The sequence below is a fragment of the Lissotriton vulgaris genome, chromosome 7, assembly GCF_964263255.1.
Source record: "Lissotriton vulgaris chromosome 7, aLisVul1.2, whole genome shotgun sequence".
NCBI lineage: Eukaryota > Metazoa > Chordata > Amphibia > Caudata > Salamandridae > Lissotriton > Lissotriton vulgaris.
This window is the reverse complement of record NC_141695.1, coordinates 93,594,698-94,171,413: the sequence shown is the minus strand read 5'-3', so window position 1 is coordinate 94,171,413 and position 576,716 is coordinate 93,594,698. Positions and strand designations below refer to the sequence as shown.

Sequence of the window (576,716 nt, the reverse complement as noted above, 5' to 3'; positions counted from 1 at the left end):
ATATGGACCATCAGTCGAAAGGTGGGGAGGGAGGCAATAATCTTTCCTACCGGGTCATTCTGATGTTCCACCGGAACTGAACAAATCTGTATCCTTGCGGGATTTTAGTCATTTCCAAACTGAGGCTGGCGCCGGCAGGAGTGCACCGATGTCGCTGTTCCCGGTGAGGGGGACGGGGGCGCCCATGTGGAGGGGTCGGGGCCCCCCGGCTCTCATAGAATCTTCAAAGTTGAGGAGAGAAGGTACAGGACGTGCGCCCGTCCCGGGCAAAGGACCGCTTTTTCATATGGACCCTCTTTAAGCAGGAGCGTTGGGGTGTCGCTGGAGGCCTCCACCTGGAGGGAGGTGGGGGAGGCTCGTTCGCGCCGCCTCCCCCGTCCAGCGACCCCGCGCCACTCCTCGGCTCCACCGCTCCGGTATTGGCCGTGCCGGCTATTGAAGATGGGGGGGGGTCGGTGGCTGAGGCAAGACATTCCCCCCCCTTCTGACATGTGGCGGGACTACTTGCAATTGTCCAGGCGCTGACATGTGGCGGGACTACCTACAATTGTCCAGGCGTTGTCGTGTGGCTGGACTACCTGTCACTCTCAGGTGTTGACATGTGGCGGGACTACCTGTAATCTTCGGGCGTGGTCATGTGGCGGGACTATCTGCAACTCTCAGGGTTGTCCGACCTCGCCTTGGCTCCGGTCCTCGTCGATGGCCAGATCAGGCAAGAGAGGGGTGGGGGGTGGTCGGTGGCTGAGGCAAGACAGCCCCCCCCCCCGTGGCCTGCAGGGCAGCAGAAGAGGGGAGAAGGAGAGGTCATCACTATTCTTTGGGCCGTCCGCCCAACAGCCTCCCTTTCCAACTGCGGCCAGGCGGGCCCTGCATGCATCGAGGCCTCGCCTTCCGGGTGGGCGTAACCGCGGACCTGTTGCACTTCGGGAGCTTCCGGAATGGGGGTAGGTACCTATTGATTTGTATCTATTTCATGTGACCGTTATTTGGGCGTGGTGGGCAATGAGGCAGACATGTTTGGAGCAGGAGTAGGCAGCGTAACCTAGCTACCTCGTGGCTGTCTTGCTGTCAAATTTTCGCCATTTTATATTTCTTATTACGAACTGTTTCTTATGTTTCTTATTTTTAGTGAAGTCAAAAGCTCATCAGGGGGTTACTGACTTAGCCTGATTTCTTTTTATTTTTCCTTCTCTTCCTTAGCGTGTTTCGAGCTAAAGTTTTCTGTTAGTAGGGAAGGTTGATCACTTCATATTTTTATGTGTCCTTTTCACTGGGGGTACTTCTGGACGGACCAGACGAGTTCCCTCCAATAAATGGTCCGGGGTGGAATGAGATTATCGATCAAAAGGGGAACATATATTCCTTCATTAGGGTATCATCCTGGACGGACCAAGCGATGTACTTCCACTTACTAGGGTAGCCTCCTGGACGGACCAGATGGTCTACTTCCACTAAATGGCCCATGAGCGGGGAGCATATGTCCTCCATAAGGGTAGTCTCCTGGGCGGACCATGCGAGCTACCCCCCAAATAACCAGTGGGGAGTGGGTAGGACTGACGAATTCACAAAGGGGCATAACCTACCCTTTACTACTTGCAAAGACTAGATAGAATATTTCTATTCCACGTTGTTTGCAAATAGAAAATACCTCAAACGAAACAATTCCTGGAACAACAATGTCCAGGCAACCAATCAATCAGTGGGGAGAAAAACAGGCATGACGGATTACAACGGGGACAAACGTCTGCATTACCTGCCCTTCGCTATCCATAAAGGAAGACAGAATATTTCTATTCGTCTCTGTTTGTAGACAGGGAAGATCTCAAAGAGCAACAATCGATTATTAATCGATTCCAAACAATCAGTGGGGAGAAAAGTAGGCATGACGGATTACAACGGGGACAAAAGTCTGCATTACCTACCCTTCTCTATCTGCAAAGAGGGACGAACGTTCCTATTCACCGCCGTTTGCAAACAGAGAGTGTCTCGTTCTCAAGAAGAGAACCAATATTTCAAGTAGCATTCAAAGCTAAATGAACCAATAACTAAACAATATCAGTATACAAATACCGATTCCAATACAATCAATCAATCAATCAGGTGGATAGAACCACCCTACCAATCAGGCGTAAAAACACCCTACTTAATCTTACCCGGACCGGACCATGCGGATAGTTCTTTGTGTTCCTCCTCCAGCGCCCGATCGTTCTCTTACTCCGTGTAGCATTCCTGTGGGATTCCAGTCAGGACAATAGGTCACTCGAGAGAGGTCCGTTCAGAATCGGTGAAGTTCTTTCGATCGGCAGCCGGACGAGGGCCCTCTCAAGGCAGGTATACTCCGATCATTTAGAAGTTCACTTCTTCGTCTGGATCTCTCTTACTGAACCTTATGTCACTGATGGGCCCCGCGTTGGGACGCCAATTGTGGAACAGGAGCCCATATTGCTATCGATGCCCAGGCTGCTGGCGCAAGCCGCCTCTTAGTTCCCATTCTGAATAGTTGCCAAATAAAGAGACGGGCGCTGGGAGCAGGAATCACAAGAACAGAGTTTTATTTCTCATGAGGAGAGCCTGTCATTTCGGACACGAAACACAGTGTCTTTCGGGAGGTGCTCTAACAAGTGAGCTGAGACTCCGTCTTTTATACTTTACAAAACACTTGGCATTACAATTACGACATTGTGATACAAGGAAAAGACATCCCCATAATCCTTGTGTCAATCCTACCCCACATGTGTTCACAATAGGGGCCCTTGACCTGCTGATAAGAGGGGAGGGCAATCAAGCAGCTGAGAGTTCCGTCAGCTGTTTAGGATGTGTGCGCCTGATCATAGCCCAGGGGGTGGGGTGGCCAGGATCAATAGTGGGTCCTTTGAAGAGGAGTGACTTCATACAATAAAGGGCAGTGAAGGGTATCTCCTGGCTTAGGCGATGGCCTCGGACATGTGTGGTCAGTCGGACTCGGGGGAAGGGGTCATCAAAGGAGTGGTAGTCATGCCACGTGGACAATCGAGTGCGGAGGGAAGGCTTGTCAACAAGGGGGCATTCATGGAAGGAAAGGAGGTGTTGGTCAGGCGCGGCTGTGACTCCCAAGGACAGGGTCTTGCAGAGGAAGGTTTATGACTTGCCCGTGTGAGGGAGAAGGGGAAGGGGGAGCCAGGGTGTGCACAGGGACAGAGTCGCACAGAGTAAGAGAGATCTTATGACTCATGCATGAGAGAGCGGGGGCAGTCAGGTGCAGCTGGGGAGGGCTATGTCAGCTGAGGCGAAGGATGCTTCTTCAAGAGGAAATGGGGGTTTGCGTGGGTCAAGCAGGAGGGCTGCCTTTCAGGGCAGGGTCGCGCAGAGGGAGAGGGTTTCATGGTTTATGCATGTGAGAGAGAGGGGGGGGGGTTCGAATACGCGCAGAAGGGAAGCTGGTGATTCTAATCTTAGGCGGGCAAAAGGCCAGGGTGCCTAAAATGGCTGTCATGTACACATGGGTACAGGCCCTTTGCTGGCAGAGTGATGCAGTCAATGCTTTACGGTATTCATGGTGCGTGCAGGGAGAGGAGTGGGAAAAGGGAAATGAACGTTGCTTATGTACATCAATATTTCTAATTTTCTACAGTCGCCCCTTTTTACATAGCAAAGTTCATTTTTGTAATCGATGAAGGTACATATAAACAGGTGGGGTCAAAGAATTAGCATTTGTCAATACTAACATATGGCATATAATCATGGACAGTTGATGCGTTTGACAGAATGCAGCATATAGGAGATTGCATTTGTCGAGTTCCTATCATTTCAAAGCACTACATAGCATAAATGTTTCTGACTTAAAAATGTGACCAATGAACATTTTGACCAAGTAGTTGAGGGCGGAATTCGGTTCAATACACAAGATCTCTTCGTCACAGTGTCTTTTAGCAGTGAGCCATCACTGGTAGGCTTTAGTCCGTGTCCTTTCGTTGGCGCTGTTGAGCACCGGCGGTGGATCTATAGGTCCAGCTCGGGTCTATCCTTACGCGTTGCAGGGTGCAGTCAGTCCTCTGCTGTTAGACCACAGTCCCGTTCCCTAAACAATCCGTTTAACGGCGCCTTATGCTCGGCACCTATATTTCCGTGGCAACACCCTATTCCTACTTGAATGCAGTTCTTCCTTTTGGCAATAAGTCACGTGGAAAAGAGGGTGTGTGGTTCAAATAGTCGATAGGAGAGAGAGCGGAGTTGGGTCAGAGTTCCTGGGACACACAAAAGGGACCAAGGGAGCAAAGGATAACAAGCAGGCAGGCCCATCAATCGGGCCCAAAGAAGGGGGACGGAGACTCCAGGCACACGTGGGTTAGCAGACGGAGGGCTTCAGGGCGGCCCGTCATTTCTCATTTCCCACGTTGAAATTGCTGTCTCATCCCGTATCTTGTTGCTCTGCAGCTCCACCTTTGGTCGAGGTCACACGTGTCTCAAGATCTGCAGCCAGGCTGTACGTCACGTCCGACCCTTCTCCTTCTGGTGATCGTGAATCTTTGAATAGGTATAAAACAAGTTTTTAGAGAACTGGCAGAAGAAGACATCTATGCATGTGAATTCCTCCCTCAATCCTACATACTTGGGAGATACGCTCATCGGTCACAGTCAGAGGTCCATTACCAAGCAGTGCATATGTCGGCATTCCTACTGAGTTCATGCCAAGTTTATTCATCGTCCCATTTATAACTCAAATGGAGATAAAAATAAGATTCCCATCAACTGTGCATTTCATCAAATTCAATATTTCGGAACATTTCCCTTCAAGGCTGGCTAACCTTTTCAAAACAGGGTAGGGGCGCTATCATCAAGAGTCAGGTAAGACAGGTTTTTCTCGAGGGATGACAGTTACTCATGGTCATCATGTTTATATCCGGGACAGCAGCTGGGGTCTATCAAATGGGGCGGGGATGCTTCGGACGCTCGCGCTTGGGTGCAAAAAAAGGGGGGGGGGTGAGGCAATCTGGGCATTGGGGGTCAATCTAGACGTTGGTGTTCACCATGAACAGAAAAATAAGGTGCCATTGACATACAGTTCCCCTATAAATGGCCAGATTGGGGGGCCTTAGTCGTCTTACCTGTCCTTTCCTTCTCAGCCAATTCGAGCTCATTCATTTTACAGAAAGGAGAGGTAGTAATATGGCGAGATACAATCATTTTGGTTTCGGTCAATTTCGCTGAACACCTTCGCGTTCAATAAGTATCCAATCAGATTAGTGCCAGCGAGGCACGACTTTACCATAAAAAGGAAGATGGAAATAGGGAGACTCTCAGAGAGTGGGAGTCGTCCGCAATCTAAACGAGCCATTTGGTACATGTATGACATGTAGAGAGAGAGAGAGAGAGAGATAGAGAGAGTTAGAGAGATAGAGAGAGAGAGAGAGAGAGAGAGAGAGAGAGAGAGAGAGAGAGAGGTATAGAGAGGAAAATGGTGGGATAGAGATAGAGAAAGACAGAGAGATGTGTACAAAAATAGGTCATTTAGTGCGTTCACAACACAGAACAGCAGGGGGTCAGGTAACGGAGAGACGCAAACAAAGGGCGAACATAAACCCCTACAGCACACACACACACGAACTCAGACAGAGGAAGACAGTACACGTATTACATATATATAAGACATTCATGACAAAACAGAAAACAATAGTTGGCCAACAAAATCCATATTATATCCTATGTATCTTTACTATCCTATTTATCTACGTGCTTAGCTCTTTCTACCCTTCCCTCCTTTTCCTTCTCGCTTGTTATCTCTGCGAGCGTTCTCAATTGCCAATACTTACACCTCGGTTAGTCGATCAGAAATTAACCTGGTCGCGCTATTTACCCATGGTTGGATCTTAAACCATTTTCAGTTTCTTCCTTCGGTGGGAAGTTCTTCAGGCTGAGGCAACGGCAAGCATTGATCGGGAGAACAGTCGGACAGCTTGGTTTTATCTATAAGAGTGTGAGAAAGGGGGGCAGTGCATTTTGAACATCAGCAACATTTCTAACTTCCCAGACGGGTGGTGCCTGGGTACCCTTACCTCAGGACTTTCCCTAGTCCTTTCCCTATCTAATTAAACGTCATAATCGCGTTATCTAGCGTGCTAATGTCGAGTCAATTTCCGTCATTACAGTACCCGTCAAGTTTCTATGTCAGTCCATCCTCCCAGTCGTTACGTTCTAAGGAGGAACAGTCATGTTTAAGTCTACGTCTTTAGAAAAACTTATCGTCCTAAGGACTATGCACATATTCCCTCCTTCCTTTTTCGTCGGTGATTCGATCATCGTTCTCCCATACTTTAGCCGACGTTCTGACGTGACCTGCAGAAGGGAGGAGAAAGAAGGGGGGGGGGGGTGCAGCATTCAAAACACATCAGCGCGCATAAATCCGAAAATGTTTTTACCTACCACATACTCGACCTATCTCCACGTACTGCATTTCTTTACCATCTCGGCGTTTAAGCCCAGAGGTACCAGTAATGTCAGATATATAACCATTTATGATCTGCGTATCTACATGAGTTACTTGGTCGATACCCCTTTTGTTGGGTGCAAGGGTAGCGGTCAGGTGGCATTTCTGTGGTGTCGATTTAAGTGCGTCTAAAACATTTTTCCAGCTGCCTGTGACACATAATGCAGTTGCTAAATATCTGGTCCTTTTTAACCTTCAGCTTTCATCATACTTATTCTTCGCTCATCGTAGCAAAACATCCAAAACTCATTAATGCAACTGCTACAACTATGCTTTCTTTTTCAAAATACTTTTAATAAAAAGTGTTGATGTATAAATACAGGCCTACAACCCAGTGGACCGGCCACGGAGCAGATTGGAACTGTACATAAGAAGAACGAAGTTGGTGGCAGTTCATTGCATAAAGTGCAGCAGTGCAATAAAATCGTATCAAACTTCCCTACAGAGCAAGCATGATGCATGTCAATAATTCAGTTTTAATTAATTCATAAATTCATTATCCAATGCTCATTCACTATCTAAATTACACCAATTCATTTTCCAAATCATAATCAGTACCCACCCTAAGTCAGTTCATTGTCCAAACACATGATCAATATCCATCTTATATCGCTTTCTTTTCCGAGCACATACTCAATATCCTTCATATCTACTTTCATTATCCAAAAACTGCATACATATCTCGGGGCAAAAAGCTGCGCAATCAGGGTGCAACAATGTTTATTAAAAAAGTCTCATTTTGTGTCGGCGCCATTTTGGGCGAGGTCAGGCAAGTCCCAGTAGAGTCGGAATGCTTCCACTGACTCGTGGTTGGACCAGAACCTCTTTGGCAGTTCAAAAAGTTTTTCGCAATGGGGTAACAGACTAGCAATATGGACCATCAGTCGAAAGGTGGGGAGGGAGGCAATAATCTTTCCTACCGGGTCATTCTGATGTTCCACCGGAACTGAACAAATCTGTATCCTTGCGGGATTTTAGTCATTTCCAAACTGAGGCTGGCGCCGGCAGGAGTGCACCGATGTCGCTGTTCCCGGTGAGGGGGACGGGGGCGCCCATGTGGAGGGGTCGGGGCCCCCCGGCTCTCATAGAATCTTCAAAGTTGAGGAGAGAAGGTACAGGACGTGCGCCCGTCCCGGGCAAAGGACCGCTTTTTCATATGGACCCTCTTTAAGCAGGAGCGTTGGGGTGTCGCTGGAGGCCTCCACCTGGAGGGAGGTGGGGGAGGCTCGTTCGCGCCGCCTCCCCCGTCCAGCGACCCCGCGCCACTCCTCGGCTCCACCGCTCCGGTATTGGCCGTGCCGGCTATTGAAGATGGGGGGGGGTCGGTGGCTGAGGCAAGACATTCCCCCCCCTTCTGACATGTGGCGGGACTACTTGCAATTGTCCAGGCGCTGACATGTGGCGGGACTACCTACAATTGTCCAGGCGTTGTCGTGTGGCTGGACTACCTGTCACTCTCAGGTGTTGACATGTGGCGGGACTACCTGTAATCTTCGGGCGTGGTCATGTGGCGGGACTATCTGCAACTCTCAGGGTTGTCCGACCTCGCCTTGGCTCCGGTCCTCGTCGATGGCCAGATCAGGCAAGAGAGGGGTGGGGGGTGGTCGGTGGCTGAGGCAAGACAGCCCCCCCCCGTGGCCTGCAGGGCAGCAGAAGAGGGGAGAAGGAGAGGTCATCACTATTCTTTGGGCCGTCCGCCCAACAGCCTCCCTTTCCAACTGCGGCCAGGCGGGCCCTGCATGCATCGAGGCCTCGCCTTCCGGGTGGGCGTAACCGCGGACCTGTTGCACTTCGGGAGCTTCCGGAATGGGGGTAGGTACCTATTGATTTGTATCTATTTCATGTGACCGTTATTTGGGCGTGGTGGGCAATGAGGCAGACATGTTTGGAGCAGGAGTAGGCAGCGTAACCTAGCTACCTCGTGGCTGTCTTGCTGTCAAATTTTCGCCATTTTATATTTCTTATTACGAACTGTTTCTTATGTTTCTTATTTTTAGTGAAGTCAAAAGCTCATCAGGGGGTTACTGACTTAGCCTGATTTCTTTTTATTTTTCCTTCTCTTCCTTAGCGTGTTTCGAGCTAAAGTTTTCTGTTAGTAGGGAAGGTTGATCACTTCATATTTTTATGTGTCCTTTTCACTGGGGGTACTTCTGGACGGACCAGACGAGTTCCCTCCAATAAATGGTCCGGGGTGGAATGAGATTATCGATCAAAAGGGGAACATATATTCCTTCATTAGGGTATCATCCTGGACGGACCAAGCGATGTACTTCCACTTACTAGGGTAGCCTCCTGGACGGACCAGATGGTCTACTTCCACTAAATGGCCCATGAGCGGGGAGCATATGTCCTCCATAAGGGTAGTCTCCTGGGCGGACCATGCGAGCTACCCCCCAAATAACCAGTGGGGAGTGGGTAGGACTGACGAATTCACAAAGGGGCATAACCTACCCTTTACTACTTGCAAAGACTAGATAGAATATTTCTATTCCACGTTGTTTGCAAATAGAAAATACCTCAAACGAAACAATTCCTGGAACAACAATGTCCAGGCAACCAATCAATCAGTGGGGAGAAAAACAGGCATGACGGATTACAACGGGGACAAACGTCTGCATTACCTGCCCTTCGCTATCCATAAAGGAAGACAGAATATTTCTATTCGTCTCTGTTTGTAGACAGGGAAGATCTCAAAGAGCAACAATCGATTATTAATCGATTCCAAACAATCAGTGGGGAGAAAAGTAGGCATGACGGATTACAACGGGGACAAAAGTCTGCATTACCTACCCTTCTCTATCTGCAAAGAGGGACGAACGTTCCTATTCACCGCCGTTTGCAAACAGAGAGTGTCTCGTTCTCAAGAAGAGAACCAATATTTCAAGTAGCATTCAAAGCTAAATGAACCAATAACTAAACAATATCAGTATACAAATACCGATTCCAATACAATCAATCAATCAATCAGGTGGATAGAACCACCCTACCAATCAGGCGTAAAAACACCCTACTTAATCTTACCCGGACCGGACCATGCGGATAGTTCTTTGTGTTCCTCCTCCAGCGCCCGATCGTTCTCTTACTCCGTGTAGCATTCCTGTGGGATTCCAGTCAGGACAATAGGTCACTCGAGAGAGGTCCGTTCAGAATCGGTGAAGTTCTTTCGATCGGCAGCCGGACGAGGGCCCTCTCAAGGCAGGTATACTCCGATCATTTAGAAGTTCACTTCTTCGTCTGGATCTCTCTTACTGAACCTTATGTCACTGATGGGCCCCGCGTTGGGACGCCAATTGTGGAACAGGAGCCCATATTGCTATCGATGCCCAGGCTGCTGGCGCAAGCCGCCTCTTAGTTCCCATTCTGAATAGTTGCCAAATAAAGAGACGGGCGCTGGGAGCAGGAATCACAAGAACAGAGTTTTATTTCTCATGAGGAGAGCCTGTCATTTCGGACACGAAACACAGTGTCTTTCGGGAGGTGCTCTAACAAGTGAGCTGAGACTCCGTCTTTTATACTTTACAAAACACTTGGCATTACAATTACGACATTGTGATACAAGGAAAAGACATCCCCATAATCCTTGTGTCAATCCTACCCCACATGTGTTCACAATAGGGGCCCTTGACCTGCTGATAAGAGGGGAGGGCAATCAAGCAGCTGAGAGTTCCGTCAGCTGTTTAGGATGTGTGCGCCTGATCATAGCCCAGGGGGTGGGGTGGCCAGGATCAATAGTGGGTCCTTTGAAGAGGAGTGACTTCATACAATAAAGGGCAGTGAAGGGTATCTCCTGGCTTAGGCGATGGCCTCGGACATGTGTGGTCAGTCGGACTCGGGGGAAGGGGTCATCAAAGGAGTGGTAGCCATGCCACGTGGACAATCGAGTGCGGAGGGAAGGCTTGTCAACAGGGGGGCATTCATGGAAGGAAAGGAGGTGTTGGTCAGGCGCGGCCGTGACTCCCAAGGACAGGGTCTTGCAGAGGAAGGTTTATGACTTGCCCGTGTGAGGGAGAAGGGGAAGGGGGAGCCAGGGTGTGCACAGGGACAGAGTCGCACAGAGTAAGAGAGATCTTATGACTCATGGTGCAGCTGGGGAGGGCTATGTCAGCTGAGGTGAAGGATGCTTCTTCAAGAGGAAATGGGGGTTTGCGTGGGTCAAGCAGGAGGGCTGCCTTTCAGGGCAGGGTCGCGCAGAGGGAGAGGGTTTCATGGTTAATGCATGTGAGAGAGAGGGGGGGGTTTCGAATACGCGCAGAAGGGAAGCTGGTGATTCTAATCTTAGGCGGGCAAAAGGCCAGGGTGCCTAAAATGGCTGTCATGTACACATGGGTACAGGCCCTTTGCTGGCAGAGTGATGCAGTCAATGCTTTACGGTATTCATGGTGCGTGCAGGGAGAGGAGTGGGAAAAGGGAAATGAACGTTGCTTATGTACATCAATATTTCTAATTTTCTACACCTCTACATAGGGAGAATGATGAATAAATGAGTCAGTTTGCTAAAATAGAAGATTTAGGAGAAGAATATAGCAAAGATACACAATTAATAAACTTAAAACATTTAGAACCACAGTCAAAACAAGAAAGTGTGGAAAAAATGAAAGACCAACTAACTCGATAAAAAGCTTTTTCAGCATCTAAAGAAACCGCAGCCAAAGAATATTTATAAGATTTGGATTTACTTAGGACATTAAAAAATAATCTTGTGTTACCTGGTATATGTCTACCTTTTACTAAACCATAATGTTCCTTCCCAATTATTTGGGGTAATAAAGAATCCAAGCGTAGAGCAAGTTTTTTCGCAACTATCTTATAGTCTTGTTTGATTAAGGAAAAAGGCCTGTAGTTTTTGCACAATGTGTGGTCCTTGTTCTCTTTAGGAGGGATGTCACAGTGTTGTGTGTGAGGAGCTGTTGTTTAAGGTGGTACCAATACTAGATCGCAGTAACATCTGAGAGGCCAAGAATTCAATGGTAAGTAGCTTAACTTCCTCCCGAACTTTCACATATGGTATACCAAACAAACATTTGCAGTGTGTAAAGATTGTACAAATATGTAGGACATAGAGTCATGCTGTTCTTAAGCTAGCAAGGTCCATGACCTTTCCTATTCCAGATACATAGGTACTGGTCAATACCTAAAATTACCAGCCATTCAGAAGCAATGAGCAATCACAAAATCTCCATTTTCCAATATAGCACGGTGCTTTGAGTGGCCTATTGGACAGGGGCAGAGTCACATAAGTCATGTACAATTTACATTTGACTAACATTGCTCCAGCCAACAGCCTTACTAGAGGCACTGGTCTGTTGTGAAATGCAGCCTAGTGCGATAATATATCTGCTCTAGAAATCTTTACTTTGGTTGCAGGAGCTAGATGGTTTGTTATATTAATGTGTCTGCTGCAGAGGACTGCTGACACCCTAAATAGCAGTGGTGTCAATTTCAAATGACAGAATAGAGCCATACATGTTACAAAAGGCTGCTATATCAGTCTATCTATCTTTGAAAAAGGATTTACTATCTGGGTAATCCTGCCAGGGTCAACACACTGAGAATTGATCTCATTGAACCAAATATTGCAAAAACCATTATTGAGGCTGAAAGCATGTGTACTATAATTGACCTGTCTAAATATCTCCATACAACATTGACTGACATTTTCTGATGTGTGTTTTATGAATCTGCTTTTTTAAATGTATTGACTCCTTTGAAATTCCCTTTTATCTTTAACTAATGTATGATCTTTTCAAATAATTGCTGTTAAGTGGGCTTATGTAATTATGTATGCATAAAACTTGGTGAGCAGTTGGGGTACCTTTTTATTGAGAGAAATGTGGAAACGCATGGTGATATAAATTTTAGCATTTCTCTGAGTTACAGTAAAATCTGTGAAATTGGCAAAGTTTGCTGTTTTCAAGGCATTCTGGGTAAGACATGGTACTGGCATCCATGCAGGCCACACCATCCTGGACCACCCATAGGGCCCGATGTAGGTAAACGGGATTTTCCGATTTCAAAATACCGAGGCGGGCCGAATCGGTATTCTGAAATCGGAAAACGAGATGTAGGAAATAAATACCGACTGAAGACCGATTCGGTCGGCATCGGTAATGAGAATCGGTACGTTCCGATTCAGCTCGGTCCGAATCGGAAAGTACCGAATCGGCCAACAACGAATCGGAAAATACCGAATCGGCTACCACCGAATCGGATATTTCCGATTCGGCGAATACCGATTCGGTAAATGCCGAATCGGTAAAAACCGATTCGGCAATCATAGACCCATGGCGAAAAAGCCCATAGGAATGCATTGCATGACCCGATTCGGCTTTTACCGATTCGGATAATACCGAATCGGATTTTACCGATTCGGATTTTACCGAATCGGTAAAACCAGACTCGGCAATAGGCGATTCAGCCAATGAGGTGGCTCCCCCTCCCCCACCCAAACAGGGAGTGGCAACCCTGGCAGGTGCAGCCAATTAAGAAGTTTCTAGAAGTTTCTGGAAAGCCTGCCTGAGCCCAACACACAGTTAGCAGCAGTGGGAGAAGGAGGTTGCAGACTGAGCAGGAGCAGGAGCAAGAGATTATGGCAGATCAGGCAGGAAGCCAGAAGTCCTCCCAAAAGAGGAAGCCCAAATTCACCACCACAGAACTACAGGTGCTGGTTGAGGAGGTGGTGAGGGTGCACCGCCAGCTCTTTGGCAAGCTGTCCCTCAACGTGCCAGACAGCACCAAGAGGCGATTGTGGGCAGAGATCGCCCAGAAGGTAAATGCTGCTGGAGTCACCCCCAGGTCCATTGAGGAACTCAAGAAAAGGTTCTATGACCTCCGCAGCCTCACCAAGAGGAAGCTGGCCGACCTCCAAAGGCAGGCAGGACTCACCGGAGGAGGCAAGAACCCGGCGCCACCCCTCACCGAGCTGGAGGAAATTGTCTCCAGCACCATCGAGAGGGAGAGCATTGTAGGGATCGGGACCCTGGACAGCACAGCGATGGCCACAGCTACAGGTAAGAAGCATGCGCATCATGACACACCCTACCAGACACCTCCCCATTATACACAATGCATAGGCAAACACCAGCACTGTACTGTCACCAACATACAAGAGACAAGCATCATGGTACATGTAGTCAGCAGGAGTTAGCCAAATATGTCAGTGCAGAATCACAAGACAGGAAACAGTGTGACACGGTGTAAGGAGATGCAAGGACATGTGGAATGCCATAATTGTACTGACTGTAATACATCGGCACTCAGTTTACAAATGCTTCTTTGTACCTAGGGGCACCATCAGGCGGCACCACTGTGGCAGCAGAGGGAGCTACGACTTCACATACTGCAGTGGCAGGGCCGAGCACCAGCCAGCCTGGCCAGGAGGAGGAGGAAGAGGATGAGGAAGGAGACACCCCAGGGCTTGGAATGGAGGGAGTCCTGGTGATTGATTTCCAGGCAGTGCACTCCCCAGTACTGCCCAGCTCACCCCCCTTGGAATTTTCCCCATCCAACTCCCCAACACGGCAGACCATTCCGCCGACAACATCTCCTGCCACAACCGTGGCCTTGCCACCCGTCCTACCTGTCCTGGGAGCAGGGGCTCCGGGACCGGCCAGCACCACACCACCACCAGTGGCACCCCAGCCCACTCAGCAGGCCGGAGGCAGCAGTGCCAGACGCCGTGCCACCACCACCACCACCACCACCACCACTGCTGCACCAGCACGGGAGGGCAGTGTGTTCCTGGGCCTGGAGGGCCAGATGGTGAAAATCCAGCGCCAACAGGCCAGATCCACCATGGCCTGCCAACGCCAGCTCCTGCAGCACAACCTGCAGATGGGGGAGTTGGTGAAGGGGTCCCAGGCTGTTGTGGACAGCAACAAGGAGGTGGCAGCAGGGTTGGGCAGGCTGACCACTGCCATCACCCACTCCTCTGCCAGGCAGGAGGAGCATGAGGTTGCGCGCAGGAGGGATGCCCGGGTGCTCAACCGGGCCATGGCCCGCCTTGCAGCGGCGACTGCACAGCTGTGCCAGCGTAGCGCAAATCAGGAGTCGGTGCAGAGTCAGCATACTGCAGAGCTGACCAGGGGGATGGCCAAGATCACCACGGCCATGGAGGCCATGTTAATATCGAACGCCGCCTCCAATCCTGCCCTGGACCTGGGTGATGCTGGTGACAGCAGCAGCCGCAGCAGCCCGGCCAGCGCTGCATCAGAGCCAAGAAGGAGCACCAGGCGCTCCGCTGATGCTGCTGGCCATTCGGAGGGGGCCGAGGGACACCCCAGTGGGTCTGGAAAGCGGGCCAAAAAATAGGCTGGCAAGGGGGGGTGATCATACCAGAAGCCTGGACTTTATTTGTTTTGACAGACTCCATTTTTTTATGCACTTCAGTGATGTAACTGTGGTGCATCACTATTAAAAAGTTTATTTTCCAACCAACATTTAGCTGTCTTTGCATCTGTACTCAGTCAGAAATAGTTCTCAGTGATCTCCTCACGTCTGTATCTGCCATCACATGGCGTACACGCCCCAGCTGGCTGTGTCAGTGGCACAGCTTCGTCGTCGTCATAGTCCTCGTAGTCAGACAACTCCACCTCAGTGCCCTTCTTGACCGCAAGGTTGTGTAACATTGCACATACAGCTATGATCTTGCAGCAGGTGATGGGGGTATACTGCCTTGCACCTCCACTCTTGTGCAGGCATCTGAATCTACTTTTCCAGATGCCAAAGGTCCGTTCAACAACATTCCTGGTGCGTATGTGGGCACGGTTATACCTCCTTTGGCTGGGTGTGGAGGGGTTGAGGTAGGGGGTGAGTATGAATGAGCGGAGGGCATATGCACTGTCGCCTGGAAGAGAAAGGGGTCACATTAGACACATGCATACATGTATTACACCTACCTACTATGTGTTATGGGGGTCTGATGATGTGGCTCACCTAGGAGGTATCCTTCTCCAAAATCGCCAGCCATCAGCCGTGCATATATGCCGCTCTGTTGGAATATATAGGAGTCATGGGTACTCCCTGGAAATTTTGCTACCAGGTCTGTGATGGTGCACTTGGCATTGCAGATCACCTGCACGTTGATGGTGTGTGTCGATTTCCGATTGCGGTATATGTATTCGGTGTCCGCTGGTGGGCAAATCGGAATATGCGTGCCATCTATGCAACCGATGACTTGGGGAAAGTGTGCCATCTGGTAGAAGTCCGCTTTGGTTTGTAGCAGTTCTGCGTGGGTTGCAGGGAATGAGATGTATTGGTCCATCCTGTCTATCATGGCGTCAAGGAATATGTGGAAGAACCTTGACAGGCTGCTCTGGCTCACCCCTCCTGCTGCTGCTGCTCCACTTTGATAGCTGCCAGACGCTACCAGGTGTAGGCTGCATAGCACCTGGACGTGCGCAGGGATGGCGTGTGCCCTTGGGGTGTGGTGGTCCAAGTATGGCTTAAGGTCCCTGATGAGCTCAAGTATGGTGTCAGAGTCCAGCCTGTATCTCTGTAGGATCTCAGCCTCAGTGAGCATGAACAGGGTTATCCTCTGTCTGTAGACCTGTTCATTTCTTAGCCATTCCCTCAGTCCTTCCTGCTGTAGCCGTAGCCGCCTCGCAATGACATAGAAAGCTGCCATCCTGCAAGTTGCAATGCATTTTGGGACTGTTTATATGGGTTGGAGTTGGTTACCACCTGATTGCAATCCATGGTAAATACCGAGTGAATTCTACCGATTTTGAGCCGATTTCGGTGTTTCTGTGCCTCCCTACATCTCCCCAACTGTCGGAATCGGGGAATTTCCCGATCGGAGATTTATACGAATCGGCATGTTTTCCGAATCGGATCATGTCCGAATCGGTATTTTTTCCGATTCGGTAGTGGGACCGAATCGGTGATTTTCCGAATCGGTGTCGCTAACGAATCGGTAGTGGGACCGATTCGGTGATTTTCCGATTCGGTGTCGCTAACGAATCGGTAGTGGGACCGATTCGGTGATTTTCCGATTCGGTGTCGCTAACGAATCGGTAGTGGGACCGAATCGGTGATTTTCCGATTCGGTGTCACTAACGATTCGGTACATGGACCGATTCGGTCTTTGTAACCGAATCGGTGTTTTTCCGATTCGTTACATATCCGATTTTCGGTATGTACGTATCGGATTCTTTCACATTCGGTACACATTCCGAATCGGTTTTCTATCCGATTCGTTCTGTTTTTGGTCCCCTACATCTCGATGGCTGTTTACCGATCGGTAAGGGCCAAAAATCGGTATTTTCGGCCGATACCGATCGGTAAAGCCCTACCTACATCGGGCCCATAGGGCCCGATGTAGGTAAACGGGATTTTCCGATTTCAAAATACCGAGGCGGGCCGAATCGGTATTCTGAAATCGGAAAACGAGATGTAGGAAATAAATACCGACTGAAGACCGATTCGGTCGGCATCGGTAATGAGAATCGGTACGTTCCGATTCAGCTCGGTCCGAATCGGAAAGTACCGAATCGGCCAACAACGAATCGGAAAATACCGAATCGGCTACCACCGAATCGGATATTTCCGATTCGGCGAATACCGATTCGGTAAATGCCGAATCGGTAAAAACCGATTCGGCAATCATAGACCCATGGCGAAAAAGCCCATAGGAATGCATTGCATGACCCGATTCGGCTTTTACCGATTCGGATAATACCGAATCGGATTTTACCGATTCGGATTTTACCGAATCGGTAAAACCAGACTCGGCAATAGGCGATTCAGCCAATGAGGTGGCTCCCCCTCCCCCACCCAAACAGGGAGTGGCAACCCTGGCAGGTGCAGCCAATTAAGAAGTTTCTAGAAGTTTCTGGAAAGCCTGCCTGAGCCCAACACACAGTTAGCAGCAGTGGGAGAAGGAGGTTGCAGACTGAGCAGGAGCAGGAGCAAGAGATTATGGCAGATCAGGCAGGAAGCCAGAAGTCCTCCCAAAAGAGGAAGCCCAAATTCACCACCACAGAACTACAGGTGCTGGTTGAGGAGGTGGTGAGGGTGCACCGCCAGCTCTTTGGCAAGCTGTCCCTCAACGTGCCAGACAGCACCAAGAGGCGATTGTGGGCAGAGATCGCCCAGAAGGTAAATGCTGCTGGAGTCACCCCCAGGTCCATTGAGGAACTCAAGAAAAGGTTCTATGACCTCCGCAGCCTCACCAAGAGGAAGCTGGCCGACCTCCAAAGGCAGGCAGGACTCACCGGAGGAGGCAAGAACCCGGCGCCACCCCTCACCGAGCTGGAGGAAATTGTCTCCAGCACCATCGAGAGGGAGAGCATTGTAGGGATCGGGACCCTGGACAGCACAGCGATGGCCACAGCTACAGGTAAGAAGCATGCGCATCATGACACACCCTACCAGACACCTCCCCATTATACACAATGCATAGGCAAACACCAGCACTGTACTGTCACCAACATACAAGAGACAAGCATCATGGTACATGTAGTCAGCAGGAGTTAGCCAAATATGTCAGTGCAGAATCACAAGACAGGAAACAGTGTGACACGGTGTAAGGAGATGCAAGGACATGTGGAATGCCATAATTGTACTGACTGTAATACATCGGCACTCAGTTTACAAATGCTTCTTTGTACCTAGGGGCACCATCAGGCGGCACCACTGTGGCAGCAGAGGGAGCTACGACTTCACATACTGCAGTGGCAGGGCCGAGCACCAGCCAGCCTGGCCAGGAGGAGGAGGAAGAGGATGAGGAAGGAGACACCCCAGGGCTTGGAATGGAGGGAGTCCTGGTGATTGATTTCCAGGCAGTGCACTCCCCAGTACTGCCCAGCTCACCCCCCTTGGAATTTTCCCCATCCAACTCCCCAACACGGCAGACCATTCCGCCGACAACATCTCCTGCCACAACCGTGGCCTTGCCACCCGTCCTACCTGTCCTGGGAGCAGGGGCTCCGGGACCGGCCAGCACCACACCACCACCAGTGGCACCCCAGCCCACTCAGCAGGCCGGAGGCAGCAGTGCCAGACGCCGTGCCACCACCACCACCACCACCACCACCACTGCTGCACCAGCACGGGAGGGCAGTGTGTTCCTGGGCCTGGAGGGCCAGATGGTGAAAATCCAGCGCCAACAGGCCAGATCCACCATGGCCTGCCAACGCCAGCTCCTGCAGCACAACCTGCAGATGGGGGAGTTGGTGAAGGGGTCCCAGGCTGTTGTGGACAGCAACAAGGAGGTGGCAGCAGGGTTGGGCAGGCTGACCACTGCCATCACCCACTCCTCTGCCAGGCAGGAGGAGCATGAGGTTGCGCGCAGGAGGGATGCCCGGGTGCTCAACCGGGCCATGGCCCGCCTTGCAGCGGCGACTGCACAGCTGTGCCAGCGTAGCGCAAATCAGGAGTCGGTGCAGAGTCAGCATACTGCAGAGCTGACCAGGGGGATGGCCAAGATCACCACGGCCATGGAGGCCATGTTAATATCGAACGCCGCCTCCAATCCTGCCCTGGACCTGGGTGATGCTGGTGACAGCAGCAGCCGCAGCAGCCCGGCCAGCGCTGCATCAGAGCCAAGAAGGAGCACCAGGCGCTCCGCTGATGCTGCTGGCCATTCGGAGGGGGCCGAGGGACACCCCAGTGGGTCTGGAAAGCGGGCCAAAAAATAGGCTGGCAAGGGGGGGTGATCATACCAGAAGCCTGGACTTTATTTGTTTTGACAGACTCCATTTTTTTATGCACTTCAGTGATGTAACTGTGGTGCATCACTATTAAAAAGTTTATTTTCCAACCAACATTTAGCTGTCTTTGCATCTGTACTCAGTCAGAAATAGTTCTCAGTGATCTCCTCACGTCTGTATCTGCCATCACATGGCGTACACGCCCCAGCTGGCTGTGTCAGTGGCACAGCTTCGTCGTCGTCATAGTCCTCGTAGTCAGACAACTCCACCTCAGTGCCCTTCTTGACCGCAAGGTTGTGTAACATTGCACATACAGCTATGATCTTGCAGCAGGTGATGGGGGTATACTGCCTTGCACCTCCACTCTTGTGCAGGCATCTGAATCTACTTTTCCAGATGCCAAAGGTCCGTTCAACAACATTCCTGGTGCGTATGTGGGCACGGTTATACCTCCTTTGGCTGGGTGTGGAGGGGTTGAGGTAGGGGGTGAGTATGAATGAGCGGAGGGCATATGCACTGTCGCCTGGAAGAGAAAGGGGTCACATTAGACACATGCATACATGTATTACACCTACCTACTATGTGTTATGGGGGTCTGATGATGTGGCTCACCTAGGAGGTATCCTTCTCCAAAATCGCCAGCCATCAGCCGTGCATATATGCCGCTCTGTTGGAATATATAGGAGTCATGGGTACTCCCTGGAAATTTTGCTACCAGGTCTGTGATGGTGCACTTGGCATTGCAGATCACCTGCACGTTGATGGTGTGTGTCGATTTCCGATTGCGGTATATGTATTCGGTGTCCGCTGGTGGGCAAATCGGAATATGCGTGCCATCTATGCAACCGATGACTTGGGGAAAGTGTGCCATCTGGTAGAAGTCCGCTTTGGTTTGTAGCAGTTCTGCGTGGGTTGCAGGGAATGAGATGTATTGGTCCATCCTGTCTATCATGGCGTCAAGGAATATGTGGAAGAACCTTGACAGGCTGCTCTGGCTCACCCCTCCTGCTGCTGCTGCTCCACTTTGATAGCTGCCAGACGCTACCAGGTGTAGGCTGCATAGCACCTGGACGTGCGCAGGGATGGCGTGTGCCCTTGGGGTGTGGTGGTCCAAGTATGGCTTAAGGTCCCTGATGAGCTCAAGTATGGTGTCAGAGTCCAGCCTGTATCTCTGTAGGATCTCAGCCTCAGTGAGCATGAACAGGGTTATCCTCTGTCTGTAGACCTGTTCATTTCTTAGCCATTCCCTCAGTCCTTCCTGCTGTAGCCGTAGCCGCCTCGCAATGACATAGAAAGCTGCCATCCTGCAAGTTGCAATGCATTTTGGGACTGTTTATATGGGTTGGAGTTGGTTACCACCTGATTGCAATCCATGGTAAATACCGAGTGAATTCTACCGATTTTGAGCCGATTTCGGTGTTTCTGTGCCTCCCTACATCTCCCCAACTGTCGGAATCGGGGAATTTCCCGATCGGAGATTTATACGAATCGGCATGTTTTCCGAATCGGATCATGTCCGAATCGGTATTTTTTCCGATTCGGTAGTGGGACCGAATCGGTGATTTTCCGAATCGGTGTCGCTAACGAATCGGTAGTGGGACCGATTCGGTGATTTTCCGATTCGGTGTCGCTAACGAATCGGTAGTGGGACCGATTCGGTGATTTTCCGATTCGGTGTCGCTAACGAATCGGTAGTGGGACCGAATCGGTGATTTTCCGATTCGGTGTCACTAACGATTCGGTACATGGACCGATTCGGTCTTTGTAACCGAATCGGTGTTTTTCCGATTCGTTACATATCCGATTTTCGGTATGTACGTATCGGATTCTTTCACATTCGGTACACATTCCGAATCGGTTTTCTATCCGATTCGTTCTGTTTTTGGTCCCCTACATCTCGATGGCTGTTTACCGATCGGTAAGGGCCAAAAATCGGTATTTTCGGCCGATACCGATCGGTAAAGCCCTACCTACATCGGGCCCTTAGTGCCTTGTTTTCAAAAATGTCAGAGCCTGTCTGGTTTACCCGGGTGTCAACCGAGCCCTGCCCTAAATATCATAGCTACCCCGTTGCCATACAGGATCAATTTGCAAGACAAAATGTAGATGATTTCCTGTTGCATTTGGGGCCTTTCCTTTCATATTCATTGCCCAGCCACACAAGTGGGTTACTATTGTTATTAGAAGTGTAGAACTCTGTGTGGTAGGACATTTGTGGATCCCCGCAGATTCCATGAGAGCTGTCTGCTTTCACTATTGTTTTGCTTAAACATCAACATGCACAGCGTGCTACGCAATACAGCAAAACAAAAACAAAAATAAAACTCAAGGAAACCATTTTGCTCACATCCAGACTTTGAGTTTGGCAAAGAAAATGTTCTTACATTTATTTACCAGGAACCTTTTTTTTCAGTGTTATGGATGACCCAATAAAGTCCACCACACTCTTAAGGAAGTGCGATGAGCATCAGCTGATTGTCCTCTGCCCTAAAGCAGATAAAACCCACCAAATTCATGCAGCCTGATGTTGCATTCAACAAGCAGCGGATATGATGGTCATATTGCACTAACGCTTTTGTCCGTGGTCATAGGGGACTTTTCCCAGACGGTCCCAACGATGGTAGGCTTCAAGGACTGGGGAACAGCGAAAAGCACAATGATCAGAGAAAGGTGGCAGCTGATGATCATGGCCATGCACACCCAAGAGAAAGTTTCAGTTGCCATATATGGCCAGGACTGACGTTTGCGCTGGTGGCTCAAATGCAACAATCTTTGCTAACGTCCCCAATCCAAAACATCCTTTTCCACGATTTCCCTCAGTACCACACTCCAACAGTGCCCCTCATCTCTCCATAGCCCCTCTCTAACATGCATTGCATTTGTTCTATAGCACTACTCATATCAGCATTGGGTATCAGAGCACTTTACCCCACACACACATTATACAGAGCCAATTAATCATGCATGTTTAAATCAGTCTATAGGAAATGTTACGTAAATCAATGAGGATTACAAGGTGTAGGCAAAACATGGCACCAATCCTAGTAGGCTGCATACTAGTATGGTCTGAAAAAGCAAAAACTCAGGATTTAAAATGTACAACAGTGGTTGACTTCACCAATAATAATAATATAGTTTTAATCAAATTAACCATTTTTGTCAACATTAGGGTAATGCAAGACTGGGGCAAAAAACATAAGGATCTAACTTACACCATTCAGTTTGCGTGCAGCTCTTTGATGACAGTTCATAGGTTACTGTGCTATATTAAGGTTGCACCTTACACCCTTGATTCACTGTAAAAGCTGTGCAACCAATTGTATTAGATGTAGTCCACTTCACATGTTATTGTCACCCTTTTCGTTGAATGCTCTTGTACCCTGTTTATTGATTGGCTTACGCTCCTTGTTGTTATTGAATGGTTTCAATTGATTTGAGATGCTATATATTATCATGCACTATCAATCTGTTTGTACCTTGCTGATCTCATTAAAGAAATAAAAAATTTTACTTTACGAACTTTAAGTAACAAACAGATCTGTGACAAAAGCAGTGACCCACTGAGCTATCCACATAAAATATAGTTCTGTGATCTGCATTGTACATTTTTTGCAGCAGGCATTTTAACCCCTGGCGCTTCTTTATTATGAGTGGAAACTTTAACTAAATAAAACTAAAATTTCTAGCGGGAAGAATAACCACCAAAGTTATCTTAACATTTTTATTGTTGCCTGTAAGGAAATAGGACTGTTTGTGGATGTCCCCCAACTTTTTGCCCCCATTTAGACTATTAGATGCTGGTTTACGACTCTGACAGTGCACCAAGGCCTGCCACCCAGGCTACATCACCAGTGCTCTCTCCCTAAAAGTGACATTTGTAATTGGCATTCCCAATTGACAAGGACTTTCCCCCTTATAAATCTCGGGTATGTTCCTGTGGTACCCAGGACATGGTTGGTAAAGGGGTATATTCGGAGCTTGCAAGATGATTTGTGCCACCCTGAGTGACCCAAGTAAATAGACAACACCAGGCCTGCCATTGTGGACTGCAGGAACAGTGTTCACTGTTCCATTTCAACGTTGTCCTCACCATGTGTGGCAATGTCACAGCACTGCGCTTGCTATATGTCAGCCACCCCTAGAAAAGGTCTCTTTAACCCAAGAGGCAGGGTGCAGTATATATATGTGTATTTAGAGACTAGATATGTAAGTGCAAGCTTATCTCTCTATAGCGACTTTACCACTAAAGTACACAATAAATGATAGGCAGTCCATGGGATAACATGGGACTTGCGCCTAGGCAGACTTACTCTCTTTTGGTACCACCTAAATATGTTGGGTTTGGTGTACAACAACATGCCTTCTCTCCCCTGACACTAATCCGGGGTCAAGGAAAGGCTGGCATTCACCCAGGTAGCTACCTTGTGGTTGTCCACCTAGTTACGGAGCTGCCATGTGCTTAGGTTAGCAGGTCTGGGTTTTTCCGCCTTAGCTGCTGATGAGTAAGGCAGTGTGAGCACTCCCAGGAGTCAGGACAAAGGCTTAGACAGAAAGGAGGTCGCCTTCCCCTTCCCAACCAGGGCTAATGAAGTGACACATCTGAGTAGTGAGCTTCAAATGCTTTATTCGCTGTGATATGCATCTGGGCTGTCCCTCCAAGGAGGGACCAGCCTCCCCTTATGCCAGACTTGCTTTGACCCAGGCAAGGCAAGAAATTAGGTATGCAGGAGTTGCACACCTCCTAGAAGGCTGGCCATAACTTCAGGGTGATCAGCCTGATCTGTACAGATAAAGTTGATTACTGCCATCTTTAGGAGGACAGAAATAGTGGGCTCTGGGTAGTAAGGGTTACCTACTCCACCGTATGTGGTCACCTCAGGGGTAAGGAACTAGCTACTCTTTGGCTACTAGCTCCCAAATCCCAAATTCCCCAAAACCCAAGATTTAAGGGATCCCCATGGCACCAGACCCTCAGTTCTAATTTACCAACTTCAGGAAAGGACATTAAGAAGACCGTTTTCAGTGGCAACAAGACTTGGCTCCCTGCATCAAAGCAAAAGAGGGATACTTGATCCCTGCGGAAACCCAGCTTGGAACTCTGTGATCGACTTTCGTCCGTGGCTAAAAACTCGGGACTCCCCGGCAGTGGGATCCCTCTGGAAGCCAGAAGCACCTTTAGACTCTCCTGGACTGGTGGGGCCAGTCTTCTGCAAACTGCATGTAAAATAATGAGCAAAATCCAAGGAAGCACTGGCCATAGGACCATCCAAGAGTTCAGCCAGACTAAAGTGGCTCAGTTCATTTTGGAGGTTGTTGTCCAGCTGTCTTTTGAAGTTTCAAACTGCTACTGCACTCCCCTGGACCTCCAGCCGTTGAAGTTCCTCTTTGTTACATTTACCGCAACCAAGACTTTCTGCTCACTAACCCAGTAACAAACCCCTTTGTCGACTCTGCATTAAGAGGGCACTTCACAACACCGGTACCCGACCTTGGAAGTGACCCCGCTCTTATGCTGTTGCATCCGGTATACAACGTTTACCACGCATTTTTTACCACGCACTACACTTACAACGCAGGCATTACCACGCATACCATTACAAGGCATTGCGCAGGGGGGCGCTCTAGGATAGGGAATACGTTTAATTTTATATCCAACACCTTCCCTAGTATCCACGGGGACTGGAGTTGGAATATAAAATTATACTTACCACTATCCAGCACCTCAAAGCGCTATGCGTTGTAACGGTATGCGTTGTAAATACCGCGTTGTAATGGTATGCGTGGTAATAGTATGCGTGGTAACGTCATACATCCGTTGAATCCCTTTCTGGTGGCATTGTATCTAAGGTAAAAGCATCTTTACCACAACCAGTTTAAAGCACTTGGAGCTATCTCTGCACCCGGACTCCCCGAGCGAGGTAACATTGAACTGACTGCTGGACCCTGATCCTGGAATACCAAGTACCTCTACCCTGCAAGGATGAAAAGTAACTCGACTCTGAATTGACCGAATGTCACTAGGCAGTTTTTCCCATTGACTGAATTGTTAAAAGCCCCTTTTAAAGCCCACTGACAGCTTGGATGCCACCTCTTTAGCCGAACTAAACGAGCAAGATAAAAGTAATCTGACTATTGAAACTTGGTCCTGCCCCCCAAAGAGTTCTATCCTGCGAGTGTAGAAAGTACCTCAACCCAGAAGTGACTGATTGCCACTAAGCAGCTTTTCCCATTAACTGCAATTTTAAAAACCGCTTTTGAGGCCGACTGACAACTTGGAATTTGCCTCTCCAACCGGACTCCTCGAGCAAGATAAAAGCAATCTGACTGTTGAAATGTGGTCCTGCCCCCCCAAAGACCTCTATCCACCGAGGGTAGAAAGTAACTCAACTCCGAAGTGACCGAGTGTCACTAGCAGAATTCCCCACTGAATGCAATGTTAAAAATCTGCAATATTTTATTGATTTTGTTTTCTAATGCTTATATCATTCAACACTCCTGTTATATGTATGATAAAACATGTCATTTGGTGTCTAAATTTACATACAAGTAAGCTACATGTTAATAAATTGGTGTGAGATTGCCATCAAGTCGTGTCAATAATGTATGCACCATAATGGCTCTATAAAATGCTTAACACATGTTTCTCCTGTAATGTCTGACTGCTCTGTGCCATAATACCAGGACTGAGCTAAGGATTATTATTGTTGAATCCACAGATCATCTTTGAGGTATTGTGATAATATTGCATGGTAAGGTCTCACAACCATACCACATAATATTCCACTTTCCCACATTTCCTGAAAATTGCTGGACACCCAAGGAACTCTGCAGCAGGTGGTTTTTAAATGCAAGTTATTTCTAGTCAGGGTGCCCCCTGAAGTCAGTACCAATTGCGACTTCATTGATTGCACTGCCCTGGATTCGGCCTTTCTGCAGGATGCTATGTTTCTGTCAGTAAGTAACTAACTCTGTTTGTATCTACAGATCTCATTCTCTCAGGTTCGGTGCTACCTTCTTCCCCGGTTTGCTGGGCTTTTGGGCCCCATGAGACTTCAAGTATTGTTTAAGCTGTAAAGAGTCTGAACAGATTATCTGACTGACATATTGTGTAAGAACGGAAGTATGAGACAAAGTATGAATGTACACTTTCAAACATGTAAAAGCCATGATTTATCATATTATGCTGATAGTAATTGTATATATGCTAAATAGTATTTTGAAGTGTGCCTTAAGTAAAAAAAATTGTTCTACTACACATATTGTATGTAAGATGTATAACTTTAATATTTAGCTTGGCCTAAGGGCATGCAGTTACTTTTGTAATATGTATTGCATGTATTATGATGAATTGCATTAGTGACCATTTTATAAACTTGAAAGAATATGGTAACATAGTCAGTATGTTTGTTAATGTATTGAGTGAGTGGTTGTAAAGTATGTAAGTTTGGCGGTTAAGTACATTTACCAAACTTAAAAAAACAAAATATCACCCAGACCGTAATACATTTTCCGTAACTCCTGTACTCCGTGCTGTTGCGGACAGCTATAGCATCCCTGCTGGGGTGAGGGTGATGGTTCAGTATTCAGGTAACCTCCTGTACCCAGCAGCCTCTGGACTTCTTGGAAAAAGTTTATTTTCAGAGCATGATCATAGGTCGGACCACCACTTTTAGATCTCTTCCACACTCCTATTACTAACACCACCCCTATTGATCACCTAGTTTGGACCATAGCAGTGTTTTTGTGACCTCAGACTCGGCTAACGCAGCCTTGCCAAGTAATTTGTCCTTTACGACTATTTGCTAAATCAGGTAAAATTTCCACAACTACATTTCCAACCATCCATTTTTGGGCCCAATTCAGGAAGGGCCTCTGCACTGGTGACGGAGGCCCCACAGTCATAACGGGGTGCCCACAATTGTGGCAGGACTTTTGCAATGAGAAAAAGCAATGCGGAGGTCCCGCCACGAGTGCAGGCGTCCTGCTAAGACTTCAGGGCCACCGCCATAAGTGCAGAGGCCCTTTGTGAATCCGGCCCTTGGTGTTCTGGCTACTCATGCGGCAGGATAGGGTGGGCTTCAAGTAGTTTCTACTAGGAAACTTTCTCAGTGCTTTTCACTTTTGGCCTGCAGACCTCCTAAAGGTTCATTTCCGAATTTTACCGAATCGGTATTTATGAATCGGTAAAATAGAAAGGGGGGGATGTAGAAAGAATCGGTAATTGAATTACCGATTCTGTAAGAATCGGTATTTACCAAATCGGTAAATACCGATTCGGTAATGCCTATTAATTCCTATGGGCATTGAAGCCCAAAGGAATCAAAGGGCATTACCGAATCGGTATTTACCGAATTTTGCAAGGGTGCAGGGGGTGTCACTTTGACACCCTCTAGCACCCCGATTTAAGGCATGTGTGACATGTGGCACACAGACATGCCCTAAGGGCATGTCCGTCTGTCACATGCCATAGTGTGCATGCACACATGTGCATGCACACCTGGAATCGGTATTTTACCACCCAATTGGATTGGGTGGTAAAATACCGATTTGGTAAGGCCTGTGGGACTCAGAAGAGTCCCACCTACATTTCAAAATTACCGAATCGGTAAAAATACTGATTCGGTATTTTACTGATTCGGTAATTTTACCGAATCGGTAAAATAGGGCACCTACATCAGGAATGACCATTTACCGGTCGGTAACGGCCAAAATCGGCCGTTACCGGTCGGTAAATGGCCACCTACATCTGGCCCCCGGTATTTTAAGGAATCGGTAAATTACCCCAAATTTGCAGTGTAGGGAGCACTCAAATGAGTTCTTTTCCCATTTTAGGATTCGTTATTTACCAATAACTATAAGTTGGTGGTGGTTCTGATTAGCTAATCGCTACTTTTTACCGCTACGGAATCACAAAATCATGTTTTTGTACATAAGGACGATAGCTGACTTACTAGGATGAGGGAAAGTAGGACAAAATATCAAAAGAAGGGTGTGGTAGGTGGCCTAAAACTCAAAAGGGCCCTGAAATCCATATTTCTGAGACTTCAAAAACAAGTATTCTATGTAAATCACTAGACATGGAAAATGCAATAAGAATCAGAGTTGGCTAGTGCTGCACTTATGAAATGGGTGATTTAATATTGTACTCTGCCCTTTACAGCTTGTCTTTCAACTCTTGTTTCCTTGTTTATTTGATACCACCAGGCAATGGAAGGTGATAACAGCACCTCAACAACCGACTTTGTCATCCTCGGACTTTCTGACCGTCCAGAGCTTCAGATCCCAATCTTTGCTGCTCTTTTTCTAATCTACTTGATCACTGTGGTGGGGAATTTAGTGGTCCTTGGCATCATCTGTCTCAGCCCTCAGCTGCACACACCCATGTACTACTTCCTAGGTCAAATGTCCTTCTTAGACCTGTGCTCAATCTCTGTCACTCTCCCCAAAGCAATGTCTGTCCATCTGACTGACTTGAAGACCCTTCCTTTTGATGCCTGCATTGCACAGCTCTACTTCTTTCTGTTCTTTGTGAGCACAGAGTCTGTTCTACTTACCACCATGGCATATGACCGATATGTTGCCATTTGCAACCCCCTGCGCTACACCACCATCATGAGCAAGAGAACTTGCGTGAAGCTGAGTGCCATCTCATGGCTGATTGGCATGGTTGACGCTGTGCCTCACCCCTTCTTCACGTCCCGTTTATCTTTCTGCGACTCGCGCCAACTGAGGCACTTCTTCTGTGACCTGACTGCACTGATGAAGCTGACATGCGGTGACAGCTACATCATTGTCATCATGACATTTGCATTGGGGGCCCCTTTGGGGATTGGCTCCACTCTGTTGACCATGACCTCCTACACTCTAATCATTTCCACCATCTTGAACATCCGTTCTGCTGCCGGGCGGAGACGAGCCTTCTCCACCTGCTCTGCCCACCTCTCTGCGGTTCTCCTTTTCTACATGACCATCCTCTGTGCCTACCTCAGGCCAATGTCAATGTACGCACAGGGTGAGGATCAGCTGTACTCATTCTTCTATGCTGTTATCATTCCAATGTTAAACCCCCTCATTTATACTCTCAGGAACAAGGATGTTAAAAATGCTTTGAGAAAAGCCTGGGGAAAAGGAAAAGATATCCAAGAGAAATGAAGAAATTTTTGAGTTTTAGTGGAACCCATCTTTATCCGCCCTGCTGAAAGTACATCAAGCAGCCACTTTCAGGCAAAAGTCCATATAGATGGTCCTGACCCATGCATGTTTAGAGCTTCCCTTTTTTCTATGTGAAGATCAATTCCATCAAGTATGAGTTTACAAAAAAGTATTTTTATTGGCATTTCAATAGCATGCAGTTCTATAGGAGATACAACATCAATGCACAGCCCAGGGTTGCTGGTAACCTCTCACATTCCAACAGTAGTAGCAATCTGTAGGAGACAATCAGCTCTTCTGCAGTTCCATACACTAGAAGCACATGCCAAAGAAGTCAATGAAGTACAACAAGATAAAAAGGAAATGGACAAAGTGATAAGACAATGATACCCCTCGCCCCTGCGCTCTGGTCTAATGCCAGCAGTCGTAGCACAGCGGCCCTATGCGACTGTATCAACAGTTCCAGGAGCCTCTTCCTTTGGGGTCCCCCCAGTAGCAGAGGAGGCATAGGTGTTCTCAGTAGTCATGTTGCGAATCATGGCTCTCCAATCCAAGTAAGTCATCTGCCAGTCTATCGTTGCGTCTCATCTTTTTCATATGTTGTTTTTTCGCCTTGACCCATACTGCTATATCTCTCAGCCTCTGAGCCAACAAAAGAGGCCTAGGGCTTAGCCATCTAATGGCTATGCGCCACTAGGCTAGTGTCAACTCACCTATTACAAAGCGTCTGCCAAGTTTCCATTTTTTTCTTCATGGGGACTAGACCCATAAACTATTTCTTTAGCTCTCTATGGATTGTCTCACCAGTGACCCTGTGTAAATGTTGTAATATCTCATCCCATTAAGGTGGGATTCAAGGACAATCCCAGACGACTTTGAAAAAATCTGCCAGTGTCTGCCTGCATCGCACACACACGTTGTCCCTGTCCAGGTATATGGCATGTAGTAGTATGGGGGAGAGGTAAGCAACATGGACTATGTTGCATTGGATAAGTTTGAATCTAGAATTTACTGAGACCTCCCGTATCTTAGTCCATTCCACAGATGTGATGGGAAATTTGCATATTTGATGCCACATATCTTCAATCTTTAAGGGGAGTCACGACCTGCCTCTTTGGAGGGCACGGTATATGTGTGTGATGAGTCTTTGGCCTCCCGACATTATCAACAGAGTAACAAGTGTCTGAGTGGGTTTCGGTACCTCAGGGAACCCTGGCCATATTTCACGTGCTGTGGCCGCAATCTTGGCATACTGAAAGAACTGTCCTCTTCCTAGATTAAACTTTTCGATTGCGTCTTGTAATGAAATGAAGCAGCCCGCCAGGTATAAATCATCCAAAGTAACACAGCCCGCCAGCAGTCTATGGCCATCGACTGCATTATTTATGGGAATGGCCTGATGTGCCAAACCTCCTTATATTATGGCAACTGCTGCTCCAGCAATCCTTCTGTCCTCACTCTGTTATATAACGTCTCCCTGAGCCTGGAAACATGTCCTCTTCAGTGGAAATCAGCTAGGGGTAAACCCATATAAAAAAGAAACAAGGCAGACCCTAAAATATTAGTAAATTTCAGACCCATCTCCCTACTTCTTTTTCTTGAGAAAGTTATGGAAATGCTTGTGAATTCGCAATTCACAGATATTTTGGAAAGTTATTTAGTGCTTGATCCCTCACAATCAGGATTTCGAGCCTCCTTTGGTGCTGTAACTGCATTGTTGGAAGTCTGTGACAACATAAGACTCTCCTTAGATGACAGGCACTGAGTGATGCTGGTGCTTTTAGAGCTTTCTGCAGTTTTCAACACCATCTCCCACTCAGTCTTAATTCAAAGACTGGAGGAAATAGGTGTCGGGGGAAGGCCCTGAGATGGCTGAAGAACTTTCTGAGTGAGTGTACCCAGCTTTTGTTCTCAAACTATAGCCTTGGACAGGTGAGTGCCACAGGGGGTCATCTTTGAGCCCCACGCTTTTTAACATCTATGTGTCCCTTCTGGCCCAAGTAATAACTGGTGGAGAAGCATGGCTCAATGGTTAAAGGGGCAGACCCTGATGCAGAGGTCCGGCCCGGTACTAGGGTTCAATTCCCGCCTCGGCGGCTCTTGGACTCAATCTCCCCGGACCTGATCATTCTCGCCTCGGTGCCTAGTCTAATCATGGATCCCACTCTGTGACTCCGGGCAATAGCTTGCTTAATCTCCACAACGCTAGCAGCGCTTGGATGCCTAGCTTCACCTTGGGGGTGCCCAGGAGTGGACATCTCACAGGAAAGCCAGGAAGGGTTTCACAGCAGTATGAATACAGCGCTACGAGACCTCTGGGTAGAAGGCACTATATAAATACAAACACATTTACAATGGGACTTAATCCGGACTCTACTAAAGAGAAATCCCAGAACTGTATGGATAAGATATCCTCCTGCATGCAGTCCAACTGCCACTAGAAAAACACAAGCAAAACTGAGATTATGCTCTTCAGAGAAGCTCATTTTCTGTGGTCGGAGGACTGGAGGCCACAAGGCATGGGCCCAGCGCCCACCACAATAGCAACAGCACGAAACCTGGGAATCATGGTTGATGAAAATCTCTCTATGAGGGAACATGTGAATGCCATTGCAGGATGCTGTTTTGGAGTCATGCACCTTCTCAGGAAGGTCTTCTAGTGGCTGGTGTTGCAGACAAGGAAATCCCTAGTCCAGGCCCTTATAATTAGCACCCTGGACTATGGGAGTGACCAATGGTATCCATGAAGGAAGTAGTGTCTTCCAAACATTAGGTGGTAGTTAGTCATCTTCCACTCCGTGCGCCCTCAGAACCTATCCTTAGATTCCTCCACTTGTTGCCCATAAAAACAGGCCATATTTAAACTTCTTTGTCTGGTCCACAAAGCCTTGTATGGAAGTGGCCCACCCTATCTGCAGAGGTAAACTATGGTGGTATGCCCCTACACGGTGTCTTAGATCCAGCTGCAATTTCCTATTACTTCCTCTGCGTATTCATACCACCAAATATGGTGGGTGCTCCTTCTCAAATTTAGCCACCCAGCACTGGAATCTGCATGCATGTACTGACTTTAAAGAGTTTAAAAAATCCCCCAAGATCTGGCTATTTTAGCTGTCTGACACGTTCCACTCTGGTTTTGGACCAATAGTTAGAACTGCTGTAGCGCCTAGAGATCCCAGTGGGGGTGACACGTGCACTTTATAAGCAAACCTAATAACAAAGCCTCCATATCAGCATTGCTATATGTGACCGACAGTAGAGACATTTCCCAATTTGGTTGCTCATCAAACCAGTGAACCGTGTGTTGCAGGTGTGAATCCAAATGGTACATCTCGAGGTCTGGTGCCTCTATGCCACCTCTGTCGAATTCCAATTGTAGCATGGCCAAGCCTACCCTACGTCTTTTCCCCACCCACAGTAATTCGAGCAGGAGGCAGTATAGTTCCCAGAAAACACTGTAAGAATCTCATTCACAGTGCCCTGCAGTACATACTCACAACAAGGGAGTAGCACCATTTTAATTAAAGCTATTTGCCCCATCAGGGAAAATTCCAGAGTGTTCTAAAAATGAATGGATGGGGAAGGCTGGTGAGCAAGCGACCCATAAAGAGTGCATGGCACTGTTGCACCTCAGACACCCAGAAAATACGCGTCATCCATCTTCCATAGGAGTCCCGCTGCAGGAAGCTGCACAAGCTCCACTCCCTTAGCTGCCCCACTGGGATCAATAGAGATTTAAGGCGATTCACATAAAACCGAGAGAGAGCTCTCTGAATTCCCTCATCACATTTACATAATTGGGGCTGCGGTGTTTGGTTGGCACAAGTAAGCCATGGCGTCAACTATTTATAGTGATACTACATGTGTTGTCAGACCCAGTTGTACTTCCCAAGCCCTGTAGCACTTGCTGCAATCTGTACGTCACTGGCTCCATCACTAGGGTGGACAGTAGGAGGGAGAAGGGGCTGTTGGATACTCCGCTTTAACTGAATACCCTCTGAGACAAGGAGCCCCGTTGGGATTCTCACCTGCAGTTCGGTGTACAATGGCTTGATCCAAGCTATGAATTTGGGGCACAACCACACTCTAGCAAGCACACGCTACAAATATTTGCACCTAACAGAAACACAGGGCTTTTCCATGTCTAAAAAGGCCAGTGTATACTGATGCTTATCTAGAAAGGGTACGTGAAGTACTTGTGATAAGTGTTGCAGGTTGCAGAGGGTATTTCTGTGCGGGGTGAATCTCAATTGGTCATAGGGCCCTACAAGTCCTCCCATTTAACCACCCGCCGCAGAGCAAAGGAAAAGAGTAATCTACCCTCCACATATTGTCTAACAGTTAGTGAGAATGCTAGTCGTCATGTATACACCAGCAACCCATGGAAACCAGCAAATAGGGCACATTTATATAAACATTCAAGCATATATATAGTGATGGAACATTGCAGGTAGGTCACTGTGTACTGTAATGGTTAGCGGTCCTGTTGTCACAGGATTGCCACACGTCATTCGCAGGCCAGGCGTGGCCTGCAGGGGTTAATTAAAAGGAAGCCCCCGCTCGGGGGTTGGACTTCCGGCCAGCTATAGATTGTGTGTGTAATCCTTGCCTGCAGCACCGGCACCCGCATGCTAGGAAGCACGCGTAAAGTGACCTGCATTCCAGCACAGTACACTGGCGACGAGAAGGGCCATGACCCTGGCTTGCAACTTCTGACACATTCCCGCTTGCTGCAGCCGGGAGCGCTGATCCTCCAGTCACGGTGGGAGAGCCGCGGACCGGAAAGCATTGCGCATATGTGTGCGAATCGTTACCGGGTGAGTGCACTCTGCCACGTGATTCACCGTGGTTGGGCCACGCTCGTTTGAGACCACTCCTGCCTCCAAAGACCTACAAGTGGGCTCCCAACACGTGCTCAGCACCACTACGTGTTCAGAAGACACTGTACCTACAGAGTTCACCATGGAAGCTGCCAGTTTTTCCCTAGGCCCCAACAATTTGGCCCTCAGCACTGCAACTCTGTGAAGCTCACCAAGGAGGGTGCCAGTTTTCCCTAGACCTGAACAGTTTGGCCCTCAGCGCTGCTACTCTGAGCTTCAGTTTCTGCTACCTGCCCCACCAGTGGAGAGCACGTGGTCTATGTTTTTCTTCGCCGGCCTAGCATCTCCAGCTCTAGCCCGCCATGGTGGACAATGCTCAAGATGCAGCACCCGCCCACCCCCCATTCCAACATGCAGCATCTGGGGTGTTACTGCCATTCAGTGAACTGGAAGACCTGGCGACAGCTTCCCCCAGGTGGAAGATATGGATTGAGCGCCTAAACATACTTTGTCGCGACCCGTGAGACTGACGAAGCGGTAAAGAGGTCATTGCTACTACACTATGCTGGGGATGAGATCTTCAAGCTCTTTAAACACCTGCCTAACACAGGAGCAGCCAAGACTACAACGCAGTAGTGACTGCGCTAGACACCCATTTTGACCCCCAACTAATCTCTGATTTTGAACGGTTCAAGCTGCGTCAAGCCCGTCAGAGGAAAGGGGAGTCCATGGACACATTCTACGCCCGGTTATGCGAACTCGCCAGCACGTGCACCGAAGATGACCAGCCAAAGGAGATCACGGCACAGCTCACCCAGGGCTGCAGAGACAAGACGCTAAGAGGCCTCATCCTACGCCAACCGAAGATCGCGCTCGAGGATATGTTGATACTAGCGAGATCACACAACCTGTCTGCAGCCAGGGCGAATGAGATGGACCAGGCGCTCATCAAACCCCAAGGACGGTCCGACGCCATCAAAACGGAGTGAGCAGATGCCCTCAGAACCAAGCCAAAAGGAGACTCCTTTAGGAAACCAAAATCAGAAATATCCGAACCGAGGTGTGGATACTGCGGCCACGAGACACACGCAGCCAAACACTGTCCCGCACAGGGGAAGACTTATAACAATAGCGGAATACCCAACCATTTTGCCACTGTGTGCATGGATCGGGACTACCGGAGCCAAAAACCCCCAACCCGGGCGGTACGCCAACTATCGGTGATGCAACCAACACCATCCGATGACGCCCAAAGAAGAAGCAGAAGGTACCAGGAGCCAGTCGAAGACTCTTCAGAAGAAGATGATGAAGAGGTCTACCTAATTTCATTTGCACAGGAGCGCAAGCAACGCCACAGGCCTCAGCCGACGTGCATGGTCCTTGACGCCGGAACCGAGATCAAAGCAGTCATCGACACTGGAGCGACTGTGAATGTAATGGGCCTCCAACAATACCGACGTCTACGGCCATGTCCACCATTGATGCCATCCAAGACCAGGATATGCGCATACGGGGCGGTCAAGCCGCTTCCGCTGAAAGGGAAGATTTCAGTCTCCATCAAAGCAGATGACCTGGGAGTCACGGCAACGATCCATGTAATCGACAGGGAGGCAGACACCCTACTGAGCAGCCACACGGCCAAAGACCTGCGCCTCATTTCATTCGCCAGGAGGATCCAAATCCACCAAGTAGAGGAGCTACTCAGCCAATTCCCAGAGCTGTTCCAAGGACTCGGCTACATCAAGTGTGAACTACACATTGTCAAGTCGGTTGCTCCAGTCGATCTATGACACAGAAGAGTGCCCTTCCATCTATGGCCGCTGGTGGAGACGGAGCTGTAAACCCTAGAAGAGCAAGGCATCATTGAAAAGGTGTCAGGTCCAACGCCCTGACACCTGGTCATCGCAGAAAAACAGAAGCAGCCAGGAGCCATACGCCTCGGCATAGATATGAGGCTACCGAACAAAGCCATCCGAAGGGAATGCCACATTACACCAACGATGGACAACATCATTGCAGACGTCAACAGGTATAAGTGATTTTCAAAGATCGACCTATATGTGGGGTACCACCAACTTCAGCTGTCAGAAGAAAGCCGCTACATCACCACCTTCAGCACCCACCTAAGGCTACGAAGATACAAAAGGCTCAATTTCGGGATATCCTCAGCAGCGTAAGTGTTCCAAAACACAATACGGGAGATGCTGTCAGGTTTGCCAGGGGTGCTAAACATCAGCGACGATATCTTTATCCATTCAGCCATTGCCACTGATCACCATAAACTTTTTTTGATTTTTTTTATTGGGAATGTGGTACATACAAGGACATAATTAATCAATTATTACATACACGATAAGAACACAAGTCATACAATTGATATATTTACACACAATTTGCAATGAGGCCTGACAAAAAGGGGAAATAAGTTAAGAGAAGAAGACAATTTAGGGGACTTAAAAGAGCGAGCCTGTCAGACCATAAAAAAGAAAATTACATCGAAACCCATCATACTCTAACAGCTCTCCAGTTTGTTACAGGAGCCCAAAGACGCACACCCTTCTTGTGCTCCCTATTACCTTTAAAATCATAGAGGCATGATTCTATATTATGGATTCCCAACAATCTGGACAGCCACATCTGGAAGGATGGAGGAATCGCGTCCTTTCATGTAGCGGAAATTAAAATCTGAAGTACTGCAACAGATAAAAACACTAAGGGGCAGATGTAGGAGGCCATTTACCGACCGGTAACGGCCAATTTTGGCTGTTACTGACCGGTAAATGGGTATTCGTGATGTAGGTTGGCAATTTTACTGATTCTGTAAATTTACCGAATCAGTAAATTTACCGAATCGGTAAAATACAGAATCGGTATTTTTACCGATTCGGTAACTGCCAGATGTAGGTGGGACTCTTCTGAGTCCCAAAGGCCTTACAGATTCGGTATTTTACCACCGAATCCAATTGGGTGGTAAAATACCGAATCCAGGTGTGCATGCACATGTGTGCATTCACACCTATGCCATGTGACAGACAGACATGCCCTTAGGGCATGTCTGTGTGCCACATGGCACACATGCCTGTATTTGGGGTGGTAGAGGGTGTCAAAGTGACACCCCCTGCACCCTTGCAGGATTCGGTATTTACCGAATCGGTAAATACCGATTCGGTAATGCCCATTGATTCCTATTGGCTTCAAGGCCCATAGGAATCAATGGGCATTACTGAATCGGTATTTACCGATTCGGTAAATACCGATTTTTACAGATTCGGTAATTCAATTACCGAATTTACCTAAATCTTCCTCCTTCAATTTTACCGATTCATAAATACCGAATCGGTAAAATTCGGTATTTATGAGTCGGTAAAATATACTTACCTACATCTGGCCCTCAGTCTCTTTCATCTTCCCCCAGGCCCAGCTTGGAGTCTATACCAAGCAGCATTAAAGTAGGCGATAGATCGATGGAATGACCTAGAAGCCCCTCCCAAAATGTCATTATCTCGTTTTTAACAATGTCCACCCGATTACAAGATAAGAACATATGTGTGATGTCAGCATGGCTTTCATTACATCTTGGGCAGCTATCCTTTTCACTTATACCCCAGGCATGTAGCTTCGCAGGTGTATGATATAAATTATAAATGGTCTTATAATGTTCCGCGCGAAGATTAGATGCCCGGAATACCTTTTTGTTCAATGAAAGAGCAAGATTCACATCAACATCAGGATCCCCCAGTTTTAAAGCTCAATTAGACTCCACCTTCTCAATATCATCCAGAATTCGCTCCAATTGGCAGTTATAGATAGTCTTGATCTTCCTACAACCTCTGTGAAGTATCTCAATCATAGGAAAGTCTGCTATTGATGAAATCCTGGGCCTAACTGACCTAATCGTGCGGGTAACTTGGCCGTATACCAGCCAGTGACTAGCTGGGATACCATATCTTTCCTGCAAAATCTCGAATCCCAAGATTTCACCTCCTTCAAATATATCTCCCAAAGATCTAATCCCCATTCTCTTCCACACCAGCAGATTTCCATCAGTTTTCAGATGGGGAAACAGAGACGAGTTATACAATTGTACATAGGGATTTACTTTCGGGATATTAAAACATTTCATAATAGCTTTCCACACCTGCCATGCCCCATACAGTGTCTTCAGTCTCGTTTTTTTAATAAAATCATCGTTCTAGTTCACACTGCAGTAGATCTGCAGCCTTGCCCCCCAATAGCATCCTGTAAATCTGGAGAGGCTGCTGCCCATCTACAGTCCAAGGTCCTGTATCAATTGGAGGTTCAGACTGAAATAAGGTGGTCATTTGAACCAAAAGACAGGCCCAGTGATACAATCTTAAATTCGGGAGTGCCATCCCACCCCGTTCTCTAGGTAGCGACATTAAGTTTGTAGAGCGCCTTACCCTTCCAGATTGCCAAACAAATCTAATAATCACGGATTAAAGATGTTTCATAATCGTATCCTCTATTAATAAAGGAATAGCGCGAAACAGGTACAGCACTCTGGGAAACATAGACATTTTGACTGCATTCACCCTGCCTACTAGTGAAAGATGTAATACGTCTATTCTTTTTAATTCTGTTTCGATATTCTTAATAAGCGGCAAGTAATTCTCAGCGACAATCTTTTCCACATTGGCTTTAATTTTAACGCCTAAATACGTGGCAGAATCGACAAATCTATAATCAGTTTTAATAATATTCTTGGAGCAAATGACCTGCGTTTTTGTTTCATTTAATAGGTACCCTGACTCACTACCAAACAATTTAGCCATCTCAACCAAGATGGGGAGGGTCTGCTGTGGGTTAATTGTTATATCAGCAACGTCATCAGCATACGCCAAAATTTTGTTTGAATAGCCATTGAAAATTACTGGAGTTATTCCGGGTCAAGCAAGAATACCCTGAATGAGGGGGTCAATGTACAGAGCAAAGAGAATAGGGGAGCAGGGGCACCCCTGACGCGTTCCCCTCTTGATGTTATTCACCCCTGATTTCTCACCCATGGCAGTCACCCTAGCTACCGGCTCTACGTACATGGCCTTGAGGGCACCTATAATATTAGGGCCAAATCCCCTTGCCGCTAAGACGCTCCAGAGAAAGCTCCAATCAACACGATCAAAAGCTTTCTCTGCGTCGAGCAGGATCATGGCCATCTTCCCCCCCCCCGTGGCAGCATGGGCATCAAATAATGATATTGCCCTACATGTGTGGTCAGTTGTATCCCAGCCGGGGACAAACTAATGCCGCCACGTGGATACAAGACTACCAATGACCCTGCCCAACCTCTTTGCACAGATTTTCGAATAGAGTTTTGTGTCAGAATTTATCAATGAAATGGGGAGATACGATCCTGCCATTTTCACTGGTTTCCCCTTTTAATGAAAGATTACAATATTTGTCTCTTTCTAAGAGTCGGGTACCGAACTTGAACACAGATCTAATAAGAGTGGGGCAATTTCTGCTTCAATAACTTTATATACTTCAAGGGGAATCCCATCAGGACCTGAAGCCTTCCCAGAAGCTAATTCCCGCAATGCTGACATAACCTCTACTAATGTAATGTCCTCATCAAGTTCTTTTTTGGTTGATTCCTCTAATAGGGGGCCAAAATCTCGGAGTCCTTCCCCTGGTTTTTTACTAGGTTCTTCATGCTCATAAAGTCGCTGATAAAAATTCTCAAATACCCTTAGGATATCCTTAACTTCCGTGAACCCAACCCCATCCTCTTCAATACGGACAATGGTATTCCTAGCCTTTTCCTGCCTTAACCAGAGGGCAAGCGCTCTCCCTGCTTGCTCCCTGGCCTCATACCTTTTTACCCTATTCGACTGGTATTCCCCTACGGCCTTCATAGCTACCTCTTTCTGGAGTGCGGCTTTAATTACCAAAAGCGCTTCCTGTCTTACAGTTGTATTCGCCCCTGTGGCTATATACTTCACATGTTGTTCTTCTGCTTTCACTAATTCTGTCATTAAAGCCTAGACCTTACTCCTATCTTCCCTTCTCAGCCTGGCTGAACAACTGATGGTCTCGCCCCTCAGCGCCACCTTGAAAGTTTCCCAGACCATATTCCTAGAGGTGCTATACCTGTTTGCCGCAAAAAACTGTGTCGCCCATTTTTTCAGATGGTCTGTAAATCTAATATCACTAAGTAGCTTTTTCTCAAAAGACCAAGAATTTATTTTCCTTTTACTATGACCTAAATTATATGATAAAATTAAGGGATTATGGTCTGAGACCACTCTAGGGAGTTTAAAAATATCCACTTTAGGTAATTCAGACGAAGAGATGAGAAAATAATCTAGCTTTGTATACCTTTGCGCTGGATTAGAAAAATACGTAAATCCATAGTCCAAAGGAAATTTAGCCCCCCAGACATCCTGCATCCCATGGAAACCCAAAACGGATTGTATAGATTGGAAAACCTTGGGTTTACGGCCCATATATTGTGTAGAGCCAGCCCAGTCAGCCGAGATATTGAGATCCCCTGCTATTATCAGCGGGGTAGACCATCCCACAAGTTCAGTTTCAAGAAAATCAAATACCTCGGGCTCGTCCTGGTTTGAGCCATACGTTACACATAACGTAAAGCCCAGATCTAATTCGCCAACTGCCCATCTCCCATTACTATCTGCTTTCACTTTTTTTACTTTACCTAGGGATCCTCGGATTAATATAGCAACCCCACGAATTGTGGACGTCTGTGTAGAACATACAGCTAATTCAAAGCCACTCAGACAAAGTTGTTTACGTTCAGCCCATGGAAGATGGGTCTCCTATATACAGACAATATCTATTCTTTCATGTCTTACCAAGTATGCCAACCTCTGCCTCTTCCTCCAGTCGTTCAAGCCTCCCGCATTGATAGTACATATTCTAATGTTTGCCATTTAATTGTGCTTGTATCTCGACAATTAAATCCTTTACCATGTTGTTATCCATCACATCATATCTTTGCCCTGGGCTGTACCACTTCCCTTTTTCCCCCTTTTTCCACCCAATCACCCCCCCAAACCCCTCCCTCATCCCACCCCCCTCCCCTTCCACCCTCTACCCCCTTCCACCCACCCCTCCACCCCCCCTACTCTCCCCTCTTCGTGAGGCACACAGACCTAGTCTGTGCAAGTGATGGAGCGCAGTGACTACAGTGAGGACACTTGTGAGCTAATAAAATTATCTACCAGAATTGTGGAGCCCAAAACAGACATACACTCAAATCATTAACAATTAACAGTTCGAAGATCTGAAAAAGAATATATATATATCAAACATTACTCGGGCCCGCGCCACTGCCGCTTAAATCAGCTGCCACATATTTTAGGCATCAACATCCAATAATCACAGTGAATCCAGATATTCTTGCACCTTAATCTCAGAACAGAAAATAGAGTCTTACCCTTATTGATAATCTTTAACTGCGCAGGGTTTAGCAGAAAGGCCTGCAAATTCTTGTCCTGAGAGGGTTTGATCATTCCTCTCAGCCGCCACCGCCTCTCTACCGTGGTGTGGCAGAAATCTGGCCTAACAAAAAAAGATATCCCTTCAGCGTTTCTTTTCGCGTTTGGTCTTGTCAGATCTGATATAGCTTGCCGTAAGATAAAATTTCCAATGTATATCAGTACCGCTATTGGGTAAGCCCCCTCCTTAGTATTCCTTTTCAAAGTAAAAGGGGTACCTAGAACTCTTTGCACTTCAGTGGACCAGTTCCATCCATTAAGCTCGGGAAAAGCCTGAGTAATAACTTGAATATATATGATCTGATGTCAGACCCTTCAATTCCCTCAGGAATACCCAACACTCGCAAATTGTTCTTGGGCAGTCTGTTTTCCATTTCCTCGAGCTTCCAATGGACATCAGTCATTTGAGCACCATATGAGCCAACTTTAGAAACTGCTTAATCCACTTCAGTTTCTGTAGATACAATCCTGTCTTCTAAGTTTGCCACTCTATCACCAGTAGTAGCACAGACTTTTGATAATTTTCTAACTACCCCATGCATTTTTTTCATAGCGGTATGGGCTTTCTGGTTGTCCTTGCGAGGTTCCTCTCTATGGGCAATAATCTCCTGGTGTATTCTCTCTAAAAGTGACATCTGGGCGGACTCCAGTGTAGTTCCTAGTTTCCCACTAGGCCCTGCGCATTGGAATAACATAAACAGTAGTATCGACGTGGAACTGCTTATATTCCAGGCCTCCACTGACTATGCTAAACTTAATTGGGTTGTGTTACCAACTAGCTCAGAGGTCACTGGAAACTTTCTTCTCTGCATAGGAAGTGATCAGCTTCCTTGGCACAGACAAGAAGGGATTCAGTTTTCCAACAACCGTGCAACATGACAACTTTGCTCCTCAGATCAAGAGTCAATCTCTAGGGTCGTGTGAAACAATAGACATGTATTTCACTCAGTCAGTCTAGTGCAGTTTACTTTCACAAGATGTAGAGAATAGAGAGACGGGCGTTAGTCAATAAAGGGTTAACATTTATTGAACAGTCTTTCTTCTCGTACAAGAGAAATGTATTGCCACAATTGCAATAATTGTTATTATAAAAAGTACGTACAGTAAGATAAGTATTGCGAAATAGAACTGTAAAAGCATTGATATGGTTTCTTAGCCATACAATGGTTTAAAAGTAATAAAACATATATACAGTCATATATACATTAGGCTAACATACTCAACTGGTGCTTCTAACTAAGCCTACCCCAGTGTGCCTGACCTAAGCCTAACACGTGAGAAGGGGAGTAAGTAAGTAGCTTTAAGTTAAGTTGGTTTTGCCAAGGTTTGTTTCAAGAATTCTCGTCTAAGGGTTTAGTCAACACCATACCTCTGAATAGAATGATGGAGGATTGGTATCTCCTTCAGGGGTCTCTCTCGATATCCCAGTCACCTGCGAGGGTAGACCGGAAGCGCCGGGACTGGATTTCTCTGCACGAGAAAGGCAGCGGCTTCTCTTCAGCGCGTCGAGGAAGGAGGGGTGACAGCGTCCGCGGGCAGCTGGAATCTGCTGGATGTCTTCGCAGAGGACGGCTGTTCAGCTCCTTAAGCGTACTGCACCATAGTTCGCGCTGTAGCGGCGATAATGGTAATCAGCAGCTTCACCACCACAGGATAGCAGGCTGCAGCGACAGAGTGCTAGTTTTTACCAACACAGGGTCATGCAGGCAGCTGGCATCAGCAACAGGCAACGAACTCACATTGCTTAAGGCAACGTTGGTAATATTTATACCTGACAGGTGCCGGGTTTGACGCAAGTTTGCTGGACATAAGACGTCAATTAAAGATGTCACTAGGAAGTGACAGTTATCAGTTGCTCATTAGAGTTCCATTACTAATCAAAACATAGCAAGCGGGGATTTCCAGGTTTGCTAAGTTTTTATCTTGTTGAAGAACTCGGAGTGTTATCTAGGAATATCAGATAGTGACTGCTGCTCTGTCATTGCACTAATTGGTCGCAAAGGAAGTAGCAGAGAGTCATGCTGGAATGTGGCTCTGTTCGTGTGAGGCCAGAGATGACTTTTCAGAAAATCGCACTTGAACGGTTATGCCAATATAGGGAATAACTGGATTTATAGCCGAATAGGGGCATAAGGTCACAGTATCGATCAGGAACCTAGATAAGCACGCAACACCCACTCCACGTTTTCATGTCCATCAAAATTACTAAAACTAAGCAATAAGATGCATGTGTAACATTGCCCACCCCAAAATACATAAATGCATTCGAAATAGGCGTACTTGTAATACATGGAATTTAGGTACTGTACGTTTTTTAAAGCATATTAATCATTCAAAAAATTATTGCATATGAAGTCAATGAACGATTATGCAAAAGGAATTACACATGAAGTATCTCTGACAGAAGAAAGGCGAGATAAATCATCACATAAAAATGCATTGTAATAACATGAGTGCTAGAGGCTGGTGTTATGTTGTTATGTCTCTAGATGTGTTTAGAAATAGAAGTGTGAAGCTTCTGTTCTCTAAGAATAGTTTTTACGTTAAGCAAAGAATTGTTCGTGCCAAAAAGGGTCAATATTAGAAAAATTGTCCAATTCAAAGAAAATAGATTTCCAAAGCTCCTGGCAGTTTTTGTTGATCAAAACTGAAGGCCGAATTCAGAGTTCATGGGAACGCTGTGTGTCGGAAAGCTTCTCAAAAGTTATTGTTTCTCTGTGGGTGAGAACATCGTATCAGACAGGCTCTCAAAGAATTGGTCTACAAATTCAGGTGATAGTTCAACCAAATTAGATAGCGCTGTAACTTGGCAGGTGTGAGAATGATTGCTGTCATCGAAGGCAGGACCAGCAATGCTCACAGAACGTTGTACCTGGATGATGTTGCTTTTGTCACTCGCTCCACTGATACCACTTGGCTGTAGTACAGGAGTCTCCACAAATGCCGTCATCAGGATTGGTAGCCGCTGGGGACAACACAATGCGTGAGCCGTTATTGGACTGAGCAAAGTATCGACGTCCATTGGTACTGCTGATGGAAGTGAAAGACAGATGTCCAACACGCATTCATCGCCGCAAAGCATACACCGTAGCACAGGTAAAATGCAATTTTGCCATATCGGTCTGAATGAAAGGAACCAGGTCATGTTTAGATCTCTCAGCCTGGCCAATCCAAGGACGTTAGTTATCCTGTCCCGGTAGCGCATTGCTAGGATTGTCTCTTCCATTCCCATGGGAGCTATGTCTGAGCCGAGGCTTGCCATAACGTAGCAGGAGGGTCAAAAATAGAATCCCTGCAACGAGTCCCAAAAATAGTGGTATGCCGCCAAAAATGGAGTGCACAAAATTAGGAAAGATTCCCAAAATTGCCTGGAAGGGTGTTAGCAGTCCCGTAAAGACTGTCTTAAATATGCCTGGGATGCTTGTTGCACTAGACATGTTAAGGAGTTGGCTGAACATTTCTACGAAATGCACGGGGCAATTTGTTGATAAAAGGTCATGAACTTCAGTAGCCGTCCTTGCGACTAGAAGATCATACGTCTCTTTAGATGACGTTATAGGCACTGTTGTCTGTAAAAGTACAGATTTCATTTTGCTTAATGTATCAATTCGTATAGAATAGAGATTCAGACGAGGCCAGAGGGGAGTCACTATGTCTGGAGGCCCGCTCGGAAACAATGCTTGCATACAACATTTGACCATGGACGTTACTTGTATTAGATAACTTTTCCCTGGCGTCAGGCCACAACATCTGTGATCCGTTCTAAGAATGTAACTCCCGTTTGCGAGTTGCATAAAGAAGGGCTCTATCTGAGTTGCAGGTGTGACTAGCTGGTGGCATGAAAGGTTGTTTGAATTTCCATCACATGCTCCGTGTAAATTAATACCCTGACACAAAAGTATACCGCTTAGTGAGTGTTTACAGTTGTCACCACTAAGAAATACATTTTTGTCACTGTCACTATAGCAAGAATGAGTGTATGGTAATTTCCATTCGGATTTTACATATCCCTTACCCAATTGTTCATATTGGCCAGCAGGTATGTACTCAAGGCACTTTTTAAATCGGAAAGTTGTTATCGGAATTGTGATAATTCCGTGTATTATCCATTCAATGACAGGACTCTCTGACATTGTCAATGATAATCTCTCGAGTTTTTCGATGCTCAGGATTGTATAGTCTGCTCCTTTCTGTGCCAAACTGATCTGTTTATCAGTAAGGTTAAAACTGGAAAATAATGACGTTGTGTTGATTAAACGCCAAGGCACATAGCCTGAACGAAGATTTTGCAGCGTCCAGCCTAATTCTATAATAGAGCGTAATTGAGATTGGCCATGTTGTAACATTAGCAAATCTCTGTCTATCACATCAAAGGCAGAGGATACAATATTGTCCAAAGAATATATTCTGGAAGACAGAGTCATTAACCCATTGTCTACCACAGAAAGTGATTTCTCCAAATTAATACGATCAATTTCTCGTATTTTTTCAGCAGTTTCAATTTGCTTTACTTTCCAAGCCTCGTTGTAAGCAGCATAGATACTGGTCGCTATGAAACGCTTTTGACGCTGTTTGCGTGGTCCAAGAATGAAATCGCGCAAATCAGCACCATCTTTTAGTAAAGACAAGTGTTGCTTAATTTCAGCCAGTGTGGATGAAGTTAGCCATTCAAGGCAGAGTTTCCCTACACTGTATGTTGTTATAATCCCTGGATGTTGTCTCTGGGAGTATCTAGGGTCTAATCTGGTCATTTTTAACCCCTGTGTTTTATTCAGGAATCTATCTTGGCAGCTATTTGTGTCTGTAGGCCAGATTAACCACTTTTTCCAATCAGGATTTGTTCTGTTGAAATGTAAAATTTGTGACACGTCTAACTCAATATCAGCTGTTGTATTCTCAGGTATTGGCTTTGGAATAGACGGTGTTTTAAGGTCTTTGATCTTAGCTAGGCCAAGACAGGATGTTTGGTGTACAGTGTCATTTAAAAATAACATTTGTTCTGGTATCATGCAGGTTCTAAATAGTGCTTCTATGCCTTGCACCTGCCAATCTTTTGTACCCCAAATTGTTTTCGTTTCAATATTATTTTTCCAATAATCAAAACCAAATGTCATCATTTTGTCATAAAATGCTTCTGAATATATCAATTTAGAATTTGTCAGCATTGTTTTCATTCCTGTTTTATCTAACAGTTTATAATAAAACGTTTCTGCATCACTGGTGTTAAACCCTGAGAAGTATTTGAATTTCTCAAAAAATGCTTTAGAACTGCTTTTAGGTGGTGTAGCACAATGTTCCCATTGATTATACATAAAAACATTTCTAGGCTGTGCAGATTTATGCAAGTAATGATCCCCATAGTGGGTGTAACAGAATAACTGTTCATAACTAGATGAACCTTGTAAATAATCATGATCTGTGAATCTAGCTGACATTACTAAATCAGACATCATGTCATTAATACTGTTAAAGTCCCAATCATCAGAGAATGTACTAGGTGTCACAAAGTCACTTAAGGAAACCTTTAGTTGATGAGGATACTTCAGGATTTCGACCGGACCATATATCTCATAGTCTATTTTCTCCCATACTACCCCACCAGGTATTGGAATTGCTGTGACATTTACTGTTGACAGTTCTCTTTTCTTCACGTGGGATGATCTGTGTGGTTTCAAGACTAGGTTGATGTTCTGACTTGCTGTGTCCATTGTAATATATTTACCTTCAATGAATTTTCCCAAACACAGTACCATGATGAGCCAAAGCAGGAGGAAAAATACACCTAGACCAAACCAGAACTCTAGCCAAGGGGAAATTAAGTAGATTTCCTTCAGTTGATGAAAGAGTTCTGTTGCTTTTTCTTTAAAATACTTTTTTGTTTCCGGCATCACTTCGGGGTCGTTAAAATCTTCAGAGAAGTTGTCGAAGTTGATGAAATAACCAGAGGCAGTTCTGTCAATTGATGGGATTGTTTTTTCAATCTGTCTCTCGGTAGCACTTTCTGATGCCACATTAGTGTAGACTGGTGTTGTTTCTTGACGAACTGTTTCAATCTGTGTTTCAAGAGGCACGAGTTCCATGGCATTATTGCATAGTCCTTCATTGTGCACTGCAGGCTGATCGAATGTGATGAGTCTTTCAGTTTGAACCTCTTGGATTGTTGCAAGTTTGGGTATTCTGTTGTTTCTTGGGAGTCCACTGGGCCTACTGTTGATTATAGGCCACATGCTTGTGGTTTTACCAGATCGATAGACACAACTCTGTTCTCCTTTTTACCAGCAAGGGGCGGTAGCACAACTGATCTTGTTCCGGTGACTGCTAAGACAGGTACTGCTTTTCTGTAAGAAGGCCCAAATTCCTTCTTAACCGCGATCTTTTCTCTGACTAGATCCCCAATCTTTGGAATCCAGACAGGCCTTGCTGGGGCTGTTGCGGGTGGTGCCTCGTCAGTGGTACTTGGCTGTTGCTTTAACTTTATGTTGCTTAATGATTTTCTTGTTTCATTCAGTTCCTGTAAAACAGCCAAACGGTCTTTTACATCAAACTGCGTTTTTTCTTCTTGTACCACTGACATCTGACTATCGAGGTCCTGAATGTTCATTCTAATTCCGAACAATAGTTCGTATGGGCTGAAACCTTTTAGAGAATTTCTTGGCATGTTGTTAAGACTAGTCTGGACAGTTATTAAATGTTTGACCCACCCAGCGCCTGAACCTAATACCTTCGCTGTTATAGATTGCTTTATGTCACGGTTTTTTCTTTCTACCACACTATTCCATTCGGGGTGCGACGGACAAGAATACCGCAACCCAATTCCCATGCTGGCCATGGCCTCCTTATAGGCTCGAGAGCTGAAAGCAGGACCCTGGTCAGAATGGAACGTGGTAATTGCGTATGTGCCGATAAAGACTCGCAAATCTTTTATAACCGTTCTAGCGTCAGCCGAGCGCTGGGGACCTCATTTTTTAAGTGCTTTTCGCCTTAACTGTGTACACTGGGACGCGCTTCTCTTCTTTGATTGCGCAGATAGACCGCCTTATGCTGTCTAGAAGGGATCCTGAAACTACACTGGCCTGTTCATTTCTGCGATCTCGGTTGCAGTTTTCACATTTTTGAGCAAAACATTGAATATCTATACTCATTCCTGGCCACCAGTACTCTGATTGTAATTCTTTCAGAGAGGCTTTGATTGTTTGGTGTCTCAGACCCAACCCCATGTGTGCTTCCAGTAAGAGGAAGCCCCTCCTGCTCCTGTTTGGAATTACTCTGTCCCCCACTCCAGGGATTCGAGCAAAAGGAACGGAGTTTGCATCGATTATGTATGCATAATTGAGTGGATAGTTTACGGGTAGTGCTGCACAGTCGCCTTTTATGGTCGTTTTTACTGCCAGCATGGTTTCCCCGTCTATGTATTTATCTGTACGCTTTTTTGTGGCTACGGAAGCCGGGTTAGTTGCTTCCGCTTTGGCTGTATTAGCCAATGAATTCCCTGCAACGTGAACGCCATCACGTTGAAGACTCTGTGCGTGAATCACGTGAGTCTTTTGTAGTTCTTTGAGTAAAAGAGCTACCTGTTTCCAGAGCATTTTATGCTTTATTGTGGCACCTGTGTCATCTTTGTAGTCGTTTTCGATCCAACTCTGCAGTTTGTTATTGTAAGAGTTGACGCAAAAATGAGAATCGCACACTATAAGTGTGGGGAATTCGCGTTCTGCATTTTCGAGCGCCATCTTTAAAGATCTGATTTCAGTTCTTTGAGCCGAACAGTACTTTACTGATTCGGTTTTTGTTACTTTCGGTCTGAATTTACCGCATAGCCAACGACCTTTAATGATCGCACATGCTGCATCGTAGGATTTTCTCTCTACGTTGAAATGCTGTACAAAGCTATCTGTATAGATTATACAGGCATATTGTGGGAGAGGCAGAATTTCGATTGGCAGAGGATATTCTTCTTCATATTCTAAATCATTCAGTTCTTCAAATTGCGGGGCGAAATAGTATTTCACATCTTCCGCTCCTAGAGAATCTATGCACTGTATCCATTTCGGATCCAGTGACACTGTAGGCAGGTTTACTGGGCTGAATAGCGCCTCGAAGGCGGATTCCGCTGTAAGGATATTAATCCGTTTGCCGTGTGCTAATTCTCGTTCATTTGCTAATGCGATTTGCACTGCGTTCACAGTTCTTTCTGTGCGACTGAATGTTTTTTCTGCTTGTGTGTACAAGTGAGATTTAATTGAAATTGGTACCTTTTCTCCCTCATTAGAGGTTAGGTATGTGAATCCGCATCTTCCTGGGATGACTCGGATTACAAGATCACGTGTGTTGTCACGTGTATCTAATTTTGTTTTTGCTAACATGTCTGTTCGCAGTGATCTCAAAATTTCTGTGTGTTTTTGAGTCCAATTGATTTGTTTTAAATCAGGTTTTATTAGTTCGTAGAGAGGTTTAACCCTCTCTGCGTAATTTAGTATGTAAGTCCTTCCGAAATTCAGAAAACCTAGTATTGATTGTAAATTCTTCAGCGTTTTTGGAGCTTGGAGTACAGCGCACTTCTCTAAGAAGTTGTCCGCTAGGCTTTTCCCTTCACTTGATAATTCGTACCCTAAGAACAGTACTGTCAGATGGGCAATTCGGGACTTTTTAAAGTTGAATTTGTAACCCTCTGCTGCGAACCCAAGTATAATGGTGTTCACTCTTTTCAAGTGAGTATCCAAGTCGTCGTCTGTGAGATAAATATCATCTACGTAAGATAATGCTTCATCATCATAGATTTGTAGTAACTCTGTTACCCTAGCTGAGAATAGTCCTGGGCTGTTCTTGAACCCCTGTGGGAGTCGACAGAATTTTTTCTGTGACCCAAATGCGGAGAAAGCGGTCAAATATCTGCTTTCTGGTGCAATGTTTTGACAAAAGAAACCATTAGAAATGTCTAATGTCGTTTTATATTTTTTCCTAACTATGTTATTCATTAGGGCTGCACTATGCGAGTTTTGTACTGCAAAAGTTTTGCAACACGTATTAAGATGTCTGTAGTCCAAAACTAGACGATATGAATTGTCTGGCTTGGAGACAGGAAACAAAGGATTGTTCATTTGAGAGGTGCATGTTTCAATCACCCCCTAGTACTCAAGTTGATCTAAGATCTCCCTGACTTGTTTTTTAGCTTCTTGCTTTATGGGATACTGCCGTTGGGCAGTTGGTTCATTTTTTAGTTGGATTTTGTGAGGAGGAGAATCCTCATCCCATCCTACATGATTTTTATATAATGCAGGTGCCTGGGCTACTGCCCATTTCCTTGCATATGTATATTTTTTATGAATCGGTATGTGATTCGAGAAGGCAGGCATAATCACTTCTTCGCCACGAGGGCACTCCCTGACAAACTCTGGGGGCCAATCTTTTTCAGCTAACAGAATATCATAGCCTTTTGAGAGCTTATCCCAAAATAGACCCTTAATTTTCCTAGTCTTATCACCCTCTATACGCAATGTTATTTTGTATATTCTATGGGGCTCGCTAAGTCTGGCGTCGGCAGTTTCAACCTGAATGAATTCATTCGTGTCCACTGTCTCCAGATGACTCATCAAGATCTTGCGCGCTATACTGATCTCTGCTGCACTGTCCAACATTGTCAATGCCCACTCCCCGTTTTTCAACTGTGTCCTCAGTATTCTCGGCATGGTTGATTACTCTAATACTGGCTACCTTCTTTTTCTGAAATTGAGATTTCTTATTTTCAGCAGGTTCCTTGTCTTTGGACTTGGTGTGCTCTCCTGGGTCTGACCGTCCTCTTCTTTCCGAATTCTGTGGAGAAGATCGAGAGGGACGTGTATCAATACTTTGATATCTATCAGGTTTTTTTATATTATCCCTATTTCTAAGGTTATATCTTTTCTCAGAGGGCTCCCGTTGGGGAGACTGGCGTTCTCGAGTCGGAGTTCTCTCCCTCCGTCGAGGAGACCTTCCTCTGGACTGGAAAACTTTTTCCTTGGGAGTGGATTGTTTATTTCCATCCCAGCTCTTTTTAGGAGTGTTTAAATTATTTTTAATAAATAATTTTTCAGGATTTTCGAGCAGTTGGGGCTTAACTGGTTTCCCACCCAAGCTGTCTCTACCTAATTCTTCATAGCACTTTTCTATGATTTTTGCAAGCTCAACAGGATCTTTTATATCTGTTTCCCTCAACTTCTGGCGGATCGCCACAGATGCTGCTTCTCCCTTTATGTTGGCTAATAACATAGCCGTGACCTGCTTGAAGTCTTTCAGTAATTTCATACCTAGATTTAAAGCGGGCTCTGGACCGAATTCATTTTGAATCTGTTTTAGCACTTCTGGTATTACCGCCATAGACGGAACACCGTGTGTTTTTGTGTAAATGGAAGCAAAGACTGTACCCCAAGTGTCGCAGTCCTCCACGTGTGGTGCGATTCCCATAGGAAGGCAGATGGTCAAGATTCTGTGTTTCTCAATAGGGGTAGTATCAGGAAATACTGCCTCTATTTGAGTGATTTTCTGGGCTAACCAGAAAGGAATTTGTTCCCGTTTTGCGGGTGTTTTACCAAGACATGACTGTATGTTCTGTGGTGTAATTTTATTTGTGTTCCCCTGGTGAGGGGTCAGCTGGTGTGAATTAACAGCTGGCTGGACTGTTGCAGTCCGCATTACATATTGGACTAATTGCCTATGTATTTTTATTAATGTGTTTAGCTGTGCTAACAGCTCTTCCTTAGACATTTTTGCAATGTCAGGATGTGGTGTGTAGCTGGCTAAAACCGGCCATGTGGCTCCTGGTCTACCTAGTGGACCGAGCCTGGTTATGTGATCATTGTGTTTTAGGGCGCCATTAAACCAGAGCAGGTGCTCTTGAAATTTAAGTGGAATTTCAATCTCCTCGAAAGGAGCGTACTCTTCCGGAGGTTTCTCTATTTTGTAATAGTGAAACTCTTTTGTTCTAGCGTTTACCGCTGGAAAGTTTATCCATGAATAGAATACCTCTGTCTGCCGATACTTGTGAGCCTCTATCACGAAAATTACTGTACCACCTTGTGGTGTCAGTCCGTTCTCTATAAGTTTTAAAGTTATAGATCTTCTTAAGTGAACCGGGATGTCGATAGCATCCGGGTCAATCTGTAGGAGACTCGAGTCTTCCTCTATTAGTTGGGCTGCCAGTCTAACTGCTTCCCTTTCTTCTTCACTGTCTGTCATTTTTTAGAAATGCAGGCTTTGCAGAGTAGGTCTCCAAGGAGACAAAGATTAGGTGCACAATATTTTGGAACACTGTATCCTTCAACGTTGAATAAACCAGAGCTTTACATAGGAATCTCTTCCTACTAAGGTCGGGCGGATTTTAACCTTTCACCCACTCCAGACGTCTATTGGAGTATTTACGGGAGAAAGGGGTCTGTGAAATATGCACGACTGAGTTACTCTATAAGTCTTGCGTTAGTTTATCGCCTTACCAAACGTTGGGCGCCATGTAGTGTAGTTCCTAGTTTCCCACTAGGCCCTGCGCATTGGAATAACATAAACAGTAGTATCGACGTGGAACTGCTTATATTCCAGGCCTCCACTGACTATGCTAAACTTAATTGGGTTGTGTTACCAACTAGCTCAGAGGTCACTGGAAACTTTCTTCTCTGCATAGGAAGTGATCAGCTTCCTTGGCACAGACAAGAAGGGATTCAGTTTTCCAACAACCGTGCAACATGACAACTTTGCTCCTCAGATCAAGAGTCAATCTCTAGGGTCGTGTGAAACAATAGACATGTATTTCACTCAGTCAGTCTAGTGCAGTTTACTTTCACAAGATGTAGAGAATAGAGAGACGGGCGTTAGTCAATAAAGGGTTAACATTTATTGAACAGTCTTTCTTCTCGAACAAGAGAAATGTATTGCCACAATTGCAATAATTGTTATTATAAAAAGTACGTACAGTAAGATAAGTATTGCGAAATAGAACTGTAAAAGCATTGATATGGTTTCTTAGCCATACAATGGTTTAAAAGTAATAAAACATATATACAGTCATATATACATTAGGCTAACATACTCAACTGGTGCTTCTAACTAAGCCTACCCCAGTGTGCCTGACCTAAGCCTACACGTGAGAAGGGGAGTAAGTAAGTAGCTTTAAGTTAAGTTGGTTTTGCCAAGGTTTGTTTCAAGAATTCTCGTCTAAGGGTTTAGTCAACACCATACCTCTGAATGGTATCTCCTTCAGGGGTCTCTCTCGATATCCCAGTCACCTGCGAGGGTAGACCGGAAGCGCCGGGACTGGATTTCTCTGCACGAGAAAGGCAGCGGCTTCTCTTCAGCGCGTCGAGGAAGGAGGGGTGACAGCGTCCGCGGGCAGCTGGAATCTGCTGGATGTCTTCGCAGAGGACGGCTGTTCAGCTCCTTAAGCGTACTGCACCATAGTTCGCGCTGTAGCGGCGATAATGGTAATCAGCAGCTTCACCACCACAGGATAGCAGGCTGCAGCGACAGAGTGCTAGTTTTTACCAACACAGGGTCATGCAGGCAGCTGGCATCAGCAACAGGCAACTAACTCACATTGCTTAAGGCAACGTTGGTAATATTTATACCTGACAGGTGCCGGGTTTGACGCAAGTTTGCTGGACATAAGACGTCAATTAAAGATGTCACTAGGAAGTGACAGTTATCAGTTGCTCATTAGAGTTCCATTACTAATCAAAACATAGCAAGCGGGGATTTCCAGGTTTGCTAAGTTTTTATCTTGTTGAAGAACTCGGAGTGTTATCTAGGAATATCAGATAGTGACTGCTGCTCTGTCATTGCACTAATTGGTCGCAAAGGAAGTAGCAGAGAGTCATGCTGGAATGTGGCTCTGTTCGTGTGAGGCCAGAGATGACTTTTCAGAAAATCGCACTTGAACGGTTATGCCAATATAGGGAATAAATGGATTTATAGCCGAATAGGGGCATAACGTCACAGTATCGATCAGGAACCTAGATAAGCACGCAACACTATCCTGTAGAGAATTATCCATGGGCTGATCCCAGCTTGACTCGTGTTGAACAGAGGATGTCACCCCCTTATTAGTAACACCTGAAATCTTTAAGGCTGTTGCTGGTTGCTCTAATTCTGGGTCGCTTTCAGAGTCTAAATCATAGGAGCCAACTTCTTCATCCTCAGACCATTCTTGGCCATCAGACTCAGAGTAAAAAGCCTCACTTGGGGCACTCTCCTTCACGCCCCCATTCTGGGCTCCACCAATCGAAACATCTGCAGCAGAAGTTGACTGGTTTACTGACTCATTTGTGGCACCCAAACATATTTCCAATTCTGAGGGGACTGAACTTAACGTATTACTCTGGAATAGCTCAATATCCGCCTGATGTGCCTCATTTATACTTGAGCCCATGTTGTTAGCCATATTCATATTTATGCAGTCAACCACTATTTGTATTTCTCCCTCCTTTGACTTATTTTCAATTTCTAGAGGGTCCTTGGTGGGGGTATTACCCTTGTTTGGCGCTAGACAATGCTGGGGGTACACTATCACAGCCCCATTAACAACATTTGTTTCAGGTGCTATGAGCTATTCATTCTTTCCAAGCCTCTTTAACCCCCTTCACATCCTCTTGAGCTACCTTCTCCTTACCGGCTTTAGCGAAAAGTTCTGCGATTGACGTTGTCGCTAACCGTGTCCGTACTCCCGCCGGCTGCTGTGTCTGTGGCTGCTTCTAATCACAAAGAAGGGGCGAGGGTTAAAGACAATTTATACTCTGCCACCCCGAACTCCCAGAGATCAATAGTGTACACACAAAAGGGGTGGGAAGAGTAAATAATAATACCATATGTACTAATGTGGTAAAAGATAGAGCCAGCCCCAATAGAGCAAATCACTCTATTTGGAAAAACTGCCCTCACTCACATACCAAGGTATGTGACATGCTTCATCATTGGGCCTGCTTACAATACGCCCTGGTGTACCCCACACAGGACGGAGCATCAGGGAGGGGGAAAAAATAATAAATTCCACTTAACACAACATATAGTCAAACAAACTAAACAGACAAAACACTTAACTCATCCACTGTGGTGAAAATAGTGCAAACATCATGTGTTTCCAAACCTAAAAGTGCGACGAAGAAATAGTGCAGTATGAGGAGTGATTTAAAACTGATTAAAGGTGTCAACTAGAAAATCAACTTTATTAAACGTTACTTGGCACCTCTACCAGGATTAAAAAGATGAAAGAACAGAGGATGGGAAAATGCCTTCGGGAGATAATAAGGAACCTCAAGGCTTCCCTCCTACCACTGCCAGAGTCAACATGTTTCGACCGCTCTTGATGCGCCTGTATGGTCACTCCGGTCTTCGTCAGGACCGTCGCATTCGGTTTCTCTCGGGGTACCCCCGAAATCTGGGGGAAAGTTATTACCCCTACAGGGAGGTAGGTCCAAGCAATCCTTACCAATCCTGTGTAATCTATGGAGAGTGTCCCCTTAAGTGCGGGAAAACAATCACTGTGGCAAAGAAAGAAGAACAGAGGGGGCGGATAAGGACCCTTATGTATATCCACCCATTCCAACTTTCAATATTCTACTTAATTTAATTTTGGGCCACTAAGTGGTGTGTCTGATAAGTTTTAGAAAGCCCCAGATGCATTGTCGTGCATAGGCTACTTTATTAACAACCTTAAGAGTCCCTATGTAGTCTAAAAATATAAGACATGCATACCTTGTATTAGACCATTTATCTGTCTTGGTGCAGACAACAGTCCCAAGTACTTAGTAACACTATACACAGTCCAAAAACCAATTCAAACCAACAGTATCCAAAACTGTTGTAATTCCCCCACTGTAGGTGTGACACACAGTCGTTTCACTTACCGGGTTTATGTATTACAAACACTCGCACTGGTGTCCGGTGTACAGGACGCCAGAGAACACAATCTGCAAGTAAATATATAGAGGGAACAATGAGGTGAAAAGTATATATCCCTCGTATATATCCAAACACTCTTGTGTTCTAATCCACTCTAGTTGTCCTCGTTTAACGAGTGGAGAAATCGCCTATGCCAGGAGCGATCCCCCCTCGCAATCTAGCGCTCAAATTGCCCTTGTCAAACCGTGAAAACCCCTTATGCAGGAAGCGTTCACCTCTTCTTAATCGTGCGCTCAAGATTGCCCTCATCAGCGAATGAACAGCGGCTTATGCCAGAAGTGATTACCCCCTTCGTAATAGTGAGGCCCCCACGATACCGTTCTGAAGGCTTGTCCTCGCCGAGTCTAGTACAACCCGTGGCACCGCGTAGATGGAATACGCGGTGGTGCACCCGCCTTCTTGTTGTTCTGAGATGCACTCGCGTCCCACGTGACCACGTCTAAGGACGTCATCGCGTCTCCCGCGTGTGACCCAAGGATCCTGGGAAGTGTGGTTTAAACGCGCCCATAGTACACTGGTCCCAGGGTTCAAGGCTGCTGTGAGACCAAAAAGACCTTATTACTAAAATAGCGTAATATTATGAAAGAATTCCCTGGTGTTACCCTTGATGATATGGCGTGATTATTCTAAAATTATATGATGTTGTTCACTGATATTACCCAAATAATGGAGGAAGAAATGTTAGAGAAAATACAAAATACTTGTATAAAAATCAGATGGAGTCAGAAAATTGACCGAATGAGTACCCCAAGGAAGAGGTTATAGTTGTTGTGTGCACAAATAGTTAGGAACACTTAATATACCATATTCCTCCATAAGTAAGAAAGAAAGAGAGTAACATAGGGAAATGATCAAAAGGGATCCAAAATTACCCCTTGGTGGTGTCCCATGCCTCCGCTCTCATAAGCCTGGGTAAACCTATATAGAGGTTCTAACAAGGGAAAATACACACGGTAATAAAACCCTTTGGTCAGATCAGACACCCTCTTCATCTTTCATGGCTCAACATTGGTCTCAGGGTAGAAGCTAAAGTCAGTTATAATGAGTGCTTCAACATATTCAGGGAGACCTATGTGGGTTTTTCTAGGGTATCTAGGCCCCTCTAGTTCTAAAGCCAACCCTGTTGCTGGAACTGGCTGATTCGTATGTTGGGGCATCCGTAGCTTTATCACTGTATTCGGAGCTATTGTCTACTCAGCGCTTGCCAGGGGATATCATCATTCATTCCTACCAAGTGACTTTTTAATCGATATACCCATCTTTGCTCCCTCCGGAGCAGTAGATTCTGATCGTCTGCTTGGTATCTCCCCAATTGAATTTTTTCTATAACAGTCCACTCCAGGTCATCTATACCATGTCCTTTTTCCTGGAAGTGGGCTGTAAGACGGGTATTGGTCTTCCCGCACCTGATGGTACTGCGATGTTCAGTGATTCTCACACGTACCTTCCTACTTGTCATCCCTACATACATTAAATGACAAGGGCATGTGATCAAGTATATTACCGCCTGGGAATTACAGTAGGTATGAGTTTGTTGTTCCCAGGGGGTGCGGAGGCCTAGATCTATGGTTTTGGAATTACGTGTGAGATGGCAAACACTACATGACCCACACCTCGTGTGGCCAGTCAGTTTTGGTAGACCTGGTAGTGTGTTGGTCTCCTTTACTCCCCCCAGATCCCTGGGTCTGGTGTGTACCAGTAAATCTTTTAGATTTTGGCTCCGTCTAAATGAAAAAAGAGGTGGTGGAAGGTGGCTGCTTCCTCTTGCATCGCTGGTCAGCATGGGGTGTATGCGCCTTTCCAGACTCGACCAATTCTTCCTCCCTTAGTGCTTTCAGTTTCTTCCTGACACCCGGGGTTTTTTCGGCGGGATTTACTTTGGGGGCCATAGCTATGTGAGAGGTGAAGTTTCTCTCCGATATCTGCCAAACGCCGGCTCTCTCAGCCGGCTTCTGATTAGAATAGCTCTTGGCGTCTGCAGCGGCAATGGCGTTCCTCAGCTGAGAGCGCTTACAGCTCTTACCCTTACTCTGCCTCCCAGCTGTATCGAGCCGCTTCCACCTCAGCAGCACAATGGAGAGGATGTTTGACAGGTCCCGCAGAATATGTCTAGCAGACCCACGGCAGGCAAGCATAGACTGCATCAATTTCGCTCTCTCAGCAGGCGTCTTCTTTAGCGTACGCTCTAAGCAGTGACCTAGGCTGTGGGTCACGGACCGTTCATTGAACCATCATCATCGTTAACCCCAACCCGGTAAGGCTCTGGCAGGTTCTGAAAAAAATTAGCTTCGCAGCTCCGCAGCTGGCAGGCTCGTTAAAAATTCAGACAAGCGGCAGCTAATGCGACGGGTCCCGCACCATGACTGACCCTTCAGAGCTTCAGTTTACAGGGTCCTCACTGCAGCGCTGCTACAGCCCCTAGTGAGCAGCCGCCATCTTGCCTGCCACTGATCACCATAAACATCTCCGCAATACGCTAAAGCACCTCAGCGAACATGGAGCAATACTGCACATAGACAAGTGTCAGTTCTAACCATCACTCGAGTTCTTCGGATATGTGTTCAATCAGGAAGGCATCCAAATAGACCCGAGGAAATCACACGCCATCAAGAACGCACCTGCCCCGACGACGCCAAGGGAAGTGCGAAGCTTCCTGAAAAATGGCCACATACTGTGGGAGATTCATCCCAGGACTAGCCACCCTGGCAAAACCGCTCAGAGCCCTTACCAGGGCAGATACCAAGTGGCAATGGGGCAGAAAGAATAGGAAGCGTTTCAAAGCATAAAAGATGCACTCCTGGAAAAAGCCACGCTAGCCTTCTTCGATCCAGCGAAAAGAATGGAGGTGCTCATCGACGCAAGCCCAGTAAGACTAGGAGCTGTGCTGGCCCAAGAACACGAACCCGGCCAATGGGCAGCCCTGGCATTCACCAGCAGGTCACTCACGCCCACCAAAACAAAATACGCTCAAATTGAATGAGAAGCGTTAGCCATAAAATGGGCCTGTAGCCACTTCCATATATACCTGACGGAGCAGCAATTCACCATGGTCATCGATTACCAGCCTCTCGTTCATCTCTTCAAAGGAACTGCTCCTCACCCACCTTCCTGAATTGATGGATGGGCAGTTCAGCTATAGCCATATGACATGGAGGTGATATACCGTCCGGGCGCCAAAAACCCAGCTGATTTCTTGTCAAGGCACCCCATCCCACATAAGAGAAAGAAAGACACAGAAGCTGCAGAACAATACATACACCTAGTGTCAACTGCTGCCTGCCTCCAAACAATGACCCTGGATGACACTAAGGAAGCTGCCTCCACTGACGCAGTGTATGCCAGGACGCTACAAGCTGTTCAAGAAGGGTCATGGACGAATTACGTCCACCAAGCCAACTCCTGGAGCTCGGAAGAGCGAGAACACCTGGCAAAGATATGGCGGATACGAAACTAAGTCAGCGCCACAGAAGACAGAATCCTGCTGAGAGGATCGAGGCTAGTAATACCTCAAGCACTAAGATATCACGCAACCCAGTTAGCTCATGGTGGACATCAGGGAGTAACGAAGATGAAGGTACGGATGAGAGAAAAGGTCTGGTTCCCCGAACTGGAGGAAATGGTTGAGGATTTTGTCCAGCATTGTCCACTGTGCCAACTAACCAGCACCCGGAAAGACCAATTCCATTGATTACGGAAGAAGCATGCACCGCCAAGTGGTCCAAGGGGAACATAGATTTCGGGACCTTCCTGGGAGGAGAACACACGTTAGTGTTTATAGACGCTTTCTCTAAATACCCCATAGTGGAGCCTGTCATGTCCACCGCTTTCAACCACGTAAGCCCTGTCCTGGAGAAGGTATTTTCCATGTTCGGGTTTCCACAGGAGATCCGCAGCGACAATGGGCCACCGTTCCACGGAACAAAGTGTGCCACATTCCTAAGGCAGAGGGGAATACATAACCAGCGAGTCATGCTTCAATGGCCACAAGCCAATGGTGACGTTGAATGTTTTATGCACACATTAAACAAGATGTTCCGCATTGTGCTGGCCGAACAGGCCGACACAGAGAAGAGGCTCCATGAGTTCCTAAGAGAATACCCCAATGCACCACGCAAAGGAGCCCCATGTCATTTATGCTCTACGGTCCAAGGAGGGACTTACTCCCCACAAGTCCAGGATGGATGTCTCCGACTCTGGAGGTTGAGGAAACGCAAGACCGAAGAACTCGCCGAAATCTGCAAGTGAGCCTCCACCGCCATGCTGCACCAAGGACCCTCCGAGCAGGGACCACGGACCTCCTCGAAGACCGCTGACGGGGGGAAAATTCAGAACAAACAACGAACCAGGGGCCTGGACAGTCACTGCAAACAATGGCACCATGATAACGGCACAGAGAGGGAATGAAGAAGGGTTGCGCAACATCTCATGGTTCAAGGAAATCCCAGCTGAGCATCCGACGGGTTCCCTGGTGAGTCAATCAAGTGGCCTGGCCAGCTTAGCACAAGAAGACTCTAACGAAGGACCAAGGAGCAAGGGAGGCAGGGGAACACATGGAGACTACCACCTCGTCATCCCCGGCCTGCCTCCACTCGGGTCAAACCACAACAGCACAAAGCTGTTCCCAGGGGTATAACCTGTGACCCAATCCTCGTCCAAGCCAGCGCCTGCAAGACTTTGTTTGCTGATGCCACAAGGACAACACCACCGCCTGGTGCACTGGTACCCTTTACTCAAGTGCCCACCATACAGATTGTTTGAACTGTTTGTTTTCAAAAGACTGAGTTTGAAAGGGATATAATGGTTAGCGGTCCTGTTGTCACAGGACCGTCACACGTCATCCGCAGGCCAGGCGTGGCCTGTGGGGGTTAAATAAAAGGAAGCGCCCGCTCGGGGCTGGACTTCCGACCAGCAAAAGAGAGTGTGGGGAATCGTTGTCTCCAGCGCCAGCGCCCGCATGCCAGGAAGCACGCGTAAGTGACCTGCATTCCAACACAGTACATGTGCAGGCCATAGCTCCTGCCACGTTACCTCAGACCACCACAGTTCAGTGGGTGCAGGCGTCATTGCTCCACTGCACTAGGGCAGATAAACGTCTGGTCACAGTCGCAGTGAGTCTAAAGCAAACAATACATACTTGTGTCTGTCAGGGCACGTGTGGGATCACCCAGGCCCCAGCCGGCACTAGCCAGAGTCTCTGCTGTTGCTGAAAGTATCAGGCACCAGTCGTTTCTGGGAAAAGGCGGCTCCATCCACAAAGTGAGGAACCTTTGATCAAAGGGTGCCATCCGGGCAAACAAGGATTCAATCTGCAGCAGGGACTCTCAGGCAATTGAGGCACCCCTGGGGCATCTTCTAGTTGTGGCCAGAGCAGTGCACCTGGCCCATAGGGGTCCACTGACCCCCAGAAACACTTGCAAATCCCCCAGCACAGAATGTCCAGCCAATCCAAGAGTCCCCACTTGTAGAAATGCGCCTTTCCATTGCACTGTGTGCGCAGTTTGGGAAGAAACAACAGGCTGGACTTTGCGAGTGTAATCATGATTAATAAAAAATTGTTTGTCCTCATATCTTGGGGGGGGGGGCAGCTGCGAGTGCGCACATGTTGTAGGATAGCATCGGGGTCTCTATGGTTGAACAAACAAGCTAACTTGGCTTGAGGTGGTGCCCTCAGGCGTGGGACCCACACCAGCTCCCTGTGCCCCACTGCACAATGGTGAAGAAGTTAGACAATCTAAGGGGCCTGAGGGTTTTTGTAATTCATTCTTCTTGGAAGAGCTCTGTAGAAGGGCCAACAGCCTGCTTCGGTAAGCCCACGAGTCAAATATAATTGCATCTAGAGTGCCCTTCCGCGATATCCATTTCATTTCTTCGACTGTAGCTCATAGCAATTTTACCTCGGGTTTGAAGCATCCACATCCTCCTCCACTGCTGCGGTGCAATCTGCAACCTTGCAAAGGTCCAGGCCCATATGGTTGATCTCGATAGCCACTGTATCCATCTTCCCTTTTAGGGTGACTCAATGCCCTGTATTGCCGCTAGGAGGTCTTCCGTGATGGGTCCCTGGTCTGGCGAGTCAGCAGGTTGTTCCTGGTTACATTCAGAGTGTAGTGCCTCAGGCCTCAACAACGTGTACTAATGAAATGTATTGGTCTGAGCCTGCTTCACCCCCTTGTCTTTTTTGCCATTATTGTCAATGATTGGTAAAGACTTTTCCTTGTAAGTGATGCTGGGGTGTGTCAGGGCAGGCAAGGCTACACTTGCTATCTCAGCTTAGGTCAAGGCCTAAACAGCATTGGATGAGCAACCAGCTGTGTGGGGGGCACAAATCACACCAAGAAGGTTGGTCTCCCAGCAACTGCCACACTGGGACATCCACAGAACTCTACCAAACGCCAACCAGGGTCTCACAGCCCCTACTCAAGGCTCAATCAGCCTGGGGGCCCGGCATTCCACCCCCACACACAGTGCCAGAGGACCCCTTGTCTCACCACTAGGGTCCCCACACAAGCCTCTGCAGTTTCTCAAAGGAGTGTGGCCACATGCTGTGCCTATCCCTAACACTACTCCTATACCAAACAAGGGGCGCAGGCGAGTGCCACTGAATATAAGGCCACACTAAGATTCACCGCAGATCTCTGCTATAGAAACTAGGGCCCAGTCTTGGGGCACCGGGGTCAAACCCTCCTCTGTCCCAGAGAGGTGCTCGATGCAGGCGGGTTGTCAATAGTAATGTTATTCCCCAGGGATTGGTACGTTAGATGATCAGATTGGTGTTGTGTGCCAGCAATTTCAGCAAACATGTGCAAAGTCAATATATCATGTAAAGGAGGGCCCACTGCATCCAATGGGCAGGAGGTATCAGAGGGTGCCCAAACGATCAATGAAGGAATCTGGGCAACTCCTCAGAGTTAGGGTTTTGTGTACATTGGGCGGCGCCCTGCCCAAGTCAGCTAAGGTTTGTGGTCTCCGTAGATCAGCGCTCATAGAGAAGTGTGGTCGCCGGCCTTGGGAGACACACCATCAACCGACGCTGCTGGGAGAATGAGACGGCACCCATAGTACCCGTGATAGGCGTGTGGCAGTATCCGACCTCAGAGGAAAGCCGATCACTTACCACAGCATAGTGGGAGGAGGGCCGTTTCCAACTCAACACCTAGTCCGTTCTCCGGTAGATCCTATGTTTGATGCTTTCCAGTTGCATCCCTAAAGGGCTTGCCTACTCGGCTTTGAGTTGATGTGCATTGGGGTGCCTCCACGCAGTCACAGTGGGGCCAGCGCGAATGTCCTCCGCTGCCTATGTCCCCAGGCCACTGCACTGGTGTTCTACAGAAGTGGATGGGCAGGGATTGTGCAGGATTGTTGGCTTTGTGGCGGGAGCTTACAGGAGTTACAATCAGGAGGCCATCTTGCCAGGCACTTTCCCACCTCCATCTAACATAATAACAATTTATAAAGTAAAATAGAAGTCACACCGCAGATGCCCAGTTTGAGCGCAAATGACGGGTTCAACTAAGTTTACATCGGTTTGACACTTGTAATAAAAATGATCGTGATTGAGCTAAAATAAATTTCCCCAGAAATGAAAGTGAGATTGGCGTCTCTTGGTGGATTGCAAAGTTTTGAGTTGTTTTATATTGTGTAACAATATTTCAACAAATTAGAGAAAGGTCAATTTCTGTACTTCAAACAAGTATCATTGCCATCTTCATGGGTGAATAGGTCTTCTACCTCTTGGTGGAACCTGTGCCCAATTAATGTCAGGAAAGCTTTGCTTTGGAAAGATCTGGATTCATGTCAAAACGTATGTGACATTGACCTGGAAAGACAGTATTCCTAAACTCTTAAAAGTAGCACTCAATTAGACTACCATCAGCTGATATAAAGAGACCGATAGTCCCTTTAAATTTAAACCAAGCAAAAACAAAGTCCGATTTCATGGTGCTCTGAACCCAGCATGTTCCATCGCCTCCAGTATTCAGATCCAGTGTTCCTTGTCCATTGACAGACACCAGGGACAGACTGCAAACAATGCAAGAAAGACATGGTCAGAAAGCTGCAAGAAGTAACAGAGATGAGCAGAGAGTTATTCTAGTAGGTTAACAATGAAAAGTCCTCACGCTGAACATAAATAAAGTGGGAGAATTTACTTTGGAGAGAAAATGGATGGTCTTCAGTGAGTTTGTTTGGTGTTTAATAAATTAGCCATGATTCCAACAACTTTAGGTTTTCTGCCGACTGTAACCGCCCCCTCTTAGGGGTGCTGAACTCATATGCACACTCCAGCTTTGTCAAGTCTGCTTCCTCTTTCTTCAGACTTAAGCCACTATTACACAATGGCTTGGAACACACGAGAGACCGAGTTAGACTATCAGAAGAAACATATAACAAACCCACTGTGTTAAAAGGTTTTATATGTCATTATTTTTATATGTATGTGCGGCATTCCTCTTCCCTAACCAATACTCTATCCATAATGTCAAGAAGCATTAATGTTCTTCTACAAGACACCACATTCTCAGCCCCACTATAGCATCCCAACTCTGGTTGTCCCAGAAAATCCCCATGTTAAATGAATACTAGAACACTTTTGAGAGCGCCTCAAATTTTAGAGAATGTGAGTATGACCGTTCTAAAACACCTTTTTGTTTGATTTAATGAAACTTAAAGAACAAACCGTGGGGATTAATACAGTCATTAAATCATTCCATAAAGGAAATAATGAATTTACAGAGTGAAATACTTAAGGACAACTTTTATGGCAATGCATAGTGGTGCTGTATGAGTTTCCAGAGCACAGTGCCTACAAATCCAACTAAAGAAATACAAGTACTGATAACAAAAGTAACCACTGAGGGTCTGAATGCAGGATACCTCACCAAAAAGGAATTCCAATTCCTCAATATAAATCACCAAGAACCCCTGTGATTTAAACCTTACCCGAGGTCCATAAAAACATCGAAAACCCACCCAGTAGACCCATTGTCTCCCGGTGTGTATCTGTTCTTGAGCCCCTTGGACACTAAGTTGACCATTTCCTATAGGAGTTTGTACCCCACACTGAATGCTATATACAGGATAGCATGGCTATGATCAATATGTTAGAGGAATACCCTTTTGACTCCACATCCGAGATCCTTTGCACCTTGGATGTGGAGTCTCTTTACACCAATATCCCCCAGGGATGGTCTCAGAAAAAATTCTGGACACACGTCCCCGCCCTCATGCAGTTCCCATATTGTTCATCCTGCAATTGCTAGAGATTTGTCTCACTAAAAATTTCTTTTTGTTCAATGATCAGTATTATGGTCAAGTGAGGGGCACTTCTATGGGAGCTATTTTCGCCCCAAACCTGGCTATTCTTTATATGGACCACCTCGAGTGTCAACGCATCCTGTCCTCTATAAATCCTTTCCACAGTGGCATTGCCCTGTGGAAGAGATATATAGATGACATTTTTCTCATCTGGCGTGACTCCCAAGATCACCTTTTACAATTTCAACACTGGTTGAACAATAACTGTAATGGTCTTCAATTCACCTTGTCCACTAATCAACAGCAAATTTCCTTTCTTGATCTTAACATCCTTGACAATGATGGAAAATTGGTTACTAGTCTTTATCGCAAGCCGACGGAACGCAACACTTTGCTTAGTTACCAAAGCCATCACCCCAGGGCACTGAGAGACTCTCTTCCCTACTCACAGTTTCTCCATATCCGAAGTAACTCTTTTCATAAAAAAGATTATTTCAAAGAAGCAGGTACTCTTAACAATAAGCTCCTAGCAAGAGGATACCCTAGGAAACTCATCCGTCATTCAATGAAACGGGCCTGGTACTGTCCCAGAGAGACCTTACTGGAACCTCAAGAGAAAAAAGCACAGAATCGATTAGTTTGTGTCACCACTTTCACCCCAGTCTCAAATGCCATCAAAAAAAGCATCACTACCCATTGGCCTACACTCAACGCAGGTTGTCTGAACCTAGAACGTCCACTTTTTGCATTCAAAAAGGCTAAAAACATAAAAGAACACCTAGTGAGAGCCGCTATTCCATCTGAAAACACCAAGGGTACTATCAATGAGCTGTGGGGGCTCCCACCTCTAACTGGACATGTCAAATGCGGCTCTTGCAGTGTCTGTGAGTGTACAATTGAAGGAAAAGATTTTATGTATGGCTCAATTCTTTTTCACAGACAGCACTTCACCAACTGTAACAGTGTCAATTCAATCTATGCAATCTTCTGTCCTTGTGAACTGATATATATAGGACAAACTGTTCAAAAGGCACGCCTGCGAATTGGCCAACACAAAAGTCGAATTCGATGCAAGACACCCAACGGGCCATTAGTTGAACACTTTGTGGAGAAGAAACACACTGAAATGGATTTGAAATGGACAATTGTTGATGTGGTGAAAAGTCCACCAAGAGGAGGTGATTTGAGTGTACTTCCGAATAAAGAGGAGCTGAAATGGATACTTCGAACTAAAAGTATCCACACTGGACTTAACAGACTGAAGGACTGGACTTCGCTCCTATAATCCTTGACCTTGTATTGTATTGTATTGAAATATACTTTACTTTGAAATGAACTTCTGGTTTGGAGCATGTAAAGTATCCAATTGAAAAGGCTTCCTTGGCCTTGCTATTGGGTTAAATGTACATATAAATTACTGCTATGTTATGCTTTATTTTCCTTCCTTGCGCATAATTTGTGCACAATTTATTCACCACTTGTCTATTCACGTCATGCACCTTCTATTGAATCACTCCTTCACTGTATATAATTGCACATTCTAAGATGGCCGCCGCAGTTTCCCCAACCATTGCTTCCATCAGACCCCCGGGTCACGTGGTAATGATCACACTCCTTCACTGTATATATAATTGCACATTCTAAGATGGCCGCCGCAGTTTCCCCAACCAGAGCTTCCATCAGACCCCCGGGTCACGTGGTAATGATCACATGACCGTCTTATCTTTTTTACGTAGTAATCTCCTACGCTCCACTGTCCACTTGAGCATTGGCTATTTGGCAGCAGAACCCCATCGCGGCAATTCCCCGGTAAAAAACACCCTCTACCCCTCAGTTTCGAAACCTTCTTTTAATTCAAGCGGCTCGATCCCAAACAACTCTCCCCTTCTGCTTTACAGGGGCTACAATTGAATCCCCGTTCCCAACAGACCTGCAATTGCGGTAAGCTTTTCCTACCCGTTCGTGTCTTGCTTGTTATTTCTTGCAGAAGCAGCATGGTTCTCTTATGTTGTAATTTCTGGGTCTTTTAGGTCTCTGTTACAAATTAACGAAAAGCGGACTCCTTAATAGATGAGAACCACATACCATTGTGGTAAGCCTTATACCCGGCTTTTCACCGCACAAATCCGGGTTCATGCCATAATCACTCGGCGGGCCCATTTCGCCAAACTCATTTTAATTATGCTCTCTGTTAAATGCACGGGTCCACCATTTCTTCGCTCCTTAACTCTACCCTCACGTCAGAATCTCTACCATTAGTCGTTTTAATTCACTTTGGAATCCTCACTCTTCGTGCCCCTTACTTAACGCTCACTTGGCTGATACGGCTCACGGCAATCCACGATAATAAGCGTGTTCTAATGGTAATGCTCATATACAAGGATTATTGAACTTGGCAGACTTGTCATGTATGTCTTTTAATTTTTATTTTAATTTTCATGTGAATGTATTTCTCATGATTTTTGTACTTTTCCTCCCTATTACCCACCCCGTTTTTTCCCTCCCAACTTTATTATTGTTACTATTGTATTGTGTTATTGTTTGTATGGTTCACATATATGTTCGGGCTTGACTGTGGTTTCAGTAATTTAAAGGCATGAATGGTTAATGTCCTGATGATGATCCCGCTATACTTTAAGGGGATCGAAACGCCGTCGACACCTTACACTGGATGATTTGATTTTATTATTTGCTAAATCACAACGGTGTATTCTCTGTAAATATCTGTCTGCTGAACTTGGAATATATGCAGACTGCCTATGCTTGTCTCACCTGTCTATGTATGTCACAAATGTCTCTGTACAGTAGTAGGACACAGGCTGTGTCCCACTTTGATATTGTACTGAATTGATTGATTACTCCTACATTCGTGTTATTAAACCCTGTCCGGCTGGACAGACTATATGGATTTCAATTTTGATCTATATGAATTTTTTATTATTCTGCGCCTGTTAGGGACCATTGTTCCTTGAAATAATATATGCACCCAAGGTCCCTCACTTATTTGTCCTTTGGGTATCCCTTGTACTATATAACAGTATGAGTTTCCAGAGCACAGAATTGTGGTTTTCAAAGTTCTGGCTGTGGTGGACATGAAGCCTGAATCTTCTCAGTGCTAATCAAGCATTTATCCACCCATCCATCTCCATATATCAATTCATCCGTCCATCCGTCCATCCATCCACCTATCCATCTCCATTTTCATTCTTCAATCCGTCCGTTCCTCCATCCATCTATCCATTGATCCATCATCCATCCACCCACTGATCTATTCACCCATCCATCCATCCAGCCATCCACCCCTTCCTCCTGCACATCCATTCACACACACAACCCACCCATCCATCCAACTGAACATTGACCCATACTCTCATCCACCCCTTTATTTTATTTTATTTTATTTTATTTATTTATAAGATACTTTATTTATTTATTTATTATATCTGGAATAATCTGAGAGAATCCTTCCATCTGGTCCACCGCAGTGTGACACTGGACCCTAAAGCAGAGACAGTGCAAACTTACTGTGTGCTTCGTTGTTTGGAAACGCAGCCAGCAACCGGTGATGCAAATGCCTCATTTAATGGACATTGAGTTCCCTTTGTGTGACTAGTGTCCTTTAACCTCGTCAGCGCAGCGCACATTTTCGCGCTGTGCTGAAGGTTCTATTGAGCGGGCGGGGCCATGACGGAGTGGTTCCGTCATTAGCACAGCTCAACCGGCGCTCATGACGGAACCACTCCGTCATGAGCACCAAAGGGGTTAAGGGAACAGCTGGAGGTCACACACATCTCAGCAGCAGCCTAGTGCTTTGGGTGTCAGGAAAACCTAACATACACTCACCATGTCCCTTCACAAATTGTCACATAATTATGGACAAGCATTTGTAATGCAATAGATCCCGCATTTACACGTGTTTAAGCGATTGGCAATGTAAATGATGGAGTGGTAATTTCTTCTGGTAGTTTCTCAATGCAAAACCTTCATGCTACCTCTAATTTACCACTCAAAAGGTGTTGGGCCCTTCACACCATGTATTACCTTCAGGAGACTTTATATAATCATGAACAGTCATAAATGCAATTATTATTTTAAGCCAATAAAGAGAGTTGTTGAGTATGTAAAGTTTTTTATTTTCTAGTCAAAAGTTAAGTTTTTCTCTGACCCTTTATTCATTAGTAAAATATCAATCATGGTTACAGAATTTGGAAAACAGGAAAAATAGCATTAATACAGAACATATTACAGTCTGCATATAAGCATTACATGTAGGAAAGAAAATGTGGCGCAAAATATCAGTCAAAATTCGTTAAGAGTTTCTAGGAAAACAGTCTTGTAAAGCTAATCAATATTTAAATACTTTGCAAAAATCTCCCATTAAGAGAAATAAATGCATAAGTCAAATAAATCTTTTCAGACCTAATTAATTAGTCAAAGCATAAACTTAAAGTTTAGCATCTAAATCTAAAAAGCCTTTCTATCTGTTGCTGTTCTTCTGCCTCTGTCTGTGTCTAAAGAGCAAGCAGGGAGTGAGACAGCCCCTCCTTCACCAGACCTCAAAGGAATGTGGCCTGCAGTGCCAAAATATGACGTGAAAGCAAGAAACCTCCCCCTGACTCTCCTCGGACGCAAACCCTGCCCTTCAGCAATCTCCCGGGACATATCTCGTACCTAACCCATAGAATGTCTGGTCTAATCTGTTCCTTCTCTCAAGAGCTCACACACCCCCCTAATGAGCCTAGAAACCAAAGCCCCTCCAGAGAGGCTTTTATACTCTAATTTTTGGCAGACTACGCAAAAATGTTGCATCTTCAGGAAAACCTATACGTGATTGGTCAGCCACAATAGCATGAGTTCTCACCACCCTGACTCATTCTAAAAACCTGACTATATCAGTTTTAACAAAAGAAGCATACATAATAAATACATTTTATAAGTTTGCAACAATTGCTAGGGAAAATGTTGCTATAGTTTTCCTTCCTTCCTGTCACAGCGCAGCAGGACGGATACTTTATCAAACGGGTACATTGGCACAATCACAAGCATGTACAGTTCAAGATGTCCTTGACTTCTTCGTGGTTTGAGTCAAGCTGGTGTCTGCGCATGCTCTCTTCTCTTTCAAAGCAAGCCATAGCCTTGCTGGATTCACAGGCAGCCATTTATTGGTAGGCCCAAAAATAAAACAAACACAAGAGAATATTAATTTCATGTAAATCAGCCCATTATGTTTCCCAACTCCATACTAAGGCCCACATGCATCATTGTGTCATTTTGCATTTCTTAATTTGCAAAAAATAAGGAATCGCAAATTAAGAAGTGCAAAATGCTATGCATCATTTTTTTCGGTATTTCTTTGTGATTCGGTAAAAATCGCAATTTTTACCGAATCCCAAAGAAATACCGAATTCTTAAGTTAATTTTCGCAATTCCCATTGATTCCTATGGGCCAAAAGGCCCATAGGAGTCAATGCAAATTGCGAGTGGCACTTAGAAAATTTCATGGGTGCAGGGGGGGTCCAAAGGACCCCCCCATGCACCCCTGAAATGTATTTTTCGCATCATGTTGCACACACACATGTCCTAAGGACATGTGTGTCCGTAACATGAATGCTTTTAAAATGCGTTAAAAGTGTTAATTACACTTTTTGCAAATTTACCGAGTAGTTCAACTACTCGGTAAATTTGTCCCTCTAATTGCGAATTCGCAATTTCAAAATTAATCATGCATTGCTTTTAGGAAATCGCAAATTTGCGATTTCCTAAAAGCAATCGCATTTTTGGAAATCGCAAAAATGTTGCGATTTCAAAAAATGCTTCATGCATTCCAAAAAGCATTTTTGGAATCGCAAACGGCCGATTTTAAGGAATCGCACCGTTTGCGACTCCAAAAATGAATGATGCATGTGGGCCTATTACCCTTTATAAATGTTTACCTAGCCAAGCTATTAGTGTAAAGCAGCTTTTCTATTATTTATGACAACATGCAAAGATGTGCAATGTGCAACATGGCATTTTCATGCTTTAGTGTACATTTTAAAAGCACACACACAAAATACAGCACACACAGCAACATCCTTTAGTGTTTTAGATCGCTTTTCATGCAAAAAAGCATTTAGTCCCATGTGTAGTGGTGCATTTGTTAATTCACACACATTATAAAAATAGGTGTTTTTAACTGAAAATGTTTATCAAAATATGCAACAAGTCAAAGTCTTTTAAGACAGAAATAGTGAATTTAGATTGAAAGGGATGAGCTGGGAAGAGAGAAACACATTCTATTAATCTTCATAGCTAAAAAGGCCACTTTTCTCTACACTGAAAAAAAACACATGTTAATTCAGCAAAAGCATTTCAGACTGAATAGGCCTCACTTTCATATTTTTCATGTGCCATGTTTTTAACTTGCACCAAAATGTTCGTGGCAATTTAAATGCAGTCTGTCTGAAGCACAAAAATAAACAATGCCTGACTGCAGATTAAATCTGCTCCATCAAAAATTTCAAAGCCTTTTATTTATGTTTTGTAAACCAAACCATGAATAAAAGGCATTGTCCTTGTCAATGCCAACAGCTCAAACTCGCTTACATGCGGGACCTATTGCATTGCACATGCTTTTTTTTAGTAATGTGCATATTATTTATATATTTATTTTGTACATAGTAGTAGTTCTTCTTTAAGAATAAGTTACTGGAGAGCTTGTTATTTCTTGAAGTAGCTCCATGGTGATGGAATACTGTGATGTGGAGAATGGTCAGTTGCATCTGACTGATTGAACCTGATGGAAGGGATCGTATTTCCTCTACAATAAATCTACTTCATATCTACCTAATCTGTGCCAGCATCCTGAATTTGATACCTTTTACACTGGCGACGAGAGTGGGAGGTCCCTTTACAGATGGAAGGAGTCCTTACTTTATTTTCTGGGGAATTTTCAAGATTAAGGCAAGATCTCAACATCTGGTACATCATATCTTACTGGTCTTTGTTGTAAGTGCTTTCATATTTTTACCTAGAGTCACTACTTCCTTATTTATTAAAATAAAGTTAAAAACTAAAGCTTTCGCCACATTTCTCGCCCTTGGACCTAATTCAATTTATTATAGGGTTGGGAGAAAATCGATGTGGGCTTCATGTGATCCTGGAAACTTTGCTGGGAGCCTATTTGCCTTACTATAAAATTTGGTAAATATTAATTTTGTGCACACAAAGTAAGGATTTATGAGGTTTAACTCTAATGTGACTTCTAGTGAGCCACATAACTTACAGGAAAACTTGGTACAGTTTTATCATCATACATGAGTGGTTAATAATTCTAATGCTTAAAAAAAAAAAAAAAACCTTTGGACTTTTGGATTCAAGATTATGTAGGAAATGTCACAGTTGGGTTTTCCCCAAGAAAACATTCAAACTTAACTTAAAGCCATTAATTTATTCTGACTGTTTGTGTTTCTTGCTATATTCTAAGTTTTTTGCATTTTTTGACTGCCTATTTAAGCTCCAGAAACTGTTCTAGACAGCCTGTCAGCCAAAGACTTTAATTGTTTTTTAAAACGTCACCCACAATGTACGTTAAGGTTTGCAAGACCATTTGTTATTATTCAAAGGCTGGTCATCTTTCAAAAACTCACCGTGTATACAGCCGAATAACGCAGATGTCTGGTATCTCTCAATTGTGTCCCTCGGACTCTGTGTGACGCAGAGAATGTTCGTCCTGATCTAACTGGAATTTTCCCTGGAATTTTGCGCTTTCTTTGTAACTACTGTTAGCAATTTGGAAAGAGAAGGGTTCCCGTAGTTTTTATGACGTATCTACGTCCCAACGTCATACGTGACAGCCATTTTGGATTCTTCACAATTTATCGGACTCTCTGAATTTTTGTGTTTCATTGGACTCCAGCCTGACGATGCAGCGATTATCCATAATTATGTCCAAAATTATTTGATATTGTATGGTTTTTGCAAATCACATCTTTTTATTTTAAAACAAAACAAAGGTACTGTAAGCTTTTACTCATAGAACGGAATTTTATACAGCAACGCCATCTAGTGGATTTTATTTATACATATACAATCTTTATTGGGATTCAGACATATTTTGAAGGTCTTCATTATTAACATATTTCTTCCATTAAGGTGACATTGGATGAACATTTCACAACGTGGATTTTACTTTCAAGAACTACAGGGTGATTAAGCCATATGTTAAAGTTTTTTTTTTTTTATTAATGACACTGTTCTTCCTTTAGTGAGGCATTGTATGTGAAAACAACAACACCTGTACATTGGCATACAACATACTTTTTTATCATCTTTACATTGACATATTCTTTGTACAGAGGTAATTTATAACACAATTCTGTCGTTTAGAGTACTTTTTGGGGGAGAGATTGTTAAATTCTGCAAATGAAATTTTTGTTTGTTTTAACTTCTTTGTTCCTTTTAGGAATTTAAGGAGAAGCTATTAAAAACGTTCAACAAACTTTCACAATTTATCATTTTTTTTACATTCCACTTACTTGACTTTTAATTAGTTTCATTTAAAATTTTACTTATTCCTCACTTATTTAATATGCAGAACACTGCTACTCCTGCATATCTCTGGGAAGGTCCAAGATGGCGGATTGACACCGCCAAGCGGAGGAACGCTGCTCGGGTCCGGGCTAATGACTCTGTTGTTTAAGCCGTGCTTATGCTAGGTTGTGCGACAGGCTTTACTGTAAACCTTACCGCAAGTTCGTGTGACTGCAAGGATACAAGGACTACACACGGGTGCCGAGAGTGCTGCATGCTGCCTACCTGAAACGCTGAAGGCGAAGCCACGGCTGACGGTGAGCTGTTTTCCGCGTCTGACCTCCAGAGCTTTATCTTACATCGGAGCGGGCGCAAGTGATGGCGGCCGTGACATAAAAGCACTTCTGGAAATTGTGCTGGGGCTGAGACATAAGAGCATTTTGGAGATCGTGGAAACGGCGGAACACTGCTGAATGTTAAGATTACGGCTGATTAAGAGCCGAGTACGGAGCTTGCTGCGCTCCGCTCGATTACCGCGTCTGACCCCTGAGACCACGAGGGGCTGGTCGGCGATTAGCTGGCTTGGTCTGCGGATCTATCGGCAGTTCTCCTCTACGCCGACAGAGATAGAGTGTTTAGTGATGGCACCGAAACCCCCAGCAAGGAACACTCGGATTACAGCAGGAACGGGTAAGCAAATGCCAGCGTCACTCCAAACGACTTCCAATTCCAGCAATCCAGCCTCTCTGGGGGGCCCTGCTAATAATCTACTGACTACTACGCTGGAGGTGAGCAAACAAGTTTCTGGTAGGCAAGAGAAGCCGGGGGTACTTGTGGGAGGCGTAAAAGCTGATACAATGTTATCAAAGGAGGGTGTTCAGCCAGTGCTGCTTGAGTCCATGTGCAACGATGTTGATGTAAACAATCAGGACATTCAGGACATCGCTACAATTTCCAGGATTGCTACAGTTTTCACTGCTGAGGCTAATATTGGCTCTCCTGCTTTGATTAGTCAAGATAATTGTTTAATAATTGATACCAGCACAGCCCCTACACAGCCTGACTCTTTCAGTATGGAAAATGCACCAACTATTCAAGTGTTACCTAACAACCTGCCTACTGACTTAACTGCTAACACAGCTGAAATAGGAGTGCTAGGGGCTGAAGGTGGCGACAATGCCGAAAGCATTGAAACGGATGAGGAGTATCTTGATCTTTATGAACATGGGAATAACACGCCCTCAGGATTGATTAAAGATAAAACTACTAATTTCAAAAAACTTAGAGGAAAAACTAAGAATAAAACCAAAAAGGCTATTAGCAAATCCAAACCAAACACTATGAAAGCTATTGCAGAAAACAGTCCTATCAGACAATGGGTACAAGCTAAAGGCGGTGTTAAATCAATGGCATTGAGATTATCAGGTAACAGTCCCACTGATGGAAGTATGATAAACAATGATGCTAGTTCCTCTATGGCAGTGATCAATGTGCCCGGACCAATGGGTTCTAGCCAACGACCAAATGTAATATCCACTAACGGTCAGATTGCAGAAGCGGAGGCTCTCATAACGGAAAGGCAGGAACTATTTTCCTCTGGCTCTGACCACAAAGCACTAGAGGAATTTTCCTCTTCTCCACTAACAACTCTGCACGATACTATGTCACTCTCATCTAACAATAACACCTCAGCAGAGGATACAACAAGCACAGGAAGAGCATCAAAAGGGGGCAATGCATCGGCTCCAGCGATAGAATCAACTAAAGAGAACAATTCAGAAGGACCGGCTCAACTGCCTATTTTATCACCCGATTGGACCCTTCAAGGGGAGGTGTCCGCTTCATTTCAGACAATATTACAGTTACTTAATGAACAGAAACAAGAAGCCAAGATTCATTATCAACAGATGAGGGAAGACAGCAATAAAACTCAGGCTTCTTTGCAAGAATTGTCATGTAAACTGGGAGCTGTATCCCAAGAGGTGGAGGAATTACAGCAGAGAGTGGTTCTAACAGAGGAAAAATCACACCGGTCAGAGATCGCTGTAAATAAACATTCTTCTCAACTTCTTCAGATGCAAGCTAAACTTGAAGATTTAGAAAATAGACAACGGAGACAAAACCTACGCGTTTTTGGTATTGCGGAGGGAGTCGAGGGAGCTGACCCTAGGGCATTTATTGTCCGATTGTTTCAGAAGGCTTTTCCTGATTTAGCAGATTGGGATTGAGACTCTCAGATCCAACGCGCCCACCGGCTTCCCTTATTTCAAAGGAATAAGAGTGATACATCTCCTCGTCCAATTCTGATCTGTCTAGGTAACTATCTGCTTCGACAAGCCATATCAATAAAACCTCGACCAAATAATCCAGTTACTAGTGACTCAGTTAAATTTTTTGTTCGATCTGACTTAAGTAAACTCTCTTTGGAACGTCGCTGGAAATTGAAACAATTTATCGATCCAATTAAGGAGATGGGTTACCAAGTTTTTTTGCAAGAACCAGCAAAACTGAAAGTATTTAGAAATGGTCGCTCTTATTTCTTTCTGGAAGAGAACGAGGTTGAAACTGCTATTGCTAAGTGGAGACTGGAAAAATGAAGTCGATTTTGACTAATGCTATGCTTTTCCTATTGTATATTAGTCACTGATGTCTTTAAACACGGTCTTTCTTTTGATTATTGTGAATGCCCGGACCCTACAGGCGGCTAAATCCGCTAGCTGGTTGCCATTATATCGGCAGCCGAATTTAGGGGGGGACCTGCAGGTAATTGTGGGGTGGGGGGAGGGTGGAGTAGAGTGTGGGGTGGGCAAGGGGAAGAAATGGTTTGGGGTAAAAAAGCATCAAAGGACACAACAATGATAAAAAAACTAAGAGGAATTACAAGGCTGTTATGATTTATTATAGAGGTCATATAGATAGCGATATACATAATTTGTCAGGTTTAAATAATAAAATAAAGCGGCGTCTTGTATATGAGGAGCTTAGGATGTATAACCCTCAAATAGTGGTTCTTACTGAAACTCATATTGCTTATAAAGATAAACACTTGCTTAAACAACTAGGATATGATACTTTAGTTTGCACTGACTTCAACGCCTCAATTCGGGGGGTAGCGATCTTAAAACATAAAGGATTAAAATGTGAGATAATCAAGACATTAACTGATAATGCTGGCAGATGGGCGATAGCACAGATAAAGCTAGAAAACCGTAAATATACAATTTGCGGAGTTTATGCATCAAATCAAGATGAGCCTATAATTTTTGATCAGATTAATATGGAATTACTTGGTTGGGAGGGGGAATATATTGTGTTGGGTGATTTTAATTGTATAATGAACTACAACTTGGACATTACTAGGAAAAACTCTTTTCAGAGAATGAGGAAAACTAGAGCTGCAATTTTGGATTTAGCAGCTATACATCTCTTAAAAGATGTATGGAGATGTTTAAATCCTGAAATAGCTGGCTACACATTTTACTCTGCCGCGCATAAGGTATGCTCACGCATAGATATGATATGGGCTTCAGACTTGATTCTTGGTAATTGTTCAATGGCTATACACCCAAGGGTAACCTCGGACCATAACCCGATTTCTTTAACATTTGTACTAGCAACTGAAGAGTTTGCCCCTCGTTTCTTCTCATTTCCTCGATATTTGTTTTCTGACATGGTGTTTGTAACTCAACTTAAAGAGCATATAAAAGAGTTTATTGATATAAACATACAATCCAGCTCACCCTGGATAGTATGGGATTCTTGCAAAGCAAGTATACGTGGATTCACTCAACAATACATTTGGCGACAAAATAAAGAACTTCGAAATTTAAATGAGGGAAGGCTTACTGAAATCCGTGATATTGAACTTCAAATATCTGACGCTATCTGTAATGGCGCTTTAAACTTAGATGAACTAAATTTCAAACTAATTGAGCTTAAAGCTGCATTAAAAGATCTTCTTAGGGGTAAAAGTATTAACAAATTAAAAAAATACCAACTAGATCAGTATGAAAATGGTGATAAAAGTGGTAAACTACTGGCTTACAAAGTTGCTGAAGATCGATCTCAAAATATGGTTAAAGAAATTAAAGGGGATAATAATCAAATATTTTGTGACTCAAAATCGATATTACAACAATTTGCTTCCTTCTATCAAGTTTTATATACACCAGAAGCTGCTATCTCAGATGATAGCATTAATAATTATATAAACCTAAACAAAGTCAAAAATTTAAAGCCGGAACAATCTGCTCAGTTAGCGGCCGACATTACAGTAATAGAAATTAGGGATGTCATCAAATCTTTAGCGATGGGCAAAGCTGTGGGGGAAGATCTTATTCCTTTGAAACTTTATAAACACTGTATTGAGGAACTGTTACCATTATTTACTGACGTGATTTGTGCTATAGGTAAAGGGCAACAAGCACCCAGATCTTGGAATTTAACACAAATTATTTTCTTTTTAAAAAAAGGTAAGGTACCCCAAGAGAGAGGATCATACAGGCCAATTTCACTTATCAATAGTGATGCAAAAATCTTTGCCAAAATATTGGCTACTAGGTTAGCGCCACTCATGTCCCAGCTTGTTTCTCCCCAATAACACGGTTTTATTCCAAAGCGAGACACTACAGCGCATATCAACATGGCCATATCTGCCTTTGATGCTGCACGGACTAAACCCGCCCCACTCGGTATGATCTTATTAGATGCAGAAAAAGCATTTGACCGGGTGGGGTGGGGTTTCTTGTGGGCAACTTTACAGGCATTTGGCATCAATGGTCAACTTTTACGATGGATCAAATCGATATACGATAACCCTATGGGTAAGATCTCGTATATGGGGAAATGCTCTACTATGTTTCCAATTAAAAGGGGGACAAGACAGGGGTGCCCTTTATCACCCCTGCTTTTTGCTTTAGGGATAGAACCTTTTTTAATTGCACTTCAACGCCAAGCTTTAATTTGTCCTTTTATTAATGGCTCAAATAAATTAGATATTACTGTATACGCTGACGACATTGCAGTTTTTTCCCCAGACGTCTTTAAAACCATGAAAGGCATTATAATAGAAGCAGGTATATACGGTTCTGTTTCTGGCTACAGACTTAATACTACAAAAACTCAAGTTGTTATGAATTATCAGTCAGCTGCCCCTATCTCTGGAACGTGCTGCGCTGCAACCTATCTGGGCGTTAAAATCTCTTCTGATATTGACACTATTATAGCATTAAACTATGAACCTTTATTAAAAGAGACCGCTATGCAACTTAAGAAATTGCATAAATTGCCAATTAGCATGATTGGCCGAATAAATTTAATTAAAATGAAAATTTTGCCTACGTTTTTATACTTGTTTCGAGCGATTCCCTTACGGGTTAACAATTCTTTTTTTCTTAGATTAGAAGGTATCATTAGCAGCTTTGTATGGGGATATAAAAAAGCCCGACGCGCCGTATCATCACTTAAACTCCCCTTTAGTCAAGGGGGACTGGCGCTCCCGGACTTCAAATTCTATTATTGGTCAGCGTTTCTGATTCGGCTACGTAGTTTGACAGTCATTGATAAATGTTTGTATTTTCATAGGTTCCTACTAGGACCGGATGCTAATATGTTTCTTTATAGGCTGAATGACCCTAATTACTTTAAAAGGGTTAAATTCAAGACTATACGTGATACCGTGAGTATTTGGCGATCTATTATGGCTAAATGCAATACTTCTTCTTTACATTGTAAAACACCTCTATGGGGCAATCCTGGTTTTCCTTTAATTTTTCATGCTCCAACCTGTCTATTATTTTTAGATTCTGGTATTAGATTTTTGGGAGATTTATATGATCATCAGGGTTTTATGGCATTTGATAAAATGAAACACTGTTATAATTTATCCGAACTGGCAAGGTTTAAATGTTATCAGGTTAAAGACTTTTTGGTGAAGAAACTAGAACTCACTATGGTATTAGACTCCGAGTTATGGGATTGTATTTATAGAGATGTAGACAAATCCATGATTAGCTTAGGATACAAGCTTTTTTCTGACCTCAGGATTAGCGATGTCATAAATTTAACAGAGAAATGGAATAGAAAATTGGCTTTGACTGTACCAACTGATCTAATTACTACATCTCTTAAAAGTTTAAATTTATCTGTTCAATCTTCTAGTCTAAAACTGCAAATGTTTAAAACTGTTTGTCAATTATACCATACTCCTGAGAGGATCCTTAAATGGGCAACGAATAATAATTATTCTGATCGCACGAAATGCCCTAAATGTGACCTGAGTGGCGCGGATATTACCCACATGTTTTTTTCTTGCCCACGTCTTAGTGAATATTGGGAAGGAATAATTAAGGTGATTGCTGATAGACTTGAGCAACCTATTTCATTTTCATATACTGATGTGTTGGTGGGCATCAATAGGGGTAATAGTGCGTTCAGAGATCTGTTGAATATTCTAATTACATGTGCAAGACTAACTATTGCTAGAGCCTGGATTAAAAAAAAACACCAATAGTTTTGGAATGGTGGAGCCTAGTTAAGGAAACATATAATATGGAGACTGCTATTGCTGATTCAAGGGGTCTACAGGCCAAATGAAAAATTGATAGAATTTGGGGTTTACTTATGTCTTAATAATTTTCTTCTTAAAAACTTATGTTTGTATGACCTTTTTATTTGCTATGGCCTATGCAATGTCTTATAATTGCTTACTGTAGTTATTGAAAATTGCTTTTTATCTTTTGTAAATCGAAATGTTTTATGTTCGATTTGTCTTGTGTGCCCATTTGATGCAAATAAAAAATTTAAAAAAAAAAAAAAAAGAACACTGCTACTCCACCTTTCTTTCTATCGAATCCTGGTGATCCACCTTTAAGGTGGCAAAAATGGAAGAAAGTGTTCGAGAGGTATGCTAAAGTGTGCGAAGCTAACTTAAGCACTGAAAGAAGACCTGCCTTACTTCTCCACTGCCTAGGTTCAGAGGGCCAAGAAGTCTTTGACCACTTACCTGAGATAGATGACTCCACCTTGAAGGAATACAAAATTTGTATACTTAAATTAGGTTAGCACTATTCTTGAGCGCTACCATTTTGGTAGACGTACTCAAAACGAAGGAGAATCAGTGGAGAATTACGTCACTGCCCTCCGAAAATTAGGGTTGTCTTGCAAATTTGGAGGTCTATTAGAGGAAAGAATAAGAGACCAATTTATGCTAGGGTGCAACGTGCAAAAAGTCAGAGATGACATATGGCAGAAAGATGTTCCTACTCTTGAAGAAGTCTTAGTTATTGCGAAACAAATTGAACATTCAGTTAAATGTGTAGAAGTGATAACTAAGAATGAGAGTAAGACTGAAATGTTTATGTCGTAAAAGTGCACGGAAAAGAAAATGTGGGTGTCAAAGATAAGAATGAAAAGAAATCTAAAAGTTTCAGTTCCGAGAGAAAGTTTTCATTTGCATCTAAAGATCAGGATTTCCATTTTAAATGCAATAGGTGTGGGAGCTCCAGTCATTTAGCCAATGATAGGAAATGTCCTGCACTTAAAGCAAAGTGTAATAAGTGCAAATAAATCGGGCACTATTCTTCCTCTTGTAGATTTAAACAAGTTAATTCCAAAGATAACATGGTGTGCAAGAATGATGAAAGTGATAGTGCGTCTAACTCTGACATAGACTGTGGACAGATTGTCTCTCAAGTGTCTAATGATAAAAGGAAAGGTCTCATAGATGAGGTGATGGTTGAACATTGTGGAACTGGTGTTCTTTTTGATTCCGGCGCTAAGATTACTATTGAAGCAAAAGAATTCTATAAACAACATTTAAAGGACAAGATTAAATTGTTTAAGGCAGACATAAACCCTTATTCTTATGGTGGGGAGCCAATAAAACTAATGGGTTATTTTAATGGTCTAATTGAGTATAAAGGTAGGTACGGTAAGGTTTATGTTTCCTATAAAGGATATAGCTTAATGAGCTGGTGGCATCAAAAAGATTTAGGGATGATGTTGGATCCCAATTGTGACCCACCTATTTTATTGAAAGAAAATTTCAACATATATAAAGTTGATTTACAATCCTCTGGTGATGACTACACCTTGAGGTTGAAGAATTCTTTTCCAAGGGTTTTTAGAGAAAAATTAGGCTGCCTGAATGATTACACTCATAAGATCAAATTAAAATCTGGAGCTGTTCCAGTTGCCAGCAAAGTTCGTGGGGTCCCTTTGTCATTAAGGGAAGAGATGAAACTCAAATTAGGAGGAATAATAGAGGAAGTAGAAGGAACTAAGCATGGGCGAATTTTGCGAATCTCGCGTTCGCGAATTTTGCGGATTTGCGAACTCGCAATCCGCAAAATCCGCAAATTCTCACGAATTTGCAGATTTTTTTTTTTTGTGTTTGCGCGGGTTTCTGCCAGGTCGCGAGGGTTTTTGTACAATTTCGCAAACGCGATCTTACCTGTCGGGTCGCAAGTTTTGCAAACTTGTTGTTTCTACGTGTCCAGCCTGTTTGGGACACTCTTCTTCATCTCTGCCACCCTCTGTCACCACTGCCACTCTCTGGTTCACCCATGCCACCCTCTGGCTCACCCATGCCACCCTCTGTTTCATCACAGCACCCTCTGGTTGTCCAGTGTACATTATTGTGGCAAAGCAAAGCACACCTTCCCTGCCTCAAGTGACCTGAATTAATTTGGGGCTGATTAATGTGTCACAGAATATTTTTTTAGCTGGCACCTGCTTCCTTAGTGCTTCCTGATTAGTGATCTTTTGCACTTGCTAAGTGCTTTCATTGTTGCAAAATTAGTTACAACACCTGCCCTGCCCCAACTGACAAGAATGAATTAGGGGCTGATTAATGTGTCACTGGATTTGAACTTCCAGCCTGGCTCCTGCTTGTCTCCCTTAGCTGTAATTCAGGACCTTTGTGGCATATGTGTAACTATTCTGAGGGTCAGAGCAGGGTCACATAATAGTTGCAAGTAGGCAACTGAACTCTGGAGGGGCCCCTCAGGAAGCACTACAGGAAATGGCTACTAATGATGAGCTTGAACTTTTGAACCTGGTAAGTAGTTTCAGTTTTGCTAAGATCGTATTTCTGCAATTTAGCGCTTATTCGCGGGGCGCGAAGTTGAACTGGGAAGCCGCGAACTCACGCGAACAGTGCGAGCAAGCCATAAAATCCGCTGCTCGCAGATTTGCGGATTTTGCGGGAAATTCGTGAATCTCGCGGATTGCGAATTTACCGAAAATCCGCAAAATCCGCGAGCGGAACGGATTTTCCGCCCATACTTAAAAGGAACACAATAGTTGGCTCCGGTTGTAGCTGCCCGCAAATCGGACGGGAGTATCCGTCTATGCATTGATCTCAGAGAACTTAATAAACAAGGTGTAGTTGACAAATATCCTCTCCCAAAAATTTCAGACAAGCTCATGCTACTTAAAGGAGCCGAAGTGTTTTCCAAGGTCGATCTTGAATCGGCTTACCATCAGATCAAGTTGGAAGAGGGATCTAAGGATTACACTTCTTTCATTACTCCTTTTGGTACGCTTCGATTTAAGCGTTTACCATTTGGGCTTCTTTCTGCAGATTCGGTTTTTCAGAGGGCACTTGAGAGGGTTTTAAAAGGTCAGAAAGGAGTAAAAATTTACCAAGACGATGTCTTGATTTATGGAAAAGATGAGGTTAAGCATGATTTAAGACTCAAGGAGGTTTTGGAGAGGTTTAGCTTACACAATCTTGCTGTAAGGATTGATAAATGCAAGTTTAGGAAATATTCTATTGATTACCTGGGACACACAATATCTGGTAAGGGAATTGAACCTAAGAGTGATTTGGTTAGATCTATAGAAAATGTAATTTAGCATTTAAATTTCAAATTTAGCATCACCTAAGAATAAAGAGGACCTCATGAAAATGGTGGGGATGGCTGAATATTACAAAAAGTTTGTTAAATTCTTTGCTGAAAAGTGTGTTCACATGCATACCCTTCTTTGCAAAGGGGTAGAGTTTATATGGAGCAAGGAATGTGAGGCAGAATTTGTCAAGATTAAAGAATATTTGAAAGAGACACCTAGGCTAAGGAGCTTTTATCCTGCAGCCAAATCAGTTTTAGTTACTGATGGAAGTTTGAAAGGTTTGGGTGCTGTACTACAACAAGAGAGTGAAGGTAAAACTGATGTCATTCTTTTCCTGTCATGGAGTCTTAGAGGAGCTGAATCTCGTTACTCAGTGATAGAAAAGGAGGAGTGAGCCATGCATTGGGCCATAAAGAAGTTAAAGAATTTCTTGTGGGGTATCAAATTCGTAGTTCGTACTGATCACAAACCCTTGGTTGATGTTTTCATTAGGAAAGGAACGGATGCCATTTTGAGCAGGATTTCAAGATGGGTTGCAAACCTACAAGGGTACAATTTCAATGTGGAATATTTACCCGGAGTACGTAATTATACAGCTGATGCTTTGTCCAGATTGGTCACTCAAGATGATGCTTGCATTGACCAAGAAGAAGAAGAGGACTTTGAATGGGTGTGTTCCATTGAGTGTGTTGGCATCAAAGAAGATACATGGAGGGAAGTGTGTAGAACTGATGAGGAACTGTTAGAGTTATCTCCTCTGTTGTTTCAGAGAAGTATTGGAATGTGAAGGGTGAGTTATCAATGTCTGGTGGATTGATGTTTCGTGGTACCAGATTAATTCCTCCTAGGTGTTTCCGTGAAGAGTTCATTATGTTAGCCCATCAAGGTCATCAAGGTATTTCTAAAACCAAAGAAAGCGTTAGGCTTAACTATTGGTGGGCTGGGATGGATTTAGACATTGAAAGGCTAGTGCGAGAGTGTATTCCTTGTACATTAAGTGAAAAATGTTTTAAACCAAGAGCCCAACCTATGGTCATAAGGGATAGACTGAATGCACCTTGGGAGGAATTAGCTCTTGATATATAGGGCCCTGTGAAATGTAAAGATTGTGAAATTTATATTTTTGTTCTTATTGATTTGTATTCAAGGTGGCCTGAAATTAAGATCACAAAATGTATTGACACAAAACATGTCATCTCGTTCCTTACATATGTTTTCACTAGAGAAGGTCTACCTGGTTATCTCCTTACAGATAATGGAGTGCAGTTTGTTTCTATTTGTTTATTCTGACTCCTTACTGCTGTGCTTTCTGCCGATTCCTGCCGAATTCCAACAGCCTGAGGATTGCCATTGTCTGGGGCTCTGCCCACCCGCCTCCCGCCGCCTGACTCCTTCTTCCTCCTTGTGGTCTGGCCGCCGAGTGGAGCGTGGGTGAGGCCTAAAAGACCACAAGCCCAGCATCCTCAGCGGCACACTCCGCGACATTTGCGCGCCAGGAGGCGCTCAAATACAGCATCACCCCGGTTAGGGGGGGAACTTTGTTTATTCTGACTCCTTACTGCTGTGCTTTCTGCCGATTCCTGCCGAATTCCAACAGCCTGAGTATTGCCATTGTCTGGGGCTCTGCCCACCCACCTCCCGCCGCCTGACTCCTTCTCCCACCTTGGGGTCTGGCCGCCGAGTGGAGCGTGGGTGAGGCCCAAAAGACCACATGCCCCAGCATCCTCAGCGGCACACTCCGCGACATTTGCGCGCCAGGAGGCGCTCAAATACAGCATCACCCCCGTCTCGCGGGACGTCGGGCGAAGCCCGGGCTAAGGGCAGGCCCGTTTAAGCCCGTTCAAGACCGGGTAACACTGGACTGGGCCTCCTTATTGACATTTGTAGTCTCATCACCCACTTTTGTTACATATTAACCATCGTTGTTTTGTTGTGTTTTGGAGTTACTATTACTTACTCCATTCTGAACAGCTCAACTTCTAGCATGTCGCCTAGAAATACTAGAAGTAGTAAGCCATCACATGCTGCTCAGACCATCGGTCCAATTGACCGATTCATCTCCAGGGCCAATGACGTAATTAACCAAGGTATCCTTTTGTTGGAACGGAGGGTTTCTCAAGAACTAGCCATAGCCAAACGTTCATCATTAGGACTATTGGCTGCAGTTAGAACTCCTCAGCGCCATTTAGAATCTGGCGCACCAACGGACTCCCACACTGTCCCTGGTACTGTGGATTTGTCAGTATCTATTGATCTATCAGCTACCCAGTTATCCCAATCCCCCCTATCGCTGGAGAGAACTCCGACTCTCTTCACAACTCCGAGCAGGGAGGACTCCAACACTACCAACAACAGGGGTCTGAGGGAGGGAGCAATACCGAAGAAAAAAGAGAAAAAAAGGGAAAAAGGAGATGCCTCAAGAAACCAACTCTCGAGTTCAGCCACAAACCCCGACTCAACCTATTTTACAAACATCATTTGCTATACAAAGTATTAGCCAATCCGCTTTACCCCAGCAAGAGGCAAATCCCATAGCATCAGATATAATAAATCTCTCTTCCACCATGCCTAACCTCAGACTTAGTAGTAATGTGGGAAGAGGGCGCGATTCTCGTAGCTTAGATATCCAGCCACTGGATAGATTAGAGGCATTAATTAAGTTGTATGTGCAACCCATCGAGCTTTCCCTGGCCAAAGTTGAAAAGATGTTGGAAATGATAACTTTAGAACTTAAATCCACGAAGAGTTCAGCTTCTACTCTCTCTTAGGCCCAAAAATCCAATCTTAAACCTACCAAAGCAGGGGCAATAGCGACGAAACAAGTACCCAAACTGGCTACTACATCTGCAGTTGTTCACCAAAAATCATCAATTGCAGCAGTGCAACAAAAAACACCATCCACAGCTGCGAAGAAAGGCCCTGCTATTCCATCAGTTCCAGCCTCAGCCCCCACTTACACTCAGGCTCCCACTCTAGCAAAAACCCCAGGGTTTCAAAATGCCACCTATAAGACGAGACGGAAAGGTGGTCGCTCCTTCCACCTTCCCCCAGAAGCTACCCCGTTCGTTGTTATCATGACCGGGGTCCCAGAGTTGAATTCAAACTCAGAGGAACCAGGTTGGTCCCTAAAAAATAAAGTGTTACACTGGCTATCCGCCAATAGGCCCCTCCCTCCTTACTCTAACAATAGAGTCACAATGGTCCGTAGGGTCCCCTGGGTAGGTAAAGAGCCAAAAACAATTCACGGTGATTGTGTTATCATTAACTTCGAAGATCCCCATACAGTTGAGCAGATTTGCTCCTGGGGTTCCCACCTCACACCCGATGGAATAGGCACCTAAAGATAGTCATACTTCTATCCTCCTCTAAACCACTACGCCTCAGGTCCAGAATGGAACTGGACCCAGGTAGGAAACTGGAACAGAAGACCTGATTGGTTAGATTGGGCGGGTCAAGGGGGCAGAGATTCCGCGCCAACCTTTGGCTGGAGGGGCGTCCCTTTGTCTAACAGATATGACTGCCTGGAGATGGTGGATTGACCACCATCTGTCAACATCCAGGATATCATAAACCCCCTTTCCCCAGGGTCAAAATGATCTAAATCACCAAAACCACCGTTATCATCAAATTTACCTCCCAGTTCCTTGCCGCCACCTTATATGGAAGGCATCCCTGCACTAGTGGTAGTGCCCCCTCTTCCATCCTCTGAAGCACAATCTGCCATTGTCATTGAGGAGACCTGGGCAATAGACCCAATACATTTACAGGGCTATAAAACATACCATACTCCAGCCAGCGTTACCACCCATGGCAGATCCAAGGGAGGCCTAGCCGTGTACATCTCAAACAATTTGTCAGTAAAGAAAATCATTGTTCTTCATACCACTTTGAATTTTCAAATTATAATGGTTATTTTTAACAAATGTACGTCATACTGTTTTATTAATTTTTATAATAATCTATCCCCTGTAGACTGTGTGAAAACTGTATCTGATATGTCCCATCTCACAAACGAGCAATGAACTAGGCAATCATCACCTGCCTGTAACGTGATCTGGGGGGGGGGATTTCAATATTCCCATGTGCATTAATTATAAGAAAGGCATTTGTGGGCTTCTAGATGAAGAGGATTGTCCATTGACCCATTTTTCGCACTCCCATCTGGGTGATACCCTCAATGACAGTCTCTTCTCATTAGAACTGATGTACCCAAATGATCTCGTGGACCCCCCCGTTGAATTCAGACCCACATTCCACGGTAGGGGTTTGTCAAGTACTATAGACTTTATTTTATGTTCTCATATTTTAAAGGGCAAACTTCAAAAGTTTACCACAGGTATAGACATTTCAAGCGACCACTTCCCAAACAGTATTACTCTCTCGATCACCATGGATGATTTTCATCCAAATAGGATGAGTTTACTGACCCAGCAATCTTTGGGCATGAATAGAACCAATGGCTTTTCTGTGAAATGGTCAAAGATTGATCCCACAATAATTACCAGTAAGGTTATATCCAAGGCTCTTCCTTGGATTAATATCTGTTTGGCAGATGAGTCCCCACCTGAGTTGATTTTATCTAGCTTCCAGGAGATTTAAAAAGTTATGAGGGCCGAACTACTCCGTCATCACAAACCTGGTAATCAGATTTCTCCAAGATGGTTTAATTCGGCCTGCTGCAAAGCACTATCCGCCTTAAAAAAGGCCTTACATAATCCAGTCAGAGACAAAACTGAAATAGCCAAACTCAGAATAGAGTACAAAAAAGCTCAAATTAACTGTAAAAAGGATCTAAAGAAAAATCTATGGGCCCAACTACACGCGAGTTGCCGAAGTAAAGACGGCTCTCAGTTTTGGCGAGTAGTCAAATCACCCTTTCTGGCTGATGCAAATACACCCCAGCACCTAGACGTGGCTGTGACGGCAGATGAGCGGGTGACCCATTTTTCAAAGATCTTTGGTGGTACCCCTGAGGGCATCACAACACAGGCCACGCTGACAGCCGACCTCTCTAAGATGCAGGTATACCCTATAGACCTCCACTTCAGCCTAAGTGAGGTCATACACACTTTATCATCCTCAAAAACCAGAAGGGCCCCTGGCCCTGACGGAGTCCCTCTTGACATCTTCGTCACCAACATAGAACTGTGGTCTCCCATCGTCACCCAGGTGATGGCGGCGGTATCCAAAGTTGGTCTATTAGACTCTTGGTCCTCTTCTATTCTGCTCCCGATTTTTAAAAAGGGCGAACGAAACAACCCAGCCTGTTACAGGCCCATCTCCCTCCTGGACTCCTTGGGGAAGGTCGCGGGACGTCTGATCCTGGAACGTCTCCAGGATTGGGCGTCGGAGAACAACCTCTTGACCGACCTTCAGTACGGTTTCCAGGAGGGACTTGGTACTGTTGAGCAGGCTTTAAATTTGAGTTGCTTAAAATTTACCATGCCAAATGCCACAGCATAGCAACCTATGGCGCAGGTGTCTGGGGCTATGTACCTACAGACAAGCTACAAAAAGTCCAAAATGGCTTTTTAAAATACTTACTGGCACTTCCACAAAGTGCTCCAATTTACGGTTGCCATATCGAGCTTGGCATCGATTATTTAACTGATAACATTAAATGTCAGCCAATTCTCCTATGGCACCGTATTTGGAACAAACCACAATGTCACTTAACTCGCTCTTTGATCTCTGATTGTTTATCTATGGGGTGTTGGAAAAAAATTCCATGGTTAATGTACGTTTCCAACTTCTTAAAGGACCTGAACCGCACATCATACTTCACTGAGCCTTCCTCATTGGCTGACATCAGCAGAGGTGCTTTGAAAAATCTCTGTCTAAACCACCTAAGGGAATTGCGTCTCTCTTGTGAAGCACCCAAGCAAACCAATGTGCAAGTATTGATGGTCTAAGTTTCCCCTGGTATCCAGCCTTACCTTACCTTTTACCTCTCCAACCATGAAAAATACTTACTAACTAGTGTTTTAATTTATTTTTCCGTCTTGTTACTTTCCCCACTGAGTCAAACTAGTCCCATGACATGATCAAATGCCCGTGCGACGGAGTCTCTCCCCAATCGACCATCCATCTTACTTTGTTCTGTCGATACTATGAGCAAGCGCGTAAGCGTTGGATTATCCCTCTTCTACGTCAAATGGGGTTGAGGACCTGCCAGCCAGCATTCCTGGCACTTCAGCTGTTAGATTCACAATTTGTAGCAAAAAATGTAGCTCTTTTTCTAAAATCATGTTTGATGACTCGTAGTAAAATGGTGATACCGTCTCTCTGATCTCACGCTTAACTGAATCAACTTGTAAACAGATTTTATGTAAAGTCTTTTAAATGACACCTTGTAATGTAATAATGTGTTTTTTTATGTAAATTGTATCTAAATTGTATTATGTACTTTTTATGATTTTCCAAGCGTTAATCGAATAAAAGTTTTGAACTGAACTTCTAAAGAAATGAGGGAGTTTTTAGAAAAATGTTCTATTAAGCATAAGCGTTGTTCTTTATACCATCTGGAAAGCAATGGAATGGTGGAAAGGTTTATCAGAGTTCTTAAAGAATCCATTTCACCAAATTGGAAGGAGGGTGTTAACAAATTTGTAGAAATGTATAGGGTTACGCCCCATGCAACCACTGGTTGTACACCATTTCTTCTTCTCAAAAACAGACATCCCAATACTTTTATTACGCCTTTCTGGGTGAATGAGAAGTTGGTCAAGAGGAAAAGAGATGAGTCTTTTCTTGGGTCTTGGAGAAAAAGAGAGGCCGACAAAGTTATTGATCGCAAGTTTAGGTTTGACAAAAGGAAGTCTGTAAAGAAAACACTAGTTAATGTTGGAGATTTAGTAATGATTAGGGCACCACCTGGACGAAAGTCTTCTGAGCTATTCAAAAAAGTTCCTAAAGTTAAAAAGGTTTTTACTGATGCAATCAAAACAGAAGATTCTAGAATTTGGAATCTTAATAGGGTTGTTATTCTAAATAAATCGTTGGTAAACAGTGAATATTGCATATTATGTATATATGTATCTTGTACATAGTAGTAGTTCTTCTTTAAGAATTAGTTACTGGAGAGCTTGTTATTTCTTGAAGTAGCTCCATAGTGATAGAATACTGTGGTGTGGAGAATGGTCAGTTGCATCTCACTGATTGAACCTGATGGAAGGGATCTTATTTCCTCTACAATAAATCTACTTCATATCTACCTAATCTGTGCCAGCATCCTGAATTTGATAGCTTTTACACTTTTTTTCCCCACTTCGACCACTGGGTGAAACAGATTGAATGCCAAAAATACAAACTCCATTGTCAAGATGTAATGAATGACCTGGTCAATGTGAAGGTAGAGGGTCACTACGTTCGATGAGGTCAATCGCAAGACAACTGTATATTTTAAAAGTTTAAATTTGAAACCCTTAAAAATGCCTTCACAACACGTCTAGAGAGATACATGCAATATCCTACCAAGTGATAAGTCGCGCCCACGGGACATGGCGACTAGCCTCCAACCTTTAGATGGCTCTGAGATGCCCAAGATGGCCCCCTTTTCTATAGCCACACGCTGCTAATATTCTTTATGTTTATCCCTGGCGGCTCCTAACAAAACTATTGTTACTGGAACAACTAGCCTCAAAGGCCACTGTTCAACACTCAGCATAAAACCTGAGGATGGCTCTTACTCCAGAAGATACATGTGTTTATGCAGCACCCGCAGAACTACAGGGGTTGACATAGACGAAGGACTACAGTAGTTCACTGAAAGTTTACACCGAGCCTGTTTCTGGGGTGGCTAGTGTAATAAATGCAGAAAAGTGCGAGCCAAAATGGCCACTGATTTAGCACCCCTTGTGCATCTCCCTCTCCATTGAACGCATTCCCCTTCCATCTTACATGCCCCTTTTCACCAATGAGTGAGTAGCTGGTGCATTTGCAATGCAAATTGGTCTCGCATTGGTGGAGTTTGAGCTATTGGCATTGTAAATTACAATGTCTTTTACTGAGTTTGTGGGATGCTGTCTTGGGTCGGATTTTGTGGGAGGCACATGTAGTGGCATTACGGTTGTGGAAGACATCATCTGACAACCTGGAAAGAACTTGTATAGGAAGCAGTAGAAATAAATAGTCTGTGAAAGAAATACTACATTATATGCCGATGGCCAGGTGTGTTTTTGGGTAGAGAGGGGTTTAAATGAAAGACAAGGATGTGTTGCATAATGGGCCAGTGTATATTAGCTTACGAGTTCTGGAATGGGGGAGCAGGTGAGTTGATTGTAAGAATCAGTGGTCAGGGTGGACCAGTGGGTCAGGAGGTTATTTGAAAAGGGAGGGTAAAGATGTGTGGTCAGTGGATATAGGTGAGAAGGGACTAGTAGGTAGTACAAGGAAGGTTTATTAGTTATGGAATGTGAAAGGATCATAGGATTTTAGGATCTGGAGGAATCGTGTGAAGATTGAGAGTCAAGGAGTTAGGCCTCTCTCCAGGATACTGAAGCCCCTGCTGTTGTTGATACCTGCCATGCTCTTCTGCTGGGCCAGGAGAACGGCAGCAGGAGTCTCCTTGGGTACCCTATTACCCACTTTACTGAGCAGGAACATTTGAAACTCCTCCATGGTGAGGAGGGCTGGCTCTGGTGCCATGGTGGGTAGAGGAGCCAGATAGATATGTTACCCCTGATGGAGAGCAGCAGAAACACCCGCCTGCTCATCTGGCTTAAGCCATTAACATAGAAAATGGACTTGTGTAAAAGTGGGCCCAATGTGAGCTCAATGTACTTCTTTCATTAGGGGGAGAGCACCTGGAATTCTTGACTGTTGTTCTTGTATGAAATTATGTTCCCAGATGGGAGAGCGTGACTGTGTTAGTGTAGCAGTGGGTAAACAGTTGTCAAGCTCTGCATGACTTTTTTGTTCTTCTGCTCCTACCTTCCCTCACATTGTCTTTGAGCCTTATTGCTTACTTTCACATCACTCTGCTACTCGCCTCCACACTCCATGTTGCCTAAAAAGCAGAGAGCACATCGTGCAGATGTTTCAGGCTGCGCAGGGTAATTAAAGTGTATTGTTAGGACATGCAGAAGCAGTCAGCAAGCTAATTAAGAGGAACATATGTAAAGAGCTGTTCAATATTACAAACTACTGCTATTTAAACAAAGACACACCTTTAACCTCCAATTTTGAGTTATTATATTGGAGTGTTTACCTTACCCTCGTCCCAGGGAAGTTTACAGATCCTTCCTCCTTCCTCCTCCCCCTCGTCCATGGCCGGCTGCGCACCTGAAAGTGACGAAGGTGGATGTTGAGTAGGAGCACTATCTGCAGCCGGTGATTACATAGCACCGTGTGTTCTGCAGAGGCAGAGATTGAGAGGGCTGCCCCAATTTAGAAAATAATATTTAAAAAAACACAACCATTATAAAGTGGACACTGCACCCGGTGGTAAGAAACAAGGCACACAAAGGGCATTAATGGAGGAGGGATGGTGGAGGGAGGTGGGACAATGGCACCTGCAGATGTGAAAGTAAAAGTGCGCACACCATTCGGAAGTAAGCATATGAACATAGGAAACATAGGAAAAACACAGTAAAGAGTACATGTACTGTGCAACAACCAAGTCAACGGGCCGGTAGCCATGGGTGGTTACAAATGATGACATGGCCGTGCTAACGAGGGAATAACAAGCCTATTAAGGAATCAGAGGCCAGCATTTACAAAGGACACAGATACAAAACCAATAAATAATATGGGTGGAGGAGTGGGCAGGGCCTCTCTCCCATACTGAACTACAACAGATCATCGCCAGAGTGTTTTGCAGAGGGAACGCCCCTTCCTAATAGTGAGTCGTAAAACATGTATCCTTGTCAATGCTTTTCAGTCGCCTTTACTGCCACAACTGGGTAATTAGTTTAACACTCATAGTTGTCAAGGGGTATTCAGAGTCATATCCTGTATACCCTTGAACTAGAGGTATGTGGTCTAGTTGCAGTTTTATTGCATTATAAGCTCTAATTTGCCAGACTACGAACTGCCAGTAGGACTGAACGATCGTGGTATGGTAACATTGTGGCTTTCCATCCCACATCGTGAGCATTCCAGTGGGGAACCAGACATGGAGCTGAGATGAGTGGGAGTCAAGTACCAGGTCCTGGGGGGCTGCTGCGCATTGCCCAGAGCCTGAAATAGACAAAAAACAAACAAGACGCACGCGGATGCTGCACTGAGAATATTATTAAGCACAACGACCAGTGGTCGGAAAGCTGCTCATTTGCACTCAACGCAGAGTGAGTTACCAGAAATTAAAACAGAATATCGCTCGCCTCTCCAAGTTAATTAAGTTACAAATTTATAATTAAAATACAACCAGCCACGCCGTGAACCTTAGAAAGACATGTAGGCACAGGTCACGCTTAGTAATAAAATGTAACATGTGGGCGCTCGCCCAGCTAAGCAAAGACAAACCTTCCCCCTACAATTTTGAGTTAATATATTGAGTGCTTATCTTACCCGCATCCCAGGAAAGTTAACAGATCCTTCCTCCTCTGCCTTGTCCATGTTCGGCTGACTGCCAGAAAGTTACAAAGGCGAATGTTGAGTAGGAGCACTGGCTGCAGCCTGTGATTACGTATAGCTGTGTGTGCTGCAGGAGGCAGAGATTGTGAGGGCTGTCCCAATATAGGGAATAATATTTAAATAAAACTGTGAACACTATGAAGTGGATACTGTGTCCTGTGGGAAAAAAACAAGGCACACATAGGGCATTATTGGAGAAGGGATGGTGGAGGGAGGGGGAACAATGGCGCCCGCAGATGTGAAAGGGAAAGTACGCACAGTGTGCTGAATGTAACGCGGATATGTCTAAGCAGGAACCTGTGGGCAGAAAGAGAAACTCAATAAATAAAAAGTACACGCACCATTTAATAACCAAGTAAAGGGGCCAGTAGCCATGGGAGGTGACAAATGATGTCATGGCCGTACTAAGGAGAGACTAACCAGCCTATTAATGATTCAGAAGACAGCATTTAAGACGGACAATGACACAAGCCAATGAAAAATATTGGCGGGGGAGTGGGCCTTGCTTCTCTCACATAGTGAACTACAGCAGATCTTGACCAGAGCAGTGCTTGTGCGCTGACTCTAGGCTCAACCTAAAAAACTGAGATAAGATGTTTGAACTACTCTTTATCTCAGTATGCTCTATTGGAATGGCAGGTGTATCAAAATATATGTGTAGCTGTCCGTGTCATAATGAAGATTTATATAGCTCACTGTGCAAAATAAATTAATTTGGGGCACTTTATAAGCATTTAATATTACAGAGCAATGCATATATATTTACTTTAGAATAATGAAAGATTGAGTATAACTGGAATGGTTGCACACAATTGTATAAAGTGGCTGCATTGCTCATTCAAAATGTTACTAACATTGTAACTTGTGACCTTAAGGTAACAAAGGATCTCTGCAACAAACAAATCAACACAACCAAACACAGATATTCACAAAGACCCTTTGCTTATATTGGCACATTAAAGACATATCCATCAGTTTTGCCAATGCTGAGTGCCCAAAGACTGTTACTAGGTGTCCAGATAGTGAGCAGCACAAACCTGCAGCACTGCAGGCTCTTGTTAGGTGTCCCAAGAGTGAGCACCAGGTGCAGACATTGTCTTGTATTCGAAGAGTGAGCAACACTGGCATCCAGTACCCAATGTTGTTCCTGGGTGCCCGAGAGTAAGCAACAGGAGTAGACGTTTTCTAGGTGTTCAGGAAGTGAACATCTTAAGCCTGCAGTAGAGCAGGCGGTTACCAAGTGTTCGGGAAGTGAGGAGCTCATACCAGCGGTAGAGCAGGAGGTTACTAGGTGTTGCGTAAGTGAGCAGCACAAGCCCTCAGTAGAGCAGGCAGTTATTAGGATTTCCAGAAGTGATCAGCACAAGCCCGCAGTAGAGCAGGTTGTTCCCAGGTGCTCCAGAACTGAGCAGCACAAGCCTGCAGTAGAGCAGGTGGTTGTTAGGTGTTCCGGAAGTGAGCAGCACAAGCTTACAGTAGAGAAGGCAGTTACCAAGTGTTCGGGAAGTGAGCAGCACAAGCCTGCAGTAGAGCAGGCGGTTACCAGGTGCTCAGGAAGTGAGCAGCACAAGCCAGCAGTAGAGCAGGTGGTAGATGGGGGGTCCCTAAAGTGAGTAGCACAAGCCTGCAGTAGAGAAGGCAGTTACCAGGTGTTCTGGAAGTGAGCAGCTCAAGCCCGCAGTGGAGCAGGTGGTTGTTAGTTGTTCTGGAAGTGAGCAGCACAAGCATGCAGTAGAGCAGGCAGTTACCAGGTATTCCGGAAGTGAGCAGCACAAGCCCTCAGTAGAGCGGGCGGTTGGTAGGTAACCCGGAAGTGAGCATCACAAGCCAGCAGTAGAGTAGGCGGTTACCTGGTGAACCGGAAATGAGCAACTGAAGCATACAGTAGAGCAGGCGTTTACTAGGTCTTCTGGAAGTAAGCAGCTCAAGCCTGCATTTCAGCTACCTGTAAGTAGTTCTCCTGTACACAACGCAGCCCACAAAATTTCAAATTTATGTAGCGGAAATTTCAATTAAGTTTTAGGGGTGCATTATAATTACATGTAGAACACACCCGCATATAATCCAGTGTTAGAAAACATGAAGGTGTACACTTGTGGAATGTATTAACATAGTAATGTGGTGTATTCTAGACCACTGCCAAGTAACATGAATAAGCAAAGTAGGGAAATAAATGTAACTAGCAGAAACGTTAAAGTTTAGGGCCTCTGTTGTGTAACTGGCACCATTTATATGCTAAATGTGTTTAAAGTAAGGTTATTCCTATACACCAGACACTTGGAAGGGTTCCATCATTGCCCCCATATATAAAACAGGGGATAGAGGCCTTCCTCAAAATTACCGGCTAGTTGCCCTAATCGATAATGATGCGAAGTATTTTGCAGGTCTAATACTGGAAGAACTAAAGGAATGGGCCATGAGGAAGTCTCTTATACCTGTTAATCAAACAGGCTTCGTTAAAGCAGTGGGGACAACAACAAACATACTGACTATGGGTATGCTTATAGATAAGGCAGAGAAGAAAAAAATGCCCCTGCACCTCTGCTATATCGACTATAAGGCGGCATTCGACAACATCAACCACAATCTACTATGGACAAAACTCAATGATTGGGGTATCCCAAAAGGGTTGTTGGAGCTGTTAATTAATTTGCACACGAACACTTGGATTCAGATTAAGGTGGGGGACGGCTCAATGCTGTCAAGGCGGATACAAACAAACAACGGCCTTAAACAGGGCTGCGTGTTGGCCCCCACACTGTTCAACCTGTTCCTGGCGGACTTGGTGCCCCTATTAAACAACTGCAACTCACACTCGCCAAAATTAGGAGGCCTAAATCTACCATGCCTTTTATATGCAGACGACCTGGTGCTAATAAGCCATACAAGAGTAGGGCTCCAAAATCTCTTAAATACGACCCAGAGATATTCCGAGTTAAATGATTTAACAGTGAACCTCGAGAAAACGCAAACAATGACAATCAGCAAGAACAAAAACAAGAAAGTCTTCTCGTGGTTCTGGAATAACACCCACATTAAAGACACGTCGTCGTACAAATATCTAGGTGTGAAAATTGACAGTGGTGGCCAATTCAGCGAACAAAGGGCCAGCATAAGAGGCAAAGGCCTCGCTCTGGCAATCACCTTAAAAACACTAAATAACAACCTCTCCGGCCCTTCTCTGACCCCTTTACTACATGTGATACGTGCCCAACTGCTACCAACACTAACTTATGGGAGTGAGGCCCACCGAGGCAGAGATGCCGTAACACTTGACAAAACAATCGTGTCGGCATATAGAATCATCTTCAGCCTACCAAAGCGAACCTCCCCAGCACAGATCAGATTGGAGTTTGGTATTCGGTCACAGTTTTTGGCACGACAGGGGGCATATATCTGCTCATGGGACAAAGTAAGGAAAACGACTGAAGGAACGTTGAACGAATATTTATGGAAAGAGCTAGAGCAGACCCAAAACTCACCAGCAGCAAAATATCTGGAAAAGAGCATAGTGAACACCGGGCTGGCAGATCTCTGGGCGTCTCCTGCAGATCACAAATCACTAAATAAATTGGTGAAGAAATCGATCAAGCTTCAGTAATGGGTCCAGGATAAAGCCACCTTATCAAAAAGATCTCACGCATGGATGGTATTAAACACATACCTGACACAAGCCCCCCAGCCTTATCTCGGTCTAGGCTATACAAAAAAAAACAAATTGTCCTTTTTAAGATACAGACTGGGCCTGCTACCATGCATCCTATACATCCCTCACTGGCTGAGATCGAAAGCAGGAATACTATGCAGGCTATGTGGCATTGGGGCTGAAGACATGATGCATCTGCTATGCTCGTGTGAAGAACTGCAAGAAGAAAGGAAGCTCCTGCTGAAACGCCATTTTATCCTACAGGGTGTACGCACACGAAGGAGTGCAGTGCTAACCTGCTTCTCAGCACAGGACCCTCAGCTGAGCTGTAGCTTTGTGAAATTTTTAAAAGCAGTAGAAAAAAAACTACCAAAAACTGACCCATGAATAATCTACAAACAGGACATATGATTTAATTTACATTGATGAACCATCTATGTTGTAAATTTTAATGAATTTTACGGGAAATACGAATAGACTAACAGGCCTACAAAGTGGATGAGAAGTACAGAACGGCCTATTGTGGGCGGCAGGCAAACAAAATCATTTTTTATGCTGAAATAGCTTATGCTTATCGCACTATAGTATAGAATTGATCTTAAATGCGTGTTTTTTTATGAGCTTTTTAACTTTCTTATTGTGTACTGTATCGCATTGGTTTTAATTAACTGTGCAATAAACTATAAACTATAAACTAAACTATACATGGTAGATGTATTCATTTATATTGCAATTGATTTATTTCGGTTTTCATGTAGTACGATCTTACATTGGAAAAAGAAATCGTAGGCCTGAAATTCAAGTCCCTGACAAATCTTGCTTTGGATTAAATGTTGAATTTCATGTGTATTGTGAATCTGTTCTTTCTCACGTTTTGGGTTGCAGAATAAGAAGTGCTCTCTAAGATAGATTAATGTTTAAAGTAGTCAGACATGGAGAGAAAAAGTTACAATCATGTGCCCGGGGTCGATGAAGGAAGGTCATTGCGTTTTACATGGGAGAAGGCCTGGGAATCAATGACAAATTGTAGCGATGAAAGTACACTGTCGACATCATGGAAAAATACCTTCAGGACCTTACCCAGGGTGGATGGTGTAATTTGAGGTGCATCTTGGGATTGATACCTGCTAATAATTGGATATTGGAGCTAGGGAAAGTAGCCCTTTACCGTTTTACCTTCAGAGAGAGAGCTACTCAGAACAAGCTCTGTCTTTGTGATAGAGGTAAACACAAGGAGATGATGGACGGAGTGCAGAAACTTTTCAGACACTCACCTCAGTCACAGACCTGGGTTTAATCCATCATCGTTCTTTAGCTTACTTCGCCACCCCAGTTTAGACCCAGACATTTGCAATTCAGTCTTGACGCCATTCTTCATGGCAATAGTACAGCCCAAACTGCCAAGCCAGTTCTTCACTGGACAGGAACCAAGCATCCTTGGACTGGTGGACTGCACTGTTCCCATGAGGCACAGGGTCAAGGCTGATTTACATAAAGCTGGGTCAGAACTGGGCTAAAGAACAATGATGATTCAATCAAGATCTGCAACTGGAGGTGAGTGTCTAAAAAGTTTCAGCACTCCATCCATCATCTTCTTGTGTTTTGCTTTGTGTTAGAGGCTTCATGCTGCTGGACTCATTTTATTGTGGGAGACTTCTTAGGAATATTCCACCTAACACCTAACTCTTTTACTGAAATGTTAGGTAGGGATTCCACTTTAGTGATAGAGTAGGGATATATTGTTTGCTTTTTACTCTTCAACCCGCAATGCTCATGGTTCTTGGTCTCATGGTTCTTGTTTCTCTGTATTCTACTTCTTGAATTAATAGTTTTGTTTATGTTGCATTGTTTTAATTGGATACAGCGATTTGGCTTCATGCTAATTCATTTGAATTTTTATACACTCATTTTGAGGTGTCTCTAGGTCCAGCTGTTTTTGCCTTTGTAATGAACTAACTACCCCTATCTAGTTGTTCGTGAGTTATTATATTAAGTTAACCAATTAGTAATCGGCTGTAAATGAATGAATTGTCACCCCTTTACACTTTCATGCTGTGAAAAAGAACCATTGGATTGTGACTATAGAACAGACCTGGAACTTTTGGCCAGGATATATGATTCACTGGCTATAAGTGGCTCAAACATCTTTATTTTGCTCTATGTTGATAATGTTTTGTTGGCTTTAAAGAAGTCCAGAGCTTCCATCATCCCCTAGAAAAATTCAGGGAATTCTGTGGTATAAGGATTTTAGCTATCAACATTTCAAAAACTAAGATGTTGTCTGTAGTGTCTTGCAATGTTTTATGATGGAACCCTTTTTGCTCCTAACGGATTACGTAGAGCTATGATGTAGGTGTCAGAGAGCAATGCCATGAAATCTTGTTTTAGAATCTTGAATTTGCAGTTACGCGCAGAAGAATAAAGACGTGTAATATTAAGGTTCGTGTATGGCGTGGTCATCGGCGGGTACCCTGGCTGGGAAGACGCTGCAATGCCTTTCAAAGAATAATGTCCTAGTGAATGTTTCACTGCTTGAGAAAGTTGATGATTGTAACTGTCTGAGGCTTAAGATGTCACCAGTATAGTCTGCTCCTCTTTGTGCCAAAGAGATTTGTTTATCTGTAAGGTTAAATACAGCAAACAATGACGTTGTGTTGATTAGACGCCATGGCACGTAGCCTGAACGAAGATTTTGCAACGTCCAGCCTAACTGCATTATAGAACGTACTTGAGACTGGCCATGCAGTAACATTAGCAAGTCCTAGTCCATTATGTCAATTGCAGAGGATACAATGCTGTCCAATGAATATATCCTGGAGGACAGAGTTGTTAACCCATTGTCCACTACAGAGAGAGCTTTCTCTAAATGAATACAATCAATTTCTCGTATTCTTTCTGCAGTTTCCATTTGCGTTATTTTCCAAGCTTCGTTGTATGCAGCGTATATACCGGCGTATATGAAACATTTTTGCTGTGGTTTGCGAGGCCCCATTAAGAAATCTCGCAAATCATTTCTTTCTTTAAATAAAGGTAAGTGTTGTTTGATTTCCGGAAGTGTGGATGTCTTTAGCCACTCAAGTCATAGTTTTCCTACACTGTATGTTGTTACTATCCCTGGATGTTGTCTCTGGGAGTATCTTGGATCTGGCCTATTCAGTTTTAACCCCTGTGTTTTGTTCAGGAATCTATCATGACAGTTATTGGTGTCTGTGGGCCTGATGAACCATTTTTCCAATCAGGATTAGTTCTATTTTGTGTTAAAATATATGGTACGTCTACCTCCTTTTCTGTAGTATTATCACTGTCAGATGTGGGTTTAGGTATAGACGGTTTATTTAAATCTTTTATCTTAGCTATGCCAAGACAAGAAGTTTGTTGAACAGTGTCATTTAAAAAGATTATTTGTTCTGGTATAATGCAGGCTCTGAACAGGCCTTCTAAACCTTGCACCTGCTAATCTTTCCTGCCTCAGACATGTTTTTGTCTCGATGTTGTCTTTCCAAAATTCAAAACCTAATGTAGACAGCTGAGCATAAAAGTTTGCAGAATAAATTTGTTTAGTATTGGTCAACATTGTTTTCATTACTGTCTTATTTACATTTTTTAAATAAAATGTTTCTGGATTTGTAACATTAAACCCTGAGAAGTACGGAAACTTTTCATAAAATGTTTTTGAGCTGCCTTTTGGAGGCGTTGGACAATGTTCCCATTGATTATATGTAAAAACATTCCTAGGGCTTGCAGATTTATGCAAAAAATGGTGACCATAATGATTAAAACAATGCATTTGTTCATAATCTGATGACCCTTCAAAATAGTCATGTTCAGTACCTTTTGCAGACATTTCTAAATCTGACATCATATTATTAATAGTCTCAAAGTCCCAATCATCAGAAAATGTGCTGGGTGATACAAAGTCACTTAAAGAAACCTTGAACTGATATGGAATCTTGAGCATTTCCACCCGGCCATAGATGTTGTAATCAGTTCTATCCCATGCTATACCACCAGGTATAGGAACGGCTGTGATGTTTACTGATGGCAGGTCTCTTTTTTCACGATGAGATGATTTGTGAGGTTTAAGGACCAAGTTGATTTTCTGACTTGCTGTGTCCATTGTACTGTATTTTCCATCTATCATTTTTCCCAAGCTTAAAACCAAAATGAGAAAGAGCAGGAGGAAAAGTACACCTAACCCAGTCCAAAATTCAATCCATGGTGAAACCAGATATGTTTTTTCAAGTTGATGAAAGAGTTATGTTAGTTTTTCTTTGAAAGTTTTATTTACTGGCTTATCTTCAGGTTCACTGGGATCCTCAGAGAAGGTATCAACGTTGATAAAATAGCTAGAGGCAGTTCTGTCAATTGTTGGAATTGCATCAGGATTGTTGTTAATCTTTGGAGCTGCTTCTTCCTTTGTCATATTTGTATAGTCAGAGGCTACATCATTGTAGACAGGTGTTTCTTGACGAACTGTTATTTGGGTCTCAAGAGGCATGAGTTCCATGGCTTTGTTGCATAGTCCTTCCTTTCTTACTGCATGTTTATCAAACCTGATAAGTCTTTCAGTCTGAACCTCTTGGATAGTAGCAAGATGTGGTCTTCTGCTACATCTTGGGCCTACTACTTATTATTGACCACATGATTGTGGTTTGACCAGGTCGATCAATACAACTCTGTTCTCCCTTTTACCAGCAAGGGGCGGTAGTACTACTGATCTTGTTCCTTGGATTGCCAAGACAGGTTCTGCTTTTCTGTAAGAAGGCCCAAATTCCTTCTTCACTGCTATCTTTTACCCTGGCCAGATCCCCAATCTTTGGAATCCAGACAGGTCTTGCTGGGACAGGTGGTTTTTCTTCAGTGGTCGTTGGCTTTTGTGTTGTGTTCCTCAGACTTCTTCTGTTTTCATTTAAGTCCTGTAAAACAGCCAAACGATCTTTGATATCAAAGGGTTTTTGTTCCACCACTGAAGTTTGACAATCGAGGTCTTCGATTATCATTCTAGTACCAAACAGTAGTTCATATGGAGTGATTCCCCCCAGAGAATTTCTTGGCAGATTGTTAGGACTACGTTGGACACTTATTAGATGTTTGACCCACCCATCACCCGAACCTAATACCTTAGCTATTATAAATTGCTTTCTGTCACGTTTTTTCTTTCCACTACCGCATTACCCTCAGGATGGAAGGGACTAGAATACCGCAATGCAACGCCCAAACTAACCATAGCCTCTTTGTAAGCTCGAGAGCTAAACGTAGGACCCTGGTCACAATGTAGCGTGCCGATTGCGTATTTGCCGATAAAGACTTGCAAATCCTTTAGTTCTGGCGTCAGCCGAGCCCTGGGGCCAGATCCAAATAAATCTTCTCCTAATAGTTGTGGGACCGCGTCTGTCCATGATGACGTCTGCGTGTAGATAGTCTAATGCTGTCTAACAAAGGCATCTCAACTGGGTTGGCTACACTGTAGTCAGGTATCTGGTATTTCTCAGAGCTATGATATCTGTAACAGGTATCACAGTTGATTCCAAATTCGTAAACTTGAATGCTCATTCCTGGCCACAAGTACATCTCTTCTAATTCTATTAGAGCTTTTAAAATACCTTGATGTGTCAGACCCTCTCCCATATGTGCTTCTTGAACCAAGTAAGCTCTTCGCTTCCTGTTTGGAATTACTCTGTCCCCCACTCCAGGGATTCGAGCAAAAGGAACGGAGTTTGCATCAATTATGTATGTATACGTGAGTGGATAGTTTAGAGGTAACGCTGCATGATTGCCTTCCATAGAGGCTTTTACTGCTAGTAACGTTTCACCATCTATTACTCTTTTTGCGCAAGCGATTGTAGCTACAGAAGCCGTTTGCACAGCTGCCTTCGCAGCTTCATCAGCCAATGAATTCCCTGCAACTTGAACGCCATCATGTTGATGACTCAGTGTATGAATAACGGGAGTCTTTTGTAGCTCTTTCTGTAAGAGAACTACTTGTTCCCAAAGCAATTTATGCTTGATTGTGCCACCTTTGAATTTTTGAACCCCTTTTTAACCCAGTTCTGCAAATTTTCGTTGTAAGATTCAACGCAGAAATACGAATCGCACACTATGAGTGTGGGGAATTCGCGATCGGTATTTTCAAGCGCCATCTTGAAAGCCTGTAGTTCTGCTCGCTGAGCTGTACAGTCTCCGAGTGATTGGGTTTTAGTGACCATAGGTCTAAATTTGCCTTCGCCAGCGACCTTTAACAATCGCGCGTGCAGCACTATAGGCTTGTTTACCCCCAATTGCGGGTTGTGCTGAGCGGTCTGTATATATTATACTGCCGTAATGTCCTAGAGGCAGAATCTCAGTCGGCAGGGGACATTCGTACTCGTATTGTAAGAATTCTTCTCTTTTTTAAGTAGGGGTCAAATACGTATTCAACGTCTGTTGCAGCAAGAGAATTAACCCATTGTATCCATCTCGGATGTAAAGCTTCTGCATTGGAATGCTTGCTTTTGTCACTGCCTCTAAGGCAGGTACAGGTGTACAGTTTGTACCGCTGTCAGAATTTTCTCTGTAGAAGTAAATTTTACTTCCGCTTGTGTGTACAAGTGTGATTTATATGCTATTGGTACCTTTTCACCCTCATTAAAGGTTAGGTATGTGAATCCGCATCTCCCTGGGATGATTCGGATCACAAGGTTGCGCACATTGTTGGGTGTCTCTAACTGTGTTTTTGCTAACATGTCTGTTTGCACTGAACGCAACATTTCTGTGTGTGTTTGAGTCCAATTTGTTGGTTTGAAATCAGGTTTGATTAGTTCCTAGAGAGGTTTAACCTTTTCTGCGTAATTCAGAACATAAGTTCTTCCAAAATTCAGGAAACCTAGAACTGACTGTAAGTTTTTCAGAGTTTTTGGAGGTTGGAGCAGCACACATTTCTTTTTTTATTTTATTTTTATTTATTTTTAACCTTGTCAGGTACATTACACACAATCAGAGAGAGTCGCGTCTTTTCCAGGGCAGCACTATTCGCTAGATATACTGGTCAAACACAGCCGTTCAGCCCACATCCTGGAGCGCACATTTCTCTAAGAAGTTTGCTGCCAGGCTTTTGGCTTCACTTGATAATTCGTATCCTAAGAATAGGACGTTGAGGTGGGCAATTCGTGATTTCTTAAAATTGAATTTGTACCATTCAGAAGCAAACGCAAGTATTATGGTGTTCACTCTTTTCAAGTGCCTTTCCAAGTTGCCATCTGTAAGATAGATGTCATCGACATATGATAATGTCATCATCGTACGTTTGTAGTAACTCTGTTACCCTAGATGAAAATAACCCTGGACTATTCTTGAATCCTTAGGGGGGACGGCAAAATTGTCGCTGTGTCCCCATAATTGAGAAAGCGGTCAGATGCCTGCCTTCAGGTGCAATGTTTTGACAGAAAAACCCATTTGAAATATCTAATGTTGTTTTATATTTTTTCCACACAATGTTATTCATCAGTGCTGCACTATGTGCATTTTGTACTGCTAATGTCTGTAAACCAATACTAGACGATATGAATTGTCTGGTTTGGAGACAGAAAACAAAGGATTGTTCATTGAAGAGGTGCATTTTTCAATCACCCCTTGGTATTCAAGTGGATTTAAAATCTCCCTGACTTGTTTCTTAGCTTCTTGCTTGACTGGATACTGCCTTTGTGCAGTAGGTTGATTTTTTAACTGGATTTTATGGTGAGGAGAGTCCTCATCCCATCCCACATGATTTTTATATAATGCTGGAGCCTGGGCCGCAGCCCATTTTCTGGCATAGGTGTATTTTTTATGAATAGGAATATGATTTGAGAAGGCTGGCATAATTATCTCTTCGCATGTGGGCACTCCCTAACAAATTCAGGTGGCCAGTCTTGTTCATCTAGAAGAATGTCATAGCCCTTAGAGAGCTTCTCCCAAAAGAGTGCTCTTATTTTTCTAGTTATGTCCCCCTCCATCCAGAGTGTTACTTATGGGGTACACTAACCCCGGTGTCGGCAGTTTCAACCTGAATGCATTCATTCAAGTCTACTGTCTCCAGATGATCCATCAGGATCCTGCAAACTATGGTGACTTCTGCTGCGCTGTCTAGCATTGTTTGGGCCCACTCCCCGTTCTTGAGTTGTGTCCTCAAGATCCTCGGCATTTCTGATCTTTACGCTTGCTACCTTCTTTTTGGAAAATGTAGCTTTTTTACTTTGGTGAAGGGGTTCTTTGTCTTTGGACTTGACGCATCCTTCCTTGTGTTCTAACCGCCCTCTTCTTTCCGATTTCTGCGAGGAAGTCTGAAAAGATCGAGAGGGACGTGTATCATTATCTTGATATCTGTCAGGTTTTTTCAAATTGTCTCTATTCCTAAGGTTATACCTTTTTTCAGAGGGCTCCCATTGGGGAGACCCACCTCTCCTTTGGGGAGATTTTCCTCTGGACTGTGGACTTTTCTCTCTAGGAAGTGTCTGTTCAGTATTTTCCCACTTCTTTTTAGGAGTAGTGAGATTATTTTTAACAAACACCTTTTCAGGATTTTCTGTTAATTTGTGTTTTACTGGTTTCCCACCCAAACCTTCTCTTCCTAATTCTTCCTAAGATTTTTCAGTAATTCTAGCAAGCTCATATGGTTGATCTGTTAAATCTGTTTCTTTTGGCGGATTGCAACGTATGCTGCTTCACCTCTGATGTTAGCTAATAATATAGCTGAGACCTGTTTGAAATCTTTCAGTAATGGATGTATGACATTACAACGCATGCTTTTACCATGCATGCCTTTACAACGTGGTTTTTACAACGAAAACCTTTACAACGCTGGATAGTGAAAGTTTTAATTTACTATTCCAACACCAGTCCCCGTGGACACTATGGAAGGTGTTGGATAGTAAATTAAACTTATTCCCTATCCTAGAGCGCCCCCCCAGCGCAATGAGTTGTGATGGTTTGCGTTGTAAATACCGTGTTGTAAAGGCACTGCGTGGTAAAAGTTGCGTTGTAAAGGATGTTCCTCTTCAGTAATTGCATACCTAGATTTAAGGCCGCTTCTGGACCGTATTCATTTTGAATCTGACTCAGAACATCTGGTATTACCGCCAGGGACGGTACACCATGTGTTTTTGTGTAGATCGAAGCAAAGACTGTACCCCAAGTGTCACAGTCCTCCACATGTGGTGCTATCCCCATTGGTAAACAGATTGTCAGAATTCTGTGTTTCTCATGAGGTGTACTATCAGGGAATATTGCCTCTATCTGAGGAATTTTTTGAGCTAACCAGAACGGAATTTGTTCCCTCTTTCCCTCTTTGCGGGTAATTTACCAATGACTGATTGTATAGTCTGTGGTGTAATTTTGTTTGTGTTCCCCTGGTGAGGGGTGTGCTGTGGAATCCTTACAGCTGTTTGGACTGTTAAAGACCTCATGACATATTGAACAAATTGTCTATGTATTTTAATTAACTGTTTCAGCTGAGCTAACAGTTTTTGACCTGTCATTCCGTTAATGTCAGGATGTGGTGTGTAGCTAGCCAGTACCGGCCACGTTGCTCCTGGTCTACCTAGTGGACCGAGCCTGGTAATGTGAATTTGATGTTGTAGGGCGCCTTTAAACCAGAGCTGATGCTCCTGGTAAGTTAATGGAATTTCAACGTCCTCGAAAGGAACGTATTCCGCTGGAGGTTACTCTATTTTGTAGTAGTGGAACTCGTGTGTTACTGCATTTGCTACAGGAAATAGAATCCACAAATAGAATACCTCTGTCTGCCGATATTTACGTGCCTCTATAACAAAGATTACTTTACCACCTCTCGATGATACCCCATTTTCTATACCTTTTATAGTTATGGTTTTTCTTACATTTACCGGGATGATTATTGCATCCGCGTCATTTTGTTGGAGATTTGTGTCATCTAAGACTGCTTGAGCTGCTACTCTAGCTCTCTCCCTTTCGTCGTCACTCTCTGACATTTTGTCGACAGAAAGTTTTTGCGGAGAAAGGTTTCAAGGAAACAAAGATTAGGTGCACAATATTTTGGAACACTGTATCCTTCAACGTTGAATAAACCAAAAACTAATACATAGGATTTTCTTCCTGCTCAGTTCTGGTGGATATTATCCTTTTACCCACTCCAGACGTCTATTGGAGTATTTTACGGGAAAAAGGGGTCTGTGTGAAAAGCACAACTGAGTTACTCTAGTATCTAGCATTAAATTATCGCCTTACCAAACGTTGGGCGCCATGTAGTGTAGTTCCTATATTCCCAATAGGCTCTGTACATTGGAAAATGATATCCTATAGATTAGACGTAGGACTGAGGTCAACTAGGTCTCTATTGAACATATTAAACTTAATTGTGAGTGCCAGCTAGCTCAGAGGTCACTAGAAAGTTTCTCGAATTCACAAGAAGGGATTAGTTTCTGACAACCGCATAAACATGACAACTTTGTTTCCCAAGAATATGAAATGTATCTCTAGAGTCACGGAAACAATAGATAAGTCAGTCAATCGTGCATGCTTTGTTTCTACAGAGGTTGTAGAGAAATAGAGAGACGGGCGTTCTCAATAAAAGATTTATTGAACAGTCTTCTTTCTCATACAAGAGAAGTGAATTGCTACAATCGTTAGACAGACTGTAAAGTACAATGCATACAGCAGGAATAGTATTATAAAATAATACTGTAAAAGCATGGTATGGTTTCTAGGCCATAAAATACATACATAAATAACAAAGACTAAAAGTACTCAATTGGTGCTTCTAAAATACATCTACCCCAATGTACCTAACCTGTGTCTAGTACGAGGGAAGAAGTAAGTGTTTGTAAAGCATAGGTTTAGTTTTCTTTGCCAAGAATCTATCCAAGATTTCTCTCAGGGTCTAATCAGCTCCAGGATTTTGTCTTAAGTCTGTCTTAAGTTTGTCTTAAGACAAACTTAAGACAAAATCCTAACTTCTATGAATACCAAAAGCAGAAAGTTTAGGATTTTGTCTTAAATTGTTTTGTGAATCAGGCCCTATATTCCCAATAGCCTCTGCGCATTGGAATAACACACACTATAGATTAGACGTAGGACTAAGGTTGTCTAGGTCTCTATCGTATATATTAGACTTAATAGTGAGTGCCAGCTAGCTCAGAGGTCACTTGAAACTTTCTCGAATAAACAAGAAGGGATTTGTTTCAGACAACCGCATAAACATGACAACTTTGTTTCCGCAGGATAAGAAACGTATCTCTAGTGTTGTGGAAACAATAGATAACTATTTTACTCAGTCAATCGTGCATGCTTCGTTTCACTAGAGGTGCTGAGAAAATAGAGAGACGGGCGTTTTCAATAAAAGGTATTTATTGAACAGTCTTCTTTCTCAAGCATAAGAAATGTACTGCTACAATCCTAATACTTGTCATAAAGTACTATGTATATAATACGGACAGTATTATAAAGTGGTACTGTAAAAGCATGATATGGTTTCTAAGCCATAAAAGTGCATAAAAGGTATAAAATAAATACAGTAATAAATAATGACTAAAAGTACTCAACTGGTGCTTCTAAAATACGCCTACCCCGGTGTACCTAACCTAAGTCTAGTACGAGGGAAGAAGTAAGTGAGGAATAGCTTAAGTTTAGTAGTTCTCTGCCAGGAATCTATACCAAGAATTCTCTTAGAGGTCTAATGAGCTCCGTACCTTGGTTTTAGAATGAAGGAGGTCTTGTATCTCTCTCTCAGGACTCGATTTCCCAGATACCAGCGAGGGTAAGCCGGAAACACTGGAGCTGGATTTCTCGGCAAGAGAAAAGACAGAGTCTCTCAGTGCGTCAGCTGGAGGGGCGGATTCCTTCAGCACTTGCTGCTGCAGGGCGTCGGGCAAGTAGGTAGTCGATCTGCTCCAAACCACCCTTGTGTTTGTCTGGGCAAACCTAAGTATATTTATACCTTGAAGGTGCCAAGTTTGATGTATGATTGGACTTAATAACGTCACTCAAAGACTCAATTCTTTGAAAACTCCAGAATTTCTTGGATAAAGCAATATTCAAGCAGGGGGAAGTCCCTAGCTGCTGAAGGCGGGTTTTTCCAAGAAATCGTTGTTGATTCTCGGAACTTAGTGGAAGTAGCCATGCCGTATTTGGGCTGCAAGGCTCAGACCAAATATGGTACTGATTTCTATGCCTATATATGGATTGGATAATGTATACCAATATAAGGGCATGAATCGGGAAAATTTCCGCCAGGGTCCTAGATTCATTTACAACACTGTAAAGCAGTAATGTGATTTCAACATTACTATCATTGAATAAATGACAAGGATCAAAAATAATTAATTAATAAATGAAAATTTGAATTAATTGATTTAACTGTTTACATTCATTGAATTTTGAGAGGGGGCAGATTGGGGACGTTTTTCATGGTTTCGGTAAAACTCCACGGATTTTGAATTATTGAACGTCTCATACCCAGGAGACGGTACCCATCAGCACCAAACCACAGGTGACTTTCTTTAAAGCATTGAATTTACAAGGGGGTGCGAATGTCTTAATTTATTCCTTGTTTACTTAAGATATCAACTGAGCAAAAAGAGATTGCACCTAATAATAATCATGTTGTATGAAGAAATTTGTAAATTAAAAGAACATCGAGCAGATACATTTGGTTTCATATTGGATGAAAATCAACCCATCTAATCTTTAGTCGAAGAGACTGATATTACCTCTACTAGCACAGCATCCATTCAATCAAACATTAAACAATTACTTTAAAGAAGGAGATCAACCATCGCTTGCATGCCAGTACAATAATTAAATACCACAAAGTACAACGTATACCCTGTGCAAAAATAACATAAGATTTACAGAATGCTGGTATGCCATACTCAACAAGTGTTCATTAGACCTCATATTGTTGAAAATAGAGAAACTATCTAAATTACTTGAGGACCTTAATAAAGAAGCAAATCAGCTAAAGCAATAATTGACAGAGAAAATGACGAAAGATGAGTGGGATAAAACGTTAGTGGATATCAACACCCAACTGGAACAACATACAAAAGAAATCAATGAAAGAAAAATCCGAAAATTTAAGAGAGACACAACTGATTACAAGCTAGGGGAGGTATATAGCTGGGCTGAAGTACATGCACGTTGAAGACAACAAAAGCCATAATCCTTGAGGTCTACAGATGGGAAACTTCCTCTTTAGATGAATCGCAAAACAAAGCACAATCTCAAGCTCAAAAAGAGCACCAACCAGTTACCGAAGAGGGTCCATTAACTTCAAACAGTTCTTCTACAGGAATACCTGTTTCAGAGAGAGGCCAAGGAACATCCATTGATCCCGGAGAGGGGGTTTAAAACAAAAAGATCAACCCATAGCAAAATCAACAAGGAGTCAGAAAAAATAGTTATTACCATTTCTAAATGCAAATTAACTACTTTTCAAATGAAAACACGACAAAAAGGAATGTCTTTCGTACTGACATACCACTCTAATGAATTGGAGATACAAGTCAGTTTTCATAAATTAATGAGAAACCTTTGTTTAAGAAATTTTTTTGATAACATGGTTAAACCAAGACAGCACCAAAGAGCAAATAAGGAACAAAAGCACTTACACAGCCCCCTTCAGCCACAAAGTAGTTTATTCTTTTGAAGGTATGATGCAATAGGACTTACACAAAATCTTTAAGAAGAAAAACCCTAAAACATTCAACTTCACCCAGAAAGAGTGAGGAGCAATTGCACAAATAGCCTCTAACCAAGCTATTACTTGCTGTAAAGCAGATATGGGGCACCCTAGTGATTGTCATTACACAATTTTACCATGAAAGTCTTAACCCTTTAATTGCTGCCGTCGGCCAACGGTCGTCACAAGCGCTACCTCCCCAGTGCTGCGCACAACCGTTGGCCGACGGGCAAGCATTCGTTCTCCGAACGTTCAGCACTGGGCGCTGGGAATGGGTTAAAACACATGTCCAGGATGTCAATACGTACATCAAATCAATTGCGATCGCACCAGAGAATTCAGCAGAATACTAATTGCGAATATTAACAACACACTAATATCTGGATCTATTACAGAAAAGGATATAAAATACCTATCAAAAGAACACCCAAGCATTCTACACATATATATTACCTACTGGCGGTCGCCAGTAGGTAGTTATAGTTAGGACCAAGTTTCCAATGGAAGAACATTTTTTGTTTTACAACCAGCGCTTGCATGCCAGTACATTAATTAAATACCACAAAGTATAACGAATACCTAGGGGATTGCGTATTTCACTTATATCAACCCTGTGCAAAAATAACATAGGAGTATGCCGTACTCAACAAAAAATTAGGAAAGAGGAGGGTAGGAGCACTGTAACATCTGTGGGGTGTTTAGGGTATGCTACACAGGGAGTGTGAAGTGAAGTATTTACCCCTACCGGTGTGAAAGTGCTGTTTTGCCCACTGTGAGATGGTGCTGAGGTGAGGGGCCGGTACACTCAGGGATGAAAGCTGAGTGCTGTAAACTGATGTGCTCTGGGTGCTGTAGCATACTGGGTGCTGTAGCATAGCTGTGCAGGTGGTGTTAGTATGCGTTTAGAGTATAACGGGAGTGGGAAGCAAACTACTCACTGATACCGGTCTGAAGTCTCGGGGAGGAAACCGTGAGCTTAAACCGTGAGCTGATTGCTGTAAAGTGATGCGCTGTGGGCGCTGTAGGATACTGGCTGCTGTAGCATACCTGTGTAAGTAGTGTTAGTATGGTTTTATACTATCGAGGGAGTGGGAAGCGAACTACTCACCCCTACCGGTCTGAAGACTCGAATACACTGTTTTAGCAAGCAGGAATAAAGAAATAATTGTGAAGAATATTATGCAGAATGTTGCAATGCCACAGAAGACAAATGGTGAAATCAGCTCCAACCGCTTTTGCTGGATTCAAACGTAAGGTCCTGTATCTGTGAATTACACATTACATGTTACAGTTCCATGTGACACAAACAATACCTATTAGACTTGAATGACTCTAAATTCTATAAGGAAAATAAAGGTAGGATACGATTACCACATGTATCCTTCAAGAAAACAAACAAAAATAACAGAAATTGCAAACTGTAATCTTCAAACTTTTTAGGTACCCTGGCACTCCTATTTGTAACACAAAATTATCAACAGTAGAGCAGTCAGCAATCTGTTGTACAGTAGATTCAATCTGGTGCGTGTCAGAATTGGTAATAGTTCTACCCACATTGGAACTTTAAGGAGGAACACAAACATTGTGCTTCTGAGAAGCACATTCGGTACCCTTCTGGTCAAACCATACATTATTGTCTTCAGCTGTTTCAAAAAAATATTTTTTGCAGAAAGCTAAGGCATCGAGCTGACGCAAACTCCATCCGCTTCTGCTGTATTCTAACTGAAGCTCCTGCATCAGTGAATCCCACATTACATGTCACAGTTCCATGTGACATGAACAATAGCTATTAGACATGAATGACTAAATTGTATAATGAAAATAAAGGTAGGATACGATTACAACACTGTGCCAACCAGTTCCTAAACAATGTTGTGTTTTTTGATCTTGATGGCCAGCTTGTGAGCACAGGCTGAGAGTGAGTACATTTGTGTGAAAGGGCTTTGTGAATAACAGGCAGGCAGAGAGACGTGTGCACTAAGAATAGACATGGTTTCAAAATGGATGTCAGGCTTAGGCTAATAAATAGAAAGTAAATAGCGTATTTGCATAGGCCATACATCACTGATCCCTGGTTAGAGTGGAGATGTAAGGGGCAATAATGAAAACAGAGTTCAAATGCCTCAGCATACTTAGAAAGTTATTATATGAAAGAGTACAATTGAAGTGTTTTAAAAAAAATGAAAGGAAAAAGTAAAAAAAGATGGAAAAACTAAATCCAAGAATAACGTGAGTTTCTTACAAGTCTTGGAGATAGCGGTCCGGAAGTTCTTCTGCGGCTTGAGATGCATAATGTTCCAAGAGGTCATTGTTGCCATTGTGTGAGAAAAGCTAAGCGATCCAATTCATATCCTTGAAGGGACAGTAATGTTCCTTGAATGTTGGAGCAGCAATTTGAATTGGCAGGCAATCTGTGATGTTGTGAAAGGTTGCATGTTGAGGGAGATCGTTCGCAACTGCGCAGAAATCCCATTCCGCCACAATACCTTTTTGCGTTGCATCCGCCATTACTCAACTGCCTGAACAATCAAGTTCAGGGCTTTCAAGATACTGCTTTACCTGCTGGATATCGGGAGCGATTGTTCAGATGTTGGCAAAGCATACATCCATTCGTCAGTCGAATGGGCAAGTTGTGCAATATAAAGATGGTTGCACGCAGATTGCATATGTGTAAAGAAATGTCATGTTGTAGCTGGCTCTAATAATAGATAGAGGCAGGCAGCCGAAAAGTTGTTCCATTTTTTCACGTTATTAATATAGCTTTGCGTAGAGGCGTATTCTGTTGGACATGGTTGTTACCACAGGGAGCACAGCCATTTTTTACAAGCAAAAATACTAGTAGTATGGCCCAAACAGAGCGAGAATTATGGGCACTGTTCCTGTTATTCCAGAGATGATCGAATGAATGAAGTCTGGTATTATACCAAAAACAGTTTGATAGGCTGTGAGAAGGCCGGAGGAGACCATGTTAAAAAAGTGTGCAATCAATCAATCAATCAATCAATCAATCAAGGCATTTGTATAGTGCACTACTCACCCGGAAGGGTCTCAAGGTGCTTGGGGGAAGGGGTCTGCTATTGCTCGAACAGCCACGTCTTGAGTTGTCTCCTGAAGGCGAGATGGTCCAGGGTCAGCCGAAGGTGGGTGGGGAGGGAGTTCCATGTCTTGGCCGCCAGGTAGGAGATGGATCTTCCTCCGGCGGTGGCTCTTCGGATGCGTGGTATGGCGGCGAGGGCGAGGCTTGTCGAACGTAGCTGGCCGGTGGGCATGTAGAAGGTCAGGCGGTCGTTGAGGTACTCGGGGCCCAGGTCGTGGAGAGACTTGTGTGCGTGGGTGAGGAGTCTGAACGTGATTCTCTTGCTGATGGGGAGCCAGTGCAGGTCCCTCAGGTGGTCGGAGATGTGGCTGCGTCGGGGGATGTCCAGGATGAGTCCGGCGGAGGCGTTCTGGATGCGTTGGAGTCTTTTCTGTAGCCTGGCTGTAGTTCCGGCGTAGAGGGTGTTTCCGTAGTGGGCTTGTGACAAGTGCCTGGGTGACCGTCTTCCTGGTTTCGGTCGGGATCCATCTGAAGATCTTGCGGAGCATGCGTAGGGTGTTGAAGCATGATGAGGAGACTGCGTTGACTTGTCTGGTCATCGAGAGGGAGGAGTCCAGGATGAAGCCCAGGTTGCGTGCGTGGTCTGTTGGCTTGGGAGTGATGCCCAGGGTGGGGGGCCACCAGGAGTCGTCCCAGGCGGAGGGCGATGATCCCAGGATGAGGGCTTCCGTCTTGTCTGAGTTCAGTTTCAGGCGGCTGTTCTTCATCCACTCGGCGACGTCTTTCATCCCTTTGTGTAGGCTAGTTCTGGAGATGTCGGGGTCTCTGGTGAGGGAGAGGATCAGTTGGGTGTCGTTGGCGTAGGAGATGATGTTGAGGTTGTGTTGGCGTGCGATGGCTGCAAGGGGTCTCATGTAGACGTTGAAGAGGGTGGGGCTGAGTGATGATCCTTGCGGTACGCCGCAGATGACTTCGGTGGCCTCGGATCGAAACGGGGGGAGGCGGACTCTCTGTGTTCTTCCGGCGAGGAACGAGATGATCCATTCCAGTGCCTTCTCTTGGACACCTTTGTTGCTGAGGCGTTGAACTAGGGTGTGGTGGCAGACAGTGTTGAACGCTGCGGAGAGATCCAGGAGGATGAGGGCCGCTGTTTCCCCGTTGTCGAGCAGGGTTCTGATGTCGTCGGTGGCTGCGATGAGGGCGGTCTCGGTGCTGTGCCAGACCTTGAGTGTGAGATGTATTGAAAATTATGTAACAATTCACAAACTGTAATGGCAGGTTCGTATTTAAAAGGGACTGCAGTCGATACATTTATTTTGCAGACGTGAGGGACACTTCTGTTCTGAAAAAAAGAGCTTTCAGTTTGGTTAGTATAATGAAATCTGTTTTCAAAGTAGGGATTGAAGGCCAAGTTGAAGTTTGGGAGTTACTTTGTGTGGGTGGGAATAGACATTGCCACAGGAAGTTACTTGGTTTGAAACAGTAAGGACATACGGTATGCCAGCTCACATTCCGTAGGAATGAATGTTATTGAGAAGCAGATAATTGCAGTTAGAAAGCTGGGTGAATGTTGGTCTGATTGTGGGAGTTGGCGTGTTTTAAAGAAAGCACACAAGATTGGGGGCTATAAGCTTTGAAGCGTTGTGCAGTTGGACATTCTTGGATAGTAATGAATGACTGCCATTGTGATCGCAGTTTTTACCTGTGAGAAAACGTCTATATGCTCTTTAAGACAGCGATGTGTAAATGGGAGAAACCACTGCTCGTGAATAAGCGTGCAACTTTGTATATTCACATACACCATGACAAACAACATGTACACCTAGCAGACACAACAACACTACGTACTGTGGGAACCGTGGCTAACCATGTACAAAAACAAACATGCCATGGCACCTCTGTTACACAATGCAGAATACAGAGAGAGATGGGAGCAAAGTATGTGCGAAGGTGGCAAATGATTCTTGATTATAAAAGTATACAATGCAAATTGTTGAGGGGATGTGCCGGACAGACTTGAGGATGCAGAGCACAGACATGTACATGTCTACATACATTATGGCCTATTGAGTGAAGTGGATAGGGGACGCAACCACGATAGTACAGTCAGTAGGGAAGATTATGGAAACCTAGCGCGTACATGCCTCCCCCCCCCCCCCCAAATCTTTAGCGTAGTGGGCTAGAGCGGCGTACGCAAGGCTACCATAGGGGTATGAATAAAAGGCACGTTTCTCTGGGTGTGGTTTGGTTCTGGAATGGCGAACGTGTCTGCCAGGTCTGCGCAGCTTACACCGCAACAAGGTTGCCCTCGTGAGTGAAGGTGGCTGCGTGAATGATGCTCTCAGCTTGCTGGTACTCAGAAACCATGATGGACGCTGCATCGCATATATGCCGCACAGTTCACCTTTTGACACCACCGTATGTGAAAGAGGGCCCACAAACGTGCAGGCGGAAGCCCCTGGGACGAGGTCTGCGAGCTCGAAAGGCTCCTGAGATCAATGCTGGCTACCACGACACAGGTACACAGCGCCCAGCCTGAGGCCCAGCAGCGGGGAGTACTCTATATACTACTGACACAGGAGTCGAATAGGTACCAACATTGGAGCGGTGACTTGATCCCAGAATGGACGATGTTAGAACTGCATCTGAGAGTGGAGATGAAGCTACTCACTTTGACCAGGTGCAACCTACTCTAGCTCCCAACAGTGGAGTGTCTTGATCGCACAATGGACAATGTCCGATATTACCTGCTGCTTGCTTTTCAAAGAAGTCCCTCCGTTGAGGTGCATCACACTCTGTGCTTCCATAGCTAACTGCTGTACAGGATTATTGGGCTTGGTTAACTGTAGTCGCTGGACTACACCGCGGTATAGCAGGTCCTAACAGTGAAACAGGGTCTTGATTCTATGATTGATGATGTCGGAGTTAAAGTCTGTGATTATTTCTATGTACCACCTCCGACCAGGTGCAACCAACTCTAGGTCCCAAAAGTGGTTCGGTGTCTTGATTCCACAATGGAAGATGTCCGATATTACCTGCTGCTTGGTTTTCATAGAAGTCCCTCCATTGAGGTACATCAGACTCTGTGCCTGCGTAACTAACTGTTGCACATGATTATTGTGCTTGGTTGACACCAGTCGGTGGAGTACACCGTGGTACAGCAGGTCCGGACAGTGAAAAGGGGTCTTGATTCTGTGATTGAGGATGTCAGAAGTTAATGTCAGTGATTATTTCTGTGTACCCCCTCCGATCTGATGCAACCAACTCGTGCTTTCGAATTCAACGGTACTTGGCTGTGAGGCGTTAATGAATACTGCCTCCGGCCTACACTGCGGTCAGCAGGGCTCACAATTCAGATCGAGTGGTGATTGTTTAATTACAGAATCCAGTAGTCAAGTAACTACAACGTCTATTAAAATATACACAATATCCTTTTAGTATACTTGCTTGAAGATTTTTTTTAGATGACTTAAAGGTTTACTACAATGACCAAATTCATCTTGCAAGTCCAAAGAAACACTGAATAGTCTACACTGTGGACAGCAGAAATCGCAATTCGAATTGTTTTGATTTATTTATTGTAGTTTTCTGTAATTTATGTTGTTGTATTCTGTGAAGAGGAAGTGAGAAAAAGTAATAATGGATGCCTGTGTGAGTACTGCCTTCAATTACCACTTCAGACAGCAGTGTTCACAATACAGATCGAGTCGCTATTGTAGATGACGCAGTCCTGTAGGAAAAGACATTGCTCCACTGCGCTTTGTCTGCACCATGCATACGCATCATTGCAGGCTACGCACACGCTTTTTTTGCTTTGATTATGACAAACTGGGCAGCTCAAGTCCACGTCACGTAGCTGTGGGCCCTTGCTGACGGCTCGCACTGGCCTACACTGCAGACAGCAGTGTTCACAATTCAGATTGAGTGGTGATTGTTTAATTACAGAATCCAGTAATCAAGTAACTACAATGTCTATTAAAATATACACAATATCCTTTTAGTATACTTGCTCGAAGAATTTTTTTTAGATGACTTAAAGGTTTACTACAATGACCAAATTCATCTTGCAAGTCCAAAGAAACACTGAATAGTCTACACTGTGGACAGCAGAAATCGCAATTCGAATTGTTTTGAATTATTTATTGTAGTTTTCTGTAATTTATGTTGTTGTATTCTGTGAAGAGGAAGTGAGAAAAAGTATTAATGGATGCCTGTGTGAGTACTGCCTTCAATTACCACTTCAGACAGCAGTGTTCACATTTCAGATCGAGTCGCTATTGTAGATGACGCAGTCCTGTAGAAAAAGACATTGCTCCACTGCGCTTTGTCTGCACCATGCATACGCATCATTGCAGGCTACGCACACGCTTTTTTTGCTTCGATTATGACAAACTGGGCAGCTCAAGTCCACGTCACGTAGCTGTGGGCCCTTGCTGACGGCTCGCACTGGCCTACACTGCAGACAGCAGTGTTCACAATTCAGATTGAGTGGTGATTGTTTAATTACAGAATCCAGTAGTCAAGTAACTACAACGTCTATTAAAATATACACAATATCCTTTTAGTATACTTGCTTGAAGAATTTTTTTTAGATGACTTAAAGGTTTACTACAATGACCAAATTCATCTTGCAAGTACAAAGGAACACCGAATAGTCTACACTGTGGACAGCAGAAATCGCAATTCGAATTGTTTTGATTTATTTATTGTAGTTTTCTGTAATTTATGTTGTTGTATTTTGTGAAGAGGAAGTGTGAAAAAGTTTTCATTGATGTCTGTGTGAGTACTGCCTTCAATTAACACTGCAGACAGCCGTGTTCACAATTCAGATCGAGTCGCTATTGTAGATGGCGTAGTCCTGTAGGAAAAGACATTGCTCTAATGCGCTCTGTCTGCACCACGCATACGCATCATCGCAGACTCTACACGCGCTTTTTGTTGCTTCGCTAATGACAAACTCGGCAGCTGAAGTCCACATTACATAGCTGTGGGCCCTTGCTGACCGCTCTTTCTGGCCTACACTGCAGACAGCAGTGTTCACAATTCAGATCGAGTCGCTACTGTAGATGATGCAGTGTTGATGGCAACAGATATTGCTCCTAGTACGGCCTGCCCACAGCACGCATCATCGCTGGCTGTGCACAAGCTGAATGCTTTCGATGTGGCTATCTGAGTGCACTAGAACTGATGGACCCTTCATGATCTAATCTTTTTGTGTATTATTTCAGATCTATTGATTGAGTCTCAGTATACCACAAGTTGTGGTTCTATTACGATAGAATATTTTTCTGGATAATTTCACATCTACTGTCCCTATTTTACTGCAGCACAAACTATTCATTCTTTTATTATTGAATGTCTGTGTGTGAACCAATGATTACTGTTGTAGTTGATGCTAGCAGCAACCATTCCCTGACGGCTGGTTTACACTCACTCCACACGCATTACCACAGACGTCACTGGATATGTGACCCTGGTAATAAAAAGGTGTGGAGCGCACGTGCCCTAAGCCACTTCCACTATCTATCTATGTCCGTGTGTTCATCATTATCTATGCATGAAAATGCCTCTGGGCCGTACTAAATTACATTGTGCTGTGGACAGCGTAAGCAACCATGTTACCTCTGGTAGTGGGGAAAACTTTGGTTATTTAACTTTTAGGTGTATGGCTATCACAGGTGGAACGCTACTTTACAGACTATGAATATTGATGAAGATGGTAGTTGCATGTTGTGTGTAGTGTAAGATATGTGTACATACCAAAAAGTTTCAAAAACACTCTCTAAGCAGAAGAGGTATGCCTCATTAAATGCTGTAGAGAGAATGACTAAAATGGGTGGTGTTTTCCAACTGCTACAATGGAAAAATGTTATGAACTAATTAAATGTTTTTTTTAAGGTCACATGGCAGTCGCGCACCCAGCTCACAAGGAGACCACACCCAACGCGATTTTGAGACAATATATTTACTATAATATAAGTTTATTACAGTTAGAAATATATAAATGTTTAAAATATTTTAGAGTATGGCTTGCTCTTATATACACTTTAAAGTTAATTACATATACTTTTGAGACATTAAAAAAAATGAGGGAATGGCGTACCCGGAATGACACCATACGTCTATGACGTAACACAGGGCCTGGCAGCGTGCACTCGTCACATACGCAACGCGCAGCGGGCGCGACCTTATATGTACATGACATTATGCGCGGCTTGGTACTGCGTACCTATCGCATACCAAAGTAGCAGCTGCCGCGACCTCATACATATATGTTGTTACGTGGGACGCGGTGCTACGAGCCAGTCATTTCAATATGGGGCATAGGATTCGCGTGCTGATGGAGCTTGGTAGACTACTGGTACAGGACTCCAGTTTTCTCCCCCCCCAAAAAAAGAAATATTCATATTTTTGGGGGATGATATAAAATATTACATAATTTTTAGAGTTAAAAAAAGGATAATAGAGTTGCAAAATATTGTAAAAAAAATTCGAAAAAATATAGATTTTATAAATATTAAAATATAAAATGAACATCTAAAAAACCTTTGAAATTCACTGAAAAAAACATAGGTTTTACAGACGTTATAGTTAGGAATTAGTATTTAAAAAACCTTAGAAATTCACTGAAAAAAACATAGGTTTCAGGGACATTATAGTTAGTTGGACATTTCTCTCATACAAAACGATTGAAATTCCCCTGTTATAGTTAGTTCTGCTAACTATAACTCGCGCCCCCGCAATGCACTGCTGATAACGTCACATATTACATTATTCATGGCATGGTCAGTGACATCACTGATGACATCACCGATGACATCTCAAATGACATCACTGATGACATCACTTATGGCATCACTGATGACATCACTGATGACATCATCCACTTGACAATTTGATGCACCTCAGCAACCTCTAATATAACATTCGATACACCCACTGTAAAATACAGACTATAATTTTCAAAACCATGAACACACCAATACCAGTTAGTACATATCCACTGACTAATTCCTATGTCTACACACACATCAATTTATTCACCCTCACAGGCACTCCTACATACAGTCAGCTATCAATACAGCTTTATCTTATTCACTCACATATCTGTACAGACACTTAGACACCGCCTCTCATTCATAGAGTTATTCACACACCTAGTCAGTAATGGAAATAATGAATCACACTTTTATTTACTCACTGGTACAGTTATACACATGACACCTCACTTATTTAAACATATACTAACACATACTTTCACTCTAATGCAATAACTAATACAAGCACACACTGATCCATACAGGCACTCTCACAATCACTCACTCTCACATATAGTCATTTATACAGTCCAACACTCACATATACTGCCTTTGCAGTTACTCACACATGTACCACTGAAGCATCCATTCACTCACCAAGACATCCATACACAAACTCACCCAGCCATACAGCTGTTCACAGATATAGACTTGTACACATTTACGCAGTGAATTATCCACTCACACATTTATGCACAGAGTCACACCCCCCCACCCACGCATACAGACACTCAGGCACGAATACAGATACTGAGACAAGCAATCAATAGCCCATATATATCATCACTTAGCTGCTAACCAAACCATTCAACCGCTTACACACCATCTGACAACCTAAACTGTGTGAATGCCTGTATCAATCACTAACACATGCATTAAGTAAGTCACAATTAATCACTCACTAATACGGTCAGTCACACACCTGCTTAATCATGCATCCTGACTCTTATACACCCATTCATTCTTCAATACACCTTGGCACATAATATATACTGACTTTGATAATATATATAAAACATATTTACATTTTAAAGAAACACGTAGTCACTGGATGATGTCGTCAATAATGTCATTTGAGATGTCATCAGTGATGCACTGGCCATGTCATGAATGATGTAATATGTGACGTCATCAGCAGTGCATTGCTGGGGCGCGAGTTATAGTTAGCTGAACTAACTATAATAGGGAAATTTCTATCATTTTGTATGAGTGAAATGTCCAACTAACTATAACGTCCCTGAAACCTATGTTTTTTTAGTGAATATATATATATATATATATGGTACTGATATTTCATAAAAATTTTGAAACACCTCAGTTCCAACCTATTTTTTCAACTGTCAACTCTATCCACGAACCAATAGGAAAATATTTAGATAGACATTTCCAACCTCTGGTACAAAATATGTCAATGTATCTAAAGGATACAACTGATTTGTTGAGTACCATAAAAATATCAAAACGGACGAATCTACTCAATCAATCTTGTGTACCATTCATGTGAAATCTTTATGTACGTCTATTCCTCATAACCTGGGTTTACAATCCATGGAATCTTTTCTAATTTATGATGAAAAAGAAGAGAGTTTAAAAATGTTCCTCATGGAACTTCCACACTCTTCATTATCCCATGCTTCTTTCAAATGGAATAAAGTGTTTTACATTCAACTATCTGTCACTTCCATGGATAATTGCGCAGCACTATCGTATTCAAATCTTTTCATGTGTAGGTTTGAATTAGACAATATTCTCTTTAAACAAAATTGGATTGAGAACCTGATTATGTACCGCAGGTACATTGATGATATATTCCTGATTTGGAAAGGGACTGACACAAGAATATCCAGAGCTATATAAACACTTAACACTATAGATGAAAGGATAGAGTTCACTTCTACCATGTACACAGAAAATATCATGTTACTAGACAGAGAAGTAACAATACAAAACAACTGATTAATCACCAGTGTTTACACTAAACCTACTAATCAGAATAACATTTTACACTCTACTAGTTTCCACCAAACGTCGCTGAAGAGTCATTTACCCTATACTCAACTATTGAGATTAAAAAGCATATCACCTAATGCACAACTTAACAAAAGTAGCCAAATTACGATGGTTAACAAATTTAAGCCAATTACATCTTGAATTCAGCTATTGAAAAAGTGAACGCTAAAGAAAGAGTAAGTTTACTAGAAAGTAAATCTAAAGTCAAACAAGAAAACAGATCAGTATTTGTGTCAAAATGTTCAACCCGAAGCCAAGCTGTTAGGAAAACCATTTTAAAATATTGGCCCATATTGCAAACAGAAAAAGATTTCAAAGGCTTCTTTAAACATCAACCACAGTTTGCTTACCAACTTATACGCAGATGATGCGGTGTTGTTAGCAAGAACAGAAAAAGGCCTCCAAAAGTTACTTAATGCATTCAAAAAGTTTATGGAAGATAGAGATTTGTTAGTGAACAACTCAAAATCTTTCGTAATGCAGGTGGGGAAACAGCCAAAAAGACAATACACCTTCAAACTAGACAATGTAGCTATACCATTTTCCAGCACATTCTCTTATCTAGGCGTACTTTTTGACTCGAAATTATCTTGGGCCCCGCAACTTGTTAAAAAGAAGTGTGATGTGTCTAAGGTTAATGCCTCCATTTTTAATTTCGCGTCTAAGCTTGGCAAAAAACCCACGGCTGCTATGATCAAATTATATGACGCAAAATCTGTAGCAACCGCAGCATACGGGAGTGAGCTCTGGGGCTATATGGCCGGGGATCAACTTCAGATCACAGAAAATAAGTTTTATAAACGACTTCTGTGTGTTTCGGCCTCTACTTCTAACTTTATGGTACACGAGGAACTAGGAGTGGGGTATTTGAGCGATATCCTGTCCCTACGACCTCTATCATGTTGGCTGAAAATGTGGTTATGTGAAGAAATCCCCCTTACACATTTAAATGTGAATTCACTTCCTGGCCCTTGAGAACGCATTAGGCTCCCCCTGGCTGAAGTATTTAAAAACATGTTTTTCTGAGTTGGGTCACCCAGATTTATTTGAAAATCCATCAGGAATTGTGAAGGCGGACATTGACCTAGTGAAGCAGGTGTTTACACAGCGCAAGATGGCTGAGAGGGAGGGTGCTGAGATACAAAAAGTCAGCGTGAGGAAACTTATCATGGTCAAAACATGCTTGACAACTGAGCCTTACTTACTTGGCACTTTTAGCACCCATGACAAGTTCTTGCTTACAAGATTTAGATTCAACCAGTTTCAACATCTGATTATAAGACCCAAAAAGGAGAGCTTCTGGAAAAAACCTTCGTCCTGTGGCTGCGACGGAAAGTCTCCACAGGACATGATGCACTTTATGTTTTTATGTAAATATTATGAATTCCCCCGCAAACGCTTTTTAATTGCCCTTTTAAAAAAAATTAATTTTAAACAGATACGACCAGCCTTTTTATATTTACAATTACTACATAGTGAAAGTGTCCTTCAAGTTCTTGAATTTTTTAAACTGGCTCTTAAACTGCGTCTTTGTCTGGATCAATGAATGAACTAATGTATGTAACTTTTTCCTTATCTGGACTTATAATGAAACTTGATGTATGTACTGTTTGTTTTTAATGTACTTTTATGGTTGAAATACACCAAATAAAGTTTCTTTGATTTGATTTGCTTACCAACGTACAAAAACCTTAAGCAGCTTCTACAGATAGTCAATGAAGATGAAGTTCTGACATACAGAGGAACTCTACCCTTCCTAAACTGCAGAATTTGCAATAACATCATCAAAAGTAGTACTACCATTCTACGTAATTTAAAAACTACTGCAACATGGGACACCAGCAACATAATTTACCTGCTAAAATGGCCATGTGGGCTAGGATACATGGGCAAAATGGAAAGGAAAAAAAATACGTTTAACTGAACATAAAAGTAATATATGCAATAGGAATCCCAAATCTACAGTCGCTATACATTTCAATTCTAACAATCATAATATTTGTCAATTAAGAGTTTTGATTCTCAAACCGGTACCAGTAAAGGCTGGCAGAGATATCACTAAACACCTACTCACATGATAGATTTACTGGATACTTCGCTTAGATTCGGTTAACCCGAAAGGACTAAATGAACGTATGGATTTCAATTGTTTTTTATGAAAAGACTACAGTAAATTTCCGACATTATTTGTTCCTAGGTATACCGAAATTAACCTTTGTGTGAGTCACACAGAGTGGTATTGCACTTATGCATATGTAACATTTATTTCCAAGCTGCGATTTTAATTTTTTATCAGTGACAAGCATCATCAATTTTAATAAGTCATGCGTATGATTTGTGAGGCATTTTGATAATGGTTTGTTGTCAGTACATCTTTGTGTTGTACTACGGGATTCTTTTACCACTCTGTTTGTAATACTTAGAAAGTATTTCTTCACTTTTTGTTCTATCACAATGTTCTAACCTTTTTTCACTTTCATCACGGACGTACACATGGACTGGGGGGCTCAAATTAAAAAATCCTGACTTTGATTAGCGCATTCTCCTGGGGGATTGATGAAGGTTTTAAAAAAAATCAAGATACAAACCAGTGAGCCCTGCAATATAAATCTATAAGGTCCAAGCCAGGGGAGGGGCTCTGTACAGTGCAGAATTATGGGGAAATTGTAACTCCGAGAGTCCAACACAAACAGAAAATACTTTTCTCAGGCAATTGTTTGGCCTGCCAAGGAGTACCCCTCTAACGCCACTAAGACTGGATTTGGGATAAGGTCCATTATGGATGAATCCAGTCTTAAACCCCTTCTATTCCGGCATCGTCTTTGGGCTACACCGGAACTTGTGGACTTCGAGGAGGAAATAAGAGAGGTGATGTGTTAGAACCGGCTGTCTCTAGTTGGCAGAGGTATGCACTTCTGACAAATAGGGACACACCTTTTCTAGTCAGGGCAAGGGGATCACACCCTTTGATAACCCCTGCTCACCCCCTGGGTAGCTTGGCAGAGAAGACAGGCTTATTTCAGAGGCTGTGTGTTAAGCATTTATGACCACATACAGTAATAAAGTGAATACACTACAAATGGACATGACACAGTAGTTTTATAAAAATAAGTATTTTTATATAAGGCTTAACACAAGACCAAATAACGACAAAAATATACCACAATCTTAATAAATACTCTTGGAAGGAAAAATAATAGTTCAAGTGTAGTTTCTTCTTAGCACAAAAGCAACTCTTCTTCTTCGAAACACAGTTCTTGGCAACAGTGTAACCCACACGGGAGTCACACGACGTCGAGGCAAAGTTAATCCAAAGGGTTCGGCGTCGACCGCGAGGAGCGCTACGTCGAGCCCGGAGTCGCACAGACCCCCACAACACAGTACCTTGGAAAAGCGAAGCACACGATGATCAGCGGCGTCAAGATGTCCGGCGTCGCGTCTTCGGCGTCGATCCGGCCTCGGAGTCGGGGAGACCTGCAGCGGCGTCGACAGATGTCAGGCGGGAGCAGCGCTCAAGAGGCGAAGCAGGATTCGGCGTCATCGTCGATGTCGATGATGAAGTTGCAAAGAGTGAGCAGCGCTCACGGCGTTGAGAGGGCACGAAGTTGATGCGATCAGCAGCGGTGCAGACATGAGGTCCCTTGGAGCTGGAGCCGAACTCACTACTCACTGGCGTTGCTGCTGGCGTCGGTCGGGCCCGGCGTCCGGCGTCGAGGAAGCGGGACACTGGAGCCGTTACTCACGATGTCGAGCTGGATTCGGCGACGTCCATCGGCGTCGAGATTGCTGGTTTCTTTCAGAGTTGCTGGATTCTCAGGTTCCAGCAACTAGCACTTTCAGCTGATGAAGTCCTTTAGCCCTGTGACTTCAACAGGAGGCTGGCACTCTTCCAGCCCTTGGAGATTTTCTTTAGCAAAGCTTGAGAGTACACACTCAGTTCCTCTCTCCTGGTTCCTTGGCAAAAATAAAGAAGCACTGCAGGATTCCCCCCAGCAAACAGCACACTGGCAGAAAGGGTAGGCAAGTCCTTGGATCAGCAGGCTTCTTGTCCTTGGTTTCAGGGTTCCTTGTCAGAAGTGATCTAAATGCTTGGTTCAGGGGTCCTTCTCTTATACCCCTTTTTGGCTTTGATCCCTTTGTCCATGCAGGGGAATTTCCCAACATCCTGGGTCTGTTGTGGGTGTAGCCAGGCAGAGGCACCTGGCCTATTCACTGAGCAGGGCTGGGTCCTCAGACGCCCATCAGGAGGTGGAGCCAGCATTGTCACTGGCAGAGCAGAGCTATCGGCCTCCTGGTAGGAGGTGGGGCCAGGATCGTCCATGGCAGGCACAGAGCCATCAGTCGCCTGGCAGGAGGTGGAGCCAGCATTGTACCAGGCAGGGCAGGCTATCAGCAACTACTCTCCCCCTACTCTCAATGCAAATGTCCCACTCATCCCACACTGACTCAGCAGATCTCTGGAGCCACCCAGCTCCTGTCACACACACACCAAACCAGCAGAAACCAGAAATAGTTAGACAAGAAAATAGCCACTTTCTAAAAGTGCTATTTTCAAACCCAGAGTCCAAAAACCATCCACACCAAAGGATGCGTAATTAAACCCCGAGTTCAGGGATACCAAACTTGACATTGCACCATGCTCCCCGAGCCAGCTAGGATCATAGCATTAATAATCCTGGCAGCACATTCTAACTAATGGAGAGCTGGTTACCTCGCAATAGTGAAAAACGAATATGGCTGTAATTCACTATTAGGACATGCCAAATTGGTCAGATTTGTCCTACCTTATACTTACAATGCACCCTGCCCGTGGGCCTACCATAGGGGTGACTAACATGAAGTTAAGGGAAGGTTTAGGGACTGGCAAGTAGGTGTACTTGCGCAGTCAGCGTGACAGTACTAGACTGCACGTGGGTCTGGCAATGGCAGACCCTCAGACATACTTTTACGAGGCCGCTCTTGTGGGTGGCACAACACGTGCTGCAAGCCCACGAGCAGCATTTGTATTTACAAGCCCCGGCACTCCTGGTGCTCTAGACTAGGGACTGACAGTAAACCAAATAAGCCAAACATGGAATTCAATCAATACAGTAATTTAACATAGGGAGCACTTGCACTGTGGCACTGATCAGCAGTGGCACAGTGCCCAAAGCATTATACCAGCAAAACATCGTAAACAGTGGAGGCAAACAGAAAAAAATGGAGGAGAGACTCAAGCCAATGATGTCAGGTCTAACATGATGTCTCTACCATCGGCAGGCAAAATACCTTGGCTCGCTTTTGCTTTTCAAACGCTAGTGATCCTGGGCCGAGCTAACCTCTGGGATGACTCTGAGGCTGCGTGTTCCTTGATCTCTAGGAAAGCCCTGAGGGATTGCTATGGGGAATGTAAACTGGCTCAACTTCCAGCAACCCTTCTGCGGGTAAATTGACTACACTATTCCTAAAGGTAAAGGACCGGTACAGCTTGGAGCCAACCTTGAACGAGATGAAACCAGCACTTGCAAGAAAGTTGTTTTTGCAGTTCAGACATGGGGTCCTGCCACTCCGCCATTTCACAAATAACTGGGGTGGCTCTAAAAACTTAGTTTGCCCGGCATGTGACTGCCCAACGGAATCAAAACTCCATGTTTTTTTCAGCTGCCCAGGCTATAATAAAACAAGAAAACGGTGGCTGGTCCAGATTTGCAGAAATTTAGGGACCAGACGCTGCTGTGAGGCTTTTAGGATATTTAAACTTGACACTAGCCTCCCGATTGTGTATTCAGTTGCTGGTTTCCTATTCTCTATGTGGAGCAGTCGTACTATTTTCTTAAAAGATAAACAAAGTCATAGCAACAAATAAGGGTCAGAGCCAAGTATGAATGAAAGGAGGCCTGTCTATTGTACTACATCTGTTTTCATGCACAAGCACTTTGTTGTTAGAAATTGTTTTTAGTCAAAAATTAATTCATTTACCCATGAATTGATGAATAGATTATCTATACTACTATTATAAAGAGAAAACTGTGTCCTTTGAGCCAGGTAAACTCGAAAAGTACACCACCAATCCAAACACCCAATACATCTTTGAAAACGACAGGGCAAGCAGTAGGACATAGGCTATATAAAAACAAAATATATATGTTAGAAGGGAAACGTAATTTTTAAGGGAAAGTAGTCCCTTAGAAGTAGCGCCAGCTAACGACGTGCGTGCTGATGCGTGCTGACATCACGGGGGAGCGCAGAAGCAACACCCTGCAAGGAGCGGGCAGGAGAAAGGAAGCGACACCCTCCAAGGTCCGGTGCGTGTAGAGGAGCGTCGACATGCCCAGGGGAGCGCAGAGTAAGAGCGGACAGGAGAGTCGGCAGAAGCGGCCAGGACCAAGAAAACGAGCGCGTAGAAACAGCAGAAGCGACACCCTCCAAGGTCCGGAGCGAGTAGGGGAGCGTCGACACGCCCAGGGGAGCACAGAGTAAGAGCGGACAGGAGAGTCGGCAGAAGCGGACAGGACCAAGAAAACAAGTGCAGAGAACCAGCGGACACTAGCGTGGGCAGAAGCGGCCAGGACCAACAAAACGGGAGCAAGGAAACACTGTAAGTACGCTCTGCTGCTCCCGGCCGCTATGCTGCGCCTCTCCTGCTGCGATGCTGCCCCCAGCCCCCTTCTGCCCTGGGCAACGCCGGGGCGGGCTGCTAGTATCATATAAATGTGATAGGTCATGTTCTGTACCTTCAAACCAAGTGTTTTTATTCTATGTATCTGGACTTGTTCTGTTTTTTATATCCCACAAACTGTAAATGTATTTGTCCACTTTTAACTGTACTTTAAGGTCAGATTGACTGCAATAAATGTTCTTGAACTGAGCTGTAATACTTAGAAAGTATTTCTTCACTTTTTGTTCTATCACAATGTTCTTTTTTCACTTTCATCACGGACGTACACATGAACGCACATAATGTTTCAGAACCCATCTTTTATCTCACCCAAGTACTAATGTTGGTTCAATTCCTGCGTCCAACGTAACAACCTGGCTGCTTTATGTAAATGTAAATCCAGTACTTGTATGGCGCACAAATCACCCCTGAAAGGGTCTCTCAGCTCTGGGGGCCGTTGGGAAGATTCAGCGAGCTATTTCCCAAAGTCGCATGGTGCTGGGCAGACCCCTGCCGCCGGCGCTGGGGATAGATCCATGATCCCCAGCGTCCAGTGTCAGTCGCCATGGCCGTGGTGCCACACCTCTCTCCCTATAATGCAGTATGCAAACATAGCGGGTGCACATTTTTGTTTTCGTCAACGCATGCGTGCAAATTTAAAGAATAGATAGGTGGATAATTACTTTGTAGACACTTATTGGCATGTTTGAGCAATGGAGACCAGTCGTTAACTACAGCACTTTGGGTTTTAGCTCCCTTTCGGCTGCAACAAACGAGTACTCGCTCATTCGCTAAAGAATACGCTCTTTTATAATGTGAATGTTCGTGCAACACACTACTACTTTAAGGCTGGATAATACCTATTCTACCACCATCTTGCACTACATTTGCATCTACACCGGCAAATAAGGATACTTTTTTGCATGCTTTCTTAATTCAGCACTGATGACACCTTAAAATCACATGTGACTTTGATGACAAGCAGTTTATTTTTGTACAGACAACTTCTCGTTGTCATGTCATTGTGATATTTTAGCTAATACGCTGTCATTAGTATATTTAGATCACACCTTGATTTTCATCCCACATTTCTCTACGCATTTTAGACTCACCTAACACTACTCATTCTTTAATTTCCTTGTGCACTTGTGACTCATTTTACCTAACACTACTCAATTCAATTCAATTCAATTCATTATGTCTATATTTCGAATAAAATTCATAAAAGACGACATACAATACATAATATATAAAAAAAACTACTGCAGACATGTCCCCAATTGACTAAAAAGAGTGTGGCAAGCAAACAACATGCGATCATAGCAATCAATTTAAAAAAGTGTTCAGTTTCTTAGTACGGATCAGCCACGCCCAACCCAGAAATTTAGCTACACAGATCACAGACATTTCAGTTCTAATATCACGTAATTTCTGCATGGCTTCACGATGTCCCCCACAATCCAAAGTTACGCATATGGGTTTCAGCCATTTAATTCGAGGGGATTGATATGCTGGACATGCAAAAAACAAATGGCCAATACTTTCTACCTGGTTGGGACACCATAAGCATTTATTGCTTGCATTCTTCGCCCATTTTGTAGTAAAGGAGTTGATGGGTAATGTACCTACACGAAACTGGTGATACAGTTTACGGTCTAGGGTTTTGCAAATCAAATCCCAATAGGGCTCGAGGGACGGAGTTACCTTATGTGTTAAAAAGAGTCCCGTTAAGTTATTGTCCGAGGAATGGGTGACCAGTATAGATTTTTTCGAGGCCCAGAAAAGATCCTTAAAATCTTGTTTTGAAGGAAAACTGGAGCACCCAGGGTTTATCCACAGATCAGGGAGGCCCATTGTATACAGTATTTGTTTGACTTCCCTGAGCCATGGGATTCTATGAGCACCCCACAGGGATTTAACCTCATCCAGTTCATGGGCAAAGAGGCTGAGCTCTGGAGTCGTCCAAAGCCGACGCTACTGTGCCATCTCGTCTAAAGGTCTGCAACCGAGGTCTAATAGCAGTGGTTTAATGGGTGAGGATTGTGGAAGTCCTACCAGGTTCCGTAGGAACCTATTCTGTGCTGTGGCCAAAACTGACAAGTCCTTGTAACCCCATATGTCAGCTCCGTACAGGGTTGCTGCATTGACTTTGGCCTCATAGATTTTTAGTGCTGGAGTAATGCGTTTAGTCAAGGATTTTTTTTGTTCCTGCAGTAAGCAGCCCGTGAGGCGGACACATTTGAGTTTTAATGCCTCCAACTGGGGGTTCCAACTAAGTTGATGATCAAGGGTCACACCCAGATACATCATGACCTTGACCTGTTCAATTGGGACACCGTTCAAAGTAACCAAACTTTTAATTGGGGTTTTCTTGCTAAAAACCATAAATTTAGTTTTGTTAACGTTGATATGCAAGTCATTATTCTTGCAGAACTCTGCAAACCTATTCAGGGCTGCCTGTAACCCGCTCAGGGTTTTAGAAAGGAGCAGGGTGTCGTCGGCGAAGATTAACATAGGATATTTTGATCCGCCCAGGGTAGGTGCATCACTCTGTGTATTGTTAAAAAATTGGACTACCTGGTTGATGAAGAGCAAAAACAGGGTAGGAGCCAACACGCAGCCCTGGCGCACCCCTCGTTGGACTGGAAAGCTGTTGGTCACCTGGCCCTGCCTCCCCCACCTTACCTGAGCGAAATTATCCTCATGTAAACGCCTGACTAATTCCAGGAGTTCTACAGGAAGGCCCATGATGCTAAGAGCTTCCCATAGTTTCACCCTTGGAACTAAGTCGAAAGCCGACTTAAGATCAACAAATGCGGCATAGATAACCCCTCCACCCAAGGAAACCACCTTCCAATAGAGCATGGTGAGTCGAAACACCTGGTCTATAGTGCTGGTGCCTAATCTAAACCCTGCCTGCATAGGGGAAAGTATATTGTTCTGCTCAATCCACCCCTGAATTCTTGCTAGGGCCATTCTTGATACTATTTTTTGGATCAAATCGATCGGGCTTATGGGGCGATAGTTATTTGGCAATAATCGATCCCCTTTTTTATATACTGGCAATATCTCAGCCCCTTTCCAGTATTGCGGAATCCTTGCCCCTGCTGCGATATTGTTTGCCAATAGGGTAATGTATGGGACCCATAAATCAAGGTTTAGTTTAAAAAGGTCCGCTGGTATAGCATCTAAACCTGGAGCTTTACCAGACTGGACAAAACCTAAGGCATGTACTGTATCTGAAGTGGAAAATGTGAGCCTATCCCCGGGGTTTATGTGTATTGCCCCCACCGCAGGCTCGGTTGCCAGTTCTTGCTCTGCACTCGTGTCTTTAAATTGGGCAGAAAAAAATTCCACCCAGTCCAGAGCAGAAACATGGTTTACCGATATTTGGGAGTCAGGGTCCCTACCCCATCTAACTGTCTCCCAAAATTTCACTTGATTAGATGACTCACAAGCTTTAAGGAGAACTAACCAGTAGGAATCATCCCAGTCCCTCTTAGCTGCCCAAAGGACTTGTTATAAAACTGCCTAGCTTTCCTAATATCATAAGGGATCCTAGATTTAACAGCTGCTATTAATTTACTGTGAGCTTCTCTGCAGCTCTTGTTATACCATCTTTTGTGTGATTTAGCAATCTTATTATTTGATGGCTTGGTGAGGAGATTTTTGAGATCCCTAAAACACTTCTCATGAAGATTAATGATTAAGGAATCGGCTCCACCAGTGGGGGATAAAGCAGTCATCCTGCCCCTTGTGTCTAAGACCAACTCCTCTATTTTACGGATAAGCTCTGGATCGGCTATGACCCTAGACCATTTAACTCGTCTTCTGTTGTCACACAAGACTAAGTCGGACGTTAGGCAGGTTGTTTCCATTTGGAGATCACCCAGTCCGGGAACCCTAAGCCCCAAAGAGAGGGGGTTGTGGTCACTCTCTGGCCTAGTCTCTACCACCATATCTATAACATGTGACCAGGATTCTATATTGACCAATATGTAGTCAATACGACTTGCACTGGACCCATTATCAAAAGTTGGCTTCCCTAAGTTGTCAGACAGAGTGCGGCCATTCACTGCCCGAAGCCCCCACTCCAGGCAGAGTCCCAGCCAGTGGAGGGCCGCTTCCGTGCCATTGACACCCTTGCTTATAGTTAACGGGGGAATATTCCAGGCTGTATCTTCGTCAATTCCCACATCTTCTGCCAGACTAAGGATGGGTTCAAATGAGCAGTTCAGGTCACCTGTTACTATGACAAAATGATCGCCTTTGTGCTTCTTCAGAAGATATTCTAGATCATTCAGGACTGGTTGCTTCCTCCCACCCTGACAACCTCTGGCGTAGATATTAATTAGGAGAATGTCCTTGCTGTTATCCTTACTCAGGCTAATACATAGGAGGTCGGCATTCTCTACCAGGATTTCCTTAGTACGGAATCCCAGGGTATTTCTAATCCACACCGTGAGTCCTCCTGAAGCCCTTCCCCTAAGGCCCTGTATGGCCGGTTTGTGATTGTTCAGGTAGTCTACTCTAAATAGAGGGACGGTTGTCTAAGTTTCCTGGAAAACTACGATGTCATGTGTGTCGATAAAATCGACCCAGTCATCGTTATCCAGGCGACCCCTTAGGCCTGCAATATTCCATGAGGCCACCCTGATTGTATCTACTGGGCTACTAAGTGAGATAGTCTGCGGTAAACCCAAGTCCCCTGTCCTGATCTTGGTAGGAGTAGTAACATGATCCAGGTTTGGGCTGGAACCTTTGGGAGAGGTTGAACAATCCATACAGATTACTGGGGGAAAGGGGGCGCGGTCACCTGAGGGGGAATGAGTTTCGTAGAGTGCATTGAGGCGTCAATCCTCCCAAGTCAATCAACCTCATCCAAACAACCGAACATATTAGAAGTGTGCGCCCCTTGCCACCAGTTGTTTTGGCTTTGCCAGCCATCCCTTCGACCTTTCCGTCTAGTATTTTGGACTGTTGACCAGGACCCCTCCATCTCAAACTGCTGCCGTTGTGGGTAGAAAAAAGTAAGAGGTCTGACGACAATGGAAGGGTCGTCATCTTGTGAGGCCCATGAACAGAGATGCTGAGCTGTATGGGGATCTGCAAAGGATACTACTATACAATCACCAGGAATGGACTTTCATGTGGGGCCTACCCAAGGTACTCTACGTACCATTAGTACCCGACTTCTTTGGTGATTAGGGAGCTGTCTATTTACATTGAGCCAGTAAATGACCTTATTTTTTAGGGAAGGGACAAATGGTTCTCTTGGGTTTGCGGACCCAGGGCAGACACACCAGCTAATACAATGACATAGGGCCCAGCTTCTGGTGGCAAATCAATAAAACCCCCACGAAAATTCGGACGGTTGGGTTGGTGAGGTAGTGTATTCGTGGTTGCTGGCTGGTTAGGCTGGTGTGGAGTAGCTTGTGGCCTTGGTTTGGAAGGTGCTATACTTTGGGGGGGGACGGGTACTTGGGACTGTAGATCTTGGAATAGTAGCAGTGGGGTTACAAACTTTTGTACGGGATTTGGGTATGGGTTTGGGTTTTGGGGGGGGCAAGGCCGGAGGTACTGGCACCTGAGCCTGAGGGGAACAATCCTCACCCTGGGAAAACTTAGCTTCCATTTGTTTTAGACTAAGGCTAGCCAAAGTGACTATAGTCTTATCCATTTCTAGTAAGTTGTTTTCTATACGGGAAAGTCTAAGTTCCAGGGGAGTGAGTAGCTGTTTTAATGTGTCCCAAATGATTTTAATAAATTCTTCATCACCCCCCTATCCTTCCCTGTCTCACTCAGCCTACCCTCAGTTGGCCTCTCTTCGATCTTAACTGGAGAGGCCCCCATTATGGGGTCTAACACAACACTGCGTGAGCCAGGGTAATTTTCCTCTCCCGGGGTGCAAGTGTTAGTTTTAGAGGCTTCTTCATTGACCCCATGTGTGACTAGCGGTCGTCTACTATTAAAGAACTGGGACCTTGCCATTTTAGCCTTTTTGCGTGCATAGGTGGATCTAGCAAGACATTTCTTTTTGTGGGCGGCAACTTTCTTAGCACTTACTGCTGGCTTAGGAAAATCAGGTTTAGTGGGGAAGCCTATACCTGCCTCAGGGACATATGGCGCAGACACCTCGGTGGACTTTAGAGGTGGTGGTGATGGAATAAGAAGGGGCTCAGGTAGAGATGTGGTTGGAACATGATGGATGTCTGCCGACGTTAACAATGGGCGAGGGCCTGATGTACGCTCTGGAGTTAGAACTGAGGCAATATTCCCTAAGGATGATTTTTTGGAGGAAGCTAGGTTCAGGGAAAGCCTTCGTGCAGCTTCTAATTCCAACGATACCCTATGTTGCATTTTACTGATTTCCACATCAATGGCCAAATTGGTCTTGATGAGGAAATCATCTAGTGTTCCATTGGGCTTATTCACTCCCTTAGCAGTTTTGCTGCGACTACCCCGTGTGCACATTGTGGGGATAAGGGTGAACAAAGTGGAAGGAATGGAATATATCAACAACAAGCCAAGGGGGGTGGCCCAGCCCAGACCTCTCTGTCCTCGAGCGGCCTCAAACGGCCCGTTCTTTGCCCGGTCTTCACCCCGTGCTGCGTCCCGCGCTGCGGGAGTCTGATACTAGGATATAGGGGAAGTGGAGGGCGGGGGGCGGGCCAGCAGGGAGAGCGGACCGGAAGCTGGCTATCGGTCACGCATGGACTCCTGGTTGTTGGAGTCCCCGCTACGCTCGCAGCCCTGCTGGAAGCCTCTTACCCGGAACCGCCTTTCCTCTTCTCTCCGTAGGTAAGCTGCCCCTGGCACAACAAGGCAATGCGGCACCCGCGGAGCGGGTGCGGCGAGGTGTGGGTTTGGTGGGAGAAACGCCGCTAAAGTTCTCTCCTGGCCGGTAATACCTCCGTGAAAGTCTTAAAACAAACTGCAATCCCACAGAAGGAAGGTGGGGGACGTTTTTATGATCCTCAGGTGGGCGGGGGGCGGGCCAGCAGGGAGAGCGGACCGGAAGCTGGCTATCGGTCAAGCAGGGACTTCTGGTTGTTGGAGTCCCCGCTACGCTCGCAGCCCCGCTGGAAGCCTCTTACCCGGAACCACCTATCCTCTTCTCTCCGTAGGTAAGCTGCCCCTGGCACAACAAGGCGATGCGGCACCCGCGGAGCGGGTGAGGCGAGGTGTGGGTTTGGTGGGAGAAACGCCGCTAAAGTTCTCTCCTGGCCGGTAATACCTCCGTGAAAGTCTTAAAACAAACTGCAATCCCACAGAAGGAAGGTGGGGGACGTTTTTATGATCCTCAGGTGGGCGGGGGGCGGGCCAGCAGGGAGAGCGGACCGGAAGCTGGCTATCGGTCACGCAGGGACTCCTGGTTGTTGGAGTCCCCGCTACGCTCGCAGCCCCGCTGGAAGCCTCTTACCCAGAACCGCCTTTCCTCTTCTCTCCGTAGGTAAGCTGCCCCTGGCACAACAAGGCGATGCGGCACCCGCAGAGCGGGTGCGGCGAGGTGTGGGTTTGGTGGGAGAAACGCCGCTAAAGTTCTCTCCTGGCCGGTAATACCTCCGTGAAAGTCTTAAAACAAACTGCAATCCCTACTCATTCTTTCATTTGCTTTGTGCACTTGTGACTCAGTTTGAGAAGAAGTTTAAAACTCACCTGGCACAATTTGTTCATTTTCTTATGTGTATCTGCCACTTAACTTGAGAAGAATAGAAACCGGGCACCTTCTGTGCATGACATTTATCTGGACACCACTCACATGGCATTTTTGTGAGCATGTTTTCTTCCATTTAATATACCAGTAACTATATGGTCTTATCTGCAATCTATATTATGCTTTATGTTTCAAGGTAGCCTTCAGCTTCTAAGATTATTATTTGCCATTACATTTGGGACCTCTGACCTACTGCTCAGGAGTTCAAACCTCTTGTGGTTTCCAAGCAGCTTTGAGTGCAGTGCGTTGAATCTCTTGTATACCTACACCTGGTTCTCAAGGATAGGGCAGTAGATCACAAGTGCTACTTTTCTTCAAACTCGCAACAAAGGGGGACATTTCAGGCATGCTCCCCTCTCTAAAACTTCTCATTGCTCAGCTTTTTCTTCCGTGTTTATTCAGTTCTATCCCTCCCCCATGGGAGGGGGGAGGGAAAAAGATGGTTGTATGGAAGAAGTTCAAACTGCCTCTCTCAAAAATATTTCTTCTTCTGAGCTAGTGATCTGCAAACACTATGCATGCCCCTGCTGGTTTTAGACTGATCACAGGATCCTTGGTGTCTTCCTTCACTTGGATCTCATGGTTTATATCAGTAAAACTGGGACATATGTTCTTTCTTTCCCAAAGCACAGGATCAGCTGATCTTCACAGTGGGAACAGACCAGCTGCTGAATGAATGAATGAATGAATTCAGATTTCTAAAGTGCGGGTAGCTGCCCTGAGGCGTCCAAGCGCTAAGCATATCACTGAGGTTCGAGTTAGGAAGAAGGCAGATTCAGCTCCATAGTTATGTGGTAAACAGGAGCGTTTTCAGCTGTTTGCGGAAGGAGAGAATGTCGGGGTTTGATCTGAGATGCTGAGGCAAGGCGTTCCACTTTTTAGCCACATTGTAGGAGAAGGAACGGCCTCCGGACCTTGATTTCTTTATTTGCGGCACAATGGCTAGATTTGCAGAGGTGGAACGCAGCTGTCTAGTGGGTAGGTAGGGTGTGATGAGAGGGAGATTGATAGCCGGGCCTAGAGACCAAAAAGTCTGGTGTGCAATGCAGAGTGATTTGAAGTCTACTCTTTCCTTTACGGGGCGCCAGTGCAGTTTCCTTAGTCCGGGTTTTACTGAGGATCTGCGGGGGATTTGCAAAAGTGACTTCACCTTACGCAAACTACAATTAATACAGAACTGCGCAGCCAGCTGCTCCACACAATCAATATCAAAATGAGATGTGGAAATTCCATCCGGCCTCACCTGTAGGTGAGCGGGAGGATTTCTATAACATGGTCAGATACTTGAGCACCTTGTACACTTCCTCTGCTTGCAGGTCAACTAATTTAGCAAGATATAATGTCCATAATGGGCTACTAAAGATACCCTCCAGGGTTAAAGCAGCTGAGATGCAAATCAGTCTTGAACTGCTTCAAATGGGAAGAGTCCAGTCTGAACTGGCAGGCCATGTCCATCCTAGACAGGAAGAAGCATTCTAGGACCGGTTTTGGGGTATCACCCTGTATCAGCCAGGCTAGCTTGAATCCTGTGGTACAGTGAGCATGAAATTCACATCTGGGCATACCCTTCCTTCTTAGGGCAACAAATGATGGATGGAATGATGAACAAATCTGTGACTGGGGGCTAATGTCTGAATTGTTCAGCATTCTGTCCATCATTTGTTCTTTTTTTATTTGTCACCCTAAGTGGGAAGGGTATGCCCAGGTGTGGGTCCTGTGCTCACTGTACCATAGGATTCAAGCCAGCCTGGTTGATGAAGGGAAAACTCCGAAACTAGTCCCAGATGCTTATTGCCAGTCCAGGGAGGACCTGATTTGGCCTGGCAGTTCTGACTGGACTCATTCCATGGGGGCAGGGTCAAGGCTGATTTGCATTTGGCTATGGCCAAACTGGGGATGATCACAATGCCCATGCTGAGAGTCAGTCAGTGACAGTTAGGTGTGGGGCACCGCAGTAATAATTAAATTTGTATGCACACCGCAGGCTCTGAGGCAGCAGCAGCTCGACTCTGTCTCCCTCAAGTCCCCAGCCACTTCTAACGACCTCCTGTGTTCTGGAGGCAGCCGGACGTGAGGTCCTAACATCCGATAATCCCCTCCCCCCCCCACGGCGACAGGCAGCTCACCTCTGCTCTGTTGAGCTAAGGGCAGGCAGTCTTCAGTGATTGACAGCCGTGCTGCGGGGCGTGCCGGGACTGGGAATTAAATGAAATCCAGCCAGGGCAGGTCGTCGCAGCGGCAGATTGCATCATTGTAGCACCTCACTGACTCTCAGCGGAGAGACAGATTTAACTGTTTAACTATCTGACTGAGACAGATGTTGTAGTGAGTCTGCAGCGCCGGGGAGCAGCAGAGCCAGCACGAGCTTCAGAGAGTAGCATTATGCGTGACAATGCATTTCAGTGCGGAGATGCGGAACACCGCACTGAAATGCCTTAGTTTCACACCTGATGCGTGATACTTGGCAGGACTGATGAATGTGTCAATCTGTAACAACTGGTACTCATGTAAAGCACTCTGATAATTCAGTTCGGTTTGAATTTGCACTATTTGCAACCCCCCCCCAAAAAAAAAAATACTGAGGCTTTGCAGACTGCAGGGTGGGGCTCAGGGCTGAAAGCGAGGCTTGGAGCATGATGCATTCCAAGCCTTGTATAATAATAAATGAAAGGAAAAAAAAAACAGCCGGCATGCACATTTAAAATGGTGCAGCCAGGGTGGGAATAAATACGTAAATGCGCTGAGAACAAATGAAATAGAAGTGGAAGAAAGGAAAAGCATCAGGGCCGGACTGACCTTAGCGGGCACCGGGCATTTCCATGGTGTGCTGCCAGTGTTGGTGGCCAGTTTTGGGCCCCTAGGGGCCGATTTTGTTACAGGGCTGTCTTTGCAGCATAGCTGCAATATCGGCCGCTGTAACAAAATCGTCCGAAACCGGCTGTGGGAAACAGCTCGGCCACACCCCCATCCCCCTGGGGGGCCTGACGAGCACTTTGCCTTGGGCCGGTTTTGGTTCCCAGTCCGGCCATGAAAAGCATTGTGATAGAGGAAGGGGAATGATGGATCAATGGCAAAGAAAATAGTTCCAGAAATGCAGATAGAAACTTCGACGATGAGAAACTGATAAGAAAAAAATAGGAGGAACAAGCATTGGTAAGTGCAGGAAACAACACGGTACAGCCAATAGAAATAGAGGAAAAGTGGCAAGCAGAGGAGCCAATGACAAGCATGGAAAGCAAGGTGGTGGGATATAAGTGCCTTTTAAGACATCATATTAAACGCAATAGATTTCACAAACACAGCACAAGAACTGTATAGGCAAAGCCTAAAAATTACTTCAGAAGTTTTTCACTACCAGGACATGTAAAACTTAAACTCATATGTCTTACTTTTTAAATACCATTAATCCTGTACTTTGGGCTTTTAAGGCTTAGGGGTGACTTATAAGTATTAACAAAGGAGATGTAGTCCTGGCAATTTTTCAAGGTCGAAATGATAGATTAAAACTGCACGACAGGCTGAGGTGGCAGGTGAGAGAAATGCTTTAAAAGGCTATTTTAGTGGATGGCACAAAAAGGGCTGCTGCCCGCTTGTAGCACTTATTTTACAGGCCCTGGGTACATGTAGTACCAATAAATAGGGGCCAACAGGTAAATGTGGCAATTAGGTGCAGGCCAATTTTACTATGTTTGAAGGAGAGAGCACAGGCCCCTTCAAAGTGGTTAGCAGTGGTAAAGTGCACAGAGTGCCAAAACCCAACATAAACGCTTGAGCAAAGGAAGGGAGTGAAGGCAAAATGTTTGGGTGACCCCGCAGAGAGGGTCAGGTCATACATTGTTCTTCTGTATTTTATTTCATGCAACACATTACTCTTGTATAGTGCATTATGTGAACTGAGTTGTTCCCAAGTGTATGAGTGAGTTCAAGTTGTGCATAGATGTTTATGACAGAAATGTTTTTAAATCTGTGGAGCTGTGGCTGAAGGCATTGTCACTTTCTTATAGTGCCTGTCTGTATAGGTCCTAAAGTAGTTCTGAATTGACACATATTCAAACTGTGGCCTCTGCAAATCGCACAGAGTGATGGTCTCATGGGTGCCAATTGTAATTGTGATTTTATAGAAAGTGTGTGAATGAGCCTCAAAGTTGTGGAAATATTGACAGTGCCGTAGTAAAAGCCTATGTGGTGCTTTCAGGGGTCTGTGAAGGGAAATGGTGAAGTAGAGAAGATGAAAAGAAGTATTTGTAGGAGAGAGTGAAAGTGCAGTGTTGAAGAGGAAAGAGAATACATGTTAGACATACATATGGTGAATTTCAGAAAGATGTTGGAAAAAAGTTGCAAGTGACTAAGAAAGGGGGACACTGTGGAGGAATGTGCTGTGAAAGGAACAATATAAGTAATTAAGCCAATTTAAATACCACAACCGACTGCTATCACAGATTTTAATAATGGATAATTCACAGCCTCTTTTTTCAGGAAGGAACATTTTAAATTTGAATTATTCACAAAAATACCCATTTCTTGAATTACTAACAAGCATTGACATAGCCAATACATCTAGTTTGTTTTAGGTGCAGATCTGTTGTATGCCTGGATGAAGTAAAAAAAAGTCGAAAATAGGCACCCAAGTACTAGTCAGATGGCATGAGGCACTGCATTTTTGATTACACATTTGAGACCTTAACTTTCATTATGTAGGCCACACAGCTTGGAAAGGATTCTTAAGTTATGCTTATTTTTTGGCCCCAGCTTTTTTAGAGAACCCCCACCTTTTCAAATACTGACAGCACTGCATTCCTCTAACATTAATGATTGAACTACACTTCTGCATGTGATGCCGAGGTGTTCTGAAGTCACCACTAATGGTATTTTTCAATTGAGGGTTGGTGAGGCTGAAAAGACTCAGTTGTTATGATGATCTTGGCTGAGTACTTGGCCTTATTGAAATAGGTTCTTCTCATTCAGTCAAGAGGTGCTTACATACACAGTTCAATCGTGCCTCCACCTGAAAATTGGCCAAGAGAGCCATGGGCATTGTGAAGCACCAGCTATACAAGTTGGCACTGGGGTATCACTGGAGTTGTGATGAAAGGGCCAGGCCCATTATTTCTAGGTCAGTTCTAGAGACACGATTCAATGTTTCTTTTTTGCAGCATGCAAGTGTCGAGAAGAGGAAAAATCATTAGTTCACCATCAATTAGCCATTAGCTCTCCTGGATACATAACAACTTATGGGCAGCTAAATAAATTAGTTAATTTATTACAAAGCCAGGAATAACTAAACATAAAGACACCTCAACACAAAGGTGTAAAAATACAAAAGAATTAGCACGAAGCCAAGGTGTTGCATTTATTTAATGTAACGTGTAATTGTTATCATTGTTGTAACATTGTTGATCCTTATGTAAAGCGCTCTGATACCTACGGGTCTAGCCAGCGCTATATAAAACTCTTTAAATACATATAGAAAGAAAGAAATCTGCATATCCTGTTCAGACGATGTAGCATAAACAAAACAATAGGTTCAAGAAGTAGGATACAGAGAATCAGGAAGCATGAGTCCAAGTTCCCCCGCATTGAGGGTCGGTGAGAATAAAGCATTACAACAAGTCATACTCTATCGCTCAGGTGACATCCCTAATTTTTAGTTTGTGTGTTTAATAATGGAAGTCATGGCCATATAAGATAAAATACAAAAACAGATAGGCTAAAATGACTTGTACCAAGACAAGGCATAGGATATATTTGCCAGTATTGAAACACTTTCAGATAATGAACTGTAGCAACAGATACATGGAGTGATCCCGTAAATGTGACACAGAAATATATGTCAATATACATTTCATGATTAATAATTGTTTTTCTGTAAAATTATGTTAGAAAAATAGCAAAAGAATTGAAAAAATATAGAAAGTGGAAATATAAAATTGTAAAATGATTTTTAAATCAATACAATGTATTGATTGTTATAAATGTATATAGATCCTTGTAGGCCCTGATAAAGTCCCTATAGGGGATGAAAAGCGTTGGATGGGTCTGCCAGAAAAAAATTATGTTTGTTTAAATAAAGGATCTTAAAAGAAATACTCAACGCCTGATGACTTACTTAAAGTACAGAAAAAGAGACTTGGTGTATATGATTGGAAAAGAGTGATTGCAGCAACAGAAACATATGGTCAATAGAAAGGAAATGGTCTTATATCGTTGCCCTCATGCTAATGAAAGAAGTGTCTATAAAGGATTGAGTTTCAGGAGCAGTGAGAACTCTAGGAGTTGGCACAGTATCCATAGTTAGAGTGGAACTTTGACCAGTGTACACCATGGATCACCACTGCAACCCTTGTGGGAAATCCCTACATAGAATTTGCAATAAAGATGATAAAAAGGAGTCAGTGCATGGAATATTCCTAAGAGGTCTCTCCACCATCAAAAGGGTCAAGCAGCATAAAGCCACTATCACAGACGAAAGAGTTTGTTCTAAGATGCTCTCCCTCTGGAGGCAAGGAAGAAGTGGGCTAGTTTCCCTAGTTCCAAAACTCAATTATCCACAGGTATCTTTCTCATAATACACAGCGTGAGATCGGTTCACAATAGGCACAGTCATAGGGAACCTTCTACGATACTCTTCACGTGAATTCTTACAACATTTGTCCTTGGTTCTCAGGCCTTCTCTCATGTGAAACCATCTCCGGCGTTATCACATTCGAGCCATGGAACTGTATCTTCTCCTCTCTTTTCCCAGCTCCTAAAACAAAGACATTACTTTTCCCTAACGAAATAGCTTTCCACCTGCAAAGCAAACGTGAGAAAAAACAGTTTCCATAGTGCACATGAAATTCAGAACGTTCATTTTAAAGCTAGAGTTTTCAGGGGCTTGCATTTCTGGCTTACGATTTTAGCTAATATAAGAACACATTACTTCGGCATCACAGATTAACATTACTCTATTGCATTTAAATGAACACATCTACCACTTATAGGGATAGATTTATTAAACACATTTAGTATAAAGATGATGTCAATTGTGCAACACGAGTTCTTCACATTAACGTTTTCTACTAGTTACATTCATTTGCAACATTAATTTCTCCATACTTCTCAGTAACCTAAAATACATCACAATAATACTTTAATACAGTTCACTAGTCTAACACCTCACTTTTCCCAGCACAAGATTATATATGGATGCGATCTACACATGATTATAATGCACCCCTAAAATTTGAATGAGACTTCCACTCCATTAGTTACCTTTGTTAAACTTTTATGGCTCTTCACTTTTAAGGGTGACCTGCAGTCTGCAATGCAGATGCTAGTAACACTTCGGGACAGAATTTACCATGTCATAGTTTTGTGTTGGGAGCCAAGTGGTAGCAAGGGAATCAGACATGGATACAGAAAGAAAAGGGTGAATCAGTAAAGAAAATATAAGTGAGTGGCCAATGGAGTGAGAGAGCTGAAAAAAGAATGCAAAGAAGGAAAGGGAAAATAAAACAGTAAACAAAGAAGGGTGGAACGAATGAAAGAAAGCATAGAAAGATGGAGGAAAGATAAAAGCAAGAAAGGTAGCTTTCCATGAGGTAACATTACCAGTGGGCCATGCTTGAAATAAAGTGGTAGCATATTACCCGTTTTATTTCTAGGGTGCCCTCTAGAAGAGAACTGATAATAAAGGCTCTTCCATGAAAAAATCCTCAAAATCCGAAAATGTATCCATCCTGGGCTCACGTTAAAAGCATGCTTTATCACTGTGCGGACACGCGCCACAGTAAAGAGCGCACGCATGCGCAAGAAAGAAACATAGGCAGGCGTACTTGAACGTGAGGGAGGTGACCACGTGCGCAATTTAAAAAGTTACCGTTGTGCTCGCGGCAGCTCGCGCGCCTGAAAGACAGTACCTCAAACCCAAGGACACATCCGGTCAGTGAGGTCCGCGTCCGCCCGTCGCCGCCTCCGGTGTCCCCGCCACAAGCAGAGGTAGGGCAGGAATCGGGTGAGGCTTGAGGGTATGCGAGTTGGGTCCATGGTTTCGCTAAGAACAATGCCGGTGCTCGTTCCACACTTCACTGCTGTTTTTAACGAACTGGACAGCAAGGGTCGAAGTGCATTAAAAAAGTGTTTAGGAAATATGAATTGTGATGCTGTGCGCAATGTGGGAGGGTTGAGAGCGTGGTCAAAGATGGGGCTAAAAAAAATATACATATTTTGTAACCTTTTTCGGTGTTTTTCCTTCAGGTTACTAAATATCGGATAACCACGGCTTAAACTCATAATGAGTGCAAGTTAATTAAAACAAATGGGAAATCCAGTATCGTACTGTATGACACCTCTATTGCTTTAGGCTCTGCATAATTCTGTTTGTTTATATTCTGTAAGCCAAGTCAATACTTTATTCTTAAATTAAATTCAAATTCAATGCATGTTAAGTTATTCGATGGGAATCCATGACCGTACTGTATGACACCTCTATTGCTTTATTCTCTGCATAAGTGTGCTTCTATTCTGTAACCAAAGTCATTATTTGAATATAATGTTACACTTAGTAGAAGATAGGCTGCTACAAAATGCACAAAAAGCTTTCAGATAAAAAAAAACATGCCTACAAAATATAGATTTTAGTAATACCCAGACTGTGTACATAGCAAAAAAATGTTTAAACTCCCCTTTAAAAGCTCACACTTTAAAGCTCAGCTGTTAACTCCATTAGCAATAAGATGCGAAAAGAATAAATCTGCACCATCAGAAAGCTTCAAGTGATTTACATTTCCAGTTTTGCTTTTGCGGAATGGGGGAGTTTGTGCTAGTGAGGGTGACGCAGAGCATTAGTGTCAGGTGGATTGGTGAAAGTGCATGTGTTTGGTAAGCTGTTCTGGTCATGTGTTATGTAGGGATGGCTTTGTATGTGTGAGTGAGAAGTTTATTGGCTGCGCTTGTGAATACGGAGTCAGTGCAGCTTCCTGAGATGCGGTGTGATGTGGCTAAAGCGAAGGAGATTTATTTATTTTATTTATTTAATATTCTTATATAGCACAGGATTCGACCCCCGAAGGGGTATCTCCGCGCTAGCCCTTTGCTACAGATGTTAGACTGGGTCATAAATTTAAGAGGCTGCCATTAGTTAGGAAGTCGAATATAAGTAGGTTTTAAGAAACTTTCTAAAGGTTTGGAAATTAGACTTTTGTTTTAGGGTGAGTGGCAGTGAATTCCAGAAAATGGGGCCTTTATAGGAGAGGGCTCGGCCTCCCTGCCTAACCCTCCTAATCCTAGGGACCTGAAGCAGCTGCTGGTTACTTGAATGCAGGGAGCATCCAGGGCTGTAGGGAATTAACTTGTCAATTAAATATTTAGGACCGGACCCAAAAAGACATTTGTGTATGGTACAGCAGATTTTATATTTGACACGCTGCCGGACAGGCAACCAGTGGAGTTTGTCCAGAAGGGGGCGTGAGGAAGTCCTGGGCAAGGCATTAAGAACCAGTCTCGCCGCGGTATTTTGGACAACTTGCAATCTGTTAAGTTGTTCCTCGTTGGCCGAGATGAGCAGGCCATTACAGTTTTAATACTGATTGGATCTCTGGTCCAATCAGCGTACTCAGGGAAGCAATCATTTTGGCAGGCAGAAAATCATCTGGAGACCCTTATTTTATATGACTGACAAGAGTAGAAAAATCAGAATCATTGATTGGTGGAAAGGTAGTGAATGGATGGTCTCCGAATGTGGACAATTTGGAGGGAGCAGGAATGCTGTTCCTTTGACTGGAGGCTTTCATGATCTTATCATAGATCGTATTTATTTTATTCTCAAAAAATCAAAGAGATGTCATCACAAAGGGTCTGAGAAAACTCACCCGGACTTTCGCAGGCCGCCGGCTTTACAAAGGCCTGTAATATTTTATAGAGTTCCTTAGTGGAATTACCTGCCTCTTCAAGTTGCTGGTTGAGACTGTTCTTCCTTGCCAGCCTAATATTTTTGTAATAATTAGATTGGGCATCTTGATGTGCTTTCTTATTCTCCTCATTTCGGGCTTTCCTCCATATCTTTTCAATCTTTCTACATCCCTGTTTCTCTGCTCTAAGTGCTTCGGTGTACCATTTTTCTTGCTTAGAGGTGGGATGTTGTTTGTGTAGCTTCAGCGGGGCCAATATGTCGGCTGCCTCTATGAGGGATTTGTTGAATTTAGAAAGAACCGAATCTACACTATCTATCTCAGTGAAGATAGGTCTCTTCCACACCCTCTGCAGCTCTTCCACTGTTATTTTATGCCACTGTCGCCGCCAGATTGGCGGGGGAGGAGGTTTTTGGGGAGGTTTATTTATGCCCAATAAGAAGAACTCTACTACAAAATGATCGGACCAATTTATTTGAGTTGTGGAGTGGCATCGTACTCTAGGGCAGTTGGAAAAAAGTATGTCCAGAGTGTGGCCTCCTATATGCGTGGGGCCATTATTCTGCACTTCTAAACCCAGTGTGGATAGATCAGCTAGTAGTGTTAGGGTTTCTGGGTGCGTGGGAATATCTACGTGAATATTAAAATCACCCAGGAGTGTAAAATTTTCCTTCGCTTTAAAATGCGGTGCCAGCAGTTCTAGAAGAGATAGAATGAAGTCCAAGATGGGTCCCGGAGGACGATAAACTAGGGCTCCTTTCCAGAACGTTTTAGCGGTGGAGCTTATTTTGAAGACCATGATTTCCATTGATGAACAATGTGTTTGTTCTAATATAGTGACCTTCAAATCCTCCTTATATAAAATGGCTAAGCCACCCCCGATTTTATCAGGGCGGTCAAAATTCAGGAACTTGTAACCTGAGGGATCCCCTAGCATTATAACAGGAACTGTATGGGGTTTCATCCAGGACTCTGTTAAAAAACATATATCAGGCTGCAGTGTATATACAAGGTCCCATACTTTCGAATGATTTTTAGGCAAAGAGCGAACATTCAGCAGAAATCTCTTCAAGCCGCACCCTGACAGACGTTTCTCTTGCTCTCCCCTAGCATTTGGTTTAACATGGAACACTTGGAACTGACAGCTTATACATGAGAATGGACCCTCTGGACATGGCCAGGAATCTCTATTACAGCCTTTCAAAGGAGCTGTCTGTTATTTTCTTAAGGTGTCACTTGAATACCTGAGTGTGTGCGCCCTTACAGAAGAGGATTCCAGAAGAGCAGAGCCCTTGGCCCCTAGCCCTGTCCTGTCGCGGACGGGCGCAGACGGGCTACTCTTTGGCTCCTCTTAGGCGATCCCTTCGGCGTTCCCCTGCTCGCGACCGCTGCACGCTCAGTGCGATAGGAGGGTGTTGTAGCCCTCGCAGGTGGGGAAGCTAGAGCGCTAACCGCTCGTGAGGCGAAAGTGTCTGGCTCTGCCTGTCCGCCCTCCCCTCTACAGTGATAATCACCGAGTCGGACCGATACGTGCAGGCTAGTAATTGAGCTCAGACTCCCTATGAAGATCAGTACGAGTAAGTAAATTAAATGAAATGAATCAAGGTAGCATGTAAGTTTAAAAATATGTCTGTTTTAAAATTGCAATAAATTTCAAATCCTGCTACAGCAGTCAATCAATTCCACACAGTCTTCCTCAGAACAGCGCTTGCTGGCATCTAAAGCGGGTCAGAGGAGACTCTGCCTCCGTCTACAACTTACCGTTGAGTATGAGTCTTGCTTTGAAACATTCGCTTTTCCTAGTACTTGTTAAGCCACATTCTGATTTAATTATCGGTGATACACAGAGATAGAAGCGGTTAGATATTTCAGGTTTGAACATTGTGCCGAAGGCGCGCCAAAGGAAAATCCCCGTCTGCGCCCGTTCCCGCCTGTACCGTGCCCACGTCAGAACCCCTGGACCCCGATGCCACCACTACACCAGACTTCACTACGATTCCAGCACCCTCCATGCACTCAACCCCAGACAAGCTCACTCCTGCTACTGGGCCACCCCGAAGTGCACCCAAGGGCCCTTCACCTGCCGGGACTGCAGCTTCACCATCCGGCCCGCCAAACCATCAACCAGAGAACACAACCATCTCTGATGTATCCTCCTCCACACCCGCTCCGCCCGTAAGCATGCCCTGAATCTCTGGGACCTCCTAGACTCAACCACCCCTGACGTCGCCTTCCTGACGGAGACCTGGCTGAACACCACCTCGGCTCCAGACATCACTATAGCCATCCCTGAATTCTACAAGATCTCCCGCAGAGACTGCACCAACGGAGTGGGAGGGGGAATCGCCATCATCCACAAGGACACTCTCAGAGTCTCAACCAACAACGACGACACCCTCACCACTGCCGAGCATATGCACTTCCAGATCCACACTGACCCCAACACCACCCTCAGAGGAACACCCGTCTACCGACCACCAAGACCCCAACCACAGTTTAGCGACGCCAACGCCGACCTCATCAGCACCCAAACCCTCGCCTCCACGGACTATATCCTCCTCGGGGACATGAACTTCCACCTCAAGAACAACAACGCCAACTCCACCGCCCTGATCGACAATCTCGCCAACCTAGGACTCAAGCACCTCGTGACGACACCCACCCACGCTGCTGGACACACACTGGACCCCATCTTCTCCGCAAGTCCTCACGTCTCCTTCAACCACACCACCGAACCCCACTGGACAGACCACCGATGCGTCCACTTCACCTTCAGGAAACCCACCACACACCACCGCACCTAACAGATGCTATGCCGCTGCTGGTGCAAAGTCACCGAGGACCAGCTGACCACCATCCTCGCCCTAGGACCACCCCAGACCACACCAACCCAGACACTGCCGCCATCAACCTCAAACAGTGGATCAACAACTGCGCCGACACCCTAACCCCACTCAAGACCGCTACCACCAAACACACCGCATGGCACACCTGTCGGAGCAGGAGAAGAGCTGGCTGCGCGACCGAACACCAGACAGCTACACAGCCCACAAGAATGCCACCCGCAGACACCACCAACTCATCAGGACCACCCGAGGACTGCCTTCAAGAACCGCCTAGACAGCAATGCACACAACAGCAAAGAGCTCTTCTACATCGTGAAAGAACTCTCTAACCCTAGCTCCAACACCAACGACACTCCACCATCACAAGACCTGTGCAACTCACTGGCCTTTGTCAAAAAAGAGATTCCCTTTGGGCACATTCAATCAGAACCAAATAACATGACATAAAACAACAATACTTGCAGACTAACAGCAATGCAATGGTAAACCAAATTCTGAAACAACAAATAAATAACAAATGCACAGTTTTATTAAAATTGAACAATAAGGTTAAAAAACAAGTTTAAAAAGATATCAATCAAGGGAAAACAGACAATATATGGAAACAAATCATACTCAAAAATTCATCACATAAGTTTCCTAAAGCTAAACCAAGGGAGATATACAAAAAAGGTCTATTCAGCGTCAATCAGAATACTTCTTTAGTTATGAAATTGATTCTCTCCCTCAATCCTCAACGCGTTTCGACGGACCAAATATCTTAAAGCCGTCTTCCTCAGGAGATATATTAGCTGTCTTCCCCAGATAACTTAAAAGAAGCGTGATTAAAGAATAGGGGATGGATTTCTCCCTTCTTTGTAGTAAGACGTATTTCCTGTTGCTAGCGGTCTTTATGGGTCGTGTTGCCAAGTATTATTTCTATAACACGATCCTATTGATGTAAGATATGCGTAGTCCATTCAATGGGTAGAATTCTCTATCTCTTCATAATGTATCTGACAAAATCAGAATCGCCTGCTTGCACGCGGTAAATAGGTTCTGATTTGTTCCAATTCGAAACTAAGGCACCGTTTAAAACTTTATGCACAGGCCAGCTCGAACACCACGGATACTGCACGCGGAACTCGTATCGATCTTCTCTAAAAGAAGCAGCATTTATTAATGTGAGAGAAGACTGAGGCATCCCCATTTAAATACGAGCTGGCCTGTGCATAAAGTTTTAAACGGTGCCTTAGTTTCGAATTGGAACAAATCGGAACCTATTTACCGCGTGCAAGCAGGCGATTCTGACTTTATCAGATACATTATGAAGAGATAGAGAATTCTACCCATTGAATGGACTACGCATATCTTACATCAATAGGATCGTGTTATAGAAATAATACTTGGCAACACGACCCATAAAGACCGCTAGCAACAGGAAATACGTCTTACTACAAAGAAGGGAGAAATCCATCCCCTATTCTTTAATCACGCTTCTTTTAAGTTATCTGGTGAAGACAGCTAATATATCTCCTCAGGAAGACGGCTATAAGATATTTGGTCCGTCGAAACGCGTTGAGGATTGAGGGAGAGAATCAATTTCATAACTAAAGGAGTATTCTGATTGACGCTGAATAGACCTTTTTTGTATATCTCCCTTGGTTTAGCTTTAGGAAACTTATGTGATGAATTTTTGAGTATGATTTGTTTCCATATATTGTCTGTTTTCCCTTGATTGATATCTTTTTAAATTTGTTTTTTAACCTTATTGTTCAATTTTAATAAAACTGTGCATTTGTTATTTATTTGTTGTTTCAGAATTTGGTTTACCATTGCATTGCTGTTAGTCTGCAAGTATTGTTGTTTTATGTCATGTTATTTGGTTCTGATTGAATGTGCCCAAAGAGAATCTCTTTTTTGACAAAGTCAATAGTTGGTACCCCATCCCTTTGGTAGAGGGTCCCTCTCTCTTTTATTAGAGACAACTCACTGGCCACCTTCTTTCACCGCAAGATCACCGACATCCACAACAGCTTTAACACCGCCACCCCCACACCCACCACCGAGACCACCACCTCTGCGACCACCGCCCGCACCAGCTGCCTGACCACCTGGTCCAACGTCAGCAACGAAGACACCATCAAGACCATGAACTCCATCCTCTCGGGTTCCCCATCTGACCCATGCCTTCACCACGTTTTCAACAAAGCCAGCACAACAATCGCACCCCGTCTCCGGAAAACAATCAACATCTCCTTCGAGACAGCAACCTTCCCAGAAAGCTGTAAGCATGCCGAGATCAACGCCCTGCTGAAGAAACCCAAGGCGGACCCCAACGACCTCAAGAACCTCCGGCCCATCTCCCTGCTCCCCTTCCTGGCGAAAGTCACGGAGAAGATGGTCAACAGACAGCTGACCCGCTACCTCGAAGACAAAAACATCCTGGACCCATCCCAGTCCGGCTTTCTCAGTAACCACAGCACCGAGACCGCACTCATTGCCGCCACCAACGACATAAGGATCCTTATGGACTAAGGAGAAACAGCCGCCCTCATCCTTCTGGACCTATCAGCAGCCTTCGACACGGTTTGCCACCGCACCCTAACAGGACGCCTATATGACGCTGAAATCCAAGAGAAGGCCCTTGCCTGGACAGCATCCTTCCTCTCCAGCAGAACCCAGAGTGTCCGCCTCCCACCCTTCCGCTCCCGAGATCATCTGCGGCGTTCCACAGGGATCATCCCTCAGCCCGACACTGTTCAATATCTACATGGCACCACTCGCCCACGTCGCACGGCAACACAGCCTCAACATCATCTCCTACGCCCACAACACCCAGCTGATCATAGTTCTCACTGAAGATCCCCACACCGCCAAAGCCAACCTCCCCAGAGGAATGAAGGCCGTCGCCGAGTGAATGAAGGACAACAGGCTGAAGCTAAATTCTGACAAGACGGAGGTCATGAACCTCGGCCCCACCCCCTCAGCCTGGGACGACTTCTGGTGGCCAACATCACTGGGATCAGCCCCAGAACCCACCGACCACGCATGCAACCTGGGGGTCATCCTCAACTCAGCCCTCTCCATGACCAAGCAGGTCAACGCCGTTTCCGCTTCCTGCTTCAACACCCTCCGAATGCTCCGTAGGATTTTCAAATGGATCCCCTCCAACACGAGAAACTTTCACCCAGGCCCTCATCACCAGCAGACTGGACTACGGGAGCGACCTCTACGCAGGAACAACAACCAAGCTCCTGAGATGGCTGCAACACATCCAGAACGCCTCGGCACGACTGATCCTCGATGTCCCCTGACGCAGCCTCATCACACCCCACCTGAGAGGCCTACACTGGCTCCCGGTCAACAACAGGATCACCTTCAAACTCCTCATCCACGCACACAAAGCCCTACACAACGCCGGACCAGCATACCTCAACGACCGACTCAGCTTCTACATCCCCACCCGCAGCCTCCGCTCTGCCAACCTCGCCCTCGCCACAGTTCCACGCATCCAGAAAACCACCGCCGGCAGCAGATCCTTCTCCTACCTCGCCGCCAAGACCTGGAACACTCTCCCTACCAGCCTACGACAGACCCAGGTCCTGCTGGCCTTCAGAAGACTTCTCTAGACCTGGCTCTTCGACCAGTAGCAGTCCCCTCCTCCCCCCCAGCGCCTTGAAACCCTCACGGGTATGTAGCGCGCTTTACAAATGTAATGATTGATTGATTGAATGATTGATTGATGTTGTATTGATTAAAGTGGCTTCTAATTTTCCTTTTCCAAACCTTTCTGTAAGGTATGAGGGTAAGAAATACATGAAGCACAAAAACAGCTGGCGTAGTTTGTAAAACTTAACACCTGGAAGTCAGAGTGAGGCCAATATTCACTTTTTTCTCAAATGTTTCAGAAATGTGAAAGGCTCTTATTGAGGGAAATTTATAAACTGATTAACAAGCAATGTTTTCCATACCCTACATTTATGATTTCAGCTGTTAATCCCGAACAAGCATAGCATTCTCCCTTGAAGCCTCAAATCATAAGAAAATGTGTTGGAACTTTTTCAGAACTCCCAGAGCTTACTGAGATCAAACTGTATAAATTAGAGCATTTTAATTCACTTGTGCCTGGGGGTATACCTTATAGTTCGACCCAAAGCTCAAACACCAAGTGCACCCTTTTAGTGCTCGACCCTCAAGATAGCTAAGTTTAAAAGTTCAAGGTTTACTCAGGTAGGTGGTGTGGGAATGGAGTCTTGGAACACAGTAAAACATTTACAAATAGTTATTATATCATTGTCAATCCACTGCTTTTATGTAAGAAAAAAAAGTGCTTTGTTACAACACACAGGAAGGTACTCACAATGTTGCAGGGCAATGTAGTATTATACCATAGGTAGGGTGTCTTTTCTGTGGTTTTGTTTTTGTTTAAATCAAAAGTAGGAGCAGTTGATACTGCTAAAACTGTTACTGTGGTGCAAATCCCATCACGTGCCCTCACTTGGTAAACGTTTGATAGTGTCTGTGTGGATTCCCTGTCCAACCATATAGAAAGTATAGCAGTTGACTGTGCGTAACATGTCCCCAAAACTGTTCTTACCACAGAGTCCCTTCTGTGTACTGTACATTACTTGATGTCTTTCACTCTCTGTGCAAGCTGAGCCTTCTGCTGCCGGCAAAGGGTTTGTGTGTGTGATCTCCACTTGAGATGGTGGTGTCCTTTGCAAGAGACACTAAGCAGGACAATGGTGCCTCTGCCCTAGCCTGGCACCAACAGTGGAGACCGGTAGTTACAGGCCAGCTTGCTTCTTCCCTGCTTTACCAAGTGGAATGACCTGACTTTTAAGACTATGATGAAGATATCTATGATGCAGAACTACCATTACATGTCTGCATCTCTTCTGTAAGGTTTAGTCTTTCCCTTTATATCTCCTTTACCGGTGTATGATTCAGGGAATGATAATCTAAATTTACCACAAGGCATGATGTAGTTACAAGAATGTCATTTTTGCTTTTGATGAAAGCATGTTTCGGAAATACAGTTCATTCGTTTCCTAAGCAGTCAGTATCAAATTGGTGACATTATAGGAAACCGTGTTTATGAATGTAATTTTTCTCATTTTAATCCTTCAGGACAAATATCACAGAAACGTAGTCTTTGTAAATTTCCCTTAAAATCAAGAACAAAGGGGCACTTTGTAATCAATGGATCAATCTACATCAAATCCCAAAGAATCAACGAATCCTGAGGTTTCAAAACACAAAGAAAAGAAGGATGCCCTATCTTCACCAACAAGGGACCAAGCAGAGGACACAGACAAATTTGGAACTTGTTGTCTGTGTAGATCTAAGTGTTTCAAAGGTAACTCATATTTAGATACTTAAACTGACAACAAATCAGAAAAATGTGGGCAAATGCAACAAAACAAAAAGCCTTTAATTGGTATTAAGATTGGTAAGATTTTCCTATAAAACTGTCACTTAAACTGAATGTTTTTGTAGCGTTTTGCACAATCATCCACCCTCATACATATGTTGTAGTCCTAACTATTAATGCATTTTTAACAAAAACACATTCTAGTGCATTGTACATCATACATTGTTCCAGTGCGTTATTGTGGGACTCCCTCAAATTTTTGAGAGAGCAGAGTGTTCCATTGTCATATAAATATCCCCCAGTGTCAGTTTAGGCAGTGATTCGAGGTTGCTTACCTCCATGTTGAACCACCTCTCGAAATTGTGCATGGCAGTCATTCAAGATCTCTTGTGAGTATATTATTGTTTATTGGAGGCCTTTGGTACAATTTCTTAAGCATACTTTGGCAACTTTGACTAGTTTGGTACTGGTCATCAGCAGCGTTGCACCTCTGAGTATGGCTTCCTCCTGTGACGCCTGGAAGTTACTCTTTTAAGTTGTTGTTATCATCGGGGGCACACAGGTCCCCTTTAGGAAATTGAAGTTTGCCCAGTTCCACTCATTTCCTCCTGCTGCATCAAGTCAAATTTGAAAGCATATTATTGATTTCTTTGAGGAATGTCTGTGAAGAACCACCAGCAAAGATGAAACCATATAGGAGTTTAGGCAGAACTACCAATTTGGATACAATAAATCTGCCCATAAGTAATAACAAGAGTGTACAGCAAAATGGAACTAACTTTGGTGTTCACAAGTACTGCTCGATTAGAAGCGCATCTTCTTGGTATATTTGCATACCAAGGTACTGGAAAGATGTCCGTTCCCAACGGAGGTTAGTTGCCAATAGGCGTCTTTGGTATAGCTCAAACAGCGGTTTAATGAAGAAGATGCGTGATGTTATCCATTTTTTCTCAGGTTGGAGATATCCCTATATTCTGTCAGAGGTCCTATAACTACTGGCAGATCTCTTCTCATGTTTCCTTTATACTACAGTGCATCATCTGTAGATAGTGAGATCATATGTCTGTGAGCAAGCAGTATTCCCCAGTCAGCACCATTCTTTCTGAGAAGGCAGGCCTGTGGCCGTTGGTAGAGTGCTCCTAAACTCCATGTTCTTCATGCCATATATCCACCTCTAACAGCCGAAGAGAAGCATTTCCCTTTCGATAAATCCTCCTCACTATGGTGTGATTGGATCTATCCGTTCCTTCAACAAGTTTAAGATCAAATCTATCAATAAAAATCACATATGGAGCAGTTCCCTGAGCATGTATGAAACATTGAAGGGAACTACAGCGAGGTTGCAGCTATCATCTCCCTATCTCACAACTCCATTATTTTAACATCGCAACATAAAAAATGAGTGCACCACAAATGGGTAGGGGACATGGGAGGGAATTTATTCAGTAACAATAGTTTTGCTGGCTAGGTTCTTTGAGCATAGCGCTCCAACCGCAAAACTTGAACAGAGTAACCTCTGTGGTGGTCGATCATATAAAGGCACAGATACCTAGACCTGCCTGGTGAAGTCTTATGAATAGGGCAGCCTGTAGTCTGCTAAGGCAGCTGAATCCATGTTCACTGTCCTGGCAAATGAAATACAACCTGCCAAGGGGTAAGTAAGAACATTTCTGCATCATAGGATATTCATTGATATGCTCCCTGATCCATGTGTGGACCCCAGAACACTTTTGTATAGTTTTGTTGAACAGAAAAGCATCATAGAATGCATTTTTCCAGTTTAAATTCAGATCTGTTGCCTGGAAGTATAACGGAGGCCTAATTTTTCTCTGAATGTTCGCGATAATTCTCCAGATTTACATCAAAGAACATCATTGAAGCATTCAACTAAAGAGAAAACCCCTTAATGGTCACCGTATGGTAGTCAACACTGACAATAAGTTAAAATTTAATCTGATATCAGTGTTCATCCATGAGCAGGGAGGGGTTAGTGGCCTGAAGAAGGTAGCTTTAATTCCAGTGGATTGTCTGATTACAGATTATCTCAAAACCTTTGCTTGAGTAGAGGCAGAAAGCAAAGTTCATGTGGGTCAGCCTGAGTGGGTGTGTATGGTCACTAGGGCCCAGGCAGCTTGTCAGGAAAGTAATGGGATCCTGGATTTTAGAACAATGAACTAAATTCTCATAACAAAGATGAAGGACAAGAGGTATGGGAATCCAACCTCAAAACCTCCCACAGCGGGAAAGTATCTGAACCCCATGGAGAGAATCTGTAGTGTAAAGGGGAAGAAGAGTCTGTCTTGGGAGAAGAACTGCCAGAACTCACAGAGCTGCCTTGGGAAGGAGGTACCTCCAAGGAGGAATTCTGCCAAGCGCAGATAGAGTGCCCGACCATGGAAGTCCTTCTCAGCCTTTCTGAAGTACAGGAATAGGAGGTTACCAGTGGAAGACACAGGATCTACAGGGAAGAGGGTGTCCTGTAAAGCGAGGCTAGGGGGCCAAAACCTGAAGCTCCAGGAAAGTGATGAACCACCAGCCTTACAAGGCATTCCTCTTAAATGAGCCCTTTAGTTTCCAGTGGCTGGGCATATGGGGCAGACCTAAAGCTTGGTCAACTAGACTCAGATGTCAGCGAAATTAAAGAAGTTCTGTCTCTCTCAAATTTTTTAGCACCACCTCTGCATGCTGGTGGACGGCATCATACAGCTCCGCCAAGACGTCCTCTCCTGATGTGATGTCAGTGGAGCCATATGAGTCCCCTCCTGCGCACTCGACGTCAGTTTCTTCTTTTCCACACTGCAACGGGGATCAGGAGAAACGGTTCCTGAGGCCATTTGTATTTTTTGGCCTACTTCAACGCCTTTTTGCGACAGGGAACAGTGCGCCTATGCCTTTGGGTTTTAAAGGGTGCAAGACCTGTGCTCGACAGATGTCGGCTACGGATCCGCTTTCCATCTGCATGTGGTGCCTAGGCAAGCACCAAAACTCAGAGGAGTGCGATCCCTGTAAACGGGTGAAGCTTAAGGCCTTGCGGTAAAAGAGAATGAAGCTGTTGATGGTGCGACTCTCACGGTCTGAGTCTAGGCAACTTTGGTCTCCTTCCTACTCTGAGGTTCCTGCCTGGAGCCATTCAAGGAGCTGTTCCTGTGAGCGTTGCTCCCCTTAGTTGCGAAAATCCCTTTAAAAGGGATCGAAGTAGCAGCTGATTATGGCCTCACAGCATTGTGATGTGGTCTCTGCTAGCTCCTCACGTTCCATTACTGTGGACGCTGTTCAAGAGTTGACCCTGTGCCTCCCTCCTTATCCTGGAGCCAGGGTGACTATGACCCAGATGCAGGCCTATTCTCATGATCTGCAAGCCTTTTTGGGTCCATGTCTCCCCTGGAGCACTTTCAGGACCCAAGGAGGTAGAGGGAACTCCAACTGGAAACATACAGGCGGGTTCACCCTCTACGACAGTTGTAGGCCTCAACTGTGTTCCTGGGGTCATCACGGCATCAGTGCGCAGCCCAGTACGGCTCCAGCTGTGACGCAGGAGGTGGCGGAGGAAATCATATGTGAAGTCAATACAATGCTGCCCCGATGTAAGCCGGAGGTGCTGCTCAAGGTGCATGAAGTTGATACGACAACGCCCAATGTCGGTTGGCATCGGAGGCGCTGCTCACAGCTACTGTGGTTCCCACATCTTCTCCTTTGAACGCCGGGGTCTGAACATGCTCTGTTGCTGCTTCTCCAGCTTTGCAAAGTGGTTCAAGTGATGACGGGGAAGTCTATTGCTTTGAGTTTGTTCAGCCTCTTGTGGAAGGTTCTTGGGCTGCATTGGATGAGTTTAATAGTCTAAAAAAAACACCCCTGTTTCTGATACGCTTTCTCTGCCACGAATGGCGACTGAGGCTAGTTCAGCTTATGCTGAAGTTGTAAAGATAGCTGCTGAGTTCTTAAAAGCAGTAGCTTCCGTCTGTAACTCTGTCATCTGATCCTTTGGTGGATCTGCTTTGTCAGTTTGAGACAGGTGTTGAATCTTTGCTGCCCTATGGAGAGTCTCTATATGATATTCCGCTGAGAACTTGCGGGAGGCCAGTGACCAGGGTCTCTGTTGATTGTGCCATTTCCCATCGCCATTGTCATGCTATGGATGACCCGGTCTGTCTTTCTCGACACCCTACCGTGAAGGGGCTCGTTGTTAAAGCTGTATGGGCTTCGTCATATCTAGATGTTTCTCTCTTGCTTCGACCAGGTACAGATTCTAGGTGGTTGGATTTGTGTGGTCGGAATATCTTTGCTTTGGCTAGTTCAGCCTTGTGGTTGTTAAACACGCCTTGTGTTCTAGGCAGGGTTTCATATGTTTTATGGGGCTCTGTCACTCATCTACCACCTTCCCTTCCTGAAGGGATCAGGGCTGAACTCTTGCATCTTGGGCAAGATGGCTGTGAGATGGCGAAGTTTAATATCAAGTAATCAATGGATATCACTGAATCTATTGGTAGAGCCAAGGCTTGGTCGGTTGCTCTTCACAGACACGTTTGGTTATGCAAGTCTGAATTCCACAAGACTGTTCGGGAGAGTTTGAAAGAAATGGCCTTTCATGGTATTTGTTTATTTGACAGCCATGCAGATTCAGCGATACAATACCTTATGACTGGTTGCTTGTAATAAGGTATTTTGCCTCTCTTTTGTAAAGCCAGGGTCATGGATCTTCAGGTTAGCTTGAGGATTTAAATCCTGCCTCTGCTGTTGGTGTAATTTGTGTTGTTGAAGTGTTAAGCACTGCTTTTTTCTTACTGTGAGAGTGTTTACTCCTGATTTGGCTATTTTGCTCTCTGGACTACCCTTGCGGCCACATAGCTGTTTTGTTATTTCATTTTACTCGGATGAGGAGCTTAGTCTCAGAAGTTCATAACCTTTTTGGTATACATCCTAATTTATGTGGAGTATTGGTTTGCTATTGTGTAGCTGTTTATGTGTACACTTACGCAGTCTATCAGTTGGTTCTCTGAGTATGCTGCCTCATGTGGGCATCACTCAACTATTTAGTTTAGTCCTTCTTGGACGCCGTTGTATGCTCTTTAAGGGCTATTGTTGCAGGCTCATAGATGTTCTTTTTCTCTTGTGTAACCCTTTTTGTGGTCCTGTTACCCTTCACTTCCCTCTGGTTTTACTTAGCCAGGGTAATCAGTGCAGTTTGTTTTCTTTTCATGAGCAGACTGCATATTCATTATGAGTGCTTCAATTACTGAAGGGTTGTGCTGGCAAATTCAGAGTCTATGGTTATATTCTTTTGAATGTACAAGTTTGTGGTTTCCTCCTTTGTTGGAGGCTATAGGTAATTTCATTGTTAAATTTTGGAGCAAGGCGGTGTGTACTCAGTTTCTCAAGATGTCTGAGAGACAGTGTCTGAAACTGTTAAGGCTGTTTCGGTGGTGCATTACATGGTAGGATGTTTTTAGGCTTTATAGAAAACTCTTCTTATTATTCCCCTACAATGTTCTGTGCATATGTTATTTTGGCTGAAGGTCAATTTTATCTGTCATCTTGAGGTATGGATCTTATTTTCTCTGTACATACCAGTCTTCAAGAAATCATGGCTATTGCTTCTTGAAGAAGTGTAAATGGTATATATTGAGTCATTTATATCTATAGGTCCTACTTGGACTTATGATAAATTTTTGTTTTGAATCACAAGTGTGGTAGTGTGTTCTTGCTGTTGGCGAGTGTTGTGGAACTGATTTCTCAGTTCGGGTTGGCTTTATGTATATAGTGTATACATGGCTGTGTGCATGTTTTTGTCTTCTATTAAACAAGAAAAGAAAACGGAATGAGGTTTTTAATGTGAGATGCAATTGCTTCTCTTTTCTCGTTTGCCTTTGGTACCTCGAGCGTGTCCACAACTAGAAGTTATGTTCAGGCTGTCTGACCATGGCTCTGTAGGCCATGCTGGGGCAAGCTTTTTAGATCCCTGCGGCCCAGCAGTCTATATGTTGCCATTGAAAATTCGTGAGTTGTTTGGCCACTCGGAATTTGTGGTGGGTGATACTTGACACATATATGTATATGTCCAGATATACAACTTTGTGGTGAGGTTTTATACATCTGGTATAATTGATGAATATCTATACAAGATTAAAATCTGTTTGTCATTTTAACGTCCTTACAATGCATTCTGTAAACTTCGGTGGTCATTTTGCTCAAGCAATGTTCTTTATACCAGGGAGGTATTATTGTTAATCTTTCTTGGAGTGTGTATTATGTCTCCAGTAATTGCATTGATGTTCATTCATCTTTGTTATAATGAAATGAGTTCTGGGAGTCCTTCGTTATGGATTCTATCAGAGCAATTCTTTCACTAATATTTCTTTATTGAGATGAAGAATGTGGATTACATGTTTTTTGTCTTGTACTTGGCCCTTTAGGTCCACAAGTTCTCTTTTGTTTGTGCAGTTGGATGATAATATTTGAAGACTGTCAGATGATTGTTGGGGGCTATCTCTTGTACCGCAAGGTTTTATGGGCCCAATTAACAAATGTAATCCGAGACAAAATCCTAACTTTACGACTTTCGGTTTTCACAAAGGGCATTTAGGAATAGTAAAGTTAGGAATCCTAATTTTACTACTCCTAAAGTTAGGATCCCTAACTTTACTACTCCTAAAGTTAGGATTCCTAACTTTACTACTCCTAAAGTTAGGTATCCTGACTCTACTACTCCTAAATACCCTTTGTGAATACCAAAAGTCTTCTTAAGTTAAACTTAAGACCAGTCTAAACGACCTTCATTGATGGTGGTTGTAAAGTCAACCTTATAGACAAGCTATCGTAGTGGTAGCATGGACCAGCAGTCTTGGGCTAAACTCCAAAGAGCATGTGAAGCTGTTTATTTTACCAAATATAATCCCTTGAATACGAAATGAAAGGACACCATACAAAGTATATATCTAATATATATGCATTTATTTCTAACACAAACCCTCTGACTTCTTTATGAGGTCAGAGATCGAAGTACATCACAAGTTACTCAATTAGCATACGATAAGTTGCACAAATACAGTTTTGCCCTAGGGGCCTCACAAACTAACCATATACAAAGTAAGTGGTATAAGAACAACTTCAGGAATGGGAATAGGCCTAGGGCATAGGGAATCGCTGGGGCTACACTAGACAACCAAAGGTTAGGAAGTAGGAGACCCACGGGAGACGCGTGCAGTGTCTAAACACAGTCGCGATTTACCATTGACTTAGAATGGATAATGTAAAAGTTACAAAGGTAAAGATTTAGGGCACTTCTAACACAAAAACCACTTTAGACTAGGATACTTGGATAGTAAATACCCACGGTAGCACCGGAGTACTCGGGCTACCTCACCCAGGGCAGCCGGGTGCATAGGTGTCTTTAGGTGTCGGGTTTTGTCAATGTTTCCTATAGAGATCTGAAAAGAAGTGGTGAAGGCGACCAGGGGAAAAGTGTCCGGGTGGATCCAAGGGTGGATCGAGGAGCTGAAGAACCTGAAAGCAGAGGGGACAGAGTCGGGGTCACTAGCCAGTGACCAGGAAGGAACTAGGAAGGAACCAGGCGACGTCGAGGAGATTTCAGGTGAGGAGGTGAAGCTGGTCTCTGCAGCCACGAGGACCAGGAAGCGTCAACGATGACCAGGAGCTGGATTTGAGCTGTCATGAAGGATCTAGTTGACTGCTGCGTCGGTATCCGGATTGGACCCAACAAGCCTTGGCAACCGTAACCAACGCAGGAAGTAAAGATTGGCTTCAAGTCAGACCAGCAAGGTCTGGGGAGCTTCTACTTTGCAGGGAAGCTGGAGCAAGCATGGAGCAACCAGGCCATCAGTGTAAATTCAAAAGGAAGTCTTCAGAGGGCTAACTAGCCAGCGGGCTAGCAACCGGGGAGACGCGTCAAGCTGAAATTCAGGAGCAGGCCCCACGCGGCGCTCATGGAGTGTGTAGGGCTAAGCTTTGGTGCAAATGGCGCTCAGGCCTGGGGCTTTCATACCCCAATGCACAACTGTGAGGGTACCTCGGGAGTCGAGCAGTTAGCAAAATGCAGGAAGTCCAGGGTGTCCAGTCCTACGTCTCTCATGTCCGCCACAGGTCTCAGCTTTGATGTGGATCGGAGTCGGAGAACTCTGGAAGTCCAGTCCCTGAGTCGCTGAGTCGTTGGGTTCCGGCAGGAGCATCGACAAAGAAAACCGTCAAGTTAGTGGTGGTGCCTGTTTGCACAGGGTGGTCATTCATTGACCACAAAGGACAGTCTTCTAGTCGATATAAAACATCGAAGGTACAAGAGTTTCGTTTCAGAGTTTAAGTCCAGGATAATCTAAAGTCTCTAGACACAGCTCCTATCTTTATACTGATTTTAGGGGCTGGGTTACCATGTAGGTCCTTCCTATGGGTGGACCTGGGGGGGGGTTACACCCCTTTCCCTTTGTCCAGTTTCACGCCAGAGCGGAGTGCCCCAGCAACTGGTTTGAACCGGGCTATGCATGGAGCACCTTGTGTGCCCCAGGCAGTGTCTGGAAAAGCATTTTTCCATTCAACCCACCCTGCCCCAATACACTACAGGCTGTCTAGCGACAGGAAACCTATTGTCCAGGTCTCCCTTGCTGGAGTTTCGTCCAGCAGCAGGAGGTCAGACTTGTGTCTGTGGCAGCAGCATCCATTTTGTGATGCTGAGGCTCTGTTTACCTTTAACCGGGTAAAGCAGTAACTACATGTCATCTCCCTCTAGAAGGGTGGAATGCTACCCCCGCCGCCAGAACTGGTTGGGGGTGGGTAGTATTCCAAAGTGTTTGACACCTTAGACGACATGTTTTGATAAAGCCAAACCAAAGTTAGCATTAACAGCAAGGATTATAATGCACTTAAGAGTATATGTTATGGCTATATCATAGAACAGCTATAAGGAGATGGTTCCGAAAGCTGCAGAGGGGCTCAGCTCATGCTAGGGCACCCTCTCACATAAAACCAAGCACTCTACCTCCAGGATTGTTAAGGCCTGGCATAGGAGTGACTTATAGGTTACTATGTGTCTATATATAAGTTAGATATAGATATACTATGTCTAAGTAAGGGGTGATTACACCACCTTACCCAAGCTGAGTGATCAGCCTGTGGTGTCAGTTTAGATGGGCACCCACAGGTGGCATAATACATGCTGCAGCCCCTGGTAGGCCTTGGATGCACCTATGCCCTGGGTACCTGTGGTACACTATACAGGGGCTTACAAAGGTGACCCAATATCCAATCTGGTATGTACCTAAAGTACATGGTATCAATTTAGAGAGAGAACAGCTGGGCTGTTGGTCTGATTGCAGGCCCACAGCCACGTTAAAGTAAAAAAAACAGAGAATCACAGCAAAAAGTGGGGGTGACCATAGGAAGCAGACCCTATGACCCACCTAAGTGGCACACTTTGGTACAGGCAGGAGTGACTATTCAGACCAGTATATGCCAGATGGGGCAGAGGTATGTGATGTTCCTGGGCCACTAAGTGGAGGTAGGGGATAAGTGGAGCCTCTCCAGCACAAGATTCAGACTATCATGGCTTGGGAACTTCCTAAAACCCAGACTCTGGTCAAAGCTTTCCTGAGTCTAAAAGGCTATAATTTAGGAGATTTGCTAAGGGATATGCCACCACTGTAGCCCCCCCCAACGGAGGTAACCTTCAAGAAGCATCCAAAGAAGGAATTATGGTGTAAGGAGTGTCAGAAGGCTTTGATGTACTGAAATAGACACTGAGAACCTGTACTCAAAGCACCTGGATTCAGCAAGATGTGTTTGGTCCAAACAGATTCTTTTTATGTGTAATCACAGCCAAATGATGAGGCTCATGATCAATCAGCTACCTTTAGCAGCAGGCGACTACTTTGCAGTGTTGCAGTGCCATAGAAAAGGAACCCTATGCTGTGGTTTGATCAGTGATGAAGATGTTTTGGGACTCTCTTCCAGATGCATACTGACCAATTCTCTAAAATGGCTCATGCAGGTAAGACGGGAAACCCCAAACTGTGCACATGGTCTACCTCGCTACAGGGTATGGACTTTACAATGGAAAACAGACCTTGGACTGACCATACCAATGCAGATAGCCTTTTTCTTGTCCTTTCAATTAGATGATGAGAACTGCCAAGGGAATGGCTGATTTGCTCCTCACTTTTCATCTGGAGTGGGGCATGTAGGAAAATACCTCTTTTTGTATGATCATCCTCATTGTTTAGACTGATGCTGTTTTTTTTTTTACTTTGCATTGAGATTCCGCTAACTAGGCCCCAGCCAATGTACTCTGACCTCTAAAACATGTTGAAATTGGGTATGCACCTAATTGGCACATTTCATTTTTATAGGTTCCTAGTATATGGTATAAAGTATACCCAGGGCCTGTAAGTCAAATGTCATCAGTAAACTGCAGGTGCCATTGTGCCACCCACTACAGTAACAGTTGCAGACATGACTGCAGGCCTAACAATGTAACCTGTCTGCGTAGTTCTAATACTGCATATTTGGCATGTCAAAATAAACCCTTTTGGCTGGCCTAAACCTTCCTTTTAAATATTAATATGTCAACCCTAAGCAGCCCTTAATGCCCATAAGGTATTGTCTATGATATTTAAAAGTAAGATATGCAAATGTTAAACCCATCTTGCCCCAAAATCTATTTACTCTGTAGCAGGGTTAGCTGTTCCATAGGAACACATTTGGATGTAATCATTAGTTTTAATAATGTTATATCTGGCCAAGTAACAGCTTGATGAAGCGTGAACTTGCTCCCAGATGTGAAACTAAAGGCTTGGGGTGGTGTTCTGCTCCTCTGGCAGGATGACACATAGCTCTGTGGCCCAGGAACTTTATGAACTTGAAAGAGACCTACCCTGTCAAAGGCAAATGTAAGCAGACACCTGGCAGTACCCTCTTTTGTCCACCTAGTCAGGATGGTGCCAATTCCAGTGGGAGAAAAGCTGCCCCCACTGGTCTGAAGTGACTAAAGGGTATGTGTAGCTCATTTCCTCTGCACAGGGGAACAAAGGTTCTGTCATTTTTTTATGTATTTCTATTTGCATTTTATATAAATTAACATTTTAGATACACTCAGGAGAAGCAAAAAAACAAAAACCAGTTACATCCTCCATTACTGTCTACATTCATGGGTGCCTGCTCCACTGATGCAGGTATATCATAGTAATTATATGGAGAGTCATCCAATATTGGTCCATCTTATGCACACGTATTTAAAATTTAAATCACATTATGCCATTGACAATGTACAAAGCCAAGAAAAAGGGAAAAGGAAGAAAAAAGGAAAAAGAAAAAAAAGAATGTGTTACTGTGTAGAGGAGTGGTGTGACTATGTGTGAGCAGTGACATCTAATGGGGTTGAAAGCATTACCAACCCATACGCGGGTCCGGTATAGGGCCTCCCCACAACTAACATCTTACCTGGGTGTAGCCAGACATTCCTGGGGGCATCTCAAACCTGCTGCGCTTACCCCCCCATAAGTCAGACTCCTGGTGTCCCTGATGGCCCTGGCTGGATGACTTGAACCTCGTCATCTATTTTTGATTCATTATCTGACTCTCACCCCTCACTGCCAGATCCCGCCATGTCCTCCCATTCAGCTATTGCTTCGTTCCATTGTTCAGCAATCGGGCGCATTCTCGCTCCCCTGGCCTCCTCCCATGCCAATGCGCTGCCCTCGATCCCTGACCATGGAATGATGTCCCTGTTCCAGGCTACAAGTTGTGGTACCATCCCGGATTTTCACTCCATCGCAAGCCCAGTGCAAGATCTATCTAACTTTGCGCTTAGGTGGCCTGGGTAAATGACCCAGCAGGCACAGGCAGCAGTCTGAATTATTAAGGCCAACTCCATTCCAAGCACAATTTTGATCTTGACCAACACTGCCTTCCAAGTCATGTGGCCAAAGTCAGCATCCGGGTGGACGCACCTAGGGCATTGTCGCACCTCCCCTCCATATGTCACATGAAGCCGGTGCAGTGTCATATAATTCATATGCGGTAGTTAAATTGAATATATTTCAGTCGGGTGTTCCTGGAAACTTTCCCTGAATATCGCACAACTTCACACCATTCTGAGTCAGTAAAGGCTCTGCCCCCAATCTTGTCTCAATGCGCAGTACCAAGAGTAAATAAAGCATGGAGGACAAGGTGCATATCCCTTTCCTCCCACCCATGTCCCCATAAGTGCGCAAACGTGCGCGTCAACGCATCATAGTGCAGGAACTGACCCGGGGGGACCCCACTATCCTCCACCAGTTCCACAAAAACGGATCAGTGCCTTGTCTAAGTAGCAGTCCCCAACATTCTCAAGTCAGGTATCCGACCATCTAGCCAGCTGGGTACCCATGAATAGAGATTTGGGTCCCCGTGTGGCAGCCTCACCAGAGGTATCATGGGGTTGTCTCATTCCTCTGTAACATCGTGTCCACGATTGGAAAGCCATGCACTGTAGAACAGTGGGGGATGGATGTAGCCAGTAGCAAGTGCTCCGCCGTTACCAGCCCACGACTCGATACCAGGTCCTCCAGGTATGTTTCCTCCTCGTTCACTTCTTCCACCCACTGTGCCAACCATTGTTGTTTGGCCGCCAACATAAAATTCAAAATTCGGCACTCCAAGTCCTCTCTCCGACATAGGGTGCTGTAGGATTTGCAAGGACACTCGCAGGAGTAAGTGACCCCAAACCAGGTGCCACAGGAGTGTGTGTAGAGGTCAAAACCAGCTTCTCTGCATCAAAACCGGGAGATTAGTATAGTAGCCGTGGTAGCATAACAATTTTAGACAGTGTAATGCGGGCCATGATGGCCAGTTGCAACGTGCACCAGAACTGAACATAAGAGTGAGGGAAACACAATGTCTTCCCCTGATTTTCATCCCTCAGACTATCTGGTCTTGAAAAATAAGCAAAGTCACCCAGGATTCATAGAGCCTCAGCGCCCCCTCAGCTGCCTCCGTGAGGTACAACAAGTTGTCTGCATATAAAGAGAAGTGGTGGCGTTGCCAGCCTAAGGTCAGCCTGAGGTCAGTCCCAGCCCACTTCCACCCAGTCGAAGCCGCTCCACCAACGTTGCCACGGCCAGGGCAAACAGGAGGAAAGTGGGCACCCTGCCAGGACCATCGCAAAATCTTATAAAGTTTGGATATGGTTTGTCCCGTCTTGACTCTCACAGTGGGCGAGGCATAGAGAATCAGTACCCACCACACCCAATCATTCCCCAAACCCATGAAGTACATCACCTCAAAGAGGTACTCCCAGCTCACCGTGTAAAACGCCTTTTCCAAATCGACAGATAAAACCGCTGCCTGCTGTAGAGCTGTTGCATCTGCATGGTAGAGTACGAAGTAGAGCCTCTTGAGGTTATAAGAGGTACTATGTGAATGGATAAACCCGTTTTGGTCCGGGTGAATCAGGAACTTCATGTGCGGAAATAGCCTATATGCCAACACTTTGCTCTGGATCTTAAAAAGTCTAGGTTAAGCATGGAAAGTGGTCGATAATCCCTCACTCCAGCGTCTGATTGCTTGGACTTGGGGAGCGGAATCATGAGTGCCGACTGGGTGGAGTCAGGTAAACCCCCCTCCTCCCTCATATGCCTCTGCATACAAAGATGTGGTGTCAGTGTATCGGTGAACTGCTGTTAGAACTCGGCCGGAAGGCCATCAGGCCTGGGCGTCTTTACCGAGTGCCAGCGCCGCTATGGCGTCCCTGACTTCCTGCACAGGGATCAGGCTCCCCAGGTCATCTTATGCATCTACCTCCAACGTGCGGAGCTGCACAGGAGCCAGGAAGTGTTGTGTATCCGACAAGGGGGTCGCAGTCGGGGCCTCCTACAAGCACTCTGAAGCAGGGTCCCGTTTTACAATATGAAAATATTCAGGCCTATCTATCTTTGATAAGGCCCCACCAGTCAGCATGCAGAGTTGACCATGCTGTCTCAGTTGTTCTTTTAATGTAGTAGGCCCAGAATGCCTCTCTGCTGAAATACAAGTTATTTCTTCTGCGACACACATGAAGCTCAGGCTCTGTCTTTTTGTAAACAAGTCACCCAATCCCCCACTCTGCACTCGAGTTGCCCATTTCTTAGCACACCTACCAGGGGGTGGCTAAAACTGCAAACCGCAAGAACAGGGAACTAGGAGGAACAGCACGCGATACCTGATGGTGGGGGCTGCTGCTCTCTTTTAATTTAATATCTTTTTGCTTGCATTAAAGTAATAATGATGTGCACATGGCGTGAGACGATCACCTGTAACCTTCTACTGCTCCGTTAATTTTTAGAAGTGACGTATATCGGTTTTGAGTTGTGCTCAAGAAGTTCTTCATTTACCAATAAAAAAGAGCTGCCCAACTGGCTATTCCTCGGACCACCATTGCATTGTGTTTGTGAACCACGGCTGTTTGTGTGTTGACCATGAAATGCATTTTTGTCCTGCATTATTGTAATGCATATCTCTCATAGCATCTATCAAGAAAAGTATGTTGGTACTTGTGACAATTGTCTCTCTGCGTATATTATCATGAAAAGTATTTCTCTATGATTTTAAGTCTCATTGCAATTATTTATCTTCTGCTCTCTAAGACAATTTTGACACTGTTGCATATGTTTAATATATTCACAAATGTGTATCCTCTTTTTCCTGTATTCCTAATGTTCTAAAAGCATACCATTATATGCCTTTGTTATATTTTTAACATGTATCCTCTGCCATTTTGAATTATAAAGTGTTTTCTTTACACTTCATGTTGAAGTGGTTTGAGTGTAATAAAGCACAACATTCCATGATTCAATTCCTGTCTCTCACACTTGTGTTTTCTCATATTATGTAGAAGCACCCCCTCAAATTAAGCCATAACATTTCACCCTCCAACAACTCATAATACTTTAAGAGTCATTAATGGTATCAGGGTTGTGCACTACTTCACCTGAGTCTTGGCCAAGCCGCATGACAGGCGCTCCCTGCACCTCAGGTTTAATTAGTCATGCTAACAGTTGACCCGTCCTCCCTTCCTCCATTTGCACTTTATCTAGATAATCCTTATAACTGCAACACCACAGTCTGACCAGCCCTTCGTTATACCGTGCCCTCACTTCATGTAGGGACATCTAAGCCGTGTCGTCTATACCCTGCAAATTATCCAGTCTGCGGATAGTCCCCTCCAAGTCCAGGAGTTCCTGGTTAATCTCCCTGTGTGCCCACACACCTGAACCATGCAATGACCCTATACCACCATTTTAAATGCCTCCCACTCCACCTGTTAAAAGGAGGCAGTGTTGGTATTGATAGAGAAGTATGCTTTGACCAGTGCCCAATGAGGCCCGGAAAGGGACATCGTCAAGCAATAACGGGTTCAACTTCCATGTAGGGATCGGGCCCCGACCCAGTGGTTGGTGTAGCATGTGTAATGGGCTGTGGTACGCCCCAGAGATTCTGTGTGGGACACAGAACCATTGAAGGCCAGGAAGTTTGGACCAGGTGGACCCTGTATGCTGCAGTCGCCAGGTGTCTACTAAGCTTAAGTGGAACATCCGGTTCTGGAACCCCGATGCAGTACGATGTGGCTGGTTCACCTGTAGGGGTGGGTGTGAATGATCAATGGCAATATCCGCCTCACAGTTAAAGTCGCCTCCCAATATAAGAGAACCCGTTAAACATTGGGCCAGCGAAGTGGAGAAAGACTCCAGGAAGCTGACTTTGTCCTTGTTGGGAGCATAAACATTGCCTAGAGTCATCTCCAGCCCTGCCAATCATCCCGTAAGCAGGGTCATCTCCACCCCTCTGTATCACACCATGCACTGTCCAGAGCGAAGGGGACCCCAGACTTCACCCAGATCAAGACTCCCCTGGTGAAAGCCAAGAACATGGTCATGAAAATCTGACACTGTCACCTCTTCAGCAACCTCCCGGCCGTCTCTTAGAGGAATGCTAAATGCACATCCCTATGCAGCAGGTATGAGTATATGTTATGACGTTTGGCTATTGTTCCCATACCACAGATGTTTCACGTGAGGAACCTCACAGTGATAGATGTACCTGCCATTTCCACATGAACCCTCCCCACACAACATAAGGGGCACACCTCCCCTCCCCGCCTCCCATGCGTGCACCACCACTACTCTCTGCAAACAACCAAACAAAAAATATCAACCAAAGAACCCCCATCTTGAACACCTTCCCAAGCACAGGACAGCCTGACAACGGTCAGTCACCCTAACCGTGTGTGAAAGATAACCTTTAGTGAGGGCTTACTCCAGTAGGGTACTCAAGGGGGGTGGACAGTGCGAGCAGAAGGAAACATGGGGTTGATGCACAAGCCACCTGGAGCTCGCTGGCCTCACAAGATCATGTCAGCTCGAGACCGGAGTAGGCTGCCACCAGTTCAGCAACACTCCAAGGGTTTAAACGTGCCCGAAGCCCAAGCATCCTCAGATATTTTCATCTCCTGTGTTTGGAGTCATCACCGGCATCTTCACACTGTCACTGCGGGATGTGTCAGAATCAATGTACCCAGTAGCCTTTGATGACTGAGCCTCCGCCTCAGGGGTGAGGCTCCTGCCCCGCATTAGCGCCGCCACCACCTGCGGAGCTTCAGCCCTCTCCTTTTCAGTTTGCGATGAGGTTAGTCTCTGAGGAGCTTCCATCCGGAAGCGTCGTCAGGAATGCTTCCCAAGCTCCTCCGTTTTCCTAAACTCAGCTTTAGGGCTCGCAGGTTGTGAGGCTCCGGCCTTATAGGTCTCAATCCAGTCCCAGGCCTCACCCGGGATTCCACAAAAGTGGGTGCTGCCTTCCAACAAAATCCGCAACCGGAGTGGGAACATCAGAGAATACCGGAGGCCCTCCTCCCTTAGCGCCTTCTTGACCTCCAGAAATGAGGCCCGCCGCCGTTGCACATCCCAGGTATAGTCCGGGAAGAGGGAAACCTTACTGTTGTTAACTGGGTAGGGGCTCTACACATTTGCGCCCTCTGCAAGCAAGCTGAAGCAAGCGGGCCACTACTGTCTGTGTGGGACGCCCTGGCACCGGGGGCCTGGCCATGACCCTCTGGGCTCCTTCAAGGGTGTAGAAGGGCGACAGACCCTCAGGTGCCACCACGTCCCTCAGCTACTTATCAAGTAGGACACCATTTTGTTGCCCTCAATTCCTCTCCGGCAGGCCCAGTATCCGAACCTTGGTCCGTCCATTGCGTGCCTCCGAATCTTCAACTCTCCGTTCCAGAACACCCATCCTGTCTGTGAGGGCTCCCATCTGCTGCTCCAGGACCTTTTGGGTGGGGGTGATCTTGGAAATGCTGGACTCGGGTTCCTTCACCCTCTCAGAGAGCTTCTTGTGTTCTTCTCGCAGGAGGCCAAGCCCTACCACCACCGTGCTGATGTCCTGATGGCGGGTAGCCTTTGTGTCCGCAATAGCCTCCAGTTGCTGTTGTATTGGATCTACCGGAGCAGTCTACGATTGCTCCTGGGTACTATCTTCCGGGTCTTGTGTGGCTCCGGCTTGCCAGCCTCGAGGTTTGCCCATGGCCCCAAACAGCCCCCGCCTGCTGGACCGCACTTGGGAGGAAGTTCAATCCAACAACCGGCATCGCGACTCCGCCACTCTCACCAGGGCTCAGGTCCACCACACTCAGAAGGGCCTCAACACTACCGCTGCAACAGTCGCTCCGCTGTAGGGCCCACCAGTTTGTGTGCTCCTGTGTCAACTCGGCAGGCGAGTCTCTGAACGGGCCTATTTCCGCACCAATATGCGGGATCAATCCCAAACACCTCCAGGTGGCAAATTTCCCACTGCTGCTTACAGCACAGTCTGGGGCGCCACTACTCTCGCCAGGGAGGTCCACCTCTCTCCGGGGAAATGCCCATTGTGATGCACAGGCAGGAGGCCCACCACACCATTAGGCGCAAATAGACGATCTGGGTGGGCCTGGTCAGTCCTCGATGGTCACCAGCAAGACCTGTCAATGGGGCCCCGCAGGTCACTGGCCTACTTCCAGGGGGAACACCTCACCCCCCAGGCCGCATACACTCACAGTAGGCTGTTCTCTCCCCCCAGTTCTTAGGCACCGGTGGGATCCCCAGCTCACCTCCACGATGTCATCTCACCCCTGCGTGGCCAGCAGGGACAACGGGTGCTCCTCTGCTAAAGGGGTACCAATGGCAGGATCCACGCACTATACCACGAGCCCCGATGGCGGCCGTACACTTGCACCGACTCCAAGCGTCCATGCAGGTCAGACTGGGCGCTCGACCCGAGTGTCCATGGCCTCTCCCTCGTCACACCAGCCTCAGCCACCACTGGTCAGACCTTGTTGGGTTGATTCCAGGTAGAAGTAAAGCCCAGGCCGCTCTCTGGTCCATAGGGAGCCACATCCCCCACAGCCTCCCACTCGCTGATGTCCCAGGGCCCTGACAGTGGCTTCTCAGCTCCACAACCACATTGAGGGGCCTCCTGTCCTGCAGTCACGGTGTGTGCTCCCTCCTTCGTTAGGGCCTATGGTGTCGCACACAGACCAGAACCACGAGCCCCGACCGGGCTCTTCACTCCCAGTGACCGCAGCGCGCTCGCCTCTCCACGGCAGTGCAATTGCCCCTGCTGCAAAACGCCGGTCCTCCACTGTCTCTGCCTGCGGGACTCAGGCCGCCATTTGCAGGCCTATGCACAGGTCTCAAACTTCATAGAGGCTTGGGCTCCACTCTGCCCCCGACCAGCTCCAGACTGCCATCTTGTCCCTGTCCTGCGACAGCGGCCGCTGGGAACCCCGACTCACCACAGCCCCCCAGAAAGCCACCCAAGCACTGAGACCAGCCCTGGCATCCCAGCACCACCAGAATTGATTTAAGGCACTCCCCAGTCTCCAGCGTCAAGGAAATATGCTGATAAGTATTGGGCTGGCGCGGAGCTACAAGCTCAGGCGTCCGCCATTCTCGGCTCCTTGGCAACGCCCCCCTAAGGTTCTATCAACTTGGTTTTAGGTAGAGAGGGGCACTATGTGACTGTTTGGACTACGGCACAAAGGAATGGGTGCATAAGTACATATGGATGCCCCTGGGAATTATTTCCTATTTGTTAAGTAAGGGCCACGAGTCACCCTCAACCACAGACTAGTGTGAGGCACAAGTCTGGAGCCCATGGACGCCGTCTCTCACTACTGCACCTGTAGAAGACAGGAGAAGGTTGGCACCTGTTGAGAACTTTGAGAGCTGAAAGCCTGAACCTACTCCGAATGTATCCAAGGCAATGAACTAAACTCCAAGGATCCGTTAGCTTTCTTCCTGTTAAGCTACAAGGACTCAGCAAGCTGCTAGAAGCCATTTTCTTGAAGAGTCCAACTGACCAGTTCCAGCTGGACCTGCCCTAGATCCTGCTGATCGCTCCTGCTGGGTTGAGGCTTAAATCCCAAGTGCTGATCTTTAGACCCTTTGCTGTGTCAAAGTGTACTGCTGATACCATCCTGAGACGCCTGGGACTTTTTGCTTCAAAGACTTGAGGACTAGGAGAAACCTGCTAAGTCAATCTGACAAAGGCGGAGTGCCACCAGTGAACATATTCAGGTTACTCTCCCTCAGAGCTACCCTGTAGTAGCAGCAAATCTGTTTCAGCAGGACATCACTGAAAAGGTATCAAGTCTGGTGAAGCCTTGTTCGGCAACATCTTAGACGATTGCCCTGCTAGAAAAATCTGAGCTCCCAAAAAGTAACTAAGTCTTAATATAGAAATCTTCACCGGGCAGAGACGCCAAATGTATCCCTCGGGCAGGGGACATTCAATGGGTGCCAAATTGTAATTTTTCTTGCTCAGAGCTTCTGCCAAAGTCAACGACTACACCATGACCTCATCCCACGGCTATCCAGCCTCATGGAGAACCCTTACCTTCTGGCTCCATGGTCTGCCCTCAATCGTGCCTAGGTGCTAGTCAAGCTCAATCAGATGAACGCAATTGGCGCTTAATGCTTTTTGGAACTATTTTCATATAAAACTTTAAATTCAATTTTCCAATTTCCTTTATTTGATTTTTGTTTTGGTGTCATTTTGTTCAGTAAATTATTCTCAGTTGCTTTTAATTGGAGTTGGATTTTATTGTGTTTTCAAGATTTATTTGTACTGCTTTGGTACTTCTAAATTTTTTACATATTTTCTTGACTTATGACTACCTGCTCTGTACCAAAGCTTCTAGTGGACGACCTCAGGTTTAAATCAGCTGTATATCAAATCCAGAAGCTTAGCAATGGATGCCATCCTGCAAGACCGAGGATTCCACGGGTAATGGGATAGGTCAGGGGCAGAAGGAGGCCCGTTGCTAATAATATCAATTTGAAGGTCACCATTCTTATTTCCAGTTCCTTTGGCATTTTCTAGGGATTTTGTAATCTCTATATTGCAGTGTCCCAATATTCTTACTGATCTCCAAAGGTAGACGCCCCTGATGATTTGGAAAATCTTATGGCTTGTAATGTCATGCAGGATTTCCGGGGTTAGTGACAAGTCACAGACCTATTACGAACAAGACCTATAGGTTATCATGCAGGGGGTGATTTTAGTTGGGTGTTTAATGAGGGATTTTCTTGGAAGGAACTCCCCCCCCAAATTACCAATGGTGCTTTATTCTCGTTCATGCACACAGGTGTGTGTTTTTGATAGAATGATAGTATGTTTACTTGTAGCATTAAGAGTAGAATCAAATACAAAGTTCCTTTTCATGGTTTTCCTTCATACCTGAGATTTTGTTTGATGAAATTCCTTAGAGTATACTGGATAGGGTGGTTTGACTATGCGTGGTACTGGTCTTCTTATTTCTATTTTTAAATCATTTTCTCTTGAGTTTTCTCCTGTCTCAGAACATGTGTGAGAACATTACATTTGAATTATTAAGCATGAAGCAAGGCTCAATATCAATAGATTTGAAGCTCACTCTGCTGAAGTTGCAATTTTATCAAATGCATTTACACTTAGTGATTGGCTTGTATATCCCCAGGTTGGCAAATTGTTAAATACATATACATTTAAAAAAAATCTACTGTAAGCTTGTGGTGAATGAGGTTTCCTTAGTGGTAAGTACGTAAGATTAAAGGCTTTTATAAGCTTTGGCCCCACCCTACATTCCTGGTAGTGCATCGATATCAGTCAATGCGCACCGTATTACAGTGCCTACAATGCTCAGGGCAAGACAAGGAGATGGTTTGTTCGCTCATCTGACTCCCAGACTATGGCACTCCTTGCCGACCAGACTGAGTCAAATAGACTTAGAACTCTCTTTCAGAAAGGCTCTGAAAACCTGTTTGTGAACTAGCCTTCTGGGAAGCCTCTTGGTAGCCATGCACTCAATAAATCCAACAGAATAGAATTGAATAGAAAGGTGAAGAAGCCTCTCCCTTTGTCCTGGTATTAGGTAGAAGAATTTCAAGCTTTCATAAATGACATTTTCAGATCCATTACGGACACAGAGGTGTGCATTAACCCACCCAGGTTTGTTAACGTTAGCAGAAGATTAAGCCAGACTAATAATACGTGCCCTGTATTTGATTTTTCTTATATAATATCATTTGAATAGGTGTTGAGATGATATAACAAGTTGAAATTCAGAGCTGAGTGTAGAGAACTGATGATCTCCTATGTGTTGTAGGTGCAGATCAGTAGCAGTAGACCATGGAATTGTGGAAAGAAATGATTGGATTTACTGGGACTTTTGCTGCAAAGAAACAGACCAATATGGAGGCTAAGAGGATTGTAATGGAACTGTTGTAAATTGATTAGTTAAATGTGTTTTGTTTTAATTGTCAGAATTCTGGGCATTGTAGTGTTTTAAATGATATTAAAGGTTAATGATAATATGTCAGTAAAGAATGTGAAGTATAATCTTTGCCTCTGTGTCCTTAATAGAACTGACACTTTCTTTTACATTAGCTAGGATATTTTTTCTATTTTGGAGTTCATAATACCAACGAGCAGTGCCTAAGGCTACCATTGCCAGAAAGAGTTCATCCTGTATCCCCTTGCTACACTGTTTATGGGAGCAAATGCCAGCCAGTTGTCCAAGCACAATCCATCAGATCTAAGGGTTATTCAGTGGCATTTTCGAGTCAAACATGACAAGCAGCTCCTTGAATTAACATACACACATTCTACCAATAATATGTTCTTGAGACTTGTTCCCAATGTAATGATAAGTTTGCCCAGCAAACTTTAACCCTTTTGTCTAGAACAAAGTTTCCCAATTTTTCCCTTGTCTGCCCTTTTCATTCATATTTTGTATCCAACTCATACAGGAGAGAACAGGAAAGAGCCAGAACATAAGTTAAACAATAGGATAAAGTTACCTTATGGTGATTCAGTTGCTCCATGTTCGAATGTAAATGTAAATGTATAGGCATTTATATAGCGCACTACTTACCCGTAGGGTCCCAAGGCGCTTCGACCGCTGCGAAACCCTTCCTGGCTTCCCTGAGAGATGGTCCCTTAATGGGTATCTCCTGGGTGAGACCAGGCATCCCCGGCGGTCTGGTGGGGCCGTTAGTGAAGATGAGGCAAGCTAATGCCCAGAGTTGCCGAGTGTGATCGCTGATCAGAGTGGGCACCGAGGCAAGAGAATTATCGAGTCCGCTGACCCTGGTCCAGAAACCTACCGCGCCGGGAATCGAACCCTGGTCCCGGGCCATCCTCTGCTCTCGGGTCTGCCGCCTCTAACCAGTGAGCCACACTACTTCACTTCGAAGGATATTGCATAATAACTCCCACTTAACAGAGCACATAGCTTTCAGCAAAAACACACTCCTGACCTTCCACTCATAACAAGCACATGCATGCAAATTTCTGCTGTATTGGCTTTTAAAGGAGTTTCAGATCTTGCAATTAGATAAGAGGTGCCCTCAATGAAGATAATGGGAAAGAGTCTGCGGTCTCCGCTTCGTTTTCGTCGTTGAGAGTGGACAGTGGTTGGAGTGTCTGCTTTGATTCTGTCTCCTTTCAGACGGTTTGGGGGCACGGCGAAAGAGGCATCGGACAGCAGACTGTATGGCATGGTGTTCACAGAGTCACAGAATAAGTGTTGACGTTCTCCACAGGAAGTTCCCGCCCAGAGCGATTGACTGTGGGGAATCAAGGATAAAGAGAGAGGACTCGTGAGGTTTCCACAGTGTGTAGTTCCATCCATTGAAAGTTCACCAAAAAGCCATTCCACTTTGTTTGTTTCGTTTTCTGAGGGGGGCGGACTAAATTTCTAAACTTTCACTCTTTGCTGAAGGGAACATTTTTAAGGAGAATTAAGTAGTATCGCACTCCTATTATTCTTAAGCTTCCTGGATTTAGCCTCCATAGCAGCTTAGCAGCATAGTGGGTTTTCTGGTTGATGGCCATGGCAGGGGCAGGAATGAGCCAGCCCCCACCCTTTATAAATGAGCTGGGTGAGCCGGATATTGCCTGGAAAAGATGGGAAGGTATATTCAAGTCCTACCTCATAGCAATTGGGGGAGGAAATTACAACAGCGTGAGGAAGCAACATATTTTATTGCATAATTTGGGCATACATGGATGGAAAGTGTTTGAAGACATAACGGGTAGGCAGGTGGATGATGAACAAGAAGAGGTAGAAGGGATCAATGTTTATGAGTATACTTTAATGAAATTGGAAGAACATTTTAAAATGAAACTTAATGTAGTGCTGGAATATCACAAATTTTACAAAAGGGCACAGAAGAAAGAGGAAAAGGTCACAAATTACGTTGCGGTCCTGAGAGGCCTATCTGCAACTTGTGAATTCGGGGCCTTGACTGACTCTATGATAAGAGACCAGATTGTTAGGTGCACAAATGACCCAAGAATACAAGAGGAACTCCTTACTAGGAATCCTGATTTGGAAGAGGCGCTGAGTATTGATAAAGGGTTAGAGCACACTGCGTTGTGCATGAAAGAGATGAAAATACATGAGGAAGCAACAAGGGAAAAAAATGAGAGCAAAGGGGCACATGAGGGGGAGACTGTTTGTAAAGTGGGAGAGAAGGTCAGTCAGCGCAGCAATCCCCAGGGATTTTTATGTTACAAATGTGGTAGCCCCAATCATCTAGCAAACAATTGGAAGTGTCCTGCAAGAGATGTATTGTGTAGGAAATGCAACAAAGGGGGGTATTTTTCAAAGGTGTGTAAGAATTTCAATCCTAAAGTACATATGGTGGAAAATGTTGAAATTGAGGCTGGGGGAGAGAAAACTTTTATATTCCAGGTGAGAGATGATGAAGAAAACGAATGTAATGAATATCCCAAATGTGAAATTACTTTGGATGGAGAGAGAATTGATGTTTATGCAAATTTGTGCTCTCCTTACAAAAAGGTCTATACAAAAAGGTGTTTGAAGAGAAGTTTGCCAGGCGAAGGGTGGAGCTAGAGAAAGCAGACATAAATCCTGTAGGGTATTTCAAAAAACGAATACCACTAGAGGGTATGACAAACATGAGAGTAACCTTTAGAGATAGGCACATGGTCTGAAAAGTGTATGTCACCACGAGAGGTTCCAATCTCCTGGGGTGGAAGCATCAGAAGGAACTAGGGATTAGGCTAGATCCTAACAACAGTGAGCAAGTGCTTTTAGTAGAGCCCCCTAGTATTGCTGAAGATCTTACTCAGGAATTTAACGAGGTATTTAGTGAAAAACTGGGGGTATTAAAGAACTATATGCACAGAATAACGCTCAAGGAAGGGGCTGAACCAGTCATACATAAAACGCGCTCCATTCCTCTACGTATGAAGGAGCCATTAAAAAACGAGTTAGACAAATTGGTCAGCCAAGGAGTAATCAAGGAAATAGAGACTTCAGCTTGGTTGGCTCCGGTTGTTATCACGACCAAGGATGGAGGAAAGAACATAAGGCTGTGTGTAGACCTGAGAGACTTGAACGCCAACATTCAGATAGACCGGTACCCCCTTCCGAGAATTGGAGAGATGTTGAGCACTATACAAGGGTCCAGATTCTCTAGCGTGTTGGATTTGTCCTCGGCCTACTATCAGATAGAGCTTCATCCGGAGTCACAGTCTGACGGCGTTCACAACTCCTTTTGGCAACTTCAAATTTCTACGGAAGACCTTTGGGTTGGCTTCTGCGGCAGCGGGCTTCCAGCGAGTGATGCAGCACATCCTCAGAGAATGCAGAAAAACAATGTGCTTCCAGGATGACATCCTGATCTATGGCTCAAATGAAGAGGAACGTAGTGAGAACTTAAAAGGAGTGCTAAGGAGGTTGATGGAGGTAGGGTTCCCCACCAGGTTGAGCAAATGCAAATTTGGGGTGAGCTCGGTGGATTACTTGGGCCACACAATTTCTGAAGAGGGGATCAAACCTAAATGTGACTTGGTCAACGCCGTCAGAGATGCCCCAACACCAACAAGCAAAGAGGAAGTGGTATAATTTCTTGGTCTGGCGGAGTACATGGCGAAATTCATTAAAGACTTTACTGTCAGAACTTATTCGTTGAGAGAATTGGTGAAGAAAGACAGCATTTCCAACTGGGGAGAGAAACAAGAGATGGCGTTCAGAGACATAAAAAATGCGATCATACAGGCACCCTTTATCGGAAAATTTGATCAAGAAAGAGAAATAATAATTACCACAGATGCAAGTAACCGGGGAATAGGTGCAACTTTATCGCAAAGAGTAGAGAAGCAAGTAAAGGTGGTGGCTTTTGCATCAAGAACTCTCACCTCTCCGGAAGCCAACTATTCTACGGTGAAAAAGGAGGCTCTGGCTGTTTATTGGGCCATCAAACACTTCAAGTTCTACGTTTGGGGAGTACCATTCGAAGTGCATACGGACCACAAGCCGTTGGTGCCTCTGTTCACCAAGAAGAACATGGAGGAAATGACCCCGCGTATCGCTAAGTGGGTCTTGGGCCTGCAGGGATATAATTTTAGAGCTGTATACATACCGGGCCAACAGAACAGAGTGGCGGATTTTCTTTCAAGGTCTCCTGTTCGCAGCGATTTGGAAGAAGAAAAGGTGGAGGACACCATTTTGGAAATAAGTGTAGCCGCTGTGGCAAAAGAAGAATGGGAAAAGCATATGGAAAAGGATGAGACATTGAGGAAGGTGAAGAGGTACATTGTGTGTGGGTGGCCCCAGAAGTGCAAAGAGCTGGGTAGTGAAATTCAACCGTTTTGGAATGTAAAAGATGATCTTTTAGTGGAAGCGAATTTCATCATGAAGTCGGAGAAACTTGTTCCACCTGAGGGAATGAGGCAGCAAGTTATCACCTTGGCCCATGAAGGTCATTTGGGCAGAAGCCTATGCAAGTCAAGATTAAGAGCAGACTATTGGTTTCCGGAGATGCATCGAGAAATGGAGGAGAAGGTACAGGATTGTAACGCATGCAGGATCAGCGACAAATCCAAGGTATCTAAGCATTCTCCTTTGATTCCAGTGGAAGTACCTATGGCACCATGGAAAAAACTGGGCTTTGACATAACTGGACCCATTCATGGAAGAGGCTCACAAGATTGGTACCTATTGGTATTGATAGACTATTATTCCAACTGGATTAATCACAAAATTGTAGTGAATATCAACACAAAGTCATTGATACGTTTTCTTAGAGAAGTGTTCTCGAGAGAAGGAATTCCCTCAACGTTGATAACGGACAATGGGGTCCAACTGATCTCGGAGGAGATGAAAGAATTTTTAAAAGACTGTTCGATATCCCATATCTGTACTCCGTTGTATGTCCCAAGGCAAATGGCAAAGTGGAAAGGGCGAACTGCTTGCTGAAGGAGAGTATCAATCTTGCCAGCAAGTCGGGGAAAAATATGGAAGACGCCGTAATGGAAACTCTGTGGGCCTACCATACCACCCCCAACTCCACCACTGGACACACACCGTTCAAGCTGATGAGAGGAAGAAAGCTGGATCAAAGCTGTCCCCGCAGTGGATGGGGAAAGAAGGTAATCTAGAGATAGATCAGGAGGATATGAGACAGAGAATTGAAGACAAGCAAAACAAATACAAAGAGGGGTACGACAGGAAGTGGGGTGCAAAAGAAAAGAACCTCAAAAGAGGACAGATGGTGTACATCAGGAAGCCGGACAGAATGGGGAAAAAAGAGGACAGATTCTACGCCCCAGAGAAAATAAGGGAGGTCAAGAGCAATGTTGTAGTCATGCAGGATGGAAAAATGTGGAGTCAAGACCGTGCTGTCCCTGTTACCACAAAGAGAGATCTGTTAGGTGTGGGGATTGCAGAGTCAGGAGACAGAGGGCAGGAAAAGGGACAGAGAAGGGAAAGTCACAGGAAAAGAACCACCCCGTCCTGGCACAGGCAATATAGCATGAGGTAAAGCTCAGGTGATCACACCCCGAGGGTTTATAGGTGAACTATGTATCTGTTACCTAGGTTCTGTTCTAGGACAGAGTTTGTGGTGCAGAACTCTAGGGCAATGTTCTGCACTGTTCTCCCTGTTCTGTTTATTCCTTGCTTTCCTCCTCCCTTTACTTCCCCCCTTCTTCCCCGCCTCCATTGTCTCCCTAGGGAGGATGATGTGTTGTAACTTAATCAATGGTTTCTCCCACCCTACCATTCCCCCCCTCCTTTCTCCCCACCATGGTTTAACCCGAGCTGTCACCCGAAGGCAGCGTTGGAATGTTGGTGACAGAATTGCCGTCCAGCTGGGAGCACTTGTTGTTATGAACTGAATAAACGTCTTTATTTCATCTACGTGTAGTGCTTCATTACTACAAGTTTCAGATCTTGCAATTAGATAAGAGGTGCCCTCAATGAAGATAATGGGAAAGAGTCTGCGGTCTGGGTATAAGTGTCATAGTAAGTATAACAATATCCTTTTTCATTGCCTTTCACAGGTATGAATACCAACTATTTTGTGCTTTGTAAAGAATCTGAAATGTCACCTAAGAGGTTTGGATTTTTGTGGCTGGCACTCAAATGCCATAACAAGTGTTTTGGAGTGTGTAGGCTGCTTAATGGTATTGCTACTATATATGTATGGGTCTGATGTAGAGTGCAAACTCCAAATTTAGAGATGTCCGCATCCCTAGAGGCCTTCCCTTTAACGTTGGCAGCAACCACAGTCATCACAGTTCCTGTGAATGCATTTAAAGTGTGCTGTATTGCAAAGCCTTCATGACAAAGAAATAGGTACACTTCCAATTTCTGTCTTGATTAAAAAAATACATTTAAAAAAATGATGTTTTTAAAAATAAAGCAATGACCTCCCTTGGCAGAAATGCCTCGAAAGTCAATAGGTAATAACAGTTATTCTATACTTCTGTGTTACCCTAAGTCTTCTGATAAAAATGGTACCTCACTTGTGTGGGTAGGCCTAGTGTCCGCAATAGGAAACGGCCCAGAACGCAATGTGGACACACCACATTTTCACAGTGAAACCTGACCCTTTTTTTGCAAAGTGCCTAGCTGTAGATTTTGAACCCTAGCTCTGCCGGCACCTAGAGAAACCTAGCAAACCTATACATTTTTCAAAACTAGACACCCAGGTAATCCAGGATAGGGTGACTTGTCTGGCTCTCACTGGGTTCTGCTACCCAGCATCCCTTGCAAACCTCAACATTTGTTAAAAAAACAAATTTTCCTCACATTTCTGTTGTGCAAAGTTATGGAATCTGTGTGGATCCACAAAATTCCACCCATCCCGCATTCCCCAAAAGTCTTCGAGAACAATAATACCTCACTTGTTTGGGTGGGTCAAGGACCTGCGACAGGCAAGGACCCAAAACCTATTGAAGCTCCCCCGGGTGATAGTTTTCAGAAATGTGTGGGTTGAGTAGGTTTCCCTAAGTGGCCTCTCAGGCCTGGGTCAAAATCATGTTGATTTGTGATAAGTAATTTTGATGTCTCCTCAATACGTTTTCTGCCCTTCCCTGTCACAGGTACTTGACCCACCCACGCGAGTCCTGGGGGAACGCTGGGTGGTAGGAAATGTGTGGATCCACATATATTTCAAAACAGAAATTTAAGAAAAAAGTGATTTGTTTCAGCTAAATTTGAGGTTTGCAGGGCATTCTGGGTAGGAAAACGTTGGAGGATCCACGCAAGCCATACCTCGCTGGACTCCCCCGGGTGTCTAGTTTTCAGAAATGTGTGGGTTTGGTTGGTTTCCCAAGATGGCCGCCGAGCCCGGGGCCGCCCCACCCCAGGGGAATGACTGTAGTTGTGTGAGGGTTATTGGCAGCCCCACCCCAAATTTGCATTTAAAAACAAAATCCCTGTTTTTTAGTGGGCTTTCTGCCCCCCCCCCCCAAGGGAGCAGATTGGGGGCTACTGCCCTGGGGGGCCCAAAAACTGTACTTTTGCGGCTTTGGTTGGGGGCATTAGCATGCCCATATTGGGCAGGCTCTACTCCTAACTATAATCAACAAAAGAAAACCCCTGGTATCTAGTGGCCTTTTTGCCTTTGGGGGGGCAGAAAGACTGGTATTTTGCTGTGGGGGGTTTGGGGTATTGACATGCCCATATTCAGCAATCCCCCCCCCTATTAAACAGTAAAAAAAAAATCCCTGCTATCTAGTGGTCTCTTTGCCCCTTGAATTGGGCCCCCCAAAAAATGGGGGAGCAAAGGACCTTGCTCCAGGGGCCGCTCCCCCCTCCCTGGTGCCTAGTGGGTGGATCCCTGCTTGGTGAAATACTCCTGGGGCGATCTCTAAGCAGGAATACACTAGGGACGGGTACCATTGGAAAGGAGATATTCTCCCCTTTCCAAAGATACCTCTCCTGACTTTTTTACGTGCTCAGGGGGCTGAGGTAGCCCCCTGAACACGTAGAAAGCATATCTGGAACGAGCCTCTTGGCTCATTTCAGTTTCGGTTTCACTGACATGATGTCCGCGTGACGTGCTCGGTGATTGTCATTTCAGGGAAACCATGCAGATAGCCTCTGGAGCTGGGGAAACTCTTCCCCAGCTCCGGCGGCTGTTGGGGTTAAATGGAATCCCTCTGGTGCCCTCACCAGAGGGATTCCCTGTTCCATGTGCGAGGACAGCCGGGGGCCGTCCTACGCACACGAGCACTGGTGCGTCGGACGGCCCCTGGTTGTTCGACACACAGAAGGGGTTAAAATGTGAAACAGTACTGGAGTGGACATCCTGATTTGCATCAATGGTACCTGGTAAACAAAACTTCAGTTGAGGAAGGTCACAGCAACATGAAGGATCCAGGTATAAGCAGCCACTGAGGAATTTAGCGCTGACAGCTCATGCATGTGCAGTGCAGTCCGAGTGCTATTCTGCTGTAGGCGTGCACTGTGTACTCCCTGCATTTAAAAGCAGCATAACTAACAACCCTATCTGAAATAAATCTGCTCCTTTAATACTGCATTCATAATTTTTCTGCTTGCCATTCCATGATTCCCTGTTAGCAGCAGCTACTCTGAGTCACTGCTGGGGAGGCAGTGTGCTGCTCCACACTTCATGATTCCCTGTAAGCAGCTGCTGGTCTGTGGCACATGACGTGCTACTAAGTGTCCTCCATTGCAAGCACCCCACTAGTTTGGGCAGCCACAGTGAAAGCGCGCATGGCGGGCTACTAACACTGAAGTGGTCGCGATTGCTGGTGTCCCGCAAGTTTGGGGGTAGGGTGTGCAGCCACAGTGATGACAAGCAAAGTGCGCTACTTACACATAGAAGGGGCCGCCATTGGTGGCACCGCTAGTCCTGTGTACATAAATGAAATAGTTCTCTAAAAAGCGAATGAAAGATCCTGAGTTAGGACACAGTAAGAGGTCCAGTCCTCATGGGAGGTAACAAAAGAAGACAGGGAGGTACTAAGGATGGACTAACAAGCCTAATAAACAATCAGAAGCCAGCATTTACAAAGGACAATGACACAAGCCAATTACAAATGTGGGCGGGACTTCAAGTACATACTCCAGTACAGCATGGCTCTCAGTGCATGCCCTGCCCATGCTCAGCCTAAAAATAGATTATATTTTTATTAACAACTAGACACCGAAATGACATATCCAATGTAGGAAACCAGAGATATGAATTTCTAAGAATAAACACTTTCTAGTGCTTAAAAACATAGCTCCACTTTTGGATATCTGGTCGCGCTTGACTGGGACAAAGTCACAGTTTGAGGATGACAGCGATGGAGCCCTGATCAGACACTCTAAGTGGAAGTCCTTGGTCAAAAATTTACCTTCACACTTAGTTGTTTTTGTAGAGCTTTTTACCCTCGAGGTCGAGCAAGGCACTTTGTCAGGCCGGATTCATTGTGGGTTCGTCAGTTTGAATTTCCTGAGAATCCTGGAAGTCTGGAGCTCTGGAGCTTTTAGCAGGATGACCCTGAAATCCAGTTGAAGGTAGCTGGCTTGTCTCTCAACGTTGTGTCGGTTGCCTTATGGAGCTTTTTCCAAAAGTTGCCTCAAACTTCTCCAAACATCTGTAATTTCTTCCTGAGGACCCTTTTGAGTGTACAAAGTTTCAAAGTCCAAGGGTATGGATCAACTAGATGGTCCTTGAGAGGTCTAGACCACAATTCCCACAATGCACCTGGCCAAACTCTTATAAGTCCACTGGACGCACTCCAGGATGGGTACTGTTGATGGATATGATGAGGATGGGCTCTGTTAACCTGTAGCTTGTTTGGAGGCCAGTCCTTAGACTTCAAGATTCAGGCAAAGTCCTTCTGGTGCTGAGTCTCACAATGTGCAGCCGCTGTAGTCCTGGTGAGTGCTGTCCTTTTAGTGCAGACCAGGGAGTCAGCAGGGCAGTCCTCTTGTCTCTTCAGGCAAAAGATCTAAGGAGCTATGCAGGTTTCCCATATTTAACCATGGGTTCTGGGCGTCACGCAGGGGCACCCTTGATCAATGGGATGCAGGATGTCACCCTGCATGATCACTTCCTATAAAGTGTGGCATATTCCTATCCCAGAAAGCAGCATTCTTTCAAAATGCAACTTGAAGGAATTCTCTCCAGAAGAGCTGGATCAAGCTAACACAATCTGCTGGTATGGCTAATTTGCCTAATCGCTCCCTTGCCAAACCTCTTTCAAATATAATTTCAGGGTCGCCTTTGTGGCTAACAAATCAGGATGTGGGGGTGTGCCTGTGCTGTCCCACAGTGACATTTTCCCCTTGAAGACCAGTTGGATATCCTCTCACCCACTTCCTGCTATCTGCTGTGCAGCCTGTACTTCTCTGCCCACCGGGAACTTATTGTGTCCTCTGACAGGACACTGCACAGCTTGTCAGGCAGCACTTGCACAACTTGGGAGCAGGCTGGCCAGTCAGGAGGGAGCAGCTGGAAAGCTGGACTTTGGCTCACAGAAAAGAAACTATAATAACTTTTACCCTGTAATAGTTATTGCAAACACAACCATGGCAGGTTGTTTGGTTTATCCCAACTAGATTAATTTGATACCTTGGAAGTATATTTTTACATCGCTTCAACCAATATTTATAGTTAAATAAAATATTACAATGTTAGCCTTTAGAGCCATTCCCTACCATGGAGAAAACAAAATCTGCAGTTTTATTTCCCTCACAGGGCTTATAAAACATCTTATAATGTCCCTGCTTTTAGTTTCAAGGCACCCTACCCCTAGGGCATCTAGGAGGGGTGACCTATATGAAAAAAATAAGGTAGTTTGAAAATTTGGAAGTACCACTCTCTGCTGAAAGGAGTTTCCTTGCTGCAACGATTCTTGATGCTATTTTCGCCGATCGCGACTATTACATTGCGATCTTGGTTCTCTTGCCTTATTGGGCGTTGTTTGAGAAGGTGCATATTGATTAACTGTACCAGTCATTTGCACAGTTTGTCGATTGGAATTGAACCCCGTGCAACACATAGACGGTATCGCCTTTGGACCTCATATCAGTGGGTCGAGTGTTATACTCTCTGTGATTAGCCGTGACTTATATCTGGACAGTCTCCATTTAGTTGTTATTTGAATCCGACTTTGCGTAGCACGTAGACGGAATCGTGTCTTGACCTCATATCTGTGGGTCGAGTGTTATACTCTGTGATTAGCCGTGACTTATACCTGGACGGCCTCCATATCGTTGATTTATTCTGCCGGACAAATGTATTCCTTCTTTACACAGCACTTTTCCCATATCCTTCTCTACTTATAGAGGTACTTTGAATCTCTCATATAGCGCCCTGAAGAAGTCCTGCACTGGGACAAAACCTGTCGGCTGTACTGTGTCTTTTCTACGTAATGGAATAAAGAGATTAAACTGAGGAGCCTTTCCCTCGTTGCTTACTGGATTTGGACTTTATATTCGCTCCTACTGAACTGTAGGTTGTGGTGTGGTGCACCCGTGCTTTTGGGTTTTGAATTTGCATATAATTTAATTTCAAAGACCGTCTCCAATGCAAGGCTGCCTTTACAGCAGGCAAACAAGCAGTGTACATGCTAATGCGGAAAAACTACTAGGCCTCTAAACCAACGCTGCCCTATTATATACTTAAAGGTAGTTTGAATCCTAGCCCTATTATCTACTATGACTTATCGGGTCAGTCAGTGCCAATTGTTATTAGACCATATACCTGCACAGCACAGCACAGCACTGGCCCTGGGTCTGGTAAGCAGAGCCCAGGACAGTTTGGGTCATCGTCATCATCATCATCATCATCACTTTATTAGATTAATTAAAATCATAAAAGTACACAAATAAATCACATTCAATATATACAATATAAAACAGTAAAATAGTCATAGAGAATCCATAAGGTGGTTGCTAGTGTATTTCATATATGTACAGATGCAAAGGGCTACAATAAAATTCATGGTTCACTTATACTCCGGCCTCTTAGTTTCGTACATCTAATGGCTGCAACAAGATAACTAGCAATAATAAAAATGTTCCAAGTATTGTTTATCAATTGCAAATACATTAAGGCAGGTTTAACCCGATGGAACCCCATACCTCTTAGAAGTGGGATAATAAACCTTTTCCTGATGGTAGAATAATGTTTGCAAAAGAACATAAAATGTGTGGAATCTTGGATTGAACAATTATCACTGTCACAAAATGCTGCCTTTTCAGGTACAGACCATCCCTGATATGTTCCCAATAAAAGGTGTATCTGGTTGAACCGAAATTTAGTTAGCAGCCAGCGATGGTAAGGCTTGTGTCCACTTTTAAATACGTTTCAATAGAAGGAGGTGTGACGAATACGAAGTGGGATCTCACCGTGGGCTTTAGCAGTTCCTCCGACTCCCGCTCCTGGAGCCTTAGGGACAAGAAATGCTTTTTGACCCACAATATGTCACCTTTAACAATGTTTTCAGGGAAGTCATAGATTTCTGGGCACCCTAGTTTCAGAAACATTCCTTTGACATATGAGAGCCACTGTATTTCATCTCCCCGATCTAAACTAATACAGTCTTTTAAAATGCGATGATTTAACTTTAGCTCTGGGTTAAGCCAAGTTTTCATCCAATAAATAAGGAGGGGCCATACCAATCAAATCACCAACGAAACCCATCCCCAACTCCTGATGCACAGCAAATGTTGGGGTAGACTGGAGGACAGATAAAAGACACCGAAACAATTTGTTTTTGGCCCTTTGCACATCGTCCATCGGGATATATCCCCATATCGCGGCACAAGAAAGTGTCAATGCAAGACATATAGCTTTATAAATCGCCAGTATTGCCTCAAATGGCCTTCCCCCAAGGCGCTGTATCAAATTTAACAAGGCTGATCCTGCTCGCACCAGAGCATTCTTTTTTGCTAACCTCTGGGGCATCCATGTACAACAATTGTCAAACAGGACCCTCAGATATGTGAAAGCTCTCACTCCTTGGACCTCAACCCCTCTACAGTAGAATGTTTTTGCTTTACTCCTTCGGGGGCCCATGGCCATAACATGAGACTTAGCAGAATTAACCACCAAGTCCAGCGAGGCCATGAATTCCCCGAAGGAGTTCAGCAGTCTCTGTAGTCCTATCGGGGTGCGTGCTATTAGAACGGCATCATCCGCATATAGGAGAACTGGGATGGAACTTCCTCCTATACGCGGAACGTCCAGGGTAGCAATTTCCAGGGTTTTATCTAGTGCATTAATATATAATGTAAAAAGAAGAGGGGCCAGGATGCACCCTTGCCTAACCCCTCTCCCTGATTTAAACTGCCTAGTGCAAATACCATCTTGGGTCATCCTAACAGTTGTGTATGAATCCCGATGAAGATCTGCCATAAAATAAATCAAACTGGGGTCAATCCCCAAGTCCAATAAAATTGTCCACAGCTTCGACCTAATGACTAGATCGAAAGCTGTGGACAGGTCCATAAAACCCAGATAGACAGCCCCCCTACTGGCCACTGTGTATTTATTAATTAATAAGTACAGGTTGAGACACTGATCCACAGTGCTTCTGCCCAGCCTAAAACCATATTGGGATTCTATTAGGATACTTTTTTGTGTCACCCACTCAGACACTTTAGACAAAATAACTTTTCCTAGAATTTTAACAGAGGAATCTATAAGAGAAATGGGCCTGTAACATCTCGGGTCACCTCTCTGTCCTTTTTTAAAAATAGGAATAATGGTGGAAAAGGCCCATGAGGCAGGGAAACCATGAGTAACAGTTGAGTTAAAAACATTTGTTACAATTGCAGCCCAAAGTTTAACATTTCCCTTATATAAATCTGCAGGGACACCGTCTGGGCAAGGGGCCTTCTTTGCAGCGGTGTTAATTATTGCTTTTTCCACATCCGCCTTTATGAACAAGAGGTTAGATATGGGTTGGATAACAGCAGGTGGAATGAAGGAATCAAATACTTCATTACTTGCATAAATTAGTTCAAAATGTCTCACCCACTTTTACTCCGAGATATTTGTTTCAAGCTTTTCATTATCCTCACCTGTTAACAGCGGACTGTTAACGGTGGCCCAGAACTTAGAGCTATTCTTTAAGACTGCATCAGACATGAGACTGTCCCAGGCCTCTGATTTAATTTCATTTATGCGTGTTCGTATACATGATTTGTATTCCTTTCTACAGTTAGCTATAAGGGTTCTATCTCTCGGTAAAGCCTTCACTGATTCCATTAAAATACGATGAGCCCTGGAACATTTGGTGTCGAACCATCTTTTCGGTTTTTTCCTTATAGGTCTAGCAGGGGCAGTTAGATCAATAGCAATTTGCTTACAAATTGCTTCAAAAGCTACGATGCTTTACCCTGCCGGGGTGGCACCATCCATACATTTCCCAAACTCAACGCTCTTCTTTTCACAGAGGGTGTCTAAGGACTGGTCTGGTACTATTTTCGCCCATTTCAACCTTTGCCCTTGGTCACTAGTAGTCACACTTATTTGGGGTTTGGTGGTATTTAGTTTAACAGAACTGGAGAATCCTGCGTTCAGCACCAGATTGACCGGGTTATGGTCACTAAATGAAGAGCTAACTGTGTTGTAAAAAATTACATGACCCATCAGGGCAGGAGTTAAAAATATGTAGTCAATAATCGACTCGCTTTCCCTGTATTTGAAGGTTGCTACCCTCTCGCGTCTATCAAAGAAAGAAGGCTCGTATGAGATCGACGCATGATAAAAGATCGCCAAGAGCCACTCCCCTCGGAGTATGTTTAAAATGTGGGGATGACGCAAAGGAAGGGCTATATCCTTCATTAAGTTGACAATTAAAATTACAAAGGTGAATATTAAAATCTCCCAAAAGGATGAGATCAATTAAATTGGTTTGTTGAGCTTTATAGCTTACAAAAAATTGTTCTAAAAAACACAAGTGTTCGGTACGATAGCCACTCTCTCCTGAGTTATAGAAATTTATTAACAGGGTTTTCCCCTCAGTCTCAGAGGAGATCTCAACTATTAAACAGTTGGGGGAAACAGAGTCTAAAGTCTTGACTACCCCTTTCAAATTAACTGATAGGAGTAACAACAGTCCTCCCCTAGCTCTCCCTGAAGCAGATGGACGTGCTGGTATAAATAGGATGTAAAGCCATCTAACCAAAAATTATTTTGCAGGTCCCATGTCTCTTGGAATGCTATCACATCATTGGCTTTTATGAAACTAAGCCAGGATAGGTCCTCCCTTTTTGCCCTTAACCCAGCGATATTCCAACTTAGTAACCTAAAATTAGAATCAACCGTTGTAATAGGGAAGGTTCATGTAGTTGTTGTAGTGTGGTTATGACAGGTGACCCTAGTCAATCAATCTCATTCAGGCGTGATAGTGGAGAGAACCTGTTTACTAAAGTAAGACTATCCTCGGTCCTTATGTCCTGGGTGTTATAAGGGTTGAATAAAGGGGTAACTTCTGACTTTTCCCCCGTTATTAAAGAGGCCCTATTAAAAGCACTAGAAGGGTGCCATCCTTGTCCTGGTTTAGAAAACTGTGGGCAAGGTGTTATTTTTTTGGATCGAAATCCTGGGATAGGGTAGAAGAATCCCAGAGGGACTGCCCCGATGTTACCATCTTCATTCATCATGTCCGACCCATCCCATAACATCCGTGGTACAATGAGAGGACTGTTAAAATTGACAATAATACAGTCCCCTTTTATTCTTTTTGTCGTTCTCCCGAGCCACCCCGCACGCCTTACCATCATAATATTCTGTGAGATATTACTGCAACCTGAGCAATTAAAGTCACACAAATTGTTTGTAATGGCCATAAGGGCCTCGGGGGTTTCCTTCTCTCCAGTTTGGGTCAGTTACCACCAGTACCAGGCAAAAAATGGGGGTGTTCAGGGCAAAAGGATGACTTTCTCACAGTTTGCATCAAGCTTGTAACCTTCTGCAATTAGTTTTTCAAATTGTGAACTGGCTCCTCTGAGTTTAAGTTGAGTCTAACAATCAACTGTGTATCATCCGTGTAGGTGTAACACCAGCTCTTAAATTAATTTATCAACTGGGTCAGCAAAGTAACATATATATTAAACAGACTTGCACTCACAAACTAGCCTTGTGGGTCCCCCCAAAAATTCATTTTGGGAGTAGATCTAAGCTTAAATTGTTTCATGATCTTCGACTTGTCTTGCAGAAATTGGGAGCCATTTAAGCACTATACCATCTGCGCCAATTTCTTTCAGACATTTTATCTGAGTGAAATGTGAGTTGATGTTAAATGCAGCTTAAAGGTCTAAGAGGCTCTGAGGCAGACACCATTTGCATCTACAGTCTGTCTGATGTCATCTGTCACCCTGACCAAAACAGCTTCTTTACTGGAACCTTTTCAGAACCCAAATTGTACGGGGTGAAATAAACCACTGTATTCTGTAAAGTTAATCAGCTGTCTATTAACTAAGGTTTCAGTCAATTTGTCATAGGTAAGTAACAATAATATTAGCTGATAGTTAGATAAAACCTTGGGATCTAGAGATGTTTTTTAAGCAGAGGGGTGAGCATGGTGTCCTTCCTCTGATTCGGAATGCATCCTGAAATAATAGAGAGGAATTTAAAAGCATAGTTTTATTTGTTAAATTAGGGCTAAGAGAGAGGAGGAAGAGGTTGAACTCTGTCACTTTACTACTTTTATATCAGTGTATTAAAAAAAGTAACTCATGGTATAACTTACATCATTTATTTTTTTATTTCTTGAACTCCAAAATTAGTAGCAGGGCACACATTTTTCTCCTTTGCGGGCTACAGATTTCAATCAAGGGCATATAAATGTATTATTAATTCCAATAAATAGACAGTGGGAATGGCGACCAGCAGACAAGGCACATTCGCAAGAAGGAGACAGTCCTTAAACACATTAATGTTAAGGGACTGATACTTTCATACAGTTTTGATAAAGCCAATGTGCCATAAATATCTTACACATACCAGTACCACAAACTTGTGGAAATACATAACTAAAAGAATGGATAATGTAACACCTACTATTTCCAGGATAGATACATTTTTCAGTAATGGTGAAAAATGAAAAAAATTCTAAAACAAAAAGAATATTGAAAAGCTTATATATAACATAATGCTTCTTTATATAATTACTATCAGCCCGTCCCGACGTTGTCCGGGTATGAATTGCTGCCGGCCATTAGTATATTGTTTTGTTGGATATATAAATACATGTACATTTACATTTACATTTACATTTCGTTTTGATAGCATTTCTTATCTGTGACAGGCCTGTGAAACGCTCCGATTCACAGTGTACTGCTGATGCACTTAAGAGTGCGCGTTCAATAGTGTGTGAACTCAAGTTTCCCTACTTTATTTTTCCTTGCAATGTTATATAGCGCGAACTCGACAACATGGCATGAGCACAATTTACATTACAGAATAACACATTAATTTGTGGTAGGCACGGGGAGACAAAGCGATTTGCCTGGAATCACAGGATGTTGAGCTGATGCCGAAATTCAAACGTAGCTCCCCAGCTCTAAAGTTCGCAATTCTAGAGCTTGGGGCAGGAGGTGTGTCTAAAAGTCTATGTCAGTGCTGGCCATCAATGAGAGAGACCTGTGCATTTTTCAAATCGGTGGTGAAAAAATATGAGTAGGTTGCTGGAGATGTGGGCCGCCGTGCCACCAATGTACTTACAGGGGGAGAGTAAACACCCATTATTCCGCAACTTTCTTTCCGCATCCGCATACCATCAATCCGCATACTTTCATTACGAAAGTACCATGACCCCGCAATGCCATTATAACGCATGGCATTACATTTTATATGCTTTTACCACGTTTGGATAAGGTAAGTATGGGTATAGGAGTATATGTTTTGGGGTACTGAGGTAGGTATTGGGGGTGTTTGGGTATTTTAAGGTTCAGGGCTAGGTTTGGGTGTTGGGGTACAGGGGTATTTTTAGGGTTCAGGGGTAGGTTTGGGTTTTGGGGTAGAGGGGTATTTTAAGGGTTCAAGGCTAGGTTTGGGTTTTGGGGTGAATGGGTATTTTAGGGTTCGGGGTAGGTTTGGGTTTTGTGGTACAGGGGTATTTTTAGGGTTCAGGGCTAGGTTTGGGGTTTGAGGAATATAGGGGTATTTTTAGGGTTCAGGGGTAGGTTTGGGTTTTTGATGTACAGGGGTATTTATAGGGTTCAGGTCTAGGTTTGGGTTTTGGGGTATAGGGGTATTTTTAGGGTTTAGGGATAGGTTTGGGTTTAGGAGTACAGGGTATATTTATAGGGTTAAGATGGGTTAGTGTTTAAGGGTGTTGGGGTATTTTGAGGAGTAAGGGTGGGTTATGATTATGGGGTGCAGGGGTATTTAAAGGGAGCGGGTGGACACCCGGAGCTGGGAAGAAAAAACAATGAAATTTTGGGCACAACGCTCGCTTTTTTTTTCTCATAATCCCGCGCCCTGCACAAGCCCACGCTTCCAGCACACGCCCACAGCACACAATATGAGACATGGCATGAAGGGCGGAACGTACCACACGCCCCCAGCATTTGTCACCCCCCCAGCACACGCCCACAGCACAACGCAAACACGCCCACAAGGGACTACTTTGCTGGCACTGTTCTTTTACCTTTTAAATGTATATGGTGGGCGTCTGCATGGCCTATGTCCTTCTGCTGCAACTATCCTTTCCAACGCTGTATTGGGTGTTGTGATTGGTGCTGTGGTTCCTGCGTTTACCCGCCTCAAAGGTTTGGGCTCTCTCTTTATTATACTAGTATGGATACGTAATTCCTTCTCCCACTCTTGCTTCCCTTGCACTCCTTACCTCTTTTCCTGCCTCCTATATTCCCCTGCTGCCTATTCCAGCTTCCAGCCCAGCCCACTGCTCTCTGCTCTGATCTCCTTTCCAGGACCTCCTTAATAGTGGCCACAGTACAGCCGAGAGCAGCTGGCATGGCTTTTGGTTTGCCGATGGCAAGGTTGTCTGCGCCTGCCCAGTCATGGGAACCCTGGTTCTCTACACTCCCAGCTACCTCTTTGCCACCCACTGTGCTGTCCACCCCGGCTGTTGCTCACTGCACTGCTGCTGTGCAGTACAACACAACACCAAAGGGGCATTCTCTTGTGGCACCTGCTGATTCTCATGCAATTTCCCACATACACGTTCATGACTCCAGTGCCATTCAGACCCAACACCTGACTCTCTCACACCTACTGTCAGTCCTACCAGCCACAGGACGCACGTCACCCTGCAGTTTCATGCATGCTCCTCAACACCCGCTCTCTCCCCTAACACGCCACAGAGGTTTGGGGCCTGCTGCAAGACTATACACCAGATCTGCTGTTTCTAACTGCGCATAGCCTTCCAACATGGCTAGACAGACAACCCAAGCCTGGTAGCAAAATCACCACTGTCTTCAAATACATCATAAGCTGCACCACTTCCTTGGTAACAATTCCCAGTAAAATGGATTACTTGTCCTTCAAACTCCACATCACAGCCTGCTTCACCCTGAGCGGCACCCTCATCTACAAACCACCAGGATCAAGCACCAACTTCACCAACACCATTGCGGACTTCGTTCCACCTTTCATCCTATACTCTAGCGCCTTCATCCTCCTTGGATATCTGAACTTCCAACTTTAAGATCACACCATCCCAAACATGGCCTCTCTACCCAGTAACCTTAGCCTCACTCATCATGTGACAAGACCAACACACTCCATCAGTCACCTCCTTGACCCTATTTCCACCTGCAACGACTTCTCAGTGGCCCATGCAAATCACCTGGACTGACCACACCCTCATCAGGCTCACCATTCCCATCCAGCACTGACACAGAATAACTTCAGCCGGGCCACGCTTCTGAAATTGGAACATCCCAGAGAAGACTGAATGAACATATTCACTTAACACCATCTAAAAAACAGCAACAGGCTACCTATTTCCATCATAAACTTCAATCAATCATCAATCATAGCATTTATAAAGCACACTACATACCTGTGAGGGTCTCAAGGTGCTGGGGGGTGGGGGGAGCGCTGCTACTGTTCGAAGAGCCAGGTCTTGAGATGTCTCCTGAAGGTTAGGAGGACTTCGGTCTGCTGCAGGTGGACGGGGAGGGTGTTCCATGTCTTGGCAGCGAGGTGGGAGAATGATCTGCCTCTGGTGGTCACTCTTCGGATGTGGGGACGGTGGTGGTGTAGAGCCTAAGACGGTTGTTGAGGTACGCTGGACCGGTGTTGTTGAGTGCCTTGTGTGCATGGGTGAGGAGTTTGAAGGTTATCCTCTTGTTGATGGGGAGACAGTGCAGGTCTCTTAAGTGGGGTGTGATATGGCTGCGGCGGGGGATGTCGAGGATCAGGCGTGCAGAGGCGTTCTGGATGTGTTGGGAGCCGTTTGAGGAGTCTAGCTGGGGCTCCGGTGTAGAGGGTGTTTCCGTAGTCCAGTCTACTGCTGACGAGGGCCTGGGTGACCGTCCTACTTTTTTCAGTGGGGATCCACTTGAAGATCCTGCAAGGCAGGCGGAGGGTGTTGAAGCAGGAGAAGGAGACGGCGTTGACCTGCTTCATCATGGAGAGGGTGTAGTCGAGGATGACCCCAAGGTTGCGAGCATGGTCAGTGGGTGTAGGGGGTGCTCCTAGTGCAGTAGGCCACCAAGAGTCCTCCTAGGCCGAGCGGGTGGGTCAGAGGATGAGGACTTCCATCTTGTCCGAGTTCAGCTTCAGTTGGCTGTTTCTCATCCAGTCGGCGACGGCCTTCATTCCTTTGTGGAGGTTGGTTTTGATGGTGAGGGGGTCTTTGGTGAGGGAGAGGATCAGCTGGGTGTCGTCGACGTAGGAGATGATGTTAAGGTCATGTCGTCGTGCGACGCGGGCAAGCAGTGCCATGTAGACGTTTAATAACGTTGGGCTGAGGGATGAGCCTTGAGGTATGCCGCAGATGATCTCGGTGGCTTTGGAGCGGAATGGGGGAGGCGAACGCTTTGTGTTCTGCCAGAGAGGAAGGAGGTGGTCAAGTCCAGGGCCTTCCCTCAGATTCCGGCGTCGTAGAGGCACGTTCGTAGTGTGCAGTGGCATACCGTATCGAAGGCGGCTGACAGGTCCAGGAGGATGTGGGCCACGGTTTCTCCGTTGTCAAGCAGGGTCATGATGTCGTTGGTGGCGGCGATGAGGGCCGTTTCAGTGCTGTGGTTGCTGTGGAACCCGGACTGGGATTGGTCCACGATGCTGTTCTCCTTAAGGAAGCTGGCTAGATGTTTGTTGATGGCCTTTTGTATGACCTTCGCCGGGACCGGGAGCAAGGAGATGGGTCAGAAGTTCTTGAGGTCCTTGGGGTCTGCCTTGGGTTTCTTGAGTTAGACGTTGATCTCTGCGTGCTTCCAGCTCTCCGGGTAGATCGCTGTCTCAAAGGAGATGTTGATGGTTTTCCGGGGATGGGGTGCGATGGTGCTGCTGGATTTGTTGAAGATGTGGAGTGGGCGGGGGTCTTCCGGGGATCTGGAGTGGATGGTGTTCATGATCTTGATGGTGTCGTCATCATTGATGTTGTTCCAGTCAAGCAGGGGGTTGGTGTGGGTGGTGGTCAAGGCAGCAGGGGTCTCGGCGTTGCCACGGTGGTGATGGCGTCGAAGCTGTCGTGGATGTCTGCTATCTTGTGATGGAAGAAGGTGGCCAGCGAGTTCCACAGGTCTTATGATGGTGAGATGTCATTGGTGTTGGAGCTGGGGTTGGAGAGTTTCTTTACGATGTTGTATAGCTCTTTGCTGTTCTGTGCGTTGTTGTCTAGGCGTCCTTTGAAGTAGGTCCTTTTGGCCGATCTGATGAGGTGGTGGTGTCTGCGGGTGACGTTCTTGGGGGCTGTGTAGCTTTCCGGTGTTTGTTCACGGATCCATTTTTTTTCGAGTTTTCGGCAGGTACGCTTGGAGGCCTGGAGGTCTTCAGTGAACTAACTGCTTCTCTTGCTGCTGTGGGTGCTGGTGGGCTTCTTGAACAGGCAGCTTCTTGAGCGGGGCGAGCATGTTGGTGCAGTCATCGATCTATTGTCTGAGGCTGCGGCGTCGGTGTTGGTCGGGTCTGCGGGTGGGTTCTTGCCGAGGGGGGTGGTTAGCTGGTCCTCAGTGACTTTGCTCCAGCAATGGCGAGGCATCTGCTTTGTGCGGTGGTGTATGGGGGGTTTCGGGAAGGTGAAGCTGTGGTCGGTCCAGTGTGGTTCGGTCGTGTGGTTGAAGAAGACATGGGAGCTTGCTGAGAAGATGGGGTCTAGTGTGTTGCCGGCGGAGCGAGTGGGTCTTGTGAAGAGTTGTCTGAGTCAGAGGTTGGCGAGGTTGTCGATCAGGTTGGAAGAGTTGATATCGTTGTTGTTCTCAAGGTGGAAGTTCAGGTCCCCGAGGAGGATGTAGTCCATGGAGGCGAGGGCGTGTGTGCTGATGAAGTCGGCGAAGGTGTCGTTGAACTGCGGTCGGGGTCCGGGGGGTCTGTAGATGAGGGTACCTCTGAGGGTGGTGTTGGGGTCGGTGTGAATCTGGAAGTGCAGGTGTTTGGCGGTGCTGAGGGTGTCGTCGGTGTTTGTTGAGACTTTGAGAGTGTTCCTGTGGACAATGGCAATTCCTCCTCCTACTCCGTTGGTACGGTCCTTGCGGGTGATATTGTAGCCTTCCGGGATGGCTATGGCGATGTCGGGTGCCGAGTAGGGGTTCAGCCAGGTCTCTGTCAGGTGAAGTCTGGGGAGGTAGAATTGAGTAGGTCCCAGAGTTCGATGGCATGTTTGCGGGCGGACCGGGTGTTGAGAAGGATGCATCGGAGGAAGTTGGGTTCTTCGGTAGGTGGGTTGGTGGGCCGGATGCTGGTGAAGCTGCAGTCCCGGCAGGAGAAGGGTCCTTGGGTGCGCTTTGGGGCGGCCAGGCAGCAGGTGCGTGATCGTCCGGTGTTGAGTGCATGGAGGGTGCGGGAGTCGTAGCAGAGGTGGGTGTGGTGGCGTTCACAAGGACCAGGGGTCCTGTTGCTGGGCGCGGTCAAGGCACGGACGGGCTTACCTTAGGCGCGCCATCGGTGCACCTGCGGCGCGCCCTCTGTGCAGTGGCCATCCTATAAGGGGATGTGGGAGGGAGGAGCAGCTGGGAGGCGGGAGCAGGGCTGCAAATGGGAGAGCGGGGGCAGGCCGCAGGGAGGCAGCAGCGGGAAGGGATGGGGATTAACCAGAGGAAACGGGGGTAGAGGCACCACCAAAGTTATGCAAAAAGAATAGGCAAGAATGACACAATACAGTACAGACGATCTAAGCAGAACAGTGGCAGCAAAATAAAAAAATTCAGCACAATGCGGTTACCAGGTCAACACGGGGGGAGCAGCGCTAGCAGAGGAATGTGAGCAGGGGAGTTGGGGGTGCGGTAAACTCACAGGGGCAACAGCTGATACAGAGGCAGGCACACACAGGCGGAGCTGTGCGGGAGGGGAGCGGCCTAACCGGCAAGCAGGGTCGAGGCTAAACTTCAACTGGTTCACTGCCTACACTGATACTGTGGCTCCCCTCGAATCCAGGTCCCAGTTCAGCTGATATACAGAGCAACTCAGGATGCTGCATTGGCTCCAGCACCAACAGCAGCAAAGAGATCTTTGTCATTATGAAATATTTCTCCACCCCATCGGCCTCCTCCAACAACAACAACGGTCTCTGGAACGTTTCCCCCCAGCCAGACCTGACAGACTTCCCTACACAACTATCTGTCTTTAGCCAAGGAAACTAAATTGACCACATGACCCACCGTCTCTGCAGTTGAAATCGGCTTCACCATGAAGTCCATCCATTTCAGGGCCCATTTGGATCTCTGCAACCACGCATTTACCAAAAGGATCACATCAGTGCAGCACTGACTCTGATCCTGAACACCTCATTTGCATCTGCCATCTTCACAAACCCTTGGAAACATGCTGCAGTATTCCCCCTGCTCAAGAAACCTTCTGCAAACCCAACAATGCTCACCCACTTCCAGACCTGCCTCTGTGCTTTCGCACTAGACCAAAATCCTGGAAAAACGTAACACATGCTTCAATAGCCATCTCAATGACCATCAATTCCTCATCTATCTTTAGACACAACAGCATGAATTCAGCACTTACCAACACTACAGATGACATCCGGATGATCCTGGACAGAGGAGACACAGCTGCTTTCATCCTCCTGGAATTCTCTGTTGCATTAAATATGCCATTCCACCCCATCGTCATCTGATGAATGTATGAGACTGTAATCGAAGGACCAGCTCTTAGCTTCTTCCTGACTATAAAGATACAGTCTGTCGGCTAGGCTTCCTCCTCTTTTGACACATGCACCCTCATCTGCGGTGCCCAACCCTCTTCTATGCGTACATGATTCCACTCACAAGCATCTTCTACACCACATCACTTGGACCTCGCTAGCGCTAGCTGCGCTTTTTGCCTGCTCTTTGGATTTTAAAAATCCCGTTTTTTCATTTTATTTGATTTACTTTATTTGTACCTTGCTTTTAGCTGCACCGACCCCCTGGCCTCATCCTTGCACCATAAAACCCCCCTGGGGACCATCCACACTGCCTTTGGCGGGTCCGGGATCACGGGGTACCGGGGACGAGTTCGAGCGCCATCTTGCTTTGGGCTGGGGCACTCTCGCGCAATCTCGCGAGATCTCGCCCTTGTGAGCCTACTTGAGCCCCCTTCGGGTCGCGCAGCGGTGACGCGCAGCGGTGCGCCTTTCATCGCGCCTGAGTCCAGCCAGAGTCCTGCCCGTCTGCGCTCGTCTGCGCTAGGCAGGGCCTGGCAGGGCTCATTACTACTTCAGGATGCTATCTTCGGTAGATATTCGCGCTTTGCGCCTAGGGGTAAGTGGATGCCGCCATGGCACTTTGGATCCTCTTAGCGGTCCTTATCAGTGCCCTATTTGTTCCTTTTGTCTCCCGGCACCACAACCCATCCTGCGTTTTCAACCCAAACCCCCTAGAGCTCACATCACCGGACCCACACGGGGCCCTGATGTCATTTCGCCTCTTAAAATATTTCTTTTGAATGTAAGGCCACTGGCCTGCCACTCGCAAGAAATTTTTTCACTGATTGATGATGAAAATCCAGACATTTTCTTCTTCACCGAAACGTGGCTCCATGACAACTCTATGGCTGTGATTAACTTAGCCCTCCCAGTTGGCTATACCTTGCACTCATCCCATCGTAATGGTAGAGGTGGTGGCATTGCTGTCGCATTAAAAACTTGCTATTCGTGTGCCTGGTCTCCCACTACTATAGCTGGTTGTGAGAGTGCGCACTTTAACATCACTGTAAGTCCCCACTTCACCTTTGCGGGACTATTAATCTATAGGCCCCCAGGTCCGGATGGATCCTTTCGTGTCAGCCTTCCGGATGTGGTCTCTTCTTTAGTTTTGAAAACCAACAATTTTACGGTTGTTGGTGATCTGAACCTCCATATGGAAGCACCACTTTCCAACCCTGTCCAAAGCTTGCTTTCTGATCTTGAGGCATTTCATCCAGTCCAACTGGTTGAATCCCCGACTCACATTGGTGGACACCTGTTGGATCCTTTTCTGACAAACATCTCCTCTAATATTGAAGTGCTCCAGCCCAAGCCTATGGCCTGGACTGATCACCATCTGATCGAAACGCATATTGCCATTGACATCCCCTTAGCCAATAACAACTTGCCTAAGACTCTTAAGCGTCCTTGGAGAAACCTGAACTTAGAGCACTTTCACCATCTGTTGCTGCAGCACCATCCTCAACCTCCTGAGGAAGTTTCCCGGGGCTATGACGACTTTTGCAAGTGGCTAGAGCAATCTTTGGATACCCTCATACCAGCTAGGTGGAGCAAAGTTAAATCTGGCTCCCCCAGTCCCTGGTATGATGAATCCCTCAGGGCACTGAAGGCATCTTGTAAAAAAGCAGAACGCGCCTGGCGCAGAAACTATGATACTGATCTTAAAGCAACCTATAGATCTTGCATCAGGATGTATCATAAGGCCATATGTTCAGCCAGGGCTGCTTTTTACTCACAAGAAATAAAAAGCAGCACGAATCCTACTAAAACCATTTTTAGGGTGTGTAAGGACCTCACCAACAAAAGAACTGCCTCCACGTTCACTGCCTCTATGACGCATTGCGAAGATCTGGCCTCATTTTTCGTCGAAAAAGTGGAGGCCATATACAGGTCGTTTGCCACGCCTTTTGTCAGTGACATTATCAGTGCCCCTCCGGTCTCTAAATCCTTATTAGTCATTCCAGGTCCCACCCAAGAGGAGTTCCTAAATCTGACGGTTAAAGTTAAATCAGGTTCTCCGGAGGACCCGATGAGACCCATGCAATTTCGTGATTTCGCAGATTGCTGTTATCCGGCGATGCAGAACTTAATAAACCTTTCCTTTAGAACTGGTAGTGTTCCCACTGCTTGGAAGCAGGCCACTATTATACCAATCCTAAAAAAAATGTCTCTTGACCCTTCCAAATCAGAGCATTACCGACCTATTTCCCTCCTTCCTTGGATGGCTAAAATAGCTGAAGCTCACGCTAATAGGATCTTATCCCTCCACCTGCAAGAAGCAAACATACTGGACAACTCCCAGAATGGGTTTCGAGCCGGTCCTAGTACCGAGACTGCTCTTTTGGCGGTGGTGGAACACATCAGGAATATACTTGACCAAGGTCAGACGGCGGCACTGATCCTATTGGATCTAAGTGCCGCGTTTGACACGGTCTCCCACCACATCCTTTTACATCGCCTCGCTGAGGCAGGAGTCGGAGAACAGGCGCTTGAATGGTTTCGATCATTTCTTACGGGTCGAACCTTTAAAGTTTCTACTCCTCCCTACATCTCTGCCCCTCGCCCCATTCTGCAGGGAGTGCCACAGGGCTCGGCCCTCAGCCCCACCCTTTTTAATTTGTATGTTGCACCGCTGGCGCAGGTAGCTGCTAGTTTTGGGCTTACAATAGTGTCATACGCCGATGACACACAATTGGCGGTGTCACTCAATGGCGATTCTAATATGAACGCCCCCACCTTTCAGGCAGCCCTCAAAGCGGTCGCCGGCTGGATGGCGAACAATCGCTTACAACTCAATGCCACCAAGACGGAGGTCATTCTCTTCGGTAGAGACAGCGAGCTCTGGGGAGACCAATGGTGGCCTTCTGAATTGGGTCCTGTTCCTACTCCTGTAACCGAAGTCAGAAATTTGGGCGTCTGGCTTGACAATCAATTGTCTTTTATTCCCCACATTAAACGTGTTGCAGGAACCTGCTTCGGCGCTCTACAAAGCCTACGGCCTATTTTTAAATTTTTTGACGCGGACACCAGGCAGATCATAGTCCAAGCTCTGGTGTTGACCAGATTGGACTACGCCAGTTCTCTGTTTCTGGGTGTTAATCAAGCTGAGCTTGCCCGTCTTCAGCGGGTACAAAATTCGGCGGCTAGGATGCTGGTCGGCCTCCCCAAATTTGTTTCAGCTCGCAGTACTATCCGTGACCTTCACTGGCTCCCAGTAGGCCAAAGAATTAAGTTCAAGGCTTTGTGCCTCACTTTTAAAATTCTCAATTTGGCCCCCCCCCCCATTCTCACCCAGACCATCCTCCACTATGTCCCCGCAAGAGCTCTTCGGTCTGCAGGGTCTAATTTGGCCATTGTTCCTCGTTTTAAAAAGTCCAGAATGGGTGGACGCTCTTTCTCGGTGATGGCGGCTACTCTATGGAACTCTTTGCCTGCTTCACTTCGTTCCATCCACGATTTGTTTCAGTTCAGGAAACAATTAAAAACCCATTTATTCTCTGCTGTATAGCTCTGTGTTTTGGTCATTACTGTTGTGTTATGTCTTCTATCTCCAAAAGCGCTGGGACGCCTCTTGGCTGCGGCATCTGTGCGCTATACAAAATTTAATAACATAACATAACATAACATAACATCAATATCCTACCCTATGCCAATGACACTCAGCCCCTTGGACTAGATACCCAAAACAACTGAACTAAATTTGCCATCTGTATGACCAAAGTTGCTTATTGGATGTAGACCAACAGTCTCAAACTTAAACACCAACAGGACTGAAGTTTTGATCTTCAAGAAACACCCATCACCATGTGACTCCACCTGATTTCAGGCAAACCCATGCCCAAGTCTCTGAAATGATCATTGACAGCCAACTCAACATCTCTGCCCAAGTCAACGTCTTCTGAGTTTCATGCTTCCACACCCTGAAGATGCTGAAAAAAATCTTCAAATGGCTCGCAACCAGCACCCATGTTACCGACACACATGCCTTTGTCACAAGCAAGCTGGACTACAGGAACACTCTCTAAACCAGATCGAGCAAACCACTCACCAGATGACTTCAAACAATTCAGATCGCACCGTCCACACAGCAGGCATATGACACCACACCTCGGAGAGTTCCACTGAATTCCTAAATACAGATGAAGCTAGTTCAAACTCCTCACCATCACCTTTCATTTCACAAACCCAACAAAACACCTATGCCTGGCCAGACTCTTTACACACATAACACCAGCATTGGCATTCAGTTATTTCCTCTTACATCTTTCCTAAAAGCTGGAATGAACTGCTGTTACACATCAGATATGTCTCTTCAGTTTTTGTTTTGCATTCTGCTAGAAGCTGAACACTTATCTTCAATAACTCACCTAGCCTCAGGCAAGGCACTTGCAGCACCAGGATGCCCTGCTGTGTGATAGTGCACTCTACAACTACACCTAACAAATCACAATGATTTGAATGTAGTGTAACAACCACAAATCAGTTTATTCTGTTCTTTTTTAACCCTACCATATAATTCTGAATCTGTGTTAATGATGGATGGAAATTATTTATGTAATCTGGCTGTGTTAAAATATTTCATGTTTTCCATTTTTCAGTTTGGTGTGGAAGTATTGAATACCTGCGATGGACAGTTCTGGGTCTCAGCATGCTAGTGATCTGTCTTATTTGGGCTATTGTTCTTGTAGGTAAGAAGTATTAATGATCTATTAGACTGTAAATAAAGATTTGTAATGTGAACTATACTAGGCAATGAAACACCTCTCCGCACACTATCAGGCCACTCCCCAGTGATCCTGACCATGCAAATCCCAAGAGCGGGAGGGGTTGAGCAGCAGTGGCAATTTCCTGCAGTGGCGCTGCATGACGCAGTTTTTAAAGATGGGGGTAGTAGAGTTATTTGAGTTAAATGAAGGGTCCGTATCATCACAGGCCATCCTGTTGGAGGCTTTAAAGCATACATGAGAGGATATGCATCGCCAAAAGTTCAGGGATATTGTGAGACCTTCGACGGACACTGTCCAGGGTGGAGGGTGAGCTGCTAACAATAGGCTGAGATAAAGCCACCAGAAGGGCCCCAGACTATCTTATAAAGTGAGCTACTCTGATGGCTGAACATCAGGAGGCGGCGGAATGAGAGGCTCACTTCTTGGGTAAGTATGCAAAGGCCCAGAAATACAGAGAAGGGGAGAGACCAGGACATACTTTAGCTCGGCTTCTACAACCACCACAGGGTCAAGCTTACATATCTGGGTTGCAGGGGCCTGACGAAACATTTGGTGGACACGATACTACACTGACATATACTCAACAAAGCAAACGAGAGACAATATTACTAGCTATATGGAAGAGGTATTAATGGTTTGACTCATGTCTGCGCAACAACAACTCTTAAGTGAGCCTTTCACTGCTGAAAAGCTCCTGCAGGCTATAGATGAAATGGATGGCTCCAAGGCCACGGCCTGGATGGGTTGACTGGAGGCTTTTATAAGACATATAAGAACCTACTAACACCACATCTCCTTGAGGTATATGCAGAAGAACTGGAAGGGAGACTTCTCCGTCCTACACCCTGGGAAGCAGTCATAGTATTGCTCCTGAAACCTGGAAAGGACCCAATGCCCTGTGGTTGATATAAGCCGCTATCATTGTTAAACTTTGATACTAAGCTACTTGCAAAGATGGTGTCAACCTTTCTCGCAATACTAATGGGGCAGATGATATTGCCTGAGTAGTCTGAGTTTGATTATTAGATACGTGAGACCAGAGAACCTCTGGTATCATCCCCAGTTGGCACACTCGATGATTGCAGTTCTTTGGTAAAAGAAAATAGCTTCCATTCAATGTTCGTTTTATATCCTTTATTTCATGGATTTGATGGTGGTTTATACCAGTGCGTTTCAAATTACTTCATGATTTGTTGTCAATATACATGATCAGGCAATATCATTACGTGTCCAATGCATTTCGGGCATTTAGAAACATGCCCTTCATCAGGGAATGACACTAAAAATAATAATATAAATAAACATCAATAGAAATAAATCATGTGCATGTAATCATTGTCTAGTTCAAAAAACGGTATCAAAAAACATTTGTTCATCATTTTGCATAACATTCAATGTGCTTCATGTAGCTGAACAAATAAGTTATGGTGTGAGTGAATTCATGCTGTGGGTTAAAGGAGTACGTTTCGAAAGTTCACTTACATGCCTGTGATCTGAACGGTGGATCGGAATCTAAAGGTAAATAAATGTGAAAAGGTTCGTCAGACCTAATGCGCGAAGAAGGGGTTTGTCTGTGCGTTACGTGCAAGGCTTTGTCTTTTCTGAAACTGACCTGAATAGTTAACGAGTGGCGCGTTGTGCCCGCAGCTCGTCTCCTTGAAACGCCGGTGAAAGCAAAAGCTTCCCGCGTTAGTAATATTCAAAAGTGTCAGGCGTCACATGTTAGGTCACGTGTTTACGAGATAGAAAGAAGACTGTAGTTCACGGTGTAGATTAGGGAGTCCGGTCAACAAATTGTATCAAGTTGAACATAACTTGTTTAATGAGTATAATAAATGGATAGTAATATATTACGGGAGGTGTGGATTAAAGGCCTAAGTTGAAAAAGATGGAAAAAATATATGCATTTTAAAAAGTGAACGGGGGATCGAACTGGCTCGGGGTTGAACTGTCAAAAACAAGGTGTTGTTCGTGTGGCTACGGTGCAGGCATGATGTCATCGAGTGAAAATGGGTATATGCGGTGTCAAAGGTGTTAGGTGTTTGGGAGCATGCACAATTACAGCAATATCAATCTACAGAGCAATAAGATTATAGATAACACGCAAGTTCTATTCTGTCATTTAAGCCCATGGGTTTTTGGCTTGACAATTGGTAAATCCAGTGGTTCTCACGTTGTAGGAGAAATTTGTTATTGTCTCTCCCTTCCTGTTTGGAAACAGTCTCTAGAATGATATATTTTATTTGGGAAACATTATGTTGTTGTTCAACAAAATGCGCAGACAAGGCTGATTTCAGGTTCTTAAGTCTGATGTTGGATCTGTGCTCAGTGAGGCGCACTTTGATGCGACGCTCAGTTTTTCCAACGTAGATCTTTCCACACGGACATTTAATTCCATATATTAGATTGCTGGAGTCACAGGTGGCGTTAACTCGTAATTTTATTGGATAACCTTGGGTTGGATGGTTTATGGTGTGTCCCTTAATAATGCTATTGCAGTTGCCACAGTTTAAACAAGGTTTGGTTCCAGTGTATATGTTGGTATCATTGGGTTTGCTTTGTAGAATTTCTCCCTGATTTTTAGCTCTGGTGTACGCAAATATCGGCGGTTGACTGAATGCGTTGTTGAAGTCTGGTTCAAGATTGAGGATTGTCCAATGTTTCGTTATTATTTGTTTGAATTTCTTACTGTTGGTGGCATATTTTGAAACCACTACTGTCTGTGTTTGTTCTGGTTTAGAGGTTGGTGTGAGAAGTTTGGTTCTTTCCAAGTTGTGTATCCTATTCATGGTTTCATCCACAAGATTTTTCGGGTAACCCCTTTGTACGAATTTGTTGGACATTTCGCTCAGTCTGGTTTTGAGAGTGGTTGGGTCTGAGGTGATTCTTTTAACCCTTGTCATTTGAGAGTATGGTAGATTTCTAATCAGATTTGGTTCGTGAAAACTCGAGTACAATAGCATGTTATTCCTGTCAGTGGGTTTCACATAGAGGTCTGTGATGAATCCATTCAGGGTTGTAGTGACTTTGACATCTAGGAAATTTACTGATGTGTCTGAGATATCCCAAGTTAGTTGGATCCTTTGGTCGATGGAGTTAAACGTGTTCAGTTGGGTTTTGAGTTTCTCTTCTGTACCCGTCCATATTATGAAAAAGTCATCAATGTATCTTAATATCATCTTGAGGTTGTTTGTCCAGTTGCTGTCCTTTAGTATATGTTGGGTTTCATACCAGTGCATGAAAATGTTCGCATATACAGGCGCGGCTGAATTGCCCATAGCCATCCCTGTCAGTTGTTGATACCATTTGTCCTGCACTCTGAAGTAGCTATGGTATAAAGTGAACTGTATAAGTTCCATCAGGAACAGTTGAAAGTCATGGTCTACGTTGATGTTTAAAATAGCTGATTCCATTGCTTCAATGTCTATGTTGTGAGGTATGTTTGTGTATAGACTACAAACGTCAGCAGTGCATAGCAATATTTTTTCTTGTGGGTTTACTTGAAGTTGTTGCAATTTAAGTAAGAATTGAGTGGTATCCTTTATGTACGTTTGGGTTGTTTGTACCGATGGTTGAAGGTATTTGTCGATGAGTTGACCTATTGGTTGATGTATGCTCCCTCTGGTGGAGTCAATGGGTCTCATGGGGGGGTTTTTGAGATTCTTGTGAATTTTTGGCACCATCCTTAGTGTTGGACTTTTAGGGTTGATGGTTACGAGAAAGTTCTTCGTCCTTTCTGTGATGATCCCCTGTTTGCATGCCTGGTCTATGATGTTTCTTAAATTTTGGCATATTCCATAGTGGGATTGGAATCCAATTTGTTATAGATTGTATTATCCATGACATGCTCCGTTACTTTGTCATTGTACATTGAGGTATTCATAATGACAATCGCTCCCCCTTTGTCTGCTTTGGTGAAAATTACTTGGTCATTGTTTGTTATTCTTCTCAATGTGTCCAAATCTTTCTGTGTGATATTTCTGTTTTTGGGTTTGGTATGTTTGAGTTTGTTAAGGTCCTGTTTTACTAGATTTTCAAAAAGATCTAGGGTCTTATGACTCGTGGGCGCTTGGAATGAGCTCTGTGGCCGTAGTCCTAGTAGTTGGTCATTCTCTTGTGGCGGACGTTGTGGTAGAGTATTGTCAAAAAAATGTCTAAGCTTGAGTTTGCGCATTAGTTTGAAAAAGCTGACTTCATGTTCCAGTTGGTTTGAATAAGTGGTAGGTACAAATGAGGTTCCTTTCTCAAGTAGTTTAAGTTCATGAGTGTTGAAATATTGGTCACTGATGTTAATGACAAGACACTCTGAGGTTAATTCTTCTTGGGTTTTTTCTCCTTCTCCTTGGTTGTGGCTGCAGTGCTCCGAGTATTCGGTGGGTCCCTTTCTTTCTCTTTTTCTTTTTCCTTTCCCTCTCCTGGGTCTCCTTTTTGAGCTTGGCCCTGATCTAAAAAAGGGCTGCTCTCATGTGTTTGGCTGGTGGTGGCTTCCACAGTTGGAGTTTGTTCTTGTGGTGTTCTCATGGTTTGGCTGCGACGTGGTCTTTGTGTTGATTCGCTGTCTGTTGAAGAGGTGTCGGTGTTGGAGTTGTAAGGTCGGTTTCTACGTTTTTGGGCATATACATCGGCCCATGTATATACCTCCCCCAGTCTATAGTCTAAGGTATCCCGCTTGAACTTGCGAATTTTACGATCATTGATCTCCCTCGAGTGACGATCAATTTGGGTCTGAATGTCTTCCAAGGTGGTTTTCAGTTCTTCCTCCGTCATCATTTTAGATAGTTCAGTTGATGTTTCTTGGATTTCGATCGTAAGTTCCTCCAAGATAGTTGATAATTCTTGAATGATCAAAAGAATTAGATCCAGAGAGCACTTGTTAAGAATCTCGTACCATCGTTCCTGGAATTTTTTGGAGTGCTTGCATAGGGAGGGTTTGAGTGCAATCCTTAGCCCACGTGGTATGCGTTGATTCCTATGGTACTTAATAAGAGTACTGGCGTGTAACTGTTGGTTTGTCTTTCTCTTGGTTAGATATAGTAATTGTTTGATGTTTTGCTCTTTAGATCGACTTGTTGTTTCTTGCGCTAGCTCCTCCCTGATCAGAGAGTAGATTTGGTCCACGTCTTTGGCCTCAAATGCAAAGGTGGAGGCTCTAGCCTCCGTGCTTTTGGATATTTCCTCATAGTTTGACATTGTTGCGTTTGGTTTCCAATGTTTGTTGATTGCGTGCTATTCTCCAGTGGGCTCTAGAGGGAACTAATACAGTGGTAGATTGGGAATGCACAGCTAATGATTGAATCAATCAAGTTTATCTCAGTTAGATGATGTTTGTTAAATTTGGAGGTGCTCAATAAGGAGGCGTCGAGGGCCCTACGACGTCTGATTGGTTATTAGATACGTGAGACCAGAGAACCTCTGGTATCATCCCCAGTCCGATCCACCGTTCAGATCACAGGCATGTAAGTGAACTTTCGAAACTTACTCCTTTAACCCACAGCATGAATTCACTCACACCATAACTTATTTGTTCAGCTACATGAAGCACATTGAATGTTATGCAAAATGATGAACAAATGTTTTTTGATACCGTTTTTTGAACTAGACAATGATTACATGCACATGATTTATTTCTATTGATGTTTATTTATATTATTATTTTTAGTGTCATTCCCTGATGAAGGGCATGTTTCTAAATGCCCGAAATGCATTGGACACGTAATGATATTGCCTGATCATGTATATTGACAACAAATCATGAAGTAATTTGAAACGCACTGGTATAAACCACCATCAAATCCATGAAATAAAGGATATAAAACGAACATTGAATGGAAGCTATTTTCTTTTACCAAAGAAATGCAATCATCGAGTGTGCCAACTGGGGATGATACCAGAGGTTCTCTGGTCTCACGTATCTAATAACCAATCAGACGTCGTAGGGCCCTCGACGCCTCCTTATTGAGCACCTCCAAATTTAACAAACATCATCTAACTGAGATAAACTTGATTGATTCAATCATTAGCTGTGCATTCCCAATCTACCACTGTATTAGTCTGAGTTTGACCCACATAGATTCATTGCACTGAATCTCCGGACGAGGTTTACAGTCCTCGGTAGGATAGCACCAGCAGTCCCGGCCTTGGCGGCGTTATTCGATGCTGAAAAGGCCTTTGACTCCTTGAAATAGCCCTTTTTACAAGCTGTGTTGCAAAAATTGGGTTTCCCAATGGGCTTCATATCCCTCATAACATTACAATATACACAGCTAACTACAGGCATCAGAGTCAACGGGACGATAACATAACTGTTTCTATTTCTCGCGGCACTCAGCAGGGCTGCCAACTGTTACCATGCCTTTTCATTATAGCGATGGATTCCCTGGTGAGGCAATTGCACAAAAAATACCTCCAGCGAGTTACAATTTAAAACTGGCCCATTATTAATAACATAATGTCGTAATTTGACAGCGATTAGATTAAGCATTAGCAGAAGACATCTTAGTTCTAACCGTTATCTTGACATTTAGCGGACTCCATTTTGTATTTACGGCAGCCGTCTTGTCTGCTACATGCTGCCTCGTGTCGACCATGCGCTTTGTCCTGTCTTCCTGTCCACGGCGCTTGAAATCTGCCTGGCAACAGGTTATATTTAGCATCCCTCACTTTTGCGCATGTCAAGTAGGGTCCACATATGTTAGTGATTAAATCCAGATAGGAATGTGTTTGTCGACCCCCAAAACTGTTAGCTCCTCCCACTGATCGATTGTGCCTCTCGATATTGCCTTATATGTACATAAACTGTGCTCTTGTGTTTGTACCGCCTTCTTTTGAGCTCCTGTGCGGGTATAAATAAACCATGCTTTCTTGGCTCGTGGTGCTACTTCTTGCAATACCGAAGGGTACTGTTTGAACCGTAGCACCACCTCATGAGGTGTAACAAATTTTACTTTTTCTTTTCCTGTGCCAACTTCTTCCTATTGGTCTGAGGACTTTGTGCAGAGAAGGGCGAACCCCTTGCACTAGCGGGTCTGGCATAGGCCTGCTACCACAATTATACACAGGTGACATTATACTGTCTGTCAGTTATCCCGCCAACAATTTAGCGCAGTTGTTGTGCTAGATCATACATTTTGGGACTATGTCTGGGCGAAATATTGCTGGCAAAAATCTGAGGTGTTCCCACTTATGGAGGTCAGAGACCGCACTTGTGGAGAATTTCCACTGACATGGTGTGAGTAGAACACATGATATCTGGGGATCACCTTGCACAGGAACGAAGAGCAGATACTCTGGCTCAACTATGGGCAAGTAATGGAGAAAACTTAGTACAAAAATAGACAGGTGGATTAAACTCCCACTTTCTATGGCTGGCTGGATAGCCATTATTAAAATGCTAGTCCTACCACAGTTGCTCTATTTATTTAATAAGATCTCTATTCCTCTAATAAATACATTTTTTGCCCTGGTGCATTCACAATTGACGCATCTCTTCTGGGATGGAGGGCAGCCACTTATTGACTGGAGTACACTGGTTCTCCCATATGAAAGGGGAGGATTTGGTGTTCCGAATATACAGCTTTACTATTTAGTCGCGCAATGTAGCTAAGAACGGCACTGGTATTATCCAGACGCACGTATACCTTATTCCAAGCCTGAGATATACCTGGTGAGCCCGGTGCCATTGCAAGCCCTGTTGCCAGCAGGTTTGCCGCAAGATAAAACTGATATCCAAACTGTGTCCACCAGCTGCTGGGCCTGGAAGAGATTGATCCAGATGACATGGGGCACAGTACTGTATTCACCTATGTTGCCCTTAATATATAATCAATGGCTTCCAATTACAAAGGAGCCATTGGTGAGCCTTATGTAATACCCAACACACAAGTCTGGGGGCGCCGTCCCCAGAGGCCACATCATCTCCCTTACCGAAGATGCCCGTTTCACAGCAGCCACATACCTTTACCACTTTGAATTGGCTCGACTTCAGCCTGCACTTAGAAGTACAATATCGACATACCCCCTACAGAGCTGAATATTTTGACGCCACTCATATTACTTATCACGGATGGGAAGGGAGATACACTGGCTTCCAAATGATATCATATGAGTGGGGAACTACTGCCCACATAAGATACCACATGAGAACTGCTTGGGAGATGGACTTGGGGCACCAAATCACAGATGAAGTTTTGCAGGTCTGCAGCCGACAAACATGACTGGTGTTCTGTAACCACCGTCACAAGCTGATCCTCTACAAATCTCTATGTAGAATATACATCACACCGGTTGCTGTGGCTGTCATGGATCCGTCAATTCCAAACATTGCCCTAAATCCTGTGATGCCGACTTCTCACATATGATCTGGACCTGTTGCAATGTAGCAGAGTACTGAAGGCAAATATTGACAGAATTATAGCAAATGACGCATTTGCAGATAAAACCATCCCCCCTTCTGGCACTGTTAGGCTACATCACTGCTATTTCCAAGGCGGCGTGTAGATTTGTTGCAATACACTCCAGCGGTGAGACAATCTATTACCAGTCGTATGTATTGTAGTACTAATAGTGAACTCTATGCTACGATATCACCCCCTGCAGCTAGACCTTAAGATATTTGGCAACCCCTGAGGTACTGTCCACAAGCAACAAACCCTGATGAGGGATCCCATTGATGTTACATAAATGATGGTCCTATTTGCATTAGTGGAGACCCTGCAGTTGTGGGCTATAGGTAACAGGAACCAGCTAGATTCAGTATGGAAGTATGTGACTATAGACTATGTATCATCAATAGTACTATATAATAAAAAATAAATGTAAAGAAACCTAAAAACTATACTTGGCATATTTAATAAAGACTGCCCATCATCTCCTCTTCTGACTAGAGGAGTTTCAGATGCACCGTCAAACCCCATGTCACTAGTAATCAATAGAGAGGCTTGCAAAAATTAACCCTGCTTTTTGACTTGGAATATTTAAATAATGTGATTTGGCTTCTGATCTGCTATTGCTTGAGATTTAGTTTTGCTTTTATTTGGGATAGAAACTGCACTCTTCTTGTAAACCTATTTTTTCCTTAAGAAGAATCTCCTTTAAAATCATATTCAAACCTATCTCCTCTCCGACAAAAGGGCAAACTGTGATTAGTGTTCTCTATAATTACATACTTTACTTGCATAAAGGGCTTGAAACCTTGAAAACCAATTGTCACTTTTCGTTCTAGCATAGCAGCACCCTAAATAGCTAGTCCGTAGCACTGATAGCTCAAGGATACAGCATTACCAAATGTACCAATACTTGGATGACTGGCTCGTCCATCAAGGGAAGCATCACAAGCTTCTATGACTACCTGCATCACTCTTTTGTACCTGGGGGCGAACAAAGCTACTGTCCGCAGGTTGCAATCAGTGCAAAATGCAGCAGCCAGACTACTCTGTAAAATTCCCATCTCTACTCCAACCACTAAATACATCAGGAAGTTACACTGGCTAAAAATTGAAAACCGAGTTAAATTCAAATCTCTATGTTTTATGCACAGGATTTCCACCAACACCGCTCCTAAATATCTGCAAAACCTGGTGCGCCCCTACCGTCCTTCCAGATCTCTTCGGTCTTCCACGGCAAATCATTTTGAAATTCCAAGGACCAGGCTGTCACGCATGGGTGGCAAGTCCTTCTCATTCCTAGGACCTTCTCTCTGGAATTCAATGCCACATACATTGCGGTCTGAGTCGAAATACATCAAATTCAGAAAAGCCTTAAAAACATGGCTCTTTAACATCTAGTTTTCTGTAACCGCATTGCTATTGGGATCTGCCGCGCCGGGAAACCCTTTGTTGGGTAGCTGTGCGCATTACAAATATAAACAAATAAATAAATAAACTCTGTTCCACAGACTACAACTAACATTAAAGACAAAAAAGTCCTTCACAAAACATTGGGCAAAGCTTCAGTACTTGAGAGCAATATTAGACACACATCTGAGAAGAGCGTTCCTCCCAGCAGAAATGCTGCTTTAGTCGTTGGCAATGACTTTCTCCGGGAAACAGGTGGTCACAGTCAGACAGTACAAATCTCTGCTGGACCTGATGTCACCATGCATAGTCTCATACCCTAATGCAGGCTTTGAATGAGACTTGTCCAGCCAGAACTGGACAGCCAATGGAAGCAATTTCAAGGCACGTGGGTCAATACGGTTTGAATTACAAAACCAAGCACTCATATGGTGTCAGTGTCCTATGAATCTCAATGCAGGGCTTCCTTTTTACCCTTCATTGGATAGACTGGTGCTGATGACAGATACCTCCATGGAGAACTCATATGCAGGAAATTTCAACCAAAGACTATTGTCAGGTACTGAAAAGCAGCTCCATATCCATTTCCTGGTGCTCTAGGCCATAAGACTGGTCCTATAGACTTCCTTCAATGGCTGGCAGGTCTGTTGTGTCTCCTCAGCAGAGACCACATCATATCAATATTTTATATCGCCTAGCAGGGGAGAACGAGGTCCATACCACTGCCGTAAGAGGTGCAGATGAAGTGCAGCATGCCATTTCCCACCACATACCCATCACTGTGGAGCACATACCTAGATGTCAAAACAATATCAGACTGTCACAAATGGGAGATCCACCAAGAATAAATGGACTACCTCTTTCACAAATTGGCTCATCCCTCACTAGACACATTTTAAGCCAGCAGGCAATCAGGGTCCATTGGCAATGCCTTTTTCAAGCAGATAGTCCAAAGAGTTTGGTTATGCCTTTTCTCCATTTCCCTGATCCACAAGATCCTAGAAGAGACATGGTACCTTGATTCTCATTTCCGCTGCTCGGTCTCACCAAGTAATGGTACCCTGAACCAATCTGAACGCCCATCTATACCATTACCAATAAACTCTAATTTCATCCCCAGACACAACTCAGAGATTCTGCGCCACAAACTTCAGTCGTTGAGCCTGATACCTGACAATCAAGAGTTTTGCCAACTAGATCTCACAGCGTAATGTCGAAACATCCTAATGGAAGCCGTGCGTCAGCTACTACAAGAACTTAAAATACCAAATGGAGGCATCGCCATCGTTCATAAGAACTCCATCCGCATCTCTACCAGCTCAGACGTCAACCTTAACAGCGCCGAACACCTTCACTTCCAGATCCACATCGACCCCAAGACCACACTCAGAGGCACCCTCCTCTACCGACCTCCAGGATCCCGCGCACAATTCAGTGACGACATCACCAACTTTATCACCCCTCACGCTCTCCCCTCCGAGGATTACATTCTACTTGGAGACCTCAACTTCCACCTGGAAAAGAGCTTCGACTGCAACACCACCACCCTCCTGGTCAATCTCGCCAACCTCGGACTCAAACAAATTGTTAATACCCCCACCCACATCGCAGGTCACACACTCGACTCCATCTTCACCTCCAGCAAACATATCTCCTTCAGTCACACCACAACTCTACATTGGACGGACCACAGCTGCGTTCACTTTACCTACAATAAGACCACATCTCACAACCTCCCTCAACCCACTCTACGAAGAAACTGGAACAAAATCACCATCGACCATCGCTTCTCCAAAACCCCCCTGCCCACTCCTCAAACCCCGACCAAGCAGCCACTAACCTCTCCCAATGGCTATCCAACAGCGCCGACATCCTAGCACCGTTGAAAAAACGTCAAACCAAACTAGGCAGCAAAAACTCCTCCTGGTTCAACGATGATCTTAAGAAATCGAAGAAACTCTGTCGCTCCCTCGAGAAAGCCTGGAAAAAAGACCCAAACACCAGCACCAGGGACGCCTTCAAAAACGCCACCCGCATACACCACCAACTGATCCGGACTGCCAAGAAAGCCGCATTCAAAGACCGACTTGATAACAACGCCCACAACAGCAAGGAATTATTCAACATCGTCAAAGAATTTACCAACCCCTCCGCCTACTCCAACAACATCACTCCCTCGCAAACCCTTTGCGATTCCCTAGCTTCGTTCTTCCACGATAAAATCGCAGACATCCACAACAGCTTCGACAACCAACCCGGAGATCAATCCACCCAACCTTCTGCCGCACCCTCACCCCCCTTGAACATCCTCAATGACTGGAACCCCATCTCCACTGAGGACACCATCCGTCTGATGAACTCCATTCACTCTGGATCCCCAACAGACCCATGCCCTCACCACATCTTCAACAAAGCAGACTCCATCATAGCACCACACCTCCGAGACGTCATCAACTGCTCCCTCAACTCCGGCACCTTCCCAGAAATCTGGAAACACGCCGAACTCAGCGCCCTTCTGAAAAAACCCACAGCTGACCCCACCGAACTCAAAAACTACCGCCCCATCTCGCTTCTGCCATTCCCGGCCAAAGTCATCGAGAAAGCTGTCAACAACCAGCTCGCCGCCTTCCTCGAAACCAACAAATCCCTCGACCCTTCACAGTCCGGCTTCCGAGCCAAACACAGCACGGAGACCGTCCTCATCGCCGCAACAGACGACATTCGAACTCTACTGGACAATGGAGACACAGTCGCCCACATCCTCCTCGACCTCTCCGCAGCCTTCGACACAGTCTGCCATAGCATCCTCCTACAGCGCCTCAGAAACATCGGAATCCAAGGAAAAGCACTGGAATGGATCACTTCGTTCCTCACCGGAAGAACCCAGAGAGTCCGCCTCCCACCATTCAAGTCAGAGGCCACTGAAGTCATCTGCGGCGTGCCACAAGGATCTTCACTCAGCCCCACCCTCTTCAACGTATACATGAGCCCCCTCGCAGCCATCGCACGCCAAAACAACCTCAACATCATCTCCTACGCAGATGACACCCAACTGATCCTCTCACTCACCAAAGACCCTAATACCGCCAAAACCAACCTTCATGAAGGAATAAAAGAAGTAGCCGAATGGATGAAGCATAGCCGTCTAAAACTTAACTCAGATAAAACAGAAGTCCTTATCTTAGGAACCTCCCCCTCCGCCTGGGATGACTCCTGGTGGCCAGAGGCTCTTGGAAAAGCACCCATCCCGACGGATCACGCACGGAACCTGGGCATCATTTTAGACTCCTCACTCTCGATGTCCAGACAGGTCAACGCCGTCTCATCATCTTGCTTCAACATTCTTCGCATGCTCAAAAAAACATTTCGCTGGATCCCCACCGAAACCAGAAAAACGGTCACCCATGCGCTGGTTACAAGCCGCCTGGACTACGGAAACACCCTATACGCCGGCACCACCACAAAACTCTAGAAAAAACTCCAACGCATCCAGAACGCATCAGCCAGACTAATACTCGACATCCCACGTAAAGACCACATCTCCAGTCAACTGGAAAAACTCCGCTGGCTCCCTGTCAATAAGAGGATTACTTTCCGCCTCCTAACCCACGCACACAAATCACTTTACGAACTCGGACCCGATTGCCTCAACACTCGACTTTCCTTCTACACCCCCCCCCCGCCAGCTACGTTCCTCCAGCCAAGCCTTTGCTACCGTGCCTTGCATCAATAAAACCACCATGGGAGGTAGATCCTTCTCCTACCTGGCCGCTAAGACCTGGAACTCACTCCCCACTCACCTTCGTCTCACTCAGAACCATCTAGCATTCAGAAAGCAACTTAAAACTTGGATATTCGACAAGTAATCCCCCACCCTCCCTCAAGCGCCTTGAGACCCTCTGGGTATGTAGTGCGCTATATAAATTCTTTTGACTTGACTTGACTTGACTTGAAGGATTCTTTTGAGTGACCATAACACCTCGCAAAATACGTCCATATTTGCGGAGCCAAGCCAAGCAGGAGCTTGAATACTCCTCTCAGTATTAGTCCATCTGAAAATCGCAGTATTTCTAATACCACAAGATATTTCAATCACTATTTTCCCACAGATAATAATAAAATACATTATGAGGGGACTTTACAGATCATTTCCACCTTCATTTCGCAGAACAGTAGCCTGGCATCCTAATACCGTCCTGATACAACTTATGCTGCCGCCATACGAACTAATATAGTACACATCTAAAGTTCATATCATGGAATACATTGCTTCTTTTCCAGGGGATACTCATCAATAGTCATAAGCACTGAATAATCCCCGCCCACGTGCGGGATCCCGGAGCATGTATAAAAATACATATATATGTGTATGTTTAGACCTTCAAGTACAGAGTACTTCCAAAACATACATATATACATGTATACATGCATAAATATGCAGCCTAATGCAGTTCCAATAGGCTAATGTGTCAAAATTTACATGGATTTTTTTTAAAAAGGAAATAATCTCTAATGTAAACACTGCAACAGAGTACATATACTGTAATAGTGTTCGAACACAGCCCTTTATTTTCAGAAAAAGGCAAGTAATAGCAGGCAATTAGCCTATAGGCTGCATAACAGAGAAAACGTCACATTAATCAAAAAAAATTGACACCCTGCCTTTAAGGATTCCGAGAACCTGGACACTATGCCTTTAAGACCTCCAGGAGCCCCCTACTTCCATGATGCACCACGGGTGACAGTTCGGTCAGTTCTTTTTTCGTGCTCCTTCTGTGAGGATCCTGGAGCCTAAGCTTGTCTCTTTTTGACTTTTTCTTGTCAGAAATTTATTTTTTCTTCTTACTTTCGACATTTTTGACTGCTGGTATCTGTTTGCTGTGTGTTTTTCTGACTAATTAACATTTTTTTCTGTCAGAAATGCCAACTTTATTCAATAAATGTCCTTCCTGTGGGAAGAAGATGGCAAAATCGGACCCACACTCAGTGTGCATTGTGTGTTTACCAGCTTCACACAACCCTGAGAAATTCTATTATTGCCAACATTTCTCCAAGAGGACTCTCCATGACAGGGAGAAGATTGAACGTCATGCCTTATTGGAGAGAGGAAAGAGTCATTCCAAAAGTGGCCTTGGGAGCACTCCTGCTCACAAAGAGCCCTCCTCTCATGAAGAACGCAGAAAACGGCGCCGATCTGCTTCTGCAGCGTAAAAAAAGCACATCCCTGAATGTTCGCCGTCTGCGTCGAGATCAACTTTGCGAAAAGAAGGCAAGGCATTTGTCACTGTCGGGGGACAGATCGCCGTTGAGACAGCAAGAGCCTCCGTTGCCAAGAAGTAAGTCGACATTGAGGCAAGCTACATCGGGCTCGAAGTATGCTGGCCATGAACGACCTCCGTCAACGGCAAAGCACCCATAGTCTACATATCTGCCTCCCTCGCAAATGTCGGCGTCAAGGGGTTCGGCAGCGAAGACTCTACTGCGAGCCTATAGACTGACAGCATCTAAATCACCATCTCCATTGAGGCGCTCGCCGGCGAAAAAGTCGACGTTTAAGAAAGACCATAGACAGTCGACGTCTAAGACTCATTCCCAGTCCCGAGGTCGGTCGACATTGAAGACACATTCCCGGTCCAGAGGGCGGTTGACATAGAAAAGACGGACGTCTAGGACTACATCGTGAAGGCGAGAGTCCTAAAGCATCTCACCGCACGGGCAGTCAATGTCGAATACGGCACAATCGATGTCGTCCGCGAGACATTGTTCGACTTCGAGAGACAAAGAACCTGCCGTGGCTTCAGAAGAAGTCCCAGAAGGACCACGATCGACGCAAGGATGCATTCGACGTCGAGGGACACTTCATCATCCCCTGGCAGTCATCTCATCCAGGTTACACTGGAGAGATCTCCGGTTGAAGGTGAAAAGGCCCCTCCTGTCAATCTGAATCCAAGATGGGTGCAAAGCGTACAACACTGGAAGGGTCCCAGTGCTGAAACCGGTCGCAGAAGTCCGGGCTCGGATATCTCCAGAACATACTATCCCTCCAGAGTCTCTGGTGGACCTTCTCCTACTGCATCCACAACAAGCAGGACTTCGAGAAGGGCTAGGTCTCCATCAGTCCGTCGCGCACGTTCTCATCACTCTCCTACCCCAAAAAGGAAGAGACGAAGGTCACCATCTTGGTCCACTTCTACAAGGTCGTCTATAAAACAACATAAGGACCTTTAACGAAGTCCTATGCAGTCTCTACATCTGTAATCTTTGAAACATTGCATCATAGATCATCTGCAAGACCTTTGCTACCCTTTGTCTCAGGTCTTTTAGAACCGACAATGCAGATTTGTCTCACTCCTGCAGCAGTGGGTTCAGTGCCTTCTCGTATCTCCAAGAAATTCAAAGCACCAGATCAAGATCCACTTTTTCTACGATCAGATCTTCCTCTGGACTCTCTCATTGTGGCAACGGCCAGGAAGGCACATTCTGTTATGTCCTATTCTTCAGTTCCTACAGAGAAGGACAGTAAAAACATGGATTCTCTGGGCAAGAGGATGTGTAACACTACGGCTTCATTGATGAAGGTGGCCAGCGCTTCCGCTCTCTTGGGAAGGTACGACAGATCTCTCTGGGATTCCTGTCAAGTTTCACTGAGAAACTACCTAAGGAAGATCAACAGGCCTTCCAGGAAATTAGAAGGTAGGTTGGTAGTGAATCAGGTGATTAGTGCAATGGCAGACTCATCCGATCTAGCTGCACACGGATATTCCCACAGCATCTGTTCAACATGCTCAGCCTGGTTGCATCTCACTGGCCTTGAAGCGGACGCTCAATGGAGGATTGTTAGTCTTTCATTCAATGGCTTCTCACTGTTCAGGTCTTATGCGGACGAGGAAATGTCCAAAATGAAGATGGAGCTGGACACAGTTAAGAAAATTGCATTAGAAAAGCGGAAGGAATTCCCAAGAAGATTCAGTCCTTATGACCGGTGTTCCTTTCATCAGAGGGTTCAAACCCATCAGTGGTGTACCCAGCAGCAACATCAGTCCAGGTCACACTACCATCAGAGGAGAACTGGTAGAGGAAGGGGATCTACAAGACAGCCTGCGTCCTCATCAAATCCTCGAGCAAAACAATGAGCAATGGCTTCCTCCATGCCCGTTAGCCACTCCAGTGGGAGGAAGTTTCTCGTTTCACCTGGCAGAATGGAAGACAATCACAAGTGACAAGTGGGTTCTGAATATTGTGTAGAATGGCTATGTGCTCAGGTTCAAATCCCCACCTCCTCCAGTTTCTCCACAAGGCAAATGCTTTCAAAATCACCTCTTGCTGCAGGAGGAGGTGAACAGTCTTCTACTAAAAAATGCCATAGAAACCGTTCCTGTTCAACATCAAAGGCAAGGTATATACTCCCGTTATTTTCTGCGGCAGAAAAGAGGTCCCACCAGAGATAATGGACTAATACTCGACTTGAGATTATTGAACAGATTAATCTACAAGGAGTGATTTTGAATGCTAGCTCTGCACCAAATCTTCCCTCACCTACATCAAGGAGATTGGATGTTTGCTATAGACTTGCAGGACGCCTACTTCCATGTTCCGTTGTCCAAGAAACATCGAAAGTTTCTGCATTTGCAAGTGGCTCACCAACATTTCCAATTCAGGGTTCTCCCATTTGGGCTCATATCAGCCCCCCTGGACTTTTTCGAAATGCATGGCAGTGGTGGCAGCATTTCTTCGCAAACTAAGGATATTCATTTACCCTTATCTGGATGACCGGCTCCTGAAGAGCTTGTCACCCACTCTACTTTAGAGTCATCAATCATTCTTTCTCCATCTACCGGACACATTGGGCCTACAGGTCAATTTCAGAAAGTCGATCTTCAATCCGACCCAGAGAATCCACTACCTGGGTGTGTCACTGGATACCATAAAGGCAAGCGTGTGTCCTTCGGAGGAGAGGTTGTCCTCAATCAAAGAGAAACTTCGAAATCTCCTCAGCTCTCAATAACCCACAGCCAGACAAGTTTTCATTTATTCTGGGGGCAATGGCATCATGCATCTTCATCGTACCGAAAGCCAGATTGAACATGCGTCCTCTGCATTAATCTCTGGATGCAGACATCGAGTCTCTGAGAAAACTGTGTGTCTCTCTCCCAATTGGCCAAGAATTCCATCAGATGGTGGATGAAGCATTCTTGCCTTCTGAAAGGAGTTCCATTTCACCCGAACCACCCTTCTCAGACAATCATTATGGATGCTTCCTGTTGTAAAGTGATTTCTCCTCTTCTTTCTTTGCACCATTACTCTCCCTTCTGTTCAGCCTGAATGACTGTAGAATGTCGGATGAAGTCACAGAATGTTGGTGTGTGGTCTTGGTTAGATTGTCAGTTGAAGATGAGAGGCTGAGCAGCAGGTAGGCTGCTCCTGATGGGGCTACTACTGATTACCATTTTATCTACTACTTATCTTATTCCTAGTTACCTGGAACTGGATTTAATAAATTATATCTTGGAACCTACCACTCTGCTTACGATTTGGATTTCTTTACCTAGTACATTTTGGCAAGGATTTGACTCAGAACCTACAAATTTGGATTATCTTCTACAAGGAACTTTGAAACTGGAATTAAGGAATCCATCAAAGAAAGTGAAACTTAGTGAATTCAAGCTTAAAGCATCTACTTGTACATTTATGTCTACTTAATGGAACTGGCACCCCCAGCCCCACCAGTGACTACAAGACCGGTCAGCCTCAACTCGGGCATACCAGATTCTTCTTCACTAAAGCCTGGTGAGTTGTTTCCTGATTGTAAATGACAGCTGTTTTTTATGCTACACAGTCTACCTAAGGTGTCTGCCCTTCAACTTCCTGTGTCCTGTACATCGAACAGCCCAACAATAGTGTGATGTACTGTGTGGTTGTCTCAAGATCTGAGCCATCAAGGAAGCTTGCTTCATGGAAATGACTTTCTACATGTGTACACACTGCTTGTATGCAACACATGTCAAGATCTATATTGCAATCTGTTCTGTGCATTGTCTGTCTAGTTCCAGATGTGGGTGCTACCTTGGAGGTGCCTACATAATGATTTCATGTGCTACATGCAACTACATTGGAGCAGAGATCCCTATTTATGGTCTACAACGAACCCTTAAAAGATTTCTGTCATCTGTGGACGTTTTCAATGCTGACACTTCAATCGAGGCTCAGCTGTGGACATTGCACAGACACTCCCATCTAGCTACAAGTTCTGCTCTCACTGGCTTTGGCTGACAGTGTGGTACCGGGTGGCGGAATGTGTTTGGTGGCACGCAGATGAGGTTTCTTCTGAGCCCATGGTGATAGTCAGGTGAGAGTAATTTTTTGTTTTTTGGGGCTTTGATGTTTGGTCTAACCTGAGACCTGATCTCTGCTGTGATTCCCAACAGCCACTATCAAATGTACAATACAGCTCATGCATCATACCGTCATCATGGTGTCGCGCGGAGCTGTGGAATCTTCTGTGACGTCCTCCTGGGTCTTTGCAGCTCCTTGCTGCCTTTGGATTCTTCACATCAAGAGCGTGCCATGAGCCACTCGGTGTGCGTCTCCTGAGCGTGCTGCCATCTTGGGGTTGGACCCGCCTCATGTGTTTTGCAAGTGCTCAATCTTCAAAACGCCAACCACGTCTTCTTAGATGGTGCTGTGTTGGTTGCCACGAGTGAGGGTCTGTATTGCCAGGTCTTCTCATCGTTCCTGGGAACTGTTTGCCTCTGTTCTCCTGCAGCGCTTATTTCAGACGCAATAGTATCCAAGGAGTTTTTGACTGCCAATGGACTCTCTGCTATATTTACGTGCCGTAAGCCACTCTGCACAGGGTCAATTCACACTTCAGAAAGCAATACTTTCTTCTACAAACTTGTGGTTCCTGGAGCAGCCTGAGACACAGTTTTTTTTCGGTGGGGTGAGGTGTTTTACAGCCGGTGTCACCGATCAACTTGAGTGAATTTTCGGTCACTGGTGATTTACTAGACATTATTCACTAGTTTATTTTCTTGTTGTTTTTGGGTGTGTGCATCCCAGTACAGTTTTCACTTCTTTTATTGTGTGAGAGTGTGTACCCAATTATTGGTGCTTTTGCTTGCTGTTTTTTGTTTTGTGGGTGAGTGCATCCCAGTTAATTTTTTGTTGTTATGGTGGGTGAGTGTATCTCGTTACATCTTTCTGCTGTTTTGCTGGGTGAGTGTAACCCAGTATATTCTTCTGGTTTTTTTTGGGGGGGTGAGTGCATCCCAATACTTTGCTCTTTTGGTGGGTGATTGTATCCCAGTACATTTTAATTCTGTTTTATGGGTAAGTGTATCCCAGTACAATTTATTCTGTTTCATGGGTGAGTGTGTCCCAGTACATTTTATTCTGTTTCATGGGTGAATGCATCCCAGTCCATCTTCTGCTGTTTTCATGGGTGAGTATCATTTGCCACGTATGTTCTTTCTATGTTCCGTGTTTGGTCCTGTCAGATTTTTTTTCAGCGTTGGCTCGCTGTTTACTTCACGGCTCATCCTTGTCTATATCCAATTTTGTGTTGCCCGTGATGGGATCTTCGACTTCACGCAGGGTCAGAGAGATCCAGGCCTTTGGTTTTAAAGAACCTTATACTGTTTTTCATGAAAACCGAATGTTGTTAAGAACCCATTCAAGTTTTCTGCTTAAGATGGCGTTGGATTTCAACATTACCAAGATCATTACTCTACCCACCTTTTTCCCAATCCCTCAACTCCTCCTTAGAGGCCCCTTCATTCTCTTGACCTTAAGAGTGATCTGAAGTTCTATCTGGACAAAACTAAGGGCTTGAGAAAATCAATGGTTGTTTGTAAACTATGGTTCCATAAATGCTGGTTCTGCAGCTTATAAAAGATCTATTTCTAGGTGGATTGTCTCTTGTATATCCTTCTGCTACCAACTAACTAACAAAACTCTTCCCGGCAAACCTAAGACCCATTCTACCAGAGGAAAAGCCTCTACCATGGCTCTTCTCAGGAATGTACCTGTTGCAGAAATTTGTAAAGCAGCCACGTGGCGATCTGTACACACTTTCACTCCCCATTACTGTTTAGACTCTGACACTCAGGCGGATGCTCAGTTTGGGCAAGCCGCTTTGTGAAATCTGTTTAGGTGATCTCATCCGTAAAATGTTGAAGTTTGATATACTTATACTGCTACTCATCCGCAGGGAAGTGGGTATGGGCTTGCTATTCTATTCAGTGCTTATGACTATTGTTGAGTATCCCCTGGAAGAGAAGGATAAGTTACTTACCTGTAATCCTAGTTCTCTATTCCTGGGGTATACTCATCAAAGTCATAAGCAACCCTCCTGCCTCCCCGGATGAGTATTGGCAGTATGTTATTGTTTTCAATTTTCCTGCCATGATTCCTCTTTTTTTGTAAACCGTAAAAAATAACTGACCTAACTGTCACTTGTGGTGCATCATTGGAGCAAAGGGCTCCTGGAGGTCTTAAAGGCACGGTGTCCAGGTTCTTGGAATCCTTAAAGGCAGGATGCCAATGTTTTTATTACTGTGACGTTTTCTCTGTTATGCAGCCTATAGGCTAATTGCCTGCTATTTCTTGCCTCTTTTCTGAAAATAAAGGGCTGTGTTGGAACACTATTACAGTATATATACTCTGTTGTAGTGTTTACAGTACAGATTATTTTCATTTTCAAAATAATCCATGTAATTATGGCACATTAGCCTATTGGAAGTGCATTAGGCCGCATATTTATGTATGTATATATGTATGTTTTGGAAGTACTCTGTACTGTTGGCCTAAACATACACATATATATTTGTTTTTATAAATGCTCTGGGATCCAGCATGTGGGCAGGGATTATTCAGTAAAAGAACTAGGATTACAGGTAAGTAATGTATCCTTCTTTGGCATGCAGAGTAGGGGAAACTTTAATGTTTACAGTTAAAGAAGACATTCTCTGCTTAACTAAGTGCAAAGTCATTTTACTGACGCATGAAAAGTTTATACCTAGGGTCCCTACTGGTTTCCACTCGAATGAGCCTGTCATTCTGCGGTCATATTTCCTACATCCCGCAACCTCTGCAGACAACGCTTTGCACTTGCTTAGTGTGTGCAGGTGCATCACATTTTACATGTACCTAATGAAAAACATTCAATCTTCTGACCAACTGTTTGTGTCCTTTGGTCACCCAAGGATAAGCTGACTCCTGTCCAAACAGGGAATAGCACTTAGTGTATCAGCCTGCCTCACCTTCTGCCACAAAGTGAAGTGTCCAGTCTATGAAATAGAGGGTGCATTCTAGCAGGAGCATGGCTATGACTGCACAGCTGGCGAGCCTCTGCAAGACTTTGCCATGCAGCTGCCGGGATGAGCAGGTACACTTTCACAAAGCACTACTTCCATGATGTGAATGCATAATCAGACTTGGAAGTGGGGCAGGCTGTACTCCGTAACCTGTTTCATTGAAGGTGAGACTGCCTTAGAGAGCGAAGCTATTGATGCTTTATTTGGGTCCCCATGTCTTTTTCCACAGTTTCTGTGGGTAAGTAGCGCACTTTACAAGTACTCTGATTGATTGATTGATTGATTTCCATTGAGAATTGCACCCAAGTAGTTATGCATGTAAAAGTTGTTACCGATTTTTGTTACACATTATCTTTAAAATGTTTGCTTTGACTTACCTTTTTGAAAAAGGAGTTTGAAGTATGAAACCCACTTTTAGAACTGAAAGAACATTTGGAAAATAAAAATGAATATGCAGTCTGAGATTCATCTTAGCAGCAGACAATTATGAAGCTCATGACTCGGGGAGGTTGCCCTAGATGGAAATCTATTGCCATAGGTAACTTCACTTTTCTAAAAGCTGGAGCCTCTCTTACTTTTATCAGTTGCTCCACAGTGTTACTTTTAGGCACAGCAAGGTCATTTCTGACTGCTGCCACTGGTGCTGAAGTGCCACCAAAGGCCTCCATTCCTGACCCATTGTTTCAGGTTTTTTTTGTACAAGATTAGCTGCATTTTTAGTCACTGCAAAGTGAAAATAAAGTAATAACAAGCATTGGCATAGCCAAAAGGTCTTGCCTTTGCGAACTTATAAGTGTTTAGCCAGAGATATTGACTTTGCCTATGTCTTAAAGCTGTGCTATACGGAAGTCTTCAGCATGCTGAAAAGTTATAATAATGACCTGTCAGAAGCATTTTTGTTAACTTAGATATGACCAAAAAAGCATTATGTACAACTGAACGACCATATTAAAAAAGTATTAAAAATAATGTCTTCAGTTTTTTTGTCCATTAAATGCTGGCAACTTGTATCTGCCTGCCCCAATGGTTGCTTGTTGAGCTTTTTTTTGTTATGGAGGGCATAAATAACAGGAGGGTAAAGGTCATTCAATCAGTCAGTTAGTGAGAGTGAGTGAAAGAGTCAGTCAGTGAGAGAATGAGTCAGTCAGTTAGAGAGTGAGAGAGTCAGTCAGTGAGAGAGTGAGAGTTAGTGAGAGAGTCAGTCAGTCAGTGAGAGTGAGAGAGTCAGTCAGTCAGTGGGAGTGATAGAGTCAGTCAGTCAGTGAGAGAGTGAGAGTTAGTGAGAGAGTCCGTCAGACAGTGAGAGTGAGAGAGTCAGTCAGTCAGTGAGAGTGAGAGAGTCATTCAGTGAGAGAGAGTTAGTGAGAGTCTGTTAGGGGTCAGTGAGAGTCTGTCAGTCAGTCTTTCAGTGAGAGTAAGTCAGTCTGTCAGAGAGCGAGAGTGGGAGAGTGTCAATGAGAGAGTCTGTCAGTGAGCGAGTCTGTCAGTGAGTGAGTCTGTCAGTGAGTGTCTGTCATTGAGAGACTGTCAGTGAAAGTCTGTCAGTGAGAGGGACGGTCAGTGAAGGTCTGTCCATGAGGGGCTGTCTGTCAGTGAGAGCCTGAGTGAGAGTGAGTGAGTCAGTCAGTGGGAGAATGAGTCAGTCAGTTTGTCAGTGAGAGTGAGTGAGTCAGTCAGTCAGTGAGAGAGTGAAAGTTAGTGAGAGAGTCAGTCAGTCAGTGAGAGAGTCAGTCAGTCAGTCAGTGGGAGTGATAGTCAGTCAGTCAGTGAGAGTGAGAGAGTCAGTCAGTGAGATTGAGTCAGTGAGAGTCTGTTAGTGAGAGTCTGTCAGTCAGTTTTTCAGTGAGAGTCAGTCAGTCAGTCTGTCAGAGAGCGAGAGTGGGGGAGTGTCAGTGAGAAAGTCTGTCAGTGAGCGAGTCTGTCAGTGAGTGAGTCTGTCAGTGAGTAAGTCTGTCAGTGAGTGTGTGTCATTGAGAGACTGTCAGTGAAAGTCTATCAGTGAGAGACGGTCAGTGAGAGTCTGTCCGTGAGAGTCTGTCTGTCAGTGAGAGCCCGAGTGAGTGAGTCAGTCAGTGAGAGAGAGTGAAACAGTAAGTCAGTGAGAATGAGTGGGAGATTGTCAGTGAGAGTCTGCCAGTCAGTGGGAGTCAGTCTGTCAGTGAGAGAGTCTGTCAGTGAGAGAGTGAGAGTGAGTCTGTCAGTGAGAGTGAGTCTGTCAGTCAGTTAAAGTGAGTCTGTCCGTCAGTGAGAGTGAGTGTCAGTCAGTGAGAGTGAGTGTCAGTCAGTGAGAGAGAGCGAGTCAGTCAGTGAGAGAGAGCGAGTCAGTCAGTGAGAGAGAGTGAGTCAGTCAGTGTGAGAGAGTGAGTCAGTCAGTGAAAGAGTGAGTTAGTGAGAGTGAGTGAGTGAGTCAGTGAGAGTGAGTCAGTCAGTCCGTGAGAGTGAGTGAGTCAGTCAGTCAGTCAGTCAGTGAGAGAGAGTTAGTGAGTCAGTGAGAGAGTGGGAGAGTCTGTCAGTGAGAGTGAGTCTTTCAGTTAGTGAGAGAGAATGGGAGAATCTGTCAGTGAGAGTGAGTCTTTCAGTCAGTGAAAGTGAGTCAGTCAGTCAGTGAGAGAGAGTCTGTCAGTCTGTGAGAGAGAGTTAGTGGGAGAGTCAGTCAATGAGTGAGAGCGAGTGGGAGAGTCTGTCAGTGAGAGTCTGTCAGTGAGAGTGAGTGAGTCAGTCAGTCAGTGAGAGAGAGAGAGTGGGAGACTCAGTCAGTGAGAAAGGGGGAGAGTCAGTGAGAGTCTGTCAGTGAGAGTGAGTCAGTGAGAGTGAGTCGGTCAGTGAGTGAGAGTGAGTCAGTCAGTGAGTGAGAGAGAGTGGGAGAGTGAGTCAGTGAGAGAGAGAGTGGGAGAGTCTGACCTACATGCTGTGTCTCCTGTTATCCATATGCATCCACAGAAGTCGTGCTGAGAAATATTCTGTTAAGGGTGGGCCATGACAACGAGGGATGCTGAAAATGTTTCGGTGACTCCCAATTTCAACCCCACCCTTTCCAATGCTGGCCCGGTTATACTATGGTATTTTTGACATATGGTTCACCCATGTAATATGGATGGCATAAATTGCATAATTCTGACACTGTCATACTTTATATCATATTTGATGAAGGGGCACCCATGGAATATAGGGTCTCCCATGACAAATTGCTGTGCCAGTCATAATGGAGGAATTTGTTGAAATATAGGGGCATCCATAACACATTTTAAACAAAGAAAATGGGGTCATGTTTAATTGGCTTGGCATACCATGAATGGATTTGAATATTTAATCAAGGCACTTTCAGCACATGTGGCATTTAAAAAAAGTATATGCCTGATTTCTCACATTCTCTTTAAAAAAATTCTAAAAAAGAGAACCCCCCCCCCCCCCCTTGAAGATGTCTGGCTTACTCGCTTTGCTTCTCACTATATTTTAGGGCAAGTGTTATTCCCCAGAACTTTCAAAGATCAAGTCTGCACTATAACGTAGGTGGTATCTAAAATAGACATTTTTCTGTGTTATTTTGTTATGCAAATCATGCATTTAATATGGTACTTCAGTGAAGCCGTGTTGTGTGATGTTAGTCATGTGACATGCTATCGTGGGATAAATCTGTGGCAGGGGTCATATGAAATCACTTCTTGTGATGTAATTAAGGCCAAATGGTATGTGATGTCACTTCTGCTATCCCTGGCATTTTGATAAATCAACAACTATGAACAACAAGAATTACAAAAGGAATAGGCTTTACAAAACACCCAATAACTCACGACAAAAGAAGCAAGAGAATAAAGTGAACAAGACAAGGACGAAGTCCAAGAACATTGGACGCAGCACAACTTAAAAGCAGATGATTTAAATACTGTCCTATACTGATCTGTCCTCACACAACCTGGAATCCTTTCCGTTCCATCTTGTATTAGAATTCTACATAGAAAAGAACAGTGCTTCCTATTATTGCTACATGTACATATGTTCTCCAACCATTAGCGGTCCTCATAATGCAGCTTCATCAATCTTCTTCTTATGAATGAGTCTCTAAACCTTGAAAAACCTTTCTGTGTCCTCTAGTGAATGCATGCTGTGAAGAACCTTTTCAAGAACGTATGCAGTTGCGGTCGGAGTTTGCTGTGTGCTCTCTGGGAGATGCCGTTGTAAAGAGTTCTGCAGTCGTTTGTTTCTTGCATATGCAGGAGCTCTAATGCTAATGTGGCTGAGTATGCAGCTACAAGTCTGTGAGACAAGAATGACCCAAAATGCAAATGTTTTATGCTTCATCTTGTACATTTGTGGATGCAAAAACGCATAGTTGGAGGCTACCAATGTGCTATCTTGAAAATGCTCAATAGATATTTTCTTCCGATTTGTCACGTGGTTATCATGAACATATGTTTGTGAATGCCCATGACTCTTCTGAATTCTGGCGTCCATTTCACAAAGATGAACAAAAGGAAGGTACAATGAAAACCCAGAGATGATTGAGAACATTAATCACTAAGATAGTCTCTTATTATTTCAGACATATACCATGGACTATTCAGATACTTCAGTCACCTCAAGTGGAATTTCGAAAGGAATGAGGAAGGTTAGTGTGATAAAGAACTTTTTTGAAATGTCTGGAAAAGAACTGACTGAGTTCATGTTTTGAATATAATGGCCCATGTTTGTATCTAGTTCTCATAAATAACACTGGAATGTCAAACCTCTTCATGGGATATTTATTATTAGTCATAATCACATATTTCCTATTTATGGTGATAGAGATTTAGACATTGAATAGGTTGGTTATGGCAAGATGCCATTGATGACTATTTGATTACCTGGGTTTGCCCTTCCATACTTGTATGTTTAAGCACAGGGAACGGTTATATGCTAAATAAGCTGGCATGTTAATAATTTACCTTTATCCTAGTCACTTAACAGTCTGTTAGGGAAAGGTCATGTATCATACTCTGATAGAGGTAATTAGTCAGTCCTTATGAAAGCTGTGGACCCTTAGTGAACTTAAGCAGGATGGCTGTTATATGTCAACACCAAGGATACTTGGATGAATACATCCAAAGGCATTCATTGTACCTTATTATTCAACCATACTAGTGGCACTCAAAATAAAAGTGTACTGGGGCATTCACCAGGGATTTTTCATCTCAGGACCCCCCTAAGGCGTCGTCTGTGATTCCAAGTCCAAATATTCCATAGGTTTCATATTAACACGGGGCATATTAGCAAGTGGAAGTATCGCCGCTTTTTCAGCGAATTGTGCCGAGAAAGCGGCGATACTTCTAGACCCCTATTCACAAGGGCATTTTAACGCCTGACTCAGGCCCACTTTGAATGTCGGCGACAAACATTGCTAATGACATGCAAAGTGGGCGTTCCCACGTTCAACCACATGTAAAATGTGGTTGGAGGTGGGAACACCCTATTACCAAGGCAGGCGTTTGGAGAGGCAGACCTGCGATAAACTCGTTTATCGCAGGTCTCCCAACGTCTGCTCTGACCAGGTGTTAGGGCATTGATAACATAGGGGAGTGGATCATAACGCTGATTCCACTCCCCCATGTTATAAATGCACAAATTAGTGCATGAAAACAACGTTTGTTTTCATTCGCTAATGTGCCTTATCGCCGACTATCGCCAGATTTCATTTCGCCTACGTGATGCGCATTGATAATTGGGCGCTATTGCGGCAAAAAAATCCGGCGATAGCCGGTGATATGGGAATGTGCGTTGTGCGTTTTCTAACGCACTTCTAGGTAATATGCTCCACAATCTCTCTGTGTTTTGCCACTGTGCAGACCATGCAGTTCTTCCCATGTGTCAAATGTAGCCAAAAAGCGACTCTGAAATAGGTTGTGTATGTTAGAGATCCCCACTTTCTCCCAATGCTCGGTTTCATTTGAAATGAGACAATGTATGTAATAAGCTGGCTCTGTAAATACTATACCAAGGTAAGGTATAGTGTGCACAGATTTCAGTATATCCCCAAAGGTAGGCAGAGGTAAGAGTAGGTAACCTGTAATTCTCTGTTTCTGGTAGTGTAGGCGAGCAGTAAGGCTTTCTCAGAGGTTTCTCATTTGTTGTACACACTCAGGCAAGAAATTATGTCACACACTCAAAGACTTGAACTCAGACCGATTTGTTGTAAAAAAATATTGTTTTTACATGAACACACAAGGAGGCGGATTTGCTATATGTGATCTGCACATCACATTTAGTCTCTTTTCATGTATCAAAGCAGTATATCATATCATCCCACTATTGAGTGCAAACTAGGGGGGTCATTAGGATCGCGGACGGACTTGAGTCCGTCCGCGACCCCAGAGTAGTTGGGAACATCTGCATGGGCTGCGGCGTTCCCTCTGTGCAGATTAGGATGTGACCGCCAGGGTGGCGGTCACATCCTCTATCTTTAACATTGCGGCGGGTGCAGCTTCAAGCTGCACCCGCCGTAATGTTAAAAATGCATGCACGGCATTTGCGTGCACAAAGCAGCAGGCACCGAGCGGTGCCTGCTGCTTTGTTCACGCAAATGCAGGGGGGTACCATAGGTACCCCCCATGTGCACCCCCCACCACCCCTTCACCCAGGGGGCCCGCAACGGGCCCCCGAAGTGATGGTACGTATGCTTTTCCATGGCGGAAAAGCCGCCGTGGAAAAGCATAGAAGTGCAGACATCCTAATATGCCTTGCGGTGTCTGATAGACACCGCCAGACATGTTAGAGCTTTTCCGCCACGGTCGGAAGGCGACCGCGGCGGAAAAGCTGCGGACGGAATACCAGACCCACCAGCCATCCTAATTTGGCGGTGGGTCTGTGGAGGCTCCGCAGCGGTTTTCCCGCATCCTCCGGGCCTGCGGTGGCTTCCGCCGGCCCGGAGGATGCGGGAAAACCGCAATCATAATAAGCCCCCAAGTGTGTAATGCTTATCCACCTAAAGCGTTGACAATTAGACAATCTGCCCACCCATGGTGTAACAGAATATCGCATCCATAAAGTACAAAGAACACCTGTGCACATCATATCCAGTCACTTTTATCCCAGTGCCTTAAGCACAAAGTTTCAATGCAAATTCTTTTTCCAGACACTCCTTCTTAATCCAAGGGAATCACGTAGTGTAGACGAAATACTTTATTTTCTTTTTGTTAGAATCAAGTGCTTCACAGCCGACGCGCGTTTCGCCCTTTCCGGGCTTTCTCAAGGCAGGTTTTCAATGATCCTTAGCACAATATATTTCTTAACATTCGTCTCAATAAATCTCTCTAAAAGTACGCTTCGTCTGATTAGTTAATCCAACGTTTCCAAGCACATACGATAGAAAGTGTAGTCCTTCCAAAATAGTCATTCAGGATCCATGTTAAGTTCCATCAGTAAGACGCCATAAGTTTCACCAACACACGTGTGTAACACCAGGAGTTCAAAATATTGTTTAATTATATTTATTTTCTAGAACCAAGCCAAGCCTGGTACAGGTAAGTATAACAATACTTTGCAAGAATATGCAGTTTAAATACAGTTTGATTGCTGTGATTTAGTTACAGTATAACCATTTGGTATTCGCAGATAGTCAGAATTACTTTATGATTACTTTTTTTATTCAGCCAGATACCTCTAGATGCCACACTGTTGCATTTCCTGAGAGAAGGAAAAAAAATAATATAGTGCGTTTTGCAAACTTATCACAGGTTTACAGTATTACACACGAGCCACATTTAGTCCTGGGAAGGCAGAAGTGTGTTTCATGGGTCCGTGGGAAAGATTCGGTCAATGAGGCACTCGAGTCGCACCATCAGTGGCAAAGAAACGGCTGGGTGCAAACTGCAGGGACTACACGTCTGCCAACAGGCTTAGTGCAGTAATTGGTTTGTGGTCTGTGGCAACCAAGCCACCAGGATGGGAAACAAAAATCTCCTGGGGTCGAGGTAAGCACTGTAGGGCCCAATGGCCAACAAGAACGACACCACCAGTGGCGCAGAGGCAGCTGTGTGTAGGAGGCAGTCTTGGCTGATGCTGCAGATTCGGTCGCGGTTCCATCGGAGTCGGTCAGCTGCTGTTAAGGCGATTGGGGTCTTTGGGTGTCGTTGTCCCGTGTTAACACAAGCGTTCGGTAACAGTCAGTTGGACAGTGGTGGTTGCTTTTTTTGGGCTGCTTCAGTTACGGAGTCGGTCAGGGTGTCTCCTTCGTTCCCTGTTGAGGGGCCCTTCCAGTTGTTTGGCTGCAAGTTCATTTTAGGAACTTCTGCCAGTTCGGGGGTCCCTGGGATCCCGGGTAGGATCATTTGAGGGACCTCCTTGGGATGTTGGATCACTCGGGCTCAGGGAGCTAGGAGAGAAGTGATGTAGACTCATGGAGTTGGCCGGAGCCAGAGTCAGTTATTTTTTAGCAAGTTCAGTGCTCAGGGGAGACAAGGTCCTTCTTGAGTCACAAAGGCAGGGCAGGTTCTCTGGGTTTTCAAGGACTGCTGGCTTCCTGGGCCAAGGTAGTTGGTTCCTGCTCTTCTTCTTTCCGCATGGCTGTTCGGCTCTTCTTCTTCATGCTTTTACTTTGCAGTTCTGATCTGAGGGGGCAAGGTTCAGGGTTTTCCTAATACTAAATTTAAGGGTTTCTACAGGTAGGTATAGGTCGGAACCAATGGATCCCCGCCTTGTGGTGAATACACCCCCTTTTATGCCACCCTCTCATCGGAGGAGGGCATGTGCCTCAATTTGATTGGTTAGGTTTCTCTATCTGCCAGAAGTTGTGCTTCACCTCTCTTCCCCCACCTGAGGGGTGAGGTTGGCAAAGGTGGACAAACCTCGATTCCTATCTTGGTTTTTCAAGCCGATAGATACTGTAGGGGTACAAGGCTCATGCACCTGTACCCTCACCACTGATATAGCGCACCCAGCTAGAGGTGTGGCTTACCTTTGCCAAGGCAGTGGGTTGTAGGCATGACACACGGGTATGTGCACCAAACGTGTGTGATGGTACAGGCCTCTAAGGGTGTCACAATAAGTGCTGCAGCCCTTAGGGGCATTTCCTGGTCACAGTGCCATTGGTGCCTAGGGTACCATTTACAAGGGTTTTGCATGTGGCCAAAGAGTTGCCAATAGGGTTTTGCAACATACAGTTTTAGAGAAAGAACATATGCCCTGGGCACCTGGTTGGCAAGAGCCAAGGGCACACTCAGTCGAAAGACATCAACATTTAGGCACCAGGGATGTTGACGTACAAACTAGTTTCTCATGACCTTACCAAGAGTACGCCAATGGCTTAGACCCAGAGCAGTGTAGTCCTTACACTAACTTTGTTGTTCCCCTAGTGGGCTTGTCTGTGTTTCTTGTGGTCTCAGATCAGTAGTAGGAACTGTGATATTCTCAGTAAGAATGACAGACATGGTTCAAATCTTTATGTTTATATAAGAATTATTGAGCAAAATACATGAAATGTATCATCAGCATAGATTTTAGTAAACAGAATAGCGACAGGAGGGCAGTAGGGGTATTTAGGCTCCGCACAGTGATGCTACTATGTATCAGTGAACAGTAATATCTGCTTCGTCTGTGATAGTGCTCCAAGGAATTTGAGCACTGACCGCCCCTCATTGTTAAGAGTGCAGACAAGTCCACACTCTTATTGCACAAAACAAAATTCAAAGTCCTGAGCCACAGTCACAGAAGCAATATTGTAATCAGTCCAAGTAGTAATCTTCTCAAGTCGTTTTCATGATGGTTTATTCAATTTCATATAGGTCCAAATACAATGTGCTTCACTCCTTCAACATAACAGGTAGCCACAAGTTGAGACAACATGTGTTTCATCTGGTTTGCAGCCATTATCTCGCATTTTTTATCCCGCGGACTTTCAGTCCGCATACCATTATCCCACAAGGTCATTGACCTCGCATACCATTATCCCGCATTTTTTTCAAAACGCATGTGCATTTATCACGCTTGCCTTTACAACGAATTACGTTTTAAAGGCATGTATGGTAAATGCATTTGCGTTGTGAAAACCAAGATGACGAGAGAGGTATGTGAGTTTGTGTTAATTTTTTCATGGATTAGTGATTGTGTAGTGTAGTGTTGTGTAGTGTTATGTAGTGTAGTGTTGTGTTAGTGTAGTGTAGAGTTGTGGTGGTTGTTTAGTGTAGGGTCGTGCTGGGGGAAGTGTTATAGGGTTTAGGGTAGTTTTGTAGTGTTTGTGTAGTGTAGGGTCATGCTGGGGGTAGTGTTTTAGGGTTTAGGGTAGTGTTGTAGTGTTTGTGTAGTGTAGGGTCATGCTGGGGGTAGTGTTTTAGGGTTTAGGGTAGTGTTGTAGTGTTTGCGTAGCGTAGGGTCATGCTGGGGGTAGTGTTTTAGGGATTAGGGGGTGCAGTGGTTTAGTGTAGTATTGTAGTGTTTGTGTAGGGTCATGCTGGGGGTAGTGTATTAAGGTACTGTTGTAGTGTTTGTGTAGGGAAGTAAAGTGCTTTATGGTAGTGTTGGGGGGTCGTTCTGGGTAGTGTAAATGTAGAAAAAGGACTGTGTGTCAAGGGTGGGTGGTGCAGGGGTACTACATTAGAGTGTAGAGTAGTGTAGGGTAGGGTAGTGTACTTTTACTTACCTTTACAACTTTTACAACGAGTATACCTTTAACATGCATGCCTTTACATTGTAAAGGCATGCGTGCTAAAGGCATATTCCTTCTAAAAGTTTTCGTTCTTTTAATTTGCGGCCTAATAGTACATGCAGGATTATTTTTGCGGACTAATGGTAAGCGGGCTGTTTGTCTGCGGTATATCGTCATATATTCGTTTCATCTATAGGCACATACCTCAGACTTCATCAGGGCCCAGAACTCGAGTCTCCGAAGAAGGATCTATATATATAATATTCACAGAATTCAGCCACACTTCTTTATTGTTGACGTATCAAATTTGGCAAGGTAACCTAAAGTCACTAAAACGCGAACATTAAGTGCATCAGTGTGACCTCCAAACAAAAAGGAAAACAATCTTCAATATTCCAATTGGATACTCCTTTCCATATCCAAATTCCGGCGCGTAACACGCCGGAATTTGGATATGGAAAGGAGTATCCTCCGCTTCGGTAAAGCTTATACTACAGATTGCATATTGGAGTATTGATGATTGTTTTCCTTTTAGTGTGGAGGTCACATTGATGCACTTACTTATTGCGTTTTAGTGACTATAGGGTACCTTGCCAAATTTGATATGTAATTCTAACAATGTGTCCAAGTCTAGTACAGGGGCTCCCCTGAATAGTGCATTTGCACTCCACCATTGTCTGGCTCTGGTTGACCCCAAGTTCCTAAGCCAACACCCCACCCCTGACAGCTTGGTGGTGCAGGCTTCTACCTCCTAGGGCACGTTTCCGTCTACCCCTCTAGTTAGGGAATCCAAGAAGCTGCAATCACTTGGTAATAAGATATTTTCTTCCTCTAGCCTGGCATTAAGGTTGGTGAATACTGCACACTTATTGGACTATTGTTCCCTCTCCCTTCGGGAGATGGTTGCCCAAGTGCTGCCACAAGTCCTGGAGGATTCCCGGGCTGTGCTGTCTCAGAATGTTAAGAACGCGAGAGATGCAGCCAAATTCGCCTTAAAGTGTGTCCTTGACATGGCTGATTCACTGGGCAGAGCGATTTTATCGACAGTGGCCTTGCGGTTCCACTCCTGGCTTAGAACGTCTAGCTTCTCGGGCTATGTACAGGCTAATTTTATGGACATGCCTTTTGATGGATCCTGTCTTTTTGGGGACAAGGCAGACTCAGACCTAGAACAGTTCAAGGACTCTCGAGCTACATCCAGATCTAGGGGCCACTCTTCTACACCTTGTGGCCTGTCTAGCTTTTGGCACTTTTGTGGCAATGGAATGGGATTCCAGCCGTATCAGCCCTATCCCAGCCAGCTTCCTGCACAGACTTCCTAAGTTGTGCGGGGACGTGGATGCTGTTCATTCTCTCCTGGAAATGGAGGCCGGAAGTTGTCGGCCAACCTGCCATCAGCAGGCACAGCCTCCAAGCACTACTAGTCTAACTCTGCAAGACCACACCACTGCTGGTGGTTGGAGGATCCTTCATCATCATCTCCCTCACTGGAGGTCTATACCACCGGACAAGTGGGTCTTGCAGATCATTCAGGAGTGCTGTTCTCTGTCTTTCCTTTCTTTTTTTGCTCCTATTCCACCAAACCAAGAACGGCTGGCGGAGGTTCATTTAAAATTGCTCCTAGAGGAAGTTACAGCTTTCCTGGCCGAGGGAGCTATAGAGAGGGTCCCGGTTTACCTACCCCTCGACGCTGGGTCCGGGAGGTCGGCGTCGAGGGGTATGTCGCACAAGAGGCTACACGGGGATTAAGAACCACACTGGAGCTCTGAACCCGTTGTACAACCCGCCGGGTACTGTTGTTGTCTATATTCTAAACCCACTAGGTAGATGCAGGTCAACACAGGTATTTTACATGGAATACTACTCCTTGTAGAGAATTCATTTTTTTAAAACATAACATTAGATACTTACATTGATCACACTTACGTAGACAGTTGCTCCTCCAAGATTTTTTTATTTATTTAGGTCCTAAAGAATCGCAGCGATTGCGCATACGGGAGAAACATGTCGACCAATTAGAGCACAAAACTGAACTGAGACTCACAATAGGAAGCATTATATTCCTTCGAGTTCCAGTTAGTTGGATAATTTTTAATTTAAGCTGGGGACCCCAGAATAAAATTGATCCTGGTACTCCAAGCTTTATTTTAACTCACTTGAAACGTCTACGCTTTTCTGGCCCCATACCCACACTTCACCTGACGGCAGTTGGATAGAAGATCTCCTCCAAAGTGCCCCTCTTTGAGGTGTCGCCCGTTGGGTATTGCACCGCTGACCCAACAAGGAGCAGCCCAGTTGATGAAGCATGACACCTGCAAGGGTGTGTGAGGGCATTACATCCAACAAAATGGAGGCCCAACTGTAGGACACCACGTGACCCTACACCATCCAAAACCCACTAGCGTGACATGTACATTCATCTGTTTGAGGACCAGATCAGCTTTCTTTGTTTCACTTTTGGCTCAGGGTCTCCTAGTCCTGGGCATCTGTCAGGCAGCATCTTGCCTCGGCACTCGGTCCGCAGGGACGGGTAGTTTGCCAGTCCGGTCCTGCAGCACATTCTATTGTGAGGAATCAGTCCACAGCTGACCGCCAGGAGGGTATTGCTTTGGTATCAAATTGAAAGGTTAGGAATCCACTGCTAGAAGTCTCTATCAGATGAACTAGTTACTTACCTTCGGTAACATATTATCTGGTAGAGACAATATGCAGTTGCAGATTGTTTACAGACCCACCCATGCCTCCCCGCTTTGCGGGCTGTTTTTGTTAGCGCTAGCGTAACTCCCTTTTCAGGACCCTAGTTTGGCACTTGTTTTGGTCAGTATTTTCATGGCTCTGTTCTTCTGGCGTGGAAAAAATAAAACGTACTGACGTCTGCGTGCCTGGTTGGTGCCTATATAGGTGACTGCAAAGATAATAAACAATGTCACACGCAGCCGACTGGAGCAACCCGACGTCGCGTGCAAGGGGTATTGCTTGAGCAAAAGTTTCTGGATCCAGCCTGATGCCTGGGGAATTCAAAGGTAACAAATCTGCATTTAGATATTGTCTCTACCAGATATTGTGTTACCGAAGGTAAGTAACTTGTTCTATAGGAATTTAGACAAAGAATGTAATACATTACTACCCAATTACATGGTTTTAAGGATATGCACAAATGAGGAACAAGTAAGAAGAAACATTTAACTAATGAATACATTTTAAAGATTTCCTCATAATACTGTTGCACTCGCACAGTTTATTCAAGCACTGTAAGCGGCACATTGTATAAACAACTGTCTGAGACAGTTGTGATGTCCTTGGTTAGGTGCAGCGTGGTGAGAAACCTCAAGAACCACGAACAGCCTCTAAGTGAAAAGCTTACAATTCTTTATTTAGAGCTGGGAAACAGCAACAACAATAATTAAGTGGTATGCTGCAACATCAGTTTAAGATGGAAGAATACATAAGCACAGTTCATGTTAGCACAAGCTCAGATTTTAGTACGTTTAAATCCCCACCGTATGTTTTAGAGCAAGACCTTGGTTTCAATCAAGAACCAGTCTCATATCTGGTTTTTGATGGAGAGTTTGATATCTCCTTCAACGAGATCATAACAAAATTGTTGTCCCTCTTTCTCAGTGCCAGTGGATGGATGCATATAGTAGCATATTTCACATGACACAGGAAGGATCATCATTCTTACCAAGACACAGGAAATGTGAGGGGCAGTAACTAACAAACGCCACCTGTACGTTTTGCTTGGTTTAAAAACCGGAAGGTTTGTAGCCAGAAAAAGTACTACATTTTTTCATACAATAATGAAAACAGCTGAATGGAAATGTTGAAAGACTTAATATGACCTCAGTTTTGTAAGACTAAAGTCCTTCATATAATTGCTTTAACTGTACAAGAATATGTCATCTCAGTTATAAAGGAGTGATACAAAGCTGGAGAATTTACTGTGCTTTTCTTTTTGTCTCTTTTATTTCAGGAAGGGGGCTTGCTAATAGATTTGTGTGTCCAAATAGATGGTTGATATATGATGCCAAATGCTACTACTTTTCGAATGAAAATAAAACTCTGCAATTGAGTAGTATTTTTTGTTCCTTACATGATGCTCTTCTTGCAATAATCCTTGAGCCTAAGGATATGGTAAGCTGTGGAAAGCAACATTTTAGGTAAAAGAATTCCATTGGCAAATGAGTTAATCAAATAGGTGCTCTTATTCAATATGTGGCAGTGGTAAACATGTGCATTTGAATTGTTGAAACTATTCAGCCGTTTTAGAGAATACGCGACTAGCGTTTCAGCGTACACTATTGCTCAGTGTCTTTATAGTAGTGAACAGAATCTCTGACAGTGTGCAGCAATGGTCAGTGGTCATTCCATTCTTTCCATCTATCTTGAAACGAAGCAGAATGACTTGACTAGAGATTAAAGAGGTTCAAACTTCCCTGCCTTCCTTATTTAGAGTATGGCACATTTGTGCTAGTTGTTAAAAAGCAAAGAACCTAGGTATGTTTGATATGAGAGCTGCTGGGTGTTTAGAAGTATGGTATTTGGAGGAACGTGTCACAAACTTTAACATTGCCCTAATCATTTAGCTTATCCAAAGTGTGCCCATAAATACATGTTGTTGTTTTTCATTTGTAAATGATGCATATGATTCTGATGTAATTGCAAACAACGTCATTCCAAGTGAGAGGTAGGGGAAAAACATTTTCTTTGCCCAGGTCTTTTGTTTTTCAGTTGGTAGTGCTACAGCGCAGCTCCCAAAAAAATATTTCTAATCTTCCCTCACCATGTCCCCGAAACCTTTAAACGCATTAGACATACACCAGTGGGGCCCTTAACACTGCGCATTTATTCTACTCACTTGGTGAATCGTAATGGAGAAATGCTGTAACATTTGGTGGAGCGCGTAAACCTATTTAACTATTTATTATTTACACCTGCAGTTTAAAAGAACAATTTACCATAATTTATTAAACATTGGATTATTCAGACACACCACCATAATGGCAATGGATCTGCTAGAAAGAAAATTAGGCGTAGGAAAATCACAAGACCAGCTTTTAAAATTCCAATTCCCAATTTTATTGAAAGCAAAACTTTATTATGTCTGATATTTATACATTAGTCAAATCTTTATTTAGTTAAATCTCAAACTTTATTTCAATAATGATCATTTTATTCAGAGCTCAAGAAAAATCGCTTTAGTTTAGATTTCAGTAAAGTTTAGCAAAAAACAGATAGTTCCAACGTCATTATCTCCTAACATCCCTGTCTAACACCCTTCATCTTATCCTTATAGTCCTGCAAAACAAACAAGGTAAAATAGAACAGAGTCTTACATCCAGGAATCGAGCAGCATCTCCGATAGAAATTGAAAAAGCGACCCCTTCTAGTCAAATCCAGGGGTTTTTATACCTTAATTCTCCTAACTTAATCTATCTAAAAGTAACTTATCAGTCCTCATTCAAATTCTCATTGGACAGTTTCGGGGTGGGTGAGCATCATCTCACCATTACGACACACATTTTTCTATTTGTCAGCAGAAAAATAAAGGGTCTTTGTCATGTTCAGTTTGAGACTGAGGCGCATCCGCGATGAGCAACATCAATCCTCTTTCCCAGGCTCTTGAACATTACATCGTCCATGCTTGGCACCCAACCAAGGTTCCGGGCTACATTCAGCCTTGAACTTTTCTCGGACACAAGCATTTCACTCTGACTTGTAGATTTTAGTGCGCCTGCAATTTTCTGCTCTTGCTCACAGTTTACCCACACGTCCATTTTGTTTAGGCCTCAGAGGCCACTTTTTGGAACTATCATAGAAAGAAACACAAATTCATGTTAGTTATTGAATTGAAACCCATTCTGTTTACCTCCCACCATACTAATGTTTCCCATTAGTTGTTACCTAGCAAATAAGCCACACAAATGCATTTTATACTTACATAATCGACCTCCTCTTTTCACAATACGTGTACAAAAAGCACATTTAAATAGCGTTTTGTTTATAACTAAACGGCACATTAGTTCACAATACAATAACATTACACATTAGCTAGGTTTATTGCAACATACAAGCAAAATTAGTATTCCCGTGCGTGAAAAAATAAAACATTATGTGTGCATCTTACTCTATGGTTGATTAATTTCACAAAAACATGCAATTAGTAAACATTTTTGTTATGGGACATTGACTTCAAGAGGGGTACACAAAATGTTGTGTTTGCCACCTCGCTCCATCAGTAGTCATCTAGGTATAGTCAAACAAGTAGTTGCCTTCTAAAGTTAAGACCACGATTCATAATGAGTTATTCATGAACATATACAGATTACTATAATTGTTTACATCTATTATGAGTTAAAGCCCATGGAATGGGTGAATAACGACGTTGTCTTAGATCTACTGGTTGTAAAACTGCACAGTATTTCCAATTTTGTGTGCTTTAATGCTTCCTATTACCACCTGCGCAAAGCAGTTGGCTGACGTAAAAAAGTAACCTCTGTGGAGGGTGGGTGGAGGAAGGGTGGGGGTATCATAGTAGGGAAAGGGAAGATTACTTCTGGCAGAGGGCAGCTCTGAGTGCTCTGCCCTGGCTGTCAAAGAAAGTCGAGGTGGAGTGGGAAATGTAGCTTGGCTGCTATTGCAGCCAAAGTCTCATGAAATTTTACGAGCCAGAATTTCTAGTAAACTCACACTCCGGGAAAACAAGTCCAGAAACTGCTGGCCCTTTGTGAACAGGCAGCGAATTATCTCAGCAGACATTACTGTTGTGCCTGACTCGTAATCAGGCCCTCTGTGAGACAGTAAAGAGCATCCCCCGGTCCTCCATGTATATCAAATTTCCATCTATTTTCAATTTCTGCAGTGCTCGTCTCTCGGTTCTGTTTCATGGTTGCCTAATAATACCCATACGTCAATTAATTTTTGTCTGTGTGAATGCCCAGGCCATGCTTTTCAAAGATAAAACATTTCTTTCCAAAGATAATGTTTTCGAGCAAATTTATATCTATAAGCATCTTCTCTCATAGGGGATTTCCATTTATAGTCATAAGCACTGAAAAGTCCTTCCCACATGTGGGTACCCCAAAGCACTTCAATATATCTTCTTAAGTGTAGGCATTTGCCTTTCTTGAGGAAGGCCTGCAAAGGCACTTAAGCCTATATACCTAGTCTACAATGGTCAAATTATATGAAGACAAAAAAGGGGCAGAATAAAATAAATGAGGACAATTTAAGAGGCTTTGCCAACATCTAAAATCCCCCTTAAAACCCCTTTTTTATGATGGAGATGAAGTAGAGCAGGATGGGGTAGTCTCATAAGCTGCCATTTACTGGCTAAAAAAGAAATCGCGCCTTCAAGAACCCAAGAGACCACCAATATCCCATTATGCTCAGCAGGTGGAAATTGCTTTAGTTCTTTTTTCCGGCTCCTGCAGACAGGATCCCAGAGCACTGAGCGCTGCCTTTTTAGGCTCTTCCTCTTTGAAAAGCAGTGTTTTGTTATTTTTTCTAGTTTTTTGTTGTTCTTGTTTTGGATTCAACAACTTCATTTGACTTTTTCATCTCTTCCTTGCAGTTTCTGCCTTCTTTTGACAGAAAATTCTGTTCTTTGTCAAAAAAATGCTGTTTTTTTATTTGACCTAAAGACCTGCCTGTGGGAGCAAGACCTTGCCTTCTAGGCAGCATCTCTGTGAAGATTTTTAGCATGCAAGAACATTTCTAGTGTGCTCTGAAGAAAAGCGAGGAGCAAACACCGTCTGCAGGAAGGACTTCACAGTGAGGAGAGCGTCAGTCCTCTACCAGGGCTCAGCAGTTTACTTATGAAGAGCAAGGAGAGGGCCAGTCTTCTACCAGGGTCTACTAATTAATTCTAAAGGGCGTGGAAGTTCCAAACCGAGGCTATCAGCCCAAAACAGCACTGTTTCCGGTCGATGTCGAGGGGATCGATGTCGACGTCGAGGGCAGCGACGGCAAGCTCATCAGCATCAAGAGCATTGGAGTCGAGATTATCACCATCGAGTGTCTACGTCATAACCATCAACATCCAGTGCTTTAACCCCTTTGATGCATCAGACGCGCGAGAGCTATCCGACACATCAGTGCTCATGTGCGTCGGACGGCTCCTGCGCGCCTGACGCAATGGCACTGGGAATCCCTCTGGGGCGGGCACCAGAGGGATTCCCTTTACTCCCCAAGAGCCCCGGGAGCGGGGGAAGAGCTTCCCCAGCTCACGAGCCCCCCCCCAGGGTTTCCCTGAAATAGCGATCAGCGTGCACATCTAATTTAAAAAAATGTATAGGTTTGCTAGGTTTCCCTAGGTGCTAGCAGAGTTAGGGTTAAAAAACTACAGCTAGGCACTCTGCCAAAAAAGGGTCATTTTTCACTATGAAATTGTGGTGTGTCCATGTTGCGTTTTGTGCCATTTCCTGTGGCGGGCAGAAGGCCTCCCTGCACAGGTGAAGTACCATTTTTCTCGTAAGACTTTAGGGAATGCGGGGTGGGTGGAAATTTGTGGATCCGCGTAGATTCCAGAACTTTCCACCACAGAAATGTGTGGAAAATGTGATTTTTTTTTATAATTGTTTAGGTTTGCAATGGATTCTGGGTAACAGAACCTGGTGAGAGGCAGTGAAGTCACCCCATCCTGGATTTCCCTGGGTGTCTAGTTTTCAAAAATGTATAGGTGTACTAGGTTTCCTTAGGTGCCGGCAGAGCTAGGGTTAAAAAATTACAGCTAGGCACATTGCCAAAAAAGGGTCTTTTTCTACTGTGTAATTGTGGTTTGTCCATGTTGCATTTTGAGCCATTTCATGTCTTGGGTACTATGCCTACCCACACAAGTGAGGTACCGTTTTCAACGGGAGACTCTGGATTATTAAGATTTGTAAAGCAAGTGTTATTACCTATTGACTTCTGATGCATTTCTGCCTTCCAAATGAAAGACAATGTGTGAAAAAGAAGTCATTTTGAAAATTGACCGATAAGTCTCATGCTAGTATGAGTACTCCCAATTACGGATATTTGTAAATATCTACTGTTTGTAAACTTTATATTTTGTTCCCATTTCAGAAATACATAGGTGTCTTTCATACCGATTTTTAAGCATGGGCGAATTTTGCGAATCTCGCGTTCGCGAATTTTGCGGATTTGCGAACTCGCAATCCGCAAAATCCGCGAATTCTCGCAAATTTGCGGATTTTTATTTTTTTTTGTGTTCGCGCGGGTTTCTGCCAGTTCGCGAGGGTTTTGTACAATTTCGCAAACGCGAACTTACCTGTCGGGTCGCAAGTTTTGCGAACTTGTTGTTTCTACGTGTCCAGCCTGTTTGGGACACTCTTCTTCATCACTGCCACTCTCTGTCACCACTGCCACTCTCTGACTACTCATGCCACCCTCTGGCCCACCCATGCCACCCTGTGTTTCATCACCGCACCCTCTGGTTGTCCAGTGTACATTATTTTCGGCAAAGCAAAGCACACCTTCCCTGCCTCAAGTGACCTGAATTAATTTGGGGCTGATTAATGTGTCACAGAATATTTTTTTAGCTGGCACCTGCTTCCTTAGTGCTTCCTGATTAGTGATCTTTTGCACTTGCTAAGTGCTTTCATTGTTGCAAAATTAGTTACAACACCTGCCCTGCCCCAACTGACAATAATGAATTAGGGGCTGATTAATGTGTCACTGGATTTGAACTTCCAGCCTGGCTCCTGCTTGTCTGCCTTAGCTGTAATTCAGGACCTTTGTGTAACTATTCTGAGGGTCAGAGCAGGGTCACATAATAGTTGCAAGTAGGCAACTGAACTCTGGAGGGGCCCCTCAGGAAGCACTACAAGAAATGGCTACTAATGATGAGCTTGAACTTTTGAACCTGGTAAGTAGTTTCAGTTTTGCTAAAATCGTATTTCTGCAATTTAGCGCTTATTCGCGGGGCGCGAAGTTGAACTGGGAAGCCGCGAACTCACGCGAACAGTGCGAGCAAGCCATAAAAATCCGCTGCTCGCGGATTTGCGGATTTTGCGGGAAATTCGCGAATCTCGCAGATTGCGAATTTACCGAAAATCCGCAAAATCCGCAAAATCCGCGAGCGGAACGGATTTTCCGCCCATGCTTACCGATTTTTCCATGTATACATTTTCCCAGAATAATTGCTATATAACCTGTACATAATAAAACCATGGCAAGTTGCTGCTCAGTTTTTGGCTCTGGGTTCATTGGGTTCTTGGTGAACCTACAAGTCCTATATATCCACACAACCCGTAAGGTCCAGCGGATGTAACGATTTATTGCTTTCAAAGAGCTGTCATAATTAGAAGAAGTGACAGGGGAAAACGTTGACACCAATGGCTGTTTTTTCCAACTAATTTTCCATTTTTCCTATATTTAACTGTTAGTTTCTATGAAGAAACCTTGAAGGATCTACACAAATGACCCCTTGCTAAATTCAGAATTGTGTCTACTGTTCTAAAATGTATAGCTTTCTAGTATCCAATATTGCTTTCATACCCATTTATACCATTAACTGGAAGGAGGTTGAAAGCACAAAAATAGCAAAAATAGGCTATGTCCCAGAAAAATTCCATAATGTGTTAAATATTTTGGTTTTCTGACAAAAGTCTGTCATTCCCTAAAAGCTGGGAAAATTGTGATTTCAGCCCCACAAACCGTTTTTTATACCATTTGCAGGGAAAAAAACAGACGCTTTCATTTGCAGCACTTTTTTCCCATTTATCCCAAAACCCTGGGTACCTTTAGAATCCCCATGATGTTGGAAAAAAAGGACGCAAATTTGGTGTGGATACCTTATGTGGTCAAAAAGTAACAGAGGCCTAAGCGCGAACTACCCCAAATAGCCCAAAAAAGGCTTACCATAGGGGGTGAAAAGGCCTAGCAGCGAAGGCGTTAACGTCAAGAGCACCACGGTATGTCATGAGCATCTTTGTCATGGGCATCAATGTCATGACCATCAACGTCAAAGTCTGAGTTGACGTTGAGGAATGGATTACCGTTGAGGGAAAAAATACAGACATTGAGACATATGGCTGTTGAGGCTTTGTTACAGGAGGTCAACGTCGAGGAGTATGTTGCCATGTATTTGCCAGTGAGAGCTGATGGCAATGTCATTAAAAACTGTTACTCTACCTCCTCTGCCTCTACCATCTGTTTTCAGTGTTTTTCCAGTGCAAAAACTGCCTGGAACCGCCCCCCACCAAAAAAGAGTACCATTGTCTGTGCCATCACACTTACAGGCTTTTTTTCCCACCAAAGTCATGTGTCTTGATCAAGTGAGATCACGCACATGATTTAGGCATCGATCATGATACTTCCTCAATTTCTAGAGTGAGCAATATGCCAATTCTATCGGACTCTCCACTGTCTCGCTTTTCTTAGATGAATGGCATTACAGATGTCATCCCCATTGTCTTTGGCTTTAGTAATATTTTAAGATGCTTATCCTTAAATATGGTTCTGTATAAAGGTGCTGCAATGCTCAGCATACCATGGTCAGCGTCATGACCTCTACATCTTCTAGTAATGGCAATCTCAAGCCAGCACGGGAATTGTATTACATTGTGGCCTGAGCTATATCTCTTTCTCCTGAGCTGGATTCTCTTGTCCTCTGCTCCAAATTTTCGGTCTCATAAATCATATTGACCATCAATTATGGTCACAACCATCATGAAAAATACCAATACACCTCTCCTCCGAGTCAGTGGTCTGGTAATCTACTGAGAAGTTCGCGAATGATCTTCTAAGGGTCCAATGGGAAGTCTTACTACAAATATTTAATATAGGATTCATGGTGTTTAATAAGGTCATCAATGCGTATACTCTAGAGTCTCAGCAGACTATACTTGATATATCAGATTCAGGATTTTCTCTCTTCAGCAACAAGATGCAGCACATAGAATATATAAATTGAGATTAGAATGGCACTCAGACGGGGAATGCCCAGGCAACCAAAACCTTCATTGGAGTATACCGGCAGCAGTTCTATCCACAGATGGTTCATTTCCCTCTTGTTGGAAGCTCGCTCTGTATGACTATACCAAAGTGAGGTATAGTGTGCACAGTGTCCAGTGGAACCCCAAAGGTAGGCAGAAGTAAAGTTTGATAACAGCTCACTCTCTATTTATGGTAGTGTGGTCGAGCAGTAAGGCAGCATCAGAGGACAGTGTCAAAAACTACACACCCATCTCCCTGCTCCCGTTCCCAGGGAAAGTCATCAAGAAACCATCAACAGCCAACTCGCCGCATTCATCGAAGAGCACAACATCCTCGACCCCTCCCAATCTGGCTTCAGAAAAAAAACACAGTACGGAAACCGCCCTCCTCGTCGCAAGAGACAACATCCGCACCCTAATGGAAAAAGGAGAAACAGTAGCCCTCATCCTCCTCGACCTCTCAGCAGCGTTTGACACAGTCTGCCCTCCCATGCAGCCCCGCCGAGAAAGGTGAGCCCTGGCTGCGCTCCCCAGCCACCCCACGTCTGCAGCAGCCCCTGCAGCTCTGGGCCAGTAGAGAGAGCCCGTGCTGAGCAGCCCTCAGGGTACACACACCCCTCCGCAAAACAAAGCAGTGGGCCGTGAAAACACCAGATGCAGGCAGCAGCCCTGCAGCCACATTCGAAAGAAAGAAACTACGCCACGGACTCTCCTAGAATTCTTTACTTTTTCTTTTGTCCTTGCTACCATTTTGCTGCTGCTCTCGGCCGCTTTTACTCTGGACCCTGACCCGCCATCTTGCCCATTCACTCGTCCTTCAACCCGCTTCCCTTGTTTCCCCCTTGACGATCCTCAAATGTTTCTTCCCTTTTCTGATTTGCCTTTTCTCCATAACCGTATATTCCTCCCACCCTCCCTTGGTGCTGTCACTGCATCCCCCTTCCGACCCCACTTAATGGAACTCTGCTTCTCTGTATATAGAGATAACTCTAATCACTAGTATATGAAGTAGACCTTTGTACTCTCTAACATTCCTATGTGACTCTTAGAGTGTATCCATTCGTATCCCTTCCCTATGTATATAGAGATAACTCTAATCACTAGTATATGCAGTAGACCTTTGTACTCTCTACTATTCCTATGTGACTCGTAGAGTATATCCATTCGTATCCCTTCCCTATGTATATAGCGATAAGATAACTCTAATCACTTGTGTATGCATTAGACCTTTGTACTCTCTACCATTCCTATGTGACTCTTAGAGTATATCCATTCATATCTCTTCCTTGAGTGACTTTACTATTTGTATATTTGCATTTTTTCTATCTCTTCTTTGTGTGATTTTACACCTTGTATATTTGCAATTTTTTCTGTGTGTATCTTTTATGTAACGCATGTAATCCATAGTCCTTATGTTTTGCAACTGGTTCTTATGTAAAGCGCTCTGACACCTTTGGGTAAAGTTTGCGCTATATAAAATCACATTAAATCAAAAATACGCAGACTCCATGATGCAGGGATCCAGGACAAAGCCCTTGACTGGATCCGCTCCTTCCTCTCCAGTAGAACGCAGCGGGTCAGACTTCCCCCTTTCCACTCGGACCTTACACCAGCCACCTACGGAGTCCCTCAGGTGTCCTCCCGCAGTCCCACACTCTTCAACGTCTACATGGCTCTGCTCGCCTCCATCATCAGAACCTGTGGACTCAACATTGTGTCATACACAGACGACACCCAAATCATCCTCTCCCTATCCAACAAACCCAACACCGCCAGACACAACTTTCAAGAAGGCATGGAAGCTGTCAGCAAATGGATGAAAAACAGCTGCCTGCAACTAAACACCAACAAGACAGAAGTACTCATCATGGGCTCAAACCCCGACACCTGGAACTACACCTGGTGGCTCCCCACCCTTGGAAACCCTCCCACCCCCACGGACCGTGCACGCAACCTAGGAATCATCTTGGACTCCGAGCTCAAAATGGACCGCCAGATCAACTCCGGCTCGCCCTCCTGCTTCTACACCCTCCGCCTCCTATGCAAGACCTTCAAATGGATCCCCCTTGAATACAGAAAGACCGTCACTCATGTCATGGTCACCAGCTGACTTGACTACAGCAACACACTCTACGCCAGAATAAACACAAACCTCACCGCAAGCTACAGAACATCCAGAACGCCGCCGCCAGACTGGTCCTCAACCTGCCAAAACACTGCTACATCTCCCAGCACCTGCGGGCACTCCACTGGCTCCCGATCGAGGCTAGAGTCACCTTCAAGATACTCACCCATGCACACAAGGCCCTCCACAGCACCGGACCACCATACCTCAACAGCAGTCTCAAATTCCACGCACCCCAAAGGACCCAGCGATCAGCCCAGCTCTCCTATGCTGTGGTCCCCAGCACCAGACAATTCAGATCGGGTGGTCGCTCCTTCTCCTTCCTCGCGGCCAAGGCCGGGAACGACCTTCCGCTCTACCTGAGTCAGACAACATCTCTTCCCATCTTCACAAGAAACCTCAAAACCTGGCTATTCGACAGACACCTATCTTGATGAACTGGAACCTGCATCACCCCACGCTTTGCGGGTTGAGACCCTCAGGGGTGAGTAGTAGCGCTTAACAAACACCTGATTGATTGATTGAAGCATTTGTTGTACACACTCATCAGCAAATGAATTCACACACTCAAAGACTGAACCTCAGACCAATTGTGTTTGTATAAAAAGTATTATTTTAGTATTTTTTTTTCTAGAACCAAGCAAGCCTGACACAGGTAGGCAAGAAATACTTTACAGTAGAAATGCAGTGTGTAGACATGTTGAATTGTAATTGTATATGCACTTTGTTTTGACTTACAGTATGGTTGGAGAGAAATGCAATATTTTGTAAATACTGTACATGGACTTGAATGGGCTTTTCAGTAAAATACAAGGAAATTACTTTTTAGATTACTTTTCTAACGCAGAGTAGTATACCTGGATACTACTCTGGGATATTTCCTGTAAACAGGTAAGTAAAATGGTTTTGGTTAAATAGTGACATTTTGAAGAAAGAAACAGTCAATGTTTTCTTATGGAGGAAAATAGGGTAATCGGTTTTGAGGAAAGTATTTGGTAGTGGAAGTTGAGGTTCTGGGGGTACACTAAGGGGTCCCCCAGGGTCAAGGATGCACTCTAGTTACACCCTCAGCCGCACTAGGACAGCCGGGTGCAGAGTGCTGAGGCCCAATTTTAGCTAATGGGGGCCTCCGGTTGTTGGCTGCTGGCGAGCAGGCCACTTGGTTGTGGGAGCAAAGCTCCTAGACTTTAGCTCAGGGCAAATGAGGAAACAAAGTAGCACCAAAGCGGCACTAGGGCCGCCGGGTGCAGGGTGCTGTTTTGACATCAGTTGGAGAAGTGTGGCTCAATTATTAGGCTATATTACCGTTGGAGGCACGAGGGAGGAATGGTAGACCACGATATTCAAGCAAAGAGAGACCCCTGACGAAGGGCATGGAGTAGCCCGAAATGCATTGGGTTTTTATTTAATAATAAATCATTGCTTGTGACGGACTTCTGGCATTTATCGTATTCTTTTTGAAAGCCCGGATCGGCACGATTTGAATACTAGAAATCTGAAAACTGGCCTGTAACCGTATTATAGATCATGGATTTTAAAAAAGTATGAATATTTTGAAGTATGGATTACAAATATGGTTAATAATGGAAAAAATGAAAGAATTGATGAAAATTTGGAGAAAACATGCACGCAATTGAAGCGGCAGGATGCTGTGCGAATGTCCTTGGGGCGATGTAGTCTCATTTCTTTGCAAAGTCAATTATTAGAGCGGCAGACCCTGATGCAGAGGTCTAGCCCAGGACCAGAGTTCAATTCCCTGCCTTGGCGGGTCTTGGGCTCAAAATTCCACGGACCTGATAATTCTCTTCCAGGGGATACTCATTAATAGTCATAAGCACTGAATTATCTCCGCCCATGAGCGGGTACCCGGAACACATAAACAATATACATATATATGTGTAAATATAACCAAAAGTACAAAGTACTAAGTAATTAAACACATATACATGTATAATAACCATAATAGGCAGCCTAACCTTTACACATAGGCTAATCAAACCAAACCTTACACGTTCTGAAGCATGAAAATGTGCTGTATATAAATGCAATAAACAGGCATGAGCCTAAAATGCATTTCATAGCCATGAAAAACCTTTTATTTTCATCAAAGAACCTGTTGTAAACAGTTATTAGCCTAAAAGGGCTGCATATGAAAAAATGTCTGTGTACAGAAAATCAGACTGGCACCCTGCCTTTAAGGCCCCAGAGAATCTGCACACTTTGCCTTTAGGGCCTCCAGGAGAACTTTGTTCCCATCATGCCCCACAGGTGACAGTTAGGTCAGTTCTTTTTTCCGGCTTGTTCTGTGAGGAACCTGGAACTTGAGCTCTGCTCTTTTCTAGTATTTCCTGTCAGAACTTGGTTTTTCTTGCCTTTTCTTGACAAAATATAACTTTGGTGGTGGTTTGTTACCCTTTTCTGACTAAGCTGTTGGTGTTTTTTAGTCAGAATGCCACCTTTTATTTTACAAATGTCCTTCCTGTGGGAAGAAGATGTCGAAAACTGACCCAGACTCTGTTTGTGTGGTGTGTCTTCCAGCTTCTCATAAGGTGGAAGAATGTTATCACTGCCTCAACCTTTCAAATAGAACTTTAAAAGAAAGAGAGAAAATGAGGTTGCTGGGCCTTCTGGAGAGAGAAAACCGTGGTGAAAAGAGTTCTAAAGGCCTATTATCATCTGCCAAGCCATCTTCTCAGCCCAAACGTCGAAGATCAGCGTCTCCAGAAGGTAGAACTAAGAAACATCGACTCCAGGGAGCGTCACCGTCAAAAAAGGTGCGCTCGACGTCGAGAACCAGATCACCGTCGACGTCGAAGAGAGCTCCATCGACGTCGAGGACATCGCCGGTGAGGCAGTCGCCGTCAAAATCCTTGTCGACGTCGAGGCAATTGGTGTCGATTGCAGTGAGGACGACGTCGGGAGTGCAACGCTCGACGTCAAAGGATCGTGTGAGGTCGACGTTGAGGGACAAGAGATGTCCGACGTCGAAGGATCGTGTGTCGACGTCGAAGGATAAAGGGTCGACGTCGAAGGATAAAGGGTCGACGCTGAAGGATAAAGGGTCGACGTCGAGAAAGAGTCATCGGTCGACGTCGAAGAATAGACCGAGAGGGAGACATACGTCGTCGTCGAGGAAAAGGGCAACGTCAGTCATCTTTGAAACCTTGCATCACAAGACGACTGGCAGGCCTCTTCTGCCGTTAGTGCCCGGGTTGATTGAACCAGCAATGAGGACATTCCTAACTCCGGCCACGGTGGGTTCAGGTCCTTCTAGGATTGCGAAGAAGTACAAGGCTCCAGAGGAAGACCCAATGTTTTTGCGGTCTGACCCACCACCAGACTCCCTGATTGTAGTGGCAGTCAGGAAGGCACATTCGGCAGCATCTACCTCTTCTGCTCCACCTGAAAAGGATAGTAAGAGTATGGATTCCTTGGGGCGAAGGATGTGCAATTCCTCAGGATCGGTCATGCGAGTGGCCAGTGCGGCTGTACTATTGGGCCGCTATGACCGTCTGCTCTGGGACTCAGTGGCTTGTTTTGCAGATAAACTCCCTAAGGAGGATCAGAAAGACTTCCTGGAAATAGTGGAGGAAGGAGGACTCGTGGCTAACCAGAGCATTAGCGCGGCTGCTGATGCGGCGGACTTGTCTGCTCATGGTTATGCACACGGTGTTTGTGCAAGACGTACAGCCTGGCTTCGCCTTACGGGGCTAAAGCCGGAGGCTCAGAGGAAAATGGTCAATTTACCTTTTAATGGTTCAACTCTATTTGGATCTCATGCAGACGACGAGATGTCTTAAATGAAGGTGTAGTTGGACACTCTTAAGGCCGTAGGCCTTGAGAAGAAAAAAGAATTTAAACGTCGGGGTACTTTTCGTCCCTATGACAAGAGATCTTTTCAGCAAAGGAGCCAACAAACGAATTGGTCTTTGCAAAATCAAGGCCAGAATCAACAAAGATCGCAATTCCAGCAGCGGCGGCCTGGACGAGGCAGAGGCAATCGAAATAGGCAGCAGTCATCTGCTGCCAAGCAGCCTCAGAAACAATGAACGGATGCTTCCTCTACAACCGTGTCCCACTCCGGTTGGAGGAAGTATTGTGCTTTATCTGGACGAGTGGAAACAGATCACGAAGGACAGATGGGTGCTGGATGTCATTCAGAACGGGTACCTTTTGAGATTCAAGAAGCCACCCCCTGTCATGCGCCCTCTAAAGATGGTACAGTGGAATATAAAGCGTTTGCAACAGGAGGCGAACGTCCTCCTGAAGAAGAAGGCCATAGAACCAGTTCCTTTCCAGCAGAGAGGTCAAGGCCTGTACTCTCGATTCTTTCTTGTACAAAAGGTCCAGTCACAGAGTTCAGACCCATTCTGGATTTGAGGCGACTGAACAAATTTATTCGGAAAGAGAGATTTCGAATGCTGGCTCTTCACCAGATCTTCCCTCAATTACACCAAGGGGATTGGATGTGGTCCATCGATCTAAAGGACGCTTATTTTCATATTCCGGTATCCAGAAAACATCGCAAATTTCTCAGGTTTCAAGTGGCGGCTCGTCATTATCAGTACGCAGTGCTCCCTTTTGGCCTGAGATCAGCTCCCAGGACATTTTCAAAATGCATGGCTGTAGTGGCGGCTTGTCTTCGAAAGAGTCGGATTTTCATACATCCGTACTTAGACGACTGGCTTCTGAAGAGTTCATCCCCATCGCTTCTAGAGGATCATCTGTCGATTTGTCTTTAGCTCATGTACAAGTTGGGTCTGCAAGTCAACTACAAGAAGTCAATAATGAGCCCCACCCAGAAGATCCACTACCTGGGTGCTCAGTTGGATACAGAAGTAGAAAACGTGTGTCCTTCGGAGGAGAGGTGGTCATCCATCAAAGCGAAGTGTCTACTTCTCCTTCAAACTGCACGTCCGACAGTTCGGCAAGTGTCCTCTCTCCTGGGGTCAATGGCGTCGTGCATTTTCATAGTGCCATACGCACGTTTGCAGATGCGTCCTCTACAACAGTGTCTGGAAGATCAGTGGAAACAGAGGACGGGATGCTGGGAGGACCGGATTTATCTCCAACAGTCTGCAAAAGATTCCATCCGGTGGTGGATGAAGAAGGTGCACGTGATGAAGGGAGTCCCTTTTCATCAGTACCCACCAACGCAGACTCTGATAACAGATGCTTCTCTCCAAGGCTGGGGGGCGCATATGGGCCCTCTGCAGGTACAAGGGCAATGGTCAGACTTCGATAAAGGATATCACATCAATCTTCTCGAACTCAGAGCGGTCCATCTTGCTCTCAAGTCCATGGCTCCATCTCCACAGACTCGGTCCCTCCTGGCGCAAACAGACAATACAACTACAATGTATTACTTAAACAAGCAGGGGGGTACCAGATCCAGGACTCTTTCCATAGAAGCCCAGACCATCTGGCATTGGTTACTTGCACGAGACCTGTCCATAACAGCAATTCACCTACCGGGGAGTCTCAACACACAGGCGGACGACCTCAGCAGAGACTTCGTCGAAGCGCCCGACTGGGTTCTCAACGAAGACGTCGCGCACAGCATTTTCCAGGATTGGGGAACACCAGACATAGATCTGTTCGCAGACGCGGCAAACGCAAAATGCCCCGTCTTGGCGTCCAGGTTCTACCAGAAAGGGTCTCAAAAGAATGCCCTTTTGATAGATTGGTGTCAAAATTTGCTGTACGCCTTTCCATCGACACCGTTGATACCAGCAGTGATCAATCGGCTGTACAAGACTCACTCCAGAATGATACTGATTTGCCCAGAGTGGCCACGCCAGTGGTGGTTCCCAGATCTCCTCCAGTTGTCAATAACACCACACAGGAGATTGCCGTGTCGCCCGGATCTTCTGTCCAAGCAGAAGGGGCAAGTGTTTCATCCCAATCTGCCCTCCCTGCGCTTGGCAGCATGGCTCCTGAAGTCATCCAGTACGGGCACTTACAGCTGAATCCGGAGTGTATGAACATCCTTAAGGAAGCAAAGCGGCCTTCTACGAGACAATCTTACGGATTTAAGTGGAAACGCTTTTACCTTTGGTGTCAGAGTAAGGGTCTGGACCCTATTCATGGTCAAGAAAAGGTGATCTTGCCTTATCTTCTTTACCTTGCTGAATCTGGTTTGCAGTTTAATTCCATCAAAGTCCATCTTGCTGCAATAACTGCTTATAGAAAATCGCCAACACAGATATCTTTCTTTCGAATGCCTGTGGTGAAGGATTTTCTGGAGTGGTTAAGAAAGGTTTATCCTCCAGTCAGGCCTCCGTCTCCACCTTGGGAGCTTAATGTGGTATTAACTAAATTAATGGGTCCCCCATTTGAGCCGATACATAAAGCGTCTTTGCAACACCTGTCTTGGAAAGTAGCGTTCTTGGTGGCCATCACTTCTGCTCGTAGGGTGAGCGAAATCCAGGCTTTGTGTTGCAATGAACCGTACACAGTTTTTCATGGAAACAGAGTGGTGCTCAGGACTCATCCTGCTTTCCTACCTAAGGTGGTGTCGGATTTTCATATTAACCAATCCATAACATTGCCTACTTTCTTTCCGAACCCTTCAAGTCCGGCAGAACGGACTTTACATTCATTAGATCTAAAAAGGGTTTTGAAATTTTACTTAGATAAAACAAAGTCCTTGAGACAGACGGACCGTCTGTTTGTGAACTATGGTCCTACAAATACTGGTTTGGCAGCATCCAAGAGATCCATTTCTAGGTGGATAGTGTTTTGTATCTTCCTGGCTTATCAGCTAGCCCACAAGTCTTTATCAGGTAGACCTAGGGCTAGACCTAGGGCTCATTCTACGAGGGGAAAAGCTTCTACCACAGCTCTCCTTAGGAATGTGGCTATGTCAGAGATATGTAAAGCAGCTACTTGGCGTTCAGTGCATACGTTTACACGCCATTACTGTTTGGATTCTGATGATCAGACTGATGCACAAGTGGGACAAGCATCACTCAGAAATGTGTTTGCTAATACTAGTTAAACACTGTGATTTTAAAGTATGACTATGCTTTTATCTGTTCGCCCGCTTCTGTGGGTATGAGCTTGCTACTCTATTCAGTGCTTATGACTATTAATGAGTATCCCCTGGAAGAGAAGGATTAGTTACTTACCTGTAATCCTAGTTCTCTTCCAGGGGTATACTCATTAAAGTCATAAGCACCCTCCCGCCTCCCCGGGCGAGCAGTAGCATTAAGGTTTAAAGTTTCAATATGTTTAAGTGCAGATTCCTGCTAAAGTTTACGGTACCGTACAAAAGAACTGACCTAACTGTCACCTGTGGGGCATGATGGGAACAGAGTTCTCCTGGAGGCCTTAAAGGCAAAGTGTGCAGATTCTCTGGGGCCTTAAAGGCAGGGTGCCAGTCTGATTTTCTGTACACAGACATTTTTAGGTCGAGCCTAGACGAAAGCAAAGCGAAGCTTTGCTGTCTAGGTCGACAACTTATGTAATCACTTTCAGGGGAATGTGGACAGCAGACTGTCACGAGCATCTCCTGCCTGAGATTCTACCTCGTGAGCGCGCACGCCCAGCCCGGCGCCGTGCACGTCCCCTGCCACAGACACACACATGCACACGCAGGCAGGAAGGGCCACACACACACACAGACACACGCGCACCCACCCCCCCGCCGCACACACGCAGGAGCGCACCTACACACACGCACACATACAGAGACACTTTCCCCCCCCCCGCCGCATACACAGAAGCGCCCCCGGCCGCCGCATGCATACAGAGACACCTCACCCCCCCCCGCCGCAGCTCTCCCCCCCCACCTGACAACACTCACCGGGCTCTGCTGGCGGGGGCTACACGAGAGCTCCCGCTCCTCGGGGCTCTTTCCGCAGCACTTCTCTTTGCTCCCGGTGTCACTCCTCGGCTCTGCAGCTCTTCTCCGGGGCCGCGGGACAAAAGCTACTCCTCTGCGCAGGCGGCTCCGGGGCTCTCCGCAGCTCACGGGAGCCCCAGGCCGCGGGAAGACTTTTCCTCTCCTTTCTCGGGTGCTCGAGGAGGCAGGACTTCCGGCCGGGCCGCGATGCAATTGGCTGGTCGGCCGGGCAGCTGGTTGCTTTCGCTACCTTCTAAAATCTGGGCAACTTGAGAACGGAGGCAACCATACGGCGTGCACTCCTGCTGCTTTACCGTGAAGTGCTTCTGTCTGTGACTCCGGCAAGCCGACATTACTGAATGTGCTTTTCGGTAAGCTTTCACACTCAAGCAACGTGTTTTCTGTGCAGAATCAACTTTTAAATCGGAAGATAAAGCTATGTATTTGCACAACTTATTTGGGCACGCTTATTGGCCACATGCTGTGCATGGTATCAGCGGTGCCTGAGCAAGATGGTGGCCGAGCAGGAGGGGGGGAAACAGTGGGCTATTCGCCCCCTTTCCCGTCCGCACTGCCTTCATTCCCTACAAATGCAGTGTGTGTCTCGGTTCGACAGGCGCTGAGGCCCAAAGTCCTTAGGAGCCGAAGGAGTTCATCCGGGAATGTTTATTGTTTGTGGCCTCCCAGGTGCTGCCTAGCATGAATCCGGAGCATGTGATACTCCTCTCCTGTATGTAGTTCTCGGACTTACGAACAGCTGTGTTTTTGGGCCTGTTTCGTGCGACTTGCGGAGTGAGGGGAGATGGGGTGGTGTCAGGGCTCTTATCAGCTCCCTGCGGCAGCTGTCAGAGGGCATGGGCAGTCTCTTGGAACAGTAAGTTTACATAAAGTTGTTGAGGGGATGAGGGGGGCTTACCACAGCCGCAGGAAACTCGGGCCGGCATCTGTGTTGTGGGCAGGGCAGCCTACTACACAAGATGTCAGTCCGCCTTGGATAGATTGGGTTTTCAGATGGACTGTTCGCTCAGTTTGCATTGCTTTCTTTACAATTCTTCCGGTATAGAATGCACCTTGAGGCCAATGTAACCTATTGCCAGTGAATTCTGGACCTTAAACTGTTTATTTTTCAATGGTGAGAAGAGGCCACTCGAACCGTGTTGAGCAAGAATAATTAATTACGACAGAGTGCAAAGAGTAAATCTGACTTGTTTTGAGGATGTGTGCATGCATGCACTCCCCTTTAAGAAAGATGTTGTGACTCTCCTTCATTTTAAGGGAACTTGGAGTGACGTCAGCACGAGTGTGTAGAGCCTAGTCCAGTGAGCTCAGAACCGAAGCTGTGTCGTCCGAACTGGTTTTCCAAAAGAGGCGCACCTTCTGTGAGAGGCCCTGGGAGGGTTTGGGTCCAGGACTGCTGCTCCTACCACCCCCTTTTGTCACCACCCCCTTTTGTACCGCTCCTACCTAGGTAGCTGATCTTCCACACTATGTCAGCAGTCCCTAGCCCGCATACTTCACTTTCCTCTACATCATGGCAGTGATTTGTGTATTTTTGTGCAAAGAGACCAGCATTGTGCGGTGGGAGTTCTCTTGAACCTAATCTCACTTGCTCTTTAGCATTGCTTGTTTAGGATACATTTACTTTACTACCAATTCTTAATTTGTTCTCCTCACACACCCCCACACACCCCCACACACTCACACACACACACACACACTTACTCTCCTATCACACATATAACACACTCCTTTCACTTATACATACAGCACACACACACTCCGATCACTTACACAAAAACTCACAGTCCACACACACACACACACACACACACACGCATACACTCCTATCATTTAGACATACAGCATTCACACAAAATAACGCACCGATTATGTTTTGGGAAACTGAAGGCAGTGCATTAAGCTGCAAGTGTGGCTTGGAAAAAAAGATGGCTGCTTGTCGTTTGGAGGTACTAGGCCTTGTGGGCGAGAAACTTTAGTAACACCAATACAGACTTTGCTAAAAATTTAATGCAACCCATTGTCATATACAATGCCAATAACTCAAACTTTAATGCTGCGAGACCTATTGCATTGCAAATGCTTGTTTCATATGCAGCCCTCTTAGGCTAATAACTGATTACAACAGGTTCTTTGATGGAAATAAAAGGTTTTTCATGGCTATGAAATGCATTTTAGGCTCATGCCTGTTTATTGCATTTATATACAGCATATTTTCATGCTTCAGAACGTGTAAGGTTTGGTTTGAATAGCCTATGTGTTAAGGTTAGGCTGCATATTATGGTTATTATACATGTATATGTGAATAATTACTTAGTACTTTGTACTTTTGGTTATATTTACACATATATATGTATATTGTTTATGTGTTCCGTTTCCCCGCTCATGGGCGGAGATAATTCAGTGCTTATGACTTTAATGAGTATACCCCTGGAAGAGACCTAGGATTACAGGTAAGTAACTAATCCTTCTCGCCTCGGTGCCTTTTCCAATCATGGAGTCCCACTGTGCAACTCTGGGCAATAGCTTGCTTAATCTCCACAACGGCCCCCACAACGCTAAGGATGCCTGGCCTCCACCTTGGGGGTGCCCAGGAGTGGATGCCTCACAGGGAAAGCCAGGATGGGTTCCACAGCGGTATTCGTACAAGCGCCTTGAGACCCTTGCGGGTGAGTAGTGCGCTATACAAGTATCAATTTACATTTACATTTACATCGGGCGCCCTGTTATTTTCAATTGGGAATCACCGGTTTGCAAAGGCACTGCAGGCTTGGGGAGGAACGTCTTCTGGGTGCGACCACCACTTCGAGAGGTAAGTTGGGGTTAGTTAGGCACCGTTGGTTTGGCCACCCAATGCCGTGGAGCATTGGGTACAGGGACGCCTTTTGGGGTCGGATCTTCTTACTAGCTTCTGGTCGCGGTTGGGGGGACCTCCTGGATTTTGGCTGGAGCCTTGTGGTAGGTCAGGTGTCACCGGATTTCAGGATAGACTCACGTATGGGACCTCCTGTTGGTGTTTGCCCACTCAAGCTTGGGCCATGGATGGCAGATGCAGAGTGAGGCGGATCTGCTGTGTCCTGCCGGAACCAGAGGTTGCAGATGAACAAATTCAGTGTTCACGGTAAACACAGTCTTTGAGGTTAAAGGCAGGCAGGTCCTCCAGGGTTTTTACGGTTGCTGGATGCAGTCACGCCAGGATTTTGCATGAGCAGGTTTGAGGTGTAGACAGGCCAGGAGGGCTGGGTGTCTTCCTCTTGTTAGTTTCTGCAAGGCTGTTTGGTCCTACTTCTTCTTCTCTTGCAGTTTCTTCTTGTCTGAGGAAGCAAGGTTCAGGGTTTCCCCTCAATACTAGATGTAGGGGTGTTACAGGTAGGTTAAAAGGTTGGGACCAATGGGTCCCTTTCCTGGGGTGGGTAACACCCTATTATGCCACCCTCCAGTGGGAGGGGGGCATAAGCCTTTCCCTGGTTGGCTGATTCTCCCTATATGCAAGTTCGCGGGGATTGAGAGTTGTGCTTCACCTCGCCTCTCCCACCAGAGGGGTGGAGTTGGCAGAGGTGGGCACACCTCTCTTCCTCACTTGCTTTTCCTGCCGGTTAACCCGCCCAAAATGGGGGCCAGAACCCGTGGGGACCAGCTGATGAAAGCAGCAAGTTGCCTGGGAAATCTCACAAAGCCAGCAAGTCTTTGAAGCTTCCCCTTCGTGAACCCTGCCCATCCTGGGGAACAAGGCTTAGCACCTCGTCCCAAGATGTGCATTGTTTCAGGCCCCAGAAAGCAGCGGACTCTCGACCCAGGGGTCCGGAAACATGTTTGGTGATGGCAGCTGAAAGCAGCCAGTCAGCCAGGACACTAGTGGTATTTGATTTTTCAGAGGGCATCTCCTAGATGCCCTCTGTGTGCATTTACATTAAATCCCACACTGGCATCAGTGTGGTTTTAATGTGCTGAGAAGTTTGATACCAAACTTCTAAGTTTTCAGTGTAGCCATTATGGTACTGTAGAGTTCGTAAGGACAAACTCCAGCACCATATACTCCTAATGGCAGCACTCCATTTACAATGTCTAAGAATGGTCTTTGACACTCTAGGGGCACAGGGCTCATGCACCAGTACACTCACCACTGGTATAGTGCACCCAGCTAGAGGGGTAAGTGATCAATGCCAGGGAAGTGGGTTGTAGGCATGGCACACAGGGATGCGTGCCATGTTGACTCTTCACTTTGTTCTGCACCAAAACACGCAGGCTGCAAAGGCAGTGTGTGTGAATAAAGGTGCAGGCCCTGTAAGGGTGGCACAACCAGTGCTGCAGCCCTTAGAGATCTTCCCTGGTCACAGTGCCCTGGGAACCTGTGGTACCATTTACCAGTGGCTGACCTGTGGCCAGAGATGCCAATTGGATTAGATTTCGGGAAAGAACACAGGCCTTAGGAACTTGATTGGCAGGGACCAAGGGCACCTTAAGTCAAAAGTGCATCAGTAGTGTGGCAAAAGGTGTGTGTGTGGGGGGGTGTTACTGCAACAGAAACCCACTTTCCTACACCTCTTTAGTATCTAGCGAGGGTAAACAGACAATAGGCACTAAGCCATTAACTTATTGTTTCCTCTTTTCTGTTACTCCAGTAGAGGGCACCATCTCTCAATTTTTCAAACTGAAGCCAGCTACAAAAGCATATGGTTGAGGTTGCTCCTGAAATTAGCAAGACCATTATCAGTACCAAGTAGTTCTATTTGCCCTGAAGACATCAATCAAGACATTCTCCAAGTTCATGCCAGTAGCTGCGGCCCATCTCCTGAAACGCAAAATATTTGGTTACCCATACTTGGATAAAAGCATCCACCCCTCAAGAAGCTCAGCTTCATTACAACTGAACTTGCAGTCTCCTCCAAAGGTTTGGTCTTCATGTCAATCATAACAAATCAACACCTCTCCCTGTCCAGACTCTACACTATGTGGAATCTATGACATAATATTGACAGACAGAATATCTACATACAAAAATATCGAAACAAAAATATCGACATCAAAAATATCGGAGTTATATCTTCATAAAGGTAAGTACAAAAAATATCGAAAATAAAATATCGTAGGACAAACATTTCGAAATTAAAAAAATATTGTTTTTTTAAAATGTATTATTAATAATGTAAAAATAATTAAAATATACATCTAACTTTACAAATATTAAATAGAAACATTAAAACATATTTAAAACATAATGACCAAAACATACATATTTAAAATAATTAAAAAGTCTACATATAACTTAATGTATATACTTACTCCACATATTGCAACAGTAGGAAAAGCGTTGGATAGCGTAGGGGTAAAAATTACTATTCCCACTCCAGAGGGTGCAACAGTAGGGAAAGAGTTGGATAGCATAGGGGTTTAAATTACTATATCCACTCCAGAGGATGCAACAGTAGGGAAACAGTTGGATAGCGTAGGGGTTTAAATTACTATTCCCACTCCAGAGGGTGCAACAGTAGGGAAAGCGTTGGATAGCATAGGGGTAAAAATTACTATTCCCACTCCAGAGGGTGCAACAGTAGGGAAAGCGTTGGATAGCGTAGGGGTTTAAATTACTATTCCCACTTCAGAGGGTGCAACAGTAGGGAAAGAGTTGGATAGCGTAGGGGTGAAAATCACTATTCCCACTCCAGAGGGTGCAACAGTAGGGAAAGCGTTGGATAGCGTAGGGGTAAAACTTACTATTCCCACTCCAGAGGGTGCAACAGTAGGGAAAGCGTTGGATAGCGTAGAGGTAAAAATTTCTATTCCCAATCCACAGGGTGCAACAGTAGGTAAAGCATTGGATAGCATGGGTGTAAAAATTACTTCACACACTACTCCCCCTTTAACACACAACACAGTACACATACAAAAAAACCAAATTAATATAAATATCAATTAATCAATTACTAACAATTAATAATATTAAATTGATGTAATTATAAATGAACTAATTAACACATATTAATTATCAATTAATTAAGAATAAATACCAATAAATAAATACAATCTCTTTAATTAATTACATTTAATTATATCACACCCTATTACCCTATAAACACTCAACCCACTACACATTAATAAATCACATCATTTAATCACGTAATAATTATTATTTACCAATTAATTATTATTTAACAATAACAACAAATTAAATATATTAGCACATTAACTCTAATTAATGTAATTAAATAATTAATATTATGTAAAACTAATTATTATTAATCAACGATAACAGAAAAGTAAATATATTAACACATTAACTCTAATTTAATTTACTAATTAATATTAATTAATTACCAATTAATTATTAATTAACAATAACAAAACATTAAATATATTAGCACATTAAGTCTAATTAATTTTCTTAACTAATTAATATTAATTAATTACCAATTAATTATTAATTAACAATAACAAAAAAATAAATATATTATCACATCAACTCTAATTAATGTACGTAACTAATTAAAAAATACTTTCCAATTAAATATTAATTAACAATAACAAAAAATGTAATATATTAGCACATTAACTCTAAATAATTTTCTTAACTAATTACTATATATTTTTTAACCATTAAAATTTAATTAAAAATATTTTAATAAATATATTAAATAATGAATTATTAATAAATTACTTCCCACCCTATTCCCCTATAAACCCACAACCCGCTCTGATACTAAAATGCAAAATATAAACAAAATTACTAATTTTCAAACATACATTAAAAAACATTTTTAACAAACATATAAACAACATAATTAAATACATAACACTAAACAAAATTTCGATTTTAGTAAATTCGATATTAGTAACATACATACCATAAAAACGATATTCTGTCTGTCAATATTTTGCACATCTATATTCTATACAATCGAAATTAAAACATCGATATTATTGTATATCGATATTTTAATTTCAATATTTTGTCTCTCTACCACTATGTGGGTGCCTCCATTGACACATTACAGGCAAGAACGTGTCCTTCAGAAGAGAGACCGTTATTGATCCTTAGGAAGTGTCAGTTTCTCATGAAAGCCCCTCATCCAATGGTGAACACTGTGTCCAGCTCCTCCACTCAATAGCCTCCTGCACCTTTCTCACTCTGAATGCCCATCTCTGCAGTCACCCTCTGCTAATGTCAATTGGATCAATGGATCCAACTGACATGCAATTGAGAAAACATGAGTTACAATTGTCCCCTCATGCTAAGCTTTCCCTCATATGGTGGTGCTCTTCCAACCTACTTCGATGTATGCCATTTCATCAGAAGATTCCACCTCAAACGATATTCATGGCTACCTCACTACTGTAATAGGGAGCTCACATTGAATCCTTCCAAATCCAAGGCAAGTGGACACAGAGGGAATCGACATACCTCGAGCTGCACGCAGTTCATCTAGTTCTGAAGGCATGTTATCCATCTTTCAGATCCCACTGCCTGCTTGTTCAGATGGACAATATAAAAACCATGTACTATCTCAATAAGAAGGGAGTGTCAGGGTCCAGGCCCTTGTCACATGACAACCTGATAATTTGAAAATGACTTTTAGCAAGGGACCTCATGATCACAGCAGCTCATCTTCCAGGTGTACAGAATGTTCAGACAGGCTCTCTCAGCATACTCCTGCAAGAGAACGACAAGTCAAGTCAATTCAAGTTAGAAGCCTTTGTATCTCACACATATCACATCCAAAGAGTCTCATGGCACTTGCAGACGGCTCTGACAGGAAAGTGAGAGATCTTAATTTGCAATAGAGCCATGGCTTCAGCTTCTTACGAAAGCAGCTCTTTTCAGGGATGATGAAGGAGTAGTGGGGCATTTTGTTCCATGAAGCGGGGGTAAGAAACGAGAATGCACAACCTGCATTTCTGAAAGTATATATTCTACGAGATGTTAGCAGAGACTCTGGAGGGTCGGTCTTTCTGCTGCCGGCCATTCTGCTTTAAATAGCTTTTATTGCTCTACTTTATTTCATATTTTAATTCTCACTTGCCCGCAGGTCTAGTAAACTCGAACACCTGCACTCAGTTATGAGCTGCGCTGGATCTAAGTTCTCTCTGAGGCTGGTACCATTATAGCTTTTGAGACCAATATTTTGGACTGATTCCATGCATATGTTTGTGGCTTAGACATAGTGTTTTGAAAAGGATTGTTTTTTTTACCGGGAGTCAGTGAAGGGTCTTTAAACAAGGGGCCGATGAAGATCTTCGTGGAAGGTTGAGCACCAGTCGAGCTGCAGTGTTCTGAAGAACCTGGACTCTATTCAGATGGTACTCATTGATGGCTAGTAGAAGCGCATTCCCATAGTCCATTCTATTTATGATTAGACCCTGGACTGAGGGTTTCCGAGCCTCACCTGGGATCCACTTGAAGACCTTTCTAAGGTTGTGCATAAGTCCAAAGCAGGTCCCTACGATATGATTTATTTGGTTTCTCATGGATAGTTTGTTGTCCAGATAGAAACCCAAATTCCGCACTGATTCTTTGGGCGTTGGACAATTACCCAGGTTAGTTGGCCACCAGTCATGTGCCCAGTGTTCTGCGTCCTTGCCAAAGAGCATTCTTTCTGATTTGCGGCCATTTAGCTGCAAATGGTGGATGTTCATCCATTTATCAACCTCAAACATACAATTTTTAAAACGCTGTCTTGTGTCATTGGGATCCGGATCCAGAGTGAATAAAATCTGTGTGTCGTCTGCATAAGACAATTCATCAAAACCAAAGGATCTAATCACTCTGACCATGGGTGTCATATAGACATTAAAAAGTGTAGGGCTTAAAATAGAGCCCTGAGGGACACCCATCTTAACAGGTCTTTTACCTGCTATATTTTTGCCAATTTGGACCGCGGTAGTACGATCCGATAGATAGCTAGTGAGCCATTTTAGGGCATTGCTCTGACACCAATCTCCCAAAGCCGTTGAATTAAGATGCAATGGGAGATCGTGTCAATGCCACGGACAGATCGAGCAGGACGAGGATGGTTGATTGATGTTTATCTAATGCTAATCTAATGTTATCAACAACCTCGACCAATGCTGTCTCCGTACTGTGTGATGCCCGGAACCCCGATTGAGACTGGTCGAGAAGTCCTTGGTTTTTCAAGATGGCTCACAAGCTGTTTGTTGACAAAAGATTCGAGTATTTTCCCAAAGTACGGGAGTAATGAGATCGGTCGATAGTTTAAGAGAATATTAGGGTCGGCCATGCTGTGGGGAAGTCTGCTTCCGAGAAAGATTTATTAAGGAGACCGGTCAGACATTCCACCAAAACCAGGGCAAGTATGGAAAATAGTTTGGGGGAAATATGGTCAGTAGGAGACCCAGACTTTATTTTTTGCCCGACTGACATGGTCATTTTACTGTCAAATTTTACAAATTCACTCAGGATATGAGAGGGATCGCTTGACAGATTTGCCCGGGCGTCAGACAGCGTTACAGCTTGATGCGGGGGAAATGAGATGTTAATTGCCGTTATTTATCCTCAAAGAAAGGGCATCAGTCCACTCTTGGGATTAGGTGTTGATAACGGATTGCAAGAGGTGGTAAGCTACTTTAGGATTTGGTACAGTTCTTTGGAGGAGTTCTCAGCTTTATTTATCCGCTCCGCAAGAAACGTCCGCTTTGCCGACCTTATATTGCACATATAACTAGTGTGCAATACTTTGTATGCCTTGCGGTCGACCTGCTCTTTGCTGTTCCACCACTTTATCTCAGCAGCTCTCGTTAAGGATTTAGTGGTTTTTAGTTGTTCAGTGAATCATGGGGATTTTCTGATCTTATGTTTAACATTACTCCAAGGGGCAATTTTATCCAATGTAGATTCAATGGCTTTATCAAAGTGATGTGCTGCTCTACTAGCACTCATAGAGGGAGCTATCGGATCAAAGTGGAAGTGTTTAGAAAACGGGGATAGGGTAATTTTTTTCAGAGGTCTGCGAAATACAAATTCATTTTTGAGAGCCACTTCGGAGGTAGCAATAGGAATGTCTTCAAGTTTTATGTTTATTGTTTAGTTAATTAAAACCATAACAATTTAAAACGAGAGAGTAGAAAAATAAAGAAAAACCAATGTTATATTAAATAAGTTAAAAAGAATTGAACAATACATACATTTCATCTATTCGTAAGGCTTCTAAAATTCATTATTAACATTCAATGCAATGGGTTTGTCATGTTCCTCCTTTGCCAATTCTCTGACCCTTTTAAAAAAGTTTTGAAAATGCTCTGAGGAACTTGATCAGTCTACCATTCAGTGGAGGGTCTGAAGGGTTTAGACATGCCATTATTGCACTCTCTTACAGTGTAAAAGCAACCACCCGAAAGCCCAGAAAAATAACATCCCATTTGGGGAATGTTTACGTTTACGACGTAACTGTACGAATATAACCGATTTTTACAAACATGCAGAAATCATGGAAAGGAAACTTCAGGAGAGGGCATACCCCAAAAAACTAATTAAACAATCTTTAAAACGTGCCAGATTTTATGACCGGGAACAATTATTAGACATAAATAAAAAGGCCAATAAAGCTCAAGACAGGATTGTCTTTGTAAGCCAGTACTCTAACCTAAGCAACAAAATCAAAAATGTTGTATACCGGAATTGGAAGGTTGTCAATAGTGGCTTGACTGTTCCATTACCCAAACCATTGTTTTCGTTCCAAAGGAACAAAACGATCAAAAACAGTCTAGTGAGAACATACAAATAATTACTTTATTGAGAAAATCGCACTCATTAAGTTCAATATTCCCTCTCCCTCTCCCTCTTTCCAATGTCCCCAACCTCCGCCTAACCCTGTTTTTTTAGATCAATTTCATCTGCTTACCAGGGAGACTTTGCTTAACCTGCTTGTTTAAGGTCAAATCAGGATCACCTTCTGATATCTGCCAGGCATACATCTTGAGAGTGATCTTGTCTGCCTTTCCTTTACCTCCCTTAATTTTCCTGAATGATTCTCTTAGTCAGGGTATTGTCCCTGACGTGCATAAATCCGCCACTATAATTCATATTCTTAAGAAGCCAGGTGCGGACCCTTCCTCTCTTCCCAACTAAATAAATAAATAAATCGTAAATCATACGCTCTTATATAGCGCCTTATATCCGTAAGGTCTCAAGGCGCTTGCTTTGGTAACCTGTCTTGGTCTTTCCCTGCAAGATTACCCCTAATGGGCATCCCCAAGGTGAAGACCAGGCATCCCATCGCGGTGGGGCCGTAGTGGAGATTAAGCAAGCTATTGCCCAGAGTTGCAGAGTGTGAACCCACGATTCGAGTAGGCACCGAGGCGAGAATTATCGAGTCTGTGGACATTATGAGCTCAAGACCCTGCCACGTCGGGAATTGAACCCTGGCCCCAGGTCTGACCTCTGCATCAGGGTCTGCCTCCTCTAACCAGTGAGCCACACTTCTCTGCTCAATTTATCTCTTCCCTTTCCTGGGAAAGATCCTTGAATGTCACGTCACCAAATCCCTCAGCTCCTTCATTGAGGAAAGCCACTTCTTAGCCCCCTGTCAGGCTGGCTTTCGTCCTTGTCACTCTACGGAGTCAGTCGTCCTTTCCATCTTGGACAAGCTCGGAGGGGGGGGGGGGGGGGGGGGCGATGCGAACACACCCCAGGCTTTGGTTCTCCTCGATTTGTCCGCTGCATTCGACACGGTTGACCATTCCATCCTCCTCACGCGTGTCAGGGGCGCCGGCGTCAGAGGACCTGCCCTGGCCTGGCTCACTTCCTTTCTGAAGAATCGCACCCAGGCCGTCCAGCTGGCAGACTTTTCTGCGTCTCCGCGCAATGTTAATTGCAGGGTGCCTCAAGGCTCTTCTCTTTCCCCTCATCTTTTTAACCTCTATATTTTCCCTCATATATTTGCGTTGCAGCAGATGGAGATCCCGGTATTTAACTATGCCGATGACCTTCAGCTGATTTTTGAACTTTCCTCTTCCCCTGGTTCTATTCACAATTTTCAGTCGATCATGATTTTCATCAGGGACTGGATGAACTGCAACCACCTGAAGTTAAACCCCGATAAGACCGAATTGGTACTTACAGGTGGCAGCTCCAGTCCCTGGACACCTCAGTTTTGGCCTTCCACTCTTGGTCCCTCCCCCTTACCGTCCCCCTCTGTTAAAACACTAGGGATCAAAATTAACAGCAACCTCACTCTGCATTCCCAGGTTAGCACTGTCGTTTCGTCCTGCTTTTTAACTCTCCGTACGATCCGCAAAATTTCCTGTTTCTTTTCCTTATCAGCCCTTAAACGTATTCTTTTGGCCATGGTGATGACTCGACTTGACTATGGCAATGTCCTGTATTCCAGCATCCCTGGGTACGATCTCCGTCGTCTTCAACTCATCCAAAATCATTTAGCCCGACTTCTTTACAAACTTCCCAAATCTCATCATGTCTCCCATCTCGTTAAAACCCTACATTGGCTCCCCATTCAGGAGCGTGCTCTCTTCAAGATGGGATGTCTGTCTTTTCAGGCTTTAGCGGGTACTGCACCCCTTTATACAAAATCTCAAATCAAAGCCTACACCCCCATACGAGACGTACGCTCGTCTACTCAGCTTCTGCTTTTTGTTCCTCGTTTTAAAAAGAAAAGATCGGGTGGCCTGAAGTTTTCCATCTTGGCTCCACTCCTCTGGAACTTCCTCCCTTTGCTCATCAGGTGTTCCCCCACTTACCACGACTTCCGCAAAGCCTTGAAGACCTTCCTTTTCTCACAAGCGTTCTCACCCTAGTTATCTTCGTTACACATTTCTGGGTCCACGTCCTTAGGGCCATGAAACCCACTGGTGACCGAGCGCTCTATAAGTCTTTTTAACTTCAGCTTCAACTTCTACCCTTTAATGCTGGCAACCAGTACCCACTACAGGTACGCCAGTACTCCACCAGTACTCCATCAGTATTCCAGCGAGGCAGGAGGGGCACCTACGTCGACAGTGGTACCTCCCGCTACATGACCCAGCTGCCAAACTGGCGCCCGCCGGCAACCGCTGGCAGAATTAACTCAGAATTAACTTGCGCGGCTCTCGTCTCGGAGGTACGCTTTTCTATACTGCTCTACCCTCTGTATTGGCTGTATTGGGGGTGTTGGCAGTTGTTCACGGTTCACAGTAGCTCAGCCGTAGTCCCTCTTCTGCGCTTTGCTTTGCACAGTTAACCCCCTTAATTCACCCCTCGCCCCATGCTCTTCACAGTGGCTCTAACGGTGACTCTCAGTGGGAGCGGGATCGGGGAACGTTTGCAGATGAGGTCGGGTGGAAACAACTCGCTCGAGCTCAAGCAGCTCTCGGCACCACACAGGCTGCAAATTTCGGTTATTTCAGTTAGCGAGCCCCTGGGAACCAGACAGCAGGACCTAGGGCTAAGGCAGTCACCACGAGCTGCAAGGAGGACAAAACGGCTCTGAGCTCTGAGCTCCGAGCTGCCTGCCTGTCTGCCTGCCTCCAATTCCGCCTCCCCCTATGGCTCCAAAAGCTTCGCTCCAAGCTCACCTGGAGGCTGAGGACTCCTCACTCCATGCGCGGCTCGCCGCACGCAGCTGGCCGCTCCCGCTCCCGGTCCGGTCCTGTGCTACGTCCGCGGTGGGGTGGGGGCATGGGCACAGGCTCCGCTGGGTTCGCAGAGAAGAAACTGCCGCAGTCCCGCTCCTCTCCGGACACTGCAACACCGCAACACCGCGGCTCAGCTCAACCAGCAGTGAAAGCAATAGGAATGGTAAATTTCAACAGATAATGGTCTGTCAAAAGCAATGGGATGGAATGGTATACCATGATATCAGTAATTTGAGAAAAGAAGGTCAAGAGTATGACCGGCCTGAAGGGTGGGTCCTGAGATCATCTGAACAAGATCTAAGGTGTTCATATTAGAAATTAATTTACCAGTATCCTCATTCAGCTGTACGTCTGCATGGTAATTAAAATCACCTATCAAAAGAAATTTCTCAGAGGTCAAAACGTGAGGGGCGATGATCTCAAGCAGTTCGTTGGCAAACTCTCCTTTAGTGCCAGGAGGGCAGTAAAGTAAGGCTCCCTTCCAGGTGCTATTTAAGGGCCCTTTAATCTTGAATATGATCATTTCGGTACGATTAAAAACAAGATTTTCCACACTGACAACACTTATATTTTGGTTGGTTGCGATTAATAGTCCGCCCCCCCTAGAGTCATTCCTGTCGAATCGTGCGATGTTGTACTCGGAAGGAAAGGCAACATGTACATCGGGAGTGGCATTCTCATGTAACCAGGTTTCAGAGACGAAGCAGATGTCCGGAGTTTCTAAACTAAGCAAGCTCCATATTTCTAATGCATGTTTACAAATGGACCGCACATTGAGATAGATGGCAGTAAGTCCTTTAGTAACCGTGCTACTAGGCAGATTGGGACGGAGAGGTACAGGCTTCAGGATTTGACCAGTAAGGAGGGCCAGGCGGGAGATTTCGGGAAACCGGACAATTTCTGCTACTAAGGCCTCAGAAAGGTTAGCTTGAGGGTTATTAATTTCATATAATTCATTACTAGAGTACCTGAGACTAGCCATATTAATAAGGACCGCAATAATTACCAGAGGGAGAAATACAGGGGTCCTGGCATCTGGTGACGGTCGTGCATGGACCGGCGCAGATGGGCTTGCCTGTGGCGCGCCGCTGCGCGCGTCCGCGCCCTACTCCCAAATAAATAGGAGAAGGTCAAACACAGGCTAGAATGTTAACAGCTACTTCCGGTAGTGCAAGAGGGTCTTAAACCACAAAATTATCCAAATAATCTTCCACTGGTTTGGAACTTTGGCCATTGACTTGTGCGCCACTACAGACAACAGAAAATGCCAAGGCTTCTCCTCAAGGTACTTCCAACCAAGGCCATGAGGAAATGCCCATGGATCAACTGGTCCAGTAACTTTCTCTTCACTTTTCTGCCGATTCAACTGATCGCGACAGTCCTCATCAAATTGTCCCACTCAAGATGATCCTCATACATCAGGAGTGGCCACATCAATGGAGGTTAAAAGGCCTCCTTATCCGGACCTTCCGTTCACATCTCAAACTGCCATGCAATTAAGACCTGCTAACAAAGTTTGGAGGCCAGATGGGACACTCCAGTCTCTCTTCTTATACTTGACAGCATTGCTCCTGAGCTAGTGCAATATGGACAATTGAATCTGCTGCAAGACTGCATGTCCATCCTTGAAGAGGCTAGGCGGCCTTCCACAGCTCCCGCTTATGCCTTCAAATTAAAGATTATGCATATAGTCATCTAAGAACGTGGACCCTGCACCTTGCTAGGAAAATTCCATTCTTCCATACTTACTTCAATTGGTAAAATCCGGCTTGCAGTTTTCCTCTAGAAAGGTTCACCTAGCAGCTTTTATTGCCTATAGAAAAGAGTTCTTCGAAAACCTATTTTTTCAGAATTCCCATCTTCAAGGATTTTCTAATGGGGTTGAAGAAGGTTTTCCCTCTTAAAGGGTTCCCTTCTCCTACAGCGGAACTTACTGGAGTCCTTGTACTCCTTATACAGGACCCTTTCTGGCCATACACACAGCATCTCTCTAACCTCTAACTTGGGAGACCCTTTTCCTTATGGCAATCACATCTGCCCGCAGGGTTAGAGGTAAGCTTTATGCTCTCATGAACCCTATATAGTTTTATAAAGTCTGGTTTTGTGTAATTCCCTCTAGAGTGGTGCCTCTCGTCCTGAGCAGTGGCCAGGTGAGGTGAGGTTCTTTACCCGCACATTACGGGTAAGTTATAATGTATTTACGAGTTGCTACACATTATTGTGATGGGGAGATTGAGTATTTATTACTAGCTACTAGTTACTTTTTACACTGCTATACCAATATCCTAACACGTCATCTATGTTGTTTGTGCTTTTTCATACAGGTTCAATGATGTACCTTGAAATGAAACATTTGGTGTGATAAGTTGTATCTTTCCATTTTTTTCATTTACATTTCACGTGTGTATCACACACAGTTTTTTGTTATTACACTTAAAACACAGTTGCTTCTACTTTTTAGGTCCTACGGAAGGCTAGACACTCTTTTCTAATGGGGTTGAAGAAGGTTTTCCCTCTTAAAGGGTTCCCTTCTCCTACAGCGGAACTTACTGGAGTCCTTGTACTCCTTATACAGGACCCTTTCTGGCCATACACACAGCATCTCTCTAACCTCTAACTTGGGAGACCCTTTTCCTTATGGCAATCACATCTGCCCGCAGGGTTAGAGGTAAGCTTTATGCTCTCATGAACCCTATATAGTTTTATAAAGTCTGGTTTTGTGTAATTCCCTCTAGAGTGGTGCCTCTTGTCCTGAGCATTGGCCAGGTGAGGTGAGGTTCTTTACCCGCACATTACTGGTAAGTTATAATGTATTTACGAGTTGCTACACATTATTGTGATGGGGAGATTGAGTATTTATTACTAGCTACTAGTTACTTTTTACACTGCTATACCAATATCCTAACACGTCATCTATGTTGTTTGTGCTTTTTCATACAGGTTCAATGATGTACCTTGAAATGAAACATTTGGTGTGATAAGTTGTATCTTTCCATTTTTTTCATTTACATTTCACGTGTGTATCACACACAGTTTTTTGTTATTACACTTAAAACACAGTTGCTTATACTTTTTAGGTCCTACGGAAGGCTAGACACTCTTTCGGTCATCAATAGCTGAAACATGTAGACCGACCCTCTTAACGTGACAGTAGCAGTTTATTTCTTCAAAACTGCCTTTGCACTGTTTTTAACCCTGACACTAAGAGATATATAATAAACAGATTTCTCTCTTAGTTACCAGTTTTGATCTCACATTTTTTGTTCTTTTTACACTGCACCCATTACTGAATAGTACACCACAGCTCATCATACTCTGGATTTTAGTATATCCTAGGAGATCCTGTAAAACATCCCTGTGCTCCTCCCTCATAGTGTGAGTGATGGGATTCCGTTTCCCTATATGGTTGCCCGCATGAGCGCTTCACTTAGGCATGTGTAGATACTGGTGAGCAGTGCTGGATGCCGGTGGGCACCAAGTAACGCTGCAAAACTCTAGAAAATTCTGTGCGTTTCATAGTCTTTCTGCAAAGTGTCATTGTAGGTTAACCCCTTTAGCGCTAAGGTACAATTACTCTTGTGCTGCAATTTCCATTGAAATCAATGGAAAGTCCATGACGACTTACCCTTGTCATTAGCGACGAAGAGGTTAATAAATATATTTTCCGTGAACGCTCCCCCTACTGGTTTGTGTACCACAATGCATGTTTGCCACAACCACTTTGGATCCTTTGGAAAGAAAACATTGACTTTTAAATTTGGGTCAGAGACATGTCGAATGCCCCCTTTGAACCCAAACACATTGAATCCTTAGGTTGGTTGTAATCATATGGGTGCCACATTGGCAGTGGCATTGGAGGTTCCTGCAGCAAAAGATGGAAGGACTCCGGTGCATCACAGGTTTCCCAGCTGTACTTTATTATCCATCCTCATCCCGCTAACAGAATTACACAGCAGTTTTTAAAGTTGCGAATGATTAAAACAATTACTGCCTAGCGTGTGAATTGTCAAGGAAAATAGCAGGTTTTGATAGGCTTAGCATCAGCAGGGTTAAGACAAAAAAGGCAGGTATATCTTTAAGAAGTCAAGAGACGTCCAATCCTATGATGCCTTGTGCTTCAATCAATCAATCAATCAGTCAAGGGTTTGTGAAGTGCAACTACTCACCTGAGAGGGTCTCTAGGTGCTGGGGGAGTGTGGGGGGGGGGGTGCAGCTCCTGGATGATAACGATAATTCATCAAGGAGCCAGGTCTTGAGGCCGTTCAGGAGAGTGTTGGTATCTGTCGGAGGTGGAGAGGGACATGTTCCATGACTTGGTGGCGAGGTGGCAGAAGGACCGTCCTCCTGTTCTCGCCTTCCTGATGCGTGGTAGGGTTGTGAGAGTGCTGAGCTGAGCACTGGGCTCTTTGGGGTGCGTGCAATGAGAGCCGGTGGTTCATGTAGGCGGGTCCGGTGTTGTGGAGGGCTTTGTGAACAAGAAGTGCATTCCAGTCGTTCTTCCAGGACAATAGCATATGTGGTTGACTTCACCCAGCTGCCCCCTTGCATCTTTGCTTCAGCAGATGGAGGGAGACATTTCTCCTTTTGCCCTGCATAAGAGTCAATAAAACAGATTGAAGGGTGAAGCAGATTGCTCGTTTTGGTCATACCTTGGAACTTATTAAAAAAACACCTGTTTGCCCACTCAGAAAATAATGTCATCTTAATTTAAGGGAGCTACAACAGGAGATTTTCTTTTATCTACTCAAAGGAGTGATCAAGGCAAACCTGAAGGCCCAAAAGAATCAAAAATGTTATTACAAATTCCTTCCAATAATAAAGGAGATAGGTCAACATAGACCTGTAATGGACCTCAGGGTACTCAATAAGATCCTCAAAAAACAGACGTTCTGCATGATAATGTCCAAGCAGTCCTCGTGATGCTCCACGAAAATGACTACCTGACATCCCAGGATCTTCAGAATGCATATTTTCACATCTGAGTACACTGGAAACTAAATATAACTGCCAATGCAAGGTGCTACCATTCCTCCTCAAGTCAGCACTTTAGATGTATACAAAGTTCCTAGGTCTGGTTCGGCTTTTGTCAGGCAAGAGGGTCCCCAAGTATACTTTTACTTGGACGACTGGCTCATCAGTGGTCTGTCAAAAGAAGAGGCAAAGGCTTTGATGGTCTTCTGTCTGATTCTCTTACACAATCTACGACTTGCACTGAACATAGACGTTGGAGTGGAAGGAGTAAATAGGACATTTCCAAACTCAAACACTTTCCCTACTATTGCTAAGATTGTAATCCGAATAGTAAATCTAACACCTTCAGTCCAATATTTTCCCAGCTTTTGCCTATGTTGGTATGGGAATAGTAAACGTGGCTCCCTCCAAACTCCCACACTTTCCCTACTGTTGCTTACGTTGCTAACGTTGCAGAAAGAAGAAAAATCTGACTCCTTGAAAGTCCAACACTTTCTCTACTATTGTGTAGTTTGGTTTGTTAATGTGGCCTTTATTTTTTACATTTTTGCTTACATTTTAAGTTACTTCTAAAAATAAATAATTTTTATTATTTTCATTTACATTTTACTTTTGTTGGTTTTGTGATTTTTTATATTTTAAATAAATTGCCAAAAAGATTGTGAGGAAATGGGATGTATAAAATGGTGCAGTAGTGCAACCTCAACATGTAACTTACCATCGCCTTTAGGACCTTTAGCTTTCATTTGGCAAACATTCAGCTCAACCATGTGTGGCTGTGGCTCTGAGTGGCAAGTCTTACACAAGGGAAAACATTTAAAGCCTATATACAGCATCAAAACAATTGAAGAATAAATCGGCAGGACACCAAAGAAATCCATCACCAATTTATCAATAGACTTTATGTATTTTTAGAAGCCACAGCAAAAAAGATCCATCTGAGGATTCCGGAGTTGTAGAATTTACAAGGCTTAGTAAATGAAGGTATTTTACTAAACCGCAAACAGGCATTGGCAGATTTCCCAAATTTAACACTTATTACATTTCTCACCAAAAAGTTTGTGCTAGTTGGAATGCGATCACTTGGAGTCACTCTAGGTGACCAATCCTGTAGGCAGCCAGTCCGAGGGACCACAGGAAGAGCTACCTCAGCAGGGAAAGTGGTCTTCAGAAAGTTCCAAGCACTTTTATCCTTTCCCGGGCTTTCCTATGGAAGTGGTCCTGATGCAAAGTATGAAGGACGCTGGCGATGCTCAGAGGGTAAATGTGGGTGCAATAAGTTGATGCTGATCTTGCTGCGACTACTTCTTGTGCTATGAAGGGGTTGAGACGGTTCTGGTCACATAATCTCCATCCCTTGAAGTCCTCGTTGTGCTTGCAGACATCCAGTTGCCACTGGACTACTGGTCGCCCAGTATCACTGTCACAGACTAATCCTTCCTGTGTCAATAACTCACCTTCTGGAGGTACCAGCTCCACTCCCACGACACTACCGGGCTCAGAGAACTCGTCTGCAATTTTTAAGCTTCTCGGTTGTTCTGCCCCCATGCTTTGAACAGGAGGTCAGCTCAATGACCCTTAGATTTGGCTGGACTCTGTAGATGACTTCTCCTTGAGCAGAACACAGCATGCACTTTCTCTCTCCTCATTGCTAGCCACCAGATTCAGCAGGTACAGTCTATGCTGGTGCAGTCTCTCTTTGCTGCTTTCACGGTGCAGCAGGGCAGTCCTTCGTCCAGCCTAGTCAAGCTCTGCGTTCAGGGTGCCAGGGCTGCCCTACTTATGCTCAGGAAATGGCCTCAGGGTTAGAAGCAGTTGGTAGCCTATGGCTTACCAGGTATCCACCCACCTTAAGACCACGTCCTGCGAAGTGTGACATATGGGCATTCCACTTGCAAGATGGCAGTACCCCTCTCCCATAGTGTGGCGCTCCATTGCCCAACCCAAGGTGTGCTACCAAGGGGTCTTCATGCCCTTAGAAAACCGGTTTGGCAACTGGTTTCCCCTCTCCTGTCCCTAGTACCAGCCTGTCTGCCTGGACAATGGGGCAGCTCCCAAGTGTTACCCATTTGCCCTTCAAAAGCGACTTCTTCTTTGAAACTCACTCTTTGGGCCAACAACCATGTGGCTTCCTTCAGGAGGAAGGTGACACCTCCTTCCAGAACAGACCCATATTTTATCCTTTCCTGCCAGTCGTTAGCATGTCTACCAGCAGGACAGAAACCTGTTTCAAAAATAGGATCCTGTGTGCAAACAGCATGGGCAAAAGGGGCTAAAGGCAAAAAAGGGGGGAAAATGCAAAAAAAGTGGCAACTTTGCTAAAGTTGCACACTGCAATTTGTGTCATTAATTTCGACCTGAGAATCAAGGCAGGCTTAGTGTAACAAGTTGTTTGATACCTTGGATGATGCACGTGATTTTGTGCCGTCACAGAGTTAGCACAGCTGAGGGTGTAGCGTGTAACTCTACTCACCATTGGGGTAACCACGCTTTTCCACTGTAAAAACATCAGTTCTGCGATTTACTTCCCAAGCATGTAAAATTACAAGTTCTGCTCATAGAATGTGGTACACTCTGCCTTAAGACTTGATAGGCCTACCATAGAGTGACCTACACATAACCAGAGGGAAGTCTGGCTTTGCCAGTGCTTTAAACGGCAAAGTTGGACCAGCAGTTAAAAAACTGCTTCCAGCATGCAAATGTGAGGCAATGGAGTCTTGTTTTACTCATATACCAGCCAGGGTGGCACAACCAGTGCTGCAAACTCTGGGGGACCCCCTAACTTACATGCCATATGTGCCCTGGCTTCATTGGGGACTACAGGCACACACACACACACACACACTCTCTCTCTCTTTGATATACTTACTTTTTTAATTCTGGCCTGTTATGTTTTGTGATATTTTTGTCATTTACATGCACAGTATATAAACTCAATATTTCTGTTGACAATATAACTGTGCCTCGATATTTCTGTACACAGTATTTTATCATACATCTGCTTGTGCCCGAAACCAGAGCTGCTTTTCTTACCGAGAGGATTCTCTTTTGTTTGGATCAGTTCACACTCCTATCCTTTTTCTCCCACCTGACCCTGCTAAAGAGAACTGTGCAGAGATCTTGAAGGTGCTCCTTGAGGAAGTTAGGACTTATTCTACAAGAGAAAAATCCTCCACATCTTCCTTGGCTAGGGGAGTTTCTGCAGAGCAGCTACTTGTTCATTCCATCACTCCTTCGCCAAGCACTGCTGCCCAGATTTGTGGTTGAGGAGAGAGGGTTATTTCACCTGGTGTGTGTTCCAGGACTTTCTGGTGTCACTATTGATCAGTCCTCCAATCCTGGGTTGCATGTGAATGTATTCAAGAGGTATGGATTCTGCAGATAGAAGTATCCATTAGAAGAAAAAGTTCTTAAACTTTGTTAACAATATATCTGGTGGATAATTTGTCTCTCTGCAAGTTTCTCACTAATCCCACCTGCCTTCCTGCTTGTAATGGATAAGTATGGGACATTGACTAAGTCCTTGGTGCTGGGGGCTAGTAATCCGATTTCTGTGTCTCTAGAAAGTCTAGAGAACATATCAGAGGGGAGGCTTTCTGCAGCTGTTTGCCTGCCCATCAAAATAACATTTTCCCCCATAGTTTGACATCTTTACATGCATAAGGAGAATGTTGGCCAAGAAACCAGTAAAATCTTAGCTAAATGTTTCTTTTTTAAGGTAATCCTTTGGGTCATTTAGACAAATGTTCTTTACTGACTTGAATATAGGGACTCAACAACTGTTTTCCTTGCGGTCAAAATGTTTGCCAGAGGATTAGTTAAATGCACTACTTTTTCTCTGGTGAGTCTTGCACTGTTTTTCATAAGAATTTATTTCATCCTAATGCCTTTGGTTCTGTATGATTTCATCTCGATTTTTGTTTTCCCATTCATTATGATTTTCTCCTCATAAACAGTGAAGACTCACTGTACTGTTGGCATCTATAGGTCTCTGTGTGCACTTTGTCGCTGGGTTGTGCCCACGTTATTCATAGTAGCTCCATATACCCTTAGGCAATCAATCCAAATGAGAGGCACTCATGTGGTTGAGTCCTTAGTTTATTATCTGAACTTGTGCAAAAACAAACATGTTTCGCTTGTCGCCTTCTTCAGTGTTATCGAATACTCCTAATTAAAGGACCAGGATGAAAGCTACCCGTGCGTAATATGATGTTCCCTGCAGTAGGTTTTCTAAATATAGAGGTTTCTAGACCTTCCTTTCGAATTTGAATGTTAACATCTAAAAAAGTCTACAGACGTAGGTCTTATTTTGGCTGTAAAATTTAGGTTGAGGTCATTTCCATTGAATTCCTTCGGAAATTGTTTTGCCTCCCTTTCTGTGCAATACCACAGCACAAAGAGGTTGTCAATATATCTCAATCACAAAATGGCATGTTGCAACCAATGTTCCAAAGCTTGACCGCCGAGCACCAGCTCCTCTCACCAGCCCCCTCGCAGAATTAGCCTGATCACAAGAGGCTCCAAGCGAGCGCTGCGCACAATTTTAAAAAATACATGTCAAAATTTATGCATTTTTAACTCACGAACTACTTTGAGCACAAAAATTGTATTGGTGATTATTGTACCTGTATATTCCCGCCCAGGCATCTTCCCCTACCACCGCTGGAAGTCCAGTTAGCGTGGAGGGTGTAAGCGCCAGCCGGAAGTGTTCTATCCTCACTTCCGGTTCCAGGAGGTTAGCTCTCTAGTTGTCGGCCTGAGACACAGCTTAAAAAGCGATGCCTCCCGTCCAGCGCAGCGGACGAGCACAGCGGGCACGCCGGACTCGCGCCGGAGTCAAGCCTGAGCCCTGCCTTTCTGCACCCGTCCGCGCCTGGACAGAGCCAAGGGCCACCCCCCCTGCCCTTCTCCCACACCCACGGCTCAAATACACCTCTAGCGAACTCATGGCACTAAATGATACCTTTCTGAAGGCTCACGACCCGCCGCAATGTTTATATGCCGACCCGGTCGGAGGACCTTTTACCTGCATGCTCTGCACAAAAACCAGATCCCTAAACATACAACCCAAACCTATACTAGAGGCACTTATCAACATCCGCTCCCTACCATGTCATAAAATAGACATAATGGAGCTAATCACGAACTATGCTCTAGACCTCCTTTTTCTCACGGAAACATGGGGAGACGAAGCTTCAGGGCCGGATTTCAAAGCTGCTATACCAGAAGATTACTGCATCCACAGGCAGGATCGCAAAGCAAACAAAAAAGGCGGTGGGATTGCGTTAATCTACCGTAACAGCTTCCAAGTTAAAGCTGCAGACTTACAGCATGCACAATGTGAGGCTCTTGCCTTCACAGTCACACTAGCCAGTAATCAATCACTAACCGGCTCGTTACTCTACCGGCCACCAGGCCCCCGCTCCACATTCCTGGCAAACCTAAACCTACTAAGTGAACTAGCCGCTGAAAACACACATTTCACCCTACTCGGAGACTTCAATTTTCATCTTGAATCCCTAACTGACAGCGACACCGCCCAGCTCATCAATGACCTATCAGCAGTCGAACTGAAACAATTGGTTTCCTCTCCCACTCACAAAGCGGGACATACACTTGACGGCATTTTTACAAACAACCCAGACATCACTTTAAATAAAATTCTACCACTAACATGGTCTGACCACTACGCAATCACATTTAACATCAAAGTAAGACCCCTCCTACACAAAAACATATCTCCTAATCTTTATCAAAACACCAGAGATTGGAGAATCATCGATCAAGCACAACTCTCACAGATCCTCACCAATACCTTATCTAGCGCAGTGACAGACCCAGACACCGCAGCAAACAACTATACTTACTGTCTAGAAGAGGCATTCAGAACACTAGCCCCAGCCAGAACTTCAAAATATAACAGGAAAACTCCCTCTGCCCCTTAGTTCTCCGAACAACTCAGACTCCAAAGACAACACTGCCGAAACCTAGAACGCCATTGGCGCAAACACTATCACTCGGTGGACAAAATAGCCTACAAATCCGCCCTTCATAACTACAAACAGCTGATATTGACCGAAAAAACTAACTACTACACCACTCAAATTAACCAAGCCAAATGCACAATGAAAAAACTGTTCCAAGTAGTTAATCACCTTGCAGCACCTCCAAACCCACCAACAGATACCTCCCAAACCCTCTGCAACGCACTAGCAGACTTTTTCTCTGAAAAAGTCACGTCCATCTTTAAGGACTTTTCCCCTAAAGAGACAATAACCAAAGCTACCAACTTACCATCACACGCGGATGTACCGAGCTTCACAGAGTTCAACACTACACACCCACATGTCATTCATAAACTTATCTCATCCATCAAATCAGGCTCCTTTCCATTCTCAACACCATCCCAGATATTATCACACCGCCCATGGCCAGCATTTGTAACTCCATGTTTTCCAGTGGCATCTATCCAGCCATATGGAAAAATACGATAATCAAACCCCTGCTTAAGAAACCTTCACTCGACCGTTCTTCACCTTCCAGTTACCGACCTATTGCATCACTCCCCTTCCCCGCTAAAATATGTGAGTCTATTATGAACAAACAATTGTCTGAATACATTCACAACAACGAACTCTTAGATGACACCCAGTTCGGTTTCAGACAGGGACACGGGACAGAAACCGCCCTACTAAAAGCAGCAGATGAAATAAGGATGACCATGGACAGCGGAGGAGCAGCCATCCTCCTCTTGTTGGACCTATCCACAGCGTTCGACACGGTCGATCACGACACCTTGATCGACCGTGTCGAAGCCATTGGCATCAAACACAAAGCCAAAGACCTCATTACATCCTTCCACGCAGATCGAAAACAGGCAGTAAAGTTAGGAACATTAGTATCCCCTACCTTTGCCCTTCCTTGTGGAGTCCCACAGGATTCCTCGCTAAGCCCGACCCTCTTCAATATATATGTTTCGGACTTAGCGAGAGTAATCAAGGCTTACAACATCAACTTAACCACGTATGCCGACGACACCCAGTTGGTGCTATCCATACACAAGGACGGCACCAAAATAGCAGCAAATTTTAAAGATGGAATGAGAGCCATCAGCAACTGGATGTCCACAAATTGCTTGAAGCTGAACTCCACAAAGACCGAAGTGATGCTGTTCGGCAAAGTTCAACCAATATGGTCCCCACAATGGTGGCCGGAGGAAATGGGCACCCCACCCGAACCAGTCAGTAAGGTCAGAAACTTGGGAGTCATCTTTGATGACAAACTCCTCTTCAACCACCATGTCAACTCAGTGGTCTCTTCATCTTTCAACACTCTGAGGAAGATCAAAAAACTCCTCCCCTACCTCCCCAAAGCTGCAGGGAAAACACTCATTTCCACTTTGGTGTTCTCACGCACTGATTACTGCAATTCCCTCCTCCTGAATGCTCAGGAGAAAGTAATCTCCAAACTCCAGATGGTGAAGAATGCCTCCGCAAGAGTTTTACTAGGCATCCCTAAATTCAGTTCCATTTCTGAACACCTAAAGCAGCTGCACTGGCTCCCTATCAAAAGCCGCACAAAATTCAAAACCCTTTGCATTGTATATAAAGCAATCAACAATGTCGGACCCTAATTTCTTAAAAACACTTTCAAACCTCACACTACCCTTAGATCACTTCGTTCCAACACTGCCCATCTGCTCAATGTCCCCAGAACAAGAAGGGTCAACTGGGGAGACAGATGCTTCACGATTGCTGCCGCAAAACTGTGGAACTCCCTTCCCCTCAACATCAAAACCAGTTCCACCCTCATCATCTTCAGGAAACAAGTGAAGACATGGCTGTTCTCACAGTAATTACACCGTAGTCGTCATATCTTAGTCTAGAGCGCCGAGACACCCCTGGGTAATTGCAGCGCTTTAAAAATCGCAAAAATAAATAAATTAATAAATTAGCATAAATGGGGGCATTCATTTATACAGTGTGAGCATTATTCAAAAATAAGCTACCAAAGCCTCTCTTGCTTGCTGGATATTTTAGATTGTCATGTAGTCAGTCTTATCACCCTGCAGACACCAATGCTCCAGAACAGTGGTTTTTATCTTTTTGACTTGTCTGGATTAGGGGCCCCCCACTGAATTGTTACAGAAATCCCAGCACCCACCTGAGTCATTACTGGAAGTCGGGGACCCAGGCATAGGCAACGTCTGTGATTTAGACCTCAGAACAACCCACAAGAATTCAGAAACCTAAAACAAGTTCACAAATAAAATATTTTATTTAATTCACAAATATGTATAGAAATATGTAATTTTAATGTGAACATTAAGCTTTTCTAAATTACAGTTTTAGTTCTAAAAGACAAATCGATAATGTTGGACATATCAGTTCAGTTCAGTTCATACGTCTTTATTTCGATATATGTCATCATAAAAGACAATCCTAAAACACTGTGTTTTAACTGATTACAGCATATACCCTACTTAAAAACACGTAAAAATTTTAGTTAGCCATTGATTTCAGAACACACTTCATACCACGCAATACATTAAACCAAACATACAAGGTAATAAGTTAAGATACATAAAACAATATTAAATCAACGCTTAAAGACGTACCAAAGATACATTACAATTGAAAACGGTCAGTTAAACGACAAACAGGTGTCAGACGGGTGCCTTGTTCTAATGATCCATATCCAACCCAAACATTTTGCTACAGCTATGGCCACTGGGGCAGATGTGTTCGTCCTCAGCAACCATAGGGCTTCCTGTCCCACCCGTGTTCTCAGGTTATTACAGATTGGTTTTAACCATTTTCTTCAAGGGGCTAGGTAGGCTGCGCAGACAAAGAAAACATGGCCAATTGACTCTTTCTGGACTCTACACCATGGATAAGTGTCCTTAGACTGACCCCACCATTTGTTTGTAAAGGATCTCAGTGGTAACGACCCAACTCTAAACTGGTGGTAAAACTTCCTATCAACGAAGGGTCGAGCTTGTGATCCAGAAACCTACCAGACAGAGAGGATGAGTCAAACTGGACAATAGTCTGATGTCTGTGGGCCGCTCAATACAGTTCCTTAAATATCTTTTTTGGAGAGAATGCATTATTTCCAGGGGCCAACCACAACTGGCTAAGGCCCATGTTCTCCAATATAGATTTTACATTCTTAAACCAGGGGAGATTACCTGAACCAACTATAGATCTAAGGTCTTGGATTTTCTTTGCAAAGGGTGCGAGTGGAGGTGGAAGTGATGACCCCGAGATAGGTCATCACTTCCACTGCTCTAACCCAATGCCATTCAAGGTAACATAACCCACTCGCGGCCTATTTTTCGTAAGCACCATGAATTTGGTCTTGCTTACGTTGACCTGAAGATCATTATGTTTACAAAACTCCTCAAATTTATTTAGTGCAATTTGAAGCTCCTTTTGCGTTTTGGAAAGGATAAGGGTGTCATCTGCAAAGATGAGGAGTGGGAACTTTGTGCCACCTAATGCAGGGGCATCTGTTGGTGTGTCTGCAAAATACTGCACTACTCTGTTGATAAATAATAAAAACAGGGTTGGTGCAAGTACACACCCCTGGCGGACTCCACGAGTGACTAGAAATCTCTGTGTAACCTGCCCCTGCCTACCGCATCTAACCTGCGCGAAGTTTGCCTCGTGCAGTCTTATTACCAGATCCAAAAGATCACTAGGCATACCCATGGATCCCAAAGCCTCCCATAGCTTGGTTCTGGGTACAAGATCGAATGCAGACTTTAAGTCTACAAATGCAGCATAAATTGTTCCATCACCCCGGGACACCACCTTCCAGTAAATAAGAATAAATCTAAACACCTGGTCGATTGTACTGACGCAGGATCTAAAACCCGCCTGCATAGAGGATAAAATATTCTCAGCTTCCATCCAGACCTGAATTTTGGCCAACACCATCCTAGCTATAATTTTCTGGATTGCATCTATTAGACTAATGGGGCGGTAGTTCCTTGGGGCCGAACGGTCCCCTTTTTTGAATATAGGTAATATTTTGGCCCCCCGTCAAGAATCAGGAATCGGGCCCCATTAGCGATTGCGTTCGCTAGTATGGAAATATACGGTACCCAGTTCACTGGATCATACTTAAATAAATCTGCCGGGATACAATCCATGCCTGAGGCCTTACCGGCTTTTACCAGACCCAATGCAATGTCTGCATCTTTGTTCTCAAATACTGTGTGGGGACACAGCGTCCTTGACAATGGGGTACTTACAGCAAGGCCACAAGCAGTATCTATTTCGGGACCCCTAAACTGGGACTCAAAATAATCAACCCAATCATCCGCTGCTACATGATTTGATGGAGTTTGCAATTCCGGAGTACTTCCCCATTTGACAAATTGCCAAAACTTAGTCTGATTACAAGACCTGCTAGCCTCGTAAAGGTCCTGTCAATGTCGGTCATTCCATTCTCTCTTGGCCTCTCTCTGAGTCTTTTTGTACTCAAGCCTTGCCTTCCTAATGTCTGCATTAACACAGGTTTTTAGCGCTTTAATCAGGGCGCTATGTGCCAGAGGGCACAATTTCTTATACCATTTGTGGCCCGATTTTGGAGCCGAGATTTTCTTGTACTTGGTGTTTTTGGAAAAAAGGACTTTCAGAGTGCTAAAAAGCTGCTCATGAAGTACGCTTATATGCGCCAGATTATCCAAGGGATCAGCCATAATACCTGAATGGCATGCAATGTGGTTAAAACTTCATAGAAATCCTGGCCAAAACTGTAGGGTCTTCCACTACCCTGCTCCATCGCACCCTACACCTATCATTTGTTAGGTTGGCCTCAGCTGTAGCGCACTCAGTGGCTCTGATGCTCACTGAACTACTCTCTAGTTTTAAGCTTAGAACCAGTGGATTATGATCACTCTCCGGACGGGCGGAAACTAATTTATCCTCCAAAGAAGACCAACATTCAACTTTAATTAGTATATAATCAATTCGACTCATTCTAATACCATTGTCGAATCTAGCCCTGCCAATTTTGTCGGAAAGAGATCGACCATTAACTACTCTCAGCCCCACTCAAGGCAGAATCCCATCCTGTGTAGTGCAGCCTCAGTCACTTTCTTAATTGGTTCCACTTCAAGAGATGGGACATTCCAAATCGTATCTTCTTCAGCATAAACAAACCTCCCCGTCCCCCCTAAAGGGCTCAAAGGTACTATTTAAGTCCCCAGCCACGAATACAAACTTGTCCCTCCTCATAGAGTTAGGTAGAGAATCAAGCTCATTAATAATCGCCGGTCTCCACCCTCCAGGGAGGCCACAGGCATAAACATTAACAATGTAGATCTCCCGGTGGTTAGGACTGGTGAGCTTTATCCCAAGAATATCTGGGTTATATACAATCACCTCTGTGGGCCTATAGAGAATGCCTTACCCAAATAGTTAAGCCACCTGACGCTCTACTTATATTACCCCTAATGACGGGTTTATAAAAATTAAGATGCCCCAGAGGGTGAATAGGGTCAGTGGCCCAACTCTCCTGGAAAGCTAAGATATCCTGAGTATCCACAAAGTCTGTCCACTCACCTATTTCTACTTTAATTTACAGCCCTGCAATGTTCCTTGAGACTATTTTGAGAGTAGCGTCCTGACTTGCCAACTGAGATTGGGCTAACACGCTCGGGTTGAACTCTGGAGACCACTCAACCTCCATTGGCGATTCTCTACCCGGGGGGTCACTGACTATGGAGACCGGAGGAGACCTTCCCATGTCAGTACTAACCTCCTGACCCACCCGGTCCTTCACTATGATATTGCAAGGTACAGTAGCGCCTCCGAGAGCGACTACATCCCCCAGAAAACCCTCCTCCAATTCAAGGCTTCCAGATTGCTCAGGCAAAACTTAACCACCTGATTCGTTCGTAAGTCAATCCACCCCCTCTAAATCAGTAAGAGGATCAAACCTATTAGACAGGGGGAGATAATGCACCACCCGATTAAGGGGGTTTACTCCATAGGGTCTTCCCCGACGGGATTTAAACTGGGGGTAGGATGGACCACTGTTAGCGCGTGGATAAAAGTAAACAAGGCTCAATGATTGAACATCACCCACTTTCCCAAACCTAGGTTCTCTTCGGATGTAATCAACCCCCCAGGGATCTCTAAAATTCACAACGACACAGTCTCCCTCTAAGTCCTTGGGGCTGTGTCCCACCCAGCTCACCCTTCTAACTCCTAATATCTCTGTGTTGGAATAGGGGAGAAGAGTTCTATTCTTGTTGAGCCAGTAGATGACCTTGTTTTTCAACTCCCTATGTGATTCTATGTACTCCTCCCCTAATGCTCGTACTCCCACCAATATGATCGTATATGGCCCAGACTCTGGGGGGAGATTTATGCAAGGGAGACTCTGTTTAGAGACCTCCTTCTCCAGCGTGGTATGCCCATTAGACTTTCTACCTGCATCTAATACGCGTGATGCAGTCTGCGTTCTAGGCTCCACGCCTACCACCATACCCCCAGCCCTGTTATTACCCAGGAGATTTTTACCTACAGGGGGGTACTTCAGACATGATTTTTTAACCTGGGTGTTAGGCTTGGCCATAGTGGCTTGTAGAGCCACCCTAGAGCCATTGCCAGATACCAGAACCTTAGAAGTAGTGTCTGGGACCTTTATGCTATCCATACCTCTTACCAGATTATCCAATGTATTTGAGTTTGCTACAACTTGTTTCTCAATTTGGTCTAAATTAGAATTGATCATCCTAGTTCTTTCCATGAGAGGTAACATCAATGAATTGATCAAAATTTCTATTTTACCCAGGAACCCGACATCATGTAAACCGCAAAAGGGGGATTGTTCTGTGGATACTATTGGGGCCCTAGGCCGGCTAGGGGGCTGAACGGCAACATAAGGTACCTGGATTTTAGTATTTTTCTTTAGAATTTTTGCCGGACCCCCCTTCGAAGAACCACCCCCTCTTTTTCTTTTGTTATGTGTAGTGGTAGCTGCTGGCCCCTGGTTCTGAGCTAAAGGCGATGATCTTTGTGTTAAGTGAGAAATTAATACTCCTATATTGGAACTACTAGAATCCGTACTGGTTGTAGTTAAGTTCAAAATAGAGCAGCCCACTACATCATCAGTGGCTGCCGGCATGGGACTTGCACTACCTCCAGGGGTAACCAAAGGGTCTGGTTGACTTAGCGGTTCGGGAGAGACCACTGACCCAATTGGACCAAATGACGAGCGCTTCCCCGTAATAAGATCCAGGGATAAGCGCTTCTCTGTGAGGGCTATTTCTTTCTCAATAATTGTTGTAGCCCAACAAGTATGGATGCCCCCCTTCCACTCATCCAATAATAAGATGAAAACAGGAGTCCCCCAGGGGTCCACCTTGAGCCCCCTGCTTTTTAATGTCTATATGACCCCTCTCATCTACCTGGCGGAGAGTTTGGGTGCCAAAATAATGGCCTACGCCAATGACACCCAACTTCTCTTCACATGGGACGAGGGTGACCTTCATACGGAGGGTGTCCAGCAATGCCTGTCCTCGGTATTTGCTTGACTTGCCCGGGCCAGCCTCAAGTGTAATGAGGACAAGTCTGAAATACTCCTGTACGGCCAATTCCCATTGGCCTTTAAAGAATCACTCTGGTCCATAGGATCACCATGCCCCAAGGGTGACTGGGTTTGGAGCTGATCTGTGCTTTCGCGAACAAATCACGAGGCTGGCGGGTACATATTTTGGCACCCTTACCACCCTCAGGAAGTTTTTCCCTCTCCTCCCCCAAGTTGCAAAAGAAGCAGTAGCCAGGGCACTTATACTCTCACGCCTGGACTACTCTAATGCCCCAGACTTTCTGATTCGCAAATTGCAAGTGGTCCAGAACGCGACAGTGAGGCTCCTCTTTGATATCCCCAGGAGGCTAAGTGTGCGCAAGCAGCTCTGCGAGCGCCACTGGCTTCCTGTCGCCCAAAGAGTGCGCTTCAAGGCCCTGGTACTGGCCCACAAAGCTTTACATGGCCCATGCCCATTCTACTTAAAGGCCAGATTTGCGTTCTACCAGCCAACACGTCAGTTGCGATCGGCCACCCTCAAACATATGGTGATTCCTAGGTTCAAGAAGGTTCGTCTAGGTGGCCAATCTTTGGCGGTTAGAGCTGCCTCTTTGTGGAACAACTTACCAGACGCTCTGAGGCACATGCCGAACCTGACTAGTTTAAAAAAACTTCTCAAAACTCATCTATTTCAGCAAGCGTTCTAGCTCCCCTGTTCTCAGCTGACATTAGGTCTCTCTTCCGCGCCAGGACAGTCTTGACTAACAGTGCGTGTTACGAATCAATATATAACATACCATAACATAGCCCGTTTAAAGAATTGGTCCAGAGTACCAGTAAGCACCCCTCCCGACGACGAAAGGGTTACATTTCTGTCCTTCCAGGATCGTAGAGACATAATGGCTGGTTCTTTAGGACTTTAACACATGAATGAGAATCATACAATCTCATACAATGCCAATACGAAGGTATGCTAGAGAGAGTTCATAAAAGGATACAACAGGGACCTGCAGTTGAATGAGGGGGGCCCAGCCCGGCCTCGTACGACCTTGGACGGCCTTAGACGGCCTGCCCTTTGCCGGGACTTAGCCCGGCTAGTCCCGAGCGCGTCCCGCGCAACGCGGACGTGCCAATGATTATATACAGGGCGGTAGGGGGCGGGAAGAGGCCCCAGCTGCGGCGGTGATGGACGCGCTGTGCAGGCTGGTCCTCACAGTCCCACTCGTGATGTTCCTCTGCTCCCCTGCTGGCCCAAATCGGCGTTTACCTCCTCAAGTCCACACGGTCCACGAAATGCAGGTCACCAAAGCAAGTCTGTACCCACAAACGGATGCGAGCGGCACCCCTGTGATTTACACCCGCAAGATTTCAGAAACCTAAAACAAGTTCACAAATAAAATATTTTATTTAATTCACAACTAAGTATAGAAATATGTAATTTTAATGTGAACATTAAGCTTTTCTAAATTACAGTTTTAGTTCTAAAAGACAAAGCGATAATGTTAGACATATCACTTTTTATGCTCCTAATGCATGCTCTTTTTAATGGAGCTACCCATTCTCCATGCTACATTCGGTTTGCTGTACGTACGTGCACTGCTCTCATGAATGAAGCTAAGGATACAAACTCATTTTTTTGCCTTTTAAATTCTTTCACATTTCCAAAACGTTTTTCATTGTTAGTTTTGGTTTTTCATTTTTATATATTATATTAATCTGTTAATATTACATTTAAATTTTCTAAACAATGTTGGACCCCATGACTAGTTGTTGGGGACCCCAGTTTAAGAATCACTGCTCTGAAAAATAGACATAGGTTGTGGTGGAGCACCAGCGGTTACTTTCCTCTTCATAAATGCTTAAATTTTTAAAATATGTGTATTCCCTGCCTGTTAGCCGAATGACCATGGACTCTAAATAAAAGGGAATTAAATAACTAAGCGCGAGCCAGGCCACAAATTAAATAAAATACTCATTCTTCGACTTTAATTTTGCAGGCTATTCTCCAACGTTACCAAAGAGATAAGCACTATTGGATTGGCTTGACCAGAGGAGAGGATGGCTGGAACTGGGAAGGTGGTTTCTCCTATTCCCCTCAGTTGTAAGTACTTCATTTTATAGTGGGTTTGATATTCAAGAATGAGACTGTGCTTTTTGTGCTTCTATCCTTTTATAATGTATTTCTTTGTGCTATTATAAAACGAGAAAATAAATAGAACAAGGTATCTGTCAAAATCGTTATCTGTGGGATGTTCCTTTTGTTATGTTTTTGTAGTTATGGCAGTTTTGAATACAGTACTCAAGTGTTGGCTCTGCATCATAGGATTGTCTTCATCATTTGTAACTGTTGTGCTAAGTCTGTCTGTTTGCTTCCCAGAGCTTATAAATGAAACATCTCCATCGTATTTGCACTGTATTGAAGTTGTCAAGGTCCTGTACAAAAACATCCTTTTATTCGTCTAGCATAACATTTAAATCTTACAGGAGCATTTGCATATTTCCATAAATATCACTGAGAGTTGACGCACGTTTCTTGCCTGGTACTGCTCTTCCTCATGGGCTCACAGATAGACGAACAATGATCATACTGCGGGAGTTTTGCTATGCCGTAAATTCTTTCGGCCAAAAGCCATTACCATTTGCACAAGAAAAACTGATAATTGTTAAAATTATTAAAATATAATCGGTACAATTGATGCACCAAATTAGCTTTCACCGTATAATCGCTTCCTTGTTTTCAATGCTCTTTGTATCATTTCAATAATTAACATCACTTTAAGCAAGTTACCTCAGGTATCTTATTTTTTAAAAGGCCAACTGTCCAGTCACATTGCATGTTTTATGCATAGCTTCCATAGGAAGCTTCTTTCAGTTAAGTTTTAAAAACTGGTAACTCAATGCTATGATAACAGATATCTATCTATTCATTTATCTATCAGTGGAACCCTATCTATATCCATCTTTGTATCTCCATCCATCCCATCCAGCCGGCCATCCATCTCATTTATTCATTTCTCTGTCTAGGCAACAATATTTTTCTTCTCTGTTTGCAGCCCTCTCTGTTTAGCTACCTACCTATGCAAACATGTCTATCTATGGAATCGTCCTGTTTGTTTATCTTCCTGCCTGCCTATCCAATGCTATGTATTTATTCATCCCTCTCTATTTATCTTTGCAAGCCTCTGTTTTTCAACCCTCATCATATATTTCTGATAAAGATTCACAAACGCATTAAAAAAAGATTGGCAAAGGCAAAATGCTAAACGCCAACACCAGACCAATTGGCTTTTTAAGTTGGTGTTAGCTAAGACCTTTTGATTTTCCTAAAATTATGCTGTGGTGGGCTGCTGAAAAGACAATCAGTCTTGACTATCTAGAGCAAGTTAAAATCATAGCCAACTTACCGAAGGTGAACATGCATATGGTTCTTTTTTATTGGGCCGTTATGGAGAGATGGGTTTAGCACAGTGTGGGTTCCTTCAACGCTATTTAGTCTCGGGCGACACCTGCTTAGAGGACCCTGATAAGTCCTGTCTTGTCCTTTCCAAAAGGAAATGTGGGTCATATTGTATCAAAATATTGGCAGAAGCAGTTGATGGAGCGAGATTTAAACTCGCAAAGTTAAACTTCCATAATAAAAATAATAGTACTAATGGCATGGGTTGCATAAATAATCAATTTAGTTTTAAAATTACTGACACTACACACGGGACTAATGTGCTTTTATGTTGCACTAGCAAGTACGTGGAAAAATAATAAACTAACCTTGTCTTTTGTTTATGTCAGTATTAAATGCGGCTGTTTAATTAATGGCGTGAGCTTTATTATTTATGTGCAATGTGTTTTGTCGTGTCTTTTCTGTGGCAAAAGCTCGTGTAAAATCCATATGGCATCAATGAAGAAGGTTTTTTATAAAGCTGCTTTTTGTGCTTTGGCTAGATAACATAATTGACTTGGTTAATATTTAGAAGAGGGGTGGGTAACAGAATGGGTCTCAATTCTCTAATTAAATATTGTCTTGTGTTTGGTTAAATACCAGTTCCCTGAGAGTCCTTTTGGGCCTACGCAAAAGATGGCGTTTCTGAAACCTGTCCAGAGAGGAAAGTTTTACCACGTTGACAGAAATTACTGTTGAATAAAAGATGTGCTAATTGTGCTCATGGAGTTATGTCCAAGGACAGGAAGCGGTAGGATTACCAATGTAAGGAAACTGAGAAACTTTAACTCGGATGAACTCGATTTTGTAAGATTCTCGAGGAAACGAAGTATTATGAACAATAGGGCTAAAGAAGAGCCTGTTCTTGGTTTGAAAGCGGTGATGACATGGATGGTCTGACATAAGTCAGCCAATGAGAACTCTGATGGGAGCGAAAAGAGACACTTTTTTAGGAGATTAGTTAGTTAGAAAGGTATAAAATCTGACCCTTCAGGCAGGAGGGGGCTCTTGCTTCCCGATTCCTGAGTGACGTGCTGTTGGACTTCTAGTGCACGTAAGGACAGCTGTCTTTATTAATTATCCCTTTAGGTGAAGTGAGTTTTAGACAGGGAAATAGAATTTAGGGAATGGAAACTTTATTTCGCTTTAATTCATGCTGATTGATTTACCTTTTAAAATGTCAGACTAATGTGCCTTTCCTTGATTGATGCTTTCAAATTGCTAATAAAATAAAATAAAGATTTCTGAATAAAGATGCTCTTTCCTTGAATAAAATAAAGTTAATAAAAATTAGATTTTTGAATGACAAGCTGGTCTTGTTTATTCATGGTCTAGTTATCATTATTAGATCCATTCGCCTTAGTGACTTAATTAAATGACGTATGATTAAAACCATGGTAAAGTATAATAAACTGCAGTTGTATATATCTTTGTAAATAGCTTATGAATAGTGTGTTTAATTAGGTCACATGATTCAGTCGCTCAAAATTGTCTCTTCAGTTTATGGGCATTAGTAGTGATTCATGATTAATGGTGAGTATTGTGAAGATGAGTGGTGTTATTGAGACAGTTTTTCATTAGGAGCGCTGGATCAATTACTTGGTAGCAGAGTTACGGTTACTATGGTAACTGACATGTTACATGATACATAGGATACATGTCTAAAACATGTTAAGTTTGTTCAGCTGTTACATGTAGTCGAAAGGTTTTTTCCAGTAGTGTGAAAATTCCTGGTTTGCCGGCAAAGAGTTAAGTGTGACAAGTGAGGTTACACTGTGCATTTGTTCTGTTTCAAAATAGTGGTATTGACACATATATCACAGGTGTTGTGGACGTACAACACAAGTTTAGGGATCTTAGGTATGATAGGTTGAATATATAGTGAGGATTGTCTATGAAATTGTAGCTTTTGAAGTATAGAGACAAATGTCCTGCTTTAAAACTCACTGCGAAAAGAGTAGTAGAATTTTGAGTGAAGGGTAAGGAAGCGTAGTCTATTCTTACTGGCAAATGAGGATTTTTGTTGGCGGGTTAAAGTCCTACCAAAAATGTCATGTATGAATGATTAGGGATTCTTTCTGTTTGATTGCGTGTGCTAGAAAGGTAGAATAAGACTACTTGTTTCTATCAACGAATTAAAATATTCTGTGAAAATAGCGTCGTCCATTTCACGCGAAAGGATACTTGTTTGTTTGAAAAAGCTATCTCTTTATTTTAGCGAAACAGACAAATGGTTTGTTTTTGTGACGTTACTAACTGAATTTCATTGAAAGATTTGTAAAATATGGCGCTGTGAAAATATTTTGTAAAGGAGGGGTCAGTTCAAGGAGTGGAACGGAGACAGTGAAGCTGCAGCGGCAAAATACGTCACAGGGATCGCGCTGTTAATGGCTAGCATACGTCACAGTATTCGCGCACTGATTGGCTCATGTGACTTGGTAGGCTTGTATCTGATTGGCTCATTCTGCAATCCAGTAATACTATTGGCTGAACAGAGTAGTGATGTGGCTTAACCTGATTGGCTTGTTGGTGAGTTTCGCGCACGGATTGGCTAGAGTAGCGGAACAGCAAGAAAATATTTACGATCTTTTTGAATTAAGCGGATTTTGTTTAAAAACATGAGTTATTATTATATGTTTGAGGAAAAGAAGCCTTCATGGTTTCAGAAATTAAAAAATATTTTTAGAAGTGACAAGAAAATTGAAACGCAAGGTGGAAAATTACTTCATAAGTATAAAACACCTGCAGCTTATATGGAAGGTGAATTTAGTTATCAGACTTGCCTTTGGATAGATAATTGGATGGAATACACAGATGATGGTGTTCTGGCATGGCCGGAAGATGGGTCATTTAATATTAAAGTGTTGAAAATTTTGAGAGAAAAAATTATGTCTCTTGTACCAAAACCCAGACCTACACAATTTGAAGCTTTAGCTGAATGGGAGGATGAAATGCTTGAATTAGAACGAGAAAAAAGAGGTGTAACAAGAGGCACTAGATTAGACATTCATCGAGAAACTCATGAAGATAGAATGCGACGTTGGAGAAAAGCAGATATGTTTAATGGTTTGTACCCAGCAAGATTTGGTGAGGAAATCAGTCAAAAGAATGCTGCTAAGAAAAATAATATTACTGAAGACAGTGAGGCAGAAGATCCAGTTTTAGAAGAGATTTACATTACAAAAACAAAACATCCGCCACCTTATCAACCAGTTTGTTCATGGTCTACCCCGAGAATTCCTCAAGGAACTTCTCCAAGTGCTTCTCCTAGAGAAATTAATGATGAGTCTCCCCATAGATTAAATCAGAATAATGCAAGAATTCCTGATCGAGGACAAACAAGAACTAATTCAAGTTTATCTGCACCTCGTTCAGGGAAATGTAATTCCGGGAAATATAAAAAGAGCAGGAAGACTTGAGGATACTCCAGATATCTCAGAATACCTCTGATCAAAAGAAGAGTTAATACAACAGTTAACTAAAGGCATGGAAGCAGTAACAGTACCAGTAACAATTGGACCTGTTTTCCAGTTTTTGATCAAAAAGAAATTAGACATTCAGCTTTGACTGTCCCTTTAAATGCAGAAATTCAGAAAGTAGCTGAAAATTTGTATTCAGATGTATCAGAAATTCACTGAGAGAAAAGAATGCCAGATTTAACTTTTAATCAACATTTTTCAAATGATCAAACTCCATCTGTTGCAGGTTCTGATTCTGGATTTCCAGAAAAGAGCATAAGTAAAATAGATTCAACCAGAAATCCACAGCCTCCAGAATTTAAATTACTTGATGTGGCAAAATTGAAAGCGGATTTAGAGGAATTAATTATTGGCACGATTGGACCTGACAGTTTAAAATTATATCAGGATGATGAATTGTTGTTCATTTGCAAAAGCATACAATGGAAAACGAAAAGCAAATATGATCAACTAGAAGAAATGGCTGCTGAATTAGAAGTAGATTTGAGTAGACAGAAAAATTTGCAGAAACATTACAGAGTGGATTTCCCTGAAAAAGATATTGAAAACATGAACACCACAGGAAGGATAACTCATAAAAGAATTAATAGTGTTTCTAAAAAGATTAGATGATTTAGGCAAATGGAGAGTAAAATGAACAAAGAAAAGGGAAGAACACAAAAGAGAAAGAGGGGAAGTCGCAACTGATTTTCCTATGAGAGAAATAGCTGGTGGAGGGTATGTTCGTGTTCCATGGACAAGGCAAGACATTTTGCTGTTTGCAAATGATTTTCCCGCACTGAGAGAAAAACCTGTGGAATGGTATCGACAGGTAGAGAGATTTGTTTAGGTCTCAAAAGTTCTGTGGATTGATCTTGATGGATTCTTTGACATTGTCGTTCCTTCAGATCTTTGGACAGAATGTAAAATTTCTATAGACTGGCCCAAAGAAGAACCTTCCCGAGATAAAGTAACCGTTGCACCTTCACCTGATGTTACAAATCTGTATGATAAAGTGATTGTGTGGTTGAAAAAAAAGATTCCACCAAAAGAAGTAGATTGGTTTAAATTGACAGAACAAATCAGGAGCCAAAAGAATCAGTACATTCCTTCTATGAAAGATTACTGCTGGTATTTAAGCAATACAGTGGTTATGAGAAGCTGAGTAAAAAGGATATGAGCCATTTTATATACAGATTTGTATATGGTTTGAAACCTGAAATTGGTGAGATGATCAGATCAGGAATAGCTGGTTGGCAGTCACTCTCAGTTGATGACATCCTGAGAAAAGCAAAATACTGCAATGACGAAATAGATGCTAAGCAAAAGAAGCTAAAAGAAAAAGCAATGTGGGCACAGGTGAAAGTGGCTGAACAACAAATTGCAACTTTAGAAACTAAAAATGTTAGCCAGAATCAAGGGAAATTTAAGGGTAATTATAATAAGCCAAAGTTAACAGGTAATATTGAGGAACTTAAGCAGAAACTCCCATGTTTTAATTGCGGCGAAATTGGACACTGGAAGCGTGAGTGTAAAAATCCGCCCAGAAATTTCAAAAATACATCATTAAATCCACAGATGCAGAATGAGATAAATCAGCAGCAACAGCTACAGTGACAGTTACAAGAATTAAATCAGCAGCAACAGCTACAGTGACAGTTAGTGAATCAGCAGAGTCATATTCCACAACCGCCACTTCCAAATAGTATTAATGCGGAGAGATACAATTCTGAAACAGGATTCTGCGGAGGTGAACGGGTAAACAGACCACCAACAGTGAGTGTGTCGAATGTTTCCGAACAATATTGGTTGAAAGAAAATTATGGGAATGAGTCTGATGATTACTTATGACGGTGCCTGAGAGAGGAGGAAGAGTGTGTGCTTGGAGCCACTCTTGAGGTAGATCAGTCTGGTCCATTTGTTAATGATAAAGTGAATGATGTAGAGATCACTTTTCTTGTCAAACCAGGTGCTACCCGTTCTACTGTTAGATCAGTGGAAATTGAAAACCTACCTCTCTCTGGTGACACCATTCAAGTAGTTGGCGTAGCTAAACAACAGATTAAAACATTTAACAGAACCAGTTAAAGTCGAAATTGGCAAATTTAAAGACAAACACAGATTTGCAGTCTGTGATAGCAGCCCTGTAAATTTGTTAGGGAGGGACATCCTTTGTAAAATAAAATGTAAAATATATTGCTCACCTGATGGTATTGAGCTTCAAACTCCAGAAGAGGAGGATGGCCTTTATAAATTAACAATGTAAATTTTTGAAGCAGAAGAAAGTAAATATTTCCTGCTTTTGACAAAAATGATTTACCTGAAGAATTAAAAGAAACAGTCAACACTAAAATTTGGGATTTATCTGGAGATGAAATGGGTTTAATGAAACATGTAGACCCAGTTAAAATTACTGAGAGACCAGGAGCAAATTATCCAAACATTCCTCAGTATAAAATGAAAGCAGAAGTTATTGAAGGTGTCATACCTGTAATTGAAAAATTCATAAAGCAAGGTGTTTTAAAAGAAATTGAGAGCAGTCCATGTAATTCACCGATTATGGGAATCAAAAAGCCAAACGGAACTTTCAGAATTGTTCAGGACCTGAGAAAGGTCAATCAAATAGTTGTTCCATGTTGCCCGGTTGTACCAAACCCAGCGGTAATTCTTTACCAGATTCCGCATAAGCAGAATGGTATACAGTTATAGATCTTTGCAATGCATTCTTTACTGTTCCATTGCATCCAGAAATCCAACCAATTTTTGCGTTCAGATTCCAAGAGCATATCTTAGCATGGTGTCGCTTCCCTCAAGGGTATGCAGAAAGTCCATCAATTTTTATTCAGTTTCTAAAGAAATCCCTGGAAAATCTAGATTTGCCTGGTAAATCGACATTAGTGCAATACATTGACGACCTTCTTGTTGCTGCAAAAACACAAGACAATTGTGTGACAGATACCATTACTCTTTTGAATCATTTGGCAGATGAGGGACATAAAGTGTCACCTGCAAAATTACAGTTCTGTAACAGGAAGTAAAATATCTTGGTCACAGATTTGCAAAAGGAATTAGACAAGTGACAATTGAAAGAATAAAAATGATCCAAGCAAATCAGCCTCCGAAAACACAGAGACAAGTCAGAATGTTTCTAGGAATGGTAGGTTATTGTCGTCAATGGATTAGTGGATTTTCAGTAATTGCAAAACCATTACAGAGACTGACAAAAGCAGACATAAAAGACCCAATTATCCTAACAGAAACTGAGTTAGAGGCTTTTGAGCATTTAAAAAGAAGTTTGTATGAAGCTCCGGCATTGGGAATGCCGAACTATGACAAAAAATTTGATCTGTATTGCAGTGAAAGGGAAGGATGTGCATTATCAGTTTTGATTCAGAGGCATGGAAAATTGAGAAAGCCAATTGCTTACTTCTCAGTAGTTCTTGACCTTGTTGCAAAAGCATTGCCAGGTTGCTTAAAAGCAGTGGCTGCAACCAGCGTTAGTCTGGAGCAAAGTGAAGGGATAATAATGGGGTGTCCTGTGAAAGTGTATGTTCCCCATTCAGTTGAGATTCTTCTTACCAGAAGCAAGACTCAGCATTTGACGAGCAATAGATTGACCAAATACGAAAAGGTTATTCTGGGATCAGATAATGTGTCTATCGCAAGATGTGTGAATTTAAATCCATCCACATTGTTGCCTGATGGTACTGTGACAGAAATCAGAAATGAGAATGACATTGACCATGAATGTCTGGATGTTTTAGAATATTGCACCAAACCTAGACAGGACATAAAAGATGTTCCCTTGCCTGAGTCAGATTATGTTTACTTTGTTGATGGCTCATGTTTTTGGACGGAACAAGGTGTTTTGAGTGCAGCATATTCTGTCTGTACAGTTGCAGATGTGGTTGAAGCCTCTTGTCTTAAAGGACTTCGTTCAGCTCAAATTGCAGAATTGATTGCTTTAATTCGTACATGTGAAAAAGCAACCGGATTGAAAATTACCATAGTGACTGATAGTCAGTATGGGTATGGCGTAGTCCATGACTATGGCCAGCTTTGGTCTCAAAGGGGTTACTTAACCTCTGCGGGAACACCAATCAGAAATGCAAAATTGATTAAAAGATTAATTGATGGCATTCAGTTGCCAGAGAAAATTGATGTAGTAAAATGTGCAGCTCACCAAAAAGGAAATGATTATATGACAAAAGGTAATGCATATGCAGACGAAATTGTGAAGTTCTGCGCGAAAAATAATATGTCCATTAATCGGGAAAAAATGATGAACATGTTTTGAACTCACTTATGCTAACATCTGTAGTTGATACATGGCAAGGAGTAAAAGATTTACAAGATGAGGCAGACGATGAGGAAAAAGACACATGGTTAAAAGCAGGTTGCAGACAGCTAGAAGAAGATGGCATTTGGGTTTACAAAGATGACAGACCAGTAATGCCAAACTGCATGATTGCTGACATGGCCCGGATGTATTATGGTCCTGGACATTTAGGCATAGACTCATTGATTAGGTTGTTTAGGCAAACATGGTTTAATCCAAAATTCAGAATTATAGCAAGAGTCCTTTTGCCAGAGATGCTTGATTTGCCAGCAAATCAATCCAAACAGGAAGATAGTCGTAAGCTTGGGAACCATAGGTCGGGAGGGTGGTCCTTTCACCAGGTTACAAATGGATTTCATTGATGTGCCTCCACACAACAGATTGAGATATGTTCTTGTGATTAACTGTCTGTTTCCAAGATGGGTGGAAGCATTTCCGACTCGCCATAATGATTCAGTTACTGTGGCAAAATTGCTTTTGAGGGAGATCATACCTAGGTATGAATTTCCAGTGACGGTCGAGACTGATCGCGGCACACATTTTGAAAACAGATTGTTGCAGATGATTTGTGAAGCACTTGGTATAAAACAAAAGCTGCATTGTGCTTACAGACCAGAAGCGTCAGGTGTTATTGAGAAAGTTAATGGTACAATCAAGAATAGGCTTGCTAAAATGTGCTTGGCTACAGGAATGAAGTGGACTGATGCACTTCCACTTGTCTTAATGTCTCTGAGAAGTACTCCAGATAGGAAAACTGGTCTATGCCCTCATGAAATATTGATGGGCAGAGTAATGAGACAGGCATTTGTTCCAGTAGGTAAAGTGCTTAGCATTAATGACAGTGCAATTATGGATTATTGTAAGAATCTGTCTGACGTAGTGACTTCTGTGTTCCATCATGTAACAACTGAAGTACTTACAAGAGAAAAATAACAGGCTCATGATCTTTTGCCAGGAGACTGGGTGAGGATAAAGGTTCATCGAAGGAGAAATTGTCTAGTACCCAGGTGGCAGAAAGCAAGACAGGTGATTCTTGTCACAACAAATGCAGTAAAGTGTAAAGGTCTGAAAAGGTGGATTCATGCGAGTCATACCATTCGAGTACCACCACCTGAGAATCCTGACGAAGAAAGTGAGACAACAACTGATTCAGATTCTGAAGAAGAACCTAAAAGAAATCCAGATCCTGAAGATCGACAAGAAAGTCGACATCTGGAAGATTCAAATGCAAATGCGGCATTGAAGGAAAAAGATCTAGAAATTGTGGTGGTAGATTTTGGCAAAGAAGATGATCTGCTAGAAAAAGAAGCAGAAAAAGAGTCTGAAGTGAATCAAGATCAGGAGAGTATTGAAAAGCAGATTGGAAGCTCTGGAAGAAGGGACGAAAATTCTGAAACTGGTAGATTAGAAGTAATTCAAGAAGAAGAAGAAGACGAATTACCGAGTACCAGCTATAAGGATGATGTTCCTAACAGAGTGAAGCTGCTGAGTAAAGAAGTGCCTGAATCTAGAATTCAGGTCTCAGAAAGCGAAACTGATGAAAGTGATGAAGAATCTCAAATAAAATAATTTAGAAAAAGAGCTTGGAAAGCTGAATGCAATCAATGTGAGCCTAAGAAGAAAATATCAAGAAAAGGAGATAATTGGCCGAATGAAAATGAAGGCCTGAAATTCAAATTTGTGAATAAATCAAAAGAACAGGTTGACAAAATTTCAAGTCAGAAAAGTGATTTAGAAAAGAAAAGTCTAGCAGGAAAGAAAATAAAAGTGATTAGCAGTAGAGCAAAGAGAGTGTTAAAACCTAATCAGAAATACAAGTCCCCTGAGTTGACTTATATAATTATCCCACCAGTGGTGGAGATAAGCAGTAGTAGCCAAGAAGAGGTAGATGACACAAGTGACATCTATTAAATTTGTTTTCACATTAAGTTTAGGCTGTTAATGACATAAGGTCGAAGAAAATGTGTTAGGTGACACAAGGTCGAAGAAATTGTGTTAGCTGGAAAAACACGTTGATGTAAGACGTAAGGTCGAAGAAAAGCTGTTAGAGGATTCTTTAAAAAAAAGAAAAATAAGGGGGGTATTTTTATATTTAGAGATTTTTGAATTTAACATTTTTGTTTTTGTTTTTTCTGAAAGGCTTTTGTCTCAAGTAAAAGATGCCTAATTCTAACAATAATTCGAGATGCTCTATTTTAAGAAGATGTGGCAAAATGTCTTCTATTTGTGTGATTCTAATAATTTTGGTTTGGCTAATTTTAGCTGTCATTTTCCCATTTGGAATTGACAAAGAGATGTACAAAGCTAACATGACTAGTAAAGTTGAGTCTATACAAGTTATTCATGATGTACTGTGTAAGACTATTAGAGTCATTGAGCACAAACCAGAGATTCACCAGGATAGATTTTCTGGTGATTTTTCTAGTAATACCTTTTCTAGACTTTTATCTGAATATGTTAAGGTGATGAATGTAAAAGACTGTCATATTTGTGTAAAACTTCCTGCTTCATTTTCAGAAGGGATTACTTATAATATGCTGCCCCTCACTTATGGTATTACTAGTAGTGTAATAGCTAGTTTGTTTTATAAAACTGGATGCCTGGAGTATTATTACTCAGACTATGATGAGATTTTTGCAAATTTAAAGATTGACAATAGCTTAAATAAACTAAAACATGCTAAGCAGATGAGGGAATTTTTCATAGTAACTAATGAACTGACATATGATAATGCTTTCAGAAAAATTTAACATGTAAATTGAGATCTGAAGAAAAGTCTCTCTTAAACATGGTTGAGGAGAGAAAAGCGATTTACAAAAGAAATGAAATGCTGAAACTAACCAAGTCTAAGTTTTGGCAGAGTAAGGATCAAAAGCCTAATGGCAGAAATGAAAATGTAGCTATACACATAGGTAAACCTGTTAGTGGGAAATTGTGTATAAGGAGAGATAACACTCAATTTGACAGTTACTTTGTGGGAGCTAGTCAATGTGAAGATACCTGTCGTATCCTAGGAGGGTGGGGATTTAAAGGTGGGAAAGACGCAATTTTTCCTGGAATTAATTTTGTTTGTGGGAATAAAGCTTACTTCAGTCTTCCCGACCACTGGTACGGGACATGCTATATTGGTTTAGTTTTTCCAATTATTTTTCACATAGATAGAAATTCAGAAGGTTCATTTGAAATTGGCAAACACCTGAATGGGTACAAGAGGGAAAGTTTTACAGAAATTTTGGGAGCCATATTCGGTGCAATTATACCTATGGTGGGAATAACCCTGAATGCAAATAAAATCGAAAAGTGTCTACAATAGTGGACAGACTGTCAACAGATACTGCAAGTGGTTTTCAATTAGTTGATACTGATATTATTGCTATGCGCTCAATGGTTATGCAGAACCGTCTTGCTCTAGACATTCTGCTAGTGAAAGAAGGAGGAGTTTGTGGAATTTTGCATGTCCAGCATTGCTGCACCTATATCCCAGATAAGAGTCAGAACATAGAGATGTTTATCAGAAACATTACGGAATTACACTCAGAAATAGAACCCCTGGAAGAAGATAATTTTTCAGAACGTTTGAGCAAAAGATTTGCAGTAATCTGAAACTGGTTTCATGAGATTGGTAGTTCAATCATTGGTAAAATACTTTATCCTATAATAGTTGTAATGACTCTTTTATTAAAAATTAGTTGCATGATACATAAGAGAAAGAAATATTTGAAGGAAAAGAAAAGAATTTATAGGCTCAGAGAAGAGCAAGATAAGGAGATAGAACTAGAAGAGATGCGTAGAGCTCAATATGAGAGTTTCAAACAGACTGCTGAATCAAAGGTTTTGAAATACTAATACAGTGTATGCTCAAAACATGGTCAATATAGATAACACTTTTCCTGAAATTTTTTGGGTATGGTTTGGTGATTATGAAATCACCAGATGAGGGAGTTGATGGAGCGAGATTTAAACTCGCAAAGTTAAACTTCCATAATAAAAATAATAGTACTAATGGCATGGGATGAATAAATAATCAATTAAGTTTTAAAATTGCAGACACTACACGCGGGACTAATGTGCTTTTATGTTGCACTTGCAAGTACGTGGAAAAATAATAAACTAACCTTGTCTTTTGTTTATGTCAGTATTAAATGCGGCTGTTTAATTAATGGCATTAGCTTTATTATTTATTATTTATGTGCAATGTGTTTTGTCGTGTCTTTTCTGTGGCAAAAGCTTGTGGAGAATCCTTATGTCCTCAAAGAAGAAGGTTTTTTATAAAGCTGCTTTTTGTGCTTTGGCTAGATAACATAATTGACTTGGCTAATATTTAGTAGAGGGGTGGGCAACAGAATGGGTCTCAATTCTCTAATTAATTATTGTCTTGTGTTTGTTCAAATACTAGTTCCCTGAGAGGCCTTTTGGGCCTACGCAAAAGATGGCATTTATGAAACCTGTCCAGAGAGGAGCCTTGCACGCATGAGAAGTGGAAAGTTTTACCACGTTGACAGAAGTTACTGTTGAATAAAAGATGTGCATATTGTGCTCATGGAGTTATGTCCAAGGACAGGAAGTGGTATGATTTCCAATGTAAGGAAGCTGAGAAACTGTAACTCGGATGAACTAGACTTTGTAACATTCTCGAGGAAACAAAGTATTATGAAAAATAGGGCTTAAGAAGAGCCTGTTCTTGGTTTGAAAGTGGTGATGACATGGATGGTCAGCCAATGAGAACTCTGATGGGAGCAAAAAGAGACACTTTTTTAGGAAATTAGTTAGTTAGAAAGGTATAAAATCTGACCCTTCAGGCAGGAGGGGGCCTTGCTTCCCGATTCCTGAGTGACGTGCTGTTAGACTTCTGGTGCACGTAAGGACAGCTGTCTTTATTAATTATCCCTTTAGGTGAAGTGAGTTTTAGACAGGGAAATAGAATTTAGGGAATGGAAACTTTATTTTGCTTTAATTTATGCTGATTGGTTTACCTTTTAAAATGTCAGACTAATGTGCCTTTCCTTGATTGATGCTTTCAAATTGCTAATAAAATAATGATTTCTGAATAAGGATGCTCTTTCCTTGAATAAAATAAAGTTAATAAAAATTAGATTTTTGAAATGACAAGCTGGTCTTGTTTATTCATGGTCTAGTTATCCTTATTAGATCCATTCGCCTTAGTGACTTAATTAAATGACGTATGATTAAAACCATGGTAAAGTATAATAACCTGCAGTTGTATATATCTTTGTAAATAGCTTATGCATAGTGTGCTTAATTAGGTCACATGATTCAGTCGCTAAAAATTGTCTCTTCAGTTCATGGGCCTTAGTAGTGATTTGTGATTAATGGTGAGTATTGTGAAGATGAGTGGTGTTATTGAGACAGTTTTTCATTAGGAGCGCTGGATCACAGCAAAGTCTGCCTATTGTCTCCTCATGTGTTCAGTAAGGGGACTAATAGTACAGGACAAATGGTTTTATAGGCAGGACCAAGGGGACAAGTGCTGGCTGGAGTCTTAAAACATCCTTCGCTCCCCAGTCTCAGGAACCAGGAAAGTGGAAAGCACCAACCAAGGGCATCCTTAGCCAATGGATTGGGGGTGACAGTCCCTACTTAGGAAATGGTGGCTTCAGACTGGGGAGAATCCTTGTATGCTTCAAGGGTGTGGAGCAGAGATGGGACTCGACTGACTAGAAGGAGGAAAACGGTCTATAGAGTGTGACAAAAAACCACCTAAATTGGAGCAACTACAGTTCACCAATTTTACATAACTTGTCCAATCCTAGGCTTGAGTATGGTTTCCATCAGCCCACCAATTTGGCGGAACTTCGTCATCTAGAGAACCAGGAGAGAGGGGTCACCTATAGCCAAGATGGTGCAGAGGCTAATGTACAGAAGTACTAGACCTCCTGCTCTCTGAACGACTCAGCCACTATGTTTGTTCAAGGTATGTGAGGACCGGTGGAGTGCAGTGCAAGTGATAAATGCAAGTGTAATAAAAATGACTAGGAGGACAAAAAATATGTTTATTGGGAACTGTCCTGATTTTTTGTGAACAACACATGGGATACATGTCTGGTAGGGTTGTAACTAACCACTGATCCATTTTCCTTCTGTTGAATATATTAACGTTGAAACACTTTGTTCACAAACATTTTTTTTGCAGTAGCACACATCACTTACAAGGTCCTGAAGAAAGCCGGGTCAATGATCCATACGGCTGAAACATGTTGACCCCACTCATAGCCAAAAGATAGTCAAAATTATTCCAAACTATCAGGCGGTTTTTATCATATGGCATTAGGACAATTCCCAATAAACATTTTTTTTTGTCATCCTAGTCATTTTTATTACACTTGCATTTATCACTTGCACTGCACTCCACCGGTCCTCACATACCTTGAACAAACATAGTGGCTGAGTCATTCAGAGAGCAGGAGGTCTAGTACTTCTGTACATTAGCCTCTGCACCATCTTGGCTATAGGTGACCCCTCTCTCCTGGTTCTCCAGATGACGAAGTTCCGCCAAATGGGTGGGCTGATGGAAACCATACTCAAGCCTGGGATTGGACAAGTTATGTAAAATTGGTGAACTGTAGTTTCTCCAATATAGGTGTTTTTTTTGTCACACTCTATAGACCGTTTTCCTCCTTCTAGTCAGTCAGGTTCGTATCTAGGGGTATGGAGTATAACTGGTCTCTAAACATTGCCCCCTAGACCCTCCCCCACCTTTCTTGTTGTCAGGCAGTGATGGGACTCAACATGGAGGCAGAGGAAGACGCCAGGCCCAGCCGGCGTTGCACCGGTGAGGAGTCTATGACATCTGCTGGTTGGACAGTTCCTGTAATCCATCCATGAGAGATGGGCAAAGCCTTGGCTTTCACCTGGGAAGCCAGGGCACCAGGCACCGGGCAGGGCCACCTTCCCTAACCAGGACAGGGTGTTGTTGGACCAGGAAGGAGTCTGGGGCTCCTGTAGGTCGGACACCTCTCACAATTCCCCCCGTCACAGGGGGGTGAGTTTATGGCTCTTGTTTGGGAAGCCAGGGCTCCAGGCACTGGACAGCGCCTCCTTCCCTTCTCAGATCAGGTTAGCTGGCTAGAGAGAAGTACGGGGCACCTGTGGGCTGAAACTGAAAGAAAGATCACTTGGAACTGGTGTGAGGCTAGACCACAATACTCAATGGATGATTGGTGATGGATTGGTAGGAATGAACGAGAATGTGCTGCGGAGGTCTTGAATCTATTACTTCTGTATAAGGTCTTGTGTTGATGGCGTCCTATCATAACTGTTTGTAAATATGTGAATCAGACTGGGGAACGTATAACAACATTGCTGTGGCTATAGTTGCCAGATATGCTTTCTGTTGCCTACTGTCAGAAATGGGGTGTATGGGTTGGAACACCCAGACAAAGCCAATAAACTCAACCAGATTCTCAATAGACAGTTCTGAGAGAATTTTTGCTCAACACCTGGCAGTTAAGGCACACGCAACAGGCAGTCCCCAGAGAAGTGTGTGCTAAATTCAAGCATTATCAACAATTTTAAAGTAAAGCACACAGCACAATCAAATTCACAACCAAATTGAGAAAAATGGAGAAAACAATAATGAGCAAAGTGACACCAAGATAATAAAAATTGCTTAATGGAAACTTGAGATATGAAAAGGTCATGGTGTACCAGGAAATACATACTTTTTCAGGCTGCTGGCAATAGAGCGGAGCTTGATTACCCCAAGCAGTTTCTTTCTTCTCAATCATTTTGTGGTTAGATGTGGTTTCCAGTTCCTGGAAATGCGTCTTCTGGTCAGTCCTGCAGCCACCAACTCCTCCTTGCAGGGTTTTGGCACCAAATGTCTCTACAGCTGGTTTTGTGGGGAGTCTAGTGTTCTTTAGTTAGCAGGACCCTTTTGGAGTCAGTAGTGCTTCTGGCTTTTGTGTCCTTCAAGCAGGTAAAGGTAGGTCAAACATTAACCCTTGTAGAGCCGGCACTGTACCTGTGTGCCAGCAGGATTCATAAGCCTTGTATGAAATATTTCCTTCCAGCATGAGTCGGAAGTCTGGATTCTTCTTCCAGCAGGACCTTCTTCTGATAAAATCTTTCTATATGTTCTGAAAAGGTGGTGGTTGAGGTGTCAGATATATCCTGTGGAATATTCTGTGATAGGAGAAAAACCGGCCACCCAAACCATAATATTTCCCCACAATCACACCACCTCCTTTTGCAGCACTCTCCTTTTGACATACTATAACATTTTCCAGGATCTCCTGTTCAATATGCCAGGACTTGGCTGGCACCAGACTAGCGCCGGGACACCCCCGTCGGGGGTAGCCGTGCGCTTAACAAATGTCAATAATAAAATAATAATAATACTTCTTGGCCACTTCCCTACCTGGCAGGGTCAAAACTAGCTTTCCTTCACATTGTGACTGGAGCCTAGTTGAATAAGAGGGTCCTGGGTATGAATAGGAGAATCAACCCCCTGCTTGCTTCTCCAGATAAAAAAAGTAGTGATAAAGCTGTAATTTGTTCTGCCCACTGTTACTTAGCAGCTAATCCCTGTTTTGGAATCGGAACTTCAAATCACATATTCAACACCATGCAAATTGGCCCAGTTGCTAGACTGAATCGAGAGAATTTTGATAGCGATTTCATTATTCGTGGTGGTGGTGGAGGCAGCTGGCTAAGCATTGATATCAAAAGTAACGTTGAGGCCATTATGTCTGCACCACCTCCACATGCAGAAAATCCAGACCACGGAGAGCACATATAGGTCACCTTGCCAGTTGCCTATTACCCACAGATCCAAAACGTCTGTACTCCTAATGACTGGTGTGAAAGAGACACAGCAAGCCTGAGACATGAGTTCGAGACAGAGCACCACCCTTGGAGTAAGTTTGACTACAGGGGGTCTTCTCCTCTTACTCACCAGTTTAAGCATGACGTATTTGAAACTCTATTATCTGGAGTGAATTACTGAATGGGTGCCTCTTTCTTTGAACAACCAGTTCTGTAGATTCCAAACTCGGGGTATTGAGGCATTTGTTAGATACTGGGATCAGGAAGGTCCTGAAAAATGCTCTGGTGACGTGCAATTGTAGGCACAAGTCAAACAGCTGAAACATGTCGACAGCATGGCAGTTAGGAGGGGTGTAGGCACTCCTAATACTTTCCTGTCACCACCATTCTTCATGTTTTTAATCCTTGTCAGTGGATCTAGGAATAAAATACTTACAAAAGATACCACTGAACTAGTTTAATCTTCACTGCACTTTTTTTTCGGTGATCCCAGGATCCATTACTTATATCATAATTTTTTATATGTTTTTTATTGTCTTCCCCTCCCTTTTTCTCCAGCCCAGGCTTTGGTCCTCGCAGGGATTGCATTGAAGCGAGCCCGCTGATGAAGCATGTCACAATTTTGTGAGTGAGGGCAGTATTTTTCCACTGAGAATGTGCCACCTCTCTTGCACAGATTAATACACACTACTCCTCTATGTGTGTGCTACAGTTGTGACAGAAGAGGCTGGAGTAGTGGTTGTGCTGTGCCTCTCCCCCTTCTTGTGTGTGAGAAGGCGAAAGAGACAAGCTCTTCTTTTGCCATCGTTGGATTAGGGGAGGAAAGATCAATGTCTGGAGCAGTGTCCAGCCCACTGACATCCTGCAGGTGCAAAATAGGCTTTCTTCATCATGAGTCTTCACCACCATCAACATTATTGTTGTCAGCATGGGGATAAGGGAAATGCTTTACAGTCTGTGTACATTATGTGTATCTACAGCTACACATGCAATGAACGGAAATGTTACTTACCCTGTAAGCATCTTTCTGTGACATTTAGTGCCATAGATTCACATGTGCCCACCCACATTACTGGAATCCTACAGTTCTTGCAGATTACTGTTCAATCTTTACCTTACTCTCAGATGGACATCTCATTCTGTATCTCTACGCTTTATTCCTTCCTCACATTAACACTGATAGATGGAGTCACTATACATTATGACTTGAAGAATTCTGTGCACAAGTTGCACACATTTGAACTCAACACTAGATGGAAAGTGTATGCATAGAATGTGAATCTACATGACATGAACAGATGCTTACAGGGTAAGTAACATTTTTCTTTTCACATATGGATGTGGTGGAAATATAGATTGCAGCCCACATATAACATTTACATTTTCACATCAGGGCACATTAACAAAAAATGTAAAACTGACTTATAGGGGGGTTAAATAGTCCAGATTCCCATTGCACAACACATATTTTAAAGGGAAACTAATTTAAAGGGAAACACAGATACCTTCCTACTGTTTAGCAGTGGCAAAGCGCAGAATTCTAAAGCCAGCAAAACAGAGTACTGAATAAGGTGAAATATCTATGCTGAGCCAGCAGTATAAATAGCCAACCAACATTGTTTTATAAAGTAGATTTAGTGAACAACATCTTCTCACTGGCAAATTCATCACAGCTTAGCCTTCCTACTTTATGAGCAATCATACACCTGCATGCTAATCACTGGACTGGACCTAAAATGTGTTTATTTAAACTATTGACTATGAGATGAAGTGCTCTGTATTGCTCTGCTTTCATATATGTTTGTCTGAAGGTTTTATATAACTTAAACTTCTGCATTGTAGGATTGTTACTGATGCCATGAATATAAAATAAAGCGATACAAAAGGGGATGATGGACGAAGCGTTTGAGCAAATCAAACACTCACCCCCAGTCAACTGATCTGGGTTTAATCTATCACCATTCTTTAGCTCACTCTGCCACCCCAGTTCAGACATGGCCATATGCAAATCAGTCTGACCCTGTGCCTCATGGAAACAGTCCAGCCTGAACTGCCAAGCCATGTCTTTCTTGGACCTGCTCAGATCCTGAGAGAGCAGTACCCTTAGTCTTTTTTGACTACAGTTTTTTCTTACTTTTTGTAGACTTTTTTTCGAGTCGTTTGATTCCTGATGCAAGGAATGTCAATTCAGTGGACCAGCTTCAAACCTTGTGACTCTTGTCACAAGTTGATGTCGGTCACGGACCCACATCTCGTGTGCCTTTGGTGTCTGGAGCGCGACCACGACCCGGAGTTGCGCCCCGACTGCCAGGCCATGAACCTGAAGTCTTTGTGGGAGCAGTCCCGAAATCTTCTCAAGGCCCTGCAGTCAGCTCAGCGCAGCTCAAGGATTGGCACCGTTCGAACTTAGGACAACTCCTCCGGCGCCGAATCCATTGACAGCACCTCTACCCCCTGTGCCGGTTGTGTCCCCATCCGGCATCAACCCCAGCCTCCCCCTCGACATGGACACGGAGCAAGACTAGCGTCGACCAACACCGGTACCGGCCGGTACATTTGTACCTCTGTTCCATCCTGGAATTCCTTTTCGCCCTGAGTGGCAGCCAGAGGAGTGTGAGGAGGACTGGGAGACTAGTTCAAAGAGACAGACTGGAGAGAGGAACTGGGTGAGGCTGTGGTCTGGATAAATCCCCAGACCTTGGTATGCTTTCTCCCCCTACCGTGGCTACAGAGGAGGGAGCCTCCTACTCTGTGGTGTTGCATAGGGCAGCTGAGGCCTTGGGCCTTCAGCTACCTATGATGGCAGTCAGGACTAACCTCCTGACTGAGCGGCCTCATCAAAGTCCTGGTGCTGTTCAATGAGGACCTAACAGACATCCTTCTAGGTACCTGGTCCAAGACCAGCACAGGTGCTGGCCGCCAGGCCCGGGCAACCCCATTTTCCTCTCCCAACATCATACCCCGGAGAGATTGGTGGTCCAAGCCTACATGTCCAGAGGCGCGTTCTCTACAGCTCCCCCAGATAGGGAATTTAAGAAGCTGAATCATCTTGTGAAGAAAATGTTTTCTTCCGCCAGGTTAGGTCTGCGGACGGTAAACATTGCATGTCTCTTGGGCCGTTACACCCACTCTGTGTTGGACACAGTTGCACAGGTGCTACCACAGTGCCCGGAGGAGGCCCGGGCTGTACTCTCCCGTGCAGTTGCTGAAGGGAGGATACAGCAAAGTTCGCCATTCGCTGTTGTCTGGTCACCGCCGACTCGCTAGGCACGGCGATTTCAATGTTGGTATCCCTGAGACGCTACGCCTGGCTGAGGTGCACTGGCTTCTCGGGCAATGTTCAATCGACTCTTTAGGACATGTTCTTTATTGGCCGTCGCTTCTTTGGCGACAAGGCGGACAATGCGCTCAAGCAGTTCAAGGACTCTAGGGCTACGGCCAGAACCTTGGGCCTTGCTACCACCTCTCACCTCGCACAGTCTGCTTTTCGCTCCTTACATGGCTATGGAAAGGGTGCCACCACATTCTGCCCTGAGCCACAGGCCCACGCAGGCTATCCAGTCTCAGCGGGGCTGCGGACAAGTTACCCACCACCGTGGGTCTGGGGGCCAGCAGGCGAGCCAGTCCACCAGTGCCCCCTCTGAAGCATCCTCCAAGACCTCCTAGTCTGAACTTTGAGGGTCACCAGTTGCCATTTGGCGGCAGGATCCACCATCACCTCCCCCACTAGCACAACATCATGTCAGACAGGTGGGTTTTGCAGATAGTCCAAAGCAGCTACTCCCTCCCCTTTGAGACTACCCCACCCTCCATGCCACTAACACACCTTCACATGTCGGAGGATCACATGGCCCTTCTGAGTCAGGAAGTTGCGGCTCTCTTGGCCAAGGGAGCATTTGAGAGTGTCTCTGTGCCAAGAGTAGGTTGTGGTTGCTACTCCCACTACTTTCTGGTGCCCAAGAAGGACAAGGGCCTGCGTCCTATCTTAGAACTCAGGGACGTCATCTGCTTCCTCCCGAAAGAGAAGTTCAAAATGTTGACATTGGCTCTGGTACTGTCTGCCTTGGAGACTGGATGGTAGCATTGGACTTGCAGTATGCGTATTGTCACATCCCCGCCTTGCCTGCCCATCAGCATTACCTATGGTTCACGATAGGCCAGGAGCATTTTCAGGTTACCGTGCTCCCTTTGTCCTTACTAGTGCCCCTCGGGTGTTCATGAAAGTGATGGCAGTGGTTGCAGCTCATCTGTGCATATCAGGGGTTCCAGGCTTCCCCTTTCTAGTCGACTGGTTGTTGAAGGCGAGTTCACCCCAGGCTGTTGTCGCCCATCTACAGACTATGGCGGACCTCCTGCATTCGCTGGGTTTCATAGTCAACATGCCAAGTCGTACCTGAACCCCTCTCAGAAGCACCTTATCATCGGAGCGGTTCTGGACACAGCGCAGTTTCAGGCCTATCCTCCCATACAGCGAGTCTCGGATATTTGGCTATGATATGCATGTTTCAGCCTTTATCTCAGATTTTGGTGAGAATGACCATGAGGGTGCTGGGCCTCATGGCCTCCTGCATCCTGCTGGTGGATCATGCCAGGTGGCATATGCAGGCTCTGCAGTGGGACCTGAAGTTCCAGTGGGCGCAGAATCAGGGGAATCTTTCCGATTTCGTCCAGATCTCGGCAGGGACTGCACATCAGTTGTAGTGGTGGCTCATGAACCAGGATTTGGTCAACGACAGATCCCTCTCCCAACCGGAGTTCACAGTGGTGACAGACGCATCACCTCTGGGATGGGGTGGCCACGTGGGAGAGGCGGAGATCAGAGTCCTCTGGTCTACGGCGGAGTCCGGGCTCCACATCAACTTTCGTGAGCTCCAGGCGATTTACCTAGCACTGGCTGCATTCCTTCCTTCTTTGAAAGGAAGAGTAGTGCAGGTGTTCACAGACAACACTTCCGCCATGTGGCACTGCAACAAACAAGACAGAGTGGGGTCGTGGACCGTCTGTCAGGAGGCCCTTCACCTCTAGAAGTAGCTGGAACATCAGGGCATGTCCCTGGTGGTTCAAAACCTGGCAGGTTCCCTGATCGCCAGTGCTGACAAACTCAGCCATTGTGCTTAACGGATCACGAATGGTGTCTTCACTCAGAATTGGTGCAAGGTCTCATTCAGCAGTGGGGAGAGCCTTTGTTAGATCTATTTGCCACTGAAAAGAACGCACAATGTCAGCAGTTCTGTGTGTTGACATTTTCAAGGGGGCACTAGCCATGTGACGCTTTTCGTTGCTAGTCTTCTGTACGCATTTCTGCCTATACCACTTCTGGCCAGAGGACTGAAGAAGATGAGGCGCGACCGGGCCTGAAGAGTCTGGTATCGCAAGCTCTTGAAAATGGCCTTCGATACTCCTATCAGACTGCCCCTTCGGAAGGGATCTTCTGTTGCAGCAACAGGGGACTGTCATCCACCTGAACTTGTCCAGCCTCCACCTCCTTACATGGAGATTGAGCGGCGACAGTTGACAGCTTTCGACCTTCCTCCTAAAGTCTGTCATGTTATCCTGGCAGCGTTTCATTACCAAAACAGTATACACCTTTAGATGGAAAACATTTGTGGCATGGTGTGCAGCAAAGCCTCTGGATCCCTTTTCTCCTCGCCTCTCTGAGGTTCTCCTCTTCATACTATAATTTTGCCCAGCAGGGCTCTGCTATGGGCAACCTCAAGGGCTATCTATCGGTCATTTCAGCCTTTCTCAGCCTTCCTGATCAGCCTTCTCTTTTCAAGTCTCTTATTGCAAATCGTTTCCTTAAGGGCATTACTCACCTGTTTCCTCCTATTCCTTTCATAATGCTACAGTGGGACTTGAATCTTGATCTGACTTACCCTACGTGCGCTCCCTTCGAGCTGCTCCATAATTGTCTTCTCAGACTAATGACCTTAAAGACTGCTTTTCTGGTTGCCATCACCTCTGCACGCAGGGTGAGTGAACTTCAGACGCCTTATTCTAAGCCTCCTTTCCTTGGCCTGATATATGATGTTTCCAATTCTGGAACCACCTTGTATCAGTCCAAACAACCCTTATGATGATCGGTTGTAAGTCAACCTTATAGACCAGTTATCCTAGTGGTAACGTGGACAAAGCAGTCTCAGGCTAAACTCTGAAAGGCATGTGAAGCCAGCTGTATTACCATACACAACCCCCTTGAATACCAGATGAAAGGACACCACACAGATATATATTGAAAATATATATATATTTATTAACTACAAATATCCCCTGAACTCTTTATGAGCACAGAAGCACAAGTGTTAAACAAAACACAGTTTAAATTACACAAAAGTTGCACAATATGGATGAGCCCTAGGGGCCACTTAAACCATATACTAAGAAAGTGGTATAAGAGATACCAATCTAAAAGGAAACAGGCCTAGGGCCTTGGTAATCACTGGAGCTGTTCGGGACTAGCAGTGACTAAGTCGGGAAAGGCCCGCGGGACTCGGGTGCAGTGTTTAAAGTGCACGCACTCACCAATGCAAAGTCTATGGTGCGTAAAAGTTAGAAAGTTAGTTAGTTAGGAACCTTCCGAGTGACCTAGAAAGCTGAAACTTGAGACACAGGCCCTAGAGGTGTGTACCAGTGTGGGAACACCGGCGTTGCTGAGTTACCTCACCCACAGGAAGCGGGTGCATAGGGTCGAAGTAATGTCGGGTTTCGTCACGCTGGTCGATGGTGCTTGGAGCTGAAGATGCTGCAGGCGGCTCGGTGTGAAGAGTTCCAGTGGATCCAAGGGTGGATCTTAAGTTGTGACGACCTAAAAAGCAGAGGGGACAATGTTCAAAGTTACTAGCCAGTGACTACTGTGGAACCAGATTGGAACCAGGCGATGTCGGGTGCAAACAGGCGTTGAGGTGTAGCTTCTCTCCGCAGCCACGTAGACACCGGGAGTCGAGGACGTCCAGGAGTAGGTCACAAGCTGTCCCACGCAGGCTTCTCGCTGTTGGCGGTGTCGGCAACTTGATTGGAGCAAACAGGCCTTGGCTAATGCAAGCCACGCAGGAGTCTAAAAAGGCTTATCACTCGGACCAGCAAGGATAGAGCGGGTGCTCCTTTTTACAGGAGCGAGGGCTCTTCTGGAGCAATCAGACCTGCAGTGTAGTTCTTCGGTTTCGTCGCCAAGATGGCCGCTGACCACGTGGCTAGTGGCCGGGATGGTGCGTCGAGTGGCACAATGCAAAAGGGCCCCACGCAGATCGTGGAGATGCTGGGGGGCTGATCTTCAGTGCTAGGGCTGCTCGGTGGTGGGGGTTCTCAGTACCCAAAGCACAACATTGAGGGTGCCTCTGGTGCTGCGCAGTCAGCTCTTCGGGTGTCTTCCAAGATGTCCGGTCCCACGTCTCTCGGTGCCTCCACGGGTCCCTTCTTTGCAGGGACTGTGGATCAGGCTGTGAGAAGTCTGGGAGTCTGGGTCTTGTTAGGCTCTGGGCTCGGGCTCCGTCGGGAGGCAGCGGCAAAGCAGATGTCGATTCGCTGGTTGGTACCTGTCTTCACAGGGTGGCCACTCCTAGGCCACAAGGGAGATGCTCTTCAGTCTTCTGTGCAGCAGAATGTCGAAGTCCAGTCGTCTTCTTAGTTTCAAGTTGATTCAGGATGATCTGAGGTGCTCTGGCACTGCTCCCAATCTTATTCCCAATCTGAGGGGTGGATCACATGGTAGGTCCCTCCTCTGGGTGGGACCAGGAAGGGGGGCGGTTACACCCCCTTTCCTTTGTCCAGCTCCTTGCCAGGCCTGGGTCTGGAAAGTCCCAGGACCGGTTTGGACTGGCTTATGTACGGGGACACCTTGTGTGCCCCGGGCATGTCTCAATCTATTCAGCCCTGTCCTACCCAATACACAAAATCCTGTCTTGGGTGGTGCTCGCACCTCCCAAGGCAGGAAACCCTTTGTCCAAGCCTCCCTCGCTGGAATGACTCCCAGCAGCAGGAGGTCAGACTTGTGTCTGTGGTGGCTGCATCCATTTTGTGATGCTGAGGCTCTGGTTAACTTTAACCAGGGTTAAGGCTACACACATGTCGTGTCCCTCTAGAAGGGTGGAATCCTATCCCCGTCGACAGAACTGTCGAGGGGATAGTATTCCAAATCGTATGACACCTTACTCGACATGTTTTGATAAAGCCAAACCAAAGTTAGCATATAACCGCGAGGATTATAATGCATTTAAGAGTATATGGTATGGCAATATCCCGGAACAGCTAAGGGAGTGGTTCCCGACAGCTGCAGACAGGCTCAGCTCATGCTAGAGCACCATCTCACATATTTCCAAGCACTCTGCCTTCAGGATTGCAGAGGCCTTCCATAGGAGTGACTGATAGGAACATATGTGTCCAGTTTAGGGTCAGATATAGGGATACTATACCTAAGTAAGAGGTGATTACACCAACTTACCCCAGCTGAGTGATCAGCCAGTTGTGTCAAATATGGAGGCCAGGCCAGGGGTGGCACAATACATGCTGCAGCCCCTGGTAGGCCTTGGAAACACCTGTACCCTGGGTACCTAGGGTACACTGTTACAGGGACCAATAAGGTGAACCAGTTCCAATTCGTAATGCACCTAGGGTGTATTGGCTGTAATTTAGAGAGAGAACAGCAGGCTGTGGGTCTGATTAGCAGGCCCAGAGCCACATTAAGTCATAAACCAGTGAAGCAAAAAGCAAAAATATGGGGTGACCATAGGATAGCAGACCCTACTCTCCTACACAACCCCCCCCCCCCAAACACAGGGACATTAGACTAACCTTGACCAGTTGTCTCTTCATGTTCTAAGTGGAAGTACCTGGAGAGACCATCTGCGTTGCCATGGTCAGTCCCTGGGCGGTGCTCCACTGCAAAGTCCATCCCCTGTAGGGAAATTGACAACCTGAGTAGTTTGGGGTTTTCACCCTTCATCTGATTAAGCCATAGGAGGGGCTTATGGTCGGTCTGAATCTTGAAGTGAGTGCCAAACAAGTATGGTCTCAACTTCTTCAGGGCCCACACCACAGCAAAGGCCTCCCTCTCAATAGCTGACCAACGTTTTTCTCTGGGGGTCAGCCTTCTGCTAATAAAAGCAATAGGCTGGTCCTGGCCATCTTCATTAAGCTGTGAAAGCACTGCTCCCACTCCCAACTCAGAAGCATCTGTTTGGACAATGAACTCTCTTGAGTAGTCAGGACTCTTCAGGATAGGTGCAGATCACATGGCCTTCTTGAGGTCATCAAATGCCTTTTGACAGTTTACTGTCCACTGAACCTTTTTGGGCATCTTCTTGGATGTCGGATCATTAAGAGGAGTCACAATGGACCCATAGTTCTTAACAAACTTCCTGTAGTACCCAGTCAGGCCCAAGAAAGCTCTGACCTGAGTCTGGGTAGTTGGAGGGGACCAGTCCTTGATGGTCTGGATCTTACTCTCCAGTGGTTGAACTTGGCCTCCACCTACAAGGTGGCCCAGGTATACAAGCTTACTCTGCCCTATCTCGCACTTTGTTGCCTTGATAGTGAGGCCTGCCTTCTGCAGAGCCTCAAGCACTTCCTTCAGGTGGACCAGGTGATCCTCCCAGGTAGAGCTAAAGACAGCAATATCATCCAGATATGCTGCGCAAAAGTCATCCAACTCAGTAGGGACTTGATTCACCAACCTTTGGAAGGTGGCAGGTGCATTTTTCAAACCATAGGGCATCGCCACAAATTGATAATGACCACTAGGGGTAGAAAATGCTGTCTTGGCTTTAGACCCCTCAGCTAACCTGCTTTGCCAGTAGCCAGCTGTCAAGTCAAATGTGCTCAAATATTTGGCAGAAGCCAATTTGTCAATTAGCCCATCTGCCCTTGGAATAGGGTGTGCATCTGTCCTGGTGACAGCATTGAGTCCTCTGTAATCCACACAGAACCTCACCCTCTCTTGCCATCTTTGGTGTGCGGTTTGGGGACCAGAACCACTGGGCTAGCCCAGGGGCTCTCTGAAGGCTCAATGACACCTAATTCCAGCATCTTTTGCACCTCAGTCTTTATACAGTCCCTGACATGATCAGGTTGCCTGTAAATCTTTCTCTTTACAGGAAGACTGTCACCAGTGTCCACCACATGGGTACACCAGTTAGTCTGACTGGGTGTCAATGAGAACATATGCCTGTATGCCTGCAGAACTTGTCTACAGTCATTTTGCTGATGTTCAGTGAGGCTGCCATCTAAGGCCACACCATCAACTGAGCCATCCTCAGGGTTCTGAGTGAGCAGGTCTGGGAGAGGGTCACTCTCTTCCTCCTGTCCCTCATCTGTAGCCATGAGCAAGCCCATGTCTTCCCTGTTGACATATGCCTTACGTCTGTTGACATGGAGCACCCTGTGGGGGCTCCTGGGAGTTCCTAGGTCCACCAAGTAGGTAACCTCTCCCTTCTTCTCCAGAATTGTATGGGGTCCAGACCATTTGTCTTGGAGTGCTGCTGGGGCCACTGGCTCCAACGCCCATACCTTCTGTCCTGGCTGAAACTCAACCAAGACAGCCTTTTGGTCATGCCAAGCTTTCTGTAATTCTTTGCTAGCCTCAAGGTTTTTGGATGCCTTTTCCATGTATTCAGCCATCCTGGAGCGGAGACCAAGTACATAGTCCACTATGTCCTGTTTAGGCTTTTTGAGAGGTAACTCCCATCCTTCCTTCACTAGACATAGGGGTCCTCTTACAGGGTGCCCAAACAACAATTCAAAGGGGCTGAAGCCAACCTCCTTTTGAGGGACCTCTCTGTAAGCAAACAAAAGGCAGGGTAGAAGGATGTCCCATCTGCGCCTGAGCTTTTCTGGTAATCCTTTAATCATACCCTTTAGGGTCTTGTTAAATCTTTCAACAAGCCCATTACACTGTGGATGGTAAGGAGTGGTGAACTTGTAGTTGACACCACATTCCTTCCACATAGCTGTCAAATATCCTGACATGAAGTTGGCACCTCTGTCAGATATTACCTCCTTAGGAAACACCACTCTAGAGAAAACTCCAAGTAAGGCCCTGGCCACATCAGGAGCTGTTGTGGTCCTACGTGGAATTGCCTCTGGGTACCTGGTGGCATGGTCCACCACCACCAGTATGTATCTGTGCCCAGAAGCTGTAGGGGGATCCATTTGACCTACAATATCAATCCTCACTCTTTCAAAGGGAACCCCCACCACAGGTAGTGGTATCAGGGGGGCCTTTGTGGTGCTACCTGCTTTACCACTGGCTTGGCAGTTTTCACAGGAGCGACAAAACTCCTTGGTGTCTTCAGACTTGTGAGGCCAGTGAAAGTGAGGGACAAGCCTGTCCCAGGTCTTATTCTGGCCTAAGTGTCCTGCTAAAGGAATATCATGGGCTAAGGTGAGAAGGAAACCCCTAAATTGCAGAGGTATAACCAACCTCCTGGTTGCACCAGGCTTGGGGTCTCTACCCTCTGTATAAAGGAGTCCATCATCCCAATAAACTTTATGGGCACCTTGAGCATTCCCAGCAGCCTCAGCAGCAGCCTGCTGTCTGAGGGGTTCAAGAGAAGGACAGGTTAACTGAGCCTGCCCCAAGTCTGCCCTAGAAGGTCCCCCTGGCCCCAGAAACTCAACCTGTCAGAGACAGTTCCTTCAGGGGTCTCAAGACCAGCTTCCTGTGAAGCTTGATCCTCACTTGTAGGCAGTTGGGAAGGCACAGCCTTGACCCTCCTGTTCTTCTTCTTGGATGGTGCTTGGTTCCAGGATCCAAGACCTGAGGTTCAGAGAGGCACTTTTTGGCCTGTGACCTGGTCACAGCAAGGACATGTGATGATATCCCTAACATCTCTGCATGAGTCCTGTACTCAACTTCTGACCATAGAGAGCTCTCCAGGTCATTGCCCAATAAACATTCAACTGGGAGATCAGCACTAACCACAACTCTTTTTAGGCCAGTTACCACTCCCCAGGAAATGTAAACAAGTGCCACACTATGGGTAGTAGTGACATTGCTGGCATTGGTCACCAGGTAATTATCACCTGGCATGTATTGTCCAGGGTCCACAAAGGTAGTTGTCACCATAGTGACACTGGCACATGTGTCCCTGTAAGCTTGAGCCACTTTGTTATTAATCAAAGGTGTCTGTCTCTATTTGCCCAGATTACTGGGACTTATGGCAGGGGCCAAATCTATGTCCCCTTCACAAATCAGAACAGCCTGTGTAAGGGTTCTGACTAGGTCAGAATCTCCTTCAGTTCCCAAGGTGATACCCACTACCCCCTTGGTTTGTGGACCAGCACTGCTAGCTGTACTAGTGTGTGCAGGTGCCTTAGGGGCTGCAGTGCTGGGGGCTCCACCCTTTTTACACTCACTTGTCCAGTGAGAGGTGTTTTTACAAGTACTACACCAGGGTTTTCTTTGACCTTCTTTCTTCTTCTTCTTAGAAGTTTGGGACCCACCCTCTGCATTAGTTTGGGGCCCTGTTGAAGACTTCTGGTCTTTAGTTTTCTGCTCCCCACCCTTCTGGTCTATTTTCTTCAGGTCACCACCCTGGTTCTGATTCTTTTGCTTAACTCTGGTTCTAACCCATTTATCTGCCCTCTTTCCCAATTCTTGGGGAGAGGTAAAATCTGAATCAACCAAATGTTGATGCAACTGCTGGTTCTGACAATTATTTAAAATTTGTTCTCTCATCAGCAAATTATACAATCCTTCATAGTCTGTAACCTTGCTTCCCAGCAACCATCCCTCCAGAGCCTTAGTGGCACACTCAACAAATTCAGACCAGTCCCGAGTATGTGTCTTCTGGGTGTCTCTGAACATTAACCTGTACTGTTCAGTGGTTAAGCCTAACCCATCAATCAGAGCACTCTTCAGGACCAGGTAGTTTCTAGAACCCCCATCACTAACTGTGAGGAGTCTGTCTCGGCCTCTACCTTCAAAGGAGAGCCACAAGATTGCTGCCCACTGCTCCTGAGGGATCTGCTGTACCTTACAGGCTCTCTCAAGTGCAGTCATCAATTTGTGGATATCATTCCCAGCTTTGCAGGGGGGCACAATCTTTCTCAGGTTTCTGTTATCAAAAGACCTGTCTTTATCCTTGTGGATATTGCTGCCACCCGTGGGTTCTATTACCCCACTCTCTCTAGGCTGTCTTGCTCTAGCAAGTTTGTCTTGGGCCAGGGCAATCTCTAATTCTTGTCTCTGGATCCTCAATTCAGCCCCTCTCATTTTGGCTTCATGCTCCCTTCTCTGAGGGCTAGTCATCTCCCTTCTGGAGTGACCATGAGAGCCTCTAGAAGCCTGGGAGGTATTGTATTCTACCATCATCAGAATCACTGCTCCCCTCTTCTGTCTCTTCTTCCTCTTCCTCCTCTGGATCTACCTGAGGAGCTCCAGTGATGGGGACTTCCTCATCTACCAAGACTATAGGGACAGGAGCATCGGCATTGTCATCCTCAGAAGGAGAGCCTCCTTCAGCATTCCCTGTGGGGTCTGCTTTAGAGGTCTTTAGAATCTCAGACTGGTCTAAGATCTCTCTAAGGTGGTCTGTAGTAGGGGAAGGCCCTGTCTTCAGACCCCTTAAGGCACAAAGCTGCCTTAATTCCTTAAAGGAAAAGATAGTAAATTTGGATGGTGCCCTTGGAGGGTCACTCTCAACAGGAGTAAGTCCATTGGACCCCTCTGCTCCAGACATTGCTCTAGTGTGGTGGATGTGTTGCAATCTACCTACACTGGTGTTTACCTACTAAACCTATCTAGTAGTTGTAGTCAGGGTGTGCTACTCCCTATCCTCTACAACAACTAAGTTCAGTAGAACTTATGTATACTAGTCTTGTTTTATATGTACCTAACAGGTACCTGTATGATCTTTCAAATGATAATATCAAAGATTGTAATGGTAAAACAACAGCAAGCTCAGATCCCAATCCGCTGCTCACCAATGTGAGAAGTTGGCCTGATATATGATGTTTCCAATTCTGGAACCACCTTGTATCAGTCCAAACAACCCTTATGATGATCGGTTGTAAGTCAACCTTATAGACCAGTTATCCTAGTGGTAACGTGGACAAAGCAGTCTTAGGCTAAACTCTGAAAGGCATGTGAAGCCAGCTGTATTACCATACACAACCCCCTTGAATACCAGATGAAAGGACACCACACAGATATATATTGAAAATATATATATATATTTATTAACTACAAATATCCCCTGAACTCTTTATGAGCACAGAAGCACAAGCATTAAACAAAACACAGTTTAAAATACACAAAAGTTGCACAATATGGATGAGCCCTAGGGGCCACCTAAACCATATACTAAGAAAGTGGTACAAGAGATACCAATCTAAAAGGAAACAGGCCTAGGGCCTTGGTAATCGCTGGAGCTGTTCGGGACTAGCAGTGACTAAGTCGGGAAAGGCCCGCGGGACTCGGGTGCAGTGTTTAAAGTGCACGCACTCACCAAATCAAAGTCTATGGTGCGTAAAAGTTAGAAAGTTAGTTAGTTAGGAACCTTCCGAGTGACCTAGAAAGCTGAAACTTGAGACACTGGCCCTAGAGGTGTGTACCAGTGTGGGAAGACCGGCGTTGCTGAGTTAACTCACCCACAGGAAGCGGGTGCATAGGGTCGAAGTAATGTCGGGTTTCGTCACGCTGGTCGATGGTGCTTGGAGCTGAAGATGCTGCAGGCGGCTCGATGTGAAGAGTTCCGGTGGATCCAAGGGTGGATCTGAAGTTGTGACGACTTGAAAGCAGAGGGGAAAATGTTCAAAGTCACTAGCCAGTGACTACCGTGGAACCAGATTGGAACCAGGCGATGTCGGGTGCAAACAGGCGTTGAGGTGTAGCTTCTCTCCGCAGCCACGTGGACACCGGGGGTCGAGGACATCCAGGAGTCGGTCACGAGCTGTCCCACGCAGGCTTCTCGCTGTTGGCGGTATCGGCAACTTGATTGGAGCAAACAGGCCTTGGCTAATGCAAGCCACACAGGAGTCGGAAAAGGCTTATCACTCGGACCAGCAAGGTCAGAGCGGGTGCTCCTTTTTACAGGAGCGAGGGCAAGTCTGGGGCAACCAGACCTGCTGTGTAGTTCTTCGGTTTCGTCGCCAAGATGGCCGCTGACCACGTGACTAGTGGCCAGGATGGCGCGTCGAGTGGCACAATGCAAAAGGGCCCCACGCAGATCGTGGAGATGCTGGGGGCTGATCTTCGGTGCAAGGGCTGCTCATTGGTGGGGGTTCTCAGTCACCAAAGCACAACGTCGAGGGTGCCTCTGATGCTGCGCAGTCAGCTCTTCGGGTGTCTTCCAAGATGGCTGGTCCCACGTCTCTCGGTGCCTCCACGGGTCCCTTCTTTGCAGGGACTGTGGATCGGGCTGTGAAAAGTCTGGGAGTCTGGGTCTTGTCAGGCTCTGGGCTCGGACTCCGGCGGGAGGCGACGGCAAAGCAGATGTCGATTCGCTGGTTGGTACCTGTGCTCACAGGGTGGCCACTCCTAGGCCACAAGGGAGATGCTCTTCGGTCTTCTGTGCAGCAGAATGTCGAAGTCCAGTCGTCATCTTAGTTTCAAGTTGATTCAGGATGATCTGAGGTGCTCTGGCACTGCTCCCACTCTCTGGCCTTGTGTGCCCCGGGCATGTCTCAATCTATTCAGCCCTGTCCTACCCAATACACAAAATCCTGTCTGGGGTGGTGCTCGTGCTCGCACCTCCCAAGGTAGGAAACCCTTTGTCCAAGCCTCCCTCGCTGGAAGGACTCCCAGCAGCAGGAGGTCAGACATGTGTCTGTGGTTGCAGCATCCATTTTGTGATACTGAGGCTCTGGTTAGCTTTAACCGGGGTTAAGGCTACACACATGTCGTGTCCCTCTAGAAGGGTGGAATGCTATCCCCGTCGACAGAGCTGTCGAGGGGATAGTATTCCAAATCGTATGACACCTTACTCGACATGTTTTGATAAAGCCAAACCAAAGTTAGCATATAACCGCGAGGATTATAATGCACTTAAGAGTATATGGTATGGCAATATCCCGGAACAGCTGAGGGAGTGGTTCCCAACAGCTGCAGACAGGCTCAGCTCATGCTAGAGCACCATCTCACATATTTCCAAGCACTCTGCCTCCAGGATTGAAGAGGCCTTCCATAGGAGTGGCTGATAGGAACATATGTGTCCAGTTTAGGGTTAGATATAGGGATACTATACCTAAGTAAGAGGTGATTACACCAACTTACCCCAGCTGAGTGATCAGCCAGTTGTGTCAAATATGGAGGCCAGGCCAGGGGTGGCACAATACATGCTGCAGCCCCTGGTAGGCCTTGGAAACACCTATGCCCTGGGTACCTAAAGTACACTGTTACAGGGACCAATGAGGTGAACCAGTTCCAATTCGTAATGCACCTAGGGTGCATTGGCTGTAATTTAGAGAGAGAACAGCAGGCTGTGGGTCTGATTAGCAGGCCCACAGACACATTAAGTCATAAAACAGTGAAGCAAAAAGCAAAAATTTGGGGTGACCATAGGATAGCCGACCCTACTCTCCTACAATCTGGGCAAGGTTGTCCTTCGAACTCAACCTTCTTTTCTTCCAAAAGTGGTTACCTCTTTCCACATTTGACAGACTATCACTTTGCTCCCCTTCTTCCTGCCCCCGCATCCTTCTAAAGAGGAGGAGAGGCTCCACCATTTGGATCCAAAACGTGCGCTCTCATTTTATCTGAATTGTACAATACAATTCTAGGTCGGTGATCACCTCTTTGTTGGCTGTGGGTGCCAATAAAGGTCAGGCCATGCAAGAGCGAACCATCTCTCGAAGGGTCGTTCTTTGCATCAAAATGTGTTATTCCTTAGCGAAAAAGGAACCTCCAGTAGGTTTGCTCACCCATTCTACCAGGGCAATGGTAGCCTGTACTGCCTTAGGACTTGGAGTCCCCCTTCATGACATCTGCCAAGCAGCAACATGGGCATCACTGCACATGTTCACTAAACATTACTGTGTGGACAGCTAAGTTAGAAGAGACGGCTTCTTTGGCTTCTCCATTCTTCAGGACTTTCTGGTGTGAACTTGGTTCGCAGTCCCACCTCTGGTGTTGGTATTGCTGGGGTATCTATTCTAAGGTAAGTAATCAGTAACTTATAGTCTCTTTCAGATAAACAAGTTACTTACCTCCGGTAGCAATATATCTATAAGAGAAATATATTAGTTATGGATTCCTTACTGCCCCACTCATCCTCCCTGTTCTGCTAACTAACTTCTAGGGTTAGGGACTCCCTTCCAGGGCCCTAGTTTTATGCACCAGTGGTCAGTGTCTTGTATGGCTCTGCGCTTCTGGCGTGGAATGTGTGTAAAGAACTCACATCAGCGTGCAGGGGCAGCATCTAAGTACATACCTCAACGTCATTCCGGTGATCGGGACACCTTAATGACGAAAGTGGAGTCGACCGACGCCACTTATGGATGCGCAGGGGTACTTCTGAAGGACAATTCTCCAGATCCAGTGGGATGACTGGGATAATTCTGTGGTAAGCAATCCATAGCTAATATCTGTCTCTTACAGATATATTGTTACCGAAGGTGTGTAACTTGTTCATATAGTCTTCTGATGGTGGAGGTAGTCACCTCTAAGATGAACCGTCTGGTAACATCTCAAAAAGTCTGTAACAGCCCAGCTTTAATTACAATTTATCTTCAGAAATCTTTAGCAATATAATTAGAATACTAAAGAACATGGCAACATTTAGTGCTGAAATGCATCATATGATAAATAAATGTGTTAAAAAACCTGCTGTAACTGCAGAAACAAATGAAGTGAATGATGTCTTTCAGGTCAAATAAAAAGCGGTGAAATACATGAACCAGGTATTCTTTGTGTTGTAAAATAGTATTGTAATTCCTCCATACCTGGTTTGCAAAGTATGAAATCCCCTTTGGAGTTATAGATTTCAGGTCAATAGGGCATTAGCTGCACATAATATACACTGTAGCTCTAAGAGGGACAGCAGCTTCCATTACCCAGCATGCACTGGATTGGCAGTTTGTCACCCAGGCTTTTTTCCGGCTCATGTTGACCGGATCGCAGACCTCTTTGGGTTTGGAATCCTATCTTTTGTCTTAGTCCATCTTTATAAGACACAGACATGTAATCTTCCCCAACATCTTCTCCTACTTCTCCACCAGTTGATGATATTCTAACATTGCAAGACATACTCATCAGAGGGTTATCAAAATTAAACATTCACAGAGCTGTGCCACAATCAACAGTCTCAATCATTATAATGCCTTTGCAGCGAATGGCTTCTCCAAGACCCGTTCTTTCACTAGCCCAGGGGTTTACAAAATTTGCAGAAGAAAATGTCCTCAGTCCAGCCATGTTGTTGTCAACAATGCCAAGACTTTAAAAAAAATGTAAGGCAGCAGAACTGGATCCAGTTTATCTCCAGCAAGACTGTGAACCTTATCCAGTAATTGATTTTGTTGTCATGAAGAAACATTCTTTAGTTCCTCAAATATCATTTCTTCTGCAGAGGGACAGCAAAAATATAGATTTTGTGTGGTCAAATATTTGCTGTTCTTCTCCTACAGCCCTCAAACCAGCTAGCGTCTTTATTCTGTTCGGAAAATATGCCAGGGCTCGGTGGAAATCTTTGCAAAACTTTGCAAACAACCTACTTAAAGAGAGAAAACATGATTTCTTAGGAATCCTAAACAATAGACAGCTTGTAGCCACTCAAGTTATAGGTTCTGCTGTTGATTCTGGAGATTTGGCCGCTACTAATTACCTTCATGGCATCGCTATCAGATACTCTTACTGGGTTTGTCTTACTACCTTGAAACACGATGCTCACCAGGAATTATTACATCTCCCTTTCCAGGATCCGTCCTCTTTAGTCCTGCAACAAATGAGGAAATGCGGAGGATAAAAAAAACAGTCATCAACTCTGAAAGTGACAGGATTAAAGGACAACAGTGATTTTATCATACTCAATTGTGGTGCAGAGACTCCAGACAGTACCGAAGCCAGTTGACTGTATCCCAGCTCAGAAACAGCAACAATTGAGTGCTGCAGAAGATAATTTGGGGCAGATGACAATAGCCTTACCAATCCTCCAACAATGAAGCCAACACTCTATCTGCTCTGTTCAGCACTCCATTAGGTGGTAGTGTAAAAAAACATCTTCAAGAGTGGAGAAAGATTACAACAGACAAGTGGGTTTTACAGATCATAGGGAGCGGCTACATCATCTAGTTCAAAACTCCACCCCCCCTAATTCTACCAATAAGTGCACCTCAATGTTGGTTAGTATAGCTCAAACTGGGAGTTTCATCACTTCTCCAGAAACAAGCAATAGAACCAGTTTTCCTTCACAATGAGGTAAAGTTATCTATTCCAGGCCCAACATAGGAACTCTGGACAATATTGGATCTCAAACAGACCAACAAATACATCAAAAATTGAGAATGTTGGCTCAACATGAAATCTACCCCTAGCTCGTAAAAGAACAGTAGAAGATTTGCTCTGAGGATGTGAGGAGTGCTTGTTTTCATATTGCTATTGCAGTGAAACACAGACAATTTCTCAGATTTCTGATCAAAATCTTATGCTAATACAATGTTTTAAATTTTGGCACAAAATCTGCTCCAATAATATTTTCAAAATGCATAGCCTTAGTGGCATCTTTTCTCTGCAAAAAGAAATATTTTCTACCAATACTAGAGTGCTGATTAATAATGGCACATATAGCACCACAAACCTAAAAGGATTTCAAATATACTATTTAAATATTAAGCTAATTAGGTCTGCAAATGAGCGTGGAAAAGTCCACAAAATCTCAATTTCAAATCCTGATTTATCGAGGATTATCTCACAACACCATAACAAAAAAGTATTTCTTTTCGACGAAAAAGTGTCTTTTTCAAAATGTCTCTAGTTATGAAATATGGAATTATAGTGAAAGGCGCACGCCCTTGTCTGAAATATCTTGTTAAACCTAAAACTCAAAGATTGTGCACCAATAAGTGCATGGTATAGAGGTCTAGGGAACTGCCCCTCTCCCTGACATAATGTAATGCTCTTCGCAAATTCAGGATTAACTTGACCTGAAGTCACCTGTATGCACAGCTGTTCTTTTTATCATACTCCAATCAAATATTTAATACACCGAATCTGAGTTTTTGTTTTCGTGTATATTCCTGTATTATTCTGGTTCTAACATCACCATCAATATACATTTAAAAACCATGTGACAAGGAAACATTCCACCACTCCATCTAGAGTGCTACCTGACAAGGAGAGAAAGCATTTGGATTAAATGGAGAAAGGTTTGCACCACAGCTGTCACCGCCATGAAGGGTAGGTAAGACACAGCCTGGCGTTAGCCTTAACAAAAACTTGCAGATGACCTCCATAGGATTCAGAGAGAGGACTTCCTCAGAGTGATCAACGTGGGTATGATGTTCTCCATCCAAATCCTTACCATTGCTGCTAAATCAGCATTACAACAATCCCACAAATACTGCCACAGGGTTGCCTGTGCCTTTCGGCCATTAAACATGAATTCCAGCCGCTGTTTTTTTCCCCTCCATTGTTGGGATGCACACTATTTTTCAGTCATAAGAATGACAAAATGAGCTGAATGAAGTCCGAAATGGAAACCCTTAGGCAGCAAGTCTCAAAAAGCAGAAAAAGCAGTGAAAGCACAACTTGAAAACAATGTTGTAACGCACAGATGGTTCAAACCTCTCATTGGTTCCAAGGTGGCCATCAAAACCAACCACAGAGTCTTGATCAATAGCAGCAATGTCCGCAGATCAGAGGAAGAGCAAATCTACAGCCTGCTCAGAGGAAAAACCTACAGCAAGCTCTAAACAACAAATCCCGACTTCCCTCTTTTCCAATACCCACTCCAGTAGGGAGAAGTATATGTAATTTCCTAACAGAGGTAGAAGTCATCACAAAATACATCTGGGTATTACATGTTGTTCAGAACAGGTACTGTATCAGGTTCACCAGTTCTCCACCAAAACCATACACTCACCATCTACAGAAGACATTCTTCTGCAGAAGCAAGAGATAGAGATCGTTCCTCCCAAACAACAGGAATCAGGAATATTTTCATGTTATCTTCAGGTGAAAAAGAAAGGTCCGAGCAACGAGTTAAGACCCATTCTTGATTTGAAACTAGCCAACAAGTGGACTAAAAGAGAAAAATCTTGAATGCTGGCACTGCATCAGATCTATGGGCCAAAATCATTACCAGTACACAGTTCTTCCTTTTGGCCTCAAATCACCTCCCAGAAGTTTCTCAACGTGTTTGCCATTGGTTGCTGCACATCTCAGATAGCTCAGAGTTTTTGTCTACTCGTATCTAGAAGACTGGCTCATCAAGGTCTCAACAGCTCAAGAAGTACAATTACATCACCAGTTGACCAGCAAGCAGTCTTCCCCAACTATTAGTTCTGCATATCAATCACGCCAAGTCAAAGTCTCCTCAAGCCCAAACACTGCATTACTTGGGGGGCCTCCATCGACACCACTCAAGCAAGAGTGTGTCTTTTGGAGTAGAGACTGTTATCAATCCATTTGATGTGTCACTCTCTCATGAAATCTCTCAGTTCACAGGGAGAACATTGTCATCTCTTCTCGGCTCTATGGGTTCATTTATCTTTCTTACTCCAAATACCAGTCTTCACATGCAACTCCTCCAGGAATGTCTCAAGGATCAGTTGAACCAACGTACGGGCAATTGGGAGGACAGTCTGACTATCCCCCCAGTTCAAAGCAGTCCCTGAAATGGTGGTGCCACCAACAAATCTTCAAGGGAAGCTATTTTTCAGGATGTACATTCCCAGACCCTTGTAAAAGATGACTTGTTGCTAGGATGAGGGAGCGCACATGGATCACCTCCAAATCTGGGAACTTGGGGCATATTATCAAGGACAAGAGATACATTATCACCGCTTTTATCGGCAGGAAAGTGCCGATAAAGCGGCGATAATGGCCGTGATAATATGCTCTATGAATTCCAATCGAAGCCCATGTTAGATGTGAACACATCTAACATGGGCTTCGATTGGAATTCATAGAGCATATTATCAAGGCCATTATCGCCGCTTTATCGGCAGTTTCCTGCCGATAAAAGCGGCGATAATGTATCTCCTGTCCTTGATAATATGCCCCATGGTCCCTAGGAGAGATGGCCCATCACATCACTCTTCTCAAGCTACGAGCAGTTTACTTGGTGTTGTAGGCTCTTTTCCAGTACTTCAAGACTTAAATCTTGCTTGTTCAGAGAAACACAACAACTATGTACTATCTCAACAAGTAGGGGAAATGAGACCAGACCTTTATCTCATAAGGCTCAGACAATTTGGAAGTGGCTGATAGCCACAGACCTTCAGATCACTGCGACTTATCTCTCAGGTGTTCAGAAAATTCACGCAGACTCCCTAAGCAGAGTCTTTAAAAAAACACAAATGGGTCCTTCCCGCAGAAATCATGCAAAACATTTTCAGAATGTGGGACACTCCGCTATAGACTCATTCGTCACCACAGAAATCAAAAAATGTCCAGTCTTCGCCTCAAGTTTCTTCCAACCAGGGACACTGGGAATTGCTGTATGGATCGACTGGGCCTGCACATTTTTTAATGCTTTTCTCCAATTCCCCCTGATCCCATTCGTTCTCATCAAACTGTCTTACTCTGGGACCAGAATGATCCTGATTGCTCTGGCGTGGCGAAGCCAATAGTGGTCCACAGGTTGGAGTATCCACATCTCAAGCTGCTGTGCTGACTGGATCTTCTCCCGAAATTCGAAGGCCAGATGGTTCACCCCAACCACATCTCCTTGAGTTTGGCAGCATGGCTCCTAAGCTAGTTCAGTATAGGTAACTGAACCTTCCACAAGAATGCATGAATTTTCCGAAGGAGGCTAACCGACCATCAGCACATTCAGCCTATTCATTCAAATGCAAGGGATTTTGCATTTGGTGTTCTAACAAAAACGTGAATCCAGCAACCTTCCAAGAAGATATAATTCTTCCATACTTACTTCATATGGCCAAATCCGGCTTTCATACAAGTTAATTTAGTAGCAATTAAAGAAAATGTCCTTCTCAAAATTCCCATTTTCAAAGATTTTTTAGAAGTATTGAAAAAGGTTTCTCCCTTCATAAGGCATCTATCTCCTCCCTGAGAGTTTAATTAAGTCCTCTCATGCCTTACAGGGGCCCACTTTCAGCCCATTCAAACATCTTCCTTGCAGCATCTCTCTTGGAAAGTATTTATCCTGGTAGTGATCACATCAGCTCGGAGGGTAGCAGAATCCAGGCATTGTGAATAATTCACCATTTTTCATTCCAACAAAGTGGTTATAAGGACTCATCCAAAATTCCTCCCTAAAATCATTTTGGACTTTCACTTAAATTAGACCATTTCCTTCCACACCTACTGAAAGGACTCACCATTCTGTGGATTTTAAGTGAGTCTTAAAGTTTTATTTCGACAAAACACAACTTATTGGGTCATGGGGCTTTGGATCCAATGTTTTATTTTTTTGCCTCCGTGCGCTTTGGCCCAGGCAGAGTATAGGACAGTGATTAAAGAGGGAGGGGGGGGGGGACCTAAAAGACTGCTTGATGATTGATTGACAGCTGCCGGCCTTCTTGGGGTGAAGTGCGCATGTCGGGTTGGACCGATGCCTTGCTCTGACTAGCCCAACATGCATACTTGAACCCTTGCCTATCTCTGCAATGTAGGAGCCTTGGTCTTGCAACCACAGCCCCCAAGTCTCCAAATGACCGCTGGCAATCCCCGACTAAGCCAGTCCTTGTGCTGCTCTCTTGCTGTTTCGTAACACAAACAGCAAGGGAGCAGCATCTAGATTGGTTCAGGTGTTGGAGGGAGGTCACAACTGCCATACTCATGGCCGGCCTGGAGGCAAAGTCACGAGTTACGATTGTTTGGTGCTGAGAGGGATGTGCCGGTTTTTCACTTTGTGTATAAGTGGCTGCATGGGTTGGTGAGTAGCTACATGTGTGTGTATATGGGTTATTAGATTTTTTTTTAGTATCAGTATGAGTGTCTGTATGGTTTGTGGGGGTGTTACTTAGCACATAGACATATCAATGACTGACTCACTGTTTGTATGTGTTTTGAAGACAGCATATGTGCAGGACTGTATGGGTGGATGAGTGTTTATATGTGTGTGTTAGTGAGTGAATGACTGTCTCACTAGTGTCTTTATCAGTAACTACATACGTTTTAATCTAGTATATGTGAGTATTGATGGATATTATTATTATTAAAGGGGTTTGTAAAGCGCCTGGTGACGCCTCCCGGCGTGTCCCCGCGCTGTGGAGAGAGAGTCTTAAGAGGGCGGAGAAAAAAACAGGCAGCTAGAGAGTGAAAAGATAAGTTTTCAGCAATTTTCTGAAAGAGGACTCATTCTTATCTAGTCTGATGTTAATGGGGAGGGTGTTCCATTTATTAGCTGCAAGAGAGCGGAAGGACCTACCTCCCATTCTAGCTTTTTTTGTGAGCGAGATTTTAAGCAGACCCATTCCCTTGGAACGAAGGGATCTGTTAGGCTCATACGGTATAGCTAGATCGGACATGTAGGAAGGGGCTTTCTGATGGATAATCCTGTGGCACCAGAGAAGTGCTTTGAATAGTATCCTCTTACCGATAGGCAACCAGTGGAGGGTAGCCAGGGAAGGTCTGGAAGGAGCTCTGCGGGGGAGTCTTAACACTAGGCGCACAGCTGAGTTTTGCAAGACTTGCAATCTTCTGATGTTCTTTTCAGAAGTGCCCAGCAGCAGCACGTTGCCATAGTCTATTCGGGAGGTAATAAGTGCCTGAGTCATGGTGCGCCTGGAGTTCAGAGGGAGCAAATCCAGGGTGCGATTAAGAGTTTTCATGACTCCAAAGCACTTTCCTACAGTTTTTTTGACATGGCTGTCATAGGAGAGCTTGTTGTCGATCCAGACGCCCAAGTTCTTAGCTTCCTGACTGGGAGTTGGTAGAGGTCCCAGACAGGTAGGCCACCAGTCTTTAGTCCATTTTGTGTCTTTTCCTCCTATTATGAGTACCTCAGTTTTTGTACCATTTAATTTGAGGCAGTGTTCGGTCATCCAAGCTGCAAGCTTGCTCATGCAGGATTTAAAGTTGTCGGCCTCGGAGGAGGGAGCTTGAGACAGGGAGATCAGTAGTTGTGTATCGTCGGCGTAAGAGACAAGCTCTACGCTGAACGATTGGACCACCTCTGCCAACGGTGCCATGTAAAGGTTGAACAGGGTGGGACTCAGGGCAGAGCCCTGAGGTACCCCCTGTTCTAATGTCATGCTGTCCGAGAGGAAAATCCCTCTCTGGACCTGAAAACTCCTGTTGGTAAGGAAGGCCTTCAGCCATCCCAGAGCCTCTTTGGTGACCCCCGCTCTGTTTAGACACTGTAGCAAGATGGAGTGTGCTACAGTGTCAAACGCGGCGCTGAGGTCCAGCATGATGAGAGCCATGGTCTTACCCTTGTCGGCTCCTTCCCGCAGAGTTTCAGTCGCTCTCAGGAGTGCTGTCTCTGTAGAGAAGCTCGATCTGAAACCCGACTGCGATGTGTGAAAGGCATTTTGGGCTTCAAGGTGGGCCATAAGTTGGACATTAGCTACTTTCTCTGCTAGTTTTGCTAGATAGGGTAGCAGGGAGATCGGGCGTAGGTTCTCCAATATGTCCTGACTCATATTAGGTTTTTTTTTTGATGGGGAGCACTATTGCTTTCTTCCATTCTGCAGGTAGACAAGCAGTGGAAAAATATATTTGGAGCATGTGTCTGAAGTGGGGCTCTAAGACCGAAAGGCTGGCTGCTAAAATTTTAGGGGGAGCAGGATCTCGTGGAGAGCCGGATTTGATACTTTTACAGGTTTTCACTAGGATTTCAGAGGGAGGAACAGTAAAAGCACATAGGCAAGATTGTGTATGTATATGGTCTTCACTCTCAACAAAGTCAGTGCCAGGTTTTATGTTGCTGGAGAAATTAGCATATATGTTCATGATCTTGCCAGAGAAATACTTAGCAATTTTATTACAGGTTTCAACTGAGTCATTATGGGAAGTGGAATTGGAGTCTATTATCGAGATTTCCTTGAAAATCTGGAAGAGCTCCTTCGAGGAGTTTTCAGCTTCCAAGATCCGGTTATTAAAATGAAATGCTTTGGACACGCGTATCTTTTTATTATATTCTTTTTGCGCTGCTTTATACCGGGCTTTGATTTCAGGGCAGAAGTTGTGACGCCATTCTCTTTCGAGCTTTTTACAAGCAGTTTTGGCTAGCTAGAGCTCCTGACTGAACCACGGGGCCGTTTTTTTAGTCCTCGTGGCGTTAGTTACGGTGCGATTAGGGGCAGTAATGTCCAGAGCTTTCGTGATGCATTCCTGTAGGTGTTCATATGCTGTCTCACAGTCGGATCCTCTAGGAGGCCCCGCATCTTCGAGGATTTTTGTGAAGGAGTCTAAAGAGAAGTTTTTCCATTTCCTGCATTTATATCGCTGTGAGCTTTGTTTGTAATGCTCAGTTCCATCTAGTTGAAGTTGTATAGGGATAACGAAATGATCAGACCAGGGTACTGGCTGGGGAGATAAGGTCTGCACTCCCTTCCAGTTCCCAAATACAGGGTCCAATAAATGTCCTTGTTGGTGTGACGGATCGTTATTCTTTAACTCTAGTTGTAGCGAGAGTAACTCGGATTTGATGTCTGCCGCCTCCTTATCGAGGGGGTCGTCAAAATGGACATTTAAGTCACCTAGTACTAATATTTGTGTTTTTCTAAGTGCTAGATGGGTTAAGGCTTCCATAAGAGTAGGAGTAAAATCATAGAGCCTTCCAGGGGGACGGTACACAAGGATACCTGGGAGAGAGTGGTTCGGTTCAGTAGTGATGGTGAAAGGTCAACCGAGATGGGAGAGAGGGTGCATTCTAAAGGAGCTTTAGTAGCAATGGCAATACCCCCGCCTCTGCCATCCTTCCTATCAAGTCTGGAGAGGGAGTAGCCGGGAGGTAGGGCCTGAATGATGTCGGGGTCTGAGTATTCGTCCAGCCATGTTTCCGTGAGAAACAGGATGTTAATATTGTCATCTTCAAGTAGGTGAAAGATTTGTGTACAGTGTTTTCGAAGGGATCTGCAATTAAGCAGGGCTGCTTTTACTGTGCTTATCGTATTGTTAGTTGTTACAGTATTATCTGGGGCAAAAGTGCATATAGTACAGTTCTTTAACGATAAAGCATTCATAGAGTGTTTGCAGCATAAGGGAGTATTAGGCTGGATATCCAACGATTCTTGTCTGCCATACCTTATGGTGGTGGATGTAGGAGAGCCAGGGTTTATGGCCCCGTGCCCCGTCCGGCCACGGACGGGCGCAGACGGGCTTGACTTTGGCTCGACTTCGGCGCGCTTCCGGCGCGGACGCTGACCAAAGCACATTTATAGCGGAAGTAGGGGTCGCTAGAGCGCTGACCTGTGAGCCCTGAGCCCGGAAGTGCAAGGCTCCTCCTCACCCTCCGCATCAAACGCCCATGATTGGACGCTTGTAAGTGAGTATATGTGAGAGTGAGAGATTGAAAGAGTTCTTGTTTAAATAAGTATGTGTTTCTATAAGTGATTGTTTAAGAGAGGAAGTATGTGTAAGTTTCCTTAGAAGTAAGGTGGTATTGTGTGTATAGCTGTATATGCAAATAAATGGATGTTCAATAGTTTATTTTCATTTGTGATTATGTGTGTGAGTAACTTTAGGATGACTGTGGGTGTGTAACAGGATGTATAGGTGTTTCACTACTTATGATGAGTGAATATATGTATGAGAACTATATAGAACTGTTGGTGAATGAGTGGATGTGTATATAGATGGTGGTATTGCTGAATTGGTTGTTGTAACTGGTATGTGTATCTCTATTTTTTGAAAATTTTAGTTTCTATTTTTGAATGTGTGTTTCAAGGGTTACATTACACTGAAAGGAGGTCTGTCACTCTGTCACAAGGATGGTGTCATCAGTGATGTCATGAGTGATGTCACTGACCATGTCATGAGTGATGTAATATGTGACGTCATCAGCAGTGCATTGCAGGCGCGCAAGTTATAGTGAGTCCAACTAACTATAATGTGGGAATTTCAATGGTTTTATGTCAGTAAAATTTCCAGCTAACTATAACTGGTGTCAAACCTATGGTTTTTCAGTGAATTTAATAGGTTTTTTAAATGCTAATTCCTAACTATAACTGGTGTGAAACCTATGGTTTTTTCAGTGAATTTCATAGGTTTTTAAAGGCTAATTCCTAACTATATAAGGCCTGAAACCTATGTTTTTTTCCAGTGAATTTCAAAGGTTTTTTAATGCTAATTCCTAACTATATAAGACCTGAAAGCCCACCAGGAATCTCCAGTATGCGCCAGGGGACTGCGTTGCAGAGAGGTGTAATGAAGCCACGCCCCTTTTTACACCTCTCTGCAAGGCAGTCCAGGTGGATGTTTGAAGAGGGAGAACTAATTCACCTTGCATACTGGGGGTCCCTGAGGGCCAACTAGCCAACCAGGAGCCTCCAGTATGCGCCAGGGGACTGCATTGCAGAGAGGTGTAATGAAGCCACGCCCCTTTTTACACCTCTCTGCAACGCAGCCCCCGTGCATGTTTGAAGAGGGGAAACTAATTCCCCTTGCATACTGGGGGCCCCTGGGGGCCAACTAGCACACCTGGAAGTGAAGTGAAGTGAAGTGAGGATTTGTAAAGCGCGTTGGCTACCCAGGGACGTCCCAGCGCTGTAGGAAGCTTGAGCTGAGTCAGAGTGGTGGGAAGGGGGAGCATAGTGAAGTTTTAAACCCGAGTTTTACTGAATAACCCTGGTTTGAGATTCTTCCGGAAAGTGAGAAGGTTGGGTTCGGATCTGATGTGGAGAGGGAGGGAGTTCCAAATTTTGGCTAAGTTGTAGGAGAGCGATCGGCCACCACATCTGGCCTTCCTGATGCGTGGTACTGAGGCAAGATGGAAGGTCGCGGACCTAAGGGAACGGGTGGGCTGATAAGCTTTCATAAGGGTGGAATTGATGGAAGGGCCTGTTCCCCAGTAAGAGCGATGTGCAATGCACATGCTCTTAAAAATGATTCTGGCTCTTAAAGGGAGCCAGTGAAGGTCTTTCAGTCTGGCTCTCACTGAGGTTCGGCGAGGAATATTCAGGAGGATTCTTGCCGCACAGTTTTGGATAACCTGGAGTCTGTTAAGTGTGAGTTGGGGTGCTCCAAGGTAGTGGGCATTTCCACAATCGAGGCGGGAGAGGATCAGTCCTTGAACCATAATTTGTCTCACGTGGAATGGAAGGAGAGGGAGAATCTTTCGAAGCAGTCTCCTCAACCCGAAGCAGGTAGCAGCTAGCTTGGTGGCCTGCTGGTTGAAGGAAAGGGTGTGATCGAGCCAGATGCCCAAGCTCTTGATTTGCTCCTTGGGTTGGGGGGGATTACCTAGACAGAGAGGCCAGATGGGATCAATGGTTTTTGTGATGTTGTTACCAAGGAGCATTATCTCTGTTTTATCCCCGTTTAGCTTGAGACAAGAGCCGGACATCCAGGTAGGCATTTGTGTAGGCTATGATCGGAATTTAGGGGAGGGTCCAATGATACCACTAGCTGCGTGTCGTCCGCGTAGGAAACGATCTTCACCCCAAATGGGTGGACGACATCAGCTAGTGGGCGCAGATAGACATTAAAAAGAGTGGGGCTCAGGGAGGAGCCCTGAGGCACTCCACAATTCAGATGTCTACTGGCAGAGGAAAAGTCCCTCTCAAAAACCCTGAAGGATCTGTCAGTCAAGAAAGATCTCATCCAGCTGAGAGCAGTCCCTGTCAGTCCTATTCCCTCAAGATGATGGAGTAGGATGTTATGATTGACAGTGCCGAAGGCGGCACTTAGGTCAAGTAGGACGATGGCCGTGGATCCACCATCGTCCAAGATCCTTCGTGCTTCCTCCGTCACTGCAACTAGTGCCGTCTCTGTTCCATGACGGGGCCTGAAGCCGGTCTGGGAGAGATCTAAGATGTTATTGACTCCTAGGAAGTCGGTGAGAACGGAGTTGACATGTTTCTCGAGGAGCTTACTGAGCCATGGTAAGAGAGAAATAGGACAGTAGTTGGCGGGGTTAGATTGGTCAAGATTAGGTTTTTTCAGCAGGGCTCCGACCATTGCTCTTTTCCATAAAGGAGGGACAATACCAGTATGGAGTGAGGAGTTGAGCAAATCTAGGATGGTGGGCGAGATCAGATGTGTGATCAGAGTGAGAGTGCTGGGAGGAGCTGGGTAAGTAGGTGAAACCTCCAGTATGCGCCAGAGGGCTGCATTGCAGAGGTGTAATGAGGCTATGCTCCTTGTTACACCTCTCTGCAACGCAGCCCCATGCCGTGTTTGCAGAGGGGGAACTAATTCCCCTTGCATACTGGGGGTCCCTGGGGGCCAACTAGCCCACCAGGAGCCTCCAGTATGCGCCAGGGGGCTGCATTGCAGAGAGGTGTAATGAGGCCACACCCTTTTTTACACCTCTCTGCAACACAGCCCCCGTGCATGTTTGAAGAGGGGGAACGAATTCCCCTTGCATACTAGGGGTCCCTGGGTGCCAACTAGCCCACCTGGAACCTCCAGTATGCGCCAAGGGGCTGCATTGCACAGAGGTGTCATGAGGCTATGCCCCTTTTTACACCTCTCTGCAACGCAGGCCACTGGTGAGTTTGCAGAGGGGGGACTAATTCCCCTTGCATACTGGGGGTCCCTGGGTCATATCTGCCCAAACACCGATATTCCAAACGATTGAAAATGACTTTTCTTGAGAAACATTTGGATTTGGATTATCATGTCCTATACTTTGGAATTTTTGAAAGACTGACTGTGAGGATGCTATAAATTACTCAAGCCTGCCCGAATTGTGTGGGTAAAATTGATACCTAGTAACTTTGAATAAGAATGTACTTATGTCTTGTCTAACATTTGGAAGAAATATCTAGTTATATGACAACAGGATACCGACATAACTTGAAGGAAATAAGAACGCCCTGAAGAAGTTCTGTTGTACAGAACGAAACGTTTCGGCTGGCTGTGGTACATAAACTTAAGGAAAATAAAAGCATTTGAATATACACCAAGATTCAGCTCTTCAATAAGGACTCTAAGTGATATGATTTGATTGGACTTTTTGTGCAAGTGGTGCTGTGCCAAACTTTGGAATATTCTCCACTACTCTTTACTACTTACACTATCCTACTCCACTACTCTCAAATACTCACTCTCTACTACACATTCTCTACTACTCTACTACTATCTACTACTCTCTCTCTACTACTCACTACTACTCACTATCTACTACTCTCTACTACTCACTCTCTACTACTCTCTCTCTACTACTCACTCTTTACTACCCACTCTCTACTACTCACTCTACTACTCACTCTCTACTACTCTCTACTACTCACTCTCTACTACTCTCTCTTTACTAGTCTCTACTACTCAATCTCTACTACTCTCTACTATTCTCTCTCTGCTACTCACTCTCTACTACTCACTCTACTACTCACTCTCTACTACTCTCTACTACTCACTCTCTACTACTCTCTCTCTACTAGTCTCTACTACTCACTCTACTACTCACTCTCTACTACTATCTACTATTCTCTCTCTCTGCTACTCACTCTCTACTACTCTCTACTATTCACTCTCTACTACTCACTCTTTACTACTCTCTACTACTCACTCTCTACTGCTCTCTACTACTCACTCTACTACTTACTCTCTACTACTCACTCTTTACTACTCACTCTCTACTACTCTCTACTACTCACTCTACTATTCACTCTAATACTCTCTACTACTCACTCTCTGATACTCTCTCTACTGCTCTCTACTACTCTCTACTACTCACTCTCTACTCTCTATTACTCACTCTCTACTCTCTACCTCTCTCTACTTCTCTCTCTACTAGTCTCTACCTCTCTACCGCTACCTCTACCTCTCTACCTCTACCTCTACACCTTTACCTCTCTACCTCTCTCTACACGCACACATATACACACATATATATATATGCATATATATGCATATGCATTTATATATATGTATGTGTATGAATATATATATATATATATATATACATATATAAACATATATAATCTGTATATCTATATGAATACAAATATAAATGCATGCATACATATACATATATGCATACAGATGCATGTTATTTACATGAAAGTTTAAAAAACACTAATAAAATCAAAGCTAAAAAGCCACCTCATTACAAATAGAATGGCTTTAACTTAAACGTGGGCGAGATCTATAGCATTTTCAATGCTTGTTTACTTTGGTTCCATCAAGAAGGCATTCAGATGTGTCACAAATTTGCCATAAATTCTGAATGTTAGCACTCTAGTTGCTCATTAGATCACTGTAGTAAAGCTACTGCTCACCAGGGAAGTCTGCTGCTGGTAATCAAAGTGCATGTTTCAGTCTGCATGTCAGAATTTATTGAATGAAAAAAAAGAGGATTTGAGAAGTCACTCAAAATGATCCCTATTTTTTCTTTCTGAAGCACTAATCATACTTTCTATGGCAAAATGAACCCCCTCATTTTGTTCCTTTTTAAATTAAATTTTTCAGACTTACCACTTCATTCCAATCAAGATGACTTCCGGTGTGCCATACTTTTGTCATAAGTAAGACTGTTAGCGCTCTAGTTGTTCTTCAGAACACTCTGGGACATTCTGTCATTGGGCTATACTTGGGCTACATCTGGGTGATATTTGGGCTACATTTGGGCTCTTTTGTCTCTGGTGGGCATCTTGGGAGACTGCATGTCAGAAATTTTTAATGAAATAGAAGAGGATTTGAGAAGTCACTCAAAATGTGCCCTAATTTTTCTTTCTGCAGCACTAATCATACATTCTATGGCATAATGTACCCCCACGTTTTGTTCCTTTTTAAATTTATTTATTTATTTAGAAGCTTGTAGAGCGCACGGCTACCTCCGGCGGAGGTGTCCCGGCGCTAAGATTACATGAGAGTCCCCACAGAGAGTAACCAAGATCACATCCCACTGAGGGAAAAGGAAAATACTGAAGACCTGAAAATACTGAAGACCTAATGTTTAATGAACAACCAGGTCTTAAGTTTTCGTCGAAAGGCTGGCTCGGATTCAGTGAACCTGAGGTCAAGAGGAATGCTGTTCCAGAGCTTGGCAGCAGTGACGGTGAAAGATCTGCCGCCACTACGAGAAAGCCTAAATCTTGGCACCATCAGTAGACGAAGACTGTTGGATCTCAGGTGTCTAACTGAAGAAGAGATCTTGAGACGTTTTCTCAGATAGAGCGGGCCAATTCCATGGATTGCTCGGAATGTCAGGGTCAGAATTTTGAAATCGATGCGTCGGGCTATAGGGAGCCAGTGAAGCTCATCCCGGTAGGCTCGGACCGAGGTGCGAGCAGGGATATTACCAATGAGCCGAGCTGCCGCGTTCTGGACAATTTGCAGACGGTCAATTAGGTATAGGGGGGCACCTGCATATAGACTATTAGCATAGTCTAGATGGGTGGTGATAAGTGCCTGGACAACTGTTTTGCGAGATGATTGAGGGAGGTAGGGGAACATTTTCCTGATCATGCGCAATTTGGAAAAACAAGCCCCTACAACTTTGTTGACTTGGGCACTTCCAGACAAAGAGTTGTCAAAGGTGAAGCCAAGGTTGCGGGCCGCCTGTACAGGAGTGGGTGGAGGATTCAAAACGGTAGGCCACCAAAGAATTGCAGGGGGGAGGAGATTTCTTGCTGAAAAAGAGAACCTCCGTTTTGTCGGTATTGAGGGCAAGATGGTTGGCAGACATCCAGGTGCAAATATTGCCAAGGCAGTTACTAAAGTTGGAAAAGAGGGAGTCAGAGTGGTCTCTAAAGGAAAAAACAAGCTGAGTATCGTCAGCATAAGAGACCACCCTGACACCCCAGGACTCTACTACCTTGGCAAGAGGGGCCACATAGGCATTGAACAATAAAGGGCTCAAGGCAGAACCCTGGGGCACTCCGCACAGGATGGGTTTATCCTCAGATTCAAATAGGTGCATCGTAACCCTCTGAGATCGACTGGACAGGAAAGATTTAGTCCAGGCCAGCACTGTCCCACCTACCCCTAGCTGTTGTAAATGGGTGGCAAGTATATTATGGGATACAGTATCAAATGCAGCGGATAGGTCGAGGAGGACCAGCATGGCCTCCTTGCCCCTATCCACTGATTCCCTGATGATCTCAGAGACTTCTAGCAGTGCCGTCTCAGTGCTGTAGCCGGTTCTAAAGCCGGACTGGGAGTCGTGTAAAAGCTGGTTTGATTCTAGATACTGCGCCAACTGTTTCTGTACCACTTTCTCCAGAATCTTGGCAGGTTTGGGCAGGAGCGATATGGGCCGATAGTTGCTAAATTGCAAGGGGTCAGCACCAGGTTTTTTCAGTATGGGGATTAGCCTGGCCTGTTTCCACACTGAGGGGAACTGGCCGCATAACAGGGAGGCATTCCAGATGGAGAGAAACAGGTTTACTAGAATAGGGGCAAGAATGCCCATGACTTTGGCCGGGACTGGGTCCAGAGGGGAACCAGACTTTACGTTGTGTAGCAGAGACTGCGCTAGGTCCGGGGTCAGCTCACTAAAGGAGTTGAAAGAGCAGGGGATGGAACATGAAATGTCTTCAAGGAGGTTAGGAGGAGCCGTAGCAAAGGAGGAGGAGAGTTTGACTATTTTCTCCTGAAAGTAATCCGAGAGTCCATTACACAGATCTTGAGTGGTGATACATTGGGATTTCGAGGGAGGGGGGTTTACAAAGTCTTTCACGATGGAGAAAAGAGTTTTGGAGGAGTTCTGCGCCTGTTGAATGAGATTGGAGAACTAAGCTCTCATTGAAGAACGTTTCAGTTTGTGAAATTTGTTCCGGGCAGATTTATAGGCCAGTTTGGCTAAAGGGTCATAATCCTGTCTCCATTTGCGTTCCAACTGCTTACACTTGCTTTTTTCCTCACGAAGCAGAGGGGAAAACCAGGGGGCAGAGGGACGTGATCTGGAGGAAGTAAGTGGAACAAGAGGGGAAACAGAGTCAAGAGCGGCGGAGAGGGTCGAATTAAATCTAATAGTTTCTATGTCGAGGTCTTCCAGCTGATTAAGTTGAAAATGAAGATGGGCTTCCAAGGAATCACAGGTGACTTTGGTCCATTTACGACCTCTGACTCTGTTGAGGGGGGTGGGGGGAGGAGGGGAGGGGGCTGTGATGGTGAATGGAATAAGAAAGTGATCAGTCCAAGTCATGGGAGTGGGGGGAAGGGTGGGGATGCCAAGATGATTAGAAAAGATGAGATCAAGTGTATGGCCTGCTATGTGAGTCGGGCCTATAACTAATTGGGGCAGGGTGAGTCCATGTAAAGTTTCTAGCAGGGAAGAGGCTTGTGTGCAAGAAGGATTATCAATGTGGAGATTAAAATCTCCCAATACTGTAAAATGGGGGTGTTTGAGAGAAAAATCTGCAATAGAATGCGTCAAAGCATTTAGAGAGGAGGAGGTCGCAGCGGGGGGGTTGTAGACCAGTATGCCTGCACAGATGGTACTAGCGGTGTCCGTGACCGTAAAATAAGCGGCTTCAATGAGGCCGAGATTGGGAATTTTAGTGAGATTTAGTTTAAAATGAGATTTAGCAAATCCCGCAAGACCCCCTCCGGGCTTGGAGTTGTCTCAATTGATGCCAACGAAACAATAACCGGGGGGGAGTAGCAAGGTTAATGTCTGGCTTGGAAGAATCTTTAATCCAAGTTTCAGTAAGAAACAATAGGTCCCATTTGTGGGTGTCAAGTGATAGCCAGATGTCAGAGGCGTGAGCCGGAAGAGATCTGCAATTAATTAATGCAGCTTTTAAAATGGTCGGGGGCTGGCCATTAACAATCAAGGGCAGTTGAGGTGCTTTAGACACCACAGGGAGAGTGAAGTTGCAGTGTGAGCAGGAATATGCTGTTGATTCCAGGCTAAGAGGATTACAGCGAGTTATGGAGATGCATGTACCAGGACGAAGGAGTAGCAATTGATCCGAGGTCCAGGAAGTTTTTGGGGTGTGAGAGGCAGGGGTTCTGGCGCTGGGCGCGGGTCCGGCGCGCAAGGGCGCAGACGGGCTTGCCTTAGGCGCGCCTTCGGCGCGCCATCGGCGCGCCCGCTGCGCCCGCCCGCTGCGCGGACGGGATGGTCCTTTCTTTATATCCTTGTCCATCTAGCGGTGGGAGGAGGGTGGGAGGCGTCCAGGAGCTGGAGCGCTACCCTGCCTCCCCCCAAGATGGCGGTTCCGCGTTCTCCCGGCCGGCGAGAGCGCTGTGCTCGGCTGCCCCGGGGGAGAGAGAGCAAGGTCGGGCCCCTGGGACAAAGAAATCTCGTCCGGACCAACAGAGAGGTCTGTCTTACAATAAAAGTGCTCCGATTAAAATATAAACAGTTTTTAAAAAGGCAGATCAGCGTAGCGTCTGTACACAAAGTAGTAAATCACCAGGCGCACAGAAAGTAAATGTCACAGCACACGCACACTCTCAAAGATTGTCAATTTCACAAAGTTCAAAGAAAGATGCCCCCGGCTTCCGCCTCAGGGGATAAACAAGTAATCTGTAATGGAGAGGGGCGGAGGGTCTTAAGTAGTGAGGGAGGGCGGGAGGCGTCCAGGAGCTGGAGCGCTACCCTGCTTCCCCCCAAGATGGCGGTTCGGCGTTCTCCTGGCCGGCGAGAGCGCTGTGCTCGACTGTGCCGGGGGAGAGAGAGCAAGGTCGTTTTAAATGTTTTAAGAGTTACCACTTTATTCCAATGAAGATGGCTTCAGGTGTGCTATACCTTTGTAATAGGTAGGACTGTTAGCGCTCTAGTTGTTCTTTAGAACACTCTAGGAGGCTGCAGTAGAACACAAAGGAATTAACTGACAGTCTCTGTCCTTGTTGGATGTACATGTTTTACTGAGAATGTCAGACTTCATTCTCACATGACTGAGAAAGATAATGTGAATTTACAGAAAATATGCTTTCAGTTTAGTATGGTACCATCAACAAATGATTTATATTGTAACTAAAGTCCTAAAACCCTCTATTAACTACAATGCTTTTTAATGAGGTGCTATCATGTATATTGGTCCCAAGATGGCTGCCAACACTTCTTGGATGAAGTGCTGACAGCCAATCAGATCAGATGTGTGGTTAGGCTCCACCCAGATATATATATTTTTTTGAACCTAAATTACTCAAAATCCACTGGAGCACATATCTTGAGACATAGCAAAGGCACATTGGGCTACCAGTTCCTACAATTTTTCCAAGTTTTGTGGAAATCCATTCAGCCGTTCGGGCTAAAAGTGAGTCCAACCGCCCTATGGAAATTAACATGGGGAAAACACGTTTTGGGACCCCCCTTTTATCTCGGCCCCCGCTTGACGAATCCCCCCCAAACTTTCAGGGAAGGAGCGGAGCGCAGCGAGGCAAATTTAAGGAAAATTACAGGCAGATTCCTCAACCGGCGCCAAAGTATATATTTTTCAGAAAGACACACATTCACTGTCTGCCATTATCTCTCTTTGTAATCTTCCTGGCATGCAAAATAATCAGCATGTGCACTTTCATCTCAATAGAGAAATTAGAATTAATAGCAAAACCTTATGCTTCATTTGAATTATACGATTCATGGGTGAAATCAATGGTACCAAAGATGTCAGAGCTGTAGATTTGGTGTAGTTGAATAGATGCTGCCAAAAGTTGGAGATTGATTCACCGCACTTACAAACATTAGCATTGATTTTTAAAGCTGTTTCTGAGACTGCGTTCGAATCCAGTGCTAGATTCTGTAAAAAGTTGTCTGTTCACTTTGGCAAGGCATTTCAAAAGCATAGTCACAGTTGGGTTTTGTGATTTGCTTCGAGGTTTGAGTGTATTATATTTGCTTGTTGAATATTACTTTTAAGTGTTAATACTATACCTGCCTGTATCCTTCAGATGCATACTATTGGGCTGGTAACAACATTCCTTGTGTGTTTTCTTCTGGGATTTTTGTGTGAGTATTTCAACGTGTTTGTGCTTTTATGTCTGTTTGCCTTTTTTGTCTCTGTCCATCTTTTCTTGTTGCTCATATGTAAATGACTTGGATATTGCCAGCCAAACATGAAGTCTATTAGCATTATGAAGGCCTAGCGCAAGAGACAATCTTTATAGTGTTCTAATTATATACAGAGATGAGGGAACTTAATTCATTTTTAAACTGTCCAATCCATTATTCCCAAATATTTTTCATGACAGTGTGGGGCAAGCTTGGGAAACAGGAGTCCTCAAAATTTGGGCCAACTGTACTATATTCATGGACTACGATCTTTTGCCACACTTCAGAATTTGATCTATCGCAAAGATCTTTTTCTAAATATCTTAAGGTTAGGGACTATCCTACCCATAAATGCGAATTTAACAACGAGCATGAGACCTCTGCAATCTTTTTGCTATTATATCAATCGTCAAAATATGACATAAGTACTTTAAATGGGGAGTTTATGTCTCATGTTGAAGATAATAGTGCACAGGTAGCGGCAAATTGGAGCCAACGATTAACAACTGCAATAGCTGGTTCAGAAATACAAGAGGCACAGAAAATACTCGACCGGGCAATAATATCTGTTTATCTCAAAAAGCAACAATTTAAAACTGTATATATGCTGTATTATACGCCCGAATGTATTTCCAAATGGACATCTTCTATGAATCCATCACATGTATATTGTCCTAAATGTAATTTATGTGCAGCAGACATGGTTCAAATGTTTATTGGATGTACGACCTTAAAGGAATTCTTGAATAGCCTATTCCAATTAACATCCACACAGATAGGTTTGGAACTTTGGTTAAGTAACAAAGAAATATTCATTGGTTTACAGAATGGTGGAAATTCAAGTCTTAGATCCCTGACGTCGATCACCATATTTAGCGTGCGCTTATGCATTGCTAGGGCATGGGTGGATGCAACACCACCTAGAGTATCTGAATTCCGGGCAGTATTCCGACATACATGTGGACCCAGAGGAGTTAAAAAGTTGGTTAAGATTTGGCCAAACTACAATGGATGTAATATGTAGCATTGAACTCGGGCTAATTGTGGTAGATGACGGTTATTGATTCCTGCCTTATGAAAATTTATTTTCCACTTCTGTTCATTCAATTTTGTAATGATATGTAGTATTATGTGAAAAAGAATTAAGTAATATTGATGTTATCATTCTGACTCAAAGGAAAATAAAAAAAACTAGATAAAAAAACTTTCCAGCCCCTGATTATGAATGCTACTTGGTACAATACAAAACACACCATCTTTGTGCGGCACAAACAGCAATAATGTGTTTTTTTTGTGTTTGTGCAAAAGCACTGATTAGTTTTGTGCCAAAAATATACCAGCAAAGAACCTCAGCCTCTACATGCTCTGGGGAAGGAGTTCTGTCATATGATGGGGAATTCCCTATCAAAATGAGGCGTGTACGAAGCCACCCCCAACAGTCATAGGATGGCTTACCTCTAACCTGGAGGGCCTAAGCTTGATCAAGTATTCATGGTTTCTACAGACTAACAGTTCAGAAAAAGCTGTTGAGGAGGGATCGAATGAGAGAGAATTGTCTGTTATGAGGTTCTTTGGTTATACTAAAAAGAACATGGCCTAAATGCTGCAGCTGGCAGTAAGTGCTCCGCAGCTGTGGAAGGCCAAAGTTTGGGCAAAGGAGTGCATCTCACTCCTTAGTCCATAGACATGTCCCTAGAAAGAAAACCTAAATGGTGCAGCTGCCCACTACTTGCTGGGCAGCTGTGAAGAAAATTGCGACAGGGGCCCTCACTGGCCCTTAGGACAGAACTGCACCACTCTTAGCCAACAGTACCTTTCTCTCCGCACTAGTTATGATAATCATGCTGCCATCATCTGAGCTGGACTCCACCTCCAACTTAGCAAAGCTCACCTCTTGAGCTACCCATGTTTCTTCTTCAGCTGAGACCCTCATGGCCTCACGCCTCTTGAGCTCCAACTCAAGTTTCCTCATTCTTAATTCATGGGCCAAGGTCAATTTAAATTCTTCCAGGGCACGGGCATTTTTGCTCTCCTCCGCTGCCCTTTCTCTTTCTTTTTCCATCTGCTTCAGCTCCATTTCAAGCCTCAACATTTCAAACGCATGATCTCTAGCCCTTTGGTTTTCCTCCAGCTCCTCTGGGGAAAAACTGTCAGCTGAATGGTTGCTGCTAGCCCTTGAGGCCGCTCTGGACACAGGCAGATCCTGTGGCCTGAAACCATCCCCTTGTGCCTCCTCATCCACTTCTGCATCATCTGTCTCCCCTGCCTCTTTGGTCTCCCACCAGGCCCTTACGGCCTCCTGTAGCTCCTCCTTCTTAGAGTGGCACTTTATGGGGCATCCAAAGTTCCTGCAGAACTGTCTGAGTTGACCTACTTTGTAATCACTTAACATTTCAATATCAAACTCCAGTTCTGCAACATCACTTGCTGGTTTATCATTCTGAGACATGATGCTTTGATCCTTTCAGGGTTACGATCAAAAATAGAACCAAAAATAAAAAACGTAACCATAGTATGCGGTGGCGTAGTGGTCTGCACTCACTAGTGATGTACACCAATCACTGTGGGTCTAGTACAAATACAAGTTCAAATCCCACCGCTGCCACCAATGTTAGAACTGGGGGTCTCTAGTTGGCAGAGGTAGGTAAAACTGTCCAAATAGGGACCCTTGATTCTAGTCAGGGTTAGGAGGAAACCCTCTGGGATAACCCCTGCTCACCCTCTAGGTAGCTTGGGACGAGCAGACAAGGCTAGTCAGAAGGCAATGTGTAAAGTATTGTACCAACACTCACAGTAACACAGTGAATACACCACAAACTGACTCCACAACAGTTTAGAAAAATAAAGGTATTCAATCTAAACTACACAAGACCGAAACAACAAAAATCCAACATACACAGTTCAAAAATATGGTTTCAAAAGAGTTCTTAAGGTTGCGATAAAAGTTCTTTAGGTTGTGATAAATTAATCCACAGTTACGTGAAAAGTTCACAGTTGCGTCATGTTTCAGACACATTACCTTTAGTTGCGACAAAGTTCCAAAAGCAGAAGCTGGTGCGGTAGAAAACAAGCGATGCGTTGCTCCTGAGACCCTGGGGAGGCGTTCGCGACAGCCCCGCTGCAGCAGCAGGCGTGTTGCGACGAATCCGGTCTGTATGGGGAGGAAGGCCACTTGTATGGATTCTGGTGCGTAGGTTCAGTAGGAAGTTTGTTCTTGCAAAGGCACAATGTGTTGATGTCGTAGGGGCTGCGACGATATCCGGGGCGACGATGTACGATCCAGCGGCAATCTCTCTCTCGCAGCTCCTCGATGCGATGGCGCTGGCGGTGACTCTCGCAGCGACGTGATGCGGTCCCCAAGTAGGCGATGCGGCGATCTCACCCAGCGATGACAGGCTCTGCGACGACACTCGGAGCGATGTTAGACTTCCTGCAATGATCGGGTGCGTCCCGCAAGCGAAGGATGCGACGGCTCTGACAGCGGCAACAGGCGCTGCGACGATCTCGACCTTTGTAGTGGTGGGAAACTTCTCGCACTGTCTGCGATGCGCTCCGTAGCGAGCGATGCAATAACTTTTCTTTAGCAAAGTCTCTCAAGCTTAGTTTCCAGCTTCCCAACACAGGTACAACTTCCAGAGGCACCACACATGGGCCACACACTCCAGGAAGGACAGAACTCTCTCAGTAGAGCTCAGAGGAAGCTGGGGGTGAAGTCCTTTTGCTTCTGGGACTTCAGAACAGGGGTCAACAATTAATGAGGGTAGAACCCACTATCCTCAAGGCTGAGCACTCTTTTTACGAAGAAAAACAAATTCCTACTCCAAGTTTTTCTTTTTCAAGTTCATCAATTTAATTTGCATGATTCAAATCGTAGTCGTTGATACGTTGTATATTTATAAGCAAAAATTCATGGCGAACATAATTCCATTCTTATGTCGTCATAAACTGATTCTCAAGGAAGTTTCCATTCACCCAATGCATTTCGGGTCCACAACAATATGACCCTTCGTCAGGGGTCTGAAAATTAAGCGCAAATAGGACAACGTGATATCGAAAACTCATCAAGTGATAACTCTATGAAAATTAAACCATAGATCACAAACATTTAAAGTTGACTAGCGGCTACATTTAACTCTGAACAACTACAACTCAACAATTGCATCTTAAAAAACTCTAAATCAAACACTTTATCACTTACGAGTCACAGGACGCAGCAGCGTCTTCACGGTTGGGATTCAAATTCCGCGTGTGTGAACGGAAGTTCTGGTCACGAGATTTAAATCACCTGATCGGGCCCGCAGCCAATAGAGGCCCAGTGACACCGATCATGTGAGAAACCTTTTCCGTTTTACGAGCCATGAGTTGAAAGAAAGTACAGAATTTGAATCTCAAAACTTTATATATATCACATTGTGTCGTACTGAACAATAACTGTAATGCTTGCTATGATCAACAGACAATTCAACCATCGAGATACTAGAAAAATGTACGGGGATCAGAAATTTTCAAAAGTCAACGCTGAAGTTCCAAATCATAAGAAACATGCATGTTCAATCCGGTCATTTAGCCCGAAGGGCTGGGTTGAATTCAGTTTTTTTATCCAATAAAATTCTGCCCTTAATCTCTGTTTCACAGGATCCATGTCTGGACGTTGCTGGATGCTCTCGATAACCATGAATTTTAATTGAGAAATTTGGTGACCCATTTCTTTCCTATGGCTTGCCAACGCTGATTTCACGTTGCTCAGTCTGATATTGCTTTTATGCTCCGTGATGCGGACCTTGATCTTACGCTCTGTTTGACCAATGTAGATTTTTCCGCATGGGCATTTGATTAGGTAAATGCAGTTGGCGGTATCACATGTGCTGGAGTGATGCAAATTGATTGGAAAACCCTTTGTCGGATGACTGATTGTTCTTCCGGTAATAACATTATTGCAATGAATGCAGTTGAAACATTTGGACATGCCTTTCCAAGTTATTTTGGGTTTGGTCGGAGTGTTCAACAATTCTTTCAGGTTTGTAGACCTTTGAAAGGCGAACGTAATTTTCTTGTCGAACAAGGTATTAAGATCCGGTACAGTTTGGATCAAATGCCAATGTTTATTTAGAATATTTTGAATTTTGCGAGAATCTGAAGAATATTTTAAAACACAAATAGTTTTCCGTTGTTGTTGTTTGATCTTGGTAGCCAGTAGATCACTTCTCTTCATTTTCTCAACTTTAGTTGATGCTTTTTCCAAAATGTCAACAGGATAACCTCTCAACTTGTACTTTTCTATTTGTTTCTGTATTGCTATCTTTGATTCCTGTTCATCTGAATTAATTCTTTTCAATCTGATGTATTGGGAGGTAGGCAGATGTTTCTTTAAGGGTTCAGGATGGAAGCTCGTAAATAGCAAACTGGCGTTTCTGTCTGTAGATTTATGGAAAACTTTGGTACTGATGACATTGTTATTCAAAGTAATTTGAACATCCAGAAATGCTATGGCTGCGTTTGAAATTGTGTAGGTGAACTTAATCATTTCATTGTGAGTGTTGAGTTTGATGATGTTTGACTCGAGAGATTCTTTAGACCCATGCCATATCAAAAAGATATCGTCGATGAAGCGCTTGAATAAAATCAAGCCATCTGTCCAGGTTTGATTGCTCAGAATGTGATCTTTCTCGAATTTTTGCATGAAAATGTTTGCATAGGAGGGTGCTCCCCCAAAACCCATCGAGGTTCCATTAGATTGATTGAAAAACTGACCATTCCACTCGAAATAGCTATGATATAATGCGAATTGCATCAATTGTAAGATCAAGATTTGTTGGTGCTCTTCTAGATCGCTATTGAGCAAACTCCACTCCAACGCTTCAATACCATCTTTATGTGAAATGGAAGTGTATAACGCAACCACGTCTATGGTGCATAACAGATAAGTTTCTTCAAGGTTTAGCTTGACTTGGTTGAGCATGTTTTAGAAAGCCGTTGTGTCTTTGATGTATGTCTCACCCTGTTGAACTCGGGGTTGCAAAAATTTGTCTACAAATTTCCCTAAAGGTTCCGAGATTGACCCGCAGGCCGAGACAATGGGTCTAAATGGCAGTTTAACCGGATCCTTATGTATCTTAGGCAACATATACAGTTTTGGCCTTCTAGGGTGTTGCAATTGGAAAAACGCATATGTTTTTTGACTGATCCATTTCATAGTGAGTGCATGTTCCAAGATTTGTTGTAACACTTTTTGATACTCTTGAGTTGGATCTCCAGCTAATGGTAAATAAATGTCTTGATTGTGAATATGGTTGTAAACACTCGTTTGGTAAAATTCTCTATCCATCACGATAAGGGCGCCGCCCTTATCAGCTTTTTGAAAAACGAGGCTTTTGTCTTGGGTGAGGTTTTTCAGTGTGTTCCATTCTTTAGTGGTTAAATTATTTTTCTTGGGTTTGGCAAAAGCAAGTTTCTGGATGTCAGATGATACAGCCCTTTCGAATGCTTCGATGGTTTTGTGAGTTGTTGGTGCACAAAATACACTAGGCGGTTTAAACTCATTTTCCCATGGTTCTGGTGTTTGACTCGGTTCAGTATCCTTGAAAAAATACCTCAGTTTCAGGTTGCGAAAAAATTTGAAAAGTGATATTTCTGTTTCCCCTGCGTTTGTTCTATATGTTGGTACGAACGTGGTTCCTTTGTTGAACACTGATATTTGCATTTTAGTTAGCTGTTTGGATGATATGTTGATTACTAGGTTGCTTTCTGTAATTGACTCCGTGTCCTCCTGGCCACTTCCTCCTCTGTTTCTTTTTCTTTTTGACCTTCTTGTACGTGGCTTGTCGTCGGAGGTGCATTTGCTGCCGGACTTGTGTCTAAAAAAGACTGTTGTTGAACATTAGCTGAACTAGTTGAAGGTTTAGCTGCTTGTTTCGCTGTTTTGGTGATTGGTGGACGATTTTGTGAGATATCTGAATCAGAAACAACACTTTCTTGCGACGATGCCGTGTCAGACTTTTTTTGAGGTTGAGACTGCCATTTCTTTTGGTTATATATTTCAGCCCACGTGTATACTTCCTCGAGCTTGTAATCCAAAGTGTCGCGTCGATACTTTCGGATTTTTCTCTCATTGACTTCTTTTGCGTAGCGATCTAGTTTCTGATTGACCTCTTCCAAAGTTTTGTCTAAATCGGGAATTTTGTTAAGTTCATCTTTGATTGTTTTTATTTCTTCTTCAAGTTCCACCAAAACTTTTGAGAGTTCTTCCACAGAGAGTTCTTGTGGAGAAGTGTGGCTCAGGGGTTAGAGGCGGCAGACCCGGAAGCTGAGATTGGTCCTGGACCAGGGTTCAATTCCCCGCCTTGGCGGGTCTTGGGCTAAATATTCCACAGACTCGATAATTCTCGCTCCGGTGCCTTCTCGACTCACGGGTTCACACTCTGCGACTCTGGGCAATAGCTTGCTTAATCTCCACAACGGCCCCTCGCGGCGGGATGCCTGACTTTCACCTTGTGGAAACCCGCTGGGGCTATCACACAGGGGAATATCAGGATGGGTTCACTAAGCAAGCGCCGGGACACCCACTGCGGGTAGCTGTGCGCTATATAAGCTCAACTACATTTACATTTACACAATCAATAAAATGAGATCCAAAGAACATTTATTTAAAATCTGATACCATTTCTCAAGGAATTTTTTACTGTTTTTGCATAGCATTGGCTTGAGGGCTATTCTGAGTCCCCGGGGAATCTTTTGATTTTTGTGGTAATGTATTAATGTAGTTGCATGCAACCGTTGGTTTATTTCCTTTTTGCTGATATATTCGAATTGTCTGAGTATTTGAGCGGTGGTCGTTTTTTGAGGAGTGATGCGTCTGGTCTCCTGTATGAGCCCATAGATTTCTTCAGCAGCTTCTTCCGTGAATACTAAGGTCTCTGCTCTATTGGCGGTTGAAAGTGCAATTTCATCCATTTGCCTGTATTTTGTGGTGCTCCTGGGATTAGGTAGACTGCACTATTTGAATTCAAAAAGAGTATTATCCCGGTGCACTTGTTTTTTGATATGTTTCGACTCCGTTAATTAACTCTTAAGGCGGTGCTCAAGTCGTCACACGTAGTCTGAACGTGTCTTTCAAATGTCAAAAATTAATGAGGGTAGAAGAGCGAAGAAAAACAAATTCCTACTCCATGTTTTTCTTTTTCAAGTTCATCAATTTTATTTGCATGATTCAAATCGTAGTCGTTGATACGTTGTATATTTATAAGCAAAAATTCATAGCAAACATAATTCCATTCTTATGTCGTCATAAACTGATTCTCAAAGAAGTTTCCATTCACCCAATGCATTTCGGGTCCACAACAATATGACCCTTCGTCAGGGGTCTGAAAATTAAGCGCAAACAGGACCAAATTAGTCACTCTTACAGTATACTACAACATTAAGCATTACACTTTGTCACAACCTGATATCGAAAACTCATCAAGTGATCGCTCTATGAAAATTAAACCATAGATCACAAACATTTAAAGTTGACTAGCGGCTACATTTAACTCTGAACAGGCCCTTGGAGATTCCTTCAAGCAAGGGGACACAGCACAAAGCAAAGTCCTTCCCCTCTCCTTCCCCTCTCCTTGGCAGCAAAGCAACAGCAGGGCAATCCAGCAGAGCAACAGCTGGACAATCTTCCTTCTTCAGTTTCAGCTTTCTCCTTGGCAGAGGTTCCTTCTTGATTCCAGGATGATCTAATTTTCTGTTATCAGGTGTCCTCTACTTATACCCCTAAAAGTCTTTGTTCTCTTTGAAGGCCCTGAGCCCGGTCTGAACCAGTTCTGGGTGTTTCTTGAGCACTTTGTTTTCCTGGCTTCTCATTTCCTTTTCAGAGTGAGGGGCAGGGTCGCCAGACGCCCAGCAGGAGGTGGAGCCAGCATTGTGGAAGGCAGACACAGCCCTATTCAGGCCCAGGTGCTATCTCCTCCCACCACTCAAGTTGCAAATGCAGTCATTCAGCCTAGGGCTGACTCAGCCAGCCTCCTGAGGAATCCCCAGCCCCTGTCACTCTCAACCCAGACAGTCAATACACAAACAGGCCAAGGCACACAGGAAGGTCAGACAAGAGAACAACTACTTTCTAATAGTGCTGTTCTCAAACACAGGATTCAAAAATCACCTTTCCTAAAAGATGTGTTATTAAATTCTGAGTTCAGGGATACTAGACTCTTATGTCCTATCTTGTTCCTATGGGAAGAAATGCTGGTAGCCACTCTAGCCAGCATCCTGCATGTTAACCTATGGAGCAAGATATCCTTACAATAGTGAAAAACAAAATTGGCTGTGATTCATTACCAGAGCATGTCACCTGCACCAGTACATGCTCTACCTTTCACATACACTGCACCCTGCCCAGGGGGGTACCTTGGGCCTTCTATAGGGGTAACCAATGTGCACAAAAAGGGAAGGGTTAGGCCTGGTAGTGGGGACACTGACCAGGATGGACATGGCAGTTCACAGACTGCACACAGGCACTGCGGTGGCAGGCCTGAGAAACCATTTTAGGGCTACTCATGTGGGTGGCACAATCAGTGCGGCAGGCCCACTAGTAGCATTTGTCATCACCAGCCCTGGCACACTCAGTGCACTTTACTAGGGACATCTTGGTGATACAAATATGCAATCATGTATATCCAATCATCATAACAATTTACACAGAGAGCATATGCACTTTAGCACTGATCAGGAGTGGTAAAGTGCGCAGAGTCCTCTTGCCAACAGCCACGGGTCAGGAAAAATAAGGGAGGAAAAAGCAAAAAGTTTGGGGATGACCCTGCAAGAAGGGCCAGTTCTAACACTAAATAAGCAGCTATCTATGATGTTGCCAAATTAAATCTCTTTATTGAAGTAACAACTACTTTTTTACATTTGCTCTATTAACCTTATTGTTTTCTCATTTATGCTTGAAAATGCACCACTTGTCCAATCTTTTTTCAAAATGTTCTCAAGGTGAGGTCCCTCCCAAACCTCCCTAATGAAGTTCAAGCTTGCTCGCCATGCTCGTTTGCCACTGGCCATTCATCACAAACCTTTCAACTCACCCCTTTCAAATGTCACCAGCTGCTGCTATTGAATGACATTTCAAACCTTTTGTTTAATAAGCTTTTTATTAAAAAATAAAAACCATTGGATTCACTACAAAAAGTAAAGGTTAAGGATAAGTTATAGTTAGGGAAAATATATTTATTCTTCCCATACAAACCTAACTTAAATTATACAAACATAAAAAATTCTAAAGTTATAGTTATGACTTTAATTTATAATTAGTGCACAACCTTCAAATTACTATGTCATGCACCTCCTTACACAATATTGTCTCCTCAATCGCCACACTACATTAACTATAACTTGCACCTTCTCCAAGCCCTGGATATACCATTGCATATAACAACACTTCTCCAGTATTGGGGTGTCTTTCATAGATTCACATGCCTGAATAATTCCCCGTCGTCGGAGTGGGAGTCCCACGGTACATAAAAAAGCAATAATTTGCACATAAGATAACAAAATCTTTGGTAACAACCAACCAGGAAGTAAAGTAGTCCTAAGCTACAGTGAAAGAAACTGTCACACTCGTGACTATCCTTGTCATTTTGTATAGCCCAAACTGCAGCCAATCAGGCATCAGCTCCCACCGGAATCTTCTCCCCAGAGGCTCAGGCTGTCAGATTTTCTTCGTACGTCGTGTGAAAGGGAGTCTCCCTGAGCTCTGCTCAATACTTCACAACCTGACTGTTTTTTTTTCTTCAAAATTTAGAATGTCTTCAAGATCGCTTTTCAGACCATGTGACTCTTGTGGAAAGCTTAGGCTTTTTAAAGAAGATCCCCACAAGAAGTGTATATATTGTTTATACCCGGAACATGAGGTAAAAGATTGTAAAATCTGCAGAACTTTTCCTCGGAAGACCCTCAGAGACAAGGAAGGTTGTCTGCTGCTGTGGTTGCAGAAAATGAAGGACAAGGATCATCCTCCATCTGAGGTAGGAAGTCTGGCTTCCATTTCTTCTATGTCTTCCATAAAGAGAAAGATTGAGAAAGAGGTATCTTCTCCTGGGGCTAAAGTGCTGAGAAAAGCTAAATATTCTAGCATGCCTTCTTCTTCTACTACAAAAAATTCTTCTCCACCTTCTACATCTGGACTTAAGAGAGACGCCCCCGAGAAAGCTGCTAAGTCTTTGTCATCTAAAAGACACTCGGAAAAAGACGCCGTCGACGATGAGGTCCCGTCTACAGTTTTTTATCTACGTCGACGGTTCTCCAAAGCCTCACATGATATTGTCGTCGGCGTCTTCACCGTCGACTATGATCTCGTCGATGAAGATCCAGCCATCACGTGTCGACGTTCCTTCGTCGTTGAAGCTGAAGATGATTTTGTTGACGAGTGCATCGTCGATGAAGATTAGCCCATCAATGAAAGTCATCCCGTCGACGTAGACAGCTTTGCCGTCGACGACCACACCGTTGACGAAAAGTCCACCGTCAACGACAAGTTCCTCGTCGACGAAAGTTATACAGTCGTCGGCATCTTCATCGTCGACGAGAGCACGTCGTCGAAGGCTTCGTCGACGAAACCTACCTTGCCATTGACAACATTGAAAACCCCGTTGACGATGCAGGCCAAGTCTCCGTCTACGATACTGTCCACGATGGGTCCGTCTACGCCTCTTTTATCATCGTGTACGGATCTACAAGTGTGGTCGGCTGCTCCGCCTGCTGCTTCTTTCACTTCATCGTCAATGGGGGCATCATTATTACAAAGAAGAGGCTCTACACTACCACCTCTTTCACCTCTGACGTTGTCTGAACAACTACTGGATTCAGAAGAGGATGAGGATCAGGACCAATCTGACGAGGACGACACTTTCAGAGTGGCTAGGAGTCCATATGAATTATTAATAAAAACACAAGAGGAAGATCAGGAAGAGGAGGAGTTTTTTCCTGCTCCAGTGAGTCAAACATCTGCAACAGGACCAACGGCACAAATGTCATTAGAACTCATTACAAATCTGCAATACATGCTAAATGATTATTACCGCAGGTTCCCTCTGTCAGCGTCGGCAGAATTTCTTACAGCGACTCCCATGACTCAAGAACCTGTCTCAGCCTTGAGACTACCAAGACAGTCTCCTTTGACACCAGTACCTGAAGTCCAACCTTCTAACCCACCTTATCCGGCGCAATACCATCATACGTTTCATACCATTGATGACGACAGGGAAGAAGGAGAGGTAGACAATCAATCAGTAATGTAGGAGAGGGATGATTATCAGACACAGACCCCATCACCTGCCGCTGCTCAAAAGGCGGACTCTCCACCTGTTGATATTGGAGGGTTTCCACCTGGTTATGGAAAGAGCGACAAGGAGAATTAAGATTGCTATGGAGGCTACAGAACAAGACTGCTTTTTATATGACTTTAAAGATCAGCCACACAAACAAGTGAGGACAATCCCAATAATTGATTTCATTTGGAAGGAGGGCCTGAAAGTCATGTCTACTCCAAACATTCCTAGAGACTAACAACCTCCTTCGCCACTCGCAGACAGGGTTCAGACCTGGACAGGGGACTGACACCGCCCTTCTGGCAGTTACAGAGGAGACAAGGTCCATCCTGGATGAAGGAGGATCAGTGGCAGTGATCCTCCTGGACCTGAGCGCCGCCTTCGACACGGTGGACCACACCATCCTCCTCCACCGCCTCCGAAAAACGGGCATCTCAGGGACCGCCCTGGCATGGCTAAAATCATTCTTGGAACACAGGACCTTACAAGTTGCCGACAGCCACGGTCACTTCGAATCTCTCCCCCTGAACTGCGGAGTCCCTCAGGGCTCCTCCCTGAGCCCCACACTTTTTAATGTTTACATGGCCCCCTCGGACGACAGCGCCTCACCATTCGGCATAAAGGTAGTCATGTACGCTGACGACACACAACTAGTCGTCTCCATCAACCAGGCTGATCAATCAATGGAGAACTTAGTCACCTGCTTGCACAATATATCCATATGGATGGGCGACTCCAGACTCAAACTCAATGGAGAGAAATCCAAAGTCATGCTCCTAGGCGACCCAAACAAACTTCCAAAAACCCTTGCCTGGCCACCTCCTGGGCACCCCCCCACAACAAACCAAGAAATCAAAAGCCTAGCTTTTGGCTAGACCAGGACCTTAGCTTCAGAGCCCAAGCAAGAAAGACAGCCGGCACCTGCTTTGGGCTCATGCGAGCAGCCCGTAAGATCATTCCTCTCATCCCCTCACAATCTAGGAAAATTCTGATCCAGGGCCTTATCATATCGGGATTAGATTATGGAAACGCCCTATACCTAGGCACACCAGTAGCTGTCATAAAAAAACTTCAGCACGCCCAGAAAGCTGCAGCAAGACTACTCACGGGAACGAAATCTAGATGCTCAGCTAAACACTCCCTCAAGGCGCTTCACTGGCTTCCCATCCAAGAGCGCATTGCCTTCAAAGCCTTGTGCATCGCCCATAAAATCTTACAAGGCAAAGGCCCTCCAATATTGAGACCTCTCATCAAGTTTCACAAATCAACCCGTCAGCTCAGGTCGGACACCTTGTTTCTGGCGAGTGTCCCCAGAATAAGGAAAGCACACACGGGCAGCCGCCGCTTTTCTTACAATGCCCCCAAACTCTGGAACAGCCTTTCCCTCAACATCCACAAAGAAAACAATCTACTCTCATTCCGCAGACTGCTGAAAACCTGGTTGTTCCCCCAATAATCCATCCCGAGGAGTACTGTCAAGCTGTTATGATAGCGCTGGGACGCCCGAGGATAGCTACGCGCTCTATAAATCCCTAAATCAAATCAAATCAAATCAAACTCTTTACCTGCAATCTTACCTCAAAAATACAGGGCTCTCAGTACATCTCCTGCATGCCTTTTTGGCCAAGCTAAAACAAAATCCGTGGTCGCTCAAGCGGCACAGAAAAGGCCAGACACCCGTCCTCACAAGTCACCGCTCCGCCTGACAGAGACGGAAGGCGTCTTGACTCCATCGGGAAGAGGGTGTCCACGAAAGCTGCAACTACAAACAGAGCAGCAAATTTGTTAGCAATCTTAGCAAGATATGAAAGACAGATGTGGTCAGACATATCCCCATATCTCGAAAAGCTACCGGAACCAGAGAGGTCAGAAGTAAGAAAGGTGCTTCATGAAGGAGAGTACGTCTCTGCAGAAACGATTGACGCAGCGGTGGATGTCGCAACCACAGGTTTTCGACAGTTGGCGGGCGCGGCTGTCTTAAGAAGACAGGGTTACCTCCAAAAGGTCCTCCACCAGCTCACCTCAAAAAGCTTCTTTCCCAAATAAATATTGTGATTCGACAAGGCACAATCGAGAAAGTTCCTCCATTACAGAGAGGAAGGGGCTTTTATTCGAGGTTCTTTCTCATACGAAAGAAAACAGGAGAATGGGGCCCCATTCTTGATCTACGCGCCCTCAACAAACATCTCAAAAAGATGTCTTTCCGGATGTTACCACTTCAAGAAATCCTCCAGCTTCTTTCCCAAGGTGATCACATGGCTACTGTAGATCTTCAGGATGCATACTTTCATGTGCCCATTCTTCGCAGGCACAGAACATTTCTGAGATTCAGAATGGCTGACAGGGATTTTCAGTTCAAAGTTCTCCCGTTTGGGCTTCGTTCAGCGCTTCGAGTATTTACAAAGATGTTAGCACCAGTATCGGCACATCTTCGCTTGGAAGGCATTCAAATCTTCCCGTATTTGTTCGATTGCCTTATCAAGGCCAGTTCTTTACGAACAGCAAAAGTACATGTCTAAAAATGCCTCTCACTCTTCCAGTCTCTGGGACTTACAGTCAGTTTAAAAAAATCTCATCTTGTCCCATCACAGAGAATATCGTTTTTGGGAGCAACATTAGACACTCGCCTCACCCAAGTCTTTGTCTCAAGAGAAAGACAGTGAAAGATTTGCAAGATGGCCCTCAACTTGAAACAAAAAGAGTATGTTTCAGTAGGAATGTACAAGTCATTCCTAGGGATGCTATCATCCTGCATCCCTCGCATACCCAATTGCCGTCTTTGGATGTGTCCTTTTCAAGAGGAGCTCAGTCTACAATGGGTTCAAGTGACAGGGTCGTTCGGCGACAAGATCGTCATAACTTACCGAATGGGGGACGCTTTTCTATGGTGGACCCGGAAAGTAAATCTGCAAGTAGGACATTCGTTCCTAATGGAGATACCAACTTACACCATCACCACGGATGCTTCCCTGGAAGGATGAGGGGCGTACCTGCAAGAGCTGACCGTCAATGGGAAATGGAATGCACATCAAAAGAAGTGGCATATCAACCTTCTGGAGTTGAAAGCAGTTTTTCTGGCCCTGAAATCCTTTCGGACAGTGATTCATGAATCCACAGTACTCATAAGAACAGACAATATAACAAGTATGCATTATTTGAACAAGCATGAGGCCCAGGATATTTGGAGTTGGGCTCTGTGTCACAAAATAGATCTGTCAGTGACACACATTCCAGGACTGTCCAATGTGCTTGCCGATTCTCTCAGCAGGGCGACAGCGACGAATTTCGAATGGGAACTTCATCAGGCGACTCTAGACAAAGTTTTTTTAGAAGTGGGGACTTATTTGCGACGAAGCAGAACCGCAAATGCCCATACTTTGCAAGTTGGATTCCCCACAGAGATTTGTGTGGAGAAGCACTTTCGATGAACTGGCCTCAAGTATTTGCCTACGCTTTTCCGCCGATTCCTCTAGTTCCCAGGGTCATCTGGAAAATAAAACAGCAGCCATGCTGCATCATCCTCATCGCACCCAGGTGGCCTCGCCAGTATTGGTTCACAAGCTCCTACTTCTCACAGAGTGCAATCCCATACAATTTCAGGTGCTACCAAATCTTCTGACGATGCAGCAGGGTCAAATTTGTTATCCGGACCCAGCCTCCTTGAAGTGAGCAGCTTGGCTCCTCAACACGATGAATTTGCCCATCTAAATATTCTGGAGGATTGTAAAGAAGTTGTAGCCAATGCCCGATCGCCTGCTACTATTAAAATGTACAAACTTAAATGGAAGAGGTTTTGTACTTGGTGTCTTGCGGCCAATTTACACCCACTTCAGGCGACACCAGAACAGATATTACCGTTCTTTCTCCAATTGGCTAAGTCTGGGTTATCTCGTTCCACACTGAAAGTGTTTTTATCAGCCATTTCCAGATTCCGTCAGGATGGCTCTAATTCTCAGCATTCCTCTAGATTAACTCAGCAATTCTTCAAAGGCCTTTTTCGTATGTTCACGCCTGTTCGGCATCCACCTCCTGCATGGTACTTGAATGTGGTCCTTTCTCAGCTCATGAGCCTATTCATAAAGTGGATCTCAAATTCCTTTCCTGGAAGGTTTCCCTTCTTCTGGCTCTAACATCAGCTCGTAGAGTCAGTGACATTCAAGCATTCACCATCAAAGCTCCTTTTTTACAGTTCACTTCAAATTCAGTGGTGCTACATACCAATCCAAGATACATGTTCCACCTGACTTTCACCTTAACGAGCCGGTGCTTCTAAAAACATTCTTTCCTCACCCACAAACGAGAGCGGAAAAAGCCTTGCATTCCCTGGACATCAGGAGATGTCTCAAGTTTTACCTTCAAAGAACGGCTACGCTGCGTAAGACAGATCAGCTTTTTGTAGCATATAGCAGAGTGCGACAAGGACACGCTGTGTCTAAGCAGACTATAGCCCATTGGGTGTCCTCAGCGATTAGTCTCTGTCACCAGCAAGCAGAAGGCCATTGCCATCCTTACCAAGAGCGGTCTCCTCCTCAACGGCCCTCGTCGCTGGAGTGCCTCTGCATCACATTTGCAGAGCGGCAACTTGGACCAGCATGCATACTTTCAGCAAGCACTAATGCTTGGACGCTACCAGCAAAGCAGATACTTCAGTGGGACGAGCAGTGCTGCATTATCTTTTAAATAATGTGAGCCTCTGTTCTCCCTCCTCCTCTATGCTATTTTAGACGCTTTTGTTTCCTGTAATATTGTTGCAACATGTACATATGCATAGTTATACGAAGGAGCGTCTATGAGCAGGAAATTGTGTACTGCTATTTACTCTGATTCAGGCATGTGAATCTATGAAAGACACCCCAATACTGGAGAAGAACAATAGTTACTTACCTGTAATCTGTGATTCTCCAGTATTGGTGTCTTTCATAGATTCACATGCACCCTCCCGCCTCCCCTCAGAGGCTCCTCAGGCGATAATATGGGTTTCACTCCCGTGCGAGAAAATATGACAGCTTGAGCTTCTGGGGAGAACATTCTGGTGGGAGCTGACGCCTGATTGGCTGCAGTTTGTGCTATACAAAAAGACTAGGATAGTCACGAGTGTGACAGTTTCTTTCACTGTAGCTTAGGGCTACTTTACTTCCTGGTTGGTTGTTACCAAGGATTTTGTTATCTTATGTGCAAATTATTGTTTTTTATGTACCGTGGGACTCCCACTCTGACGACGGGGAATGATTCAGGCATGTGAATCTATGAAAGACACCAATACTGGAGAACCACAGATTACAGGTAAGTAACTATTGTTCTTATGAATGAATGAAAGAGTTTTTTGTATAGCGCGCCGTTCACTCCAAGGAGCATCTTGGCGCTTAGCGGAAAAGGACAGTTAGGAGATTTCACAGAGGAGAGGATGTCTGAGTGAAACAAGTTAAATAAGAGATAGCTCCAGGTGATCTGGGGTAGCAAAAATCAATTTTTTGAGGAGCTTCCTGAAAGTAGGTGTCGTTTATGTGTGCATCAGCTAAGAATGTTCCAGGTTTTTGTCCTTAGAAGTGCCATAGTCTTTCCATCCCTGGTGTTTAGTCGGGTACTATTAACAAGTTCTCTGAAGTAGACCGCAGAGTACGTTTGGTGGTGTGTGGCTTGATTCTGGATCTTAGGTATTCTGGTCCAATCTCGCTTATGGCTTTGTATGTAATTGTCAGGATTTTAAAGAGAATCCTCTTATGAACCGGTAGCCAGTGAAGCGCTTATAGTGCTGTTCTATAATAAATTCTTTATTCGGTTTTTATCATAGTAAAACCATAAAAGCAACAGTAAAAAATTACAACACAGTACATTCAGTAAGATTTCCGAAAGAGAGGTAAATTTGCTCAAATTTAAAGATTATTCCGATGCCTAATAATGCATTTTAAAAAGTTCAGTACATGGTAACAGGTGCGCTCAGAGTCTAGCATCTGCAGGGATAGCATAGCCGGGCGATATTGTCTGAAACCCCAAAACTTTAGCAATGGGAATAACCAAATTTTTCTGTGAGGGTGAAAATATTTACAAAACTGTATCGTGTGCATACACGTCTGTGGAGAAGACTCGTCACATGGGCAAAAAGTCAGCTTTGGATCCCAAGTGTTCTTTTGTGGGAAGGCCACTAGTCTGTGGAAAAGGTTGAGTCTGAATCTAGTCAGGAGCATCTTGTCATATGTGCTGATTTCCAGTGTGAGATAGGGCTGAATTTGTGGAGTAAGCAGTACCATATTTGCGTGTTGTACAGATTGTTTAGTTGAAAGCAGAGTAATTCTGAGAGTCTCTAAATGGCTCATGGCTTTCTGTTTCAGCTCTTTCTTGGTTATCTCAGTTAGAGTTGCTGGAGTGAGATAGTATCTTTCCAGGCCCAGGTCTGTGAAAAATCGCCTGACATAGGTGAGCCAGGCTATTTTGTGCGCACGATCCAGTGCCATTGAGTCCTCTAGGATGTCTTAGGTCATCATGTTCTTGTCCGATAACCAAATACGTCTCCAGAGTAACAATGGCTGAACTTTTATCAAATCCTCGATGTAGGGGATTCCCAGTTCCGCATGACATGCGTAGATGGAAGAACACTTTGGGGCAGATAAAAGAAATCTCATAAACGAGTGCTCAGCTATTTGGAGAGAACCAACGTCAGCGTGTCCCCAGACACCGGCCCCATATAGAGCGATGGCTTGGCATTTTGCGGAGTAAATTTTTAGCAGCTCAACTGGTGGTCTCCTTCCGAGTCTTTGTGAAAAGTTCGTCAAAGCAACAATCGCTCTCTTAAAAAGATGTCTCCTGGACTCAATGGCTGCTTTCCAATTTAGTCTTTCATCAATCATTATGCCCAGGTAAGGGTACTGTGGAGTTCTCTCAAGTTTTTGTTCATTAAGGACGGTGTTCTTGTGCGTTTTCGCCCTCCATCAGCCACCATTACAAAAGTTTTTTTGACATTTATGTGCAGATCTAAAGCGCCCATAAATTCAGCATATTTATTCAGGGATTTCTGGAGTTCTATTGGTGTATGGGCCAGAATAACTGCGTCATCCACGTAGAGCAGTGCGGGGATCAGGCGTTGTCTTAGTCTTGGCAGGTCCTGCCCCCCCTCAACATCTTCTCTTCCAACCCATTTGTATACAGGGAGAAAAGGAAGGGGGCAAGGACGCACCCCTGCCTGACTCCTCGCTCCACTCTAAATGACGCAGTAAGCTCTCCCTTTGTCCCATAGTGCACTCTCGCAGAAGCATCCGCGTATAGTTCTCTTAAGAAATCCAGGAGTGGAGGGTCCACCCCCATGTTTCTCAAAAGGGTCCATAGCTTCGCATGGGATACACAATCGAAGGCAGAGGACAAGTCCACGTATAGCATGTACATTGTCCCCTGCTTCGCGTGAATGTACTTGGACACGATTAGGCTTAGGATGAAGGCCTGTTCTACGGTTCCGAACCCTTCTCTGAACCCGAATTGTAAGTCCGATAGGATCTTCCTTTCGTCTGCCCATTGCTGGAGTTGTTCTAGGACTATTCTACCAACTACTTTTCCTAGGGAATCTAATAAAGAAATGGGACGATATCATTTAACATCTTGGCGGTCCCCCTTTTTAAAAATAGGTACCATGATGGAGTTGGACCAAGACTCCATCAATCCCACTTTCGCAGCTGCAGTGCATACTCTAGTCAGTATGGGGGCCCAGAGATCCGGAAGCTGTTTAAAAACATCTACAGGTACCCCATCTGGTCCTATCGCTTTGCCCCCTTCGCTTAAATTCAAAGCCTGTACTACCTCAAGTATATCCAATTGTAGGCTGATTGGAAAGTGGACGGGAGGAAGGGGATAAAGTGATTCTTCTGTTGGAGATGTTAGTTTAAAAATATGAGAAAAATGATTTACCCAGGTTTCCTCTTCTATTGCTACGTCGATCTGGGGTCTGTTGGAGTCAGAGAGAAAAGGGGTTTTTACTATTCACCAGAAGGACTCGCTGTTTCTTGTGAGTGTGCTTTTATGTAGGTCGTCCCATAGAGCCTGTTTCAGCTCTTGTTTCCTCAGTTTCCTAGCCTTTTTGTACTGAAGCCTTAAGTGCTGGATCAGTTGTTGGTCTCTTTTCGATTGTCTGAGAGCCTCTTTTAGCTTGGTTAGCGAAGTGGTACAATCGTGGTTAAATCAGCCTAATGGTTTTGCGTTATTTTGATTGTTTTTTCTGGTCAACATTACTTTTATTTTGTCTAAGATGATCTTAAAATTTTCGAGAATGGTGTTATCTGTTTCCAGGTCTAGACATTTTATTATATTGGGATATAATGTCTTTATTAGGTTGTTGGTTAGTTGGATTGGATCTATCTTCCCCCATTTTAACGTGAATCCATTTATTCTGCCCAATTCAAGGCGGTTTTGGGATAAAGTGTGTGCGATTATTGTTGTGTGCGTTAATTGATTTAAAAGATCTAGATCCAATCTAAGCGCTGAGTGATCGCTTAGAGTGTTTGCCAGTAGGGTGAAGTCCCTAATTAAATGCCTCAGCCCATCCGTTGAAAGGATGTAGTCAACGGTGGTCTCATGGCCCCTCCGTAGGTATGTGGGGTCTAAAGCATTGTTAACAGAGTTTTTCTTATTTACTATTGATAATTCCAGGTCTGTAAGAAGGTTGTTCATTGCTTCCCCTGTTCCATCATGGTGAAAGTGCACAAGAGGGTTATCATGCTGAGGGGAAGTCTCTGGGCAGTTTGAGTACTAGTCTCACATTTAAATTCAAAATAAGCTTTATTCAGTTGGGACTAAGTATGGGCCAAAAATTCGTTCTGCTGGTGGAATTTGCGGATTTTCCGCAATTTCGCGATCCGTGAATCTAGCGAATTTGCGAATCCGCGAGCGGGACGAATTTTGTTCAGGAAGCACTTACAGGGTTACAGCAGGTGCCCAATGTCAAGCTAATTTCTTTGACACCTGCTGTAACCCTGTAAGTCCTTCCTGAGCGACGCCTCGTTGCTTACTTGCAACTATTCTCTGACCCTGCTCTGACCCTCGAAGCAGGCACTTTCCAGTTTTCAACATGATGGTTCCACGTCTCTGTACTCCTCTCGGATCATTCACCAGTTCTTTAGGGGCCTATTCCAGATGTTTCCACCAATCCGACGTCCTCCTCTGGCTTGGCGCCTAAATCTGGTCCTCGCCCAACTTCTGAAACTTCTGAAACTTCCTTTTGAACCTATTCACTCAGCGGAACTGAAATTCCTTACTTGGAAGGTTTCACTCCTCCTTGCACCTACATCATCTAGGAGGGTTAGCGATATTCACACTTTTACCAAACAGCCGCCTTTTCTCCGATTCTCAAAGGACACTGTTGAGCTTCGTACAAATCCTAAATTTATTCCTAAGGTTCCAACGGACTTCCACCTTAATGAACCGGTTGTCCTCAGGACTTTCTTTCCTAATCCACAGTCTCCTGCTGAGCAATCTCTTCATTCCCTTGACCTGAAACAATGCCTCAAATTCTACATCCAGTGCACTGCTACTTTTTGAAAGTCTGACCAAATGTTCGTGGCCTACGGACGGCTGCGTAAGGGTCATCCTGTCACTAAGCTGACAATCACTCATTGGATTTCCTCTGCCATCTCATTCTGCCATCAACGAGCTGCAAAAGCCTTTGTCTGCTCCGGTGCGAGCACACTCGATGAGAGCAGCTGGTTCCTCTACTGCCCTGTTTTCAGGAGTGCCTCCGCATCAGATCTGCAGAGCTGCAACTTGATCCAGCAGACACACGTTTACAAGACACTACTGTCTGGAGACTGTCAACGCTGGGGACACTGCTGTGGGTCAGGCGGTGCTTCGAAACCTCTTCAAATAAGGTGAGCTTCTGTTGCTTCCCGCCTCCTATCATAAAAGGTTTTTCTTGTGTTTATGCAATGTTGCCTGTATATATCTATGTGATGCAACTTTGTTCATTGCCTTTTATGATTTTTATTGTGGCGTACTGCTTTCTATTTTCTTTCTTATTCAAGCATGTGAATCTATGAAAGACACCCCTAATACTGGAGAAGAACAGAAGTTACTTACCTGTAAACTGTGGTTCTCCAGTATTGGTGTCTTTCATAAATTCACATGCGACCCACCCTTTCCTCCCCTCAGAGGCTCTATTCTCCTCATGCACCTTTGGTCACTCCTGTGCTTCGAAAATCTGAGGGCTTGAGCTTCTGAGGAGAAGGTTCTAGAGGGTGCTACAGCCCGATTGGCTGGAAAGTGGACTATTATAATGACTTGGATATGTTACTAAAGTGAGCTCTCCCTATTGCTTTCTATGGGCCTATTTTGTTCTATGGTACTTCAAGACTTTATTCTTTAGTGGGAATATACATATTGGATTTTTTTCTTTTGTGTATTGATTAGGTATATATTTAGGTATATATATATGATTCTTACTACTATGTTATGTACCGTGGGACTCCCACTTCAACGACGGGAATTATTCAAGCATGTGAATCTATGAAAGACACCAATACTGGAGAACTGAGTTTACAGGTAAGGAACTTCTGTTCTTTCTTACCCTCCACTAATGGGAGTCAGCCTGTATCATCTTAAGTGCTGCATCAACTTCATTAATAAACAAAGTAAAAAGTAATGGGGCTAAAACACAGCCTTGACAGGTAGCGCGTTTTACATTAAAATTGGGGGTGCATTCACCCTTCTGGCCGTACCAAACTTTGGTTGATAGATTTGCGTACAACCTGGCCAAAAAATGAATAATGGGTTTTGGGGCCCCAAGGTAAAGTTGTAGTGTAGTTCCTATTTTCCCTATAGGCCCTGCGCATTGGAATAACATAAACAGCAGTGTAGACATAGAAGTTCGGTCTTCCAGGTCTCTACTGACTATGCTAAACATAATTGGGTTTGTACCAACTAGCTCAGAGGTCACTGGAAACTTTCTTGACTGAATAAGAAGTGATCAGCTTCCCTGGCTCAGTCAAGAAGGGATTCAGTTTTCCAACAACCGCATAAACATGAAGACTTTGCTCCTTTAGAATAAGAGTCAATCTCTAGAGTCGTGTGAAACAATAGACCGCTATTTCACTCAGAAACACACTCCTTAGCACACGTATATCAGAATATAGTTATATGTAGGTGTTGCACCCGTTTGACACAATTGCAATACGTAGTTCTTGGTAATACAAGTGTTCTATTTATTCTTGAATGCTGGAAGGTCTCCACACAGCCGACACGTGTTTCGTCGTGACCGGGAGTATAACCCAACGACTTTTTCAAGGCTGTAGAAGTTCAAAATAAACAAAATATATGTTGCCATTTCATGTACAGTTTCTTTGCCATACACTATACTGTTAGTCCAAAATTGCACAGTTCATGTGGCCCCTTTCATGCAAAATTCCGCTCAAGTGTCCAATTTGAAAGATTGCAAGCCATATTATACATCTTTTCTCCTCAGCGAGAAAATGTGATCCACATCTTGATAAGGTGTCACATTGACAGTGTCCATTTAACCACATATCTTTAGTTTGGAATCACAGTTTGTTTGAATATCATTAAAAAGTTGATTAACACATAATGTACCCTAGTATTCTTGTAGAGGTCTATGATCCTGTATGGACTGGAGAGATCGGGTATCTAGATAACCTTTTTAAGGTGTGGGTTTTGTATCCAAGTTTGTGTTGTGACCATCATGCATCTTAATGTGTATTAAGAAACACCCTGAACCTACACCATGTGTCAGGCATTTCCTTCTAAAATATAGTGACGTATTTCGTGCTCATAGTTGTTTTCAAATTAAACACTATGTAGTGATGTGTGATTGATATTTCAACCATAACTACCTATTTTCAATTCCGTTTTCTTGTTACTGTAAAATAAATTCATTTTTTTAGGTCATATATATCAGTTTTATCGATGAGTAGTATGTTAACATTGATTTTACACTTATTTTCAGTAGTTAACTTACTTAGTATGCAGTGATAATTCCAACCCGCATAGGGGTTCTACGGGGGTCTTCTGTTATATTGTCCACTTTGATATGTCCAATGGACTCCACTTCACACTTTGGTTGAGCTCGGCTGAAAGGAAGTTTAGTGTTCTTATTAATATATATTTAGTTCCCAGTAGTATTAAGTAAATTATTTATCTCCTTAATATTCTATAACCTTTCCATTTAAATAGAAAGGATTCCACCCATTCCCGGAAGAATCCCCTCCTTAACTTTACAACTTGGCTCAAGTTGTCTATGTTTAACCAATTAATAATGCATTCGCTTTTTACCCATTTATATAGTTGTCTATAACATTGACTATTTTCCCAATGTTTTCCAATTCTACTCCGACCCTAAAAGATTTATCCACTGACTCGGAGTGCTTCCTCAAACTTATCCACTATTAGCTTTTTTAGTGCTAGTTGCCTGTTTTTAACGGCTAAAGAATATTTTTTATAAACAATATATCTTCGACGTGTAAACGGGCTCTCCCCTTAGGACATGTACCCATTCCTCTTACCTTTCGCCTAAATCGTTTTCATCCGTCAGTGCCCCCGTTCAGAATCAGCGTGTTTGCTCGATCAATGTTCCTTCGAACGCCCCGCGTATTTATTAGAAACACTTCCGTGTTTCAAGCGGACGTACCTGATAGGTTGTTCAGGGTCACGTGATCCCTGTTTCACCGATCCCCTTCGGTTGGTTCAGAGAGGTCATGTAGGTCTATCCATACCCGACTTTTTGTGGCGAATTAGCCGCCATCTTGTAGTGTTCTCTTGGAATGACGATCGGACTATTGGCATGTATTTAAAGACTTTATTAGTACTTTTCAGGATTTTCAACGCATCCATGATAATTTTTATTAGGTATCCTTATTTATTCTAACCATCGGGTTTATTCACGTGACTTAATTTTCTGAAACGCGTTTCATTATTTACCTGCTCGTTTTATTATTAAACCAAATCTCCATGCAGCACCACTAATTTTATTAGAAACGTTTTGGCCACTAGTTTAATCAACCAAAAGAATCTTTGAACTGTTGTTTAGGCTTCAGTCAGAAACATGATTCATTGATTTTAATTTATACGAGCTTTCATGACATTATTGATAGTTTTGTTCAATGGAACAATTTTTGTATCCTTCGTGATAGTGAGTTATCCTAGTTTTAGACTTTTAAGATTCCATAGAGTCACGCAATCGTGTCCCATGTGGTAATGCATATTCAGAGAGGCAAAATCTCAATTTTGCCTCTCAAAGGTATCCTAGTTTTAGGTTTTGTAGGTTTCATAGAGGCACACAGTTGTGTCCCATGCGGTAATGCATATTTTGAGAGGCAAAATCTCAATTAGTCAGTGAGATGAATTGTGAACCGCTTTACGTTGTGTCATGCATATTAACCACATCGCCTCAGAATTAATGAGCTGTTGTGAGTGTTTCCATGAGGGTGATGCTACACCAATTTATTACTTACCGGTTTTCTTAGACATATATAATTAAGAAAATTCACAAAATTTTATTTATATAAGTGCACGTGTGTGTTCATAACTTTTTCTCAGTGAACTAATGATCTCTCCATTATGTATGGTCAGTACATAGTCACGGTACTAACATTAATGGATGAATATTTTATTACATCTCATTTATATTATTCATCAGGAATACTTTATTCATACATTCGAAACATGAGTCACATTATCAGAATTTTTCTTCTATTTTACAATGTCCCCATGTATCTGCTATTTCCCTAGAAAGTAATGTAGCTCATGGTCAATATTCAAACCATGTTCCACACTGCGCATTTTCATGATCCAGAGAACTTCTCTCTGTCTTAGTGTTAGCTCCCTATTACCGCCTCTAGGGTGTCTGGGTGTATGTTCTAATCCAAAGAATTCGAACATTCGGTGTGTTGTTTGTGCGGGGCAGATTGACATATGGGCAGCCACAGGGTATCGCATATACCCCTGTTTAACCGCCCTGATGTGTTCATTGATTCTTTCCCTTAACATCCGTATAGTACTGCCAATGTATTTTTTACCACATTTGCAGACAAGGACGTATGTCACGAATTTTGTCATACAGTTGATGTTGGTGTGAATGAGGTATTTTCTCCCAAAAGGACCCTCAAATTCTGTCACTTTTTTGCAGGCCCATTTACACGCACTGCAGTTGTTGCAACCATAGAAGCCCTTTGAATGTTTATCCAACCAACTGTCTTGGGTTTTTACATTTGGATAACTTGGGCTTAATAAGTTTCTGATTGTTCTCCCTTTTCTATAGGTCAGTGTTGGTCTCTCAGATATGTGTCCCCTTAGGGCGGTATCTGTTCTAAGCAGATGCCAGTGTTTAGTCAAGCTTTTCATTAATATTCCAGACCAGTTATTGTAGCCTGTTACTAATCTTATCTTGTCATCTTTCTTTTTGTTCTTTGACTGTTCCTTTAAAGTGTCTGCTCTTTGGATCCTATTTATCCTCTGTTCGGCTTTTCTTAGGATTTTCATATTATAGCCACGATTCTTGAATCTGTTCAGAACTCCTTTCTTGTTCTGTTGAAATTCCTCATCTCTACTGCAGTTGCGTCTAGTTCGTATGAGTTCACCATATGGAATAGCTCGTATTTGGTGTGCAGGATGAGCACTAGACGCATGCAAGAGTGAGTTGCACGCTGTTGGCTTTCATAATAGTCTGCTGTGGATTTTATCATTCTCAGCAAAAAGTTCTATATCTAAGAATGGTATTTTAGTTTTACTAGATTCCATTGTGAACTTGATGTTAAATTCATTGCTGTTTAAATACAAATGAAATTCAAGTAGTTTATCTGGAGTTCCCGTCCAGATCATGATACAATCGTCTATGTACCTGCCCCAGAAAAGGATTGAGTCATTCCATTCTGTGCCCAATGGGCCCCAGATCATCAACTCCTCGAACCAACCCATTACTAGGTTCGCGTACGAGGGTGAAAACCTGGAGCCCATTGCTACACCTTGTTTTTGTCTATACCACTTGTCCTTGTATAGGAACACATTATTGTCCAGTATGAGTTCTATCATTTCCACAAGCATTTCGGTATTTAACCAAGAGCTGGCGGTTCTTTTGCTTAGCATTTTCTTGATTGCAGTTAAGCCTATTTCTCTTTTGATGCATGTGTATAGTGATACCACATCTAAGGTGACTAATGACATGGTATCATCCCAGGCTAAGTCGGCCATTATACCCAAAATGTGTTTTGTATCCCTGATGTGGGATGGGAGATTCCCAACTAGTGGTTTTAAAAAAATGTCTACATATTCAGATATCCTTTCGGTAGGTCCACCAATACCCGATATGATCGGTCTACCCAGGGGAAATTTGTCCGTTTTATGTACTTTCTGGAGAGTATATATGCATGGGTATCTTGGACGATCAACTCTAAGGTACATGTGTTCATTGTCATCCAGGAGACCTGATCCATGCCATTTTTTTAGGTGTAAATTAATATAGTCCATGAGTTTCCACATAGGGTTATGTGATAATTCTTCATAGCATTCAGGGTTAGCAAGTTGTGATAATATTTCTGTTTCGTAGTCACTAGTGCTCATGACCACCATGTTGCCCCCTTTGTCCGCTTCCCTGATTGTTAGTGTTTCATTTTCACTCAGTTCTTTAAGTGCTATTCTTTCCCTATGTGTTAGATTGTCTCTTTGTATGTGTGATGCTGTTTCCTTAACTTCATGTTTATCCAAGTCTGCAGATAAGAGCTTGTGAAATACATCAATGCTATTTCCCGCAGTTAAAGTCGGTGTCCACTTGGACTTGTCTTTAAGATTGCTTGATATATTGTAATCCATGTGTATTTCTAGATCTCTCATTACCATGTCCATTGTGTTAGCCTCATCCTCACAGTCAGTAATGGATAACAATAATCTAGTGTTTTGAATGTCCTCAATTTATTGTTCGTTACATATCAATAAACCAAGATTCGGTTGCAGATCTTTATTTATAGTCTTATTCAAATCAAAATGTTTTTTTAGTTTAAGACGTCGGATACATTTAAATAGATCTATTTTCGTGGTACACAGATCCCCAATATCATTAGGACAAAAACTCATACCTTTCTGCAATACAGAGATCATATCCTCAGTCAAAACAGCATCACTTAGATTCATTACAGTAACATTGTCTATTTCTTCTGATTCGCATTCCATGACCTGGTTCTCATTCCTGGTCGACCTGTATTTGTTTCCCCCTCTCCTGCCTCTCCTTGTCTTCCTGGTGTAGCCTGTCTGCGGTTCTCTCTGTTCCCTGTTTTTATTCTTCTTATCTCCAATAAAAAATTATTGGTCTCATTGTTGGTGTTGCTAGCACCACCTGCGTCTTCTTGCTCACTTCCACTAGTGTGTGTAGTATTCAAAAATGAAGTGCTGGAGCTGGCAGATCTATTTGCTCCTACGTTTTGAGGGGCAGATTTACTGACTAAATGGTCGTACTTCTTTGCGAAGGTAAATATTCGACCACTGGTATAGTCTTTCTCATCCCTTCTTAATTTCCTGCTCTTACGTTCCATTATGTCAGCAACATGACGTTGTAAAATGTCTTTTAAGCTTGCATAGTTTTTCTCAGTTGCATCAGGTAAGTTTAAGTCTTTAATTTCTGACTCTAGTTTCTCTATATCCTTCTGTAAAAGGGTGACTTTTCTTTCACAGTTAATTATTAATATATTCATTAATTTGTTAGAATTATCTGTGAGTTCCTTCTCCCAATCTAGAAGGAGGTCAGGCTCCAAATCCTCATATGTGAGGATAATCTGTGATCTCAGGCCTCTGGGGATGCGTTTCACTTTAAAGTATTGTTTCAAGGTAGCAGCATCCCACCATCTTGATAGCTCGTTCATTCTAAGTCTCTCTAGTCTGATGAATTTTTGTTTTAGGCCTTCGTTTCTTGTAGATTGTCCTCCCTGTGCTGATGTGCTAGGGCCACGTTGGTCTATGTTATTAAAAAGATCCTCCGCTTTTTTGTCTCTCTGGTTCTTATCATTACTAAAGCTATCGATCGTGATTCTAGGGCTGCCGCCTATTGATACACAGTCTAGCACAATTTAGTGGTTTGGTATAGGCTAACTGGCGCCACTTAGACAATCTCACAATTTATTTTGGTGCAGATGTTATTTCTCACGGTGCTATAAGGTAGAAGGAACCACCAAATCCTTCCAATAATGAGCATACGCTTCAAACCGAAACACACTCCTTAGCACACGTATATCAGAATATAGTTATATGTAGGTGTTGCCACCCGTTTGACACAATTGCAATACGTAGTTCTTGGTAATACAAGTGTTCTATTTATTCTTGAATGCTGGAAGGTCTCCACACAGCCGACACGTGTTTTGTCGTGACCGGGAGTATAACCCAACGACTTTTTCAAGGCTGTAGAAGTTCAAAATAAACAAAATATATGTTGCCATTTCATGTACAGTTTCTTTGCCATACATTATACTGTTAGTCCAAAATTGCACAGTTCATGTGGCCCCTTTCATGCAAAATTCCGCTCAAGTGTCCAATTTGATAGATTGCAAGCCATATTATACATCTTTTCTCCTCAGTGAGAAAATGTGATCCACATCTTGATAAGGTGTCACATTGACAGTGTCCATTTAACCACATATCTTTAGTTTGGAATCACAGTTTGTTTGAATATCATTAAAAAGTTGATTAACACATAATGTACCTCAGTATCCTTGTAGAGGTCTATGATCCTGTATGGACTGGAGAGATCGGGTATCTAGATAACCTTATTAAGGTGTGGGTTTTGTATCCAAGTTTGTGTTGTGACCATCATGCATCTTAATGTGTATTAAAAAATACCCTGAACCTACACCATGTGTCAGGCATTTTCTTCTAAAATATAGTGACATATTTCGTGCTCATAGTTGTTTTCAAATTAAACACTATGTAGTGATGTGTGATTGATATTTCAACCATAAATACCTATTTTCAATTCCGTTCTCTTTTTACTGTAAAATAAATTCATTTTATTAGGTCATATATATCAATTTTATCGATGAGTAGTATGTTAACATTGATTTTACACTTATTTTCAGTAGTTAACTTACTTAGTATGCGGTGATAATTCCAACCCGCATAGGGGTTCTACGGGGGTCTTCTGTTATATTGTCCACTTTGATATGTCCAATGGACTCCACTTCACACTTTGGTTGAGTTCGGCTGAAAGGAAGTTTAGTGTTCTTATTAATATATATTTAGTTCCCAGTAGTATTAAGTAAATTATTTATCTCCTTTTTATTTATAACCTTTCCATTTAAATAGAAAGGATTCCACCCATTCCCAGAAGAATCCCCTCCTTAACTTTACAACTTGGCTCAAGTTGTCAATGTTTAACCAATTAATAATGCATTTGCTTTTTACCCATTTATATAGTTGCCTATAACATGGACTATTTTCCCAATGTTTTCCAATTCTACTCCGACCCTAAAAGATATATCCACTGACTCGGAGTGCTTCCTCAAACGTATCCACTATTAGCTTTTTTAGTGCTAGTTGCCTGTTTTTAACCGCTAAAGAATATTTTTTATAAACAATATATCTTCGACGTGTAAACGGGCTCTCCCCTTAGGACATGTACCCATTCCTCTTACCTTTCGCCTAAATCGTTTTCATCCGTCAGTGCCCCCGTTCAGAATCAGCGTGTTTGCTCGATCAATGTTCCTTCGAACGCCACGCGTATTTATTAGAAACACTTCCGTGTTTCAAGCGGACGTACCTGATAGGTTGTTCAGGGTCACGTCATCCCTGTTTCACCGATCCCCTTCGGTTGGTTCAGAGAGGTCATGTGGGTCTATCCATACCCGACTTTTTGTGGCGAATTAGCCGCCATCTTGTAGTGTTCTCTTGGAATGACGATCAGACTATTGGCATGTATTTAAAGACTTTATTAGTACTTTTCAGGATTTTTAACGCATCCATGATAATTTTTATTAGGTATCCCTATTTATTCTAACCATCGGGTTTATTCACGTGACTTAATTTTCTGAAACACGTTTCATTATTTACCTGCTCGTTTTATTATTAAACCAAATCTCCATGCAGCACCATTAATTTTATTAGAAACGTTTTGGCCACTAGTTTAATCAACCAAAAGAATCTTTGAACTGTTGTTTAGGCTTCAGTCAGAAACATGATTCATTGATTTTAATTTATACGAGCTTTCATGACATTATTGATAGTTTTGTTCAATGGAACAATTTTTGTATCCTTCGTGATAGTGAGTTATCCTAGTTTTAGACTTTTAAGATTCCATAGAGGCACGCAATCGTGTCCCATGTGGTAATGCATATTCAGAGAGGCAAAATCTCAATTTTGCCTCTCAAAGGTATCCTAGTTTTAGGTTTTGTAGGTTTCATAGAGGCACACAGTCGTGTCCCATGCGGTAATGCATATTTTGAGAGGCAAAATCTCAATTAGTTAGTGAGATGAATTGTGAACCGCTTTACGTTGTGTCATGCATATTAACCACATCGCCTCAGAATTAATGAGCTGTTGTGAGTGTTTCCATGAGGGTGATGCTACATCAATTTATTACTTACCGGTTTTCTTAGACGTATATAACTAAGAAAATTCGCAAAATTTTATTTATATAAGTGCACGTGTGTGTTCATAACTTTTTCTCTGTGAACTAATGATCTCTCCATCATGTAGCGTCAGTACATAGTCACGGTACTAACATTAATGGATGATTATTTTATCACATCTCATTTATATGATTCATCAGGAATACATTATTCATACATTCGAAACATGAGTCACATTATCAGAATTTTTCTTCTATTTTACAATGTCCCCATGTATCTGCTATTTCCCTAGAAAGTAATGTAGCTCATGGTCAATATTCAAACCATGTTCCACACTGCACATTTTCATGATCCAGAGAGCTTCTCTCTGTCTTAGTGTTAGCTCCCTATTACCGCCTCTAGGGTGTCTGGGTGTATGTTCTATTCCAAAGAATTCGAACATTCGGTGTGTTGTTTGTGCGGGGCAGATTGACATATGGGCAGCCACAGGGTATCGCATATCCCCCTGTTTAACCGCCCTGATGTGTTCATTGATTCTTTCCCTTAACATCCGTATAGTACTGCCAATGTATTTTTTACCTCATTTGCAGACAAGGACGTATGTCACAAATTTTGTCATACAGTTGATGTTGGTGTGAATGAGGTATTTTCTCCCAAAAGAACCCTCAAATTCTGTCACTTTTTTGCAGGCCCATTTACACGCACTGCAGTTGTTGCAACCATAGAAGCCCTTTGAATGTTTATCCAACCAACTGTCTTGGGTTTTTACATTTGGATAACTTGGGCTTAATAAGTTTCTGATTGTTCTCCCTTTTCTATAGGTCAGTGTTGGTCTCTCAGATATGTGTCCCCTTAGGGCGGTATCTGTTCTAAGCAGATGCCAGTGTTTAGTCAACCTTTTCATTAATATTCCAGACCTGTTATTGTAGCCTGTTACTGATCTTATCTTGTCATCTTTCTTTTTGTTCTTTGACTGTTCCTTTAAAGTGTCTGCTCTTTTGATCCTATTTATCCTCTGTTCGGCTTTTCTTAGGATTTTCATATTATAGCCACGATTCTTGAATCTGTTCAGAACTCCTTTCTTGTTCTGAACAGATTCAAGAATCGTGGCTCTAATATGAAAATCCTTGACTAAACACTGGCATCTGCTTAGAACAGATACCGCCCTAAGGGGACACATATCTGAGAGACCAACACTGACCTAAAGAAAAGGGAGAACAATCGGAAACTTATTAAGCCCAAGTTATCCAAATGTAAAAACCCAAGACAGTTGGTTGGATAAACATTCAAAGGGCTTCTATGGTTGCAACAACTGCAGTGCGTGTAAATGGGCCTGCAAAAAAGTGACAGAATTTGAGGGTCCTTTTGGGAGAAAATACCTCATTCACACCAACATCAACTGTATGACAAAATTCGTGACATACGTCCTTGTCTGCAAATGTGGTAAAAAATACATTGGCAGTACTATACGGATGTTAAGGGAAAGAATCAATGAACACATCAGGGCGGTTAAACAGGGGGATATGCGATACCCTGTGGCTGCCCATATGTCAATCTGCCCCGCACAAACAACACACCGAATGTTCGAATTCTTTGGAATAGAACATACACCCAGACACCCTAGAGGCGGTAATAGGGAGCTAACACTAAGACAGAGAGAAGTTCTCTGGATCATGAAAATGCGCAGTGTGGAACATGGTTTGAATATTGACCATGAGCTACATTACTTTCTAGGGAAATAGCAGATACATGGGGACATTGTAAAATAGAAGAAAAATTCTGATAATGTGACTCATGTTTCGAATGTATGAATAATGTATTCCTGATGAATCATATGAATGAGATGTGATAAAATAATCATCCATTAATGTTAGTACCGTGACTATGTACTGACCCTACATGATGGAGAGATCATTAGTTCACTGAGAAAAAGTTATGAACACACACGTGCACTTATATAAATAAAATTTTGCGAATTGTCTTAATTATATATGTCTAAGAAAACCGGTAAGTAATAAATTGATGGAGCATCACCCTCATGGAAACACTCAAAACATCTCATTAATTCTGAGGCGATGTGGTTAATATGCATGACACAACGTAAAGCGGTTCACAATTCATCTCACTGACTAATTAGGATTTTGCCTCTCAAAATATGCATTACCGCATGGGACACGACTGTGTGCCTCTATGAAACCTACAAAACCTAAAACTAGGATACCTTTGAGAGGCAAAATTGAGATTTTGCCTCTCTGAATATGCATTACCACACGGGACACGATTGCGTGCCTCTATCGAATCTTAAAAGTCTAAAACTAGGATAACTCACTATCACGAAGGATACAAAAATTGTTCCATTGAACAAAACTATCAATAATGTCATGAAAGTTCGTATAAATTAAAATCAATGAATCATGTTTCTGACTGAAGCCTAAACAACAGTTCAAAGATTCTTTTGGTTGATTAAACTAGTGGCCAAAACGTTTCTAATAAAATTAGTGGTGCTGCATGGAGATTTGGTTTAATAATAAAACGAGCAGGTAAATAATGAAACGCGTTTCAGAAAATTAAGTCACGTGAATAAACCCGATGGCTAGAATAAATAAGGATACCTAATAAAAATTATCATGGATGCGTTGAAAATCCTGAAAAGTACTAATAAAGTCTTTAAATACATGCCAATAGTCCTATCGTCATTCCAAGAGAACACTACAAGATGGCGGCTAATTCGCCACAAAAAGTCGGGTATGGATAGACCTACATGACCTCTCTGAACCAACCGAAGGGGATCGGTGAAACAGGGATGACGTGACCCTGAACAACCTATCAGGTACGTCCCCTTGAAACACGGAAGTGTTTCTAATCAATACGCGGGGCGTTCGAAGGAACATTGATCGAGCAAACACGCTGATTCTGAACGGGGGCACTGACGGATGAAAACGATTTAGGCGAAAGGTAAGAGGAATGGAAAGGGGCGACCGCTCGGTCCCCCCGAACGTATGGTGGAGTACCCCGATCCCCCCGGGAAGCCATTTTTGGGCGGGAGGCGAGTCTCGGCTGGTATGCCCGAAGCGGCGTAGCCGGGGCGCGCCTTTTTCCCGCCCAAGGAGGGGTTGTCCTAGACACCTACACCGTTGGCCACGCCCTGTAGGCGGATTGGAGGAGGGTCCATGCCCACCCGAAGGAGGATAAGAGGAGCGACAATCCAAGGAAGCATCCTCTTGTTCCTGTGCTCAGAAGCTGCACCTACCCGTTGCACGTGAGCTCGAGACGGAACAAGGAGCCAATTTTGACCCACCCACCAGCCCCTGATGACAGCGATTTGTTTGGAATAAAGTCGAGTGGCACGATACTGTTTCTTTTTTAGGTTGTTTTCAAATAAAGTTGGTAATTTTTTGGTATGTAAATAAAGTGGTTGCTCTTTCAGCCTGTATGTCGTCAAAGCTTAGTAGGAGTTTATACTTTGAATCGCTCAGTATGATCGTCTTTTTCCATCCTCTTTAGTTTAAAAAATGTCGTATTTATTTTGGTCGGGCGGTAAGGTCATGATCGGTGAGCAGTAATTGGAAGATCCCTAGAGGTGGGGGCGTCACCCATTATGGATGGGAGCGCCCGGGGGGAGGCGGCCATTGGACCCTCAAACGGGGAGGCGGTCCCCTCTAAGGATGGGGCCGCCGAAAGGGAAGGCGGTCATAGGCCCCTCCCTGGGGAGGAGGGGCTACGGGCCCCTCCTGGGAATTTCCCGGGGCCAGGACATCTGCGACGGCAGATGTGGTAAGCAGTGTGGGGTGGGAGGGGGGTCTACGCTACCTTCTAGACACCTCACACGAGTCCTCGGATGACCACTAAAGATGGCGTAGAGTAAATATGGGGCCCCCGTTAAGACAAGGGAAATTGGAAGTTGGCACAGAGGGACAGTCCTCTGTGCGCCCGCCCCTCACAAGTGAGGGGGGAGTTCTGGTTTAGGGATCTGACACCGGTTACGACCTTGCCGTTGGCCCGTAATGTTAGGATGTACAATTTGAATTTTTGAAATGCATTTACAGGATGTTTTAGAATCGGCTAGGAGAACCTTTGCATTAGAGATGTGTTAAGGTTAGCCAAGAAACATCGGAATGTGTAAATGAAATTGTACATGATATGAAACTGTTATTTTAATGTTTTAATTTTGTTTCATATTTTAATAAATACGGCCGGGAGGGTAACTCCCTCCCGCCTTCCAAAAGTTCCAGAACCGTTTCCGTCTTCCCATTTTTGGGGAGTGTGTTGGGAGGGGGTGACGGCTATCCCAACCATATGGGTACATGTCCTAAGGGGAGAGCCCGTTTACACGTCGAAGATATATTGTTTATAAAAAATATTCTTTAGCGGTTAAAAACAGGCAACTAGCACTAAAAAAGCTAATAGTGGATACGTTTGAGGAAGCACTCCGAGTCAGTGGATATATCTTTTAGGGTCGGAGTAGAATTGGAAAACATTGGGAAAATAGTCAATGTTATAGACAACTATATAAATGGGTAAAAAGCGAATGCATTATTAATTGGTTAAACATGGACAACTTGAGCCAAGTTGTAAAGTTAAGGAGGGGATTCTTCCGGAAATGGGTGGAATCCTTTCTATTTAAATGGAAAGGTTATAGAATAATAAGGAGATAAATAATTTACTTAATACTACTGGGAACTAAATATATATTAATAAGAACACTAAACTTCCTTTCAGCCGAACTCAACCAAAGTGTGAAGTGGAGTCCATTGGACATATCAAAGTGGACAATATAACAGAAGACCCCGTAGAACCCCTATGCGGGTTGGAATTATCACTGCATACTAAGTAAGTTAACTACTGAAAATAAGTGTAAAATCAATGTTAACATACTACTCATCGATAAAATTGATATACATGACCTTAAAAAAATGAATTTATTTTACAGTAAAAAGAAAACAGAATTAAAAATAGGTATTTATGGTTGAAATATCAATCACACATCACTACATAGTGTTTAATTTGAAAACAACTATGAGCACGAAATACGTCACTATATTTTAGAAGAAAATGCCTGACACATGGTGAAGGTTCAGGGTGTTTCTTAATACACATTAAGATGCATGATGGTCACAACACAAACTTGGATACAAAACCCACACCTTAATAAGGTTATCTAGATACCCGATCTCTCCAGTCCATACAGGATCATAGACCTCTAACAGGATACTGAGGTACATTATGTGTTAATCAACTTTTTAATGATATTCAAACAAACTGTGATTCCAATCTAAAGATATGTGGTTAAATAGTCACTGTCAATGTGACACCTTATCAAGATGTGGATCACATTTTCTCACTGAGGAGAAAAGATGTATAATATGGCTTGCAATCTATCAAATTGGACACCTGAGCGGAATTTCTGCATGAAAGGGGCCACATGAACTGTGCAATTTTGGACTAACAGTATAATGTATGGCAAAGAAACTGTACATGAAATGGCAACATATATTTTGTTTATTTTGAACTTCTACAGCCTTGAAAAAGTCGTTGGGTTATACTCCCGGTCACGACGAAACACGTGTCGGCTGTGTGGAGACCTTCCAGCATTCAAGAATAAATAGAACACTTGTATTACCAAGAACTACGTATTGCAATTGTGTCAAACGGGTGGCAACACCTACATATAACTATATTCTTATATACGTGTGCTAAGGAGTGTGTTTCTGTTTGAAGCGTATGCTCATTATTGGAAGGATTTGGTGGTTCCTTCTACCTTATAGCACCGTGAGAAATAACATCTGCACCAAAATAAATTGTGAGATTGTCTAAGTGGCGCCAGTTAGCCTATACCAAACCACTAAATTGTGCTAAGCTATTTCACTCCGTCAGTTGTGCAGATTATTTTCACCAAGATGCAGAGAATAGAGAGACGGGCGTTTTCAATAAAAAGGTATTATTTATTGAACAGTCTTTCTTCTCATGCAAGAGAAATGAATTGCCACAATTGCAAGACTTGTTATTATAAAAAGTGCGTACAGTAAAAGGAGGATTGCGAAATAATACTGTAAAAGCATTGATATGGTTTCTTAGCCATACAATGGTTAAAATGAAATAAAATATATACATTCATATATACATTTAGCTAACGTACTCAACTGATGCTTCTAACTACGCCTATCCCAGTGTACCTGACCTAAGCCTAATACTTGGGAAGGAGTAAGTAAGTAGCAGTTAAAGTTAAGTTGGTTTTGCCTAGAGTTTGCTTCAAGAATTCTCTCTAAGGGTTTAGTCAACACTGTACCTCTGGAATAGAATGTTGGAGGTCTGGTATCTCCCCTCAGGACTCGATATCCCAGTTACCCGCAAGGGTAGGCTGGAAATGCTGGAGCTGGATTTTCTCAGCAGGAGAAAAGACAGCGTCTTTCTCAGCGCGTCAAAGAGGAGGAGGGGCAGCGTCCGTGGGCTTCTCGCATCTGCTGGGCTCTGCAAGGGACAGCTGTTCTGCTCCTGTATTCTCTACCACCACCGCTGTGTTTGCTTAAGGCAACGTTGGTAATATTTATACCTGGAAGGTGCCTTGTTTGACGTAAGTTTTTGGACATAAGACGTCAATAAAGATCCGGTTGTTCTTACAGGGCTCATTAGAGTTCTATTACTAATCATAACATAGCAAGCGGGGCTTTCCCAGGTTGCTGGGGGTTTTATCTGTTGAAAGAACTCGGTGTGTAAACTAGGAATCTTAGATAGTGGCTTCTGCTGTGTCATATACTGTAATGAGCTGCAGAGGCGAGTTTCTGAAATATGGCTCTGATCGTTTATGCCATTATAGGGGTATGGATGGATTATAGCCGTATTAGGGCATAAGATCACAATATTGATCGGGGTCCTAGATTAGAACACGACAAAGTAAGACCAGCCATATAACACCATGGTCCACCAAATCAAATGCGCTACTTAGATCCACAAAACATTAAAAAAGCCAACCCTGCTTAACTTTAGTATATTAACCAAGTAAAAGCTCCAAATGTATACTCTTGTCAAGCGTACATAGCCCTTTTCTTAAACCGTATTGTACCTGTGCCAAAATATCATTATCCAGAACTAACTCCTCCAATCTTAACAATAAAACTCTACTCATAATTTTTACTGAGAAGTCAAGTAGAGAGATCCGACGGTAATTTTTTGCTTCAGATTTTTCACCTTTTTTATAGATGGGAATAATAACAGATTCCCCCCGAGAGGACGGACAACCCTCAGTTACTGCAGCATTAAAAATTCTAGTGAGCATGGGTCCCCACAGTACAAGTCTCACTGCAGCATTCTGGACCACCTCCAATCTTTTCACTACCGTCTTTTTTGTTCCTGCATAAAGACTGTTGCAGTTGTCCAAGCGATATAAAATTAGGGCTGCTGCAACCGTCTTCTACCAGGCACCAGAAGTAGAATTTTCGGAGAGTTTTTATAGTTTGGAAACACATGCCTTCCGATAGCAAGTGCTCGCTTGAGGAAAGATAGTGTGGGGTCGAATTTTACTCCTACATTTCTGAGTGGATCTACTATTGTGGGTGGAGCATCTGAGGGCCACCACTGATTGGGCCTAAATACCTTGGACTTTCCAAACAGCATCATTTCTGTTTTAGAGCTATTACATTTAAAGATGATTCAGTTTCATACAATCCATCACTGCTGTAAAACAGTGGTGAAACTTCTCTTCCACCACTGTGGATTTTTTGTCAAGAGGATCAAATGAGTGTCATCTGCCTATGCAATAGATTCAACATCAAAGGTGGCCATCAGAGAGCGAAGTGGTGTCATGTAAAGATTGAAGAGGGCTGGGCACTCAGGGATGAGCCCTGGGGAACCCCCGATGACAACGACTTTTCTCTTGATTTGTAACTTTCCAGTGTTACAATCTGATGTCTATTTTCTAGGAAAGATGTAATCGAGGCCAGTGCCTTGTTTTTGACTCCACTGTGTTCTAGCCTGTCTCTCAATATGTCATGAGAGACAATGTCGAACGCCGCCGATAGATCCAACAGAATCAGTATATCATGTGAAGTCACAGCATTCATAACAACACTTATGAAAACTGAAATAAAATAATGTTTATGAATACAGTTCATTGTAAAGTGGCGAGTTAATGTTATTTGGTGACTGAAGTGACAACACTGTGTAGGTATAGGACGTATAGCAATTTATTATCATATTTATTTTGCTGTAGTTTTCTGCAGATAAAACTCAGTATAAGCTTGCCTGTCAAAGACTTATGAAGTTTTCCCAAGACTGTTCTTCACTGCTATTGAGTGATCTCCTGTTGCAGAGCCTTTGTTTAAAAAAAAAATATATATATATATATATATATATATATATATATATATATATATATATATATATATATATATATATATATATATATATATATATATATATATATATATATATATATATATATATATATATATATATATATATATATATATATATATATATATATATATATATATATATATATATATATATATATATATTTATGTATGTATGTATAACTGGCTCCCTGAACATGTGTGGGTCTGTTCTACATTCATGATTTCATTAAGGGTACCTGTGATGCGTAGACATCTAAGATTTCAAGTTAAACTTCCTTATACACTGTTTAACGATTATTTATTGAAGACTTGTTTGAACAGCCATATGCATATACATAAATTCAGATTAGTGTTGTTATGATGCTTATATTGGTGTACATAGTGATTCAGTTCAATGTGATTAGTAATGATTTTGAGATTATTATTTCCTTTGTTTTCCCTTCACAGACTTCAATTGATTGACCATAATTCCAGCATGAAATGTGCCTATCTCTACAAAAATAAAGCTGAAACTGCACACTGTGACTCATTAAAGCATTGGATATGCATGAAATCGTTTACTTAACATAACATGCTGAGTAATGCCATAACCCATGAAGATTTCTTAGGGTAAAATCTTATAATTGTGTCATGCGTTGCCTATTGTAGCATATGATCTGAAACACAGATTACATATCCCAGGCTATTGTAAAAGAGCCAGGAACTATTTCCAACACTGATTTCTTTAAAGAATTTATATACTTTGAGATAATCCAAATATCGGCTTGAACTACCATATCATTATTGTGATTAAATAAACCACAAACTGTGAACACTTTAGATATGATGTTGCCAGTGAAGACCTCTAGAGATTGAAGGACTACTTTGCGGAATAATCTCTACAAGGTGGTCTCCAAAGTAGAATGCCCATCTTTGGCTGATAGTAACTCCTTAAAACTCCCTTAAAGGTCCTCAAATGTTAAAAATGGAGGATCTCCTCGATTCTCAACCCTCTTCCAGGCCACAGCTTCAGTTAAGATGACTTGTAGGTCTTTGAATGAAACGCCTGTGTTATTAATTGCCTGAAAAATCCTTGTTTAATGGAAAATATGTTTTTCTCTGCTAATATTATGCAGCTATCACATTGTATTTTCGGCCCCTTCTTGATGGGCAATTTGCATAGTATGGCCACTTCTAGGTTTCCACATTGGATCTGTTACATATGTAAAGGTTTTGATCATTCCCAGTTTAGCAGGGTATCGATTTTAGTTTTTTTTACCATGCAGGTGTTTCTCTCATAATGGAACAGACCTAGACAAATATGACATGCCCTAATAATAAAATAATTTCTTTAAAAGTTGTATGATATGTGGCTTTAGCATTTGTTACTCTGGGACCCTTATATCTTTTTTATAGCTTCAGATAAGTCTCTTGCCATACTGCAAGTCTTATGTTGTTTCAATAACTATAGGCATGGCTACTGCATTACAATACAATTATGCAATCACCACATTACTTTCATGATTACGGATTTGTCACATATTCTGAAATATGCAGAATAATTTGAAGATTTCAATAGAGAAAAATTGTTTCATGGTCACATGGATAAAAAGGTAATAAAGAAGGGGCAATACGCATGGTGTAAGACAGGGCTAGCAATTTTCAAACTTTCATCAAGTTGCAGTATTGTAACAATAAAATTATAGAGATGTGGTGATTACTTTGTCCAGATAGCATTAATGTTTCCAGTTGAACTTGTGATGGGCTTTTCTGCAGAATTACAAAAGTCATTATATACTTAAATGCAATAAAACCAGGGTAGAAATAATTAATAATTTGCCTAAAAAATGCTTTGTTGCAGTATTTATGCAAATTAATTTTACACCACACGCACTGTTTTCAAAGTAGTTGTTATTTAAAGAGAAACAAATATTTAACTTTTTTCTTTATAATCTAATGACTTGAATCTGTAAGTGCCTACAAGCACGATAGCAATATGCAGGTGCACCATCGAGCATTGGTTAGCAATGGTGTTTCCAGAGGTCCGTAGTATGGACACAAACTGAGAACCCCCAGACAGGAAGACCTGTTCTGACTGGGATACACAAATAAGTGAGCCTAATATTACAAGAAGTATACATTTGTGATAGACTTCTAGCAGGGCATTCCTCACCTTTTGAATATTCCCTAGGTATCAAATGTCAGATGGTGCCATCCAGATCAGCACTGACATCACACCGCTCCTGAAATGTTATGTAGGGGGTATATAAGCGCCGGTCCTGTGCGCTGAAATAAGTTTCTTTCCTTGTCAGCAGAGGTAGATACATAGCTACTTCTGGTCTCTTTGAGATCTTTACCTCTTCCACATTTTCAGTTTGCAAGGGAAATATACCCTCCCAAAACAACAGTCTCAAATCTTGTAAGGACTGTCGCAAACAAATCCTTTTCACAGATCCTCATCTGATTTGGCTGTGATTCCTGGTGTCGGGTCACGACATGCAGCGATTGCCCTTTGATGAACCTTCAAGAAAAAACTCCACATCACCAAGCACAGAGTCAATGAGGGGACCAGTCCAAGTCGAATGTTCAGTCCTGTTCCAGATCCCGAAGTCGTAGGAGTCATTCCAGAGGTTGGTTTCCATCTAGCTCTAAACCGTCGGATAAGTCAAAGAAAAAGCACAATAAATCTAAGTGGGAATTGGGCCCCCTCCTACCGCTCACATTCTCGTAAGACTGTGCTGGGACAGCACCCTTTTTAATGACTGCAATTTTTCCCTTTTACAGGTGTTTGAGCCAGCTATGGAGTCATTACTCATCACAGTCCCTTCCCAGAGTGCCTATTAAACACCACACTTTTAGAATACCTGTTTGAGAAAGAAATAAAACTAACAACTAAAGATACTACAGATCATAGCTCCGGGGGTATGTATAGCAACGTCTTCCGACGAATCAGCAAAGTCTTGTGACGATCAATGCGCACCTGCGTGAGCAACGCACCAAAGTACGAATCAGCAATGTCTCCCGACGATCAACGCACACCTGCGTGAGCAAAAGCTTCTGGTTAAAATGAGTACATACCTCTTACACTATGTTGGGTTGATCTACCATCAATTTGAATATTCCTGCTTAGCAGCCGATTTCCCTTCTGTATCTCCAATTACCCATTAAAGGGGAAATAGCCCATCCCTCTGTAAGCACTTGGTAAAAAAGGGCCCCGACCTTCCTCCACAAAAAACAAGGACACATTTTATATTTATGGGGTCTTTATTACATGATGACAAAATGACAAGGAAAAAGAAATAACTAAATACCACAGGCGCTCATCAACACATACATATACATAGAACCTGAAAATAAAGGTATTGTTAGATAAAGTTAAACATACATGGAATACCTCGCCATATTATTAGGCCTCTGCAATCTGAAGAAGGGTACGACTCTCTGTCCCTCTCTGGTTTGGTCAGGACTCTCTGTTCCACAAACACTACTGCACGTCTGCACCGTGATGTTTCACTAGAACGACAAAACCAACAGACCAGCATCTCTAGCATCTGATGTTACTCATGGCCCTTCCATCTGAACAAACTCGCACTCCACTTGGTTTCAACTGGCTTCCAACTGACAACTGGCACCCTGACCTCTAACTCTCTTGCTAATATAGAATGCAGGTTTACCAGAGAAGCTTATAGCAAGCACCCAGCCTCCCATCAGATTCCTGTACAACTCTGTGCCAAAGACTCACCCTCAGCCGGCCGAACTGTTGTTGCATCTCCAGCACAGAGCAAGTACATTCCTCATTTAATAATCGGTTCTCCCTGGTAAAGAGAGAGCGAACAACAAGTAGAAATGTAAGCATCTCTCACCTAGAAGGGCTGGAAAGATGGCGACAGTTTAGTCACTCGAGCATAGGCCTCTATGCTCGCGAAAGAAGCAAGAAGACATAGAATCATGCCAAAGCCAATAGGCAAACCCTGCCACTAAGCAAGATATAGTCAGACATAGAGAGAACTTCAGGCCTACACATCCCTATGTTGTGTGATGATGTGAATTGCAAAGCATGTCAAAGGCAATAGTCAGTGCTGTCTAAGTGTCTACAATATGCTGAGATGGTGGTGGGCAATGGTCATAAGCGGACCCAATCATTATCTACCAAAATATCGGTCACTACAACCCTACATGTATTTTGCTCCTGCAATCAGTCTACTATGGAGCCTATTCCACCACTTGTTCTGACACAGCTGAGTTTTTAGGGCTGTTCCCCCTTCCTTGTCAGAAGAGTTTCTCAATGCCATGCTCTGAGTCTTTGGATCATTGCCGACTCCCTCTGGCCTGCCTTTCGGTCCCACAGATCTGTAAGGCGCTCCACTTGAAATTGTGCTTGGGCTAGTTGAACCGTCTGAGACCATCACAGTACCAGCTTCAGTTCTGAATCTGCATGCGGTGACAAGGTCCATGACAATCCATGGAACTTCGACATCAGTGCCAACTCCATCAACTCCAGAAGACAAGGTACTGATTGTACTCTCTAACTCTGAGGATGATTTTAGCCTTTGGGTGGGTAGAGGTCATGGGAGGTAAGGGGGATTTCAGTGTTTCTTGCTGGGTAGTGGTAAAGAGGGTAAGGGTGAATTTAGAATTCAACAGTGGGTACAAATAAGGGGAGGTAAGTAAGGGTGATTTGAGGTTCGGGGTAAGTATATGTAGAGATAATTAAGGTAAATTTAGAGTTCAGGTGGGGATAGGTAAGCAATGGTTCCCAAACGTTTTCAACCCACGGCTCCTTTGACCTATTGGCTGTTGGACGCGGTTCCCCACTAGGTTACTATTTTTTAGACGGTGGGGGGAATATAAGCCCCACCTCAGAAGTACTTTAATTTTTCTCTGTGAAAACAATTGGGATGAAGCTGATAAAGGTATTATAATCAAATATGCAGTATGTTTTACATCACTTAGGCGGCACCTCTAATAAAATATTCCTAGTTACTCTAGTTTGCCCATGCCTTTTTTAGAGAACACTCTCAAACATTTTTATCCCACTTTCAGTACTAGGTAGCACCCTTATTCATGTAGGTCCCATTGCTAAAGTGCGCCTGCACTTAAAGAAATATTGCATGCACTCCCATTTCTATTTAACTGGTATGAATGGGATACACCTTACACCCCCAATTATAATCCTAGGATTGACCAACAAGACTTGATTCTGTGAGGCACATGCAATATATCACAAATATGAGTACAAGGAACAAGGAGAATTTTTTTTCTTGATTGTGTAGATTTTATTTTTGGATACTTAGAACTTTTCTTAGAACTTTAGCCAACACTTGTTTCGTCATATGGGGGTAGCCACATGACTTCATCAACGCTAGAAATAACTACTGTTGCAATGTTGATTAGAAAGTATGTTAATGCAAAACAGTTCAAAGCCCCTCTGTCAGTGACAGTAGTGCATGGTACCAGCCATGATTGTGAACATATGAATATGTTTTGGCAGATAGATTTGATTTTTTAATTTTAATTTGTGGAAACCCATACGCAAAACATATTGCAGCCAACTCAATGCTTTCCAATATGGTCGCTGTGGTATTTCTTACATGTGGAGAAGTGTGGCTCAATGGTTAGAGCGGCAGACCCTGATGCAGAGGTCTAGCCCGGGACCATGGTTCAATTCCCCGCCTTGGCGGGTCTTGGGCTCAAAATTCCACGGACCTGATAATTCTCGCCTTGGTACCTATCCTAATCATAGAGTCCCACTCTGCAACTCTGGGCAATAGCTTGCTTAATCTCCAAAACAGCCCCCACAACGCTTAGGATGCCTGGCCTCCACCCTGGGGTTGCCCAGGAGTGGACGACTCACAGGGAAAGCCAGGACGGGTTCCACAGCGGTATTCGTACAAGCGCCTTGAGACCCTTGCGGGTGAGTAGTGCGCTATACAAGTATCAATTTACATTTTACATCATATGACTATCCCCACCATTAGGACTAGTCTATTTTTTGTTATCACTAACTGAACTCATAGCTCATTTATTATACATTTTGACTAATTTGGGCTCATAGATTTTGATAAATGTAGTATGAGCTAACAATATATTGGCTCATTTTACTACCAGGTACAGGAATATCAAAGTAAACAATACTGAAGATTTTAATTGTAGTCAGTGTGGCACTTTCCAATATAGTGGGCATGGAAACTAAGTATGGGCGAAATTTGCGAATTCGCGTTTCGCAAATTCACGCAAACTCGAATTCGCAATTTGCAAAATCCGCTAATTCGTGCGAATTTGCAGATTTTTGTTTTTTTGCGTGCTCGCGGGGCTTTTTGCGTGTTCGCGGGTCGCTTGCATGGCAAAATTACCCATGCGGTCATGTATGGGCACGGCCATCTTGTTTGCATGACGTGTTTCCGTTTCCGGGCACTAGTTGCATGCTTGCGTCGTATGCAGCGGGCAATTACGTGTTCGCAGGCGTTTTGCGTGCTCGCAAGAAAAAATATCGCTCGAACTTTCCCACGCGGTCCTCAATGGGCGCGGCCATCTTGTATTTCATTCATTGCTATGGTTCTGTGCATGCTTTCTAATCCTCCTTTCATCTGTGCAATCCATTGTTTCGTTGGACTTTTTTTATCTTTTCTACTCTATATCTATCCCTCTTTTGTACGAGAACTATATTGTGTTTTTTTTTCTACTTTTCGTTACTTTTAAAGTACTTTTTAAACTTTTTTTTTCTTTACTTTTTCCCTATTCTTTCCTTTTTTTTTCTTTCTGCTGTACAGGACCATGGCAAAGGAAGCCGGTAAGGAGAAGGGGAAGGGTCCCGCATCCCGTACCCGGCTCCCTTGCGGGCGGTTACGAGGGGAGGAAGTGATGGCCAGAGAGATATTCAGCCCAGAGGTGGCCAGACTGACCTTTTATGTGCAGCGCCACCTCCCCAAGACTGTGGCAGCAGGGGGCAGGCTTGCGTCAGGGTATGGCCTCAGGGAGTGGCGCCAGCTGTGGAAAAAGGTGTGCCGGGCCATGCGGAGGGAGTCAGGGGTTAGGCACACCTACCAGCAAGCGACGCACCGGTGGTCGGACCTCCTTGACTGTGAGCAGGACCTGCTCCTCCTACTCGGTGTTAACTACTTTGTTTTCTTCTGCTCTGTGTTATATTGCTAATATATGTTTTTCCAGAAGAGCACAAATGCTGCCAATTTGATTACATTGCAGGTAAATTAGCGTTTAAATAGCTTCTGTGATTGCAGGTGCTTGCCTGCTCAGTGGCGTTGCTACTATGCTTACTTGTTTGCAACTTTGTGCTCATTTGGCATGAGTATGTATGAGTGTAGTACTTTACAGAACTGCGTAATGCTAGAGAGACTAGTGACTCTATTCTAGTCCTTCCTTTGAACTCCTGCTGCCTTTAAGAAGTGTCTGTCACGTCGCGTGCTGCTGAGTGCTGGCAGTTGTAGTAGAACCTTTTTGTTGTTGGTTTAGCTAGTGATTTACATAACTTTCCATGTAGATGCACTGCGAATCCAGCAATACTGTACTAGTATGCTCCTAGTTGACCAGATCAGATAGGTCAATACATGTAGTGCAATTGTTGCTAATTTGTTTCCCCAAGATAATTTATGATTGTGGTCAAATAAATCAAATATTTCCAAAAAACAATCATCCATGTTTGTGTTTATTTCATGATCATCAGCACCTCCCAGGGGCAAGACGACAGCACTACCCCGGACTCCGGCAGGACTGAGGGGGCAGGAGGAATGGTCCACTGCAGGCTCTTCTGCTGGCCCCAGTAAGTAGTTCTGTTTTTAAGATAATTATACTTCCCTAACTCTATTTTTTACAAAATAGTATTTGATCTTCTTGTAGTGTGTTTCTACATTATTATCCTGCCTTTCTACCATCACTCTCTGTGCAACTACTATTTACTATTATTTATGAGTCGGTCTGTGTAGGTGGCTATGCTTGCCTAGTCGGAAAATGGTGTTAAACAAAACTCTGATCCAGCAATAGCTCTAGAGGCATTCAGTGCTGTCCTCTGGGTTGCCCTTGCTGTCTATTCCAGTCTTCTTAATGTTAGTACTTTGACAACTTCTAACAACAAAATGTCAATTTCCACCGAGAATAAGCTAGTAGTTGTCTTTTTGATTTGATAGTAGCACATAACATACCGCTAGTGTTTCAGGGACTATTCTGCTCATACAGAAGTATGGACAAGAGAAATAGGACATTGTTGATGATAGGTGCAGTTCGACTTTCCACATACCTCAGTCAGAACTAACTGTGCGGGACTCGGGAGCCCTCACCTTGTTGGAACTTCAAGTCCTCCAGGTGGTGTGGGGAGTAGTTGGTTCTGTCTGTAATTATAAAAATGTTGCACATTAAAGAGCAAACATTCATCAGTTGTGCCAAAAAGAGTTGCATGTTATGGCGAGGCATATAAGTTAACACCCTCCCCAAAACCGTGACTTCTTTTCAGTCCCAATAATTAAAAATTGTTTAACATTTTCTCTTCCATTACGAGACGAAGTAGGTGGTTGGTGTCTGGCATCTAAAAATATGACATGTTTTTTCTAGGCGTCACAACATCTTATGCAACACTTGCTCCACCAGTGCCGGGGCCAGCAGCGCGGAGGGTTCCACTCAAGCGTCGGCGCCACCAGGAGGATCTGAGGGGGATGGCTCAGCAGCCGCGGACAGGGGTAAGTTATTATTATACTCCTTACTTATTGACATTTTAGAGTAGGCTCGCAAAGGAGTGTATGATGTACTGTACAGTAGAAAGTACACTACTACTAAGAACAGTTACTGATTTAGAAATACATTTTTTTCAGCCAATCACAGAGAAGTTAGTCACCCTTGACTTAGCAATAGCATTAGCGGTTGTAGTTCTCAAGTAAGCAACGGCCCCCTCTATTTGACTTCAAATCAGCTGGGAACCTTTTTATCGTGAAGCCAAGTTATATCAGATGAACTTGAGGGATGTGATGAACGAGAAGGAAAAGAACTTAGGGTCAATGGAAGGACGAGCGAGTCGCAACATTTATGACTAAAGAATGATACGTGTTTTTGAATGCAGGCAGAGGTGGCTGATAGGAAGGAAACAGATGCATGTCTGCTTGAAGCAAGGAAGGTTGGAGGAGAAAGAAAAAATGACTGCCTGTGTGGGTCAATCAGAAAATTCATGTGTGGTGTGCATTGCAATACATCATTTGGGTGAAATTCAAATGCAAGTCAAGACGGTGGTTTACCAAATAAAATGAAAAGGGTGTTATTTGATTGTTGAGAAAAAGTAGAGTTGTTACAGTTGAGACATTAAGAAGAATTATAGCGTTTACTTGGGAAGCCTGGATGGTATCTTCTTCCTCATACATAGCAGCGGTGTATGTAGAGCAGACACTCAGTGCATGAAGAGTGTTACTTTGTTCGAACAGCATGTCCGTGCCAGAGTAGCAAAGCAGAAGAAATCCAAAAACTACAAGTTGTGATTGTTCTGAAACTCTCCCTTGCCTAAAGTAACAGTACAGTAGTTTACTTTGCAAGCACAGCATATATTGTGTATGTATTGTATAGTTGACAATTTTATCAAATCAAGTCCCTTCCTCTGGCAATTATGGTTACCACACTCGCTCCCTATGTTCATAATTTTCTTTCTGCTGTGTTAATCATGGGTGGACTATCGCTGTTGTTCAATCTATCAGAATAAAGCACCTAAAGTCATAAGCAAAGAGATCATGTAATCGGCTGGAGACATGATCAGAAATGAATAAGCTTAATTTTCCTTTTGTAGTACTGAAGACCCAGGGGGAGGCAGTGCGAAATATAAATCACATTGAACAGTAGCCCTTGATGTAACTGAGTATGGCCAGTGCCACCCCTATACAAAAGTAAGAGCTTCCCTATCCCCACCTGTATATACTGCTTAAAGTAATGCATGCAAGTCTGCGTCATCATGACTTGTGTCGCTTTTTCTTGGGTGCAAGCTGACTGAGCTAGCATTATGCCGGCTACCACATGTTCACGTACAAGTAATTTCTTTCGCAAAAGTAGAGAAAAAAAGTCAAATACTGGTGTACTCTCTGACTCTCTGACTATGTATTGAGTCCATAGTGCTGTCTGGTAGTAGAATTCCTGAAACTCCCACTGTTACAGGCCTACAAAGACGGCGGAAAAATACATGCCAAAATGTTATACTGTGTTTGCAAATTGCTAGTGTTACTGTGAGACAACTTTCTGTTGAATTGTTTTGTGTTATTGTTAAAGAGTATTGGTTACATTATTTTATATTCTTTCTTCATATAGATGCTCCCAAAAACCTCACCAGAGGGGAGATGGCTGTCCGGGCCAGGGCCTGGAAGATGGAGGCCATTCGTGTTGAATATTGCCGGCTGTGGGCTCGGGAAAATGAGGAGGGAACCTCAACAACCTCCTCCAGCACAGCCCCCGTGTCCACCAGCCAGCAGCTTCCATCCCAGCGCTGTGCTGGGTCAGCCCTCCGGCGCTCCTCAGCTGCAAAAAAAACATCAGCAGCTGGCCCTCTCAGAGCCTGGAAGGCACATGTGTGCCGCCTAACGTTATGAGTGGACTTCCTGGAGCGCAAGGTGGACGACCTCGAAAAAAAGCTCCGAACCTCAGCAAGGAACGCCTGCCCAAACACTGCTGGAAGTGACTGTGTCCCTTGCCCCTTTTTTAAAGACTGTTGGGGGGGTGGGAATCGGGAGTTGGGGATTATTTATTTTTGGACTACTTGCAATGGACAATTGTTTGTGTTAGGGAGGGGTGGGACTAGTTTATTTTTGTTAGGGCGGGAGTTGCGGCACGTTTGGTTTTCCTCAAACTTACCAGCATGAATTATCTAAAACGTCCAAAAATGTTCAAAAGTGCCACTAACAGAGTTAGTGAATTCAATTGGCCTACTAGTACTTTACTTGTACTACTATCAGTCTCTCCTCCGCATCCTAGCCCATCTTTCTACCTCCCCAAAATGCTTATCTTATCTGTGATTCGTGTTTGAGAATAGAGCTAGGCACAGCGCTGGCTGCATGGCAAATGGCGATTACACCATCCCAGACCGAAATTACGTTGTTGTGGTGCTAGTAGGAGTGGTACCACACTAGCAGTAGCAGCATATGAAAAAACAAAGTAAAAAAATCAGACATTGAGTGGCCTGAGAGGAGTATTAGATGGAACAGGAGCCTAAGCAATGCTGAAGATAAGTATGGGGAAAAAAGAATTGCATGGATGATTATGGCTACAACAAGAACAGTGACACAGCAGCGTAACACAACACGACTTCTTGACATGTAGGAGGATGATGTTGACAATGGATCCAATCGATGGTGGGCATGAAATTCAGAATTTAATTTGAAATACTCATTGTTGTTTTCTTAACCAGAATTACTATATCCTAGGATTCACCTAGCTGCCTTAAAATTGAGTTGAGGAGGTTGCTTGCACCTTATCCTCCCCAGCAAGTGTGTGGAATTATTGTTGTAATTTACTCACACCTCAATGAAAACCACACAGCCCGGGGGAAGAGGGTTAGGGTTTGAAACTTGGATGGGAATGGGGTTTGTGGGGAACGTTTTGTGGAGAGAGGAAAAAAAAATAACACAGCATGGGCAAACAACAAATGAAGATAAACAAATCTTTGGATATGAAGCTATCCATAAATCTTTTAAGGGACATAAAGGAAGTGCATGCACTACTGACAAGGTAGCTGCGTGAGCGCTCAGCGCGCATTTGCTCTCACCTTCGTGAATTTTAACAACTTTTGTTTGTAATTTGTTTGTAGACCTGCTTTTAGACAGCGCCCCTCACTTGCACCATAATTGGCCCCCGCACTGCCGTTTTGGCGGATTTGGCTCTGGGGTGGGTGACCTGTCCGTTTTGGCGGCCATTTTGGAGTGGGGTGTGTGGACAGAGGTGTCTCTACCCTCCAGCGCTTCAGTGCGCAGGAGCAGCCTGGGAAACACCTACTTAAGGCGAGTCCCTCCTGAAACCACCCCTGACAAGGTAGCTGCGTGAGCGCTCAGCGCGCATTTGCTCTCACCTTCGTGAATTTTAACAACTTTTGTTTGTAATTTGTTTGTAGACCTGCTTTTAGACAGCGCCCCTCACTTGCACCATAATTGGCCCCCGCACTGCCGTTTTGGCGGATTTGGCTCTGGGGTGGGTGACCTGTCCGTTTTGGCGGCCATTTTGGAGTGGGGTGTGTGGACAGAGGTGTCTCTACCCTCCAGCGCTTCAGTGCGCAGGAGCAGCCTGGGAAACACCTACTTAAGGCGAGTCCCTCCTGAAACCGCCCCTGACAAGGTAGCTGCGTGAGCGCTCAGCGCGCATTTGCTCTCACCTTCGTGAATTTTAACAACTTTTGTTTGTAATTTGTTTGTAGACCTGCTTTTAGACAGCGCCCCTCACTTGCACCATAATTGGCCCCCGCACTGCCGTTTTGGCGGATTTGGCTCTGGGGTGGGTGACCTGTCCGTTTTGGCGGCCATTTTGGAGTGGGGTGTGTGGACAGAGGTGTCTCTACCCTCCAGCGCTTCAGTGCGCAGGAGCAGCCTGGGAAACACCTACTTAAAGCTCCTCCCTTAGCGCAGCGGGACCGCGCAGCGGGCGTGTCCTCGCGTGGCCGGAGTCGTGCCAGAGTCCTGCCCGTCTGCGCCCGTCCGCGCTAAGGACGCGCTGGACGTCGCGGTAATCTGTGTAAGGACTATCATTTCATCCTGGGCCCAACATGCTGACGTACTCGCGGGATCGCCTGTTTGCCATCGGTCAGGTAAGCTGCTGTTGTACCCTTTTATCGGTACACCCATTGCGTGGCCCATATCATTGCCCTTGTAATGGGTGGGCTATCGACTCTCCGCATCCTCTCCCAAGGTTCATTTCCTCGGAGACCCGCCGTACTACTGATACTCCCACTACTTTGAAGATCCTGAATTTAAACGTCAGGTCTGTGCTGAAACACCATCAGCACATCTATGACCTCATTGAGGAGGAAGCTCCAGACGTATTTGCCATGACGGAAACATGGCTACAGGACGCTGATACCGCTATTACCAATCTTGCCTGTCCACCCGGCTATTCAATGTACACCCTGAATAGGCTGTCTAGGGGTGGAGGTATCGCGTTAGTGGTAAAATCTATCTACCCTTGCGTCTGGAGTGCCCTAAACATCTCCGGGTGTGAAAGCGCCATGTTCAAGGTCTCTGTCAGCCCTGAGTTTACCCTGTCTGGGATGGTCGTCTATCGCCCACCCGGCAGCGATGTGGCGTTTAGGAATGCTTTCCCTGATACTGTCGGCCCTTTGGTCGCCGACTGTGCCAACTTCTCTATCATGGGTGACCTAAACCTGCATTTCGACACCCTCTCAGGCCTGACAGTGCGTTCCATTTCTTCTGACCTGGAGGCCTTTCAACTTCCCCAGATGGTTTCCCAGCCTACTCACCTGGGGGGGCACATTTTGGATCCCCTGTTTACCAATCTGTTGGGGATTCAAATTACATCTGTCTCTCCGGTGGAATGGACAGACCACTTCTTGGTGTCCATCCTCTGCCCGGTCTCGGCCACTCCTTCCATCTCTACGGCTAGGCGGGTTCAGAAGAGGGCTTGGAAAAAGCTTCGGTTAGAGGACTTGCACCGTCTTCTACTAGAGGAGCCGCTGGGCCCTTTGACGGATGTGGAAAGGGGATATGACCTCTTCTGTTCATGGATAACTAGGGCCTTGAACTCTCTGATACCCATCGTTTCAACTAAAATCAATCCCAGAGAGTCGAGTCCCTGGTATGATGGCACTCTCCGGGCCCTAAAGGGCGCCTGTAGACGAGCAGAGAGGGCTTGGAGGAAAACCTATGGGGCTGACCTAAAAGCCGCATACGCCAAGTCCGTTAAGCTTTACCATCGAGCTATCTGCCGAGCCCGTGCGGCTTTTTATGCCACTGAATTCCGGAACAGTCCAAATCCGTCTAAAACTATCTTTAAGGCTGTTAAAGATCTCACAACGAAGCGGACTACCTCTACGACCGTGAGCTCCCTTTCCCATTGTGAATCCCTTGCATCTTACTTCTTGGGGAAGGTCCAAGCTATATATAGGACATTCCCTAGCATAGGGTTCACTGAGGAAAATATTAATGGGGTCCACCATCAGACTACACTGCTTGCTTTCCCCCCCCTCACCGTGGATGGTTTTGACAAACTTGCATTGCAAGTCAAATCTGGGTCCCCATCCGATCCAGTAAGGCCTGCTCTCTTTCGAGACCAAGCTTTTATGGGACGTACAGCCGTATGTTCCCTTGTCAACCTTTCCTTGGAAACGGGGACTGTTCCATCTAAGTGGAAACAAGCTGTGGTGTCCCCGATTATTAAAAAGCCCACCCTGGACCCTTCCAAGCCTGAAAGCTACCGCCCCATTTCGTTGTTACCCTGGCCAGCCAAGATCACGGAGGCCCACGTCAACCTGGCCCTGTCTGAACATCTGACTCGGACCAAGGCCCTCGACCCCACACAAAACGGATTCCGTGCTGGGCACAGTACGGAAACTGCATTACTTGTGATGGTGGAACATCTCCGGGCAAAGTTGGATGCTGGTCAAACGGCGGCGCTTATTTTGTTAGATCTTAGCGCCGCCTTTGATACGGTAGATCACTGCATCCTCCTACGCCGGCTCGAGGAGACTGGCATTGGCGGTCAGGTGCTGCAATGGTTCCGCTCCTTCTTAGATGACCGCTCCTTCTGTGTTGCCATCCCTCCCTTCAAGTCCAACTACCAGCCACTGGCCATGGGGGTTCCGCAAGGGTCCTCGCTGAGTCCCACGTTATTCAACCTTTACGTGAGACCGCTGGCTGATGTCGCTAGGCAGTGGGGCCTTACTCTGGTCTCATATGCCGATGACACTCAGCTGGCGGTTACTCTCAGCGGGGATGCGGAGATTGAGGCCCCTAGGTTTCAGTCCGGACTGAAGGCGGTGGCTAGCTGGCTGACAGGCAATTGCCTCCAGCTAAACGCCACTAAAACAGAGGTGATGGTCGTCGGGAAGGGAGTGGAGCTGTGGGGTGACCACTGGTGGCCCTCAGAGTTGGGACCTACTCCGATCCCGGTATCGGAAGTGAAAAATCTGGGGGTATGGCTGGATGCGGGCCTCTCTTTTGTAGGCCATACTAAAAGAACCGCGGCCTGTTGCTTCGGTCTCCTGAGGGGCTTGAGACCTGTTCTCAAGTTCTTCGATGCCCCGACCAGGCAGTTGGTGATCCAGGCTACTATCATCTCTCGCCTGGATTACGCCAGCTCTCTCCTGGCCGGGGCTAACCAGGCCGAATTAACCCGCTTACAACGGGTTCAGAATGCTGCGGCAAGGGCGATTGTGGGTTTGCCCAGATTCTGCTCAGTGACAGGTGTCCTTCGCTCCCTACACTGGCTTCCGGTTAGGAAGCGTATCCTCTTCAAGGTTTTGTGCCTTGCTTTTAAAATCTTGAGAGGTACAGGCCCGGAAATCCTGTCGAGTTGTCTGTCTTTTTATGTCCCTGCCCGTAGCCTTCGCTCTCAGGGTCTGGCCCTTGCGGTGGTTCCCAGATTCAGGCTTAGCCGTATGGGAGGCCGCTCGTTTAAGGTAATGGCTGCATCAGCATGGAACTCCTTGCCTGTTGAAATCCGCTTGCTGGAGGACCTTCTGACCTTTCGGAGGGCTATAAAAACCTTCCTGTTTTAGCTGTTCCTTACTCTTGTTCTTAGCCTGTTGTTGTGTTACGTGCTACCTTGTCTCTGCGCCAGGACGCTCCTTGGCTGGAGTATCTGTGCGCACAATAAATAGTCGTAACATAACATAACATAACATAACTGCATGCAGGAAGTTGTTTGCTAGATGGATAGGTTTCTGAAAAGTAAGAAGTACTTTCTACAATCATACAATATACTAACTATGAAGAAACAATGTGACAGTACAGGGCTGCACTAATTACGCATTTTCACTTGCCTATCTGCCCTCAGAGAGAAGAACCACTTAGTACATTAAATTAGTTTAAAAAGTAGCAAAGAAAATAAAATGGCTGGAAAGATGAATTGAAGCAGAGATTAAACAAATGCACAGAGTCACATTCATAGAAGTTCAGAGCAATAACATTACTTAAAAATAAGTAGAAATGAAGATGGATACTGTAACTGTATGTTGTAGTTGTCCTGTTGAATTTGGGAAGTTGCATGCATCCAGACATTCCTCTTTTTCGCGGTACTCCTCCATTCCAACTGACGCTACGCTGATCAATGTTGGGGACCAGAAGACACCTTGTCCACTGCCTGCCTGGCGGAAACTGAATTGCGGGTCGCTAAGCCTGAGGTCATCCTTTTTGCCATTGCACAGGGTATAAGCTGTCCTGTAATTGTTGATGGAAAAACAGGAAGTGATATTAAAACACCACGGAGAAAAAAATATACGGTACGCTGTGTAGTGCAAAAATCACACTTGCAGTTTTAGAGTCGACAGTATTACAAAACATACAAGCATCATTTCGAAAGTGCGTACTCTGAGTCTCCTTTTCAAGGATAAATAAGTGTGGGTGAAATTTGTGGATCTTTTTCTCAAGCTATGTGTAAAGTGTAAACAGCGATTTTAGAACCCTAACACTAACCCTAACCCTAACCCTAGCCCCTAACCCTTCTTTTTCACCATGGATTTTGTCCAAACCACTAGCGCCCGATATTAGACCTTCCCAGCTATGCCCCCAGCCCCCTGCAGCCACCAGCAAAAAAGCAGAACACCCCCAAACAGGCAAAAAGCAAAAATGCAAAAACGGGGACTCAGACAAATTTAGGCCTAGTTCCCAGATAACTCCATGCGAGCTCTGCAGCGAGGCCCTAACTCACCTTTTCCACCTTGGATTTTCTCCAAACCACTTGCAACCTTAATTAGGCATGCCCAGCATTGCTCCAAGACCCCCCAACCCCCCACCAAACACCAGGAACCCCCCAAACAGCCCCCAAAAACACGAAAGTGAGCGCAAAGTCTGAAAACGGAAACACTTTTTCGCCATGGATTTTATCCAAATCACTTGATTCCGATATTAGACCTTCCAAGCTATGCTCCCAGACCCCTGCAGCCACTGGCAAAAAATCAGAACACCAGCAAACAGGCAAAAAGCAAAGATGCAAAATTGGGGGCTTAGACAATTTAGGCCTAGTTCCCAGATCACTCCGTGCGCACTCTGCAGCTAGGCCCTACCTCCTCTTTTCCACCTTGGATTTTCTCCAAACCACTTGCAACCAAAATTAAACATGCCCAGCATTGCTCCAAGACCCCCCAAACCCCTCAAACACCAGGAACCCCCCCAAACAGCCCCCCGAAAAAACAAAAGTGAGCGAAAAGTCTGAAAACGTAAAACCTTTTTCGCCATTGATTTTGTCCAAACCACTTGATTCTGATATTAGACCTTCCCAGCTATGCCCCCAGACCCCTGCAGCCACCAGCAAAAAAGCAGAACACCCCCAAACAGGCAAAAATGCAAAAACGGGGACTTAGACAAATTTAGGCCTAGTTCCCAGATCACTCCGTGCGCGCTCTGCAGCTATGCCCTAACTCCCCATTTCCACCATGGATTTTCTCCAAACCACTTGCAACCAAAATTAGGCATGCCCAGCATTGCTCCAAGACCCCCCAACCCCCCCCTAAACACCAGGAACCCCCCCAAACAGCCCCACAAAAACACAAAAGTGAGCGAAAAGTCCGAAAAAGGGGAAAACTTTTTCGCTATGGATTTTGTCTAAACCACTTGATTCCAATATTAGACCTTCCCAGCTATGCCCCCAGACCCCTGCAGCCACCGGCAAAAAAGTAGAACACCCCCAAACAGGCAAAAAGCAAAAATGCAAAAACAGGAACTTAGACAAATTTAGGCCTAGTACCTAGATCACTCCGTGCGCGCTCTGCAGCTAAGCCCTAACTCCCCTTTTCCACCTTGGATTTTCTCCAAACCACTTGCAACCAAAATTAGGCATGCCCAGCATTGCTCCAAGACCCCCCAATCCCCCACCAAACACCAGGAACCACCCAAACAGCCCCCCAAAAACAAGAAAGTGAGCGCAAAGTCTGAAAACTGAAAAACTTTTTCGCCATGGATTTTATCCAAATCACTTGATTCCGATATTAGACCTTCCAAGCTATGCTCCCAGACCCCTGCAGCCACTGGCAAAAAAGCAGAACACCACCAAACAGGCAAAAATGCAAAATTGGGGACTTAGACAAATTTAGGCCTAGTTCCCAGATCACTCCGTGCGCACTCTGCTGCTAGGCCCTAACTCCTCTTTTCCACCGTGGATTTTCTCCAAACCACTTGCAACCAAAATTAAACATACCCAGCATTGCTCCAAGACCCCCAAGCCCCCTAAACACCAGGAACCCCCCCAAAACAGCCCCCAGAAAACATAAAAGTGAGCGAAAAGTCTGAAAACTGAAAAACTTTTTCGCCATGGATTTTGTCCAAACCACTTGATTCTGATATTAGACCTTCCCAGCTATGCCCCCAGACCTCTGCAGCCACCAGCAAAAAAGCAGAACACCCCCAAACAGGCATAAAGCAAAAATGCAAAAACGGGGACTTAGACAAATTTAGGCCTAGTTCCCAGATCACTCCGTGCGCGCTCTGCAGCTATGCCCTAACTCCCCATTTCCACCATGGATTTTCTCCAAACCACTTGTAACCAAAATTAGGCATGCCCAGCATTGCTCCAAGACCCCTCAACCCCCCCCAAACACCAGGAGCCCCCCCCAAACAGCCCCACAAAAACACAAAAGTGAGCGAAAAGTCTGAAAAAGGGGAAAACTTTTTCGCCATGGATTTTGTCCAAACCACTTGATTCCAATATTAGACCTTCCCAGCTATGCCCCCAGACCCCTGCAGCCACCGGCAAAAAAGCAGAACACCCCCAAACAGGCAAAAAGCAAAAATGCAAAAACAGGGACTTAGACAAATTTAGGCCTAGTCCCAGATCACTCAGTGCTCGCTCTGCAGCTAAGCCCTAACTTCCCTTTTCCACCATGGTATTTTCTCCAAACCACTTACAACAAAAAGTAGGCATGCCCAGCATTGCTCCAAGACCCCCCCCCCAAACCCCAGTACCCCCCAAACAGACGAGCGAAAACACAAAAGTGAGCGAAAAGTCTGAAAAAGGGGAAAACTTTTTAGCCATGGATTTTGTCCAAACCACTTGATTCCAATATTAGACCTTCCCAGCTATGCCCCCAGACCCCTGCAGCCACCGGCAAAAAAGTAGAACACCCCCCAAACAGGCAAAAATGCAAAAACAGGGACTTAGACAAATTTAGGCCTAGTTTATTTTTATCTATTTAGAAAACTTGTTAAGCGCACGACTACTCGGATGTGTCTCGGCGCTGGACAGAAAGATCACAATATAGCTGTTTATTGATTGAATAACCACATTTTTACTTGTTTCCGAAAGGGTATTAAAGTTGTAGTGCTTTTTATTTGATTTGGCAGTGAGTTCCACAGTTTGGCGGTGGCGATTGAGAAGGATCTGTCGCCCCATGTAACTTTCTTTGTTTTAGCTATCTCGAGGAGATTTGCCCTGGAGGATCGAAGGGTACGTGATGGCCTATAACGGCAAAGGGAGTGCTTTAGAAAAGTTTGTCCTTTTGCATGGATGGTTTTAAAGGCTATGCACAGAGCCTTAAATTTAATTCTGTGTCTCACTGGCAGCCAATGAAGTTTTCAAATGATTTTTGAAATTGGTTTAAATTTGGGTGTTCCAGTAATAGGTCTGGCGGCTACATTCTGCACCAACTGGAGCTTTTTTAGTACCTTTTCTTGTGCATTAAGCAAGAGGGCATTACAATAGTCAACTCACGACATTAGCGAGGTGGAAACTAAAGTTTTTATGGTATTTGTAGAAAGATAGGGTAGAAGTTTTCTAATCATTTTTTATGTAAAGAAGGAAGCAGAGACTATAGCATTTGCCTGATGTGTAAAAAAAGTTTATTGTCAAAGGTCACTCCGTTTCCTGAGTTTTTTGACTGGAATAGGTGGGGGTCCAAGATCTTGTGGCCACCAAGTGGGGGGCCATATAGGAGTGAGTTTGCCAAAAACCATAACCTCGGTTTTGTTCGAGTTAAGCTTTAAGCAGTTTTTACTCATCCAGTTGCTGATGGCATGCATTCCCTGTTGGAAGTTATTGGCTACTTCTAGTCCTTTGTTATTAATTGCCCGGACAAGATGTGTACCCTCAGCATATGATGTAACTGCTAGGCGATGAGTTTTAATGATCCTCGCCAAGTCTGCCACATAAATGTTGAAAAGCGTTGGACTTAGCGAGGATCCCTGGGGGACACCACATGGGAGAGCAAATGAACAGGATGAGTAATCACCCATAGTCACAGATTGTTCCCGATTGGCCAGGAAGGACGAAAGAAGGGAGCTAGCATTGTTAGAAATTCCGGTTTCTTTGACACGGTCGATCAGGATGGTATGATCGACCGTGTCAAAGGCTGCGGAGAGGTTGAGCATTATAAGCACTGCGGCACCCCCTCCGTCCAAGATCATTCTGATTTCATCAGATGCTTTTATCTGAGCAGTCTCCATGCCATGGCCCTTTCTGAATCCAAACTGTGAGTCGTCAAGACAGTTGTTAAGGTCTATGAATTCAGAGATCTGGATGTTCATAATTTTTTCATGATTGATTTTAGCAGGAAAAGAAAGACATGCTATTGGCCTATAACTAGTGACGTTGGACGGATCTAGTGTAGTTTTTTTTGAGAAGTGGCTTCATTACTGTTTTTGATGGAAAGATACCTGAAGTGAACATGGCGTTATAGATATCAGTGAGTGTATGAGAAATAATGTCAGGAGCCATTTTAAACACTGTGGGACGGCATGGGTCATCCGGTGACCCTGAATTGATGATCATCATAAGTTTATGAACTAGTTTAGGCGAAACCTGGTCAAAGGAAAAAGTTGGTACATTGTTCATAATAGGATCAGAGGATTTATTAGAATTTGTGACATTTTTGGTGTGCTTATCAAATTTAGAATAAATGTCACAAACTTTATCTTGTAAATAAATTGTTAGGGTGTCGCACATAGATTGAGAAGCCTCTTTAGTAGTTGTTTGGTCCTGTCCTTTTAGCTGTGTGACAACCTGGTAAAGTTGTTTTACTGAGTCATGTGCTGACTCAATATAATTATTATAGTATATACTTTTAGACAAATGATCCTTTGTTTGTATTTACTTAGTTTATCTTTATAGCAAATTTTTTCATCAGGGTCATAGTTTCTGCGCCACTTAAGTTCTTGCCGTCTGCAGCTTTGTGTTTCAAGCCTAAGGCTCTCATTGAACCAAGGGGCTGAATTAGATGTTCGGTTAGTGGATGTTTTCTTGATGGGAACTGTTGCATCCAGTATATTCTGGAGGCAGTTAGTATACATGGCGGCAGCTAATTCTGGATTGGACGTGTTAATATCTTGCATCATATGCAGTTTATAGTTGAAGTCATCAAAATCAATGCTTTTCCATGATTTAAAAATGTTAGTATTGAGGGGTATGGTGGAAGGAGGATTAGGGGGAAAGATATTGAAACATACAGCTGCGTGGTCGGTCCACGTAAGGGGGAGTATCTTCTCTGTAGAAAGAGACTTGAGATTGGAAAATATTCCATCTAACGTATATCCCGCGCAGTGCATAGGACAGTGGACTCATTGAGTTAGTCCTACTGCTTCCATTTCAGTAAGGAGAGTGATCGTGTCTGGGTCTTTACGCATTTCCAAGTGGAAATCAAAATCTCCTACGATGGAGAAGTCCCAGATCACTCCTTGCGCGCTCTGCAGCTAGGCCCTAACTCCCCTTTTCCAGCATGGATTTTCTCCAAACCACTTGCAACAGAAATTAGGCATGCCCAGCATTGCTCCAAGACCCCCAAACCACCCCAAACACCAGGAACCCCCCAAACAGCCCCACGAAAACACAAAAGTGAGCGAAAAGTCTGAAAACGGAAAAACTTTTTTGCCATGGATTCTGTCCAAACCACTTGATTCCGATATGAGACCTTCCCAGCTATGCCCCCAGGCCCCTGCAGCCACCGGCAAAAAAGCAGAACTCCCCCAAACAGGCAAAAAGCAAAAATGCAAATTTGGGGACTTAGACAAATTTAGGCCCAGTTCCCAGATCACTCCGTGCGCGCTCTGCAGCTAGGCCCTAACTCCCCTTTTCCACCATGGATTTTCTCCAAACGACTTGCAACCAAAATTAGGCATGCCCAGCATTGCTCCAAGACCCCCCAAACACCAGGATTCCCCCAAACAGTCCCCCGAAAACACGAAAGTGAGCGAAAATCTGAAAACGGAAAAAAAAATTCGCTATGGATTTTGTCCAAACCACTTGATTCCGATATTAGACCTTCCCCGCTATGTCTCAAGAACCCTGCAGCCTCCTGCAAAAAAGCAGAACACCCCCAAACAGGCAAAAAGCAAAAATGCAGAAACTCATACTTAGAACATTTTCAGCCAACCAGTCAACATCGGTCTAAACGCGCTCTACAGCTAGGCCCTAACTCCCCTTTCCCACCATGGATTTTCTTCAAATCACTTGCAATCTAAATTATGCTATCCCAGCAGTGCTCTCAGACCCCCAGACCCTCCCCCACAACTCTAGGACACCCCCAAACAGCCCCCCAAAATCATGCAATACTGCTAGGCCTCAGTTTAAATTGTTCCAAAACGCTGTCTGCAACTAGGCCCAAACCCCCCTTTTCCACCATGGATTTTCTTCAAACCACTCGCAATCAAAATACAACTATCCCAGCAGTACTCCCAGCCACCGACCCACCCCCACAGATCTAGAACACCCCCAAACAGCCCCCAAAAATGCAATACTGGTAAATTCAAAACATGGCAAATTGCGCTGTTCACAAAACATTGCTGTTTTCAGCACTTCCACTACTTCGATCCTCTTGAAACTTACCTGGACAGTCCCTTGTTCCAGCGATTCACTAGAATCTCACCAAGGCAGAACAAAATCGAACCACTGCGCTCTTTAAAGAAGAAGAAGAAGAAAGTCTACGACTAGTTTTGACTGGGTTTTCACCCAAACACACACGCCCACAAAACACTCAAAAAAGCCAAAAGTCTGCCAATTCTGGACCAAAGAACACCAAACCCCCCTAAAACCTTGTGAACATCATTATGAACGAGCCTGCATCGAGCCCGAGCCCTAGACTCAGAGTGAACCATACAAACTTAAACCCAAAAACCCTAGTAAATCGCACTGAACCTAAACCCTAAATATGCTTTGTCTGTCTGTGTCAAAGAGCCTAGGTATGCTACATTAGGAGGATGCTTCACTCAGCGGTGCCTGCCTTGACCGTCTGCATGGCCCTGCCGCAAGCATGAGCCAAAAATCCGTTCCGCTCAAGAATTTGTGATTTTTCGGTAATTTCGCGAGATTTGCAAAATACCGAAAAACAGCAAATTTTGCAAACATAACGGACGTTTGGCCCAAGCTTGAGGCAGTGCCATGCAAGCAGTCAAGGCAGGCACCACTGAGTGAAGCAACCTGATGTAGCATACCTAGGCTCTTTGTCAGACAGACAAAGCATATCTAATTGTATGCAGCAAGCCACATAGCCCCAATTTTACATGAACTTCTGTCTGGAGTGGACTCTGCCTGGCATAACAACAACAGTACACTGCCTCGCCCTCGACCACTGCATACCACGAATAGACAGACATGTAGTTCTGCTGTAGTAGTTGTTGTAGACTGGTTTACCTGTTTGCCACTCACGAATTGGCCATAGTTCTTCCGTAAACCGATGCTGATGATCCATCCATCCCAGTGAGTGACTGTAAAGAAAAAAGATATATTATTTAATCAATCATCATGGTATTTTGGCAAGTTAGTCCGCTCCAAGGACATTTTGCATATTGTGAAATGCAACATAGCGGCCCCTGAATTTGAAGTACAATTTGAATTAAACAAGGTTAAAAAAAACAGAGTAGTTGACATGAGTAACAATTACTGTGTGAAAGATTAAATATTAACTAAGACAAGACATATGATTCATCATTTCATGCACAAAAAACAAACAGCAATTGGTTTAATCAGAGCCAGACAGCCATTGCTGTCCACTGCATGCCATCTTCTCAATTATTCATTACCTGTTCTACTTTTTGTCCGCATCTTCTTCCGAAAGGAGGGCAGCCTCTCCTGTCAATATCAGAAGTAACTCTGTCAGCAATCAGCAAGCATGTAGTCAATCAGTAATTTCAGTCCCACTTGAGGGGACTCGTAGTAATCCATCCATCTGCCTTGAGGGAAATGGATAAGGGGAGTCTGGAGAAGGAGTATAGAGGAGCATGATTGAGTTGTGAACTTGTGAATCTCAGGAATGCAGACTGCAGCACCTGCAGTGCTGCTGATGAACTTGTTGTGATTACGTTATTAGAGTTTTGTTGTGGTAAAAGTTGCAAAACAAAGAAAGACACACAGGAATAAAAGTGAATAAGAACAAAAAAAAGGAACTCATTTTCAGACCTCGTTGTCAGGGAAGTATAGCTCGTCCTCAAACTCAATGAATTGAGACGGGAGTAGGTCAGCCAACAGAGAAGAACTTATGTCACCTAAGTTGGTGTTCTCTTCTTCCTGCGTGCATTCACGTACTTTGTAATCTGGTGGTATGAAGTGCTGATTCATCTTGATCAGTGTTAACTTCTCCAAATTTTTGGATGAGAGGCGGGTCCTTTTTGAAGTTACAATGGCACCAGCAGCACTGAAAACACGGTCAGAAGACATGCTTGCGAGTGGGCAAGATAAAGAATTTAGAGCCAGGTTGGTGATCAGTGGCCATATAGGCATTTTCCTGTACCAATACAGCAATGGGTTCTGATTAACAAAGATCTCTGTTGGGTCATCCAGATAGGTCTGCACCATTGACTCGAGGTTCTCCACGGTTGCTCCACTTTGCGTACCATCTGTGGCCTTTGCAGCACTGGAACAAAGAAACCCTTGATGAGTTAGCCAATCCGCTCCCGATAATATTATGGCTGGGCCTGGTGCAGGTGAGGATGATGATACAGGTGCTGCTGGTGTTGGTAACAGCTGTGAGGGAAAGTGACTCCCTTCTCCCACAGATTAAGAAGTGGAACTTGACGCTGGATGGCCTGCTGATTGAATTGGACTTCTGCCGGTTCCTTGAATTTTCTGCCGATCTTTTTCGAACCGAGTGGCTGACACAGCTAGCCAATGTTTGTACTTTGAAACATCTGCTTCATCAAAAGGAATGAATGCTTTGCTGGCCACTGTCTTTTGTACCATGGATCCAGAATAGTGGCACAAATGTAGTGTTGTTCTGTATGTATGTTTTTAAGCCTTTCATTGTCAACTAGGCGGCTTAATAACCTCTCCGCCAACTGATATGTCTTGCTTTTCAGCAGCATCTCTGAACGTTGAAGACATCGCCTTCAGTTGGTGCTCTAGCATGACCAACAATGGAATAGCTTTGCCCAAAGAACAATCCTCCTTGCTGACTTCACGCGTGAAGACCTCAAAAGGACGAAGCATGTCTGTCAGGCTTTTAACTAGCTTCCATTCCTCCAACTCTAGCCTCATGTCTGTCATAGTAGAACCCCGTCGAAAGACATACTCATTGATTACCATGCACTGCTCAGACAGATGCTCAAGCAAACAAAAAGGTTGAGTTCCAACGTGTTGCCACCTCCTGGATGAGTCCTTTGACTAGCACTTTACATTCATGTTGAATGCCCCTCAGCTGCTTCCGGGCCTTAAAAGAATGGCTGAAATGTGTGCAGATTCTTCGGCAGGTGGTCAGTAACTTCCTGGCTGTGTTTTCATTTTTCAAGAAATCTTGCACCACGATGTTAATACTGTGCGCCAAACACGGCACTCTGAAATAGTCACCTTCCTGCATGGCCTTAACTATATTACTGCCATTATCCATGGAAACATAACCAACTATGCGATTTCTTAGATGCAGCCATTCAGAGACCTTACTGTTAAACTCCTCCAAAATGTTTTTTGCAGTATGAGATGTTTCCACAGCAAACATGGCTAATGTTGCATGTTTACGAGTAGCTTGAAAAAGTGTGTCCGGGTCAACACCTGCACTTGACTTGTCTCTAACCCCTGCAAAAGAGACCCAGTGTGCAGTGATGCACATGTAATCAAGGGCTTGCCAATTGGTCCACATGCCTGTTGTCAAGTGGATAGTGTGAACAGCACTCTACTGCAAAGCTGTCCCAATCACCTCCAGCACATCTTGATGTAGTGCTGGAACTGCAACTCTGGCAAAATAGGACTGGCCAAGAACCTTCCATTTAGGGCAGACTGTTGCCACTAATTCTAGAAACCCCACCCCTTCCACGAAAGAAAAAGGGAGAAGGTCCAGCGCTAGCATTTTAGCCAGCTTTGCGTTATACAGACGTACCATTGGGTGGTTGCCTTCAAATGGCGCCTCCGACCAAAGCATGCTTCTAATGGTGGGATGGACCGTTTTACGTGATGATGATGATGATGATCAGACTTCAAACCAGTTAGGCTCATTGATGGACTTTTTTGCATTGGTGTCTGTCCCAGACTCTTAGTGTGCCTCATACATGTTGCAGCGGTAGAGGGTGTGAGCGCTACCACTGCAGTGCTGCTGTCAGGGGTACTGGGCGTATCAGAAAAAATGTTGCTCGATTCTTGACTTCCCCCCTGCACAATCAGCCTCTCATCAGCATCAGATGCAATGTGAATGAATACATTTGGATAAGTTCTACTTTGTTGGACTTCCTCGATCTTACTTAGGTGCGAATACCACTGGATAGGGTGGTGTTTTTTGAGATGACCTCTCTGGCCTCCGGTACCATAGTTGTTACCAAGCTTACCCCGACTAACGAATACTTTACACATCGAACAAACGAGCATGTTTTCTGCCTTTGCGCTAACAGTAAAGAAGTCCCAAACTGGGGACTGGTGATGTCTGCTGGTGGTGGAGGTCCTACTTTGACTTTCAATGCCAGATGAAGTGGAGGATGGGCGTGGCTGAATTAGTTTCTGTTGTTCACTTACAGCACCACTACTTGAGGTCGAGCTGGAAGGAGGTCCCTCCCCGCCCTTCTGACTAAAAAAGATGGAAGCTGTAGGTCGTGTTAGTATTGTAGTTAACTGCGTTGGTGGTGGTGCCAGTGCCACGCCACCCACATCCCGCTCAGCAGCCATTCGGGATAGGGTGAAAATGTCTGTCTGCTGCACGCCCGCTGGAGCTGGAGTGACAACTGTGATGACCTGGTTGTCGTCAGACTGTTCATCAGCAGCAGAAGACACCACTTCTTGTTCGTCGTCATCACACATAAGTCGAAGCCTTGCGGGAACCTTCCTTTTAAGCTTAGCTACCTTTGTCGGCTCATGGCGTGCCTCACTCTCAGACTGCATTTGTGAGTTCCAATCAGGATCAAGGTCATCAGAATGAAGGGGGCTTGAAGAAGAACTTGTAGTAGTAGTAGCCCTCTTTAAATTTTTTCTTGCTGGGGATCTGGAAAACAATGGATTATCCTCAGGAGGAGTGGCTTCCTCGGATGATAAAGCTTGAATATCAATTTCCTGATGTGCCCCTACTTCTGGAGGAACAAGCCTTGTAGGCAGTTGTGCCGCTCCATGAACCTCTAGTTGCACCTCTCCATGCACCTCTCCATGCGCCTCTCCTTGCACCTCTCCATGCACCTCTCCTTGCACCTCTCCAAGCGCCTCTCCTTGCGCCTCTCCATGCACCTCTCCTTGCGCCTCTCCTTGCGCCTCTCCTTGCCCATGTACTTGCGCTTCTACTAGTTGCACCTGTGGTTGTTGTTGCTTCTGTCGTTGTTGAACACTCGTCAGCTGAGTTACACCCGGCGTTGATTGGATGGTACTTTCTTGTGATGAGCCAACTTCACTGCTCGATGGTGGCTGCCTCAGCAGCACTCATTGTCTTGGACCTAACTTGGCGTGGTGGCACTGAACCCAATGAAGCGGAGGTGCTGCTTCCAGCTTGGTACCCGGCGTACACCGCTGCTGCTGCAGGCGTTGTTTTTTTCTCCCAAAAAAGGTGTTGGTGGGCACACCAGTCTCCTTGGTAGGTAATGCCACTTGCTTCTACTGCTCCTTCTTACTGGCAGTGGCACTGGCAACTTTTTTCGCTGAGGCGCTACGGCCACCTTTCTTTGGGGCCATCTTCTTCAGATGTCAGAACAGCAGGCCGCAGTTGCACGGGTTGCAGAGTTGTCTTGTCTGAGGCCACACGTGACGTCACGTGACGTTGTGCTGCTCACACCGCTGCAGGACTTCTTCCTGGCACTGGTGGTTCTCTTGTGCACCTACAAGCAATGGAAGCTCAAGGAACATCAGTTAAACACCCCAAAAAGTCAAAAACACACAAAATCACCACAATCCAATGCCATCCATGCCCTCAATGATGTGTAAATTCAAGACACCCCACAGAAAGACTAGGTCCATGCACCACTGAGTACCCCTGGGCATAATGGTTAAAAACAAGGCAAACTGGGTGCAGGCCTGAGCACACAGCCTGGCTTCAAAATGGCCCCTTGACCCCCACCAAATGGTCAGGCCCTGCCTGTATCAGACCTCAAAATGGCCCCCACCCACATGGTCAGGCCTCAACAGCACCCAACAAGTCGAAAAACACACAAAAATCACCACAATCCAATGCCATCCATGCCCTCAATGATGTTGACATTCAAGACACTCCACAGAAAGACGTGGTCCATGCACCACTGAGTACCCCTGGGCATAATGGTTGAAAGCAAGGCAAACTGGGTGCAGGCCTGAGCACACTGCCTGGCTCCAAAATGGCCCCTTGACCCCCACCACATGGCCAGGCCCTGCCTGTACCAGGCATCAACATGGCCCCCACCCACATGGCCAGGCCCCAACACCACCCCAAAAAGTCAAAAAACACACAAAAATCACCACAATCCAATTCCATCCATGCCCTCACTGATGTTTAAATTCAAGACACCCCACAGAAACACTTGGTCCATGCACCACTGAGTACCCCTGGGCATAATGGATGAAAGCAAGGCAAACTGGGTGCAGGCCTGAGCACACTGCCTGGCTTCAAAATGGCCCCTTGACCCCACCACATAGCCAGGCCCTGCCTGTACCAGCCATCAAAATGGCCCGACCGACATGGCCAGGCCCCAACACCACCCCAAAAAGTCGAAAAACACACAAAAATCACCACAATCCAATACCATCCATGCCCTCACTGATGTTTAAATTCAAGACACCCCACAGAAACACTTGGTCCATGTACCACTGAGTACCCCTGGGCATAATGGATGAAAGCAAGGCAAACTGGGTGCAGGCCTGAGCACACTGCCTGGCTCAAAAATGGCCCCTTGAGCCTTGACCCCAACCACATGGCAAGGCACTGCCTGGACCAGGCCTCAAAATGGCCCCCACCCACATGGCCAGGCGCCAACAACACCCCAAAAAGTCGAAAAACACACAAAAATAACCACAATCCAATGCCATCCATGCCCTCAATGATGTTTACATTCAAGACACCCCACAGAAAGACTAGGTCCATGCACTACTGAGTACCCCTGGGCATAATGTTTGAAATCAGGGCAAACTGGGTGCAGGCTTGAGCACACTGCCTGGCTTCGAAATGGCCCCTTGGCCCCCACCACATGGCCAGGCCCTGCCTGTCCCAGGCCTCAAAATGGCCCCACCCACATGGCCAGGCCCCAACACCACCCCAAAAAGTCGAAAAATACACAAAAAAGCACCACGATCCAATGCCATCCATGCCCTCAATGATGTTTTAAATCAAGACACCCCACAGAAACACTTGGTCCATGCACCACTGAGTACACCTGGGCATAATGGATGTAAGCAAGGCAAACTGGGTGCAGGCCTGAGCACACTGCCTGGCTCCAAAATGGCCCCTTGAGCCTTGACCCCCACCACATGGCGTGGCCCTGCCTGTACCAGGCCTCAAAATGGCCGTCACCCACATGGCCAGGCCCCAACACCATCCCAAAAAGTTGAAAAACACACACAAATCACCACAATCCAATGTCATCCATGCCCTCAATGATGTTTAAATTCAAGACACCCCACAGAAAGACTAGGTCCATGCACCACTCAGTACACCTGGGCCTACTGGCTAGTGAGGCTTTACAGGCACCCCAAAATTAAAAAAAATATCAACATATAACAGTGAGCTAAAATTCCATGACATAAATGAGAATTAAGTTAAAAATAAATCACAGAAACAGTTGTATCATGCACCCATGACTACCCATGGACCTAGTGGATACTGTGGCTACCCACAATATGTATTTTTTTTAAGTTGTGAAAAAAGTTTTAAAACTGTAGGTGCTTCAACTGCAATGCCCCAAACAAACAACACCAACATACTTGTAAAATCTCAAGTCCAAAAGTGATCCAAACTCCAAAGTCCAAAAAGTCTTCAAATACAAATATCCAGCAGCAGCAACAAAAAGTAAACCTTCCAGCTCCAGATCCAAATCAAAAGTGGCCAGGACATGGACAAAGCACTGGTAAGAGCCTGCTGGACAGGAACAGGAAGTTGGAGACTCTGGGGCACTTCCTTCCTCCCAGCCCCCCACCCCCCAAAAATGGACTCCTTGCACCAAAAAGTGCAGCCAAATGTCTATCTGAGGAGTTATTCTGATCAAAATCATAATTTTCGCAAGGTTTATGCTTCCTGCAGTGGATTTCTTGTGCATAGTTGTAATTTTTGCAATTTCGGGAACGCGAGCATCTACGTATTCGGCATTGTTTACTCCCGCAATGCGTGATCGTGGGCCTTTATGATGTACTCGCGTTGTCAAACTCTCGCTGTGCAAGATGGCGAGCCGCGACAACGTAATTGCGTTCGAACAACTCTCACGTGATCACGCAGCAAGATCTAAAATGGCGCAGCACACGCAAACCAGGAGCAAAACAACTCGGAGGACTCAGAATCACGGTAAGTCAACGCCGCGCGCGCGATATTGTATTTTTCAAGTGCGACCAAGCAAAATAATTCGCAGCTTACGAATTTGCGGATTTTTGGGCAAATTCGCGCGGATCGCGAAATTGCCAAAAATCCGCAAATTCGCCCGCGAAACGGAATTTACGCCTATGCTTAATGGAAACATCTTGTAATCATGTGACTATCCTGACTATCAAGATTAGTCGTCTTTGCTTACGAAGGACCAAAGACATAGTGTAGGTATCTTGCCTGGGTCAGACGCTAGTCTGCAGCTGACTTGCTCGGCGCACACAACCTGGCTACTTACTAGGTAAGTTTATCTCAGGTAAGTTTATCTCAGCTTTTATAATATAGTTCACTTATGTTTAAGCACATAGGCACGTCAGCAGGATAGAGGTTAGTTATTTTCATCTTGGCTTTGTAGGGAGGACTCTCCCAGTCTCCTTAAATAATACAAAGCAGTGCCATGGGTGATTTACTTCGGACAGCTGCCGTGAAATACAGATCAGAAAACCACTCCTGCACTGCCGTGTGTCTTACTTGGCATTATGATGAAACAGATTAATATTCAGGGTCAGAAGTTTAACCGGAATTGAAGTATGTGAAATATAAAAAACTGTTGGCAGACAAATTCCTTACATTACTTAGAACAGGGCTGAATAGGGTTACTTGCAGATTCGCATAGGTACCTTTATACCCTGCTTAGTGATATAGCCGATTAACCCTTGGGCTACATAGATATTAGTGGACAAGAAGTTCTAAGAAGAGGTCTATGTACCCAAACATAAATCTACACAATTAAGGAAAGATGTTCTAATTGTTCCTTCTCTTTTTGTACTCATATTTGTGATATATTGCATGTGCCTCATTATCAAGTCACTTCCATCTCTACCCATGTCATACGTGCCAACACTTCTGTCTCATCAGTGTTACTCACGATTTTTTAAAGTCAATACAGCTTTATTTTAGCTTTATCCTCCCTAAAATTGCCTTCAATTCCATGCAAGCCAAAAAACTCCTCAGATTCTTTTTTATACATCACGCTTTCTTGCTTTCAAATGTTGGCATTATGCTGCATATGGTGTATTACTCTCCTGTTCTTATTGAGAGAGCAGAGCTGTCTGGAAATGTGTGTATACTGAGAGAAATATGTACTGAAAGTACCTATGGTTTTAGTACACATGTTAATACTTAATAAAACTTGGGGGCCAATTATGATGGTGGCCGGAATGCAACTGCCATCTCGTTGGTTGCATCTCATCGGTCAACTGCTGCTACGGTTGGACCGACACATTACAATGAATGCAGTTGGAGGCAGCAGAGGGAATGACCATCCAGTGCTTCCGATGGGCTCAAGGATCTTGTTGGTGCATCGAAAATACTTCATAATCCTTCAATGATGGTCACCCCCCAGTCGGGATTATAATGTTGGTTTCCGGCATCATTCCATGTCAACATTTTTGACATGGAAAGCCTGTCAGAGAGCGACATTTGTCGCCCCTACCAGGGCCCCCTTCCCTCCTGGCCCTCCGCTTTGGGCCTTGTGCCCCCCTAAATATCCCTGCATTGCTTGGCAGGCTCCGGAGGGGATGTTCAAAAACATAACATTTTAAATATAAGGTTGTGCTCCTTGCCTTTTTCACCCACCGCACAAGCTTCCATTGAAAAATGTATGTTTCTGACCACTGTATGGGTAGTCGCATCCAAATACTGCAGACAGAACCACCGACCTGAGGTTGGGTGGTTCCCAGTACCCAACTGTGTCATAATAATTAGTCCCTTAGTGTGTTTGAGAGATAGAACAGATTTGCTTTCCTGATAACCTGCATTGGTGTAAAATGCATTTGGGAAAAAAACGTAACAATCGGCGAGTATCACAAAATAAATCAGATGTCTTCTGCTTACTTTGGGAATGTATGAACGTGGGGATGCAGTGAAATATGGAGGTCATCTCCCTTGACATGCCATCAATTAAGTCATATGTTTTCAGGTGTAGGCATGTCCTTTACAAATAATCGACACATTGCCTTTAAGTCTAACTATTTTAACTGAAGCCAACAAACCTTTCAACCTTGAATGCATTAAAGTGCATGGGGTGCCGCTCTCCTGGCTAGTTTTGATGGCCCACCAGGGAGCCATGGCGCACAGATTGGGAACCACTGAGGGAGGTACGTTTTATTTTAGGGTTTAGGCGTGGCTAGATGGTAGAGGCAAAGAGAAGGAAGGGTTATTTTAGGGTTATGGGGTGGGTAGAGGTAAATTGATAACTGTGAATTTTGAGTTTACGAGTGAGTAGAGGTAAGGACAGCTAAGGGTGAGTTGAGAGTTCAGAGTTGGATAGAGTTAAAGAGAGGTAAGTGTGATTTTAGGGTTCAGGGATGAGTAGAACTACAAGGGAACTTTTGAGTTCAGGGGTGAATACAGGTAAAGTGTGGAAAAGGTGATTGATTTTAGGAAAATTGGTGAGTAGAGAAAAAGGGCCAGATGTAGGTCACCAAATACCGGTCGGTAACGGCCGATTTCAGCCGTTACCGACCGGTATTTGGTGATTGAGATGTGGGGGAGTATATTTTACAGAATCGGTAAATCTATATGTAGGTGGCACTGGGAACAGTGCCACAGGCCCCTAAGAATTCGTCATTTACCATGTAATATTATTGCATGGTAAATAACGAATCTCTGTGTAGATGCACATCTGTGTATGTACACCTGTGCCATGTGGCCATGTGAAACGCATACATGCCCTCAGGGCATGTATGTGTGCCACATGGCACACATGCCTGAATCAGGGGTGCAACAGGGTGTCAAAGTGACCCTGTCCCCCTTGTAAATTCGGTAATTTTACCGAATCGGTATTTACCGATTCGGTAATTGACATTGGTGCCTATGGGCCTCAAGGCCCATAGGAATCAATGGCAATTACAAAATCGGTAAATACTGATTCGGTAATTACGGAATGTTACAGAATCGGTAAAAAAATCTGTAAAAATACCTACATAACATTTACCGATTTGTAAATACCGAATCGGAAACATTTGGTATTTACGAATCGGTAAATGCCATTTACCTACATCAGACCCAAAGTGATATGTGTGAATTTAGGGTTCAGGAGTGGGTAATGGTGAAGGGAGGTAAGTGTGATTTTAAGGTGTGGAGATTTGTGGAGGTAACCAGGTAAGGGTGATGTTAGGATTATGAAGTGGGTAGAGGTAAAGGGAGATAGGGGTGGTTTTAGTGTTCAGTAATAGTTTTATGTGAAGGGAAGATATGATACATTTAGGGTTATTGGGTCAGTAGATAAAAGGAGGTAAAGGTAATTTTTGATTCAGGGCTGGGTAGAGGTAAAATGAGATAAGAGTGATTTTAGGGTTCAGTGACAGGGAGAAATAAAGAGCCCAATTCACAAACATAATGTTAGACCAAAAGTCTAACTTAGTCCAAAGCAGGAAATCTGCTACTTTTCCGTATTCATAAAGGTAAGTTACTACTAGTAAACTTACTTCTACTTAAGTTACTACTACTAAAGTTACTAATAATAAAATTACTAGTGATAAAGATACTAGTAGTAACTTATGTTTGTGAATGCTGAAAAGTGGTAAAGTTTACTTTTGGTGTAAGTTAGAATTTTGGTCTAACTTAATCTTTGTGAATCATGTCTGTGTGATTTTAGGGTTCAATTGTGAGTAGACGTAAAGGGAGGTGAAGGTGATTTTATCATTCAGAGGTGGATCAATATAAACTGAGATAAGAGTGAATTTAGGGTTTGGTGGTAGGTAGAGGTAAAGAAGGGTTAGGGCTGATTTAAGGGTCCAAGGATGACTAGAGGTAAAAAGAGCTAACAGTGATTTTTGGATTAACTACTTAGAGGTAATGGTGTTTTTGGGCATTATTGATGGGTACAGGAAAATGTTTTCTTCCACCAGCCTTGCATTGCAGTCATGCCTATTGGACCATTACTCACACTCCCTGTGGGAAACGTGTGGAAGTGATGGCACAGGTCCCAGGGAAGGCCTCAGGCCATCTTCTTCCAAGCAGTATGAGACAGGAGAGATACAAAGTTTGCATTCTCTCGTATGGGATTTCCAGGTATAGCCATAAGCATTGAATAGTCCTGCCCATCTGCGGGGCCAGTAGCACTTTAGCTAATATAACTTCTTAAGTGCTGGAGTTTGCCTTTCTTTGTGAAGGCCTTGAAATGTCACTTAAGAAAGTCATAATGCAGCCTAAGGGCCAGGCTACAATGGCCATAATTTTGCATCTTGGAGACTGAAAAGACATATGCATCTAGTACATGACAAAAATATTTGTAAGGGCATAGAAAAGAGCCTTTACTACCCCTTTTGCTATGAGAGAAAATAGAGATGAAGAAGTGCAGTGTAGAGTAGCCCATGGGCTGTCATCATAAGTGAAGAAAAGTAGAGACTGTGCCTTTAAGAGCAGAGAGACCTCCAATATCCCATCATGCCCAGCCAAAGGCAGTTACCTCAGTTCTTTCTGAAGGCTGTACTAGCTAATTAATAGCAAAGCATGAAAATGCCTGTCTACTCCACCGGGGAGGAGGAAGGCTTGCTTAGGAGAATCATGGAAATACCCCTACAAGAGAACTGGAGTTACCGGTAAGAAACTATAACTTCTCTTGTAGGGGATGTCAATGTATAGTCATACGCATTTAATAGAATAGCAAGCTCATCCCCCCTGCAGTAATGGAGTCGACAGAAACCAAAAGGTACGGACACCGCTAAGCAAACAGATTTCTGAGAGAAGCCTGTCCTACTTGAACATCTGTTCTAGCATCTGTGTCAAGGCAGTAGTGTCTAGTGAAAGTGTGGACTTATTAGCAATTAGCTGCTGTGCAAATATCTGCCAAGGGAATGCTCCTCCTCAAGGATGTATTGATTGAAAACTTTATTTCGGCTACAAGCCATAAAAGTATAAAAATCGAGAAATATGTCATTTTTTTTTTTTTTAAATCCAATGATTACATTTGAAGCACAGAAAAATGACATGAACAATAAATGTCTTCGGGGGAGGCTCACAAGAGGAAAGTCACAATCTATGGATTACAATTATAATCAATTACAATTACCAAAATAAAATCAGATTCGTTTCATATAAATAATTAAAAAAGCCAGTATACTTAAAACATACATCAAGAATAGAAATAAAACTATAAAAATGCATAATATGCACATAAATAGAGGGAACCAAGCCTTATGTTTTGACACCAAGTTTCATCCTAATCATACAAACACTAAATAGATACCTACTTACACCAAACACTACCAATTGGGAAGTAGTGGATCTAAGTAAGTGCTCAGCTTCTTTAAATGTTCTTACACCCAAGTTTTTACACAATGGTTTGATCCATCTTACCCTAGGTTTCTTATAAACTGGACAAAAGAAAAGCACATGAGCTTCGTCTTCTTTTACTTTTTGTACGCATACAGTACAGAGATAAAGCTCCGTATTTATGTTGTGTCCCCACCTACAAGTGTTTGCATTTATCTGCAGTACTCCATATCTAAATTGCAGGAATACTGTTTTGGCAAGTGGTGGTTCTATTTCATCCATGAATGGTTCAAAAGAAGCTGTATCCTTAAGTAGCAAAAACTTAAGGGTTAGTGTACCCATATTAGAATAATGTAGCCTTTCATTATTAACATATGACCAGAAGGAAAGCTTTAATAGCTTTTTACAATTCGGTGTCAAAGACAAAGGATTATCCCAAAAGTGAGCTAGCCCTAGTTTAAAGAACCAGTTAGAAATGTGTTTTAACCATGTAATAGAATTAAGTGTATTCAATCCCATAATTTCTAGTAACCCACTTTTATAGTCATGGAGCTCTGGCGTGGTCCATAATCTCACCCAGTAAAGCAACGGCCTTAAATACGCCTGAAGGTCTGTACGCTTGTTATCAATATCCAGGTACGTTATTATTATTATTATTATTTGTGGTTTTGTATAGCGCTAGAATCACTCCATCAGGCGTATCTCTGCGCTTTTGACCGGTAACTCCACGAATTTATTGATATACTGTGAGATGTTTAAATTTGATTTTTGAATAAAATGGTTTTTAGTTGCTTACGAAATGTTAGATGTTCACTACATTGTCGTAAGGTCAGAGGCAGTTTGTTCCACATCTTTGGTCCTAGAGTGGATAGAGCTCTACCTCCATGCCTGGCCTTTTTAACATGGGGGACCACAAGTAGAAGGTTGGTACTTGATCTGACGGACCGCGCTGGGACATAAGAAACAAATCTCCGTTCGAGATAAGTAGGTCCCTGTCCGTTCAGACACTTGTGGATTAAGCAACACATTTTAAATTTGGCCCTTTGTCTGACTGGGAGCCAATGCAGTTGCTCAAGAAGGGGTTTGGAGGGAGTTCTCGGAGGGGCATTCAGAACAAGGCGAGCTGCCGTGTTCTGAATGACCTGCAGTTTGTCTAGCACTCCTTCATTGGCTGAGATTAACAGACCGTTGCAGTAGTCTATCCGACTCAGTACAAGTGCTTGCACCAAGGTTTTCCTCACTGAGTTAGGTAGAAGCGGGAAGACTTTGCGAAGCAGGCCGATGTTGTGGAAGCATATCCCTGCTATGTAACTGGTATGCTGTTTAAGAGACAGATCTTGGTCCAGTCGAATGCCCAAGTTCTTCACAATCTTCTTGGGTTCAGGGACAGCCCCCAGCTCAGCAGGCCACCAGTCCGGAGTCCAGAGTATCTTAGCTTCTCCAAACAGCATGATCTCTGTCTTGCTGACATTGCATTGGAGGTAGTTGGAGGACATCCAATGTGCTACTGCTTTCATGCCAGCTGAAAAAGAGTTCTTAACTTCGGCGGAAAGAGATTTGAAGGGAAACAGGAGTTGAGTGTCATCTGCGTAGGATACGGGGACAAATCCGTATCTACGCAACACTCCTGCCAGGGGGGCCACGTAGATATTGAAGAGTGTAGGGCTCAGACATGAGCCCTGTGGCACCCCCTTAGAAATCTCAATTTCCGCCGAGCGATATGTGCCCATGGTGACTCTCTGGGTACGATCAGCCAAGAAACTCTTTAGCCATTCCAGGGCTTTGTTCTTAAGGCCAGCGCTCGACAACCGTTGAATTAAGATGGAATGAGATACGGTGTCGAACGCTGCCGATAGATCTAAAAGAACCAAGATGACTGATAGGCCCTTGTCCTGGTAGGCATGGAGATCATCAGTAACAGACAGCAAGGTGGATTCAGTACTGTATTTGGGGCGGAATCCAGATTGGGACTCATCCAAGGCATGAACTTGTTCAATATGTCTAGATAGATGTTGATTGACATATTTTTCTGTGACTTTCCCCAAGAAAGGAAGCAGAGAGATGGGTCTTAAGTTTGTCAAGTCAGACCATGGTAGGGCGGTGTTCTTCCTCAAAGGTCTGACAAGAGCTCGCTTCCATTCTTTGGGGACAGTGCCTGAGATGAGTGAAAGGTTCACTAGTTCTGTAATCAGTAGGCTAAGGTGTTCATCCAAAGTGGGTATTAGTCTGGCTGGTATAGCATCCTCTGGGCTGCCACTTTTGATTTGTTTCATAAGTCGCGATATTTCTTGAGATGAAACAGGGGGAAAGATATCCAGAGATTGTGAATCTGGTGTGGAGTCAAGGGGGGTGGGTAAGGGGTTCACCGGAGTAATAGTTGAAGCCTGATTGGTATATAAAATCTTATCGTAGATTTTATCTATTTTGTTGGTGAAGAAACATGAAATCTCATCACACAACTGTTGGGACGAAGTATCAGGAGCTTCACATGCTGTTGGTTTAGCAAATGTCTGTACTATTTGAAAAAGAACTCGAGGGGAGTTTCCAGCTTCTTGTATTTGGGTAGCAATATGTGCTTTACGCGCGCAGCGAATTGCTTTATGATAGGAGGATAAAGCGCTCCAATATTTTTCTTTGTCCCCTAGAAGATGGGATGTTCTCCAAATTTTCTCTAATTTCCTGGCTCCTTGTTTGAGAGTTCTTAGTTTATCGGAGAACCAGACTTCTTGCTTCCTAATTGCCTTGGATTTAAAAAATTTTAATGGAGCAATTCTGTCTATAGTTTTCCTGATTTCATCATCCACTTTCTTGAGGGCTGCTTCAGTATCATTTAAATGTCGTATTGTGGGAGGGTTAAAATTATCTTTAAAAGTGGAATTGGTGACTTTGTGCCACTGTCTACGGATGCAAGGTAGTGTGCTGTGGTGCGTGGGTTTATGTGCCTGGGGGGGGGTTATAAATTCCACAACGAAATGATCGGTCCAGCTCACCTGAGTGGCAGGTGGGCATGAAATTGCGTGGACATTCGAGAAAACTAAGTCCAAAGTATGACCAGCCTGATGCGTGGGTCCTTTGTTCTTTAATGTCAGACCTAGCATTGATAGGTCTGTTATAATGATTGAGCATCATTGCAGTCGTGTTTCTCACCATGGACGTTAAAATCTCCAACTAATGTGAACTCCCCATCATTATTTATATGTGGGGCAAGTAATTCAATTAGAATGTTGGAGAAATTTTTGTAGGTGCCAGGTGGCCTGTAAACTAGGGCACCTTTATAGTTTTCCTTAGAGGACTGTATCTTAAAAATCAGGATTTCTAAGTCAGGGGAACAAAACGCTTCTAAGATTGTTGCTTTTAGTTCATCTTTGTATGCTACAGCGATTCCGCCACCAATTTTTATAGGGCGGTCCAGTCGCAGTAATTTGTAATTACATGGAATTGCAAGAGTAATGGCCGGTGTGCAATGTGGTTTGAGCCATGTTTCAGTAAGAAAACACAGCTCTGGTTGACTAGAGGATATCATATCCCATACCTCCACCGCGTGTTTTGATAGGGACCTTGTATTGCATAAGATGTTTTTCCTCCCTTGCGGGGTGGTAACTACGGCAGGTGATGGCATGGGTAGCAACAAATCCTCACATTGTATACGCGGAGTCTCAGTGTGAACAGTCGTAAATTGTGCACAGCAGGATTTGCAGGAAAAGGGGCCTACCACCTCTAGATGGGTGGGGCAGTTAGCGTTTAATGAGTAAGGAACATTTAAGCTTCGTTGGAACTAAGGGCGTTCTCAGTGCAATTCTAAGTAGCCGTCTTATGAAATTGTTTTCATCATGGTCAAAATTCCTTTTAGAATGGGGTCCCCATATTTCGGCACCATATAGTGCTGCTGTTTGCGCTTTTACTTTAAATACTTCCAACGCCGGTGTAATAGCTTTGGAGAGGCTCCCCCCATGAGTTTTTAAGATAGGCAGTGAATTATGTTTGAGTATCAACCTGCTTTTTTCCAGTTGGCCCTTCCATGGTAATTTATTATCCAGCATAATGCCTAGATAATTAAAGCACTCCACATATTCTAATTTTGTATCTTTTAGGACCAGGTTCTTTTTAAAAGATTTATGTGGGTTTAGGGCCATATATTTAGTCTTTGAGGAGTTAATTTCTAACCCCTTTACCTCACAATAGCTATAAAACTGGTTTACCATATTTTGAAGTCCTTTTGGAGTTTGAGAAATTAAGATGGTGTCATCAGAAAATAATAATGCTGTGATCACCTCGTTGCCCAACTTTGGAGAATCATGGTTACAATTAGCCAAAAAAGGCGGAATATCATTCACGTAGAGGGAGAAAAGCGTGGGGGCCAGCATGCATCCTTGCCGTACCCCCCTTTTCACTGGTATTGCCTTAGAGACCTCACCATTTCTCCCCCACCTCACTTTGGCATTATTTCCTGTGTGAAGCCTAACGAGTACTGAAATAAGTTCACACGGAACACCCATTTTCCTCAAAGTGGCCCACAAAAGGGAACGGGGAACAAGATCAAACGCTGCACGTAGATCCATGAATGAGACGTACAAGCTACCCCTCCTTATGTTTACATACTTCCAACAAATACACATAAACCTAAAGACCTGGTCTACAGTACTTGTCTTTAATCTAAACCCGGCCTGGTATTTAGAAAGGATCTTGGATTCCTCTATCCACTCTAAAAAGCGGTTTAAAATATGTCTGGCAAATATTTTTTGTAAAAGATTAATTAAACTGATCGGTCTGTAATTGGCTGGATCGTATCGATCCCCTTTTTTAAAAATTGTGACAATTTCGGCCCCTTTCCAGGTCTCGGGAATTGGTGTCCCTGCCGCTATGGAGTTACAAAGGAAATTTATATACGGGCACCAAACTTCAATATCGTGTTTAAATAAGTCCCCAGGAATTTTATATGGGCCTGGTGCTTTCCCTGCCTTAGTGGTGTGGAGTGCCCGCATTGTCTCCTCTTCACTAAACTGTAACAAACCAGCGCTCGAAACCCGGTCAGTTTCCTGGTCGTCAATACCCAGGCCCACTTCTCCTAAGTCATATAATTTAGAAAAGTTATCAAACCAAGTTTTTTCATCTAGATAATGATCCGTAATGGATCGTCCCGTCTTATTCTGTTTAGATATCAGGCTCCAGAAGGTACATTGATCTCGCATCCTGGCTGCATTAAGAAGATCCTCCCAAACAGAGTCATCCCATTCCTTTTTTGCCAGGGTAAGGGTCTTATTATAAACATGTCTGCCCTCTCTGATACTCACCCGATCCTTAGTCTTAACTGCCTGAATTAAATTGGATTTTGCTAAACGACATTTCTTATTATACCAGGGATTATCTAGTTCGGGGTGCCTAGTCTTAATTGTTTTATCCTTAGCATAAATTTTACTCAGGAGAGGGGTCAGGGAATCCACCAGCTGATGGTGCATGTCAAGGACTTCCTGGGAACCCAAGCAAAGGTTTCCATAGCGGGAGATGGTATCTGCAAAAGTGTTATAAATATTTACCATTATCTCTTCTTTGGCTAGAATGTAAGGCCATTTAACGGACCTCCTGTTGTTCGAAACCTGGAGCTCACCCTCCTCCTTAGTTGACTCTATCCCGACAATTGGGTCCATAAATAACTTTGCATCCAACCTCAATTGTAGTGGAAAACGATCACTCTCTGTTCTGTGCTCTATTCTAAAGTCCAATAGAAAATGCCACAAATTAATTGTAACCATTATAAAATCAATGAGCCATTTATAATTACCTTTACTATATGTATAGGCTGCTGGTTTATCAGAGTCAAATCGACCATTACAAGCCTTTAGCTCATGGGCCATAGCTAACTGGAAAATCTGTATGGCTGCCACTGTACTTTTGACTGGTCTTAAACTATCAAGCATAGGAATGTTATTTGCCCCGTCCTGTTCCTCAAGAAGGTTTTCAAGTCCCAAGACAGGCTCAAAGCGACAATTGAAATCCCCACCTATAAGAACTTGTGAGGCAGCTTCCAATGTATACAAATATGATCTCAATTGTTCTACAGCCACGGATTCCTTATTCTGAGAGTTGGGCCTATTATAAATATTTATTACATACAATACCCCCATTTCTTTTGTCGACATTTTGACCCCGGGAAGATCATGGGAGGGGAGAGGAAGGGGGAAACATCAACATTCAAAGTTATTCTTACCCAAATTATTAAACCCCCGATGGTCTTCCTCTTACTGAGGGAATTGCTCCACAGTGGAAAGTCTTGTAACCCAGTCTGTGGACAATGTCTGTAGCCCAAGTCTCTTGTAAGAGAATAATGTCTTACTCTTCCATATAGGAGCTCCAGACGCCGTCTCAAAGATTTCTGGTTAACCCAGCGATATTCCATGACATTAGCTTTACAGATGGCATCATTACTTGGGTAACCGCAGAAATGGAAAAGATATTCAAGGACTTTAATTCAACAACTGCCTTACCCCCTTCGACAGAAACCAGAGCCCCGTAATTGAGATCTGTGCCTTGTCCAAATTTGTATGTAGAGGATGAATCCAACTGTCTTAATTCACTAATCACAACCTCAGCTACTCTAGTAGGTAGCTCTCTAGACAGGCAGACAGAAGGTAAGCTATCACATGGATCCAGGTTGGAAACAAGTTCTGTAGCCACCGGGCTGATTATATCCCAAAAAGAGGGCTGGTCTACAAAAAGAAAGGGTTGTTCCCATAGGAGGGGTTGTCCAACATGTCAGTAGCCCCACCATGACCAATTTGTATTCAAGCCCCTATTCTGATGCAACATTCCAGGACCAGGTGAAGGTAAATCAAAAAACGAGTACCTACTACCCCTCGTGACCACCTGGGATGGTCCTCTTTTCCATGATGACGTTGGTTGTGGGTAGAAGTAACTAAGATCACGGGTGCTGATTCCTGTATTACCTCTACCCTGTTCCTGGCTATAAACTAGATGGGCTACTGAAGGATCTTTAAAATTGACTAAGATACAATCCCCCATTATATCTTTAGGTCTGGTGCCCACCCAATTGACCCTTCTAACATGAATAACTTGGCAATTTATAGTATGGTGAAGAGGTCTGTTTTCTTTAAGCCAGTATAGTGTTTTGTTTTTGAGTTCATCATAAGATTCCTTTATTTCCGATTTTAGCGGAGGGACCCCAGTAAGGACCACTACAAAGGGTTGACAGCCATGTGGAAGATCACATGGCTGGTCCTATGTAACTTTCAGAATGTACTTTTCTTGCAATGGTTAAATTGCTTGACTCGCTAAGTGATTTATTACCAGCCCGATCGTTGATCCTCAGTGCCCTTATTGTGTCAGTAGCTGTAGAACTTTTCTTGCTCTCTGTGGTATTAGTCTTCCCCTTTGGTGGTACTGAACGAGCTTGGTCATTGGTATCAACCCCTCCGGCCATAGGTAAAAGGCCAATGGCGACTGTTGGACAAGCATTTACTATAGGGTCATTGGAATTTGGGGGTCTCGAGTCTGTATCCCCCCCAGTCCCGTCCCCCCTAATTTTTGTATGCAATTTAATTAGTGTTTTTAGTGAAAAACAATTATCCAGAGAAGCTTGCTCAAATTTATCCAGTCGCTCCGAGAGCCCTTTCAGTCTTTCCACCACGGGGAGGATCAGAGTGGTCATTATTTGTTGTATTTGATTTATCAAGGGTGTTTCTACTAAGGGGCCATTTGAAGGAGGGAGATGGCCATTGCCAGACTGTATAACACCATGGTCACCCAATGACTCGCCCCCCGGTTGTTCCTGGAGGGCTTTGGCCTCTACCCCTCCACCTTTCCTGGAAACACCCTCCTTCACACAGTTTTTCCTCATTCTTTTAAAAGCTTTAAACCTGTTCCCCTTGCGAGGTGAGATAATTTGTTTTCTTTTTGATGTAGCAAGTTCAGGCCTCACCGGAGAAGGTAATGTAGGATGTAATCTGGGAGCCTCATGAATCACTATTACTGTAGAAGTGGTCAGTGGCACCCCCAATGGTGCAGGTCGCTCAGCCGCTTCAGGCGCAAGACTCATACCCCCATTCTCTACCTCGGGGTTTGGTAGTATTTCCAGACTTTCCCTAGTTTCATTCACGTGGGATTGCTCATTACTTGAGGTAACATTTAGCAAGGGGATAGCAGAATTAATGTTGGAGGGTGAAGGAACCATGGCCAATGTACCCAAAGAGGAACGTTTATGTGCGAGATACTCACGAAAGAGTCTGGGTTCCGTTAAGGCAATCTCTTTCTCCACAACGGAGACTGCCCTGGTGATGAACTGGTCCATAGTTCCAATTATATGGTCACCCCCCCCCCCCGATGCATTTCCCAGAACGAGTAGACATAGAAGTTGCACTTGATATATACAAGTAGGAGATATGTTTTCCAGGTCAATGTAACAAAGAAACACTACTTCACCTACTCACAGTGCTTAGGGGGATGGCCCGCCCCGGCCCCTGCTGGCCCCGGACGGCCCCAGATGACCCGCCCTTTGCCCGGGCTTCGCCCGGCGTCCCGTGAGACGGAACAGCAAGCTTTCCTATAACTAGTGGGCGGGCAGGGGGTGGGGCTTGCAGGGGGCACTGACCGGATGTTGCTTGGCCACGCAGGGACTCCTGGGAAAGTGAGTCCCTGCCGCGCTCCTCCCCTGTTGCAGCCTCTCAGCCCCACCACACGCAGAGTTCACAGGCAGGCAGCGTCCCTCGGAGATATCAGCCACGCAAGGAGTGTTGGTAAGTTCAAAACACCGGCTCCGACACCGGCAAGGCTTAGGGACCAAACACAGCGACCCAGGTTTGAGCTCCAATACTAGCGCTCCTCCACACAGCTAAGGGTCATCAAGGATGTAGTAGCTGCCTTTTCTCTAGTAAAATGAGATTTAAGCTTACTACTAAGAGATTTTTTAGCTAGCTGATACCAGCAGAGGCTGCAAGAGACGAGTGTTTGGAGACGAGAGTGTTTGGAGGTAGCTAACACTGTGCTAACTGGGCCATAATTAAAATAGCTGTTGCTATTTGCAAAGGGACTTGGTCTTGCCCAAATAGAATTTTAACACCATCTTTACATATAGCGAGTGAAGGGCTCTCTGTGCTGGAGAAGGAGGATTTTGAAAGAACATGGGTAAAGCAATCATCTGATTTACATGGAAATTTGAGACAACTTGGGATGGGTATGCAATACTGCTTTGGACAAGTGGAAGACTGTGTACGGCTCGTGAGCTCAAAAGTCCAGGATCTCATCAACTCTCCTAACTGAAAATGGTTACAGATAAGAAACTACACCTTTATTGTGGGCTTGACACGACTGACTCGGTAGGCAGAACGATTTCATCAAAGGTGGCTGTTTGACGCAGTGCATGGCTGAGAACTTCTGGATTTTCTGTTGATGTCAAGGCTTCCCTCATTGCCATACCCTTTGATAGCACCCGTCTCTTTGGAGACAAAGCAAACATTGCCCCGGAGCGCTTTAAGGACTCTTGGGCTACAGCCAGATTATTGATCCTCTCAGTGGCTAAACATCACCTGTCTACTTTTTGCCTCTTTCATAGCTATGGACCCAGCCACAAGACTGCACAAGTTCAGCAACCTCTATGCAGCTGAGGGCACGGCTCGTTCTGACCTCATGGGTCGGTGGCCAGAGTTCTGGTTAGCCCACAACCCCGCACCCTCAAACTTCAAACCCTCAGCCGAGAGTACACAATGTCAGCAATTTTGCACATTGTAGTTTCAAAAGTAGCTCTTGCTCAGAGACACTTTTCATCTTGTTTGGAGCACAGGCCTCCTATATGTTATTCTGTCCATAACACTTCTGTCAAGAGTGCTCAATAAGATCAGGAGTGATCAGGCCCAAGTCATTCTTGGGGCTCCTGACTGGGCGTGGAGAGTCTGGTAACCCAAGCTTCTCCAATTGAGCATTGATCCTCCAAACAGATTGCCCCTTTGGGAGAATCTTGTTGCAGCAACAGGGAAGGATCCTCTGTCCTTGCTTGTCAATTATATGCCTTCTTGCATAAAGATTGAGCTTGGGCATTTAATTGCATTCAACCTTCCTCCCTAAGTCTACAGTGCTATTTTGGTGGCCAAGTGACCCTCCAGACCATGTACGTCTGCCAGTGGAACACATTTGTAAATATTTATCCTCTTTCTGTTTCCCTCTCTCAAGTCTTACTTTTTATTTTGACAGTTGCCCAGCTGGGCTCTGCTCTGGGCACTCTAACAGGGTACCTTTCGACCCTTTCTGCTTTTCTGAGGCTACCAGACTAATCCTCTTTATTTAAATCCCCTATTGTATATAGTCCACCTGGTCAAGAAGTTGGGCCCCACAGAAATATGTTGAACTTGTCCCAGTGTAATTTTCAGACACTGACACACGTTCAGCAGGGCCTGTACATTGTCTGCTTTCCATTCCCAGCAGAAAATTGCAGGCAATGAGGGTTTTATTTTCACCTCCAGCTCGGCCAAGGATAAAGGCAGAAGTAAAGGGGCCATCAAGCGTCTTTTTGATGGGTATCCTGACTGGAGTTGGCCTGGAACCACACACTTAAATGCAAACACAACAGAGGGGAAACAAAAGCACACAGCTTGTTATCTCTTCACAGGTAGTTAAGTTAAGAGAGGCATGCTTTTTACTTTGTTCTGTCCCTGTATGTAAGTGCACGCACTGTAAGAATGTCAGATGTGTTGGTCAGTCCCAGTATTTACACTAATAACAATTTAAATAGTACACTTTTATTTCTTTTATAGAACTACTCATTCCAATGCAGGGTGTTAGACCTCTTTACGTAACATACGCATTATCCGATGACAATAAATCATGTAATTGTTTTAAATAAATGTGCAGGATGTGTTACTTGAGACAGTGAGGGTTACAACTTACAAGGTGTAGGAGTCACATACTCTTCATAGGTTCCTGTGGTCTATTATAAGGATTACAATTTATGAACTGCTAGTAACAAAAAAGATCTCTGTGTACAAAGCAGTAATCTACTTACCTATCTACATAAAATAAAAATCTGTGATGTGCATGTTACACGATGTGCTTTGCAGGAGACACCATATTCTTCTATACTACTTTGATTCAAATCTGAGCTACACAAAACAGATCTCTCCAGCAAATGCGTTGACCTCCAGAGTTATCTCAGCATTATTATTATTGCCTAAGATTTACTGGGCGCCTCTGTAGCAGATGCCTTAACCACTTAAAATATTTTAGAAGCAGACTTGGCAACCAGTTAAGCAGAACAGTACTACTACCATGCTTCTCTTTGTTGGTAATTTCTACATGTTTCCTTGCTGACTTCACGCGTGAAGACCTCAAAAGGACGAAGCATGTCTGTCAGGCTTTTAACTAGCTTCCATTCCTCCAACTCTAGCCTCATGTCTGTCATAGTAGAACCCCGTCGAAAGACATACTCATTGATTACCATGCACTGCTCAGACAGATGCTCAAGCAAACAAAAAGGTTGAGTTCCAACGTGTTGCCACCTCCTGGATGAGTCCTTTGACTAGCACTTTACATTCATGTTGAATGCCCCTCAGCTGCTTCCGGGCCTTAAAAGAATGGCTGAAATGTGTGCAGATTCTTCGGCAGGTGGTCAGTAACTTCCTGGCTGTGTTTTCATTTTTCAAGAAATCTTGCACCACGATGTTAATACTGTGCGCCAAACACGGCACTCTGAAATAGTCACCTTCCTGCATGGCCTTAACTATATTACTGCCATTATCCATGGAAACATAACCAACTATGCGATTTCTTAGATGCAGCCATTCAGAGACCTTACTGTTAAACTCCTCCAAAATGTTTTTTGCAGTATGAGATGTTTCCACAGCAAACATGGCTAATGTTGCATGTTTACGAGTAGCTTGAAAAAGTGTGTCCGGGTCAACACCTGCACTTGACTTGTCTCTAACCCCTGCAAAAGAGACCCAGTGTGCAGTGATGCACATGTAATCAAGGGCTTGCCAATTGGTCCACATGCCTGTTGTCAAGTGGATAGTGTGAACAGCACTCTACTGCAAAGCTGCCCCAATCACCTCCAGCACATCTTGATGTAGTGCTGGAACTGCAACTCTGGCAAAATAGGACTGGCCAAGAACCTTCCATTTAGGGCAGACTGTTGCCACTAATTCTAGAAACCCCACCCCTTCCACGAAAGAAAAAGGGAGAAGGTCCAGCGCTAGCATTTTAGCCAGCTTAGCGTTATACAGACGTACCATTGGGTGGTTGCCTTCAAATGGCGCCTCCGACCAAAGCATGCTTCTAATGGTGGGATGGACCGTTTTACGTGATGATGATGATGATGATCAGACTTCAAACCAGTTAGGCTCATTGATGGACTTTTTTGCATTGGTGTCTGTCCCAGACTCTTAGTGTGCCTCATACATGTTGCAGCGGTAGAGGGTGTGAGCGCTACCACTGCAGTGCTGCTGTCAGGGGTACTGGGCGTATCAGAAAAAATGTTGCTCGATTCTTGACTTCCCCCCTGCACAATCAGCCTCTCATCAGCATCAGATGCAATGTGAATGAATACATTTGGATAAGTTCTACTTTGTTGGACTTCCTCGATCTTACTTAGGTGCGAATACCACTGGATAGGGTGGTGTTTTTTGAGATGACCTCTCTGGCCTCCGGTACCATAGTTGTTACCAAGCTTACCCCGACTAACGAATACTTTACACATCGAACAAACGAGCATGTTTTCTGCCTTTGCGCTAACAGTAAAGAAGTCCCAAACTGGGGACTGGTGATGTCTGCTGGTGGTGGAGGTCCTACTTTGACTTTCAATGCCAGATGAAGTGGAGGATGGGCGTGGCTGAATTAGTTTCTGTTGTTCACTTACAGCACCACTACTTGAGGTCGAGCTGGAAGGAGGTCCCTCCCCGCCCTTCTGACTAAAAAAGATGGAAGCTGTAGGTCGTGTTAGTATTGTAGTTAACTGCGTTGGTGGTGGTGCCAGTGCCACGCCGCCCACATCCCGCTCAGCAGCCATTCGGGATAGGGTGAAAATGTCTGTCTGCTGCACGCCCGCTGGAGCTGGAGTGACAACTGTGATGACCTGGTTGTCGTCAGACTGTTCATCAGCAGCAGAAGACACCACTTCTTGTTCGTCGTCATCACACATAAGTCGAAGCCTTGCGGGAACCTTCCTTTTAAGCTTAGCTACCTTTGTCGGCTCATGGCGTGCCTCACTCTCAGACTGCATTTGTGAGTTCCAATCAGGATCAAGGTCATCAGAATGAAGGGGGCTTGAAGAAGAACTTGTAGTAGTAGTAGCCCTCTTTAAATTTTTTCTTGCTGGGGATCTGGAAAACAATGGATTATCCTCAGGAGGAGTGGCTTCCTCGGATGATAAAGCTTGAATATCAATTTCCTGATGTGCCCCTACTTCTGGAGGAACAAGCCTTGTAGGCAGTTGTGCCGCTCCATGAACCTCTAGTTGCACCTCTCCATGCACCTCTCCATGCGCCTCTCCTTGCACCTCTCCATGCACCTCTCCTTGCACCTCTCCAAGCGCCTCTCCTTGCGCCTCTCCATGCACCTCTCCTTGCGCCTCTCCTTGCGCCTCTCCTTGCCCATGTACTTGCGCTTCTACTAGTTGCACCTGTGGTTGTTGTTGCTTCTGTGGTTGTTGAACACTCGTCAGCTGAGTTACACCCGGCGTTGATTGGATGGTACTTTCTTGTGATGAGCCAACTTCACTGCTCGATGGTGGCTGCCTCAGCAGCACTCATTGTCTTGGACCTAACTTGGCGTGGTGGCACTGAACCCAATGAAGCGGAGGTGCTGCTTCCAGCTTGGTACCCGGCGTACACCGCTGCTGCTGCAGGCGTTGTTTTTTTCTCCCAAAAAAGGTGTTGGTGGGCACACCAGTCTCCTTGGTAGGTAATGCCACTTGCTTCTACTGCTCCTTCTTACTGGCAGTGGCACTGGCAACTTTTTTCGCTGAGGCGCTACGGCCACCTTTCTTTGGGGCCATCTTCTTCAGATGTCAGAACAGCAGGCCGCAGTTGCACGGGTTGCAGAGTTGTCTTGTCTGAGGCCACACGTGACGTCACGTGACGTTGTGCTGCTCACACCGCTGCAGGACTTCTTCCTGGCACTGGTGGTTCTCTTGTGCACCTACAAGCAATGGAAGCTCGAGGAACATCAGTTAAACACCCCAAAAAGTCAAAAACACACAAAATCACCACAATCCAATGCCATCCATGCCCTCAATGATGTGTAAATTCAAGACACCCCACAGAAAGACTAGGTCCATGCACCACTGAGTACCCCTGGGCATAATGGTTAAAAACAAGGCAAACTGGGTGCAGGCCTGAGCACACAGCCTGGCTTCAAAATGGCCCCTTGACCCCCACCAAATGGTCAGGCCCTGCCTGTATCAGACCTCAAAATGGCCCCCACCCACATGGTCAGGCCTCAACAGCACCCAACAAGTCGAAAAACACACAAAAATCACCACAATCCAATGCCATCCATGCCCTCAATGATGTTGACATTCAAGACACTCCACAGAAAGACGTGGTCCATGCACCACTGAGTACCCCTGGGCATAATGGTTGAAAGCAAGGCAAACTGGGTGCAGGCCTGAGCACACTGCCTGGCTCCAAAATGGCCCCTTGACCCCCACCACATGGCCAGGCCCTGCCTGTACCAGGCATCAACATGGCCCCCACCCACATGGCCAGGCCCCAACACCACCCCAAAAAGTCAAAAAAAACACAAAAATCACCACAATCAAATTCCATCCATGCCCTCACTGATGTTTAAATTCAAGACACCCCACAGAAACACTTGGTCCATGCACCACTGAGTACCCCTGGGCATAATGGATGAAAGCAAGGCAAACTGGGTGCAGGCCTGAGCACACTGCCTGGCTTCAAAATGGCCCCTTGACCCCCACCACATGGCCAGGCCCTGCCTGTACCAGGCCTCAAAATGGCCCCCACCCACATGATCAGGCCTCAACAGCACCCAACAAGTCGAAAAACACACAAAAATCATCACAATCCAATGCCATCCATGCCCTCAATGATGTTTACATTCAAGACACTCCACAGAAAGACGTGGTCCATGCACCACTGAGTACCCCTGGGCATAATGGTTGAAAGCAAGGCAAACTGGGTGCAGGCCTGAGCACACTGCCTGGCTCCAAAATGGCCCCTTGACCCCACCACATGGCCAGGCCCTGCCTGTACCAGGCATCAAAATGGCCCGACCGACATGGCCAGGCCCCAACACCACCCCAAAAAGTCGAAAAACACACAAAAATCACCACAATCCAATACCATCCATGCCCTCACTGATGTTTAAATTCAAGACACCCCACAGAAACACTTGGTCCATGTACCACTGAGTACCCCTGGGCATAATGGATGAAAGCAAGGCAAACTGGGTGCAGGCCTGAGCACACTGCCTGGCTCAAAAATGGCCCCTTGAGCCTTGACCCCAACCACATGGCAAGGCACTGCCTGGACCAGGCCTCAAAATGGCCCCCACCCACATGGCCAGGCGCCAACAACACCCCAAAAAGTCGAAAAACACACAAAAATAACCACAATCCAATGCCATCCATGCCCTCAATGATGTTTACATTCAAGACACCCCACAGAAAGACTAGGTCCATGCACTACTGAGTACCCCTGGGCATAATGTTTGAAATCAGGGCAAACTGGGTGCAGGCTTGAGCACACTGCCTGGCTTCGAAATGGCCCCTTGGCCCCCACCACATGGCCAGGCCCTGCCTGTCCCAGGCCTCAAAATGGCCCCACCCACATGGCCAGGCCCCAACACCACCCCAAAAAGTCGAAAAATACACAAAAAAGCACCACGATCCAATGCCATCCATGCCCTCAATGATGTTTTAAATCAAGACACCCCACAGAAACACTTGGTCCATGCACCACTGAGTACACCTGGGCATAATGGATGTAAGCAAGGCAAACTGGGTGCAGGCCTGAGCACACTGCCTGGCTCCAAAATGGCCCCTTGAGCCTTGACCCCCACCACATGGCGTGGCCCTGCCTGTACCAGGCCTCAAAATGGCCGTCACCCACATGGCCAGGCCCCAACACCATCCCAAAAAGTTGAAAAACACATACAAATCACCACAATCCAATGTCATCCATGCCCTCAATGATGTTTAAATTCAAGACACCCCACAGAAAGACTAGGTCCATGCACCACTCAGTACACCTGGGCCTACTGGCTAGTGAGGCTTTACAGGCACCCCAAAATTAAAAAAAATATCAACATATAACAGTGAGCTAAAATTCCATGACATAAATGAGAATTAAGTTAAAAATAAATCACAGAAACAGTTGTATCATGCACCCATGACTACCCATGGACCTACTGGATACTGTGGCTACCCACAATATGTATTTTTTTTAAGTTGTGAAAAAAGTTTTAAAACTGTAGGTGCTTCAACTGCAATGCCCCAAACAAACAACACCAACATACTTGTAAAATCTCAAGTCCAAAAGTGATCCAAACTCCAAAGTCCAAAAAGTCTTCAAATACAAATATCCAGCAGCAGCAACAAAAAGTAAACCTTCCAGCTCCAGATCCAAATCAAAAGTGACCAGGACATGGACAAAGCACTGGTAAGAGCCTGCTGGACAGGAACAGGAAGTTGGAGACTCTGGGGCACTTCCTTCCTCCCAGCCCCCCACCCCCCAAAAATGGACTCCTTGCACCAAAAAGTGCAGCCAAATGTCTATCTGAGGAGTTATTCTGATCAAAATCATAATTTTCGCAAGGTTTATGCTTCCTGCAGTGGATTTCTTGTGCATAGTTGTAATTTTTGCAATTTCGGGAACGCGAGCATCTACGTATTCGGCATTGTTTACTCCCGCAATGCGTGATCGTGGGCCTTTATGACGTACTCGCGTTGTCAAACTCTCGCTGTGCAAGATGGCGAGCCGCGACAACGTAATTGCGTTCGAACAACTCTCACGTGATCACGCAGCAAGATCTAAAATGGCGCAGCACACGCAAACCAGGAGCAAAACAACTCGGAGGACTCAGAATCACGGTAAGTCAACGCCGCGCGCGCGATATTGTATTTTTCAAGTGCGACCAAGCAAAATAATTCGCAGCTTACGAATTTGCGGATTTTTGGGCAAATTCGCGCGGATCGCGAAATTGCCAAAAATCCGCAAATTCGCCCGCGAAACGGAATTTACGCCTATGCTTAATGGAAACATCTTGTAATCATGTGACTATCCTGACTATCAAGATTAGTCGTCTTTGCTTACAAAGGACCAAAGACATAGTGTAGGTATCTTGCCTGGGTCAGACTCTAGTCTGCAGCTGACTTGCTCGGCGCACACAACCTGGCTACTTACTAGGTAAGTTTATCTCAGCTTTTATAATATAGTTCACTTATGTTTAAGCACATAGGCACGTCAGCAGGATAGAGGTTAGTTATTTTCATCTTGGCTTTGTAGGGAGGACTCTCCCAGTCTCCTTAAATAATACAAAGCAGTGCCATGGGTGATTTACTTCGGACAGCTGCCGTGAAATACAGATCAGAAAACCACTCCTGCACTGCCGTGTGTCTTACTTGGCATTATGATGAAACAGATTAATATTCAGGGTCAGAAGTTTAACCGGAATTGAAGTATGTGAAATATAAAAAACTGTTGGCAGACAAATTCCTTACATTACTTAGAACAGGGCTGAATAGGGTTACTTGCAGATTCGCATAGGTACCTTTATACCCTGCTTAGTGATATAGCCGATTAACCCTTGGGCTACATAGATATTAGTGGACAAGAAGTTCTAAGAAGAGGTCTATGTACCCAAACATAAATCTACACAATTAAGGAAAGATGTTCTAATTGTTCCTTCTCTTTTTGTACTCATATTTGTGATATATTGCATGTGCCTCATTATCAAGTCACTTCCATCTCTACCCATGTCATACGTGCCAACACTTCTGTCTCATCAGTGTTACTCACGATTTTTTAAAGTCAATACAGCTTTATTTTAGCTTTATCCTCCCTAAAATTGCCTTCAATTCCATGCAAGCCAAAAAACTCCTCAGATTCTTTTTTATACATCACGCTTTCTTGCTTTCAAATGTTGGCATTATGCTGCATATGGTGTATTACTCTCCTGTTCTTATTGAGAGAGCAGAGCTGTCTGGAAATGTGTGTATACTGAGAGAAATATGTACTGAAAGTACCTATGGTTTTAGTACACATGTTAATACTTAATAAAACTTGGGGGCCAATTATGATGGTGGCCGGAATGCAACTGCCATCTCGTTGGTTGCATCTCATCGGTCAACTGCTGCTACGGTTGGACCGACACATTACAATGAATGCAGTTGGAGGCAGCAGAGGGAATGACCATCCAGTGCTTCCGATGGGCTCAAGGATCTTGTTGGTGCATCGAAAATACTTCATAATCCTTCAATGATGGTCACCCCCCAGTCGGGATTATAATGTTGGTTTCCGGCATCATTCCATGTCAACATTTTTGACATGGAAAGCCTGTCAGAGAGCGACATTTGTCGCCCCTACCAGGGCCCCCTTCCCTCCTGGCCCTCCGCTTTGGGCCTTGTGCCCCCCTAAATATCCCTGCATTGCTTGGCAGGCTCCGGAGGGGATGTTCAAAAACATAACATTTTAAATATAAGGTTGTGCTCCTTGCCTTTTTCACCCACCGCACAAGCTTCCATTGAAAAATGTATGTTTCTGACCACTGTATGGGTAGTCGCATCCAAATACTGCAGACAGAACCACCGACCTGAGGTTGGGTGGTTCCCAGTACCCAACTGTGTCATCATAATTAGTCCCTTAGTGTGTTTGAGAGATAGAACAGATTTGCTTTCCTGATAACCTGCATTGGTGTAAAATGCATTTGGGAAAAAAACGTAACAATCGGCGAGTATCACAAAATAAATCAGATGTCTTCTGCTTACTTTGGGAATGTATGAACGTGGGGATTCAGTGAAATATGGAGGTCATCTCCCTTGACATGCCATCAATTAAGTCATATGTTTTCAGGTGTAGGCATGTCCTTTACAAATAATCGACACATTGCCTTTAAGTCTAACTATTTTAACTGAAGCCAACAAACCTTTCAACCTTGAATGCATTAAAGTGCATGGGGTGCCGCTCTCCTGGCTAGTTTTGATGGCCCACCAGGGAGCCATGGCGCACAGATTGGGAACCACTGAGGGAGGTAAGTTTTATTTTAGGGTTTAGGCGTGGCTAGATGGTAGAGGCAAAGAGAAGGAAGGGTTATTTTAGGGTTATGGGGTGGGTAGAGGTAAATTGATAACTGTGAATTTTGAGTTTACGAGTGAGTAGAGGTAAGGACAGCTAAGGGTGAGTTGAGAGTTCAGAGTTGGATAGAGTTAAAGAGAGGTAAGTGTGATTTTAGGGTTCAGGGATGAGTAGAACTACAAGGGAACTTTTGAGTTCAGGGGTGAATACAGGTAAAGTGTGGAAAAGGTGATTGATTTTAGGAAAATTGGTGAGTAGAGAAAAAGGGCCAGATGTAGGTCACCAAATACCGGTCGGTAACGGCCGATTTCAGCCGTTACCGACCGGTATTTGGTGATTGAGATGTGGGGGAGTATATTTTACAGAATCGGTAAATCTATATGTAGGTGGCACTGGAAACAGTGCCACAGGCCCCTAAGAATTCGTCATTTACCATGTAATATTATTGCATGGTAAATAACGAATCTCTGTGTAGATGCACATCTGTGTATGTACACCTGTGCCATGTGGCCATGTGAAACGCATACATGCCCTCAGGGCATGTATGTGTGCCACATGGCACACATGCCTGAATCAGGGGTGCAACAGGGTGTCAAAGTGACCCTGTCCCCCTTGTAAATTCGGTAATTTTACCGAATCGGTATTTACCGATTCGGTAATTGACATTAGTGCCTATGGGCCTCAAGGCCCATAGGAATCAATGGCAATTACAAAATCGGTAAATACTGATTCGGTAATTACCGAATGTTACAGAATCGGTAAAAAAATCTGTAAAAATACCTACATAACATTTACCGATTTGTAAATACCGAATCGGAAACATTTGGTATTTACGAATCGGTAAATGCCATTTACCTACATCAGACCCAAAGTGATATGTGTGAATTTAGGGTTCAGGAGTGGGTAATGGTGAAGGGAGGTAAGTGTGATTTTAAGGTGTGGAGATTTGTGGAGGTAACCAGGTAAGGGTGATGTTAGGATTATGAAGTGGGTAGAGGTAAAGGGAGATAGGGGTGGTTTTAGTGTTCAGTAATAGTTTTATGTGAAGGGAAGATATGATACATTTAGGGTTATTGGGTCAGTAGATAAAAGGAGGTAAAGGTAATTTTTGATTCAGGGCTGGGTAGAGGTAAAATGAGATAAGAGTGATTTTAGGGTTCAGTGACAGGGAGAAATAAAGAGCCCAATTCACAAACATAATGTTAGACCAAAAGTCTAACTTAGTCCAAAGCAGGAAATCTGCTACTTTTCCGTATTCATAAAGGTAAGTTACTACTAGTAAACTTACTTCTACTTAAGTTACTACTACTAAAGTTACTAATAATAAAATTACTAGTGATAAAGATACTAGTAGTAACTTATGTTTGTGAATGCTGAAAAGTGGTAAAGTTTACTTTTGGTGTAAGTTAGAATTTTGGTCTAACTTAATCTTTGTGAATCATGTCTGTGTGATTTTAGGGTTCAATTGTGAGTAGACGTAAAGGGAGGTAAAGGTGATTTTATCATTCAGAGGTGGATCAATATAAACTGAGATAAGAGTGAATTTAGGGTTTGGTGGTAGGTAGAGGTAAAGAAGGGTTAGGGCTGATTTAAGGGTCCAAGGATGACTAGAGGTAAAAAGAGCTAACAGTGATTTTTGGATTAACTACTTAGAGGTAATGGTGTTTTTGGGCATTATTGATGGGTACAGGAAAATGTTTTCTTCCACCAGCCTTGCATTGCAGTCATGCCTATTGGACCATTACTCACACTCCCTGTGGGAAACGTGTGGAAGTGATGGCACAGGTCCCAGGGAAGACCTCAGGCCATCTTCTTCCAAGCAGTATGAGACAGGAGAGATACAAAGTTTGCATTCTCTCGTATGGGATTTCCAGGTATAGCCATAAGCATTGAATAGTCCTGCCCATCTGCGGGGCCAGTAGCACTTTAGCTAATATAACTTCTTAAGTGCTGGAGTTTGCCTTTCTTTGTGAAGGCCTTGAAATGTCACTTAAGAAAGTCATAATGCAGCCTAAGGGCCAGGCTACAATGGCCATAATTTTGCATCTTGGAGACTGAAAAGACATATGCATCTAGTACATGACAAAAATATTTGTAAGGGCATAGAAAAGAGCCTTTACTACCCCTTTTGCTATGAGAGAAAATAGAGATGAAGAAGTGCAGTGTAGAGTAGCCCATGGGCTGTCATCATAAGTGAAGAAAAGTAGAGACTGTGCCTTTAAGAGCAGAGAGACCTCCAATATCCCATCATGCCCAGCCAAAGGCAGTTACCTCAGTTCTTTCTGAAGGCTGTACTAGCTAATTAATAGCAAAGCATGAAAATGCCTGTCTACTCCACCGGGGAGGAGGAAGGCTTGCTTAGGAGAATCATGGAAATACCCCTACAAGAGAACTGGAGTTACCGGTAAGAAACTATAACTTCTCTTGTAGGGGATGTCAATGTATAGTCATACGCATTTAATAGAATAGCAAGCTCATCCCCCCTGCAATAATGGAGTCGACAGAAACCAAAAGGTACGGACACCGCTAAGCAAACAGATTTCTGAGAGAAGCCTGTCCTACTTGAACATCTGTTCTAGCATCTGTGTCAAGGCAGTAGTGTCTAGTGAAAGTGTGGACTTATTAGCAATTAGCTGCTGTGCAAATATCTGCCAAGGGAATGCTCCTCCTCAAGGATGTATTGATTGAAAACTTTATTTCGGCTACAAGCCATAAAAGTATAAAAATCGAGAAATATGTCATTTTTTTTTTTTTAAATCCAATGATTACATTTGAAGCACAGAAAAATGACATGAACAATAAATGTCTTCGGGGGAGGCTCACAAGAGGAAAGTCACAATCTATGGATTACAATTATAATCAATTACAATTACCAAAATAAAATCAGATTCGTTTCATATAAATAATTAAAAAAGCCAGTATACTTAAAACATACATCAAGAATAGAAATAAAACTATAAAAATGCATAATATGCACATAAATAGAGGGAACCAAGCCTTATGTTTTGACACCAAGTTTCATCCTAATCATACAAACACTAAATAGATACCTACTTACACCAAACACTACCAATTGGGAAGTAGTGGATCTAAGTAAGTGCTCAGCTTCTTTAAATGTTCTTACACCCAAGTTTTTACACAATGGTTTGATCCATCTTACCCTAGGTTTCTTATAAACTGGACAAAAGAAAAGCACATGAGCTTCGTCTTCTTTTACTTTTTGTACGCATACAGTACAGAGATAAAGCTCCGTATTTATGTTGTGTCCCCACCTACAAGTGTTTGCATTTATCTGCAGTACTCCATATCTAAATTGCAGGAATACTGTTTTGGCAAGTGGTGGTTCTATTTCATCCATGAATGGTTCAAAAGAAGCTGTATCCTTAAGTAGCAAAAACTTAAGGGTTAGTGTACCCATATTAGAATAATGTAGCCTTTCATTATTAACATATGACCAGAAGGAAAGCTTTAATAGCTTTTTACAATTCGGTGTCAAAGACAAAGGATTATCCCAAAAGTGAGCTAGCCCTAGTTTAAAGAACCAGTTAGAAATGTGTTTTAACCATGTAATAGAATTAAGTGTATTCAATCCCATAATTTCTAGTAACCCACTTTTATAGTCATGGAGCTCTGGCGTGGTCCATAATCTCACCCAGTAAAGCAACGGCCTTAAATACGCCTGAAGGTCTGTACGCTTGTTATCAATATCCAGGTACGTTATTATTATTATTATTATTTGTGGTTTTGTATAGCGCTAGAATCACTCCATCAGGCGTATCTCTGCGCTTTTGACCGGTAACTCCACGAATTTATTGATATACTGTGAGATGTTTAAATTTGATTTTTGAATAAAATGGTTTTTAGTTGCTTACGAAATGTTAGATGTTCACTACATTGTCGTAAGGTCAGAGGCAGTTTGTTCCACATCTTTGGTCCTAGAGTGGATAGAGCTCTACCTCCATGCCTGGCCTTTTTAACATGGGGGACCACAAGTAGAAGGTTGGTACTTGATCTGACGGACCGCGCTGGGACATAAGAAACAAATCTCCGTTCGAGATAAGTAGGTCCCTGTCCGTTCAGACACTTGTGGATTAAGCAACACATTTTAAATTTGGCCCTTTGTCTGACTGGGAGCCAATGCAGTTGCTCAAGAAGGGGTTTGGAGGGAGTTCTCGGAGGGGCATTCAGAACAAGGCGAGCTGCTGTGTTCTGAATGACCTGCAGTTTGTCTAGCACTCCTTCATTGGCTGAGATTAACAGACCGTTGCAGTAGTCTATCCGACTCAGTACAAGTGCTTGCACCAAGGTTTTCCTCACTGAGTTAGGTAGAAGCGGGAAGACTTTGCGAAGCAGGCCGATGTTGTGGAAGCATATCCCTGCTATGTAACTGGTATGCTGTTTAAGAGACAGATCTTGGTCCAGTCGAATGCCCAAGTTCTTCACAATCTTCTTGGGTTCAGGGACAGCCCCCAGCTCAGCAGGCCACCAGTCCGGAGTCCAGAGTATCTTAGCTTCTCCAAACAGCATGATCTCTGTCTTGCTGACATTGCATTGGAGGTAGTTGGAGGACATCCAATGTGCTACTGCTTTCATGCCAGCTGAAAAAGAGTTCTTAACTTCGGCGGAAAGAGATTTGAAGGGAAACAGGAGTTGAGTGTCATCTGCGTAGGATACGGGGACAAATCCGTATCTACGCAACACTCCTGCCAGGGGGGCCACGTAGATATTGAAGAGTGTAGGGCTCAGACATGAGCCCTGTGGCACCCCCTTAGAAATCTCAATTTCCGCCGAGCGATATGTGCCCATGGTGACTCTCTGGGTACGATCAGCCAAGAAACTCTTTAGCCATTCCAGGGCTTTGTTCTTAAGGCCAGCGCTCGACAACCGTTGAATTAAGATGGAATGAGATACGGTGTCGAACGCTGCCGATAGATCTAAAAGAACCAAGATGACTGATAGGCCCTTGTCCTGGTAGGCATGGAGATCATCAGTAACAGACAGCAAGGTGGATTCAGTACTGTATTTGGGGCGGAATCCAGATTGGGACTCATCCAAGGCATGAACTTGTTCAATATGTCTAGATAGATGTTGATTGACATATTTTTCTGTGACTTTCCCCAAGAAAGGAAGCAGAGAGATGGGTCTTAAGTTTGTCAAGTCAGACCATGGTAGGGCGGTGTTCTTCCTCAAAGGTCTGACAAGAGCTCGCTTCCATTCTTTGGGGACAGTGCCTGAGATGAGTGAAAGGTTCACTAGTTCTGTAATCAGTAGGCTAAGGTGTTCATCCAAAGTGGGTATTAGTCTGGCTGGTATAGCATCCTCTGGGCTGCCACTTTTGATTTGTTTCATAAGTCGCGATATTTCTTGAGATGAAACAGGGGGAAAGATATCCAGAGATTGTGAATCTGGTGTGGAGTCAAGGGGGGTGGGTAAGGGGTTCACCGGAGTAATAGTTGAAGCCTGATTGGTATATAAAATCTTATCGTAGATTTTATCTATTTTGTTGGTGAAGAAACATGAAATCTCATCACACAACTGTTGGGACGAAGTATCAGGAGCTTCACATGCTGTTGGTTTAGCAAATGTCTGTACTATTTGAAAAAGAACTCGAGGGGAGTTTCCAGCTTCTTGTATTTGGGTAGCAATATGTGCTTTACGCGCGCAGCGAATTGCTTTATGATAGGAGGATAAAGCGCTCCAATATTTTTCTTTGTCCCCTAGAAGATGGGATGTTCTCCAAATTTTCTCTAATTTCCTGGCTCCTTGTTTGAGAGTTCTTAGTTTATCGGAGAACCAGACTTCTTGCTTCCTAATTGGCTTGGATTTAAAAAATTTTAATGGAGCAATTCTGTCTATAGTTTTCCTGATTTCATCATCCACTTTCTTGAGGGCTGCTTCAGTATCATTTAAATGTCGTATTGTGGGAGGGTTAAAATTATCTTTAAAAGTGGAATTGGTGACTTTGTGCCACTGTCTACGGATGCAAGGTAGTGTGCTGTGGTGCGTGGGTTTATGTGCCTGGGGGGGGGGTTATAAATTCCACAACGAAATGATCGGTCCAGCTCACCTGAGTGGCAGGTGGGCATGAAATTGCGTGGACATTCGAGAAAACTAAGTCCAAAGTATGACCAGCCTGATGCGTGGGTCCTTTGTTCTTTAATGTCAGACCTAGCATTGATAGGTCTGTTATCAATGATTGAGCATCATTGCAGTCGTGTTTCTCACCATGGACGTTAAAATCTCCAACTAATGTGAACTCCCCATCATTATTTATATGTGGGGCAAGTAATTCAATTAGAATGTTGGAGAAATTTTTGTAGGTGCCAGGTGGCCTGTAAACTAGGGCACCTTTATAGTTTTCCTTAGAGGACTGTATCTTAAAAATCAGGATTTCTAAGTCAGGGGAACAAAACGCTTCTAAGATTGTTGCTTTTAGTTCATCTTTGTATGCTACAGCGATTCCGCCACCAATTTTTATAGGGCGGTCCAGTCGCAGTAATTTGTAATTACATGGAATTGCAAGAGTAATGGCCGGTGTGCAATGTGGTTTGAGCCATGTTTCAGTAAGAAAACACAGCTCTGGTTGACTAGAGGATATCATATCCCATACCTCCACCGCGTGTTTTGATAGGGACCTTGTATTGCATAAGATGTTTTTCCTCCCTTGCGGGGTGGTAACTACGGCAGGTGATGGCATGGGTAGCAACAAATCCTCACATTGTATACGCGGAGTCTCAGTGTGAACAGTCGTAAATTGTGCACAGCAGGATTTGCAGGAAAAGGGGCCTACCACCTCTAGATGGGTGGGGCAGTTAGCGTTTAATGAGTAAGGAACATTTAAGCTTCGTTGGAACTAAGGGCGTTCTCAGTGCAATTCTAAGTAGCCGTCTTATGAAATTGTTTTCATCATGGTCAAAATTCCTTTTAGAATGGGGTCCCCATATTTCGGCACCATATAGTGCTGCTGTTTGCGCTTTTACTTTAAATACTTCCAACGCCGGTGTAATAGCTTTGGAGAGGCTCCCCCCATGAGTTTTTAAGATAGGCAGTGAATTATGTTTGAGTATCAACCTGCTTTTTTCCAGTTGGCCCTTCCATGGTAATTTATTATCCAGCATAATGCCTAGATAATTAAAGCACTCCACATATTCTAATTTTGTATCTTTTAGGACCAGGTTCTTTTTAAAAGATTTATGTGGGTTTAGGGCCATATATTTAGTCTTTGAGGAGTTAATTTCTAACCCCTTTACCACACAATAGCTATAAAACTGGTTTACCATATTTTGAAGTCCTTTTGGAGTTTGAGAAATTAAGATGGTGTCATCAGAAAATAATAATGCTGTGATCACCTCGTTGCCCAACTTTGGAGAATCATGGTTACAATTAGCCAAAAAAGGCGGAATATCATTCACGTAGAGGGAGAAAAGCGTGGGGGCCAGCATGCATCCTTGCCGTACCCCCCTTTTCACTGGTATTGCCTTAGAGACCTCACCATTTCTCCCCCACCTCACTTTGGCATTATTTCCTGTGTGAAGCCTAACGAGTACTGAAATAAGTTCACACGGAACACCCATTTTCCTCAAAGTGGCCCACAAAAGGGAACGGGGAACAAGATCAAACGCTGCACGTAGATCCATGAATGAGACGTACAAGCTACCCCTCCTTATGTTTACATACTTCCAACAAATACACATAAACCTAAAGACCTGGTCTACAGTACTTGTCTTTAATCTAAACCCGGCCTGGTATTTAGAAAGGATCTTGGATTCCTCTATCCACTCTAAAAAGCGGTTTAAAATATGTCTGGCAAATATTTTTTGTAAAAGATTAATTAAACTGATCGGTCTGTAATTGGCTGGATCGTATCGATCCCCTTTTTTAAAAATTGTGACAATTTCGGCCCCTTTCCAGGTCTCGGGAATTGGTGTCCCTGCCGCTATGGAGTTACAAAGGAAATTTATATACGGGCACCAAACTTCAATATCGTGTTTAAATAAGTCCCCAGGAATTTTATATGGGCCTGGTGCTTTCCCTGCCTTAGTGGTGTGGAGTGCCCGCATTGTCTCCTCTTCACTAAACTGTAACAAACCAGCGCTCGAAACCCGGTCAGTTTCCTGGTCGTCAATACCCAGGCCCACTTCTCCTAAGTCATATAATTTAGAAAAGTTATCAAACCAAGTTTTTTCATCTAGATAATGATCCGTAATGGATCGTCCCGTCTTATTCTGTTTAGATATCAGGCTCCAGAAGGTACATTGATCTCGCATCCTGGCTGCATTAAGAAGATCCTCCCAAACAGAGTCATCCCATTCCTTTTTTGCCAGGGTAAGGGTCTTATTATAAACATGTCTGCCCTCTCTGATACTCACCCGATCCTTAGTCTTAACTGCCTGAATTAAATTGGATTTTGCTAAACAACATTTCTTATTATACCAGGGATTATCTAGTTCGGTGTGCCTAGTCTTAATTGTTTTATCCTTAGCTTAAATTTTACTCAGGAGAGGGGTCAGGGAATCCACCAGCTGATGGTGCATGTCAAGGACTTCCTGGGAACCCAAGCAAAGGTTTCCATAGCGGGAGATGGTATCTGCAAAAGTGTTATAAATATTTACCATTATCTCTTCTTTGGCTAGAATGTAAGGCCATTTAACGGACCGCCTGTTGTTCGAAACCTGGAGCTCACCCTCCTCCTTAGTTGACTCTATCCCGACAATTGGGTCCATAAATAACTTTGCATCCAACCTCAATTGTAGTGGGAAATGATCACTCTCTGTTCTGTGCTCTATTCTAAAGTCCAATAGCAAATGCCACAAATTAATTGTAACCATTATAAAATCAATGAGCCATTTACAATTACCTTTCCTATATGTATAGGCTGCTGGTTTATCAGAGTCAAATCGACCATTACATGCCCTTAGCTCATGGGCCATAGCTAACTGGAAAATCTGTATGGCTGCCACTGTACGTTTGACTGGTCTTAAACTATCAAGCATAGGAATGTTATTTGCCCCGTCCTGTTCCTCAAGAATGTTTTCAAGTCCCAAGACAGGCTCAAAGCGACAATTGAAATCCCCACCTATAAGAACTTGTGAGTCAGCTTCCAATGTATCCAAATATGATCTCAATTGTTCTACAGCCACGGATTCCTTATTCTGAGAGTTGGGCCTATTATAAATATTTATCACATACAATACCCCCATTTCTTTTGTCGACATTTTGACACAGAGAAGATCATGGGAGGGGAGAGGAAGGGGGAAACATCAACATTCAAAGTTATTCTTACCCAAATTAATAAACCCCCCGATGGTCTTCCTCTCACTGAGGGAATTGATCCACAGTGGAAAGTCTTGTAACCCAGTCTGTGGACAATGTCTGTAGCCCAAGTCTCTTGTAAGAGAATAATGTCTTGCTCTTCCATATAGGAGCTCCAGACGCTGTCCCGAAGATTTCTGGATAACCCCGCGATATTCCATGACATTAGCTTTACAGATGGCATCATTACTTGGGTAACCGCAGAAATGGAAAAGATATTCAAGGACTTTAATTCTACAACTGCCTTACCCCCTTCGACAGAAACCAGAGCCCCGTTATTGAGATCTGTGCCTTGTCCAAATTTGTATGTAGAGGATGAATCCAACTGTCTTAATTCACTAATCACAACGTCAGGTACTCTAGTAGGTAGCTCTCTAGACAGGCAGACAGAAGGTAAGCTATCACATGGATCCAGGTTGGAAACAAGTTCTGTAGCCACCGGGCTGATTATGTCCCAAAAAGAGGGCTGGTCTACAAAAAGAAAGGGTTGTTCTCATAGGGGGGGTTGTCCAACATGTCAGTAGCCCCACCATGACCAATTTGTATTCAAGCCCCTATTCTGATGCAACATTCCAGGACCAGGTGAAGGTAAATCAAAAAACGAGTACCTACTACCCCTCGTGACCACCTGGGATGGTCCTCTTTTCCATGATGACGTTGGTTGTGGGTAGAAGTAACTAAGATCACGGGTGCTGATTCCTGTATTACCTCTACCCTGTTCCTGGCTATAAACTAGATGGGCTACTGAAGGATCTTTAAAATCGACTAAGATACAATCCCCCATTATATCTTTAGGTCTGGTGCCCACCCAATTGACCCTTCTAACATGAATAACTTGGCAATTTATAGTATGGTGAAGAGGTCTGTTTTCTTTAAGCCAGTATAGTGTTTTGTTTTTGAGTTCATCATAAGATTCCTTTATTTCCGATTTTAGCGGAGGGACCCCAGTAAGGACCACTACAAAGGGTTGACAGCCATGTGGAAGATCAGCGTTGGGGGCCTGAGCTGGTCCTATGTAACTTTCAAAATGTACTTTTCTTGCAATGGTTAAATTGCTTGACTCACTAAGTGATTCATTACCAGCCCGATCGTTGATCCTCAGTGCCCTTATTGTGTCAGTAGCTGTAGAACTTTTCTTGCTCTCTGTGGTATTAGTCTTCCACTTTGGTGGTACTGAACGAGCTTGGTCATTGGTATCAACACCTCCGGCCATAGGTAAAAGGCCAATGGCGACTGTTGGACAAGCATTTACTATAGGGTCCCTTATATCTTGTTGCGACTCCCCTTTGCCATTAGCCCGAATATGGTCATTGGAATTTGGGGGTCTCGAGTCTGTATTCCCCCCAGTCCCGTCCCCCCTAATTTTTGTATGCAATTTAATTAGTGTTTTTAGTGAAAAAAAATTATCCAGAGAAGCTTGCTCAAATTTACCCAGTCGCTCCGAGAGCCCTTTTAGTCTTTCCACCACGGGGAGGATCAGAGTGGTCATTATTTGTTGTATTTTATTTATCAAGGGTGTTTCTACTAAGGGGCCATTTGAAGGAGGGAGATGGCCATTGCCAGACTGTATAACACCATGGTCACCCAATGACTCGCCCCCCGGTTGTTCCTGGAGGGCTTTGGCCTCTACCCCTCCACCTTTCCTGGAAACACCCTCCTTCACACAGTTTTTCCTCATTCTTTTAAAAGCTTTAAACCTGTTCCCCTTGCGAGGTGAGATAATTTGTTTTCTTTTTGATGTAGCAAGTTCAAGCCTCGCCGGAGAAGGTAATGTAGGATGTAATCTGGGAGCCTCATGAATCACTATTACTGGAGAAGTGGTCAGTGGCACCCCCAATGGTGCAGGTCGCTCAGCCGCTTCAGGCGCAAGACTCATACCCCCATTCTCTACCTCGGGGTTTGGTAGTATTTCCAGACTTTCCCTAGTTTCATTCACGCGGGATTGCTCATTACTTGAGGTAACATTTAGCAAGGGGATAGCAGAATTAATGTTGGAGGGTGAAGGAACCATGGCCAATGTACCCAAAGATGAACGTTTATGTGCGAGATACTCACGAAAGAGTCTGCGTTCCGTTAAGGCAATCTCTTTCTCCACAACGGAGACTGCCCTGGTGATGAACTGGTCCATAGTTCCAATTATATGGTCACCCCCCCCCCCCCAATGCATTTCCCAGAACGAGTAGACATAGAAGTTGCACTTGACATATACCAGTAGGAGATATGTTTTCCAGGTCAATGTAACAAAGACACACTACTTCACCTACTCACAGTGCTTAGGGGGATGGCCCGCCCCGGCCCCTGCTGGCCCCGGACGGCCCCAGACGACCCGCCCTTTGCCCGGGCTTTGCCCGGCGTCCCGTGAGACGGAACAACAAGCTTTCCTATAACTAGTGGGCGGGCAGGGGGCGGGGCTAGCAGGGGGCGCTGACCGGATGTTGCTTGGCCATACAGGGACTCCTGGGAAAGTGAGTCCCTGCCGCGCTCCTCCCCTGTTGCAGCCTCTCAGCCCCAGCCCCACCACACGCAGAGTACACAGGCAGGCAGCGTCCCTCGGAGATATCAGCCACGCAAGGAGTGTCGGTAAGTTCAAAACACCGGCTCCGACACCGGCAAGGCTTATGGACCAAACACAGCAACCCAGGTTTGAGCTCCAATACTAGCGCTCCTTCACACAGCTAAGGGTCACACTTTTCCGGCGGGAATTGTGGGACTTTTCACCTGTATGCCGGGCAGGGGGCGGGGCTAGCAGGGGGCGCTGACCGGATGTTGCTTGGCCACGCAGGGACTCCTGGGAAAGTGAGTCCCTGCCGCGCTCCTCCCCTGTTGCAGCCTCTCAGCCCCACCACACGCAGAGTTCACAGGCAGGCAGCGTCCCTCGGAGATATCAGCCACGCAAGGAGTGTCGGTAAGTTCAAAACACCGGCTCCGACACCGGCAAGGCTTAGGGACCAAACAGAGCGACCCAGGTTTGAGCTCCAATACTAGCGCTCCTCCACACAGCTAAGGGTCATCAAGGATGTAGTAGCTGCCTTTTCTCTAGTAAAATGAGCTTTAAGCTTACTACTAAGAGATTTTTTAGCTAGCTGATACCAGCAGAGGCTGCAAGAGACGAGTGTTTGGAGACGAGAGTGTTTGGAGGTAGCTAACACTGTGCTAACTGGGCCATAATTGAAATAGCTGTTGCTATTTGCAAAGGGACTTGGTCTTGCCCAAATAGAATTTTAACACCATCTTTACATATAGCGAGTGAAAGGCTCTCTGTGCTGGAGAAGGAGGATTTTGAAAGAACATGGGTAAAGCAATCATCTGATTTACATGGAAATTTGAGACAACTTGGGATGGGTATGCAATACTGCTTTGGACAAGTGGAAGACTGTGTTTGGCTCGTGAGCTCAAAAGTCCAGGATCTCACCAACTCTCCTAGCTGAAAATGCGGTTATAGATAAGAAACTACATCTTTATTGTGGGCTTGACACGACTGACTCGGTAGGCAGAACGATTTCATCGAAGGTGGCTGTTTGACGCAGTGCATGGCTGAGAACTTCTGGCTTTTCTGTTGATGTCAAGGCTTCCCTCATTGCCATACCCTTTGATAGCACCCGTCTCTTTGGAGACAAAGCAAAAATTGCCCCGGAGCGCTTTAAGGACTCTTGGGCTACAGCCAGATTATTGAGCCTCTCAGTGACTAAACATCACCTGTCTACTTTTTGCCTCTTTCATGGCTATGGACCCAGCCACAAGACTGCACAAGTTCAGCAACCTCTATGCAGCTGAGGGCACGGCTCGTTCTGACCTCATGGGTCGGTGGCCAGAGTTCTGGTCAGCCCACAACCCCACACCCTCAAACTCCAAACCCTCCGCCGAGAGTACACAATGTCAGCAATTTTGCACATTGTAGTTTCAAAGGTAGCTCTTGCTCAGAGACGCTTTTCATCTTGTGTGGAGCACAGGCCTCCTATATGTTATTCTGTCCATAACACTTCTGTCAAGAGTGCTCAATAAGATCAGGAGTGATCAGGCCCAAGTCATTCTTGTGGCTCCTGACTGGGCGTGGAGAGTCTGGTAACCCAAGCTTCTCCTATTGAGCATTGATCCTCCAAACAGACTGCCCCTTTGGGAGAATCTTGTTGCAGCAACAGGGAAGGATCCTCCGTCCATCCTTGTCAATTATATGCCTTCTTGCATAAAGATTGAGCTGGGGCATTTAATAGCATTCAACCTTCCTCCCTAAGTCTACAGTGCTATTTTGGTGGCCAAGTGACCCTCCAGACCATTTATGTCTGCCAGTGGAACACATTTGTAAATATTTATCCTCTTTCTGCTTCCCTCTCTCAAGTCTTACTTTTTATTTTGACAGTTGCCCAGCTGGGCTCTGCTCTGGGCAATCTAACAGGGTACCTTTCGACCCTTTCTGCTTTTCTGAGGCTACCAGACTAATCCTCTTTATTTAAATCCCCTATTGTATATAGTCCACCTGGTCAAGAAGTTGGGCCCCACAGAAATATGTTGAACTTGTCCCAGTGTAATTGTCAGTCACTGACACACGTTCAGCAGGGCCTGTACATTGTCTGCTTTCCATTCCCAGCAGAAAAGTGCAGGCAATGAGGGTTTTATTTTCACCTCCAGCTCGGCCAAGGATAAAGGCAGAAGTAAAGGGGCCATCAAGCGTCTTTTTGATGGGTATCCTGACTGGAGTTGGCCTGGAACCACACACTTAAATGCAAACACAACAGAGGGGAAACAAAAGCACACAGCTTGTTATCTCTTCACAGGTAGTTAAGTTAAGAGAGGCATGCTTTTTACTTTGTTCTGTCCCTGTATGTAAGTGCACGCACTGTAAGAATGTCAGATGTGTTGGTCTGTCCCAGTATTTACACTAATAACAATTTAAATAGTACACTTTTATTTCTTTTATAGAACTACTCATTCCAATGCAGGGTGTTAGACCTCTTTACGTAACATATGCATTATCCGATGACAATAAATCATGTAATTGTTTTAAATAAATGTGCAGGATGTGTTACTTGAGACAGTGAGGGTTACAACTTACAAGGTGTAGGAGTCACATACTCTTCATAGGTTCCTGTGGTCTATTATAAGGATTACAATTTATGAACTGCTAGTAACAAAAAAGATCTCTGTGTACAAAGCAGTAATCTACTTACCTATCTACATAAAATAAAAATCTGTGATGTGCATGTTACACGATGTGCTTTGCAGGAGACACCATATTTTTCTATACTACTTTGATTCAAATCTGAGCTACACAAAACACAGATCTCTCCAGCAAATGCGTTGACCTCCAGAGTTATCTCAGCATTATTATTTTTGCCTAAGATTTACTGGGCGCCTCTGTAGCAGATGCCTTAACCACTTAAAATATTTTAGAAGGCAGACTTTGCAACCAGTTAAGCAGAACAGTTCTACTACCATGCTTCTCTTTGTTGGTAATTTCTTTGTGTCAGGGTTTAAAAATATAAATATATTAGTTGAGGCCCAGATTTTCAATCAGTATTGCACCACTTTTTAGGCACAACCCCAACTCTAAATATAAAAATGCGCTTAAATGTACTGATGATATACCTGATAAACATATGTGTGGGGGTCTTAACATCTGATGTCACTTCTTGTGATGACACACTGTTGTGTGGATTCGGGCCACCTTATGCGTGTACGTTATGTTAGCATGGCTTTTCTGAATTTCCTTTGACTGCTTTTGCGCACGACACTGCTGCTAGTTGTTTTTGCGAGGTAGCTTTTTAGAAGGTTCTCACATGGGAAAGCGTTTGTTTTTTCCTTCCCTAGACATAGATCGTACCCTCAGTCTGTACAGTGAGTGCTTAGCCGCCAAGGCCATCATAACGCGTAAACCTGTTTTTCTGCATGCCCGTGTAACACTTTCTAGACACAATATTTTGGCAGCTGTGAGCTGAGTGAGATTCTGCTGCATTTATCATAGCACACTTGACATAACCTCACACACTTGGAAGAATCCAGGGATGCAGAGAGACATACGCTGATCCTGATGTAATTTACATTTACTGAGCGGAAAGGTAAATGGGGTCCCTCGATGCTCGTGAGACCTTCTATATTTTATAATAATAATGATCCTATATAGGGAGGGTGTATAACTAGGCACTATATTTTACCTGTTTACACTACTATTGTAATATGGTTCCTCCTTTTGTGTTTTATGGAATTGTAACCCAGCTAATCACATTATTATTAATAATATGTCTGCTTGTGTTTTCTAAGGTACTGTGAATGCGGACACAGTGTTAAAATAAAGATTTTAACCTTACCGTGTCTCTTTATTACTCCAGTTACGAACTACTATGAGTGTAACCAAAGAGTGTCCTCACTTGCCACAATTCCTGAGATAGTCCTATGTCGCATGTTCTGGGTTGTCTAATCATTGGTTTCTTTGCTATAGGACGAAGTTCTAATGTGACACTGATTGCTAGCTGGTAAGGGTTTTGTTAGGCACAGGAGGTGAGTTTTTGGCGCACCATAATTCACTAATGTCCTAATGCTCTGTGCACAGTTCTGTATACGAGCAGAAATCCATGCAACATGGCGCCTCCTACGAGTCTGGTTGTATTGTGATACACTTGAGTGGTGCATTTTTTAGTCCGTGACACCCTCACTATTGTTTCCGGATAACAATAGTGACGGATAAAAGCTACCTATATTTATATAGGTTTTTTTGAGCTCGATCCTTTCAAACGTTTTTCTTTGAATTACTACCCAGTTGTGCGCTTTGATTGTACATTGTGTTTTCATTATATTGTTTTTTTATATGGCGGTGGATATTCCAGCTCACAGTCGTATTGCTGTGCGGAATCATTTACAGGATTATCAGGTAGACCTGGCAGGACAAACAGTGGTCTTTGTAGTTTCAGCTCAGACAGCATATACTTTTGAGTTGTTCTACTCCTGGGTCACGTTTCCTGCGGTGGATGCGGTTTCGGGTGCGTTTCATACGTGCACTCCGGCTGCAGAGCCTGCTGTACCCCGTATCGGACAGTAGAAATTCCTCTAAATGCTTTCCAGCACGCCGTTTAGTTTAATGGCGCGCTCCCCACTGTATTTCTGGGTTCAGACAAGGCCCATTGTCTATTCCAGGGGCGACGTGGCGACGTTATACCCGGCATCCAAATGAGAACACTATGACAGCGCTGCAGATTAGACCCCTGTATGCATCAGCAATAGCGGTAATCAGGGGTCAGGTACATTACATTTCCCGCAACCTCCCGGGAGGGGCCCCGGCAGGTGTGGTGCATCCAGCTGGCGGTGGTGGGCTGAAACTCAGTCTTGTCACAGTTAATGCAGTTATGGGCAAGTGACCCCAAGATAAGGATGAATTACCTTTTTGGCTTGCCGAGAAATTCAACCAGCTGGAAGCAGTGTTTCCAAATACTAATCCTGCTGAGAAACACAGGATTTTGACACTTAGTTTGCAAAAAGACTAAGCCCCTGACGTAACTGAATGTACAACAAGGAGGGTAGTCTTTGCCGCGGTCTACACGCGGTGCTTCCGCACTCCGTCTATGACTACTATGATCAAACGTGTGCAGGACGAACATGGTCCAGAGGCGGCTGTGGAATTAGGGATGCGTCTTTTGGGAGTGTTTGACATGGTTCGCGATCTCATACTTGCTAATGTTAGGGGAGATGCAGTGAGTTTCCAGGTCTCTAATGCCCTACGCGCGATCCCTGACCCGGATAAACCCCATCAGTTACCTAGAATTATTACGGAGGCTTATAAGACCATTGGCCATAATAGTTTGGGGCTTAACCCTTTCGCTAAAAAATGAAAAGCAACAGCAAGCACAGCAAGCGTCAACTGATAAGGATGACGCTCCAAAAGTTCAGAATCAAAATTGTAGTAAGATCAAGAAGCAAGGTACACAGCAACATAAACAAGGGTCCCGCGATGCTTCACCAACACCTGCCGCTGCTGAGCTTACTTATGAATTGCAAGACCGCACTACTATTAAGTCACCTGATAGGTTTCAGGTTCCTGACAGACGTTCTCCTCGTTCTTCACAGGACACCACGGTGGGCTCCACTGAAGGAGGAGGCGGCGGCAGAGGTCGAGGTGGACAACAAAGCAGAGATCAGCCTCGCAAAGCTGATGGACAGGGGAAGCAGGAAGACGTACAACGTGCAAGACCCCAGTTTCAAATGAAAAAAGTTGCTGCGGTAACAGCGAGATATGCCACGGATAGTGAGGATGCAGCTGCGGAATCAGACTTGGGCGCTGACGGTGCTGGACAGCGCAGCGTAGATTACTATTGTGCGATAGGCACTGAGGGTGACAGCGACTGGGACTTATGTAGTAGTCGAAACAGCTGACACTAGGGCAGCTCCACCAGACCGGCTTTGTAAAATTACATTGTTATTTGAAGTGGAAAAAGAACGTGAAATTTAGGGGGTGTTTTAGGAACATCTTTCTGACACCTATGACATTCTATTGGGTTGGCAGCTCCGCAAGGGAGGAGGTAATCCTCCCCACTTTCATGCACACAGTGCCGAAGGAGCAGGCCCTGCATTTGGCAAATGATTGGGCTAAGGCACTAGCGCCTGCGTTGTATCGCATTCATTGTGGTTGGGATAAACTTTCTCCTCGACATGAGCTACCGTTGCGGTCAATGCAACAACCCCAAACCCAATACCCCTTGCGACGTGAGGCGAAAGCCTCCGTCGCAGAAATCCTTAAACAATTGGAATATCAAGGTGTGATTGAAGCTTCTGTGTCTCCGATGAATAACCCACTTTTTACTGTGATCAAGCCCGATGGTTCGTACCGTCTGGTATTGGATTACCGCCAACTCAACTCTCGTTGTAGTAAGTGTGTGGTGCAGAATACTCACAGTTCTGCCCTTGTGGATAGTCTAGTGCGTAAAAGGTTCAAAACCACGCTAGACATATGCAATGTTTTTTTTGCCCACATCTGCCCATTGTTAGTAGTAAATGGACAGCTTTTACAAGTGGCAGTAAGCAAAGACATTTCAAACGACTATGTATGGACTATGAAAACAGCCCTGGAGTGTTTGCCTCCCGCATTGTATCTCTACTTCTAATGATCGACACAGATGCGTGTTCGTATGTGGATGACATATATCTCACAGACGACAAATTATAGCCGCATCTGTGCTGATTAGACCGCATTATTTGCCATTTTGCTGAAGTGGGCTACAAATTCTATTTTGCTAAATTTCACATTGCTGAGTACACTGTGTTGTTTTTGGGCTATGAGCTCAATAATGAGGGTCGTGGTTTGGCACCCCATTTCTTAGAGAAATGCACACTTTTGCGGGCTCCCACAACACTGAAAAAGTTACAGGCATTGTTAGGATTTTTGAATTTTGGTCGAACTTACATACCGGATTATGCTCAAGGTATCAAGCCGTTTATGCGCTGATACAAGCCTTTTTCACAAAAGCATGTTGGCTGCCTGAACACTCAGCCATTTTGCAATCTTTGCAGGCTGACTTACTTGAATCTAAATTCTTGCTGACCCGCGATAACCACAGGAACTTGGTAATAAGAATCGTACCTGGTGCCGTGGGTTTCACGTACCTCACTTTTAATGAGGGTGACACAGTCCCTATCGCTTACAAAATCACTCTTGTACACTTCGGCTGAGTTGCGCTTTTCCACTGTGGAAAGAGTTTTAACAGCAGTGCAGATGGCAATTCTGAAAGAACGTGCACTGTCACAGGGAAAGCGCATTTTGGTGGTTACACCATATCCTGCCCTAGAAGCATTGACGAGAGCCAGTGTACCGAATACAAAAGCCTTGCACACAAGGTGGAAACAATGGGCTACATCCTTTTTTTTTTTAAAACCTTTATTTTTATCACTTTCAAAGTGAAGACAATCATACAGGGGTATAACGGTTAAGAATGGGCTACATCCTTAACTTCTCCAGATGTGACTTTCATTTTGATCCCTCATTGCAAAATCAGGAGTTCTTGCAGTATGAGTTTTTTCATCCTGCCCCTTTGACTATGCGCCCACTTGAGGAGTTACGTTGTTTCATATACACTGATGGGAGTGCGCAAGCTGCTATGGGGTCACTACACGTGTACTCTTTGGCCTGCGCGATTGTGGTTGGTGCTATGGTGAATGGAGAGTTTAAATCCGATGTTGTGCAATTGCAAACATTGGGTGACTGCACAGCCCAATTGGCCGAGCTGCATGCCTTAATTTTAGCTTTGGAGTACGCTGACCCAGGTCTGCCTACTCTTATTGTAAGTGACTCATTCTACTGTGTTCAATCCTACAATGACAATCTTCACTTTTGGACACAGAATGATTTTCGTGATTCCAAAGGTCGCACAATAAAACATAAAATTATCTGGGTTCGGGTGGCTGAGCTTAAAGAAAGGCTCCCTCTCGTTTTTGTAATTCATACTCTTGGTCACCAACGTGTGAGAGTTCACACTGTCGGCAACTGTCTCGCTGATGAAGCAGCTAAGACAGCAGTAGCAACACTTGCAGTAGCAGCGGTTACACGTTCCAAAACTAAGATTGATTTTGACATCTTGGCAGCTATTGCTGCTACAGAGAAGGGAGGTAAATGCCCGCAGGGTTTCCCTTCTAAATACTCTTATCATTTAAGTCCAGATAAATATTAAAGGTTCTACTGCTGCACGCCCGCCCCAGACTCAGTTACACATCTCTAATAAACATCTTGGATGTGTCTATTTGGATCACTGCGGTCCCTTTTCGTCAGATACTGCATATAAGTATATCTTAGTCGCAGTAGACTCAAGCACGCGTTATGTGTGGCTGTGGGCTCAGAGAAGCGCTGATGCCAGAACTGTCGTAAGAGACTTGCGTGTCTTTGTGGGAATTTTTGTGTGTGGTACCTTCCACTCTGACCAGGGTCCAGCGTTCACCTCTAAGGTGTACAAGGATGCCATGGCTTCATTGGGGGTCCAGGTAAAATTGTTGTCTCCCTACAGGCCTGAGGGTAATAGTGTAGTGGAGCGAATGAACCGTGATTTAAAGCATTAAAGCAGTCTTTGACAGCGAACATTATAGGTGCTGGGAGACATTGGCTAACACATCTAAACAGTGTACAGCGTGCATTAAATAATCTCCCTAGAAGGGTGGTCGGACTACATGTGAAATGCTCTTTGGCATCAATATGTACGTTCCGGACCTTGACGGTCTAGACTCGGTAGCGCCTGCTACCTGCTACCTGCTTTGACTTAGATGAACATTGTAATGTTTACAGAAACTACAAGAGAACAAAGACAGACTTGCAAAGGAACATTTGCCCTCCACGTCGGAACCAGCGTTGCAGGCCCCAGTAGGTGGCTGGCTACCCGAAATCGGAGATCTGGTGCGAGAGAAGATTGACAACAAGAAATAATTCAGTCCTTCCATCGAGCTCCAGTTGCCGTGCTTAGTGTGCAGGGTACAAGAACAGTCATTTTACCTCCTCTTACTGGGCGCAAGGGGAACAGGTACATTTCAATAGACAATGTCAAACCCCACATGGTGGCCGATTCTGTATAGTATGACGCCAACGGTTTGGTGTCCAGCAATGGTGCGGATATCAGTTCTTATTCAAGAGCCTGAGGTACAACGTGATGTTGCAATTGAAATGAGCCCACTAGTGAATACTTTAGCTGCTGTTGATCCATTAAATGACACTGAATATACCTATCCTACTGATTGATCTATACCTGATTTGGAGACCCGTTTGGCTACACAATCCAGATTTTCCTTTGACTCTATTTCCAAAGCGTCCAAGACCCCATCCAAGTTCTAAATTTTTGTTGCCTGGTTTAAGAAAATGTTTTTGATACCACTGTGGACTTACATTTGGCTTGTGTTTTTTGCAATTTTTTTGTTCATGTCCATAGGGTTTGTGGTATATTTTTCAGATTTATTGACGGACATTACGTGGAAGAACAAGATTCTATTCCTGTGATTGATGGAACTTTGGCACCCCACTCCTCTTCGCACATTTTGAAGAAGGACCAGACATTTGTTAATATAACTGCTTTTACCTGTTTTAGATGGGATTGTATGGTATGCTGTCAAGTTTCAGATTCATGGACCCACTGAAGTTAGTAATGTATCTCATGTTTTACGTGTTTCTATGGGTGATGTAGTTAAGCAAAATATTCGCTCTGATGATTGGGATGTTAAAGCCGTAGAGGCTTTATTTTCTGATTTGAAATACTATGCTGCCTTTGATGCTGAAGATTTATATTTAGAATCTGCGAATTATGGTGATTTGTACTGTTATCAGCATTTTGGCAACCATTACCTACATAAAACGAGTTCATTTAGACATGCTGTAAATTACACACAGTGGGAACACTGCCCTGCTCCTATAGAAGGCAGTTCGAAAACACTTTTGAACAAATTTTTCTGATTTTAACATTTCAAATACAGATGCATTTTATTTTAAAATGCCTGAACAAAATGATAGTCCTTTATTGACCAGTTGGCAGCCGGGGGCTATGAAGCGTGGAAAGACACAATTGATCTTACATCTGTTTGGGGTACTAAACATTGGCTAGTACAAGGTACAGAGGCTTTGCACCGTGCATGTCTTATCCCGAAACATATGTTGTTTTTGAATGATACAATCTCTCAAACTACCTGCTTTGGATTGGCTAGTTCTAAAAAATTAAATGCTCCATCTATACCTGATTTGGGTGAGTTCCCAGGGTGGGATAATTACACTAGCACTTCCCTTAGCGACTTGAAAGCCCAAGTGCAGAATTCCTCTTTTAATGTTTCAGCCATTAATCCAAAAGGCTGGTTACTGTGGCAAAAGGGTGCAGATCGGTGCCAACACAGGTTTCTGGGTTTAGTGCCCGGCTATACTGAAGTCAGATCTGATCCCCGGTTTCTGGCTCATCATTCAGTCACAACTTATTCGGTGGGTAAACTGTGCCAGGGTTGGCTCAGACATTCATCCTTAGCGGCTGTGAAGATGCATTTAGCCAACCTTAATAAAAATGTTGATCTAAATGATTTTGTGAAAGGACCTGCCAATAGCAGGACGAAACGCTTTGTGTATGCTGCTTATAATGAGATTTGGAAGCTTTCGCAAGTAGAAGCTGCTTCTAGGCTTAGAGCCGTTGATCAAGCCAATTTAGAAAAAGTACTTGCGGTTGTAGATAATAGTATTAACACCCTTTCTTCTCGCATTTACACTTTAGATAATATTGTATCGTCTGTTGTAGATATTGTACAAGAGGATGTTGCTGTACTGTATCACTGTCAAAATCAATTACAGTCAGTAATGCAGTTTGCATGGACATAATCGGGATTGTCCCACTATGTACCATATAACCACATGTACGTATCCATGAATGTGAATAAAACACTATTTTATGATAGCCTAATGATAGGTTATAGAGGTTCGTTCTGTCCTATTAATGTAGTTTGGACTACTTGGTATCATCTCCCTTCGTCTATCTATAAGAGTTCTGATACTTCATGGTATAACACAGAATACGAAAACAGGTTAAATCGTTTAAATCTGCCTCTCTTTCATTAGAACATGGTTCAGGGAAACCCAAGGTCATACTTGCTCTTCTCGTAGGACGCATACATTTTAGCAGGGTCCGTTTCTGTACTCCACGGGTCCAAGATAGACAAGAAGGGCACCTCACTGACCTACCCTTGGAATAGCTTTTAGCTTAGCTATTGACAAATGTGTAAGAACCTTAAATGGGTGTTCCGGTAGACTAACGGACGACTTGTGTTTTTCCTTTTTGAGTGTTAACCAGAATATGTAAAACGTATATATACTTTGTGTTATGTGTATTTCGTTAGTCTCCTCTGCGCACCTCCATGGGTCGTGTAGACAGAGGCTCCCCTGTCAGGGCTTGTATTTTGATTCAATAAACGATTCAACCTTCTCCATTGCCGACTGCTTTCTTATTCCTTGATTGTGGATATATTAATATATATCTTTGGACTATTGGTAAGTATAGTCCGACTTTAATCAATCAATCAATCAATCATGACACTTGTATAGCGCACTACTCACCCGGATGGGTCTCAAGGCGCTTGGGGGAAGGGGTCCGCTACTGCTCGAACAGCCAGGTCTTGAGTTGTCTCCTGAAGCCGAGATGGTCCTGGGTCAGCCGAAGGTGGATGGGGAGGGAGTTCCATGTCTTGGCTGCCAGGTAGGAGAAGGATCGGCCTCCGGCGGTTGCTCTTCGGATGCGTGGTACGGCGGCGAGGGCGAGGCTAGTAGATTGTAGCTGGCGGGTGGGCGTGTAGAAGGTCAGGCGGTCGTTGAGGTACTTGGGGCCCAGGTCGTGGAGAGACTTGTGTGCGTGGGTCAGGAGCCTGAAGTGATCCTCTTGTTGACGGGGAGAAAGTGCAGGTCCCTCAGGTGGCCGGAGATGTGGCTGTGTCGGGGGATGTCCAGGATGAGTCTGGCGGAGGCGTTCTGGATGCGTTGGAGTCTTTTCTGTAGCTTGGCTGTGGTTCCGGCGTAGAGGGTGTTTCTGTAGTCCAATCGGCGGGTGACAAGGGCCTGGGTGACCGTCTTCCTGGTTTCGGTTGGGATCCATCTGAAGATCTTGCAAAGCATGCGTAGGGTGTGAAAGCATGATGAGGAGATGGCGTTGACTTGTCTGGTCATCGAGAGGCAGGAGTCCAGGATGAAGCCCAGGTTGCGTGCGTGGTCTGTTGGCTTGGGAGCGGTGCCCTGGGCTTGGGGCCACCAGGAGTCGTCCCAGGCGGAGGGCTATGGTCCCAGGAGGAGGACTTCCGTCTTGTCTGAGTTCAGTTTCAGGCGGCTGTTCTTCCTCCACTTGGCGACGTCTTTCATCCCTTCGTGTAGGCTGGTTCTGGCGGTGTTGGGGTCTCTGGTGTGGGAGAGGATCAGCTGGGTGTCGTCGGCGTAGGAGATGATGTTGAGGTTGTGTTGGCGTGCGATGGCGGCAAGAGGTCTCATGTAGACGTTAAAGAGGGTGGGGCTGAGTGATGATACTTGCGGAACGCCGCAGATGACTTCAGTGGCCTCGGATCGAAACGGAGGGAGGCGGACTCTCTGTGTTCTTCCGGCGGAGGAATGAGGCGATCCACTCCAGTGCCTTCTCTTGGATGCCGATGTTGCTGAGGCGCTGTATTAGGGTGCGGTGGCAGACAGTGTTGAACGCTGCGGAGAGGTCCAGGAGGATGAGTGCCGCTGTTTCCCCGTTGTCGAGCAGGGCTCTGATGTCGTCGGTGGCTGCGATGAGGGCGGTCTTGGTGCTGTGATTGGCTCTGAAACCGGACTGCGAGGGGTCGAGGGATCCGTTCGTCTCGACGAAGGCGGCAAGCTGTCTGTTGACGATCTTCTCGATGACTTTGGCAGGAAAAGGAAGGAGCGAGATGGGGTGGAAGTTTTTGATGTCGGTGGGGTCCGCTGTTGGTTTCTTCAGTAGGGCGCTGAGTTCAGCATGCTTCCAGCTCTCCGGGAAGGTGACGTGCCGAAGGAGGTGTTGATGACGTCTCAGAGTTGGGGTGCGATGGTGGAGTCGGCCTTGTTGAAGACGTGGTGGGGGCAGGGGTCAGTCGGAGATCCGGAGTGGATGGTGTTCATCGTGCGGGCTGTGTCTTCGGTGGTCACCGTGGTCCAGGTACGGAGGGTGGCGGTGGGGGGCGTGGGTGGAGCGCCGAAACTGTTGTGGATGTCGGCAATCTTGCGGTGGAAGAACGAGGCGAGAGAGTCGCAGAGATCTTGTGAGGGAGTGATGTCGTTGTTGCCGGTCCTGGGGTTGGAGAACTCCTTGACGATGGTGAAGAGTTCCTTGCTATCATCGGCGTTGTTGTCCAGTCGTTCCTTCAGTGATTTCTTCTTGGTGGTGCGGATGAGCTGGTGGTGCTTGCGGGTGGCGTGTTTGAGGGCGGTCATGTTGTCGGTGGTCTGGTCGAGGAGCCAGGCTTTCTCAAGGGTGCGGCAGGTCTTCTTGGAGTCCTTGAGTTCGTCGGTGAACCAGGAGGCCTTCTTGATTCTGGGTCTGCTGGGGGGGTTCTTCAGTGGTGCGAGTTTGTCGGCGCAGGCGGTCAGCCACTGGGTGAAGTTGAGGGCTGCTTCGTTGGGGTCCGTTGTGCTGGCGGGTGGGTTCTGGCTGAGGGAGGTGTTGAGCTGGTCGGCGGTGATCTTGCTCCAGCTTCTGTGAGGAACCTGTTGCGGGTGGTGGTGGGTTGTGGTTCTTCTGAAGCTGAAGTGGACGCAGCTGTGGTCGGTCCAGTAGGGTCCGGTGGAGTGGCTGAAGGTGATGTGCTTGCTGGATGAGAAGATGGGATCAAGCGTGTGGCCGGCGTAGTGGGTGAGGGAGCTGACCAGTTGCTTGAGTCCGAGGTTGGCGAGTATGTCCAGCAGGGCGGCGGTGTTGCGGTCCTTGTTGTTCTCCAGGTGGAAGTTGAGGTCCCCTAGGAGGATGTAGTCGGCGGAGGGGAGGGCGTGTGGGCTGATGAAATCCGTGATGTCTTCGCTGAATTGTTTGCGGGGTCCCGGGGGTCTGTAGACGAGGGTGCCTCTGAGGGTTGTCTTTGGGTAGGTGTGAATCTGGAAGTGGAGGTGCACGGCAGCGGCGAAGGTGTCGTTGGAGTCGGTCGTGATGCGGATGGTGTTCTTGTGGATGATGGCGATGCCTCCTCCCATCTGGTTGACGCGGTCCCTCCTGATGATCTTGTAGCCGTCCTGGATGGAGATGGCGATGTCGGGGGCTGAGGAGGCGTTCATCCAGGTTTCCGTGAGGAAGGCGACGTCTGGTGATGTTGTGTCGAGCAGGTTCCAGAGTTCCACGGCGTGTTGAGCAGTATGCACTTGAGGTTGCTGCTGGTGCTTGGCTTAGCGGGTGCGCTGCAGGTTCGGAGGCAGGTGAACTTGCAGGTTCTGCAGGGGAAGGGTCCATGAATGCCTTTCGGGGCGGCCCGGCCGGCATTGAGTGCGTTGAGGGTGGTGGCGTCGTAGGTCTGTTGGGTCACCTTGCATCGGTGGGGGCCAGGAGTCCTGGCACTGGGCGCGGTCCAGGCGCGGACGGGCTCAGACGGGCTTACCTTTGGCGTGCCCGCTGCACGTCATCGCTGCGCGTACGCATGCCCTCTGCCATAAATGGAGAGTGGAGGGGGCGGGGCGAGGAGGAGCACCTGGGAGGTGGGAGCGGGGTGGCGAGTGGGGGGGGAGCGTGCGGGGATGCCGGAGGGAGCGGGGGTGGGGCCGCGGGGGAGCAGCGGCAGGGAGCGGGGTGGGGCAGGCAGCAACGAGGTACAGAGGGACAACTAAAGGGCACACACGACAACGGCAGCAAGAAGGTACAGTAACTGAACGGAAGGCATAACGATTAAAACGGGCACAGGCACGGCAGCAGGAAAGTACAGTTACAGAATAAAAAGCAAAATGATTAAAAACTGGCACAGGCACGGCAGCAAGAAGGTACAGTTACAGAACGAGGGGCCAGCTAGGACAGGGGCAGTCTTGAGCTCGGCAGCGGCGGCAGCAGCAGGAGGAGAGCGGGCACACTCGGGGTGGCCACGTGGCAGGAGGAGCGACCGGGCCGACCAGGTCAGGTCAGGTCAGGTCACAGCTCCTGGACCCATGAGCCACTCCTTAAATACCTAAGTGGGAGGGAGGAGCAGCTGGGAGGCGGGAGCGGGGTGGCGAGTGGAGGGGAGCGTGCAGGGATGCCGGAGGGAGCAGGGGTGGGGCCGCGGGGGAGCAGCAGTAGGGAGCGGGGTGGGGCAGGCAGCAACGAGGGACAGAGGGACAACTAAAGGGCACACACAACAACGGCAGCAAGAAGGTACAGTTACAGAACGGAAGGCAAAACGATTAAAACGGGCACAGGCACGGCAGCAGGAAAGTACAGTTACAGAATAAAAAGCAAAATGATTAAAAACAGGCACAGGCACGGCAGCAAGAAGGTATAGTTACAGAACGGGGGGCCAGCCAGGACAGGGGCAGTCTTGAGCTCGGCAGCGGCAGCAGCAGCAGCAGCAGGAGGAGAGCGGGCACACTCGGGGTGGCCACGTGACAGGAGGAGCGACCGGGCCGACCAGGTCAGGTCAGGTCAGGTCACAGCTCCTGGACCCGTGAGCCACTCCTTAAATACCTAAGTGGGAGCGAGGAGCAGCTGGGAGACGGGAGCGGGGTGGCGAGTGGGGAGGAGCGTGCGGGGATGCCGGGGGGAGCGGGGTGGGGCCACGGGGAGCAGCGGCAGGGAGCGGGGTGGGGCAGGCAGCAACAAGGGACAGAGGGACAACTAAAGGGCACACACCACAACGGCAGCAAGAAGGTACAGTTACAGAACGGAAGGCAAAATTATTAAAACGGGCACAGGCACGGCAACAGGAAAGTACAGTTACAGAATAAAAAGCAAAAAGATTAAAAACAGGCACAGGCGGGGCAGCAAGAAGGTACAGTTACAGAACGAGGGGCCAGCCAGGACAGGGGCAGTCTTGAGCTCGGCAGCGGTGGCAGCAGCGGGAGGAGAGCAGGCACACTCGGGGTGGCCACGTGGCAGGAGGAGCGACCGGGCCGACCAGGTCAGGTCAGGTCAGGTCACCTTTAAGAAATTTGAATCCTTCAGTTGGCGACTCCGCGTTAGGGTCGTCCCCTCCTGTAATCAGGAGCAGAAAGGACAGGGAGGAGTTCTGGCCGAGTGGGTGGACAAGAAGTTTTTATTTAAAGACCCCGTTAGCAGAGAGTCCGCCCTCTAACCCAGTATCCCTCCCGGTGGCTGAAGACCCTACGCCGGAGTCCTATGGGCTTAACCCGAGAGAAATACGGACTGTGTCAGTCTGTATAGAAATCGGCAGTGGAGAAGTCGGGATCGACCTGAGTGCACCAGGTGAGTGAATCTTCTGAATGGAATCAGACACTTGAAGGAAGTGTCTATTTGGAAATTGTCTGTTTGCCGGTGGCCGGGGAAGCCGGACCACGAGGGAATAAGGAAAAAGGGTCTGGCGTTGCGGTGCAGGGACTGCACGTGCAGACACCTTTAGGATTTGTATTTACTTTGTGAAATTGCACTTGGTGCCTTGCGAAGCACGGGGTGTTCGCTCGGCCAAACTCACTCAGGAGAAGTCCTCGGAGCAGCTGGGTAAGCTAGGATTCTGGAGCCTTGGGCCCCGAAACACCAGCCCAACCAGAATGCGACCAAGGAACACCTAAAACATGAGTTTGTGGTTTTCCTACCAAGGGGCTTTGTTGTTTTTTTTGGAATTCTTTGGAATTTGATTCCCCGAACAGGAGTAGACGGGCTCTGTTCGTAGTACGAGACATGTCATTGGTATTTGAATTTGTATAAAAGCTCGTTTTTGAAACCCTGCAGCCTTTGCGGCATCTTGTATGAAAACGATCGGAAAAGTATAAGAGAGTGAATGGTGAAGTGGGCGCGCCCGTATGAAAGAAGTAAATTGACAAGATTGTAACATTTGTAATGTTATTGTTAACAAGCCTTCTTTTAGTAAACTATGTTTTGGGTGCTGCTGTAGGAGAGGTACTCGGCTGGAAGAAAGACAGCCTGCTCTCCCGAAGAGAGCCACAGTTTTGATATGTATGTTAAACATGGTCTTTTTTATTTTTTATTTATTTTTTTTCCATCAACATCAGAATTACATATTCATAATACATTGCCAGAGAAACAGAAACAAACAAAAAAAATAATCTTGCAATTCAACAAGCATTATCGCCAAATTTAAAACAAATAAAGCATTTTTTCCAAATACGCAAAGAGCTTTAGACTGGGAAGAGTAAAAAAAAAAAGGAAAAAGTGGGAAAAATTAATCTCAGACACAATAGAAAACCATCATTAAGAAATATTACATATTCTTAATTGCGTCTGACTTTCCCCCTATTTCATCCTAAATCTCTCCCAGCCTCCTTTTCCATTCAATTATTGGGGCCCATATCATCCGTCCAGCCTCTTTTTTTTCCCTCCCTCTTTTTTCATATAGGGCCATTTCTAATATATATATGGCCAGTACACGAGAGATCCATTGCTGTAATGTTGGGGGGTGAGGGTCCTTCCAGAGTGTAGCTATGCATGGTCTGCTGAGAGTCATAGCTAAATACAGAAACTCATGGTGAAGAACATCTACACCTGCCCTCACTACACCCAAAATCATAACTTCATCTGTCAAAGTTAAATGCATCCCCAAAGAATCGGAGAAAAATTGTTCCAAAGATTTTTTATATATATCCAGAGAGGAGCATGATGCAAACATATGAATTGCATCTGCTTGTGTGGATTGGCATCTCGGACAGATGCCCCCGTTATTTCCCCCCCACTGCGCTATTTTATGAGGAGTGTAATAAAGTTCAAACATAGTCTTATATTGCTGAGATTGTAAATTTGCCACTCTTAAGACCGAATTTGACAGTTTTAATGACTTCTCTGCCTCATTTCCTGTTAGACCTAGTTTGACTCTCCACTTCACATACATTCTATCACAATCATCCTTTTTATATTTACAAATTTCTTCGTATAATTGCGAGATGGAGGCTCCCCCTTCTTCCCTTACACATTCCAGCAGTTCGATTCTTTGAAAATTCATATCTCCTCCCTGTTTCTTTACCAGAACTGACCTCACTTGTAAATACTTATAAAAGTCTCTGCGCCCTAGGTTATATAAGCGTTGTGCCTGCGCAAACGAGATCAGACCGGTTGCCCCTATGAGGTCCCCGATAGTTTTAACCCCTAATGCATCCCATCCCCTCATAACTGGGTCGTGAAATACCCCCGGCAGTGATGGGTTCCCATACAGAGGGGTATAATAATTCATTCTCCCTAGTTTTAATTTTCTCCTTATCCCAGACCAGACTGATCTTGCGGCCACCAAGGTCTTAAGCCTTACTTTTTTGTGATAGCTCCTCTCCTCATATGTGAGTAACCATTGATTAGAGTTTTTCACTACGAGTTCATATACGTCTGGGACCCCATCTCTACCTCTCCATCTGTCTATAACACTCCCCCCCAGCATACCTCTGGTATATTGCAGGACCGTTGCCCAATAATATGCCTTAAAGTCTGGTAGCACCAGCCCACCTCTCTCTCTTGGGAGTGACAGAAATTTTTGGCTGCGACGTGTTTTGCCCTTGGCCCAAATAAATCTGTTTGTTACCTTTTCTAGCTCCCTGAACCAGCTATTGTTAAACATTAGCGGTATGTTCCTAAATAAATAAAGCACTTTTAGCATAAACATCATTTTGATAACATTGCAGCGACCAATTGTAGGTTATTCAGTTTGTCAAAATCAATTTTGGCCTTATCTATAATGGGGCTTAAGTTCTTCGATACCACTTTCGAAAGGTCTGAGGTTATGCAAACCCCCAGATATACTGCTGTCTCTACCACTCTTGGATCGACCAAAGATACTTTCTGATTTATTACTACTTGGGTCTTATTTACATTTAATTTGTACCCAGACAGTCTTCCAAATGCAGCCGCTTCCTGTTCTATTTCTGTTAGGGCTGACTTTGGTTCGCTTGATGTTATGGCCAAGTCATCCGCATATCCTAGTATTTTAGTTTCATGCCTGTTTAATGCTATGGGCAAGATGTTTCTGTTCTGCTCTATCCTCCTAATGAATGTGTCTATGTATAGAGCGAAGAGTAGCGGGGAGCAGGGGCACCCTTGCCTAGTTCCTCGTCCAATATCTATTGTACCACTCAGCTCCCCCATGGTTCTAACTCTTATTCTTGGATTGTGGTATAAGGCTTTCAGAGCCCCCACATAGCCCTCCCCAAGATTCAGCTTCTCCAACGCAGCCCAGAGAAATCCCCACGAGACCCTATCAAAAGCCTTCTCAGCATCTAAAAGGATCAGTGCCATAGGGTCTCGTGAGGATGCCGTGCCATCAAATAACCTAAACACTCTTCTGACATGTTCCGCTGTTCCTTTCCCAGGGATAAACCCGTGTTGCCATGGAGAGACAATCTTGCCAATTACTGCTCCTAGCCTATTTGCCAACATCTTTGAGTAGATTTTCACATCGCTGTTCATTAGGCTTTTCGGCCTATACGACCCAGGATTGGTTGCAGGCTTTTCTTTTTTCAGAAAGACTATCATAGTTGCCTCTCCCCATGACTCCGGAGGTATCGCACCCTCTTGTATATTTACAGCCAACTCATATAGTTCTTCTTCTATCTCGGCTAAAAATGTTTTGTAAAACTCCAAGGGTATAGAGTCTGGGCCTACTGCTTTACCAGATGGTAAGTCATAAATTGCCCTCTGTATTTCTATTTTATTAAATGCCGTCTCCAATGTCCCTCTGTCCTCTGTCGTTAGTTTCACTAGTCTGACACTCCCAAGATAACTATCTATATCCTCGCTAGGTGCCATATAGTCAGCTTCATATAGCTTCTGATTGTAGTCCCGAAAGCTAGCACATATGCTCTCGGGTGTTGTTGCGACACTTCCGTTCTTGGACCTGATCTCAGTAATATCCCCCTTAGTAGCAGCCTGCCTTGTTCGAACAGCTAGCATGCGGCCTATCTGCTCACTATACTCATATTGATCTTTCCTCCACGCCAAATATTTCCCTGCTGCTTTAGACGCAAATAGTTCCCCAACCGCTGCCTTAGCCATAGCAAGCTCGTATGTTATTCTAACAATATCCTGATTCGCCCTAATTGCGCTACTAAGTTCATGTTCTAGTCTAGCAACTGTCCTTATTCTCGTTTCTACTTCCTCCCTCTCTGCCTTATTCCGCCTAATAGAGTATCTGATTGTCTCCCCCCTTATACCTGCGTTTAGGGTGTCCCATACTACTGCAGGGGGAGCAGAACCTTTGTTTAGTACCAACAAATTTCTCATCCATTCTTTCATTAGGGCAGTATATTCTGAATCCTGTAACAAGGCTCTCTCAAAAGTCCAATTTGTCATCTTCTTTTGTTGGGCAGCGGTTGTTATATCTAAGATAAGCGGGTTATGGTCGGACATTACCCGGGGTAATATACTAATCTTTGCGGTGGATGCTACTGCTGGTGATACCAGAAAATAGTCTAGCCTTGCTAAGACCTTATGAGGGGCAGAGTAATATGTACTACCGGTCCCTAAATTATTTTGCAGTTCCCATATATCTACTAGGCCATTGTCACACATCAATTGAATCAATGTTCTGTGGCTTCTCTTCTTCCGACCGGAGAATTTCCCCGGATCATTCTTCCACAAGCCATTCAATCCATTCACATTTAAGTCTCCACAGACTATTAATGGCAGAGGCCAGTTGGCTATTTCTAAGTTAAGAGAGTCCATAGCTTCCGGGTCGTCTACAGTGGGAGCATACAATGAGCATAGTGTGAAATTAAAGCTATGTACCTGCCACTCCACCAAAACCCATCTACCATAGCGGTCTGATTTTTGCCTATTTACAACCACACATCCATGCCTTGCTAAGATCGCTACCCCTCTTGTTCTTGTTCCTTGTGTCATATATGATACTAATTGGTATCCCAGCTTTTCTAAGAGCCCCTTTTGAGAGGCCTCTATGTGTGTTTCTTGTAGGCAGGTCAGCTCAGCGTGCAATGTTCTTAAATATTCCCTCATAGCTCTTCGTTTTTTTCCATCATTTAGTCCGCAGACATTCAGCGAAACTATCCGCATAGGCATTTCGTTTTCATTTTTACTTTTCCCCAATCAGTTTTTGTTAACCTGGCGTCTTTAATTTCTTCTATAGCCTGATGTGATGAAGTTTTTCCCCCCGCTTTTCCCTCCCCGGCCCTCTTTTATCCCCCCTGACCCCTCCCACTTCTTGTTCCTCCCCCCCTCTACCGGTTCCCCTCCCTCAGTCCCCCTCCCTTCCCCCCTTACCATCCTATGAGGCTTGCTGGGTCCCCGAGTACCCAGGTGTGGGTGTCAGTGTAGTCAGAGTGCGCCTCAGTGCGTCCCGCGAGCAGGCCCTTTATACTTTGGTCGTATCGAGTGGGTGGGGTCAGTGATGTAATCAGGTATTTGCCAGAAACCATTATTTAAACACAAATATTCATACCAAATTTCAGATGCATTTATTCCCCCCACCCCCCTCCCCAACCCCTTCTGATTGCTCCCCATGCTTTTATGTTCATGGACTAGTTGCTGATTTGCATTTATGTTCCTGAATTCCCTTTCTCTGTTACTGAGATTTCTCTTAGGTAAGCTTCGGCTTGAATTTCACATGAGAAGCTTCTTGTTGATCCCTTGTATATTATTTTTAGCCGTGCTGGATTTTGTAGGTAGACTGTTGCTCCGACTTTTTCAAAGGGTGTGATTAATTGTCTCAAAGATATATATCTAGAGTGACTATACAGTTTAAGTACTCTCAATGGCACTATTTCATCTGTGGTAGACTATCTATGGTAGACTATTAGCATGAAAGAGGTTTCTGTTCCAGAAATTACTCAGTTGGATCACCTATACTTTTGGTGACCCTTAAAACTGCCAAGGTTTCCCAATAGGTGCTCTATAGATTGGTTTTGGAGGCTAGAGTCAAATCTTCTGGGCTCTTCCAAAATTTCTCCAAGCCCACGGTACCCAACAGATTTTTCGAGCATTGGAGCCATAGGATTTTTATTCTCTTCCATGGGATCATTAGATATCTTAGGGCCACATGATAAGAATTCAATGCTGGGGAGGTCCAGAACCTTTGCCAGTAAGTCAGGGTTCTACAGTAAATATGTTGTCCTATTTTCTTCTGTGCCATACCAATATGCACTGGAACCAATGTAGCACTAATTTAGTGTTCGCACAACCCCAGATTTCTGAGCTGTATAGAGAAGCTCCCTATGCCTTCACATTATATATGTCAAGTGACAGAGCCACCCTCTTTGTATACATCTGTTTGTAATTTTACAATCTTAGTGGCTTGATATGTTAGAAATACCTACGCTCTTTGGGTCTGTGGATCCAAGTTAAGATTAGGCACTAATCTAACACCTAAGTAATCAAAGCAAGTCTGCAGGCAACATACATATGCAATCCTCTAAATGTCTTTTGGTGTATTGAGCTAAAAACCATAAACTTCCTTTTTGTGTTTTTTAACTCAAGCCCCTGTTCCCCATAATATGCAGTCACATTATTAAGTACTTGCCAGTGAGATTTTGATAAAAGGAGCATATTATCCACATAGAGTATGCAAGCACCCAGCGTCCCCCCCCCACTTTTGGCAAATCACACCAATTCCTAGCCAGATGCTGGGACAACAGGGCTGGTGCAAGGACACAGCTGTGTCTGGTCTGGCATTACGATCTATCCTAAACGGGTCAGTCAACGTTCCCCTGGTCTCCCCCATCTTACTTTACCGCCGTTACCCGAGTGTAGCCAAATAAGAATGTTCAAAAGATTCCCTGAAAGGCCCATAATATGGAGCACCCTCGATAGAGAATCCCTGGGAACTAAATCAATTGCAATTATGCAGGTTGGCGAAAGCTACATATAGCTGGCTGTAGCGGATCGCTGCGGTATTCCAAAATATACTGTTAAAATTAATCACCTGGTCATGTTATGTGTTTTAATATAGTTTATAAATTTTTAGTTTTTTTTTTGTGTTGTAGTGGGTTGTGGGGTTTATAGCGGTACAGGATGGGAAGTAATTTCATTATAATTATTAATTAATTAATAATGAATATTAATTAATTGATAATTATGTTCATTTTGTAATTTTATTTTTTATTCGCAGTAAGTTTTAGGTTTTGGGTCGTGGTGTATATAGGGTTATAGGGTGGGAAGTAAGTTAATTATAATTAATAGTTATTATTGATATTGTTGTTGTTAGGAATTTTTAAAGCGCATGGCTGCCCGAAGTCTCCCCAGCGCTAAAGAGTACTGTTTACAAAGCTCTATCCATATGGTGTTTACAGGGAAAACAGCAGAGTTTTGAGATGTTTCCTAAAAATGGTTTTGCTGGGTAGGATTCATATTTTACATGGGAGGGCATTACACATCTTTGGCATCAGGTGGGCAAATACTCTGCCCCCCTCCCACCTAGCTCAATGTCCATAAATCTGTTCCTGACCTGATCTTAGCTGCCTCGTCAGGATATATCTAAACATCATTTGTCTCAGTTTTATTGATCCGTTATTGTCAGCAGCCCTATATGCCAGGAAAAGGGACTTAAACTTTATTCTTGATTCAATAGGGAGCCAGTGTAGCTGTTTCATTGCTTCTTTAATCGAAATGCGTTTGGGCATTTTTAGAAGGAGTCTAGCTGCCACATTTTGTACTACCTGTAGTCTGTTCGTTACTTATTTAGGCGCGCCCACGTAGAGTGAGTTGCCGTAATCCAAGCATGAGATTATAAGAGACTGGAAGATCGTTTTTTTCAGATGTTCCGGGATCACTTCAATAATCGTCCTTAGTATTTTAAGAAGGAAAAAACATATACCTGACAGTTTCCTGGATTGGCAATCCATACAATGGGGCCACTATGGTGTCATGGGTGCCTGGTTAGTAAGTTTTCCTAGTAACATAATCTCAATTTTTTCACCATTTAACTTCAGATGGCTATAAGCCAACCAATTTACCACTCTCTCCTGACAGTGGCTCAGCTGCTGATTTGCTTTATCTGTCAGGGAAACTATCAGCTGTGTGTCATCAGCATATGACACTAATGAGATACCATCTACCTGTGCTATATTAGCCAGCTTTCGTACATAAATAATAAATAGGGTAGAACTAAGGGAGGATCCCTGTGGGTCACCACATGTAATTGGGAGGTGATCTGATAAACAGTGATGACCTGGAAGGACCTGTCTTCCAAAAAAGAAGCCATGGACTCCTATTTCCCTTAGTCTCCCCATAAAAGTGTTATGGTCTACGGTGTCAAATGCTGCACTGAGGTCTAACAAAAAGATGGCAGCGAACCTACTCATCCAATAGTGCCTTTAACTCCTCTTTGACCACCAACACTGCTTATTCTGTACTATGGGAGGCTCGAAAACCCATCTGAGTGGGATGCAATATGTCATTACTTTCCAGGAAGTTAGTCAAGGTATTGTTTACATACTTCTTTAGAAGTTTGCTGACGAATGTCAAAAGTGAGATGGGGTGTAGATTACTAAAAACAGTAGAATCCATGTTGGCTTTTTTTTGTAAGGGCCTAATTATTGCATGCTTCCAAGGTTTTGGGACCAAAGCTATTTCTAATGATAGATTAAGCATTTTCGTTACGGAGGGTAAAATGATCTCCAGTGCCTTAGCTAAAATCTGGGGAGGGACTGGATCGATAAATACATGATCCAGATTTAGTTGATTTGATTAGATTACGCGGGACAAAAGGGGGTGGTGATGGACGTAGCATACTCTGCCTCATGGGAACAGTCCAGCCTGAACTGCCAAGCCATGCTCGGTCCATCACCACCCCCTTTTGTACCGCTTTATTCGCCATAAGTTGGCAGGGTATGCTCTGACGTGAATCCCTTGCTCACTTTGCCACTGGATTCAAGCAAGCTTGGCTGAAGACAGCTGTAATGCCAGAAACCGATCTTAGGAAGCCAGTTTCCGGTCCAGGGAAGGCATGGCTTGGCAGTTCGGGCTGGTCTGTTCCCATGCGGCACAGGGTCAGACTGATTTGCATATGGCCATGTCTGAACTGGGGTGGCAGAGTGGGCTAAAGAACGGTGATGGATTAAACCCAGATCTGTTGTCTGGGTGTGAGTGTTTGATTGGTTCAGATGCTCTGTCCATCACCACTTCCTTTTGTATCGCTTTGGCAGGGTATGCTCAGACATGAGTCCCTTGCTCACTTTGCCACTGGATTCAAGCAAGCCTGGCTGAAGACGGCTGTAATGCCAGAAAGCTTGTTTGCAGTCCAGGGAAGGCATGGCTTGGCAGTTTGGGCTGGACTGTTCCCATGAGGCACAGGGTCAGACTGATTTCCATATGGCCATGTCTGAACTGGGGTGGCAAAGTGGGCTAAAGAACGGTGATTGGTTAAACCCAGATCTGTTGACTGGATGTGAGTGTTTGATTTGGTTCAGATGCTCCGTCCATCACCATCCCCTTTTGTACCGCTTTGATTAGATTACGAACATCTTCCTCCTCAAATCTGGGGAAATGAACTAATTCTGGGGAGGATATGGGTCTTTTCACCTCTGTGCCTTTATCAGAATCCAAGTCCCTATTCTTCAGGAATTGATTGTATATATCTATTACTTTTTTATGAAAAGAAGTAGCTATGTCATTACACCTTTTGACAGAGACCGGGAAGGTTTTCGTATTTTCATGGGGGTTAGTTTTAACCACTTTAAATAGTTTCCTTGAAGAATTTGCTGATTGAGAGATTTTTTCTTCATAGAATTTAGCTTGAGCACTCTTCATATCATTATGATAGGCCCTAATTAGCAGCTTATATCTGGATTTTAAAGCTGGATCATAATTCTTTCTCCATAGTCTCTCCAGTTTCTTACATTGTTTTTTCGATTCCGAAAGCTGTTCATTGTACCATGGTGCTCTTATTACTTATTTTTAATATTTAATTAATATTAATTGTTTAATTCATTTTTTTATGGTGTTAAGTTTTAGGTGCTGGTTGCAAGGTTTGTAGGGGTATAGGCTGGGAAGTAATTTAATAATAACTATTACATAATTATTATTAATTTTTTAATTAATGATTATTTTTGTTAATTGTAATATATGTGTTTGATTGGGTTACTTTTTGGGGGGTTTAGGGTGGGTTATATATGAGGTGTTTTTGCTTTGTGTGTAGGGGTAAAGGGGGGCATGGTAGTTAAATATTATTATTGGTTTATTGTTATGAATATTTTAATTTATTATTAATTAGGTAAATTATGTTATTAGGTTTAAAATATATGTATATATATATATATATATACATATATATATATATATATGTATATTAGGTGTGTGTTGTTGAGTTTGGTTGGATAAAGGGGAGGAAGTTAATTAAATGAAATTATTTTATTATTAATTGTTAGATATCATTTAGGTGTGTGTTTAATTTGAAGAGATATAGATTAGGAATGTATTTAATAAATAATAAACATAAACATATTCATGTATTGTTTAAAAAGTTGCTATTTTTATTTATTGTGTAATGTTTTATATTTGTAAATAAAATTGTATTTGTTGGTTGTTATAATTGTGAAAATATAGTGTGGTAGTTTCTGTTGTTTGTTTTAATTTAAAATACTTATCAGATATATTACATATGTAATTGTTTTTTTTTTTAAGTTAGATATATATTTTAAATTTAAATATTTATATGTATTGTTATATAATGTGGTTGGAAAAATATTGTATTTGTTTGAAGTGAAATACTGTCTCCCTATTGTTGCAAAGACTGGAGTGGGAATAGTAAATTTTACCCCTCCGCTATCCAACACTTTCCCTACTGTTGCACACACTAGAGTGGGAATAATACATTTTGCCCCTCCACAATCCAAAATGTCCCTACTTTTGCGCTGACTGGAGTGGGAATAGTAAATTGTTACCTCTCCTTAGTCCAACCCTTTTCCTACTGTTGCACAGATTTGAATGGGAATAGTACATTTTAACCCTCCACAATCAAAAACTTTCCCTACTGTTTCACAGATTGGAGTGGGGATAGTAAATTGCTACTTCTTCTTAGTCCACTACTTTCCCTACTGTTGTGGCACGTGGAGTTGGAATTGTAATTTGCACCCCTCCTGAGTCCAACAGTTTCCCTACTGTTGCACTGAGTGAGTGCAAATAGTTAATTTTACCCCTCTGCAATCCAATACTTTCCCTACTGTTGCAAAGACTTGAGTGGGAATAGTAAAGTTTACCCCTTCTGAGTTCAAAGTTGTCCCTACTGTTGCACTGACTGGAATTAGGCCAGTACATTTTCAACCCTCCACAATCTTACACTTTTCCTACTGTTGCAGTGATTTGAGAGGGAATAGCAATTTGTAGTCTTCCTGAGTACAAACCTTACTCTACTGTTGCACTGATTGGAGTGGGAATTGTACCCCTCCTGAGTCCAAAGAGTTCCCTAATATTTCAGAAACTGGAGTGGGAATAGTATTGGTATTCTTTGTATAATGTTATACTTTTGTTTAAATTGTTCAAATGTATATTATGACGATGTTTTTTTGTGTATTTGTAATATGTAATATTTTTTATTAAATTGTAATTTCTTATTTATTTTTTTAGAAGTACTTTAAATTGGTATGTTTTTTTACAGTTTATTTGTTACTGTTTAAGATGTATTGTGTGTGTGCATATATATGTATTTGTTATTTCTAACATTTTACAAAAAAATTGTAAATTTTAACATAAAATATAATTGTCATTTTATTAATTGATTAACTTATATATGTTTTAATAAATATACAATTATTTGAGGTTTTTTGAATACGTTTGAATGTATATATATTGTAAAATTATTTAATTTACATTATATTACTATTTATTGGTCATATATTTAATCTTTTCCATGTTTAGGTATGTTTATATTAAAAAATTATATTTTTGTTTTTGATATTAATCTATAATGATATTTGTTTCGATATTTTTGTTATTTACATCTAGGGGTCCTATTACGATGTCATGCCAAATTGCTTCCCCCTGACATCGTCTGACCTCCGGTCGGCAGTCCTGAACGCCTAATTAGGATGCAGCCGAACACTGTTCAGTCACATTCCTACATTTCCTTATGGGAGCATGCATTACTGCTCTAAACCAACCATAATACATGCTCCCATAGGGAAATGGTATTTTCTGTTCATTCCTGCACTGCGTGGCAGGCACCTTAGATGCCTGCTACAGGGTGCAGAGATCAACAAGAGCCCCCTTTATTTAACCAGAGGTTACATACACAAGGAGGCCCTGCTGGGGGCACCCAAACATGCTTTCCAACATGTTTTCTATGTTGGACAGGCTGGCATGGAAACCATACCGAAAACTATGCTCCTTGAGCCCGTCGGAAGCCAGCTGGAATAAGCATCTGGTTTCAATTCTGATCCGCTAAATCATTATCAGCCGGTCGGAATTGAAGCCGACGATGGAGGCTTTAGGAGTGCCATCGTGATAGGCCCCTAAGTGTAAGAAAATTACATTTATGTGATCAATATTTTTGACTCAATATTCATGTCCAATGAAATTTGTGGTTTCAACATTCTGTCAGAGAACCATGTGCAGACCTGGTTAGGGCACCCTATAACTGTTTATATGCTGCCCCAAAGCAGGGGCAAACCCGGGGCAGCCCTGAGGACTTTGTATTAGTAAAATGCAAACAGGCAGTTTAAAGCAGCTGCTCCATAATTTGGGGGCAAAGATAATTACTAATATTTGACGCAATGCTCAGGGTTAAATATTCAAAAGTATGGACAAGAGTGTGGGCCAGCCAACCTATCAGAGTTGAAAGATCGAAAAACCTTAAATGCTGTTGTAATGATCCAAGATTTATTTTTCCATTTATTGAATGGAAATAAACAGAAATATTTTCATACAGTTCAGAGATATGGCGGAGAGGTTTGCAAGCTGCAGGGTTGACAAACTCATGCACTGTTTTGAAGATGTTCGTAGATGTATTCTGAGGGCTACAAATCCTGTCTCTATAATGAAAAAGTGAGAAGTGTAGACAACAGTTTTGTGTATACTTCTAGTAAGGATAAACTTATTTAGGAGACCATTGCTGGATACTTTGTGCTCTATTTCATAATGATTCAATAAACGTTTGATTATTTTGTTCCACAGCACATTGAGGTGTATTTTTATTTATTTATTTTGACGGAGTGCTCTAGTGTACTGTTAATACTGTATCCAGTTTTTAAAATACAAGACCGTTTACGAGGGGTATGTGGAAATCCACCCAAAGCAGATTTCAATGCTCTTTTGATGACTTTGGCCCAGGTATGAGAAAGGACATATTAGGAGATAAGGTTAGGAAGCAGTTGTGGACAAGATATTAATATTCAACTGTGTCTTCTAGATGACAAGTCCTCCACTTCCCAAAAGGGGGCCTGTTGTAGTGAGCAGTGGCAATTGGTTGGAAACCAGCAACCTATGTAGTGAGCAATTTACCTGCTCCTGCTTTGTTTCTCAAATATATACTTCTACACAATATATTGGTGTGGACCTTTTTTACACTGGCAAGGAGTGGGGCACAGGCGCAGAGGTACTCATGTTTGCTAGGTAGGTATGTGGAACACAAGCAACATTAATCTTATTTATCTGACAACGACGGAACACAGATGGAAGCCACTTGATAGCAGTAATCTCTGCTAGGTGCCTTTTCGGTATTTGGGCTGTTTCAGTGTGCGGTGATCATCATAGAAATGAGGAAGTTTTGGTGTACTCAATAGCGGCCCATTGGGAAGAAGCAGACCTAAACAGGTTGTTATTTTGTGACGTGGTGCCGCTGATCAGCCGCCATATTGGATATATTGTTACAACTGAAATACATCACACATCTTGTATTATGACCCTGTATGCTGCTATTTTGGAAACTATTGTTGCAGGTATCACTCCATATTCTCTGTGACAGGCATACTTAATATTTTATGTGTTTTTTTAATATATTTTTTTCACATAATTTTTGTTTGGCACAATTAGGGTGTTGGTTTTAACCTTCTTCCTATTTTTGCTTGTAAGATTTTTCTCTCATTATGTAATGCAATGTAACATAGATTTGTAGAGTGCAAACCTTGTTACCTTGAGGGTATCCAGGCTTTATTTGGAATATGTTTTGAACAGAAATGTTGAGTACAGCCACTTGCCCTCCTTTTGCTCAGTCTAAAGGTGATTCATCAAAGGACTTGGAATTGTGGTTACCTTTGTTTTTGGCCTATGTCAAGGTTTTCAATGCACAGATTGTTCATTGCACATCTCTGTGAGGAGTTGGCCTTAAGCAACTTGTACATCTTATTCCAGTAAAAGCTCCAGGAAGTTGGAACAGTTTTGACTATGCAGGAAAACAGTCAAAACTAAAAACAATAGTGGAAAAAGTAAAGATTGTATTCCAGATCTTAAAGGCAAGATAAATCCAACTAAGAAGCTTTAAGTGCGGATCTTCCTCAAAGTTTTAAGTGCTGAGCTGTCCCGCCCACAATCCTCAATGTGTGTAAAACACATCTACGTAGAACCTATATTAGTTACTTTTAGTACCTAGTTTCCATACGAAAAGCTTTTTTGGACTTGCCTATCTCTTTGGCTTCATTTGACAAACCTTCATCAAATGTTTGCAAAAAAGTGTGCCTGTGATTTTTGACACGCATGGAAAGTTTCAGGGTGATGCGTCAAGCGGGGCTGAGAAAAAAGGGCAGTTTTAAAAACGTGTGTTTCCCATATTAATTCCTATAGAACCTTTAGACACAGCTACAGCCTGAACTGCTGAATGGAATTACACCAAATGTGTGCCTTTTTGTGAATTAGTGTAATCCATTCAGTAGTTACAGAGATATTTAAAGAAATTCTAATTTGTACAAATAGCAACGCAGAAGATCTGTGACCCCGCCTGATCGCATGCTGAAATCTGATTGGCTGTTAACACTTCAAACCAGAAAGTGTTGACAGCCATCTTGTAAATCTGCTTCAGCCGAGTCCTTGAAAAATCTTACAAAAAAAAGAAAATGGGGCAGGGTGGGGCAAGCATTTTTATTTTTGTTAACTTCTCAGCAGTGGCGCGTTGGATCTGTTCCTTCTGCTGGAAAAAAAGAAATGAAGTGCAAGCTCCCACACTTCTGTATGAGGGTCCCTCAGGTGTGCCAGGTCTAAATAAAGGACAGAAGCTCACAGGCTTAGTGATTCCCCAGCACCCTACCACGTTTTCAGGGTTTATTTAGTTTTAAAAGAGGGGGGCTCTCTGACCCGCATGACCCTTGGGCCACAACCTCCCCGGGGCCACAATGCAAAAATATTTCAGGGGGCCTTGTCAGCCGCCCTTTGCCTCAGGGACCACCACCTCACCAGGGCTTATTTATTTTTAATGGGGGGGGCTCAGATACCCCCTGCTGGCCATGGGTACCACCACCTCCCTGGGGCCATTATCAATTTGTAGTGGGGGGCCTCAGGTACCACCACCACCCGAGAACAACTTATTTTTGTAAAGATGGAAGGGGACATGTGGTCCCACTCCCAGGCCATTCTTGGGCCTGGGACCGCCAACTCCCTAGAGAAGGCCCTACATCAAGAAAAGATGGTGCCTTGTGGCCCCCCTGTTGGAGCCATAGATTAACCTATGGACCGCCACCCCACAGATCTGGCTCCTGCTGTGTCCCGGGGTACCCATCCCCGGGACATAGCTGTGCCCCATACATCTAACTGCATATTTTCAGACATATTTTCCTTTAAGAGGCACACTGTACACACCATATCCTAGGAACTCCATCTCTTCAGCTCTCTCCAAATACAGTGTCTGTTCCGCCTATGGCCTTTTCAGGCCCTGTAGAATATCCACATCTATAACCTGTGACTGACACGTCTCCTGACAGATTTAGGATTCCACTGGGTAGCCACTCAAGATCCAAGGTAACATCTAAGACCAGGTCCACATCAAGTCTAGACATAGGAGAAGGAGATCTCCATCCTGGTCTAGGTATTTGCGTTCTTCAATCAGAGGCTACTCATCTACCTTGATGGACACACCTCCTGAAAGAGTGTCTCCAGTGGATGATGTCCTTTTTCTCAATGATGTTTTGATAATAGCAGCTGCAAGGCTGAACATTAACATTCCTATCACTGCCACCTAATTATTTGGGTCTTCTCGAGTCTGCTATGCAATTGTTTCCCAATCCAGCATCACTGAAGTCTGTGCCATCTTGTTTATGTAAGACATATAAGGCCCATGATAAGGACACATTATTTCTCAGAGCTAAGCTTCCTTCTGACTCAGTAATAGAGGCTGTAGCAAAAAAGTCCCACACTGTGCTCTTCTTTAGTTCAAGAAAGCAAGCAGGTAGAGACCATTGGCAAAAAGATTTCTGGAACATAAGCACCATTAATGAAATTAGCAAGTGCTTCTGCTTTCCTGGGGAGGTAAGGTAGCCCCCTCATTTTGTTCCTTTGCAAATTAAATGTTTTAAGTGTTACCACTTTATTCCAATCAAGATGGCTTCAGGTGTGCCATACTTTTGTCATAAGTAAGACTGTTAGCGCTCTAGTTGTTCTCTAGAACACTCTGGGACATTCTGTCATTGGGCTATACTTGGGCTACATCTGGGTGATAGTTGTGCTACATTTGGGCTCTTTTGTCTCTGGTGGCCATCTTGGAAGACTTATTTGTTAGGAAGTTTCCTAATTTCCTCATTTACTATAGTCTTCTCAGTAGGAAATACATTCAGTTTCTTACTTTGATTCCATCATGAAGGCATTCAGATGAGTCACTCATTTGCCACACATTCTGAATGTTAGCACTCTAGTTGTTTATTAGATCACTGTAGTAAAGCTACTGCTCACCAGGGAAGTCTGCTGCTGGTATTGAAAGTGCATGTTTCAGTCTGCATGTCAGAATTTTTTAATGAAATAGAAGAGGATTGGAGAAGTCACTCAAAATGTGCCGTCATTTTTCTTTCTGCAGCACTAATCATACTTTCAATGGCAAAATGAACCCCCTCATTGTGTTCCTTTTTAAATTAAATGTCTAAAATGTAATCCCTTTATTCCAATCCAGATAGCTTCAGGTGTGCAATACGTTTCCCATAAGTAGGACTGTTAGCTCTCTAGTTGTTCTTTAGAACACTCTGGGAAGCTGCAGTAGAACACAAAGGAATCAACTGACAGTCTTTGCCCTTTTTGGATGTACATGATTTACTGAGAATGTCAGACTTCATTCTCACATGACTGAGAAAGATAATATGAATTTACAGAAAATATGCTGTCAGTTTAGCTTATAGATCACCTTCCAAACCTATGTGGGAAAAGCATGAGAAAATAGTTTTCTCTCAAACATGATTTATGATATCCCAGCAGAAGGTTTTTTCAAATGGTAACATCACCTTAAAACACACCACAATTCCTAAAATGAGTATGGTACCAATTCAGTTCATAAAGCTTTATTCGACTTTTACAATCAGAAAAGCAATGTGCAAATCAGCGAATACAGCAAAATCACAGTTTAAAAATATGTATCACAATATAAAAATTATGCACATCCCCTTGAGTAAAAAAACAGGCAATAAAATCATTAAAACAGCAGGTATAAAAGATAGAACATTAGAGTATGCGCAAAGGTGGAGAAGTGGTTAGAGCGGCAGACCCTGATGCAGAGGTCTAGCCAGGGACCAGGGTTCAATTCCCCACCTCGGCGGGTCTAGGGCTCAAAATTCCACGGACCTGATAATTCTCGCCTTGCTGCCTATTCCAATCATGGAGTCCCACTCTGCAACTCTGGGCAATAGCTTGCTTAATCTCCACAACGATCCCCACAATGCTAAGGATGCCTGGCCTCCACTTTGGGGGTGCCCAGGAGTGGATGCCTCACAGGGAAAGCCAGGATGGGTTCCACAGTGGTATTCGTACAAGTGCCTTGAGACCCTTGCGGGTGAGTAGTGTGCTATACAAGTATCAATTTACATTTACATTACAAATACAGCATTATAAGAAAGTTGTTATATATTTAATATCAAAGACTCTGAGCTATTAAGTGAGCCCTCAAAATCCATACCCAGACTAGAAATTTCGCCATAGCCAATGCAATGGGTAGTGAGGTATCAGTACGCAAAATGCGTTCAGCTTCCGCAGCTACCCTTGTGCCCAGGAGCCTACAGATCGGTACCAACCAGGCCCGGAGTATGGTACCATCAACAAATGATTTATTATGTAACTAAAGTCTTAAAACCTTCTATTAACTGCAATGCTTTTTAATGAGGAGCTATCATATATATTGGTCCCAAGATGACTACCAACACTTCTTGGATGAAGTGCTGACAGCCAATCAGATCTCACGATGATATGTGTGCTTAGGCCCTGTCCAGATATATATATATTTATTTTACAATTAATATTTAACAAACTACTGAATGGATTTACACCATTAAACAAAAAAGGCTCTTTCTGAACCAAGGGCTACCTTTTTGCCAAATTTGGTGTAATTCCATTCAGCAGTTCGGGCTGTAGAAGTGTCTGAAGTTTCCTATGGGAAATTGCATGGAGAAAACACGTTTCAGGACCCCCCTTTTTTCTCGGCCCCCGCTTGCCGAATCACCCCGAAACTTTTAAGATAGGAGTGGACCGAAGCGGGCCATACGTTTTAAAAATGTTCCGAAGATTTGTCAATCGGCGCCAAAGTTATTGGGAATAGAATATTGAGATTTTCCTACAGTAACTAGGTCCTACCTATAACTACCTACTACCTATAATAAATATATACATTAATATTTTTAACATTTGCTACTTAAAGCTATATTTATATTGACAAATCAATATTTTTGTACAATATTAGTGTCAACAAAATTTTTTATACAATATTTGTGTTCTTACCATTATGAACATTGGGGCACGATATTGTGGTATACAATATTTTTGAGAAAATATTGTGTCTGTGCACCCTTTTTTGGGATCTGTTTTTCCAGTATGTGGTGTAGTGTCATGTTGTTACTGTAGCTAAGAAGGATCTAAAACCACAATCCATCAGTGTGTTGCATGATCACAGCCTATGATTCTGCATATTCACAATCCTGTAAATAACATTTTCTTATTATTGCTTTCTTTGAGTCAACGTTGTCTTTCTGTGTCAGCATTATAGTTTCTGTATTTGAAACACTATCGATCAAATTCAGTTCCTCTTAAACAATATTGAGTTGTAGACATTGTAAGGTTTGCAACCATTCATATGGAAAGAAGTCCTTTGCACACAGAAAGCAGAATGTTATTTACCTCTATGCCATGCTATTTCTATGTGGCTTTCGTTTTCAATTCCTCTGTGTGGTAATTAAAGATGTTCCCTGTTCCCTGTAGCTCTGTTAAATCCTGAGAGCCTTAATAACAATTTGCAGGCTGCATGACTCGCATGCCTGTCTAGTATGGATACTGATGGCCTCTTCACATGTCACCCATTGATGTTTATATCTAGAGCAGTGCTCTCCAGTAGGAAAGTACTCTATCAGCAGACTCCTACATCTAATGAACTAATACGATTGGGGCAGAGAGTGAAGAGGGATAGTTTACTGTTCATAACACTATCAATAACCAATGGAATAAAGCGGCTTACACCAACTACCTTATGGCTGAGAATTAATGGCCTTAGGCCTCTCTCTCTATTTGATGAGCACTGGTAGGCAGTTACCGCCTTAGCCACTAGGCTTACCCTGCTCCAGGCTGAGACATATTTTTGATGTTAAGGGAGCTTCACGGTTAAACCTTCAGAACTTCTATTCCACATAGTGTATCCAAGCAAAATTCTGCATCCCACTTGTTGGGAATTCAAAGAAAATCGTGAAAATGTAGCAAATGCTTTTTTGAAAGATCACTATATTTCTAGCTTACTTTCAGGAACAAATATTGTTGTAAATAAAAGTGGTCGTTGAGTTTTCCTTTATTTCGTTTGTTCTATTGACCATGCACCATGGTGCAAGGGTGCCTGCATTAAAGTCAGGATTGTTTTTGTGCAGGAAGGGATACATTCCTGCAGAATACCAATCCTTAACAGTATTTTCCTTTTTCTCTGTGATGATGCATGCAGCACACATAAAAAAAGGAGCAACAATGAGAAATATATATATTACTTTGTATGTCTGATTCAAGGAAGTGCAGCATTTTGGCATAATCTCAGGTGTACTCACCTTAGTAACTCTGGGATTGTGTCAAAATCCATGGCTGGATGCATAGGAATGCCTAAGCTCCACTCATGGAATGCCTTCCCAACACAAGGTAATGCAAAGCAGTATGGTGCATCTTGTGTTACTTTTTATTTACTAAGTTTCACACAGCCACTCAAAAGATTTTTTTGCGGCTTAGTAAATGCACATCTGCTTACATCTGAAGACACATATGGAGAGAAATCCAATAATATTAAAACGTTTTGCTGTTTTAAAAATGGTTTGTCGCTTGTGTAGGTGTGCCTATTGCCTGCAACAGAGGCCCCAAACATAATGTGACTTTAGCAGCAGTGTTTGGGCCCTGGCACAGCTGTCCTACGAGGGAAGTTCTAAAAACAAGAATATCTGAAAAGTAGACACCCAGGGAAATCCAGGGCGGGTAACCTTTGTGGACCACATGGCATTTTCTTACCCAGAAAGACTTGCAGATCTCAAGTTTTTGATAATTCCATGCATCAATTTCTGCAGGGAAGTACAACATTCCCACCACCTAATTTTCACACACTTCTCCCATTAAAACAGTATTGCATTGTGTGGCTCAACTTATCAACATGAAAGGCCTGAAAGCACAACATAGAGGCATCATATTTTTACAATGAACCTCGACCCATTCGGCGATGCAGCTTGCTGCAGTATATGGGCCCAGGCTCAGTTGCACCTCAGGGAAACCTACCAAAGCTAGACATTTCTAAAAGATAGACACCTACGTGTATCCAGGGAGGTGTAACATTGGCTAAATCATACATTTTTCGCACATTTGTGTGAGGGAAATTTCTGGAATCTATTGGGAGCCACACAATTCCTACTCTCAGCGTTCCAGCATTCCTGCACTCTTGCTGATTAAAACACTTAGGTGGCTGAGCCTATCGCCTATGACAGAAATGAACTTTAAAGATATGAGGTTAAGGATGTGCTCACATAGTCCTAGCTTTGACTGCTCCTGTCTCAGGTTATTGGAAATATGGGAATATTGAGTATTAGGAATGTTGTCGATCCCCACAGGATCTTGTATTGTACCCGCAGAAGTGTTAGGAAAATGCATACTTTTAGCAAAAGTTGTCATTTTTCTACATTTTGAGGGCATTTCTAGATAGGACAATATTGCGCGACTCATGCAAGCTACAACCCCCTCAGTTCACCTGGGTGACCAGGTTTTAGAAAATGCCCAGACTTTCTAGGGTACCTTGTTATTGTCTAACCAAAAGCCATAATGGTGCAGCCACCCACCATGGAAATTGGATTTACCTCTTTCTGTTGGCTCTTTCTTCAAAACTCTGAACAAAAGATATCAATTTCATCTTACCATAGGGATGCTGTAGACACCAGGTTGGCCGAAAGACTACTGGGGCTTTAGAAATGGGGTGCAGCCTGATGTCAGACCTGCTGGTCCCCACCAATATTTTTTAAATATCTTTGACATCCAGTGGGTTTTCCCACTTAGGAAGGCAGGCCTGTTATGAAGTAGGGGCCCAATACCTTTGTGGCCCCCTCTTTTCTCAAACGATAATGGCCCTGGTGGTTAGTGGATTTTCTGCCTTCTCAGGGGGACCTTTGGGGATAAACCACCAGTTTACCCCATGGGAACAAAGACTGCTGGGGCCCTTATGTGCAAGGGGCAAGGGCCAATGCCATGACGTACTGCACCTACGAATATTCTCGCCTGGTTTTTAGTTAGCTTCTGCTTCACCTGATAGTAGAAGATTGGAAATAAGAAGCCCCACCACTATTCAATCCACCCCAGGGATAGTAAAAAAAAGACCTTTGCCCTTGCAAACCAACTCACTTGACCAATGTCTGGGCTCTTCACTCCTTATTTTTAAAAGAAATCCCTGGTGCCAAGTTTGTTTCTATAAACCCCCACAGGCAGTGTGGGGGGGGGGGGGCAAAAAAGATTTGTTGCCTTTTTTTGGAGCAGACCTTGGCCTGTGGACAGGGTGGGTCATCCCCTCTCAATTTTATATAATAATTCCTGGTGCCCAGCAATCTTTCTGTTACATCCACTCTCCAGAGGCAGACAGACTGTTAGGCCCCTCTTGGGTGTGTACAAGGCCCAATAGTTTGGCATGCCTCACCACCCTTTTTTTAAGAAAGAATATCCCTGGTGTCTAGTGGGCTTTCTTCCCCCTGGGGGTTAAAATTATTCTAGGGACCTTTTTGCGGTGGGTGCAGGGCCCAATGCCACTGGGGACCACCACACAATCTTTTTGTTGCTGTTGGGGTAAATCCTTCCTCACCCCCCTTCCCCCGGGACAGGAAAAATGTTACATAAATCTTATGTCTAATGTATAAGTGATAAAGATCAGATGATGTATTGAAGATATATATATTGCTTTTTTCTACTATGTAAGTATAGAAACATAGTTTACTGATGGACATGGGGTGGTGGATCCTGAGAGGATCGGAAAAAGTGGTATGTGATTTGCAGATGTTATCTTGACCTATGACACATTTGTTAAATCTAGCTGTCAAGAGTCGTGTTCCATCAGAAATTTCGTTCTGAAAAACGCCTTCCTAATTTGTTGTTTGACGAACACATGTTGTTACTTCTAGATATAAACACAGTTTATACTGCTTTTCATCCATTCTTTAAGATAGTTTTAAGATTTCATTTTTTTTAAAGGTATTAGCCCTTCCATGATCCACATCTTGATAAGAAAATATTTGAGTGCACTATTGCTGATTCTCAAGTGCATATGAAGATTGAAAATTGGACTACAACTTGAAAGGACTTACATAAATATGACACCTGTATTATCCAGGTTTATTATGTTAATTGCTCTTATTTGACTGTTCTGCAAATATACACTGTTTGTTAACATTTGATATTATGTGAAGTGCTTTACTGCCCATTCAGGCCTGATCTACAAGAAAATGATGCAGTGGGGAGACGCAAGCCATTTAGAAGCACTGTGCTGGGTGATTTTCAAAGCACAGGGATGCGTCATGTTAACAACAATACAACGCATTCTTGTGCTTTCCCCTGCACTGATACACAATTGGCTGCTATGCGCCAGTGCAGCCAGGAATGTGCCATTTAGGCAAGGGGCTGGCCCTGAAGTGAGGATTGTTTCTGTGCAGGAATGGACACCTTCCTGCACAAAAACAATCATTGATAGCATTTTCCACTTTCTATGCATGCTGCACAATGCAGCCTGCATACAAACGAAGCAAGAAGAAATAAAAGCATTTCTCCTTGTTGTGCCATTCCTGCGTCTTCCTTGGTGAGGCGTAGGATTCTGACACATTCCAAGTTTTACAAAGTTTTGTAAATCAGGGAATACGTCAAGTTCCACAGAGAAATGTGTGAAAGGCCCATATTTACAAGGCCATGAAGAGTCACGCGAGGTGACTTTATGTGGTTTTGTAAATATGGGCAAGCCCCTTGTGCCGCTGGTGCGTAAAAAAAGTGACTCTACGATGGCGCAACAGACTTGCAAATAAACCCCCTGAATCTGGTTCACACTATATAAACCTTCAAATTGAGAAATGCAATTTCTTTTCGTTTTAAATAAGGACAGATTATCATTTACTCAAACTTTTATTTCACAACCAACTTTTAACAGCATTAAATACTGAAATTACAGTATTATCATGTTCATACTCCATATAACGTAACCTTTATACAGAAGGATAATTGTATAATTGTGATACTATTAAAACGCCTGACAGGTATCAGGATATTGATACACATTCCTCACATTCCTTTCAGTAGTCATCGGAAAAATCCTCAGAGACAGGTGGATGATCAGAGCGCAGATCAGAGGAGTAAATAAAACCAAAGAAGTACTCACAATGCTCTTTTTATTTCATTAAAAAAAGGAAGACAAACAGAAACAATCCAAGCCTCAATTCACAAAGTATGTAGCTGGGCTTAAAGTCAAGTATCAAATCACAACAAAAAGGGCCAGAGGAGGTTTTAAGACGTGTAGGAATTGACTCCCCTATTATAAATATATTAACTAAAACAAACCACCCAGGTCCATAACAAACAGGACAGAAAAGACATAGTAATGGTGGAGTGTCCATTTTAAAGGAAGGTTTCCCTCACCAACCCAAGGTGGCATGCTTCCTTATAGTGTAACCTCCTCGCACCCTGATGCTTAGTCATGATGGGGGCTACAACCCCCTTTCTGAGTAGGAGGAGCTCAGGGATGATTTGAGATGAGATATAGTGAAAACCTTAGATGAGCTAAGGTTTTTGAGGGGAGCAGAGCAAAATTGAGGGTGTGCAAATACCTTTATTAGTGTGCCGCTGGGCCAGGATTAATAACTAGGACGCAGGAGGGAATTAAATCTGCTTTTGGGTTAAAATGGTAGGTTAGTGGTAGGTCAGCCCGAAGCCCTCAACAAAAGTGTGGCAGCCTTCTTCAGGACCTAAAGGTAAACATTCTGCCTGATATTATGCTTAAATACAAAACAATTGAGTACACTTAGGTGTATACAAAACTAGTCATCTTGTGGGAGTCAACATAATCAAAGATCCACTGGCAGTCCCCTGAAAAAGAGCATGTGTAACTTCTTCATTAAGACCGCCAATTTTATGAACAAACAAAACGAGATCAAACATTTTGTGCCCCATATGTCCATACACAGCAGACTCACATACCAATGTCTGGGAGACCCTGTACATGAGCTAGGCCCCTATTGCTGGTCCATTATTACCACGTGCTTTCCCCCTCACGCCCCCCTCCCTCCACCCAGGTACACCTCAACAGGGTATGGGGATCAGAGGTATGGGACATTGCACCACGTAAAAACCTTGCTTAAACATCAAATAAGTACAAAAGGGGGTGGTGATGGACGGAGCATCTGAATCAATGATTTGCATATAGCCATGTCTGAACTGGGGTGGCAGAGTGGGCTAAAGAACGGTGATGGATCAAACCCAGATCTTTTGACTGGGTGTGAGTGTTTGATTGGCTCAGATGCTCCGTCCATCACCACCCCCTATTGTACCGCTTTGGCCACCATAAGTGTGGCAGGGTATGCTCAGACGTGAGTCCCTTGCTCACTTTGCCACTGGATTCAAGCAAGCCGGGCTGAAGACGGCTGTAATGCCAGAAACCGGTCCTCGAAAGCTTGTTTCCGGTCCAGGGAAGGCATGGCTTGGCAGTTCGGGCTGGACTGTTCCCATGAGGCACAGGGTCAGACTGATTTGCATATAGTCATGTCTGAACTGGGGTGGCAGAGTGGGCTAAAGAACGGTGATGGATCAAACCCAGATCTTTAGACTGGGTGTGAGTGTTTGATTGGTTCAGATGCTCCGTCCATCACCACCCCCTTTTGTACCGCTTTCGCCGCCATAAGTGTGGCAGGGTATGCTCAGACGTGAGTCCCTTGCTCACTTTGCCACTGGATTCAAGCAAGCCGGGCTGAAGACGCCTGTAATGCCAGAAACCAGTCCTCGGGAAGCTTGTTTCCGGTCCAGGGAAGGCATGGCTTGGCAGTTCGGGCTGGACTGTTCCCATGAGGCACAGGGTCAGACTGATTTGCATATAGCCATGTCTGAACTGGGGTGGCAGAGTGGGCTAAAGAACGGTGATGGATCAAACCCAGATCTTTAGACTGGGTGTGAGTGTTTGATTGGTTCAGATGCTCCGTCCATCACCACCCCCTTTTGTACCGCTTTCGCCGCCATAAGTGTGGCAGGGTATGCTCAGACGTGAGTCCCTTGGTCACTTTGCCACTGGATTCAAGCAAGCCGGGCTGAAGACGGCTGTAATGCCAGAAACCGGTCCTCGGGAAGCTTGTTTCCGGTCCAGGGAAGGCATGGCTTGGCAGTTCGGGATGGATTGTTCTCATGAGGCACAGGGTCAGACTTATTTGCATATAGCCATGTCTGAACTGGGGTGGCAGAGTGGGCTAAAGAACGGTGATGGAACAAACCCAGATCTTTTGAGTGGGTGTGAGTGTTTGATTGGTTCAGATGCTCAATCCATCACGACCCCCTTTTGTACCGCTTTGGTCACCATAAGTGTGGCAAGGTATGCTCAGACGTGAGTCCCTTGCTCACTTTCCCACTGGATTCAAGCAAGCCGGGCTGAAGACGGCTGTAATGCCAGAAAACGGTCCTGGGAAGCTTGTTTCCGGTCCAGGGAAGACATGGCTTGGCAGTTCGGGCTGGACTGTTCCCATGAGGCACGGGGTTAGACTGATTTGCATATAGCCATGTCTGAACTGGGGTGGCAGAGTGGGCTAAAGAACGGTGATGGATCAAACCCAGATCTTTTGACTGGTTGTGAGTGTTTGATTGGTTCAGATGCTCCGTCCATCACCACCCCCTTTAGTACTGCTTTGGCGGCCATGCGTGTGGCAGGGTATGCTCAGACGTGAGTCCCTTGCTCACTTTGCCACTGGATTCAAGCAAGCCGGGCTGAAGACGGCTGTAATGCCAGAAACCGGTCCTCGGAAGCTTGTTTCCGGTCCAGGGAAGGCATAGCTTGACAGTTCGGGCTAGACTGTTCCCATGAGGCACAGGGTCAGACTGATTTGCATATAGCCATGTCTGAACTGGGGTGGCAAAGTGGGTTAAAGAACGGTGATGGATCAAACCCAGATCTTTTGACTGGGTGTGAGTGTTTGATTGGTTCAGATGCTCCGTCCATCACCACCCCCTTTTGTACCGCTTTCGCCGCCATAAGTGTGGCAGGGTATGCTCAGACGTGAGTCCCTTGCTCACTTTGCTACTGGATTCAAGCAAGCCGGGCTGAAGACTGCTGTAATGCCAGAACTCGGTCCTCGGAAGCTTGTTTCCGGTCCAGGGAAGGCATGGCTTGGCAGTTTGGGCTGGACTGTTCCCATGAGGCACAGGGTCAGACTGATTTGCATATAGCCATGTCTGAACTGGGGTGGCAAAGTGGGTTAAAGAACGGTGATGGATCAAACCCAGATCTTTTGACTGAGTGTGAGTGTTTGATTGGTTCAGATGCTCCGTCCATCACCACCCCCTTTTGTATAAACATCAAATAAGGGCACGCAAATACAACTTATGGGAGAATGTTTATACCACCAGATGCTGTCAACAGCAATTATAAGTTGGTATGTTTTGTTTCATTTAGAAAGTAAGTAAAACTAAAAGTAGTAATGTGATCACATGATGCAATTGCAAATGGTTTTTTTAACAAAGAAGGGAGGTAGAGTACAACGTAGGATTCCTACTCCACGGGCACTGATAAATAAACAAGAAGAATCCTACTACCAGTGTGAAACAGAAGGGGGGAACACTCAGTGTTGTGTAAAATACCCCTCACACACCAACAGGCCCCTTGGTGTCATGCTTCATCATCGGGGTCTTCGCACCCCGCTAGAGGGATGCGGCACGCTGCGACCTGCGACTACGCGGGAGCGTTGACAAATGTAGACTACGTGTGGTGTGTGTTGAGTGTGAGTGAAAAAGTGGGATTGGATGTGAGTGGGGGATGTGATGAGAAATTTAAAAAGTACCTGGCTAGTGGGTAAAATGAAAAAAACTTTATTTCGTACCCCTGGCTTGTGCTATTAAAAAGTGTGCAAAGAAAACGAGGTTTTTTTGTCTTAATTAGGGACAGAACCTCTGGTGTGCGTCGACATGTTTCGGTACGTGTGTACCTTCTTCAGGACGGGGCACAACTTCCCAACCCTACTCACGTTTTTCTATCAAAAATGGGGATTATTTTAATCTTTCTAAAAAGTGATAACACTTGTTAAAGATGGCTATAATGTGCCTACAGCGGTTCCTTGGATCATGTAATTACATGTCCTGAAAAAAAGAGAAAACCATTAGGTTTGGTTACCATGTGGTAATGGCTCAGACAGGTGCAGTCACCTGGAGCCCCAAACAGTTAAATAAACCTGTAAAGGAAAAAGACATACTAAACACACAACATATAAGACACATTTAGGATTTTTTGTACTTATTGTTTTTGGACATACTCGTGGTCTTTGCTGTCTATTGCCTCATGAGCAAATCCTGAGCATCAAGGTAGGTAGGTGGATCCACAATCTATAGAGACAGAGAGGTGGGCTCAGTGTTGTTGTATTTACTCACTTTTTAACTCTGCCATACACCTAGATAGGCAGGATTCTGTTTGAAAGAATACTCACGAAATCCGCCTATATTGGCCTCCTTCTACCACCCTGTGCTGCTCCGCCGTGAATGACATACGGACGGGTTAGATGGTATATAAAGGGTGACTGGATGTGTTCCCATTGGTTAATTAGCGGAAATAACCAGAGACCATGTATGGAGAATATCCATGTTACCGCCTCTGTGCATGTGGTCTAATCACATGTAACATGTAGCCTCCTGTTATTTGTTTGTTGCCGGGATGTCCAAATTTGGGCTTTCCGCTCATTAGCCACTCACCGACTGTTGTTATGACTCGCGCTAACAGGGAGGCACTCATAGAAGAAAATCCCAAAGAAAAGGAAACAAACAGGAGACCTATCTGTGTGACAACTTACTCCACCATATCGAACCAGGTATCAAAGGTCATCGATAAGCACTGGGGTATACTGAACTGTGGAGACCTAAATATTGATAAACCGCTGCATGCACATCGGAGGGGCAAGAACATAAAAGACATCGTGGTCCATACTAGACCACGACAAAACCAGGCTGCAAAACACAATTTGACCAGTATACAAGGTCACTTCCCATGTGGCGATTGCAGTTGCTGTCACCAAACCCAGAAAAGCAAGAACCTCACCTTCAGGAATGGCATGACATGGGAACAGCGCCAATTTTCGAACTGCAATACGAAAAACGTGGTCTACATAATAACTTGCCCGTGCGGACTGGAATATGTAGGCATGACCACCAGACCCGTCAAAATAAGGATAGGGGAACATAAAAGTAATATACGCTGTAAAAAAACGACAACTAAGATGGCATCACATTTTCTGTCACAACAACACTGCATCAACGACCTACGCTGGACTATCATTGAAAGACTACCTTCAGAGGCAGGCCTGTTCCAACGTTGGGTGTTCCGCCTGGGAACCCATATCACAGGACTGAATGATGATATACCGTGGAATCAAATCACTTGATTATCCCTAAGCTGTAATAGGGCCACTTTATCATCTACGGGATGTAACAGGAACCTCGATACCTAGGAAACTACATCAGTGATCAGAACACCAACCACTGGGTCGATGCAAGTACCACCCAATATCTGGGTATCGAGTTACCACAGCAATATATACATCCGTTTGGTATATCACTCCAAATAAATATATAACAAGGAAAGGAGCATAACCAAACATAAAACCAGCTTTCGCTTTTATTGTCAAGGAACTTATCTGACAACCGAAACCCCGACACACCATCTATGATGGAATGAATGGGACCAACACTACCATTAAAAACATTATCGCGCATGCGCTGCAGTCAATCGGATTCGCGCATGCGCAAAGAATGAACGGGGAATCCACTGATGCGCATGGGCGCATGAGACACATTCGAGCGGTAGCTGCTACCAATGGGTTCTCTGTTAGCGCGAGTCATAACAACAGTCGGTGAGTGGCTAATGAGCGGAAAGCCCAAATTTGGACATCCCGGCAACAAACAAATAACAGGAGGCTACATGTTACATGTGATTAGACCACATGCACAGAGGCGGTAACATGGATATTCTCCATACATGGTCTCTGGTTATTTCCGCTAATTAACCAATGGGAACACATCCAGTCACCCTTTATATACCATCTAACCCGTTCGTATGTCATTCACGGCGGAGCAGCACAGGGTGGTAGAAGGAGGCCAATATAGGCGGATTTCGTGAGTATTCTTTCAAACAGAATCCTGCCTATCTAGGTGTATGGCAGAGTTAAAAAGTGAGTAAATACAACAACACTGAGCCCACCTCTCTGTCTCTATAGATTGTGGATCCACCTACCTACCTTGATGCTCAGGATTTGCTCATGAGGCAATAGACAGCAAAGACCACGAGTATGTCCAAAAACAATAAGTACAAAAAATCCTAAATGTGTCTTATATGTTGTGTGTTTAGTATGTCTTTTTCCTTTACAGGTTTATTTAACTGTTTGGGGCTCCAGGTGACTGCACCTGTCTGAGCCATTACCACATGGTAACCAAACCTAATGGTTTTCTCTTTTTTTCAGGACATGTAATTACATGATCCAAGGAACCGCTGTAGGCACATTATAGCCATCTTTAACGAGTGTTATCACTTTTTAGAAAGATTAAAATAATCCCCATTTTTGATAGAAAAACGTGAGTAGGGTTGGGAAGTTGTGCCCCGTCCTGAAGAAGGTACACACGTACCGAAACATGTCGACGCACACCAGAGGTTCTGTCCCTAATTAAGACAAAAAAACCTTGTTTTCTTTGCACACTTTTTAATAGCACCAGCCAGTGGTACGAAATAAAGTTTTTTTCATTTTACCCACTAGCCAGGTACTTTTTAAATTTCTCATCACATCCCCCACTCACATCCAATCCCACTTTTTCACTCACACTCAACACACACCACACATAGTCTACATTTGTCAACGCTCCCGCGTAGTCGCAGGTCGCAGCGTGCCGCATCCCTCTAGCGGGGTGCGAAGACCCCGATGATGAAGCATGACACCAAGGGGCCTGTTGGTGTGTGAGGGGTATTTTACACAACACTGAGTGTTCCCCCCTTCTCTTTCACACTGGTAGTAGGATTCTTCTTGTTTATTTAGCAATTGCAAATGGACCAACTTTGGGGCAGGACATAAAGGGTCCTAGAATGTTGCACCCACAATAGAGCCGGGATATCAGTGTAAAATTATCTCCTGTATGGCACTTCCTAAAGGATGCACTCTATGACTCGAAAACGGTACCAAGTTGCTCCCATGGCCAGACAACAGTATATTGAACTGATGTTTATAATTTAATGACTGTATATTCATTTTGATCTGCACGCTCCTAATAAAAAAAGTTTAAAAAAAACATTTCTGTGCCCATTGTGAGTCATGTCATTAGAAAAGGATATCTGCCGAGATATCACATCACTGACAATAGCTCCTATAATACATTACATGCCCACACCATTGGTCACAGATGCTAAAAAGATTTCTAGGATTTTCACTTTGGTTCTTGTGCCAATCTATTTTCTCTTGTTTTGTCTCTGTCCTATCACTGATATGCAGGTTAAAGAGTACCTTGAGACCACACTGGGGTAGAGCTGAGGCATGATGCTCGATGTTAATGCGTAAGGTCAACCCATTAACAGGAACAATTATGTTATGTTTGTGATGTTTACAGATAATTTTTATTATGATACCTTTAAAAGTCTAAATGGGATGGGCATGTTACGTGTGCTAGGGGCTATTGTCAGTGATGTGATATCTCGTCACATACACATTTCTACTAACATTACACTAAATGGGCACACAAATATTTGACCTAGTTTTGTTGTTCACAAAATTAGTGGTTTTAATGAAGAAGTTACACATGCTCTTTTTCAAGTGACTGGCAGTGGATCCTTGATTACGTGGACTGCCACAAAATGACTGGTTTTGAATACACCTTAGTTTACTCAGTGGTTCTGTATTGAAGCACAATATCACATTGAAGCTTTAACTGGAAGTCCTGAAGAAGAGCCACCACAACTCTGTTGTGGGTTGCAGGTTGAACCATGTTGACCTACCACTAGCCTACCATTTTGACCCAGAGGCAGGTTGAATCCCCTTTGCGGTGTCCTAGTTTTTAATCCTGGCCCAATGGTGCGCCAATACTGATATTTGCGCAACCTGTAGCTAGTTTTAACTATCACACTTTTCATTTGATTTTGCTCTGCTGCCATCATCACAATAAGCTCATCTAATGTATTTACTACACCTCTTCTCAAAACATCGCTGAGCACCTTCCTCTCACAGAGGGGGTTGTAGCTCACATTGTGACTAAGCATCATGGTGCAAGGAGGTTACCTTATGATGAAGCATGCCACCTTTGGTGGGTGAGGTAAACTGTTCTTTAAAATGGACACTCCACCAGTACTAGGTTTTTTCTGTCTTGTTTGTTATAGACCCAAGTGTTGTGTTGTGCTTAAAGTCAAGCATGTCATGGATATTGAGGATACCGCTTCTGAATGGGGAGTTATATTTTAGCATAGTTTGTGATAGCTTCCTGGTCACCTTACATTCAAGGATTGGGTGTCATGTGGTCACATTCTCAGGCTGAGCAGAGCACAACCACTTTGCATGTTCATGTTAACTTGACATCTTTTTCTGAACACTGTTCACTGACAGCTGAGACACATTTCATGCGTGCCTGTGCAGGATAATATTTGCTGAAATGGCTGAGCTTACATTTCGACTTCTAGGCATATTATCACCCCACCTTGAGCATTCTGTACAAGGGTTAGATACACTATGCATACTGTTTTCACTTGTTTTGGCCACTTGGCGACAGTACTATCACAATAGAATAAACAATAGCAGACTGACTAGGAATTCAGCATGGCGGCATGGGTGATGTTTATTTTATAAACAACATACCTTCCTTTTTTAGTCAGAGGAGTATTTCGGTAGCATTAAGGAGTCAACCATGCGTGAATTCCAGTCCAGCTGATTCCTGTTTACCTTAGCAAGAGATGCTGCCTAGCTCCTCACCATGACAGTCATCCTGATGACACTTACTCAAAGGTAATGGGGAGTTAGATCACCCTGCAGAGATTTTGCAGATTCACCCACCCTTATCATACTAGGTTAGGTAGTGCTAGGTATGAGTACAATATAACACAGTACTTAAATGGAAGCACATATTCTCTGTTATAGCACAATGGTGGAATTGTTCTTTTTCTTTACCATTGTCGTAATGCTAATTACATTATTCTGTTTCTTTCTAATAATTATTGTAGCGTTTTTTTAGTTTTTTTACAAGAATCTCAATGCTTCAACAAATATTGGAATGCCTTGTTGAGTATTTCTTGTGTATTCCTTTCGGTATGCATGAGTAACCAAACACAGTGGTTCTAAATTTGTTACTTTGATTTCCTTGGGTAGTCAAGGTTGTCAAGTTCTGAGTTTGCACTATCCATTTGTTAGCTTGTCAGGTTAGGGTTACGGATGGTGCACTGTGAGCTAGCAGGGCTAATGCCAACATAATCCGAAGATTTGCGTATAATTACTCTCACACATCCTGATGTTTATTTTGGCCAACAAATGCAAATTACTCACTGAGAAAATATAAGCTGTATGACATGGGAAAATGCCCAACTTCTTTTATACCCAGATAAAGCAATCCGGAGCAGAAAGATGAAGTGTTAACTTTGCAAAGTGTCTTAAACAAAGGTTGCACCCCTAGTACGCCATTTAAGTAATATGTAAACCATAAAAAAACATGTTTACACTTTCCAAATTTTACAGCATACACTGGAATATAGGGGAACTGTAGAAACCCATAATTATACAGAAAGTGCAAAGGGATCTGAGTAGAGCAATCCCAGTGGCCCTCACTATCCTGTAATCTTTGTTTTCCTTAGTATTTTTTTAAATTCTGTGTTTTTCAGACTGTATATAATGGGGTTACACAATGGAGTTACAGCTACATATGAAAAGGATAGCAGTTTGTTGTCTTTTATTGAAAACGTTGATGTTGGTCGCATGTATGTAGAACAAATAACACCATAGAATAAAATAACAACAGTGAGGTGGGAGGTACATGTGGAAAAGGCTTTGTTCCTCCCCTCTTTAGACTGGATTTTTAGGATTGTCGAGATAATGCTAATGTAAGATGTGATAGTTAATACAAAAGGTATCAAACCAACTATAACACCAATAATGTAGCTCAGTACCTCAACAGTACGAGTGCTGCTACAGGAAAGCTTCATTACAGCTGTAACATCGCAGAAGAAGTGATTGATTTTATGAGACCCACAGAAGGAGAGCCCGGCTATTTGGACAATGTGTGGTATTGGGTCCGTGAGGCCAACTATCCAGCTTAATGCAGCCAGCGTGATGCACTTTACATTATTCATGATGGTGGTGTACCGTAAGGGATTACAGATAGCCTGGTACCTATCATAGGCCATGACTCCGAGAAGAAGGAGTTCTGTAGATACCATGGTAATGAAAAAGTACATCTGTAGCAGACATCCAGTCATAGAAATGGGGGTACCCTTCTGAAAAAAATGTACCAGCATATTGGGGAAAATTATTGTTGTGAAAGTGATGTCAACAAAGGCTAAGTTTGTTAGAAAAAAATACATTGGTGTGTGCAATTGTGTGTTGGAATAGACAATTACCATGATGAGAAGATTTGCCACCAGTGTTAAGAAGTAAATTAGTAAAAAGGAAACAAAGAGAGGAACTTGGAGATGTGGTAGATCAAAGAAACCTAAAATGATGAACTCATTTGCTGAAGTTTGATTTTCCTCTCCCATGTTCCAGTAATGCAGTCTCCTGGTGTTGGTTTATTTAGAAAATCTGCAAATAAAGAGACAATTTACATTAATGTGGGGCATGACGCTAGACAGTTAAGTTTCTTATATTAACATTTAGAAAAAATATATTGCGGTTATTGCACACACAGTAGTTTGGCAATTGCAAAGCATTGTAATTTCTGTCATAAGACAATGATAGCCTTGTGTGCATGAATCAACTTCTGCCATGGTGGTTACCCAAGATTCCATATTTTAGGTGTAAATATGTTATCCAGTATTGGGGTATCTTTCATTGATTCACATGCCTGAATCATTCCCCGTCGCCGAGGCGGGAGTCCCATGGTAAATAAAAAAGCAGTGCCAAATGTAAATGACAGTAGTAGGCCCAAAAGAAAAGGCCTGAGGCCTAGATCTTAGTAGCCTATCTACATCATTATGCTAAAAGAACCAAAAATTTGGTCACAACCAATCAGCTATCAGCACCCTCTAGAACCCTCTCTGCAGAGCCAGTTCTCCTCAGATTTTCACTGCACATCGTGTGTGAAGGGAGTCTCGCTGAGCTCTGCTCAGTTTCTTCAGCTTTTACTCCTTTTTGGATCATCCAAGATCATACTTCATTTTTCTGACCCTATTAACACCTTGAATGCTAAGGCAATTCATCCCGGATGCTGACCTCCCTTGAATCCCATTGTTCATGAAGAGCTGAGCTCGTCATGAGCATGGAAGGGGTTAAGGCAGTAATATGGCAGATTGGCAGAAAACAAGGTAATAGACTACGAAATATGCCTAACCTTTTCCTCAATAACTCTAATTTTCTAAGAGATGAGGCTATTATTGGGACTACAGAGACTTTAATCTGCCACTTATGATGAGGATTCCTTCACCTCATAGGAGAGGTCAAAGGGAGAAGTCACGCCAGGAGCCTCCAGAGGGCGCACATAAAAGCCATAAAGACTCAACTTGGGTCTTTATAAGGCACTTCTCACATAGAGGCAATTGGCAAAAACTTCCTCAGAGGTTGATCCTACAACTCCCTTTTCATCCCTGACACTACATCAGGGAAACCCTCTTAACATGACATTAGGAGTCCATAACAAAACTCCATATCTACTATTACTGCCTCACCAATATGGACCTCATCTATGATGGTCTCGTCAACGACGGCCTCATCTACGACGGTCGTCGACGACGGCCTCATCTATGACGGTCGTCGACGCCACCTCATCTACGACGGTCGTCCACGACGGCCTCATCTACGACGGTCGTAGACGACGGCCTCATCTACGACGGCCTCAACTCTGACGGTTGTCGACGACGGTCTCATCTACGACGGTCATCTACGACGGTCGTCGAGGGCTGCCTCATCTATGACGGTCGTTGACTACGACCTCATCTATGACGGTCGCCGACGACGGGCTCATCTACGACGGTCGTCAACGACGGCCTCCTCTACGACGATCGTCTATGACAGCCTTGTCTATGATGGTCTCATCTACAATGGCATTGCCTAGGACAGCCTTCGCTCGAAGACAACCTCATCTATGATGGTCGTCTATGACAACCTTATCAATGAAGCCTCATCTACGTATGGCCTCATCTATGAATGGCCTCAACTACAAATGGCTCCATCTATGAATGGCCTCATCCATGGATGGCCATTATACGATTGCCTCATCTATGATTGCCTCATCTACGGATGACATCACCTATGTTAACATTATCTATGATGGTATTGTCTATGACTGTCGTCTATGACAACCGCATCATCTATGTATGGCCTCATGTACCAATGGCCTCATCCACCAATGGCCTCATCTACCAATGGCCTCCTCTACCAATGGCCTCATCTACTAATAGCCTCATCTACCAATGGCTTCATCTACCAATGGCCTCATCTACCAATGGCCTCATCTAACAATGGCCTCATCTACGAATGGCCCCATCTACAAATGGCCTCATCCATGAATGGCCTCATCCACGAATGGCCTCATCCACGAATGGCCTCATCTATGATTGCCTCATCTACGAATGCCCTCACCTATGATTGCCTCATCTAAGATGGCATTGTCCATGACTGTCATCTATGACAGCCTCATCTATGATGGTTGGTCATGACGGTTATCTATGACGACGTTCTCGTCTGCAATAACCTCGCCTACATAACAATGTCTACGACAGCAAAGTCTATGATGAGATTGTCTACGATGGCCTCATCTATGACAGCATCCTGTACATTTTTTAATGCAGCGAGCAGCAGCTAGATTTCAACTACCAGTTACAGTTGAACAGACAGAATATTTCCTTCATGATTTTGAGGAAGAATCCAGGAAGATCACGAGAGTGGTACCTAAAATAGAATAAGTCTATTTCCGCAGTGCTTCCGCTCATAGAAAAGAAATAATGTGCACCTGCTAACAGCCCATCACGTCTGATAGACCACCATGCTGCCAGATTCAGTAATTTCACAGGCCACCCAACAACAATCTAAACTCCTGCAACGCCTATCACCACACAGCCTGACAAGGAAGGACGTCGTCTGGACCTTATAGGCTAAAACTTCTCTACTTTGGCAACGGCCTTTATTAGAGCTGCCAATCCTCTAGCGATAATCAGCTGTTATGACCGTCAAATGTGGTCAGACATGGCGAGTCTCATTGACCTCATTCCTGAGGACTGAAGATAGGAAGCAAGAAAGATTTTGTTGGAAGGAGAACGTGCTGCATCAGAAACTATAGATTGCGCCTTGGACATCGTGAACACCAACCTCCGTCGGCTAGCAGGGGCTGCAGTGCTTAGACGCCAGGGATGGCTTAAAGCCACTACTTTCAGACCTGAGGGGCAAACAAAGATTCTAGGCATGGCCTATGATGGAGAGTTTTTGGTTTTGTAAACATTTTGATGAAGCCCACTTTGCTATAAAAACTGACACAGATACTGCACGATCATTAAGTACCCTTCAATACGGGCATGGATCTTTCAGAGGAGCGAGAGGACATGGTTTTTCATCAAGAGAACCAACCAAATAAGCAGTATCAATCCCAGTACAGGATTACAGCCAGACATCATACCGCCGATAGTCTATGACTAGTTTCTCCCGTCAGGGTGGTCGAAAGAGATCACAGTATCAAGGCCGAGACACTAACAGGAAGCCGTGATCTCCACAGGGCACCAACCATTTTACCCTCTTTACCTGTGGGCCCGAAGATTTCAGCTTTTGTTCACAAGTGACAGGAAATTACGTCAGACCAATAGGTTCTAGACCTAATAACCAATGGCCAGTCCCTGGAATTAATCAAACAGCCACCTACTACTCTGCCCAGGGGTCCCCCTCCCCCTCGTCTTCACAAGATTTGAGTTGTTTAAACAAAGGATATTTTATGGGGTCTCTGGATAGGGAAGATGCGTATTTCCACATACCTATCCAACCCAAACAGCACAAATATCTTCGCTTTCAAGTGGCTGACGCCCGTTATAAGTTCAAAGTGTTCCCGTTTGGGCTGAAATCGGCACCAAGAACCTTCACGAAGTAGGGATCCTGCAAGGCTTTTGGTCAGTTAAAGCACTGGGTGCACTGCCTGTATAGACGCACGAGAGTTACAGAACACACGAATTATAAGGTGCAAAACCGGCGAGTGGAAAGACCTTAGAACCACACTGATTGAGTAGATGAACTACCAATGAACTGACTAACTTTGTTGCCGGTGCACTCAAATTAACAGTATACAGATTGTTATGTAATATTCGAAAATATCGGAGACGTTGAACATGGTACTGTTCTTTAAGGTATTCTAATGTCGGTTCTCGTCGGGTACGACTCGAAAAGGACCACGGGATACCCCAGGCCTGTATCAGAGCGGGAGCGGCGTGTGACGCGTCCTCTCTCCGGGCTGTGGAACACAGCCCGGAGAGAGGACGCGTCGCTTTAGTTCTTATAACTCATGTTTTAACTTTGAAGGTTTGCATTTTCGAGCATCTGTTAACAAATAATGGATGCAACTGGGAGTTTATCAGCACAAGTCTCCCACCATCTGCAACCGACTGTATACTTGGTATACTGTTTGCTACTCTGATTCAGGCATGTAAATCTATGAAAGATACCCCAATACTGGATAAGAAAACAAGTTACTTACCTGTAATTATGGTTATCCAGTATTGGTATCTTTCAGAGATTCACATGCACCCACCCTCCTCAACGGAGAGTCAGTTCTCTGGTTTGGGATACTTATTTCCCACTTGTGCTAACGAAAATCTGAGGAGAACTGGCTCTGCAGAGAGGGTTCTAGAGGGTGCTGATAGCTGATTGGCTGTAACCAAATGTTTGGTTCTTTTAGCATTATGATGTAGATAGGCTACTAAGATCTAGGCCTCAGGCCTTTTCTTTTGGGCCTACTACTGTTATTTACCTTTGAACTGCTTTTTTATTTACCGTGGGAATGATTCAGGCATGTGAATCTATGAAAGTTAGCAATACTGGATAACCGCAGTTACAGGTAAGTAATTTGTTTTCATGTTTTTATGAGATGAAATATACATTTATTAAATATAATTTAAAAGTTAAAAGCCTACATATAGTCAGAATAACTGTATCCCGAGAAGCAGAAAGAATGCTTGATATTGAACCTTTGTTTACAACATCACAAGATCTACACTGGGTCAATATTTATTTAAATAAGTAATTATTATGACTGGTATCAGATATCACATATAAATACCTGTACAAGCTAGGAATTCAACGAAACATATCACTTGGGTACTGTCATTAACCCCTTCGGTGCTCATGACGAGCTCAGCTCGTCATGGCATATACCTCTCAGGTGCTCATGACGAGCTGAGCTCGTCATGACCACACCCGTTTTTATAATGGCCCAGCACAGGAGAAGATTAAGATCAGCAGCAATGGTGTTAAGCATATTCAAGAGAACTGACCGTGGAATTGCTGGACATCTCCTGTGGGACTGCAAGATGTCCTTAACTGTGCAATGTACAACATGTATAAAAGTTGCCAAGTTAACCAATGTACTGTGGATGACTAGAGTTGTTCTATTGATAATGGTTCTTGCTGCCTGGCTCCTGGAAGATTTGTGTTTGAACTCCCGGATGACCCCTGACACACCCACACATCTGCGATAAATAGAAAGGGCTTTGAGAAGGAGGATCCAAGCTTAGTAAACAAAGTTTAAAGGTGAGAGAGTCACTGTCATCCACATTTACATAGTTTTTCCCAATGTTCTTGGCCTCCTTGGGTCTAGCAAATATAGATTTACCTTTACGAACGCTCCAAGATAGTTGCTGGGCAGTTTTATCATTATTTGACGCGTGTAAGTTTGAACAGTGTACTGCATTTACCAAGATGCAATGGGGCGAACTGTGCTGGGACTCTGAGGCAGTGTGCTCCCAACCCCCATTCTGTTTAAAAGGCTCCCTTGAGCCAGCAAGCTGACGAGCTTTGGAGATGCACCTGTGTGCCTGTGAGGGGTACTGTGGCCTGAGAGGAACTTGGCAGCATTTCCAGCAACCACAGATGATTTTTCTTTGCTCTATAAAACTGCTGCTCTCTACTGATGAAGGGCTCAACCCAGAAACACGTGTCTAGAGATATACAGAAATGTCTGCACCAACTTTGGTGAAAAACTCCAGCTAATTTTGAAGTAAGCTTGAACTGTGTACTGCATTTACCAGGATGCAAAGGGACGAATTGTGCTGGGACTGTGAGGCAGTGTGCTCCCAACTCCCATTCTGTTTAAAAGGCTCCCTTGAGCCAGCAAGCTGACGAGCTTTGGAGATGCACCTGTGTGCCTGTGAGTGATACTGTGACCTGAGAGGAACTTGGCAGCATTTCCAGCAACCCCAGATTATTTTACTTTGTTCTCTAAAACTGCTGCTCTCTACTGATGAAGGGCTCAACCCAGAAACACGTGTCTAGAGATATACAGAAATGTCTGCACCAACTTTGGTGAAAAACTCCAGCTAATTTTGAAGTAAGCTTGAACTGTGTACTGCATTTACCAGGATGCAAAGGGGTGAACTGTGCTGCTGGGGCTGTGAGGCAGTGTGCTCCCAACCCCCATTCTGTTATAAAGTTCAGGACCAGTTTTGCATCATTTACTACTTGCAGGCTTATCTCTTAAAGTTACAGAGAAAGCTATTGATTCAATTAGAGGATCCAGCTGCTAGGATGCAAGTGATTCTAGAACCTGTGTGGATGATATTTCAATAGAGTTGATTGATTTATCTGACCATTTAATTATGTTATAATTAATCATGTGAATAGTGTCTAGACCTCCATTTGTTTGTCATGCATTGATGGACTGACTGAGTAAAATGGTCACTTTCCAGCTGTGGGTCTACTCCAAAGGAGGCGACCACTGGATAATGGGACAATGCCCCTACCATGTAGTCCAATGTCGATTGGCTAGAGGGGGAAGGATATGTGCTTGATGGTGGAGCGTTCCATGGTGTTATTCCATTTAATGTTTTCATCCCAGATGTTCCAGCTCCTCCTCAAAAGCAGCACCTCTTTCATCTCTCTGCTTCATGTTCAGTGACTGAGTAGGAATATTCTACATGTTGTTTTGTATGATGATATCTTCAGGGAGTGAATTAAGTTCAATTTAAGGTCACCAGATAGAAATATTTGAGATTGCGGTTTCTTTCAGAGGATTTTTCTTTGCTCTCTAATACTGCTGCTCTCTACTGAAGACGGGCTCGAACCAGAAACACGTGTCTAGAGATATACAGCAATGTCTGCACCAACTTTGGTGAAAAACTCCAGCTAATTTTGAAGTAAGTTTGAACTGTGTACTGCATTTGCCAGGATGCAAAGGGGCAAACTGTGCTGGGACTGTGAGGCAGTGTGCTCCCAACACCCATTCTGTTTAAAAGGCCCCCTTGAGCCTGCAATCTGACGAGCTTAGGAGATGCACCTGTGTGCCTGTGAGTGGTACTGTGACCTGAGAGAAACTTGGCAGCATTTCCAGCAACCCCAGATGATTTTTCTTTGCTCTCTAATACTGCTGCTCTCTACTGAAGACAGGCTCAAGCCAGAAACACGTGTCTAGAGATATACAGCAATGTCTACACCAACTTTGGTGAAAAACTTAAGCTAATTTTGAAGTAAGTTTGAACTGTGTACTGCATTTACCAGGATGCAAAGGGGCAAACTGTGCTGGGACTGTGAGGCAGTGTGCTCCCAACCCCCATTCTGGTCCTGAACCTTCTTACCTCAACACAGCCAGACCTAGGAGTTGCTCACTCATTGCCCTGATGGCAAAGAAGAAGCTTAATCAAGCTTTGAAGATTATCAGAGGTACGGAGGGAACACAATGTCAGTTAGTAAAACTCTACAATCTGAGGACATCCTAATAAAAAAATCTTATAAGAAGAAACAAAGCAACAAAAAAAGTATTTAGGCATAATTTAACTACGCTAGCAAAAATGCCAACTCTAAGGTCTTTTACTGCATAGTTAGCAGTGTTACCAGAACAACCAAGCCACTGACAACATCTTATGTAACCAAAACCGATTGGGCTTTGTACTTAACACTACACTTTGGAGGAAAGTAACCAAAGATAGAGGTAATTAACCATTGAGGGCTACATCAAACAAAGGAGGCAAAATGTTGAATTGAATTTAGGTCCCAGGAACATCTATAAACATCATGTTGCTCTCCATTCTAATCAATAAGACGAGGGTCAAAAATCAATATCTGCATTTATGTTTTTTGGATTACAAGTCTGCATCCAACACAGTTGATAGTAACATCCTCTGAGTCAAGTTGTACAAATGGGTAATGCCAGTTGCACTAATAAAAGCAATCCAGCTTCTCTATACAAAGAAATAGATTAGAATAAAACTTGGAGCCAGAAATGTAATATCAAGGTAAATTTCAACAATGCAAAGATTTAAACAAGACTTTTTCCTGGCACCCTACTTGTTCAATCTATTCCTGGCTGACCTCTCACAAGACCCAAATAAGGTAACATCTCATTCGGCTTCCATTAACAATTTCAGCAACTCTAATCTACTGTACGCAAATTATGTAGTCCTAGTCAGCCAACCCATGATTGGTTTACAGCGGCTGATCAACACACTGTCCCAACATGCAGAAGCTCAAATGATGGAAATTAGCATCTCAAAAACAACTGTCCTGTCAATAACACTGAAAAAGCTGGTGCTGTGCAAGTGGTTTCTAAAGGATCAATCACTAGAAAATATAACTAACTATAAGTATCTCAGGGTTATGGTAGATCCAAAAGGAGCATTTGCTGAACAAACAACCCAAATATCTAGCAAGGGAACCATACTGATGTTGGCCTTCAGTGTTATATGTAACTCACTAAAATGCCCTAGCATGCTACCATTTTCTTTCCAATTCTGACATGCATGTTGGTGATACTCCGCGGTCGTGACAGACACGTTTTTTCACTCCCAAAATATCCATCACCGGCTCAATTATGCCTGGAATTCGGGATCCCAAAACATGTTCAAGCAAGATATGGAGCCTACGCAACGTACTGGTACAGATTGAATCGGCTTTCAGAATCTTAAAAGAAATTCTATGGATAGCTCTACACAAAAGTCCCTTAGGTCCAGCCAATGATTATCTGGAGAAAGCAATAAATAGGCTTTAGCTGCATTCTATATAGGACAGGTCTATTTCGCAGGATGCCTTCAAGAAAATAGTCAATCCGTTGGTCAAAAAGACATTGTTGCTTGGAGATGAAGCCATGCTTAAGGTATATGAGATATAGATCTGATATTACTCTTTTAGGATCTACCACCATGGGAGAAGATGGGGGTTCTTGATGAGTTCCACCTATGCTGGAATGCAAAAGAGGACATTATGCATTCAATCTTCATTTGCTCTGCACTTAATAAGGAAAGGAGAAGCCTGCTGTTGTCCCCCATTCTGGAGCGCGGTTTGCGCACATGCTGGCAAACAGTAATTTCCCATTTTGGACGGAAGGATACTATTCTCAGCTGCAGGTTTATTTAATTCCTAGCACTTGTCAAGGCAAGCCAAGAATAAAAGCTTGCGAAACTCAATGATTGTCCATTTTTAGCATTTTTTAGCATTTTTTTGCTAGCCATCAGCAGGTGTCTTTTTTCTTATGGGAACTTATAGCATAAGCTACTGGGTATTTTTAACACTGTTTTTATGAACTGTGAATATGTTATTTTGATAATTATAATTAATGGTGCGTTGCCAATATGGCGGCGGTGTAAGAGCTTGCTTTTGGAGCTCTGCCGGCTGAGGCCTAAAGTGGTCACGAGAGCCAGCATCCTGAGGCTGCTGAGGCCTCCCATACAGCAGTGAGTTCCCTGGGAGTGTGGTCAGAGCTTGGGAGCCCTGTTGCAGGAGTTACAGGCACCTCTGTCCATTACCACTTTGCTGCTGATGCTGGGACTACCACAATGGTAGCTCGTGACAACTGCTCCCTCTGCTGTAGAATTGAGCTGCTGGTCTCCGGACCCCTTGGAGTACCCGAGGATATCAGAGCCCGGGGGCTTGGAGGTGGTGGTTAGCAGAGGAGAAGCGGGCCTGCGGGTCTGGAGGTGCAGCCTGATGGTAAGGTGGAGTCGGCCCTGGAGGATCGTAATGGCCTTGCTCAGTGCCGGGAGAAGAGCGGCCCTTACGGCCCCCCTTGGTGAGGGGCCACTAAATTAGGGCAAGTGGTTGATTGCAGAAGGAATTTGGTGCTGGTGAGGTAGAGCGGCCCCATCTACACTGTGAGCCGGGGACTTGTGCAGTAGATGCTTCTGGAGGCTGACTCACCACCAGAGGCCTGACATGGTAGCGAGGCACCGATACACTCCTGGGTTGACCTGCCGGAAGACGGTACTGGTTGGGACAATGGGTTCCCGCAGTAGGCCGATGCCCCTGGGCCCTGGATGCAGTGGCGGCCCTCTGATAGACATCTGAGTCATCCTGCAGGAGGATAGTACTGGTCAGGACAGTGAGTCCCTGGAGAGAGCTGACACCCCTGGGTCCTCGGAGGCGAGTCTTCGGGGATATACTGGGCTGTAGTGGCCAAACCCACCTGAGCTGGTTGGGGTGAATGGTCCTGAGGCCTTGTGAGACCTACACAAATGCCTGAGGTGCGGGGGTCGAGGTGGTGAGCAGCGACAATGGCGGACAGACCTGCTGCCTGCCACACAGTGCAGGGATGTTTTTAAAGTGTATATTTTCTATTGAGGCTGGTGCTACAACCTGCAGCGCAAGCCTAAATACAAAATATACACTTTGTGAAGGCGGTCGCACTGTAATAGTGGAAAAGGGACCGTCAACTCTTTTTCAGGCCGTCTAATTCTGCTAAGATGTCCACTGACATCATAATGGAGACATAAATTAATAAAATTTTAAAAAAAATGTAATAATTAAAATGCCTAATAATTTTTTTTTCAACCTTTCCAAAATGATGAACCATAAATAAATTCTAAATACATGTTCAAAATAAATGTACAATATTAAAAAATATTTACACATTTTTACATTTATAAAAATGATAAAATTAGACATTTTTAATTTAAAAGACTCTAAATATTATTTATATGAACGTTTTCATATTTTAAGTTTTTTAAAATATTTTTATACCATGAATGTGCATCTAACTATGCAAAGAATTGATAAATGGTTTTAAAACAATTTGTTTTTTAAATCCAATGTATACATTTGCGTATTTTCAACATTATTAACAATATTGTTATTTTGAAATAAACATGTTTTAAAAATGTCCCATCCCCTAAACTCTAAAAACCCAATATTTAGCTGCTAAATTAAAATATCTAACACATTTTTTTATTTATCAATACAGCTAAATGTACAGCTTTCAAAAATGTCATAGTTAAAAATGTAGCTACTAAAAATGCTAATCTAAAAAAATGTAAACAGATACAATAAACACAATACAATAAATGATATACTAAGTGACACTCACAAATCTCCTTTTTTGTTCAAATTGTATGTGAAGTGTTTGTAGGCCAGGTTGTTAGACCAACAGGTTGTAGGAAGGTAGGAACTAACTGCATGGTTACCCCCACTTTTTTTGTGGGGTTTTGCTGGTTTTTGACTAGTCTGACTGCGATCATGCCAATCAGGACCCCCGTCTATCTGCTTTCTCCCTAAATTGGTTGTGTTAGGGACTTGGGTTCACTAAAGATTGGATACTGGGATATCCTAATCAGTCACTAGTATATGGTACACATGTACCCAGGGCATAGGTTCCCCAGAGGCCCCAGAAACATGTATTATGCCAGCCATGAGAGGCCATGCAATATATGGAACAGGACTCCCAGCAGCCTGTGTAAGATGGGGCATGCACCACTTACTTTAGATATAGGTGTACTATATCTATAGGTCACTTCACTTAAAACCTATAAGTCACCCCTATACCAGGCCTTGACAATCTTGAAGGCATGGTGCTAGATTTTACGTGACAGGGTGCCCCTGCATAAGCAGAGCACCCCTGCAGCCTTCGGAGACCATTCTCCTGGGTTGTAGGTGACACAGCCAGACATATAGGTAGAGGGGCATTATATGCTCGCGTAAAATACTATCTCGAAAATGACTGCAACAAATCACATGTTTGGTATCAAACACCTTGGAATCATACCTCCACACCGGTAACTGGTGTGAGAGGTATAATTCCACCCTTCTGAAGTGAGCTTTGTGGGGCCTCTGGTCTTCCCGGTACCAGCCGTCTCGACCCGGCCAGCACAAAATGGTTGTTGCCGACCAGACACACATTTCTGCCCTCCAGCTGCTGAGCCAAGCTCGAGCAGAGGAAGGCAGCACAATTGGCATCTTGCCACAGGCAGGTGTGACAACCTTCCAGGCAGTAGTTAGTGTATTGGGGCTGGGTGCTGCACTTCCAAAGTGCCTGAGAGTCTACGCAAGGGGCACATTTGGTGTCCCTGTGCATAGTCCAGTTCAAACCTGTTCTGGGAGCTGTTGGCTCCTGCTCTGGTGCAAGACTGGACAAAGGACATGGGAGTAACCTCCCCACTGTCCTGACCCTCTCCTGGGAGGGGGCCCTGAATCTGTCCAACCCTCTCCTGTAAGTACAAAAGGCCTTACCTGGCTAAAGTACTCTAGATTTGATGAGGACACGATTCTGATCAAGAAACCACTGACCTTCGACCGTCTAGAGACTCTGAACTTCGCTGGACTTCAACTGGGCCCGACTTCATCTCCCTCTCTGCCCAAAGCATCATCTGTGCTTGTGCTCCATACAGGCTCTATGCAGGACCTCTGGAGCATCAAGGACAGCTGAAGTATCTCCCTTGGGGTGAAGAAGTCACTCCCCTGCAATTGCAGGCACCGTAATGCAACTGACTGGTTGGATGATCCTAAGCTCCTGCAGACTCCGAAGAATCTATCAACACAGGAGGTGGGTTCCTATGTTCTTTGAGGTTCAGCTGCCATCTCACCGAGTTTGAGGCCAATATCTCTTGTGGGGACCGCTTAACCCAATCCCCTGTGCACTGCATACTTTGTGTATATGCTTGTTGGCATTCCCCAACTAAGTGCATTAGGTTGCTAACAACACCAACCTCTGTGCACATTTCCTACAAAGGACTTTGACCTCCTTTCACTCCGTGCCCTGCAAGCTATGACTTGGTAAAATTGCTAGAGGTCCCCTCGCGACTCCTGTGCGTTCGGCCTGTGTGTCCACTTGAGGGACAACATTGCATTTCTTGGTCTCCCCTGGTTGCTCCAGGCCTGTCCGGACTCCCCTTGCTGTGGTGAGTCCCCTGGGCTTTGCTGGGCCAGACTGTAACCTTCCTTGACCTTCTACATGAATTGCCGCTGCCAAGGTTTGTTGGTGCTCCTGCCGGACACCAACCCTTCAGCACCCGAAATCCTTCGAGGGACAGCTTGTCTCCGGCACCTGGTTGTCCTCAACATCGTCTGGTCCCTGCAGCTGTAGAGTCAAGGTTTCCTTCTTCACACCTGAAACACCCGACATCGGTGGGCATTCGTCAACGGAGCCCCTAGTCACTCCTGAGTGACCCAGACTCTGTTACCTCTGCTTTCATGTTCCTTCCAGCAAGAATCCTCCTGTGGATTTCATTTCTTTGAAGACTCCCTTTGAGAACAACAGCAGTTTATGATGCCACTTTAGCCCTATGCACCTGGCTTCCTTGAGATAGGTAACTCTGGTACTTCGGTATGCAGTTGTGGGGTGGCTCTCCTATCTTCTATGTTCCAAAGGATTTCCTTGTAATCCACTGGGAAGGGTCTGTATTCTGTAAAACGGCAATCGGGAATCTCCCATTGAATTTTCACGAGCATACGGTTGTGTTCGCACACTGCACACGTCCTCCGTGTGGTCCCTACTTACTCACCTTGGGTAGCTCCTTGGGGTCCCAGCAATTCTACATACCACTATTAAGGTATATGGTGTGGTCTCCCCCTGGAGCCCACCGCGTTTTAGTGCCTCCTACGATTGTTTCTTTGCTACAGTATTGTGTGCTTTGTGTTTATCTGCATGTAAGTGAAATAGGTGGTATACATATGGGATAGCTTTGTTATGTTAGGCACACCTACTTTGTTCGATTCACCACCTAACATTATGAAGGCATATATTCCTTGGGCATGGGACAATTTTCTACTGCAGAGAAAATCAGAGAGAGGGTTTAGAGATTTAGAAGTCCTTGGTTTTAGGCTATGCACAGGTTGGTACATGGCTACCTGTTTAACCTGATCTGCTTGACATGCTCAACAATCACCATTGGTTTCTCTTCACCAGATTTAGGTTTAATCAATTTACTTTGTTGGTGGCCCTTCCTAATCCTTGTGTCTAGCATTTGAAGTTGAGCCCTTGCCCACATGATACCTTTTCTGCTCAGGATATTGTGCATTTCGTTCATTTTGAGTTTTTGTTGAACCCCTCGAAGTACAATTTCATTGCCATTGTTGTAATCTTTGTATTTTGTCCAGGTGATGTTGACTCTTGTGTATTTACTGTTACTTCCAGATGGCTACATAACGTATGATGTTGCTTGCTTCCTGGCCTCACTGTTGAGGTTGTGGAAGATGTTTGACCTGGTTCCTGGGCAGGCATGCCTCATCTTTTTTTATCAGTAAATGTTCATTAATTCAACAAATTTTGGATATATTAATCAGCTCTATCCATAAATGCATATGTGTATACAACAATATAATGGTCAGGGCATAAAAAACACAGCAGTATCAATACAGAGCAGTATTTTTAATTCATTGCTCCTCGGTCAAACAAATTCCCAAAAATTCATGATTGCAAAACATTACAATCCATAGTGGTTGCCCCAAAGGAGCGTGCAGCATAGCAAAGAAGTGCCAAGAGGTGGGTAGTGAAGAGAGAGAAAGTGAAAAATCAAATAGATAGTGACACAAATTATTCAAAATAATTCGCAAAGACAGAAACGGATCATCATTGACCCATCCTGTAAAACCTGACCCTCAGAATATTCAAAGGAAAATATTCTCATACATTGTAAATGAATATATCATAAATTTCGCACATCAATGTAGAGAAAATTGATCAGGTTCAGGTTATATAAATACTGCGTCAACGTTTCGACTCGTCTTACGGCCATATGGACATTGTTAAGCCTGGGCCATGCGAGTCTTCATCAGGACAATAAAAGGTGGGGCAACCAAGGGATTATAGATGTCCCTACAAGAAAAATAAATACGTATTTAAACTGCTGCCTAATTCTGAGTAATTAGATGGAAATGCCCAATAGTTCAAAAAGCGCAGAGAGGTGTAAGTTGGTGAAAATTCCCACACAAAACTGATGGCTCTATGTCCTATAGGAGGAATCAATGGACAGGGGGGACTTGTCAATGTCAATTTGGGTACATTTAATGTTCGAGTTTAAAAAGAGAGAAACGGCCCGGTAGAATACCTTATAGGTTCCAGGTCGAAACCAAATTTCAATCGACGGTGGTTCATGGTTGATGCCCTGAAGTAATTCTTACAAGGTATGTATTAGGGTCAGCATAGTTTCTATGGTACACTCAATGGTATGTATATCCATGGATAACCACACACAGAGAAGGGAGAAAGGAGATTACCTGCAAATGGGTTCTATAACTCTGAAAAATCTTCCTCAACCAATTGTCATTTCTGTGCCCATACTCGCTCCAATTTTACCGCGTAGTATGCAATTGACGGAAAAGTTAAAAACAGAGGGACGAATTAGAAACCCACTATCAAGGTCCAAACAGCTCATCTTAATCGAGCCTCTGCTTCCCAACACGCTTAGCATAAACGTTTCTTTCGCAAAAGGACTCACGGAGGCAGCAGTGAATGCCCAGCCATCCGAGACTGAATAAAACACCATTCAAGTTAGCAAAATCGAAAAGGGACTAATTCCCGTTCGTGTCGAGTGTTTTTATTTTTACAGAATAATCCACAATAAAGTTGGTTGATAGCTTTATTTCGATATGCAAGTATCATAAAAGCATTACAGAAATATATAAAATAGCACATCGTAAAAAAACTGTACAAGTTAAAATTAAGTTGAATTAAAAGTTTCTGATTGTACAACAAATAAATTATTTAAGAAGGGATTAAATTGATATAGACAGTCTTTTTAAGCGAATCAACCATGCCCATTTTAGGAATTTAGACACACCACAGACTATGGGGGAGGATGTGTCAGTTAATAAAATCCGTAAAGCCACCGTATACTGGCGAGTTCCCAGTTGTCTGCAGAGAGGTTTGAGCCAATATCTTCTTGGGCGGGTGTAATCAGGGCACTCAAAAAAGAAATGAGCCACAGTTTCTGGCCTAGTTGTACATAGTGAGCAGTGTGGTGATGCCTGCGCGGGCGTATTCCATCTTGAGAGCAGGTCTCCTAAAGGTAAGGTGCCTACTCTAAATTTAATATAAAGTGTCCAGTCAGCAGGAATTGTAATTAGGTCCAAGTATGGCTCAAAGGCACCGAGGCGAGAATTATCGAGTCCGCTGACCCTGGTGCACGACCCTGCCGCGTCGGGAATTGAACCCTGGTCCCGGAACGTCCTCTGCCGCCTCTAACCAGTGAGCCACACCACTCCACTCCAAGGTATGTATTAGGGTCAGCATAGTTCCTATGGTACACTCAATGGTATGTATATCCATGGATAACCACACACAGAGAAGGGAGAAAGGAGATTACCTGCAAATGGGTTCTATAACTCTGAAAAATCTTCCTCAACCAATTGTAATTTCTGTGCCCATACTCGCTCCAATTTTACTGCGTAGTATGCAATTGACTGAAAAGTTAAAAACAGGGGGACGAATTTGAAACCCACTATCAAGGTCCAAACAGCTCATCTTAATCGAGCCTCTGCTTCCCAACATGCTTACCATAAACGTTTCTTTCGCAACAGGACTCACGGAGGGAGCAGTGAATGCCCAGCCATCCAAGACTGAATGAAACACCATTCAAGTTAGCGTAATCAAAAAGGGACTAATTCCCGTTCGTGTCAAGTGTTTTTATTTTTACAGGATAATCCACAATAAAGTTAAATGTATTTGGGCATCCACCACGATTAATTAATCCATAGTGGATCACTAACCGAACTGGGGTGAATTTAATACTCAATTATTAAGCCGATTACCGAGTGAACAGTGTCGGCCATCTTAGTTCGGGTAGTCAATCAAAACAGTCCAAAGAAACTGTAATAGTTATAATCAATTACTGATTGCACACCCTAAACTATGTAGTATGTTGCCTTAATCAGTGATCCTTGATGTAAACTTCTGAAAGGGGAGCCAATCCTAGGATCATTGTTTGGCGGTGGCCATATTGGAACAGGTTCAGGAACTCAGTATAGACAAGAGCCACCTCTTAATTTAAAAGGAATTATATACATATGTACAAATATACAATACACATTTACAACATATTCAATATACAGAGAGCACTTTTTACAAAAAGTCATTGCGGACAGATTTTAATCAGGTATATGTAATTACTCGACAGTACATTTCCAGAGGACCCCCTATAAATTAGAGCTGCAGTAATATAGACAGATCCTCCAGTACACATAACCCAGGTTCATAAGTATACCACCTGTCTGTTCATTTCTTCCAATTCATTCAAACCCCTATTAACCGTATCAAGGAGATGTATCCATTTACATCTCTTAGACCGAGGGTATTATTGAAATCACCACCCCTTACATTCGGTCTCACTTTTTCGATAATCCACCACTTAAAGCTACTTGGTTCATGTTCAAAAGTGGTGAAGTGTTCCACCAAAGGGGCTCCAACAGTTTTACAGCGTATGCGGCTGGTATGCTGAAGAATACGACACTTGGCTCTTTGAATCGTCTGGCCAACATACATAAACCCACAGGGGCAGAAGATGGCATAAATCACCCCTGTGGTGTTACAGTTGCTGTGTTCTTTCAAAGTGTACGTTCGGTTATTGTACGTAAATGTAGTACATTCCTTGGTGAGAGCACACGTTTTACATGAACCACATTTCTTATGACCCTATACAGGGGGAAAACCCCATAATGTTGTTTGGGTAACTTTGGCCGGTGTAGGTAACAGGGATTTAATAAGGTGGTCTCTAATGTTTCTCCCTTTTCGAAATGCATGCCATGGAGGCTCCAAGTTACCAACTGCTTCCTTTACCAGGTGCCAATGACGATTAATAACTTTTTTAATCATATTGCTTTTAGTATTGAAGGTGGTAACACATATGAATCTTTCAGCCTGCTGTACTTTTTCTTGTACAGTCAAAAGAGCTTCCTGATGGTTATGCCATGCTTGCTTTCGTGCCTTTATCAGCAGGCGCATCGGGTATCCTCGTTCACTAGTCTTGCAATGAGTAGTGAAGATTCGTCAAAGAAATCTTCTTTTTTGGTGCAGTTTCTCCCCGCAACCTCAGAAATTGACCAAACGGTAAATTGTCTCTGAGGTTGCGGGGGTGATGACTGGAATATCTTAAAACAGTATTACGTTCACTGCTTTTTCTATACAAGCTTGTGAACAAGCAACCCGAGTCTGCCTTTATTTGGATGACCAGGAAATTTATTGTAACATTATCCGACTCTACAGTGAATTGGATGTGGACCAAACGCAAATTTAGCCACTCATGGAATTGTAACAAACACATCTTACTCCCCTCCCAAATCAATAGGTCATCATCGATGTACCTGGCCCACATTGAGATGTGGTCAAAGTAAGGGTTATTATTGTTCAGAACGTAATTGCTCTCATACTCGCTCATAAAGATTATAGCCAGGTTTGGAGCGAAACTTGCGCCCATTGCCACCCCTTTTGTTTGTACATAAAAATTCCCCTGGAATATAAAAAAGTTCCTTGTAATGGCCATATTCAAAAGTTTGATAATAAATTCAGTCGGGACCCTATGTGGGGACAGTCTAAGGTTGAGAACCCGTTCAATACAGTGTAAAGCTGCCTGTTGGGGGATGTTCGTTTACAGGGCAGTGATGTCCATGGTCACCAGTAAGGATGTATTAGGATCATATGGATGCCCATCTACCAACTGTATCGTAGCTGTAGTATCCCGCAGATAAGTAGGGATTGCAATGGCTATAGGTTTTAAAAACACATCAATGTATTTACAAAGTGGTTCAAGTAAGGAACCACACCCCGAAATGATGGGTCTTCCCGGGGGGTCCTCAAGCCGTTTGTGCACTTTGGGTAATGTGTATATTGTAGGTGTTCATGGATATTTATTATTCAAATAGTCATATTCATGTTTTGTGATAAATCCATCCAAGAGAGCTTGGCTAGCTATCTCATCAATGATGTGGCTAATAGCTTTTGTCGGGTCAATTTTCAATTGTCTGTAGTTCCCTACCACCTCTAACTGTGGGAGGATCTCTTCTCTGTATTTATCAACACTTTGAACAACAATAGCCCCACCCTTATCGGCGGGCTTGATTACAATATTGAGGTTGTTTTTAAGAGTTTGTAAAGCTGTTTTTTCTGGTTTACTTATATTGTAGGGGATGTATTGTCTTTTCTTGAGTGTCTGGTCCACATCCCGCAATACCACCTGTTCAAAAGTCAAAATCCTATTGTCCATCAAATGGGCTGGGGGATTAAATTTAGATGGTGGTCTCAGACCACTCGCGGAGAAGGAAGGATTGTAAGAAACCTTATGGAAATAGTGCTTAAGGCGCACCTTCCTAAAAAATTGCTGCAGTTCCATCTGTAGATTAAACTCATTAGGCATGGCAGTGTGTACAAAAGATAGCCCTTTTGATAACACACTATGTTCATCCGGTGATAGCACATAATTCGACAGGTTAATTACCGGATTTTCAGGTCTATGTGTTACCATCTGTAATGCTGGCGTATTGTCTTGATTTTCCCGTGGGAGTCCTGCTGGAATTGAAGTTGTTTCTTGCCCCTGCCTGTTCCCTGATTCCAGGACCCACCCAGGGTACCCCTGGGTCTCCCTCAGGGACGGCTCCTGCCTCGAGGGCCCCACCATTGGTCCTCGCCTAAAAAAGGGGGCTCTTGTCCCTGGTAATTCTGGGCTTGGTTGTTAGTACCAGAGCCAGTACTCGTCCCTGGACGTTCCGAATCGCTGTCCGAGCTGCTACCAAAAGAAGAACCAGAGAAGGTGTTATATCTCTGGTAGCCCCCACATCCCCGACTCGACAGTCCACCTCTCTGATCTCTTGTGTAACATCCCTCTTGAAGATATCGATATGTGGACTTTTTGTCATACACTTTTATATCCCTTGCTACTTTGTCTAGCTTAGTGCCTTGGGTGTAGATATCACATTCTCTGATGGTGTTCTCCAGCCTTTCTAATGCCTCTTTTGCATTAACTAGGGCCTTATCATTGATAATTTCCTTTCTAAGGGCAGCTATTTCCCTGGTCAATCTTTCAACCTCCTCAACAGCTGTTTCAATACCTAGAACCATCCAATGTCTTGAACAGGTATTCGATATGAAACCAAAGTTTTCTTTAAATGTTGGGTTCTCTAGAAAGATAGCTGGTTCATTCCGAACTTGCAACCCAACCGGAATTACATTGGACCTCAGATACTTCGCCAATGTGTGACCGTGAAGTCTAGTTCGAATTAATTTTTTCTCCAAACGTTCTAGTTTAAGGATCTTACTATTCAGTTATAAATCACTGGTAGTAGTATTATCAGCTAGGAAGGTACCACCTCCCTCTTCCTGGAGGAGCTTGTCTATATAGTCTTCACTATATGACAGTGTTTCCTTTTCAGACATTATGCAATGAAGAACTGGTTGTGGCAATGACTCTAAGTAATTAAACACAATAAATGATTACACATTTAACAAAACAAACAACCCTCGCAGTCAAGCTGCTCAAAGGTAACCATTAAGATAATGGGGTAACCCAAAAGGTACAGGACCTGGGTATAACACGTTATAAGAATACAGTGTTCCAAGACCTCTATAGTTTATAAACTGAATACATCAGTAAATGTTCATTAATTCAACAAATTTTGGAGCATATATTAATCAGCTCTATCCATAAATGCATATGTGTACACAACAATATAATGGTCAGGGCATAAAAAACACAGCAGTATCAATACAGAGCAGTATTTTTAATTCATTGCTTCTCGGTCAAACAAATCCACAAAAATTCCTGATTGCAAAACATTACGATCCATAGTGGTTGCCCCAAAGGAGCGTGCAGCATAGCAAAGAATTGCCAAGAGGTGGGTAGTGAAGAGAGAGAAAGTGAAAAATCAAATAGATAGTGACACAAAATATTCAAAATAATTCGCAAAGACAGTAACGGATCATCATTGACCCATCCTGTAAAACCTTACCCTCAGAATATTCAAAGGAAAATATTCTCATACATTGTAAATGAATATATCATAAATTTCGCACATCAATGTAGAGAAAATTGATCAGGTCCAGGTTATATAAATACTGCGTCAACGTTTCGACTCGTCATACAGCCATATGGTCATTTTTAAGCCTGGGCCATGCGAGTCTTCATCAGGACAATAAAAGGTGGGGCAACCAAGGGATTATAGATGTCCCTACAAGAAAAATAAATACGTATTTAAACTGCTGCCTAATTCTGAGTAATTAGATGGAAATGCCCAATAGTTCAAAAAGCGCTTACCCAGAGAGGTGTAAGGTGGTGAAAATTCCAACGCAAAACTGATGGCTCTATGTCCTATAGGAGGAATCAATGGACAGGGGGGACTTGTCAATGTCAATTTGGGTACATTTAATGTTCGAGTTTAAAAAAAGAGAAACGGCCAGGTAGAATACCTTATAGCAGTGCTTCCCAAACTGTGCGCCGCGGCACCCCGGTGCGTCGTGATGAGAAGCCAGGGGCGCCGCGGCGCCGCGCAGGATGTGGGAAATTGGAGCCTCAGAAACTTGCGGGGAGGGTTTGAAATGCCAATGCACAGCTATACGTGCGCACGTACACGTCGTATGTGCTTTTAGATGCGTAGTCTTCACATTACTCTGCCTACGCAGCTGGGAGAAGAACTTCCATACAAATGCAGCCTCCAACCTGCAGCAACCCAGCTTGGGTCACAAAGAAATATGCCAGGCTAATGAGCACATATTACGCTGTAGCAAGCGGAAACTCCTCCTAAACACCTGCTGTGTACAAGCCACCCCCATTATAGACATCTGCAGCCACGCACGATGCATCTGTGGCTACAGAGAGTCCAGGCGTCCTTGAAGTACTTGCACAGGGGCCTTCATTAGTTTATTAAGTTACAGTGCATCATCGGAGGCGTGCCGCAGAGAGAGTTCACCTAATCAATATTTCCACACATACAAACGCCAGCAAATGATGAATGGCTGTTCTCGGAGATAAACCTTTGACAGTCGTGTTGTTCCTGCCCGCTGTGTTGTGCCGTGCCTTGCCTCGCCTCGTGGGACCCTCTTCCCAAGGAAATCAGTAAGTAAGGGCTTGTAGTGAAAAGCTAATTATGAACAAGACGATTCAGAAAAGGGGGTGGTGATGGACAGAGTATCTGAATTAAACAGAACACTCATACCCAGTTAACAGATCAGGGCTTGATCCATCACCGTTTTTTAGCTCACTGCACCATCCCTGCTCAGAACCCGGCTACATGCAAATTAGTCTGTCCCTGGCCCAGTGCATCATGGGAACAGGGCAGACCAAACTACCAAGCCAATTCTTATACTGGGAAGGAAACAAGCTTCCGGGGACCGTTTTCTGGCATTACAGCCGTCTTCGGCCCGGCTTGCTTGAATCCTGATGGTGCAATGAGCAAGGGACTCACATCTGAGTATACCCTTCCACGCTTATGGTGGACAAAGCGATTCAGAAAAGGGGGTGGTGATGGACAGAGTATCTGAATTAAACAGAACACTCATACCCAGTCAAGAGATCAGGGCTTGATCCATCACCGTTTTTTAGCTCACTGCACCATCCCAGCTCAGAACCCGGCTAAATGCAAATTAGTCTGTCCCTGGCCCAGTGCATCATGGGAACAGGGCAGACCAAACTACCAAACCAATTCTTATACTGGGAAGGAAACAAGCTTCACCATCAGGATTCAAGCAAGCCGGGCCGAAGACGGCTGTAATGCCAGAAACCGGTCCCCGGAAGCTTGGTCCTTTCCGTTTTTTAGCTCACTGCACCATCCCAGCTCAGAACCCGGCTACATGCAAATTAGTCTGTCCCTGGCCCAGTGCATCATGGGAACAGGGCAGACCAAACTACCAAGCCAATTCTTATACTGGGAAGGAAACAAGCTTCCGGGGACCGGTTTCTGGCATTACAGCCGTCTTCGGCCCGGCTTGCTTGAATCCTGATGGTGCAATGAGCAAGGGACTCACATCTGAGTATACCCTTCCACGCTTATGGTGGACAAAACCGGGCCGAAGATGGCTATAATGCCAGAAACCGGTCCCCGGAAGCTTGGTCCTTTCCAGTAAAAGAATTGGCTTGGTAGTTTGATCTGCCCTGTTCCCATGATGCACTGGGCCAGGGTCAGACTAATTTGCATGTAGCCAGGTTCTGAACTGGGATGGTGCAGTGAGCTAAAAAACGGTGATGGATCAAGCCCTGATCTGTTGACTGGGTAGGAGTGTTCTGCTTAATTCAGATACTCTGTCCATCACCACCCCCTTTTTGAATCGTTTTGGCCACTACGAGTGTGGAAGGGTATGCTCAGACATGAGTCCCTTGCTCACTGCACCATCAGGATTCAAGCAAGCCGGGCCAAAGACGGCTGTAATGCCAGAAACCGGTCCCCGGAAGCTTGGTCCTTTCCAGTAAAAGAATTGGCTTGGTAGTTTGGTCTGCCCTGTTCCCATGATGCACTGGGCCAGGGTCAGACTAATTTGCGTGTAGCCAGGTTCTGAACTGGGATGGTGCAGTGAGATAAAAAAACGGTGATGGATCAAGCCCTGATCTGTTGACTGGGTAGGAGTGTTCTGCTTAATTCAGATACTCTGTCCATCACCACCCCCTTTTTGAATAGTTTTGGCCACTACGAGTGTGGAAGGGTATGCTTAGACATGAGTCCCTTGCTCACTGCACCATCAGGATTCAAGCAAGCCGGGCCGAAGACGGCTGTAATGCCAGAAACCGGTCCCCGGAAGCTTGGTCCTTTCCAGTAAAAGAATTGGCTTGGTAGTTTGGTCTGCCCTGTTCCCATGATGCACTGGGCCAGGGTCAGACTAATTTGCATGTAGCCAGGTTCTGAACTGGGATGGTGCAGTGAGCTAAAAAAGGGTGATGGATCAAGCCCTGATCTGTTGACTGGGTAGGAGTGTTCTGCTTAATTCAGATACTCTGTCCATCACCACCCCCTTTTTGAATCGTTTTGGCCACTACGAGTGTGGAAGGGTATGCTCAGACAGGAGTCCCTTGCTCACTGCACCATCAGGATTCAAGCAAGCCGGGCCGAAGACGGCTGTAATGCCAGAAACCGGTCCCCGGAAGCTTGGTCCTTTCCAGTAAAAGAATTAGCTTGGTAGTTTGGTCTGCCCTGTTCCCATGATGCACTGGGCCAGGGTCAGACTAATTTGCATGTAGCCAGGTTCCGAACTGGGATGGTGCAGTGAGCTAAAAAACGGTGATGGATCAAGCCCTGATCTGTTGACTGGGTAGGAGTGTTCTGCTTAATTCAGATACTCTGTCCATCACCACCTCCTTTTTGAATCGTTTTGGTCACTATGAGTGTGGAAGGGTATGCTCAGACATGAGTCCCTTGCTCACTGCACCATCAGGATACAAGCAAGCCGGGCCGAAGACGGCTGTAATGCCAGAAACCGGTCCCCGGAAGCTTGGTCCTTTCCAGTAAAAGAATTGGCTTGGTAGTTTGGTCTGCCCTGTTCCCATGATGCACTGGGCCAGGGTCAGACTAATTTGCATGTAGCCAGGTTCTGAACTGGGATGGTGCAGTGAGCTAAAAAACGGTGATGGATCAAGCCCCGATCTGTTGACTGGGTAGTAGTGTTCTGCTTAATTCAGATACTCTGTCCATCACCACCCCCTTTTTGAATAATTATGAACAAGGGCCGGGACAAAGCCCACTCCGTTTAGTATTGTATACAGCGCTGACTGTGACAGTGTGCTGAAGCTGCTTATAGCAAGACTGCAAAAATGAAATGTGGTAAGTGTGAAGATAGCAGTTTAAGATTGGCCATTACTAAACTGCACACCAGCTGCAAGTTATTAGCTTACATGATTTTTTTCCTAAGCACATTTTAGCTATTCCACTTACAGATAAATAAAGCAGACAATGGGGAGAAACATGCTAATGAAAGTTTATCAAAATTGGGTAATCTACGGTAAATTGAACTGCACCAACCAACATCATCTTATTAGTACATGCAGTTGTTGCCCACCTTCATGGGCAAACTGCCCATGCATATAAAAGTGAAAGATTTTTTCACAGTTAGTTATTATATATCTTTCTGTGTTCAGTGTGTGTTACTGATGTCCTTTGTTTGTAATTACTCGACAGTACATTTCCAGAGGATCCCTTATAAATTAGAGCTGCAGTAAATATAGACAGATCCTCCAGTACACATAACACAGATTCATAATTATACCACCTGTCTGTTAATTTTTTCCAATTCTTTCAAACCCCTATTACGTATACCTGATTAAAATCTGTCCGCAATGACTTTTTGTAAAAAGTGCTCTCTGTATATTGAATATGTTGTAAATGTGTTTTGTATATGTGTACATATGTATATAATTCCTTTTAAATTAAGAGTCGGCTCTTGTCTATACTGAGTTCCTGAACCTGTTCCAATATGGCCACCGCCAAACAATGATCCTAGGATTGGCTCCCTTTTCAGAAGTTTACATCAAGGATCACTGATCAAGGCAACATACTAAATGTAAATTGATACTTGTATAGCGCACTACTCACCGCAAGGGTCTCAAGGCGCTTGTACGAATACCGCTGTTGAACCAATCCTGGCTTTCCCTGTGAGGCGTCCACTCCTGGGCACCCCCAAGGTTGAGGCCAGGCATCCTTAGCGTTGTGGGGGCCGTTGTGGAGATTAAGCAAGCTATTGCCCAGAGTTGCAGAGTGGGACTCCATGATTGGAATAGGCACCGAGGCAAGAATTATCAGGTCCATGGAATTTTGAGCCAAAGACCTGCTGAGGCGGGGAATTGATCCCTGGTCCCGGGCCAGATCTCTGCATCAGGGTCTGCCGCTCTAACCATTGAGCCACACTTTTCCATTTCAATAGTTTAGGGTGTGCAATCAGTAATTTGATTGTAACTATTACAGTTTCTTTGGGCTGTTTTGATTGACTACCCAAACCAAGATGGCCGACACTGTCCACTCGGTAATCAGCTTAATAATTGAGTATTAAATTCACCCCAGTTCGGTTAGTGATCCACTATGGATTAATTAATCGTGGTGGATGCCCAAATATATTTTACTTTATTGTGGATTATCCTGTAAAAATAAAAACACTCGACATGAACAGGAATTAGTCCCTTTTCGATTTCGCTAACTTGAATGGTGTTTCATTCAGTCTCAGATGGCTGGGCATTCACTGCTGCCTCCGTGAGTCCTTTTGCGAAAGAAACGTTTATGGTAAGCGTGTTGAGAAGCAGAGGCTCGATTAAGATGAGCTGTTTGGACCTTGATAGTGGGTTTCTAATTCGTCCCTCTGTTTTTAACTTTTCAGTCAATTGCATACTACGCGGTAAAATTGGAGCGAGTATGGGCACAGAAATTACAATTGGTTGAGGAAGATTTTTCAGAGTTATAGAACCCATTTGCAGGTAATCTCCTTTCTCCCTTCTCTGTGTGTGGTTATCCATGGATATACATACCATTGAGTATACCATAGGAACTATGCTGACCCTAATACATACCTTGTATGAATTACTTTAGGGCATCATCCATCAACCACCGTCGATTGAAATTCGGTTTCGACCTGGAACCTATAAGGTATTATTTTTATTTTTTATTTTTATTTTTATTTTTTATTATTTTTAGAGTTTTCTATAGCGCGAACTTGAACCGATTAGGTTATCAGAGCGCTTTACATAGCACCAGTTCCGTTACATGTTATCACAGCAGTTTACATAGAATCAGTTACGTTGCACATTTCAGGATCTTGAACCGATTAGGTTATCAGAGCGCTTTACATAAGACAGCATTCGATGTCCAGTGCCCTCCTCCGCCGTGTAGCGGGGGACCTCTTCCAGCCCTCCGAAGTCGTCGAGCTGTCGGGACTAGGCTCCTGGAATTTCAGCTGCCCCTTTACCAGGCACTTTACATAGAATCAGTTATGTTACACATTTCAGGAACACATTTCTTTTTGCTCTAGTGGATAGGGTTATCTCTTCACACGGGGGAAGGGATACACCTGGCTATATTCCAACAAGTCCACAGGCGATTAGTCGTTAAAGCTATAATTCTAAACACAGGGAGGGGATACACATGGATACAATCTAAAAATCAAATAGGATACTAGTCGTTAGAGTTATCTTCTATCTTGACAGGAGGGATGTGACTGGAAACACTCTAAGGGTAATATAGGGGTGGTAGAGAGTACAAAGGACCGCTGCAAACACTACACGAGTACCAGCATAGAGGAGGGGTGGGTGGGATACAAAGGTCTGGAGGGAAGGGCTAGAGTCCAGCGAAAACTGTCCAAGAAAAAACAGCAGCATTCACAGCATAGAGGAAGGGTGGGTAAGATGCAGGGTATGGAGGGAGGGACTAGTCCAGCGAAAAAGTCTTCCAGAGTCCACCAGGGCACTATCCTCTGCGTTCGTGTTCCCGTAGCCTGCGTCTGCCGGTCATAGAAAGCGTGTCCCCAAGGCGCCATCTTGAAGTCAGGCACCTTTGGCGCTAAACAGCGTGGTCAGCAAGGGGGAAGGGGGGGCACATCTCTGCCCTCGGGCCCAGGCCCGTCTGTGGCGGAGAGAGGGGTGTATGGCCCCCGGAGCAGGTCGGTGGGAAGGTTTCAAGGCGGCGCCGTCATCAGCAGGGGCGCCGCCGTCAATCACCGGCCCTTTACTGGTGTGCCCCTGGAATGCCCTCAGAGTCTCGGCGGGTGACAGCGGGTGGCAGCGGGGGACGCAGTGGGAGCCCTACATACCGCTCAGGTGATCAGCGCCTGTCCGACTCGCCCCCGGTCTCCGCTCCTCTTCCTTGTTGTTCTTTAGCCCGGGCTGGTAGCGGGCATCCGCCATGTTGGGTCCCCGGCAGGGATCGATAGCAGTTAGCCAGCGCCGCTCCACAGACACCAGCAACGAGGTGGCAGCGGGGGACGCGGTAGGAGCTCTACATCGGCTCGGGTGAATAGCGCCTGCCTGTCCGACTCGCCCCCGGTCTCCGCTTCTCTTCCTTGTTGTTCTATAGCCCGAGCTGGTAACGGGCGGCCGCCATGTTGGGTCCTCGGCGGGGATCGGGAGCATTCAGCAATCGCCGCTCCACAGGCACCAGCAGAGATCGGGGTAGCCCTGCAGATGCCCCACACCTTCCGCTACAATTAGGAAGCGTGTGCGTCGCGGGGGGCCTCCTAAGGATGCTGGGCTCCAGGCCGGAGCAGGGCGCGGGCCGGGAGCCGAGACGGTCCACGTCCGTCCCGTCTCGGCTCCTCCTCTGAGTTGGCTCGATGCAATTCAAACCTGGGACCAGAAGAATTCGGCCACGATCTGCGCACTGCCCTTCAAAGTGATGCCCTCCTGGACAAACCGCTGGCGCGACATTTTGCCGATCTTCTTCTGCACAGAGGGCGAGAGCGCGCCGTACCGTTCAAATAAAAAAAAAAAAAAAAAAAACCTGGCCGTTTCTCTCTTTTTAAACTCGAACATTAAATGTACCCAAATTGACATTGAAAAGTCCCCCCTGTCCATTGATTCCTCCTATAGGATATAGAGCCATCAGTTTTGCGTGGGAATTTTCACCACCTTACACCTCTCTGGGTAAGGGCTTTTTGAACTATAGGGCATTTCCATCTAATTACTCAGAATTAGGCAGCAGTTTAAATACGTATTTATTTTTCTTTTAGGGACATCTATAATCCCTTGGTTGCCCCACCTTTTATTGTCCTGATGAAGACTTGCATGGCCCAGGCTTAAAAATGACCATATGGCCGTAAGACGAGTCGAAACGTTGACGCAGTATTTATATAATCTGGACCTGATCAATTTTCTCTACATTGATCTGCGAAATTTATGATATATTCATTTACAATGGATGAGAATATTTTCCTTTGAATATTCTGAGGGTCAGGTTTTACAGGATGGGTCAATGATGATCTGTTACTGACTTTGCGAATTATTTTGAATATTTTGTGTCACTATCTATTTGATTTTTCACTTTCTCTCTCTTCACTACCCACCTCTTGGCACTTCTTTGCTATGCTGCACGCTCCTTTGGAGCAACCACTATGGATTGTAATGTTTTGCAATCATGAATTTTTGTGAATTTGTTTGACCGAGGAGCAATGAATTAAAAATACTGCTCTGTATTGATACTGCTGTGTTTGTTATGCCCTGGCCATTATATTGTTGTATACACATATGCATTTATGTATACAGCTGATTAAGATATGCTCCAAAATGTGTTGAATTAATGAACATTTACTGATGTATTCAGTTTATAAACTATAGAGGTCTTGGACACTGTATTCTTATAACGTGTTATACCCAGGCCCTGTACCTTTTGGGTTACCCCATTATCCTAATGGTTACCTTTGAGCAGCTTGACTGCGAGGGTTGTATGTTTTGTTAAATGTGTAATCATTTATTGTGTTTAATTACTTAGAGTCATTGCCACAACCAGTTCTTCATTGTATAATGTCTGAAAAGGAAACACTGTCATATAGTGAAGACTATATAGATAAGCTCCTCCAGGAAGAGGGAGGTGGTACCTTCCGAGCTGATAATACTACTACCAGTGATTTATCACTGAATAGTAAAATCCTTAAACTAGAACGTTTGGAGAAAAAATTAATTCGAACTAGACTTCACAGTCACACATTGGCGAAGTATCTGAGGTCCAATGTAATTCCGGTTGGGTTGCAAGTTCGGAATGAACCAGCTATCTTTCTAGAGAACCCAAAATTTAAGAAAACTTTAGTTTCATATCGAATATCTGTTCAAGACTTTGGATGGTTCTAGGTATTGAAACAGCTCTTGAGGAGGTTGAAAGATTGACCAGGGAAATAGCTGCCCTTAGAAAGGAAATTATCGACGATAAGGCCCTAGTTAATGCAAAAGAGGCATTAGAAAGGCTGGAGAAAACCATCAGAGAATTTGATATCTACACCAAAGGCACTAAGCTAGACAAAGTAGCAAGGGATATAAAAGTGTATGACAAAAAGTCCACATATCCATATCTTCAAGAAGGATATAACACAAGAGATCAGAGAGGTGGACTGTCGATTTGGGGACATGGGGGCTACCAGAGATATAACACCTTCTCTGGTTCTTCATTTGGTAGCAGCTCGGACAGCGATTCGGAATGTCCAGGGACGAGTACTGGCTCTGGTACTAACAACCAAGCCCAGAATTACCAGGGACAAGAGCACCCTTTGTTAGGTGAGGACCAATGGTGGGGCCCTCGATCTAGGAGCCATCCCTGGGGGAGACCCAGGGGTACCCGGGGTGGGTCCTGGAATCAGGGAACAGATAGGGGCAAGAAACAACTTCAATTCCAGCTGGACTCCCACGCGGAAATCAAGACAAGACGCCTGCATTACAGATGGTAACACATAGACCTGAAAATCCGGTAATTAACCTGTCGAATTATGTGCTATCACCGGAAGAACATAGTGTATTATCAAAAGGGCTATCTTTTGTCCCCACTGCCATGCCTAATGAGTTTAATCTAAAGATGGAACTGCAGCAATTTTTTAGGAAGGTGCGCCTTAAGTACTATTTCCATAAGGTCCCTTACAATCCTTCCTTCTCCGCGAGTGGTCTGAGACCTCCATCTAAATTTAATCCCCCATCCCATTTGATGGACAATAGGATTTTGACTTTTGAACAGGTGGTATTGCGGGATGTGGACCAGACACTCAAGAAAAGACAATACGTCCCCTACAATATAAGTAAACCAGAAAAAACAGCTTTACAAACTCTTAAAAAGAACCTCAATATTGTAATCAAGCCCGCCGATAAGGGTGGGGCTATTGTTGTTCAAAGTGTTGATAAATACAGAGCAGAGATCCTCTCACAGTTAGAGGTGGTAGGGAACTACAGACAATTGAAAAATGACCCGACAAAAGCTATTAGCTACATCATTGATGAAATAACTAGCCAAGCTCTCTTGGATGGATTTATCACAAAACATGAATATGACTATTTGAATAATAAACATCCACGAACACCTACAATATACACATTACCCAAAGTGCACAAACGGCTTGAGGACCCCCCGGGAAGACCCATCATTTCGGGGTGTGGTTCCTTACTTGATTCACTTTGTAAATACATTGATGTGTTTTTAAAACCTATAGCCATTGCAATCCCTACTTATCTGCGGGATACTACAGCTACGATACAGTTGGTAGATGGGCATCCATATGATCCTAATACATCCTTACTGGTGACCATGGACATCACTGCCCTGTAAACGAACATCCCCCAACAGGCAGCTTTACACTGTATTGAACGGGTTCTCAACCTTAGACTGTCCCCACATAGGGTCCCGACTGAATTTATTATCAAACTTTTGAATATGGCCATTACAAGGAACTTTTTTATATTCCAGGGGAATTTTTATGTACAAACAAAAGGGGTGGCAATGGGCGCAAGTTTCGCTCCAAACCTGGCTATAATCTTTATGAGTGAGTATGAGAGCAATTACGTTCTGAACAATAATAACCCTTACTTTGACCACATCTCGATGTGGGCCAGGTACTTCGATGATGTCCTATTGATTTGGGAGGGGAGTAAGATGTGTTTGTTACAATTCCATGAGTGGCTAAATTTGCGTTTGGTCGACATCCAATTCACTGTAGAGTCGGATAATGTTACAATAAATTTCCTGGACATTCAAATAAAGGTAGACTTGTGTTGCTTGTTGACAAGCTTGTATAGAAAAAGCAGTGAACGTAATACTCTTTTAAGATATTCCAGTCATCACCCCCGCAACCTCAGAGATAATTTACCGTTTGGTCAATTTCTGAGGTTGCGGAGAAACTGCGCCAAAAAAGAAGATTTCTTTGACGAACCTTCACTACTCATTACAAGACTGAGTGAACGAGGATACTCTATGCACCTGCAGAAAAAGGCATGAAAGCGAGCATGGCATAACCATCGGGAAGCTCTTTTGACTGTACAAGAAAAAGTACCGCAGGCTGAAAGATTAGTATGTGTTACAACCTTCAATACTAAAAGCAATATGATTAAAAAGGTGATTAATCGTCATTGGCACCTGGTAAAGGAAGCAGTGGGTGACTTGGAGCCTCCACGGCATGCATTTCGAAAAGGGAGAAACATTAGAGACCACCTTATTAAATCCCTGTTACCTACACCGGCCAAAGTTACCCAAACAACATTATGGGGTTTTCCCCCTGTATCGGGTCATAAGAAATGTGGTTCGTGTAAAGCGTGTGCTCTCTTCAAGGAATGTACTACATTTACGTACAATAACCAAACGTACACTTTAAAACAACACAGCAACTGTAACACCACAGGGGTGATTTATGCCATCTTGTGCCCCTGTGGGTTTATGTATGTTGGCCAGACCATTCAAAGAGCCAAGTGTCGTATTCTTCAGCATACCAGCCGCATACGCTGTAAAACTGTTGGAGCCCCTTTGGTGGAAAACTTCACCACTTTTGAACATGAACCAAATAGCTTTAAGTGGTGGATTATCGAAAAAGTGAGACCGAATGTAAGGGGTGGTGATTTCAATAATACCCTCAGTCTAAGAGAATGTAAATGGATACATCTCCTTGATACGGTTAATAGGGGTTTGAATGAATTGGAAGAAATGAACAGACAGGTGGTATACTTATGAATCTGGGTTATGTGTACTGGAGGATCTGTCTATATTTACTGCAGCTCTAATTTATAGGGGGTCCTCTGGAAATGTACTGTCGAGTAATTACATATACCTGATTAAAATCTGTCCGCAATGACTTTTTGTAAAAAGTGCTCTCTGTATATTGAATATGTTGTAAATGTGTATTGTATATTTGTACATATGTATATAATTCCTTTTAAATTAAGAGGTGGCTCTTGTCTATACTGAGTTCCAGAACCTGTTCAAATATGGCCACCGCCAAACAATGATCCTAGGATTGGCTCCCCTTTCAGAAGTTTACATCAAGGATCACTGATCAAGGCAACATACCACATAGTTTAGGGTGTGCAATCAGTAATTTGATTATAACTATTACAGTTTCTTTGGGCTGTTTTGATTCACTACCCGAACCAAGATGGCCGACACTGTTCACTCGGTAATCGGCTTAATAATTGAGTATTAAATTCACCCCAGTTCGGTTAGTGATCCACTATGGATTAATTAATCGTGGTGGATGCCCAAATACATTTTACTTTATTGTGGATTATCCTGTAAAAATAAAAACACTTGACACGAACGGGAATTAGTCCCTTTTTGATTACGCTAACTTGAATGGTGTTTCATTCAGTCTTGGATGGCTGGGCATTCACTGCTCCCTCCATGAGTCCTGTTGCAAAAGAAACGTTTATGGTAAGCATGTTGGGAAGCAGAGGCTCGATTAAGATGAGCTGTTTGGACCTTGATAGTGGGTTTCAAATTCGTCCCCCTTTTTTTAACTTTTCAGTCAATTGTATACTACGCAGTAAAATTGGAGCGAGTATGGGCACAGAAATTACAATTGGTTGAGGAAGATTTTTCAGAGTTATAGAACCCATTTGCAGGTAATCTCCTTTCTCCCTTCTCTGTGTGTGGTTATCCATGGATATACATACCAGTGAGTTTACCATAGGAACTATGCTGACCCTAATACATACCTTGGAGTGGAGTGGTGTGGCTCACTGGTTAGAGGCGGCAGAGGACGTTCCGGGACCAGGGTTCAATTCCCGACGCGGCAGGGTCGTGCACCAGGGTCAGCAGACTCGATAATTCTCGCCTCGGTGCCTACTCTAACCAGGGATCACACTCGGCATCTCTGGGCATTAGCTTGCCTCATCTCCACAACGGCCCCCCACAAACGCCGGGGATGCCTGGTTTCACCTTGGAGATACCCAGGAGGGAACATCTCACAGGGAAAGCCAGGACGGGTTCCCCAGCGGTCTATAGCGCCAGGACGCCTCCGGGTAGCAGTGCGCTTTACAAGACACACACATTGCATTTACATTTACATTACATATACATTTACATTACATTTACTTGTATGAATTACTTTAGGGCATCATCCATCAACCACCGTCGATTGAAATTCGGTTTCGACCTGGAACCTATAAGGTATTCTACCTGGCCGTTTCTCTCTTTTTAAACTCAAACATTAAATGTACCCAAATTGACATTGACAAGTCCCCCCTGTCCATTGATTCCTCCTATAGGACATAGAACCATCAGTTTTGCGTGGGAATTTTCACCACCTTACACCTCTCTGGGTAAGAGCTTTTTGAACTATTGGGCATTTCCATCTAATTACTCAGAATTAGGCAGCAGTTTAAATACGTATTTATTTTTCTTGTAGGGACATCTATAATCCCTTGGTTGCCCCACCTTTTATTGTCCTGATGAAGACTCGCATGGCCCAGGCTTAAAAATGACCATATGGCCGTATGACGAGTCGAAACGTTGACTCAGTATTTATATAACCTGGACCTGATAAATTTTCTCTACATTGATGTGCGAAATTTATGATATATTCATTTACAATGCATGAGAATATTTTCCTTTGAATATTCTGAGGGTCAGGTTTTACAGGATGGGTCAATGATGATCCGTTACTGTCTTTGCGAATTATTTTGAATATTTTGTGTCACTATCTATTTGATTTTTCAATTTCTCTCTCTTCACTACCCACCTCTTGGCACTTCTTTGCTATGCTGCACGCTCCTTTGGGGCAACCACTATGGATTGTAATGTTTTGCAATCATGAATTTTTGTGAATTTGTTTGAACGAGGAGCAATGAATTAAAAATACTGCTCTGTATTGATACTGCTGTGTTTTTTATGCCCTGACCATTATATTGTTGTATACACATACGCATTTATGGATAGAGCTGATTAATATATGCTCCAAAATTTGTTGAATTAATGAACATTTACTGATGGATTCAGTTTATAAACTATAGAGGTCTTGGACCACTGTATTCTTATAACATGTTATACCCAGGTCCTGTACCTTTTGGGTTACCCCTTTATCTTAATGGTCATGTTTTTTTAGGCATTTTATCTTTGCAATGAAATTCCCCCTGATTGGTTTAGAGGGATCAGGCACTGTTTATAATGCACTTTATTGTGAACTGCCTCTCTCGAGTGTTTCATTAAGCATGGTTTATTCCATCTTTGAATTGCTCAGATCATTTAATTGTTTGCCTAATTTGCACATTACGTTTACCCTTTGGGCAGTTAGCTGGTTTTAATGTAATGCACCTTTATTGTGATTTGCTGTTTCTTCATTATAATTTAAGGGGTGGAAAATGTCTGTACTATATTGGTATCTGATTGACTTTGATGGCTAATACATCTGCCTACTTTGTACAATTTGCTCACTTTTTTCTCAGTCATGTATGGCCTAGAAAAGATAATTAGATTCATTATGTGAATCTATCAACTCTTCTTTTTTCTTTTTTTTATTGATTTTAACTTATTAACATGGCTGTATTTAGTTTTTATGATTGATATATGTAATGATGTCTCATGTACTTCTATCGTCTAGTTAGACCTAATTGAGAACCTCATTATGATAGTGGTCGCACAAGCATCCAGTCGCCATTGCAGCTGGAAAGGGACTGCCCAGCAACTAGTCAGAGGTCCCACCCACTGAATTAGGACCACCAGCACGGTGGTCGGAATGTATCAATAACACTGGGGCTTCTGTTGCAGCCCTGGAAATGGGCCAGAGCACAAGCTGCAGTGTAATTGAGCACTTTGGGCACATCCATGCACCGCGTGCCCTGGTGCACCCGGTGTATGAATGTGGGCGGAGGCACAACATGTGCCCCCAGTGCCACAATCCAGTGGCCCACGGGTGATGGGGGCCCTGTTTGGGGTCCCCAAAGTCCCTTTTTGACAGTCTTTCCATCGCAGTGGAACTGCCATGAAAAGGCTGTGGGAAAGGGACATCGTAATCCCTAAGGCCGTGCCTGCATAGGCATTGCCTTCATTGTATGGATAACAGTCCGACCGCCATCCGACAGGCTCCTGGAGCCTGTCAAATGGGGTGAATTTTCCCCCTTTCCTGTGTAGTAAATTGACAGAGATTAGATCAAGCATTTGCAGAAGACATGCTGTATTTGGCAACTATCGTAACATTTAGTGGACTCCATTTTGTATTTGTAGCAGCCATTTTGTCTGCCACATGCTGCCATGTGCTCACCATGTGCTTTGTCCTACCTTCTTGGTAACTACGCTCGAAACCTGCCCAGCAACAGGCTATATTTAGCATCTTCTTTTCCAGCAAATGTCAGGTAGGGTCTGCAGCTGTTAGTAATTAGTTCCAGGTAGGAATGTTTCTACCAGTTCTCGAGAACTGGTAACTCCACCCACTCATTGATTGTGCCTTCCAATATGCCCCTATATGTACATAAAACTGGCTCTTGTGTTTTTACTGCCTTCTTTTGAGCCCCCTCTTTGTGTATAAAAGGGGCCATGTGCTCTTAGTTTGGTGTGCTACTTCATACAATACAGGAGGGTGTTGTTTGGATCGTAGTACCCCCTCATGAGGTGTAATAAATATTGTTTTTCTATTTCCAGTTTCTGTGCCAACTTCTTCCTATGGTCTGAGGACTTTGTGCAGAGAAGGGCGAACCCCTTGCACTGGTAGGCCTTGCTGAGGTTTACTCCTACAAATTGGCGCCCACGTGGGGCTCATCTGTGACTCGGATGCCCGAAGGACTGGTCGAGACGAAGGATTGGAATCTCGCTGCGGATGTGATCACATGCCAGAAGAGACCCGAGTCTTGGCACCCACAGCGTTTTGTTCCTTTTTTCCGATCTGACCATCCAGGTGGTGCCGGTCCTCGACTGAGATCTCTTCTGTTGTTTCGCCGCGCAGTGACCGTTTGGTCGAATTTAGAACTTGGCAGTTGGAATCTGGATGCCCTGTGATTGGTAAGAACGGTTTTTCGGTACTTGCTGTGGGTTTTGCAAGCCTGGGAGTGGCAAGGCAGTTTTTTAGGAACGCTTTCTGTGGCAATTTGATTTGGAAGACTAGTCAGAGTTGTATGTTTTGGAATTTGGATATATGAATTGCAACCCATATAGGCAGGTAATGAGGAGACTTTTCTCCAATTTGAATTTGATTTGAATGGCACAATGTATTAAAGATACCTTAAGTGCTACTTTGATTATAATATTGCATATTTTGCACTTTTTTTGGCATGCCTGTTTTTAGTGCACTTCGTAGGATGTGCTGCTTTTGTAGTGATAACCGGTTAAGACTCGAGGAATCGCAACCGGCTCCCCCAGAGGGGACGCCTTATATTTATATGTATGTAAATATGGTCTTTCTTCTATAATTTACAGCACATTATGGAATAAATACACTCATGCGGATCCAGAGTTATGTTGCCCAATGCATGGGTCATTTGATTCGCGATAGATTGAGTATATGGAACAGTGTATGTTTGAGCGGAAATCCAGACAAGATATGTTTGAATGTATACGAATGTGGGTGAAAGAAGTACGTGAACGAGAGAGCCGTGAGCAAGCGTTGATTGAGAAAGAGCAGCAGAAGAATGTGTATGAGAAAGCATTGGAGTTGAGAAAGAAAGAAGCGAAAGAATTGATAGAGAGAGAGGAGAAAGAACGCAGATTACAGATATCTGGCCCATATGCTGTACGGCAACCTCTCTATCCTGTCCTTAATAAACCGCAAGATGTTTTTTTGTTACTAGATCTTCCTCCGCCTCTGTATGCCGTTTCGTCTGCCCCATCTGAGGCAGATGAGGACTCCGACCCGGACCAAAACAAACGAGGCACTCGCTCTATGTTGACCGCTGACTGTGCATCCGAACTTAGACAGGCTGCTCGTAAAGCACTTGATAGTACTGTCTCTCTTTCGAATATTTCTAATATTCTACATAGCTTAATGGGGTGGAAGGAAAAGGAGCAGCTATATTTCACTGAGACGTTTGCTACAGAAGTTATTGAGCTGTTTCGGAAATATTCTGTTAACATAGAAACAGACGATATAGCAGCTGATTTTAAACAAATGCGTGATGGTCGTTTTACTCTCCCCTAGGTGGCTGATATGATCAAGCGGTTGTTTAACCTACGAAATGAAGCGATCCATTTACAAGAGGAGAAAAAGAAAGCAAACGCAGCTGCACGGACGTCTTTGACCGGCGGGGCGCAATCATCTATGTTCGGAACAGATAAGACTATGATAGTCCATGCGAAGCCTATGCTGGAGGCTGCGCCTTTATATGTTCCTCTTAAAGGAACGGGTACAAGTGATGATAAAGATTCTGTCAATGCTAAGGGTTATTTTATTTATAATTGGGTATACACTCCCTGGAACAGGGCAGATGTAATGGCACTTAAAACAGCCGCCTTTTATGAGGAAGTTGAGGGAGCCATTAATTCTTGTACTATGACTTTGGCTGACATTGATTTATTTTTCGGATTGATATTACCACCTGATATGTGGAGGTCTGTGCGTAAAATTGATGATTGCGTAGCTTATGGGGCGTTATGGAAGGAGATAGAACAAGAGGACGAGGAAAGGGAACCAGCGCAAAAGCTGTGTTGATTGATTTTAGATCTTCCTGCTGCGATATTAGCCAAGTTAAAAATGATTATTCCCCCTAAAAAGATTGATTGGACTGTTTTAGCGTTGTGTAAGCAAAAGGTAGATGAATCGGTTTCTGATTTTTTTACGCGCTTTGAGAAAGCCTTTCATGATATTAGTGGCCAGTCGCTAATGGACGATATGAACCGATATCTGTTTGTAGATAAATATGTCGCAAATCTATTACCAGGAGTGGCTAGTCATTTGAAAGCTAGTAAAAGCTCTTGGACTACCTCTTCACCGGCATCTCTCTTGACAATAACTCAATATTATGAACGTCAGGAATTAGAAGCGAAGGGTAGTGAGGATAAGAAGTCTAAGGAGTTAAAAACGAAGGTTATGTTATCTCAAGTGTATGGTCTGCCTTCTAGAGGTAATGATAGAGGTGGACGTGGATCTTATGGTTCTTCTTATGCTCGCTCGAATCTGTCTGTTGATCAAAGTGCGTATGGTAGGAAATTTAGACATTGGGCAGCTGAGTGTCCAGCATTGAACTCACAGCAGTATACACGTGGTAGGGGACAAATGAGAAATCGTTTGGGATATTCAGGACCCAGGGGAAATACGAAAGATCACGCTAGGTTTGATTCTAATGCAGGAGTACAGAACGGGTTCAATACCTTTGATAGACGTAACCAATGTCAAATGTCTGATTATGTGCAGCCTGATTTACACGATTGTGCTTATGCATAGGATTGCCTAGGATGGGGTAAGGAATCAGTTGAAGTTCCAGTAGATCAGAGGGGACCTTCTGTTTCAGCACATGTTTTGAGTTCTACTGATCAGTTTCTGGTTGATACAGGAGCTACTCATATCGCCTTGTCTAAACAATTGGTTCCAAGGGCTCCCCTGTCTGGCTTAACGATTACATCAATGGGGTTCGATGGAACACCTTCCCTTGGCCCATTGTCACAACCACTTGCATTGCATGTTAATAAATTCATTGCTCCATGTCCGTTTTTGCTTTCCCCAAATACACCAGATAATATTGGGGTTCTTGATATGCTCAAGTATTTCAGAGCTACAATACGATGTTCCCCTGAAGTAGTACGTGTGATTTTGAATGATAATTACCCTGTGATGGAAAGAGTTTGCCTTGTTAAGGAGGATACTGCATTATCTTTTCTCCCTGATACTTTGTGGGGTACTTCAGATACTGATGTGGGACAGATGGTTATTCCACCAGTGCATATAAGACAGATGGTTATTCCACCAGTGCATATAAGTGTAAAGGAGGGAGCTGTGTTGCCACGTTTCCCCAATATAGAATTTCACAGGAAGGTGAGGAAGCACTCACACGAATTGTACAGGATCTCATTGAGGTTGAAGTTATTGAGGTGGTTCCATTCAATGTCTGTAACAGTCCGATTCTCCCTATTTTGAAAAAAGATACTGACATTTGAATGTATCGATTCATAATTGATTTGCGAGAAGTGAATAAGATTGTGGTTCCACAATATCCTGTGGTTTCTGACATTACAACATTTCTTACTTTGGTTCCTCCATCAGCAACTACGTTCTCTGTTATAGATTTAAAGAATGCTTTCTTTTCGATCCCTATTCATCCAGATAGCCGATATTTGTTCGGTTTCACTTAGAATAATCGATTGTATAGATTTTGTAGGCTATACTGAGGGTCCTAGTATTTACAGTCAAGCACTGAAAAGACAACTCGATTCTTTTGTTCTGCCTGAAGGTGTGGCGCTCATACAATATGTTGATGATATCTTGTTGGCAGCCGATACCCCTGAGCAATGTGAGAAAATGTACTCTGTCTTTGCTTTCTTTCCTTGCTTCTCATCATCATAAAGTATCACGAAAGAAATTGCAATATTGTAGACCAAAGGTAACCTATTTAGGTCACCTTTTGTCTAAGGAGGGATGTGTACTCACATCAGATCGTATTCATGCAATTTTAGACACACCAGTACCTTCTACACAGAAAGAAGTTCGTGCATTTCTTGGTCTTACTTCCTTTTGCAGGCAATGGATATTAGGGTTTTCATACATTGTTAAGCCTTTGTTAGCAATTTTGACAAAAGATACTCCAATACTCCTTCCATGGATAGATGAATGTGAGAATGCGTTTCGACAGTTACGAAAAGCCCTTTGCTCAGCATCAGTGTTAGGTACTCCAGATTACACGAAGCTCTTTACCCCTTACGTACACGAGAGAGATGGATGTGCATTGTCAGTCTTAGTGCAGACACATGGCGATAAGCAACGTCCTTGTGCATACTTTTCAGCAGTACTTGATCCTGTTGCTCGAATGTTGCCTGGATGTTTTCGCTCAGTAGCGGCAACAGCTGTGTCAATACGTCAGAGTGAAGGAATAGTTTTGTCACATAAACTGTTGGTGCTGGTTCCCCATGCTGTTGATGCAATTTTGAATCAAACAAAGACGCAGCATTTAACTAGTGCTCGTCTAACAGGATATGAGCTGACGCTGTTAGCTCCTCACATTACACTGAAGAAATGTGCAACACTAAACCCAGCCACGTTGTTGCCGTTTCCGAGGCACAAGAAACACATGATTGTATATTCTTGACTGAGGAACAGACAAAGGGTCCCATTGATTTGCAAGACACGCCCCTTCCAGATGTAGATGAGAACTGTGGGTTGATGGGTCTTGTTTGAAGTTGCCAGATGGTACAACTTCAGCCGCATATGCAATTACTACGCTTCACACGATAGTGGAGACAGCTCGCATACCACAGAAGTCAGCTCAAGCAGCGGAACTAATAGCTTTGACACGAGCATGTGAGCTTAGTACTGATTTATGAGTGAACATTTATACAGATAGCCGCTATGCTTTTGGAGTGGCGCATGACTTTGGCCTGCTCTGGAAGGAAAGATGCTTTCTTACATCCCACGGGATACAGATAATGCTCGGAGAATTAGTGCATAAACTTTTAACTGCACTGACATACCCAAAGAAAATAGCTATAGTGAAGTGTAGTGCACATAAGAAAGTGACCGATAAGGTAGGACAAGGAAATGCCTCATGAGCTGTAATAAATATTGTTTTTCTATTTCCAGTTTCTGTGCCAACTTCTTCCTATGGTCTGAGGACTTTGTGCAGAGAAGGGCGAACCCCTTGCACTGGTAGGCCTTGCTGAGGTTTACTCCTACAAGTGCTTAGACTGCCGGTATCGTAATCCAGCGGTCAGACCGTTGCCTTGGATGATGGATGGACGTCCTGCGACGGGCTGTCGATGTCAATCCACCCGACATCGTAATGAGTGCCAAAGTTAAATTTGATGATGACACAAACAATATCACATACAATATTTTCTACATTAATATTTTTATAACAATATTTTAAAAAACACAAAATTATATTTTTACCTTCCATATTCCTGTTAGCAATATTTTTAGTTTTCTGATATTGTTGACATGATTTTTTAGTTTCACATAATTTTTGGGCATATATTCTATCCATACACCCTGAATCTTTGCCCCGGCGGCAATGCACCTTTGTCGGATCAGCTTGGCAGGTTGGTCCTGGTCCCCCGTTGGTTCTCAGAGCCAAATTTTTGCAAAAAGTCACTAAGTCCCAGGTATCAGGACACATTTAGGAGGAGCAGACTTTGACACAAGCCAAAGGTATGGGACCTTGGGGAAAGCACCTTGGGGTCCAGGCTCACTCCAGCAGAGGTCAGCATCAGGATCCAGAGCAGGTACAGTTAGAACTGGTCAGCTGAGGATTTGCAGGACAGACCTATGGAAACGTGTGATTTCCCTGTATCTCAAATAGTGCCCATGGAGTTACTTCTGGGGTCTTATGTTCAAGGCAAGCAGGCTCAGTCCTCCTTGAGGTTCTTCAGACATCACAGCAGAACTATTCTGATTCTCACAGGTCCAGGAGTGAGCTGAGAAGAGGTCTGTGATGTCCACTTTTACTCCCAGTGGCACTTTGTGGTTGAAGGGCAAGCGGTTGTCTCCCCCTGCATGTTCTGCCTATTTGCTCTACCGCCACTCCGTTTGGTGCCATTACGACTAGAGGGACAAAGGGTACGCAGGCGTAGTTATGAGCTTCATCTGCCAGTGACACAGTAGGCACCTGTTGAAGTCAGAAAGGGGCTGGGTACAGGCCCCAGACATCCTTTGAAGCTCAAGAAGGGGCTGGGTGTAGCCTCCAGGATCCTGCTAAGGAGAGGAACACCACTGTCCGCAGCCAAAGACTTGTGTGCACTGTCTGGGAGCAATACACTTAACACTCCAAGGGAGCCAACAGGGGTGAGGTGACACTGGACTCTGGCACTAAGGCACATTTGGCTTGCATGGATAAAGTACAATTTAAATGAGTCATTGAATCATTTTTCTAGCTGCTCCTAAACTGAAATTAAGCATTGTAGGTTGTTATTTGGTTTCCCCAGGGGAGAGCCAGGCTTTTTACAGTGAAAATCAACTATGGAAGTGTTTCACTGCTAGTACATGTAAAACACTAAATATACATCTCCGACATTTTAAATACCACTTACCCTGCCCTCTGTGCATTTATGGGTTATCTTCGGGGTGACTTGTAGATGTGAAAAAGGAAGGCTTAGTCCTGGCAAAAGGTGTATTTTGTGAGGTTGAAATAGCGGTTTTAAACTGCCTACCTGTGCTGCAGGGGCTGGCCTAGAGACATGTTTTATGGTGCTATCCTAGTGACTGACTCCCTCTAATCCATTCTCTTCTGCAATCTCCATTTGGAGACGTTAAATCGACGATATTTTTTTAATCTGGAATACTGACCTTGACAGCTTGAATCAGTTTATCTATTGGCTTAACAACAATTGGACTTACATTCACCAGCACAGTTGACGCAGAGTCTATTCCCTTTTTAGACCTTACCATCTATCACTCTGAAGGCTCACTACACACTAAACTATACCGCAAACCTACTGGAAGGAACACACTTTTGAGCTATAATAGCAATCACTCTAGAGCGCTGAGGGACTCCCTACCCTACTCACAATTCCTTCGCATCAGACGGAATTGCTTCGCTAAAGAGGATTACTTTATTGAAGCCACAGTCCTATCTAACAAACTAAAAGACAGGGGCTACCCTAGAAGACTGGTCAGGAGAGCAGTAAAACATGCCTGGTATTGCCCTAGGGAGGTTCTCCTCTGCCCTAAAGATAAAGATAATGAATCCAATAAAAGAATAGCTTGTGTGACCACATTTTCACCTGTCTCCAATGTTTTTAAAAAAAGTATAATCAAACACTGGCCTATACTTAATTTTGGTACTCTGCACATTGATCGACCCTTGTTTGCATTTAAGAAAAGTTCTAATCTAAAGGACCACTGGTCAGGGCTGCACTTCCTACTCCCCCCACAGGTGACACAATAAATTCTCTTTGGAACCAAACACCGCTTGTTGGTCATGCTAAATGTGGATCATGCAATGTGTGTGACTTTACTATAGAAGGTAAAACGTTCATTTTTAACAATGTGACAATCAACTGTAAAACTTTCACTAATTGCAACAGCAGTGATGTGACTTATTTGATCCAGTGTCCATGCAAGCTTGTATATGTTAGTCAAACCAAACAAAAGATAAAAACCAGGATAGGCCAACACCGCAGTAGAATCCGCTGCAAAAGCCCCAACGCTCCCCTGGTGGATCATTTCACGGAAAAGGGACACAGTGACAATGATTTGAAATGGACTGTCCTCAAATCAGTTAAATTGCCACCCCGTGGAGGAGACATTATGCACCTACTAAATAGAGAGGAATTGAAAATGATCCTACTCATGGACAGTATCAGGAATGGACTGAATCACAATGAAGATTGGACCACACTTCTCTGAACATGAAGCCTTCTGTTACAACAGGCTATTCTTTGTTCAAGTGCATTCTCAAGCTGTTATGTTCTAATAATGTGTATCCTCCTACTGTAATGTCTAGGGCCTAACTGCACACAGTCTCCTTAAGAGTCTGCACAACGTATGTAATTCACTCACACTCACGGCGCCGTCGTTTTAATTTATGAATTTATTTCTATTCACTTCCCTTCACTGCGCCGCAAATTCACCCCATTCTAGCATGGCCGCCTCTTCAAAACCTTCATACCATCTCAAAATGGCCGCCATAGTCGCCCACCAGGTGGATACTAGCCCCATCCAATATGGCTGGCACTCTATTTCTATGCTTCACGCGTGCAACCCTGCGTCTGACCGGTGTGATTCTGCCCTCCAGACGGTTACTGCTGTTCCATTGCGAACAGGGAGGTAAGCGCAGATCTAGCTCTCCCCTTGCCACCCCTGACACATGAGCTTCAATTACAAGCTCTTCTCAAAATTTCTGACATGCTTCCATTTCCACAGGTCCCACTTTCATTTCGGGCGGTTACCGCTATTTGCGCCCATCAACCACTCATCTGGGTTCTGAACAATTTGTACACGTTGGTAAGCGCCACCGCATCTTCCTGCCCAGCACTCACCCCCCTGTCCCCTGGCCCAACCCTAATCAGGTCGCCTTTTTCCTCTAGATATTCCAATCACCTTCCTTCTGACCGTAGCGGCGCCACCGGACGGGACGCAGTGCATGTCCTCGTATCTAGGTAAGCACCCCTTCACCTCCGCTAGTCTCAACCCGTCAGTATCATTGACGTGCCCTGCGGAGTCTTGGCTAATAATCCCTTCCTTTCCTCACAGGCTCGCCTTAACTAAGGCATCTACCATCTCCTGTTCCCATCCGCACCACCTCTGGAACCGTAATTGCACGTGGGTAAGCGCTGTTGCCCCTATTTACCAATTTACAACCCTGTCTTTAGGTTCAGTCCTAACTAGGTGCCTTTCCTTAGAAACCCCGCCCGGCCCATCCTTCTGTACTACTACAACGGCGCCTTCGGATGGGACGCTCATCTTGCCTTATCACCTGGGTAAGCCCCCTATACCTTGCTAGCATCAATAGCGTCTTCCGGCACAAGACCCCTCATTAATATTAAGGTACCCCTCATGCAGGTACCAGAGGTCTTGCCCTCCCTTCCAAGTTGGTCCACGTCAAGTCATCGGTGCCCATTGGAACCGAGATATAGATATCTTCTAGCTTCAGCCTTCCCGATTTCCTTGGACTTCCTCCTGTAAATAGGTAAATCCTTAGCCTTCCACTCCTCGCCCTCCTTATCCTATGTCCAACACAGTACCCCATTCACTGGTTGGTATATCACAAGCATGAAATTATGGATGAATGTCACCAGATATTGCACTCACCTGCACGTATGACAGTGTTTCCACCTTAAGGCATGGCGTGAAATCTCTTTATGCTATGAACTCCGTCGTTACTGTAGGATGAATTAAGAATTTAAACAAATGTCCTTTGTTTTCTGTTTTCCCATTCTATTCACAGGCTTGTATAGTAGGCAATTCATTGGTTGACCTGATGATGATCCTTCATTTCTATAGGATCGAAACGCCGTCGACAGTTGTTGTAGTTTAAACACTAGTTCCCCACTGTGTGACATAAATGCGTTTTTACTACAATAGTAAAGCTAGATTGATTCTATTTTGCACTAGTTTCTCACAAATTGTAAAATTGCCTGTTAAACCCCCCACCCCTGTGTGGATACAGGATTGTGTCCCACTATATACATGTCGTTTTTAAATGTTTTCTATCCTTTCCATTGATTAAATTCAGGGTCCGGCTGGACACCTTACTTATTATAGTGCAGATTGTGGCCTATAATTATTTTAAGTTTGTGCATTCTGTTTTCTGTCAAGGACCTTTGCTGACTGATATTATCCTAGTGGGTGGCACGATGAGGGCTGCAGCTCACTAGTAGTATTTAATTTACAGCGCCTGGGTACATGTAGTATTGCATACTTCTGACTTACTGGAAATTAAATGTGCCAATTTGGAATTTGTATATTTTACCAACCACTGTAGCACTGGTTAGTAGAAGTGAAGTGTGCAGATTCTGAAGGCCAAGAAAAATGGTTTAATCAAAAGAAGGAAAAACTCTGCAGTAACCATGCAGAAAGGACACATTTAAAACACACAATATAACTTGCAACCATTGGCATGATTTCAAGATAAAGAGAACTTTAAGTTGGTCTGCTGTTCTTGTATTCTGGTATCCTAAGATTGAGGTGGCCATAGAAAAAGTTACATGTCTATGAGATTTCTAGTACCTTCCGACCTTAGATAATGCATCTCAGACTTATGGTTCAGAAGGACAACTTGTAACAGTTTTTGTGTAGCACTGTTGTGAAAGAATCTGCAAAGACGAGTAACCATCTGAAATAGAAAAACTCGTGATAGGGTACATTTCTGAAAGAATCTTCATCTATTTAACAAATGATTTGTGGGGGTGCCTTTGGTTCATAAATTCAAAACAATCTCCTGTCATGGACAAGCGTTATTATTAGAAAACTGCACTTCTGATGTATTGTCGGCTGTGAAAATTGGACTGGACAACAAGAACTTTGCTTTTCATATATTAATAGCTTATTATATCTTCCAGATAACATATTCTCAGAAAGGAGGTCTGAGGTAGTCCATGCAATATTACATCCCAACATTTCTCAATGCTTTACGTTGGTTAGTGGTAGTAACGTCACATTCCATTCCACATTATAGCAACAAAGCATCATCCAACAAGATTTTTGCCCCATGTGGTTCGTGCCCCAGTGGCTTTTGCAATTCTGAAAATTATTTGTTCGATGTCAAGAGATTTTTCAATTTACATGGACAAGCTAGTCTAAGAGACTTCAGTATAGGTGAGTAAACCTACGTCAGACATAGCAAATATATGAGATAGACACACTAAAATGTTGTCGAAAAAGGTGGAAGAACAGTATGGCTTTTATTTTATTTATTTATTTTTAAAGATTGTATAACGCACAGCTACCCCCAACAGAGGTGTCCCAGCCCTCAGGCAGTCGACTGAATAGAAATGAAAGGGAAGAAGCTAGATGTAGTTGCAAAGCCCGATTTTGAGGGCACGATGAAAAGTAAGCTCTGTCTCCGATAAACGGATGGATAGTGGAAGGGCATTCCTGAGTTTAGTGGTCCTGACCGCAAAAGCTCTGCTGCCAGTCCTTGCCATGTGAAAGCAGGGAGAGACAAAGAGATATAGATGGTTGGATCTCAGGGTACGGAGGTGTTGGTAATGTTGGAGTCTGTTTCTCAGATAAGCAGGGCCCAGTCCCCTGGTTGCTCTGAACGCCAGAGTCAGGGCCTTGAACTCAATGCGTCAGCTGACCGAGATATGCTCTTTATAGCTAATAGTAATGTCCCCTTTGTCATATAGGGCCAGATGTACGACCATGACAAGTTGCGACTCGCAATTTGCGCTCGATTGCGAGTCGCAATTTGTGAGTCGCAAAATGCCATGTACAACAGTGTGTTAACACTGTTTGCGATTCCCAATGGTGTTGCAAATTGCGAAGCTTGTGAATATTAATGAGCCACTGACAATTTGCTAGTCCATTGAGAATGGCTGGGCCTCCCAGGGATGTTGGCCTGCTGGGTTCAGCAGACCTCCATGTCTGGGACTGCTTTTAAACAAAGCAGTATTCTTTTTAAATACAGCCCCTTTTCCTTAAAGAAAAAAGGGATGCATAAATGAAAATGAAACGTTTTTGTTTCATTTTTTAAGGGTGCTCAGTAGTCCCTGGGACCACTGTCTGCCCTTAAAAAATATTTTCCCCTGCCTTTGCAAAGGTGAAGGGGTTCCCATTGGGACCCCTTCCCTTTTGCGAGTGCAAAAATCCTCCCCTTTATGCCGACTGTTCATAGCAAAACCTTGGTCCAGGCTATGGTTATCAGCTGATTGGATTATGGCAATGCTCTGTTGGCCGGGGTAGGCGAGACCCTGCTGAACAAACTGCAGGTGATTCAGAACACTGCAGCAAGGGTGGTTCTGAATCACCCAGTGGCCTCCGCTTCGGCGCCCCTTTTGTGAGAACTCCACTGGCTAGCGGTGAGAAAGAGACAGGGCCGGACTGGGAACTGAAAGCAGCCCTGGCAAATTTTGCCAGACCAGCCCCCTCCCGACACCTAGCGCGCGAGCGTAGCGTGCGCGTCCAACCGCTATTAAGGGGGATTGGGGGGGTTCTCCCCCAAGAAAATTTTGGAAAACGCCAGACCAAAATGGTGAATTTTACTGCACATTTTTCATGACATATTCAATTGTATCAACTTTCAAAGCACAGTAAATAGTAGATGATGACCGTAAAGAGCACCAGGTTACCCACCCAGTCATATGTACCCATAGACATTCTTTCAGAGAGCACCAAAAATAAACAAAAGTAGTGAATCAGAGAGAACAAAGTAAAAGTGAGACCATCCACCACATAGTGTGTAGCGCTGCTCTCCCTGCTGGTGGAGGGCGCCCTGGTGGCCCTGGCGCTCTTCCTGTTTCTGGCCTCCTGGAAGAAGACGATCCCAACCTGCCCCCGTTCCGGCCCTTCATTGGCAACCTGCACCAGCTGGACAAGAACGAGCCGCACGCCACGCTGATGTAGGTGGGTGAGCGCCAGCCGCCGGACGGCTCATAAGGCTGTGATAGGGATATTCAGACCAGACGCTGCTTTTTACAGGTCATAGGAGCCGGGGTCGAGTCAGTGACATGACACCTGCGCCTATTGCAGTTACCCTCCTCTAGTACTCAATTTGTGCCACAGCTTTCTTGTGCTCAGCACCGGCACTTATTTTAGAGGACCGGGACTATAAATCTCTTCTCTTGCAGTCAGAATTCCTTATAACTTTTCAAAATTACTATGCCCGCTGGATGACTACCTGATATCTCTTTACAGCCTGGCCCTCGACGATTCAGGCAAGATGCATGTGTATTGTGCAGGCATGATGCATGTGTTACTTTTCAGGACTGTGAGCCTTTCTTAACGCACACAGACCCTTCAAGTGTCTGCCTCTACTGAGCACAAGCATCTGTGCAAGTTCTGCATAATGCGGTCTCAAAGAGCGCAGAAGGGGATGGATCTGTCTGTGTGATGCTGAAGAGATCGAACTGCGGAAAATGTTACGTTTGACATTTCCACTTTACCGATTAGGGATAAAGCAACCTATGAACTCCATCCATCCCAGGCCACTAAATCAAGGGAGAGTCTGCTAAAGGGGTGCAGCCTTCCTCCTTGTCGAAGATGGGTTTGTGTGCTGCCTCAGACAGAATTTTGTTCAGGTCTGTCTTCTGCCCTCGTCACATAAACAAGTTTAAAGCTCCAGGGTTGTCAAGTTTGTAGTGAGTGCACAGTGCTTCGTTTTGGTCATTAACAGTTTTCTAAGCACTCCTTAGCACTTGAGAGGCTAGATCATGTTATGATCACACCAAAAAGGCAAGTTAGGGAACTAGAATTAGAACTCAGGTGAAAATTTCACAGCTTCGCTTCTGCTTCCGGCCTGTGCCCAGAGGCATTAAAGTCTTTGGCGGGTGCTAATGCTGGGCGCACTCACTTGTCTGGCACACTGCGCTCGTGGGTACTTTCCACTGCAGGCTGCACACTGCACCACTGTGCCCCGAGAATGCCTACTGCTACATTACACCAGAACCCGCTGCTTATTGCGGGCATTGCACTGGCCCGGGACTTATAACTATTTCGGGGCTAGTAGGCAAAACACACTTTTCCAAAGCTGCTTCATGTTTTAATCTAAGGCGCCGAAAGCGATGCGAGGCACAGTGGACTACTCTCGCAAACTAATACATCTAAAGAATATAAAGCTCTTGCACACCAAAAGGCGTATGCCTACCAAGTGGCATTGCACCATGCCCACCTTGTGTGTGTGTTGTCCTCGCTGTAACTTGTATCAGGACATTTTAGTGCTCGGAAGCAACCTAGCTGGAAAATTGCTCTTTCTTAAACACACAAACTTAAGGAGATTACCTAAATTCGTCAACAACACGTCAATGTGTGTATATGTTGGGCTTCTGTGGATTGCAGAACTAAAAAGGAAGGCAGACAAAATGTACGTCCTGGGAACAAAATTATAGTGCCCATGTGCTACACAAACGCTCATAAATTCACTACAAAATAAACAAAAAAGTCGGTAGGTGGACTGTTTAATCCCCACTGGACAATCCAGTGCCTGGATACCTTGGATGTTTACAAGGCCATACTTTCACACAAAAACATTATAAAGTAAAATGCTTCTATAGCACTTAACAGTCTACCCAACTTTGTTTCTAAAAACACCGCTTCATTGCAGCAGATCATCAAGCTCCGCACATGAAAACAATTTGCCCAGGAACACACATTTTTGTTAACAGGGAAAGGCGGGATTGGAAGTTGAGTTTGCTTGATAACCTGCTTACAAAATTCTTCCATGTTTTACTGCTTTACAATTATTGTCAGCATGGCATGAACCATATTTTGTCAATAACAACATATGTAGAATGGAAAAATTAATTTGTGTGAGCCCGCAAATGAGAGATCAGAGGTTTATTCCCGAGTTAGAAAGAGGCCATACACATAGTTTTAAAATGCACTTCTACCTCATTTTAGTAAAGCGTGGGTGTTCTACGCCCTCCACATCAAGCCAGCACCTCCATAAAACATTGCACACTTTCACACTTACTTGACTGCTGGGGCGGCGGCCCGTGGCATGAGGAACAGAAGGGCTGCCTGCAAAAGGGGGAGTAGGACTACTAGTGTAGCCGGACTCTCGGAGTGGCTTCTAACAGCTAGATTCATCAACGTAAAATCGGCTCGCAAAAGGCCAAATTCTGAGAATCTGGCCCTTTGCGAGTGCAAATTTTGCATTTGGGATTCATCATCCCAAATGCAAAATTCGCTATTATAGAATTCGCAAATCTGCGAGGAATTGCATTTAAGGAATCTCTATTTGAAATTCCTTAAATGCAATTCATGAAACATTTAAAAATTGAGAATTCGCAATATTGGGCCGCTATTTACCACGAAGTCAAAACTCGTGGTAAATAGTGGAAACTTAGAAAAATGCACTTAAGTGCATTTTTCTAAGTTGTATGTTACACACACACATGTCCTTGAGACATGTGTGTGCGTAACACCAGCATCCAATATCATTTCAGGGGTGCAACAGGGTATCCTTTGGACACCCCTACACCCTTGAAATCGCAAACTCAAAATGCAAATCGCTAATAGCGATTCGCACATTGATATGTCTTCCCATTCAAAGGCCCATAGGAATGAATGGGGAGTTATTCCTTATTTGCGATTAGCAATTAGCTAATCGCAAATAAGGAAGCTGTAGGAATCGCAATAAATATTGCAATTCCTACATGAATCCCGTTTTGCGAGTCTGTAATAGCGATTCCTTATTAATCGCTATTACAGACTCGCAAAACATGCCGATGATGAATCTAGGGGTAAGTTTTTAAACATTATGTGCTCGATTGGGATATGCTTTCAAGGTTTCCAGTTTACTTTTCTTCTCCCATTATGTTATTTTGGAATGTGTGTATAGAAATAACTTCTAAAACAGTGCAGATCCCTTCCTCGCTGTCCCAATAAGATGCAAACAGCTAACCCCCTTCTACTTCTGCAGGTCTTTACTTTAAAAACAGAGCCTTTGCTGTATACAGCAAAGCCATTCAATTGCTGCAAATCATCGTTATTGCTGAAAAATGGTTTGATGTGGGTTGCCTTTTATTATCCAGCCCTCGTTGATTCATGGAAAGGAACGGCCCCAGGACAACAAGGAGCCATAAGTAAAACCTGTCCGGTCCTATGTATCATGTGTAGAAATGTGGCATCAGTTTAAAAGTCCAGTCACCTGCATTCTCTTAATTTCACTTTGTATCTTTTTTCCTAGAAAGTGTTTGTGTGCTTGCTTTTTAATTATGCGTGTCACTTAATACACTGTCCTGACTTAGCTCTTAAAAAAAAAAATGTTCTTTGGTATTGTATGGGGGAATGGATGAGATAACCGTCCTGTGGCTGCGCTGCACTGTTTGTAGTTGGAACCTTGATCAAATTGCGTCATCCTAGAATAGACAATTAAACCACTTCAATGCGCCTCCTTTACCTGATAATTGCGTTTGAAAGCGCTTACATAACTCAGTTCTGGGTGCGCGCGCTACATAAACCCCTCTTGGATATGCCTAAATAGACTAGAATGCCGCTCCGTTTACAAATACTACTACTGCTCCTCGGTGTTACTGGCCATCTGGTCGTTAGACTTTGTAAGTCTTTTAAATGAACTCATGCTTGTGCTAAAAGATGATGCAGGGCGTAAGTGGTGATAGGTTATGGCCAGGAAGTAAGGAAGGGAATCTGAGTCCCATGTGCAGAGTGACCAGATGGGAGAGAGAAAGGGGGTCAGGTTGGCGGCATAAGTGGAAGCGAGAGGGAGCTTTGTTCAGTCTGGGTTCTGCATCATGTTGTGTTTGTGCGTTACTGGTAGCGCAATATATGAAAAAGCGATCACGTCCCTCACTACCACAGTGCCTTCTCCAGAGTGTGTCGCTACAATGCAATTGCAATGATTCTCGAAATCAAAGTGGGTGACAAGGGCCCAAAACCTTCATTTTGCCCTCATTTGCAAGAAACATCAGAAAGGGCCCAACACCGTTGCTCGTGATCATTACGAAGCTGCTGGTCCATCCAAAAGTAAAGCGCCCCAGCATTTTTGAAAGACCTGGGATCTGGTACTAAGTTCACAGATCGGACCTTCATGATTTGCAATAATACGAGGATTCGAGTCTGTATAGGTCTAACCTGTAGTACAACCGTTGCCTCAAGACATGGAGATGAGCCGAACCAAACAATATTACTAAACTGATTAAAACAGTGTATTATGAGCCTGTCCCAAGAGGGTGAGAAATGCAGCATCTCTGTTCGAGGAAAGTGGAAACCCCATTTGAGATTTTTTTTATTTTTACTTTTACCACAGATTCAGGAATATTTTACGTTTCAGAACATCCTAATAAAGAAGGAAGGAAAAGAAAGAGGGAAAGGATCCAATGTATGTAAAGGACAATATATGCAACATCACTACTGTTGAACTAGATTACTGTAATGGCAACACCAGCGGATTTAGAGCCGGACTTAGCCGTGGGGACCTGCAAAGACAGTCTTTCTGGGAAGCTGTGACCGGCCGCAAGACATTTTCTGCTTGTACCAGTCTCTGGGTGGCGCCTTAAGTTATTTAGCATGCGAGGAATGCCCTTGCGTATAATGTTCACGTTGATGACTGATGAAATGCTTTTGGTGTAACATGCTTAACGCACAAAAAATATGCCTGTTATGAGGAAAATATTTTCCAATCTCGCTTACTCCTCACTGCTCCTTCTCCCAATCCCTCATTGCCGATCATCATGGGTAGGCCGAGGCCTAATTGCTTTTGCTTTACTTTGCAACCCGGTCGCAATTATCACGCTCACCCCAACAACCCTTCCCAGCCTGGCCAGGAAAATCACGCAGGGGACGACCTGTCACTCACCTTCTGCTGCGGCCTGCGGGCGCCGGGCGGCAGACTCCGCTCCATGCCAGCCTTATTTGTAATGTGCAGCGCGACCCCCAATGCGCTTGCGTTGTCTCCAGACTCCACCCTGAACGTGATTGACTGTACCACGGCGCGGAAACTAAGAGTACACGTCACTGCGCGCCGTACATCACGGTGTACCCACCCAACCCAGGTCAGAGGTCACAGGTGTAGTTTTAATAAATACAATAAATCGGGTGAGTGACATCATCACATCGGACACGGTCCCGGACGGTGCGTGCAGCTCCAGCAGCTGCATATAATTTGCTCGGTCACGCAACAGGGTCCAAATCGGCCCCAGCAACACAAAACCAGCCCCCTGTTACCAAACCGGCCCCCACCCTGTCCAGCCTACCGGGGGATTGCCCGGTGCCCGGAATTGTCAGTCCGGCCCTGGAAAGAGACCTTTTATTAAGATCTGATGCCTCACTTATATAGCACTCAACGGAAGAGGTCCTAAATACCTCCAAAAGAAACTTATCAAACACGTACCTAACAGGAACCTGAGGTCCGGGATGCGGGGTCTCCTTCAAGTACCACGTATTAGGCTGTGTCGTTCTGGAGGGAAAGCATTCTTGTATCTAGCGCCAAGATAATGGAATGAGCTACCAGATCCCCTTCGTAAAATTGACAACTATGGCATATTTAGGAAACAGCTAAAAGCTTTTCTTTTCTAATCCCTTCTGTCTTCTTTCAATCTCAGAAATAGTCCCTGGCACTGTCAAGTTGCCCCCGTGTGAGTCGAGCGCTATAAAAGATCATTTAACATAACAACATAACATTACCACACTCTTGCAGAGAGTGGTAATTTGCGAGTGTTTTGTGACAGGTATTGCAGAGGCAAAACATTCATACATGGGGTTGCGGTCCCTATTAGAAAGAGAACGACCCTTCCTAATAGCGACTCTCAATTCCAAAATAGCGAGTCGCAAATAAATAGTGACTCGCTATTTAGCAATTGTACATAGCCCTTTCACATGCATGCGCAAATGGGTCGCAGACCCATTTGCGCATGCAAAATAGAGTAGTACTTATGGCTCATAGTCTATTTGGTGTTCCTAAGAAGCAGCAATACTAAGATTCACTGACAGATTATCAACGGACGGAATATCGACCTACAAGAATATCGAGGAAAGAATATTGATGGACAGAATATCGACATCCTATCTCTACAAAGGTAAGTACAAAAATATTGAAACACAAATATTGTTGTTTAAAATATTGTTGTTTAAAATATCTTTTTTTTAAATGTCTTAAAAATATTTAAAATTAATTAAATAATAAATATAATTAATAAAAGCACAGTTAGAATTATTAAAAAAAAGTTAAAAATTATAAATAATAAATGTAATATAAAAAAATTAAACATACATATTTAAATATATGTATCTAGTGATCCAAATAACAGCGGGCTCTCACTATGCAGGAAAACCAAAGTTGTATTATTCAATGTACCGCGTTTCGAGAACAAGTCTCTTGATCACACATCGGAGATAGTGAATTGGTGCTATACATAGGTGATAGTGCTGTGCATAGAAAGAGGACTGGTATGTTTAGCTGTGCTCGACATCTAGTATAATTGCACGGCGGCCATCTATAAACATTATTAAACATTAGACAGTGCATAGAAACAATATCTTGTTGTAAACATTGCTTTATCTTGACCACATTATTGCCACATGAATCGTATTCACAACATTATGTAAGAGTTAAGAAAAAGTTGAACATTTACGCGGCAGAGTTCAGTGTACTTGCCACACTACTCCCCTCTAAAGACACAACTCACTCATAAATCATTGTCACAATATACATATTTACCAATTAATTATTAATATTTAAAAAACAATATTAATGAATAAATAACACATTATTGAACACAAATAACAATATGAACTATTAAAATACACAAATATTAATAAAAAATATACATTAATGAGTTATAATTAAAATACTTCCCACCCTACTCCCATATAAACCCACAACCCGGTCTTAAAAAAACGAATACAATTAAAATATTTACCAATGATTATTAATAATTAATATCCAATCAATACCTAATTAATAACAACATATTGAACACAATTAACACCATAAAATATTACATACAGAAATATGGATTAATACAATTATTAATTATAATTAAAATACTTCCCACCCTACTCCCCTGTAAACCCACAACCCGCTCCTGAAAAAATGACACAATTAACATATTTACCAATTAATTATTAATCATTAATAACCAATTAATAACTAATAATAACAAATAATTAACACAATTAACATTAAAAATGTATTTAATACAAAAATATTAATTAATTAATTGATTAATTAAAATTAAATTACTTCCCACCCTATTCCCCTATGATCCCACAGCCTGCTATGGAACTAAAACGTAATATTTAATTTCTTTAACAATTTATAATTTCTAAGAATATAATAAAAATATATTATAATTAAATTATTTCCCACCCTATTCCCCTATAAGCCCACAACCCGCTACCGAACTAAAATACTAAAAAATTACTTAACATACAATTAAATACTTCTAAAAATTTCAAACATACATTAGAAAAATAAACTATACTTTTAACCCATATACTTAAATACAGAACACTAAAATACATTTCAATATTATTAACAATGATATTTTGACTAACGATATTACTAACTTCGATATTAAAAAATATATATATTTCTTACCTGCATTTCGATAGTCTGCTCGACGATATTCTTGCAGGTCGATATTGTGTCACATCCATATTTAAACATCGATATTATGGCATATCAATATTTAAACTTCGATATTATGACTATAACATTTTGAATAATATTTGGCAAATCCAATAGCTCAAGCCTTGGCAAGCTGGTCTGATGGTTAGATTTTTTCACATTTCGTCTCGCAATCTTATACCAAAAATAAAGAGGATGAAAGCATGCTGCTGTGTAAACATAGTGATCATATTGTTTTATTAAAGATTTTAAAGTTAGAGGAAAGTTAACCCTCACATACGATTTTACAGTGTTGGTGCTTTCTTATCAGGTGGGTGTACTTAGAACACGTAGGAAAACCATTTTCAGTTTTATTTACATCACAAATAAATAAGATGCTTATTTATGAAAGATGAAGGTACTATTGGTTTTCAATTACTGTAACTTCAGAGAGGAGACAGCAGCAACTGAGGTCTGAGCTGACAAAAGACTGCTGGGCCTTTGGAGGAGAGGATTCCAGATACTGTGTTTTCGAGGAAGCCAAGCGTCAGAGCGGGAGCGAGGAGCTAGCGAGAACGGCAGCGGAGACGGCCGGACGGAGGGAGCGAGAAGCGGCTTGTGATTCTGCCGTGTTTTTTCCCTACCGCGCCTGCCAGCCCTGTACGGCTGCTGAGAGGAAGAAGTGATACCAAGGAGGACCCCAAGGTGGGGGAACGAACGGCGACAGCGAGGTGAGCAGGGAGGTGAGCAGGGGTGGGCTCTAACGGGAGCCGAGCCGAGCCCTCACTGCTCACTGCACTGCCTGCTACTGCACTAACGGGAGCCAAGCCAAGCCAAGCCCTCACTGCACTGCCTGCTACTGCTTACTGCTTACTGCTATTGACACCATCAGCAGTGCGGTGCCGCAGTAGGTGGTTTGTGGCTTGCCTGATGCCCGTAGCCCCTTGCGGTATCCTAGCGGATCCCTGCTGTTCACCCTGCGGCTCCGACAGTCTGTAACAACCCCCACCCTTCATTTCTGCTCACTTTTAGCGATACGAGTTGGCCGCTGTGCTGCCTGTGCTGCCTGTCTGCCTAGCTGCCTGTCTGCCGAGTCTGCCTAGCCCCGCTTGCACCGCTTTGCCCTGCTTTGTTCCATCAAGGGTCGGGCGGAGGCAGAGAGGCGAGCTACGAGGTGAGCAGAGCATCAGGAATCACTCACTAGGAAGTGTTGCGACTGCTACCTCCACGCAAAAATTACTGCTGCTCAGTTTGTGTGGTCATGGGCCTACTGTCACCCAGCGGTGGGTGGAGTTACCACCCATTAAAATATCAGACTGAAACACCAGACGAGCAAACTAACAGCAGCATCCCTGAAGCTCATCTAAAGCTAAAGCTACGATTAATGCTACACCTCGCCATCGTGGTTATGTCTCTCTGATCTGACATCGCAGCTGGAGCTGTAGCTGTGAGGTGAGCACTAGGAAAAAGCAAGAGGTATATTGACCGGACCTGGGTCTGAGCTCACATAACTTACCACCTCCCGCCTCCATCCCTTGCGTACTAAAGACAATCAGGAGAACACTTGTAGAGCACCTGGGGCATAGGCAAGCTGCGAGCTGTAGGCGGTGAAAAGCGGTTCGAGTAAAGGGGCTTCAGAGACCCACAGTATGCAATCAGGTAGAGAGAGGAAGGCCCCAGGAGAGAGAACACCCACTTTAAAAGGGCTCTCCAAAGCAAAAAAGGCAGTAAACCAGCTATAGCAAAGGGGGGGAAACTCAACATCTAGGAGCCGGTTAATCTCCCCTACTGCTTCTATGTTTGAAAAGTCTAAACAAAAAAGGATGCTAAATTCAAGATTTCAATATTTAAAGGATCCCACTTCATCTCTCTGTTCTAAACCAGGAGAAACATCAGGTCTAATGACCCCCTTAACTCCGCAAAAAACATCACAGTGGGTAAATCAAGGAATGACTGATTCAAATAAAAAAAACACTATAACAGAAGCCGCAGAAATCTCAAATCAAAACCTCATTGAGAGGTTAGACCTAAGCAAGCTAGAGGAAGTAGAACTCCGAGATACTAAAGAACCGCCCGGAATTCACCTCACAAGTAAAACCACCTTAACAACAGCAACAGTGCACGCAAATGGAACTGGGACCGGTAATACTGGCATCAGTTTGAAACAACTACATTGTGAACCATTAATAGCGTAAAAAACAATGTATGGTGAAATCATTCCCTATAACACAGCTATAAAGACAAGCAATGACCATAGACTTATAGCCGAGCACGGTCAAGAAGCTGGCCAACATGATTTGTATTTAAAAATAGATGAATCATTGCATCAATGGTTGAGAAACGAGAAAGCAATAGCCAGTTTGGAGGGCTTAGGCTCAAGCATTTTGACTGGATTGACGGGATTGGAGATGATGACGAGGTATTGTTTATGTCATGGGAGAGTATACCGATGGAAGACTCTTGCGTGGAAACCGACAGGGGACAGGGGCAAGAAGAAAGAAATGAGCAAGTGTTAAGACCAAATGACACGGAAGAAAAAGGCAAGACTTTAAATCAGAGAATAAAAACCAAATCAATGAAAGTAATACGAATGTAGAAACTGAATTAATCTCGAAAACCCTACAAGCACTTCAAAGGTCTTCAGCAACATTGATAATGCAGTCAGACAAGCTCGACATACAGATAGATCTAATGAACATCATTGCATCATACATAGCTGAAATAAACACAAAACTTGAAGACGTAACCAAACTAATAACAAGGGCACAATCAGTTTATACACCGCGGGAATCAACTTGCACATGTCGACCCATAATAGATACATTAGGTTTTTTACCAAAAATAATGGAACAGATACTATGCTTAAATAAGCGCCGGGTCCTACAGGCTGAGAACCTGGGGCCCACAATTACATCAGTAACTGTGGGAAAAAGAATTCAAAATAAAGTACAGGAACCAGCAGAAGCTGACCAAATGAAAGAAACTCAAATCAACATCTGTGAGACGGGGAAATTACAGGGACCAGTAAAAACTGACCAGGACCAAATGATACAACCTCAAACTAACAACTGTGAGATGGGGGATATACAGCAAACAAATCAGAGTGCCAGTACTAAACAGCCAGGGAATCTAAGGCCACAGTCCAGAAGACAAAAAAAGAAAGACAGAAAGGCAAGAAACAGGCATAATGAATTTAACACTGGTGCAGATAAAAAGGTATATCCTATCTTTGTCACAACAACAGCAAATGAAAATCAAAAGGAAAAGTCTCCAGAACCAATTCGGGATTCTGATACAGGAGATGGAGTCTCTCTCCATAAAAAAACTAAAGAGACTTTAAAAGACAAAGTGGAAGCCTCTGGGAACCATACCAATAAAACCACCTCAAGGGAACCAGATGATTGTAAATTGGAGTTTTCAAAAAGTTCTAAAAACACTAAGCTTACGGAACAACCGGGAGCTGCTAAAGTAAAGCAAACAGATAATGATACGTCAAACAATCAATTAAATAATGTAGCTGACGTCAATAAGTCAGGGATGGAGAACATGCCTTTATTGATATGGTCACACAAAAATGAAAATGAAAATCAGGAGGAACCCCGTAAAATGATGGATGTCAAAGAGGATATCCTAAATGTGTCAAATATGGAAGTTAAAATAAAGCAAGCAACTTTGCCTAGTACTCAAGAACTGAAGGCTTTAGCTGTAACCTACAAACCTACTGATTCTAACGACCGGAAAGTAGAAGTGAGAATAATTACATATGCTGAGAAAGCAAATTCAAGGCCCAGAAATAGACATGTAGCAAAAGAAGAGGAAGCCCAATGTTTTCTAGGACCTCCTCAAAATCTTATACTAACCAGGCATCATAACTCAGGAGACGGTCAATGTAATGCCTGCATCCCTATCCAAGTCAAATCCAAGACTAAGAAAATGGAGGATAAAGATATCGTAACAGCAAGAACAACTAAAGACAAGGTAGATCATCAGTTGATATGGACACCAGAATATGAAACACAGGGAAACTGTGATACCTTAAACAGAGGCAACATCTTGAAGCTCCTGGCCGAAATAGAGGAATTAAAACACATAAACACGTTGGACCTAGCTACAGTGCATTTTCCCCCAGGAGAGACCAAATCAACAAAAGAACGAACATTAACAATGTGGCAGACACCTGAACTGGCACAGCTAATATTAAGCAGCTCTAAACAATTTTTAGCCTGGGGCATTCAATTAAGAAAACCAGCAAGACTGTGTTATCCATTCCCATTGAGAGAAATAGAGCAGCAGGATATAAACAGGACAATAATTCATAAGAAACATGCGGAACAAGCATATCCAGTTCTACGTAATGCAAAAGGCATGAGTCTTACAGCTCAGTCTCCGGTAATGTCAACAAGAAGAGAATATGGGTCAAGAGATACAAAGCTAGAAGAATGGAACTGGCTACCAAGTATATTAAACAACCAAGGTGTCTGACATAAGGGAGCTATGGTCTCGACTTCAACGTCAAGCTTAATACATATGGTATCTCAGAATATAGCAGGAGCCAGGCGATTACTTGATGAAGGCCTCCTGCTCAAGGAGTGGGCAAATTGTGACATAATAGCCCTGCAAGAGACTTGATCGCAAGAGGACATTCCAATAGCAGGCTATGTCCACTACACAGTAGCTGCGGAAAAAAGTACGCTCTACGGTAGGGCAATTGGAGGATTAACTGTGTACGTATCAACAGCGTTAAAAATATCAAAAGAACAGTTGAAATCCCCAGATCCCAGTAGTCAATTGTAAAATTTTCAGATCAAAATTTGAACACAACTAATACGATAATATTAAATAATTACTATACACAACCTAAGGCTCAAATAAAAAGGAAGAAAAACGCCCTTCTAATTAAAACAATATCAAGACTACGTTGTGAAGATCCGACGTTGAGTATGATTGTAACAGGCAATTTTAATTCAAACTTGATATTCACGCCAGATGATGATGATATTCTAATTGCAGAGAACTTATTTTGGGATGTACCACAGCAAGATAGTACGGGGATCAACCATACGGACCGTATTGGTCAACAACTAGTTACAGATATCGAATTTTAAGGTATGCGGGTCCTTAACGGAAGAAACAACGTAGATCGCCCCCCAGAAAAAACATACTACGGTCCAAGGGCGCATTCAACGTTAGACTTCACACTTGTAAATCTCCCCTTAATACCGATACTAGATTGTTTCTACATAGAATTTACCCCACTGAGTGATCACTCAATCCAGCATGTCATCTTTAATCTAGACACACCAAGACACCAATCTACCAATTTGCCCGAGGACAAACTCACCTCTGTTAATCTAAGATGCCTAAAATGAACAAACATGAACAAGACAAATTTGTTTCTAACAATAAAGAGTATCTTGGCTGAGTTAACCTTAGAACTCATCAACAGAATTCAAGCCTGCTCGCTATTTCTAGATAAACTAGCGAAAACCACGAAAGTGGTAGAAACAGGGGTCCAAAGTAACGATCGGACAAGAAATCTACCAAAAGATCTGCAAGTGTTAAAGAAAGAACTAAGAAAAGCTCAAAGGAAATATAGGCAGGAAAAATACAAGAGTATATGCTGGAAAGCATTTAAACAAATGAGAACACAATTCAAAAAAAGAGTATGGGACTTTAAAAGAGAGAAGGCTGAGAGCTTGTGGTCTAAATTAATTTATGATTTAAGACATTCAAACTTAAATAAATTCTGGCAGTCAAAAAATAACCTGTGGAGACCTCGAAATATCACAACATCGCATGTACAGGAGCAGGAGTGGGTTAATTTTCTCAGGGAGAAATTTAAAGAAGAACAACCATATGATCTGGACAACTTCCATTCACCAACTGTGAAGTACATTAGTAAAAAGGGAAAAAAATTGCAGATCACTGGAGTAAATTACTCAACAGAAGAAATAACAAACATAATAAAGAAAGGCAAAAGTGATGGTACATCGGTCCAAACGGCATTCCCCAGGCTACTTTTAAATAAGACTCGGAGTACTGGAGCCCAATACTAGGGAAACTATACACTGATGTAGAATTAATCAATCAATTTCCAGAAAGCTGGCAAGCATCAACCGTACTCCCATTTACAAAGGAGGGGACAGATCGAGTCCACAGAATTATAGGGTAATCGCCTTACAGGATGTTGAAGCCAAATATTTTGCCTCATTAATCCTTAAATATCTATCTGAATGGTCTAGTGATTGTAACCTAATACCAATCAATCAAACAGGATTTAAGAAGGGTATTGGAACCACTACAAATATACTGTCGCTGTCATTGATCGCAGAAAGATGTAAAAACAGGAAACAAGATCTCCATCTGTGTTACATCGATCTAAAAGCTGCCTTCGACCGTGTTGATCGGAAACTTATGTGGTCCAAATTAAAATCCTGTGGTATACCTGACAGGATATTGAAAGGTCTACTACTTTTTTATACAGATACCTGGGTATGTATGAAACTCGGAAATAGAGCCAGGTTATCAAGGAAAGTGTACACCCACATGGGTTTAAAGCAGGGGTGCGTACTAGCTCCACACCTTTTTAACTTATTCATTTCAGAGCTTTCAAGAAAACTATATGGAATTAATTCACACCCACCTAAATTAGGAAGACTCCTATTATCACACCTGGCTTACGCAGAGGATATTGTTTTCCATATCTGACTAAGGTAGGTCTGATAAGACTATTAAATGAACTCTCTGAATTTCTGTTGGCAAACAACCTGGAATTAAATCTCTCAAAAACGAAAACGATGTGTATTACTAATCGGACAGCTTCGACTCAACGTATTAGACTAAAGGGAGAGCTGTTGGAGAAAGTATCATGCTATAAATACTTGGGAATTTTCATTGACGATAAACTTTCGTTTCATGATCTCCAAAAGTACACAAAACAACGTGAAGGGGCCCTAACATTCGCCCTCAAAAACCTGGCAAAGAAGTTGGAGGGTCCGTCTCTGAAACCATTACTAATAATAATGTCAGCCAAAGCTCAGTCAACATTAGCATACGCCAGCGCTGCAATGCATGGAAACGACGCAGAAACCCTAAACAGTCTAATAACGTGCTTCTACAAAAAGGTTCTTCTACTTCCAAAGACTGCCTCACCAGCTCAGATGCGCTTGGAGTTTGGGCTAATGAATGAAACACTGGGTAGGCTCTACTCATACATTAGAGTATGGTATCAAATAAAACAAAATGTAGAAAAAAACGGCCTTAATGAAACCCTATGGCAGGAAATGGATCAAGATAAATATTCGCCAGCACACACATTTCTTGAACACTCCTTAAAGATCGCCTGCACAAGGGAGCTGTGGAGCAAACAAATGCCTTACCAAGCATTCAAATTAATAATAAACAAAGCTGCAAGGTTCCACTCCTTACTGATCGATAAAGATCATTTTCGTACAAGAAGTCACTCATGGACACTGATCAACACCTATAAAACCTTGAAGCAACAGCCTATTTGGACTCTACTTATTCCATCTACGTAAAGAGGAAACTAATAATTTTAAGATTCGGACAGTTTCCTTCTCTTGCTGAAGCGCCACACTGGAAACTAAAAGAAAATGAAAATTGTCGGCATTGTGGATACAGAAAAGAAGATCTGATTCATCTTGTATGTCACTGTAAGACATTGTAACCAACTCGAACCAGAATATTGCGGCGAGCATTTCAGGACAGAGGCATAAGATCGTGCAGGCCAGCTATCATATGTGGATTAGACTCTAATGATCCCCAAATAAACTGCAAATTGATTAAATTTTTACAAATCCACGAGCACAAACTGAATGTTAAATCACAGTAATAATAAGCAAAGCATTTTTATATAACTTTCTAGGATTGTATGTTGTTATAGAGATGTAATTTTTATGTGACGTAGACTTTTAAAATTAGGATTTGGTATATTGTTATGGTTTTAATTAACTGAACAATAAATAAACAATTTAAATTTAAAATTTACTATAACTTGAAGACATTGTTTAAACATACAAGGATGTGTTAAAAATATATTTTTTTAAAAATTCGACTTGGAATAAAATATTATGGGCAAAATAAAGTATGGCCCACAAAAGTCACTGAAGTGGGCTTCTTTGGGGGGGATGTGCACATGTGGTTCGACAAAATGTAGTCACTCACTACACAAGCGAGCCAAAGGCTGAAGTGGGCTTACCCAATGTCAGATGCTGCATGCTGTGGTGGGCGAAAGCAAAATATGAATAACAATTTTATAGCAACAGATGAAAAGGGCAGCCCCAAAGTCCACGTACGTTCATGTGTATATATTTTATATATATGATATTTCTAGTACATGCTGCTGACAAGACAGCCAACATGGACCACACTGGCATTTCTGCCACTCTGAGTATCGCTGGTAGACGTCAGGCCACAATGCTGTTGACTCCACCATGCACTTTAAGTCCTGGACTCCTGCAGTGTGGGGCTTTTTAAACACGTTTGCCAGGGCTGGTAGCAAAGGCGCTGGAAGTAGGGTTATAGAGGTGCCGCAGTACCCGCACTATAACCATGCTGGGGTTCAGAAGGTGAAAGAGCAATAAAGATGCCTTTACGTTTTGTTTTTTCATGTCACATCCACTATGCATTCAAAGACAGAGGTCAAATGTCAGGCTATGTATATCTGACAAATTCTGACAAATTAGTAAAGTGAACACGGAGGAGTCCATTAGTATGGCGGGATGACTGTGTCCGCCCGACATACCCCCGGGAATCGGGACCGCCCGCCATGCTGGCGGCGGTCCTGCACCCTCAATTAGGATGCACCTGCCACACTAGAGGGCGCATGGGGCATTTTTAACATTGGGGAGGGCGGTGACCCGTCGCAGTGCCACAAAGGCAAGTTGTGCCTTTCAATGCACAACGTGACAGGCACCGTGTGGTGCCTGCCACATTGTTCATTGAAATGCAAGGGGGTATCATAGGTTCCCCCCATTTGCACCCCTCACCCCCCAGAGTCCCCGGGGGCCCACAATGGGCTCGCGCAAAGCAAACTCTGCACGCCTTTCCGTGGCGGCAATGCTGCCACAGAAAGGCTTGTTTCTGCCCCCATTGTAATATGGCTGGCGGTGTCTAACAGACACTGCCACCGTATTGAACTCTTTTCCGCCCGGTCGACTTCTTGACCGGTTGGAAAAGCGGTAGACGATCTTTCCATCCGCCGCGGTCTCCCCGCCATAGTAATATGGCTGGGGAAATGGGTGGCGGGCGGGGAAGGATGTCGGGCGGATCCCCACCACCATGCAGGCGGGTGGTGGCGATCCACCCGACATTCTAATGCACCCCAGAGTGTGAAGGTAAAGTCTGTAGGATGCCATTTTTTTTAACACAGGACAGTTAAATACCTGTAAATATATGTGTTCAAATATTTCACAGTTCAGCTGTTAAGAAAATACAAAGGAAGAACATTTTGGGGGAAGTCTGAAGTGTGATTGAAACTGGGATTTTATTTGGATCAAAACAAATTAAGACACTTTACTTGGTGATGTGTAAATGATGCATATTTGCTGAAATACGATTTCCAACTATTATCATTTATGCGCTATATAGTTTTAGCAGTAAAACTGCATGTCTGTGCAGATATAGTGATCATTTTAACCGAAAGGTGCAGTCTCTAATATATATTGTAGTGGTCAGGTTTGCTCGATGCACTTGCTCGCAATGCACCATATGGGGCTGGTCTGCCAAGATTTGCCAGGGCTGCTGTGGGTTACAGTTCCGGCCCTGCTGCCTATACTAGCAAACGTCTCACACTCACTATCCTGCACCATACTGGCAAGCCATATTGACACTACAGCTGCTCACACTGACACATGACGGATGCACAATCACCAGTGGCAGCTTCTCCGCTAGGGCGGAGGAGCATCGCCCCACTACTCTGCAGCAGTAAAAGAAAGGAAATAATACATTTATAATAACGTAATGTTATTATCACTTAATTTTGTCTTCCTGCTGCGGCAGCTTTGCGTGAGGGAGCGGGCGTGGCTACAGAGCAGGGGAGGAGTGGCAGAACCATTCTGAGTGGCAGTGACTGTTTGTCTGGCCCTTTCGGGCTGCTAAGACCAGTCATGCGCTCTTCTCCATGTGTGCGCCTCGCCACCCATGAGCCATGTTGGCCTCCACTGACAATCACTCTCCAGTTGTGTTGA

The 576,716-nt window shown here is 44.2% G+C and overlaps 3 protein-coding genes across 3 annotated transcripts; 2 read left to right on the top strand and 1 right to left on the bottom strand.

Moving 5' to 3' along the window:
- Positions 1 to 28,317: 28,317 nt before the first annotated feature.
- On the top strand, positions 28,318 to 29,262 carry LOC147700894 (olfactory receptor 8U3-like). The gene has a single exon (XM_086929265.1). The coding sequence runs from the start codon at positions 28,318 to 28,320 to the stop codon at positions 29,260 to 29,262; it is 945 nt and encodes a 314-aa protein (XP_086785391.1).
- A 116,817-nt stretch (positions 29,263 to 146,079) lies between these two features.
- LOC147700893 (C-type lectin domain family 2 member A-like) lies at positions 146,080 to 392,725 on the top strand. The gene is made up of 7 exons (XM_086928530.1): positions 146,080 to 146,180; positions 156,049 to 156,277; positions 206,974 to 207,063; positions 233,748 to 233,813; positions 243,793 to 243,953; positions 295,842 to 295,945; positions 392,608 to 392,725. Exons 2-7 carry the CDS (start codon positions 156,121 to 156,123, stop codon positions 392,723 to 392,725), a joined length of 696 nt encoding a protein of 231 aa, XP_086784656.1. The 5' UTR covers positions 146,080 to 146,180; positions 156,049 to 156,120.
- Positions 392,726 to 509,100: 116,375 nt separating this feature from the next.
- Positions 509,101 to 510,027, bottom strand: LOC147700892 (olfactory receptor 5V1-like). Its single transcript, XM_086929264.1, has one exon. The coding sequence runs from the start codon at positions 510,025 to 510,027 to the stop codon at positions 509,101 to 509,103; it is 927 nt and encodes a 308-aa protein (XP_086785390.1).
- Positions 510,028 to 576,716: the final 66,689 nt, after the last annotated feature.

Coding starts and splice junctions, on each gene's coding strand:
- LOC147700893 (XM_086928530.1), top strand. CDS start 156,121: ATGGATCAATCTACATCAAATCCCAAAGAATCAACGAATCCTGAGGTT. Junction 156,278..206,973: donor TAGATCTAAGTGTTTCAAAG/GTAACTCATATT, acceptor TCCATTTTTCAG/TTTGGTGTGGAAGTATTGAA. Junction 207,064..233,747: donor TTGGGCTATTGTTCTTGTAG/GTAAGAAGTATT, acceptor TTATTATTTCAG/ACATATACCATGGACTATTC.
- LOC147700892 (XM_086929264.1), bottom strand. CDS start 510,027: ATGGGAGAGGAAAATCAAACTTCAGCAAATGAGTTCATCATTTTAGGT.
- LOC147700894 (XM_086929265.1), top strand. CDS start 28,318: ATGGAAGGTGATAACAGCACCTCAACAACCGACTTTGTCATCCTCGGA.